Source organism: Castor canadensis, chromosome 2 (genome assembly GCF_047511655.1).
Source record: "Castor canadensis chromosome 2, mCasCan1.hap1v2, whole genome shotgun sequence".
NCBI lineage: Eukaryota > Metazoa > Chordata > Mammalia > Rodentia > Castoridae > Castor > Castor canadensis.
Genome location: NC_133387.1, coordinates 99,886,000 through 100,462,715, shown reverse-complemented (window position 1 = coordinate 100,462,715; position 576,716 = coordinate 99,886,000). Strand labels below are relative to the sequence as shown.

The window sequence follows — 576,716 nt, the reverse complement described above, 5'->3', positions numbered from 1 at the left end:
TCCCACCCCAGACCTCCTTAGTCAGAACCTCTGGGAATTGGTACCTAAAGTCCTCCTGGAATTAGAATAATGCTATACTTTAAGAACCACCAGTCTAGACTTGAGGTTCTCAAACTAGTCCACACACTGGAATCACCTGGGTGGCTTCCAAGTCTCTTAATGTCTGCGTCCCAGCCCCAGGGATTCTAATTGCATCAGCCAAGGGTGTAGCCTGAGCTCTGGAGAGTTTTAGGATCACAGGTACTCAAGTGTAAGAAGTTTGGGAATCACTAGCCCATGTTTTCTCCTTTCTTAGTGGAGAGCTGACAACAATGCCAAAGAGCAAGGTGCTCCCATTTTCTCCCATGACCTGTTGGGCCATCAGTGATTTTGCACATTGTCACCTGACTTTCATTTCTCTCTTCCTTCCCTCCTCCCACATCCAGGCTTATTTCTTAAGCATAGGTTATACTTCCTGGGCTATACTATATTCTGGTAAGGTCATCCTATGAGCAGAGAGTAAGGGTCACCTCTGGACCAGAGGGTTTTCCCCAGGCTGCCAATCACCTGGGGAAATGGGTCTCCCAAAAGGACACCCCAGATTGGAAGAAAGGACTCTGGGCAGCAGAGAGGTGTGCTATAGTTATTGCCCATTCTCTTGGCTTCTCCCTCTTGGATCTGAACAGGGATTAAGACAGCTAAAGCGCCAGTGTGATGAGGCAGTGACCCATCATGGAAGACCCTGTGGAGGGGGTAGCTTCAATTACTAAAGCAACATCACCAAGGAGCAGTGAGGCTGGAGACCAAGAGCTGTGCACTTCAGTGTAGCTGCACCCTCATGGTGCAACCTCACCTCAGAGCGACTAACTTAGCTTTATTAGGAGAGTTGGTTTTCTTCTGGAGGCCAAGGGCCTCCAGGCTCCTCACCCAAACCTGAATGCTGACCTCCTCAAGACACTACATACTTGCAATTAACCTCTCCTTCCTCCTTCCTCCTCAAATCCCATTCCCTCTGGAAGATGTAAAAGGCTGGATGATTCTCACAAAATAGCATCTATGTGGTCTCCAGAATGCACTGCAGTGTGTGGACCATATGTCATGCAATGCTTAGCCATCCTGAATGCTCCCTGGGAGCAGAGGAAGAAGGGAAATATGACACAGGCAGGGGTTACTCAAAGTGGATGGCCATCTACAGATATCAAATTATTATTCACTGAAATGACCCACCAATAACCTAATGGTTACTCTCAGTAACCACTAAATTCTGGGGATAGAGAAATGTGTACAGAATTGCTGAAGCCCTCAAGGAGCTAGTGAGTAGCACAGATAACAATTCATGCAGAAAGCTGAAAATCTCTCTTTCTTTCTCTCTCTTTCTCTCTCTTTTTATCTCTGTCTCTTTCTCTCTCCCCCCACCCCGTGTGTGTGTGTGTGTGTGTGTGTGTGTGTGTGTGTGTGTGTGTGAGAGAGAGAGAGAGAGAAAGAGACAGAGATTTGAATGGAATCTTGAGTGGTGCTGCTATGAGGCCAAGATCCTCTTTAGGAATAGGGCTAGTAATAGGAGAAGCTGTTCTGTGACAAGCTAAATACATTTCTGTATATAAAACTAACCTTTGGGAGCTGCTCCTTTTATGTATCAGATCTAGACTTAGAATATAAAGCAATTGTTTATGGAACTTCAGACCTGAGACTCAGAGGGCTGAGAGAATGTGTTTCCTTGTCGCTGGGTGACCAGGTAAGAACTGACCAGGAACAATGTCTTTGCCTACACTTGTTACTGATAATTGAAGAGCTGTAATGATAAAGCTTGATTATCTACAAGACTTAGGGTTGGGCACTCACCAAAAGGGTAGACTTCTTTCCCTCAGTCATCTTGGGAGGAAAGGATCCCAAGTAAGGGAGGTCATGCCTGGGGCAGGGGACAATTCTTTCCCCAATGCCACCATTTTCCCCCAAGGAGAAATGGTCATTGTGTCCTCCCAGACCTGCTCCTCCCACCACCTCTCTGCTCTCATAGATGCTACACTGGCCAAGGCTCCCATTGAGGAAGTGGTTCGAATTCTGGACTCAGGGCTGGCAACACTTGACCACAATATATGCCACATTCTTCAAAACTCACTGTCAGTAAAAAGATAGTATTTTGGCTTTATCAGCTAACACTTATCTAGTTTCTCAAGTTGTCAGAACTTAGGCAGCAAAGAGAAGCATACTGTATAAGTAATGGCATAAAAATGAAACATGGAAAAAGTATTCTGGAGTTAGATGGTGGTAATTGTTGCACTCCTGTGAATATACTCCAATAACACTAAACTGTACAAGTTAAGATGGTGACTTTTATGGAATATGAATTATTTCTCAACAAACACAAAATAAATTTTGAGAAATTCTTACACATGAACCACAGAATGGAATAAGGGAAGGGAGAAAAATTTTCCTAGGAGTTTCCCAGAGTTTGTGTCAAGAATCCAAGGCAAAGCATCCACAAACCTCTCCCATTGATTTGCACAAGTGTGGTCCCCACCACATGGAGGCAGGCCAGAGTGTGACCAGAAGGGTGCTCCTTAAGGGTCTCCCAAACCAAGACTAATTAGGTGGACTCCACACTTCCATATCCAGAAGTTGTTCTTAATTAATCTTTGTGATTCCATCTTTAATCATGATTATTTTTTGAGACAGGGTCCTGCTATATAGCCCAGACTGACTTCAAACTCAACATCCTCCTGTCTTCATCTACCAAGTGCTGGGATTATAGGCATGAAGCACCACACCTGGATTAATCATGAAATTTAAGTCATATCTTGTAGAAAATTAAAGTCTGAGCCTTTCTATTGATCTGTAAAATGGTAAATGGTCTATGTGCACAACAGAGGGATAGTATGAGCAGGGAAGAGTAAGCATGAGGCAAAAGGTCTTGAGACTGCAAAAAGAGACCATGAGAGAACAATCTGTGTCCCAGAAACCATAGGAATCCTGTGAGAACTCCAACCACCAGGAGTTCCATAAAACACCAGCAAGAAGACCTCAGAAAGGGCTGAAATTCCAGTAGTCAAAGTAGTCATGGGGATTGGAACCATGGCTACATTATTATTTGGGAATGGTAAAGAAGTGTAGCCTTAATTTTTAGTCACATACCAGTGATGCCATGTCCTCTGCAAGATATAGTTACAACTTAAATGTGAATTTAATTCATACTTTTACTTTTCATTAAATTTACATTTTCCCATAATTTCAGATTATTTAGTATTTATTAACTTTCTGTTGCTGTGACAACATACTCAAGATAAATAACTTAAAAAGAGGAAAGATTTATTTTGGCTCATGCTTTCAGAGGATTTGGTCCATAGTTGCTTGGTCCTATTGCACTGGGCCTATAGCACTACCGTACATCACTAGGGAGCATGTGGCAGAGGCCTGATTGTCTCATGGCAGTCTAGAAGCAAGACAGGAAGGGGCTGGAATCCCAATACTCCCGTGAGCTAACCTCCTTCCACTGGGCCCTCTCTCCTAAGTGTTCCACCACCTTTCAATAGTACCACAGGCTCAGGAGCAAGATTTTAACACACAGGCCTTTAGGGGACATTATATCCAAATTAGAGCATATGGTAAATGATTCTATGTATTAAGGAACCTTTTTCTCTAATGCAATTTAAATGGTTCTATATTTTGCCACTAGGTGCAATTATTATAGACAATGAATTATGCATCCATTTATTATCTTTATAAACAATATTTTTAGATACATCTTTGCCCAATCCATGGTTATTTCTTTAGCATACTAGAAAAGCCTCCTTGATCTGCTTCTTAGAGGCCTTTCCCACATTCCCTTCTCAGAATTTTGCTCCCATGGTCCTCTGGTAGAGCAAAGGACAGGAGCTGCCTGTGCCTGAGGACTGCAAGTCTGAGGTTCTATCTCACACATACCCTCCCACATTTCTGAGATCCTGATTCAATATAATATCTCCCTTTTACTGGATCAAGGAAATTTCCAGGTGGCTATTTGGGTTTCTTTTTTTTTATTTGTTGTACTATATGGGGGTACATTGTGGCATTTACAAAAGTTCTTACGATAAATATATCATAGCTGAATTCACCCCACATCACCATTCTCCTTTACCCTCCAACCCCATTCCTCGAATAGTTTTAACAGGTATCATTTTCCATTTACATACATATGTACACAGTATGTGCACTATATTCACCCTCCCATATCCTTTCCTCACCTCCTCCTTCCCCTCTCCCACCAGTGCCAACCCCTCAGACAGAACCGGTTATTCCCTCCTGTTCTCTGATTTTGTGAAAGAAAAAAAAAAATGACCTTTTTTATTGTTTGTTTAAGATAGCTACACAGGGAGTTTCCTTGTGACATTTCTATGCATATATGTATTATAACCCGAATTGGCTCATCTCCTCTATTTTTTTCTTTCTACCTTAGTCCCCTTCTTACAGTAGTTTCAACAGGGTTGAAAATTCTATATTCATTCCTGTACATCAACCATATCCACCTTCTTAACTTCTTTCTTTTACCCTCCCTCTCTTATATGTGACCTCCCTTAGCGTGACCTGTTTTTCATAACATTGCTGTATTTGTATTAGGTCTGTATTCCACATATGAGAGAAAACATGCAGCTTTTGGCCTTCTGAACATGGCTAACTTCTCTTAAGATGATGTTCTGTTTTAATTGTTGTTTATTTGTTTTGACCATGAGATGGTCAAGATTGGACACTTTTGATATAAGCTCTAGGAGTAACTGCTGGATCCCAAGTAAAAACATTAATAGAGACATCTCCATAACCATCTACCCATATACGCCTCACTTATGCCCACAGGACATAATCACACAGACCCAGATACTTCCTCCAAAAAGGCTTTGCTAGTTTCAATTTCTATACCCATTTTCTGAATCTATTGGCCAGGAGATCACTTTTCCAAATTTTCAAGTAAAAAATAGTGTTTCAACAATTTTAAATTATTTTTTAATTGCCACATACTAATTAAGCCTATTTATGAGTATGATGTGACATCTGTATATGTAGACGATGTGCGATAATCAGGTAGGGTAATTGGTGTCCATATCAGCTCAAAACTTTCATCACTTTTTTATATTAGAAACATTTACAATCCTCTCTACTCGCTATTTTGAAATATGGAATTAAGTATTGCCAACCATTATTATTCTACCTTGCTATAGAACATTAGAAGTTATTTGTAATTTTTTACAATTAATGAGCTTGAATTTTTCTAATCCGTGGTTCCTCTTTCATAAATGGTTTCTTCCTTTTTGTGCCTGACTTACTGAATTAAACAATTTCTTTTCCTCTCCCTGTAAAGTTTTCCCACTGGGGCTTGAACTCACCTGCTGGGCAGGCGCTCTACTACTTGAACCAAGTCCCAAGCCCTGTTTTGCTTTAGCTATTTTTTGAATAGAGTCTCATGTTTATGTCTGGACCAGACTAACTGTGATTCTCCTATTTATGCTCCCTCATAGCTTGGATGACAGGCACATGACACTATGTGCAGTTTATTGATTGAAATAGGGTCTGGCCTTGAACCACAGTTTTCCCAATCTCAGCCTCCCAAGTAGCTAGGATAATGAACATGACCCTTGGCTATTTGCCAGTTTTGAGTGTCAATGTTAAATGTATCAATAGTTTCAGTATTCCTGTATTAGTGTGACACTTTAAAACATATTCTCTAGCCCAAGATTATATTCATCTATATTTTCTTTCATGTGTTATATAACTTTTACATTTATATCTTTAACATATGAAATATATGTGATTTATAGTCAGAATCAGGAAATTAAATACATGTTTTCAAAATGTTTTGCCAATTGTCTCAGCACATATATTTGTTAAATACATCTTTACTTATTTGAAATTCTATATTAATCATACATTTTTAATTCTTAAGTATATGGTGAACTTTTTTGGAATTTGATTTTCTTTTTGATTCAATATTCTAGTATTTTACTATTTTTAATTCTCATGCATTTATACGGTAAGATCTTAGCACAACAAGGTTTCCTTTCTCTATGTTTATTCCCTAGCATTGACTTTTAATATTTATATTTATTTTTCCATGTCAATTTTAAAGTCATGTGGCATTAGAGCCTTCCATGCACATAAAAGTCTTCTTTTTCTTTACTTCTTTTACTCCTAGCAATCATCATCTTTTTCTTCATCATCTTCATCCTAGTGAGCACTTCACTGAAATTACCTTAAATGTTTGGAATAATGAGAGAATAATTGACATAGTTGTATTAATCAGAGTTCTTCACAGTGACATGGGTATCACAGGCTGCTTTTAGCCAGATTCACAGTGGGGAAATAAAAGCAAAAGGTAGAGTAGAAGGTTTTGAAAGACTTGCTGCTTAATCAGAGAAGGGGCATGTTTAAAGTTGTGGCCAAGGAAGGTGAGGTTTCTAAAGGGATTAATGCCATGAAAAAGAAGCCAAATACTCTGCACCAGGACAATAGCAAAGATCCTGCCATAGGCTCAGGACTTTTGTTTGGTAGAGAGCAGCTTGCTCAGAGTCTCCTGTGAATTCTTTCCTCCACAATGCTTCCCCCATGTTTACCTACCCGTGCACTCGGAGGCTATTGTAGTCATTTTCCAAGCAGTGCTTGCTGCTGCTTATCCCAGTGGCAGACGGCATCAACCACATGATCTTGTTTCTGCAGTCAGTCATGCCAAATGCAATAGTTGTAGAGTCATGGAAGCTTCCACTAAGATTTCAAAGGAAAGTCTGGGATGTCAAGCAGTTCGTGGCAGAATTGAAGTCACTGCAAATAGCCCCTGATAAGATGATGCATGAAGCTGGGAGAATAAAATTTAAGATTTAGTGGAGACCCAGGAAGTTAGAGATGGCAGGAACATGGAAGGGAAAGCTGCCAAGGTAGTAAGTAGAGCCAAATGCAGAGAGAGGTCAATATGAGCTACAATCAAGAAAGCCATAGGGGAGGGACTTCCCAAATCCTTGAGTGCCCACATCATGTCACCTACCCCAGAGCTAGAGAATTTATTGTTTGTGCTGTGGGTTCAGGTCTTGCTTTGGTCCAAATCCTTTTTTGTTTTCTTGCTACTTTCCCATTCCGCCATTTTGAATAGGAATGTTTACCCCGTTTCATTATATGTAGGGAGTATTCAGTTCATCTTTTTGATTTTGACAGGGGCTGACAGGTAAGAATTTGCCTTCAGTGTCAGAGGAGATCTTGGACTTGAACTTTTTAGCAATGCTGGTACTGCTAAGATTTTAGACTCTTAGAGATGGATTGAATGTATTTTGCATTGTAAATGGACATGAGTCTTTGGCGACCAGGGGTGGAATGTTATTGCTTGGATCTTAAACATCCCTCAAAGGCCATGTGTTGAAGGCTTAATCACAAGCCATTGGCATTATTGGGTGGTGGTGGAACCTTCAGGAGATGGGGAGTAGTGGAAGGAATTCAGGTCATTGGTAGCATGCCCTGAAAGCAAACCTTAAGATCCCAATCCCTTCCTCTCTTTTCTTTGCTCCCTAGCTTCTTTGAGGTAAGCAGCTTTGTTCCACCATGTGCACCATGGGCCCAAACCTATGGGGCCAAGAAACCATGGGCTAATACCTTTAAAACCATTAGCCAGAATAAATTCAATCTTCCTTATTTGATTATCTCAGGTACTTTGTCAAAGGGTAGTCAGATACAAAGGGTAACCTGCTTTACTCAAACTCTAATTTAAATTATAATTACATTAAAAAAATTATCTTCATAGCAACATCTAGAATGACGTTTGACCAAAAACTGGGTACAATTATTTAGCCAAGTTGACAAAAAAATTTTTTATTGTTTATTCATATGTGCAGACATTGTTTGGGCCATCTCTCCCCACTGCCTCTTACCCCTTCTTTTTCTCCCCCACTCCACTCACTTCCAGGCAGAACCTGTTCTGCCCTCTTCTCCAGTTTTGTTGAAGAGAAGATATAAGAGATAATAAGAAAGACAGCATTTTTGCTACCTTGAGATAAAGATAGCTATACAGAGAGATCCCTAGCATTGCTTCCATGCACATGTGTATTACAACCCGAATTGATTCATCTCTACCACACCTCTTCACTACTTCCTGGTCACCTTCCCATAGTGGCTTCTGCCAGTTTAAGATTACTTTATTTGCTTCTCTACAATGGGCACATCTCAAGTGGGCACATCAAAATACTGTCAAGTTTTGGGTTTCCTACCTCTCACTATTCCTTCTGTACGCATTCTCCCCTTAGCATGTGACCCATATCCAATAATATTATGGCATTTGTTTTAGTCTAAAGTCCGTATATGAGGGAGAACATATGATTTTTTGCTTTCTGAGGCTGGCTGACTTCACTTAAGATGATATTCTACAGTTCCATCCATTTACTTGTGAATGACAAGATTTCATTTTTCTTTGTGGCTGAGTAAAATTCCATTGTGTATAATTACCACATTTTCTTAATCGATTCATCAGTAGTTGGGCATCTTGGCTATTTCCATAACTTGGCTATTGTGAAGAGTGCCGCAATAAACATGGCTGTGCAGGTACCTTTGTAATAACCTGAGTCACATTCCTTTGGGTATATCCCTAGGAGTGATATTGCTGGGTCATATGGCAGATCTATGTTTAGTTTTTTAAGAAGCCTCCATATTGTTTTCCAAAGTGGTTGTGAGAGCTTACATTCCCACCAGCAGTGTATAAGGGTTCCTTTTTTCCCCACATCCTTGCCAACATTTGTTGGTGGTGATGTTTTTGATGATCGCTATTCTAACAGGAGTGAGGTGGAATCTTAGTGTGGTTTTGATTTGCATTTCCTTTATGAGCTGAGATGATGAACATTTTTCATGTGTTTGTTTAGCCATTTGGATTTCTTCTTTTGAAAAAGTTCTATTCAATTGTCCATTTCTTTATTGGCTTATTGATTTTAGGGGAGTTTAGTTTTTTGAGCTCCTTGTATGTTCTGGTTATCAGTCCTTTGTCTGATGTATAGCTGTCAAATATTTTCTCCCACTCTGTGGGTGGTCTCTTCAGTTAAGAGACCATTTCTTTTGTTGTGCAGAAGCGTTTTAATTTCATGTTGTCCCTTTTGTTGATCCTTTCTCATAGTTGCTGGGCTGCTGGGGTTCTATTGAGGAAGTCCTCGCCTATACTTATTGCTTCCAAAATATTCCCTGCTCTTTCCTGTACTAACTTCAGAGTTTCAGGTCTAATATTAAGGACCTTAATCTACTTTTGAGTTGATACTAGTATGGGGTGATAGACATGGATCTAGTTTCAATTTTTTGCAGGCAGATAACCACTTTTCCCAGCAACATTTTCTATTCTCCATCATATGTTTTTGGTGCCTTTGTCAAAAATAAGATGGTCATAGTTGTGCAGATTCATATCCAGATCCTCTACTCTGTTCCAGTGGTCTTCATATCTGTTTTTGTGCCAGTACCATGTGGTTTTTATTCCTATTGCTCTGTAGTATACTTTAAAGTCAGGTATTGTGATACCTCCAGCGTTGCTCTTTTTGCTGAATATTGCCTTGGCTATTCGAGGTCTCTTATATTTCCAAATGAACTTTAATGTAGATTTTTCAATCTCTGTGATGAATGTCATTGGGATTTTGATGGGAATTGCATTGAACATATAGATTGCTTCTGGTAGTATAGCCATTTTTTACTATGTTGATTCTACAATCCATGAGCACAGGAGATCTTTCCACCTTCTGTAGTCTTCCTCAGTCTCTTTCTTCAGAGGTTTGTAATTCTCCTCATAGAGGTCATTAACATCTTTTGTTAAGTTTACTCCTAGGTATTTGATATTTTTTTGAGGCTGTTGTAAATGGAATTATTTTCATATATTCTTTCTCAATTTGTTCATTGTTGATATATAGAAAAGCTAATGATTTTTGTAAGTTGATATGTATCCTGCCACATTGCTGAAGCTGTTTATAGTGTATAAGAGTTTTTGGGGTTGAGTCTTTGAGTTATAGGATCATGTCATCTGCAAATAGGGATATTTTGACAGTTTCCTTACCTATTTGTATTCCTTTTATTTCTTCTTGCCTTATTGTTCTGGCTAGGAATTCCAGGACTATGTTGAATAGGAGTGGAATTGTTCCTGATTTTAGGGGAGATGATTTCAGTTTTTCTCCATTAAGTATGATGTTGGCTATAGGTTTGTCATATATAGCCTTTATAATGTTGAGGTGCATTCCTTCTATTCCTAGTTTGCCTTGAGCTTTTATCATGAAGTGGTGTTGCATCTTACCAAAGGCTTTTTCTGCATCTATTGAGACGATCAAGTGGTTTTTGTCTTTGCTTCTGTTAATGTGCTGTCTTACATTTATAGATTTATGTATATTGAATCACCCCTGTATGCCTGGGATGAAGTCGATTGGTCATGTTGAATTATCTTTCTAATATGTTGTTGGATTCATTTTGCCATTATTTTATTGAGGAGTTTTGCATCAATGTTCATTAGGAGATTGGCCTATAGTTCTCTTTTTTGGATGTGTCTTTGTCCTATTTTGGGATGAGTATAATACTGGCTTCATAGAATGAGTTAGGCAGTATTCCTTCCTTTTCTATTTCATGGAAAAGTTTAAGGACAGTTGATATTAGTTTTTCTTTAAAGGTCTGACAGAATTCAGCAGAGAATCTGTTGGGTCCTGGACTTTTCTTTTTTGGGAGACTCTTTACTGCTCCTTCAATTGCATTTCATGTTATAGATCTGTTTAGGTTGTTAATATCCTCTTGGTTCAGTTTTGAATGATCATAGGTATCTAGAAATTTGTCCATTTCTTCAAGATTTTCATATTTATTGGAATATAGGTTCTCAAAGTAGTCTCCGATGATTTCCATGGTGTTTGTTGTTATCTTCCCTTTTGCATTTCTGATTTTACTGATTTTGATTTTTTCCCTCCTCATTTTAGTCAGATTTGTCAGGGGCTTGTCAATCTTGTTTATTTTTTCAAAGAACCAGCTTCTTATTTCATTGATTCTTTGGTTTTTTTGGTCTCTATTTCATTAATTTTGACCCTTATTTTATCATTTTTCTCCTTCTGCTTGATATGGGTTTTGCTTGTCCTTGTTTTTCTAGGAGTTTGAGATGTAGTATTAGGTTATTTACTTGAGATCTTTCTGTCTATGCACTCATGGCTATACACTTTCCTCTTAGCACTGCCTTTGCTGTGTCCCATAGGTTCTGGTAGGTCATGTTTTCATTTTCATTAACTTCCAGGAATCTTTTAATTTCCTCTTTTATTTAATCTATGACCCACTGATCATTGAGCAATGTGTTGTTCAGCTTCCAATTGTTTGCATTTTTTTACTGTTATTTTTGTTGTTGAGTTCTAGTTTCAATACATTAAGATCAGATAGAATGCAGGGGATTATTTCTATTTTCTTATATTTACTGAGGCTTGCTTTGTGCCCTAAGATATGATCAATTTTGGAGAAAGTTCCATGGGCTGCTGAGAAGAATGTATATTGTACAGATGTTGGATGAAATATTCTGTAGGCATCAGTTAGGTCCATTTGATCTATGGTGTGATTTAGTTCTAGAATTTTTATATTGATTTTTTGTTTGGATGACCTATCAATTGGTGATAGGGGAGTATTGAAGTCTCTTATTACCACTGTGTTGGAGACTATTATGTGCTTTTAAGACCTTTAGAGTATGTTTGATGAAATTGGGTGCACTGACATTGGGTGCATATAGTTTGATAATTGTTATTTCCTTTTTGTGTATTTCCCATTTTATTTGTATGAAGCATCCTTCTTTATCTCATTTGATCAATGTAAGTTTGAAGTCTACTTTGTCTGATATAAGTATAGCTCCTTCTGCCTGCTTTCAGGGACCAATGGCTTGGTAATCCTTCCAGCCTTTCATCCTAAGCCAGTGTTTGTTTCTCTTAATGAAATGGGTCTCCTGTAAACAACAGATTGTGGGATCTTCCTTTTTAATCCAGTTTTCCAAATGGTGTCCTTTGATGGGGGAGTTGAGTCCATTAACATTCGTTGTTAATATTGATAGGTATGTGGCAATTCCTGTTATTTAGTTGTTTTCGTTATTTAAGGATTTGATTGTGTGAAGCTGAATCAATGTTATTCTCTAATTCCTTGTCTTTTCTTCTCCTGTGGTTTGGTACTGCCTGTCCTCTCAAGGTTTTGTTTGCTTTCATTTTCTGCATGCAGAATTCCTTGAAGAATATTTTGTAGTGGTGACTTGATGGCCATATATTGTTTTAGTTTCAGCTTATTGTGGAAGACTTTTATTGCTCCATCTATTTTGAATGATAGTTTTGCTGGGTAGTGCCCTAGGGTTGATGTTATTGTCAGTCAGTGCCTGTAATACCTCACTCCATGCCCTTTTTGCTTTTAAGGTTTCTGTTGATAAATCTGCTGTAATTTTGATGGGTTTACCTTTGCATGTTATTTGTTTTTTCTCTCTTACAGCCTTCAACATTCTTTCTCTATTCTCTGTGCTTATTGTTTTAATGATAATATGTCATGTGGAGGTTCTATTTTGGTAAAGTCTGTTTGGTGTCCTGGAGGCTTCCTGTACCTGGATGGGTAAAACTTTCTCGAGATTTGGGAAATGTTCTGTTATTATTTTATTGAATATATTATGAATCCTTTTTGATGGACCTCTTCTTCTTCAATGCCCATGATTCTCAGGTTTGGTCTTTTGATGGAGTTGGTGAGTTCTTGTATACTCCTTCACAGATCTTGAGTTGTTTGACTAACAGTTCTTCTGTTTTTTTCTTTAATTTCTATTTTTTCTTTGAGTTCTGAGATTCCGTCTTCCACTTGTTCTAGTCTGCTGGAGTGAACTTCCACTATGTTTCTTGTTTCTGTTTGATTCTTTTTTATGAGGTTTTCCATATCATGGGTCACTTCCTCTTTAATATTTTCTACTTTCAACTTTAATTCATTTAGCTCTCTGTTTATAGTGTTCTCTGTTTCACTTTGGTGTTTATTTAGGGCTCCTAAGTTCATTTATTTGTTTCTGTGTCTTCTCATATTCTTTATTTTTGGTGTCTTGAAATTTCTCAAGTGCATCTTGTATGTTTTGGCTTACCATGTCTAATATCTTCTCCATGAAATTCTCAGTGATTACTTGCAAGATTTCTTCTTTGAGGATGGTTTTGTGGGTATCACTGGATTCCTTGGTATCATTAGCTTTGTTTTGTTGGGGTCAGGAACTGGGTATCCATTTTCTTCATTTCCCTCTGAATCCTGTATTAAATTATTTTGAGGGGAAGAGTGGTTTCCATCCCTTTTTCTTCTTTGCATCACTCCACTTGGTACTGTGTTCCTGATAGGCTAATTGGTGGTTTTAGTCACCTGTTTTCTTTCCCTTGATTTAATTTTTCTTTTGTGGCTGTCTTGGTTGTTAGCTAGGTTGGTGTGGTATTTCTGTCTGGTCTGGGTGTAATTTAGCAATAACTAATTCACAGGTTCAATACACAACCAGTAGTTTTTATATTATATAGAAGACCCCTTGGTGGTAATAGCTATAAGCAGTGGGAGTTGGGGGATTAATATTTGTTAGGCTAACTATAGAAATTTGGGGAGTTGGATAGGGTGGCTCTAAAAGGGGAGGTAGGAAGTGAGTGTGGGAAGTGGTGTGGGGGTTGCTGGTTTTTGTGGCCCTTGTGTGGGGGGGCATATTTCTGTTTTTGTGGAGAGTGCTTGTGTCAGGGATTGCAGGGTGTTGGGGTTGTATAAAGTTGGTATAGTAAGTTGGTCAGCAGGTGATGAGTATGTAGGGGGGACAAGTAGTCTGGTGACAGGTTCAGGAAGAATGGGAGGGGAAGATATGGGCAGGGGAAAAGAGTGGATGAGAAGGGGCAGAAAGAGTAGTTGGGAAGGAGGGCAATGGATTTTAGCACAGGAGATGGAAGGAGAGGGAAGTGGGTGAGAGTAGGGATGAGAAGATGATGGTGGTAAAGTTGATAGTATAGAAAGAAAAAAAAAGAAAATAGGAATAAAAATAAAAATTAAAAAACCCACAATAAAAAAATAAACAAACAAACAAAAAGAAAGGAAAAAAATAATTTAAAAAACCCCCCAAAACAAAAGAACACAGGTTTAGGAACAATAGAATTTCAGTATTAGTTTAAGTTCTGGAGCTACTCCTCCAGCATCCAGTCCTGGTTTTAGTGTATAGGCAGAAGCTCTGACATGGTCTTATGAGGTGATTGGCTTGTGAGTAATGTTTTGTTCTTCTACCAGTTAAATTGAAATTGTGAGGTGAGGTAGGTTTGCCAGATCATGCAGGGTGGTTAGCTATTGATTTCCCCAGCTGCTGGCTGTGTTATCCTTCAGCTGCAGATATTTGGTCAACTCATCCTCAGTGAGGTGGGGCAGTTCAGTTTTGATTGCTGCCCTCTGGTTCAGGAGATTAGCTCTACAATCCACTACCTGTCCTGCTTTGGAGGTGGCTTGTCTCTGTGTTTGTTTACTGGGATTTCCACACTTGGAGTTTATTTCTTTGCCCTGTCCCCTTTCCCTGGGGAAGGTTCAGTATTCCACCTGCCCCCTCCACTGTCAGTGCTAGATTACAGTTCACTGTTTTTTAGTTCGGTTTTGTATGCTGCTCCCTGGTTCAGGAGATAAGCTCTGTGATCCACTACCTTCTCTGCTTTAGGGAATGGCTTATTGCCCACCTGCTCTCTGTCTTTACTGCCTTTCCTGTGTTTGTTTACTGATAATCAGCACTGAGACCAGCTCCTTGCCCTCCCCCTTTCACCCATGCACTTTTAGCACTCCTGCCCCCTCTGCTGTTGTGCTAGATTACAGTTCACCATTTGTTATTCAGTTTTGTTGGGGGGGATCAGTCTGCCAGAGGCTGTGCTAGTTTATGCCCCTTGGGTGGATAAACTGGCACATGGTGTTCACCTGTTTGTTTTGTCAAATGATGAACAGGCAGGTTTGGAGCCAGCAGTGGTGGTGGCAGAGGTGGCAGCAGCAGCAAGAAATGGCTCCAAATTTTCTCAGTGTAATGTGGCATGGGTAGGCTTTCCATGGGCTAGGGGTTCAGGATGTTAAAAGTTTGATTCTGGTTGGTGCTTTATTTCTGCTTGATGGAGAAAGGAGAGGAGAAGGAAAGAAAAAAGAGAAAGGAAAAAAATCACCATGGGGAAGGAGGGTTTACTTGGGGCTGGACCTGCCTTGCTGGCTGTGCAGTGGGTTACAGCTGTTAAGTGAAATTAAAGGCTGATTTGTGGGTCAGTCTTGAATTTTTTCCTGCACCTAGTGTGATAGCAGTTATTATTTTGGCTAGAAGCAATCAGAATTACCCAAGTGTGGCTCCAATGTCTCAGGAAGGTTTTGGAGTCACGTAGGTTAGGCTTTCTGCTTCTGTACCCTAGTCACCATCTTGGATCTCTCTTGACATAAAATTAACTATCACATTAGCATTTTGTTTTTGCTTTGCTGAAATCTGCTATAATTGGTATTTGTTCAAGTTTTTTATATCCATCAATTAAATTTTGTAATTTTTTTCCTCTATTGACCTAGCAACTGGTATAACATTTACTCCTAAGTAGTTAGTAATTCTTGTCATCATTATAAATTTGACATTTTTATTTTTGTAAATGTCCTCATAGGTTGTTGCTGATCTGTAAGAAGGTTGCAGGTCACAATATGCAAACTAGGGGCCCATAAGCAAGGAAGCACCCAGACACTGCAAAGCAACAGTTGCTCTTAGTAGATGGAGCTTGCAGTCTCCCGGCAAACCCAGACTTACATCTCCTATGGTTTCCTGGACACTGGAATCTATGTCAGTTGTCACTTACCATTTTACTTGCAATATCATTTTTCTTACCTTACTTCTTCTATCTAGTCTCTTTCAAATTCTCAGAAAATAAAAGACTGAAAGGACAATTTTTTTAAAATAGAGAATGACTATTTTTCAGAAAAGAATGCCACTTCAAATGTAATGCACATCTTTAATTAAGATGCCACTAGATAATCAACAAGACTGTGAATTATATACCTGTAGTTGTAAAAAGTAGGTGATTTGAATCTGAACAAATTAAAAGTACCAGGAGTTGTTATTTCAGAATTTGAATAAAATATATTCTGCAATAAAATGAAGTTATATGTTAAATAGAAATAAAATCTTAAGTATCAAAATACTTTCTAGCTAATGAATAAGCACTTTTAATTCCCTTTTTTAATGTCCCTGAAAAATAAGCATTTACATATCTAAGTCTAATGGGAAGCACTGTTTGTCTGATAGAGGTTGGCAGTTTTCTGCTGAAACCTTCATGGAAACATGCAACACACTAGAGACTACATTTCCAAGACCCTTCTGTGACATCATTGACAAAAGTTGTGGCATTATAATCAACTTGACACCCATGTATGGAATGTGAGCCAAAGGGATGGATATTAATTCTGCATCATTTGCTCAACAAAATGGAACTTGAATTTCCAAATACGTGCATAAAACCTTTGGGCCTTTTTGTTATAGAAGCTTAAATTTTATATGACTACTCTCAACATGCTAAAAAATGGCTGAAAATTTATAGAACAGTGGCAGACAATTTTAAATTACTTCTGGCATTTTCTATCATAGCTGAAAACACACACAAAACATTAGCAATTTAACTGGAAGAGTGACTCAAGTAGATGAGTGTCTATTTTGGTAATTTTAATTTATGTAGCCAATGAGAAATTTTATGCATCATTAGAAAGTTTGGACACATTGTCCATTACAGAAAAGCAAGAAAAAACTTACTAAGGTATTGAGATATGTCTTAAGAACTGTAATACAACTTGTCAAAACTCAAAGTCTATCTATAGATAATATTTCTTCTGGTCTGGATATTAACACTATGTTTGTCAGGGAATCTAGATCTAAGATAGCAACTTTTTGTTTATTCCAGGTGTTGCCTCATTTATTATAGGAAACACATTGAGCAAAAGAATTAGAAATGGAACACAGAATGGATATGAAGTAATTAATACCATAATTCAGATGCACTCAGGTTGCCTAACCTTCAGACAAAAGTTCACCATGTCCTTGAAGACTTTGATGCATGTTACAATAATCTGCTGTTCTATATAGAGAAATGAGTTAGTAATGGACTAGAAATGAATTGACTTTCTTAGATCATCTGAGGAAAATGCCCATCTCAGCTTACAATGACTCAATCAAAGACTTGGCCTTTGCTTTGACAAATAGTCCCACACAGTTTGCAAGTAATCCATAAGAAAACCTGTAGACAGAGAGCCAGTAATGATTTGGCACCTTATGACATGATGAAACTGGGTGTGGCTCCATCTTCTACATTGCAATCTGCTTCCAAACAGGAAAATGTGCCAGCATGAACTGTATTCTCTAAACAGTGGTGTTTAAGGCTGAATTCAGAAACAGATTCTTCTTAGTAACTAACACAATGGGCTTACTATGCACTGGGAATCCTTCTAAAAGCTTTATATATGAGGTAATTTAAGCCTCCCTCTGATGTAGGTGCTATTGTCATCACTTTATAGAAGAACTGGGGCCCAGAAAGGTTGAGATGTTGGCCTAAGGTCACAAATCCTAACTACTGGAGCCAGTATAGAATCCAGGCAGGCTATCTATAGAGTTAATGCTCTTAACTTCTAGAGTGTAGTTTACACCGCCTAGTGCATCATAACTTCATAATTGGAGATAAATACCAGTGTGGCTGCTTTTACCTTTATCAGAAAAAGACTGAATGATAAGCTACAAATGGAAGTTTCTGAGTTCAGTACAATACTACTGTACATGTCTAAATCATTTCATGAGAATCCTGTAATACTACAAACATCCAGGATGTGATTGCAGAGAGTAGAAAAATCATTGTACAAAGATTCCGTTAGGTTAAGATTTCTTAAATTTGTGAGCAGCTGCTTTCCATTATGAAATATGAAACTATACAAGACCAAATACTGTTCTCAGTTAAAGAATCAAGGTTGAATTTTGTTCTGCACATTACAACAGAAATATAAAACTTAGTATCAATATCTTAATATCATGTTATTTCTTTCAGGCTTAAATCAGCATCCCTAAGTGAAAAAAATTGGTCTGATTATTTTTACTTTTGTATTTTTCTATTTCAAATTTAAGACACAGCCTTCAATTTCAAATTTTAAATATAGCCTTCAGAATTACTTGTTTGAACCAAAAAATTCAATGAAATGAAAATTTTGTGCTATCTTCTTAATGGTTTATTTTCTTTCATCCATTTTCATTATGTGGAAATGCTGTAAGCATTTGAACTGTGACCCCAGTTATAGATCGGCGTGACTTTATTGATTAACTGGCAACATTACTAAACTCTCAGTACTTTGATCTTTTTCAATGGGTTTTGGGGGATTATACAAAAATGGGCTAACAAATATAATAGCATCTTTTTTATTTTTTATGATTCTTTCTAATATTTATAAGCATAATTTAGGTTAACAACTTATTTTAATAGTTAGCATTTACAGACCAATGTTCATTAACAGTAAAATAAAGACAATGGTAGTAGATGCCCTGTCATTTTTAGGTATAATTTTCATGTAGCAGAATGCAAAGGTCTGAGGTATACACTTAATGACTGACAAATGTATACCCCTCATAAACTACATCAATCAAGATACAGAGTATTGAGAGGAGGGTTTTAAGTTCTGCTGTCACTTGTTGGACTCAGCTGGAAGGCTGTCACAGATTCTATTGCCATAGGACACCCCATATTCAAGAATAATATTAAAACTTTGTAAAAGTCCCATGATGCCAAGGAAACTTGGTGTGGCAAAAAGTCCTGGCTTTGGCATCCACCATTTTCCATTCTCTCCACCCAAATCCCAGAGCTAATGTAGTGTTGTTTCTTTGCATGAGTTTATAGATGACTTCCTAGTCTGAGGGTTGGTAAGTACGGTGGCAGCAAAAAGGTGGTGATCAGTGGAGTCTTGTGAGTTCCCCATTTACTCTCCCCTAAATTGATAAGTATATGGGAAGTAGGGCTTTGGCCCTTCTGCTATGCACATTACAGGATAAGTAGCTGATATTCCCAGGGAAGCTTAATGTCATAGTCCAAAAAAGAAAAGAAAAAAAAGAATGCAACCACTTAAAAAATGACAAATGCAAAAGATATATTTACAAAAAGGAGAATTATTAGATCACTGAGCAATGAATTTAAAACAAGCAAAATAATACTTCTAAGGCATAAAGAGTCATATTACTAATACAAAGCAGAAAGAAGTTATAAAAAAGAACCAAATGTAATCAAAATATTAAAATATAATAAACATAACTTGATGCAATCCCAACTGAAATTCTGGCTTTATAAGTAAATTGATAGAAATTTATAAGTAAATTGATAACACTGTTCTCAATGTGCATTGAAGAATAAAGATCTATGAATAGCTAAGTTGACTTTAAACTAGAAGAGCACTTTAAGAGAACTTATTCTCCCTGACATAATGGCCTCAGTACAGATTGGACTGATATGAAAACAAATAGAACTGGGAACTCAGAGACAAATCCATGTGTAAATGGAAATCAGTGGATCATAAAGAAGAAAATTAATTCAGGGACCAAGAAGATGATCACTATACAAAGAAAAATGATACTGAATCCTAACAAAATCATATACAAATGTGGCCTCTAGTTAAATAGAAGATGTAAAGATGAAAGATAGTGCTAAAATCTTACATGGGGAATCTTGATTAAGAAAAAGACATGAAAACAGCAGGAAATAGCAGAGGAGAGAGGGAAACAAAAGAGTAACGGGATAAATGTGATGAATGCAAGCATGAAAGTGTCATAATGAAACTCATTATTTTGTATAATTAATGCAAAATAAAAATACTGAAAAAGAACTAAAATGTTAGTAAAAGTTATTATTAGAAAATACTTTCATGACCAAGGAATAGAAAATTTGGTTTTTAACACTGCAAATTATTACTTTATTCAAAACTTACAAATGTACATCTTAGGCAAAATTTGGGAATAGGACCAAGTGTTTTTCTGTATATATATTTCTGTTGAGTAGAACTCAATATGCTTTCTTAAATAAATCACATCTACTTTAACACTGTCAAAAATTAACTTCTTTACAGTAAGAAATGAGAGAAATCTAAGGATAATTTTTATATATTTTGTTTTTCCTATTTTTAAGATGTAAGTCACATAAACTACAAATTATAAGTGCATAACTCAATGAATTTTTTACATGTACACGACTGTGAAACCATAAAAAACAAGATAAAGACATTTGTATCAACTCAGAAGTTCCTTTCTGCTGTTTACTAAGGTGGTAAAAAAAATCCCCAAACATGATTCTGGCTATTACTATTTTAATCATTTGGTCTTTGGTGTTAAATACTCTTGAGCATTATATTGATATAATCAGGCAATATATCCTCTTTTGAATCTGGTTTCTGTTTGCTTAACAAAATGTTTTTGAGATTCATCTGTGTTGTGTGTATCAGAGTTTTGTTCTCTTGTTGTGTAGTTTTTCATTGAATAAGTACCACAATTGACATTGGGAGGTTTTTTCCCTACCAGTTTCAGGCTATTATAACAAGTTACTATGGTCATTCTTGCACATCTCTCTTTTTGTGGGCATATGCACTTCTCTCGGATTTATACTTGGGATCAGAGCTGCAGGACCATAAGGTGAGCATTGTATTTAGTATTATTAAAGCATCAAATAGTTTTCCAAAGTGTTTGGCAATGTGACGCTTCCGCCAGCCATCCTGACAGTTCCCGATGTTCTACGTCCTGATGGACCCTTGGTATTTTCAGACTACAATTTCAGGCATACTGGTAGACATGACCAGATATCACACTTTGAGTTTAATTTGCATTCTCCTAATAACTAATAAATATTCTCTTTTTGAGGGGTCTATTCAACTTATTCACCTTTAATAAATAGGTATCTGTCTTTTCTGTTTTTATTACAGAAGTTTTTACATAATCTGAATACAAGTTCTTTGGCAAATAAATTATAATTATCTTCTCTTTCCTGTAAATTCTTCTTTTTTTTAATATAGTGTTTTGCTATGTAGCCTAGATAGGCCTTGACCTTGAACTTGCATACCTTCTGCCTTAGTCTTCCAAGTGCTGGAATTATGGGATTAAGACATGTACCAAATCACATTCTTTTTTGAAATTTTTCTGGAGGTACTGGGGTGTGAAGTCAGGGCTTTGCACTGCTTGAGTCATGTTTTCAGTCAATTCACATTCTTAAGGAGTGATTCTGATATACAAAGGTTCATAATTAGGCCAAAGTGAAAAATGTAATTTTTTTCATCTTGTGTAGCTCCACTTTTAGTATCTTTGCTACTTCAGGTTCATGAAGATATTATTCTATATTTTCTTTGAAAAGATCTAAGTACTATTTGAGTATGCTCTCTCATGATAAATTAATCTTGGGCTTAGAGACAAGGTAGAGGAATTAGAAAATTATAGACCAATTTCCTTAATGAATACAGATGCCAAAATTCTCAATAAAATCTTATAAACAGAATTAAACAATGCAAGTTCATTTCAATCAAGGGATGCAAAGATGGATCAACATACACAAATCAATAAACATAAAACACCACAAAACAGAGTCAAGAACAAAAATCACATGATTATCTCAGTAGATGCAGCAAAATCCTTTGACAGAATTCAATATGATAAAAGCTCTCATGAAACTAGGAATAAAAGAATGTACCTCAACATAATAAAGGCTATCTATGACAAACTTATAGCCAACATTATACAAAAAAGGGGGAAAACTGAAACCATTTCTACTAAAGTCAGGAATGAAACAAGGGTACCATTGTCTCCACTCGTATTCAATACAGCGCTTGAGTTCTTAGCCAGAAGCATAAGGCAAGAGAAAGAAATAAAAGGGGAAAATAGGAAAGGATGAGGTTAAACATTCCCTATTGTCAAACAATCTGATCCTATAGTACACAAAAGAAAAAACCTCTTAGATTTGATAAACACTTTTGGCAAAGTAGCAGAATACAAAAATCAACATACAAAAATCAGTAACATTTCTATATACCAACAATGAGCAAGCTGAGAAAGAAATTGGATAAATAATTCTACCCACTCACAGCAGCCTCAAAAAATAAAATAAAGAACTTAGGAATAAACTTAGCTAAAGAAACACAAGATTTCTACAAAGAAAACTATAAAACACTGAAGAAAGAAAACAGAAAGACCTCCCATGTTTATGGATTGGCAGAATTAATATTGGGAAATGGCCATAGTGCTATAGATTCAAAGCAGTCCCCATCAAAATCCCAATGTCATTCTTCACAGAAATGGAAAACTCAAACCTCAAATGTATATAGAAGCTTAAATGACTCTAAATAGCTAAAGCAATCCTAAAAATAACTAGCAATGCTAAATAAAATACCTGACTTCAAACTATACTACAGACCCACAGTAACAAAAATAGCATGGAACTACTACAAAAAACAGATAGGTAGAATAATGGAAAAGAATAGAAGATCCACAAATAAATCTGCACAGCTATCATTATCTGATTTTTGCCAAAGGGCTCACTAAAAATATGTTGGAGAAAAGACAGTCTCTTCTACAAACAATGCTGAGAAAATTGGATATGTACATGTAGAAGGCTAAAAAGTAGAACCCTGTCTCTCACCCTGTACAAAAATCAATGAAAAAGGGATCAAAGATATTAATGTAAGACCTGAAACTTTGAAATTACTATAGGAAAACACAGGCCAAACACTTGAAGGTCTAAGTGTAGGCTATGACTTTCTGAAAAGGACTCCAAAAGCTCACAAAACAAATGCACAAATTGAGAAATGGATTGCATCAAAGTAAAAAACTTTTGCAATTACCAGAATACAGAGACAGTCTTTGCAAGTTATTCATCAAATGATTAATATTTAGAATATCTAAAGAGCTCCAGAAATTAAATACAAAAGAGCAAATAACCCAATGAACAAGTGAGCAAATGAACTGAACAGACACTCTTCAGAAGTACAAATGGCTAACAAGCACATGAAGAAATGTTCAAGTCCTTAGAACAGAGTAAAAACTACACTGAGCTTCTATCTCACCCAAGTCAGAATGGTAATAATCAAGAAAACAAAGAACAACAAATACTGATGAGGACGCAGAGAAAATGAATCCTTATACACTGTTGGTGGGAATGTAAATTAGTGCAGCCACTATGAAAATTAGTATAGAGCTCTTCAAAAAACTATATCTATATATGATCTTACTGTACCACTCCTAGGCATACATCTGGAGGAACGTAAGTTAGCATGCAATCAAAGATACCTATATGTGATGTTCATAGCAGCACTACTCACAATAGCCAAGTTGTGGAATCACCCTAGCTGCCCAACTGCTGATGAATGGATTAAAAACTGTGGTACATATGCACAACACAGGATCATAAACAAAAATGAAATTATATCATTTTCAGGAATGGATGGATCATGTTGTCAAGATAAAGCCAAGCTCAAAATGACAAATATCGCATGTTTGCACTCATATGCATAATCTAGACCTAATAATAAGGACAATAATATAACATGATTATAAGACGGACTATTTGAGGAAGACCAGTGGGGAGGACAGGAAAGCAGTGGGGAGGACAGGAAAGCAGGGGGCTGATGGGACATGATTGAAGTACATAATATATATGTATGAAAATAGCATAAGAAACTCAGTACAAACTGTTAAAAAGGTTAGGGAAATGAGGAGAGGGATTAAGAAAGAGTAACAGAGAGGATGAATTCAATCAAAGTACATGATATACTTGTATGGAAATATAACAAAACTGCATTGTGCAATTAATTTATGTTAATAAAAATATTCTAAAAATAAAAATTAAAAAGTAGATGTAGCCAGGTGGAAAAAAAGCAACAAATGTTTGAGGAATTAATATGTTTAACATCACATAGTAACCCATAAATAATATTCCTGTTTTTATGTATGAGTTAAAAATACCTTCAATAATAAGAGAAATTTTAAAATGGAAAATAATCCAAATTTATTACCATAAAATTCTTTATAGTATCTTTGCATCACCCTTTAAATGTGGGATAATCTACAGTAATGTTACTTTTCTCACACATGATATTGATAACGTAGTCTCTCTTTCTCCTCTTACTAGAAATTCACTATTTTTTTTTCAAGAACCAACTTTTGGCCAAGTTGATTTTCTCTATTGGATGCCTTTTTTGCTATTTTTTTATTTCTACCTTTAATTCGATTGTGCTCTTTCTTGTGTTTTCTTCAGATTTAATTTTCTCCACTAGTTTCTTATATTAACCATTAAGGTCATTATTTTTAATTCTTTATTTTTTCTAACATGCATTTAAACTCCTTCTGAACAACTGCATCCCACAATTTCTGAAATAAATTTTCATAAATGGAATCTTTCAATTCAGAATAATTAGAAAATTCTAATTGCTCCTTTCACCTATTGGTCATTTATCAGTATACTTTAAAATGTTTTAGAGATTTTCTACTTGTTTTACTGTTTTGAGTTTTAATTGAATTCTTTATATTGTCTCTGTTTTGGAGGACCCCACTTACTCTTAATATTGGACCTTCTGACTATGTCCCGTGGGGTTTTTAACTACATTTCTAGGTTTTTGGTGTTTTGTTTTTCCTCTCTATGCTTCCATTTGTCTATTTCCTTTCAATCTGTCTTGAATTCACTAACTCTGACTTCTGCTCGGTCCCCTCCAGCCTTATGATAATTCTTCCATTGTTTTTTTAGTTAATTTCAGATATTTCAATTCTCAAATATATATTTTAATTTGGAATTTTAACTGTATTGAGCTATCCTTCCATTCACCCATTTTCTTCTTTTCCTGTGTTTTCTTTAGCATATCATTCAGTTGTTTGAAGTCCTCATCTGCAGAATCAACACTACTATGCAGTGAGTGTGGCACCCAGAGCACAGCAGCAAAGGAATCCCACACTCTTGGGGTCACGAAAATGTTCACCATCAAGAATCTTACTCACTTTGTCTTAGTCTCAGCAGCTTGTTTTATTTGTAGGGCATAGGTCTGTCTCCTAGGGTGTGGCCTTTCTGGGCTCTCTGAGGTGTTCAACAGGCTCTTCCATTCTCACTGAGTCCAAATTGTAGTTTATTCCCACCCAGTGATCTGTAAAATCTCTATTCACTTTTCAGCTCTCAGCAGTGCTGAGCCCAGCCTTCTGGAGACTCATCTTGGGCATGTATGGCTTTAGGAATGGCCAAGGAAATAACCAATACTTTCATACAAATTTCTTGAGGTTCCTTTCTGTACCTTCATCTTCTGTGCACTGCAAGGCAAATCCCAGCCACTTTAGCAATTCCAAGCTCCCATCTCTGGTTTTCCCATCCTGTGACATTGCTGCTTTATGCTTGGGCTCCAGTTTTCTGTGGCATCATTTGGAGAGTGCTCTTGGGGAGAAAGCCCCACAAATGTGTAGCTCACTTACTGTGCTTGTCATTTTTCAAATATTATAGCCCTTTATTGGTTGCTGACCAACACCTGTGAACAGTTGTTTTAATTTTTACAGTTGTTGAGAACAGGTCCACTCAAGATAGGTGTCTGCCTTAGATACAATGCCAAAAGCATAAACAATAAGAAAAAATTGATGTGTTTTATTATCTAAAATTTCAGTATTTCCATTCAAAAAGAAGAGAATCACCTAGGGAGTAAGAGTGGGAGTGAAGAATGAAAGAGAATGCAAAAATAAGAAAAGAGTAAAACAAAAGGGGCTCAGCACACTTGAACAGCCACATGAGCTTGCCATGAACTCATCCCTTGTACCTGTTGTCCAACAACACACAAAGACTGTCACTGCTAGAACATTGGAAGGTGACCATTCGAGATGGTCTGGCAGGAATAGGCATTGAGCCTGTTTCATAAACCGATTCCTGAAAATTAACAAGGAATGGTTGCCTGTGGTTTGGGTGAACCATTCTTGAGCTCTTTTACCAAGCACATAAATAAAGGTGAGAAAGAGCAAGGGAATAGACAGCATGCAAGTCAAGTCCACAGTCAGCATCTTAGAAAGTAAAAGAAAATGATCTTATCTTTTAAAACTGTTTGGTACAAGCCCTAAATCTTTGCTTTCTGATATACAAGTAGGGGAGGTACAAAACACCTTCTCTTTGCTTTGATGGTTTCTGCTTCATAAAGAAAAGTCAGGATATTCCAAAAGATAAGCCTCACTTGCTTTTTCTCAGTCCTGTATTGTCTGCTATCTAATTGTCAACTCCTCTCAGAATCTAACATTAGGTCAGCTGCCTGTCTTGGTTTGCAGTTTTGTTTTATGTTTTCAACCTTTCCTGTGTCTTCACTGATATTTTAGAAAGACATCAAGGAAGAATTCATTGGAGGCTGCTCATCAGTTACCCTTAGTCAGGCAGATGCGTCATTGGAATCATTTATGATGATGTCAAAGGAGATCCATTTTTGAAAATTTCCCAATCTCTTCTGAGATATGTTTCCTTCTACAGCCTCATAGCATAGAATCCCTGATACGTTTTTCTTTAAATTTCTTTGAAATTTGGAATGTATTGAAACATACTTTAAGCAATGAGGAGATTGATTCACAATGACAACAAATGTCATAAAATATTTAAGAGTAGCTCTTAATATCTTTCTTAATAAGAAATATAAATAAAACTGAACAAAAATAATTAAGGTCTGAGTACAGACTTGTCTAAACAGATTAGCCTTGCGCCAAAGGGTAAAGACACTAATCATATCTAAATCAGTGCATATTCTATCAGTATTATTAGTCTAACATAAACCCTGTGAAATTTGAGAATATTGTTCTGAAATTATCTGAATGAGCACACTAGAATTTCCCACACCTTTTTTTAAGAGATAAAATGGGAGAGAAGAATTAATGGTCCTACCACATTTGAAATATTCAAAATTTGTTCTGAAAGTTGTGGTTCTTTGAATCATAATCAAGTGCTCTTATAAATCAGTAGGAACAGAGAAGAAAATTCAATAAATGTTGCTGAAAAGTTACCTATCACTTTCAAAAAAGACCAGAGTAACTTTTCACCTATAGTTTGTACAAAAAACAAATTCCAATGAGTAAACAGGTAAGTGTTAAATATATATATACACATACACATACACATATACATACATACATAGTAATATAATTAGAGAGAACATGTTTTAACAAAAAACAAATAAAATATTAAAAATTTAACAGAAATGCTACACTGCCTATAAAATAATGTATACTAGTGATAATATTTGTGATGTGGATGATAGGCTAAAGGTTAATCTCCGTAGGCTAAAGGAAATTTTGCATATAATAATGAATGAACAAGCAAATTAAAAATAGAGCTGAGGCTACAGCTCAGTGGTAGCCCCTGAGTTTAATCCCCAGCACCATACACACACAAATAAAGGACAAAGAACATGAATGTGAACAGAAACTTTATAGAAGAGTACATCCAAATAAAACAAATGGCCCAAAATAATAAATCCAATAAAAAAACAAAAATACTTCACAATTCCCATTAAAATTGAAAATAGACATACCCATTTGACTTTTGGGGATCTAGCTCATGGAAATGTAAACATAAATATAGAAAATAATACCAGAAAAGATAATTATTACAGATGTGTTTATGAAGAGAAAAATCTCAAAAACAGCATGAGCTGTTACAGAGAAAGGTTGAATAAATTTTAGAATATCAGCAATATAGAATCATACCACCAATTAAAAAATAAGTGAGACTTCTTTCAGCTTACCTGGAGAAACTTATAAAACACACTCAGTGACTTGGAAGGGAGTGGCAGAGATCAGGAAACTCTGCAAGCTAGAAAACACTAGTTTGCACTAGGAAGTTGCAAATGGAAAAAGTACAGCTACAGGAGAAGACAAATTTATTCCATACATGAATTATTTGTGTGTTTATCATACCTTGAGACTGGGGTGAGAATTTAGAGCAAGAGAGAAAGGCCAAGGGGAAAAATGATTTCAATTTCAAATATAGGTTTAATCTTAATCTACAACAGAGGTTGAGTGGAAACTGCAGCTGTAAGTGATGGGGCAAAGGAGAGGCTGAGTGCATGTCTTAAGCACTTCCATTCCTGTGCGATCAGAGCTGGGCCTGGGTGGGATTCTGCTGTTTGGGAGGAACACCGTGGGTGGGAGACTCGGGGAAGTCAGTGTGCTCATGTTTTGTGTCTGATTTACATGACTTTGAGCTGAGTGCAGTCTTCATAACCTCACAGAATCATTGAAGATCTGACAACTTTATAAATAGAGATGATGTTGTCTTGGAGTCTCAGGAAAGAGATTTTTTACATGCTCCCCTCCCCCACTCCTACCTCACTACAAAGCCTGATCAGTGACATACAGAAGGTCCTTTAATTCATCCAGCTTCTGGCCTCTCTGCCAGCAGCCACAACATTGAGACTATAATAGCCCACTCCACCACCCACACACGTGACTAGTAATTAAAGTCTTTTGTGAGGCAGGGAAGTTGATGTTTTTCAACTGTATTTATGTATTTATTTAAGTTGCATCAGTAATGTAAGCTCTTGGGGCACTGGATCTGAAAGGCATTGGATCTGAAAGGCACTGGATCTGAAAGGCACTGGATCTGAAAACAACAGATCTGAATTAAAATCTCCTTATGCCAGTTGGAGCCTCTGTAACATGAGGTTAACATTAAAGGATTGCTGTAAAGATAAATGAAACCATTTTATCCAAAGTCATGTTGTAAATGCTAAAGAATAAGTAAATAAAAGACATTGGTATTACGTATTATTCATTTCAATCTTGAAGGAAATATTAGGCCCAACTGAGAGGGAAAAATCAAGGACAATGAATCAATCTTTTAACTATTCAGATTATTGTGAGCATTGGAAAGTGTCCAAGTGTATCCTGAACAAATAATGGTCCTTTATTATGAACAAGAACTTAGACTGAGAAAATATTATGCATCTCTGTATATTCTATTTTTAGAAGCAAAAGGATGTTCAGTTAATATGTAAGCAAAGGATAGTAGTTGCCTTCTACTTCCACATTCCAAAAGAAAGGGGTGATTACCAAAGCATAACCTAGAAAGGAAATGACCCACAACTAATGACCCTCAGCTCAACACTCCCCAGATGTTTGTAAAGGTTTGAGGTTAGAAACTTTGGAGAGTTTTACTGTACAGAAGGTTGTCAAGGTGCTTCCCCTAACCTCAAGCCTAGTGAGACAAGCTTTGAGAAACCCCACCAAGAGTGCTCAGGGATTCCTCCAGCAGGCCAGGACAGAAGAGGGCTGTTATTGGGACTTAACTAAGCTCACTCCTATCTAGAATAAAAGCCACATGTTTCTGATGGAACGGGTATAGTCTAGATACCTGTGAGGGAAAGAGTCATCCAGACAGCTTAAAGAATAACCCCAAATGGGTCATCAAGGGAGATGATGGGATTTCATCAGAGAAGGTCTCAGTGAGTGGAGAGCAGAGAACTAGAAGGCAAAGAGAAGGTTGTAGGACGCTATCTGAGGCTGCATGGTACATGTCAGTTAACTACAGGAAGGAAGAGTCCTCTTAGAAGTACTCACATGTCACTTCTGGGAGAAAAGAGCCTCTTGAAATATGTTGTGTGGCCAGAAGCCAACACAGGAGGATGCCACTGGACTGACTGGATGTTTCATGGCCTCTAAGGACAGGAAGTGCAGCAGAATTCATGGAGGACTGGATTTAGGAACCAAAGAGCCAAAGGTAATGTGGGAGCTCATGCAGGTCTCTTTTTCTGTGTTCTTCTCCCTTGTCCCCTCTCCATTTCTCTGTCTTCTCAGATAGCTTTAGATATATTTGAACCTCTCCTTCATTTTTTTTTCTCCTCATTTTCTACCATGAATTGTGCAACGACTCAAACATAATTCTGACTTTTTTCTTACTGGCAGAGAGGGCTCAACAAGCTAGCATATATAAGGTCCTAATACCAACTCTCTGGGAGAGAGATTTTGGTTAGCCTCATTATAGTCAGAATTTTTCCCCAGGTTCACTGGACCAGGGCCAGAGTTGAAGGGTCATATTACATAGCTATAGCTGCCAAGAGCTCACCATAGATGTGAGGAACACTCTCAGATAAAGGCATATGTCCTGAAAAGATTCTCCAAAAGTTATCTACTTATGTAAGAGCCAAAGTACAGAATAACATAATGCAAATAAAACATTGTTCATATAGAAAAACACAGAAAAGGAAAACAAAAAATACCTAAGATAAAAACAATAATAGAGGTCAGGCCATACAAGCCAAATAGATTCATGAGCATAAGTGGTTTATAGTCTTCATTAAAAGATAAGGGCTGTTAGACAAATTTATGGAGAAATGAAATAAAACCCAACTCTATACTGTTTGCAGGGTATCCTAAAACAAGTATATAAAATAAGCCAAAGAAAAGAATTATGCACACATCAAGAAATATACAAATAGCAATATAAAAGACGAGGACAAAATAATAATTCCAAATAATGTATAATTTATGCTACAGGTAATAACAAAACATAAGGGTGATTTTATATTATTAAAGGTACAATTGACAATGAAAATGTATTACTCATAAAAATTTATGTGACAAATAACCTGTCAAAATATTTAAATTAAAATGGAAATAAAAGAAATATGACCAAAACATAAAATGGAAAGAATTAATAGATCTCTTACCCTTTGTCAAGGAAATAGACAAATATTTCTAAAGATTATGAGACCTTTTATTAATATAATGAATAACAAGTATTTAACAGATAATTTTAAAATCTTTAACCTTACAAACAGGAAGTATCATTTTGTTGGTACTGTCCATGAATAGTTCTTAGAAAATGATCTTATTTTAAGCCAGAACTAAATCCCAATTTATTTGGAAGAACACATTCTTTGCCTTCCATAAAGTAAAATTGGAAATAACAGTAAATGTTTAAATAAAAATACCTGTGATTAGAAATTTTACTTCTAAATAACTCCTGAGTCAAAGAGGAATAAAAACTACATATATAAAAATTTTGTAAAACTTACAGTGCAAAGCCTTTCATGGCAGTGCACACCCATAAATCCAGCACTCAGGAGGCTGAGGCAGGAGGATCACAAGTTCAATACCAGTCTGGTCCATATAACAAAGTCCTGTCTCAAAAAAAAATTATAACCCATTTCAAGAATTACAGGAGACATTGACATTTTGCTCAAAAGGAATTACATGCCCTAATGACTTTATTAATCCCTAAAAGAATGATATAAATAAATGATCCAAAATTCAAGAATTAGAAAAACAGTAAAAACTAAAAGAATTTAAGAATTATAGTTTCTAACACAAGGAATCTCTCTATGTAGCTATCATTCTCTCAAACTAGCAAAAATGCCAGGTTTTTCTTATTATCCTTTACATTTTTTCTTCTACAAAATTGGAGAACAAGAGGACAGAAAAAATTCTACCCTGAGGCAGAGTGGAGAGGAAGTGGCCCGAATAATGTATACATATGTAAGTAAATGCAAAAACAATAAAAAATAAATTAAATAAATTTAAAAAGAATTAAACATCAAGTTTAGATGAACTGGGAAATATGAAATTATCAGGGGAAATGAAAAAATGACCTTAGTATTTCAGATTGTAAACTGTAGAAAGATAAAATTTTTAAATAATAGACTTAAAATATCTGAAGTATTAAAATACCTAAAAAAATATAATCTTATTCCCAATAATCTACAAAAAAAATAAAATTTCCAAGTTAAAAAAAAGAATTATAGTTTCTAAATTAATAAGTAAACTGCCAACTAATCTAATCAAGAAAACACAAAAGATACATAAGTATGCAGTACTTAAGAACACATTTGCACACAATATTAGACAAAGGAGTAAGGCTATAGAGAGGTAAAAAGGGAAATTTTACATTTATATTGACTAAAAAACATCAATATAAATTTGATTCAGTGTAAGATTTTTAAATCAGTACATGATATAATGGTTTAGCATAAGCTGTCCATTTTCATACGAGCATTTGTAAAAAGGATTATTTCTTCTCCAATTAATTATCTTGGGAAGTTTATCAAAAATCTATTGACTATACCTGTGTGAGTCTACTTCTGGAATTTGTGTTCTATTCCACTGATTTCCCTTTTGATTATTTTTCCAATACCATATACCATCTTGATTATAACAATTTCATATGAAATCTTAAAATCAGCTAGTGTGAATTTTTCAACTTTGCTCCTGTCTTTCAATAGTGTTTTGGCCTAGTAAGTCTTTTTGCTTTTTCTGTATACCATCAGCTTATTGATTTCTACCAAAAAAAAAAGTGGCAAACCCCAAAGCAATACAGGATATTGGTTGCAATTACATTGAATCTATAGATCAATTTGGAGTCAAGTGAAAAAATAACAATATAAATATTTGCTATCCATGAACACAATATAAGCCCCTTTTTATTTAAATCAACTTTGATTTCTTTCACCATTTTTTTTAGTTTTTAGTGCGCATATCTTGCAAATAGTTTGTATTAAATATTAAGCACCTGTTTTGTTATAATAAATGATATTAAAATTTTTTAAACTTTGAATAGCTTATTTTTTTAATGTTGACTTTGCATTCTGTGGCCTTATTAAGCTTTTCTATTTGTTCTAAGAGCACTTTTGTAGACACTTTGGGATTCTCAACAGAAACCCTCATGTGATCTATAGATAAAGACAGATTTTTTTTCCTTTCCATTCCACATGACTTTTTTCTTCTTTTTCTTCTCTTACTGTCTTGACCAGTAGCTCCACTAAAAAGGTTAGAAAACCTTACTTTGTTCACAATCTTAGGATAGAAAGCACACAATAATTAGAAATATCTGCTTAGTTACAAGTTGGCCCCACATGTCTTTTGAAAGGTTATGGAGTTCCTGTTTATTCCCAATTTACTGAGAGTTTTATCATGAGTGGTTCTTAAATTCTGCCTTTTGTGCATTTGAGATGATCATATGGTTTTTCTTTTCAAATCTGCTGACACAGTGGTTCATGACACTTGGATTTTGAATGTTGAACCCGTCTTGTGTGCCAGAGATTGCCAGCATTTGGCTTGACCTAAAAGGCCTATGTTTGGTTCCCAGGACAACAGCAATTCTATTAGGTACAAACACTCAGTTGTAACTAGTTATGACACATTGTTTCAAGGAACATTTGTTCCTTCAACAAGTGTTTATTGAGACCTACTACTCTCCCAATTTAGGTGACAAGGGAGACTGTGTGTGGCTTTCTAGTAACAAAATCCTAGTTCAACTAGTTTTACTTACATAACCTGCATAAGTCATTGAACTCTTCAAAGCTTCATATTTTTAATTCATCAAGCAGAAACAATAATTGCACTTGCATTTCTCCCAGATATCCACGGAACTCACTTCTTCACTTTTTAAGTTCTCCTCTCATGGCACCACCTCCAGAAGACTTCCCACTCCATCCCATGACATTGTGTCCTGCCATCACCCCTTACTCCCTGTTCTTCTTGCCCATCTTATTCCATAATGTTTGGATTACTATGAATTTAGCCTACTTCCTGATCCCCTCCTGTATAAATGCAGTCCCCAACTTACATTAGGGTGGTTTCACTTACAGTGTTTCAACCAGAAACATGCATTCCATAAAATTGTTCTTTAGATTTTTGAAGTGTGATCTTTTCTGGGATAATGATGTGTGATTCCATCTGTTCTCATGATACTGGGCAGAAGCCGATGGCTGTGGCTCTGGTACTGCCACCCAATGTGCCCACCAATGACTGCTATGCTACAGTGCAATGCTAAGGTGCTCATTTGGCTAGGGGTAGTAAATGCATCATTGACTTACGGTCTTTTTCTTTAGGATTTGTTCATCAGGGACATAAACCCACTCTAAGTTGAGAAGCAGCTATAACCTAAGTTCCATAAGTTCAAAACCATCTTCTGCTTTGAGCACTATTTTTTTTAAGCCCAGGATGCCCAAGATGGAGGTATGATGGAAATACATGCTCAATGAAGACTAAACTAAATAAGATTGAACATGTGAAGCGTATTAGCCTTATGTGGTCCAAGGAAGACGTTCATCAAACTCAACTATTAATATAAATATTGATTCTTTGTTATGCTTTCTCATACATGCTTCTGTCATAAATCATCAGGTGCCTGGAGAGTATTTGAAGAGAATAATGAACAGATTCTTTACAAACCATGACTTGGGATATGAGGGGATTAAGGGAAACTGAAAAGGGTGATGATGCTGCTCCTGGGACTAACCATAGTACTCATGTACTCTTGTCTAGTTAGGTCTAAGAGGTGAGGAGAGGGAACATTTAAGTGATATGGAGAAAGTACCCTAGAGGAAACTGCAGACTTTGGTGAAACAACACTGCCACCAGGGAAATAAATGTCCCAATGTCACTGCTTTCCAACCATTGGCTGAGCCCAGAAGTCAGAGGGCAGGGGATCCCCAGTGAAGCACTCCATCAAGGTTAGCTTCTCAGGGACCAGAGCAGAGTTGTAAGGTGTAGAACAGATCCAGAGGGGAAAGGGGAAACAGCCCAACTCCCATAATGCACAAGCACACTGCATGAGTTTAAATTCTCAACATCCAGGAAATTTTACAAAGTGCTACCCTTCTGGGCCATTTCCCAGAAACGTCTTTTTGTCCAATCCTTTCCCAAAGGATTGCTGAGATGCATTCCTGGGTGAGATGCTTTATTTCTCTAAGACCTTCTAAGTCCACATCAATAAACTGTGGTTGGGCTCCCAGGCAATGTCCTTACTCTGGCCTCCTGATCGGCATCTCTTGCTGTGCAAAACAAAAGAGCTCAGAGCTGGGCACCTCCCGTGTTCATGCTGCGGTACAGTGTGTCTGCGCTTTGTTAAGCAGCTGCCACAGTTTCCCCCAGAGGTTGCTACATTTCAGAGCTGGATGAGGTAATGGGGATATTTAGCCCAAGTTAAGCTTGTAAAAGTGCTTTGGGAATCTTTGGAATGAAAAGAACTGTGCATACCCAAAGAGTTTGTTATTAATTACACAATGTATGCCTAGAGTTGAAGAAAGAACTCTGTTTGGGTGTCTCCCACCTAGTAAAAATGACTATTTCTTTTCATGTACAAGATTAATCTGGGAACCAAAATGCAATAAAAACAAAATCGGGTGGGATTAGCACTGGAAAAATTTAGGTAATTTCCCCACAAAATGGAAATATTGGTTGATTGTTACATCAGTTAATTGGAGGAGAGTATAATGGCAGTAATGTGCCTGAATTAATTGATGAGGAGTTTTGAGGTGTCAGATAAACTTCTTGGAGTGGTTGGTTTCTGCAAACAAAATGCAATCTCTCCTTCCCTCTGGGCTGAATCTTGGAACATAGCCAAGAATGACTCAATTAATTGAGAGACCCAAGGAACTTGAAGACAATGGGATGGAGAAGGGACCAGGACCTTAAAGCCAGTTCTTCCCTCCTGGAGTGGGGCAGGTGGTAAGCAGCTTGATCCAGCTGCTGATGCTTGGAGAAAACCAAATCTAGCAGTCAGGGCTGGAATGGATGAAAGGCCAGAGGATGCAACAAGAAGGGTCCTCATGGAGTAGAACAGTACAACCAGGAATGTAGGGATGGCAGATACATGGATGTCTGAGTAAGCAAGAGTCACCATGGACATCCTTCAGCAAGGACGGTGGCTACCAACATGAGCCTCGAGGTCTGATTTTTTTTTTCTCTATGGTTGGCAGATTTGCAATAGTAAGCCATGTATTGGGTAAGAAGCAGTGAGTCCATGAAGAAAGACAGCTAGTTTCAGGGAACAGGCTCAAAGCATCAGCAACTCCATTTTTTTTCTATATAGAGTTTATTTACAAAAGGCATTATGGTTGAAAAGGCAGGTTTGGAACTGTGTTCGCATAGAATTTTACATAAAGCTCAAAAACTAATACTTCCCCATATTAAAAATGCAATAATTATGTAAGAAAGATGACCCAACCTTCCCTCTCCACTGTCTCCTCACACACAGGCTACCTTTATACACTATTACTGGCCCTAAACCAGCCATCAGAATTGAAGTGCAAGGGTGGAAAAGCAAGAGGCAAAACTGTGGTCATATCTCAACTTAGTTGACACAGACAAGCAAACGCTCCCTGTATTTCTGCAGGTCACTTCTGAGTGGTCCTCATGAAAGTCTTGTTGAGAATCTGTAGAATTATCTCGTTCATTCCCTGAGGTGCTGTGCTATGTCACTCGTAAAACCACAGTGCTATGCATATAGGAAGTGATCGACAAATGCCTGAAATGATGTACTTGAGCAGAATAATGCACTCAAGAATCTCAGCATAGAATACATCCCATCAAACTTTCTTTGTCATTTTCCTAGCAACCAATGCTAGAAATACTATTTGTGCCTGAGGATGTTTCTCAAACCCCATTCAGTCTAGGACTGTTGGAATTTGGGGAGCATATTTTTGTTTTCTTTTTTTTTTTTTTTAATCTACAGAGCACTTAAGCAAGCTTTTTTTTTTTTTTAACCTCAGTCTCTTTTGCCACCAGTTAGGTCTATTTCCTTCACGAGCATTTTGGCTGAGAATTAAAACATTGATCCTCAAGAAGTTAGAAAACACAGATTCATGTTTTAGTGCTGGTCTTTTGTATCAGTGATAATTGGAAGTTATCTTCAACAGAATTTTACCAAGCTCCAATCAGACACCCCAGGGCAGTTCCAAGCCACACACAGTGGCATGCATCAAAGAGTACTTGCAGAGTGGGAGCTATATATGGTATCCTTACCTCACCTATGGAGATGGAATTCTGTGGGCTTAGGGTGATATCTGGGCACTGTAAGGTGATTTTTTAGGAACCAGAGGCAGGAAAGCGATCCCTCAAATTTCAGGTGATAGCCATTTAGAGATAAAAACCATTTTTAGAGTTTAATAAATTGTATTTTTCCTATGAAACAATAAAGAGAATTCAAATGCAGAGACCATACAACTCTCCCACTGTACTATGTTCCATAAGCAAAATTTTGCAGCCCTCCACATCACTTCATGTTCTCTGAGCTTTTCCCTATACTATTTGGAAAACCCAGCACTGGAGATGTGATTAATATCTGTTGCCAGGTTGGCAAAGGCACTCTGACAAGGCAACCCTTATACAAGGAGGCTCTGGACCAGTGTTGTGTGGATTTCAGGAATCTATTCTGAGTGTCAACTAAATTCATCTTGACCTTAGAACAGATGTTTCCACTTAATTTTTCTGAGCCATAAATGGTAATCAACTTACAGCAAATCTTTGTTGCAAACACAGCCACCTAGCTTCCCAGAGCAAAACCCTGCAGCATCTCTGGGCAGAAAAGCAGAGAAATGCCAGTCACTGTAGGTGCACAGAAAGAAAAATTGATTTAGATCAGAAAGATTGCATGATACAGTCTGCAATCAAGGACCTTAGAGACCAAACAGGATTTGCACATCAGGATCCCATAGGAGATAAAACTCAGACTCTCAGATAGTGTTCCTCAGATTTCAACATCATACAAACCACCTGTAGTCTTGTAAAAATGCAGATTCTATTGGGTGGCAGGTCCTGAGACTACATTTCTAACAGTGTCCCAGGTAATGCTGGTGCTTCAGGTTCAAAGGCCATGTGTTTGGGTAACAAGGCCCTAAATGTCCACAGTCGCCCTCTGAGCTGGGGTTCACAGATGAATTACCAGCTCTGGAGGGTCACCGCCCCACAGGCCACAGGTACTTACTTTAATGCTCAGAGCAAACTTGATCCTTATCGGGTCATCCGGCGGACATTGATCTCTTATTCACTAACATGCAAACTAAATTTATATCCCTTTTCTCCGTCTCTTTCTGATGAGAACCTCTCATATATATTTGGGGTATTTTGCAACTGGATTAAGCAAAGGAGATGCTAAAATGATTTCAAGTGTGGAATAAAATTAAATCTGTTTCTTAGGAAATGTTTAATTCGTGCTGTCTGCATTGTTTGGTTTTTGGGGACAGGGGTATAAGTAGGATTCCAGTACACAGTAACTCCCACTCTTTGTACATTCAGAAGAACAGCTAGATGTAAGAACTGGATGAGTATTCAGCCTTGTGCCTTAGCCATATTCAGTCCCCAGATTCCTTGTGACAAATAAGGTATGTTTTTAAGCTCAAGTTTGGACCGCTGCCTTGCTTACAGACCCACATGGGGGTTGAACCCAGGCCCGGGACTCATTAGAACAGCCATGGTAAAACAACTGAGCAACTGACCAATAAATGTGACTAGTAGGAAGAGACAGCTTGGATAAGGATGGGCCTCCTTAGTTCCTATAGCTAAAAACACAGTGACATCCAAGTGCTCCAGCCCATTTCTTAACCATCCTGCCTATCTGGGCCTTACCCTCCTGCTCTGACAATGTGGACTACTATTTTATCTGCCTTGGCACCTCATTTTTCAACCATCAAGTTTTAATGCACATTTTGTACCAACTTTTCCACTGTTGTCATAAAGAAGAAAAATGATTCTTTCAGAAAACCTTGTGAGGGTTTGTGAATGGAGTACAACCTTCATTAGAATCAAGGCAGCAGAACTACCAGATAGCCTATGCCCCTGCTGTAGGCATGACTAATACTTAAACCCGATTATTAAGACTTTTTATGCTATTTTAATAAGCATTAGAGAAAAGAATTCTATAACCTTCCTGAAGAATGTTGCTTACAGCTAAAAGCATTCACAGTAAGGAAATTCTTCTGCCACCTGACTATTTCTTTGTGCTAAGAGTTTTAAAAGAAAAAAGGAAACAAAAGGTCACAACCCAACTACCAGGAATCCACTTCCAGTGTCACACCTGTTCATGTACATCTTTCACAGCTTATTCCCCATGATCCTAGAGCAAAATGACAAAACCACTACTGAGTACCACAAACAAGCCCTGGGGAGTGAAGCCCAGTACTGTTTCCAGACATTCCTTTCTGAGTAATAGCAATAAAATGTGTTTTGAAAGATTCTGTTTATATTAAAAATATAGGTTTTCATATTTAGAAAAAAAATACACCTGTGTTGACCAACAGTTATCTACATATAAATCAAGAGTCATTAAAATTAAATTATACTAGCTGATTAATTCTTCAACACATCAGCCACATTTCAAGCGTTCCATAATTATGAACAGCTAATGGGTTTTGTATATTAGCACAGCTCTAGGACATTTCTACCATCACAGAAAGTTCTGCTGAACCATGGTCCAAAAGGATACCAGATTCATAGTGGTGGTTACCTCTACAAGTTGAGACTGGAGGGTGATGGAAAGGGAATTATTGTTTTTAAGTTGATATACTGCTGTAGTTTTGTTTGTTTACTTCAAAGAATGTGATAGACTTTTTTTAAAATATGAGACCCATGGAAAACCCTGAAGTGCTGACTGAAAAAAATCTTTTAGTTAAATGTGTGTTGAGGCCCACTCTGGAAAAAAATTTGGAGGCTACTTAAAAAGCTAAACATTGATCTACCATTCGATCCAGCAATACCCCAAAAGACTGTGACACAGGTTACTCCACAGGCACCTGCACACCCATGTTTATTGCAGCACTATTCACAACAGCCAAGTTATGGAAACAGCCAAGATGCCCCACTACTGACGAATGGATTAAGAAAATGTGGTATCTATACACAATGGAATTTTATGCAGCCCTGAAGAAGAACGAAATATTATCATTTGCTGGTAAGTGGATGGAATTGGAGAACATCATTCTGAGTGAGGTTAGCCTGGCCCAAAAGACCAAAAATCGTATGTTCTCCCTCATATGTGGACATTAGATCAAGGGCAAACACAACAAAGGGATTGGACTATGAGCACATGATAAAAGCTTTAGCACACAAGGGAGGGGTGAGGATAGGTAAGACACCTAAAAAATTAGCTAGCATTTGTTGCCCTCAACACAGAGAAACTAAAGCAGATATCTTAAAAGCAACTGAGGCCAACAGGAGAGGGGGACCAGGAACTAGAGAAAAGGTTAGATCAAAAAGAATTAACCTGGAAGGCAACACACACATACAGGAAATTAATGTGCGTCAACTGCCTGTATAGCTATCCTTATCTCAACCAGCAAAAACCCTTGGTCCTTCCTATTATTGCTTATACTCTCTCTTCAACAAAATTAGAGATAAGGGCAAAATAGTTTCTGCTGGGTATTGAGGGGGTTGGGGGGAGAGGGAGAGGGTGGAGTGGGTTGTAAGGGAGGAGGTTGGGGCAGGGTTGAGAAATGACCCAAGCCTTGTATGCACATATGAATAATAAAACAATAAAAAAATGTGTGTTGAGGCCATCGTTGGTCAGTGTCCTGCTTCTTTATGTGCAGTTAGGGACAAAGATCCTTTTAAGTAGATGTAGAGCATGCCCAACTAAGCATTATTCCATGGACGAAGCAAAATCATTGTCACTGCTTTTTCCCATTCCACTTTACAGATAAAGAACTGAAGGAGCATGAACTTTCAAACTGCATCTCTAAGCTGAGGCTAGTTCAGCTTAATATACCAAACCATTGTTGAGCTGCAGTTGTGGTCAGTGTTAGCTGCCGTAGTGAAAGGATGGCTATGGCTCCCACGGATCTCACAGAATAGTGGGAACACAGGTCTATAAATAGATTATTCCATGCCAGAGGGCAAGTGTGATGATGGAGATGTGTGCAATCAATGATATGGGAGTTCAAGACTGTCCGATAGCCCAGCACTAAAGATTAAAAAAGTCCTACTTCAATTCACTTAGAAAAGGATGAATACGAGCCAGGCATGGTGGTACACTTAGGAGGGAAAAGAAGGAGGATTTTGAGTTTGAGGCGAGCCTGGACCTTGAACTTTGAAGACTGTCTTGAAGAAAGAGAACAGGAAAGGGAAAGAGGAGGAGAAAGGAAGGGGAAGGGGAGGATAGGAAGGGAAGGGAGAAGAAAAGAAAGGGGTAGGGTAGGAGAAGGGAGAGGAAGAGAGAATAGGGGAGTAGAGAATAGGAGGAGAGAAGAGAAGAGAAAAGAAAAGGAAAAAAGGCAAAGAATGAGCCATAATAGGTAAAGAAGGCACTGGGACGTGGAATACACTTGGAAAACAGCATGTGCTGAGGCAGGTTCTTAAACCAGAAGAGAGGTTGTGCAGACCCTGGGGTGACAGGGAACAAGCCGCTCTGGCTGTGGCCTGATGCTTTGCGTGCCTTGAGAGGGGCTGCGTGCTGCATGCTAAGTAGAAACAGCATTAGCTGTCATGTCAGACCCTTCTGGGTCTGAATCCTGGCTCTTTGGTTCCCAGTTAATTGAATACTATAAAGCCACCCAACTTATTAGGGCCTCCTTTTCCCCTGACTAAGGATACCAACTAGTGGGATGGGGTGAGGACCAAATGAGGTAAAGTACCTGAAGCCCAGCACACCACTGGCTCTGATGCCTTACGAGGCTCTTTTGTCCTCATCCTCTCAGTTAGTAACAGCTGCCTTATTGAGCCCTTCCTCTGTTCATGGTCCCTGTGCCAAGGACAAAATATTACCTGTTTCCATCTCCTAGCAAACCTCTCATTCCCTTCCATTTTGAGGCTTGGAAAGGGGCAGCATCTTTCTCAAGATCCCCCACCCTCCTGGAAACCTAGAACGGAACCAGGTCTACAAAGCAGCAAGGCTCTCTGGGAGCCTCACTCTTCTCTGTGTTTCTTCCAGGATGCCATGAAGCATCTTGTGACATGGCTGCCATCCACTTCTCAGAAGAGTTTTGGGAAATTGTTTTAACAAAGCATTAGTATTCATAATCCTAGTCTCTTGAAGGGCAGCACACAGGACTCTGTTTTCACAGTGCACAATGTTTTTCTTCATAACACGCATGCCCTGCTTGATTTTCTTCTTTCCTAATTCCAAAAGGGTGGCCTGATGTCACAGGGCCCCAGGCCACAATGAAAGCAAGCCTGGGCAGACTTCCTCTCACCCCATTCAGCCTCCAGGGGCTACCACTGACTGCAGGTGACTCCAGAAGACAGCTGCAGACCTGAGATTCAAGCTACTCACATTCTGATCATGGAATAATTTAAATAGTAATCATTTAAATGATAATCACAAGACACTCCTTTCCATGGAAAGGACATCTTCAAACTGCCACTGTCCTGCCTGGCACTGGCCCACGCCAGGTGCAGCCAGGCCAAGGTGCTGACAGCCTCTGACCCATGCAATCTACAAACCTCTGAGTCTTGGCCTGAGCTAAAATATATACACTCTGCCACCCCACCCGGCCCCACTCCTGCCCTGCCCTGCCCTGCCCTGCCCTGCCCCATTGCCTCTGAGAGGCCCACTGCCTCTGGCCAATTGCTTATTTGGGAAGAGAACAGAGGAAGCCACAAGCTGGGAAAGACATTTTTAATCAGTTGCCAGACTCCTTTGAACTTCGACATGAGTCCCCTCAAGGTGTGCTTCAAATTTAGAGTGGAAGTGGCCGAGAGAAGCTGTCTGAGATAATCCAAACCAGAATGGCACTGAGCAAGTCTGCATGTGTGTGACGGCCAGGCCCCACGCTCTGCCTGGCTCACACAGACATGCACACACTGGGGTCTGAACTCCAGCCCCTCTAACCCCGCTAGTGTGCAGTGTGAGAGCATGATGGGTGCTCCATCTGGGTCCCCATTGGGACCAACAGCCTTCTGGATACCCCAAACCCATGAGTTTCTCATCTGCAAGCACGAAATTCTGATTATCTTTCTTAATCTTAGTGCTTGGTATTTGCATTCTTATAGTAAAAGTTACTCAAAGCCACCATACATCATAGTAAACACTGTACCAACAGGACTACATTGACCCTTCACAGAAATCTCTAGTCTGAAAACCCAGAACCTGGAGTGTTACAAAATCCATGAGATTTGAGCCTTGACGTGACACCACATGTGAAAAATTCCACATCTGATCTCATGTGACAGGTCACCATCAAAACAGAGGTGCCCTAAAAATATTGTATAAAATTATATTCAGGCTCTGAGTATAAGATATGCATGAAAGATAAGTGAATTTTGAGGACAGATTCGTGTCCTATCCCTAAGATATATCTTATGTATACTCAAATATTCCTCAAAAAAAAAATCTGACATCCAAAATACTTTTAGTTCTAAGTACTTTGAATAAGGGATATTCAGCCTGAATCATGACCTATTACTGTACAAATGAGTTCATTGAGGCTTGAAGAAGTTAGATTGCATTGAAAGCACAACAGCTCAAGGTGGGACGAGGTTTACAGGGAAGGATGTACTGCGATTGTTAGGAAAGACCGACTGGAGAGCAGAAAAGGGCATTTAGAGGAAAGGATGTTAATTGCCTTTAAGAGACATCTGGGCAGTTAGCTCTCGTGTTGAACTGATCTTAATTTCCTCTGGGCCACAAATCTCTCTCAGGAAAATGGGACTCATGGCTCTGCCCAGCAAACACCACCTCACTAATTAATTGACTCATCCGCATCCCCTAGGTGCGACGGGAAGCACTTCAGTCTAACGCTCCACATTACAAAAGCCACACAGGCACACAGGCTGCGCGGTGTGCGCGTGTGCGCACCGCATGAAAACGCAGTTTCTATTTAACCAGGGCTCACCAACTCAGGCAGGGCGTGGGACAGTCTAAAAATCAAATCTAAATGATGGCGTAAGCCGGAGAGAACATATGTCTTTAGGAAAAACAATGAGGTCTTTGTCTAATTGCTCATTTATCACAGATTTTTATCTCAGTCTGCCAACAAGTAAAAAGGAAAAGGTGGCAAGTGTAAATTATCCTTATTCATCCACAACTTCAACCAGCATGTGCTTCTAATGAAGCCAAGGCTTTCTGCTAACTGAATGTTCTATCACCTCCCCTAATTGAAAAGTAATAAAAATGTCACAAGCAGTGTCAATTAGCCATTGAAGGGCTGCTTGCCTCCTATTTACCTTTTAACACATCAAGTGGGTTCTGGAAAACACTCTGGGCTGCTTCCCCCCTTCCAACTCCCATAACATTTCTTTCAGAACTGACAAGAAGAAAGAGAATCTCTGGTTGGTGTCTGGTCATTAAATATCTGTCAGAATCTATTCTATGTCTTAGATTGGGTCCAGACATTCAAACACAGAATGGAAAAAAAAATCAGAATCACTGCAAAAAAGTGAGTGTTGGTTAATTATGATCTGAAAGTCAATAAAGTCGTCTGATGGCAGATTTAGGGGAACTCATTAGAAAGTGGAATTTGCTTGTGGAGAACTGCAAGCTGCTACAGCTCTGAAAGCAGCCCATTTCATTAGGGGCTTCAAATAAGATCAGGGAAACGCCTCCAGGGCATTGTCCCCTCCCTCCAGAGCCTCTGTAGGATCTGTAAAGCCTTGCAGCTGTGCTGAGCAGAGAAGGAGGCATCCAGGTAGCCAATACAACCAACTTCTTTTTTCATTTCTCAGAATGAAATCACACAAAATCAACCCACTTTTTATAAAGCCAGCCAAACTTCAGGATCGTTAGGACATGGCTGGAGCTGGCATCCAGCAGCTTTGCTCAGCCAGCATAGGGTGGAGCGTGGCTATTGATAGGAAACTGACAAGTGTTGGGCTACAATGGATGACTGTGAAAGCTGCTTGTGGCTCCATATTTGCTTGATTGTGGAATTAGATCTGCTTCCCTTGGAATTTAAGTCTCCTGAAATGAAGCTGTAAAATAGGCGCTTTCTTACTGCTAGAATACTGTCCTTGGAGGGACATGTGTCCTCATTACTTCAGGTCGTGCTCCTCACTCTCTTAAAATGTACCCATCCATCTTTTATATATCAAGCACCCATCTTGTGATACCTTGCTAGGCCACTGGGGACAATAAAAAGATGAAGCAAATTACATTTCTTTGTTAACATTGGTCAAGAAAGAAAACGTTCACATACAATGAGCATCACTTACACTTTCTAAGATACTCCCTAAAGGAAAAGTTTCCTGTTCGTCCCATTTATCAGATAACATGATCTGGTTTGAAATTCACAAAATTTGGCCACTGCATGTACATCCTTATACAAAAATAAATAAGTAAATAAATACAACCAAAAAAAAAAACGCTAAACACAAAAACTTCATGAAATTGGAGCATCTTCTAGAGTAATTATACCCAAAGAGAGGAGAAAGAGCAAAGAATAATGGCAAATTTACAGTACTAGGTGTGTTTCTATTGTTCAGTCCCTCGAATTCAGGTTTTCTCTGCCTGAGAACATGGAAGTAAGGAACTGGAATCACAGACTTCTCAAAGCTCTTGCCTTCCCTTGTAGACAGGAATTTCATAAGCCAATATGAAATATATGGACACCAACATGGGAAAAATGGGCAAAGGCAATTAAAAAAATAAATACAGGCAAATGTCTACACACATTAAAAGAGAAAACTTCAACTTATTAACACTTGAGGGCAAATTAAACACTCTAAGTTGTCATTTTTTAATCTATTATTCATGTCTAACATTGGTGCAGTTTGGTTAAAATGGGTCCAGCAGTTTTCTTCTTAATGGAGGTGTAAACCATTATAATCTTTTCACTAAGCCATTCTTAAAATAAGTAATCATAGAAATACTCATAGCCATGGGCCTGGTAATTCTTCCAAGAATGTATCCTTAGGAAATAAGAGGAGCCATGCTTGAAACTCTGAGCACAAAAGAAAATGTCCATCACCCCCACCTCTGTCTCACCGTGCCCAGGCTGTAGGTGATCCTCATTGCTCTAGCTTCCCCACCCCTGGAGTAACTCCTTCTTTCCAAACACTCTGAAGGAATCCAGATGTTCTCCTGACCTCCTGATGGTCTAACCTCATGTCCATTCCTGGCTCCTTTAACCCAAGGGCTATTAGCTGGTTTTTGCTTTGCCTGTGTGCCACTTTACTTTGTCTGCATGCTCTTCCACTTAGCATGAGTCATGAATTTACCTTGTCTTTCAATTCAGTCTCATCTAACAGAAATTCTTGGAGATTTGGTGTGCACATTTCAGCCTTCCCAACCATCAGCACTGGTGCAGATTTTTCTCTTTTTATATCTGTCATTTTAACAGGGACCTGGAAAGAAAGGAATAGGACACTTGTTCTCCCAACATGTTCTTATTCAGACATCCTGGGTTGTTTATCTAAAACAAAAGAAAATCAGGCAGAGAAAGACAAGAAGGAAAGAGGGAGGAGGGAGAGAGAGCACAGTGAGGAGGGAAAGATTTTTTTGTGTAGCCCCCTTCATAATTGTAGATAGCTCCTTGAGAGATTGTTCGTGAGTGTGAATTATTTTAAACAGTTTGCTATTTGCCTGGGTGTTAATGAACAGGGATTTGGTAGGGAGGACATTAGGGACAGAAAGGAAAATAACTGTTGATTAGCTGACTTCTGGTAAGAGTAGATTAGGTGTATGTAACACTACATCGCAGGGGACAGAACTGGTTTACCCTTCAAGACATTCAAAATCGGAGTTAGTCAAGCTCACTGGCATCCACACAATGTAAGTGAAGTGCATTATAAAGTAGAAAGAAAAATGGAAAAATCTAGTTTCATCCTCTGCAATTTTACCTCCAAATCTGCTGAGTTTGTAACAACAGCCTCAATTACAAGGCCTGAGTCAAAAGTCCACCCACTTTGATGAGTTGCTTTGAGATTTGGCTACACAGAACCCATTTCCTCAGATAATATTTAATTTAGTTAGCTATTTTGAAAGTGTTGGGTATACAAAGTCTTCAAAGTAATATATAAATTTGACAGAATACAACCATCCCTTTTGTCATGGCACTCAACATTCCCATGCCCTTTGGAACATACCGAGCAGTGCAGCTGTAGCATCTGTATCAATGCTCATCGAGGTCTCTTCCATCTTTGATGTGATGCATACCTGATCTTCCCTAGGTGTTCTTTGGTTCAATGTGACTCATCACAGCAAAGAGACTCAGGCAGACATGAAAAATGTAGGAATTATTTTGCTGTTATTTTCAAATTATTGATAACCTTCACAAAATTGTCATTCAGTTCCACAAAACTTTCTTGTCATAACATTAATGGATGGGAGGTATTAGGAAGAAATGTTTCTTTAAGCCAGGCTTATTGTAACTGGGAAATGCTTGAGAAAAAAAGAAGCTGATCAAGGAAATTTTGGTGATGTTTAACAGCTGTTTCATGGCTTGATATCTGTTATATTTTTCAGGCCACAATTAAATGTGATTTTAATAATCATTTGGTATTTAAATAATATACTATGATTGTCATATGGAATTTTAATTAAATGCACATTTTCTTCTAAAATATGAAGTGTTACCACTGTGAAGAGACCTTTTCTGTCCTAGGAACATTTTTAAAAGTATTGTTCCTTGTGATTCAGTAAAGAAAAAAAATTCTTTTACCACATTATTTATCCTTCTACCTGAATCCAGCATTTGATGAGTCTTGAGGGAATGAAGGCAAGAATTTTAAACTAAGTAAGTGTTCTCATAATCTCCTAATGAGGATAATGAAAACAGCACACAGAAGGACATGTCTGAGATAAAGCATGCTTCAAGTAAATGGCCTATCAGAAGCAGAGTTCCTTCCACTCTGTCTCCATCCAGGGCATTTCCTGCAGGCCATGTTTGTAAAGCAGTCACATTCCATCTTCTTTACCTTTGTTCTCGTTTTCTTTAGGAAACTTTATATCTCATGCTCCCCACCTCCTCAACCCCATCATTCAAAGGCTGAGATCTCCAGCTTATTTAAGAGCAAGCTTGTAAATAGTACTGCTCAACTCACCATTTGCCATTTTCACCGGGCTCTGGAGCATTTCAGTGTTTTGGTGCTCACTAAATTCACATTTTGAAGAACTTTCTACTCTCCATAATTTTATGGAATTGTTTTCAGAGTATCATTTATTTGGTGTTTCTCCTTTCATGGCTTTGGCTGCTTGTCCACTTATTCTTACTCCGTCTCTCAAAGTGTCTCCTTTGTGTGAACACGACAACAGGTCCAGGATCTAAGGACTGGCATTCATAAACCAAAATCCAATGATTTAAAAAAATTTTTTTAATCCAAAATCAAAAATGTGCCACTCATCTTCATACAGCGATAACAATTCCAGCACCTGCCTTTTCTTTTTCTCTGTGCTTGCTTTTCCTCTTCTTGAAAGGCCAAGAGCCTTCCCTTCCCATTAGAAGTGTGTTAACCAGCCAGGCACTGGTAGCTCATGCCTGTAATCCTAGGTACTCGGAGGCAGAGATCAGGAGGATCAAGGTTGGAAGTCAGCCTAGTTCTCAAATAGTTCTCAAGACCCTATTTTGAAAAAAAATCCATCACAAAAAAAGGGCTGGTGGAGTGGCCCAAGGTGAAGGCCCTGAGTTTAAGCCCCAGCACTGCAAAAAAAAAAAGAAGCTTGTTAACCACATTTCAGCCCTTTCTGGGTGAAGGACAATATGTCATTGAGTGGTGAGTATAAGACAAATTCTACTTAATTTTTAAAGCCAAGGATTAGCATAATAAAAGAAAATCATTGAGCCTATAATTGGTATGAAAATATATTATTTCCTCTCCAATATATTTAACCTTTAAAATCCACCAGAAGGTCACCTTGGCATCTAATATTTCTGATCATCATTTTCCAACAATAAAAAATTATATTTTCTCAGGGTTGGGGGATTTACATAATAACTTCTTTCCCCTCAATTTTAACCCTCTTAGGGAGAGAGTACATAGGTTGAAGACAACAGAATTAATACTTTATAAACTTTGTACAGGTTCTGTGCTACAGTCTGGATCTTAAATGTCCCCCAAAGTCCCATGTGTTAAAGGCTTAAGCTCCAGCTTGGTGCTATTGGAGGGTGTTGGAAATTTTAAGATGTGGGGCCCAGTAGAAGGTATTCCAATTTGTGTGCAGGGGTGAGGGAATACCCTTGAAAGGGACTGTGGGACCCAGGTCTCTTTCTTTTTTGTTACCTGACCATGAGGCAACTAACTTGGCTCTACCACACTCTCCCCACCATGATTCACCGCCTTACCACAGGCGCAAAAGCAATGGACTTATATCTCCAAAACTGTGATCCAAAAATAAACCTTCTTCTTGTATAAATTGGTTTTGTCAGGTGTTTGTTAGAGAAACAGAAAGGTGACTAACACATAGTATGTGGAAAGGCCAGTGAGAATGCCTTATTGGAATTGTGAATAGACACTGAATCTCTCCTGCAGGTGGGGCGGGGGAGGGGACTCTGAAAGAAGAAGACTTGACTGGTCAGGACAGGATTACATGAGCCTCGGGTGAGGTGACAGCGTCTCTTCCTGTGACACAGGCTAAGCTGACAAGAAGTTGATGTCTGTGCAGCATAGAAAGGTTTTCAAGTTAGCCATCAAATAGAGGGAACAGAGCAGATACTGTTACCAGAGGACAGATGAGGAGGCTCCCATAGTTTCCCATTTTCCGCAAAAAAATCACAAGTCCTTGAGATCCACAAATGTTGAAAAGCATTTCAAGGTGTCTCATAACAAGGAGTCTCACAAGGAGGAAGTTTTACCAAGGATATATTTTTGTATAATGGGATAAAGTATAAACAAGGGGGACATGGACTGAAGCATTTCCTGTTCTCCATACAGGAAATGGGAGCAAAGACTCAAAATGGTGGCCCCCATCTCCTAGTCTTATACTGGAGCACTAGGGAATACACATGGTCAAAGATAAAGAGTCTGGGTGGCTATTTAGACAAGGAAGGGTCTTCCTGGCCCACCCAAAACACAAAGACAATAAATGTGCTTTAGAACTTCCTTTTGCTAGACATGATTATTCTCCACCCACCCAAGGAGCATAAGAGCTTGTTAACATCCCAAAGAGGAAAGAAGGAGCAGGTAGCTCCTTTATGTCTCCCTGTCCTGTAACTTAGCATCTATGAGGAGATGGGAGGGGGCTAGCTCTGGCTATCCAGCCTTTACTTTTTTGGTTCCAATATCAGAGTCCAGCCCTTTAAATATTTATTAAAATAATATAATTTCCTTGTCTCCTCATCTATCTATTCTGCCTCAATACCAGAATAAATACAGTCCAAGGACCAGAGACGAAGAAGTCAACATCATGCAATCCAGTGCCAGAGCTCTCCAGTGTCAGCTGGGATCCTTAGGGACACCCTCTAGTCCACCATCAAGGCCATCAGGGGCAGAAGTCCAGGATGAAATGTGGGGGGGTGGGGTCTGTGAAGCAACAGCTAACACCAAAAAGTGGGGATGGGGAAGTAGATCTGATACCTAAGAGGACAATATTTGGGACATGGGTGGATGGTTCATAGAGGCAAAAAGAAAAGCAAATAGATGCCCTGTTCCTATATGCTCCTCTACTGCTTAGGTGAGAAAAATGCTTAGGAAAGGGACAATATTAAAAATGACATCCCTCCTTAAACCAAAGTGAGCATTGCCAATACACTCTAGGACTCTGGGTAAGGAAGTTTCCCAATTCTTTTTAACACAGCCATCTAAGTTAAAAGTGACAGGTAAGAACTGGCACCCAAGTTAAACCAATTTGTCACCTCTGCTTCATTCTGCTCTTTGATGTTAGAAATGAAGCCAGTGGTGGTCCATTTTCAAGGCAAGGCATTTAACTCTGGCCACTTGCTGCCTATCAGGTGATGGATGTTGGAGGAGGGCCAACTGATAAAGAAACTTAAACTGGGAGGGGTAAATCATGATAAAATAAGAAAATGGGTAAAAACTGTACATGCCAGAAAGCACGTATCACCGGGAGAACTTCCCACCACAAAGGACACGGATACCACCCAAAGTCCGCCTCTAAAATTTGACCAATCCCAAGGGAGGCATATTATAATTAACCAAATAGGAAATCTAGATAAAATCTGGGAATATACACCCCATAATACTCAGCCAATACCCAATGGGGAAGGGGGGGAGGGGAGCACGGACACATGCGCCAGATCTTGCAAGGTCACCATTAAAGTCTCACTTTCACTGTACTCCACGTGTCTCTGAGTCTGTTTTTTGAGTTTGGACAGTGAGTGTATTTCTCACATATAACATGCAGGAAAAAAGCCCTTGCATCTTTATTTCCTCCACTTACTGGCAGCTCACAAGAGTTGAGCACTTCATTTTCACATGAAATAGAAGTTAAATACAGCCATTATTAAGAGTTGAACTACATAAACTTATAGTTGAACAAATTATGTTAAAATGCTCATGTCTTCCTACTTATTTATTATTACTTGTGCCCTTGAAATTATTTTCATCTACTGTATGCGCGTGGTGAGAATGCCACATGAGCTCTGCCACAGCAGTCCTTTCCTCCTTCCATGTTCAATGACGACATTGGTGGTGTGCAATTGACGAGGATGTAAATACAGTGAAATAGGCAAGCACTATAAATCAAGCCTGTTGCCCTCAGGAGAGATAGTTTTGAACATGTTCCACACACTGAGGGAGAGAGCAGTACTTGGAGGTGTGGAAAACTGAAGAAGCAGAAGCCAGACATTTGAAAGGTGTTGGCTGGGTGGAAGATGAAAGTGAGCTCATCTCCCTGTGCTCCACAGGGGATGGCAGCATCCTCAGGGACAGGGAAAGGGTAAGCAGCCAATGTTTCCAAAAGCCCCATTAATCTTACCAACTGAAAAAGTATGTATCACTGTGTAGCTATCTTAACCAAAAAAAAAAGTCTTTTTTTCATAAACAGAAGATAGAAAGGTAAAACAGGTCATGTCTGGAGGATTGAGGGGGGGATGTAAGGAAAGGGTGGAGGACGAATGTGGTGGAAATACTACATACTCATGTTGAAAATGGAAAAATGAGACCTGTTGAAACTGTTCTAAGAAGGGGGAGGGGTACGAAGGAGAATGATGGAGGGGGTGAATTTAACAAATATATATTGGAAATACTTTGGTAAATGTCACAATGTCCCCCCAGTACAACAATAATATGGTAATAAAAATTTAAAAGGAAAAAAATGAAAAAGTGTGTCTTAGATGATGGATTTTCCTGTAAACTGTGATGGCAAAGCCATGATCTGATTCTCACAGGAGAAATGATCACAGTCCAGGTGGCCAGGAAAGAGTGGAAATCAAATAAATCAACAAGGACCAAAGAGGAGTGGAGATGCTGTGGATGGTGTATCAATATGTACAGGCAAGACTTCAAAAATGTGTATTTTAAAACATTCATTAATGCAAATGGGAAAATCAGACCCATGGCATTACTACTTTTTAAACAATGTTTGATCAGTTAAGCCTGTGATTTTCCATTGTGTTTCCTGGATGATTGGAAATCTGGGTCAGAAACTAAGAAGGGATCAAGTCATCCCCTTTCAAACTCAGGTTGAAATTTGATTTTCAATATAATAGTGTTGAGAAGTGGTGGGGCTTTTAAGAGGTGCTTAAGTCTGGTAGAGGGATTGATGCCTGGGCTGAGCAACTGGGTTAATTGTCCAGAATGTGAATTCTAGGACTAAAACAATTACTGTGAGAGTGGGTGGCTGTAAAGCAAGAGTGCCCCTTCTGTTTTGCTCCATTGTCACAACCAAGTGCCCACCATGAGTTGAAGCAGCCTGAGGCCCTTACTAAGCACCTATCAGCTGGTGGCCCCATGGTTGTAGACTTCCCAGGCTCCAGAACCAACCACAAGCCAAAATAAACCTCTGTAAGTGTTAATCAGGTAATCTGTTATAGCCACAAAAAATGCACTAAAACACCTGGAAAGTGGACAGAATCAAGTTAAAAAGAAATAGGTGTAAAGAGTGACTCCTGGGTTTCTGTACCATGCAACTGATTGAGAGAAATGATTAGTAAAATTGAGATAGAATATCCTAAATTGAGAACAATGAGGAGGAAGGAAATTACAAATCCAAATTGAATATACCATCTTTGAGACAGTATCAAGGTACTCAAAGGGAAGTTTCAGGTGAGCAATTGGGTATAATTCCTCTGGAATGCAGAAAGAGAATTTTCTTAGCATACTCACACCTCATAATTCATTCATTTAAAGTTTGCAACCATTACCACCATCAATTTTAGAACACTAAACCTTTATCTATTAACAGCCAATTTATTCCTCAACCAGTCCCTGGGCAATCAGTAATCTACTTTCTATTCCTAGGTATTTACATAATCTGAACATTTCAAATAAATGGATTAATACAATGTTAGGTTTTTCAGTCTACTTCTTCCACAGAGCATCTTTTCAAGATTAATCCATGTTCATCCTCTCATTCCTTGTCACAGCTGAATAATATTCCACTAATTGGATGTACTGGGTATATCACATTATATTAATCCATTCACCAGTTGATAGATGTTTAGGTTGTGTCTACCTCTTGACTGTTATGAATAATCTACTGTGGACATTCATGAACAAGTTTTTGTGTGGATATATAGTCTCATTTCTTTTGGGTACATAGTAGGAGTTGAATTTATGGATCACATTTAGCTTTTTTAGGAACTGCCAAACTACTCACAGCACTTGCACCCTTTTGCTTTCTGTAAGCAATGTGTGAGGGCTCTAGTTTTTCCACATTCATGCAAACACTGGTGGCTGTCCATTTTTCAAATTATAGCTATCCTTGTGAGTATGAAGTAGTACCTCATTGTGGTTTTGATTTACTTTTCACTAATGATTAAGATATTGAGCCTGTTTTCATGTGCTTATGGTCCCCATATCCTCTGTGGAGAAATTTATATTCAAGGACTTTTTTCCACTTTTAAATTGGATGTCTTATCATTGTATTATTTTTATAGTCAAAAATACAATTCCTGTTATCACATATATAATTTGCCAATATATTTGCCACTTCTTTAATAATGTCCTTTCATACACAAAAAAATTGTTTTTAATTTAATACAAATTCCTCTTTCTTTGGTTGCTTGTACTTTCTGAATCATATCCAAAAAATTGACTAATCCAAGTTCATAAAGATTCACACTGAAGTTTTTAAAACAGTTATGGTTTTTATTCTTATAGTTAAGTCTTTGATCAAGTTTGAGTTAATTTTTATACATGTTATGTAGCAAGGGTCCAACTTTATTTGTGTGTGGTTATGGGGTCACCCAGCACCATTCATGAGTTGTTTCCCCCATTTGAATTGCCCAGCACCCTTGAAGAAAATCAATTGACCTTAAACACAAACTTTGCTTCTTTTTCAGTCCCTCTCCATCGATTCCTGTCTGTTCTTATGCCAGCACCACCCTGACTTCCTACAAAGCAGATGACTACATTTTGTAGTAAGTTTAAAATCAAGAACTGTCAGAGGCTGAGTTCCTCACATTTTCCTATAATTTTTAAGATCAAATTATTAATTTCTACAAACATAAAAATAGACAGCTGGGATTTTGCCAGGATTTCATTTATTTTTTAAGTAAATATTTCCATCTTAACAACATTAAATCTACCAATCCATGAAAATGGAGTGAATTTTCATTAAGACTCACTTATTTCTTTCATTAAGGTTTTATAGTTTATGGTGAAAAAAATTGCATTTCTTTTTTCAAAATATATTCCTAAATATTTTATTCTTTTCAGTATTATTATAAGTGGAAGTTTTTCTTGGGAGCACTGGAGTTTTAACTCAGGGCTTCACACTTGCTAGGCAGGTGCTTTTACTGCTAGAACAACTCCACCAGCCCTGTAACGGGATTTTTAAAAAATTATATGTTAGGCTGTCCATTAATGGTGCATAAAAATATGATTTATTTTGATATTTGATACTGAGTCCTGCAGCATGGCTGAGCTGTGTATCAGCCCTAATAGTTTTTTTCCTGTATTCTTTAGTATTTCCTTTATAAGAGATTACCCATGTTATTGAAACAGAAATAGTTCTACTACGTCCTGTCCAATCTGAAAGTTTTTCCCCCCTTCTTAATTACTCTGACTAGAAACTTCAGAACAATATTGAAGAGAAAGTGTGAGAGTAGATCCTTGTAATTTCCCCCTCCATTCTGAATATAATTGTGCTGTATAACAATTTTAACTTTAAGTGCTTTGAATGCTATTGAATCATTCTACTACCTTCTGCTTTCCATGATTCTTGGTGAGAAATCAGCTGCCAGTCTTATTGGGACTTCTTTATACCTGATGTTTTCTTTTGTTGCCTTCAATATTCTCTCATTGCCCCTAGCTTTTGGCAGTTTATGTGTTCAGATGTGAAGCTCTTTGATTTCCTCTCTACTTGGAATTCATTTTAATCAAATTTGGTAAGTTTTGAACCATTATTTCCTCAGTTATTCTTTTTTGTTTTTTTCTCCCTTTTTGGAACTCATATTATACATAATCAGTACTCTTTATGGTATCCTGCATGTCCCTGAGTCTTTGTTTCTTTTCCTCCTTCTTTTTTCCTGTTTCTCATCTTGGGTGACCTCAATTGACCTATCTTCAAATGTACTCCTTTTCTTTGCCTATTCAAGTATGCTGCTAGGCCCTTAGTGAATTTTTAATTTTTATTTTACTTTTCAACTCTAGATTTTCTTTTTCATCCTTTCTTATCTTTTTATTGATGCTATATATTTGGTGAGCCATCATTCTCCCATGTTTTTCTTTAGTTCTTGTGACATGGTTTACTTTAGTTCTTTTTCTGGTAAGTTCAATATCTAGTATTCCTCAGGGACTGTTTCTATTGGCTATTGTTTTTAATGTGCATAGGCCATACTTTATTTTTCTTTCCATATCACATGTTTTCATTGGAAAATTGGACATTTAAAAACATTATATGGCAGCTCTGAAAGGTCAGATTCTTCTCCATCTTCAGTTTGTTGCTCTTGCTATTTATTCTTGTTGTTTTTACCCTGATGTTTTTTGTTGACATCCCTGAACTAATTCTATAAATTCTGTGTTCTTTGTCATATATGATGTTGAAATTTCTGATTGGTTAGCTTAGTGTCAAGGTAATGATTGGAAAGATATTTCCTGAAGTGTCTGAATCCAATAACTCTTCCAAACGTTGCTAAGATCCTCAACATGAGTATTGGGGTACACCTTTGACATTTAACCAAGCTGTTTAGAATTGTGCTTTCTCTTTCTGTGTGGGCAGGGCCTCAAAGTTAGCCAGAAGTGAGACTTAGGACCTTCATATGTATTTCTTGAGCATGTATAAAGCCCTATGTATGCCTATGATTTTGTAAATTCCCAAGATTATGTCACAGCGTTTCAAAACTTCTTATCAATGTTTCACTATCCATTCTTTAATTTTAGGGTTTCTAGTTAGCTTATCATTTGCCCCAAATGTCTCCACCTAAGCCAACTATGAGGTCAAAAAATTGCTGCTAATGATTTATGGACAAATCCCACAAAGAAGATTATTTCAGTGAGTGAGTGTTGAGTCAGGGCAAATGGAGACAAGCCTTGTATGTGGGGTCCTGGGAAACTATATTAATCATCTTAACATTAGTACAGCAAAATGCCTGACACAGGCTACTTATGAGGTAAAGAAAGGTTCATTTTGGCTCAGATATCTGGAGTTGAAGATTAATCTGTCCCATTTGTTTGAGCCTCTGTTGAGGGTGGTAAATCATGGCAGGAAGGTATATTGGAGCAACTACTAACATCATGAGCTGGAAAACTAAAAGTCCAGGGTCCCACACTCCCCTTCAAGGACATGTTCCCATTAACCTAAGAACTTCCTATAAGGCCCATCTCATAGAGTCCACAACACTTATCCCAATATTACCACCGTAAGGGCCAACCCCTTAATACATGGGCCTTTGAGAGACATTCATTCAAACCATGGTACTATCATACAGATTGAGTAATGATAATGCTCTGAGAAGGAGGCCTTCAAAGATTGCCAACTCCTTTTGACTCCTGCAGTATCTGCTAGGCTTCTGATTTACAAATATTTTGAAAAAGTTAATTTTGGTAAATTTTGCAATGTGCTCAAGCTTTAATAGAGAAAAGGATTTTCAAACTCCTCACACTGCCAGTTTTTATAACGTCATCAAGGTCATTTAAATTTTTTTTCTTGAATTTTTTTCTTTTATTTTATCATTTTTACACTTTCTTACATGTTTATACATTATTTGTGCCACCTCACACTCTCTCTTCCCTCCCCATCAAGGTCATTTTTCAGTCATGAAGCCCTTTGGACCTATTTGTTCTACCAATGGAAAATCTCCAAAATTTATGAGATATTTAGGTTTGATTATATGCATTAGATTATATGCTTATCTAATAACTGAAAACTTAAATGACTTTAAACAGACATATTGGCAAGTAATCCTGTGGACTCTTGGGTTCAGAGAGCAAAACTCTATAATTGTAAAGTAAATCTCATTCATCACAACTCCTCAGCTATGATACTTCAGATATCCTGTAACTGAATCTCAAGATTAATTTTATTATTAAGAAATTATAAGTAACAAAATTTTTATACAAGAGTGAATTCTGATAGTAGAGGTGACTGTGCCTTTTGTAGATCAGCTTCACCCAGATTATTTCATCCACTGCATCTGAGACCCAGAAGCCAGTGATCATCTTCATTTCTCAATTATGCTAAATCTGTTATGTAAGGTCATATAATTAAAATATTGACCCTGGATTTCCATGGAGTTCCTCACTTTGTGACAATAATAGTGCTTTATTAATTTGGCATGTTTCTAACCCATACAGAACTTATCTAAGATGTTTTCCTTTTAATTCCATGAAAACATATTCTCCCCTTTTAAACTCTGCTAAACACTAATCCATAAGATCCACTTGTGAAATGGTAATTTAAAAATATATTTAGTCAACTGTGAAATCTTATGAAGGAGCACTAAATTATCATATCATATGGCACCTACCTAAAAGCCTTCCTACTTAAAATCTAAAAGGCTCTCTCTCTTTTTAATCTTTCCAGGGCTGGACTTTCTCTTTCATACATACATTTAGAGTCCCCAAGGTTAAGGTACAGTGATTGATGGAGGGGGACCCACCATGGGAAGAGAAGAGCCACAGCATCTGTCTGCAGGAGAACACTCAGGCCAGTCTTACATTGATGCTAACTCACTAATTCCTCCCAAGTACACAGTCTAGGCTATTGTTCAATAGCATTTAAAATTACAGAAGTTCAGTAAATGGTGGCTAAAGGACAAGAGCCAGAAGCTTTTTACTTCACAGTCTTCTAGTACACTACATGATCTGCAAACAGCAATGAAGAGAAGAAAGGAGTATCTATACTTGTTGGGTTTCCATGATGCCATTGTTAGTCAGCATTTTGGCATTTATTATTCCATTTTATCTTTCCTACAACATTGTGATGAGTCAGAATATGGAGAAGTTAAATAATTTGATAAAATCACACTTTTAGGAAATGTTTATTAAAGATGTGGATGAACATAGGAGACAGGTATGCTAACCCACATGCATTGTCTGTTATACTGTGTGCCTCTTTGCATGACACACAGGCAAGGAGCAACAGAGCTGATTCCTCACAGACAACAACTTTCAAGTCCTTTGTTTTTGAGGATTTTTTACTTAATAGGGAAACAGACGCTAAAAGAATCAGATCCTTGCTTTGGTAGGGAAAGGAGATAAATAAAGGCAGGATATTGCAGTGTCCAGAGCACTAAGCCATGATAATAGCCTGAAAAATCCTCCAAGATAAAGACAAGAAATGTAGCAGGCAAAGTCATGCCTTCCATCTTCCTCTAGAGTCTCCAAAAACCCACTCTGTTGTGTCCTAAATTCAACTGATGATTTCACAATAATCTTTTCTACTTTCATGATCTCAAAAGATTAAAGATTCCAGCAAAGGTGGGAAGAGAACTTCAAAAGTTCACTTCACAACTCTTTTGGATCAAAGGAATTTTATTTTCCTGGCACTGAAGAACTAAAAGGTAAATAAAAAGGTACAATATTTTATAGGGTTCTTCATTGATGGGCTATTCTTTAAATGTTGAGGACTAAAACAAATAATACTCCTAACTATTTAATTAAGGTGTGTCTAAAACCAATGCTCTACTGGTTAGAGACATCTTCTCAGACTTGTTAATGAGTAGGTCAAAGTCAATGAAGAAGGGAACTTTTACAAATGGTTCAATAATTACCAGTTACCTGCCTCCAACCCCCCTCTCCCAATCTCTAGGACATATACAGTAGATGAAAAAGCACAGTCACCTGATTTACCTAGAAGAGCAATCTAGAGGTCAAGGTTAGACTTTCAAACAATTAGGTCTGGAGAAGTAAGTAAAGCTATAGGACAGGATGGCGAGTATGGGGACGAGTGATGGGTCCTCCACAAATGGCCCTGCCCACCTTTTGGACACATACTTTTTCTGTTTTCTATGGTTATGCACAACAATGACAACAGCTATAAAATAATGGCTTTGCATGCAAAGTTCCCTCTGTGATTTAAGGATGTGATTGTCTTCTCGTTTGGTTCTTATTGTCCCCTCCATGAACCCTTTGCTCCTCAAACTAAAATTACCTTGTCCCTCCTACCTTGTGTCTTTGTAGATGAGTCTCCACTCCTTTCAATCTTCTGTTCTGGCCTTATCCCAGATGTTCATCAGAGCCCAATCCAATAACATCTTCTCCCCAAGAAGTCTCATCAAATACATCCTGCTCATTTGCCTTAAATCTTCAGTGTCTTAGGACACAGAGCATTCTCTGCCCCACTCATATAGTCCTCCTGACCAGTTTTATTCATCTTGAACACTTCCTTACTAAAGATCCAAGTACAGACCCAATAGAGAAACCCAACTCTTCTATTGACTCTTTCCAGGGACTTATGTTAACTTTCGGTGAATTGTCATTTTGAATCCACAATTCTTTACATAAAAGCAAACTATTATTAAAAATAACTAATAAAGTATTCATTTTGAATGATATAATTTTGATAATTTATACATACTATTCCAGGCTGAAAAACTGGGTTCATCTTACTATATTTGTTTAGGTGACAGAATTTATATACAAAGTTCATGCTGGTAAGATGTTTTGGTACATTTTTGAAGTAAAAGACCAAAAATTAAGGAAAAGTCCAGAAAAAAAAAAGCTATGCTGATAACCTCTTCTATACTGTGCCTGAACCAAGTGCTAAGGAAATCAAGGCACATGATACCTTGATGCAGCAAGAAATTCATCCAAATGTATCAGCTGGGGTATTAAGAGACCCAATTAATAATAGCTACTGTGGGCTGAATTGTGTTTCCCTAAAGCTCATATGTCAAACCCCTAATCCCATTATCTCAGAATGTGTCTATATTTGGAGATAGTCTTTAAAGAGGTAATTAAATTAAAATGAGGTCATTAGGGTGATCTCTAACCCCATATGACTAGTATCCTAATACAAAGAAGAGATTAAGACAGATAGATTTAGAGAAAAGAACATACAAAAACAGGAAGACAACAACCATCTATAAACCAAGAAGAGAGGGCTGAGAAGAAACCAACCCTGAGACACATTGATCTTAGATTTCTAGCTTCCAAATGTGTGAGAAGATAAATTTCTATTGTCTAAGCCACCCAGTATGTGGTACTTTGTTAAGGCAACCCTAACAAACTGATATACAAAACGTTTTCTCTTCTTTCAATTTCATTGTCAATTGAAAGAGGCAAGAGTCAGTCATATCAAGAGGAAAGCACTATGTTTATAACAGAACTCATTGAAGACCATGTCTTTGTTTCTGTGACTCAATGGGCTTGCTAAGATCTCCTTTATAAATTGGACAAACTTTCCTACCCAGTTACTGGCATAGCCAGCTATCTAACTTCCAGCCGTGGAAATCAGATCCCTTATTATACAGGAAGAAATAGACCAGAATGTGTATCTCTTACAAATAAAACCTCAAAGAGTAAGAAAGAAGATGAGCTTATTCTCTTCGTGAAAATTCACCATTGAGATAAAACTGAGGGATATGTAAAGAGAGGACAGAATTGTTATAAAAGAAATTCCAGGCTCAGAGCTGGCAGAGTCAACTCAAGTGTTAGAGCACCTACTTAGCCAGATTGAGGCCCTGAGTTCAGCCCTCGGTACCACCAAAAGAAGAAAGAGAGAGTTAGAGAGAGAGAGAGAGAGAGAGAGAAGAAAGAAGGAAAGAAAGAAAGAAAGAAAGAAAGACCCAAGCTCTGAGTTAGAAAGTAGAATATAGAGTTGAGCCATGGGATAGAAATTAGGGGGAAAGATAATTAAAGATTGGCAGAACCCCTGGTCCTTTCTCCCATCCATAGTGCAATGAGATAGGAAACAATGACATTTGCCCTCATAATAAACCTGGAAGTTTGTCCCCCAAACAGGAAGGAAAAACTTCCAAGGAAGACTGGGACTCCTAAATGTTGGCATCCCAAAGAAAGGGGCTTCCTATTTTCCCACTGAGGATTGACCAGCCTGCTTGGGTTTTCTGCCCATATACCCTATTAGTCAGCTTTCAGTTGCTGTGACAAAATACCTGAGAAAAACAAATTAAAGAAGGAAAGGCTCACTCACAGTTTCAGAAGTTTCTGACCATGGTTGGGTGGATCCATTACTTTTAGGCCATAGTAAGGCAGAGAAAAAGTGGTTAAGTAAAGCTGCTTGTCTCATGGCAGCTGGGAAGCAGAGAGTGTGTGGGGGGAGATAAAAGGGACCAAGGACAAAATATATTCTTCAAAGGCATACCCATGGGGTCCTACTTTCTCTAACTAGATTTCAACTCTGATGAGCCCATTGATCCATCCATTCATAAGGAAAGGGCCCTCAAGACCCAATTGCCTGTTAAGATCCCGTCTCTAAATACTGCTGAATCAAGGACCAGACCTTTAATGGTGAGTCTTTGGAGGACATTTTATACCCAAACCATAACATACCCTAGAACACTGTTTCTCAACATAGGCACTATTGACATTTTAAGCAGGATTCTTCCTTGTCATGAGGAGCCATCCTTTGAAATCTGTACCAATATCCTTAGCTTTCACAAACTAGATGCCAATAGTAACCTTATGTGTGAAAAAATTATCTTCATACATCACTAAATATGTTTGGAGGTGAAAAATCATTCCCAGTTGAGGATATCTGCCTACAATCTAAGACTATAGATAAACCCTGCTCATAAGCATTAAACTAAAATTTGAGCATTGGAAGGAGATGGTAATTGCAGAAAAAGATCTAAATAGCCAAATAGAAACTTTCACAAGTGTGACTAGGTAAGAAAGATCTCCAGATACTTGAGGAAAATCAAAATAAAAAAACAGATATAATATAATAATCGACTCTAGGAGAAATGGATATTTATTATTTAAAAAGAAGAAGTAAACTTTTCATGAGATATAATTAATGCTAGAAAATTTCAAAGATGTTGAATCTGTAAGGTTAAAAAGACATTTAAGTTTCAAAAATAAGCATCAAGATATAAGAAAAAACTCATGTGAAAACAAACATGATACTTTCTTTTGCCTCAAAAAAAAAAAACCATCTAGGTTGGGACTTGAAAATTAATGTCAAAAGAAATATCCTGAAATGAAAATAAAAATACTAACAATAGAAAATATAAAAGGTTTAAGAAACATCTAAGCTAAATCCAAAAGTTCAACATCTGTCAAATAGAAGTTCAATAAAAGGAAAACAGCACAGGGAGTATAAAGAAGAGGGAGGAGAAGGAAAAAGAGGAGAGGAAGGAGAAGGAGAACATGGAACTTTAGAAATTTCACAAAGTTCAAGAAGGAGGCATGTGGTATCAAGAATACTGGGGGAAAGAGGTTCCTGGTTCATGTTCCACCATAGAAACAGTATATATGGCAGCCATTCATTGAGTAGAGTGGCTTTGTGGGAGATCTGAGATCCAAGTAGGATTCTGCAAAAACCTAGCAGAGCCTAAGACAAAGAAGGGTTACTTTGAGAGGATAGGCTAACTGTGGTCCTAGATGGACCAGAGACAATCACACCCTCCAAGTGAATTTGGCTTCAGTCCCACTTACCCTAGGTGCTGCCACCAGCCCCTTTTTCTAGAGACAAGAAAAGTTCATGTCATTTTGTGGCCCTAGAAACAGAGCCAACCAATCTTGAAACTAAGTATAGTCCTGAAGCAGTCTCATGACCAGGCTCTAGCCCTACCTATCAAGATCTGGCAGGTCCTGGTATTTAGCCAAGGGACTATGGAGTATCTAGCCTTATATGCCCTTGGTAACAGGCACACGGGCTTTGGAATTCACCATGGTCCCTAAAGCAGTCCCATGGCTTGATTCCAATCCACTCTATATGAATCACAAAGAACCAGGCAAACATGACCACCAAAGGAACCTAATAAAGCTCCAGTAACTGGCTCTAAAGGAATGGATATCCGTGAACTGCTTGACAAAGAATTCCACATTAGCTTAAAGAAGCTCAATGTGTTATGAGAGAATAAGAATAGACAACCAAATAGCATGAGAAAAAGAATACACAGAAAATAAAAAGTCTGAAGAAAAAATTAAAAACCATAAGAATGAAAAAACCAAAAACCTGGTGTTAAGAATACAAAGACTGTCCTGAAAATTCAATAGAAATCTTCAATGGCAGTCTCAATTGTGCAGAAAAAAAAAATCACTCAACTCAAAAAAAGATTATTTGTAATTATCCAATTAGAGGAACAAAAATAAAGAAGAACCAGGCACCAGTACTCCTGAAGTCCTCGATGCTCAGAAGCAGAGATCAGGAGGATCTCTGGCAAATAGTTTGTGAAACCCTAAATCAAAAACACCCAACATGAAAAAGGTCTGGAGGAATGGCTCAAGTGGTAGAGTGCCTGCCTAGCAAGCATGAAGACCCAAGTTCAAACCCCAGTACATAAAGAAAGAGTGAAGAAAGCTTATGTATTAAACATATCAATATATGCATTTGAGGAGTTCCAAAAGGAGCAGAAGAATAAAAGGTGGCAGAAAGCTTATTTAAAGAAACAATGATAATGATAAGAAACTTCCCAAATCTGTGAAGGGAATTAAATACCCATATCCACGATTGCCTCCAAAGCCCTATAGCCTGTACATTAAGAGTTATAAAGATACAACACAATTTATCAAAATTCCAATGACAAAAATAGAAAAAGCAATCTTCAATTTATACAGAACTAGAATAGCCAAAGAAATCTTGAGCAAAAAGAACAAATCTAGAAGCATCACACATCCAAATTTCAAATTATACTACAAAGCTATAGCACTAGCATGAAAACATACACATAGACAAATAGAACAGAACAGAGTACAGTAATAAATACATACATTTCATTTACAATCAACTAATTTTCAACACGGTTGTCAAAAATATACAGTAGACAAATAATGGGTCTTTCAATAAATTGTGCTGGTCAACTGGATAACTGCATGCAGAAGAGTGAACTTGAACTCCTATCTCACACCATATACAAAAGAAAATAAATTCAAAATGGACTGAAGACTCAAACATTACACCCAAAACTATTAAATTCCTAGAGAACACAAAGGGGAAGAGCTTCTTGATACTGCTATAGTGTTGGTCACTTTTATATGACTGAAAGCACCGGCAACAAACCCAAAATAGACAAATTGGATTGCATCAAACTGAAAACCTTAAGCACAGCAAAGTGAAAAGAGAATCTACAGTATGGGAGAAAATATTTGCAAATGATATATCTGATAAAGTGTTAATATCCAAATATATAAGGAACTCCTACTGTTTAATAGGAAAAATTAACAACCTAATAAAAATGAGAAAGCACTTGAACAGTCATTTCTCAAAAGATGACACACAAATGGCCAACAGATCTGTGAAAAGATGCTTGACATCACAAATCCTCTGGAAAATACAAATAAAAACCACAATGAAATAACAACTCATACCTATTAGGATGACTGTTGACAGAAGATAAGTGTCAACGAGAAAGCGAATTGTTATAGCCATTGCAGTACGGAAGTTCACACAATAAGGAAAACAGTACACTATATGAGCTAGCCCTCCCACTTGTGTGTATTACTCCAAATGAAATAAAATTGGGATGCAGATGCCTGCACTCCTATGTTCAGTGTGGCATTCTTCACAACAGGCAAGGTATTGAAATGACTTAAATGTCCATCGGTGCATGAATAGGTGAATAAAATGTGGTTTATATATACAATGGAATATTACTCAGTGTTTAAAATCCCATCATTTGCAAAATCACAGATGAACCTATAGGAGATTATACTGATAAATCAGACACAGAAAGACAAATAATGCATGATCTCATTCCTCTGTGGAATTTAAAATAATCAAACATAAAGAAGCAAAGAATAAAATGGTGCTTGCCAGGAACTGGGAAAAGAGTGAGGGGAATGAGAAGATGCTGATCAAAGTGTGAAAAGCTTTACTTACACTGGATAAATAAGTTCTGATGATTTAGTGTACACTTGGTGACTACAGTCAGTAACACTGCATTATATGCTTGAAATTTGCTAAGAAGGGAGCTTAAGCACTCAGAACAAATGATTTATGTGAGGTGTTGGATATGGGTATGCTTAACTGTGGTAATCTTCCCACAATATATATGCCTATCATAACACCACATTATAGACCTTAAAATATATAACTAAACCTCAGTAAAACTGAAAAAAGTAAAATAGAAAGATGCTAGTCTTGAAATGAAATGGAATGAAATTCCATTCTTTTTGACACTTCTTAGACTGAGAACAAGAAAAATAAAATACTATCACAAAATCTTCAGAAGGAAGAGCAGTATCCATGTTTATTTACAAAGAAAAAAGAATTAGAATAGCAAAGTACCTCTGAGAATGCTAGATTTCAAAAAATAATCAAATTCTAAGCCAGGTACAATGGCTCATGCCTGTAAACCTAGTTGCTTGGGAGGCTGAGATCAGGAGGATCACGGTTCAGACCTAGGCAAAAAGTGAAGACATTATTACCAAAATAACCAAAACAAGAAAAGCTGGAAGCATGGCCTAAATGGTAGAGGATCTGCCTAGCAAGTACAAGGCCCTGAATTCAAACCCCAATCATCAAAAAAAAATTCTCAGGAATGAGTCTCATGAGTGGCATGACAGTCAAGTTTTTATCAACATACTCTTTCTGAAAAGTGTTAATGTGGATGTGCTATATAAAAATAAAACTGACATCTAACAAAGAAAAAGCATCTGATGCAAGATAGCTTAGAACTATGCTAAATGTGAAATGAAAGGAATTCTTAGAAAAATAACTGTTGGGTCAGTCAAAGGTAGTATGAGGACTAAACGCCCTGGCAGTCACTTTAAGAAGAAAGTGGTTAAGATGTTGAGATCATTTGATTCATTGTAAGAACTTTTTAAATGCCACAATTACCCACACAGCAGAACAATACAAATAAAAACATAAATAAAAATTTTTAAAAAGAGGTTGAGAGATCAAAGTGGTATGCCAAAGTTCACTTTTCACATGTAAATATTCACTGAAAAGGACTGCTTTGTTTTCAGAACAGAAATGTTCTGAGCACATGTGTCTGTGTATAAGTGTGTGCTTCTCAAAATAGCAAGAGAATACACAACATCATTCTGGAGAATCAATGCAAGCATTAGATTAACAAAATTTATAATATCCTGTAATGAGTGTAAACCTGTATATTTAAAAATGGGTTTAAAGAGTTAAGAACATGAAATGGCATGGCAAAATACAAAAGCAAGCAGGAAAAAAAGCCAGTAAGAATTTACAGGTAGATGCGTGGCAAATAGGGATTATTTTGAGTATTTGTGGTTTATTTTTAGTCATCTCATGAGCTGTTTTTCAGTCATTATCAGTCTAATTCTCACAATATTGAAAGTGCTCATGATCATCCCAATTTTATTTATGAAGAGACTGAGCAACTTGCCCCAGGTCACAAAATCACAAAACTGTAAGCAGCAGAATCAAATCTCCCTGTAATTATTAATTGTTCTCCATTTACCTACATAAGGGATACATAAATCTAGTTTATCATAAGGAAGCTTTAATTATGAATGGGGAAACATACAAGAATCATCTCAAACACTTCTCTAATGACTTGAAACCCAATTTGGCTCAAATATGACTTTTTCCTGGGGAAAAGGGAACATTTACTGCCTTTGTACACAACAGTAGAATGTCTTCTCCAATTCTTATCAATATACTTCAAGAACAACTTCATAAAATCAGAGAAGGTCCAGGAAGAAGCAATTAAAATGACAAATGGGCCAGCTTGGCTATTATATAAAGATAGACTAAAAGGATTGTAAAATTATTGATATAAAAATCACAAAGACTATAAACAAGAATATTCTTTAGATCAGCAGACATCTCAAAAAGATTTTCAAAAGGAAAATTTAGAAAAAATAAAAAAGGAGAAACAAATAGCCCAATCATAAAATGGAGAAATGATTTAAATATTTGTCCAAAGATATATAAATGGCTAATACGCCCAGGAGTAGGTACTCAGCACCATTGGTTATTAGGGAAATGCAAATGCAAGCTGTAATGAGATGCTGCTTCATATCTACTAAGGACTGTTATAATTTTAAAAAAGGCAATAGGAAGTATTGGTGAGGAGTACAGAAATAGGAACCTTCATGCATTGCTGGTAGGCATATGAATGATGTATCTGCTTTGGAAAACAATTTGTAAGTTCCTCCAAGTGGATGAATAAGCAAAGTATGATATATCCATAGACTGAAATATTATTTGTCAATAAAAATAAATGAGCTAGTGATACACATCACAACATGAATGAACCTTGAAAACATTATGCTAGGTGAAAGAAACCACGTACCAATGACAAAATATTGTATGATTGCATTTATATGAAATATCTAGAATAGGCAAATCCATAGAGTCAGGAAGTAGATTTGAGGTTCTTTCAGGAGAGGAGAGGAGGAGATAAGGTGGCATAAAGTTCTGTGTAAGAAATATTGTACACTTGTGTGTGATCTTTGCAATATGTGAATTCTATCTCAATAAGGATGGTTTTAAGTAAACTAGGAATAAAGGAAAATTGCCTCAACTTGATAAAGAGTATGCATATCTATATCTATGCCTACAACTAATACATACTTAATGCTAAGAAACTAGAAGCTTTCCCACTAAGATCAGAAACAAGGCAAGGACAGATCCCTCAGACTGCTTTTCAACATTACATTGGAAGTCCCAGCTAAAGCAATAAGAAAGGAAGTAAAAGGTACACAGATTGAAAAAGATTTAAACATCTGCTCACAGATGACATGATCACCTATGTAAATAATCTAAAAGAATTAGCCAAGCTATTGGAATTAAGAAATAATTACAATAAGTTTGTACAATACAAAGTTAAAACAGAAGTCTATTCTTTTCTTATACGCCATCAATGATCAAGTATAATTTGAAATTAAAAACACAATTTACCTAAGCATCTTCCAAAATAAAGAGCTTACATGTAAATCTAACAAAATCTGTACAAGATCTGATAAAAGAAACCAAAGAAGTACTAGATATATGGACAGATATTCTATCGCCACAGATAGAAAGACGCAATAATGTAAAGATGTCAGTTTTTCCCAAATTAATCTATAGAATCAATGCAGTATCGATCAAAATCGGAACTGCTTATTTTGTGGATCTCAACAAACTGACGCTAAAGTCTATATGGAAGGGTAAAAGAGCCAGGATCACTTTATCTTGGAGAACAAAGTTGGAGAACTGATACAACTCAACTTCAAGATTTATTATAAAGCTACAGTAATCAAGAAGGTGGGGTAGTGGTAGAAAAAAATAGAGTTCAATGAGTCAAATTAGAGTGCTTATAAACAGACCCACATTGATACAGTCAACTCATTAATTAATTAATTATTTTGGTGGTGGTACTGTAGTTTAAGCTCAGGATCTCATGCTTCTTTGGCAAACATTCTACAACTTGAGCTACACCACCAGCCTTTTTTTCTTTTAGGTTATTTTTAAGATAGGGTTTTATTTTTTCCAGTGGAGGGCCAGCCCTGGGTGACGATCCTTCTCCCTATACCTCCCATGTAGCTGGGGGGACACACACATGCTACCATGCCCAGCTTACTGTGCTGAGATGGGGGTCCCACTGATTTTTTTCCTAATCTCTACTTCCTGAGTAGCTGGAATTATAGGTGTAAGCCACCGTGACTCTTTGACAAGGAAACAAAAATAATATAATAGAGCAGAGACACTATTTTCAACAAATAGTGCTGGAACAACTGGACAGTCACATGTATAAAAATCAATCAATTCACAGTGATCAAGATATGGAGCCAACTTAGTGTATGTCAATGGATAAATGGATAAAGAAAACACGGCATACAGAGACAGTATATATTCAACTTTTGAAAAGAAGGAAATGCTGTCATTTTTAACAACATGAATTAACCTAGAGGATGCCATGTAAAGTAAAGTGATCCAGGTACAGGAAAACAAACACCACATAATCTTACTTATGTATGGAATTTTAAAACATCAAATTCATAGAAGCAGAAAGTACACTGGGTCATTACCAGGAGCTGGGGTCAGGAGGTGAGCTGGAGAGAGGTTGTTCAGAGTTCAGCACTTCAGTTAGGAGAAATAAGTTCAAAATATCCACTGTGCAACAAGATGACTCAGTTAATAACAATGTGTTAAATACTTGAAAATTGTGACGAGAATAGACTTCAAGTGCTCTTACTTAAGGTGTACTTAATTAGCTAGACTCAAATATTCCACAATGCTTACATGTATCATAATATCAAGTTGTATATCATAAGTATGTATAATTTTTGTCAGTTTTAAAAATATAAATAATGTGAATCCAGCCACAAACCTTACACACTTCGCAAAAAGTTATTCAAAATGGATCAAGGCAGAAATGTAAAACATAAAACTGTAAGACTCCTGAAAGATGACAATGGTGAAAACCTACTTGACCTTGAGTTTGACAATGACATTTTAGGTACCACATAAAAGTTATAATCTATGAAGGAAAGAATTGATAAGCTGAACTGCCCTTATTAAAATCAAAATTAAAAATTTTTCTTCTCTGCAAAAGACCATCAAAAGATGGCAAGTACATAAGGCATTGGTTTGTCTTACAGTATTCATTAAAATCTCTTAAAAATCTTTTTTAAAGAGACTATCAAAAGACAAAGATGGGCAGAAAATATTTGCAAAAGCCTAAGAACTGTCCTGGTGCACATACTATAATCAGGGGAATATTTTCTCCACACTGTACACTCTTTGCCCACAACCAAAACAAAACTCCCAGAAAATTCTATGGGGATGGAAAATCAATTGTTAAAGATTCTTTTAAACAAAGTCATTGCAATATTATTTTATTAAGGTTGGGAGATGATGATCAGTTGTTTGTTCAATGAACATTTAAGTAGCATACTTCATCAAAGCGTCTCACCACAGAGCAGTTTCATGTGTGCAGCGCAGCTGGAAGTAAAAATGCACACAGAAGAGAAAAAACAAACCACAGAACTGTTAAGCTGAGACAGTGGAGTAGCAATGAAAGCAGTCTGGATTCTGCCTCCCTTTCTTCACATAAAGATACCATTTGCTTGAATAAACAGTGCATTCTTTGCATTTAAATAAACTTAATTTTTAAACAGCAGAGGGAAAGGGGGAAATGAAACTAAACCAAATATAAAACAAAACCAGACATCACTAAGAAAGGGACTTCAAATCAAATTTTTATTTTAATCAAGACAACGCCCAACAACAGAAACCTGGGAAGAATTTTGATGCAAGAAGCATCTTTTTCTTCAAATATCAATTTATGAGACTAGCACCCAACTGTCTATATAAATGGAAAAGATGGTCATGTGTCTGCATGAGTGATTCGGCCAGTGAAGGTTTTACTGCTTAGGAGTTGTGGTGGTTTCTTACAGAGAGCCTAAAACAATGTGGGCTTCCTGTCCAACTCATAACTAGAACCCAGGAGGTTACAAAAACAAACGCACATTCTTCCGAGTCTAAACAAACTCCTTTGAAGTGTCTCCTGCCACATGAAATGCACCTCTGTTCCTCTCTGCAAAGAGAGCATAGGAAGATTACGGGAAGGGCTCCTCTGAGCTGGGGAGACGTTCTTGCATAGTTTAGAAATTTGCGGCTGCCCTGAGGGATGTCTGTTATTCTGATCTTGCCAAAGCCTCAGCTGCCTCTAAAGCTCTGGCAAAAGGCAAAGCTTCTCCAACGTGTCCTAATTATTGGATTAATCTTTGTTCACTCAATCTTTGTTGACTTATCACCACCTTCAGCGAGGAAGCCAGCACTAATCAGAACAATCTACTACCACGATTGCCTCTTTTACCTTAAGGAAATAAAATTTTCTGAAGCCAGACAGCAGTGGATACATACAAAATATGACCAACCTGAGACTGGGAGGCAAAGAGTCTCCAAGGAAATGGCTAAGATCTTGGTGATTGCCCAATCAAGATTCTAGAGGAAAATGAAGTGTTGGCCCAAAAAAGCAATGTTCAGAGTTCTCCTCTTTGGCTATGTGTGCTTCTTTGCTGCTTTGAGAACTGACTTGAGCAAAAAGTTATGGTTCTGAAAGGTGAAGATTTTTCTAGCAACAGAAAACCAGAGTCTAAAGGACAGAGGAATTTGTGCGTGATTTATTTCTAGAAATACAGACTTAACTGTCTTCTTACTCTCCTTCTGCCTTTCTTCTTTGCCTATGGAACACCAAAACAAGGGAAGAGGAGCAAATGATTTTTTAATTAGCTAGAAAAGTAATTATAATTTTTAAAGTAATATAAAACAATGAAGGACTGGGTTATATGAATCAACACTTTTGCTAAAAATTATTAGACATACATTTGAATGTTTCCAAGAGCTAATGAAAGAGTTAATGAAGAACTACTGTCACAAACCAGTTGGCTGTGGTCCTTCTGCTCTACCCAAGTACAAACCATGAATAGGAAACAGAGAAGCTACTCTGTTGCAGCCTTTGGTGAGTTTCTATAAGCAGTGGAAGCAGATGGCAGCAGGCAGCAGTAGGTGGCACCTCCAGCATCATAATTCCCATACTTGGAGGTTGGAGCCCTGATGACAGTAGCAGCAAGGGTTTCTGCACCCTGGGAGATGGCTAAGGCCTTTGACAGCTAGGAGAGCAGCACCAGGTTCCACACTTCAGGGCTTGGCTCAAGACTAGAAGTGTCATAGCTTCCTTGCACTTCAGGGTTGAGACAATCCCAATGTATGATGTCAGATATGCACTCCTTGCTGCCAGTTTCTATTGACAAAGGTCAATTTCACTTTTGTCATCACTACTGCTGTCTCTGCCACCCTGGGTCCCTAATGTCCTCACCACTGCTGGAGGTCCTGGTTGGCCTGATGACACAGGAGGTCCTGGTGGCTGTCAATGTTAGTCTCACTCCAGGGACAGCTCAAGCTGCCTCACGGCCACTGCTCCCTCTGTTGCCAAAATCCCCATGGTGGGGATCAGCCAGAGCTTCTGATGGCACTACTGTCTGGAAGGGGCTACCTGTGAGCTCCTCAGCAGCTTTTACAGAGAGGCCTCTGGCCTCTGCACTGCTGCTCTCACTTCTTTGGGTGATTGGCCTGCTGGTGACTCCACTGTTGGTGCTGCTGCTGCTTTCACACTGAGGGCTCTGGCCACCATGTTGCTGTTCTTAACTCTGCTGATGCCCGCTCTTCTTTTCTTCATGTTCCCAGCTCAATCACTCTATTAGTGATGGAAATCAAAAGTGGGCAAGGAAGACCACTGGAGACAGGCCTTTACTGGACTGTTGCTACAACATCAGGGAGAAGGGAGCATAGGAGCTGTCTCCTAGCTGCTTGCCAGAAAGAATATATGACAAGTTGTCTGATTATGGTAGTTCTCTTGTGGAAATGAAGGCTTGTATTTTACCAATCATGGCAAAGTTCCCATCACTAGCCATGGCAGTCCCTTACACAAATGAAGTACTGTGTTTGCCCCAGTCATGGATCCTTTGCTGGGCCACCCGAGGAAGGAAGTGTTCTTCCTCTGGCCTGGGTCTTCTAGAGTTCACTGAGACTTGTGGTAGCAAATGTCCCATGCATCCTGCTTGCTGAGGCTGTACCTTCTGAGCCAGAGTTGTGCTTTGGGTGCTAGCAGGAGGGCAGTCTGACTGTCAGAAGCCTCTCACTCAAGGTAGCTGTGGCTCAAGTGAAGAATCGAACAGCTTTTCGTTTGGAAAGCAAATCTCCCCAGCCCCTAATATCTCAGCACATTTAAAGGAAAAATAAAAGTATGTACATAAAGGTTTATCAGTAACAGGGCTTTAACTGTGACAGTGGTCTAGCGATGCTTAACTCCTGCCCCAGTGCCCTAAGGAGAGATGCATCCCTACTATCTTTTTCACTATCATGCCAGGATCTAGAGGAGGATGAAGGCTGAGGAACTTAAGCCCAGCCTGTGGGAGCATTGTCCGCTAGGGTTACTTGCTAAAAATAAAGGAAATGGCTTAAACGTGAAATATAATTTTTTTGAGGAACAAAAAGTACTGGGGTTGAACTTGGCGCCTTGTGCTTTCTATGCAGGTGCTCTACCACTTGGGCTACTCCCTTAGTCCTTTGTGTGTTGGTTGTTTTTGATGAAGGGTTTTGCTTTATATCTGCACTTGCCTGGACTATAATCCTCTTCTTTGAGTTTCTTTGAGTAGTTAGGATGATAGCAACAGGCCACTGCACTCAGCTATTAGTTGAGATGGAGTCTTGTGAACGCTTTGTCTAGCTGGCATCATCCTGATCTCTGCCTCTCAAGTAGCTGAAAATCTTAGGCTTGAGCCACCACACCAGGCAAAAACAAAAAAGTTATCTGTATTGGAGTTTGAACTCAGGGCTTTACGCTTCCTAGGCAGGTGCTTGAACCATGCCTCCAACCCTTTAAGTACCATTTTTAAGCACATCACAGAATTAGTAGAACAGAGATTGGAATCTAGAGTGTAACAAAAGGAGACACTGTCAAACTCTCAATGCTTTGCTTGGATGCTTAAAGACTTGCTCCTGGAAATAAGAATCAACAGATAAAGTCTGGTCTTACAGGTGATTTGACTCAGCTTGGAATTATCACTGAATTCAGGAGATTTCATTTTCCTAAGCTGTAAGGCTTCCTAGATTGATGGTATACTCACATATCTGGCAGAGAAGAACATAAATTCTCTGTGGGGAATAATATCATGCTAGGCTTTAAATTATTTTTATAAATTATGTTGAAAATGCATTGTCTAACACATTAAACTAATCAAACATACAAGACAAAATATCATAAAAGAAAGGCAGCAGGAAAAATAAAACAAAAGAAATAGATTCTATCAGTTGGAGTTATGCTACCCAGACTCTAAAATAATTCATCTTGTTAAGCATAGGGAGGTAAAAGTAGGGAGATAAATTCCCTACCATTTGTCTTGAAAAGTCAGGGTGGGTATTGAAAGTGCTTTATCCCAGGAAGCCCCTCAATCCTGGCAAACCAAAAGGAACCAAAAACTGTAAGAACATGTAAATTCTACAGATGAAAAACACAATCACAAATTAAGAACTCAATGAATGGGTTTCATAGTACACTGGACAGTGGAAGAGAAAAATAATAAAATAGTTAGTTCTGAAGACAATATTTAGAAATGAGGACACATAAAGGAAGACAAAAGGAAAGAAAGAAGAAAGGAGATGACAAGAATTATAGAGAAGAGGCCTAAAATTCATGCAATTGGAGTTCCGAAAGAGGAGAGAGAAAGTGAGTCAGGCGAGTCAGTGTTAATATTTAAATTTTAAGGGCTACAAATATTTCAAAACTGATTTAAAGACATTAACCCACCAATTCAAAAAGCACCATAAACCATAAGCAGTGTGTAACTGTAGAAACCATCACAGTAACGTGCAAAACGTAAGGAAAAGTGAAAGCTTGTCAGGGAAAGTGAGAAATGACTTACTGATGATATTAACAATAAGATCCAGAAACAATAGAGACACATCCCTGAAGAAACCAAACAGACCGGTCTCCAGGACATCAGTGGGATAAGATCAGCCATCTGAATGAAGCGGTTATTAAATTCTTCTAAAATTATGCAGAATGACAAGGAGAGAAAATTGCATCATCTCTAACTGTGCCTAGAACCTGAATAAGAAACAGATCGTTCTACAAACATAAAATTCCATTTGAGTTGGAAAACAAACACTTCAGACTAGCAAAGCCAGCTCCAGTGCACATGAAAAAGCAGCACCAAAGAAGTAAAAAAGAATAAAGAAATAAGAAGTGGATTATGAGGTAATAGTGGTGGGTGCAGATCAAATCACACACCTATCCCCCTAAATGAATTCAACTCTGAATGAAGAAATAGGTATAAGACCTGGCAGTCTTCCCAGATGAGTGATAATAGAAAGAGAAAAGAGTTACCATCAGAGGATGGCGTCTCAGGAAGGTATCACTTTTTGGCAGAGAGGCTGAGTTGGAAGTGGTGGTATTACTTTGTAGTGTTTTGGGTGGTTATAGGAAAGAAAGAATTATAAGCAGTGAAAATTAAGGGCCTTCCTGGGAGCCATAGCTCATGCCTGTAGTCTCAACTACTTGAGAGGTGCAGATTAAGAAGTTTGTGGCTTGAGGCCAGCCCAAACAAAAGGTTAGTGAGACTCGTCTCAACAAACAAGCCAGGTGTGGTAGTATACATCTGTAATCCTAGTTATGTGGGAGGCTTTGGTAGGGGGATCATGGTCCAAAAAAGAATCAAATAATTTAACAATGATAAGTTTCACCATAAGACACCATAAAATACAGCAACTCAAACTAAATAAAATACACATCACTAAGCAGTTATTCTCAGATATAAATTCTAGTTAGGAACTTTTAAAAACAGGAAAAGGAAGGACAAGAAAAGAATTATGTAAAACAAGAGTTTATAGAACTTAAGAAGAAACTTCTCAAAAAAGACAAACTCTTCTAAAACATCAAAGGAGGATGAGATTATGAAAACAACCAAGCAAATGTAATAAAATTGTGTTGGATGTAAAAAAGACCAGATCGAACGATTCAAATACAAAAGGCAAAAAAAATACAACATATGAATTTGAGTCCCTAGGAAAAAATATTGGAACCAAAAAAATATTTAAAACTATAAAAATAAAATTTTCAGGAATAAAAGACTGATATTGAAAGAGCCAGCCACATATTTAGAAGATTAATTTGGAATGATCACCTCTAAAATACACCAGAATAAAATTATTAAACTTAACAAAGAGAAATAATTCCACAACTGTAGGCAAAAGACCAAGTGATTTACAAAGACAGACACAGAGGACTTTGGGCAAAAACTTGCAAAAGAAACAGACAAGGCAGGAGGAAAGTAGTTCAATGTTGTTAAAAAAGGAGGAATGGAGGTATGAATGAGATCTGCAGATCTCACCCAGGTCTCCTTGAAAGACTACAGCTGTGTTACTTTATGTGCACAGTCTTGGGAAAAGGTGGAGTCATGAGCCATTCAGCTTCATGTAGTAAATAAATAGCTATCGGCAAGGATGTGGGTGAGAATTGAACATATTTAATTATAAATCTAAGACCAAGGGAGAAAGCGGGGGAGAGATAGTATGCAAATCTTACAAGTTATTAAAAATTATTGAGGAAAAAATAATAGCCTTAAATAACAGCCTTACAACAATTTAAATTCTGGCCACTTCTTTTTGGTTTTTTTTGGTGGGATTGGAGTTTGAACTCAGGGTTTGGCCCTTGCAAAGCAGGTGCTCTACTGCTTGAGCCACACCTCTAGTCACAACAATTAAAATTAAAGAAAAAGATTATAGCTATTAAATTAGAACCCTGAAAAATCTAGAGAAAAATGTAAACCAAAGATGGCTGGAAATCATAATGAAGCAGAATGAACATGAGAGTAAGGAAATGGCACAATTAATAAATAAACCAAAAATGCTGTTTCACTGGGGAAAAATCACAAACATAGAAACTACTGGGAAACTAACTTAAGAGAAAAGGAAAGTAAGGATAAATAGACAAAATTGTAAAAAAAAAAGGGAGCAAGAAGGATTAAAAGAGAGGAAAATTTAAAATCATAGGGACTACTTTCCACATCTGTACTCAAATAAATTTGAAGACAAAGGCAAGTGAAATCTGTAATTTCCTGTACAGTTCACAGGCATTTATCCCAGTAGCAATGAAAAATGAAAGCCAACCAACTTCCATAGAAGACACTGACTGTTATCAAATAACTGTCCCATAAAAAATTTCCAAGCCAGATAATCTCCCAGGAGGATTACCAACTATCTAAAGACCAGATGACCAAAATTCTGCATATATTGTTCCAGAAAACAGGAGGGTAAAACTGAAAACCTCAGTTAGATTTATGAAACTAGAATAATAATGATACTAAAAACTGATAAAGATGGTATAAACAAAGAAGTCTATGTATCCACCTTAGGGATAATGATGTAAATGCTAAATAAAAATTTAGTAAATAAGAAATTCATAATAAGTATAGTAAATATGGTAAATACCACATTTAATAAATATATGTAAAGTACTCGCTTTAGAACACCCCAAAAATCAGCAAAATAAATAGACCTACCAAATAGCCCATTCAATTCTAAACCATTATGATGTTTAATAGGAAAACACTAGCAGAATTTGTACAAAGATACTCTGCTACTCTGATTGAATTAGTTACATTAGTCAAAACAACTAAGGAAGAGAAAACAATGGAAGGCATTAAAACTTAGAAACAAAAGGTGATGTTAACCAGGCATTGTGGTGCACACTTGCAATCCCAGCAACTCAGGGGTGGAGGCAGGAGGATTGAGAGTTCAAGGCTATCTGAGGCAAAGTTAGCAAGATGCTTTTTCAAACAAAACAACAAGAAAAAGTGGGCTTGTGTAAGACTTAAGTGGTGGAGTGTTTGCCTACTAAGTTCTCTCCCCACTACTGCAAAAATTTGAAAGAAAAAAACCCCAAAATTCTGCTTTTACAGTATGTAATTATATGCCTAGAAAACCCAAGAGGATAAATGATGAAACAAGTTAAAACAAACAAAAATGAAGTCAATAGGCTATATTACAAAATTAAGATTCAAAAATCAGTACCTATATAATAGCTAACTAAAATATATAGTGAACAAAAAAGCAAAACTTAGGAATAAAAAGGAATAAATAAGAAATAATGTAAAATCTGCACAATGAAAAGTTGAAAATATGTCTGAAACACAAAGATGAACATGAATAAATGGAAAGGCATCACTTGCTCTTGGGCAGTACAAATCAAACTTACAAATATATCAATTCTCCCCAAGAAAATATACAAATTTTAAATTAACCTAATGCAAATATTAATAGTTTTCTTCCTGGAGCTAGACAAGCTGAGTCTAACATTCCCACGGAAAACTAAAAATTCAAGAAATGCTCTGAAAACAAAAAGAACTACTAGAAACTGCTCTTGTCAAATAACAAGGAGATTAAAACCATACCACACTGGTGAAGATCTGGTTTAAGATCCAGAAACACACTCAAGAGCATATGGCACATATGAGGGAGAACATACGATTTTTGGTCTTTTGAGCCAGGCTAACCTCACTCAGAATGATGTTCTCCAATTCCATCCATTTACCAGCGAATGATAACATTTCGTTCTTCTTCATGGCTGCATAAAATTCCATTGTGTATAGATACCACATTTTCTTAATCCATTCGTCAGTGCTGGGGCATCTTGGCTGTTTCCATAACTTGGCTATTGTGAATAGTGCCACAATAAACATGGATGTGCAGGTGCCTCTGGAGTAACAGTCTTTTGGGTATATCCCCAAGAGTGGTATTGCTGGATCAAATGGTAGATCGATGTCCAGCTTTTTAAGTAGCCTCCAAATTTTTTTCCTGAGTGGTTGTACTAGTCTACATTCCCACCAACAGTGTAAGAGGGTTCCTTTTTCCCCGCATCCTCAAAAAAAATAAATAAATAAATAAATAAAAAAGCTAAAAAAAAAAAAAAAAAAGAGCATATGGCAATATAGAACATGAAGAAGGTAGCACCCCAAATTACTAGGAAAGTATGGATGTTTAGTAAATGGTTTCAAAACAAGTGAGTAGTTATTTGAATCAAGAAAAAATTGGGCCAGTTGCTGTTGGCTCACACCTGTAATCCTAGCTCCTCAGGAGGCAGAGATCAGGAGGATCGTGGTTCATGGCCAGCCTGGGAAAATAGTTCGAGAGACTCTATCTCAAAAAAGCCCAGCATAAAATATGACTGGTGGAGTGACTCAAGTGGTAAAGCACCTGCCTAGCACATATGAGGCTCTGAGTTCAAACCCCAATGCCCCCCAAAAAGGAAAACTTGGATCCCTACCTTACATTGTGCCTTACATTAGATACAAGAACCAACTTTAAATGGATCAGATATCCAAATGTAAAAAATCGTTTAGATGAAAGTCCTAGAAAAAAATCATGAGTAAATTCCATTTAACACATGCATGTGGGGGGAAAAACTGCTCTAACCATGTTCATAGAGCCACATGAAACTTTTTAAAAAAGAAAAGGTTACTGTATTCCAACACATTATTTTCCTTTTTGGGATCTGGAGATTGAACCCATGGCCTTGTACATCTTAAATATGTGCTCTACCACTAAGCTACATCCTACACGCTACAATACATTATTTTAATAAAAAACCTTTCACCAGGCATGTGTCCTAGCACACACCTGTAATCTCAGCACTAGCGAGAAGGAAGCAGGAAGATTGAGAGTCTGAAGTCAGCCTGGGCTTCATAGAGAAACCCTACCTCAAAAAAACAAAAGAAAACAAACTTTCACACAACAAAAACAAAAACCTACTAAACAAAATCAAAGAACAAATGACAAAGTAAGAAAATATGCTTGCAAAAGCCAAAGGCTAATTTTCCTGTAGACAAGCCTTAAAAAATCAAAGAAATAGGGACCAAAAACAGAGAATTTACCAAAAAAGACATACAAATAGCCCTTAAAAATAAAAACCTGTCCAACTTCCTTCTCAAGGAAAATGCCAATTAAAATAACACTGAGACACCATTTCTGAGCCCTTCTGTTCTCACCTTGGCTGGACTGGTGGCACATGCCTGTGATCTCAGCACTCTGGAGACCGAGGTAGAGGGACTGTGAGTTTAAGGTCAGCCTGGGCTACATGGCAAGACCCTCAAAAACAAAACAAAACAAAAATCTAAACAATAAAAATAGCATAAAAAGGTTATTGTCATACTGGATTAAAAAGAAACTAGCCATCTGCTATTTACCAGATACATATCTAAAACATTACAGATATTGAAAGTAAAAAGATGCAGCATGAGCAGGCTGCTGCTGTCACTATGCTGTCAATATTGATGATGGTGGGGACCTAGGCAACTCACAACCAACTACAAAGAACAAAAAATAAAGAGTTTGCTTTCTGACCACAATACAAGGTGTTCAGCAAGAGTCAATTTTTAAAACTCCCCCAAATGTTTGGAAATGTAGCTTTATACTTTCAAATGACAAAAATTCTGAGAAATCACAGTAGAGTAAACGCTTTGAATTATGTGACAGTGAAAATGAGAACATATTAAAACTTGTCCTCCACCTGGCGGAGTGGCTCAAGTGGTAGAACACCCTGAATTCAAGCCCCAATACTGCCAAAAAACTTATCCCCTATGCTGTGGTTAGAGAAATACCAATAGTCTAAAATGCTTATCTCAGAAAAAAATTGGCAATTACGACAGTAAAGAATAGTTGGAAAAAATCAAATTAAAATAAAATGAAGTAAAATAAATAATAAGTATAAGAGCAGAAATTAATATTAGAAAGTCAAAACAACATATAATACAGAGGTTCAACACAGCACTGAAATGACTAATGAAATGTACTGCTCTCTAACAGGACTTTTCAAGAAAAAGAAAGAGAAAATAAATAAAAAGACCAATGTCAAGAGTAACTAAAGCAGGGCTAAGGGATATTCCTTCAAATTCTAAAAAGATAATCAGGGAAAGTATAGGCATCAAAACATCATGTTTATACTTTAAATAGAACAAATTTTGTTTGCCAATCATACCTCAATAAACAAAGGAGGGAAGCTAGTAAAAACATGCTATAAACAACACTGTGCCAATTAATTTGAAAATTTTGTTGAAATAGACAAATTCCTAGAAAAATACAGTCTATCAAAACTGACACAAGAATATAAATAGGCTAGTTTAATTAAAACCAATAAAGAAATTGAGTTTATAACTAGAAATTTTAAATCTTTTCATTAAAAAAAATCTGGCTCAGATGACATCATTGCTGAATTCTTCCACATAAAAAAATAACCCCAATTTCTTTTTAAAACTTCACCTAAGAAATAGAAAAAGAAGGAATACCACACATTTATTGCATTAGCCCAGCATAAAGTCAATGTCACAACCTGACACAGAAAGGATACCTGTAGAGCAGCTTCATTTATAAATGTAGTCAGCAAAATACTGAACAAATGCAGTAATATGAAATCCAGTAATTTATAAAAAAAAAAAAAAAGATCTCAGACTACAGCACACTTCGATTTAATCCAGAATTGCACAGTTAATTTAATGTTTATGCTAGTGAATGTTCCATTACTCTAAAATTAACTTATAAAGATGAAAGACTTATTTTGGCTCACAGTCTTAAAGATTTAGTTCATGGTCACCCAACCCTGTCACTTTGGATTTGTGGCAGTACACTAGGTGGTGGCAGGAGCATTGATGGAAAAGGCTGTTCACCTTAGGGTAGCCAGAAGGCAAACAGAGAGAGAGATTGAGAGACAGACAGGCGGTGGGGGGTGGGGGGTGGGGGACCCCCCCAATACTGCCGCGGTTGCACTTCCTTCCACTAGGCCGCACTTTCTAAGGTTCCACTATGTCCCACCAGTGCCACAGCCTGACAAGCATGCCTCTCACACATGGGCCTTGGGGAACACTTATCCAAACTATAGTATTATGGACACATCAATATGTAATTCACCGTATCAAAACAAAGAGGGAAAATAGTTCACTCGTTTCAATAGAAGAAGAAAAATATCACTTAATAGAAATAGAATTTATCGTGCTTTTTTAAGCACACTTGTAATCAAGGGACCTCCTGAATTTAGTAATTAAAAATAACTTAAAGATTAAATAATTAATATAATTGAATTATTATGATACCTTAATTTAAAATATCATAACCAAAACCTGAGGCACATCATTTTGCTACATAATTAACCTCTCCAAAACCTAACAGTGTAAAACAAAATCATCTTATTTGCTCAAAGTTCTGTGGCTCATCCACTCGGGTTTGAGCCATTGCTTTCTTTTGCTGGCGCATGCTTGGGCGCTGGTTAGGCTCACTCTTGGAGCTACATCGTGTGTCAGGCTGCTTCACAGGCCTCAGTCACAGGCCTGGTACTTGATGCCAGCTGTGGAGGCTGGAGCGTCAGCACTTTCTCTCTGTGTGGCACCCTGTCCTTACCGAGTCCAGGTAGAACTGCTTGTCACAGAGAGGGAAGTTTTCCAGCAAGCAAGGGCCAAAGGTGCAGGGCTCCTTGAGGTCTGACTATGAAGTTCACACACTGTTACCTATGCTTCATTCTTTTTATCAAGGTAAGTCACAAGCCTGGCTCTGACTCCGGGAGTGTGGACAAATAGAGCCTTCCTTCTGAAGGCAAGGGTAGGAAAGTCACATCCAATGCAGCGTGTGAGTAAACATGATAGAAATTTGTGATCATATTTTTAAGATAACACTCTTAGTATATATATCATAGTAATGGTGACCTGTTTGAGGCTTTCCCTTGAGTTTAAGAAAGAAAAAAGAATATCCACTATCACCCCCTTATTTTAATATTAAACTGGTGATTGAGCCAGTTTTGTAAGGCACAAAAGTTTTTCTAAAAGACATAAAGTTTGTAAAGAGAAAACAATTCTCATTATTTACACAGAGCACATATAAAATAACCTAAAGAATCTGCAGATAACTTATTTGAAATAATATTTTACATTAATACACAAAATGCAGTTTTATTTCTATGTGTCAATAAGCAGCAATCAAATTTCTAATATTGCTTGTAATAACATCACTTTAGAACAAATTGTAATAACATTCTTTGCAAAATACCAAAATGATCAAACAACTTAGAATATAATTAATGAAGAATATACAAAATTCTAAGCCATAAAACAAACAAAAGCTATAACAATTTTGAGAGGATAAAAAGCCACACCATGCATTGGGAGAAAATTTTGCAATACACATACCTGAAAAAATATCTACCCTAAATATATAAAGAACGCTTAAGCTCAACAATAAGGAAATAAGCCCAATTAAACAGTGGGCAAAAGATATGGATAGAAGCCTTAGCAAAGAAGATATATGGATGACAAATGAACATACCAAAGGCACATCAACATCACATCATGATCAAATTAAAAATTAAGACAACAGTAAGGTATCACTATACACTTACTAGAACAGCAAAAATTCCAGGAAACAAAATCAAATGTTGAGAAGGATGAAGAGCAACAGGAACTCTCGTTCGTTGCTGATGGGTATGCATAATGGTATGGTCACTTGGGAAGACAGTTTTTCAGTTTCTAACCACAGTCTTATGATATGATTCAACAATTGTACTCCTAAGTGAGGTGAAATTTCATGTTCACCTATCAGCATGTATGTGAATGTTCTTTTCAGTTCTATTCATAATTGCAATATCTGGAAACAAATAATATGTTTTAATGGGTGCATAAACAAATCAGAGAACATCTATACAAAGGAACATTACTTAGAAATTCTAAAATGAACTATGAGGACATAAAAAGACTCATAAAATCTTAAATGCATATTTCTAAGTGAAAGAAACTGTCTTAACAGAATACATTATAATTTCAAGTGTGTGACATCACTGTGGAATTTCAACTATAAAGATGATAAGAAGATTAGGGGTTTCCTGGGTGTTGGGGAGAGGGGGAGCGATCAATGAAAGAAGCACATCAGATGCTTAGGGCAGTGAAGCTATTCTGTACAATAGTGAATGGTGGAATATATGACATTATCCATGTGCAAAATCCATAGAATTGTACAAAAAAGGTAAAGCTTAATGCAACTCTGGACTTTAGCTAATAATAATGTATCAATAATGGTTCATTAAGTACATAATCATGACGAATGAATCACAGCACTGCAAGAGTTAGTGAGAGAGGCCATTGTGTATGTATATGTCCAGGATGACAATATGGCAGAGCTCTGTATTATCTGCTCAATATTCCTGTCAAAATAAAACTGTGCAAAAAATGAAACCTATTACCTTAAAAAGAATTGATGAGAAATAAATAAAGGTAAACTTAGTAAATACTTATGAATTAAGGTTGGATTATAGGTTCAGTGCTATGCCAATCAAAACCTAAGAGTTATTGTTTTGGGGAAGTTTGTTGCTGTTTTGGTTTAATTTGGTGATTTGGGTTCAGTGATATTTCACAATGTGGTTCTAGATTTTGAACAGAAATGCAAAGGGTCAAAGTAACTAGACAATATTCAAGTAAGAGGACAATTTAGACTTGATCACCATATCTGCTCACCATATCTGTTAAATCTGTAGTAATTAAAACAGTATGGAAAAACCAAAATAAATAGATCAATAGAATCAAAGTCTACTTGATGTGCATTTGTTTGACAGCAAAGGTGGCACTGCAGAGTTGTATAAAACAGGGATTCTCTTCAATCAGTAGTGCTAAGAAAAAGTGTAAACACTTTCAGTCAGAAAATGCTGAGAGATCCATGTAGGAAAAAAAAAAATGAAAATTTAATCCCTACCTCACACCATAACAAATACCAGTTCCAAATAGTTTATGCTACTGTATGCCTAAAGTAAAACAATAAAGTTTCTAGAACAAGAATGTTTATTACCTCAGTGTCTGGAGGCCCTGAAAGAGTTCACCATCAGAACTCAGAAAGTTTATGATTTTGATAGGGGAAATTGTATGTTTATTTTCACTAACTTATAACCTAAACTTATCATTCCCTTCAATGAATGTAGACAACAAATCAGAGTGATATTAGCAGTATCTCTCCAGTGGATAGCAACAGCAATCACAGGTATTTTCATGTCACACTGCAGATATTGATCATCTCTTTCTGTATCTCTTATCTTCATTCCCCACTTCAAAATTACAGTAGTTACTTAAACTCTTGGAAATTTCTAAAATTGAAAATACATCACACCATGACTGAGACATTTCACTCTTGATTACTATTCAATAGAAATGTTGCACCAAGAGACATGTACATCAATGTTTACAGCATTATTTATAATGGCCCCAAGCTATAAACTTAGTTATCCTTTATCAGTAGTCATAAAATATAATATATTCACACATTGACCTTCTGTACAAACCAAAACATGGAGTAGTACTGATAAATTCCACAAACTGCACAGAAGCTGTGTGCACGACACTGCACTAATCCATTTATGTAAATTTCTAAACTTTTTAAAATCAAGCTGCAGCTCTTTGACTGGAATAAAAAGCAGATACTTGATTCTCACAGTGGCGGAGACCCTGATTGCCTCTGGGAGGACAGAAGGGTGGTGAGAGTGCAGATGTCCAGAGGGGTTTTCAAGGTGCAGGCAGGGATATTCTTTTCCTGGAATGATGGCTGTAAGACTGTTCAATTTGGGATACATCACTGACCTGTACTGATTTGATGTAAATTAGACTGGGAAAGAAAACAGTGTTAGCAATTTATTTCACAGTAAAGATATTATAATAAAAAGTTAAATATGCTTTTGATATGATAAATTCCAAGCAGTAATAAGGGCTATATGGTGAAAACAAAATATCTGTAATTGACAATAACTACTGTCAACATTTACTATTTATCCTTCCAGAGTTTTTGTATGTGCAAACAAATAGAGATGGGTTAGATAGATAGATAGATAGATAGATAGATAGATAGATAGATGGAGGGAGGGAAGGAAGGAAAGAAGGGAGGGAGGGAGGGAAGGAGGGAGGCAGGGAGGAAGAAAGAGAAGGAGGGAAGGAGGAAGGAAGAAAAAAAGGAATGAGAAAGGGTAGATCTAACAGAGAAACATACAAAGAGAAATATTGTATTCACACTGTTCTGTATCAGATCTTTTTCAATGAACTTAGTATCTAGAAAGATCTGCATATAAATATATCATGTTCTTTTTTTATTATTTTGTGGTGGAACTGGGATTTGAGCTCAGGGGTTCGCACTTGCCAAACAGGGCTCTACCACTTGAGCCACACCTCGAGTCCATTTTGCTCTGGTTATTTTTTTGGAGATGGAGTCTTCTGAACTATTTTCCTGGGCTGGCCTCCAACCTCAATCCTCCTGATTCTAGCCTCTCAAGTAGCTAAGATTACAGACTTGAGCCACTGGTGCCTGACCAATGTTCTTTTTAATGATAATATTATACTTGTACTGTAATTTCTTTAACATAATTTCTTCTTCACTATTGATGAAGGTTTAGATTGCTTTCAGTCATTTGCCAATACAAGTAATTCTGCAATGAGCATCTTTATGCGAGGTTCAGTAAGCTATGAAATTATGTGCATTACATTTTTGGAAGGGACATTGTTAGGTCACAGGACATGTCAACAGCTACTGATAGCTACTGATCTCCAAAGAGTTGAGTCTATTTCTATCCTACTAACAGTATGTGAGAGAACTTGCTTCCTAACCTTCTCATCAATACTCTGTATTATTTAATGTTTTGGTCTTTGTCAATTGAATATATAAAAATTGTTCGCTAATTCACATATACAATTAATTTGTTAAAAGTAAATTTATGTGTCTTTTCATATTTTTATAAGCATTGCTACTTCTTTTTCTGTGAAGTTTTCATTTATAGCCTTTACCACCTTATAGTTGGAATACATAATGTGTTTTCTTGGTTCAGAAGTCAAATGTTCCAAATAAAACATGATAAATTTCTCTCCTGTCCCATCTTCTCACTACCCAGTGCCCTTCTCTCATAAGCAATCAATTCCATTACTATTACCTTTCCAAAGAAATCTATACAAAAGTATGCAAATACTTGCATATGTGTTTGTGTACATGTGTGCATTTCCCTTTTTCCCTCTAGTTGACAGCATACTGTACACATTCTTCTCTACATAATTCAATCAAAGATATCTAAAAACTTTTGAGGCATTCTCCATTCCCCATTAGTTGAGGCATGTGAGAGACACAATAATTCCTACAAATAGATACAGCCAGGGAGTCTTCAGTGTGGAAAGCAAGAAGAAACCAGGAGAAAGAAGTCTGTTTCTAAGACATGTTTTCCATAAGACTGCCTGAAGCTATTTCTTCCCACCAGAAACCGCAGGACCACAGGACCGGATAAACAGTCCCTCCCAAAGTGCTGAGAAAAGCAAACAGCAGATGTATAGCAGTGACTTGAGCACATGCAGAAGGGCCCAGCATGGACGCAGGAGAACTAGACAGCCACAGAGTGAAAGACAGTGCACTCAAGGTCACACTAGGTGCCAATACACTTAGCATTTAGCAGAACCAGGCTAGCATCAAAGCAGATGCCAAATTCTGGTCCACGAAGGCAGCTCTAGTCCTCTCAATGCCAAACTTGCAGAAGTCAGGGATGCAGGAAAGATATTGTGGAAATGGGACAAGGACTTGCACTGAGAAAATGCAGAGCAGCATGAGATTCTAGAACAGACAACATGAGTCAGGCACTAGGGTGGAGCTGAATCCCACACCAGGATCCCAACACAGACGTGGCCTCTAGGCACTGTGATTAACCGGTGAGGATTAGTGATTAAACAAGATCTTACCTGTACTCTGCATATTGTAATTAGCTCTGTGCATGTTTAAATTAATTAGGAGATAAATTTGTATGTACCTCACCCGTAGAATTATTTGGTTCCCTTGCTTCTGTTAACCCTCCTGGTTTTTGTTTTTTTTTTTTATTCCCAATCACAGAGTCTTAGGAGTTGTTGGAGAACTGCAACCTCTGCCTAATATCCAAACTGCCTGTCTAGTTGTGGCCAGCATTGCCTCAGTGGGGCTCTCTTTACACTAGCTTGTTCATCCATTCTTCCTAAGTAGCACAGCAGTAAGCTCCTACTGTGTTCTAGGCAAAGGGGTAGGAGTTGAGGACATGACAAGTGAAGTAGACACAGGCCCTACTCTCAGTTCAATCTGATATGGTGAGAGAGCCAGATAACTAAGGCGTTTAGTGCTAAATCCAGCACAAAAAGTCCTGCAACAAAAATATCCCCTGAGTACCCTAGAAATACAGATGAAGGAGCCCCCAAACTTATCTGAAGTTGTCAGGAAAATATTCCCAGAGGAAATAAAATTTGAACTAGGTATAAAAATGAGATTCGTAGGAGTTTTCTGGGCAGAAAAGTGAAGGAAGGCATTCCTGGTTCATTCAATGCAGAGCCATGCCTGGACATAGTATCTCCAGAGAAGACTCAGAATTTCACTGTCATTGAGACAAAGGTATATGATAGGAAGAGGAGGCGGGAGAAAAGAGGTAAGTAATGCCCAAATTGCTAAAGCATTCCAGGAAACCTACAATACCCCGCCCTGATGGATCTGAAAGAGAGGAATTAGTAACTGCATATCCACCTGAGAAGGTAACACATTCAACCCTGGAGGACACCGAGGGCCACTAGGGGTACAGACACACAGATGCACAATACAACCAAGACCTAACTGAAATAGGAATTTTCTCAGGCCATCACATTTTGCTTATCAGTACCAAGAAGGAATTACAAATTACCCTCCCCATCATTACCCTACACCGTGTGCTTCTTATCAATGTGGGGCAGAGCGAAATTGTCAGAGGGAAGATGCTGCAGAACTCCAGGAGGCAGAGGCTGTTAAACATTCTATTATGCACAAGACAGCGCTCACAACAGAGTGATCCAGTGCCAATGCCAACCATGCCAAGGTTAAGAAAGCAGTCCTACTTGCAGTAGAAACATTTTACCCATGATGGCTCTCACAATACAGGCACAGTCACTCTTGCATAATGGTTGTAACTCTTAAAAATCAAAGCAATGCGGTATAATCATTTAGATCAGTTTATTTCTTCTTCAATTTTCCTATTGTTTGCCTGTTGCTACTCCCCAGTTCACTTCCTGAACTCCATCTCACCACCAACTTCCACAACACCCTCTTAAGTTCTTGGCCTCTTGCCTTGTCTTCCCTAATAATACCTGGCGTTTCTGCACGCTGTTACCTGCATTTGCAATTTTATCCTCACAGCGGTCCCGGGAAGTAGATAAGGTAGCCACAGTGCACAGAACTTGGTATTACTTGCCCAATGAGGGCTACACTCAGGCTTTCCACCAGGATGGAGCTGAGTTGATATCCCACCTCCATCTGTACTTCACCACTATAACAAGGCACTCAAACTTTTCAGCGTGGGTAAAACTGCCATGAAAGTCTGATCAGTGTGTAAACAATTTCAATGTTAATGTATGTACACATTTTATGGGTTTTGTTCTTAATTTTGAGATTAGTATTTCTCTAACTACCCCAGGCTGGCCTTGAACCAGCGATTCTTCTGCCTCAGCCTCCCTAGTGCTGAGATTACAGGCATATACCACTACATTGGGCTTAATGATCCTTTATTTACACACTTGAAGGACTATTATAGGTGAGAATGACTCAGACCTTCAATTTCCTTCTTCTGCCTAATGTTGCTGCAGCGTTCCACTGTGACCACAGCTGTGCCCAGGAGGCCTAATGAGTATCTTTCCAGCCCCGGGGAGCTCTTGGTGCCCATGGCTGACTCCCCTAGTTCTGTCAATGAGTCCAGGGCCACAATACCTGAACCAAGTTGGGCAATCAGAATCTTTCTCCTGGGGTTATGACATTGAGATTATGAATAGAATTTAGCCTCTCCCCAAGTAGCTGGAAACATAGCATCCAAACTTGGGAGCTATTGGTTTTCATGTATTCCAAACATGTGGACAAAAAAACTTAGAAGAACTGTAGCTTGCAGAAACAGGATAATGGAGCAGATGGCCCAAACCAAAAACAGAAGAATGAAGTTGGTTCCCTTCCTTACACCATAAACAAAAGTTAACTCAAAATGAGTCATAGACCTAAATGTAAATGCTAAAATGATTAAAAAGTAATTCTTAGAAGAAAACATAGGCATAAGTTTTTGTGACCTTGGGGTAGGCAGCATCTTCTTGGATATGATAACAAAAAGTGTAGGTAACAAAAGAAAAAGGGATAGACTAGAGTTTGTCATATTTAAAGACCTTTGTGCTGATAAGGCGAGAGCACACAAGAGAGGTATGAGGGTAGGTGAGAAACCCAAAAATCATGATAGAATTTGATGTCCTCAATGCAAAGGAACTAATGCAGAAACTTTAAAGCGACAGAGGCCAATAGGAGAAGGGGACCAGGAACTAGAGAAAAGGTCAGTTCGAGAGGAATCAACTTAGAATGTAACACACATGTACATGGAAGCAATGCTAGGAATCTCCCTGTATAGCTGTCCTTATCTCAACTAGCAAAAAGCCTTTGTCCTTCTTATTATTGTTTATACTCTCTCTTCAACAAAATTAGGATAAGGTCAGAACAGTTTCTGCCTGGAAGCAAGGGGGTGGAGGGGGAGAGGGAGGAGGTGGAGGGAAAAGGAGCGGGTGGGAGATAGGGGGGAGAAATGACCCAAACATTGTATGCACATATGAATAAGTGAAAAAAAATTTAAAAAAATAAGGACCTTTGTGCTTTCAAGGACATCAGAAAGTTACAACAACTCACAGATTGAAATAGAATATTTGTAAATCATGTATCTGATAAGGGAACTACATTCAGAATATATCAAGAACACCTGCAACTCAACAATAACAGGACAACCCAGTTGAAAAGAAAGCAAAGAATCTGAGTAGAAAGTCTTCTTCACTTGCTATAATTATCAAACAAAGAGACCCAAGAAGTAGGGCCAAAGATGTACATTGATAGACAATGAGGTCAGAAGAGGTGCTCAACAGTGTCAGTTATCAGGGGCTAGTTAAAACCACAATGAAATACTACAAAAAAAAAAACAAAAATAGCAAGCACTGGCAAGGATGTGGAAAAATTATAGGAATATGAAACGATTCATCACTGTGAAAAATGGTTTGGCAATTCCTCAAAAGATTAAATGTGGAGTTACCACATGATTCAACAATTTAATTCCAACTTATCCATCCATGAGAAATGAAAGCATTTGTCAACCCCAAAATTTGTCCACAAATGTTCATGGCAGCATTATCTGAAACAACCAGAAAGTGGAAAAACTCAAATGTCCAATCAACTGCTGAATGAATAAAAAGTGGCATGTCTATACAATGGAATATTATTTGACAAGAAAAGGGTGCTGATAGATGGTACCATGTGGATGAAACTTAAAAACATTATAAGTGAAAGAAGACATAAATGGTATAATTCCATTTGTATGAAATTTCCAGGAGAGACAAATCCATAGGGACAGAAAGCAAGGAATGGATTGCCATGTGCTGGTGAAGTTTGGAGGGAAATGGGGAATGACTGCTATTAGGCATATGGGGTTCTTTTAGGGATGAGGAAACTGTTCTCAAACTGATATTGGTGATTGTACAACTCTGTGAATATCATAAATACTGTTGAATTATAAGCTAAAAATGAATGGATTTTATTACATGTGAATTGTCAACTCAGCGAATCTCACAGAAAATGAAAATAGGAACCTAATAATGGCATTCCCAGGTTTTAATCCATTCCTGAGGTCCAGGTGTACCAGCCCTTAGGATTTGAGACATTGCTGTATACTAATAATTAAGTCTCCTTTTTGCCATAAACTGGGTCAAGGAGATCTACATTACTTGCTCCCAAAAGTATGTGCTGGATTTGCATCCCACGCTAAGCATGGGTGTTGTTCTCTTCTAGAGAACACAGTAAATACTACACTTTGTTCTGTACGAGCTGATGCAAACCATCACCTCCAGCTTTTGTTTGCTCTGCTTATCCCAGAGAGTTGTGAGGTGCTTATGAGACACTGGATATGGAAGCTTTTTGTGTAAACTGAGACAAATATGCAAATCTGGTTCCCGGGACTCCTACTCTTGAAAACTGTTTTTTTTTTTTTTCATAGAAATGCTATAGGAGGCAAAGAGTGCTTTCATTTAACAGGCCAGATACACATTCTTTTGAGACGCTGTATCCCAAGAACAAAGATACAAGATTAGAGTCTACTAACCTTAGAGGAACTCGTAAAACTTCACATCAGAGCACACACATTTAAAGCTTAGTGGTGGAGAAGACACACCAGCCTCCAACAGATCCCACCCTGACAAGGCCACCGAGAGAACCGGCATTCACTCTCTCCCCGTGCTGTCAATGTATCCTCATGGGCCAATCCAGGCCTGTCTCTCTCAGGCTTGAAGGTTTTGTTTCTTTAGGATAAGGGTAACAAATGAACTTCATGGCTTGACACATTCAAGTACTTCACATCTGACTGACTGAGAAATCCAGTCCCCTGTCCCACTATAAGTTCTCGTGTATCCTGCACATTATGATGTCTTACTGGCCATTTCCCCACTGCATCGTGTTTATTCACACCACCACACTTCCACATAAGTTGTGCCCCCAACTCAACTCATCCCCAGCACTAAATGAAGCTGCTCGTCTATAAAGTTGTTCCAGGGTTACTTTCCATGTGAATTCTCTCTAATTCTCTGTCCTCACTGACCTTGGCCATCCTTTTTTGGCACTTTCATCATGCCTTACATGAGTCTCCACTTGAACTTATATTGTTTTGTGGGTGTCTGCAAGAATACCAAACCTTCTAGATGGTGAGATTCTTTTTCCAAGTCTCCTTCATCAAGGACCTGGACCAGGCTGGCACAGTGTTCCAATCAAATGGACAGATGCCAGGAAGTGTGTGTTGGGCAGAGGGAAGTTCCAAATCCTGTAGACACTATTTAAAATAGTGTCTATTTTAAATGGTTAGTGCCCATGCAATATTTGTTATATATTTTCAAAGTCAACTCTGACATTGATTACCCAAATCAGCCTGAGGGAGGAAAAACTATGACCGTGGGCATAGCAAAGTGTGAAAAGTAAAAGATTTAGAAATAAAACTAAATGTCAGTTCAGGAGTCAAGTAACAGGCACAAGAACATACAAAAGACCAAAAGTGTAGGTGAGCACTAAAGTAACAGGAACAAAGGAGAGAGTAAGACAGGGGAAGGAGTAGGCTTTGAATTCTCAGTTCCAACCCCAACCGTTCTCTCGTTTGTCTAAGATCTGTTTACATGAGTCAACCTTTCTGATTCCCAGTTTACAAATTAGTAAAATGATCATTTTAAAACATGCTTTTCAGAATTGCTAAAAGAACTGGAAGGATAAACGTTTTCTCTTTTGTAAGATAACAGCTACAGAAAATCAGAGAGTTTCTCTCTGGTTCATCGTGTGGTTCTAGAACATTTCAGAGAATACAGTTGGCTCTCAACAACAAAAATTAGCTGTTGATCACTGCTGTATAATACCTCTGTATCTTGGCACTGTGATTAATATGCTTCTTGGTGCATTCTCATTAATTTGCTTTAATTATTTCTTCCACTACCCTGTGTGTTGTTTGGGGCAGAGGCCTCATCCCAACTGCCTGGCATTGTGTGGCCCTTCCTCACAGGTGATGGTCCATAAGGAAATGGGGAATGACTGAAATAAACCTGATGAAGGGGAAACTGTCTTGATTAAAATTTTAGAGGCAGAATAATCTAAGATAAGAAAATTGCAATTGTAATAAACTACCCATGCCCAGAATGCATGAAAAGAATGGGAAGTATCTGTACTGTCTTTAGTTGAAACTTAAAAGACAAGCAGGAAGTAGTCAGGGAAACAAGCTCTAGAAAGAAGTCATGGGTAGAAGAAATAGTGTTAGGTATAGAAATATGAACAAATGCAAGCAGATAGAGTTCGTGGTATGTCCGAGGGAGTGAGGGAAACAGGGTTTGTGGTCAGGAGTGAGGTTGCTGGAAATTCAGAAATTTAGAGGTTGTTAAGAATTTCAGACCTCAGGGAAGACAGGGATTAGGCAGAGAAGTAGAATGGCCGTATTGCTGTAAAATGAAGACCAATATGGACTACGTACCAATGAAGGCAGAAGAATGGAGACCAGTTAGGAGGTAGTTGTGATACTCTTCCTGAGAGACAATAAAAGCCAGAACAAAGCTATGAAAGTAGACAGAAAGATGGTGGGCCCTGTTGGAAAATTCTCTGAGATGATCCACTAAGGCTGGGCTGTGTTTATAAGCACAGATCTTTGGTAATGACAATGAAGAAAACATTAACAGGAAACATTTTCTTAATTAAGACTATCCCTTTTAAGTAATTGATATTAAGGTCATTTTAATTGAAATAAATCTCATGCAGTAAAACACACCCTTTCTAGTGAACAGTTCTATTAATTTCAACAAATGTACACACCACCATGATCAGCACACAACGAAGTTCTGTCACCTTATAAAAGTCCCTCAAAGCATTCAGTGTGTCTCCTCACTCCCAGCCTCGCTCACCTGTTCTCTATCTCTATAGTTTTTCTACTTCCAGAATGTCATATAAATGGAATAATTCCATACCTGACTTGTGGGTCTGGCTTCTTTCTCTCATGATAAAGTATTTGGTGTGCAAGTGCATTGCTGCATGTATGCACAATCTGGTCCTTTGCTGGGTAGTACTGTATCTTATTGGTAACTTGTCCATTACCTGTTTAAAGACAGTTAGATACTCCCAGTGTCTGGCTACTATGAACAAAGTTGTAACAAACATATACACATAGGTTTGTCTGAAAACATAAATTTTTAAGATTTTACTTCTTTCAGTTAAATACCAAGAAGTAGAATTGCTGGATGATATGGTAAAAGTAGATGTGACTTTATAAGAAACTGTCAAATTATTTTCCAAGGTGATTTTGGCATTTTGCATTGTCACCAAAAATTAATGAGAGTTCCAGTTGCTCCTGATTCTCCAAAACTCAGTGCTGCTAGTATGATCCTCTTTTTTATTTGTTTGCTTGTTTGTTTTTCTATTTAGAGTTGTTTTTAGCCATTCTAAAAATGTACAGCATTGTGGTTTTAATTTGCAATTTCCTACTTCTAGTAATGTTGAGTACCTTCTTACTTAATGATTGACTTTTTATATTTTCTTGAGCTAGGTGTCTATTTAAATCTCTTCTTGCTTTTATAATTGGTTTCTTTTTTCTTCTTATTGAGTTTTAAGATTTCTTTATAGATTCTGAATTCAAGGTCTGTGTCAGATATGTGCTTTGCAAATACAGGCATTTATTGCTTCACAATGGGGATTTGGTGTGAGAACTGCAATTGTCAGGTGAACAATTCATCCTTGTGTGAACATCATGGAGTGTACTTACACAGGACTAAATGGGCAACTTAGTCACTCAACGTAGCATACTGTTTTGTTTTTTGGCCTTTGGGTCTTTTCAATATTCATTAATAATACCAGGGAATTCCATAGATGTGTGTGGTATATTTTGAGCAAGTGCACCCCTCTATTATATTCTCCTAACCTCTCTCATTCCCACCCCCCATATTTTCAAAATATTTGGTAGGTTTCATCATATCATCTCCATAAATACACACACACACATATATATATATATATATATATATATATATATATATATATATATATATATATGTATGCAATATATTTTGGTCCTCTTCACTCCCAGTGCTCTTTCCTTCACCCCATCCTGCTGATATCTCTTTCTAGGCATACCCCTTTTACATTCAAATACCATTATTATTTTTGTTTATATCATTTTATAATTAGATTCTGCATATGAGTGAAAAACAGTGGTACTTGGCTCTTTTTTTGAGCTTGACTTATTTTGCTCAATTTGACAATCTCCAGTTCAATTCATTTTCCTGCAAATGGCTTGATTTCATTCTTCCTATGGCTGAATAATATTCCATCATGTACACAAACCACATTCTTTACCCATTCACTGTTTGTTGGGCACCTAAGCACATAGCATACTGTTTTACAGTTAACTCTTTTTATGAACAAGTGAAAGGAGTGAAAAAAACAATAATAAAAAGTACAGTGTAGTAAGTGTATCAACCAGGATCAATTGCCTATTATGATTATTAAGTATTATGTACTGTACATAATTAGATATACTGTGCTTTTCTATGACTGGCAGGGCAGTAGATTTGTCTACACCAGCATTAGCACAAACAGGTGAACCATGCATTGCACTGCAATGTTACTACAGTTACAATGTCAGGACATTTTCAGCTTCATTATCATGTTAAGGGACCACATCCTACAAAAAGTCCATTGTTAGCCAGAACATCGATATGAATACATTGCTATATTTTCTCCCTATTGTCTGATTCTCATTCTCTTAATAGTGTCTTCCAAAGAACACTTCCAAAGAAGTGTTTAGTCTTGATGGAGTTCATTTACCACTTTTCTTTTAGGGATTGTGATCTTGGTCTCATATCTAAGAAGTCTTTGCCTAACCCAAGGTTATAAAGACTTTGTCCTACATTTTGTTCTGGAGATTTTATAGTTTTAGATTTATGCGTTTGTTCCATTTTAGTTTATTTTGGTATATAGTACCTCAGAGTAGGTTTTTAACTACTGTCTAGAACATTGAAGTTTGTATTCGCAGTCCCAGTGTTTTGCCTACAAACTAAAGACGGAAATTCCTTCTCTCCAAACTTTCTGCAAAGAGATCAAAAGTGGAAGAGATAACATGTGGCTAGATCCAAGATAACCTGCAAAAATACTTTAAAAGAATTCTAAAATAGTAGATGATTGAATTTCCTAAACATTCCATTGTTTATCTAGAATAATCAGTGACTCTAGCTTTATCATTATAACCTGTTTATATGATTCCTATAAAAACATTCTAGGATAATACTTAGCTTAAGATGACTCCTTAGCTTGTTTTTTTAACCTCCAATTTAAGAGTTAGATTCTAGTGGCAAGTTTATTTTTCATATGTCCCCTGTGCTGCTCCCTGATAAATTATTGGTAATTAAATTAAAGGCTTGACATCCCTTACAAAAATTTAATGTGGTTTATTCTTCTAACCCCAAGTTCTTAGCCCTGGTGATACATTAATTAAGAGGACTCCTGGTTGGTTTCATTACCAAAGCGGTTTGTGTTTGGATGAATAATTCTCACCGCTTAAGCTAGATTAAAAAAACAGATAGTAGTGATGAGTTTGTATACATGGGTCGACAATAATATCTGAAGTGAATTTTGGAGCTTTTTTTAAGATAGAACTAAGTGCTTCCAACTAGAGAGCTGACATTTGAACCTCAGATCCAAGTGATGTGATTTGTATATGGACCAGTATTTACAGTCGAGGACTCTATCTAAAACATGTGGCTGAATTTATTGAACTAAACTTTGCAAAGACTTGTAATTAACATTAATATTAGCAGAGCCAGACTAGGCACACGCTAAGAGGCAGCTAGCTAATCTTTCCAGTCTGTAAAGGACAGAAAAACCCTACTGTTATCTCAGACTAGGCTGGAAGTAGAAAGTAGAGAAAACTTTATTGCATAGAGTTTTTCTCATGGAGAAAACTGCATGAGGTTGGAGGAACTTTAATGGGTCACTTCAAGGGTGTGCTCATGTTAAATGTCCCAGATAAAGGACAAGTTCCAGAAGTTCAGGGTGTCAGATGATTTATCTCTTTTCATGGGAGGGGTACACATATGAGACCTTCCCTAGGTACTTCTCAGTAATTCCCATAGTCACTGACTCTTTCCAAAATGGATGATTAATACCTCTTTGTGAAATATATTAGGAACTCCCCACCTTCCCCCCTCAGTTATTAGACTGTCTGAAGCCTCACATATTTCTGGCTTTTTCATGACCTTGAAGTACTGGAAGGCACTGCTAACATCTTAATCCAGACAAGCAGTCAAAGGACTTTGAGAGAGGGGTAGTAAAGACAGTTTTATGTCATTCAAGGTCAATGTTCAAGCAAAACCCACTCCCCCAGGGCATTAGCTTTTTAAGTGTTGGTTAGGAGAAACGTTGCATTTGAAATCAAAGAGTGAGGTTGGCTGGTTTGTGGGTTGACTCTCAGGGACTACGATGAAGTTGGGGAACAGAGAAAGATCTATTTCCAGTCACCCAAAAGTGATTATCTTTAAGAGGTAGGTGTGGACACCATAGTGAGAGCTATTGGAGTCTGATCTAAGAGAATAATTGGAATGTAGGAGGAATTCCTTGCATCCTCCTGTAAATGATTACTGGGAAGCTATTCATCTCCCCAAGCTTTGTGGATATAGGGAGGAAGTTGGCCTGGCCCCAATTCATAGGATGGGAAACACTACAGAGTAAGGCTCTCAATGACATCAGTTGAAGACCCCTGCTGAGTCTCTGTCCCAACCAACCCCCAAGAGCTCTCACAAGCTCCTAGGGGAGAGAAGAGCTGCTCAGCTGTTCCCTACCACCACTATCCCAGCAGCACCTGACCGACTCCTTGAGTTAAATGACTGTTTTAATCAGTATCTCGTGACTGCAACAAATGCCTGAGATAAGTGAATTATAGAGAGAAAAGGTTATTTTGGCTCATGATCTCAGGGTTTTTCCATGTTTGGTTGTCCCACTGCTTTTAGCTCACAGGGAGGGAAGCAACATGGAGAAAGCTCATGGTAGAAAAAAAAAAAATTCACCTCATGACAGGGAAGTAAAAGAGAGAGGAAGACAAAGTAAAAGAGAGAGGAAGACAAAGACCCCATTATTCCCTTCAAGGACACACCCTAAATGACCAGAAGACTTTCCTCTAAGGCCCTACCCCTTAAAGTTTCCATTCCCTCCACAAAGCACCAACCTGGGGACCAAGTCTTTTAACACACAAGCCTTCAGGGGACATTCCCAACCCAAGCTCTAGCAATGAACCAAAATGGATAGAGAGGGGTCTGGAGAGTGGTGTCACATACATCTGCCCAGGACAAGTATTTATTAAAGCAATTCAGGATTGGCTTCAGGACCTGGGATTCCCGTTAACTTCCAGGCTCCATTCTGCAGATTTTTTTTTATCATGGTGGTAGAAATTTTGAATATTTTCTTTCAGTTTAGGTTGGTCACATTTCTTATGAGGAACTTAAAGAAATACATAGTGACAATTTTAAAAATGAATGTGGAGCCGGGTGCCAGTGGCTCATGCATGTAATTCTAGCTACTCAGGAGGCAGAGATCAGGTGGATCATAATTCAAAGCCAGTCCAGGCAAATAGTTCTCAAGACCGTATCTCAAAAAAAAAACGCTTCACAAAAAAAGGACTGGTGGAGTGGCTTAAGCTGTAGGCCCTGAGTTCAAACCCCAGAACCACAAAAAAAAAAAAGAAAGAAAGAAAAGAAAAAGAACAAATATGGCCCAAGTCAATCAAGTGCAGTCATTCTGAGAAACAAAATCCAGCTTGTATTTGTTGTCCATGTTTCTTTTAGATCTATGAGGCAATGTAAACCATGTACTCATTGTATTTAAATGAATCATTCCCATGACAAGAATCTGAAACCATTGCCAACCCCTGGCCATGTAGACCATGTAGACCTTGTAAGCTGCCAGAGAGAGAACAGCTACTGAAGCCCTTTGGGTGGACTTCAGCAAATCAGAGGCTCCCCAATACATCTTTTGCCCCAGTTGTAAAGTGGTGGCATAACTTTAGCTACAGTTGCCACCCACTACTCCTATACTCACCCGATACAGACTCTAAAGTAAATAAGATGTTGGAAATCACTGAGGGTGAGGTATAGAAGAGCATAAAGGGGCTTTAGTGAGCCAAACTCCGCCAGGTCAGAACTGAGCACCATCACTATTAAATACTATTGTTCTGGACAGGAGCCAAGGCACCCAAGACTCTTTCTCTGTAACACCATTAAATGCATGAGAATCAAAAGAAGGTAATTTCCCAGCTATAATCAGCCCTTCATTATGAGCCAGCTCTGGGGTAATTAGCCTCTTCCTCGGAATTATTTCCTCTCCTTACATCACCCTTACCTTACATCTTGGCTATGAATTACCCTCCAGGAAGTACAAAGCTCCTACCCATCATCTCCTCCACCATGAAAGACCTCTACATTTCTGAATTTCGTTGCTTGTGATAACAGCTATGATTTACTTCTGTCTTTTTCAAATAGCCCTCCAAGTGCCAATTTTTGAAGAATAGCATTCTGCTTCTAAACACACATGCTAATGGATATAAATCTGTAAGTAGTTTTTGGAAATGATTAGGGAGAAAAGGATACTTAATTTGTTGCAGTGACGATGAGGCAGAAGATAGAGAGGCTTGATAGGAAAGCTTCCCAGCCAGCTGCTTAGAGAGCCTCCTAGGACACCACCACCTTAATGGGGTCCACATGTTCCAAGAGCTAGACTTCAGAGAATGAGCAATTGAAAGTGGATTTGTCAGTCTTCCACAGTGCATCGGAATCAAGGAAAATAACTCAGTAATGAAATTGTCTCTCTCACACACACATACATACAGGTTGTAAAATCGGGATTTCTGCTCGCTGTTTTCATATGGTAAAAGGGAACATCCAAGAAGACAAGCTGTTAGAACATTTGATGCTCACAAGAAAACCCTCCTAGGCAGACAGGTGATAAAAGTTTGTTAATGCAGCACTTCAGACAGGAAGCATCCTTAGTTTGGGGGAGTTCGTTAAGCTCTCTAGAGACACAGCCCAGGAATCAATGCTTTAACAAACTCTCCTAGTGATCTTTATACCAGCAAAACTTGAGAACCAATGCTTACTGGGCACAGAACTTGAACAAGAATTGTTGCAGAGAGGATCCATTCATCCAACAAGCACTAACTCCTCCCTCTTCTGCGGGAATGCAAAGATAAAAACAAGAGTCTTTCTCCTAAAGTATCTCACTTTACTAGGAGACAAAGTGGGGAGACATCTTAAAAGCCACAAAGGGTGGCATGATAGAACTATGTAAATGCTTCTGTTACACACCTAGAAGAAAATCCAGACCAAGTTGAGAGAAAGTAAAAAACCAAACAAACAAAAAACAGGGAAAAAAAAGAAAGAAAAGATTTCCCATGGGGATAGAAGGTCACATCTGTAAGACTTTTAATAAAAGATTTCTGCATTAGTTTCCCAATACCCTAACAAATACCTGAAATAATCCACTCTAAAGAGAAAAGGTTCATTTTGAATGACAGTTTCAGAGGTTTCAGCCCATGTTTGGTTGTCCCCATTGCTTTGAAGACTGTCACCACATCATGGCAGAAGTGCATGGTAGAGCCATACCACTCACCTCATGGCCTGGGTATGAAAGGGGTGAGGAGAGAGCCAGAGTCCCACTCTGCCCTCCAAGGGTATGCCTCCAGTGACCTGACCTCGCACGAGGCCCCAATTCTTGACATTTCCCACATCTTCCAACAACTCCAAGCCAGGACCAAGGTTTGAACACATGGGCACATGTCTTAAGTGGTAGGCACTTAAGACACAGTCTATAGCAGATGAATATGAATTAGCAAAATAAGATGGGAAAGACAATAATAATAAAGTAAAATTGGTAGCCACCAACCATAGAGAACTGGTTATGTTGTTCAAATTGAAGTTGGCAGCCTATCTTTATTTTGTTCTCTTAAACATGGATTCTACCTGTCTTTAAGCAAAATATTAAGCAGAAGTCCAACATGTAAAGGAGTTAAGTGCAGTTACATTGGCTGACCTTAAAGTGGAGGGGGGTCCTAAGCTCCTTGTACCATCTCTCATGGCAGAGTTTGCAGCAGCTCTGGTCAACCTGAGGGTTGGAGGCAATGTGAAGACACTTGCAGTAAAAGGCACGGAGCACTATGGGAAAATCTTCATGGTGTGCTGTTAAGCAAAAGGAGCCAATTACAATCTAGGTAGCTTCTTTCCAAGGTCATCTTCCAAGGTCATTCTCCTGGGATGGTGGAAGAGTCTACATCTGTAGGTCAAGTGAATGAACCAAGCATGTTTGGCATTGGGAAGGGAAGAGACATGCAGGTTCCAGTGATCACCAGAGTACCTGCCAAGTCCTCATGGAAAAAAACTGGGCAGGGGTGGGCAGAATAGGCAGCCACTCTCATCTGTACCACATTCCATTATGGAAGTTACAAAGAATTCACAAGTCCAAGATTACTACATTTGACCCTTGGCTTCCAGGTTGCTTTGAAGTATATGTGTCAAAGTAGGTTGAGGGAACATATTTTATTTAAGAGTATGTTGACTAGACTTCTTACTTTTGAATATAGAGACCTATGGTGTACTGGTCTCCATCTGTATTCTTGTTCTGATCTTGCAAATATTGGGGATAAACTTAGTCTTCTTAAATTGGTGGTGCTACTTCATGTTTTTTACTGTTGGTTTTTCTTTTTTCTTTTTCTTTTTGTCCCCTTTTGGGTTTGTGTTTGTTGAGTAAATATTTACTTAACCTTTTATCTTCAACTTTCTGAATAATTACAATTTATGTGGGGATTTTGAGAAAAGCTCAATATTGTTTTTAAGTTAATTTGACAATTTTTATCTTATGTGGGGGATTTATTTATTTATATTTATTGCAAATATCAGTGACTGTTCTTTTTTTTATTGTTGTGCTGGGTGGGGTACATTTTGGCTGTTCTTATATGTTATCTTCTTCTACTTTTGTACTTCTTATTTCTTTTTATAATCTTCTTTTCTTCGTCTTGTTATATGTTTGTTTGACCTTCACTGATAACTTGAAAGGCACAGATCTGTTTTAATCCTATTTCATATTATATTTATGCTAAAAAGAACTTAAAAGACAAGTTTCTTATGCTTCCATCAAAATAAAAAGTGCAAAAGAAACTTTGATTCCTGTTGCTGAAAAAGAAACCTACTCTAGTTTTGTTTCTTTGACTTTCTATTTTTTGTTAATACAGAGGTTCAAACCAGACTATTCATGTTTGGATTTACTTATTTATTTATTTATGTATTTATTTTGGCAGTATCAGGGGGTGAACTTGGGGTCTCTTACTTGCTAGGCAGGAGTTCTACCACTTGACCAACTCTACCAACCCTTTTTCTATAGGTTGTTGTTGAGATATGACCTTACTTTATGCCTGAGCAGAGCTGGACCACCATCTTCCTATTTGTGCTTGCCCATTGGTTGAGATGGGGGTCTCAAGAACTTTTTGGGAGGGCTGGCCTCAAATCACAATCCTCCCAATCTCTGCCTCCTGAGAAGCTAGGACTATAGGCATGTGCCAACTACCCCTGCCCTATGCTTTCATTTTGCAAGATTGTTTTCAGAAATTACTTTTGACATTAGAATTAAATATTTGTTCTTTCCACCAATTTTTTTTGTTCTTGAGATCTTAATTCGATTAAATTTTTCATTAAGGAGAATATATCTCAAATAACTGCTGACATCTTAGTTGAGATCATTATAGTTTAAGAGATAATAATGAAGCTTGTATAATCTGCACCCACTTTCGCCCAGCAGTACTGTCTTACAAAACTCCGATGCAACATCACAACCAGCATATGGACATGGATTCCACCTCCAGGCCTTATTCAGAACTCCCCACTTTCCTTGCCTTCATGCATTTGGGTTTGCATGTGTGCTTGTGATTATATACGTTTATCTCAGTTTCGGTTCATGTGCCCACCACCACAGTCCAGATACAGAACAGTGCTCCCCACACAAGGATCTCTCACATTGTTCTTTTACGATCACACACCCTCCCTGCCTTACATCCTCACCTCTGTCCAATCTCTAACCTGTGGCAGGGTTCTCCATTCCTTTTTCTCACTTCAAGAATATATATTCATGTAATAGTACAGTATGTTGTATTTGAAGGTTGGGTGTTTTCATAATTATGTTAGCATAATTCACAGGAGATTTGTTAAAATTGTGTACATCAGTAATTTTTTTGTTTGCTTGTTTTGGTGCAAGGTATCAAACCTAGGGCCTCCCGCATGCTAAACACAAACCTACCACTGACCTAGGCCCCCAGCCTTAGTTTGTTCCTTTTTATTGCTGAGTAGTGCTCCATGGCATGGACATACCACAGTTTAAGCATGCATATTTGAAGGATATCGGTTGTTTCCAGTGTGGGGCTCTTCACTGATGATTCTACTGTGAACATTCACATGTAGGTTTTGTGTGAATACAAGTTGTCATTTCTTTGGGATAAACACTAAGGATGTCATTGCTAGAAGAACTTGGCAATTGCATGTTTGGTTTCCTAAGAAACTGCCAAATTATTTTCAGAGTGGTGGTACTGTCTTACTCAAACAATTTTTAAAAGAAAGTATGATTTATGTTTTTTTGGGATCTTACTTATCTTAGAATGTCGCTATTGCCTTCACACACATGATAAATTGGCTGAGAAAATACACTTGTTTTAGTGTAGTTTTTCCTTGAAATTCTGTAGAATTTCTTTCAATATCTTTTAATAGTCTCTCTTTCAGACAAATCTATTTCCAGCCTGATTTATGTTCCCTTGTGGACAACCAGTCAGTTCTGATACTTTTCATAACATTTTCTGTTCTTTGCTAAAGTAAGAATAGCACTATGGAGATGTATCTTTTGAACAATGTTTTATGAAATACTATGTTTGGGTTCTCTCTATTTGTAGGCTTTGGGTTTTACTCAGAAACATATCCTCAATTATGTTTTTAATAATTGAGTCTGTTGTTTTGACCCCTACTATTCTTTGTCGAACCTATTTATTATATTGCCATTGTTTTCTTATTTATTCTTTCTATTTGTATTCTGAGATAATGTCTATTTTTTTCTTTCACATCAGTGATTCCCTTGTCCCTGGGTCAGTTCAGCTTTTGAACACCTTCGACTGAATTCAAATTCTGCTATGCAATTTTAATTCTATTGCAAACACACATGTCTTATGTTACTCTCATTTCACATAGTTCTGTTATCTTAACTCCAGAAAATATTCTCTTTACATCTCTATGCACCTGCTTCAAAGATCATAACTTCTCACATTCAAAGTTATTTTAAAACTTGTTCTTATAATAATAAATCACTTTCAAAGGCTTGATTCTTCCTGAATTTTCACAGTGATTTTTCCTTTTCTTATGCTGCAGAATTTTTCAAATTGTTTTTAATGAAGAAAAATTCGCATAGCATCAAATTCCCTTTTTGGTATATCTATACAATGGTTTTCAGTAATTTTCAATATATTATAATTAACAGAACCACTCCCTAGCTTCAGAAAATTTTCACCACCACCCCCCCAAATAAACCTGTACCCTTTAAGAAGCCACATTTTATTCTTCCCATGGCCCATAGTAACCACTAATCTGCATTCTGCCTGTATGGGTTAACCTACTCCTGGTATTTCATAGAGACACCATCATACAATATGTGGGCTTTGTTTGGCTTCTCTAACTTAACACAATGTTTTGCAGGGTTTTTTTAAATAATAAATCTCATTTTTAGTGTAGTTTTAGGTTCATAGCAAAATTCATCAGAGAATATCAAGACGCTTCATACATGTTATTCCCCCTGATCCACAGAGGATGTGATCTAAGACCCAACTGTGGATACTTGAAAGTATTCATTGTGGTGAACTTTAAATAGAGTCCATAGCTTTCATTAGATCCCCTTTTGGTTGCTGTATTTTCTATGGATTTGAATAAATTTGTAAAGTCATGTATCTACCATTACAGTTTTTTACATAATTGTTTCACTGCCCTAAAAATCCTCTGTACTGTACTTATTGCAGCATTTTTAATGTTAAAATTTTGCTCCATTATTATTCTCATCCACATATTAACTTGGTAATTATGTTTGACAAAAGATAGCATAGTTGAATTTTTTCCTTGGTATTTTCTTAGTAATCCAGGAGAACAATTCTTCTCCCTACAACTGGAGCATGAAGAAAGGCCAAGATCTCATCCCAGGCCCAGTGCCTATGGCCTTCATCTGCTGTAATTTTGCCAGAATTACTCTTACCTCTCTCTCTCATCTCTCACCTCCATTGGCTAATTCAAAAACCTCCATTTTTTTCAGAAAAAGTGGTTTATTTAATCAGCTTAAGCAAATGTTTTATTATAATAGCTTGGAAAATAGGCTTCTTCTGAAAAGCTAGTGAGCAAAAGAAATGTTTGCAAAATAAGAATTCTGTGTCTGAGATGGTTTGTGTAATTGGAAGGCAAAAAGCACAGTGCTTAAAAACTGAAGTTCAGGAGTCAACACCTAAGTTAAATTTGCTCTGTCACTAAGAGAAAGACCATGGCAAATTCCTTAAGTGCAGCCAGGCACTGGTGGCTCACGCCTATAATCCTAACTACTCAGGAGGAAGAGATCAGGAGGATCTTGATTCAAAGCCAGCCTGGGCAAATAGTCTGTGAGACCCTATCTCAAAAAAACCCTTCACACAAAAAAAAGGGCTGGTGGAGTGGATCAAGGTTAGGCCCTGAGTTCAAGCCCCCGTACTGAAAAAAAAATAGTTCCTTAAATGCTCTAGGCGTAAGTAGAGAAAAATGGTAATACCTCAAAGCATCATTTTGAAAATGAAATGAATTAATATTCATTTGTTAACATTCATCTGTAACTCAATGTAGCACCTAAAACACCTAGGTCAAAGGAAGAAACATGAGAGAATAAAAACTGGTAAATTAGAAAGAAATAGGTTGATAACTCTTAAATTTAACCATACATTTTCAATCAAATCATAAGAAAAATTATTTTTCATGTCTCATACTTTCTGGCAATTCAAAGGACCTATTTTTTTCAAATTTGTTTTACTTTTAGTGTTCAATATATACATATGTGTATATATACACATATGTATATATAAAAGAAGAGAGTAGCAACTCAGTAACTGATTTCTTTCTTCTAAATCAAAGTTTATTCCTGATCTTCCTTCCTCTACTATCAGAAGTAGCCTTGCCCAATATTCTTGAGTTTTCTGTCAGTTCACAATAAACACATTGCACATCATGCTCAATGAGGTTAAAACAGAAAACTTGTTCTCATCCAGGGTTCATTTCCCTCTGCTCCAATCATGCCCTCCTTCCCAGTAGAGGTAAGGAGTGATTCCAAAAATTCCAACTTTCTAGGTGATTCCACCAAGAGATCAATATAACAACTATTCTACCAAGTAAACAATTCCTAAAGATCCTTTCAACTCTATCATTGTATAAGTTAAAATAATTTTACTTTATTCTTCTTTTCCTTTTAACTAGAGTCCTTTACTTCTGTCATTGCAGAAGCAGGTATATTGGGGACAATTATTTATTCCCAAATTTTAACATAGGCACATTTAGGCAAGGACTCAGGCATATAGTCATTTAAAGGAAAATCATTTTCCTAAAGAAAAGCTGACAATATTTGGAAATATAAGATTTTCTAAAAATATCTATTTCTGGGATCTCAGCAGGCTGTACACATTCAGACAACCCACATTTTATAGACTATGAAATGAAAAGGTCAAGGAGGCCTTTGGGTTTTGCACATTAGGAAAGATCCACCCATCCATCTTACTAGATAAAAGACTTTCCTTGACTTCAAGAAAAGTGTCTGGGAAGTAATGGTTCTGCCTATTTGGAGTTTCCAGAGGTAAAAAATAGCAAAAATTTTTTAAATGGTGTATGTAAGATAGAAGTACTGTACAGTGATCATATCTCATCTTTAGCATGGTAGGCTGACTGTCCTGGCTCTGATTTTGTAAGTGGTAAAAACTGAGTTCCCTTGTGCTTTAGTTGTGGCTTATGTAGAAGTATCTAATTCAGAAAATTAATACAGTTAGTTATGCAATAGCTACCCCTCACCCCTAAAAAATTCAATCACCTGGACACCATAGTATTTGAGAAGGATCACCAAATAGGATTGAATCCAGCTTTCTTAATAACAGAGCTTTGGCTTTTTCCATATTATGTAACCTCTCAAAGTCCTGCTTTCCTCAGTGATTGGTTAACTGTATGAATGGATGAATGAATGAATAAATGAATGAACTATGACTATTAGTTTAGCTCTGCCAACCTATAAGGAATATGGTAAGTGCCATTTTAAAACAGATGACTCAAAATGTTTACAAACTGAAGAATATTACCAAAGATGTATTGTTATTATTAAAATCAATAATAATAGAAATCTAAAACTGATTAAATATGTAAGCAAAAAAGCCTTTTATGTAACCAAAACAATATCTCAAAATCCAAGCAATGATTTCTTATATCACATTCATAGAATAACAACTCACACTTTATAAAGCTCCGTACATACTTAGAATACACTTAAAACATAATAGTGCTTTACAAGATATTAGACTTGATTCAGATCAGAAGCGACAATTTAGAAGGGGGGGCAAGGTGGACTGGGGGAGGACTGAGAGGTGAGAACTGATAAGCTGACAGAAAGAGGACTGGGAAACACTATCAAAATCTGGACTCAAAGAGCAGATTACGATTATGCAATTTTCATGCAAGTATTCTACTCTTAGAAAACCCTGTGGGTATCATTTCATTGCAGTGTTTTGCAACAACTGATATTAATAGTGATGACAAAGACCACTTAATTGGTATGAGTGTACTATGGTTAAAAGGCAAAGAAAGGATTAGTACACATCTTCAGAATAATTTTCATTAAAATGCTTCTTAAAATGTGGTACTTTGAAGAGCGATTCTCAACTTGTGGTAGACATGTATTACATAATTCTACATTTCATTCTCTGCCTTCAAGGTTGGTAAGGAGTGAGTCTATATACTAAGAGCAAGACCTCTGTCTTCCCTCCTAAACCAAAGACACTCCAGCTTGGTAGATCTTGAAACATAGTCTTTAGGGTCCTGCTAAAGTGTCCCAAAGTCTATTTGTGAATTTCTATAGGCAAGTGACTCAATTCCATAGACCCTAACTGCTTACAGCTGCTTTTTTTATAGCTTCCTAATTGAGGTAGCAAATACAACTAAAATTTGGTATTTGTAGACTAAAATTAGCAAGCTCATGTAAAGATTCTAAATCAGTATTCTTCCAAAAAGATGGCCATCACATAAGGTTCTGACTTAACAAAGTTCCTAATTTGTATGTACACACACATTGCAAAATTTCCAATTGTGAGGAAAATAAATACTTTATCAGTGTGTCCTTTTTGCTGCCTTGAATCAGTTATAATTTTTAATTGCTCCTATTTTTATGTTTTTAAATATAAACTGATCTTTAACCTATTATTAATTCATTGTGTTGTGGGCTGATTGGTTAATCCTACAGAATACTGAGACATAGTTGCATCAACAATATTTCTGACATAAAATTTCCAGTTACTTGACTTTTGCACACGCATGTATTATATTTCAAACATGACTCATTCTCTATTACTAAAACATGCATAGAAAATCGTCCCATATTTTGTTTTACACAATTGCCTTGTATTTGCATTACTTATACTATCAAGTGAACTGCAAAAAACTTACAGGACTATTTCTTAAGTTTATAGAGCATAATTTCATTATATAAAATGCTAAATAGAGACTAATAATTTCGCTCTATACTATGGATAATAAGCAATCCACATATGCTTCTACCAAACTTATTTGTGTATTTTATTCTTCTTTAATCTTTTGCCATCCCAAAGGTGCTTTGCACTAAAAACTGAGAGTGGGAACTAGGGTTTAGGGAGGTCTTTGGCCCACCTCAGAGAGCTGGGGTTGAGGCACAGTGTGGGGTGGGGGGCAAGAGTCTTGAAAAACAGAAAGTCCCAAATGGGTAATCCTCTAAACTGCCAAAATCATATTGCTCTCCAGGATGAATCATTGTATGCTAATGCCAGATAACTAATATAGTGCTGTACATGGAGACCCATCCAAAATATTTTCACCCATGAGCTCCATAAACAAGCTGTCAACAAACATGTGTGGCTGTTTCCCACTAAGGGAATCTCCTGACTCCTTTTGCTGGTCATCTGATTCCGCAGAAGAGAAGTTACTTCTGGATGATTTTAATCAGGCCAGGCTTCTCTGTTGGCCAAAGCAGTGGAGGAATTTTCATTCCCCAGAAGGAGCTGTTCTGCCCTCAGCACAGGATGCTCTGAGCCGCTTCCTCCCCACCTCAGAGGCCTGACTAATTCCTCGCCTCTCTTCCAGACTGAGTCACTACATCTTCTGAGCACTCTTGCCTTCTCTTGCTGTCTTCAGCTGCAGCATCTGCTGTCTGTGTCAGTTTGCTTGTTCAATCTTCCCTCTTACCTCTGATATTATAAATGAAACAAAGCACTTGTCTCTCTGATGCGTAACCTTGATTTCAACTTGTGTGCTACTTGAGGGTTTTACCTGTATAGTCCATTTATTGGTTTAATCTACTAAAGGTAGAAATCCAATTTGTGAAGGACATTGTTTTTAGTTTAGCTCTGGTACTAAGCTGAAGACTCACCCAATCCTACAGCTGGTTCTCTATACTATGAATCACAAGCAAATACAAAACCTGTCTATCTCCTGTGGTTTGGATATGGCTTGAGTACCTTCCCAAAAGCTCATGTACTGGATGCTTGGCTCCCAGTATGACAGTGTTGGGAGGTGGTGGAACTGTTAAGAGGTGGGGTCTGATGGAAGGTATTTAGATCGCTGGAGGCACTGTACTTCTCATGGGACCCTTGCAGGTTACTTCCTGCAACAGTCAGTTGTTATAAAAACACATGTGCATGGAAACAACACAATGAATATCCCTGTATAGGTGTCTTCATCTCAAACTAGCAAAAATGCTATGTTTTTCTTTTTATCCTTTGTTTTTTCTAAAACAAAATCAGAGAACAAGAGGACAGAACAGGTTCTGCCCAGAGTGGAGGGCCAAATAATGTATACACATATAAGTAAATGTAAAAAGGATAAAATAAAATTAAAAAAATAGACTGGATTACATTTCAGATCTTTCAATAGAATCAAAAATAATAAAAGATGCAATTGAACCCTGAAGCAAAAAAAAAAAGAACAAACCTAGCTGAGTGTGGCTCATGCCTATAATCCCAATTAGGAAGCAGAGGTAGGAAGATCAAGGTCCAAGGTCAACCCAGGGCAAGTATGAGGCTGTTTGAAAAATACACTAAAGCAAGGGGCTAGAGATGCAGCTAGCTAGGCAAGTGGGAGACCCTGGGTTCAAACCTCAGAACCACCAGAAATAATAAAAAGAAATGGGAAAAAAAAAAAACCAACCTAGTCCAGAATCTCTCTGGCTTCCTTTCTCACTATGGTGATCTTTTCTGCAGTTGTGATATGTTCTGCCCTGAGGCCCTCACCAAAGACTGAACAGATGAAGGCCAAACAATCTTGGACTTTCAACCTCCAAAATTATGAGTGAAATAAGCAACTATATAAAGCACCCTGCCCCTGGCAGTTTCTTATAGCAACAGAAAACAGGCATATGTTATGTGCATATGTTATCTATTAAGCACATTGGGAGAGCCAATGCACCCCTGCTAGTCTGTCTTCTATTCATGTAGTGCTTCAGAAAGTGATGTCGAAATGCATGGGAGGGAAGGACACCCACATAGGAAACAGATGACCACCCAATTTTCTGGTTGAGTCAAACCCTGGCCCTGAGTCAGGGATTGCTGTGTGGGGAAGAGGGGAACAAATGAAATCTTTTATCTCCTTATTTCTGTCAATTTTTGGAACAGGAATGCTGTGTCTTAACAAATTGATGAATAAGTAAGCTACCAATTCTCATTCTCAAATCCATCTCCACTAACCTTAAAGTTTTTGAAAGTTCCTCAAAGATTCTGACTTAAGTTTTTGAGAAATAGTTGTATATTCTGCATTATTTTAGAAAGTCTAGACTTTTTAGTGGCAAGTTAGGAAAGGCCACGTACAATCTTTTTCTTATGAAAAGAATAGTATATTTAACAAAGTGGTTAAATTGAAAGCAGGAACCTCCAATTTTAAGTGTGTATCCCATAGTTCTTTCACAATAGCCAGAAAAATAAAAATTTAAGCAGCTTAGAAAGCAAGGATCACAAGGCAACCTTTTGGAAAGTTATTAGAGACATTCCTAAAAATTACTACCAAGCATATTTAGTTGGAACTGGATTGAGAAGCAGAACAGGTTTCTACATGCCTTACTCTTTGAAATATAAGTTCACCCTTCACAAAGTATATGGGAAGAAGTTTCAAACTTCCTCTATAATCTACTCTGCGCTGAGACATTCATGACCTAAAACTGATGGGAAAAAAAAGAAAGAAAAAAAATCTGTACAACCATCACCACCAAGGTTCTGATTTATGCTGCATGTTTGCCCTCACCAAACCCATTCAGTCTTCCACTCCATCAGCATTCTCTTTCTGCATTTGTCAGACGTTTCCATCTATTTTCTGGGCAGAGCCTCCCATGCATTGGTCGAGGATCTTGTTTCCAGTTCAGCTTGGGAGTAAGCAGAAGAGTCACCTCAATCATTGGCCGATTGTCTGATGAGAATCACAGGTATCCAGAAAAACCTAGCCTAGTAAGTGAAATCTTCCTATCTGTGTTCTAGAGCCAAGTAAGGAGCAGAAGAGAATATAGAAGATCACACAATGGATCACTCCTTTTATGTAAAATGCTACAGATAGAAGCCAAGATAGGAAGACTTCTGGGAGAAGTCTCTGTTAGAGAGAGCCTCTATTTATATAAAATACAAATGGTTCCTTAATTCTGAGAAAACTGGACAGAGAACAGGTGAATATCCCAATTGTATCCAGAAGAATAGAACAAGATAAATGCCTACTAGGAAAGGAAACTGACTGAATACAGTGGCCTCAATTGCTTTGCACTCGGAAGAAGTCTTCATGCACTTAAGGGCAGGTGCCTTCCACCAAGGTCTGGGTGGTCCTCACTGCATTAAATGATAATGAAAGAGAAACTGACGACGATAATGACATGGGATCCATGGGAGAAGTATAATCCCACAAGGAAAAAGAGTAGTAGCTGGAAGTGTCAGAGTCACGGCTTACCTCGGAACATTGTTTTTGACAAGAAGCACCAGAACATTTCAAAGGACTGCTTGGTGTTCTCACTAAGACATCAGAATTTAAAGCTCCCAGGAAATGGAGAATAGACTTGCAAGGAAAGATCAAAGTGAAGAAAAGCAAAAGTAAGAGGCTGAGAAACAGACTGAAAGGCAAGTTGAAAGTAAAGCAAGGCTAACTCATTCACATAAGCAATATGCACTTATCCATACATTATACGACATATACAATGCATACAGATGAATGAAACAAGCTAAGTTAAAATACTAATGCAATATTGAAGTTAATTTTATTCTTCACAATTTTCTGCATTATCTGTTTTCTAAAGTAAGTATTGTTTCATAAACAGGAAAAATAAAAGTAATGACTAATGCTGCGTTTTAATTACAAAAGCAATATAATAATGCTACAGAAAAGCTTAATGATACGAAAGATGTATGAATTAACCACCCTATTTCCATTTTGTGATCTCTCTTCCTTACTTCCTTTGTATTGATATTTTATGTGCCTTTTATAGCATTACACATCAATTTTTTTCTTCTGTTTTCAATTTATACTATTTAGGTATTTGTGTTCATTTTAATTTTCTGCATAATCTTTATAAGTGTTCATGTAGAAGCTCTAAAACATGCCACCAAAAACTATTCAATAATGTGCTCCATGATTCTCTCATTGATGGACATTTAACTGACTCTCAAATTTTTTGATTATGGTAAAAAAAATCACCTTTGCGTAAACAATCTTTTAAATTAGTTACTTAGATTCTCTAAAATATTATTATCCTTATTCAATCCTAACAATACCTATTCTACATTAGGCATTATTATCATTTTCATTTTACAGAAAAGGAATTTCAGCCTTAGAGAAGGCAAGCAACTTGTCCCAAGTCTCACTGTTGAGGTGCAATAGATTCATGTTGTTGCCAGGCAGTCTGCAAGGTTAACTCACTTGCCACCTGACTTTCCCAAACTGGTTCTTTTTCTTTTTTGGTGGGACTGGGGTTTGAACTCAGGACTTTGTGCTTGCAATGCAAGCACTCTACTACTTCAGTCACACCTTCCAGTCCATTTTGCTCTGGTTATTTTGGAGGTGATTTGCCAGGTCTGGCCCTGAACTGTGATCCTCCTGATCTCAGCCTCCCAAGTAAGTAGGATTAGAGATGGGAGCACTGGCACCTGGTCAAAACTGGTTCTTGACAGATTATTCCTGCTAAGAGCCATATAACAGTCTCCATTTCATGGAACTCTTACTAGCAATTATGTATTTTAGTTATATTTTAGATGACTTAATGAGCAGGGCAGAAAAAGATACCAAATTTTTGTCCTGATGACTCCAATGCACACAATAGCGTTATTTTCTGGCTAGCAAGATCACTAAGAGTATTGTCTAAATATAGACAATGACTTCCAAATGATGAGTACTAGGCTCATTCCTACTCATCATATTCTAAACTCGTATAAGCAGGATCTATTCAAAACAGAAACAAAAGCACAATGGAAAAGCACAAAGCCCAATAGAACCTCAACTACAAAGTGTTGCAAGATAAAAATTAATGCATTTTAAAAGTAATCTATGCAACATATGAACACAATGTTCTAGACATGCCCTCGACTAAAACGCCCCTTCACAAGGTCCCAGGAAAGACATCCAGTAGACTAATGCACGTGAATTTTAACATGAAAACCAGGACTTGAAACTACAGGTTTTCACTGGCCACTAATCATAATTGTGATTCGCAGATCTTGGATTGCCTTGTATAAAACATTGTCCACATTCCAAAAGGAAACAAAGAGATACTATTCAAGCAATTACTATAATGAATTCTGAGAAAATAAGGGAGGAATAAAGAAACTAACTGCCTAGTATCTATATAACACACAGATTACAAAATACGTATTTTGCCCAAAGTGCTCAATTCCTGATTATTAAACACCATGACTACCAAGTATCTTTATTTGCCATAATAATAAGAGACTTCTACATTTTGACCTGGGCACAAGTTCTCAAAACAGACCCTATGCATTCCATATCTACCTTCCCATTTGGACTCCTCACCTTATCCATGAAAATTCTCCCATGGAACCAGGCAATGGAATAAGTGACAAGAAGGCTCTGGTGCAGGCTCAAAGGCCTTGGTGGGGCAGGCTGAGCACAGGTGGACCCATCTATGCATGGGTCAGAACCACAGACAAAGCAGGAGGCTCAGACATATCTCCATGTCCTTGTGCAGGTACTGCTGGGCTCAGCCTCCAACATCCTCTGACTGCTTGCCAATTTCATATTGTTGGCAATTTGCTTTGGATCTAATTTTTGGCTTCCAGGTGCTCCTCGGACTTGATGCTTCAGGTCTTCTCTTGCTCCCAGAACTACTCCTCACCCCTTTCTGTAATGTAGCAACCATATCTCCTCATCACTGCCTACTCCCACTTGGGCCCTGGCTCAGAGAACCAACTGCCAAATCTAAAGCAAGCCCTCCGTCTCTGGCTTTCTTGGAATGGAAGGTCTGAAAACTTGGGTTGTGTGGATGGTAACTCTTCAGCAGAATAACTAAGATCAAGGGGTTAGATGAGTTCCTAAATTCTAGAGGCCACAAGAGAGCCTAAAAGGATTTAAGAGGTCTCTCTCAGAATTGACTGAATATCTATATGTTTTTCAAGCACTCATTCTGGAATGAGCACAGAAGGCTTTGCAAAAAATGCAAAAAGGCACCTTTGTGAGTCACTTTGTTTTCTCGGGTTTTGAAAACAGAAATGCTAATATAATTCTAGACTTTTTAAGAAAAAGAAAAGGAAATAAGCAAAACAAAGACAATATGCAAACAAGTGGGAAAGATATTTGTGCTTACTTAAACCTGCAGGAGTGTGATTTTATTCCAGAAATAGTGGGTTCCCAGGAGTTATATTAGTAAAAATTCCACCAGAGTCCTTGGGAGAAACTAGAGAGGGTTAGGTCCACTAAACATGGGGTACCTGTTCAGGGAACAAGATTAGGGTTGGAGGGTACTTAGCTTGGGGGAGGTCAGAGTTCACCAGGGCCAAGAAGAAATCTGTAGCAATGAGCCCTTGTAATTATAGAAAGTATACTGGTACCATGCAGTGCACACACGGTCTGCCAGGCTTTGTGCCAGTGTGATCTCAATGCCATGGTGAGAAAGCATCTTGAAACACAAATGCCTACACTTTTCTTTTCTTCCCTTCCTTGTACAGCTCCCACAGAACCTGAAGAAGAATGAGGACAGTTGAAATAAGAGAGAAAGAAATAGTCAATGTTCAGTTCTCCCTTCCAAAATAAGCTCTTGATCCCAGATCAGAAACAATACGTTTGAAAGCTAAAGTTTTTGAAATGCAAGAGGAAGGCTGTTTAGAGAAGAAAAGCCTATTAAGAACCAAAAAGAGAAGGCTTTGGAGGAAGGAGGGCAGAGCATCTGTGCCAGAGAAGAGGCTGAAAAGAAGGTGGAGGAAGACCAGACTCCCACGCTCCCCCAGTGGAGACAGAGCAGAAGTTCAACCAAACTTGAGGCTGGAACATTCAACCAAAGAAGGTCTGGGAAGAGGACCAGCTGTGCTGGCTGAGCCAAATCCCATGGAATATCATGATTCAGCATACAAAGTGTGTAGCAGACAAGAGTTACCCACTAAGAGCTGCCCACAGGTAACATTGGGACTGTCCGCTGGAAGTGGGACACCTATGGTTGGGACACTACTAACCCTATTCTACCAGCCTGATTTGAACAGCACCTTTTCAGTAAGTGAAACAGTGTGACAGTTTAGATACTCGCTCTACCGTGTCACTATTATGTGACTTTGAGCAAGTCATTTACCCTGGGTTTTAGAAGGAGAGAGCTCCTTAGAAGTTGTTTTCAGGCAATGCCTACAGGAAGTAAGGAAGGAGGGTAAGACAGGATGGAGAAAATTGGCAACAGGGTAGGAATACCTGGAGGGAAGCCTGGAGAGACTCCATCCTTCAACTAAGAGGAATTCCAGAAGTTACAATAAAGAAAACAGAGGTGAAGCCAGATTTAATGAATTTGCTTAGAATTTACCAGAATTGAAGAAAGATGTGAGCCTTACTGGGAAGTATGCATGTGTGCCAAAATTATCCATCTTTAAATCTATCTTCGTGAAACTGCAGAAATTCAAAAACTAAACTAAAATATTAAATGCCAACAGAGAGGAAAAATCAATTTCTCATTTTAAAAACTGCTGCTTATAGGTACACTAGATTTCTTACAAGCAACAATTGAAGTTAAAAGTCTAGGAAGTAATATTACTGAAGTGCAACGATGCCTGGGCAACCGTGAGTACGTGATCGCAAGGAGATGGCTGTTGGGAAGACCCTCACTCCTAGAGTTCACTCCTGTACTGTCAACGATGGACGCATCTGAATTCCACCCAACTTCTGCTAAAGACCTGCCAGTCAATTAAGCCATTCACGGTTACCTCGCATTTGGGGCAACATTTGCTTTTGGAGAGGCAGGTTTTCACAAAATGAAGGTCAGGGAAACACTAAACAGATCACACCACAGCTTAAACGCAACTAGGGATAACACGGGACTGACTGAGAGCTTCCTATCTACTGAGCTGTGCAATGCGTATGTGGGAATTAAAATTGTTTGGTTTTGACATTTCTTTTGATTATTTATTTGTTTATTTATCATTTATGACTGTACTTGGCCAAAACCATATGTACTAAATCTGCAAATAAGGTGCATTTACTATATTGACCTAAAATTCGATACTTCACTAAACTATTATTTGAGAATGAGAACAAAATAAAGCCATTTTCAGTTGCTTGAAACTAAAACAGATTACTAACAATGAACCCTCACTGAAAGCACAAAAGGCTGAAATTTAACAAGAAGCAAAACAAAGGAAACAGTATGATGCAGTGATCGGCAAAGCTAGCTGTTTAGGATAATTGCCATGACGGTTAGCCTTGATTATCAACTGGATTGGGTTGAGAAGTGACTAGGAGATTAGTGAAGCACACACCTGGGTGTGTCTGTGAGGGCCTTTTCAGAGATAACTAACCGAGGGACAAGGTACACCTTGAATGTGGACAGCACCATCCGCAGGCTGGGCACCCAGCTTGAATACAAGTGAGAGGGCGAGAAAGTCAGCTCCACAAGCTTTCTCTCCCTCTGCTACCTGGCCGCCGCCGTGATGTGAACCGCCTTCTTCCACCACATCCTCCCCACTGTGATGGTCTGAACCTCGGAAGCTAGGAGCAAAATAAATCTTTCCTTCCATACATTGTTTCTATCGGGTATTTTGTTACAGCAACAAAAGGTCTCACTAATAGAGTGGTTAATTATTTATTCACCAAAAATGTAACAGCTATATGAGTATGATCTGATTTTTTTAAATTAGTCAACCAGTAGAACTAAAACTCAGATTAACAATATTAAAGGCAAGAGGAAAGAACTTGAAATGGTGTTAGTGCTAAAATACTTGGATTTCTGCTAGGGAAAATACAAATTATAACATCTATAAATAAGAAAGTAAGACATAACTGAAATTAGCAGGATGAGAAAAGTGAACAAATTTCATTATTCACAATAAATTGGAAAAGAAACAGAAGTGAATGGAAAAATACACATTTAGAAGACAGGATAGCAGAAATAAGTCTGAATACATCAGTAATCATAATGTATATAAACAAATTAAACTCTTCCTTCAAAAGCACACTACTCAGCTAAACACTAAAACAAGATCTGGATATATATTTCTTTATTTTTTACATGAAACACACTGAAAACAAATAAAATCTAAAATTAATAAGATGACAAAAGATACACTGGGAAAACACATCCTAAAAGAAGACTATTTTAAAAAGTTTATACTAATATTGAGCAATGGATTTAAAATGAGAAACTCTAAGATAGATAAAGAGACCTACTATAAAATGATTTTTAAAAAGATGAATCAGTAATTGTGAATCTGAATGCTCCTAAAAACAGATCACCAAAGAATAAAAAGAATTGTGAAAATAGTAAATTATCCCATGTCTATAAGTAGAAGATTTTAAGATATATGTTTCAGAGGGTGATAGATTAAGAAGACAAAATAATTAGCAAGATTATAATCAATTTGAAAAATATGATTTAAAATCCTGAGCCCAATAAAGAGACTAACTATTTGTAGCTGTGTCAGTGGCTCATGCCTGTAATCCTAGCTACTCAGGAGGATTGAAGCCAGTTCCTGCAATGAGTTCGTGAGACCCTATCCCAAAAAAAAAAAAAAAAAAAAAAAATCACAAAAAAGAGCTGGTAGAGTGGCTCAAGGTGTAGACCCTTGAGTTCAAATCCCAGAATCACAAAAAAAAAAAAAAAAAAAAAAAAGGGAAAGAGAGAGAGAGAGAGAGAGAGCCTATTAATTTCTTTTGAGGACACAAAAATTGACTAAATTTTAGGCCACTAAAGAAGTTTCATGCATTTCAGGAAATTAATGTTCATGTGTAAGATATTTTTGACTGAAAGCAATTAAATTAGATATCAATGATTAAAAGAGAAATAAAATAGTTTGCAAACTAAAAAGTAATTTTAATAAGCCATGAGTTAAAGAAGAAATCTGTAATCCAGGTGCTACAAAGAATTTCTTGAAGCATGTTCTAATGCAATATTCAGAGGGAAAATTTCTTTACATACAGTGTACTATATATGTACACTGTGTACTATATATTTTATATGCAGTGTGTATAGGAGAGAAAAAAATGAAAATAAATGAGCTACATATGTACAAATCAGGAATCTACAAAAATAACAGAGTAAGCCCAAACCAGGTACAAAAGGAAAAATAGTAAAGGTAAGAGTTTATGAAATTTTCCTGGCAAAATGGACCCTTGAAGGATCTGGACTGTCTTAGTCAGCTCAGGGTGCTATAACAAAATAGTACAGACTGAGTGGCTTAAACAACAGACATTAACTTCTCACAGTTCTAGAGGCTGGGAAGTCCAAGATTAAAGTGCTGCCCATTCAATTCTTGGCAAAGGCATACTTCCTGGCTAGTGGTTTGCTTTTTACTGTGTCCTAACCTGGTGGGAAGAACACTAATCCCCTGGAAGGAGCTCCTGTCTTATGATCTCATCTAAACATATACCTCCCCAAACCATTGCAGTGGGAGTCAGGGCTTCAACATATGAATTGGGGGGACATACAAATATTTAGTTCATCAAATGGACTTTCCCAAAAGAAAACAGATATGTACAACTCATCTTCCCCTGATTTTAATTAAATTCTGAAGTCCTCAAATCCAAATTGGTTGAAGGAAAGGATCTTGTTCCATCTGAGATGAACATTATAAAGATTTCTTATCCTTTCCTTACTTTGCCTTTCTCTTTTGCTTATAAACTGGCAAAGAACTTGCTGGATCGTGTGCATGCTGGAGGACTTTATGGAATGTAGAATTTAAGAGTAGTAAATTAGAATATCTGGCAATATCTAAGCAGCAAAGCATTCAGGCTACTTTTAACCACTTACATTGAGCTGTGGGGGAAAAAGTGACTGAAAGACAAAATTTAGAAGCAAAAAGAAGCAATGAAGGGAGATTTGGAAAACTCTTAGCCTGGCCATTGTAGAATAAAAGTATTTTAAGAAGAAATCAAGGATCCAAGGGAACTCTAGTAAATCCATGTAGATCTAAGGGCATCATCAAAACCAGGAGAGAAAGATGCTGGCATTTTGGAAATCTGGGAGGCTGTCCATGCCATTCTAGGCCCAGAGCCCCTGGAAGGCTGAATGATGTCAGGGATGTGCTGGTCTGCAGCACCCACCACAGACTCATTGCCCAGAGCTGTTTCAAGTCTCTTCTGCCCACATTCCAATACAGTGCTCCTCAACTGCTCCAGAAAGGTTCAGCTGCTCTGCAAGGTGCAAGCGCATAAACCTTTCAGCATCTTTGTGGTCTAATTCTGCAGGCATGCAGAATGCAGGAGCTGTGGCGGCCTGACCACCTCCTTCTTGATTTCAACAGGTGAACTGAGCAGTCAGGGCACCAAGCAAAGGCTTGTGTCAGGAGTGGAGCCACCAGAGAGAATTCTTACCATGGAAATACTAGAGTGAACCTACAGTGAGGGTAGCACCACTGAGAACCCAGAACTGTAGAGACACCAGTATACAATGACAGCTTGAGGGAGCTGCAGACTTGAGACGCATACCCAAGACAGCTGAAGCCTGGGCTTAGCTCAGTGGAGCCAGGGGAACATGGCTTCTGGAAGCTTTGAGCTCACCCCCCCCCACACACCAGTGTGCACAGGAGGCAGGACATGAGTCACGACCTGGAGTCATGGAGATTATTCTGGAGCTTTAAGACTTTATGTGATTTTTCTCCTGTTGGATTTTAGACCTATTTGGGGCCTGTTCTTTCTATCTTTTCCCCAATCTCTTTCCTGGAATGCGAATGTCTCCCCTATGCACTGTGGACGTAGGTCACATTTGATTTCAGAGGCTCAAAGCCAGGGTAAATTTACCCAGGTGTGCTTTGAGTCTAAGCATAGCTCATTGAGGTGACACTGGATTTTGTATGTCTAAATTGATGCTGGAACAAGTCTTTAGGACTATTAAGATGGAATGATTGTATTCTATATGTTAGATGGACATGAAATCAAGGGACCAGGGATAGAATGCTATGGTTTGAATATATTCACCAGAATTCATTTATTAGTTGGAAACTTTACCCTCAGGGTAGTAAATATATACATAGTGTGTATGTAAACTCATGAATATGTATATGTACAAATATATGGTAAGTGGAGCCTTTGGGAGATAAAGATTAGATGGAATCATGAAGGTGGCATTAGTGGCTTTATAAGGGGAAAGAGTCCTGAGCTAGCACACTTGCTCTGTCTCACCATGTGATGCCTCCTTCCCTGTTAGGATGCAGAAGAAGGCCTCACCAGATGTTGGCACCATGCTGTTGGACTTCCCAGCCTCCAGAACTATGGACTAAATGCACCTCTGTTCTTTATAAATTACCTGCTCTCAGGTATTTTGTAATAGCAACAGAAAGTGGATTATGACACCTTGCAAGGTACTGCTACATCTAGGAAGAAACTCTGGGTTCTAGCTTCTGCCAATCTGTAGGAAATGCAGAGAAAATTGAATGTCACTTAGGTAGAAAGATAAATGAAGTATGAAATATATCATATGAGTTACTGTATAGTGATATTAGGCAAGATTCTTAAGAATTCTTAGGAATGGATAGAACAACAAAAAGAGTTTTGGGTTGAAAAATAAAAAATACTTCCTGCATGTGAATTTGTTTAAGCTAATTAATAAAAACACTGTTATTATTGATAAGCACTGTCATTAGTTGCAGTGCCATAAAGTAACTCTTTTTTGGTGGGTGGACAGTACTGGTACTTGAACTCAGGGCCTTGCACTTGCAGGCAAGATGCTCAGCCACAGCCACAGCCCATTTTTTGCTTGGACTCAGGTTTCTTACTTTTATGTCCTATCCAGCATGGACCACAATTCTCTTATTTATGCCTCCCACATAGCTGAGATGACAGGTGAACACCATTACACTCAGCAATATTGGTTGAGACAAGGTCTCGATAACTTTTTGCTCTGGTTAGTCTCAAAGTGCCTTCCAACTAGCTGAGATTACAGGCACAAGCCACCATGCCCATAAAGTAACTCTAAAACATTCTAAACCCCTGAGAGATTCTACCCTGAAACTCTGAATTCATTAAACAACAGGTTAGAAAGCAAAAATTGTAACTTCAAGATGCCAGGGTCAACCCTGCACTCATAGAATGACAAAAAGAGAAAAAAGACAATATTAAGTGTTGATGACCATTTAGACAAATGGGAACTCACTGCTTACAATAAGGTAAAGTGCCATGGCCACTTTGGAAAATAGTTTCTCAGGGTTTTTTTTTATTATTATTATTGTTTTTTGTTTGTTTTGCAGAACTGGATTTTGAACTCAGGGCTTTCCACTTGCTGGGTAGGCACTCTGCAGCTTGAGTCATGCCTCCAGCCTTTTTTGCTCTTGTGATTTTGAAGACAGGATCTCACTTTTTGCTCAGGGTGACCTGGAATGGTTTTACCCCTAGCTTTCCTCCTCCATTGAGATGGGCTCTCATGAACTTTTTTTATTTTTTTGGCCCAGGCTGGCCTAGAACCTCCATCCTATGAAGTTGCTAGAATTACAGGTGCAAGCCACCAGTGCCCAGCTGTTCTTCAGTTCTTTAAAAAGTGTAACAGGATTTATTATAAAAACCTGTAATTTAACTCTTAGGAATCTGTACGAAAGTTCAGTTTGGACTGCAGAAGTCCTTCTTCTATGGCTTCCCCTTTACTCTATTAGATAAAACTGAAACTCCTAACAGGACAGGTGATTCCTGAGCAGACCCCAGGCCTATGTCTCCTGCATCCACCCCTCACCACCTATTCCTACTGGAATGCCCACCTACCAGGACCACTTTATCCTCAACCATCAGGATTGTGGCATATCACAAGGAGTTCAGTACTAATAATAAAATTCTGAAGTTTCTGAACATTTTCCTTTAGGTGATATAGGGATAGGCTCAAAATAGCCCTATAAATGTCACCTTCCCTTGTTGGTATTACAATGCACTTTCCTTTCTTGAATAGGAAGGGATGGAATAAGTGCATGAAGTTTACCATACATGTAAAAGAGGGGTTAAGGTGGCATACATTATGTAAATTGTGTAATGAAATACTCAATGGTGCACCTACAGCAATAGTCAAACTTAATTAAAACTGTTTACGACTCCTTCTATGAGCTCAAGAGTATACACTTAACAATTTTTATCTGTGCACCCAGTACTTGAAAATGCCTAATAAATACAGAGGGCATTTTTTTTCTTCTTAGGGTTAAACAAAGTCAGAGGTCTTGAGGCTTCTCATGAAGATTGCCTGAGATGCCTTCTGAAAGCAGGAACCACATTTTGGAGGGGTTGGCTTGGGATAAAGAGAGAAATGTGTGACAAGGACAGCAGATGTAGGCTATGATTTTGATGACTCTGGCAATAAAGGAAGGAGAAATATAGAGCAGTGCATAGAAAAGAGAATAGATTCGTGGGAGCACTTCCTTTTCACTTCCAGTTCTCCCCTGTCTGGCTCTTTTCTAACCATTTCAAAGTGGCTAAGAGCATCAATAACTTCTAATGCCAAATGATTGCACATTTAAATCTCAACCCCTTTGATCTCTCCAGCTTTCCCCTCAGTAGGCCAGTCTGATCTTCTGGAACATTTTTCTTCTACCTTTTTGGCATCTCCTTCACCTACATTGAAAATGCATGCATCCTGGATTCAGACTTTGCGTTACCTTAGATCTTACCCTATGTTATCAGCCATGAATATTGTCAATTCCAATGGCTTTGAATACCACCTATGTCAATGATTCCTCTTTTTCTTAATAAACACTGTACTATTTTACAGGTAAAGTCAATTGCATCTCCAGACAGCCTCACATAGCTATTTCACAAATACCTCAATGCATTCTTCAAATTAAATTATTTTCTTCTCTGATCCCAGTACCAAGTCACACCATCTATCCTTGCTCAAGACAAATGAGAATCACAGTTATCTCCTCTTTCTTCTTTATCTTGCCTCCACAACTCGATTTCTAGCCAGATTCTGTCAAAGTATATCATCTCCGCCTATGTCTCTCCAGCCCCACTGCTTCCACTTGGTTGAAACCACCATCTTCTCTCACCAGAGATTATTGCAAATGGCATCCCCTTCCATTGCCTTCCAACCCATTCTACGTGCACCACAGTAATATTTTTAATATGAAAACCTTTCAAAAGCAAAAGTTTAAAATGAAATTCCCTGAACGGCCCAGCTGGGTGTTGTGAGATGTAGCTGCTTCTTTTTTCCCTACCCCCACCTGAGGTGAGTCCTGTGTACTCTCATACTCAAGATGAGCAGTCAACTAATTGCTCTATTTCTCCCATATACCACATTCCATCCTGCCTGAGGGCCTTCCACATGTGATTTTCTTTGCCTAGACTTCATTCTCTGCTCCTTCCCACAGCCTCGATGACTCTGGCCCAATATGCCTGCCTCAGCTCAAATAGCCTTTGCTAAAAGTGCAATTCCCTGCCACCTTTCAAAATAGAGTTGTCATTTAATGCATTGATTGTTGCCCTGTATTTTCTTTTTTTTTTTTTTTTTTTGGGTTTGTTTCGGAACTATATTCTGTTCTATTAATTTTTTTTTTTGGGGTTTGTTTCAGAACTATATTCTGTTCTATTAATTTTTTTTTCATTTTTCTTTTATTATTCATATGTGCATACAAGGCTTGGTTCATTTCTCCCCCCCTGCCCCCACCCCCTCCCTTACCACCCACTCCACCCCCTCCTGCTCCCCCCCCTCAATACCCAGCAGAAACTATTTTGCCCTTATCTCTAATTTGCCCTGTATTTTCTTTCATAGCACATATTACAATTAGTCTCTATACTTACGCTTGTTTGACATCTTTCTTCCCTAATAAACTATAAGCTCCATGAGTGCAGTATCATAGCTCAGAGCTTGCACATAAAACATGCCATAACAGATGTTTGTTACTTAAATGGGAAAATAAGTGACTAGTAAGTGATTGATTGAGAATAAAAAACAAAGGGTCTTAGAGCTTAAAGACCTCAACAATTAAACCTATGTCTGTATTTAGTCACTACGTAAATTGATATTCAACTCATGGATTTGGTATAGTAATCATGGCTCACACTTAGTGAGGACATGTTAAAAGTATTGTATAAAGTCACTTCCACATAAAAGCTTATAAACTTGCAGGTGAGAACTCTGGGAAGTAGCAATTTTAATTAACATATCCCAATGACACAAAGCTGGATAGAGGAGAAACTGAGATTCAAACCTAGGCAGTCTGGCTCCAGAGCCTTCATGCTCAAGCCCTATTTAATTCAGAACTTCCCAAGTGGTAAGCCATGAATGAATTACAGATGTGCCACCAGAAATTGATTCGTTCGGCCCTGTGGCAGCCAGGCTGGTGGCCTCAGGCTGTGAGCAGCCTTGTCAAGGGCTCCTCAGAGGGTGGCATGTCAGGTGCCCCTTTCCAATGGCAGGACTTACTGAGGCCTGCTGCTCTGCTGCAAATGTGCTGGCCACCTGAACTTGAGAGTCTGTCTAGGCAGCTACTGCAGAACAAGTCACCATGCATGGCAGACCAGGTGCTCCAACAGTTAGTACAGAAGATCCCATCCCAGGTGCTCCAGGAGCATCTGAGCAGTCCATCATGCTACAAGGTGGTAGAGGATGTCTGGCAGGAAATTCTGTCTTTGTATAATAAGTACATCTGTCAGATGGTAGCAGACAAGTCCTTCCGGGCATAGCTCATCTAGCTGCAAGGTGGACACCTTGACACTGCGTATGGATTCAACTAATACAAGTTCCAACATAACATTGAAATGATTGCTTTAAAACTGTTTGATTGCTTTGGGAATCCCTTCTCCTTTCTACCTTTGTCAATGAAAGGAGAAGAGCTTTGGACACTTCAGTATAATTTCAACTTTTGTAAATTTTGAATGGTTGTGAAATAAAACGTTTCAAGTGTTTTATTACCTGTCTGTGTGAACGAAGTTTCTCATTCATGATGACTATGAAGACTTTAAAGAGATGCATATTAAAAATCTCTTAATTGGAAGTTCTTTGTGGCCATTCGACGCATGAAATTATGTTTGGAGAAGCAGGCTGAGGTTTTTTCAGCAAAAATGTTGAAAAGATATCATGCGGATATTTCATATAAATTTCATATTAGTATCTTCAGCACTTTTTATTTCCGTTTTCTTGTCATAATTATATACTATAAAGAAAATGTAACTTTTTTCACTGAGCACCATATAAATGCCCTGAATCCTATCCAGGATACTTTGTGTGTATTACAATGAGAATAAAGGTAAGATGTTCCTCTCTACCCTACATTAAGTGCATTCATCTTTTGATACACTTACGTATTGCAGAGACAGAGGCCTCCTTCAGCCATACTAGATATGCTTGTTTCTTTTGGTTGTGCTGGGATTTGAACTCAGGGCTTCATGCTTGCTTGGCAGGCATTCTACTACTTGAGCAACTCTGCCAGTCCTTTTTGATGTTGGATATTTTTGAGATAGGGTCTCAGGAACTATTTGCCTGGGCTGGCTTCAAACTGTGACCCTCCTGAGTAGCTAAGCTTACAGATATGAGCCACCAAACTGTGACCCTCCTGAGTAGCTAAGCTTACAGATATGAGCCACCAAACTGTGACCCTCCTGAGTAGCTAAGCTTACAGATATGAGCCACCAGAACCTAGCTACAGTTACTTTTTAATGCACTGTACTCTTTCTCTTGTTATTTTCTTTGTATAGTGGTTAAGAGTATATGCTCTAGAGCTGGATGCCTGGATGGAATTCCAGTTTTGCCACTTAATAACTATGTGTCACTGAGCAAGTAACCTAACCTCTCGGTTTTGTCATATTAAAAAAAGGGTCATGACAGTAAGCAGATCATAATTGAAGCAATACTTATAAACACCTTAGAATGGTGTCTGGTATTCTAGGAACACCCCCAAAATGTCAGCTACTGTTGTTTCTCCCTCCTTTTTCTTCTCTCTCTCTGCTCTTCCTTCTACCTTCCTTTTGCCTACTTTATGGGGCATTTTCTCTGACTGTTCTTTCTTTCTCCACCATCAAAGACTATACAAAGACCCTTTTAAGAACACATAGAAGCACCCACCCTAGTACTCACCAAAGAGCATGGCCATCATCTTTTTCTTGTCCATCACTAGAGCAAGCTCCTACAGAACAGAGCTGTTCCATTAGCTCAGGTATTCCCACCTCCCACCAAGGCTCCGGGTCTCACTGACCTGTCAATGCACAACACCTGAGTGGAGGAATCCCATTCTGTCCCCTTTCTGTAGGAAGGACATAGGAAGCAACAAGAAGGTCTGGAACTTTCCTAACACTTGTTTAGAAGTCTGATTACAGAGCTAAGTCTCCATAGCATTTTCCCCTCAGCAGCCTGTGTCCCACCTCTTCATTTGTCTTTATGTCAATGAAAATGGCACTCCCTTCCAGAAAAATCCATTGAGCTACCCTTTTGGTCACTTCATGTCCCCTTCAGAGCTGCAGGTAGGTCTGAGAAAGGCTTGGGCACTTTGGTGTTGACCACATGGTTGACAGGAGCTTCTCAAAGCTCCCCAGTGTGTGGAACATATGTCATGAGCAAAATTGCTCTGGTCACTTGGAAATTGGCTGGGTTGGGCCCTGAGTCAAGACCTGAGAAGGCTCAACGAGTGCTGAACCACACATCTCAACACGGTGATGACTCCCAGTGATGGCTGCCAAATGTTGTGGCCCCTGATTTGGTCACTTAGCTTAAGGCAATATGTGTTTGCCAAAGCGTTCTCATTTTTGCTTTAGTTAATCACCCAAGTCCAACATTTGAACTGCTGAAGATATCAGGATTTCTGTTTGGGACTTATTGCTATTGTATTTTTTTTTTCTTTCAAGAAATAAGAATAGTAAAGGGAAAACAAATGGTGTCTATTATAGAGAACGCTGACTTTCCGACCATCAAAACCCACATCTTGGGTAAGCATTCTCAAGCTTTGTTGCCCATGGAGGTTAACTTGAAAAAATGGAGAATAAGAATAGGAAGGGAAAAAGATTTTTTAAAAATAAAATGTGTATTATATGTGCACACGTAGAAATCCTGGAATTGGGATTAGGAAGAGGAAAAAGTGAAGAAGGGAAGTAACATTTATTAAAAATTTCTCTCCTTTGATCAAATTTACCCCTTCTATTACTCTTTCTTGTCCCTGCCACAATGAAACCCATACAATTAATACATGCTGATACTTTTCTTTTTTTTGGCTATACTAGGGTTTGAACTCAGGGCTTCAAGCTTGCTAGATAGTTGCTAGAGAGGTGCTCTCCCACTTGAGCCACTCTGCAAGCCCTGTTTTATATTGGGTATTTTTGAGATAGAGCCTCAAAAATAGGACCTTTTTCCCCCTGACTGGCCTTAAACTGTAATCCTCCTGATCTCTGCTCCTCAAGTAGTTAGGATTATAAGCATGAGCTGTAGGTTCCCAGCCCACTAATCATTTTTTAAAAAACAAATGGGACACTAAATTTTTTTTTTCTTAAATCTACTATCCCCAGGGTCCACACTGGCCCCTCTATGCTGTTAACTCACTCAACCCTCATAGTCATCCAATGAAACAGCATGTGTCACCACATTCACAGATAGGGGAACTATGACAGAGGAATAAAATCAAAACCTCAAGACATGAACAAATTTTGAAACTAGATTTTTTTATTTTATTTTATGTATACATACATATATATTATTATTGTTGTACTGGGGGTACATAGTGACATTTACACATTTCTTACAATATATCATAATTGAATTCACTCCCTCCATCATTCTCCTTTATACCCCTCCTTCTTCCATTCCTGGATAGTTTCAACAGGCCTCATTTTTCCATTTTCAAATCTGAGTATACACAATATTTCCACAACATTCACCCTCCTACACCCTTTCCTTATATCCTCCCCCCTCCCACTAGTGTCCACCCACAGACAGGACCTGTTTTACCCACCTGTTCTCAGTGAAACTAGATTTTAAAAACTAACTTGAATCTCTTCCCCTTTTCCTTCCCATCAAGAAGGAGTAACAAACACAGATGCCAGATCCCTCCACCTGTTTTTGTACAGTTGTAAACTGGGTATGGTTTTCATATTTTTTAATGGTTGAGAAAAAATTAAATGAGGAATACAATTTTGTGACACATGAAAATTATAAAAACTATGAGATTCAAATTGTGGTGTTCATAAATATTTACTGGAACAAAGCTTGCCCATGATTCTGCATATTGTGCTGGCTACTTTTGCTCTACAATAGCAGAGTTGAGTAGCTGCACAGATACTATATGGCCTGAAAAGTCTTAAATATTTCCTACAGATCAAGCAACCCCAATCTCAAAATCCAAAATCTGAAGTGCTCCAAAATCCAAAACTTTTGAACACTGACATGACAGCATGTCATGAATAGAAAATTCTATACCATGAATAGAAAATTCTATACCATGAACATTTGCTTCATGCAAAAACTAAAATATTGCATGAAATTACCTTCAGGCTATGTGTATAAGGTATATATGAAATATGAATGAATTTTGTGTTTAGAATTGGGTCTCATTCCCAAGATATCTCATTAGGTATATGCAAACATTCCCCAATCTTAAAAAAAAAAGCAAAACTAAAATCCAAAACACTTCTGGTCCTGAGCAATTCAGATAAGTGTTATATTAAATCTATGCCTTTTTGTTTTTTTACAGAAAAAGTTTGCCAACCCCTCTACTAAGGGAATGATTTTGCCTAGGGAAGTTTATTAAGAAATAGAAAAAGAATCATTTTGTCCTTTAAAATATTCTCTTAAATTCTAAGCAGGATAAGGAAATCATTAAATGCTATCAAATTAATATCTTATTATATTAAATACATTCATCTTTGGTTACATGGGTGATGAGATAACTTTTTCATCTCTTAATGCATATTTTCACCTTTTTCTTCTCAGCGCTTACCTGTGTAATTTATAGGGTATTGCTGAGGAAGAACTTAGTGAGGGGAAGGATGGAGACAGTCCTTTCCTGGTTCTGCTTCTAACTAAGTTAAACAAATCATTTAATCTTCTTTGATTTAAATTTCTTTATCTCCAAATTGTGGGCTAAGCAAATAATCTTTATGGTCCCTTACAGTCATAAAATTACAGGCCTCTGTGACTTAGAACATAATTTTAAAATGGTAAGTGATCACTGAGCTTTCGAGCAGCTATGACTTTGCATTTATGGTGGAACAGTGGCCATATTTATGATTTATTTTACTCCAAATTCTTAGTCAGTATCTCAACTCCCAATTATGGCACTGTCCCTATAGGAAAATGTGAGCAATTTTATGACTATTTGCTGCTCAAAAAGATTTCCAGGAATGTGTTGAGGGAAAAACCATATAAACTTTTATAGCTCCCTAGTTTATTACCAATTTTAGATCTGGGGGTCTTTAGAAGAGGACTAAAAAGTATGCTGGTATGAGTTTTTAATGAGCACTTATTATTTTTTAAGTTATTTTTCTAGTAATTGACAATAAAAACTGTGAATCCCTTTCCCAGAGTGTTCCATCCATTGACCTACCCATCCAGCCACTGAAACAAACATTCGCTGTGTTTCTTCATGCCACACATTTCTACCAGAACTCCTGGTCTGTTCAGATTGGTGAATCCCATAGGGAGGCACGAAGGCAGAACTAAAATTCTGCCTAGGGCAAGGTCATTTCATTCTGCACTGTTGCTGTGTTGCCCACTCCCATCAAATGCAATTGGCAAGACTGAAATGGTCTGCAAAAAAGAAACTCGTCATCCCAGGATCCTCACAGAGCTAGGGCTCCTGGTCAGAAGTTGCTTTGCTTACCTTCCCTGGGGAGAGACCCAAGTGGTAAGAGGGGGTGGAAGTGCTCTATAGCCCCTGCCAAAGGGGCTTCCTAATTCTGTGGTTCCTTCCTGATTGTGACTTTCTTATCGGCCATCCTGATTGTGGCTTTCATATCGACCTTCCTGATTGTGGCTTTCATATTGACCATCCACAAAAGTAAGTACTGGATCATGTTCCACACGCTCTCTATATGGAAGTAGAATACAAAGTAGAAAGCTAGTGGTGGACTGAAAAGAAATGAAGTATTTTGTACTCTTCCTTTCTATAACTGTGTTTTCTTTGTTGCCCTTGAAATCTCATCTGAGTAAAACATGTAGAACGTGTAGTCTCTGAATACATGAGAGGATGCTTATACAGAGTCATTCTCAGATGTTCTTAATCAACAGGGAGTCTGGTAATTTACACTGATTAGTCCATATCAGTCCTGTGAGACCTTGGTGACAAACTTAAACCACCCTCAGTCCCATGCAGCTGAAGCTGTAGAAGGAAGAGCAAAATGCTCATCCTCATCCCTTCTTCCTCTTACCTCTAAACACTTTGCCAACATCCCCTTTAAAACAAATCCAAACAAAACAAATGTTAGTGACTGCATCTACCCACAAACTTTAAAAAGGCAGACATTTATTAGGCATGCCCCTGTACAACCAGCTTAATAAAATCAGTCAAAATTTATGGTGCAAATAATTTTAGATTAAATTAACCAAAGCATTAGCATGTGAACCACTGACCCAAGACATCAACATTCTAAATTCCTAAATACATCTTTCTTGTTAATATTCCAAGTCCAGACTTTTTATTTATTTTCATAAATATATGCCTGGAGTAGACCAAGTTCTAAGCAATAGGCCTGGTTAAGACTAGAAAGGGTTTAAAAAAGGCGTATGCTACGTTGAAGAAAAAAGGAGGGGAAGGCATGGTTGAGACAGAATGTGTTGGACAATCTTCATGCGGGTTGCACAATCAATGTGAAACACACAGAGCTGAAGGCTCCATTTCTGCTGCCTTGCCACCAACCCAACTCCACTTCTTCACAGGACTTCCTCACCACCCGCTAGCCTCTCAAATACTCTTTACCCCATGTCTGTTGGATTCAGTCCCACACTGAAACTACTTCAAAGCCACTAATAGATTCCACTTGCTCACTGAGAGTCAAAGTTGACTCTTTATAATGATCTACAGCATCATATTGTCTAACTCCTCCATGCTCAAAGTGGGACCTGCAGATTAGCAGCATCCATATCACCTGAGAGCTTGTTAGGAATGCAGAACCTCATTCCCCAGCCAGCTACTGAAACAAGTTATGCACCATATAGAGATCCCAGGAAACTAGAGTGTTCATTAAAGTTTAATCCCTGCTCTCTTACCCTCTTCCAGCATCTACACCAGTGCCTGGAATACAGTAGATGCTCAATAAATGTGTAGTCAGGAAAACAACTTGCCAAATCTGACAGATACTGTTTTAATCCACAATTCATGTAGCCTCTGTTAGTATTTGAATGGTGACACCATTCTTTAACCACCCTCTTCCTTTCTTGCTTCCCTTTCCACTTCTGTAGTTTTGCCTTCAGTCTTATCAATAATCCACAACTAGATGTGGCCCATTATGCTACATTGTGTTGTGTTGTCTTCTTTGGGTCTTTACGTTTTCCTGATGGGTTCATCCTGCCTCTTACTTTTCAGCAACCTAAGCTTAGGATTCCATAGACTTCATCTCCAGCTCAAAGCTTCCCCCACTCTGACTGGTGTTTCCAATATGCTAAAAATATTTCTAACTCATAGATTTCAAATTCAAAATATCAAAAATGGCACATATTCTCCCTGCCCTGTCTTCCACAACTTTGCCTTCTTCCACATGCTCTTCAGTCCTGTAGCCTATATTAGAATGGTGCCATGATGATGTCACCAAAGTGAGAAAGTGGGAATTGTAGGATATTGTCTTTTAATCCTTACAAATCAAACCAACCACCAAGTCTGTGTGTCTATATCTGGGTTTATCAGCTTCATCCTGCGGGATTTGTGAAATGATTCTGAGGTAAAGAGTCGCTCTCTCTCCAGAGTCTGAAGCTGTAAGAAGTAAAGTTTCTTACCATCTGTGGTCATGTTTTCTACCACGTGATTGGAGAGAACCAGTCCTCAGCAAAATTCTGTACCAAAGCCCAGACAAAGCTAGAGATAGAGAGGGGAGAGGGTCTTGAGAGATATACATTTGTAATGATCAGCATTCTTCTGTGGAACTTGTTTCTTTTTTACACTGTTGGTGAGTTACCCTTTATGACTAAGGCCATTGAGTTTCTGCAAACTGAAGATGAAGTCCCACAAACCTTAACTCTCTGAGAAGCCAGAGCTTGAACCACCGTATTCAAAGGTCCATGACTGCAGGCTGGTTTATTTGGGGTGCAAGCACATAAAATACGGGATTCATATAAACCTCACAAGATTTTAAGGAGTTCATGAATTTTTGTCGGTTGTCTCAGCAAAAAGGATATTGTTCCTTTAAAAAAGTGACTCGACTATCCAATGATCCTCTCATGCCCAAGAATTAAAAAACAGCTTATACAATTTGGGGGCCCTCATGAAAATGTTATTTAGAAAGAGAAGCATAATATTGGAGATTCCCTTTGATACAAGAACTTAGATCCAGTATAGCTCTGTATTTTGCCATATGTGTAGTTCTGCTCTCCTTAAAGCTGTAAGCTCTGTGATAAAGCTTAGTTATACTTCTTTCCCTCTTAGGAGGGTATATGTAGTGTTCAGAGACAGCCTGGTGCAGTATACAGCATACAACTGAAATAAGTACACAAACAAATAAGAACAGAAAAACCCTCTTTCTTATATGAGTTTATTCCCTGGAGACTTTCTGCATATAGAGTAAGTTGGAGGACATTGAAAAATAGGAAGATTGAGAAGCAGAGATTGGGGCTGGGCTGAACCCTGTGAACTGGATAAAGGTGGACTGTCCATTCCTGCACTGAGAGGAATGGATATGGCATAGCCCTCTACCCCAGGCACAGGGGTCCACAGCATCATGTCTTTGAGTGGCCAATTGCAGAACCACATTAGGTGGAAATTGGTAAGGGAGAGGTTGAGGATAAAAAGAGGAGGCCCATCATGAAAGGAAGTGGTCTTTAAGTTTCATCTAGTGGACCTCTGCCTAATCCAATTCCACCCAAACTTGAGTTGAGAACACTCTTGCCAGATCTCAGGAATGACCTTCATACTCATGAGCCCTCCAAAATAATATCCACCTTCATTTGCTGATATTTCATCTCCTCTTATAGCATTTTATTTACTTATCTGTTTCTGTAACTCATTCTTAAAATATTGATTGAGCTCCTATCCTGAACACTCTAAGTATCTAAAACAAGAGGGAAAGAAGCTAAATTGAATGTCTGTGTGCCAGAAATGTGAATAAGTATTTGTTTCTCTAACTTATTTTATAAAATATATCTTAGGATACTATTTCACCTAAGAAGGAACTGCAGCTCAGAGGGGATGAGGACCATGCTCAAAAATATATGGCCAAGAAGGGATAGTACTAATATTTGTTGCAGTTATAGCACCATGATTTGTTACCACACCAAGCCTCCATCCTGAGTTGATAGAAGTCAGCCATGTTCTGTGACTTTCCTGGATCTTCTGGAAGTGGGATGAGAATGAAAAAGCCTCCCTGTAGCACAAACTAAAGGCTCCCAAGAAGCAAGCTGGAGCCGAGTTTATGATTCTGGGAGGTGAGTCATTTCCCTTAGGAAACATGGATCTCTGTGCCAGTTTCTGCTACAGAGCATGGTATAAGTGACAACATGCCCCTCTCCCCACAATGTCTCTAAAAACCCTAAAACTTTCCTTGATAGAAGACCTGTTGTGAAGTGCCTGGTTTGAGCCAAGCACCTTCTCTCTGGGTTTGGGAAACATGCAAAAATGTAATCCTTGCCCAAGTCTCTTATTTGGGCAAGCTCGAATGGGTTCTTCCTGTCTGGGTCCTTCTTTGGGAGACTTTAATCTTGATGGCTATCTTCCAGCACCTTTCCAATCAACACTGATCCTTTAACTTTTTCTTTCTTTTTTTTTTTTTTAAAGAAAGGTGTTCATTTGAACTTTCTGATACAGCCTTCCGACAAGACCAGATCCTGGGTAATCCAGGCTAAGAAACTGCTCTTTGCTTTAATCTCCTGGCCCATATAAAGATAATTTAATCCATTTTCTGCTTCGTTTTTCATGTGCAGATGAAATCTGACTGTAGTTGCTCAGGCACTATTAATTCAAGTTAACAAGCAACCAGGACTGCAATAAATGTGACGTTCAGGCTCAACTTTGATTTTTCTTACAATTTTCATACACATGTGCTCGTGGTGTGCTTTTAGACATGTGTCCTATGGACAGACACCACATGAAACCATGTACATTTATCCTCTAAAGCATAACTAATGTTTGTAGACTTGAAGTAGTTTGCAGAATGAGTATTGCTATTTAGTACTTGAATGGTCACTCAGTGGAGCATGTTCCCTTAAATAGTATCTTGGGAAATGAAGCAACATGCAGAATCAATGCTTTTGAATGTTAGGCGAAACTTTGTGGAAAGAAAAGTAAATGTGAGGCGTAGTTCTTAATTTTCATCCAGGAATAAAATTAGGAACTAAGTGCAAAGTGACACTTCACCATAACATGCCTTTTAAACAAGAATCTCAAAACCTTTTGTAGCATTATCTAAGGCTATGAGGTAGAATAAAAATATCAGATAGAATAAGAAGAAGCAACACTGACCTTCTGTTCCCAGACTCTGACAGGCTCTGCCTACCTCAGGGCCTTTGGACAGGCTACTTGCTTTGCCTGGACCCTTTCTCCCACTCTGTCAACCTTATCACTGCCCTTCAGCCCAGAAACTCAGCCTTAGTTACCTTCTCCTATTGTAGGTGGCATGTAGGTCATCCCACTTATAGTAGGTACCTCGGCCAGACATCTGTCAGGTATTACCCTGTCCTTCTGCTTTCCAGTGCTCATCACGATGCACATGAGCTTGTGAGGGGGTGTGGGTATGAGCGTGCAAGTGTGTGTGCTGATGCTTGTCTTCCACTCTTTGCTTCTAAGCTCTGAAGGACAGGGAATGCAATCATTGGTTCACCACCATATGTACAATGGCTTGTGCAGCCTGTCACAAATATCATGTGCTGGACATATGCTTGCTGAGTGAATAAATGATTGAATGGGGAATTAGTGTAAGATCCCTCAGGTTGTAGGCAGTTCTGACTACTGGGAAGGAGATCCCATCACCTCACCAAGCTTCCCCTCCCCACTGGCATTCTGCAAGTCACATTTGCTGATGAGTTAGTATAAAAAGAAAAAAAACCCTACAGTGGCAAGGGTAAGGCATTTGATCTGCTTTTCTCTGAATTGTGTGTCAGTAAATAACTTGTAAAAGGATACTGGGTGTGAAAGAGCAACAAGTTACCCAGAACAGACAAGATGTTTCTTTGGAGAGAAATGTGTTCCCAAGAATTCTTTGAGTGATGGACTCTTGAAATAGTTTTATGACATTGTATATTTTTCTAGAAAAGTTATTCAAAATGAGTCACCCTTTCATAGATGAGGTAGAAAGGAGACTTAAATCCCCACTTCTCAAGTGTCTTTCTAACTAAGTATGAAAAAGCTGTAAATGGCAACATAGGACTCAGGTGGCATAAAAAATAGGGGGAGGAGCAAAACTGCTTCTCTTGGCATTTACTAATCCACACAGAAGGCCCAGGTCTTCATACATGCCATCTAATTTCCTTGACCTCACAGTACCTCTGTGAGATGGGTACCATGATTTCCAACCTACAGGTGAGAAAACTGAGCAAATTGATTTGGCAAAACTACAAAACTTGCAATGATGAAGGGGAGATATAAATCCAGTCTATTCTGTCCTGCAGGTTTCAAAATAGCATTAAAGAAGTGAGACTATCCAACATCATCATGAAAAGTAGAATCCTATTCTATACATTATGGATAGACAGACAGACAAATAGACTCCCACCTTTCACTTTCTCCATATAAGTTGTGCTTCCTTCCTCAGCTGTGTTGGCCCATGATAAAGATGCAACAAAAACAAAGGAATAAAAATGATCATGGGCTCTGAGAGCTCAGGTATTAGGATCATGTGCTACTTGAGTTATCTGGTGCTCCCCTTCTCTGTGGTGTTCATGAGGCTTCTTTCATGACCACCATGCACACTGTTGTCTCTGTCAGTCCCACTGGTCCTGGCTGGCTTTGGTGTTGCTTGAGCCTGTTACCATAATGTTAAGCTTTCACTCTGACCCCACAGTGTTCAAGGCAAGGGAGAGCTCTCTTCCTATGAGTATTATAGTTCCCAAGTGCAGGACCCCTGCTTCTTTCTTGCCTTGAAGTATCTATCCCAACTCTTCATTATATTCTCAGGTGTGTGACTTTAGTACTGCCCATTTCCTCTGTAACAAAGTAGAGAAAATTTTATTCATCAAAATTCTTCATTGGAATTCCCTAAACTTGCTCAGAAAAAAATACATTGACATGCTTCTGGGTGTGTGTGAGGGGAGGTGAGTAGAGGGTGAGACTCAAAAAGTGCACCCACTGGTATAGGATGTTCTAAACACCTCCTCAGAAAGATGGACCTGTTATCTGGAGGGCACTGTGTTTTGACACATACTGGAGTTGCTCAGAACACTCGGTTTGGTGGGATAGAAGTGAATTGCTTACCTAAGAGAAGTCACTGGGGCTGGGCACTGAATAGAAGGGCAGAGAGAAAACAATAACTCAGCAGAGGCATGGCTAGAGAAAGACCAAAGGCAGAAATGCTAGTGGGAGGTGTTGGAGTTGTTTGCTGTCATGTGTTTCATATCATCTGAATCCCCACCCATTGAGCCTGGTTTTGAAAAGATTCAGCAAAACCTACAGCTTGTGAAAGTGGATTGTTTAGGGCAAAGACAGCCAATACAGAAGTTACCAGAAATGAGGCAGGTTGTGAAAACAAGTAAAGCTGCAAGTAGAAGGTAGTGACAAGTGGAACAGACTGTGGCCCAGTGAAGAGTCCAGGCATGTGTGGAGACATGCAGAGGTTACTCACACACATTGAATGACACACATCAGTAGACATTTGACCTACAGGCCACTGCTCATTGCCCCAGCTTTAGGGAAAGTCAGAGAGATGCTGAGTGTAGCTGCCATGTGGATGGGAGATGATCCCCTAGTTAGTGAAGCAGATTCTGGGCTAAAGGCAGAAGAGTCAGGTGCATCCAGCAAGTCATATGCAGAAGCTCCTAGGAAAAGAAGGTGAGGCTTCTAGAAACAAAAACTACTGCTCACTCAACTGCTTAGTTGAGACCCAGAGAGAAAGCTATTTTATTTTTGAAGGAGAGGGATGGGGAGAATTATCTGTGCACTGCCCAAACCATCAGTAAGTGGGCTTCCCCCACGCCCACTGTAAGAGGGTTTCCTGTGAAGCAAACAAGGGTCCCAGTGTGGGGCCTGGGTCAATGTCACACAGCATCCACAGAGGCTCAAAATTTGCAGAAATCCAAAGCAAGGGTTTTAGATCTTCCAAACTTGTGGGATTGGCAGAGGTCCAAGCCAATTACAGCTACATCTCCAAGGTGAAGAAGGACACAGCAGACATCTGGGTTCCATTTATAATCCCAATGTTCCAGGAAGATGGAAGAACTAGTTACAGTGGTGCTGAGTGAGAGCCTCAGAAGGGCCTGCACATGATGCACTTAAAAGCATTTTCCTCTCTGGCAGCTGGCCCAGTGTCATGGGGAAGCCCAGGCCCATCCATTCTGCACCACCCAGAGAAGTGTTTCCTTCCCTGGGGTGCTCCTGAGAGGTTCCCGTGGTCCAGTCTATCTGTGGTCCCCAATATGAATCTGTACTCATGCTGATTGGCACAGTACACAGAAGCTGGGCAACCAGGAAATCAGACAGCAGCCAGAAACCTGAAGAGATGGGCACAGGGTGGTCTGGTGTTGCTTTGCAGATGTCACATTAGGCTGTCTGGGAATGAGCCGTCATGGCCCTAATGGTGAATGAAGAAGAGAGCATTTTAGGAAATCAGGAAGTCAAAAGGATAGCCCAAACCCTGCTTGTCCAATTTGGGTGGAATTTTCCAGGATATGTGGGTTCATCTGCAACCATTCAGGTGCTAAGATCAACTGTCAGCACCCTTCTGATTCTTGAACACTTGTCTTGGGGGTTGCATTAGCTCTATGTGCATTCAGGATTACTGGTAGCTAGACCTGAAAAATGGACACCTTCCCCTCCTCTCCTCCTGTCAGATCCTGCAACCTTCAGGAAAATGGCCAGTGGAGGAGAGCCGGAGGGAAAGGAGAGCAGGGAGGGAGAAGGGAGAGATGAGAGAGGAAAGGAGGGAGAAGAGAGAAAGGAAGGGTCAGGAAGGGAGAGAGGATGAAAGAGAAGAGGCTGAAAAAAGAAAGAAGAGAAAGATAGCCTGAGATCAAGTGTACCACCAAGAAGCAAGGAAATCCTTTCCTCCATGTACTGCAGGATGTACCCCTGTGACTTCAGGGCCTGAGGCTCCCTTAGAATAGAGTGGATTGAACACATCTCCTCCTAGCAGGCGGCTCCATGATGGAGCAACTGAAGCAAAACTGACAGCCCTGCATTGCAGAAGAGAACCAGCCCCAAAGAGAAGAAAACGGTGGCCTTTAGAGGACATGGGTTAATGACAAGTGTTGTCTGTCTGCGTAGAACTATTCTTCCTTCTTGGCAAAGAGGAACATTACATCCTCCTGGAAAGTGATTATTTTGGAATGAGAAACGTAGAATTTATCATGTAAAATGAAGCTGCCTCCTGTCACTCTTCTTGGTTGCCTAAAGAGAGTTTGTATGAAGTAGAACTATAGTAGAGTTGAAAGTAGAAACAGAACTCCCACAGACGTTGTTTAAGCCCTGGATCCTGCATTGCCTGAGCCCTACCTACATATCTCTGAACTTGTTAGTCAATAAAATATCCACCTTTCTCTTTTAAATTTAACTTAAATCAATTCGAGCTGGAATTTCATCACTTCCAAGTGGAAGTTTAGCAGTCCACATGAAACATGTACACTGGAATTTCCCAATAATCAGTTGATGACTACCGTACAAGAAGATGGAAGAGCTACATTGGTAAGCAAGGGCAAGAATAATATTTAGGAGTGCGCACCTGACAGAAAAATTGCAGAGGAGTGTGAGAAGTTTGTTTTCAGGCTCATCTTTTGTCTTCTAGGTTTCAGATCCTCCATTTTCCTCTCATTGTCTCTGTTAGTCTATTTTCCATTGGTATAACAAAATACTCAAGGCTGAGTACTTTATAAAGCAAAGAGGTTTAGAGGCCTCATTAATTTGCCCTCTGGTGAGGGCTTCATGAAGGTATCATGGTAAGAACGCATGTGAGAACAATCACATGGTGAGAAAGGAAACTACCACGCTGAAGGCTAAGCTACTAACACATGAGCCCTTCTGGGACAGTGTTGTTAGGAGGTGAATTGTGTGCTCCATCCCCCACCCCTCACCCCAAAGAACTGTTGAAGTCCTAATCCCAGGAACTTCAGAATGTGACCTTACCTGTAATGGGGTTGCAGATGTAATTAGATAAGATGATGTCATACTGGGATACTTGTGTCATTATCAGAAGAAGAGAGAGAATGGGAGAATGCCATAAGATGACCTGGCCAAAGATTGGAGTGAAGGAGCTGGAGGTGAAGACAGCCAGGATTGGCAGCTGTCACCAGGGGCCAAGTTCCTAAGAAGCCAGGAAGGACTTTCCTTCTACATCTTCTAGCTGGAGATTGGCTCTGCGTGACACCTTAATTTAGCCTCCAGAAATGTAGGACAGTACATTTCTGTTGTTTAAGCTATCAGTTTGTGCTGCTCTGTTGGGGCAGCCTTAGGAAAACTAATGAGTTCCTTCAAGTCTCCTATTTCCTTGTAAAAAAAAAAAAATTAAAAGCTTAATTATTCTGAGGACCTACTATATTAAAATTTCCTAAGACATTTGAATTTGAAATGAGAACTGGTGAGAGAAGGCAGCAAGTGAATGCACAATGACTGAATTTCAGACTTGGGGAGGCATCTCAGAGCCTGCTTATCCTTACAACAGAAGTTCCCACACTGAGTTTCAGCAGCCACTGTAGTTTTTTAGAGCTGTCCCAGGAGCTATGATAGAAAAAGGGGTGACAGAGGAAAGGCTTCTTGGATAGATTCTGAGACCCCACTCCAACTTCAGAGTAACTCCGTTGAGACTTTTACACAAGGTTTCCCTTGGAAAAGAGTTCTGAAGTTAACATGGACTGAAAGCCACTCATGGCATGATTTCATTTACATAAGGCAAAATATTTCCTTTCTCTGCCACCATTTATGCAGAATTGTCACTTAGGTATATGTTTACCATTAAAGTAGAGTTGTCCACTTCCACCAAGGATCTAAGGCAAGAAAATTAACACAGGAAAACAGCATTGCTCCTCCTCTGTTTTGAGCTGTGATGGGTTGAGGAAGAAAGATTACTGCTCTTTCTTTGTTCTTTTTTTTTTTCAGATGAAAATCAAGCTCTTTATGACTCAAAATGGGCTAGAAGACTGTTGGAAGTAAAAGTTAAAATATCTACTTTATTCTCCTTGCTGATTTATTGGCTGTCCTTTTTATTTATGTATTTTTTGCCATTGGGTGAAGGGAGAAGGCTATCATGATGTACTATTTGCATTCATGTGAGGGAGGCAAAGCAATCTGGAATACAAAAAAAATTTGACTGATACTGCAGGAGTATCAAGGGAAAGAGTAGCCTGCAAGCCTCTGCAATCTCAAACAGGAAATAATCCTGTTTACACACTTAGATCCTTTTACACTTCTAGAGGTATGATTCCAGGATCCCCATCTTGGCACTTAAATAGCCTGGTATGCTGGACAGGAACCCACAGATGGCTCAGAACCTAAGGAGGCACAGGGAATCCTCCCAGGCCTGAGGTCAGTTAGTGAGGGAGAGTTGTGGCTACCCCTGTTTTCTGAGACTTCTGCTGTCTATGATGAACCAGTGTTTTTTTGTTGTTGCTGTCATTTTGTTTTTTCTTTAAAGATTGGTGAGGTGGAGAGAAATCTTCAAACAAATGACTAACACGTGCCTTCAGTCCTGCTTTATTTCCACTCCTTCTACCATAGAGGAAAGCTAAAGTCAGTCTCTGCCTTTGTCATGTCTTCATGATAAGCAACAAGTCTCAGGAAATAGTGAACCCCACCGTCAAATCCGCTAAGAAAATTCTCCAGTTAAGCATGCAAATCTCAAAATACTCTTCAAATCATAATAGCTAATCGTTAACCCACCCACTCTCTTCTTTCATCAAGACACGCAGCGTCTCCACACAAGCGCACCCTGAGCTCCAAGGCACTTCTAGCTGGGTAGGTGGGTAGACTCTTGGCTTACCCAGAATTCTGGAATGTCACAAGGGTTTTCTTTTCTCTGCTTTGCCCTCCCCCACCACCCCCTGCTCCCTGCGATCCTCCTTTTAAGTTACGGGTCCAGGTTAGGTACTTGAAAGCAGCAGATGAATGTGGCCTGGCGGGTTGAGGAAGGAGGGAATATCAGTTTTACGCGTATGGGCCTCTGAAAATAAATCAAGGACACAGACACTTTGTAGTTCAAGGAAAAGCACCACGTTCGAGTCCAGATTCCCAGAGCGGGGTCTTTTGTTTGGGTAGCCTTTCTAAAGTGGCCGATGGGGATGGCAGACTGAGTGGTGGCAGTTCCCGCTACTCAGATTTGGCCCAAGAGCAGATGAGTCCCTTCAAGTGAAAAACCCCGAACTTCCAAAAGCCTCATCCCGCGAGAGAGGGAGTTTCAGGGTTGGCCTGGGGAAACGTAAAAAAAGGAGAGGGAGCCGAGGTTGGAGGTGGGGGCGGCGGGGAACTGAAAGGCCTTAAAAGAAGAAGGGCGCGAGAGAAAGGAAAGGGGAGAGCCTGGATGGGAGGGGATGGGCGCAGGGAGTCGCTGCCTGGGAGTCCCGGAGCGCGCTCGGGGGGCGCCTCGGCGGTGCAGATCGAGCAGGCCGGGAGGGCGCGGGTGACATCACACCCGGGCCCCCTTCCCCTTGCCGGGTGGGTGGGGCCTCTGCGCGCCGAGCGGGCGCGGGGTCAAGGAGGGGGAAGAGGAGGAGCAGGCATGAATGTGTCTGTGTGAGGACTGGGGAGGGGCGGAGGAGGCGGAGGAGGCGGAGGGCGGGGAGGGAGCGCGCGTGGCTCGGGGCTCCCGGGCTCCCCGGCTCCCCCAGCAGCCCCCGACCCCGGCCCGCGACGCGAGGCCTCCTCGCTGCCGCCGCCCGCATCGCAGCTGGGACCCGCTCCCGGAGCGGGGACCCGCTGGGCGGGGGAAGCGCGGGCCCCCAGCGCGGCCTGGAAGGAGGAGAAAGCAAAAGTAAGGCGTGCAGCTCTCCAAGTTTTCCCAACTTCGCCCCCTGCGGCGGCAGGCGTCCTGCCGCTCGGCGCGTCCCCTCGGAGCCCAAGAGTGGCCGAAAGAAAAGGGACGGGGCGGGGGCGGGGGCGGAGGAAGAGGGGGCGCGGGGAAGAGTGGAGAGTCCGCCCGGCCAACATCTGTTAAAACTTGGGGAGGAGGAGCGCGGGGAGGCGGAGGAAGAGGAGAGGAGGGAAGGAGGGAGCGCGCGGGAGGGAAGCGCACAGCCGAGGGACAACTTTTCCACCCCGTGAGTAGCGCCCGCAAGCGCCGGGCCGGGCCGGGCCGGGGGGCTCCTCCAGCCAGCGCGGGCTTCCAGACCGGGATGGGACCTTGTTCCCGAAAGTGGATTGGATGCCGAGAGGGGCAGATGGTGGGGGGCTCTTTTCTTTCTCTTTCTCCTCCCTCCCGCGGTTGAACCGAATCAGAACTGTCACTCAGGGCCTGTGAGTCAGAAGGGATCGGATTACAGATCTCTGAAACCGATGCCGGAGCTGCACGAGCGGGAGGGAGCGGGCAGGGGCCGCGCCACCGGCGCGCTCGCACACTCGCACTCGCGCACACTCGCTGCTCCCACTCGCCCGCGCCGCTCTCCCGCCCTCCCCGCGGCCGCCCGCGCCGCACCATGCCCGCGGCCGGCCCATCCCGCGCCCAGCCTGGCCGATCGCGGTAGCCCGAGCCGCCCGCGGCCGCTAGCAGCCGGGAGCCGTCCGCCCGCGCCCCGGACGCGGGTCTATGGGAAGTTCGGAGTCTTGACAGCCGCCGCCGCCGCAGGTACGTCCCGCCAGAAGTTCTTTGTTTTGCGGGCCCGGGAGCCCGCTCCTGCGGCCGCGGCCGCGCCTCCAGGTCCAGAGGTGGTCCCCAAGCCGGGAAAGGGGTGGCATTAAAATGGCTGTCAAAAGGCTCCCAGATTTAGTGAACCTCCCTTAGGGCGTCGGAGCAAGTCTTTCATTCGCTCCCTTCTACAAGGTCTGCTTCCAAGTGTCTGATCCCCTTGGCGATCCGGAGTAGGATTGCAGAATTTCACGTCGCGGCGGGAGGACGAAGTTGCAGCCGCAGTGCAGCGTCCCGCGCCTCCACTCCCTCCCAAAGGGTTAAAAAGAACTGCGGTGGACTCCAGAGTCCCGGGCTCCTTCCTGCGCGCTGTTGCGCTCTCGAGCTCCGGCGCCTGGTGCGCACGGTCGCCGGCCGGGAGGAAGGAGGTGGCCGGCGCTGTGGGTTAGCGCGGGGACCGCCACTGCTTGGCCGCGGCTGCCGGGCTTTCTCCAGCCTGGGCTTCCCTGCCGACGGTGGGGGTGTGGTGTGAGCGCACAGAGAGAGGCGCGCCTCCGTCGTCAGAGAGGAAAAGTGAAAGTTGTGCCATCTGTGTATGATTTGGGATTCGCTTTTATTTCTTTTCCTTTCCAGGGGTAGCACGAAAAAATAAAAAAATTAAAAATTAAAAAAAGAAGAAGAAGAAAAAGCTTGGCCCTTGCAGTAATCATTTAAGAGGCCGCATTTGCACAGAGCAGAGTTGGGTATGAATCACTCTGCAGGGGACAGTTACTTTCTTCAGTTGCAGAGGGAAAAGGCGCGGGAGGAGGAAGAGAAGGAGTAAATACCGAGCCCAAACTTGGGGAGTTGGTGAAGTGACTTTTAAGCAGATTGCCAGATGTGGACGCTCCACTCCACAGCGGCCCTTGATCCTTTTGTAACCCTTGTGCTCATGGCGCTGAGTGCACCTTTTTCAGTAAGATGCCATCCCAGGGCAGCCTCAGGGCCCCTGGCTCCCCATGCTGACTCAGGGTGGAAAGTCCATTTAGGAGGTTTCCTCCGCTGCTGTTCGTCCTGCCCCCCAACTTCTCACGTCCCTGGTGTAGACTGCCGGATAGATTCTGGCCTGGGGTACAGTGCTCATGGCCCTCTGCCAATTTAGATGTACATATATTTATGTAAAACATTTTCTCCCAGCTCTTTGCCAGCTGTTCCACATTTTCCAGCTGCCACTTCAGTTTGAAATGATGGACTGTCCACATCTCCCGGTAAAAGAGCCCTTTAGTGAGAGGTCCGGAGGGCCGGCCGCTGTGCAAATACAGGGGCAGTGCCATTAGCCCCGCTGATATTCCTAGTTCTAGAAAAACACCTCCTGCTCTCCCTTTCCTCTCCAACATCTCTTCCTCAATTAGTCTTTCCAGAGCACAGTAGATACACTTCTCTGAAAATTCAAGTAATTAGGCCTTTCCCTTCTAAAGTGATTTTGCACAAAATTTGGATGAGGCCTTTTTTTTTTTTTTAAGATCCTTGAAATGTGTGTCTGGTGGAAATAAATTAACTTTTAGAAAGAAGAGTTGCCGGCGGCTTGAGTGCATTGGGCATGGCTGGTGTGGGCGTCTGTGCCATGGCCATCTGAAATGATCTCGTTTCAGTGTATTTAAGGCAAGAACTAGCCATCCTTCCCAAGTCACACTTTTTTTGTTGTTTGATGTCTTCGCACTTTATAGACCAAAATCTTCAAGAATTGGTCTAAAGTATTAATTTGGAATATTTATGTAATTGCTCTGTAATTTGAAAAGGTGCCTTATTGATTGATTTCTGTAATTATTTCATTTAGGTTTTAAATTAAAAATTAATAATAGTCTGACAGTTTCTTAATTACATGTGTCAAGATTATTTTGAAGAAAGAAAATGCTGTGTTTTAAAATAGTGAAATAACCTCAAAAATCTCTTCATTTTTTTCTAAAGCAGAATAGTATTTCATTTGAGGGGATATATGAAAGCAATGGTGATTGGTTTTAACAATGTGAACTGTGTGAAGTATCTAAAGAATTTGTTTATGTTAGGAAATATTGATCTTAACAGCCTGGTACACGAACACATTGGCCAGTTAGATTATAGTCAAAGCTAAAACAAACATAAAATAACATTTAAATTAGTTGCAATAGCATATTTATACAGAGCAGAGAGTTTATTTTACACTAAAAGCTACTTAATTAGGGACTCTCTGCCTAAGGGAAGAACCTTTCAGGGTATATAATTCTTAAAGTCAGTCTAGGGAGGCTTTGGTTTAAGATGCGTGAATGCATCAATGTGAGAGATGTCTAGTGAAATTTCACACAAGCAGAAACACTTTTAAAGGTATACATTGCGTTATTAATACACTAGTGGGTTAGCCCAGTTGCCCACCAGTCTCCCCCCACACTGCTTTTAACGTGCTTGTATTCCTTGACTGAATCCTGACATATACATGTTTTTGTTGTATATCTAATTTGCAAAGGACCACAGACAGAAATGAGAAAATTCAGCGCTGATGAAAAATGGCTTTGTTGAGTTATTTCATTACTTATTTAATGAAAGAATTGTTAATTTATCAATTTGATGCCCAAGTCTAAAAGTTGGACTTTCCTTTGTTTCTTAGCCAGGGAAGTTTCCTTAATTACCTGCATGCTGAAGGGTTTCAGACTTCCTCTGGGCTTAGGCATTTAGAAGTCCTTCCTTCTATGTAAGGTATCCTGCTTCCTGAGCTCCCCTCCCCCCTTTTCTGAGGCTAGAGTTTGGGAGCTCTGAAAGGAAACAATTTAATGATCATTGTTGCATGCACTCACTTACATGGAGACAGTAATGTACTAGGAAAAACCAGTCTTGAAGGAGAAGTGAATCAATGAGTCATGAAATGCTCAAGAAAACCTTAGTAATGGAATGTTAATGCTTTTAGACTACAGTAGATTATGTTAAAAGTCAGACTTTTCTTCTTTTTGCAATTGTTGTAAATCCCTAGCTAAAGGATTCTTTGAAGGAGGTTTTAGTTCTGCTGGCATTCATATACTGAGGTCGGTCTGATTTGTTTTGGAAGATCCAGGAAATTTTCTGCCAACTTATATTATGAGAGGCAATTAAAATGCTGAGATGACTACAGAAGAAACAAATGCATACATATTTGTTAAACAAAAGAGTCCACTGTAATAATTTCAGGTTGTCTTCTCATTAAAGGTTTGGGAGAAGCTGCTGCCCTTCTCTTCGTGTTGTCATTTTTCTAGATGAAAATTGATGTGTTCTAAGTTTCAAAGCAAATAAAGGGGGAAAGAATAAACAACAACAGGGCAGGAGTATTGCTGCAAACTTTTTCAAGTACTTTCGGTATATTTTTCATCTTTACTTTTATTTGATGGGCCTGTGAAATAGAGCTGTAGACTGGCGAAGACTTTAAATGAAATTTCACACTTTGATGATTTTTTTTAAACTTTGATATATTGACAGCAAAAGGAGCTGCAAAGCTTTTATATAACTTGAGCAGTAACGCCAAGCAGCAGTCAAACGTCTCCATGCATTTGTGTTTAACTGCAGAAGAAAAGCATGTCCATGGGCGGCAGAGGTTCTTATCAACCCCCTAATCCCAGATCCCAGCAAACCTTGAGGGCATGCCTCAGATCTTGCTGAAATCACTGTGGACTCTCACAGTTTGCAGATTAAATATGCTATGTGTTCCTGGCTCCAACAACAGTTTTATGAGCTCACTAAGCTTCCTGTTTTAAGATCCTTTTCTTAAGTTTTTAGGACCTGCTAAAGGCAATGCTGTCTGGAATAAGTGGTACTTGTTAATTTAGAGACACTTTAGATATTTCATTCTCTCTTTTAAAAAATTGACGAAATTATTATTTTTCGAAAAGCTAATTACATTGGGAAGAGGGAGGAGAGCTGTTGGAAAGAAATTGAATGTTAAATGTGTTTGTGAGTGCGTTTGATTGCAAACTTTACGTGGTTTTATGGCACTTTTCCTTTGCCTGGCCCTTGGAAATTAGACTTTTTCCATTTGTAATTCTAAATGCACTATATTTTAGTGCCAAATTTCTTAGCTACTCATTACCACTTTTTTTTTTTTTTTAAATGTGAAAGTGTTTTTTGTTCTGGGTGTGTATATTTCAACCCGACAAAATGTCTCAGAAAATCTATGGCTTTCTAAAGAAGCTGAATGAAAAAGCCATTACGTACTTAATAAGGTGGCACTGGAACAGGTCAGCCCCCTCCTGAAAGACAATATTGTGTCCAGTTCCACGTCTGGATCTGTGGTATCTATAGTTCTGTCCTCCTATATGGTGCTCTTGCATTTTGTGTAAGAGTCATAATTAAAAAAGAAAATACTTACATCATTGTCCAGCACCATGTCATATCATTCCCAAGAGAACCAGAGCCAATTTTGTATTTAAAGGTTATTCAATGAATGAAATTGTGAAAGCCCATTTGTCAAAGTACTGCATGGTTTCTGTTAGTTTTCAAGCCCCAAATTCATTGTCTGCCCCGTCCAGCCATTAGTCATCAGTGTATTAGTGCTGCCTTCAGGCCACACTGCCCAGCACTTCTTCACACCATTATAGCTCTGAAAGTGTACTCTGTCGACTTGTAGAATTACTGCTCTGATTTCCGCTTGGCTGGCTTTGAGGTAAGTCCCCTCCCTACCTTCTAGCTGACTGTAATCCTTGCTTTCTTTTAAAGCTCCTTTCCAGAGATTTAGGGGAAAACTTTCTTAAGGACTGTGTTGGCATCATAGTGTGGTTTTCTGTGGCATGCACTGCCAATATAAATTGTACCTGCAGTAAACTGGATGGATTGCTGGCCTGAAACAGCTAGAGGGGCTTTTCTTTACTTTGTTTTTGAAGGAGGGGGGCCATCAGTGGGGGTGGAGTGCTAGCACAGGAGGATCATTTTACTCAGAAGTATTTGACTGTGTCCTTGTGTAATTTTTATAGTCCAGAATTAAATTAATTAAATAATGGAAGATAAGGGCCATTTTTCAAAAGAAAAAACTTGAAATAGCTTCAGAATGCAGTGTGAAGTAATATTTGCTTATTTTCCTGTGGAAATTTTTAACTTCAGGTGCTTTGACTTTTTTTTTTTTTTTTGAACGTTGCATAAAATGCCTAACAAGACTCCAGAGTGCTTTACATTACAAACTATCGATTTTTGCAAAAGGGACTGAAAACTCACTATTTAGATGAAAGATAAGTTTCAAATTGCAGTAATGAAGGAATGAGGCAGTTAAACCCTGTTATTGATTTCATTTTGTGATATTTTTTAAAAGAATAATTCATTCCAAAGTAAGTTATCAGTGTGTAGAGAAATTTCATCCAGCTGCTTAAGAATGAAAAGCCTGAATGACTCAGATATACGGAAACCGGGACTCCAGTGCCCAGATGTGTGGGTCAGGCCACAGCACTTCAGGACAGCATCTGCTGTTTAAACTGTGGATTTTAAAATGAAATTCCATATCAGAGATGTCATTGGGAGAGTGTGTAGTAATTTGGTGTAAGTTGAATTCACAATTTTGTTCATGCAAAGGGTCGAAAATAAGAGAGCTGTAGAATGCTGTCTATCTGTGGGTAAGCTAAATTCAGTGGATAAGTGGACCATTGAATATTGTTTTTTAAACAAAGTAAGCCTTAATTTAAAATTTCTTAAATTTGAAAAATACAGCTTTTAAATTGAAGGTGAGATTTAAGAATCAAAAGTTGAAAAGTTAGGGGGATAAACAGGAGTATCTTTGGCTTATTTGTAGCTGATTTGAACACCTAGGAGGTATTGATCAATTATTGTAATGGCTTAAAAGTCAAGTGCTAGTCAAAGAACATGCAGTCTATTCTCTTCAGCTTTATTGCAAAGACAGACAGACATGCATGGAACCCAAAGTTAGAGAAGTTCCATAAGATGAATTAAAAAAATTTTTTTTCTGAAAATTTGGGAAAAACTTTTAATTCCTACAAACCTCAGTAAAGCAAGACAAGTCATGATGTTTGTGATATCTGTGTGTTTAAGGGGAATACAGCTTTCATGAGTTTAACTGATCTGTAGACTGATGACTACTTTCAGATCTATGTTTCTGAGAAGGATTTTTTGTATCCACTAGCCAGCAGAAAGTGGGGTCAGTTAGCTGCACATTGTTGCTCATTTTTTAATGGCACCTACCATGTAGTGTGTCTCCTGCAAAGCCTAACCAAATCTCAAGGGGCTGATGTTTTATTTAGAGTTTTGAAAAATGCAGAATGGTAATGAGTATTAAATGGTGACCTCATACTCCCCTCAAATATTTGTCCAAAAGTACTTTTGGCAGCTGAGAAAGAGGGGCTCATGATCTTCTACATACACAAGACAGAAAAGTAAAACTAGTGCACAAAAATATCATTTGTGATTTCAACTGTAACAGCAATGATTACTTTCATGCTGCATAGGCTTTGTAGCAGTTGAAGTTAGATGGTAGATAGATTTTTAAAAGTTCAGACATAGTTAATTTATTAAAACCAGACTCACGCAATCCATAGCCAGGCAACTATTTCCTCTTACAGAAATTCCATTTTGGGGTATCTGTCATTAACACTGCTTATATGCAATCAGAAGCATCAGAAATACAGGGAAAAGAAAACAGTTGAAAACAATAGACAGTATATTGGGGGAGCCTTCAGCTCTCTTAAGGGCATCTTGGACAGATAGCAGCTTTCTTACTTGTAGTTAAGGGTTCAGGCTTTCCTGATCATGGGAAAAATAATCCTATAAAGGTAAAATAATTGTACATTCAGAAATACTGCAGTTAAAAATTCATGAAGATTTCATTAAGAACTTATGAAGTTGGGCTGCTTTTCCTGCAGAAGGAGGAAGGCAGTTCAGGCAGGCTGGGAGAGAAAGCCTTGGAAATTTTGGGATCTGTTGACTGTCACAGAACTTAGGCATACTTAATTGATTTTAGGTCCAGAAAGATATTTGAACCCAAGAACCCAAGAAAACATCAGCCTTCTTACAAACCTATAAGAGGTTTTCTCCCATGCTGTTAAGCATCTCATCTTAAACTCATCTACATTTTGCTCATTGAACCTCAAGACTTCCAGAATTCATCCAAATGTTAAAGCGGGTGTCAGCTTGTGCTTCCTGCTTTTTGTGAAAGAAATTTCTCTTCCTGAAGGATCTCTTTAGGAAATGAGTTATTTAATAGCTATAGGGAGGCATAAATATTTAATAGAAATTTTACCTAAACGATTGCTCTAAGAGTAGCATCCTGAAGTAGCAGCTGACCTGCCAATAATAAAGTGTGAAGGAGGTGTTACTTTTCAGTAACACAGGAGAGTGGGACTGCCTCAGAAATCTTTACTCAGGATGGTTTCTTCTGGAATTTTGAAGCACCTAACACATTACAGAGAGCATTTAGTTTATCAGTATATAGCAGGTGTAAATAAATGTGATTTTTCTGGAAAGCCCTATTCCTGGAGCAGTAGCTCCCTAAACTGCAAGAAATAATGTCTCCTTTCAGGCCTAATGCTGGTGCCATTCACATATGTTGCTTGACTTCTGGAATGTCTTCTTTTTCTCATGGCCGGTAGCTGTTCTGTCTTAGAAACTGATTAGGTTATCATTAGACTTTTTAACTTAGTTGTTTTAAATCTTTAAATGTGTTAATTAAAAAAAAATCAAAGAGCTGTTGTCCAGGTTCAAACAACTTAAAAATAAAACCAAGTGGATTAGGGAAATAAATGAAGCACCAAGTCTGCTGTTCAGGACGGATGCTTTTGCAGTTTGTAAAAACAAGCTTCAGCTCAGCTTAGTCATTTCAGTTCAAACAGCACTTTAAATGCTGGCTTTAGCACTGGTGCTTTCTTTTTAAAAATTTAATTGTTCACATTGTGAAAAGGAATCCTGCTTGCTAGTGGGTTGGAGGTTTCACTGCAGAGACCTGCAAGGGAACAGACTGATTTTTGCACATTTTTTCCAGAATTGTGTTTCTTTTCAACATGCTCACTGTTTGCTACTGCATGGAGCCTCTGTGGTGGTTAAGATTGGGCTTAATTAACACTGTAGTGCGCCATGGAGTGCTTCCCTGATAGACAGTAAGGTCTGACCATCCACAGCACCTGAAGTTTTGTGTGTCAGGCACACACACATTGGTTTCTTGTAAACTTTTCCAGTGTTCCCCAATGTTTTATTATAATGCAGCCCCCCCACTACACACACACACACACACACACACACAACCTGTCGCAGCAGCACTGCCAGGGACCTGGAAAGTTGCATCTCCCTGAATTTGACTAACACCAGCCATCTGAATGCAACCAGGGTCCCAGTCTACAACTGCCTGCTGAGCGTGTTGCAGGGCCAACTGGAGAGAGTTTGTAGATAGATGTTCACGATCATTCCGAGGAGCAGGGTAACTTGCTGCACTCTACTTCTGAGCACCGCGGAGGGACTGCAGGCTGTGCAGGCGGGACAGCCACCCCGCTGGCGCTGTTCCACCCCGCGGCCCGGCTGGCGCACAGGCATTGTCTCCCGGAGGCTGCCTCTGGAATGCGGATCAAAGCACAGCCTGGGACACCTCCTCGGCCCCGGGCACCCGGGCACTTGGGGTTGCAGGCGCACTGATGGGGGCGCGGGCCCGAGCGCTCGGCGTGGGCTCCCGCGCTGATGTAATGATGATGGATGCGGTGCACCCACGGCGCTCCCACGGCCCCGCGCTGCTAATGAATTGGCCTCGCCGCCGCGCGGGCATGGACGGCCGGCGGGACTTGAGCCGTTGCGCGGGGAAAGTGCTCAGAGGCGTGGAAGGCATGCTTTGCAACCTCCTGAGGTGTCCGATGCCAAACAGAATGGAGCGCAACCCCCTGCACGACCCAAGTCACCATCCCAAATGCCGACTCCCGTTTGTAAAGATGAGCCATTGCTTTGGGGCTTTGGGGGCTGCCCCTCTCCCTCTCTTCCTTTGACTCCAAAGAGGTCTTGGGGGCATTTCGTGTGAAAGTGCTGTTAAAATGTAGGTCCTTCTTAAGAATCCTCGAATTTGGTAAATGGTTCCCCCCCCTCTTTTTTTTTTCCTTGCTCATTTGCGATTGCGAACCTGTGCTACAGCAATCACCTGGTCAGCGGCTCCAGGTCTCCTTTTAGATAGAGGAAAGCAGAGTTATAATTCAGGAAGAAAAGAAGCACCTGCAGGCAGGTTGCTAGCAGAAGAGGGATTACTGTTAAAAATAGAGTCTGGAATTAATTGTGCCCAGGGTTTTGGCCTCTGGGAAATACAAAAGGTTTAGGTGTAGTTGAATGGGAAAAGCCTTGACTGACAAGCTTTCAGGAAGGAATGTGCATCCTTCTCTTTTACCTATGAGACCTCAGGCGGAAGGAGGCACAGAGTTTATGAAGCAGTTTTCCTTGGTGGCAGGTCCCCCACTCTCTTCCCCTTTTTTCTTTTTCTTTCATATACTCAAGCTGCTAGGACTGAAGCATCAGCCACAAACTTTTTCTTTTTCTTTTATCATTGAGCACGAAAAATCAAGGGGCATGCCAGCTGAGGTCCAGTGTCGCATGAAGGGGCGAAGGGGGGACAGTGTGGAGTCTTAAGCAAAGAAACTGTACCAGATCGGGGGGAAGAAGTCTCATTTCATTCACATCTGAAAAACTGTGGCATGTTTTCCTTAGAGAGCGGTCTTTGAAGTGAAGCAGAACTTTTTTTCTCTTGATACTTAAGTTCTAAATTCTTTATTAAAAAACTCCAGGTTTCAAGGCTTTTATCCTTTGTTTTTTGGGGGCTTTTTGGCAGTTACTGGGGTTTGAACTCATGGCTTCACACTTACTAGGCAGGTGCGCTACCACTTGAAACACGCTGCTAGCCCTTTTTTGTGTTGGGTATTTTTGAGATCGGGTCTGGCAAACCATTTGCCCTAGGTGGCCTCGAACCGCCATCCTCCTGATTTCTACCTCCCCACATAGTTAGGATTACAGGTGTGAGCCATGGTTGCCTGAATTCCACCAGGCATTTTTACTGGTCACTTCTACATCTGATACTTTAATGAATCAACTCAGTACTGAGTTTCCAGACCCCTTCTTGGCCGGTGAAAAGCCACCATAGCTGTGAGAAGCAGAAACCCTTTCCTGCTCATTGAGGGACTCTTCTGCACAGTTTGTTGGGGCGTGGGTGTCCAGAATGTTAGAACTTTCACTTTATAACTGACAGGGACAATGTTGTGCTTTTTATCAGTAAAATAAACTGATATAATTTATAGGGATATACAGGAAGCAGGTGTCTGCCTTGGCAAGTTGCCATTTTCATAGCCCTGTTCCAAGCATCAACCACACTTTTAAATAATTAGTTACTAACTAATGAGATCCAAAAAATAAGTTGTCAAAATAGAAGAAGGGGGTAGACTCTTAAGTGACCAAGGGCCTATTTTTTAAAAAAAAAAATCCATTTCAAACATGGATAGGAATTAGTATTCTCTAAGACCATTAATTAGTGGATTTCAGGCAGTGCCTGGAGCTTTACCTCTTCTCACTTGAGCCTCTCTATCCTGATGAATTCTGGGAGGGTTTATTGCTTTGTTAAAGTGAAGTCCTTTACCTTGAGGGAAAACCCAAGAACTCTACAAAAACCAAGTTTGTGAAGGAACTTTGGTGACTTATCTCCTGACTACTGTTAATTAGCTTCCTCCACTATGAAGGAGACTTTGTTCTTACCAGGAATCCCACCCATCTCTTTCTCTTGATGGGGTTTTCTGCCCCTTTGCCTCTTTCTGGATGTAGTTTTGACTTGGTAGGCTCTCTCCAAATTCCACTAATAAAACTGAATATGTGTTTTGGAGAAAACAGTTGTAATGCAGCAAGTGCCTGCTTATCCCAAGTAGTTAAGAATGGATTAAGGATTCCTGTTAAAGCTTTTAATTTTTATATAATTTGCCAGTTTTCAAATAAACACAGGATAAAGAAGAACATTTATGATACTAGCCCCTGGTGACTAAAATTCAAGACACTGCAGACTCAGGAGTCACAGGGTCACCAATGTGATCAGTTATGTAGTCAGTAAACATTCTTATCTATGCTCGGTGCTGGGAAGGTGGAAATCTTGTCCTCATGGGGCTTACAATCTGGAGTGGGGAGATGGATGTTCAGCAAAGACTTTTGCAGATGAAGAGTTCATGGTCACACAGAACGGTTGTTTGAGATGTTTAGTGAGCCTGACAATCAGTAATGCTTGTTAAAATTCATGTTCCCTGGTGGCACTTTACAAGACAAATGCATTGCACCAGAAATTGAACCCAGGGGTCAGAATTCAGGATATGGTGGTACATCCTTGTAATCACAGCTTTCTGAGGCAGAAGGATTGTGAGTTTGAGGCCAGCCTGGGCTACATAGCTAGACCTAGTATCAAAAAAACCAAAACAACAACAACAACAAAAATAAACTAAAAAAACCAAACCAAAACAAAAAAGATATTTGTATCAATTCTGGGGAATGATTACAACCAAAGAATCATTCTGAGACTGTTAAAGTTAGAACTGACTGTCAAACATTTATCTTTTATAGATTTTTTATCCAGATTCATAGAAAAGCTTTGGAGAGCCTATGATCCCTTGGAAGTGTGTTTCTGAGAGACATTCTTTAAATATTACCACATTCTTAAAGAAGATGTGCTCCTCCTTCCCAAAGAAAAAAGGTTAAATGCTCCTTACTGTGCAATTCTGTCATTTGACAGATGGCACAACTGAGATTCAGCAACAGGATTGCTTGAGGTTGCTTGCTGGACAGCTCCAGGGACCATTTTCAGGTGGCCCTGCCCTTTGGACCTGGGCACAGGGACAGCTTTGCTGAGGGACCTCAGTAGCCCCTTCACTCTTTTAGTCTTTGTTTCTAAAGATGGTTCTTTGTGGGATGGTTCTGAATTTGAAGTGGATCTTGCAATTGATATGGAAATTTAACGTAGTGTTTCTTTTTTCTTTTTATTCCACAAAAGCTGTTCTTAATAACTTGTGTGTTTTACAATGAATGACACTGGTTAATCTCCGAAAAGAAATGGAAGTTAGTGGAAGAGCTGGTACCCACAGGGCCATGTGGCTTCTGGTTCTTAAGCCTTCTAGTGACTTGAATTCCAGGTCAAGGGGAAGTTTCTGTACATTGAAGAATTTACAGTTCCTTTGCAAATATGGGCTAAAAGTGACTAAACCTGTTTCCTCTGCCATCTTAACTTTTTTTTAGCCGGGTAAGCAGTTGCTTATTTTATTTCAGTAATCACTGTTTTGGTTGAATACTGTAGCACCTGCTACATGGAGAAAAATAAGCAGATGACTAGACTACATGAAATGCCCACCATGGGGGTTAAAATCTAGATAACTTGAAGAAAACATGCCAAGGAGAGGACTTTTCACCTTTTCTTGTATTCTTTGTAAGTGTAGGACAAGAATGAAAAGAATAACATGAACTAAAGGGAGTGAAAATTGATGAATGATGAGTTGGAGCTACTATCACATGATTGAAGCTAGTGAAAGACAGATAAACTGAACTTGTAGGTAGTCGAATTTTCATATTTCCCAAATGACCCCAGCCTTTGCTGTCTGTGATCTTTTGACTTTTCCTTGTAGGATGGAGAGCATGTTTTAAAAATGTAATTCAAATGAATTGGAATGTTCTCGTTTCAAGAGAACATAAAGAATATGGTTTACCTGGATGATTTTGGATTAATAAGCAGATTGAAATTCAGCTATTTTAGTGAAAGAAGCAAAAATCCCTACTGCTTAGCTCAAATTATTTAGAACTTTGAGTAGGGCTTGGATATGTGAAATTGTCAGATGCTCTTTAAAATATCTTAATAATAATTTAAAACCTTCCTCTGGCTTGAAAGCTGTCTTAATGTCCTTTCCCATAAGGTGGCCACCTGAAGAGAAATGTGTACACATGGCTTAAAAGAGTAATGGTGACACTAAAGACATTGCTGAAAATTGACGATATGATAACAAATGCTCAGGAGGAACTTGAGAAAATTTCCACATTCTGGTCATTTCCCACTGTTCTTATGTGTGTGGATAGCATTTCACTGGTCAGTTAATAAAACTTTGAGACATTTTTGCCAGAAAACCTGTGGAGAAGGGTCACTCAGATTTTGAATTTTTGCTAAAGCTTTAGAATTTTGGCATTAGCTTCTCAGGTGACAGGTGCAGCAGTCTTTGGCTGAGGTTTTTTTCTCACCCTTTTGGGAAGCTGATGGCACTGTGGTATTTTGCAGGCATTCCTCCTCAAGAGAACTGAAGTAATGAGAAGACATCATGGAGGCCCAGTCTCACAGCTCCACGACCACTGAGAAGAAGAAAGCTGAGAATTCCATCGTGAGATGCTCTGCTCGAACAGATGTCAGCGAGAAGGCCGTGGCCTCTAGCACCACTTCCAATGGTGAGTAGCCAAGCACACAGTCATGTCTGCATTTCTTGTGGATTGACCATTTGCACTAGGACCCAGTGTTTGCTTTATCTATAAGAGGGTGGAGAGTAGGGTGGGGATGTGGAATGAGCAGGCTTTAGTAATCTCTGTTTTGGCATTCAACCTACACATTTTCTTCTAAATTTTCTCATTGGCATTTTGGAGATCATCTTGATTAGTCTGGCAAGAGTTCAGAATGCATTGCATTTCACATGGAATGTCTATACTAGTTGAAATAATTCATTATTACAAAAGACACAAAAGTTGTATTGTCGAAATTTGTGGTAGGGTCTTCCTGCACCCACAAATTTTAAGTCATGTACTCTAAAGGATTTCAAAATGTAATAGTTGAACCTTAAGGTAGCATAAGTTACTGAGATGGATTTTGTTGTTTGCTTGTGCAGATTTAATTTACTTAACTGTTTTCAGAGATAACATAGAGTCACCTTCACTACATGTTGTATTTTTAAATTTTAAGCAAAGTATTGAGAGCAATTTCAGTTCAACCATGGAGTATTGAAAATAAATTCCAGACCCCCTGTGGTAAAAACAGTCTGAATAGGTTAGTGGTGACCTTTGTTTTCTTTCCAGACTTTTCCATGAGGTAAGCCATTAATGCCTTTACTTTTTGTAGATTTCACAGCCATTCTTAGCTTCCCTGAATTTCACTCCACTTTTCCATGTGCCCTTAGGAAAAGTTAGCTGGCTGCCTCTCCCAGGTCCTGGATATCCTGGTTCATATCTGGGCTCCCTGACTTACACGAGCCAAACTGCACTTCCCTCCCTATGGGCTTATAATTTATTTATTCTGAGAAGACGTTATGTGGTTGATTTACATTTTTTTAAGTGCGTAGTTGGAACATCAAAATCTGCTTTGAAAGATAACTGAAACCCAGAACCCTCACATCTGAGGGCAAGCATTGCTGAGGTGCATGGCTGATGTTCTGTGGCCATTCATGGCTTCTGTTCTGCCCTCCTTCACCTGGGTCATGAGTGAGCACTGCTGGCTGTGCCAGGAGAGGAGACAGTTGGCTGTCACACCCGTGGGCTAATGAGTGCAGGATTGCATTAATCCCTAGGGAGATACAGTTAGGTCTGAGTTAAAATGATGAATCTTTACATATATGTATGTGAAAATATATTTGTATTTCTGTTTATTAAATGTGGTATTTAAACTCAGGACCAGAGCTTTTCTCATTGAGCCAGAATATTTGCATTACTTTTTCCAATGTGACCAGAATTTACAGTAATTGAGCCAGAACTTTGCACTTTTTCTCTGATGTGGTTATAGAAGCCGTATTTCCTTAACAATATGTTTCCTTTAAAAGAATGTTTCCTTTTTTTCCTGGAATTTATTTTAAAAAATTAGGCCAATTTATGATTTCAGGAGAAGAATCAATAATATGGGTGCTGGTTATTTGGTAATTTAAGTGGTAATTTTATAGGAATGAGCACTTGTTTGTGGATTAGGTTTCATGAAACACCAATTTTTGGTTATTGTTACAGTTTGTGTGAGTGTGTGAGGGTGAAAGCATGAGTGTCTGATATGCACAAGCACCTGTGTGAGTGTGAGAACAGGCAAGAGCCTATGCAGACTGTAGAAGGTACTGCAGAAGCCACTGTCCTGGTCATGAATCCCAGCAGTCACCTCAACGTTCCCTCTTAGGAAGATGCTGCTGCTCTGCCGCTTCCACATCAGGGCACATACATGCTCTGGAGGGTCCCACTGCTGCTCCATTTGTCTAGAACCTCTCTTTGACCACAGAGTCATCCTCAACCTATTGAGGATGACTGGGAACACAATTATCCTAATCAGCTGCATGGTGGCTGGAAGGCCTCAAGGAAAAACTAGTCAGAGAAGGAGCAGTTGTGATTTATGAAAGCAAGCCTTATAGTTTGGAATAATCACAAACATCTTTCCTAAACCACACTCCACTGGCTTCCCGCCCTGGTTGGCCTGGGCCCTTGATGCCTACATTGCTCCTGAATGTGTAGATATCCTGTCCTGTTTGAGGCAAACTCATGTGTCAAAGACATGCCTGATTGAGAGTTATCCCAGAAATCCTGTGAGCTCTGGCCATTTTTTTTTTCTCAGTATTCCTGTTTTTTCTAAGGGATTTACTGCTTTTTGTTTTAAGACAATAGAAAGATCCAACTAAATAAAAGAAAAATGGAAATGGTAGTTTTAAAACATGAATTTCAACCTCACAGGAGGATCTTAGGGAAACAAGCAAATACATTTATGGGCAAGAAGAAATAAGAAAGGAAATCTCAATGATCTTTACTCTACGTTTTTCAGCTACTAGGTTAGAGTCTCTTTACTCCTAGGATTGTGGAAAGGGGTGTGGATGGCTGGAACTTCACAGCCTCTGTGTCCTGCATGCTTCTTACCTGGTTGCATGCTTCCCTCCATGTTCTGGCCTGGTCACATAGACTAGTATGGCTTTAACCCTGTTTGGGTAGAGCTCATGTGGTGTAGGCTTTCAAAGGTTGGTGTGCGGTGTGTGCTGGCTTGTAGCTGCCATTGCTATGGCTGTCATCCATTCATTTGTCTGTCTGTCTGTCTCTCTGTCTTTCTACAGACATTCCAGAAATGCTTGTATACCCACACTGAGGCCATTTATAGAAAGAAAAACAAAACCATTTGGGTGCTATAACAGGTAGTAGTATTGATGCTGTAACAGTTAGCACTACGGATTGCTCCTGATTCCAGGAGCTGCCTGTGTTTTCTTTATAAAGCTCTGACATTTGATTTGTAACTGGACAATTAAAAAATTAGCTCAGTACCAAGAACCAAATGAATGCAACATATGTCTTTTTTTCTCCCACCCACCATTTCACAATGATTAAAATGGAACAAATAAAAAAGTTTTGTTATTGGCAAAGTTATTGGTTAAGTTGACTTAATTAACTTTTCCAGCCATTATGTGGTATAATTTGTTCTTGATTGTGAGCCTTCCAGCCAAACCACGCACATTCCACGGCGTGTCCTTACAGGTCTGTTTTCTTCAGCTGAGTATCTATTCTAGAATAACATTCATATATAGTTTTGTTTAAACACACACACATGCACAGCAAAAATGTATGGTTCAAAAACCATGAACAGTATTGTAAATAAGCATTTGCTACATAAGACTGAAATTTAAAATAACAGGAGTGAAAAACTCTGCTCTAGATCTTACGTGGGCAAAAAAATAAGCCAAATTTTATTTTGTAACATTTTATAAACTCTTTGTACACATTAAGCCTTTAGTAGTCTTTACACAGGAGCTGCGTTGTGAGCATTCGTTTTATGTGTGCATGGTTTAATTTTAAGCTTTGGTGCTATTTATGAAACTGAAATGACAAAAGAGATGACATTTAGGTTTCTGCATAATTTTTAAGTGCAACTGAGATTTAACTGGTAGTTTTTGACACCTACCATGGTAGCTCACACATAAAAAGTGAACATTCAGATATTGGGTGTTGTGTTGACTTAAGAATGTACAAGTCTATTAATATGCTAAGACTTTTAAGTTAAATACCTTAATGATCTGTGTTTCTGGTATGATTCATTACTTACTAAATTACATGTTATGTTTTCTAAATAAGAAGTGTTTTAAATCTAGGTCTTCCAGAGTTTAACACATTCTCATTACTCTATAAAATAATTTCTCTCCATGACTTACAAATACTGATTCTTCAATTTGAAGTGTTCATTTTTGGCCTGTGATTTTTTTTTAAAGTAGTTATCTGACAGTTCTTATTAACCTGCTACTCTGCTTTAAAAAAGAAACTCATGATATAGACTGTGCTTTTGAGGATTTTTTTTTTTTATCAGATCTGATCGTTATTGGGGACATACCTTTAGGTGATAGAAGGAAGAATTTACTGTTCTAATGGTGATGCAATGTAAAACCAAAGTTGGTAGATTAATAATGGAGAGGAATTCCTTGTTTACTTTGAAAGCCCCACACCTTGAGCCACTCCACCAGCCCTTTTTGTGTTAGGTTTGAGATAGGGTCTCATGAACTATTTGCCTGGACTGGCTTCTAACCTCAATCTTCCTGATCTCTGCCTCCTGAGTATCGAGGATTACAGGCATGAGCCACTGGCGCCCAGCAATTTTTTTTTTTTTTTTTTGGTGGTACTGGGGTTTAACTCAGGGTCTCATGCTTGTTAGGCAAGCTCTCTACCACCTGAGCCACTCTGCCAGCCCACTTGGATTCTTTCAAAAAGAAGAGCTTTGAGATTTGTAAAGGGAAAATGTTGTGGTCTGCAAATACCTAAGGACTACGTAGTTCTTTGTTTTTGTTGTTGCTGTTGCTTGTTTATACATTTTTTTTTCTTTTAGTTACCTCTTGGCCTAGGGGTATGCTTTCAAACTGTCTATTACATTGGTGTTAATCTATGTGATGTCTGTTTGTCTCCTCGCTGAGGGTAAGGTGGCTTTGAGTTTTGTTGAAAGCTTGAAATTCATTGCTGTTCTCCACCATGATTATGAATTTTTATGTTTCTTGCCCCTTTAGATGTTTTAGCCCCTTTTCCCTTACCATCCATTTCCTGGCATATGACAGATGGATGGAAGGGACTTTCAGGTACAATGGATTTGACACTTAGGGTTTTGTTTAGGAGCAAAAACGAAGTTGGGGGAAAGCTTGGGTGGAGTTCTGACAGTGCCAAGGCCTAGCCTTGTAAGCATGGGCAAAGAACTTCTCAAGGTCCCACTTTCCACAGCTGTCTAGCAAGGTGGTAATTACACCTACTGCAGGACCTGTGTGGGGAGGATTAAGTAAGGCAATGTCTGTGTGGTGCCATAAACATATATAATAGTGAGAGCCCTGCAGGCATCAGTACTTCTATTAGGGCAAAGCATGTTGATGAGTTAGATGTTATGAATCCAAAACAAAAGACTTGTGTTTTCTTGAAAATACACATAGGTTTTCAAATTAAGGGGGAATGTTTGGCAAAAGTAATGATGAATTTGCTGGACTGAGATGTCTGAAAAATAGTTCAAGATGTTTCACAAATCCCAAATGTGACCAAGTTTGCTCATCTTAAGGAAGGATAGATTAAGAAAAACAAAACACAGAAAACAAAAGTTTCTCTATCCTTCTCATAAGTACCTTGTTTAATCAGAAAATAGGGAAGGTAATTTTAAGAAAATGTATTTAGCTTTCTTTAACCTGGAAAATGAGCACTGTGCTGCATTCTGCATTGGAAGCAGAATATTTGCACCCCTTTTCTTCATCTTTTTTCTGCTACTATCAACTCTTTCAGATTTTAATACCCATTTCTAAGGTGCTGTATTAGGGTTAGATTTTATTTTTTAAAGAGCTTTTGTGCTTTTAAACCAGCTAACTGATGATGAATAATCTGATACTTACAAAAACTCTAACTTTCTTGAGCTCTAACCTCGTATCCTGGAATCCTGGCTACCACTATATTCTTTATATAGCATATCACCTTTCCTGCGGTCACCCAGGCTTAAAACCACACTGTCACCTTTGACCCCTCTCTCTCTTATGCTTCCCGTGTCCTGCCACTTTTGAGGTCTGGTTAGGTTTTCCTCTGTAATTATTCACCCCTGTACCCCCTTAGGGCTCTCTACTACACTACACTATTTAATCCTCACTACCTCATGCCTAGATAATTAAAGCAGCTCACCTTGCCTTTGCTTTCCTCTCTTTTCATGCATCGGACATGCTCCTGCCAAATTAATATTATTATCATTCTACTTATGCTACAGTTCTGCTCTAGAATCTTCAGTGACTCCCAGCTACCCACAAAACAAAGCTCAAAACTTTTAACTTAATATTTAGCTATCTGCTAAAATCTGAGCCCAGTCTGACTCATTCTACTGTCCATCCCATAATGCACACCCTGACTACATGATTCCTGTGTTCCTCCATAGAGTGAGTGTTTTCTAACATCTCTGTGTATTTACCATCATTTCTTCTTAAATGTACGTCTATAGTGTTTTTCTCCATATCATATGGCATCCTTTGGGAAATTACTTGATAGCATCTGGATTTTAAAATTTTGTGTCTTTAGTACTATTATTTTAATTGATAAACTTGGTATTTTAGAGAAGTTTTAGAAAACTTGAGCAGAAAATACAAAGTTCATCCCCACCTCAGTTTCCCTTCTTTTAACATCTTGCAGTAGTGCGATACCCTTGTTAGAATTGATGAACCAGTATTGATACTCTGCTCCTAAAATCCGTAGTCTGCATTTGGGTTCACTGTGCTCTGCAGTTTTGTGGGTTTTGGACAATTGCATAATATCACAAATCCACCACTGCAGAGTCACATAGAATGGTACCACTGCCCTAAAGTCATCCATTGCTCACCTGGGTGCCCTTATTCCCTTTAATAACACTGAAGTTGCACACTTTCCTTGAACTGCTTGAGAAGAGCCCCTGGCCCATCCACCTTCTCCTCCGCATTGGCCCAAATGCTGCAAAGTTTAGCACAGTCCCAGCAGACTTATGGCACAGTGGGATGGGGACCTGTGCAATACAGAACTTAGTAGTGCTGCATATGTAGTTAGAGGCCAAGGTTTGAACCCTAACCCTGAGAGAGTTGCCTCGTGATCTTGGGTAACCTCTCTGACTCTGGTACTGTTAGCCATTGTTAATGCTAGCAGTAGCCTCTCCTGGATATGGTTAGGCAGGATGTAATTCATTGATGTGTTTCATCCTGCTCCTTCTAGCACAGTATCATTTGTTAGTAATCTACATTGGCTAAACTTTGGTGTGATTGAGAGAATTAGAAAGTGGTGGCTAACAGAAAATGCAGATTCCTAGTGTAACAGATTAGAGTATGGTAGAACCCAGCTTTTGAAGTTGGCACAAAATCAGATTTAATTAATCAGTTAACTCAGCTTTTACAGTTTACTTCTCATTGATAAATGATACCTGAACAATAAGTTGAAATCAAATTTTGCACTAAGGTGTTTCCTTAAGGACAACCTTTTATTTCCCCTCTTGTAAACAGTCATTAGATTTTGCTTGTAAAAGAACAACTTCTAGGTGCTCAGCTAAATCAGGAATAATTAACAGTCCCATTTTGCCACACTTCTATAAACTTGGGGGTAAACGAGAAGCCACAGCTTGATGGGTTTTGCATGTGGAAAGTTTCTGGTTTGCTCTTGATTACTTGTGATCAAGCGCTGTGGGCATTTCAGATTTCCAGAAACAAACTGGTCAGAATCAGAAATAATCACCAAGTAGTAGTAGCAGTTCAAGGGGCAGGAAGGTGATTGTGGGAGGAAAATCTCTCTCTGGGGAGGTGGCTGGTGGCTCCTTCCTCCTTCCACTCTGCCTCTCCTTGCTCCCTCCCAAGCATCTTGCAGGAGACAAGGAGATGGTAACAGCAAAAATTGATCCATTGTTTTGTGTACATAGAACTATTTCCAGACACATCTCCTTTGGTTCACACTTAATTTCAAAATTGCTATAAAGTAAAATGCACTCTTTGTGGCATGCAGTTCTATGAATTTTGTGGTCATGTAGCCACCACCACGATCAAGAAACAGCACAGTCTTCGTATCTCTGCCCCCACCACCAAATTTCAACAAATACTTAGGCTTTAAACTCAGTAATTAATGCACACCACTTGAGCCTCCAGAAGTGATGAAACATAGAAACTGCAGCAGCTGCTTGACATTATATTTATTTCAGGCTTTTTTTTTTAAACCCATTTTTTAGGTCCTGTGAGCAATACTTACTGTTAGCTTGTTTTACTTCTATTTAAGTATCTCATGTTGAATTTGTAGCGGAGCTAAAAGGCTCTTGAAAACTGCTCAGAAATATACAGTCTAGTGTCTCTGCCACTGTGAGTCTTTTTGGAGTGTCCAGACAATGTATATTTTAGGCTAATTCAAAATTCCATTTTCTGTTTGAAACTATGAGACAGCCATATTAGTAAGAGCTTTTTGTTGTTTCTTTTGTTGCTTTGAAGCACTTGCACAAGAAAATTAGAATATGTACATTTAATACAGCTAACCTAGAGGAAAAATATAAAAGGCTTTGCTAAATCACCCTTCCCTTTCTTACTTTCTTCCTTTCTCCTCCCTCCCTAAATCTTTTTCCCTCTTTCTCTCTCTCTCTTTTTTCTTTTCTTATCTTCAGAAACCTGTTTCCCCTTTCTCCTTTACTTTTATAACCAGGACTTCATCTCAGGTAGGGAGATTTTTATGTAAAAGTTATTCCTAGCACAACCTAGGCTGCTATTTTTTCCTGTCTTCCATAGCCCCACCCTCTTTTCTTTGACTCTGTTCTCTTCTTGGCCTCTTTCTTCCTTTCTTCTTCTTCTCCTTTTTTTTTTTTTTTAATTTCCCCTTTAGTTGCAGAAAGTTGAGTTCCATCCCAATTATGAAATCTTAGGAGGCCATTCCCACATGGTTCTGTAAATGGTAGCTTCACCCCTGTTCTTTCCTCTCTCTCTCTGCTCTCTGGCTTGACAGCTGAAAAGGTCTGACTGTGCCACACAATGGTTTGATTGGTTTCTCTGGGGGAGACTTTTCCCTGCCTCATCATTCGCCAGGCAGGTGGACCAGAAAGTCTCTTGATTCTTTTGTTGCCTCTCAAAGTCCGAGGTCTTTGACTGAATAAATCCGCCGTCATGGGATAATTTGCTAAAAGGAGTCTGAAAGATGTGAGAGAAAAGCTTCACTACTTGGGTGCTGCATTAATGAAAAAACGGGGCCTTGGAGTTTGCAATTGAAAAATCACCAGGAATGCAATGGGTGGAGACGGGCTTCTTTTATTTCCCATAATAAACTTTGAGTTCTATCACTGAAAGCACGCCTATCCTTTTGCAGGCCTGCAGGCCCAAGTGTGTTTGCATTTGTACCTGTGTTTAAGGGGACAGCCCTGCCTGGCTGAAAGCCATTGGGTACTATGTCTAGTTAGTCATTAGATTATTACTAGTGGGTGGAAAGAATTCCATATGACAGAACTAAGGTTGAGTTAACACAGGACGAAAAGTAATTTACAGATAGGCTGTCCCCAGCCATCTTTGTAGACCCTGATAAGGTTTCATTTCAGAATGGATAGGCGACATTTCCACTTACGGGCCCATTCTGCGACATCTGTGATAACAGCTTCTGGATCCTAATTGAAATTGGTTTCAAAATGGATTTTCACTTTTCTCTGTCGGTGGAAAATATTGAATGGACTCAGAGCTGCCACAGAGAACCCCAGACCTTAGAAAATGGAGCAGGAAGCTAGGATCATCTTTCATAACAGTGTCGATGATATGACAGTTTTGTTATCTGTCTTATTAATGAAATCATTGATCACCTGATGAGGGAGATAATAAACTACATTCCACCAGTGTTCCTGAAGCTCAATTAGACTGGGATTACAACTAAAGAGAGAGAGAGAAACAAACAATAATGAAACCAAAGTACTAAAGATCAATTAAAAGTTTTAATTCCCAAGGTGACCGTTTGTTCTGATTGGGACATGCTGAGAGAGTGCAGCCCAAGTATTTTGAAATTTGTACAAGTCAACATTGTATTTAGGGACTTTTTAAAATAGTCAGTAGAGTCACCAACAGTTTCATTAAATAAAATTATTTCAAAAAAACACTAAAATTTATTTAAAATCTTACTTGTTTCAAGTGAAATCTGTAAGTAGTAGTGGAGGTTGTGCATAAATTACATTAGAGCTTTGTAATGGGGAAAAGTGGAAAAAAATGCCTATAGGCACAGATCCTTTCCTTCCCCCCGTGGAGAAGAGGTTAGACTTGCCCCCGTAGGTGAATTGGTAAGAAGACCAAGCCCCACGGTTCATAACCTAGGTTCTTTGAGAGAAAAGTAGCTTATCATCCCTTCCTCTCTAAAAGCGCTTTGGGAATCCTAGTCAGAGGGGAATTAGGTTTGGATTTAATGAGGTGGCTCTTTTGTTTGGTGTCCAGCTGCCCTGGAATGTGCTCTTTCTGTCTGTCTTGGAGGAGGGGAAGGGGTGCTAGTGACTTCCCCTGTTTCACGGTGAATTGTGCTCCTAGGTGTTTCTGCATTCTTTGTGCCAGCAAGGATCAATTCAGCCCCATACCAGCTTGAAAGACAATCTGGGATCAAAGGCATTGATGATGTCACTCATGTCCTGTGATTGATTAGGAACACAAGTTCTGCAGAACTCCGCCTTTCCTTGAAATTTCAAATTCATCAGTAGCAATCTACTGTTAGGATTGCTAGCTCTAAATCAGAAAAATTATTAAAATGGATGATATGGAAAAATCTTGTATACTGTATCTGTCTATCTATCTATCTGTCTATCATCTTTCCTGTCCTAGGATCCAAGGCCTCAAAAATGTTCAGCAAGTACTTTACCACTGAAATATATAGTCAGAGTTCTCACTGTTTTTAAGCTTTTTGGAAGCATGGTCACATTTTAGAAGTAACTTTTCCTTTACAATCTTGACTATATAAATTAGTTTAAGTATTTTGGAGTTCTACATATAAATTGGAACTGATATTTGGGGGTGAAGACATTTATATGGTTTCCAAAGCAGTTTGATAATATGCAGATAATTGCATGTTATGTAATCACATATCTTTTTTAAAGTTTTATTATTAACTTGGAAATTTAAGTGTTTTATATGCAAATTTAAAATTCTTTGAGTTATTTTTATGGGACTATCTAATATTTTCCCCTTGCCATTCAAAAGCATGACTCATTTCCGTGTGCTCATTGTCCTTAAAAACAAAAACAGATGCATGTCATACCAAGAAGTGACAAATCTTACAACTGGGGAAGATGCAAGTTGAAATAAATGAACAAAATGAGAGTGAGAGGTCTCTTCTCGGGACTATTCACAACTGTACTGTAGTCGTTGGCTTTGATATACCTAGAGTAGGGATTGACTGCAAAAGCATAGGAAAAAATGCTGTTTTGGATAGCACTGTAGCCCAACAAGAAAAGCTGAATGGAAAATGAAAAATATAAATTGGTATAAGGTTACTGTTACCTTCTATGGTTGTCAAGCATGAACTCTTGGTTCATGCTTGCTAATAGTTAATTCCTTTCTCAGAAAACCTCATTTTGAAGACTGCTCTCTGAGTAGGACTAAAAAATTTGCTTGCAGTCTATGGTGAAAATATAAAGAGAAGAAATCACACAAATGAACCTTTGGAAGAAGACGGTGTAGTAATGATGATACTAAGCTCTGATGGATGTCAGACTCCCCTTCCCTGGAATATCTTTGTCCTATTAGTCATGATGAAAAAAATAACCTGAAGCCCTTGCATATAACCAAAAGAGAACTTCTAGAAAGAATACAACAATGGTGTAGTTAAAATAAGGAAACTTCCGATAATATAAATATTTTCTGGTAAAATATGAATCTAATCCTCAATTGAAGATTTCTTCTAAGCATTTAGAAACTAGAAAACAACAGTGTTCCATTTCATATTAAGTTTAATTCAAATCTGCCTTAAAAAATAAAAAAAACCTAATGTTCCTAGGCTTGTTTTCAAATTCTGGCAAGTTCCAGAGCAGTAGAAAAATTCCTTTTCTATAAATGTTGACAGCAGTTCCTGTGTAAGCTAACAATGTTTTATAAATAGAGTTTACTTAGCAAAAACCATATGTATGCCCAGTGAAATAATCTCACATTTATTTATGTTTTGATTTATAGAAAACATGTGCCCCTTGACTAAGCCTTGGGCTCTTTTCCGCAATTAAAAGGAATTGTGTTTGAAAAAATAGCTACCATCTTAATGGGAAACTTTTTCACATAAATTCAAAGCACTTTCTTTGATCTGTTTTATACAAGATCAGAATATCTTCATCCATAAGTTTGCCCCCTAGTGCTGATTGAACTGGAAAAAAAAAAGATGCTTATGAAGCTCTCTCTCGTTCTAGCTATCTTCTTACCTACCTATGTATATTCACATACATGTAAATCAGCATATATATGGGTTGAATATTGGGGAAATCCAAAATTTAAAAAGTCTAGGAAATATGGGAATGACTGTATAGTGTTATAACAGTGTTAAAATGTATATTGTTGCTTGTTCTTTCTGGTGACTGATATTGGTTTAGCATGGGGTTGTACTCTAGTTTAGATGATTTTATGTTTTTAGACATGGCTCTATGTGTACCTGTTTTTCAGCTTTCTTTTGTTTGTATCCAGGTCTAGGAGTGAGTTGTGGAGAACTTATTTTACTTAATAAAGAAGTAGACATATTAACTGGGGCCAGGCTACAAAAATACTGCTTAGTCTAGAATATTTTCTGGACTAGATCTAGGGTATCTAAGCTGCTGGAGGGTGAGTTGGTAACAGGGAGAAAGTCAGCATTTATTAAATATAGAACCTTCATAATACTTGGGTATACCAATGATAATAAATGCTGATATAATTCCATTTTAACTTGGGAAGGACTTCAATTTTTGAGAAGTAAGAGATTATATGTACTTAAGAAAGCAAAGAGAATAACCTTTTAAAGAAATCCCATCTCATGAAGGCAATGCCCGTTTTCTGAGCCCTAGAGATTTGAGAAAGCTCAAATCCTGTCTCCATATAGTCATAGGCATGTACCACTGACTTCAATGGCGGCTACCTCAAGACCAATATGGAATCTAAGAGACATGAGCCATCTTTATAGTGTGGGGGCTTTGCTAACAATCCAGGAAACCCTGAGGCTCATGGATAGGCTTCTGAGAATGAGTGACCCCCTTTGAATTACTTTATGGTCCCATGCCTTTTTTATCCCAGGATCTTAAAGAGTTTTATGACCCACTATTTGCTTAAGAAACTGGTATACAGATAGGTTTCAGAGCTTTTACTTTCTTCAGGAAAATACTGGTTGAGTGATTTGAATTGCTTTTTGAAGGAATGATTATCTATAAGAAGAGAACCTCCTAGCATTTAGGAAACACAAAACTGAATCTTTTTCCTATGCTGACTTTGGAGGGGCTCACATTAAGAATTTAAAAGATTCTCATTGCACATCACTTTATTTCTCAAAAGGAGAGACCATATTATATGATTTAAAGGGCTCTCCTCCTTGAATATTCTGTCTCTGTGGCATTCACTCTAAGTTTCACAGGAATTTAGAAGAATGCAAAATAACAGGCAAGACATAAGGTAGTAAGAGCAGCTTGAGAGGAATGAGTTAGTATAATCTCAGTTTATAAAGGGAAATTCAGAATTTTTCCTGAACTGCATGAATCTCATGAATGTGTCCACCTTGGGTTAAAACACACTGAAGATTTTGGTTAGGCCAAAACGTGTTGTCACATTGTTGAGTCAAAAACAGTTCCAGGTGTTTTGTGAAGGATCTTCTATGTATATCAGTTTTAGTTGCAAGACCAGGGAAAGTTTTGCCCAATTTTGGCTGAAGGGCTGGTGATTATGGGCGATCACCACAGCACAGTTGATGCTCTGAAATCTGAGCTGTGAGTTTCCTCGGTGCAACCCTGGCATCATCTCTTCCCTGCCCCAGCTTCCTGCATTCATCTTCTAGTGTGTGTGCATGCTTCTAGCATGGTTGCTAGAAGGAGCATTGCCACTTGCGTGACTAACCCTCCCCGACCATGGCCCTCTAAACGTCTTGCACAACCTCAAGGAGTGCTGCTGTTTGGATCTGGTTTTATGCAGTTATATTTCATCATGGCTCCACTTAGAGCCTTTGCAAATGTCTTTGATGCCAATTTAGTTGCTTTACATTTTTGGAGTGGAAAAAAGAAACAAAACCAAGAGTGTAATAAACTTTGATTACCAGACCCCTAAACACTGAACCGCTCATGTAACTCATATTTGTAATTTATTCCTTGAGCATAGAATTTATAGGCAGAAGCTGGGGAGCATTGTTATTGAAAAGCTAGGTGGCAGGGTTCAGATGCAGCAGAGGGAATGGTCCAAAGCTCCACTCTTCACAGGGACACTTAGAGAGGAACTATGCCATCTGAGGAAGGCAAGGTAGATCATTGTGTAGCAGTTATTGAAATAAGGCATTTTAGGAAGAATTTCAGTAAAAGTGGAACCTACAGGAGTCTGAGAAAGGCAGAGTCTCTCTTCAGCAGTGTCTAGGCAGATGCTCACCAGAGGCTGAGACATGAGCTAGCCATGCTGCTCCCTGATTTCCTTGGCTTAAGCTTATTTTTGTTTATTTTTATCAAAGGAATACCTACTCATTGAGGAAAATTGAGAGATGCATAAAGAAAAACATGAATATGGCCTAGACATAACAATTTTCCACTTGGCCCTAACCTCAGTTAACACTGTGGTGTATTTTTAGTCTCTTTCCCCATTCATTTTCTATTTGGCTATCTTCAGATAATCTTACGCGGAGAGCATTGTTACCGCATGGACCACTCTTCCAAGTTGGGCTTAAAAGCTACATAATTTCTTCAACCAATCCCCTATCACTGAATATTTGCATTTTTCTTTCTTCTTCTTGTAAATAATGATCTGACAAATATCATTCTAAATACATCTGGGTGCTTTGAGTACATCTTACCAAATTAGGTCCAAGAAATGTAGCAAATTACATTTCCATCAGCTGTTTATGTGACTGCTCACTTTCATAAATACTTAACATCAATGAAATATTTTTAAAGAAGATATGATAGGTGGAAACCTCACCTACTTCCCTAAACATTTAATTGAAGTGCAGTATTGAAAGTAATGTGTATAACAAGTATTCACATAGCAAAAGCGAGCATCTTCATGGGTTTTCATAAAGCAAACTTAATATATGTAAACAGTGCCCAGATTAAGGGAGAAATACTTGCTTGATTTAACCATTCTGCTGCTGGTGGGCATTTAGATTGTTGCCAGTGTTTGGCTGTTAGGAACATTGACTGTCAGGTCCCTGTGTTTTGGTGGACGTCAGTACACATTTATGTTGAGTATATATCAAGAAGTATAATTACTGCAGCTTCCACTGAAGATATATTTAATGTTATAGGCCCTGCCTGTTTTCCCAAGTAGTTGTCTACATTTGCTCTTCATTGTTGCCTGAATTACTGTTCTCCTTTTTTGCCCTTCTACTGGCTGTACAGTAGTACCCAATTGTGGTTTTAATTTATGCCTGATGAGGAAAGCATTTAAGCATCTTTTAAGATGCTTATTTGGATATCTTCTTTGGTGGACTGTCTGTTGAAGTCTTTTTTTTTTTTTTTTAATAAGATGTGGTTCTTTGGGATAGAAAATTCTTTAACAGTTATTCTATCACTGATTTGAAATGATGCCTTTATCTGACACTGTCTTAAAATATACTTTAGCTACTTTTTTTTTGAACTACTTTACTCTGTTGATCCATGTATCTGTTCTTTTGACAGCACTATACTCTCTAAGATGTTGTATACAGAATACATTTCACCTAATAACGCACATTTAGGTGGCCTGTGAGTTTTGTTTAGTCTTTTTCCTTCTACCTGAACCTTAGGAGCATCTGTTTTAGAATCACATTGCTTCTGAACTTGTACATGTAGTAAAAGTATGGACAGATAAAATCAGTTTCAGCAACAGTGGTTGCATCTGGGGACAGTTAAAGGGAATAAGATGGGGAGGGTTCAGCTATGTTTGTACTACTTTATTTCTTTAAGGAATAGGGTTTTCAGCTAATCTGACAAAATATGAACACATATTAAGTCTAGGAGGTGTGCCTGGTTATTGCTTATGCTAATCTCTGAGAAAAGGTATCTCAGTGATTTGTTTGGAATTACACTATGCTCACTTGTCCAGGCTTTATTGTAATTACACTAGCTTCAGGAAGCACTCTTCATTGTTTTCCTGCTACTTCTCACAGGTTACTCTTTTCTCAGTAGTACATCAAAGCCACACAAATGCCACTAACTTTAGTGTGCACATTCAGCCTTCATCTTTAGAAGTTTTTTTTTTTTTTTAAATCTGTCACTTACAAGAAAATATGCAGGAAATAACATTTGGCAAGACCTACCAGGTGTTTGCAGTATTTTCATCTTTTTACTTTAACATGTTCTGGAAGCAATTTGGGTTTACTTTTGTCTCATCTGTCTTGAATCATAAGTTGCAGGTACATCGATAAGTACTTTAGTTAATGTAAACGCTTCTTGTAGTCTCAGGAAAAGTACAATTCTCCAGCTTCTCTGCATCACTCTGGATTTTTATCAAGCCACAGTAGCTGCCCTAAGCATTCTTTGATGGTGGATCTGTCACTTGGTGGCTTTTTTCTTCTAAAATTTATCAATGCCAAGGTCAGGAATGAGGAGTATGTCATGATTACTTATTTGTTTGCTGTTGTTGGAGTTACATTGATAGCAATGGTTAAGACCAGAGGACTATTGGAACTCTTATTTTTGGATTGTAACTTACCCTAACTTTGGGGAAACATTCGTGAACTAGTGACTGGGGCATAGTTAACTTGAGATGAAACTAGCTGTGGCCAAATCAAAGACAGACTCATGTGAAGGACATGAGTATGAGTCTGTATGAGTTCTGTATGTGACGTGTCCCTAGGGTGCAGAACTCTTATCTTCACTGCGAAGGGGGGAGGATATAAAGAAAGGGTGTGGGAGGTGAATATGGTGGAGATATTATGTACTCATGTATGAAAATGGAAAAATGAGACTTGTTGAAACTATTCTAAGAATGGAGGGAGGGAGGATAAAGGAGAATGATGGAGGGGTGAATTTAACTAACATCTGTTATTGTAAGCACTTTTGTAAATGTCACAATGCACCCCCAGTATAACAATAATATGATAAAAAAAAGAGGCAGATCATAAACATCTTTAAGAATGCTAAGTAGCAGGATATATATGCCTTTGAAGGTAGGAAGTGTTACCATCTAAGGTGTAATTTCAGTAGTTTCTTAAAGCTTCAACTTCACACACTTGAAAGCTTGCCCACAACCTTTCCTGAAAGCTTTTGGAAATAATTGAGAGACATGACTCTTGTTTATTCTCCAAATTTCAGATCATCCAGCCTTTGGTTGGTCTTTTGTCTGAGGAGACACAAATTCTCCAGACCCATGCCAGTAAGTTCAGAAGATTTGCCAGCCCACAGAGAAATTCGAACTTCTTCTCTCCCCACAGGAGTGTCTCGGGGAAATGATGTGTACAATAAGACTTTTCATGTCTAGACCCTGCTCAGGGGATTTGTGTCTAATAAGAACCCTTTCTCTTTTCTTTAGCACACTCCAACAGAACAAAGCTCAGGAAGAGGTTTCGGACAGAATGCAGGGAAAGAAAATATAGTAAACCATGAACCATCATATTTTCTCCACTCCTTTGCTTCAATTCCATGCAATTATAAGCACGAGGTTCATTTTTACTGGTATGCTGCCATAGTCAACAAACCCTATTGAGGGTGTGCTAAGTGCCAGACACTGTCTTTGACTATATAGATTAATAAAATATGGGGCCTACTCTCAAGATACCCATAATTGGATGGGAGAGCAACCAAATTACAATATACTTATTAAGTGCAATATAAATGATATTTATAGAGTGTCAAGGAAAGGCTCATGGAAGAGATCTTAATTACAAGGGTGAGTGCAGAGAGTAGGGCCTGGGAGCTGGAGAATAAGATAAAGAAGACTGGCATTTGAAGTAGAGGGAGCTACAGAAGCAAAGACTGGGGCATATGGATGCTACTTAGGTATCTTGGAAAAGTACCAGTTAATGTAGGTCAGTGACTGGATAGACGTGGGTTGGGGCTGGAAGGGCAGTGGTTGAAAATGTGAATGGAAAGGGTAATGAGGCCAGATGGAAGAGCCCTGGGAAGGTAATGCTATGGAGTTTGGGCTCCATCCTTACAGTGAGTGGAATGAGGAGAGTGATAGGATGGCCATCTATTTTTAAAAAAATACCTTTGGCCCTGTTGGGAAGGATGGGTTGGAGGGAAGAGAATGAGTGATCAGAAGGCTGTAATCAGGCCTGATGGGGAAGTAGATGGTGAAGGGAGATCACGTCAAATCAGCGTGTCAAAAGGACATCTTTACTACCACGTTCACTGCAGAGTGGTCCACAACAGCGAAGACAGGAATTCAACCTAAATGTCAATCAACAGATGAATGGATACAAAAATGTGTTTTATATATACGTAATGGAATATAAAAAGAAGGAAAATTTGTCATTTATGGAACATGGGTGAACCTGAAGGACATTCTATTAAGTGCAATAAGCCAGGCATAGCAAGATAAGTACTACATATTCTCACACATCTACAAATAGTTGCTTTCCTAGAGGTAGGGAGTAGAATGGTGGTTGCGAGGCTGGCACAGGTCGGGGAATGTTGGGGAGATGTTAGTGAAAGGACACAAAGTTATGTTAGCTAAGTTCAATAAGTTCAAGAGATCTCTTACACAGCATGGTGACTATAGTTAATGACAATGTATTGTATTTTCTGTCTCTTGTTGTCTTTTTAGTAGTACTGGGATTTGAACTCAGGCCTGTGCTTGGTATGCGAGTGCTCTATCACTTGAGACACACCCCAGTCCTTTTGCTTTTAGTTTGTTTCTCAGATAGAATCTTACTAACTTTTCTGCTAGGGCTGACCTTGAACAGCCATTGTCTTATCTCTCACCTTTTGAGTACCTGAGATTGCAGGTGGGTGCCACCATGCTCGGTAATATATTATATTCTTAAAAAATGCTAAGAGAGTGGATATCAAATGTTACCACTACAAAAAGTGAGGACTATTTTAATTAGATAGCACTAACCTTTCCACAGTGTACATATACTTCAAAACATCATACTGTACATAGGAGTTTATCAGTTAATTGAAAGTAAATGAGTAAGTAAATAAATTTTGAAAACAGAGAGAAGAGAGTGGAGGGCAAGAGGAGAGTCTGCTGAGGACCACAGAACTGTCAGGTGCTCACCAGCTCTGCCCCATTCTTTGGCCCAGGGGTGGGAGGCCTTCTACCTTGTGCTTTCCCTCAGTTGCTAGCTTCAGGGAGCTACATGTTTTCTCTAAATGCTGCTCTTACCTTTCACAAGAGTTCCTTTGACAAATGTTCTTCAAATTCCTCAGGAGAAATAGAAAAAAGAGGTGATTCTGTTGGAGGAAGCTACAGGGGAAATGAGACTGGATGCTGAATTGAGTGGGACTGGGAAGGGCATCTGGTACATTGGGGGAGTCATGAGAGAGAGCAGGCTCACGGTGGGAGGAGGTAATTCAGTTTAAACATTGCTATTTGCAACTTGAATGTGCATCACGGCTCAGCTCTGAGGTCTATGGGTTGGAAAGCCAAGGTGGGGCGGGTGATGTGGCTCATGAGCAGAAGTCCATTCCAGAATGAGACTCTGTAGGGAGGACTGGGTGGCAGGTGAGACTCGGGAGCTGCAGAGTGGAGAGCAGAGATGGAGGCTGAGGAGTTGGAAGGTGGGAAATGGCAGTGTTTTCAATTGTGGGAAGAAGGATAGAAGACTGGGGACTGGGGAGGAAGCAAAGGGTTCGAATCTGAAGACCTCAGAAACTTTTGCAGGTGCCAGTGGGAAGATGGGCTTGCTGGGGGAGCCCAGGGATGTGACTTGAGGCTCACGGGTGCCTAAGCAGGGGAGGTGCAGAGTCTGGACTATTCTTGAAATGAGGTAAAGGGAAGACACAGAGCTGAAAGTGTAGGCAGAGGTAAGGGCAAGGGCTTCTAGGATGGGGAGGTCTGAGTCTGGGAGCAGATGAAAGGCAGAGGAGGAGGAGGAGAGAGTCAGGTGTAAAGACAGTGACAGTCACGAGCAAGGTTGGCAGGACCTACTGGGACAGTGCTTCTCAACCCTGACTAGCAGGATCTCAGGACATTGGGATGGAGAAGTGCTGACTATAGGACTGGTAGTTATAGCTCCCCAGACATAGCTGGGCATGGTGGCTTGTACCTGTGGTCTTAGTTACTTGGTAGGTTGAGGCAGGAGGCTTGCTGGAACTCAGCCTGGGCAACACAGCAAGGCTGTTTCTTTAAAAAAAAAAAAAGTCAAAGCTGTCCAGTTGCTTCCAATGTGTATTAAGGATGTGGACTTAATAAAGGGGAGGAACATCAAGAACTCATGGAAAAGGATTAGCTGCGTAGGAAAGGGATCCTGTCTTCTGCAGAAGGAGAGAAGGCGGGATGCCAAGGATGAATCTCTATCAATAAAAATCAGAGGGGAAGGAGAGGAAAGTGGAGAGGTCCTGCTCTAGGACCGGGGTGGTTGTCTCTATGGTAGAGTGCTTGCCTAGCATGCGGGAGGCTCTGAGTTTGATCCCCAGCACTGCAAAACAACCCCCTAAAACAGAGATTCTGCTTTCTACCCCTGTTGTCCCAGTGGTTTGTGAGTGTACAGGAATGGGTTTGCCATGGTGCGTATGTTGAACTATTTTTGTGATGAATGGGGCAGGGTGCTAAGATTGCCCCATAATGTTGGCGGCCCTGCTGAGGCCAAGCACCAGCATGCTGTGACAACATAAGTAAAACCACATCTGTAGCTCCCAGCAGAGAAGAGAAAGCAGGAGGCTGGCCTTGGGCCAGGGTGGGCAGCCAGGGGCCTGGAGGGCACTAGTTGAGGCCCATGTGCTTGTGTCTTGAGTTTTCTCTGCCTGTCTGCCTGGTGATGCACGTGTTTGTGAGGGGATCACAAACTTTGGTCATTTGTGCAAGGTGACAGGAACAAATGCAGCCCTCTAGAGATGAAACCGTAAACTTGCCCTCAAAATGCATACAATCAGTATCAACTACTGCTCTGACACAAAGTACTTGTTTTTCATAGAATTGCCGTCTTATAAGATTTTAGAACCAGGAAGGCTGTTTGGCAAGGTTGTGGTGTGCATTGCTTTGGGCTGTGTGTTTGTGTTTCTGTGAATTTCAGGTGAGGTCAGATTTTGGAGAGAACATTGACTAAAGATGGGCCAATGCTTCTGTCTTTGGAATCCTGTTGTAATCCGATTATTCTAAGACTTAAACATTAAATTTTATTTTACATATAGCACCAAAATAATATAACCTCGTAAGTGGGGACCACCTACTAGCTTTGGGACTTAGAATGAGTACTTACCCTGTCTTTGAGCTGTGCCAATAACTTCTGCCTCGTGGGTTGGTTCTCGCAATTGCTCAGTAAGTTTTGGACTCTTACTTATTCATTAATAATAAATATTAAAATACCTGTTATCTCGCTCAAATTCTAGATCATGTTAGCCAGGTAACCCTACCCTTCTCCTGTATTTGTATATTTCAGTCTCTCCTGTGTCTTCAGACAAGTCTAGTAGTAATGGATCCAGATATAAATATCTACTTTATTTTCCTGAAAAGACTCAAATAAAGGAGATTCATCCGTCTTGTGATTTGCCCACAGTGCTAAAGAAGTCCTGGGTGATCTAGAGTAAGACTTAAAGTGTGACCTTCTTTCATAACCTGAGTGTCAGACCAGCTTTGTCCAGTGTGGAAAGTGTTCTTTCAGATACTAGAAAATAGTTCTTTCTCACTTTATTTTAAAGTGATACGCTGCTGGGTATGGTGGCTTACATCTGTAATTCCTGCTACTTGAGAGGTGGCGATCTGGAGGTTCAAGGCTAGCCTGACCAAAAAGTTAGTGAGACCCTATATTAACGAACATAGTTGTGCATGGTGGCACATGCCTGTGATCCCAGCCATGCTGGAGGCATAGGTACAAAGATCATGATCCTAGGCCAGCTCCGGCAAAAAGCATGAGAACCTATTTGAAAAACAGCCTAAAATAAAAATGGGCTGGAGATGTGACTAAATGGTAGAGTGCTTGCCTAGTAAGTGCAAAGCCCTTAGTTCAAGTCCTACCCCCCAAAAAGGTAGGGTTAATGAAACATTGGCTTAATATTTTGGGGGCAAAATTTGGTGGGGCTCAGTGTACACTGAATTAGGGGAAGTTTTTCAAACCATTCCATCCCCCTCCACTCTTGAGTTGGTGGCTGTCCCTCAGAACAGGAGGATGCGGAAATGATCCCTCCTTACCTATGCAAACCTGGCTTGCTGGGGCCATGGGATGGTAGTGGGGCACATTTGCATGGATGGGATTAGGCTGAGACCATGGGTGCTGTCTGTCTCCTTCACCAGGAATTGCCTTCATGCCTCTGGGACCCACTGCTCACATCATGCATTCCCCCAACTCCCAGGTAAGTTAATGGTCAGTACCTATTGAAATACACCACTTATAAGTCACTTCAGGGTGAAAGTGGGTCATTGGAGAGCAACCTTTCTAATGTACATTGTCATATACCTTAGATTCATTACCATTATTGTGTCAACCTCCCCTGCCCTCCCTTTTCCTCCCCACTACTTCCCTCCTCTCCTCCACCCTCTGCTCCCTGCTCTCAACTCTGCAGTTTTACTAGAGGGATATTTTTCTTGGTGGTCAAGAGTACCAATACACAGGCACACATGCTCAAGACAGGGAATTCTTCACAGACCCCTAGCCTCCTAGAGGCATGGAAGACTTCATTGATCTTGGATTGATGTATGACTGTATCTCTTCCTGGGTGTATGAATCCACTGGAAACACTGGAAAGTGCTGCTGTAGCCACTATTCAGAAGGAAGGATATACTTGTCAAGGTCTCTCATTCCATTTCCCAGCAATTCCAATCAGCAGAACATTCTCCTTTGTGTAGGGCAAAAGTCCTTCTCCCCATAATTTAAACACTGTGTGCTTCCTCCTTGTCCTGTTGCCTCTAAAAGCAGTTTTAAAAAATGGAAACAAGAGGGAGAGGATGATTCTCTGGCCTTCTGGACCCATGCAAGTTAGTACTCATTCTTTGTTTGCAGGTACTTGTAGGTTTTGAAGAATGAGGCCCCAACCAAGATCTTTGTCCTTCCTTGTATTTACCTTCCTTCTTATCTGGGTTGGCTCTGGTGTTCACTCTCTGTCCACCTGGGTCTGGACACACATCACTGTATAAGGTTCCTTTCTAAACTATGCAGTGAGCCATATGGCCTGGTGGATATTCAGTAGAGCAAACCACTGCCATTAATGCACAAGATTGAGTTAGGATTTGGGAATCTGTATTTCGCAGCTGATTCATTGTTCATGACATAAAACAGTATCCCTAAGTATTCTTTCATACTTCGTGCAAAGTTGTATTTCTGCCACTTGATGCTGAAAATCAGTGGTCATGTTTTGGTCATAAGTATAGGTTTTTTTATTTATCTTTATTAAATATCTTCCCACAGTCTTATCAGAGGATAGAGCTGATATGATGCGTCTTCTGCCCTCAAAGAAGCCATATTGTTCAGTTCCAAGCTAAAAGAGAAGGAAGGCATGCATGTGCACACCACAAGTCTTCTTGTTTGTTTTTGCTTGCCAGACATCACATGTAAAAACTCACATTTTAAAGGTGTCAAAGCAAGAAAACTGATGGCCATTTGAGATGGGCTCATCTGTTCTGGCTGGTCCTGGAACTAGCTTGGTGAGACGTTGGCACAGAAGGGGAGAGTAGTCCCCTCCCCACACTCTCCCTGTGTGTACTGAGGTAAATCAAAGCTCTAATGGGCTTTTAATGTGCTTTCTGTAAACTTATTAGAAATAGATATCTTTTCTGATGCCTGTTATTTACCTCGCATACTAATGCCTGAATATCAGCAGTGGAAAATTTTCATCTGCTAAGAGGCCTGAAAATCATTTTCGGAAATTTCAGAAATGTTAGTAACCCAGCTTTGTGGTGAGTAGCTAAAACCACATCTAACATTCGGACCAAACTTGGTCCGTTTTCAGAGCACTGCTGGCTCTTGCATGTCTAACTGGCTTTTTCCAACCTCTGCTCCTAGCACGTGCCGCCTAGTCTTTTGTTTCTCGTTCTTGACCAACGGCTTTCTAGATGCTATCTGTTATCTATCATCGGAGTAAATTTAGGGATTAAAAAGTACTTTGTCATTCGAGTTGGCAGTGACATTGTCCCTTTTTTAAAGAAAGAAAAGATAAACTTTCTGACAATTTTGTACTGTGCATTTTTGACACCGTTACTTGTGTATCATTCCATCATTTCTAAACTGCAGCCATCTAACATTTTTCTGCAAGAGAATCAGTCAGTGTTTGTGGTGTGTGTGTGTGTGTGTGTGTGTGTGTGTGTGTGTGTGTGTATCTCAAGGAGGTGTCAAAGTTACACCCAAAGGAAGTACTGATGTTTAGGGATTTTAGATATCAAATCAGTCCCTTGAGGATGTCTATAGTTTTAACATCTTTAAAAAGACCTCAGCCATTTGCCTGGAAGGTCTTGAGTCCAGGTCTTGCCAAACCACCGTGAGATGAGGTAGAAGATCTTTGAGAACAAACAAAACTTGTCCTGGCCTGTAAGTACAGTAATGCAGTCCTCCAGCCCTCCAGTTCAGCATTCTGGGATTGGCTGTCAGCTGAGGTCTCAGGGAAACAAACTCCAGCAGGATAGGGCTGGGAAGATCACATGCCGAAATCCTCAACATGTCTTTGTGCTCTGCTCCTTCTTGGTGGTCTGGCTTCAGCCACCTGGCCTTTCCTGGAAGCCATCTCCTGCCCCCAGTCCAGAACTTCTCATTTTTGGTTAAAGAACTGATGGAGCTACTCTCTTCTTTACTTCTTTGCATGTTCACTGTCTGTCTTCCCTCAGGACATAAGCACCATGTGCTTTTTCACGACTTCGGTGCATGGAGCAGTCACCAGGACAGTGACAGGGTTCAATAGAGACTTGCTGAATGAATGAGTCTAAAAGTGATCATACCCACATCTGTGAGGAGTTAGGAGGATTTTCACTCCCCTTTGAGAGTACAGTGCTACATATTAGCTATATGGATCCCATTTAATTTGTAGAGTAGATGTTTGTGCCATATATCTTGGAGAGTGACATCTATATTTACCAGGATTGCTTTTCTCTGTTCCCCCACTCCAGTCTCTCTTTACCGTTGTGGACTGGCCTCCTTAAACATGTCAATGTAGCCTTCCTGAAATTATGGGCAGCAAAAGCCTGCCATAAACATGGGCTGAATCTTTGGGAATTCAACCTAGTTCCATGACTCTTGATTAGTTTCTTTTAGTTCAGGATACATGCGCAGCTGCTTGCTTTCTTGGCTGGGATAGCAAAGCTGGAGATTGCCTCTAGGGCTGTGAGTAAGGAAGTATTTCTCTTGCTCACCAGAACCTTGCAAAGTGGTCAAAGATGTGGCCAAGACCCGCTCTTCTCCATGTACTGGGAGAGGGCTGTCTGCTACATAGCAAGGCATTGATGTGATGCAGTGATGAGTTACTCAGTGGGCATTTAACACATGACTGAGGGCTGTCCAGTGATTATGTTCCTCTGTTCTAAAATGAGTGAATAGTATTAACTTTGCTTTTCTTAATTGGAGGAATAAATTAAGAAAAGGGTCCCCAACTTAAGGTCCCTGCATTATTTTACCTCAACTGAGGGCTCTTCCTTCCTTGGCCTCACCTTGCTTTGGTATCTGCATGGTGACACCTATTAATTGGTATTGGTGTTTTAGATAAGGCCTAGAGATGGGTTAATTGTCACATAGCTGTCATTTAGCTGGACAGACATTGGATAACTCCTGCTAAGTTGTGATGACCTGATTTTCCAGTGACCCAGAAAAGATCAACTATAGTTTATGACACTTACAGAGACATGTGTGGTGGAAAGTCACACTGGGGAAAGGCGGGTTCTATAGCCAGGCGGACTTGGATCTGAGTAAGCTCTCAGTAGCAGGCTCTAGTACAGTGGAGGAAAGGAACTTTGTAGGGTTCACTTTCCTTATTTGTGAAATGGGGATAATACTTTTGAAACTGTCAGGAGCAACAGATGCACATGACACAATAATTGTCAATTCTCTGTTTAAATATCTTCTGTTGGAAATGTTACTTTCTAGCTTCCTTTGTATTTTGTTCTATGAGCAAATATTAAAATGGATTTATTTTTCTCTTTTCCTTTTCCTTCCCCTTTCTTCCTCATACCCCCTTGATTAGAAAGTCTCTATATTCTCTAACATCTCACATGAGACACCAACTGCTCTCTCCCAGATCTCAGTCTCTCACCAAGGTCACCAGTAGAGTTTCGAGAAACTAGGCATCTTCACATGGAAAACAGTATCATCTCAATTAGATCCATAAGTTGGAGCTAAGATGAAACTGTAGTGTTAACTTGGAGCGACAAAGATATTGACTCTTTACAATCTGTATAATGGATGCTTTTGTGTAATATATTCTTTGTTGTTTCACTTGAATGTAGATTTTAAAAAGTCATTCTTGGGAGGTACATGTTCTCCACTGAATAATCAGGACTTCTTTAACTTCCTGTGTATCTGTTCCTCTTCCCCATTTGCTTAAGCTCTCATGGCAAGACTTGGTTAAAACTGTACAAGTCGACCAACATATTATAGCATAGATAATTCAAATATGATTTCTTACTGCTTTTTACTAAGAGAAATTTACAGTATATGCACATTTAGGTGTACATTCTTTAAAAATATTTCCAATTTTTTCATGATCATGAGAACATCTTTACTTATGACTGAATGAATGAAATTACATCATTTTCTGAAGCTTCTTAAAGTTCTACCTGATTTAGACACCACTGGATATTAGTGAGGATGTAATTGGCTGATTTTCTTTTTCTAACCCTGTAGTTTTGTGTTAAGTTTAGTTTACTAGAGACACTCCACCTGGACGATATGGCAACAAAATCATGCATGAAAAATGATCAGGAAAGGAAATACACTCAATTCTAGCATTCTAGTTAGAACCATGTTACATAGAGACTGACACACCATGACTGTCCACATGGCCCATCTGTTCTGTGGGAGCAAGACAACAACTAAACTGTACTGAACCCCGACTAATCTACCCCTCTATCATCAATCTTCATCCACACACTCATTAATTTATTTCTTCAGTAAATATTTTTCAAGAATGCCCCATGTGCCAAACACGTGCTGAGTACTGAAAATGAGTTAAACAATTCATGTGTTCAGTAGTTTGCTGCTGAAGTTTGATTATTAAATGAGCCATACTAGTAAATTTGATTATTGCTATGCTAAAGCAGTGCTGGGGAGATGTGAGCGCACGATGCATTGACACTATTGAACATCAGGGAACACTTCCTAGAAGAACTGATGTTCAAGCCAAAACCTATTAAAAAAAATGAATTGGAGAAGCAAGGTAGAACGCAGGCATGAGGAAGTAGGTACATAGTTCTAGACAAAAGGTCAGGGAGACTTCCCAAAGGTGAAAGGGATCTTTGTATATCTGGCAACTAAAATCGCCTTAAGGAAACTAGGGAGTAGGGTGAGAGGTGGTGGATTTGAATGAAACTGGTTAAACAGAATCTAATTTATGAAGGTTTGAGAAGCCCTGTTTTCTTTTATACCAAGGAGAGCTATAATCTATTAAGGTAGATAGATTACATTTGGGTTATATGAATCCAGCTATAGTAGGTATAGTAGGTTAGAGGGTGGAACACAAGTAGAGAGACCTATTAGAAGGCCCTACATTAACTCAAGTACATGCTGGTGGTGGCTTGGACTTGATTGATGTCAACAGGAATGGGAGAATTGAGTGCAGCAGAGACATTAGTTCAAATTCTATTGGGCTTAAAAGGACTGTGGGAGTGAAGGGAAAGAGTCAAAGATGCTCCCCAGTTCTGTAGCTTGGGCTCTTTGGATATTGTGTTAATCAACTTTCGGTTACTGTAACAAAGTACCTGAGATAAATCAACTTAAAAAGAGAAAATGTTTATTTTGGCAGTTTCGGTCCATGACTGACTGACCCAATTGCTTTGGACCTGTGTCAACACAGGTCATCATGGTGGGTGTGTGTGTTAGTGGAATAGGCCCATTCACCTCATGCAGAGAATCAAAAGAACAACAACAAAAAGAAACCATGACCCTCAAACCCTTTTGAGGGCGTGCCTCCAATGGCTTAAAACCTCTCAATAAGTAACCTCCCTACCTCCTACAGGTTACCACCACCTCCCAATAGAAACAAGCTGAAGACCAAAGTTTTTAACACATGGGCTTTTGGGAGACACCCAGATCCAAACTATAGCAGGTGGATGGTTGTACCATTTACCAAAGCAGGAGTAAAGTAGGTTTGGAGGTGATGATGACCTCAATTTGGCGGGCTGAGTCTAATGTCATCCAAGTGTTTGGATACAAAGTTCAGAAACTTAGAAAAGAGACCAGGCCTGAAAATGGTGGTGGTAATTGGGAAAACAGAAGATGCCAGAAGCAGAGCAAGAAGAGATGAATGGAGGCCTGAACTTCTTGATACAGACAATGGTTAGGTAAAAAGACCATTTATAATATGGTGGGTCTGCTTAGGCTGTAAATCTAAGAGCCTATTTTTTCTTATGGTAAATATTGGGTTTGTTATCTTTAATTCTGCCCTCAGTTTGCTATCCTCATTTCAATGTCGTATAGGCAAGAGTCTATGTATGAAGGTGATAGAGCTGGGGTGTGGTTCAGAGGGAGACCAAGCCCCTGGGTTTGGTCCCCAGACTCAACAATAAATAAATAAAATAAAAGTATATATACACACACATATAGGGACACAAAATGGATGGGAGCTGAAAGGTTCTGGAAAAGCTTGCTGTACTAAGTTGATACTGGCTGGAAACAGGGCAAGAGACTCCTTTATGGAGTTTTACAATGCAAAAATCAGTTTCGTGGTCATGGGCCAAAAATGAAACAAAACAAAACAAAAAACTCCACAGGAAACATAAACACTGACTTAAATTCTTTGCTGTTTTTATTATTATTATTATTATTATTATTATTATTATTATTATTATTTCTGGAAGAGAGAGTGAGTAAGCTTTGAGGGGATGGGAAGAGAGAGAATTCAGCTGTATCTGTTTTATTTCCTTCAAATTATTGGAAGCAAATATAGGAGCCTTCTAACATTTCTCTGGTATGTAGGTAACATTTGTACTTTTCCATATGTTGAGGGTATTTCTTAATTAAGTTTTTAAGCTTCCTGGTATCAACTCAGGAATCCGTGGGAAAAGGGGGTTTTGTTGGGAAACCTGGTCTTCACTGGATGTGCATGTTCAGATAGTGCTACATAAAAGTTACAAAACCCCCAAACCTCTGCTGTTTGCTCTGTGCAGGGGAAAGTCCCACCTGAGAGCAAATTAATTCTTTGTGAGGCCTTTAATTTTCTCTCACCTTTTGCTACCAATAGAATTCCTTAGTAATTTGAGTCAGGATTTTTTTTTTCCCCCTTGGAGCTACTGATCAAAGGTTTTCCTTTGCACATGCAGGCAGAATGGCATTTCTGGAGGCCCCGGTGTTCACAGGCAGGAGAAAAGGGGGAGCCCCACTTTGGGTTGAGGAGATAGAAGCTTCCTCCAGGGATTTTTTTTTTAAACCCCTTTTGAATGGGCTCATTGTTTATAAGAACAGCTCCTTAATGGAAAAACAAAAAGAGCAGGAGGGTCTGTAATGTGCTCTCTGCTTTCCTTTGCTGGCCTCATTGTTTATTTGATTTATCAAATCTCAAGTAGTTGTGCTGCCTGGTGACCTTCCTTTAGCTGTTTCTCTGGCGTATCCATTTACTTTATTTAGAAACATAATATTTAAAAAAGCTGGAGCCAAGTCAAAAAATCACCACCTTTTTGATGTGGCCATTTTCCCCCATTTTTTGAAACTTTAAACTTGCAGAGGGCCTTGAAAGCTGAGTTGCACTCTCTTAATCTGTATCTTTCTTGGTGCTAGGCTGGGGCCTGTGGTTTGTGCAGGTCTTTTTGCAGACTTAGACGATAGAATGCCAGAAAATTGGGTGTTAAGTGGAAGAGAGAGAAGGGACTTCCAGAAGTGCTAGCTCAAAGTGTGCTGGGCTTGGGGAAACCTCGCTGGAAGGATGGCCAGTGTGTGTGTTTATGTGCAGAGATGACAAGTGACAGATGAAGAATGTAGGTTGACATCTCTTCACGTAGTGTCCTGCTTTTGTATGGCTGTTGAATTATTCTTGAGCATTGCTCTTCCAAATTAAACATGAATAATGTAAGATCATTTTAGCATTATTTTCTACTTGTGTCATCCTCCTCTCTTTCCTCATCCACCTCCCCACCTCCCTTAACTTTTTGTGATAAGGACTCTTTTTTTTTTCCCTACCCTCTTCTCCTCTTCCTTTCTCTTCTTTTCTTTTCTTTCCAGATTTCTGAGACAGGGTCACATTATGTAGTCGAAATTGGCCTGGACCTTGCTATGTGCCCCAGGTTTGCCTCGTGCTCCCCATCTTCCTGCCCTCAGTCTCCTGAGTGCTGGGAGTACAGGCAGCCTGGTCTGTGATAAGGAGTCTTAACTATTAAGTTTGAAGACCAAAGAGTACATGTCAAACATAGTTTGGTCACTTTCACATATGTCCTATGCTTCCCAACCCCCCCCCCCCCGCTTTTTTTGGCAGTACTGGGGTTTGAACTCAGGACCTCATGTTTGCTAGGCAAGTGATACTTGAGCCACTCCACCAGCTCTTTTTTGAATTTTTTAAGACAGGGTCTTGTGAATATATTTGTCCAGGCTGGCTTTGAACCTCAGTCCTCCTGATCTCTTCCTCTTGTGTAGCTAGGAATACAGGTGTGAGCCACTGGCACCTTCTATGACCTATGTTTATTTTTTATTATTATTATTATTTTTTTTTTATGAAAGCTCTCTGGGAATGACCTGTGTTTAATTGCAGCATCTTTTCCTCTAAATCTTCACCTATTTCTTGCTGTTAGGTTTTATTGCTTCACTTGTACTTCATCTTTCTTAATTCCAAGGGGCCACCAAAGGTGGACACAGAACTGTGTTAGGAAGGTGATCCCAGGTAAGAGAAGGTACGTGCATAGACACAAACCTGAAGAGAACAATGACTGGCATTTAAGAGAATATTTTAATCTCTGTGATTAAAATTTCATGGCTGGCTATTCATTTTTCCACTCTTAAATGAACTTCAGAACCACACAGTTAAACGGAGCCCTCCCGAAGCAAAACACAACCTCTACCAAAACTAGCGCTGTCTCTGTAGACCGCGGGTGGAGTTGCAGTAGATTTGTTTATTATTTTGAAGTTAATTGGTATTTTTAAAAGTATGTATTCCTGTTTGTAGAGTATGTCTCTACTCCAGTGGGGTGTTTTTGTGATTGTTGGTGAAGTTTTTTTTTTTTAATGCTTTTTGGATGGGTTGCATGTCTTCTTGCTGTGTTCTTAGCATGTTGGCTGTGAGACCTGTTGGTTGAATGAAGACAGTACAGTGTGGGTGGAATGATTTTTCAAGAAGATTTTCCCTTCATACTTCCTACTCCTGGTCCTGGTTGTGGCGTTTGCCACGAGTGAGACTTCAGTCAAGATACTTAGTTCATGTAAGTTTGTGCCTTTCTCATCTATAGTGCTATCTACTTCATAGGCTTGTTTGAAAATTAAACGAGTTTATGTGTTAAGGGATTAACACTGTTTCTAGCAGTTAGTAATGTTCAAAACATATTGTCTACTTTTAAAAAACTGGTATAATTGCTGGTAAATAGAAAAGATTGATTTCTGGATATTTATTTTAAAATTTATGACTCTAAATATTTTAGTTGTTCTACTAATTTCTCTATTATACCTCCTGTGCTTTCTCAGTTAGATTATAATTCTGTCTGCCAGTAATAATGTTTTTATTTCCCTTCCAATTGCTGTGCTCTGAATTCCTATATTATATATTATTGAACTGACTAACTTCTTGGATAATAAGGATTAGTAGTGATGATAACTATCTTGACTGTAACTTTTGTATTATTATTTTTCAAATTGGGTTAAGGAAATGTCTTTCTAGTTTGAATTTGGAACTTTTAAAAACATTACAAGTGATTAATGAATCCTTTAAAATATCTTTTTACCGTCTTTGGATTTTGTGATACACGATTTTTCTCTTTTGACCAATTGATGATCTTTATACAATGTTTCATATTTCTAATTATGTTTTCTGATATAAAATCTATTTGATTCTAGATTTTTTGGCATGACCTGATTTGCCAGTTTTGTATTTAGGAGCTTAGTATTTTTGATATGTATTTTTAGATTTCCTCTTTTGTCCCTACCGTGTTAGATTTTGGTATGGAAATTGGATTCATTTTTGAAATGAATGGGAAATTTTCCCAAATACCTTACTCTGGAAGGTTTTTCAACTTGTGGAATCGTCTTTTCTTGGAAGGTTGAATTCACTCACACAAAACAACCAGGGTCTAAGTGTGGACCCTTCATTGGAAATAATTTTGGAAACTTTTTTGTTTTTCCTCTATTGCTACTGGATCATTCGTATTTTTCCCTTCATAAGTTGATTTTGGTACCTTATATTTAATGAAGATTTCAACTACATAGAATTTTAGTAACTTCATTGAAAAAAAAAAGCAGTAAGCAACTCTTCCTCTTCTATGTTTAGATCATCCCCTTCCTTATTTGTGTTTATGTTTTTCTGTCCTATGTAGATTTACTAGAATTTCAATTTATTGTGCCTCCCTGGTCTCCAGACAGCCTGCTTTGGAATCTACTTATCAAATCTGATGACTTGGACTGGGAACATGGCTCAAGAGGTAGAGAACCTGCCTAACAAGTGAAAGGCCTGAGTTCAAAACCCAGTACCAAAAAAAATCAATTCAAATCTGATGGCTTTCATTTTTCCACTCTACAATTTGTTTTTTCTATTATCATTATTTTCACTTCTTCCTGCTTTTTTCAAACCTCTAAAAATGTAGTGGGTGTGTCAATACATTGGATTTTGTAATGATAATATGGTATTTATGCCATTAATTTTGTTACTGTATAAAATAATCATTGGTAATATTCTTTGCAAATGTAAACACTTCAAAAAACTTATGGCTAGATGGGATGGTACATGCCTTTAATCCTTTACTGGAGGTAGAGGCAAGAAAATAGTTGAGTTTGAGGCCAGCCTGGGTAGTGAGACCATGTCTCAAAAACAAACAAACAAAGAAACAAATTATCCTATAGAATTGCAACCAATGAAGTTCTATGTTGCGTGTGTGTATCTGTGCACATCATCCACCTGTGTGTTTTGCTGGGCCGTGAAGATTCATTACAGCAGGTTCTTGAGTCTATCATGATGTAAGATGACAGTATGTGACAGCTTTTGAGAGGGTTTCAACAGCAAATTGGCTCAGGCTTGCTTCCTATAATCCAAGAAAGGAAATGGTTCATTCTGTTAATAATCATTAGGGTGGAAGCGAGCCTCCTGTTAGCCTTCTAATTTTCTCCAGGACTCTGTAAAATTTTGGTAAGATTATTCTCAATTCTGTGTCATCAAGTCTTACTTGCTAAGGTTGGAGCCTGTTTCCTCTTCTTTATTCTTCAAAGCCAGTGGAGTACAAAGTGGGTGTTCCTTGTAATCTTTTACATGCTTGAAAATGTGTGTTAGATTATCTCAACCTTCCATGTGTTATTTTTTGTACCAATTGTTTTATTTTGGCTTTGGCTGATTATACTTTTCCCGACTGGCTTGTGAAAATGGAGAGCAAAAGCCCTGTTGCTTTTATTAGGATGTGATTAGTGCCTCATACAGGAAGGTGCTCTGAAATGCCAAGTATTGATTTTGTTGTCCACCTTTGTGGTTTTATGTCTGTTTGAACCTCGGTCTTCCACACAATGACTTTCTGCACTGTCTCTCTGTTGTGTGAACTCTGTTTAGATTTTGTTTAGAATTTCTGTCCATCTCCTGTTCTTCTGACTGATGAGCATCTGTTTGTCTTTCTTTCCAAACATTCCATTGGTTGGCTGGACCAAAATTTATTTTTTCAGTCCTTTATTGTTGCTTATTTAGGATATTTCTTTTTTCTTTTCTTTTTTCCCTTTCTCCTCCTCCTCCTCCTCCTCCTCCTCCACCTCTTCCTCCTCCTCCTCCTCCTCCTCCTCCTCCTCCTCCTCCTCCTCCTCCTCCTCCTCCTCCTCCTCCTCCTCCTCCTCCTCCTCCTCCTCCTCCTCCTCCTCCTCCTCTTCTTCTTCTTCTTCTTCTTCTTCTTCTTCTTCTTCTTCTTCTTCTTCTTCTTCTTCTTTTCTTCTCCTCCTCCTCCTCCACTTCCTCCTCCTCCTCCACTTCCTCCTCCTCCTCCTCCTCCCTTCTCCTTCTCCTTCTTTCTTTTTTAGTAGATTTTTCTATTTTAAAGCAGCATTGAGTGGAAGGTACAGATGTTTTATCTAACCCTCTGCTCCCGTCACATGCACAGCCTTCCCACTGTCAACACCTCCCACCAGAGTGGTACATTATAACTGGTGAACCTGTACACACCCCTATCACCCAAAGTCTATAGTTTACGTTAGGATTCACTCTTGGTCTCACACATTTTGTGGGTTTGAGCAAATACATATGGCATGTATCCTCCATTATAGTATCACACAGAAGAGTTTCACTGCCCAAAAAATCACCTGTGCTCCTCTTATTCATTCCTCCCTCTGCCTACTCATCCTTCCCAGCCTCTGACAACCACAGATCTTCACAGTTTTGTTTTTCCTGGAATGTCATATAGTTGGCACCAAAACCTTTTCAGTTTTGCTGCTTTTGCATAGTAATATGCATTTAAGTTTCCTTTATGGGCCTGATAGCTCATTTCTTTGTGACAATGAGTAATACTCTATTGTTTGAACATACCATAGTTAATTTATTCATTCAACTACTGGAGGACATCTTGGTTATTTTCACATTTTGGAATATTTACTAATATAAATAGTCTGGTGGTTGTCCTTATAGCTAAATTTTTTTGTTCCTATCTCTATTTATATAAATTCCTTAACATAGAGTTGATAGATCAAGAAATCCATTTTAAGGCTTTGATACCTATTCAGAAATGCTAAATCAATTTACTCTTTACTGGCAATGTGTTTATTTTTATTATTGCTCTTTCACCATGTAGTAGATGAAAAGGTGAAGATCTTTCTTCCTAGGAATAGCTACTAATCAGCATGCCATAACATGTTTGATTTACCACAAACTGGATGACTTAAAAACAACAGAAATTTATAATTACACCATCGTAGAAGCTTGAAATCATAAGTCAAGGTGTTGGCAGGGTTGTGTTCCCTCTGAAGGCTTCAGGATGGAATCTTTCCTTGCGTCTTCCATTTTTTGGTGGTTGTAGCCATCCTTGGCATTCGTTGGCTCTAATCTCTGCCTCCCTTGTTACCTGGTATTCTCCTCTCTGTGTCTATGGGTAATGGTGGCTTATAAGGGGACCATTAATTGGCTTAAGGTCCACCTTAGTCCACTGGGACCTTATCTTAGCTAATTACATTGACAAAGATGTATAATGTTATATTCTGAATTTCTAGGTGGACACAAATTTTGGGAGGGACACTTCAAGCCAGTATAGTTCCCTTGATTTACACTTTTTTGTTATTCAGTTTTAAAAAGAATGAAATTCTTATTAGAAAAGTAATAACATAGGCAGCAGCAAAGGAATGATTGATTAATTGGCTTTTACCTGTTGCCTGTACATTATGTTGGCATCATCTTCAGTGCCAAACTTGATGAACTAGTTCTTAGTTTTTCCTTTTTTATCAATTTGTACGTTAAGTAGCTATATCCCAGATATCAAACTTCGTTCTAATATTTCATGAAAGAAGACAATATTATCTGTGAATAATTTTCCTTTTCATTTTATTGCTAATGCTGTTCCTAATGATAATCCTAATGTTATTTAGTCAGTTTTTTCTAGGTAGACCCGAAACATTTAAATGTTCACTTTAGTTCCCAAAATGACATGTGCTAGTTTTCCAATGCTGATTGGGCACAGAACCAGAAGTGAAGTCTGTTTGAACTAACTACACATTCAAAGCTTTAGATCGAGGGACCTAATATTTTCACAGATGATGTTTGTCTGGGCTTATTACATTAGTTGGATTTGTTTGGTGTTAGCCTCCTAATGGCTAACCATGGCAAAAGGCTTGGATTTCACCTTCCACAGCACTGGGGTGTTGATGGGCCAAGATGTTGTTCTGCTGAAAGTGGTAGCCCTTCCTCTGTTGTTTCCTCTGGGTGCTTGTGTGGTTTTCCAGATTTTTCTTTTCTGTGCTCTCTTGCTAGCACATGATGTAGCCTGAATAATGTCAAAGGTATTTAAAGTATCTTGCTTATGCCAGATACCGAGCTGGCCACAGGGAGCCAAGCAAGATGGAGAGGACTGATTTTAAGGAACTCAGACTTCTGCCAGTTTAAACAGAGTACCTAAAACTTCAGTCAGTCCTAAGATTACATCATGGCTATTAGGGTTGGGAGATTGTGGGGAGATTCAAGAGGGAGTGATCGATTGTTTGATTAGGGGAGGGTTGTAGGGGAAAGTGGTTGAGAGGGGCTGGGATTGACTGAGTTTTATTTCAGATACTCTCTCTGTAGTATAAACCTGTGGTCTGTGTGGTTGCAATTTGGTTCTGATGTGCTGAGCCATGTTTTAAGTCTGAATTTCATACCTGGGCTTGCTGATGCTATGCTCAGACTTGTTGGATCATTTGGTTAATGTGTGGTGACAGTGAGGCTAAACATTGCACCAGTTGGGCGTCCTGTACACCAGTGCTGAGGAAGTGGCTGCTGTGGAGTAGAGAGGAAACCAAGTACAGGGCTGCATGGCTGCATGGACAAGGTAAGCCTGGGGGCTCCAAGAAGCTGAAGTTTGTATAGAAGATAAGAAAGAAAGTCCTCAATATCGCTGCTGAGGATTAAAATTTTAAAAGAAAAATCACAATCCTTCTTCTTTGATGCTAACAACACCCAGTGTGGGCTGAAGAATCACTGATTGTGAAGAAGGCCATGCACTTGCTCTCTGTGGTGGCACATCTGTGGTGCATAAGATTGCATAAGGGAAGCTGGAGCACATCTGGACAGCTCTGGAACATCACAAATAAAGCATTTGGCTATTTGTACTTTCTGAGGACTGTGGGAGAAGCTGCAGCTCATCTGCAGAATCTGGGAATTGCACAAGAACTATCTCTGAGCATCCTGCCATAATTACAAGAAAACTATGAGGTATGGGATTTAAACGCTCTCTTTAAAGGTCTCTGGATCTCTCTGAATAGATGCTGAAAAAGAGGCAGGAGTGGAAATGGGTGATAGGGAACAGGAATACAGTTGGGTCAGGTGTGCGTAGAAACGGTCTCTTAAGGTAGTTCCTGTACCCCTTCTCACGAGTTAGGAAAAATAAAAAAAACCATGGCTAAATTGTGGTAAGAATAACATTTGCAGATTTGAATATGGATTCCAATAGACTCAGGAAATGTGATCTAAAACCCCCTGCAATAGTGGGGCAGTGGCGGGGAGGTTAATATAAGCTGTGGGCACCATAGTTATAAAAGCCATGAGTTTAGGCAGGGGAGGGATCCAGTAGCACAATGCAGAAAGATGCCAGGTATGCGCCTTGACAGATACTCTAGGTACTGCAGGTTGCACATCCCAGAATACAGCTTCTGAGATATAGTTTAGTGTGCAGGAGATTTACTTAGAAGTGTTATTAGGAGCAGAAGTGGGTGAAGGAGATGTTAAGATCCAATACAGGCCCTATGGCATTGCTGTCAGTTCCACAGGGAGCTCTGCAGCTAGAATGGGCTGTAGGAGTTGTCTCATGTTGGATTGAGATGGCCAGCCCTTCATACCCATTCACAGATCAGTTTTTAGTTGATGGCTTTCTAGGAAATGAGCATGACGTTGAGCAAGGCATCTCTCTTCAGGTCAGGCAACCCTGTACCTGAGGCTGGTCTGCTGTCAGCAGCTGGGGCAACCAACTCTTCATTGAAGGGGATCTGGACTGGGCATTGTAGTGTGAACCAGGATGTATATCACATGGCTGTATCCATCCGTCCATCCATCCATTCATTTATCCATTCATGGAAGCAATGGAAGTAATACATCACCACAATATTCACTGTGCACTTACTAAAGCCAGGCATCATTGTAGGTCCTGGAGATAGAGCATTTAGTGAAATAGACAGGGTCCTCACAACACGAAAGAGCAGGCCCTCTCTCCTATCAGAAGATAGCCAATAAACAAGTCAGTGACCTTGGTACCAAGGAGGTACTAGGCTGAATGGGCACTCTGATGGTCATGAGAGGATTGGTGAGCTAGCAAGTATCTGAGCGGCTGGGGAACACCAGAATGCACAGCCATGGAAAGATCTGTGGGCCAAGGGCCTGGCAAGGCAGAGCACTGGATGGAACACAGATGGAGTTGTCCCAGAACAGAAACAGGACAATAGGGAGGAGCAAAACAAGAAGAGGCCAAAGCCAGGAGTTTGGGTTGTATTTTAAGTATCATGGGAGTTATTCAGAGATTTGAAAGCAGGCAGGTGCTTTCCAGAGAGGGTACTTGCTAGTTAGAACATGCTTAGAACATGTTTAAAGCAGGTTTATTTTGTTTTGAGTGTTTTATATGAGTAATTCATCGAACCTTTGATAACTATCAAGTTCATAGTGTTATTCTCCCCATTTTACAGATGAGGGAACTGAGGCACAGAGAGGTTAAATGATTTGCCTGAGGCCACAAGTTGCAGTGCTTACAATTCTCTTCTCCTGACTCCGTGCTCTGATCTCAACCTTGAAAAGATGGTCTGGGTAATGTATAGGCAAGAGTAGAACCAGGCCATTCTGAAGTTTGAGGCAGAAGTCCAGGAAAGAGAGGTTAGTGGTTCAGCTGTGGAGATGGTTGGAAGTGGATGGGCTCAGGCTCTGCCATGGAGGTGTGGCTGGACTGGATATGGATGTAAAGAAAAGAGAAAAGAGTAAAAGGTGACTCACAGTTTCTTTACATGAACAACTATATAAAATAAGTATAGATATAATAGAGAACACAGCATGTGTTCTTTACTTGGGTGCTGTGTAGGGATATTGAGAAGTCTTTGGGGTGTCACAGGTGCCTAGTGCCCTGGAAAGAAAACTAAACTAACTTCTCTGGAAGGAACATGGATTTCTGACCACAAACCCCTTCCTCCCTGCTGTATCCAGAAATCATTTGTTTCTCTGAGGCTCATTTGGCTAAACCCTTGCTGTGGGACTGGTTGGGGTAAGATAAGGTAATGATGAGATACCTCAACTCCCCTCCTTTTCCCCAAGAACAGCCTGTACATGAAAGCTAATTAGCATTCCGCCTGTTGCCGCCTGTCCTGGTGTGGTTTGCCAGCACACAGTGAAAGGCAGTTACAAGGCTGGCACCACCAATGTGGTGGCGTTTATGCCCCACAAGGATGGTAAAGCTGATGTTCAATAGAGATTTATTTGCCAAATATTTAATTCCCATACAGACAGAGAATATGTTTTTCCTTCCTTGAAAACTTCTTTATCTTCTAGTGAAAGTTGAAAAGTTGATTAATAACTTTGGCTGGGCTGGGTGCTGGTGGCTCACACCTATAATCCTAGCTACTCAGGAGGCAGAGATCAGGATGATATCCCTTGGGCAAATAGTTCTTAAGAGCCTATATTGAAAAATACCCAACCAAAAAAGTGCTGGTGGAGTGGCTCAAGTGGTAGACCTCCTGTTTAGCAAGCATGAGGCCTTGAGTTCAAATCCCAGTACTACCAAAACAAAACAAAAAAAACAAACCTTGGCTGGTAGGAGGTGAAGTGGGAGATATGTTTTTATTTATTTATTTATTTATTCTTTTTTTGGATAAGAAGCATATCTTTATAGGAACTATTATTATTATTACTATTATTAATTTTAAACATAAGAATTATAAAGCAGAATATTTGGGATTATTTGGAGAATTTAATCAAAACAGAAAATGATGCTTAATTATGTTCTCATTCTCCTTTTTTTCCTTGAAGCTGTCTGATCAACATAGTAGCCACTAGCCATATTTGACTATGTATTTTCAAAACTTAGTAAACTAAAATGACATGAAATGAAATATTCATTTCCCCAGTCACACAGCCATATTTGAAGGGCTTGCTTGTCTCATGTGACTATACTGGTCACCATATTGAACAGAAGGACTGAAACATTTCAGTCCTTGCAGAAGGTTCTGTTGGACAGCACTGCTCAGAGCGTACAATCTGAGTACATGGAATCTTGAGTCACTTTGAAAACTGGTGGCCCGGGAGCCTAGGGGAGAAAGAGTTCTTGCAGAGAAACGTACAGATGGATCTAAACATACAGAAACTTACCCCATCTAAAAGGACCACCTGAAATCCTGTAACCTGATGGAAGGTATCTTATTTTTCTGGCCCAGATAACTGGCAAATATCCATTCCTGGAATGTACGTGCATGAGTTTTTAGCAAGTTAGCACTTGATACTATTTATTTTTCCTTTTCTAGGTACTTTACCTCTGTTTGCCATTATCTGTTTGAAAATTGGTATAATCATCTCTGAGGAATGCAGTGTGGGGTAATGGAATGTTTTTATTATACGTTGAAACCACCGTGAATGATAATTTATAGTGTTATATATACTAAATTAGCTGTATAAACTAGCCTTTGGGAGCCTTGCATCAATGAGGTGTTTAAATCCCGTTGCCCATTAGGATTTGCATTGTACTTGGTCCTTTTCTTTGTTAGGTAGTAATATTTTCAGTGTAGATGAGAAGTCATGATACTCTAAGATAATCCTTAGAAGATGTTTTTGTCTAGATTATAGAAGTTGGCAAAGTAAAGCTCAATGGCCAAATCTAGCCCGCCTCCTGTTTGTGTAAATAAAGTTTTGCTGGAACACAGTCATTCATGTATTCTCATTTGTGGCTGTATTGGCCCTAACTATTGTAGAATTGCAGAGCTATAATGTCTAAAAAACTGAAAGCATTTACGCCTTGACCCTTCACAGAAAAAGTGTGCTAGCCCCTGGGTGGATGATTGGAATCCCCTTCCTTCCAGAAAGAAGACATCTGTGTAAGCCTAGGTTTGCAAAAGGCTTTAGAGTAGGCCTGAGATCTCCTTGTCCTTTTTTTTTTTTTTTTTTTGAGGCTATATTCTTTAGTACACAATAGGAAATGTAATTACACATTGTGCTTTGGGGGCTTCAAAGATAGAAAGTGGCTTCTTGGGAGTGAGCTTCCCCAGCTCTTTCACTTTCCTGTTGACCCAAGAAGACTGTCTTACATGTTCTGTTATCTTCTCATCCCCATCAGCCCACCTCCTCACCGGTTCTCAGTTGAAAGCTTTACTTGCTTTTACTAAGTAAACTAACCTTAAAGGTGAGAAGTTTCACCAATTCCTACACCCTCATCCCTTCGTCTCCCAGTGTTGGGGCCACATGTTCTATTGTCCCTCCACACGTTCTGTTGTCCCTCCAGTCCCCATGGAAGAACTGCCTAGCTACTGTCTCAAACCAGTTCCTCCAAATGCATCCTGTGTCCCATCCTTTTCATCATCAGGCCATCTTTCCAGCCACCCTCAACTTTTCCTTCTGTACCACATTTTTTGTTTTTCTGCCAGCTGACTCCATCAGTATATAAATAATCATCCTTTAAAAAGACTGCTACTCTCCTTGACCCTGTTCACGGCCACTAGTTGCCACCTCCATCTTTGCAGACCTCCTTCCAAGAGTCATTTATGTTCATTGTTTCTGTCTTTTTAGCCATTCTCTAACTTTGAGAAAAAAGTGAGCAAAACCCACTCTAGCTCTTGCTCTGGGCACTTGTTCCATAGAACCTGAGTTGGTAAGTCCTCCAGTGATGGTCGTGTTGCTCTGTCCAGTGATGGGTTTCTAGTTCTCCTACTTGGCCCACCAGCAGCATTGGGTGTAGCTCTGCAGCTCCTCCATGGTGTATTGTTTGTGTCCTCTCTTCTTTCCCTGCCATCCCAGGGAAAAGCACATCCCTCTGTGCTTGTCTGCCTTCCCTCCACTGCTTGTCAGTCTTTGCTACTGGCATTTCTTTTGCCCCCCCATCCTGTTAAGGCCGGAGTGCCCCACAGTTCACCTGTGGGGTCCCTTTTCTGTCTCTATTCAGCTCTTGGGTTTACCACCCAGCATTATGAGTTGAAATACCACTGATTGTTGATAACAATTTTATTCTTCCAGTTCAGATACTGCCCTTCTAAATGTAACACTCCAGATCAGCTATAAGCTGCACATCAGGCATTTCTGCTTTGGTATCTGATGGACATCTTTTTGCTATTGTTGAGCTAGGGTCTTTCTATATCACCTAGACCAGGTCTCAATCCTCCTACCTCAGCCTCCTGAGTAGCTGGGATTGCAGGCGCTCACCACCATACCTGGCTTTGATGAACCTCTTGAACATGACGTTGTCAAACTGAGCTGATTTCTAACCTCTCTCAGACTGTTCCACCTTTTCTAGCTCAGCAGTTGGAGGGGTCATTCTTCCTGCTCAGGATTCTCTTCTCTCTCTCTCTCTCTCTCTCTCTCTCTCTCTCACACACACACACACACACACACACACGCACACACACTCCAAGTCTAGCTTATTAGGAAGTTCCATCCTGAAGCTAACTTTTTGTTCCTAGCTCTGATGATTTATATAAGTACCTTAAAGTAGAATTGCTGGATCAAAAAAATTCACATTTTTAGGCCTTGATACATATTCAGAAAAATAAGGCAACTTACCTTTTCACCTACGATGTGTTTATTTTTTATTCTTAGTCTTTCACAATATTTACAGAGTTTACTCAGGCTGCTGTAACAATTCACCACAAACTGGGTGGCTTAACACAACAGTTACTAACTCAGTATATGTAGGAGCTTATTACATATTTGCTGAATTCATGAAGAGACCCTGGTTCAGTATGGTGGAGTCCTTCTGTGTGTCACTAAAGGGATATTTCGCACACACACCCCGCTTTTTTTTTTTTTTCCTGTGAGGTGATTTAAATCCCATGGAGGGCAAATGGCAGGTCTTTCAGTTTTGCTTTCTTTGCAGGTGATGGGTATGGGCTGTCATGTTGATGGCACACCTTCCACAGTACTCAGAACCATGACTCCTACAGTGTTGCCGAAGGGACAGTCATAGTGACTGTGGGATTAAGAGACTGTACCTTGGTAGTCTATAGTTTGCTCTCGTTGATTCCACTGTAAACAGGGGGTCCAGTGGAAGCTGCAGAGATGAAACAGTTAATGTTTAAGACTTACCTCTTTGCTTGATGCACATTTTTGTCCTGATTGTCCTTCTGGGACCCCTCTGTTCAATGGAAAGCCATTGTGTGGGCTCATGCTGTGACATTTAATGTGTACTGGCTTTGGTCAGCATCTCAGCTGAGACACAGCTGGGCCCACACTTGGACCTAGAGACGGGCTTCTGTTGTCCTTCTCCACTTCTCCCTTGCACAACACCTGAAATCTCTGTGAACGCTGATTTGGTCCCCTGGTCCCCTGCCCAGTTCAATGAGAGGCCACTGAGAGGTGAGGGAGAGTGACTTTCCCTGCCTTGGAGCACTGTGTAGCTATTTTTTTTTTTTTTTAGGAATGGGGTTTGAACTCAGGGCCTACACCTTGAGCCACTCCACCAGCCCTTTTTTGTGAGATAGGGTCTCATGAACTGTTTGCGCAGGCTGGCTTCAAACTGCAATTCTCCTGATCTCTGCCTCCTGAGTAGCTAGGATTACAGGTGTGAGCCATCAGTGCCTGTCTGAGTAACTGTTTTTGGAAGTGTGATTGATACTGCACAAAGCAAAGCCTCATGGGGTGTGTCAGGCCTTCTGCCAGCCTGTAACCTTCCAGCACTGAGTGATTGGATAGGCTACATCCAGGACACCCAGGACACCCAGCACACCCAGCTGAGGCACACAACGATTGTACTCTGTCCCAGCTGCCCCTTGCTCTTCTATATTGGTCACTTCACAGTTTGTCTTCCTTCCCATATCCCTTGGATAAATTGCTTGTTTACAATCTCCTTCCATCAGATTTAGCTTTATAAACATCTTCATTTTGCAGCCCTTGGGATGCAGAGCTGGTAAAAGGTTTGTATTCTTGATGAGACTGGTGGTTTTCAATTCTGGTGCTGCCATTTCCTGGCTGCGCTCTTTGTGTCTCAGTTTCCTCACCTGAAAACCAATGCTTCTTGCTGACTCTGCCTCCTTTTTATTTCCTTATTTGACCTTTAGGTTTCACTTCCTTTGTCTCCCAAAAGGCTATCACAAGGAAATCTTCTTTTCTGTTTGAATCATCGAACTTTTTTTTTTTCTTGGCGGCACAGAGGTTTGAACTGAGGGCCTTGCCTAGCTAGGCAGCACTCTACCACTTGAGCCATGCCCTCAGCCTTTTTACTTTAGTTATGTTTCAGATAGGATCTCTGTTTTTTGCTTGGGTAATCTTCCTACCTGTGCCTTTCTCAAAGTTGGGATTATAGCCATGAGCTATCACACCAGCTTGAAGTCATAGAATTCTTGATGGTTTTGATATGCAACTTCTTCTCACAGGGCTTTTGCTCTGCTTCTCTCTCTCTCTCTCACTCTCCCTCCCTCTCTCTCTCTCTCATCTCAGCTCTGCACAGCTGGGTATTCCTAATTCTTCAGTATGAGGGTCTCCTTATTTCTGTCCCTCACTCCCACGAATATGAGCTGTGAGGGTGTCTGGGAGCTCCTGCTGCTGTAGATTCTCAGTACCTCCATCAGCATCTTGTGTACCTTAATAGGGCTCAGGAAACAGTGGTTCAAACAGAAATGAATGAGTGAGTGACCTGAGTCTCTGGTCCGTTTTAGAGAGTCACTGGCCATTCCAGTCTGGCTTCTTTTTTTAGGGTTTGCTTTCTACTGAAGAGTGGGACTACTGCATGAACGTTTTGGGGACCAGGTTTTACAGTGCCTGAGGGCAAAGAGAGGAGATCCCAGGCCCTTCTCTGGGTCCCAGGGCCATTGGACTGCGTGGGGCTGAGGAATAGCTAAGCTATGAGGTAGAGGATTGGTTTCCTTTCCTACCTTTAACCGAGCTCCAGAGGAGGGCAGTGAGCTGGCTGGAGATTCAGAAAGGAGCTCCTTGGAGGAATCACTCACTGAACAAAGATTTGGACCTTTTATTTTCCTCAGTAGCCCAGGGCTGAAGACGCAGATTGTCTTGGACACACATAAGGTGAGCAAACAGATTGTTCCAGCTGAGTTCAGGATGAGGTAGGAGCCCTGTTATCCTGCTTTTGAGAGAGAGAGAAATGAAGGATTTTATATCATCTTTGGGCCTGACATGGTTTTTTTTCGGGACCTGTAGAGGGACATTCTCTGTACCTCTACTTGGAACCCAACTGCCTTCTGATATCTTGGTGGATCTTTGAGGCTGTCTCTGGAATTGGCACCGGCATATTTGGGCTTGATGGGTCTGAATAAATGTTTACTCAGATTGAAGTAAGACTTTATGAGAGGCTTGCCCTGACCATCTGTCACCTTGTTGGTCATTCTCCTCCTTGCGTGACCATCCTTTTCCATCATGCTGTCTGTGACTTAGAGCCCAGTTAGCAAATTGAGGCTTGGTAAAATAAGAAGGTGGCCTGGAGTTTGTACCATCCTGAGTTAACTTGTGTGGGCTGTGAGAGCCAGTGCACCCAGGCTTAATGCTTGACTTTGCTATGTGGACCTTAGACAATGTTCTTACATTTTTGAACTTTGGTTTTCTCATTAGTAGAATGGGAATAATAAGCTTATGATGACAAGTTAAGGAAATCAGAGATGTAAAGGGATTTCTGCTATTCACATTCAATAGCTACTGTTGTTAGCATTGTTCATTACAGTATTCAAATTGGTAGACACTCCCGTATTACAGGTTGTTACTGTTTTTTTAAAAAATGTTTATACTTTTCTATATACGCTTGTGTAACTTTCCTTTTTACAAAAGTTTTGTAAGGGAAACTGCAATCACCTCTGTTTCACAAAACGAAGAAACAGAAGCTCAAAGTTTATTTCCTCAGCTCCAGGACAAGGCTGAGTGTGCAATGGGGGACCGACCCAGTGCACTTCCTTCACATGGGTTGCCAGCATTCACCACACCGGGCAACATTAAAAGCATTTATCACTTTGTTGGTGACACATATGCAGGCTGAGTGAGTATCACATATGTGATGTGTCTTTGATCATCTGATCTCAAGGTCTCTCTGGGAACCTAATGGATTCAAAAAGTCACCAACAGGGCGTGCTAAGGAAACAGGCTGAATTGACGTAAGTGCAACCCCCACTTCACAGACACACTTCCCATCGGCGTGGGTCAGAGGTTCTGCTGAGAGCTGACAGCTGTGGCTCTCTTCTCTTGTGCATCTACACTTACTCCTCCCACAAGCCACTACCATCCCCCGTCCTACAGTGAGTCCCCGAGCCCTGTGTAGTGACCGAGGCAGGCCTTGAACCTTGGCAGCCAGACTCCGTGCCTGAGCCGTCACCCTCTGTGCGGCCCTGGGGGGCAGTTGATGAACACAGTTCATCAAAAACGAACTGTGATCCAGCGGATGAAAGAGGAGGTCTGTGAACATGTGAATGTTCTTTTGTGAACCGAAATGTGCTTCAGTTGTTTTCTGTGTGTCAGGGAAGAGCCTCTATGGACTCCAGCTCCTCTGGCAAAGGCTGATTTATGAGCACTTGCTCAGCTCCTCCAGCTGGTTAACAACACGGAGCTTTGAACGTTCCCAGGGAGGAAATGAATAAACAGGCAGGCGTTTGGGATGAAGCCCACCACGTCCATGAGACTGGCTGAAAGGTGAATTAATTCCACTGAAAGAGGTTTAGACCTGCAGGACAGACATCTCCTGACCCAGTAAACGAGTCAGGCCAATTCTCTGTTTCATACAGATAAGAACTGTCAGAAGAAATTTTATTTTGGAGGAACATCACCCTAGCTTAGGTGAAATAAATCATATGGAAAAGAATTTGTTTTCCAGTTAGAAACAGATGGTAAAATTGCCATCTGAAGTTTTTGAACAATTAGAATGGTTATTTATTTATTTATTTTTTGTGGTACTTGAGTTTGAACTCAGGGTCTACACCTTGAGCCATCCAACAGCCTTTTTCGTGAAGGGTTTTTTTTTTTGAGATAGGGTCTCGTGGAATTATTTGCCTGGAATGGCTTCAAACCTCGATCCTCCTGATCTCTGCCTCCTGAGTAGCTAGGATTACAGGCATGAGCCACAAGCACCTGGCTAGAATGGTTATTTTTTTAATATTCTATTTTAAATGTTATTGCACCTGTATGTATGAGTCTTTCATCTCGTAGAATACATGAAACTATATTGCATGTAATTTTTTTTCTTTTGGCAAAACTGGGGTTTGAACTCAGAGCCTCAGGCTTGCTAGGCAGACTCTTGAGCCACACTACTGGCCCTGCCTTTAATTTTTAAAGTCAAATGCCATCAGGAATCTGCTTTCCATGGCCTTTTTTGGTACTTTGGAAGAAATATAAGTTACAATATTTTGGTAGAAATAACAGTGTGATAAGATTTACACAATCCTTCAGCAGCCTCTCAAAAACAAAAGTCACGTGGCAGTGCTCAGGTGTATTCTGGCACAAAGGCACAGATAAACAGTTATAAGGACAAGCTGTGCTGTTCTTCTCTGGTTCTTACTTTTCTTCCTCTCCTTTATTGGGTCACTTGCTCTTTTGGGAGATCCAGGACTCTTCCTGAGGGCAGTGGCTGCATTTCAGATGGTTGTATTCTCATAGAGTTTTCCAGCTTCTCTCTGCTTTGGCGGAGTAAGGGACTCAGAAAAACCTGGAAAGGCTCCTCCTGGTTGGGAATGTTCTGGTCGGTCCTCTTGCTGTCCATTTGAGATGCAAGTAAAGGAAGGAAACGAGCAAAGGAAAATACAGAAAAAAGTGGTGAAGACTGTAATATTTATTTGCTTCTGGTGAAGACTGTAATATTTATTTGCTTCTAAGGATAAATGGGCATCTTTCTACAAGAACCAGTCATTACCCAGCTCTGTGTAGGACACTGATCCATTCATGATACAAAACTTATTGCAGAAACCAAAAGAGTAATATTAATGCAATTTTAAAAAGTCCCTTTTCACAAATTAGGGCCAGACTTGGCATTAGAAGTAAGTAGCTTAAAGTTGCTTGTGTGTGTGTGTGTGTGTGTGTGTGTGTGTGTGTGTGCTATATATAAGCTTTTTGGTTGATTCTTTTAGAATAGTTCTGGCCCAGCCTGCTGCTTATGGAGGTTCCATCTCTCCAAGTCGGCCAAGCAATGGGTATTTCATGAGCGTTTACTGTGTCTCTGCCCTTGGGAGAATGCTAAATAAAAACAGAAATGTTGTCATAGTTTGACTTGCAGGGAAGAGTAGGACCAACCAACTTTTTCTGGTAGTGCCCCTACCACCCTCTGAAGGGCTCTAGCAAAAGTGAGGTGAGGGGGCTGCTCCCCCCTCTTTCCATTGTCTTGATGACTTGTCTTTCTTCTGAATGCTGCATCCTCCCTAAACAGGATTTGGATGGGTGTTTGGATTCTGTTCCTGGGTTTCCACAACTATAAAATGTGGCATCATCTTCAGACATCAGATGTGTGGTATGTGACATTGGATGGAAGGAGAAGGCTTTTGAGAGTCCTCCAAGACATGCTAAAGCAATGAACCATGTTAACTTTTCTCAAGGAAAAATACCTTACTTCCAGCACTGCAATTTTGGAGACCCAGGTCAGAGCTGGACAAGGAGGGTGAGATGTCTCAGTCCTGTCCTCCCTGAGGACAACAATGGCTCAGTGCAGAAGCCTCTTGGACGTAGAGATTATAAAACCACCTTATCTGTTGAACCAGTTTGCATCTCATTAGCTAATTATGCTACTTTCTACCTCTCCACCTTTGAGAGTGCTCCATGATGGACCAAACCATCCATGAGCTCCTCCCCACAGGCTGAGGTGGGGCAGGCCAGAGTCCGTAGCAGGTGGGATGGATCTAGCTGGAAGAGGAGATAGCTGAACTGGAGCAGCGTATGTGTGTGAGTCCTGCAGCCTCCCCTCCTCACCCTCAGAGCAGTTAACATCGCTTCACCCTTGGAGGCGTGGGAGGACATGCTCTTTAATTTTGTAGGTTTAAAAAAAAGCAAAGACTTCCCTCCCTCCAAGGGCACCACTGCAAAAGGAAACTGTTGAAACACCGAAGGAAAACAGGTAAAAAGATCATGTCACAGTCATGAGCCTTTTCTTCCCTCCTTTGTATTCTCACCTCCATTGTGGATAATGTCTGTCCAAAGGTGTTCTGTAGCAGGGGTGGTGGAAGGGTGGAGGGTTGGGGAGGGGTGGGGGAAGTTCAGAGGATGTAGGAGCTGTGGCTTTGATGTACCTTGCAAGGAAGCGTTGGGAAGGGAATAAGCTTGAATGAGTTGTGTGAAGCCCCAAGGGCCAGGGTCTTTGGTTACCAGATGTTTACTTCTTCCCTCACTATGTTTTCTGTGTTCTGTGGCATTTCATTAAGATTTTCTACAAAAGAAATCCTCAATCAATAAAGAAAAATGTTGAAAATCATTACAAAAAAAGATTAAAAATCACCCTTATTCTACTAGTCATGTATGGATGAAAATTGTTACCACTTCACTGGAAGGAAACTTCCAGTCTTTTTTCTACACATATATTTATGCACATTGATTAAACATAGTGATACAGGAACTGACAATCCTCCCTTTAAATTCATTCCTGCTGAATGATGGAGGGGGTGAATTCAGGTATGATATGTTTGATATATTGTTAAGAACTTTTGTAAATGCCACAGTATACCCCAAGCACAAACAAAAATTCACTTCTGCTGTACATAGATTCATTATCTCTTGCTCAGTTCTTGTCATAAGAACTTTTTTTTTCTTTTTTTTAATATTGGAAGTTTTCACTCAGGCTGAAAGTTCTTCCTGTTGCAGAAGGCAGAATGTCCATTTCAGGACCATGAACAATCTTGACAATTTTGCAATCGAGGTGGCTTTTGAATCTCACACTTATCAGAAGCTAAGGTGAGAAGTAGACCAGTGAACTGGTAATACAGTTCCTAGAGCTGTGTGGCCTCGGAAGAGCTGGACAGTGGGACGTGGGGCCCTGAACTGCACGGAAAGTGATTAATAAACAACTGTGTAGTGAGCCAGTTGGATTGGTGCCGCAGGGAGAAGCCACAGCTGAATCCTCCTGGGTTACAGTTTGTCCGGGAATTAGGGTTAAACTGAGCATGAACTCACCGAATGTCTAATTCCTTCTTCCCGCCCCCGCTGGGGATTAAGGAAAAGAAAATAAATACTTAGGCAAGCACTTGGTTGTACTGATTGTTTTCTTTCACACTAACTCGTATTTCAAAATGACCCAGAGCTTTCTTAAAAACTCAGTAAGTTCTGAATTTCATGAACTTTAATATTTAAGATTGAAATAGCTCTTGAAAAGCACATTGTAAATTGAACAATGGTTATTTTTTTTAATTTGTAGAGAAATATTAGGAAATGAAGCACACATAAGGTAATAAAAACATCAATTTCATTGGGGGGGTAACCATTGCTGCACCGCTGCTAACACTCTGGTATATGCTTCCCACTCACTCCCCCCACCCTGTCTCTATCTCTGTTTTTCTCTCTCTTTCTCTCTCTGTCTCTTCTCTCTGCTTTGGTTTTGCCTTTTCTTTTCTCTGCTTTGTGGATGGTATTATTTGCCTTCATTGTTGGTCATTCAGGGATTTTACCGCCTCTGTTATAAATAATGTGTCCTTGTGGCTAAGACTTTGCATAGAACCTAAATTACTCCTCTCGGTGAGGACTGGGTCAAGTGTATGCATGTACCACTTGTCATCCACTTCACCAATCTGGTGAATAGATACCTGCATATGCGACACACACACAGTTTACCCTGCAGATGACGTCATGTGCTCCTGTACCAGCCTTAATGCTTCCTAATTTGACACCAATGCAGAAAAACAGTATCACGCTTCAATGCTACCTTTTTTCAATAATGTAATGAAGTGAAACTGGTTTTCATGTTTTTATTGTGCATTTAAAATTTTCATTAATGAATTGGCTATTCATCCCCACTACCATGTGGGGGATTCTTTTTGTTTTGGGGTAACATTTTATTATATATTAAAATATCTAAATCTATTTGTATTGGGTGATCTAAAATACACACCTGTAAATTTCGTATTTATGGAAAATAACAGCGCTTGTGAAGATAACAGATGAATCCGAATGGGACATCTAGGAACTTATGGAAGGTTGTAGACTTGATATTTGCTCACTTTTTCCTGAAGAAAACATCTGTGTAGAGCAGAGCAGATACCATAATCTTTACAATTAGATAATTTTTCACCACCTAACCATATTTGTGATGCTAGAGCCAAGTTCAAGAAATAGCTGTCACTAGCTATTAGCACATAGTAGGCTGCCCCCCTCCTTGATCCCTGACTTTAAGTAGCACAAATTCATTTTGACTGTTCATGTTCACTATAAGTTTGTTCTTTTTTGTGTGTTTTGCTCTGGGTCTGCTTTATGTTTACAAGGTTCATCCATATAATGCATAGCTGCAAATACTCATTTTCCTTGCTGAACAGTATTCCTTTATGTGACTATACATAAATTTATGAATTGATTCTACCATTGATGGGCATTTGTGGGTTCAGATTTTTAGTTACCAAGAGTGCTGCTGTAAATACTCTACTGCATGTCTTTTCGTGCCCCTGGGGTTGGGAGTAGAGCTGACATTTTGACAAACTTTCATGGACTCTATCTTTCTTCATCCCATCTACCTACTGCTCTTGAGCAAAGTAAAGAATGGCATAGACTTGCAAGGAATGGTGTTTTCTTTTCTCTCTCCCTGGCATTAATTCGACTACAAGTGAGAGTAATGCAGGGTTCTGATTTAAATTGCAGATATTGATGGTTGGCTCCAGGCTGGGCTCTCCTTAAAGGGGACCAGGAACTAGAGAAAAAGTTAGATCAAAAAGAATTAACCTGGAAGGTAACACACACGCACAGGAAATTAATGTGAGTCAACTCCCTGTATAGCTATCCTTATCTCAACCAGCAAAAACACTTGATCCTTCCTATTATTGCTTATACTCTCTCTTCAACAAAATTAGAGATAAGGGCAAAAAAGTTTCTGCCAGGTATTGAGGGGGTGGAGGGGAGGGGGAGGGGGTGGGGGCAGGGGGGAGAAATGACCCAAGCCTTGTATGCACATATGAATTATAAAACATAAAAAAAAAAATAAAATAAGTGAAGAATTGCTTCTTACATCCTGTAATTCTCTTTGTCCTTAGTTTTTCTGCATTCACCATAGTAAACAGAAGACCCAATTGTGCTGGGAGGGAATAGCTGACTAACTTACTGGTTTACGAGCAACTTTCTTAGGTTTACTAGGTTAATGGAAAGTGCATCTTTAGGGTAAGAAATTGGATTTAGGCCATGTATGTATGAATTGAGGCAGAATGATATACCAAATCTGTATCATACTGTTGTGTGATCTTTTGGTAGAATTAAATAAAAAGGCATTAAAATGTATAGCTGCCTTTTACCAGCTTTATGTTTGATTTTTTTTTTTTTAAATCTCTAGATTCTTGGGCTGACATGAATTTTGAAGTTCTGCCATATTCACTTATCAGCCTGTGGCAAATGGAGTCCTCACCAGACTCAAGATGAAAAGCTGATAGTTTTAAAAAAGCAAAACAAAGCAACCCATACTCTACATAAAAATGCCCTACCTATTGAAGGAATTGCCGGGTTTACCTTTGTTTCTCTCCTCCCTTTTTAAATTCTTGAGTATGCATTCTTTCATCCTTCAGGTATGCATACATCTATTTGAAAGTTTATCAACACTTCCCCAAGTGCACCCACACTGACAATCTGATGACTAGGGGAGGGCCAAGTGTTTGCTGGTGCAGTTCCAAGCTTATGGGTATCTCTGCAAACTATGCATCACTTTGTATTTCTCACATATGCATGGGCCAAATATTAATCTCCATAGCAACTCCCATAAGCATCACACAGATGAAACACTGATGCTGGCAAGAGGAGGTCTGTACTCCAGTAGTTCCAGTCCATTTCTCCTGCCCCTTATCTGTTGTTTATTTTCATTCTCATTGCTTTGATGTCCCTTAACATTTTATCTGCCATTAAAGCACAGCAGCCTTATGGTGATGAATAGCAATTGCATTTTCTTAAATGATAATCTGGCAGCAGTTAACAAGGGCATAAAAAGTCAGAACCCAGAGCCAGGGTGTAGCTCAGTGGCAGAGTGCTGGGCTAGTGTGCCCAAGGCACTAGGTTCCATCCCCAGCACTGCAAAGAAAAATAAATCAGAAGCCAGTCTTGGCAGCATGCTGGCCTAGGAACCTTTTTCAGCACCTCTTCCCCTTGCTGGCTGCCCCTCCCTTGTCTGGAATTGTGTGCTTTCACTTTTGCCATGTTGTTCCTTCGAGTTCCGTTTCCAGGGTCCACATGGACACTCCAATGTCTTTCTTCTCTGCTGATTCTGACTGGAAGGATGCTGCTGCATCCCTGGCATACAGTGACAGCAACCAGCCTGCCCTGTGGCTGTCAGATGCTGTCTGTGAGTCCTGCCCCATCCGTTTGATCTACTTTCCTTCATTCCTAATTTCCAGTGCCTGTGGTGTGCCAGTATAAGAGATGCCACAGCTAACAAGGTCTGCTGTGGAGATGAGCAAATAAACAGCTGATTGCAAAACTATGGCAAACATGAGGCTGAGTCTGGGGTGAGTTGAGCAGGCTCAGAGGATGGGCAGGTGGGGGCTGAACACAGTTGCTCTCACACAGAGCCCAGCGAAGCAATTGGAAGTTGCTCTTGTAGACGCCTTTGCCTCATGGCAGGTTTATTAGCAGCGAAGTGCCATGTGTTCCTGGAGGACTTTTAAACAGAGGATGTGAAGAACACCACAACTTTTAACATTGATTTAGTCTTCAGTATTCCATGAGGAATTTGCTTTTGCCATTTTGAAAACAAGACCGCAAATATGAAGCTGGGTGCAGTGACTTATGGCTGAAATCTCAGCTACTGCAGAGGCAGAGGTCATCGAGACCCTATCTGAAAAATAACTAAAAACACAAGAGGGGTTTGGGGGTCTGCCTCAAGTGGTAGAGTGCCTGACATGCAAGCTCAAGGCCCTGAGTTCAAGCTCCAGAACAGCCTAACAAAAAGATTGCACACTTGCAATTTGCATTCTCAAAGCATTTATGTCACAGTGTTTAGGATTTTCTTTTGGGGGTTGCGCCTTCTTGGCAAGACTAGGTTCTACATTTTTGTTCAGTTTCTCTGAATGTTAGCAAACTCAGTTTACAGACTGACACAGTCACTTCTAAGGGACTTTTCAGGGTCCTTTCTCAAGATTTCAGACCCAGATGAAGTTAAAGACTTGCTAGACATCAGGTTTCAATGAGACAATGGCGCAGGTGGGGCCAGAGACAGCTAAAGCCACCTGCATTCTACTTTGACTTAATGACGTGATAAACTGTGGTACCTTTCTATTTTCATGAGCGCATCAGAGAAATGGTACTGACTCGTTATTGCTGTTTTCTTAGGTTTAAGCGTCCGTGTTGAAAATGTCTCCATATTTGGGTTTGAGGAATATCTATTTCTACAGAAAATATTTCAAAAAGTAATTAAACAAAAATCTCCTCCCAGCGTCCATGAAAACTGGATGCACTTGCCTATTGTTCTGTATTAAAAATCTTCAAACACAATCATAGCCAGGCAGTTTGCAGTAGCTAAGGAAATATTTTATTAAAGCCTTGGGTATTTTCTGTGGTTTTTTATAGGAGGGTACTTTTTTTTTAAGTCAAATATTTCAACAATACATGTCACTCACTGAATAGTGATTTAAAATCTCATTCTACCATCCTTGTTTCCTTCTTGCTTTCTCTTGCAACCATGAGGAAGCTTCTAGAATGATTTCACTTTATAAAAACAAAATTTCTCTTTAAATCACTTAAGTAGTTAAAACAAGACTTGCAAATAAGTACATATATTAAAACACCAGCTTTTAAGTTTTCTGTATAGGACCAGAGTTTATTATTCCGCTTATGCCAATTAAATTAGAACTTACATTTGATACTTTAAAAAAATTTTTCCCAACAACAGATTTCAAGTCTACCCTGGTAGGCCCTTTAAAAAGGGGAAAGAAATTTACATAAGCCTGGAAAAGAATATTTTGAAACCATTGAAATGTAAGTGATAGAAAAAGACAGGTAGGCCAGGGACGACTAGGCAGAGTGGAGGAGTCAGGAGCATGAACACACAGAGGACGTCACTAGATTGGCCAAAGAACCATCCTTGGAAACCTTATGGCAAACTTCATGACCCAAGTGCAAGCCACACAAGGTCAAGAAGGAGCGACCCTGGGGTCCTGAAATCTGTGCTTGCTCAGGGGTTCCGATGTATAAGGAAGAAAGATGGTGGATTAGATGGAGGTCATGTTGGTTCTAGCAAAGATGATTTAGAGTGACAACTTAGCAACAAGTGCAGTTGGAGAAAAGGCCACTCAAAGAGAGGTAGGTAGCCACAGGACAAAGGCAAGAGGGAGACAGGGATAAGTGGTCCTGGGCAGTGTTTGGAAGGGTGTGATAATCAGAGGTGCACTCTTTAATGTGAGGCAGGTGTGTAGAAATAAATGACTGTCTTGATTTTATTTTGAGAAATTTATGAGGCCCTTGGAGAGGAAGATTATGACTTGAGTGTTGAAGAAAGAGGTCACCAGGCAAAGAATCAGTATTTGGATGGAAAATCTGTAATTTGTGAGGGTAGTTGTTACTTGACAGGAAAACACAAGCTTGTGGTGTAGATTTGAAGATTAGGTTGAAAGTTTGTAAGAGTGTTTCCTTCTTCTCTTCTGCCGCTTCTCCCAGAAGTCCAAAGCCAATAATGCATAGGAAGCAAAATAATGATGAATCTCTTTGAGAGGCAGAGCTGCTTCAGAGCCAAGGGGAAGCAACTTTTCTCTAACCATGCAGGGACTGGAGTTGCAGTGATGGCTGATGTTCTGCGGAATGAACTGGGAGATGCATTCGTTGTGTAGGGAAGAACTGTTACATTTGGTAGCTGGACCATATTAGGTTTTTTTGGGGAGGTCTGCAAATCACAGAGTGGACTCGAGAGACCCAGTAGAATTAACACAATTGTCAGGCACAATAAAATAGTGTGGATTATTGTGTTTCAGTTGCTGCCTTTGCCAACTGTTCTTGATGACTGCGGTAGAACTGGGCTAGACAATGAGATTGGGATAGACTTGAATGACTTGGCAGCAGTGCAATGTGAAATCTCTCTGTTGTTATTCCTATAAACCCAAAGCTTTTCTGCCAAGAAATGTAAATTTCATTTATGTCAATAAGAAGTGACTTAAAGAACAAAGAAATGTGGGAAAAATGCAGATGTTCTCAGCTCAACTTAAACCAAAGATGTCATATTTTGGAGTATCAGAGTACTTATTAACACGAGGCTTTTCGGTTGTCAGTGAATGTCTGGGCGTTGGGGGTTAGGTTGACATTAGCCAGCTTCATTGAAAATTTGAATGTGAGACTTTCCTAAATTGAATTTTGTCTAAACTTCCTCTAAGAGGATTCTCCTGGTCTACACCCCACCCCCCTTCAGTGTCAGAGGAGGAAGATCCCTCTCCTCTCTGCCCTCCTAATGTTGACATTACTGTCTTCCTGTCTACCCTAATGCTATACCCTGGTACTCTTCTCTTGTAGTTCCTTCATCTACAAAAGCCACTTGTGAGGTCTTGAGGGCAGCAGCCATTCTGTTTTTACTCCTTACAAGGTTAGGTTTTTGTGCTGGGACTCACAGAGTCCTTGACAGAGATACACTGGTGTGAATTGAGAGTGGAGGAGGGCTGACCTGGGCTAGTTTATGCTAATTGTGTTGGCTCAGCCTGCTCTAAACCCCATGGACCTGTAATTTCACACAAAATACTGCAATGCTCCCTGGGAACCCTGACTATATTTGATTTTGCATCAGGTCTGGAGATTCCCAGTTTGGTGGGAACAGGGAGTCTTCTTCTTGGATGCACCACCTCCATCCCTTCTCGGAAAAATCTGCCCATCTAATTCATGTGATTGTCGGGTATAGAGTCATAGGGAATTTATTGGATCCCTGACTCACAAACTTTGTGACTTTGGGGGAGTTACTTTCTCTAAGGCCATTTCCTTTGTCTGTAAAGTAGGAATGTATTTTTACCCACCTCACAAACTTTATTTTAAAATTTGGAAATATTATTGTCAAGTACTTTGGAAATAGTAGTTGTGTTATTTTTTGTGTATATTTCCCAGACACATTTCATAGTCTTACTAATGATTGTTTTTAGCATGCATGTCCTAAGGTAGTTAACATTAGAAGACAGCATACTTGCTGCAAAAGGCAGGTGCTATAGTTTTTTTCTTAAATGCTCCTAATGGCCCAGATGTTAAAGACTTGGTCCCCAGGTGGTGCTATTGGGAGATGGTGGTACCTTTAAGTGGTAGAACCTAATGGGAGGTCTTTAGGTCTTGGAAGATGTACCCTCAGTGGGGATTTTTGGACACTATTACATTTTCCTCTTTCTCTTTTGTTTCCTGACCATGAAGTAAGCAGTTTTGTTCTGCCATGTGCTCCTGCCGTAATGTGCTGCTTTGCCATGAGCCCAAAATAATGGGACCAAGTAATCATCGCTGCAACCTCTAAAACTGTGAGCCAACAATAAACTTTTTGTGTTATAAGTTGCTTATCTTAGGTACTTTGTTACAATGAGTGGAAGCTGATTGACACATCAGCTAATAAATAGTTTTGGATTGGTGCTGACCACTTGGTCTTTGTGACTGCTCAACTTTTTTTTGTAACTCAAAAACAACTATTGACAGTAAGAAAATGAATAAGGCTAGCTGTGTTCCCAATAACCTTTGTGGACACTGAGACTTGAATTTCATATAATTTTATGTGCTATGAAATACTTTAAAATTATTTTGCAGTAATTAAAAAATGTAAAATCCATTCTTAATTCACAGGCTATCCAAAAATAGGCAGTGATTGTAGGTTGTGAAGAACCAGACCAAGAGAATTTTCTTGACCATTTTTACTAAATGTTGCTTGTGGATAAACACAAAATGGATTTCTTAGGAAAATTCAAATGTCTCAAATCATTGTAGAAAACCTAGTGGATTGATATTTTCAATAGAAATTTGATGAACTAGGCATACTTGTGTAGTAACTGTTGATTTTGAACTTGACCCAAGGTAAATCAGAGAAGTGGGTGAAAGAGGAGAGCAGTTGTTAGGGTAATGATAGATTATGAGGTTGGAGCTTTTCTGTGGTCATGAAACAGGGGTCTTCTCTCCCAGGTGCGTGGTGGAGGTGTGTACTGGTTTGTTCTCTTAGAAGGACTTCTAGAAAAAGTTGGGTAGAGTAGATAGGTGATGTCTCCTTTTATGCAAGGGGAAGCTGCATAGACAAATTTTGAGTCTTTTCTAAGGCTCAACTTTTTTAGCAGTAGCATCACACCTGGAAATTTACTCTCCCAGTCCTGGTCCTTATTATACTGTTGCTAGGTATCACACACATAATGACATTAGTTATAGTACCTAGCACTCACAAACGCCACGGTTTATGAAGATTCTTTTCATCTGCTATTATATTTAACCCTCAGAAAACGCTATGAGGTAAGAGGGACAAGTTTTACCATCTGCCTTTTATAGAGGAGGCCACTGACAATCTGATATATTTTAAGGTACCCTGGGTTATGTGCTGCTTAAGTGCTGGAGGCAAGTCTTGGAACTAGGTTTTCTAACTCTTTTTATTATGCTATGCTGCCTTATTATACTACATGGCAGTTGATGTCATTACTGCCCAAACATTAAAAAATAAATTGAAAAAGAAATAACATCCTGCCATGGTTCCAACCCTTGGCAGTGATTTTTAAGTGGAGGTTTGTGTTATGAGAATTTTTGCTTTCAAAATGCTGCATGCGCTTCCCATAAAAGGTTGAATGAAATGATTTTATTTTTTGGTAAGTGGCCCATGTAAGTTTATTATTTATTTATTTTGGTCCTTTTTTTGCTCCAGTTTCTTTGGCTAAATGAAGCACTGCTGTATTTTTATTGCAGATACCATCATTAAAAGAGATTGAAAAGACGCTTGTTAGTTTTAATATTGCATGGATGGAAATAGATCTGGCACTTTTAGGAACAGTTACAATTCCTAATAGTGTATTTTAAGAAGTAGTCTGGTTTAGTTCTTGTTTTAAAGAAGAGAAACTTTCTTAGATTTGCTATAATTTGATAATCATCTTTGGCTAGGGAGGGTGAGTCTCTGGTAGTTTAGCTCTGGCTTTATTGCCTCATTGCTCACTCTTTTCCTGCCCGGGAAAGGAGTTACACTCATGGGCAGCATGAAGACCTTTCATTTGTTGGTAAATAATCCAGGCAAAGCTGCTTCCAAGTGCATGTTTTTTCCCTTTCTCTATAAACCATATGCTTCTTTAACTATTGGACATGTGCCCTGTTCAATAAACTATGTGCAGCTTTAACTGTTGGAGCTATTGTTAAGGTAAACACAAGCCAATACTCAGACTGCTTCTTGCATCCACAGTCTCCCAGAAGACAGTGCTAAATATTCCTTTTCGAAATAGCTATTCAGATCCTGAAAACACTATGAAAGATAACAGGTTGTGGTAGGGAAGGATGTGGGGGAGGGGTGAGGAGAAATGCAAGGCCAAGAAAATAATTCTGCTTGAGCACAAGAGGTGTCATTTGCACTGCAAGATGCTAAATCTGTCCAAGCCCCAACTTGGCAATAAGAATTACAACCAAAATAGAAATTCTGAGATGATTTGGAACCATATTGCATGACTCTGGCTTGAAGTTTACAATTACATTAGGACTTTGATTAAAGTTTGAAGTGCTCTTTTCTGATAGTGTATAGGAAGATGTTCAATGGTTTCAACAATAAAGACAACCTTAATGTGTATTTGTAGAGAAATGCCAAGCAAATCATTGTTCTAATTATACAGATACAAAGGCTGATTGATAATTGTCTAAGAAAACACAGCTAGAAAGAGGCAGAGCTTAGCTTAGAGTCTAGATCTCCTTACACTCCACTAGGCTACTTGTGTTTAAGATTCTTTCAGGAGACATTGCAGGGGCTGCAGGAGTGAACTGTAATTTGCAATACAGGAGAAAGTCATGCCTAGCTGGTCACTTACCCGAGAGATGTCTTGGTGTTTTTTCTGTTGCTATAACAGGATTCTTGAGACTGGGTAATTTATCAAAAAATAAAGATTTATTTCACTTAGGGTTCTGGAGACAGGGAAGTCCAAGCACATGGCTTAGTCTCTGGTGAGGGCTCTCTTGCTGTGTTATAACAGGGTGGAGGCTTCATGTGGTGAGACAGAGCAAACTATGCTGAGAGCTTACTTTTTACAACTAAGGTACTCTCACAATAACCCATTAATTCATAAATGGATTAATCCTTTCATCTCTGGCAAAGTACTCATGACCCAATCACTTCCCAAAGGTCCTACCTCTCAACATTGCTATTTTGGGAGACAAGATCCCAATGTATGAACTATTGGGAGATGTAGTGAAATCATAACACGTGACTTTAAGCAGGTTGCTTAGCCCTTGGTAGGCCTCAGAATTTCTACCTGAGTAGAGGGTGATGGTACCGCATATCTTCCAGGCCTGGAAGGATTGAGTGGAGTTAATGCATATGCTGCTAGCCTAGCACTTAGGAGGTGATGGGTAAATGCGAGTGACTTTGAGGGTAGTGTTTCTGATGCACTTTACCTTTTAGACTTTCAGGGTGAGCTGATAAAAACTGAGTTAATAAATCTGCTGGGAGGAACACTGCTACATTTTTGCTATTTGTTCAGAAGGCATTTGTGTATAAATATGCAATAATTAAAATATTCATATAATTTTAAGTAAGCTCATTTATTGATACCTCCATAAATCCTCATACCAATGGCAAGTATTAGCAATTTTTGTGAAACTAGCCTACTGGACTTAAACTGTATAAATCCTAAAGATTTATAGGCAGAATAAATAATTTAAACAAGGAGGGGAGGAGGTGGCCCAAACAACGTATACACATGTGAGTAAATGTAAAAACAATAAAAAAAAGTTCTCCAGTAAAAACTGATAGTAATTGCCCTTCCATGTAAGTATGCAACTGTGAATGGGTGGGTGTCCAACAAATGTTTTAATATAGGGAAAATTTTTAATATAGAGAATTAAAAAATATATATTATTTATTACTACCTTTTTTTTTTTTTTTTTTTTTTACAGTGGTACTGTAGTTTGAACTCAGGGTTTTGTTCTTCCTAGGCAGGCACTCTACCACTTGAGCCATGCCCCAAGCCCTTTTTTTTTCTGGTTATTTTTGAGTTAGGGGCTCGCTTTTTACCCAGGATGATCTGAACAGTCATCCGTATATGCTCCCTGCATACATGCAACGACAGGCAGGTGCCACTATGCCCTGCTATTGGTTGGCATGGAAGGTCTCATGAACTTTTTCCCAGCCTGGTCTTGAACCATAATCCTCCAGATCTCTGTCACCTCCTGAATAGCTGTGATTATAGGTGTGAGCCTCTGGCACCCAGCAGTATCAAATATTTTTAAAAGAATCATTCTCCTTACCAAAACACAATTTCTATGTTCCATTTTTTTTCTGGAAATCTGTTTTCCTTTACTAAATATAGTTTTATACAGTCCTACTATAAACTCAAGAAGATTCTGTGGCCTTTGGCAATTGTCTGATTATGTGGGAATGGGCAGAAGAGGAAGAGGAAGCAAGAAAACAAGCTGCCAGAGTGTTCAGCAGTAGTCTGGATCAGATTACCTACAAGTGCATTTCTTCCAAATGTCCTGGGAGTATTTTATTTATTCGTTCCACTTACACACCCATCCTCAGGACCACCTTCTAACAATATCCTAAAGCAGTACACTTCCATGCCTTTAATACAATGTCTTTAGACAGTCCATTCACACACAGTCTTTGAATGGGTCCGTTCTGTTATAAATATTATCCTTTTAATGTAGTGGTTTTCAAACCTTGTTTGATCCTTCTTTAGGATTTGGATGAACTGCCCACCGAGATGCTACTGGAGGCTGATGTGATTTATTGTCTCATCCCTAAGTAAAATTGGTACACGTCAGATTCTGTTGGGTAATATTTTATTTTTCAAAGGTTCTGTTTATTAAATATTCTTGGATATTAAAAAATAAATTAACAGGGCTTTAGTATTCAAACTTATTGGGTCACTTTTCAATTTGTGTGTACTTGGACTTCTGCAGAGTCATAGTAAAGGCCACACTTAAGGCAGAATTAAAAATAAAAGTCAAGCAGATCAGAAATATAGAAACAAAGAAATAATCCATAGAAATATTTTCATGTTATTGTAGTACATTTACTTAAATTTTTTTAAAACAAATTTTATGTAGAAATAATTACATATTTTTCTTTCTCTTATCTTTCTTTACTCTAAAAATTTGGGTCCTTTAAAAATTTAAGGGCATAGTAGCCTGGTGGGTAAGTGAGTGGAACTTGGATTCTAATCCAAGCTCTGCCACTTTCTAGCTGTGTTCTTTGGGACAATTATGCCTCTGCTTTTGTATCTATATGATTAGGATCAGAATCATACTGTCACCATTGCATTGTCTTGGAAAATGCTTACAATAGTACCTGACACTATGGAAAGTTCTATATAATAAGTGCTTGTCTTACTTTCCTGTGTTCATTAAGATTCATGAAAACACTTTTAATGTCATAATATTCTATTTATCATAAGATAATGGTCATTTTAACTTCTTCTCCTTATTATAAATAACACTGTGGTGAACATCTGTATACATAAATCGTTGTTTTTTGTTATTTTTTCCTTAACATGTATCATACTACTTTGTATCTGCTACCCCTTTTGTACAGCCTGGCAACTAAGAATGGTCCTTGCCTTTTTAAAATGTGACATTTGATGGTTATATGACACTCAGAGTTCATTGTCCATGAAGTTTTGCTGGAACATGTCCATGCTCATTTCCATACTGGCTATGGCTGCTTTTACCTCACGCCAGTGGAGCTGAGTGGTTGTAAGGTTTTCAGACTTATGCTTTTGGGCATTGTTCAAAATTTGAGTCAAATTTGCTTTATAGTTTTTGGTGCTGAGCAGGGAAGCCTGATAGCCAAATATTTAGTTGTAGACTTCAGACTCCAACTGCCTCTGCTCCCAGTTCTGCCCCTGAGTCAGCTGCGTGACCTGAGTAAGTGACTTACCTTTCTGTGCTGTCATTTTTTTATCTGGTTAATGAGTTTAATGACAGTGTCTTACTGTAATGGTACAGCAAAGACTAAGGTGAAGAGACAGGTGAGGCAAACCTACCTCCTCTTAGGTAAATGTTGCCTGTGGACAGTTGTGGATTTTAGTAGGCAAGCTTTAAAAAAAAGATTGGTAGGTAGAATGAGTGGACTGAAATTAGTATTTTAGAAAGGTAGGTGAATTTGACCCATGTTTTTTGTCGGTACTGGAGCTTGAGCTTGCTAGGCAAGTGCTCTACCTCTTCTCAGTCAAGCCCCCAGCCCTTTTTTGCTTTAGTAGTTAGCATAGGGTCTTGTGTTTGTTTTTGCCCAGGGCTGACCTTGGACCATCACCCTCCTACTTATGTCAGACATGCACCACCACACTGGGCTGAATTTGTCCTATTTGTTTTCTTAACTGCTTTTGTTGCTATTTACTTAAAATAAAAATATATTCCCCTTAGCTTTGGGACATTAAGTTCTCCTCGATGTTTCTTTAACTATGGAACAAAGCTAGAGGAAGGTCTGGCTTCTGTTCCGCTTCCCAGACTCATTGCAGGGGGAAGGGGCTAGTACTGCCTCTGCTGTGTTGGCCCTGCCCACTAGGCCTGGGCTCAGCCTGAGGAGAGCAGAGTTTCTGGGGTGGCAGAGCATCCATCATGTCTTGGATGCGACCCAGAAGATGTGTCAAGATTAGACTTTTCTCTCATAGACATTACCTGAGCCATTACCTTAGCGTTTTCTCAAAAGTTTCAGACTTTTGTTTCTAACAAACTAGTTGCTGGCTGCCTAGGTAAAACTGTGAAGAACTAGAATGTGGTATTTTCATTTAAGTTTTTCAAATGCACATTTCATATCTGAGGTCACAGTGGGCCATAGCTAGAGGGACTTTCTGTTGTAGAAACCTGAGTCGGGCAGCACCTGGCCTTTGTCCAGAGGCTGAGTCCACTGCTCACTGTCCCTCAGGGGGTCATGGTGACCTCTAGCTCATTTGAGTACAATAATGGTATTATCTTCATGTTTAAATGTACTCTCCAGGAGGGTCTGATTTCTGCATTGGAGTCAGCGTGCTCTGTAAAAAATGATTAAAATATAATACCACCATATGCTCAGGCTTTCTCATTACATGATCTAAAGACAAAAACATGCAACATAAACACACCAGATGAAACCAGTTAAGCATGTGCTCATTTCTGCAATTTAAGGAAAGTGGTATAAAGGTTCAGAAATAGGACTTTGCCGATGGGGGTAGGGGTGTGAATCTGGGAACCCCATTTGGAAGTGCTGCACAAAGCGCTGCTACATGCAGAAGTGGAGTCTGTCCTCCTTAAAGAAAAACCAGGCTTTCAGTCTGCCCAAGGGCCAAGCTTGATATCACAGTGATAGCATCTTCCCACCAGGATGCATCCTGGGCTACAGCAACCTGGACACCCAGCCTTGTGAGCAGGAGTTTCCTTCTTTCTGTTCAACTGTTGGCTGAGGATGGCATTTTGGGATCTTAGCACTCTGGTCCTGTAGGTACAAAGTAAGAAAGACTCTGCAATTCTCTGCTTATAAAAGACTAAAACTGAGTTCTCCAAGAAATCTATCATGCCTGTTCCTTAAAGATGGGTATAAATGTGCTCTTAAGCAGGAAGAAGAATTTTTGGCCCTCCTAGGAATTTATTGTACTGCTTTCGATGTCACTGATTAACTCACAATGTGTAAGGAGCAACTAGCAACTAATAGCGGGCTAATAGAAGAAAATTTATGATGGTTTAGAGTTCTTAATTCAAGGAAAGATCTTTGGAAGCTCGTGGAAAATAACGAAGTTCTCCTTCTCTTTTGTAAAGGGAAGCCAAGGGGCCCTCAAGGGCACTGTTTTGTTTGTATTTTTCTTTTCCAGGTGCTTAGTGGGCTTGATTAGTACTGTCTACCAGAATCTTTGAAAGTTGGTTAGTACCTTTGGATTGCACTTGGACTTAACTGCACGCTCAGGATAATTAGCTGGTCACAGTGATCTTGTCATCAACATTCAGGAACACCAGCCAAAGACAAAATTGAGATTGGAGAGAGTTCAGAGTTATGGAGATAATGAGTGGAAACCCTAGAGGCTACAGGGCATGTGGATAAGACCTCAGACAAGCTGATACCTCTGCTTATCATTGTCATTATCTTTTCCAAAAGGCAGGGCTCTGCACGCCATCAAAGTGCTTTGCAGCAGAAGAGGGACCAGCCTTTTCTAGGTCTGCATTTTAGTTTATGTAAATTCTCATCTTGCTCTCTAACTGCTCTCTCCTATCCCATGGACCTCTTTTGAAGTTGTGTTGAGCTCTGTAAGCTAAGCAGTTGGGGAGTGAGGTAAGAGTTTAGCCTTGTGTTGAACATGACCTGCTTCTCTTTGTAGCAGAGAGTTCCAGTGAAGGGCTTGTGCAGTGTTGGTCAGTCCAGACTATGCTTTACTTGTTGTGAGAAAGGACATTAGAAATGTTCAAACAGCAAAGATACTCCTATGTCCCCAATGATCAGTAGGCGTTTTCTACTTTTTCTTCTTTCACCCTTATACCTCCTGGTTGAGGACAGAAGAAAGAGGGAGCTACTCTCTCACTTTGGAGGGAGGGTTGTCACTTAAATTTCTCCAAAGCTTCAAATCCCGTCACAGTCCCTCTCCAGTCGCAGGCCTGGCAGTGCAGTTTAAAGGTTGCAAACAAAGCCCACAGCTCCCTCTTGATCCATCTGGGCCCCTCCCTCTGTCATCTGTCATTGTCAATGGGAGATGTGTGTGTAGTCACAGGGCAATGTCTGACCCTAAGGGTACTGGTAGTGTTCTTAGAGAAGGCATTGTTTGCTCAGGCTCTTTGGAAGCCCAGCTCTAGGCATTCCAGGGAGCAGCCCCTGGCTCAAGCAAAACTGCAGTCTAAGTGGAAAGAGGGAATATTTTGCTGTCAGAAACTCAAGGAACTTTATTCTTCCTGCACAGCATAAATCTGCCCCACTTATGCATACACTTAGCCTCCCATATTTTATATTTCTGATCTCTCTGGTCAAAATCATAGGGAGGATTCTGAAAAGGGGAGGTGAAGACTTGGGTTCCATTGGTTTTTATTCAAAGAACATCAAAATGTAAATAACCAAAGAAATAAAAATAGGTAAGATGAAACCGATGCCTAATAGGAAAAAAATGAAATAATACCCTTTCCAAACACAGAGAGGCACTTGCCAGGAGGAAAGGGATGCTCTGTGTCTTGTACAGGACCTGAGGGCTGGGTCCCAGCTCCTGGAAGCACTTTGATTAACACCAGTAACACAGCGAGCCATGGGGTGGATGGGAAGAAGAGGATGTACTCATGGGGATGTGCCATGCTGGCCTATTTTCTCACCACTGTTTTGTCATGTGGGCCCTACTCAGTGTTTCCCATGGATTTGTGCTGAGGAAATCTTAGTAGGAGAGTATCTGAGTTCTGTGAATTTCTGTGCATGGAAATACACTTTTTTCTTTTTTCCTTTTACTGGGGGTACTGATTGTGTGGTTGGGGCACACATCCAAGTTCCATTCCAAAACCTCACCTGGGAATAGTCCTTTTGTTAATGAGGCTGCATGACTTCAGTAAGGAGTGGATGGGATTCTTTTTGCATCACCTACTCACCTGGACACAGGTGTCTGGGTCCAGGAAACTGGGCCTCAGCCACCATAACTGGTGACCATGAGGACCAAATGAAATGACATCAGTGATGGCAGTAAAGGATCACTCATTTTCTTAAAAGAAGGGAGAGGTAAGGGTCACCACTACCTACTTCCTGAGTCTCTGCTCTGTGTTTGAGTTCATTCAAAGATGACTTTATTTTATCATTCATTATAGAAATTCTGAGATTTCACGAAATTGGACTTTCAACATGGATAGATTATTTTCTTCTTAAAATCCCATTCGGTTGGAAATCTGAGGATCCAGTCTTTTTCCTTCCTCCCCCCTTAACATTTTGCTGCCTGCGCCCCACCCCCACCCGCCCTTCTTTTTGGCTCACTGCAACCTGAGTGCCACTTTTCTGGGAAAGCCTGATATTCTGACTTCAGTTTTGTAATTTAATGATGGAGAGTTTCCTTAGTAAACCAAATTTAGAGTCCTAGAATGCTTATCTTATATCCAGACCTTGAACATAAAAGGCATTTTATACCCGCAATTGTTCATTTAATGAGCAATTGCAGAGTGCAGGCCGGTTAAGGGATTGAGCTATATGCACTATTATTGCAAGAAGTATTCCGAAATACCAGAAATAGGACGTAAGCTCTGATCAGGGAGACGGCGAGCACAATTACCTTCTTTTCAAATCCTTCTGTGACACTGCGGGAGGAAAAAGGACTTTGAAACTTGAAAGGAAAGAGCTTGCTTTCAACCTCAAAAGCTAGGAGGAAAGGGCTCTGAAATTTGCTCAGAATTCCCAATTCACCATTAGCCTGTTTCTTCCTTTAGCCTCAAGGCATTCTCCGCTTTTTGAAAAGATGTTAAGAAATTCAGTCACAATAGAGAGCCTAGTTTTGAACATGTTTCACTCGGTCCATTGAGGTCTGGGCTCCAGCCTTTGTGTGGGGTGAATTGAGCTGAGCAGCTAGCTGGTTGCAGAGAGGTGAATGAGGAGTCGCTGTGCAGTCGCAAATTCTGGCAAAGAAGAAAGCTCACCCCTTCCTTTATTTTACAATATGCATTCCTGTACAATCCTGATATGTGGAGCCCAATCTGTCCCTAAGTCAATACGGAGTACTTGGTTTATAGCAACTCTTGTTAAGTTTGTCTTGTAATTGAAGCTGCTGTTGACCTTGCTCAGGGACCATTTGTAAAACCGTTTATTTAGCATAAACTGAAATAATAAACCCTCCTTCTCTGGGACCGATTGTGATAGGGTGACATTAGTTTGATTTAATGATTAGCCGCCTGACCCTTCTGCTGGAGAGAGCTGCTTGAATAGGGAGAGTTCACTCCGAAGCACTTGGGAAGAATACTAATGAGCTTGTTAAATTTAGCATGGCTCCAACCACTTTTAATTCCTCTAATGGGAGAGGGAGAGAGATTGGCTGGGAGACACACAGAATGTTCCTAGAGGGTCGGCTGCAGCTAGAGACAGCTCACCAAGAGAAGTTTGCAGAAAGTAGCTAGCCAGAGCCTGGGGACTGAGTTGTAAGTATCTTCTGTTTTCTTACCTTTCCTCATGGCTTCTAGGTTGTGGGACAAGAGAAAAGGTGATGGTATTAAAAGAGGATTGCAGGAGACAGTTTAACTTAGATTTTAAGGGAGAAAAGGGTGAACATGTGTACTGTGAGCTCCTAAGCAGTCAAATGCATTAACAGGACACAGGTGACAGGTGTCCCAATTAGTGATACTTGCAAAAGTTTTGTTTTTACATTAAGAGAACTGTCTGAAACTTTTCTCTCCTGTCCTAGGTGAGAAAGAACATGTCTCCTTGGTTATAGGAGTTTGTAAGCAAGTTTGCAAGAGCATGTGTTCGAATCCCGCTTCATGCAACAGCGTTACTTTCTGGAGACCTTTATTATGTTTATCCTAAGCACTGTTTACACTGAAGCTGCTTTGGATTTTCCCAGGTTTCTGGCACCAAGAGTGTTCAACTCCACACCCTGTTGCTTTTGGATAAGTTTGGAAAACCAGGGGACAGTGTCTAAGACATGATGCTTTGGACAACTCTGTGTCTGGGGGTAGGAATTCATTCATGTCCACTTGAGCATGTATATACAGAAAGGAGGAACAGAGTGGGAGTCTGATGACTGTATTTAAAGTGTTTTTTTCCTGAAAGTTTTTGGAGGATTGCATGTTTCAATTTGACCCTCCAAGCTTGCAGCTGTTAAACATAGAGACGCTCAAACAGTTGCCTTGTGTTTGGCTGTTACAGTCTATTGGCAGTGCTCTTGGAGCAGTGGGCTGTTTGCTTACATTTTTGCAGCCGACTTCTGCTTGTTGCCATGGTGGACAGTATGTTTCTGTCAATAATTTGGCCTGGCGTAGCCTGTCTGCACTGACTCTCAAACTTTATTGAACAGCTCGGCTCAACTGAACAAGATTAGACAGCTTTCGTCTTTTGGCCTGCTGAAGTGGTTGCTAAATTTATAAGAGCAGGCAGGAATATTGCTTGGGAAGTTACTCTTTCACTGTACACAGAGTGCTTTCAAGCCTCGTAGCTGTTTGTATTCGGGAACGTGTGTACACATTCACTTGAATGTGCAGCAGGAGCCCCTCAGTGCACAAGGTAAACTTCATGAAATATTTGTCTGCTGAAATTTTTTTTGTGGGGGGGGGCATTGGGTAAAAATTTTGTAGTACCAACTACTATAAAAGTAAATCACCTAATGAAGTTTCTACGATGAAAAACATTCTTGCTTGCATTTCACCTCACTAAGGAAGTAATTTTTTGTTTTGTATTAAGTGTTTGAACTTTGGTGACTTGTATAACTTTAACACTCAAACATGCCGAGATAACTCTCACTAAGAAAATCACTTAGCTAACAGGCACCCCCATTTCCACACCCTCCCTCACCTCCCCACTACTTCTTCCAGGAGATTGGGGGGTTGGGGAGGGGGAGACTTTGGTCAGACTGTACCAGTTATTCAATTATTGGTGAAGTTGTATGCAAATGCTCATTATAGGAAGAAATCATTTTGAAGAAACTGCATTTATTATTATAAGGATGTTGTTTTAAGGGAAGAAAAGTGAATTTCTTCTAGGAAGATTAAGTCAAGGAAATCCTGTTTTGAACCTGGAACAGATTAGCAGGGCTTGGTTCTTCATCTTTCCCAGAGAATGCTAATTACCTGTCACAGCTCCTCTTGGGGAGGGAGTGGTTCCTGGCCTCCACATAAAGGTCCCATTCTACAGAATTTTCACCTCATTGTTCCAAGTTCACCTCAGGTGGAAATTTGAAATGAAGGTTTTATGCAGAGCACAAATTAGTGGAAAATATGACTTGGGCCATTTGTACCTTGTAGGAATTTTTATATAACTGACTTAAGTTTTAGTGTTTTTGACACCTTTTGCTTTTACATACAGGCAAAATCCTCTTCCTGTTGCCTGTGACTTACTGCTACTGAAGGACAATGAATGGCAGCCTAAAATATTAATCAGAAGGGAAAATGCAAATGAAGGTTGTTTTGTTGCTAGTAGGTTGTTTTAAAATTACCAAAAGCATGATTTGAATTGCTTTCGGTAAGATCAATGTGAAAATGTAGGACTATTGCCAACTTTTGTGAGTTTTCAGTTATTGCTTGATCGATTAAACTTGTAATTTACCTCTTAGTTATGAGGTTTTAGGTGAGGATCTGCACAAAACAATACTAAAATAATATTTCACAGTTACGTTGTAGGAGTCAGCAGATTCACTGTAAAGACTGAAATATACCTCATCGCTTGTTCTGCAAGTCATTTGCTAGGCTCAAACCATTCACTGCTTATTTTTCAAGTCTTACACAGAGGCAGACTGAAGTTGCTACTGGCTTTAGGTAGTTAAACCCCTTAGTCAACACAAAATAGTAGCTGTTATTTTAGTTTGTGCTAGTATATACTCTGTGTTTAGCTCTACTTTTTCCGAATTTGAACAAGGAGCTCCGGAAGTGTTTTTCTGGTTTTGAGGGGGACTTAGTCATATCTGCTTTTTTTTTTTTGATCACGTTGAAGAGAAGTTTATATATTGGGATAAGATATGTTCAAAACCTGTCCATCTAAGATGTACAGTGATAGTACTATACCCAACTGCAGTTTTTTCAGATCAGGAATATGATACAGGTTTTGAACTAAGTATCTCAGTGGTACCCAGGCAGCTCTTTGTATCTGTCAGCTCTTACTGCCAGGGCAAGCTTCACAATTTTTTTTTTTTTTTTTGGTGGCACTGGGGTTTGAACTCAGGGCCTTATACTTGCTAGGCAAGCACTCTACCACTTGAGCCACTTTATCAGCCCTGGCCAGGGCAAACTGTGTAGACTAAGTGCAGAGCTTGTTTGGGGTGCATAGTTTAGAACCTGGGTATAATAATTAATAGATGAATTGGTTTACTGGTCGTGGGTTCAGATAATCACTTTGGCTGATTTTTATGCATCTGTTCTTGGAGCTGCTCTTAGGGAAGGGTCATCCAGTTACAGATCAGAGGGAACGGAAATATTCAGGTGCTAGAATACCACTGTATGTGGAATTTCATCCAGCTGTTTCTCACATGTTTGAGGAAATGTCTGGCCCTCACCCCAGGGTGGTCAGGAAGTGACATCATGGCCCCTTCTATCCTTACCCATAGGGTAAGGTAAGATGTCTACACCATCTGGTGCCTAGACAGTTTGTCTCACAGTTTCCCCTTCACTCCTAGCCCTGCTATATGGGCAGGCACAGGAGTGTCTCCTAGGAGGTTCTGCAGGTTTTCCTGATTGGCACATTTTGTTCCTTGTCTCTCTTGGGTTTTCAGTTGAATTTCTGGCTGTGTTAAAACTCTTGGTGAGTTACAAATCTGACTTAGGAAAATAAAACCGTGCAATGTCTTAGATTGGTTTCTAATAAGGTCATCCTCTGAGGAGCAAAGGCATGATATCTGCCCTGGAGCCTCTCAGAGCCCCACCAGGCAGCTGGACTTTTCATTACAGCAGAGACCCTAATTCCTTAGGTAGACAAAGGGAAGCTGGACACCCACAGGCTAAGGCTGGCAAAACTTTCAGTCCCACGTGGCACCTGCAGGGCATTGGCACATCCATGAGGAACGCCTCTCTGGCAGATTCAGCCCAAAGCTGTGATGCTGGTTTGCCCACTTGACCCCCTGCATTGCAGTTCAACAGGCTCATTCCCTCCGTCATCCTTCCATTTGTAATTTGGAGCCCCATTCATAGGCAGTTTTGTCTTGAAGCTATCCCATCGCAGGTGTGCAGCTTCTACCACACAGGCTTCTCTAGCACGGAATAGAGAGGGAGAACTAATTGATACATATTTTTTGATTGCTTCTTATTAAAGTGGCTTCTAAAGTCTTTTCATTCTCTTTCTTTCTTTAGAGGATGAAAGTCCTGGACAGATCTATCACCGAGAGAGAAGAAACGCCATCACTATGCAGCCTCAGAGCGTGCAGGGGCTCAGCAAAATCAGTGAGGAGCCCTCCACGTCTAGTGACGAGAGGGCCTCATTGATCAAGAAGGAAATCCATGGATCCCTGCCACACCTGGCGGAGCCCTCTGTCCCTTACCGTGGGACCGTGTTTGCCATGGATCCCAGGAATGGTTATATGGAACCTCACTACCGTAAGTGCATCTGGCCAGTTGGCCCTTGTTCAAGCAAGCATGCGTGTGCGCTGTATAGATTATTAACCTTATAGGATTCATGCTTTCCACCGTTTTTCCTACCTCTATTTCTTTGTATTCCTCTGCTTACTTAGAGACAGTTTCTTACACGTTTGACCAATTTCAGGTCTTTTGGAGGCAGCCTTTAGGATGTGGTCCATTTGTGGTGAATCCACATGGGTCTTTGCTGGAACTGGATCCAGATTTGTTCCAAGCAAGGAGAAACTGCTGGAGAAAAATTGGTTGATGGTGGGAAACTATCAAAGCAGGCTGCCTTAGGAGAAGTCTTTCATGGCAGCTATTCTCAGATTTCTTTAATGATTTTGGCTATGTCTAGCCTTAATGATTTGTTAACACAAACTTAAAAAAAAAAAGACAAATCAGTGCTAAATTTGTGAATATGGAAAAATTTTCTATGAGCCCTACTCTCCTTTCTAACAGGTGTGCCAGAGACTTTGGAAACTATTTTTGCAGCCCAAAGTTCATGAAGCTGACTAGGACTCTGAACACAAGTACACAAATGGAAGGTTTTCTCCAAAAGCAGAATATAAAGAAAATATTTAAGGGTTCAATTTATTTCTGGCCTGTTTCCAGTTAAAAAGCACAATTTGGTTGTGGTGTAATGAAGTTCACGTTGAGGTGCCGAAGCTCGCACGTCTTGATCTCAAATTTATCACCTTGCCAGAATACAGACTTGCCATTGAACCTTCTTGGCTCCAATTCCAGATGATCCATTGAGCTCCAGAGATGGGGACTGGTTTGTGTTTCCCTTTTTCCACATCATTCAGAAATTTTAGTGTTTTAAGGCAAAAGGTCATTAGCCAGATGACTGATTAGTGAGGACAGCTGATTAGTGCATGTTTTTTTGCTCAAGAAAGTGCCCAGGATAAAAGCTAATTTCATTCCTTCATTAGTTGGCTCACAGCAAAAGGGAATGCTCAGTCATCAGATCAAAGGGTCTCACAGCAACCTTAAGTCCCAGCAACTGCTTTTCCCCACTTGCCAGGGCATATTGTTGGAAAAAAAATGGAAGATACATTACTTTCTAAATGGATAGCATATTTTTTTTAAAGAAGTGGTCAGAATTATGGAAGAAAAGGACTTATGGAGTCTTCTGAGGTTTTTTTTTGAAAAGACTGTTGCTTTTCTGTTTAAAAAGTGCTTATGGGTCCTTTAAGCACTTCCTACATCATGTCGAAGTTGCTTCTGTAGATTCAGAAATATGGAGAAGATGTACTGGACAGGTCCTTTTCCTCCTCACATTCAAGCTTCATTTCATTTTGTTTTTCTTTACTGTTAGGCATAGATTTAAAAATAGCATCGATTGAATTTTTTTCTGAGCACATTCTGAAGTTTCCTACATGGTATTTTTATTCTGTGTCTCTCTTAAATATCATCCATGCACAAAACATCAGGGGTCCCTAAATACTTCCTACCCAGGCTATACCCTGATATACACCTTGCTTTTTCTAAAGCATAAGTCTAGATGCTTGCCACAAGCTCCTTGCAGTGTTTTGTCTCATATGTGAACACAAACTTTTCCCATTGCATACTGATGTTTTGTTTTCTTTTCCAGATGTCCACTAATTAGTGAGGTATTTAATTAGTCAGGACAGTTGATGAGTACCTCTCCATTGGCTGATGGGAGTGAGAACCGTTAGCTGTGCCATTCAATGTACAGCTTGTTCTTGGTTCGTTTGTTTTAACGGTTTCCCCCATTCAGTCCTCCGCCTGTCGTCTGAGGGACTGGCTCTCTCCCCACCTGGGACTCTCCTCCTTTCCTGGTGGTCTGTGTTGACCCATCTCCTGGACCTCCAATGTCATTTTAACTAGCATTGTGCCCTGAAGAGCTTGTAGTGAGATTTTATTCATTCACAGTACCTATTTTGGGAACACAACCCATAGGTTGGTTATTCAGATTTTCCCACTATATTGTTCAAATCAGTATTAAAATACATTATGTGATAACTTACAAACTAGATTAAGTCACCTGGCACCAAATAACAAATGAGATTTTGCTGTATCATTCCAATGTTCTCTCTAAACTGGTCATAAATAAATTAGATCATTACATGGGTAATATAAACAAGGAGTCCTAGAGATCATATAGTTTTGCTCAGGACTCAGAGAATTTGGATTCAAGTTCCAGCTTTTCACTGTTAGCTGTGTAATAACACACTTGAACAATGTGTTGACTCTTCTGAGTATCGTTTTCTCTCTCTTAAAGAAGGGTAATAACACAATTGCCTCTGCCATGGAGTTCTTGTATTAGATTGATGTAAATGAAGTCTCTGGCATATATTAAATGCCTCAAAATTATTAAGGTATATCTCCTTCCTCTTCTACTTCCTCCTTTTCCTTTGTTTCTTCTCTTCTTCCCTTGACATCATCATCACCTGATGTGTTTACTCACCAAGCCAAGTCATTTTTGTGACAGTGATGTTTGGTTCAGCGTAGACTGGCTTTTTTCATCAGATCTGGTTACCTGTCTTCCCAAGAGCAGTATCTTCTATAAACAGGATGAGAAATGAGTGGGTTGTAAACCTGAGGAGAAGAGTTGGTGTAGTTAGAACTCCATGTTGTGACTTTTCTGAAGGTAATTTTTTCTCACAAAACTTAGTGGACTGACTGTAACTTTTTTCTGTTTTGCAAGAAAAGACATTTCAAAGCTTTTAAATGTGTCTAAGAAGTTTTTGCACTTGAAATTCAAAAAATATTTTATGTAACAAATGCAAACTTAAAGCATTCAGAAAAATAAAAATGTTCGATATCACTTATGTATATGAAGTAATTTAAAGATATCCTAAATTACTCAGGGTCAGATAGGATATGGCTTTATTTTTTCTAGAATCTTGTTATTTAATCTTCTACAACAATCACAAGTATTTTTTAGACACTTCAAAATAAAATCTGCCTACCTCACATGGATTTAATTATCAAGGCAAAGCTAATGACAGGTGATAAATTTTCTAAGAACTTTTTTAATGTATTTGAAAAGAAAGTACTCACTTTTTAAAACAGTTTTGATCACATTTGTGTACCTTGTGTGTAAAAGTTATCTCTACCCTGCAGTGCTGGTCCACAACCCAAGTGTAGCTCGAGTTCCATAAACATCTGTATAGGTCATTGCCCATTCCCTTGAGTTGTTTCCAGCTTTAGGGGGCAAATGGAGAGAAAACACTCCTTGAATGTAGTGTGGCTGGCTCTGTGAACACTCACGGCAATTCCTTCATTTCTCTGTGGTTGGAAAAAGTAGAATTTTCAAGATGTCTAATTCGTGTTTCTATATATACTAACTTTGTATTTCTAAAGTGTGGGTAGGCTTCCTGTAAGACCGGAAAAGAGGGGAAAATTTCTCCCCTCCCCCCTTCAGAAGGACATCTGTAAAATTTTTATTGCATAACATTTTATTATACTTGGGTATGCAACATTGCATCTTCACAAATTGTAGTTAGGCAGAATTCAAAGTATTTTAGGGTTTGACTTAAAAAAAAAAAGGAAAAGCGAAGAGAAAAAGAAAGAAATCCCAGGGATAGCAGGCACTTCAAACATTCCCAACATGTGTTTGGAATAAAACCTTCACAGGGGTTACTGGGGATACTCTCTCGTGGAGGGTAGCTGTGGATGGGCTGTATATCAAGGCAAGAAAGCAGACATGCATGCTGCTTGCCTCAGACATGGTGTGGTGCTGACAGGTTCTCGGCCGCAGGATCTCTAGTGCTTTATAATTTGGGAGACTGTGAGGGCTGGAGTTGGGGGCTTGATCTGTTTCTACTGGAGTCAGAGCAAGAGTCCTCATCTCCTGCTCAGAGATTTCAGAGCAGTTTTTTTTTCTACCCTACTCCAACCGTATCCCGATAGTTCAAGCCACCATCACCCCCTCCTTTCATTTACTGCAATGTATTTATTGTTTTATAAACTTGCAAAGGCAGGTGACAATAGTTTAAGTATTCCTGTGCCCTGACCGACACTTAACTTTTATTCTCTCCCTTTTACAGAGAACATGTGTTTCCTTGTCTTTCCTCTTACTGCGTAGAGTCTAGGTTTCTAGTGATCCCTGCAGGGGTCTGTGTGCGAAGTCTGTTGGAGTTAGCAAGTGTGTCTTAAGAGAGCCACTGCTGGTTTTATTCCAGGGGACAGAGAGATACCTCCTTTTGGGAAAGTTCAGGTCTCCTTTACAGTCTTACAGCTGTGTGAAGATTGCTTTTCTTCTGCCCCCACCAGCAGTAATTCCTCATGGAAACTCTGATTCATTCCTTCATGCAAATGCTTTGATTGAAAACACACTACGGTATTCTTCCTTATGTTCCCCAGCTCAAATGACAGAACTATTAGTTGCTAATTAGCAAAACCTGAGGAATTTGCTTAAAGAAAAGAAACTGAATTGTTAATTGGCTTCCATTTATTTTCTGGGAAAAGCTGTTATGCTGAGCCCACTTGAATTTTTGTGTGTTTTTAAAAAATGCACATCCAATTAGTTTTTCTCCTACCTGTCTGTCTTTATGTTAGGTACTTTGCACACGCCTTAGAAATACATCTAAGTGAGAGGGAGGGGATGTGCATTTTACATATTTAATAGGTGCACCTGCTCACATTTCTCTTACTTTCCGACTGTCATCTTGAGGCTATGAGAGACAATAATGCCTACAAGGCATAAATGAACAGTTTTGTGTTGACCGAACTGCAAAGGCAGTGACAGTTCCCTGAGCACCTAGTTCCATTTTCATCCAGATTGTCTGTATGTCTTTGGAGAATGGCTGATGAGTGAATCAGGATTTTTTTTTTCCCCTTGAATTGTATACTGTTTACCTAGAAAGACTGATGTTGGGTCATCCTCTGGGGCCTTTGCTGGCTACCTTGCCTCCTCAGCTATTATTCTTGAATTGCAGCGGGCGTGGGCGGGGCGCTGAAGTGAGGAGATACAGACAAGTCTCTGAACCTTTGCATAACTGTTATGTGTGAGCGTTAGACACAATGCTTTACTTGCTGTCTCTTGGAAATTCAGCATAGTGACCTCGCTTTCTTTGACAACCCAGAGGTAATATTTGAAAGCTAGAAACGATGAGCCATTTCTATAGACCTCTAAAACGCTATACTTGCAAAGTCACAGAAAGCCATAGAAATATGGAAATAATTCTTAGGGTTTCAGATTTGAACTCTTGTCAATGAATCTTGACTAGTCAGGTGCCTGACATGAGTCGATATGTTTCAGTCTTGGGAGATCATGAGTGAAACTTGGAAACAAATCACTGAGAAAAGTACTGTAGCATTTGGAAAGAAAAAATAGTTACTGATTGTATCCAATAATTTTGGGAATAGATTTTTTAGAGGGAGCTGGAGCAAGCATGTCTATGAGGAAAAGAAAGAAAAGGCCAAAGGAGACTATACTTCCCAGAGAAAATTAGCCTGATGGCAAGTCAGTTCAGCCCTCTTCTAGCCTCCTATCGCCTTCTCTGTAAGCAGGTCTAGCTCCCTTTGGTCTTCTGCAGAGGTGTCAGCCCTGCCCTTGGTGGTTGGCTCATGTGTTGCTTCTCCTGGACCAGTTCTTTGTTTTCCTCCTTACATCAAATTCTACTTGTTCTTCAAGGCCTGTCTAAAGACATGGCTTGAGTTGGGGGTGTGACTCAGTACTGGAAACAAACAAAAGAAGGAAAAAAAGAAGAAGAAAAAGAATGTGACTCCTTTGACAGTGTTCTTCAGTTATCATCTTACAAGTATACTCCACAGAGTTATGTAATTCTTGCCCGAAAACACTTGTGTTGGCTGTATAGAGAAAAACTTGATTAGTCTAAGGGCAGTATTTAGTTTTCATGTCTATCAGAATCCCTAGGGCAGAGAAGTTAGGAACTGTAACATTGCCTGACCATAGCCTGTCCATGAGAAGTGGCTCCTTGGCAATTGGAAGAGATGTAGATATTGCTGCTGCCATCTTGCCACCAGTCCTTGTATGCAACCCTAGATCTGACCTCAGCCATGGAGTTCTTTCTGAGCTCGGGGAGTAAAGTACGATGGATACATTCATACATGTAAAAATGGTACATTTTAAATCAGTGATTTGCTTCCAGTCACACATGGCATCTGTAAAGTTGCTGGGATTTTTGTGAAAGGTGGATGGTGGTCCTTTGGGATATGCTGGCAGTTTATCCACAGGATTGGACAGGATTCTTACCATTTTTGTTTTGTTTTGTTTTGTTTTGGCGGTACTGTGATTTAAACTCAAGGCTTCAAGTTTCCTAGGCAGGTACTCTGCTGCTTGAGCCATGCCTCTAACCCAAAGAGGACCCTCCTTTTAAATACTGAAGGACTGGCACAGGAGTACTGCTCCTCCTGCATGTCATGATGCCCATGTAAAATGGGACAGGTTGGGATTTTTTTCCCCCATAGTTAAGGTGAGCATGGTGTTTGCTTGGCCTTTTCCACATTTCTGTGATTTGTCTTATCTTTGAAAACCTCTAGGAAGCTCATGATTTTGGCAACTCTTCCCAACCTGTGAGTATTCACTGTGATCCATGTTGATGGAAGCCCCCACGGACAACTCAACTGAAGAGCAGGAATCTAATTGTTTGAAGATTCCATGCAATTCTTAACCTTTTCTAATTTAATACCCCTCCTCCCATTCACTTTTTAATAATTGGTTTTGGTTTCTTTCCTTCCCTGCCTGCCTCCCTCCCTCCCTTTTCCCTTCCTTCAGTCCTTCCTAGAGAGAAGCAAGTGAAATACTGCCACTCTGGCCATTTCACAGCCATCTGCTAGCAGCTTTCTCTCCCGTTCCCTAATAGAAGGAACATTATCCTTGGCCCTCCTCCTTTTTCTTGTATAATTAAAGAATGTTACCTTTGATGTCTCTTGAAAGCTGCATCTCCCATCCTGCTTTAGCTTTCTTGATCCTGTATCTATAAATGTGTGCTGTGTCTTCATGCTTCTTAGGGAAATGGTCTGATTTCTCTCTGTGCCGTTCACAGTCAGGATTGATGTAGAGTAACAGATCTGGCATTTTATTGCTCTGCTGTCCCTGCCCTCTGATTTGGATTCTCCAAGTGCTCTTTGAAAGTTATCCAGCATCCTCAGTTCTTTAAGGTTTTAAATTTGGTCTCTCCTAAAATGCATCCTTCTTATCTTCCTAATGGCTTCCCTTTTTTGGGGGGTAAAGGCCCAGCTTTTCATTAACCTCGATTCTTGATGAATTTCTCCTCCTTAGAACAAAGTAAAAAAGGATTCCATTGACTGTTTTTTTCCTCCGATTCTTTCTGCCATTTGCTAGCTGAGCTCATTGAGTTGCCTACATGCTTACTGAGTCAGACGAAATGAACCAGTCCCTGATTCTGTGGAACTCAGGCTAGTTGGATGTAGATAGCTAAGCCTGACAAAAAGTCAACACAGAAGAGTCCTCAGAAGAAAGAGGATGTAGGATCCGTTGGGGCAGACAAGAAATATACTTAACCCAAACATGCCAGTCCAGCGTGCTTCCTGGAGGAGGTGACGTACAAATGAAAGCCTGTGGCAAAGAGGTGAGGAAACTGATCTAGATTGGAAAGGACATTTTGTACAGGCCAGGAGGCCACAGGAATCCCTGACACCTATAAGAACCTAGGAGGAATCTTTGCAATTGGAGGGTGGATTTAGGAGGGAGGCAGGAGACAGGGATGAAGAAGTGCCAGAAGGGGTGGGCAAGTGTCCATGGGAAGCTGCTTGTGCCAACTCTGCATTGGGTCTCAAATGATTCCCAAGACTTGTTTCATGGCTCCTGGAATATTTACACAGACCTTTCAGTGCTGTATTTGTCATCACTAACTTACAGTTTCTGTGTGGCAGAGTTTAATTCTCCTCCACCTTTGAATTTCCTGGTGTGGTTACTACCACCTGCCTCCTTGCCTCTCAGACTTCCATGGCAGGTTGCTGGGCATCCCTTGGTGCAGTCTGTCATACTTTTTCTTAAGACAACCGAATCCATTTCTACTCATTCTCTTAACTGTTGAGCTGCTTTGTATTAGGTAACCCCAATAACCACAATATCCTGATCACAAACCACAAATCTCACACCAGGGCAGTAAATGTGGCTTCATTTCTAATGACTTAATTGTTCTTTATGAAGATGTATTTCAACTTCCATGAAACTTTGAACATTTTTTCAATGTTCACAATGAAAAAAAAACCTCAAACCCTTGAGTTTTATTTCTTTGGAAAACTTCCAGGTCTCTTCCCATCAATCAAACCAGAGAAACAGTGCAAGGAGCCTATGATGAAGTTGGAGATGCGATGGGGACAGAAATACTAGGGCAATTCAGCTGGGAAATCCAGTAGCTAAAACCTCCAGGGGAAGAGGAGAACAAAGACTTGCATTAGTGGAATGAGGCTGCAATTGCCTGCCCTGAAAGAATCTAAGGGTCCCTGGAGTAGTAGACAGTGGCCTCTCTGTGGGGGGCTGCAGGCCTAATCAGTGGACATTGTGCAGGTCAGAGGGAGCCCACTCTAGGAAGACTGGTGTTTACCTTGCCCACTGGGGGGACCCAAATCTGCATGCTGATTGTGCTTCTGACTTGTGAGTGGAATCAAAGGAGAAACCTGTTTCCTAGGTAATTTACAGAGGAGCAGTGAAGTGCACACAGGGGTGCTAAGAAACAAACACCCCCTCTTCTTTGGGCTTTCCTTCCTGGAATAAGCCTGAACTCAAATTGGGCAAGATTTCAAGTCTCCTCTCCTTGTCCCTGTTTTTCCCCTTTGTAAGACATGTCATGCCCTCCCCTCCACCCCAAACTTCCCAGGGGCTTCAGGGGTAACACAGAATGGTGGTTTTCCTTTGACCTTGCTTCCTCCCAGAGGGTCAGCAATCAGCTCCAACTCGATTCCTGCCACCCCAGCTCACATCTCCTCTGCCTCCAATGCCACCCCTCTCTTCCTGAAATCCCTTTACCCACAAAGCTTCCTCCCAGGTCCTTTCAAATGCCAGGCGTTGCAAGTGTTCCTCTGTACCAATACTACTCTTTTCTCAACTCTTTGCCACAAGGCTTCCTTCTGATGTCACCTCCCTGTCTTCTGGTTGACTCTTTTGATCCAGTGTGCAGCTTGTTTCCATATTTAACATATAAATGTATGACATTTTAAACATAGCATGTGTCTATCACGCTGCCACAAATTGATGTGGAGAGAAGTCAGTGAACAGAGGCAACTGAATGCTTCTTGGGGACCCAGCCCTTCCCATCACACCACTGATAGGGCCTGCTGCAAGTCTCACACATTGGGTACATGGAATCTGATATTTATTCTCCTTTCAAAAAGTCTATGTTCTTTTGGTGAGCCTGCTGGGACTCACTTTCTAGGTCCTCAGGGGCCAGTGTTTGCCAATATAAATCAAGTCCTTGTTCTCAAAGCTGTCTTTCTGGTGGCAAGACACACACCAAACACCTAGATAGAGATATCAGCAAGGAAACAGCCCTTGATGCTTTGAGGATACTACAACAGGTGATATGCTAGGGAGGTTGGGTGGAGGGGCAGGGAGTGCTTTGCTCAGGAGGCGGCTTGTCAGACAGAAAGCCAGCCTTGGGGAGATCTGAGGGGAGAGTCTTTCTGTGGAAGAGCTTTGCTATGGCAAGTGCTGCTACAGAGAGAGTGTGGGCCTGGCCAGGGGGTGGGGTAGTGTGACTGGGGAAGTGCCTCAAGGTATAATGGGAAGGTATAATGGGAACTCACTGTGGTATGATTTTGTTTTAGGACCATTACTCCAGCTGGTTCACATGTCATAAATGGGCGAAATGGAGGCAGAGGGACTTAGCAGGCTGTTGCAGTGACCTGGCTAGGAAACGATCCTTTTTAGAAAGTATGACCAACAGGTCTTGAGCCTTCCCTCCACACCACATTTTACATCACAGGTTTTGCTCTGGAACTCATTAAATCCTCACAACAACTTCATGAGAAGATGTCATGATTTTCTCTTTTTTTTAACATATGAGGAAATTGAAGCCCAAGAAGACTAAATTGCCCATTTTTACAAGGTTCGTTTCACACAATTTTGCCCTTAGCTGAGGTTCTTCACTCTTGCTTCAGAACTGACAAGAATCCAAATTTCAGTCCAAACCTATGCCAGACCCAGGCTAGGTGGGCAGTGGTTCGAATCAGCCTACCAGAGGAGACTGGGAACTCTGTCCCAGGGCCCGCGTAGTGGTGGTACAGTTGGTGATGTACAAGGGCTTGGAATGCCGATGCTCAGAGTCAGGGAGGGCACACTGAGTCACAGTCGAGCCACTGGGTGTTTTTCAGCCATATCCCAGCGTCCATGAGGCAATAGGTTCTTGTACTTACTACCTGTGTATTCAGGTATCCTTAAATGAGAAAGAATGAGAAATTTATGCTTAATCAATACTTTCCAGAGAAATTGAAGTTACCTGTGAATTTATAAGAAGGCTCAGGATCCTCTCTGGGTCACTATTTGGGGGATATAAATGCCAGGAAATAGCAGCAATCATGCCAGGTCCATATGTAGAGCACTCAGCACTGGGCTGAGGACTTCATGATATGATCCTCTTTGGTTTGCACCTGAATTAGCTGAGATTGAGAGAGCTCATGAGGCTGTCCGTGGTGCCCATTGAGTCTCGAATTCAGGATTTAGAATTGGGATGAAGGAAGGAGGCCCTTCCTTTTCTACCTGGTTTGTTAATCTTTCGCTTCCCCACTGTGTTCCTGTTGCATCAATGCAGTTGCTTTTTATTTATTTTTTTTGACAGCACTGGGATTTGAACTTAGGGCCTCAAGCTTGGAAGGTGCTACCATTTGAGGCATTTCGCCAGCCCTTTTTTGTGTTGGGCTTTTTCAAGATGGGGTCTTGTGAACTATTTGCCCAGGCTGACTTTGCACTGAGATCCTCCTGATCGCTGCCTCCTGAGTAGCTGGGATTACAGGCATGGGCCACCAGCGCCCAGCCCCAGCTGCTTTTGATGGCATAGTGGTGTTGTGAGCATAGGCTGTCTGTACAGAGCCATTCATTATGTGATCTCCCCATTTTAAAAACCAGCCAGTCTTGAGTTCTTAGCACTGTCCCATGTCAACAGATAATACTGTATCTGGCCCTTTCTGTGCCTTTTCTGGGGCCAGCTTCACCAGCTGCACAGAGGTCACCAAAGTCCCTCACCTGTCCTTTTAGGTGGCTTTACACAGGGCAGCAAACCACCCTGTCTCTCCTAACCTTCAAACCTCTTTCAGTTATAAATACATTGGAATGCTTACATCAGGGGAAGAGAGACAGACAGATAGTCAAAGAGGAAGAAATCTTCTTGCAAAGGCATCTTGGTATCCCACTAGTGTGGACAGTTCATTGCCACCTGACTTTGGCAGAGAATCTTAAGCATGATTAAGGGGCTGGAGAGATGATTTCTGAGAAAAGATGAAAAGGACCAAATATGGATGACAGGGCCAGCACAAGCTGAAGTCAGTCATGACAACTCTCAATAATAACTTAAAGAAATCAGCACTCAGGAAGGACAAGACTGACACCATGAGCCCCTGTGTATGGGTAGGAGGTCTCTGGGGACCATGGAGGAGAAGAACCATGGAATCCCTTTCTGATGCAGGGACCCACGGTGCAGGTAGGACTGATGTTTGCTGCAAAGACAAGTGTGAAACTTCAGTCCCTACCTGTATACACTTATGTTTCAGGGGGCTTGATGTGACCCCAGATAGATCTGGAGGTGTGTGATAAAGATACATGTTGTAACAATGCTCCCTCTGTATCGGGAAAATAAGAGAAGTTAACGGCGAGACTGTGATCCGAGAAACCCTATCACTAGAATAGTCTAAAAATTATGGAAAATTGTTGCAAGGCTTTTAGAAAAGGCAGAGGGATAACTGCTTAGATATTTTTATTGGGTCTCTCAACATTAATTGAGCTCTCCACATAGTAGAACAGAAGGTATGACCCTTGCTCTTGATTTTATACTTTGGGGAAGAGAAACCTGAAGCAACACGTGCAAATAATTAAGTCACATATCGACAAGTGTAAAATGGCAAGATGAAAGGCAGGACCAGGTCTGGTGAGGGCAATTTCTGATTCCAAGGGGCTTTTTACAATAGAGCTTTGACTCTACGGCAAATTTAAATCCAGTATGAAATTTCTCCTAATTAACATTGCCCTTCTTCCTTCCAAATATCAAATTTATGGACTCGAAGAAATTCACATAACACATACGCCGAGGCTGCGTTTTCTTTTCTGCTTGATCTGTTCCAGCTGTTATTAACTTTAATGTCTAACTTTCATTAATTTATGAGGAGTTCTGAGCTGCAATCTGGAGTGCTCCCCTGAATTTTAGACTTTTGGGGGGTGGATTTCACATGAGTTCATCCTGACTCTTGCTAGTACTTCAGCCAGGCATGTTGGTTTATTGCTGGTTTTGGGGCTTTTGTGTGGTATTGGCATGAGCTGTCCTAGCTCAGCGAGGTGCACAGCCAGGCTTTGTCACTTCTGAGTGCTCTCTGCCTTGTACCTGATTAGTGGGACCTGCATGTCCTTAGCACCTGCCCCTGAAATCCAAGAAGCTCATAGTGGTAGGTTTTCTGGGTTTTTGTAGGTATGCCCTCTGAATTCAAGTACATAAAAGGTTCATTTGGTAACTTTTTTTTTTTTTTTAAATACTTTCCTTTTGGTAGCAGGGCAGGCTCGTTCTTTTGATGCCACGCTCCTGCTATTAATCTTCAGGTTTTCTGAAGAGTCCCTCTCATAATGAGCCACAGGTGAGTGTGACGCTAAGGCACACATTCTTTTCTGCAGCTCTGTGTCCCCACCATTAAGATTTCAATCAGACGCTCTGCTACACAGAGCTTGATGTCACAGCTATGACATCTCTTCTGAGGAGAGTCGAAGTCCAACAGGGTGTGACCATGTAGTGTCAGAGCGTGAGCCGGCTCTGCTGCCCCGACCCGACCCGCAGGGCAGGTGGAGTGAGCCTCCCATGCAGACTGGTCGGGCGCTCCGCAGCTTTGCGAGTTAATGAACGTGGAGGCACAGGCAACACTCATGTGTGAGTGTCATTATTTAGTTAACCATATCACGACCAAGGTGGAATGCTTGCTTATTTTAGAACCTGCCAGCCTACTTTTGTCAAGAGCCAAGACAAAAACAGAAACATTGTGGGCACTTGTATTTTTCTTTCTCTGTTGTTCCTTTTATTTTCTTTCCCCTGAGTTGACTGACTGAAGGAGGAAAAGCATTTTTATATAACTTTTATATGTATTCAAAAATTTCATTTGCATACTCCTTACTGATTCCCTATAACAGTAACTTTGTTTGTTGCTGTGTTTCAAATCAAACCCAGGGCTTAAGGCCAGCACTCTATGATTGAGCTACACCTCTAACCCCGTTGTTTGGATATTCCTAAAAGAGAATATTGCTTTAGAAATTAATGTTGAGGAGATAGAAGTAGCGTGATTTGAGGCCAGACCATGGAAAAAACTAGCAAGACCCTGTCTCAAAGAACAAGCTGGGTGGGGTGGTATACATGTGTAATCCCAACTAATCGTAGATGTAAGTCTGAGTATCTGGGTCCAAGGCTTACCCAGTTTCCTAAGACTTTATCTGAAAAATAACACAAAAAGAACTGGGATGGTCAAGTGGTAGAGCACCTACCAAGAGAGCACAAAGCCCTGAGTTCAAGCCCCAGTACCACCCTGTTCCCCTCACTAAAGAAATTAATACTGAAAGTGGTCTTTGTAGGAGAGGTTTTGTACTCAGGTGTGAATAACAATGGTGTATATAAAGTGACGTGCACACAGTTAAGCAGGTGATTTTTGAAAGGGTGTTGAGTGAGTATTACTTGTGTTCTTTAGTGCTTACTCTATGTTTAAATGTCTTCTACACTCTCCCTCCAGTCTTGGCTTAATGTTCCGTGAGATGATACTCTGCTAAAGGCCTCATGAATCCACCTGTTCCTGCTGGCTCGTCTCTGTCCAGTGCTGTCAGATCTAGCAGCACTGAGAGGTGGTGCTCTGAGGACACCAGAGTGGATTGAAACTTGGGAGGCTGTAGCCTTCCATCTACTCACAAACTGTAAAGAGAGTTTGCTAGGATTCTGCTCCAGAATGACACTCCAAAATAAGCCAGCTGTGTCAGGTGGAAGAGAAGTTTTCTCCTTGAAACAAATTTGTAGAAGCTCTTTATAATTTGACATTTTATTATAATCTTATTAAAACTATAAGTGACAAGAAATGCAGGCTCATTTCAACAAATCATAAACTACTGATAATCTTTCAGGATGGAAAGCTACAGTGGCCCCATCCTTCCTTCTCCAACCTAAGGACACTTGTCACTGTGTTTGTTTTTGTTCTTTTAGCAGACAAATATTACTGTCCCAGAAATGCTTAGCTCCTTACTTCCTGACATATGAACTTCAGATTTTTTTACTTAGTACAATTTATTGGCACTCCAATATGCAAGTTTGCCTTTAATTTTCTAGCACTGTACCCTCCTTTTTTCAGTATTGATAGTATTTCTTTGTTAGTCATTTTATAAGGTTAAAGCACATCTTAAATTTATAGATGGGGCTGTTAGGTCTCCCTTCTCCATCTGTATCCCATTTTCTGGAGTCTACTTTTCTATAAGAGTGTCAAGGTTGTGGTATTACACTTATAACCACATCTGCTAAATTTTGTCCATAAGTTGACTTTTAGAAAGTGAACATCAAGAAAGCCCACGCCTCATGGTTGTGCCTCCCTGTTGGACCAGTAGAATGCTAAGCTGTTTTACCTTCTTTGTGGGCTTAGTATGCTAAATGCCAAAGTCAGCCAACAGTGATGGGTCTAGCATTGAGAACAAGTGGTTTGTCAGGTTTTTCTCCTTCTGAGTTGTTTATACACCTGTCACACTACTTTTTAGTAGGTGCTTTAGCTTTTCTCTTCTTATTCGCCTCTATTGTATCCTTCCTTCCACCCCCAACATCCCAATCATATCTTTTGCACTTAAGGGAATGCATCCATCTTTCCTGGACCCTCCATTCTCCTGAGCAGTTGGCACTATGTGTCTCCAGACACCCCCTTCATGATCTGGAACCACCATTTCCCCTGTCTTATGACCTTGTCAGCCTTGATTTATTTCTTTATTTTGCTGCTGCACGTTGAAAATCTTCCCAACAGCAGAGGAGGTCCACTTTCTGAGTCTTTGTATGATGAAAATATCTGTATTCTGCCCTTGCTGTTGGCTTGATAGTTTACCTAGAATTCTAACTTCAAAAGTCTTCCTCCCTGAGCTCTTTGGAGGCGTTACTACATTTCTGTTACTATCCAAAGCTGCTGACGAGAAGTCTGATGCCCCTTTGATTTGTATTCCTTTGAGATGGTTTATTTTTGCTTTCTGGAAATGTTGGAATCTTTACTATGAGTGGTTGGAAAGCATTTCCCCAGATATATTTGTAATTTAATTTTTATTAAATTAATCACTCTTCTTATCATTTGATGGGCCAGTCCAATCTGACAATGCATTCTTTATCTCCTGGGATGGTTTTTATCCTACTGATCCTTTAACAATTTTGTCTACCATGTATTCTCTGTGAGTTCTTCTTAGGATTCTTAGTTGAAAGTTAGCCCTTCTGGATTATTTCTATGTCTCTTATCTTTTCTCTTTTGTTCTTCTGTTCTTTGCTTTTAGTTCTGTGTTCTAAGAAATTTGACTTTATTTTCAAGTGCGTTTAATAATATCTAGAGTCATATTTTTAATTTCTAAGAGCATTAAAAATTCTTTTATTGCTTTATTTTCTTGGCATGTTGCCCTTGGGTTTTGTACGTGACACTTTCTGAAAACTCTCCAGAAGTTTACTTTGCGATTAGTTTTCTCCCATTGATTTTTGTCATTCCATTCTTATGGTCTTCCTCTCCTCATAGGCCTAGTGATCCTAGGTGTCATTCTTGCTGAAACCATGGACAAAGATGGCTGCCCTATTTTCTTCTGCTCAGGCATATAGAGGCTGGCTCTCCTTAGAGCCACCATTGTGACCACACACATTGATGGGCAAGATTTCCTTTAGGGATATAAGGCAGGGCCCTCCACATGCCAGAACAAGAGAGACTTGATCCTGGAGGGCTGGAGGAATTCATTCTTGGGCATCAATTAAAGGTCACACCAATCTTCTAGGATCAATACCAGAAGTTATGACTCCCATGGTGAGTGCACTGGAGTGACAGACCTGGGAGGAGAAGAAGGCACCAAAATCCACCTAAAGCCTTCACATTCCCAGGACAGTTCATTCCATATCTTGAAGAAGAGGCACCTAGATGTTATTTTGGAAAATATCAGGCACCTGTGTCCCTCTGCTGAGTGGCAGGAGGCAGGCCGCATGACTGGCACAGGCATTCTGTGTAAAAGTCTGCCCAGCTTAAGGCTTACTGGGTGGAGTGGCTACCTTCACTTCTTTGCTTCCTTAAAGAATATTCTAGGCTGCTTCTTCTCTACAAGTATTAGTCACTTATAATTCTAGTCTTATCCACTTTGCATCTTGTAGAAACAAGTCTAAATTTCTTTTCTTGATTTTATTTTATGACTGTGTTAAGAGTATGGGCTCTAGAGCCAGACTGCCTGGGTTCATATCTTGGTTCTGCCACTTTTAACAGTGCAGACGTGGGCAACTTGCTTGTTAGCCTTTTGGGACGCTATTTTCTCATCTTGCAGTCGGGCTAATGGGAGCAACTACCTCATAGCCTTATTTTGAGAACTGAATTATGTAATAGCAATAAAGCTCTTAGAAGTGCTTCTTGCAAAAGTAAGTGCTCACAATTACTGTAATTTCTTAGTAGTATTTTTTTTTTTATCATCACTACAACTACCTTCATCTTTTTGTCCCAGAGAGATTATCAGAAGGACAGGCAAGAAATGTGCTTGCCTATGTAAATATGCTGTATTTTTTGATAAGCTGAAAGAGTCTGTCAAATTTAGGATCCAGTCCCAGCTCTACCACCTTCTGGCAGTGACCTTAATCAAGCTCATAAATACTGTCTTCTATTGCCATAACAAAATAGCTGATGCTGAGTACTTATAAAGGAAAGAGGTTTACTTAACTCACAGTTCTGGAGGTTCAAGGGCCCAGGTCTGGGGCATCCTGGCAAGGGTCCCCCTGTCTGCATCACAGAAGTGGAAAGGGAGCTGGCTGCATGCAGAAGGATACAAGCATGTGGGGTCCTCTTGGTTTTTAACCACCCACCCTTGCGGGATCTAACTAGCCTCAATCCCATAGGAGGGCAGTGCCCCTATGACCTAATTACCTTCCACTCTGCCCCTCCTCTTAAAGGGTCCACTTCTCAACACAGTTACACTGGAGACCAAGCTTCCATACACGCAAATCATGTCCCAGCGGTGGCAGGCAGTTTGCTAGGGTGGTGATGGAAAGTGAATGAGGTAAGCATAGAGCCCCGGGCACACTGACTTCCATGCTCTCTCCTCCCCTTGCCACCTGGTTGTCCCCACAGGCTGATGCTGATGCACCAGGAGAGGTGTTCAGGCCACCAATGATTCTCTTCCTCTGAACATGGAGGATCTTTTCTCATGCTTCTGAATCCTTTATAATGTCCCCTAATTTTAACTTTTAGAATGTATTTTACTCTCTTTTTGATTTTATGAATTTGAGAAGCTTGAAAATCAAGGAATTTAACCTTATAGCCCTGTCTAGTTAAAAACCAGGCCCAGTAATTGTTATAGTTTATAGAATAATATACAAAGATTAAATAATATTCCCCCGAGATGGCTACCATTCCAGCCAAAAAGTAACTCAGAAATCTTCCTTCTTGCTACTAGGAGGACTAGACATTTATCTCCCAAGAAAATTGTCCCTAATTTATTTTTTTAACCCAAAGTAGATTATAAAAAACAACAAACAACTAGTTGTATTCAATAAAAGTATATTCAGTAGAAATTTAAATCACATTGTTCAACTCTAACATAGCAAACAATTAAAAATTAAAATGGATGAGATCCTCAAATCATGTCTGAAACTGAGTGCACATTTACAGCCAACCTGCCCTGTAGGAGAGTTTTTCTCCTGATGTCTACATATGTATTCCTACTTTAGTGTCTGTTTTCTTTGATTGTATTTCTTTGTTGCCTGTTAAGTATGTTTTAAGGTAATCAGTGAATACACCTTGTTACAAGTTTATTTTTACCGTGGTTTATTTTAATGGTCACTACACTGTTAAAACTTGGAGAAATCAAAAATACCATATAAAATTATCTCCCTTTTAAATTGGAAAAGTTCTTTTCAATCCGTCCCACATATTATCAGGGTGTAAGGGTCTTCAGTTGCCTGTGCCACCGTGGAGGCTGGCCGTGGTTAAGCGATGGCTGTGGTGAAATGGGGGTGCGTGTGTGTTGTAGACGCCCTGTGTCTGTGCACAGCTTTACCACTCAGCTGGCACTGAGAAGAGGTAGGTGGCAGCTTCGTGAGCTCCAGTCCACGCTGCCCCCTCACTGGAGTGCAGGTCCGTGCGCTCGTGCTTTAAAGCCTGCATCCCTCAAGAGTGGGGAGGAGGCTATGCTGTCAGAGGGAACATCTTTACCCACCTCGGGCAGAGGGGCGTGAGGCAGTCTTTCTGCTCAGTCAGAGCCTGGGAGCAGCGGTCCCTCCTTGACAGGGCCCAGTGGAACAGGCTCATTACTAGAAGAGCTGAGCCACTTCAGAAGTGGGAAGGTGGATGTCCATCAGACAACCAGATCGAGTGGTTAGAACCTGGTGAAAAACTGAATATGAAAAATCCAAAGTGGAAAGCTGGAATGAACTGTTGAGGCCACGGAAGTCGGAAGGCACAGGTGGGTCAAGAATCACTGGGGTTTTCTGTGGTGTCCTCACTCTCTCCAGCCAGAGGCAGCTCTGTGAGCTAGAATCAAGAAGCCATAGCCTCCCAGCTCTTCACGCTGACTTTCTGAAGAAGCAGGTTTTGGAAACTGTAGCATGGGAAGGTTATGATGCCAGCTACCGAATTCCTGGTTTACTTGCTTGAAGCTTTAAGATAACGCACAGAAAGAACACAAACTATGATTTAGAGAAAGTAGTTCATATGACTCCCTGCAAGACTTATGTAGCTGATTTTATTTACCCTTTCCCTTTGCCTACCAGGAAACTCATATTTTTAAGTTCACTCCTCAGTGATTCCAAATCTGTTGAATGTGTGGCCTTGCATGCTTTCTATTTAATTTTCTCTAGGTTTTGACTATCTGGATTGATCTCTGAGCAGTGTCTTATTAGCATTTTCGGCCTTATGAGTTCTGCTAAGCTGCCTGAGATCTGTTTTGAAATGAGGTAGACTGCCAAAGTAACACACTCTCAGTCATTTGGAAAAGAATATAAGCTTTCTCTTGGTGTGAGACCCAGTCACATAAGGAGTGTTTTTTAAAGCAATACATGGAGATAGACTCTGTGGCAGTATATGTGGCTTGTTGAGAAATCTTGTGTTGAGTGATTCAGTTGTGGCCATCTTCCATTCCCTTAATTTGCAGGCCTTTTCAGAGAATTACCACAGTCTGTCCTCCCAGGATGATGTGGAAATGTCAGATACCTCAGCCTCCAAGAGAGGCCCAGAGAAAGCGGGTCCACTGCTTTAGGCCGTGAACTCATCTCACCTGCAGTATCTGTGCACTTTATTACTTTTCCCTCCCATCACTTAAAAAAAAATCCTTTTAAGTTGAATTAGGTTTAGGGAGGTTGGCTTGTCACCATTCTTTCCTCACGTCCCTATGTGCAAGGAATTGGTAAGTCTGTTTTAATATTTTAGTATTTGTATTCGTCCTGTTAAAAAATGTGGTTATTAACGGCATTGCCTGTGATCATTCCTCGTGTTTTCACGTTATCTCAGATATGCAGCTTTCGTATCTCGACTCCCAGCTCCCGGACCCCCATTGTAAAGGGGCTCCCGTCGGTGCCGTCTGGCTGGCCTCACAAATAAGAGGCTTGTCTCCCGAGGACAGCTCCGCATCCCGGGCTCAGTATAATCCTGAACGCTGTTTTTCTTTGCTCTCGAATGGCTGGGGACAGTGAGTCAGAAGTGAGAACTCCCTTTGTTTCATGTCGTGTGCATGGCGAGGGAAGAATGTCGCAGGGCAGAAAATGAAGAAAGACATAAAAGGCTCTCAACTCAAGGAGGTCAGATCCATCAGAGGCTTAGCGTTGCCTTCAAAGATGCCTGGGACAGGTGGCAGTTCGAGACAATCGCAGCCGCGGCGTCCGCCCGAGCTGAGATAAGGGCTTGCTGCAGAAGCTTGCTATCTGGTGCCCGGTGGCTTTGATGTAACTGCTAGTGCGACTTTGGGGAGCAGGCGACTGCCTTCCTCTGTGGTCGGCTGCTGTTGTTCAGCCTTTTAAGGTCTCATTACAGTGGTCCGGGGGGATTAATCCTCTTTAAGGTTTACATGGGATGGTTTTGTTTAGGGGCCCAGCCGGGGACCTTGGTGACACCTGTACAGGGCACCACAAACTGCCTTTTCTTTCTCTCTCCAAGTTGTTGATGTGGAAGAGTGTCTGTTGGAAGGGCAGCAGAGAACATGCCACCAGCTTCGCACTCCTTTCTGGACATGGCTGTGATTTTGCTGTGGCCTGGTCATTGCTGTCGTGTGATCACTCAGCTTTAAATTGTGACACAGCCCTCCTGCTCTTCTTGGTTTCTGCATAGTGGCTTTTATTCTGTTCCCTGGCTGCTTAATCCCCTTTCAGAGAGAAATTCTGATTTTGTTTGGCTCTAGAAAGGGCTGTTGAGACATTCTGGCCCATTGCCCTTCCAGACACCATTTGTGAGAAAGACTCAATAGGTTCAGCAAGGAAAGTATCTGTGTAAGTTGTGTGTATCTGGATGCTTAATTTAAAAATTAAAAGAAGTATTCTTTTAATAAGCAAACTAAACCGCTTTGTGTGTGTGTGTGTGTGTGTGTGTGTGTGTGTGTGTGCGTGTGTATTGTTTCCATGGTGCTGGGGATTGATCCAATGGCCATATGCATTCTAGGCAAGTACTCTTCCACTGAGCTACACCCCAGCCAGATTTGCTGTTTTAAATACTACTAGTTAGGAAAAGAAAACTTACAGATTTGATTTCTGTAGTAGTGTCAGCAAACGGCTTAAGCAAAACCACCTCCTGGATTTCAGAAACAAGCTCTGTCCTCACACATTGAGTTTTGGGGTAAATGAAGCATCTCACAGTTACCTAAAAACCCTCAAGTGGCATTTGAAGGCAGGTAGAAGGGAGCTTTGAACTCCTCAGTTGAGTTTGGCCTCCTGTACCACACTCATACTGGTCTCGGGATGGAGACAGTCCTGGGTACTGATGGGACTGGAGGCTCTTTGGCTCTTAGTGGGACAGGGCGACTTTTGTTGTCAGTGACCAAAAGGAGACTAACATCCTGCCAATTGCCTGTGCGGAATCAAAGAAGACTTGAGACTGAAGCAGGTGCCATCACTGGTGAGTGGTGGTGTGCTGTGTTCTCCACATTAGTTTTGCACAGCTCAGGCCCTTTCCAATTTGAAATAATGTGTAAGATAATAATAAAAGCAAGCTAAGCGCCTACTGTCGCAGTAGTAAAGGAGAAAGATGTGGCTGACATCCTAGGAATAAGCACATGGTTGTGTGTTTGCACTGATTGAAACTTACCCATCATCAAAGAGCAAAATCATGGTATGTGATGGCATTTTGGTGGGGTGTCACCTCCTCCTCGACCGAGTGTTTAGTGGAGGGCAAGAGAGTGGGGAGAGGCAGCAGCGAGGGTGGAGGAGTCACATGGAGCAGAATATGACTCGCTGGGTTTCAGGGCCTTGCCTTATGAAGCTCATGAAACTGATATCAAAACCAGCTTTAGGGTCCTGAGTAACAATGCAGAATTCTGATCTCCACCCCAGATCTCATGAATCAGAATTTTTGGGAATGGGGCCTGGTATTCCGTTTTTTTGTTTTGTTTGTTTTGGCAGTACTAGGGTTTTAACTCAAGGCCTCATGCTTACTACGCAGGTGCTCTATGACTCGAGCCACATACTCCCAGCTCTTTTTTGCTTTAGTTATTTTACAGATAAGGTCTTGTAATTTTTCATCTGAGGCTGGCTTCAAATGGGGATCTTCCCACCTACACTTCCCGAATAGCTGGGATTACTGACATGTACTACCGTGCCCAGAATATTTGTTGAATTGGGGTCTTCCTAAGTTTATTTTCTAGACTGACTTTGAACTATGAGCCTCAAGATCTCTGCCTCTAGGTAGTAGGGATTACAGTTGTCTATCACTGTACTTGGTCCTAGGATTTTGTGCTTTTCTTAACAAGTTTTTATATGATATAGTGTGAAAATCACTGCTTTTAAAGGTCAAACGTCCATCTCAATTTCTTTAAATTTCCAATTAGCAAGCACTTATTTTTGTGTTAAAGAGATCCTATAAATTTGTTCACCTTGATGTTGCATGTGGGTTTTGAATTAGGTAGAAATTTGAATATTTGCCTAATAGGTAAAGAGGTTTTAGTGTCAAATGATTTGCTCCTATGGAGTGTGATACTTAAACTGAGCTGCCAACAGGCAGTAAGGGTAATTTGTATTATTCTGTTTTTGCATATCTAAATTTCTGTTTAAGAAACAGAAATCCCCTGCCAGAAGGGGATATGTTTCCAGAACCCCCAGTAGATGCTCAAGTTCAGATAGTACTGAACTCTGTACATATTAGGATTTTTTCTGTCAATGCATACCTATGATAAAGTTTAATGCATAAATTAGACACAGCAAGAGATCACCAACAATAAGAAATAATAAAAGAGAGCAAGTATAATATATTTTAATAAAAGTTAGATCAATGTGCACATGTTCTCTCTCTATATGTATAGTATGATATATATCTCAATTTCTTTAATAACACACACACATATGGTATAAGATTTTATACTTTGGATCTGTTATTAAGTAAAATAAGGGTTATTTGAGCACTTGCCCTGTGACCCACAGAGCTCTGATCGTTGACCAGCAGGCAGGTGGCCTACACAGTGTGGACACACTGCACAAAAGGACAAGTCACATCACTCAACTGTGTGAGATTTTATCATGCTGCTCGGAATGGGGTACAATTTAAAATGTTTGAATTGTTTGTTTCTGGAATTTTCCATTTAATATTTTTGGGCTGTGATTGACTGTGGGTAATTGAAACTTCAGAAGGTGAAACCATGGATAAGGTGACACTATTGAATATACCCCCCCCCACCCCCCGTGCACCTCAGTGCATAGTTACTTTGATGAATGCTGCCCACATAGACCTTACTAATAGGACAAAGCAGTCAGATGTTAGAATGGCTACCACATTTACTAATTAATTTTCTGTTGTTGCTGTCTTGGTCAGGAGCTTTCATTTGTTTAACAGTAAGGTCTTAATACCCAGGGTTAGCACACTCAGTATGTAGAAATGTTGGCTGTGGTTCGTTCTGTCCAGAAAATGAAATTGTAGACATGGTTGGCTAAAAGCATTTGGCCTGGTCGGTGAAATGGCCTCATGGAAATAAAAGTTGTTCATTTAAGAAATGAGTTACACACATTTCAGTCAGACACATTTGAGATAAATCCCAATAACGACTTGTCGATTGATTTTCCTTGATATGGTTAGTAACATTCTGTTACCCCTTGTCGGCTGGAGGCCTGGCTCAGGTGGTAGAGCAAGCAATGCCTGAGTTCAAACCTCAATATCAAAAATAACATTTGTGATAACCATAACAAAATAGTTGGGGTAAACATTAAAAGCTCAAAGCTGTGTAAGTTTTGTATGTAACATCCAAATTCATTCTTTTGTCCATTTTGCTTGTAAAAGCTAAAAGACACTCCTGTGTGCTTTAGTAAAAATATTTCACATTTGATAACTTTTCACCATAATGAAGGTTCTAGGAAATTCGTCATCAAATGTCACATTTTCTGATACATCATTTGGTACCTTAGGATTAGAAAGGCTGGGTTTCCTCTGTTGGTTTTAATAGCTGATTATCTTTCAAAATATCTCTGGTTTGTGGATGCTGCTAACAAAGCAAAGGTGGTGTCAATAAGTTGGTGGCTTGAAGGAAGATCAGCCATGATTCTGGAATCAGAAAGACAGAATTCTACTCTCACCACTTGCTGGCTGGCTCACTTGACACCTTGGTCTGCCGATGGAGGCTGCATGCCTGCCTCTGAGGCTTGCTGTGAGTGTGGGCACAGCAGTCTGGGAAGCATCTGGCACTGGCACTGGTACTAGGTCAGGAGTTGTCACCTTTCCTAAGCCACATAAGATGGAATGCTTGGGACAGGTCATCTAGTTTCCATCTCAGCAGTGTCCCTCTTGTCTAATTTGTGGTCATATGCACAGACCTCCTGGTTCTCTAATAAAAAACCCTAGAATAAAACCTGATTTTCCATGAGGTGGTAATGGTTTTTTATTGGGAGAAACCATGTAAAGGCCAGAACTTTTTCTATAAAATGCTTTCAGGTTAAAAAAAAATAGAACATGCTATCTGACTTTCTTGTCTGGCTTTTTTTTTTTTTTTAAATCGAATAGCATTTTTCATTTCAATATTCCTCTGTGGTTGCTAATTCATTTGTCTTTATGTCACACACATTGGGAGACTGGTCTCTGTTTTAAAGGTATCAGGTGCCACTGCTGAGGCAGTATGGGCCGAGCTAAGGACGGGACTGTCTCCCTTTCTGGTTCTCAGAAACCGCTTGGAACCATTTTATTTCAGATCTGAGACTTATTAGCTGCAAATGCTACCATTAAGCTAGTCACAATTACCATGCTGACTTTCAGCCTCCAGGGAATGAAGAAGCACCCTGGCCTCTCTGTATGTGCTCTGATCTTATCCTAATGGGACGGCTTCAAAAAGAATAGCAGCAAGTATTCACTGAGTGCCCATAGTGTCCCAGGTGTGGCCCCTGGGTATCACTGGGTGTCCCTGGATGTGGCTCCACACTCCCCTCTGGATCCCAAGGGGACATTAAGACTGAAGGACAAGCCATGCAAAGATCAACATGGAAGAGGGGAGGGCTTGGGAGCTCTACATGGAGGTGGTGCAGTGGGCGAGGTTGACGTTGGTTGGCTAAAGTAGCATACATTGGAACTTTGTTTCTGTATGAGGAAAGAGGATGAAATGCAACGCAGTTGTCATTATTTGCTGTTTAAAAAATGTTTTCGCTATCTCTTACTTCACTATACCAAACATTTGCCTACCATTCTGCTAGAGCAGCAGCACCTGCATCCCTAGGGAAATGCACGCTTTGGACTCTGCCTCACACTATTGGATCAGAAACCAGGGCCCAACAACCTGTGGTAAGGCACTCTTTAGGGGAGACTGATGAGGCTGGAGGTACAGAACCATTGAGATAAGAGTTTTCTGTAGAATGATTTGTGTCTGTCATTAAAATGAGAGCACTACAGCAGGTGAAGAGCTGTCATCAGAGTTGGGCAGGAAGGAGTGCCACTTGTCTGGTTTCTTCTGACCTTCTCTCACTGTCAAATTAAAACCCAAAGCAACTGATGGGCCAGGAAATCAGATACAGAGCCACCTAATATAATAGCTGTCTTTCTTGTCATTTGTTGAATCACTTCTTTACAAATTTCCAACATTCTGAGCCTGCCGTTGTCTGTCCTTTGAGCATTTGTGTTTAGAACTCAAGTTTGCAGGCTACATGGCAAAAACAGTAACAGACATTCCATAGGAAACAATGGTAACTTGCTGATTCCCCAAGTAATGAATTCATGGAAACTTATGAATTTTTTGAAAAGTTAAGCTTTGCAAGGTGAAATCAGAACAACAGATCTAGAGCCACATTCATGATTCAATTCCAAGTTAAAGAAGCAGTAGTCATTCAGAATGTGTGTGTCCAATTTCAGCTTCTTCCTCACAGTCTTTGAAATACTGTTTCAGCTCCTTAGTTTAAAGAAATGAAAACGAGCCAAACACTTTATTCCCCTCTACAAGGCATCAAGTAGAAGGGGTAATAAACAGTACCTTGCTGATATATTTTAATAAATACTGCTTCACTACATCCCACAACAGAAAGCAAATACATGCAATTACTTGCAAATTTCTTCAGTGTTTGTACTTATAAATCTCTGCCTAACCCTTCCCAGCTGGGAGTTGTGTTAGTCTTTCTGCTGTGGAATCAGGGCTTTGTTCTCACGTTCAGCCTCGGCACAGTCTGGAATAATTCAGAAATGTATTACAGAGATTGCTTCTCCCAAAAGGCATAAGGAAATAACCTTCACTCGTGGCCTTAGGGAAATCAGCCCAATCAGAGTCCAGGCAGATTTCTCGATTAAACAAAGAACTAACTGTGCACAAATTGCACCTTAACAATTTGTAAGGAGTCCACCTTAGAAATGTCTTACAGATGGAAAGCTGATATTTTTTAATCAGGGCAGTGGGGCTGCTAAAGTCAAAATGTCACCAGCATTTTTCCCACTGCTCCACAATTAGCATCCCCCCAAATTAAATTTAAAGTTGCATTCATCAGCAGTCCTTGGCTTCGAGACCCACAGCACCAGGTTGTCAAATACAGATGGAAGCAACTTCCCGTGTCCGTGCGAGGGCTCAGAGTGTGTGTGCGTGTGTCTGTGAGTGTGCGTGGATGACTCAATTCATCTGGAACACATCCCAGGGAGCTTTGGCTTGTCAAGTTTTATTTCAGCAAATTTCACTTTGGGAACTGAAAAGGGGGTAGAAAGTTATTGCATTTAATATTGTTGTGACTTTACTTGCTCCTAGTCAAATTATTCAGATATCAAAGTCAGACCCCTGGGTCACTATGGAACATTGTGCAGAATGGATCTTTTGGGGAGGGATTCGGTAGATTTCTGATGATTGTAAGAGATGCTTGGGCCAAACCACTACCCTCATGACATTTTTTTGAGAAATGACTGCTTTCATTTGGAAACTGGAGATATTGGAATTGTATCTTTCTCCATCCCAGACACTGGCAGAACTTTTTATGCAGGGAAGATATCCAGGTAAAAGGGAACATGCAGCCTATTAGCTTTACACCCATGATTAGAACCCCCAAACCCTGAGCTGAGTTTAAGAAGAGATGGAGCCTTGCAATAGGCCCACTGACCTCATGCTTGCCACAGTCTGACAGCCTCAGATCTTTAGAGCAGTTACATAGTCGAGGACTCTAGAAAGTACAGTTCGGCATGTTCAGCTTTTGCAAAAAGAACCTGCCATGGGAACTATTGAGATTCCCCAGGTGAATAAAAAACCAACTTGAGAAAAACACTTTGAGCATGGCCTCTTTGTGATTTGAAAGTTGCTTTCACTCCGTGTTCTTTTTGGTTTTCTTTTTTGTTGACATAAGACACATTGATTGACAAGTTCCCTTTTCCTACTGAAAGTCTTCAGGAATGATACTCCACAGATGTCAAAAGACTAAACCTGACCGCAGCTCTGTCCTCTCCTTCCTCTAGCTGATCCTTGTTGCTTGCCTGAGAAGGACGTTCAGCCCAGCCCTGCCTACCTCTAAGGCAATGGGAAGTTTATATGGAAGAGTGGAAAGGGCACAAGATTGCTGCTCCTCTTCCTTTTAGAGATGGGGCACTTTCAGAATTCCAGTTTTGCTGCATCTCTTTCAAAATGGTGCTCCGTTTGATTGCGCCATGTCCACCCACCACTTTAGAAGGTCTTCAACAATGGTGAATGAACATGGTAACCATGGTGGGATCTTAGTTGTGGGATTCAGAGGGCCATGGGGACCACTGGACACAGCTGGAGTGATTGAGTGTGAAAGTTCACGGGGGTCTGGCTGGTGTGAGTTGTTTAAGACTTTGTGGCATAAGAAGGTCCATGTCTGAGTCTTGGCTCTGCTACCCGCTGGTGCTGTGACCTTAGACAATGGCTTCGTTTCTTTTCTCTAAACATCACATTTATCACCTGGAAGTTAGCAATAGGTGCATTGTCTTCCCAGATCTGCTGCGAGTGTTAAATGAGGTAGGAAGTATGAACATAGTTTCACCCACAGGTAGCATCATGAGCACAACAAAGGAATCACTGGAAAGGATTCTTAGAGGTAACATAGGCATGAGAACACTGCAGAAACCTGTTGAAATTGTTCTTAGAAGAGGGGAAGTGGGGAGAAGGGAGAATGGTGGAGGGGGTAAATCTAACTCAGATATAATGTAAGCATATATGTAAATATGACAGTGTGTCCCCAGTACTACTATTTTATGCTAATAAAGATACATTTGAAATGAAAAAGAAAACTATAAAAATTGGTGAAAAAACTCTTAGTTGTATCTTATTAAGATTATTAAGTTTTACAGAGAATGAGGTTATTTGCAACCTGAGGTTGGCGCTTAGCTCCTTGTTTAAAAAAAAAAAATCTGTATTAAAGGCAAATTCATCTTATCTTTCCTTCCCTTACATGTTTGACTGGACCTTCTGACAGCTCCAGCCCATCAAGCATATTCCGATAACTGCACTGTAGTGTTAGATAATGAACTTGACCGTTAGAGTGGACATTTAATTAACTGTGGTGTCGTCCAGCCGTGGAGACAGCCAGACACTAGTCAAGGGCAGAATCTCCCAGACTACAGACTCCACAGTGGTGCACAGGGCCGGAAAGCCCCCACTTGGGTTTCTTTTTAAAATGGTATTTAAATGTACACCAGACCCACATTTGTCACTTTCATCTAAACTCCACTGTTAGACTAACATGTATGGCCTCTGAGATCACACCCTTTACCAGAAGGGTTTTCATGGAACTTGGCAGCTTTACCGAAAAGCAAGTCAAAACTATTTTCAGTAATGAGTCCTGGTCTTTTTTAAGGCTGGAGTTTCCCATGGCTCCTGCACCCATTTCACTGAGTCAGGATGGCACCCAGCAGATGGGAAAACTTCCCCATTTGGAGCGCTCGGTTCTTGGTCATTTTTCTTAAGACGTTATGGCAATTAGTGTCTCCGGAACTTGTCATTCTCCAAACTGTTTCTAAAAGGCATGTGGTACTCGGTACTGCAACATGTAAAACTACCTGACAGAGAGCTGACAGGGTTATAAATAAAGGACTGGAGCCATATAAGGGTGCCCCTAGGTGGGGATGGAAACATTGCTTAAAAAGGCGTTCATGGAATCACAGGTCCTTGCTTTTTGTCGCTGTAATTTCCAAGCAAGTTTTTTCTTCCTTCTCCTCCCTTTCGACCAACAACTGATGCTCCTTGCCAAGGTAGCTTTTAAATGCCAATACCAAAAGTTATCACTGGAGTAAAGAACTCAGACTCTTCATGGTAGGTTGGGCACTGGTCACCCCTCAAAGCACAGCAGCACAGTGGGTGGGTGCATCCTTTACAACCCCAAGAAAAGACATTTTTGAGGCACATAGTATCTGTGTGTGTGTGTGTGTGTGTGTGTGTGTGTGTGTACGACTGTAAAAGTATGGACTTGTATAACTGTGTAGACAGTTGAGAATTGCTCTGAGTTGCTAAGATGGAAGGGACTTAAAATGACACACTCTCAATATTATGGGACCATGGACTTAGCTCTTATTAAATTATGGGATGTTGAAAATAACTGAGCTTTAGGTCTTCATTTTTATTCATGCTGTCAGTGATTTGATGTACTTTGAATTAATACTCCTGAAAACGTATGGCAAGATGACCTCCACAACTGAGATGTGAAACTTAAATTGGTGTGAAAATTGCTTTGACCAAATCTGGTAACAAAGTCCTACCCTTACCCCCAGATAACCTATCGGATGTTTTCTAAATTGTTCCTTACAAAAGTAAGTAAGGAAACTTTAGGAAGAAATTGAAAGACAGAATCATTCCGAAAGGGATAGAAAGTTTCAATTTATTATTATCGTTGTTGTTATTGTTTATAGATCTAAAGCTTGTACTTGGCCCTCTGTGCGTTAATGAAGATTTTCACTTTTTAAAGTTTATTTGCCCAGTTTCAAAGACCTGAAATTTCTTTCTTCAAGTATAGATTATGAGGTGTTCATCATGCTGATTCTCTCTGTTTCCTTGGTGAATTTTAACCAGCACTCACTCACATTTGATCACCGCACAGGCGATCATGTGCTGCTGTTTGAAATTTATTTAGAAGTTTTACTTAAGCACCTACATGAAGTTTACACCAAATGTGTGTGTGTGTGTGTGTGTGTGTGTACGACTGTAAAAGTATGGACTCGTTTAACTGTATAGACTGTTGAGAATAAATGGCAGAACTCTTCTTGAACATGGGTCATGTAAAAACTGCTCCTTTCCTTATTCAAATTTGAATTTTTCCTAAGCTTGACCTGTTTGGGACCTGGTAGTTTCTGCCGAGACAGGTTTTGCAGGATTTTCTGTTTTATGGAATGGATTTTTTGTGTGTCCATGTGTGGTTGTGGCTTCTGTTGCTGCAGCTGCTCTGTCAGCTGACCGCTGTCCCCATGCTCATGGTTGCAGTACCTTCTTCCTCAGGATTTTTGAGGGAAAACCCAAGACAGTGCACAACAATCTCTATTTCAGTTTTATTTTTAATACAGTCGTGGGTAGGTATGACAGTTGTGAACATTTGCCTCCAACCCAAAATTATATAACATGCTATGAAAATAAAAATCTCTGCCAACTCCTTCCCACTCTCAGGTGGGATGACAAATCATTTCGGGCCTAGGACTTATTATCTCTACCTGTGACCACCACTGAAAAAGAAATGTTGTTTCTCTGTCCCAGTCAAATACCTGATTCCACTGTCCTGCTGCTGTTTGTGGGAATGGCTCCTAGGGAAGTGTAGACCTCACTTGTGGGGAGATGGGGACAGACCTTGGACCACAGGGTGCTGAGTAGCAGCCCTAAGGTTCTCATTTCCTGGATCTCATGTGCTTGGTGGACTAGATGAGATAGGATTCATGTAGCATTTCATTTGGAGAAATGAAGATGCAGAATGATTTGGAGTTTTATCTTCTGCCCTTTTTGTTTCCTTTTTTCTTCTCATTAGCACAAGTGCTCTGTTATTTTTTTTAAATCATGACCCTCCCTCTCATATACACACAAACTTATCTATACCATTGGATTTCTGAAAGATTTAATACAGATGTGTCTAGGCAAGGGTTCCTGGCCAACACATAACCTTAGGACTCTCCTGCCCTCACAGCACAGGACTGATGTGTCATTTTGAGATGACTAAGGGATGCCTTTCTTTATTCCTCAAACCTCTTTACTCTCATAATCAACTCAGGCCTTCACACATGACTGCTGTTAAAGAAGCACTTGTGTATTTCTTACTCAGCAGAGATGTAGACATCATGCTGCCAGCCTCATTCCTCAGGCTCTGTTTGTTTATTGCTGGATAGCTCTTCTCTCCTGACCAGGCTGGGATATGTGATCTCAGTTTCCTCATCTGTGAAATGGGGTTAACCTTAGTGTTTTCTTCAGAGTTAACATATTTACAGCCCTCAGACTCTTGTGGTAGTCAACAAATATCAGGGATCATCATTATTATTAGTTGAAAGAATGTTAGACAGTTGGGATTGGAAGTATATCCCGTGGTCATGTAACTAAATAAAGCTATAAATAAATCACTAAGGAATTAACTCCAATCTTGTCTCGCAACAATTACATAGCTGGCTTCCTGCTATAACAATCTCCAATATACACACAATCTCCAGGTATATGGATATACACAGTGAGGGTAATCTAGTTGGAGGAAAAAAGCTTTGTTTCCAGAAAAGATCCGTGAAATCTCCATTGATCCCAGGTGGAATCTCAGTCACACCATTAGTCATGAGATAAAGGTCCTCTAGTCGATGTCTGGGGGTCCCTTCAGCATCTGGGACACTCTCTTCTCTTTCCTAGACTCTGTGATCATCCTTGGTCACTCCATTTTTCATTGCTCCTCTCAGGCTTATAGTTACTGCGTTTCTAAGGCATTATAGGCTGGGACGAGGCACTGGCATGGCCTTGCCAGGAGTCTTCCATTCCCTGATCCTGCTGCATGGCCTGTAGTGGCCATTGGGTGAGTCAGCTTTTCTTACTATAAAAGTACCCGAGATAATCAACTTGTAAGGAAGAAAGGTTTATTCTGAGTCATGGTTTTAGAAATTTCAGCCCATAATTGCTTGGCCCCATTGCCTTTGGGCCTATGGAGAGGCAGAACATCATGGCAGAAGCACATGGTGTAACAAACTGTTCACCTCATGGTGACCAGGAAGCAAAGAAGAGACTGGGATCAAGAGCCCACTAGACCCTACCTCTCAAAGATTCTACCACCTTCCAGTAGTGCTGTGGGCTTGGGACCAAGCCTTTAACGCATGGGCCTTTGGGAGGGGCATTCTGGTTCCAAACTATAGCAGTCATCTAGATAGCCTGCCTGCAAAGCTCATGATTGTTCCATAGACAGTGCGCACCTGAAGCCATCACTAACTGCTCTCTATACTCGTCCTTCTCTACTAAAGTGTACAAGTTGAGAACCGAGCAGAACTGGCTTAAGTGGCCTCATGGAAACAGTTTTTAACTCCATGGATCCTGAGTGCTCTAGAACCATAGTTCTTGTTGCTTTGTGTCATGCTCACAACTGACTATTCCAAGCATTCTCTACCTTCTTTCCCCTTTCTTTTGCACCCTCCACCCATAGAAAATGGCAGTTTCTTGATGTCATGGCCTCTACTCTACTCCTGGTGCACTGTTCATGCTTGCACTAGTGTAATGACTTTGGACTTTGTGGTCTCCAGGTTGATCTTGAGGTTCCTGCCTGTCAATCTTCTTGAAATGCCCCTAAGATTACCCTCTTGCTCAAATCTGATCATCCACCACTCTACTACTTAACATCTGTCAGGTCTCTCTGCTTTCTTCAGGTTTTGTTTTTTTCATAGGTGTGTTCCTAGTAAGTGGGGTTAATCTATTCAGTGAGTATTTACTTAGAGTTCAGTGAATGACTAAGACAAAGGCAAGGTTCAACTTGTCGTTCTCTAATTGGGTCTCATGCTTTGGATCTGCTGTTATTCACATCTGGAATACTCGCTGATTATAATCTAACATTGTAAATAGATATCCCACCTATTTTTAGGCCATACTACGCCTCCCAGGAGCCATTTCTGCAATGCTTGCTTTGGTTAATAGTTGGTAGCACAGTCAAAACCATTACCGGTATTATTCTGCCATCTCTGTGGTCTTCCTCCATAATCTTTAATACACTTGTTCCTACTACAACTGAAAGTAATTACAGAGGAGAAGGGAGACTTGGAGAAGATGAATAGCTTTATAAAGTTTGCATAATTGCTAGTAATGTGGAGACGGATCCTGAGTTTGACAGGTTTCCAAAGCCTGTGCTGTTCTGGACTTTCCTGTCTTTCTCATGTCACCTCAGGTTCACTTGCCACCCCCAGAACTGGGGTTTATTTCATCGTGGGTGTTCACTGTCTTCTAAGGTAATGCGCACTGCATAAACTGACCTTACTTTATAGGATCATAGCAATAAATCCTGTCTGTGCTATCGTTTATTCATTTAATTGCTAGTTCTCCATCATTTGAAGTTGTCCTATGGTCTACTTATTGATAAATAAAAATAATTTTATTTCGATAGTAGTTTAAAAAGCATCTTAAGATAGTTGACAGCACTATGGTATTTACAAAGCCAATATTGACAACATAGGTTTTGTAGATAGTGTCCAGGGCAGCTTTCCTGAGCTGTGCTTGTTCTCAGTTGCCTGGTTTAGTCTGCCTTTCTAGTCACACCTTGGACTTGTCCCTCCTTAGACTTAAAGTGATTTTTTTGTTGTTGTTGTGTTTTGATACAGGGTCTTGTGCTTTCTAGGCAAATGATCTACCACTTGAGCCACACCCCCAGCCCTTTTGCTTTAGTTTAGTTTTCAGATAGGGTTTCATACTTTTACTCCTGCTAGCCTTAGACCTTGATTCTCTTACCCATGCCTCCTGAGCAGCTGGAATTTTAGGCATATAGCACCATACCTGGCCCCATGATTTTTAAATAAGTAATTCTTTGTGGGCTTATTAACTTCTCTTTCCTTCATTCTGCTGTTAAGTCCGTGAAGACAAAGTACCATCTCTGTGTTGCTGATACTGCCCTGGAGTGCCCAGCACCAGGGTGGCACATGGACAGTATTCATTCTGCATTTGTTGACGTCTAAATAAATGGATGAATGCACATCTGTATGAGTAGGCATCTTTATTTGGGTATCCTGTGCCAGATTTGCAGAAAAGTCGGTTGCAAAATGCTTCTTTTTCTACTGAATGGTACAGTAAAACTGCAACTATTTGTGTGGAAAAACACCCTATAAACATTAGAAAACATTTGAAGAAACGATTAAGACACAGGCTAGTTCCTCTGTCTCTTTGTTATTTAGCAATAGCTATGGCTGCCTTCACACATCTGACATGCTTCTTGCTATTATAATAAGACAGTGCTTTGCAGAAGAAAATCATGCATGTTCCTTACATTTTTCTACATTAACATAAAAACAATATTTGGCTTTCTATACTAAAGCATCCCAAGTAGGAATAGCCAGTAACAAGGTGGCTTATCTGATCTATTGTTTTCTTGGTTGGGGGTTCCTGCATGTCAGGGTGAAGTTAAAAGTCTTTCTTTTGCAAGTGGAAAGGCTGCTATTCACAGTCACTGCTAATTGTGTTAATGTTAGAGCACTTTTCCAAGTATGGAGTCTTTATGAGCCATTTGTTGATTCTTCATTGTTCTGAAAACTATAGTCCAACAGTGTTGAGCTTCAGTTCCCAGAACCCAGTTTTTCTGGATAAAGCCCATTTTCCCTTGTGCCTTGTTTTGTTCATTACTTTCAGTGTCCCTCGGGGGTGCTCCATAACTGTCTGTGTGTTGTTCTAGAGTCATCTCAGTGTGTAAAGTGGGCTCCCAGTGCAGTGCATGGTACTGGTGGTTGCTATATTCGCTAGGCCACTCTCCTCTTGTGACTCTGATGTCCACAATTCAGCAATATCTTATTATAGCCCTTGGGGTTTGTATGTTTCTTAAATTTCCCAAGGTGCCAGACTTCAAGGAATTCTGTTTTCCTAAACATGGGATTGCCTCTCTGTAGGCAAGGTTGTTCTTCACCAGGTCCCTGGCAGCTCTGTAACCACTCTGATGAACCACAGATTCATTTATGGGCACATCAGCTACTTCAGTTTGGTAGAGGAGCAAGAGTAAAGCAAGGCATTTTTATTTAGTTTGGAAATTAGAAGATTTGGAGAGGACAGGGTGGGCACCTTTAAATACTTAGAGCCATCATTTGGAAAAGCAATTACATCAAAGGCAGGAGCTTCAGAATATAGAACTAAGATGGGTTGATAGGCAAAAGTTAGAGGGAGGTAGACTTTAGACAGGACAGGCTATCTTGTTTATATAGCCGGGTGAAAGGGGAGTGACCGCCTCCTTCAGCCCCTAAATTCGCACATTCCCTGGGTGAGTGTTTCAGTTTAGGGTGGATGGCTATTGTAGGGGCAGACATGGGGGCACTTTTCCCAGGGTATTTTGTAAGGCAGAGTTGCAGTAGATAAGCCAGTCACTTTTAAGATGCCTTGCAGCCTTCCAGCTCTGCAATTCCATGATGCCATGCTGAATTTCTTCTCCTTTTCTCTTCTCCCCCTCCCCACTCTCTTCTTCCTCCTGCTGCTCTCCCCTCTACCTCTCATCTTCTTCCTAGCTCTCCTCTCTTTTTTTTCTTCCTTTTCTTCCACCCTCCCTTCCTTTCTGTGATGTAGGGAGTGTGAATTCTTTTTGTGGCTCAAGCTAAGAAAGTCTTAGCATGGACCATTTCCTATCCTCTTACTTTGAAATGGCCATACTTGTAGTCAAGTTGCATTTGGACACTGTAAAGGGAGGTAGGGCTTCTGAATACAGTTGTGTGGACTGTTCACTGCACAAAGGACCCAGCTAAGAGGGCTAAACTTAGCATACACTCTGCTAGTCAAACCGTGTGCCTACCCAGAGGAAGGGTCCATCTTTGTGGTTTGCAGGAGGCATTATCAGTTAACCACAGTCAGTGACAGAGAGACTGTGTCTTCCTAGAGGAGGCGACGTCTTCTAATCTGTTGGAATAGAATTGTTTCTGATCTAATGTAAAGATGCTGCCCAGGATAATATTTCATTCTTGACTCATCTGGACTGAAAAATAAAGCCTACAACACCTGTGAATTTGTTGGTGGGCTGTCTGAACACCATCAACTACTGTCCTTAATAGTGCGACATTCCATTAAGCATGCAAATATTTTCTCCAACTCACCAGGCATTCAAGTCCTTGGGGGCAGTGGAGGATTTGCTGAAGCTTCCACTTTCTACCTGATTATTTGGCACCTTGTTGACATGACCACAGAGATTCCTATGGACTCTGTCCTTCACTGTCAACACTTGTGGCAATAAATCCAGTGGAAAGGCAGTGGAAGATTTATGAATGCTAGGCACATCAAACTACTTGGGGCTCTCAGACTTACTCTAAGAAATCTTGAGGATGATTGTGATGTGGAGCAACATGAAAGAATCCAAATCCAACACACCACAGGCAAGATTGGTTATTTTAAAAAACAACAACAGATAAACAAAAGGAAACAAAATATACCTCATGTTGTACAAAGCAGCAGTTCCTAGAACAGGCATCCCAAGATGCAAAAGTTGCTGCAAAGTGTCCCCAGAGACAGATTGCTTAAGCTTTCTCCACCCTGGGGCCTTGTGATGGTTCCTCCCTCCTAAGGAATGTGGAAGAATACCCCACACCCTTCCATTCACAAAAGCCCTGGAGGAGAGCCACCTTCCCTCCACTTTTCCCTGTCCCAGCTGCAGCTCTGTCCCCTGGCCTCTCTGCCTCTGCACAGTACCATTCTCAGGCAGCAGCAAGCAATGCTTCTGTCTGCCTATGTCCAGCCCTGTGATTGTCTCACAGTCACATGCTCAGACACCCTCAGCCTCCTCGGCGTGATCCACACCATGCTTCTGTGCACATTTGCTAATAAATTGCTAACTTTTCTTTTAGGGGTGGTTTTGTGTTTCATTCTTCTCTTCAGAACTCCTCACTGTCCTCAATACAAATCAGACATCCCCAGATTTTTAAGAGTGAAATTTTAAAAAACATGTGCACGAGGCTAACATAGAGATCCTGAATACTTACTTATCTGTCCAAATAAAGACACGGGAGCCCAGGTGGGGTGAGACATTGAAAAACAGAAAATGATCTCAAAAGCATCCTCTGCTATGACCGTCATTCCCAAATGGAAAGGCAACCTTTACACCAAAAGGTAGCAAGAACAGATTTTTAAATAAAGGTTATTCTTTTAAAATGAATAACTTTAGCTATATGAAATATTTGCTGCTTTTATCCCTATTTTTGACTTTTTGCCTCTGTATATTCAACATAATTATAAATTTCCAAAGAGTGTTTGGATGTCACAACTGCACATCATTCCCCAAGAGAAATCTTTTCTTTCAGTAACAAATATAAAACCAACCAGGGAAGTCCACCTTATCTGGGCAAGAAGCTAGATTCCTTGGTTATCCCTGCACATTCAGCCATAAAACCTGTTGCAGTTGGGAGATTCTGCTCGTCCAGCTATTGTGGCCTCAGAGGTGGAAGCTGAAGAGCACTGATAGATTTAGGGCCACCATACAACATAGAGGATTTTGTTGCTGGTGTTTTTATTTTATTTTTTGTGGTGTTAGAGTTTAAATTCAGGGCCCCCCTCTTTGTAGGCAAGCACTTTACCACTTGAGTCCTGCCCCACCCCCAGGTTTTTGTTTTTAGTTTATTTTTCAGATAGGTTCTCCCCAAATCCTCTTGTCTCAATTCCTGAGTAGCTGGGATTATAGCTATATATCACTAACCCTGGTCTTCCAACATAGATTTTTACTAGAGCCCTTCAGGTTGGAATTGGACCTCTGGGTCTTAGGCTGGGGAAATAGTCCTTTTCTGACTCAGGTATGAGCATCTATGAGCATGTACTTAAGTGCAGATATCAAACATTTACAGTTAGTGGAAAGTGCAGTCTGTAGAAGGAGGGTGTGCGCTGGACAGGGAGGCAAGCCTGCTTCCTGCAGAACACACCAGAACTGCTGGCAAGATGAGTTGAGAAAAACATAAGCTCGTACCCGCTTGTCTGGCCATTCCTGCCCCTGTCTCATTTGACAATTAAACTTTTCAGCCTGCTTGGCTGAAAACTGTAAGAGACAACATGAGGCTAAAGAAAGCTCACCACTGAGGTTTGTACAGAGCAATGGGATTTCCTGGAGGGGGTAGGGTGTTTGCCCCTTGCACGAGCTGACGCACCTTGGGCATGACTTCACACCTTGCTCATTAAAATTAGTCTTCTGTGATGTGCAGATGCAGAGGAGCTCATACACCATGCATGAGGCAGAGCTGCCTCTGTGAGAGAGGAAAATTCTTTTCCATTCCACAGATGTGTTTAAAGCTGCTTCTCCCAAGGCTAGTACTGGTCACACACAGGTTATTAAGACCCAGCCCTTGGTGGAAGGATTTACTTACTCCTTGCAAGTTCTATTGTTTGTTTGCTGAAGAGGAAAGTTTGCTGCTTTTTAATTCAGATCTACATTTCCTAAAAAGCTTTTCAAGCACTTCTGATTTACTTAAGTACACATCATCTTTTTAATCTTTCTCTGACTTTCTTTCTCCCTCCCCATTGCTTCATTTCTTTCCTCCTCAATTTTTCCTACTCCGTTTTCCCTCTCAGTTTTCTCTCTTTTTGACAGACTTTTTTGTGTGTGTGTATCCTTCAGATAATAAACTAAATTTATGCTTTTCAGAAAGAAGATTGTTTCTGAAAATAAAATTGAGGGAGAAAAATAGGATCCAGTTCTGGATGTAGATGTAAAATATGAAGCAGAAAAAGCCCAAAACAATTAGAGCCTGATTATCAATCCACATTAAGGTGAGTTTCATGCCTTCCTTAAATTACCCTCCTGAGTTCAAGGCATGTAGTAAGCAGAAACATGGCAGACTATGAGTTAAAAGCATAGATCTCCAAGTCTGGACCCTAAAGACCCAGGCTGGGTTATTTATCCTCTCTAAAGCCAAGTTTTGTCATCTATACAGTAAATATGGAATTTCACAATATTTCTTTGGAAAAGTTCAGATTAGATTTATAAGAGTTTCTGGCAATATCTTTGTCAGGTTATTTAAAGTGTTATATCAAAATACCATAGGCTAGATGGCTTATAAACAATGGGATTTATTTCTCGCTGTTCTGGAAGCTGAGAAGTCCAAGATGAAGGCACTGGTAGACTTGATGTCTACCAGGTTCTCTTCTGGTTCATAACCCACTGATTTCTTGCTGTGTCTTCATGTGGAAGGAGCAGTGACCTCTCTGGGATCTCCGTTATGGCCCCTGTTTATTGGGCTCTACCTTATGACTTATTTACCTCTCAAAGCCTGCTCCAAATAGCATCATGTTGGGGAATAGGTTTTAGCACGTGAACTTTAGGAAACACAGACATTTAATCTGTAGCAGTTTTGTAACTTTAATTGCTTCCCTGAATTCATCCATCTTTACATATTTGGTAGACAGGAATTTGAACCTCAGAAATGTGTGTTTATTAAATGACATCCATTACCCATGGTAATCTCCAAAGTGCTTCATTAATTCAGTAAATATTTGGAAATCCCTACTATGTACTAGAGGCCCTGCTGGGTTATGGATTCAAAGTTTAGTAATGTGTTCCAGTAAGACTGGAACAGAGTGAGCAAGGAACAGAGTAAATTGTAAGAAAAAAGTTCAGAAAAGTAGCAGGAGGCCAAATAATAGGTCCTTGTAGTCAGACATTTCTCCTACCTTGTCTGTTATTCACTATAAAAATGCAAAGTGCTAGAAGTGATATGTGAATAAGGCTGGAAGGTGGAGATATCCTGGCAAGTCTAACAGGCGATGTCTTGGTTGGGTACTAAGTATGTCCAGAGTAAGTTTTATGCAACACATCTTCACCTTCTCTGACATCAGTCTTTGATTTGGACTGTCAAAGAAGTTAAATTAAAGATTTTACTGCAAATGATACATTCTTAATTAGTGTCCTGATTGTCTTGTACCACTTTATTATGCAATACTTTTATCCCTAGAGTGGAGTGAATAAAATGTCCTTGTGTACACAGGATACAGGAAACCAAATTTAAAAGCACACAGTGAACAATAAAGAAAATACAATTATGGTTTGGATTAGTATCTCCAAAGGTCCATGTGGTTAAAGGTTTAGTTGCTAACCTGTGACACTATTGGGAAATGTTAGAACTTTTAAGAGGTGGGGCCTAGTGAGAGGAAGTTAGACAACTGGGAGTGTGCCCTCCACGGGGATATTGGGACCCTGACCCTTCTTCTCTCTTTGCTTCCTGGTTGCCATGTGGTGAGCAGGTGCCTCTGACATGTCCTCCTACCATGGTGTACTGCCTTACCACAGGCACAAGAGCAATGGGCCAATCTACTGTAGACTTAACCTTAAAAACTGTGGCCCACATAAACCTTTTGTCTTTTTAAGTTGATTTATCTCAGGTTATTTGTTATATCAGTGAAAAGCTGACTAACACACTGATGCCCAGTAAATACTAGAAAGTTAACCAGCTATTCATATGGCACATGCACTTCTATCAGTTGGCATCATTATTACTATTGTTAGCTCATCTCTTACTGACTCTGCTATTACCTTTGGTTTGGGATAATGCTTTATGAAATTGCAGTGCTTTTATATCTACTTTTAACTTTTCTCTTTGTCTGCATGTCATTCTATTTCTGAAGCATGAGAGGTAGATTTGGAGATCCATCCTGGCCCCTAGGTGATAAGTTACCTAGTCTCTTTGTGCTTGGGTGTCCACAGCTGAGAGATGAGGATTTGCATATCTGTGTCATCAGAATGTGGAAAGGACCCTGTGAGATTGTGCCACTAGAATACAGTGCTTGGCCAGAGTGTAATACCTGAAAAATGGACTTGGAGAGAGGTTCCCCAATCATTTTGTGGACCCAATTATCTTGGTTCCCAGTTACCATATTGAGCTGCTATCAGAATTCGGATCAAAGTCACAGTCTTTTGGCTCCTAGCACTGCTTCCATTTTAATAGGATAATTTGATCTTTGAATCATTTCCCTGGATAAATTGGAGTTTAGATAAGCTTAGCTGTTTATGGCACTAAGGTAGGGTTAAAGACATGGCTACAAATTTTTGAAACTCCAATCTCTAAAGGTAGGATTTCATTCCTCTTCTTTTAAGAATGGAAGGGACTTAATGAGTTACTTGTAGCAAACAGAATACTGCACAAGTGATGAGATGTCTTCTGAAATTAGGCTGTAAAAGGACTGTGGCTGCATCTGGGGTGGCTCTTTTATCCTCGCTCTTGAGTCACTCACTCTGTTAGCTTGGTCATCAGGACACTCAAACACCTATGACAAGACCTGTGTGGTGAGGACCTGTGCTCAGAAGCACATCCTCCCCCAGTCAAACCTTGAGATACTGTGGTTTCCTGAGAGACCATGAGCCAGAACCACCCAGCTAAGCTGCTCCCCGACTCCTGACCCAGAAAAACTGAGATAATAAACATTTGTTTTTTCAAGCTTCCATGTGTGGGGTAATTTGTGACTAATGAAGCACCATGTGTGAAATGGAGTTCAAAGACTTAACTTATGAATTTGATGTATATTTTAATATGCCTCAATTAGATATCACTGTGCCAGTATGGCTAGGTAGCATGCCCAGATACAGTAAGCCTGCCTTCTTGACAGGTCCTGTCCTCTTGTCTTTGGCCAGAATGTGGGGTTTCAGGGGAGGCCTTGGCTGTTAGAGACTGATGCTCTGGCTGTCCTGCAGGATAAGGAATATGGTTTTTTAATTGACTCCCCCCACCCCCCAAACCTAAATATAGTAGTGGAGAGGTAATTCTGTAAAGGGATCATAGAAGGAATAAATATTTCACCTCTTTCCTCCCCCCAAAAGACAGAGGGCCTACTGTATTCTCTTCTCAGAATGTGTATGTTTTGTTTCCTGTACATATCACCACTACTTCTACCTACTGGAGAAGAGAACATCTTCACGTCTCCACAAGTTGCCAAAACATGATGACCTTCATAAAGCAGGACTGTAGGGAAGCCCACGTGTGTGTGCTTGGTAAGGCTTCCATAAAAAAGTGCGACAACTAAATGGCTTAAAACCCTAGAATTTTGTTATCTCACATTGTGGAAGATGCAAGTCCATAACAGAAGTATGGGCAGGGTTATCCTATCTTTCTGAAACCTCTAGGGGAGGGGTCTTTGTTTCTTCCAGCTTCTGGAGCCTCAAGTGTTCTTGGCTTGTGACAGCATCATCCCATCCTCTGCCTCTGTCTTCCAGAGCTGCTTCTTCTGATGAAGGATAAGCATATTGACTTGAGGTCCATCCTAATAACCTCATCTAACCTGATTATTCCCACAAAGACCCTTTTTTCCAAATATGCTTACAGTCACACATGCCAGAAGCTAGGGCTTCAACCACTCCCTTCAGGGGACACAATTCAACACAATTCATTAGGTGACCATGGTATCCTCACTCCACAGTGCGGTAGGTGAACTTCCACAGTGGACTTGTGCCATTGGACTTTCCCAATCACGAAATGCCTCTACACTGGTCATTTCCTAATTGTTCACTTTTAGCTGAGTGCAAAAACAGTGTGTGTGTGTGTGTGTGTGTGTGTGTGTGTGTGTGTGTGTAGCAGGGGGTGGGATGGGGATTGGATGTTGTTTTTTTTTTGTGGTGGTACAGGTTTGAACTCAGGTCTTCACACTTGCTTGAGCCACTCTGCCAGCAGATACAATGTTTTGAAAGCAAGCAAGCTACCAGCTGATGCAAGTAGCTGTCATTGCTTCCTAGGCAAGCACTCTTACCAGCAGGAGTGTTGGTTGATGTGGCTTATGTACTACTCACTTGCTTTAGAAAGCTGCCTGTGGTTTGGCTTGATGAGGATGACACAGGCTTTAAACACATCATTGAACTAGAGAAGTTCTTCATTACAAAGATGTGTTGATGATGGTTAAAAAGGAAAAAAGCAGATTGGTGTTAAAGTGAATATCAGGCTCATGGAGAGATAAAACTGACATGAGCAAGCTTTCATGGAGGCTTTTAGGAAGTGACTCTTTTGAAAGCATGTTTTGCTTTAACTTTTAAAGTATATGTTCCTAGAATTTATGTTAGGCTCATGGAAAGACTGGATAAGCAGGCTTTGACGGAAGCTTCTAGAATATCAGACTATTTTGAAATTGTACTTTGTTTTAAAAATTTAAAATGTATGTTCCTTGTACAAAAATTTGAATCTACAGTGGGAAACAAATTGAGTCAATAACAAATATGGTTACTATTAACTTAAACTCAAGTACGCTTTATTTTATTTATTGATCAATTGAGTCATTGGCGGATTGATTTTCTGTTATGAAAACAATGTAGGAGATGACTTTGAATGTAAAGGAAGCAATCACTCAAAGTTAGCACTGTGGGAGAGTGAAATCTTGGCTTGTATTTCCTAAACCTAATTTTTGGCCCTAAGCTAATCAAACATGTCCAGTTACTGTTAGTACAGCAGTCTTTTCTCTGAAAATAGCATGTCCTAGGGATTTCCTATGTGGATAATTTGGAAGCAGGCTTAGTCTGATTTTTGCTGCTATAACAGAATACCAGACTTGGTAAATTATAAACAATAAAAGTTTATTTGGCTCATAGTTCTGGGAAGTCCAAGATCAAGGGGCCCTATGTGGTAAGGGCCTTCTTGCTACATCAAACATGGCAGAGGGGAAGCAAGCATATATGAGACAGAAAGAGCGAGAAGGCCCAAACTGAAAACAAACCACCCTCTCATAACCCCCCACCCCCACACCCCATGATAATGGCTTAGCCCTTCATGAAGGCAGCATCCTTATGACCTGATCTCCTCTTAGAGGGCCCAATTTGTAATACTTTTACAATGCCAGCTTAATTTCACTGTGAGTTTAGAGGGGCCATTCAGACCATAGCACAGGAGCCTGAAGTCCGTGAGCAGAGCTTCTCATACCTCTCTTCCGCACAGGAAAGGGAGTTCCCCAACTCCCTCAGAGGTAGGCATGTCCCCGAATAAATAGCTACAGCTCAACCTTTTGTGGATGTCCTAGTATTTGAGTCCTAAGATTAACCCAGTGTCACCCCATCTGTCCACCTAACTGTAAATATTCCAGGCTTAAAATAGGTTAGGGAATGGATAGGAATTGAGTTGTGACATTTGTGGTCTGTCTTCTCAGTTCCCAGGCAGGATAATGAAAGTCCTGTTCTAGCTGTCTTATATATCCTAGGTTTCTCTTGAGATAGCTTAGCAAACTATTTTATTTGGAAATTAGGGACTTTTTTTAATTGAACAAAAAATTTGCTAAAATGGGGATATAGCTCAGTATAGAATGCTCGCCCAGCATAGGCAAGGTCTGGGTTCAACCCCCAGCATTGTAAAAACAATAACAACAAAAAGCAAGACATCATGTTAGCTCCATGTGTCAGGGTAGGAGATATCCTAGGAAACTTAGCACTTTCTAGTCACAGAATACCTTTGTATACTTGGTCTGTCTTTGGTTTAGACTCTTGAAGTGAGCTGTGGGTGGAAATGACAAGTTTTATACCCAAGAACTGGATGTTCAGGGAAATGGAATCATTTGTATGAGATTAGAGGTTATCCCAGGGACTGACTTCCTCACAGCCCTTTGCTGCATCTTCCTTGGTAAACCATGGAGCAGAGGCAGGGCACCTCCCTGATTCTGTGGGTGAAGCAATTGGGATTCAAATCTTAAGAGAGAAGATTCCAAAGGTTTTATTTGGTAAATGGCTGATTTGGGAATAAAAAATGAGAGTTTCCCTTTTAATTTTTATCCATATTTCTTTAGTACATTGCACAGAGACACAGAGATCTGTAGGAAATAAAGTGGGGAGTCTAAGAATTTGGATTCAGCTGTTTTCTAATGGCTGGAATGCAGCATGGTTCTTCATTATCCTTTCCCTTCAGATAGCACCGAGATATGGTACAGTAGAAAACATACCTGCTTTAGGGCCCTGAGATTCTGGGTTTTAGGTCTTTAGATCAGCTGTGAGACTTCAGGCCTGTTGCTTACCCTCTCAGCACAAATCTCTTGAACTTTAGAGAGGAGAGCTTCTGACATTGTTTATAGGATCTGGATATGGTCAACAAAGTTCTCAGAAGAGTTCCAGGCATACAGTAAGTGCTGAAAGATAATTTTCCTTCCTTTGCATACCTGCTATAGAACCTAAAACATCCGTCTACTAGCAGTAACCTGGCAGGTACAGAATTGCCACCTTTTACTCAAAGGTTGTCACGAAAGGCACTGATAGTCCTAAAGACCATTACAGTGACTTCAGGACAGAGAAAATGGCATGAAAAAATTTAAAAGGTTAATTTTCTTCCTTCAAATCCTCCTGGAGGTTTAAGAGATATGTTGTTAAAATTAGATCAATAAATACAGCTTGCCAAATAATGTCCAAGAGGGGAGGCCTTAGCTATTTCTGTGGATGTAAGAGCCCTCAAGGGGTCCTGTGCTCATGGCCAAGGAGGGGAAGGTGGGTGGGCTCTGTGCATCACTTGCCCTCTCCCCCAGCAGCTCCCCTCCTGTTTAATTGGAGGCTGGGCAGGGCCCGATGCTTGCTCTGCCTGGGTCTGACCTGCTGTTTTAGGTCTCATGTCTCCCCAGGCCTCCCATCTTCCAGGGGGAGCAACTATCTCTAATAGGGTGGCTGTGACAGATGCTGTGGGAATTCTGAGTCTGGGATAATGAGCTGTCATATGTCATTTCACTTAAACACAATAATACAAATATTTTGATCAAACATTTTCTCCAGCTGTTGAGCGAAAGCAATAAAAGCAGTGGGGAGTGCCAGTGAATTCGCTGTTTCTGAAACAGTTTGCCCTTTCAAAGCTGTTGTCTATTAACTCTTTCTGTCTCTGTCTGTCTCCCTTCCCTTTCCCATTCCTGACCTCTGTGATTTTTCACAGCATGCTGAGTCCATGACTGTACATGAAGAGACCAAATTAAGGGATGTGAAGGGGGTTAAATTGGCCACAGATTTAATAGATGTCCCTGTCCCTTGGGCCATCCTCAGAGCAGCTGCAGCTTCCAAAATCTCATAAAACCTGGCTTGGTCTGGCCTTGGCAGCCAGTCTCCAAAGCCCCACACCAACCTCTATCATCCCATCATAGGGTGTGAACCTGAGCTTAACCTGAGCCTAGGAGACTCCCATGGAGTCCAAGTTTATGCACCAATCTTTTGATACAACCTATCTTTGACGGCACCAGGTGCTTGGAACTTACTCTTGGTTAGAGTTTGCTTTGATGGTTGGTTTCCATTGTGGAATTTTTCAGCTCCTTACTGCTTGCTCTTCTTGCCCTGATCTGACTTCTGGAATCCCTTCCTTCTCTCTAGGCAGAGATGGATGCTGCAAGCATCCCAAGGCTGAAGAGAGGCACAGTGATGTCAGGTCTGGAGGGACCTGGTACACAGTCTTCTGGGGGATAGCAGGAGTTCTGCTTGATGGTGGAAAGCCCAGGTGTGAGCATTCTGAATATCTTGGCTAAAACTCCTAGGAGGAGGAATGTGCCCCCACCACACACTTTTTTAAAGAACTGTGGCTTTCATTTTAAAGGTGCAGTCTCTGACTCAGTTCTGCCATTAGCTTGCCATTTCTCTAGCTGCCATTCTGGGGTAGGAACAGAGCAGGTGCTTGGATACCCTTCAAAGCCAGCCACTTGGTGGTCCCTCCTCTCTCTTTCTGAGCTAACCTGCATCCCATTCTGGGTCCCAGAGACCCTGACCCCACTCAGTCCTCTTACTTACTCTTCAAGCTCCAGCTGTGATTGGTGTCATTACCTCCACTTCCATGCTCAGGTTGGTGTATTCCAACCATAAACAGAGCAGCCCCCCGACAGAACTGCCCAGACCTTGTATCTCTGTCTCTCTCTCTTTTCTGTTCCTAGTCTCACTTCTGGTGTGTCGGCCCCCCTTCAGCCCTCCCTCCTCAGTGCACAGCTCCCTGCAGGTACCCAGGCTTCTGTTTACTGTGGGTGCTGGGTACTTCTCACTGGCTTCCTCATGTCCCTGTGGCACTTGGACACTGCTGGCTGCTGCTTTACCCTGTTTCTTGCCTCAGATATTCCTTTCTCTTGTAGTCCTGCTCCTCTCCTCACCCCTTACCTGTTGACCTCCAAGAGGACACTTTCCTCTTGTCACTCTGAACCCTTCCATTGTTGACTTTCACTCCCCAGATGGCATCATCACTTGCCCTGTGTTTCCATCCATCAACTTGATCTCTAGGAAATTCTTGGCTCTTGAATTCCAGGCCTGGATCTCCCTCTCTGAAGAGATCTGCCTCTCTGCAGAGATCTGCCTGGGCCTTGGATGCCAGGGTCCTCTCAAGTTCCACAGCATCTCAAACTGAACCCTCTCTTGCCTACGCCTCTGTAGAGCCATTGGCTCCCAAGATACCTTTGATATTTCCTGGACCACAGCCCTGGAAGTTGGCCTTGCTTCTTTGATTTTCTTCCCGCCCATATCCTGTGCCCTTTTCTCTTTCTTTACCTGGAGACCACCTTCCACCCTATACACCTCCATTCCCACTGCTCTGCCTGGACTTCTGAACCTTTACATCTCTTGCTCCCTATCTGAATGGGGACCCCAACCATTCTCCACATTGTCAAAGCAATATTTCTTAAAGGTGTGTCTGATCATCTTGGTCCCCTGTGGAAACCTCCCATCTAACTAGCATAGCCTATGCCACCCTCCTTGACCTGCACTCAATTTCTTCCACACCTTTCTAGAGAGGCAGCTCTCAAGAGTGTTCTCCAAGAGTGATGCATGAGCATCAACTGGAAACTTACTAGAAATGTAGATTTCCTGGCCTAACCTCAGGTCTACTGAGACAGAAACTCTGTGGTGGAGAGCAGCAATTTGCATTTTTATTTTTATGGTACGGGGGATCCAACCCAGGGGTCTGGAGCTTGCTAGGCTACACCCCTGCCCACAATTTGGATTTTAAGCAGATCTCCAAGTGAGGTGGAGGTGTGTGGAAGTCCTAACCTGCTTGTGGATCACTGTTCATGCTGTCTCCTCTGAGCAGGCCCTCTGACTGTGATGCCTTCTCCATTCTCCTCTTGTCCATCTTGTGGAGCAGCCTTTTCCACAAGGAGAGCAAGCCTCTCTGACCTTCTTTCCCCCCAAGTTTGCTTTTTTTTCTCCCAGAGCACCTTTGTTTGAACTGATGTGCTTTTTCTTGGTTCCAGTTTTCCTATCTGAAATCTTAAGATAGCTGAAGAGCCCAGGACAGTTGTTTACCAATGAAGCAGTGATTTGAAGAACAGCTCAAGAGAAGTTAGTAACACCAGAGACACCACTGTGATTCCTTTTCAAAACTTCTTGAAGCCCAAAGGTGACTGACCTTCTTGCCTCCTGACTATACTTCTTCAACGTTCTTCTCTGTTTTTCTCAACAGGATGATGCAGGACAACAGCCACTTTGGGGTGTTTTTCCACATTGATGAAGGGAAGCTACATCTTTTGCACTCAATCCCCAGTTTATTTGGGAATATGGTCCTTTCTTGATTTTTACCTCCTGAGGAACCCTGGCTTTGGAAAGGAAAATAATCCCGTTCAGGGGCATTCCCTCTTCTTAAGATTTCCCACCCCGATGTGTGTGTTTTTCTTTTGTAGATTTATTACATTAGCGTTTAATTACTCTTCATGACAGTATTAAATTTCAAGAGTGATTTATAGTTTTAATAGAGACTTGTATGATTTATTGCAGTTGGCATTTGAGGTTTACCAAATTCTTAATAGCCATGAGTAGTACTGGAATTGCTTAATCTGACCCTGGCCAGAACAACTGCAACATGGGTGAAACCCCAAATTCAAATATAATAGGAACAGCTGCACTGCCCACCCCAATTTTATTTGATATTACTGTCTATTATTATAACATGTGCATTTGTGTGGAGTGGTGGCACTGAGTATATGTGTGCTCTTAAAAAGGCAAGAGAGTGGAACCTACCTTTTTGAAAAATATGAATCCCAAGTAGTTTCCTGTGTCTTGAGCAGATAGGTGTTACCAGGCATCTGTTGGTTATATCAGGACTTGGCTTTGGTGGGTCCCTCCTATTCCTTAAATGCAGTGGTTTAGAGGAAGCTGTTGACAGGAATGGGACTCTGTGTCCATGTATAAAGGGGCTCCAAAGCCAGGGCAGTGCATTGAGTGTCCAGATAGACAGTCAGGGTGTCAGGCCTCAGTGGGCTGCTGATTCTGCTTCATTACAAAGCAGCTTGGACCCTAACCTTCCAGGATTTGTCCCCCAGTGTCATCCTCCCCCCAAAAAAACCCATCTTTGTTGAGAAAAGCTCTACCATTCCTGAGCTTGAATCCTGAGAACACACCCCAGGCTCAGTGCTCCTGCCTGTCTTTGTGTTGAACTTTCTGTTTTCCCAGGCACTGTGTGCAGCTGTTGCTAAACTGAATATGATTTCAATGAGCGCTCACTTCATTATTTCAGATGGGGGGTGCTTGGGGTGGGGCAGGGGGTGCTTCTCACTTTCCTGATTTCTCAGATGACTTTATTGACTTGCCCTGCTAGGAAAAAAAGGTGTGTTTTGGGGCTCTGTCTTCTTCTCTGGTGGTGTGGATAATCCTCTAGGGCCCTTGGTTGAAGGGCACATAATCTCTTCGGGGTTATCTGTTAATTACCAGTGAATGTGTGAAGTATTTGTAAAAAGGCTTTTGAAGTGAGCTCCACGCGCTGCTGCCCAGCTCCCGCATAGCCCTGCTTCCTGGGCAGAGGGTTTCCAGCCCAGCTCGGCTTCCCTCAAGTGCTGATGGTATTCTCTTGCTAAATTGTTTGCCTTTCTAATGAAGTGAACTGTTTGTTTGACTCTGGGTGGAAGGTATTTAACCAGGGACTAAAGTAAACCCTGGAGATATTCAAATAAGCCATGCATAGCTGCTTTGTGAAGGGAAGGGAAATAGTTTGCCCCCCTCACCTCCGGGAAGAGCCGTTAAGGAACTGTTTAAATAATAAACTGAGCTGAGCAAACGGATATTGCTGCAGCCCAGTTTGGGGCTTTTGTGCTAGCCTGGCTTGCAGGCCTGGGAATTCCTCTGCAGTGCTCCACAAGGGGAGGAGAGAGCCGCTCAATTCTTACAGTTAGTAATTGTGATTTATTTATGTGTAGAGAGACTTCTGCTTCATTCAGTCTTGATTAAAACAAGCCCAGTTAGCCCTCAGGATGGTGGGCGGAGGGCTGGTGACCTTGTCAGGAACTAGAACGGCAAACCCCACTTGAAGCATGAGTGTTATCCTAGAGTCCATGACCCTGTCCTGCTGGCCCAGCTGAGCTGGTCCTTGCTGCCTGGGAGAATTGTCTGAGATATTGGGATGACAGGACCTGGGCATGCAAGGCAAAAGTGGGGCCCTCATGGAGGTGGGGACACCCGTCCTGGTCAGGGCCTGGGGTGAGGGAGGAATGTGAATGTGAGTGGTGTGCTCCCATGGCAGTGTCTTTCAGCAGCATCTGTTTTCATTGCAGACAAAGTAAATCAGACGAGGCTGGGGTAGGAGCACTTGGGAGGGAAGAATTGCTCTCAGGACTGGGTAGAGTTTGGGAAGTCCAGGGCAAAAAAGAAATGTGGGGCCTACGTTCAAAAATTATGGAGAATTTCAAGGTGGACACAGGAAAGCATTAAGTCCAATTTGGGCTCCTCCAGTGTGAGCCCAACACTGGACAGGTCCTACACCTGGCAAGTCAGGTCATGCAGACATTAAACAGGTCTGGTCTCCAGCCAAGCCTTTTCACTTCCTACCCAAGTGACTTGTAATTCTTATCACCCCTGATCCCTGTTTTCTCATCTGGACAGTAGGGATGTGAATATCTACTGTATTGAGTTGTCCTGTTGTATAATCAAGAAAGTATCCAAAAAGCGTTTAACATCATCCTTAGCAGGAAAATCAGTGCACAATAAGTGATGTTGTTTACTCTATCCAGATTCATATCTGTATCCGTGGCTATAATACTTTTTTTTTTTTTCCTCTCCTTAAGTGGTTGAGCTGAGGACAGTTGTGGCTTCTTTGAAGCTCAGGAACCAGAGTTACATCCTAGCCTCTGAACTTACTCAGGCATCATGGTATGGAGAACACTTCTTGTGATGAGGGCTTGAGGACCAGGAAGCTGTGTGGCCTTAACCATCAGACTAGCTTCAAAGCTGAAGATACCCATGGAAAAGTGTTTACTGTTATGGGAACTTGGAAGTCAGTGTCAGGAAGAAGGACTTAGAAACCAATAACAACTCATTAAATGTGCATATTTAGGACTTACAAGCCCCCTTCCTACAAATTGCATGGTTCCTTGAACAACTTTGGGGATTAAATAGGACTGGGACTTATATTCCATGATTTTATGGGTGAAATGAATCTATATTATGAAGATAGTTGCTATTGTAATTTGTTTGTAAGGAAAGCTATAAAATATGGTTTAAGGTGGGAAGCATTTCCAGCTTCTGTGAACGTAAAGGAGAGCAGATGAATTGTTCTGTTGAGGGCCACAGCACACATCCCTCAGTGTAATGACTGTTGCATCTTTCCTCGATTTTGGAAAAGGAGAAACAGCAGAAAAGGATGGCTCTTCTGAGGATTCATACTGAAAGAGTGAGAAATTTTGTACAAATGTATAATGGCACCACGATGACCAGCAATTAGATCTGCTGTCTAATATCCACCATGAACCCTATGCTTTGTTCTAAATACATTGAGGATCTCATATTCTCATACCTTTAACCTTATTAACCCTTGGGTTTGAAAGATTGAGAAGTAGTCTTGCTCTTTAGAAATGTGTGTAGACTTCACTCTTTGACAAGTGGCAACTCACCAATGAAGTACAGGATGGGTCATTTTGTGTTCTCTATTACCAGGAGAGGGGTGCATCCTTGTGTTGAGGCTGTAGCCCCCAAGGCTATAGGTGTAGACCCAGGTGAACCAGGTGGAGATACAGATTCATGAAGTAGACCAAATTCTCTGTTCTCAGGTGCCCATGGGACAAGTTTAGACACCTATGAAATATGGTTTGTACAGAATGAGTCTTATGTAGCTGGTATAGAAACTAGGATCACTTTGAGAAAGTGAGGAGAGGACCCAAAATGTCACATAATAAACCTAGTGGAATCTGAGCCTGTTTATATGAAGTGAGCAGCTGAAGGTCCTGATGGAGGGCCTGGGGAAGAGCTGGTCATGGAGGTTACTGCCTGAGACATAGAAGGGAAGCATTTGGAGGACTTGAGGCCCCAAGAAACACAGGCATTGGACAGCCAAAAACTTCTGCTCCCTGAGCTCAGTTCTAGAAGCATTAGCCTTCTAATAAGGAGAGTCCCCAACAGTGCCTACCTGAATAGATGAGATTTGATGGCACCCCAAATCTAATTATTTTTCCCAGTCCTAAAGCAGAACACTGGCCATTTGAATTTCTCTTGGATTTCCTGAGCATTTTAGTTTCCCCAGAAACAGGGAAAGAGTGGGAAATGAGCAGTCTGTCCTCAGTGATCATAATGGGCTTGGGGGCCCAATGTTAGGTGCCTCTTAGATGTCCGAGGATGTTACCATGGGTGTGAGTACACTAAGAGGTGGCAGGTTAGAAATAATTTGCAATTTATTTAGCCTTCTAAGTGGAATTAAGGTAGGAATCAAGATGGGAAGCCAGGTGAGATAGTGATGAAGGGTAGCCAAGGAGAGTGAGTGGAAGTCACAAATGTGAACTCTCGGTATGCAACTTGGGGTAGTTATAAACCAGCCTGGAGGCAGCTGTGGACTTTGTATCTGCACATTTTGGGGCAACTGCCAGCTGGATGTTGGGCTTGAAAAGATGCTCTTAAGCAGAAAGACATTTTGGAATCCCTCAGGTGATCATTTGATAGGTGCTTACATAGCCAATGTCTTTGAGGCTGTGGAGAATGTGTGAATAGTGGCTAATAAGAGGATTGCAAGGAGGAGAAATGTGAGACATATAGAGTGTTTCCCTATGGCAGTCTCATGAGCTGAGCAGTGTGGAGGGAATTTCCTTCCCCTAAGCAGTGGGGGATTCTCTCCCTTCTCCCTCATTTCCCTGCTCACCCTTGCAATGGGACCACTTACGTGCTTTATTATTTTACAGTCATGCTGAAAGAAGCACTTAAAATAGTCTTTGCTTAAAAGCTTTGTGTGTTCCTTATACACAATGATACTTCAGAGACAGTGAGAGTTCAGAGTTTAAGGGACAAGAAAGTGGAGCCTTTTAATACTCCCAGTGTGCAATAAACATGCTGGAATTTCAATGGATTCCAAAGGCGTAACAATAATAGCATTAAGAACAGGCTAGGGCCTTTGATGTTATTGACAAAAAAGGGGGAGGTGGGGGCAGAGGGTGTCCTGTCATTTCTGTCAGGAGCCTTTAAACTTTTGACCTCCAACCCTTTGTGTCAAAGAGCTTTTTCAAAATGGGCATTAGCACCCTCCTCAAGTGTCCTGAATGCACTGGAGCATCAATATTTCCTTGATGGGAAAGGACTTTGGGACTCTTGGAAAGGTTCCAGTGTGTGGGTGTTCTTGCTGAGTGCCAGCCATTGTCTTCCTTGTCATAGGGCTGGGATGGTGGTGAGGTGCCCACAGAAGTTACACACTGCCCAGCAGGCAGCCCATGGACTGCAAAGGTGAACTTCGAGCCCTAGGATTTGGCTCACTGTGTGCCTGCCTCAGCTCAGCATTGGCCCTGTTCATTCTAGGAGCACAGGAAGTGTGTCAAATTCTGCAGTGGGTTCCAGAAGGACGAGAGGCTGCGTCTGTGAATGGAAGAGTCCTGCAATGCCCCATTGGAGCTGGCCTGGGCTACCACTGCCATTGCATGGCCTCAGTTTCCTTTCTTGTCGTTAACTCCTCTTCTTCACCTATTCTGTAATAAACATTCATTGTGTTCCTACTGAGAACACAAGGATAAGTGAGCTGTTTCGATAGTCAGGGAGGGAAGCAATTAGTGCTGATCTGGCAGGGTACACCAGGCGGGACTTGTTAGCACAGTGCTTGGCAGGATAATGGGACAAGGTAAGTGTGACAGGGTATTCTTATCCCCTCAGCTGTGCATGTGTCTGTTCACAGTTCACTCTTCAGCAAAGGAGCACGTGTGTGAGAGAATGCTCCAGTACACCTGCAGGGCCGAGGGTTTAGTGAGGGAGGGAGGGGCAAGGACAGGGTGCAGGTGCACATGGAGGTTCACAGGTGTCTCTAGTAGTGCTAGCTAACCTGAATTACAAAGAAGAGAGGAAGGAGCACACAGTCCCATGGGTCCTTCAGATTGTCTCGATTGTTACTATTACTATAAATGGGTCAATCCTTGGCAGACCTTTAGTTGTTGATTGACAGGAACCACAAATTGGATGGATGGTGGAGATTCAAGAAAGGAGAGTCAATAAGCTACGTTCCAAAAGCTTCTTGTTTAAGTTGGAGCAAAAGGAATATATGTGCCATTGATTTCTTACTGTTACAAAGTTGGTAATCAGCACAGATGCAGGTTTTCCATTGGCTTCCCAGTGCTTCAGGAAGTGGTATTTGATGGGCGACTCCCTTTGACTGGTGGTGTCATTCTCTTCTGTGGAATGGGGAAAGCAAAGGTAAACCGCTGGTGCTCCAAATCTCATCCCAGTCCTTCTCCAAGCAGGCCTGGATGTGTGCTGCCTAAGAGCTCCTCAGCATTCCCCCTTCAGAAACAGGACTGACAGAGAACTTGGGGCACTACAACAGTGCCTGATTTTCTGTCCCCTGATGGGGATTACATTTGGAATGACACTTCCAGTGTATTCTAGTATTAGAATAAAAAGAGCATCCAACTTGCATCCTGAGGCCTGGTTTTATGGGATTTAGGATAGATCATTTAATGCATCTAAACAGAAAGTAGACTTCCCTCCTTAGTTCTCTGGATTTTCTTGATATTAGGAAATAAAGAGAAGCAAGGTGTAAGGGAATAATTGTAAAGCATTAGAAATGTTGATTTTAAGATTATCAGGGAGACTCCATGAGAAAACATATGTAAGCATTATCAAATACCAAGTGCTAAGTTACTTTGCTTTTATGCTTCAATATTTGCTTCTGCTAATTTTGCAGTGCTGTTTGAGTCCTCTTTTTAGTGACTTATTTTGGATAGCACACAGTTTGTACCTTGCCTTTGCTTGGTGTTTTGCTAACTGAGCTGGGCAACTTCTGAGTGCCTTCTGCACTTAAGTCTGGGATTCCAGACATTTTTCCTGGAAGCATTACATCCTCTACTCTCATTTCATAAGCATTAAGAATCCTAAAATATGTTTTTGCAGTTATGGATTTGATTTGTGAATCCTGCTGTACAAAAAAAATGTTGTTATTGATAAAAGAATTTGTCACTAGTAGCCAATTTCCATCTTTAACTTCTAAGCTTATTTATTGTCAACAAAAGTACACCATTAGCCATTTCAAAGTACATGGATTTGCCACTTTTCAGTGTCCCGATTCTTCTTATGTTTTCATGTGGTTTACTTGGGAGAGTTCTGAAGTTTAGATATAGTACCTGTGAACTTTGTCTTGTTTCTCTTTGCTGCCTTTCCCTCTGGTTAGTTTTTCTTTCTTATCTTGGCAGGAAAGCTGTAGGCAGCAGAAGAATGTAGAATCATACATGTATGGAGGATCATAGGCAAGACCCACTCAAGAAACTCTGGATGGGAGAATTTCATTGGCCGGCCCATAGGGAGCTGTGACTTTGTTTCTGCTATTGGACATCCAGTAGATCTTTAGATGAGAAACATGCAGATTTGTTGACAAAAGGAGCTATAAGGTTCCAGACATGGGAGAAATCATTTGTTTGTTCACTGCCCAGGACACATTTGAGGCAGTAAAAACAGATTTCTTCTTTCTTAATTCCCTTGCAGAAACCCATTTATGTTTGTGAAGGAACATAGTATGAATTGGAGTGTTATAGAAAGAATGCATTGTGCTGTGTGCAGTGTTATAGCAGTGGAGAATATTTAGGTCTAAAGTATTAAGTTAATTAATTTCATATGCTTGCACAGAAGAAATGGTGGAAAGTATGTTACTTGAGTGATGAGAGAACTCCCATGTGAATTTGTGCATGAGGAGTCAGGACTGTCAGTTGCCGGAAGTAAAAACTTATTAGGTTTTAAAATTAGCACAGTTTTTGTTGCTAATTAGCTTTCTTTGTAAATTTGTATATGTTTTTTATTAATTTGTAAGATAAATTAAACTTGCAAGCATTAAGCAATCATTGGCATGGTTTGCTAGATTTATGGTCAATTTTTCATCCATTCTCATTCTTATCTTAGCATTTATGTATTCCTTATAGGTTTTGCTAAAATAGGATGTCTCTTTATCAATTATTAGTGTGAACACTTTTCCTATAAAGATATTTCTAAGTCATGCAGGTTGGCATATAAGGTATGTTGCATGCATACTGTTATCACTCAAGAAATAGATATCCATACAGAAAAAAAATGATAAGTGTTTTTTACAAAATCTGAAAATTGCTTCATGATGGTACTCTAGCATAGGTTACATCAGACTTTTTCCATAAAGGGCCAGATAGTGAACATGGGTGTTGTAGACCTTGTGTTATGTCTTGCCTCATCAGTTGTACTATTGTTTGGCAAATACAGCCATAGGTAGTACACAACAAAATAGCAAGGCAGTATTCTAATAAAACTTTATTTACAAAAAACAAAAACAACAACAGGACCATCTGGAATGGTTTTCAGATCTCCTCTATAGCATATACTCTCCAAGTTAAAGCTCCTGCTATGGTATAAAGTGATAAAATAGCACTTTTTTGTGGCATTGGGGTTTGAACTCAGGGCTTTACACTTGTAGGCAAGCATCACTTAAGCCATGTCCCCAGCACTTTTTGTTTTTATTTTATTTATCAGGTAGGATCTTGCTTTTGCTTAGAGGCCTTGGACCATGATCCTCTGCCCTCTGCCCAGTTTATTTTTTGAGATTTGAGGTCTTGCTAACGTTTTTTTGTCCAGTCTGACTTCGAAATATCATCCTCCCATCTCTGCCCTCCAGTAGATTTTTTTTTAAATTTTTTAAGTGCAGGACATCACAATTTCTAGAGTATGCTAGAACCACAGTTTCTTAAAACTTGCATCATATCATGGAGGGTCATATAAACAAGATGCTCCATGCCTATGCCTCTGGAGAACTTTTCAGTTCCAAATGATATGCATATAAGACCAGAAAGAAAATCCCTGATGCTCCATTGGGTATTCCATGGGATGACGCTGTGGGGATACAGAGCAAGGGCAAAGCTGTTGCCATGAGTGGGACTCCTCATGTTCCACTCACAGTAAACTGTTGAGCCACGGACTATCTTGCCCAAAGCTTGTTGCTCTAGACCATGATGGTCAAGTATTTCCTGGCATCAGCTCTTTTCTGGCACCATGTTGTCATAGGTGGGAATACTAAGTGTGTTTGAATTAGTGAATCCATTTGGGTGTTGGAGTCAGCCTGAGTAGCAATGTCCCCCTTAGGTACCGGGCCCTGGAAAAGGTCTTTCAGGTTCTACGTGCTGATTGGACATGCCTCAAGTTGGGCAGAGATAGTGATGAGGCCTGGGCTGCTTTTCTACCATCTTTCAGAGTGGGTTTCTTGACATTGGAGTTTTTCTCCCTCTCCTCCCCCCTCTCCAATTTGAAACTTCACCTGAGACCTCATATGAAAGAAAATGAAGAAAATGGAGGATTATTTTGATTTTGGCATAGTTGTACACAGGAACCTGTACATGAGGTTAGCAGTATTTCTACTGATGGCGGGTGATTGAGTGAGTTTGAAAGGGCTGTCCATTCTTGTGAATGGAGCTGATCTAACCACAGGAAAATAATATCTAGCCCTGGTCTAGAATAAATCTTAAGACCAGTATACAGACCATGTCCATTCCTGAGTCAGCCTGGAGGCCATCTGTACCCACAGTTTTCTCCTGTTTCCAGGCACTGTCGGGGCCACTCAAGCATCACTTGGTGAATTACTCCTTCAGGGCACTAACTGAGACAACTTTGACTTCTCTTTTTCAATCTACAGTTTTTGTATGTAAATTTCAAACCTTAAAAGACACTTTCCCAGGATGTCATCCAAGAGATCCTATAGTCCGAGGATACTAAAACTATTTCCTGGGAGTAGGATGCAACTGAAGATACATCTCCAAGTGTCTTTCTTGGTTATTCTCTGGCTACAAGTTTTATGATCAACCCAGGCTGTTGTGAAGAGACCTAAAAATCAATGCCTCTCGTTCCTAATGAGACCCTTAATATTTAGCACAATGACAGCCAGTGCGACACTGAATACTGACAACTCTACCCAGCACAAATATTTTTGCTATGCATTTCGATTTAAACATGTGTCAAGCCAATTACATATTTACAGGGTTTCAAGACAATTGCCACTCAAGGCTCAGACACTATGCACTCTCTTCAAATCTGTGTTTAGTATGAGAGGACTCTGTACAAGAGGTTTGCAAGCAAACCTCTTGCTTGCAAGTCTGTAATAAATCATCTTTGCAACTATACGCATGTACAGTCCACTGCTTACCACTGCTCCACAGACCCACCCCCACCTGGTAGAATTTTAATTCCCTCGGTAAAATTGATTCCCCCGGTTCTGCACATTATTCTCCCTGTCTTCCATTTAGCACGTTAGTTTGCTGACAGTAGAGTACACAGCACTTAGCAGCTGGTTTGTGGAACCATCAGTCAGGAAATTGCATGATAAATAGGAGGTAGCCAGGTTTAGTGGCACTTCCTTCTGCTTCAGCAATTTTTGCCTGACTTTGGAGAAGTCATCATGCGGTGTTTTGTCAAGGGCCAGGGCAGGAGATGGCGGTGACGCGGTAACTTATTACACATACACTTGAGTTATGATATGACACAGCTGCACTGCTCATGTGTAAATAATAAACCGCCATGTGGATAGTTATGGTGACTGCTGGCCACAGGGGCCTCTTCTTGTCATGTGAGTTTCCATGGACAGCTTTTGGGGACTGTGACAGAATATGCTGTTGATCCGCATAGGAACGACAAAGCAAGCTGCGAGGCAAGCACCCAGTGTTTGAGGAGTCAGAACATCTTTTGAGAAATGTGTTAGGATTCCTGTCATGTGATGCCATATGTGTTAAAGGACATGGTCTTCCTGATTTTTATTCTTCTTTTATCTCATGAAGCTATGAAGTGGCTTACGAGGTGTGATTTCCGCTAATAACCACACAAGCTACAGTTGTTCACACAGACTTCAACAGTCCAGGAAAAGTTATTTTAAATTTCATCAAGAGGGAAACAAAGAAACTATGAAGCAAACTAGAACTGGATGTCTTTTTTGGTCATATCAGACCACATCCATTAATTTTCTGTTCTTTCTTTAAACCTAATACCAGAATTTTGAATTTGTAAATTTCCTTGGGACATCAATAAATGCTCTGTATGAACAGTGTTACAAAGTTGTGCCACGCACACTCAGTCAGAATTAACTTTTCAACTCACAAAATGCTGTAGACTGAGCACTTGAGAAGTAGGTATTAATGCCACAGTAACTGTGTTTTATATTTTCCTCACAAACGTTGTTGGCTGTGCTTGGTCATTTTCTTTCATTCTGAAAGGAGAGGGGGGAAAATGAGTGACTAACTGAAAAGAATAATTTCTTGAAAAGACAGCAAAGTCTATTCAATGTCAGTGATAGTGCTGTAGGGTTTCCTGGGGGAAGAGGTTTTTGTACTGCTGGGGTATTCTCCTTTGGTTTTATAGGATTAACTAGCTGGTCTCCTTCCCTGGGCTCATAGTCACTCCAACTTCATTATAAAATACTTGTATAAAAGATAATGGCTGTTATTTCCCAGATATAGGAGTTATATATTAATGTGGAGTAAATTTACAGTTTAGTCTTGTGTGTGTGAACTATGGATTTGTACTTTGTCATAATTCTTAGTTGCAGCCATATAGAGAAAATCAGATACACTGAACAACCACTTATCTGGTGGAGAGAATTGCGTTATGAAGATGATAGCCAAGAGCCAACAAACAAGGAAGTAAAAGTCTGTATCACCGTATGTCAAACTCTTGAGTTTATTTCTCTGACTTTCAAGAACTGATGTAGGACTTTTTGTGAGGAGCAAATCAACTATTAATACTTATTACAACAGACATGACTCTCACATCCATAAGTACTAATTTCTGAACTTAAAAATATAATTGGTTTTTCATATGGATTTTATGAAATGTGTAAAGTGTGATAAATGATGAGGTACTTAGGGTATTCATCACCTGTTGAATTTTTCAGTGGTGTTATATGTCATGATACCACAGTGACAATGGTTTAATAATTCCAGAAAGATTTTTTTTTTCTACTTCTGTACTACTCAATCCCTGCTCACCTGATTTTACAACAAGCACAAAATTCATTGAGGAAGAATAAGTGGCATTGTTCATACCACAGCCCTCTTGGATTTTCTTGGTCCTGGATCTGGTAAATACCGGTAGAGTCAGCCTCCCCCACCCCCAGGGGACCGAACAGCTTCTATCAATGCCCTGCTCAAAGGGTTTCACTCCTACTTTATTTTTTCTTCATTACTACAGTCTTAGATTGTCAAGGGAAAGAAGCAGGGGCAAAGCTCAAAACAAGGGAAATATGTGTGGTCCTTAAAAAAAGAAAAAAGGGTCTATTATGCTTATAATGCTAAAAGATATTTGTTGAAGAAAAACTAGAAAATAGATGGATATATGGGGAAGAAAATCCTAGTCACCTGAACTCAGCAGACACGTGTAATGTCATCTACAGCCTTCTCAAGGGGCGCTGTCCACATCCTGCCCTGTGTGCGATTAGCAGTCTCTGGGACCTCCACAGCCTGGTTCTATGCCACCTTCCAGTGGTCACGCGGAACCTCTTCACAGGGCCTCCCTTGAACTTGCCTTTGAGCCTGCTACCCTCAGCACTAAGGCAAACTATTCAGACTTTCGGAACTGTCTGGGTGCCATTCTAAATAAGAAAATAAATCAAATAAAGGCATGTTATGTGTGTGTATATATGCAAGTAGATTCTAGCAGAAGCTTTGGAAAGAACAGCCTTGACAATCATCATCAAGGCAGTGGGAGACTTGAAAGTAATATTTAGATTACCAAAAAAAAAAGCATTTGTCTAAAGTTTACTTGACAATGTAATTTTCCTCTTGGTTTTGTGGCTTCCATCTGCCTTCCCTCTGGGCAGACTTTCTTCTGGGTAGGGAGTTATGCTGCTTCTCTTGCTCCTGCTTTCCTGTCTGGGCTTTAGATGCACTACAGGCTCAGCTTTCTCCATAGCAGGTGCATATATTTGCCCATTCACACTTCTGCGGTGCCTCAGTAAGTCTCACCATTAATTTTCAAGAGTTGGAGAATATTCATTAAAAGAGGTGAAGGCAGTATAGCAGTGTTGCTTCATGAGTTGGGATGCTGTTTCAAAATGTTCATTTTACATAGGATGAGTCTTCTTTCTTTTTCAGACCCTCCTCATCTTTTTCCTGCCTTCCATCCTCCTGTACCAATTGATGCCAGACATCATGAGGGGCGTTACCATTACGATCCGTCTCCTATTCCTCCGTTGCATGTGTAAGTATTAAAACTTCACCCATTATTGAAATGGTACAAGATACCGGTGTTGGTGGTCTCAGGACTTTTGTTAGTGGCGTGTCTGCTGGGCTTTGAAGATGTGATAGAAGTGTAAGATTTACTTTTGAAATACAGCAAGCCTGTCTGTTCCTGGATTCACTGAAGCACATCCCTGCTGCTTCCTGAGGAATACTTGTCACACGAAGTAGCTGGCAAGTATTTCCTATATATTTTGCTGATGTGTGTTCTGTGGACTGTAAATACAAAATTAAAGAGTTAAATCTTCATGGATGGTTACTACTTAGAATATGTATTTGGTTGAGATTAGTTTGAAGTTTTTGATGCTAAAATTTTTTTGTTACATGAAAGTCCTGTCCTGGGGATCACAATGGATCGTAATGAAATTTTTATGGTACGTTTTCATAGTCCCTGTGGTATGTACACTAACAGTCACTTGATTGATGGGACTGTCATTCAAGCAAAATGGCAAATGTGATCGAGCACATGGTTTGCACAAAGATAAAAGGGAAGAATGGTGGTGCTACCATGTATTAGAAAAGGGAAAAAGAAAACCTGTGGAAATAAGTATCATCTTTCTTGGTTTAGAGGTAAAAAGAATAGTAGATTTACACGCTGAAACAGAATTCTTTTGCAGTACTCTGCAGAAAACTGTCATATACTCTAACACTAGAAACCACTCCGCGGGAGGGGCTGTCCCTTGCTAATGGCCTTGATATACACATTTAGTCATTTATAATAATCACCTTTCATTCTGAGACGGTAAAGTTAAGAAAGCACAAATAGTACTTTGAAGAATAATGCTGGTTATTTAGATTGTGGATTGCATCTCCATGGCTATTAGTTACAGCTGTGTAATTACACATTATGCCAAAGAAAAATGAAGTTGTTTTAAAACAAGTCCTCCTCTGTGAACAGAATTAATTGATATTAACAGTCCTAACTACATGCGCAAGTCCACATATAATATTTTACCAACAGTTTTTTTGGATCCATCTCCCATTACTGAATTGTAATTTCAGTGCAGATTTGCCTGGAGGTAAGTAATGAATCTGGGTTGCAGACTTCTATAAGCATTAAAGGAGAAGTGAGTATTTATAGAGAGAGAATGCAGAAACTTCTGACTTACTCTTCGACTTCTCACTGGAACACAAGTAAGTATTTACAGAATTCTGATGCCTGCTAAAAATACACTCACATAAAACCAAGGGACCAATTTAAGATCTTCTATACAAAGGGAAGGAAATTCCAAATTCATTCTGAAACACAAGATGTAATTCACCCTGTTATACAGAGCTTTTATGGTACAGATGGGACCACATGGATCTCAGATGAGGATTTGTCCCATGGTACAGATCACGCAAGACCTTGGAGACAAGGATGGCTAATTCCTCCCAGACCTGAGTCTCTGTGATGATGTAATTTAAATCAGATTTTCTATGGAATTTGGGAGTGCTTCACTCTTTCAAAATTCGTGTTCTAGAGAAAATTTTAAAACTGAGTTTAAATAATAGACTGAACTACTTCCTTAGGTTCATTATAGTTTGCCTCATAATTATATTCAAATATGAATTTATCAATAAAAATCCCATATCTTGGTTCTTTGGCAGAATAGAACAGCTTCTACTGTGTGTTCTGGGCCCTGCTTATTATCATACATTGGCTCAGAGTGAGAACTACACAGGATAAGGCAGGTCAGCTCTGGGGAATGCTGGGATTCGAGCAGGGAGTTACATTTCAGGTATGACTTTGAGCTGGGATTTCTGTGCATTTAGTACTTTCTACCTTTTCTGCCAAGCTTTAAGATACTTTATCAGTGCCTAACTAAATTATTCTCTAGCAGCCTACATGTGTAATTATCAAAGATTTGTAATGTAGGGCTGATAGGTAATTCTGATCCTAAACAGATAAAGAAGTCCTGGAGGGTTCTGAGAGAGAATATCATCGCTGCAGGCATGGTGCATGGGGAGCTTGTGGGTCTGTGACTTCCTTGGACTGCTCAACTTTGACTCATCCAGCAGGTCAATGGGTGAATACTGATCTTATAAAGCGGGCTCTAAGAAGTTATGGCATGTCACACCCTGTTCATAGCATGACATTCTGTCAGCATTGGCCTCAAGGGCCTACCATTTCTATACGGCAAGTTCCTGCTTATTAATCCTCAAAGCCTGACCCCAGTGTCATGTCACTGGCTATCCCAGAGGCTGTTCCTATAGCACCTTGGTATACTTTCATTGTAGTGACTTTTCTCTTGCCTGGTAATTTATCATTAGAGGTCACTGCTCCTTGTTAGGTTGTGAACAAGGCTCAGTACTTGTAAAAGATGCTCAGTGGGCAATCATGCTGGTGCACTCTCTGAGATGGTGACTGAACTTGAATTCCTCTTTTTGCTTTGCCATTCGCTTACATTGTGAGCTCTGGCAACTTATTTTGATGTGCTGGTGTCATTACATGCAAATGAAGCTATCTGCCTTAGCCAATTCTTCAAATTATAAGAAGAATTCAAAGACACATGCAGCTCTAAGCAAATATTGAGGGTTGGCACGTGAGATAGTTGGTGGCATGGAGTATGCTGGGCATTTCTTCCTGACCTGGTGCAACAATGAGGCCTGGGGCTGCTCATGCACCTCTGACTGTGATGCACACATGCCTGTGATCATCTTGGAAGTGGAGGGAAATGTTGGCTAAGCTGACTCAGTTTACAGAAACCTTCAAATTATTTCATCCAAAAACTTGAATCCCAAAATGCTTACTATCTGATTGTCTTATAGAAAATGAGATAATGTAAGTATGATAAGCTTTTAAAGTATTTTTAATTATAAGAAGGCAAAATTTGGGGATATTCTCATTTATACACACAATTATTCTTCTGATGCCAACTTTAAAAAATAAATTATAAGTCTCTGAGAAGCAAGGATTTGTGTTGATGGAAATGCTGACAGAAGTCTGTTTAGGAAGACGGCAGGCACTGCGATAATTATGCTATCATATCCCATCGTTAAAGATCCTATTGAAAGAGGTTTATAAATTGCTCCTCTTTCTAGATAAACCACCCTATATTAAGGCATCAGTGATATGGTGCAGAATTAAATTAAAATCTCATAAAATGAAATATGTTCTGTATTAGCTGTTTGACACTTAATTTGCCTCTCAATGAGTAGAGGAAATCACAAATTAACCTGCCTTTGTTTTTCCAACCATGGCTTATTAGGTGTTAGAACAACTGCAATTACAGCCTAATAATAACCAAGAAGCCTTATAAATATGTACGGAAATACGTCAGCTTATGTTAAAAGAACCCAGTTTGTTAAATGGAATGCCTTGCGCTTACCCTACTTCCTCTTACTATGTTATCCACAACTCATAGTTAGGCAGTGTAGGTAGACTATTGAAACTTTAATTGATTCAAATTACTGGAAATAATATTAGGATTTATTAGTAGTTCCTCTAAATCATGAATTTTGATACAGAAAGTATAAGGAGGGAGTGGAATGTAGGTATTATCTCTCTCTCCCTGGGATATCATGTAAAACTTGACTTATAAAATGCATGATTCCTACATTGTGTTTATGAACTCAAGTATTTCCTTCCTCCCTCCTCCCCTTCCCTCCTTTCCTCACTCCCTTTCTCCCTCCCTTTCTTCCCTTTGTGGTGCTGAGTTTGAACAAGTAGGTTTTTAAATGTTGAGTATAGGAAATATTCTTTTATCTTCTGAGTTAGTCTCCAGTGAATTTGCCATGGACTTGGACTTATTTCCAAGACAATTGGAGTGTCTGTCTGTCTCTCTCAGATCAGCTGTTATGACCACAGATTCTATATAAGACATAGAGCAAAAAGTACAATGTTTGAGAAAAATATCAAAGTACACTTTATTATATTACTAGGTGGGGTTATTTGGAGCATTAACGATGAAACCTGAACATAGCCACACATAGCTGAGGTGGTAATTTCATGTCTTTATTTTTACTTGACCCTTTTTGTGTTTCCTGCCTTGCTTTATTTGCAGCACAGCTGTATGTTTGCAAAACCTGGGGATGCACTGTTATAATCTATGGGAATTAATGATGTCCTCTTGACTAAAAATTACTACTGGTATTTAAATTTTTCCATTTGAAAATATGAATAATGATTCTATTACATCTTCCTATCCCAGAATACACTAGTATTCTTAAGTGACTACTTGGCATAGTATAAAGAGTACTTTCTCTTAGATTTTGAATATGTATGTGTGTTTTTAAATGTTTACAACTCACTTAAATACCTTTCTTTTTTCAGTAGACGTGGTATATTTGTTGAAACTCAAATTATAAGGTAGCTTTAAATTCCAATTTGACTTCATCCATTTTGGATTTTCCCTTGGGGAGCAAGAAATCTATTCTTTACATACAACCTTTTGAGCCAAGGTTTTCTCATTCATGGACCAATATGAATTGGATTTTGGACTATCCCATTGCTTCATACTGAGATCTGCGATTCATTTTCCAAAGCAGTATCCTTAGTTACTAATCCATTGCAACAATTCAAGCCCCACCAATCTTGCCAGGAGAGCTATGAATGCACTTGCCATGGATATGAACAGCACTGCACCCAAGTTGCTTCCTGAGATGGTACACAGAGGCCAGTGTACTTCACCATCCAACTTACTGTTTTGTCTTAGAATGAAGCTTTATCTGTCTTGTGGGAAATGAGCACTCACACTGGTTTCTTTTCATTGAGTCAAGGTCACTATTCCGAGACTGCTTGACTCAGTGGAATCACGCCACCTCAGATTTGTTCTTTCCATGAAAAATGGTCTTCCTCCTGGTGACAGGAGGAGAGAATTCAGTGCATAGAAGATCATGAATATTAGCCTTGAATCAGGTGCCCTGGAAAAAGTAAGACTTTGCTCCTGTGGTGAGACAGCCTTTTAGGAATGGGAGCAGGGAGATAAGGAGCAAGTTTGAAGAATGAATCCACTCATGACTTCCCAGAGAGAGAAAACTCTAAGAAAAGATGCACCATTATGGTAAATGCTTGGAGAAAGAAGTAGGTGGCCAGAGCTATCTCTCCTTCCCTCCCTGAATTCAGCATCTTGCTTATACTGGTACCATGCCTATTGGAAAGTAATATAATTTTTATTCAAAAGAAGCCCTAGCTGCTTCCTTAAAACTTTGTGATAGACCCATGTGTATAATAGGGATTTCATTTATTTCATTCTTAGGAAAGCTGCCAGTAAAATGTAGAGATTTAACGAAATCTTGTAATTGCATTTGGGGGCATAGCTAATTTGGAATATTTTCATAGCCTCATTTATAATTAATAAAAGAAAGTTCTTTTTTGTCTCCAGTGTTGTCATATCAGATTACATCAGGTATTATAGCTAACACTGATTGCCCTCCCTCAAAAAAAAAAAAAGAAAAATAAATAAACTAGATGTAATTCCTTCTTTCAGAGTAAGGACTGTATTTCTTTGCATTTGCTAGACTGAGTCTACACATAATAGCTCCTAAATAAATATTACTTTTTATAGATGATAATGGGCCATTGGTTATTGGGCTATTACTATTGGCATCATTTTTCCTCTGTTTTTGTTTGTTTCCTTTTGGTAGAGTATGCCAACAAAGCCGGCACACTCAGGAGTGAAAACACCAAGACTTAATCCTTAAGATTCTACTGAAAATTTCCATCGCAATGGCAAGTGCTCTGCTGAACTGATCCCCAATATTAAATCAGTTACGGTCTTAGAGATTTGTTGTGAACCTGTGTGACTAGATACTGCTTCATATATAGCTATGACACCTTCCCAGGCCCTTCCCATGAAAATAAAATTAATGAAATTTAGCAATCTCAAGTGGACAATTAAAGAATACCAAAATTTCATAGATAAGGAGAAAAGAAGCAAGTGGACAAATCACATAAAAATGTTTTATAGTGATTATAGCTGATGTGTTGAGGAATTGCTATGGACTAGGCACAATTTTAAAGAGTTTCCATAATTATCTCCCATAATACTTACAACTCTCTGATGGATTTTTTTTTTTATAATTAGCCTCGTTTTAAGTCTATGAACACCTTGACATGAGATCACACACAGCTTAGGAAAACTCTGTGGCTTTCTTTTAACTCAGGCATCAGGCTGTATATACCCCACATTCATGACTTTCACATTCCACTAGTAAAAATGAACACCATGCACTTTGCAACTCTAGTTTATACTTACCAGATGAACAACACCTGATAGGAAGTGTTCGGTGTCACCAGTTGTCATCTTCACAAACTCCTCCATAGGAATATGGCAGTATGGAAAAGAATCATAAAATGATGCATTCAGGCCTTTTGAATTAAGAAGCTTCTTTGTTGCCAAAAAACTTAGTCGTAGATCAGTGTTCACTGCTACAGACTTTATGAGGCTAACGTGGACAATTTACAAATATAGCTTCAGGTGTGGTTTGATACATTGTGATTCATCAACTCCATGGAGTTGCACTGAATTACATTTAAGAAAACTATATTAAAAGCATGTGTAAATAATGATCAGTTATCACAGTGCAAGCTGTGTGGATCATGTCACAACATCTATCTGCCTGAAACGTTCTTCAGGTATCCATGGCTTGCTCCTTCACTTATATACCTCCCTACTGGAACTTCTTATCACAAAGTTATACTGTTAACAGCCATCTAAAGGAGGCTGTGACTTGTGGACTAAGTCCAGCCCACCAACTACTTTTGTCAATAAAGTTTTATTGGAATACAGTGACACTCATTATTTACTCTTGTCTATGCAGCTTTAATAGTTTGAGGCCAGAGTTGATTAATTGTGAAGCTTAAAAGACAAAATCTGCCAACCCCTCCTCTAAAATAACACCCCATCTCCATCCTCACTCCTTGCCCTGTTCTCTGCTTTGTTTTCCTTTCCTTTTTATAAGCAGTGCCATCCATCATATTTTAAACTTTCAGGCTTTCCCACTGCTATTTCCATGATGTTACATTGCATAACATCTAAGTTAAAAAACTAAAGTCAAGTCTTGTTGTTTGGCTTTTGACTTTCACAGTTACAGGAAAACTTTAAAACCTTCAAGCACTGCCTTAGACCATCTACTTACAGAGTCCTTTGTAGGTATGAGTATGTGATTGAGTGTGCGATTAAACTTCACTTCCTAAACTTAAAATTTTGATGAGCTGGTAGCATAAATCCAGATCAACCAATGCAAACTTTACTTTGCTTTAAGAAACAGACATGGAACAAAATAAATTGTACTCAAAGAGCATAATGCTTCTTTCTGTTTCGCAGCATTTCTAATGACTGAAATATTGAATTCGGTCCTCAGTTGCAGAGAAAGCAGACCCTAATTATAGAGTATATTCAGAAAGCCTGAGCGGCAGCATCTTGGATGAAATTCCTGTGTTCTTTGTGCTGCACTCAGCAGCACGGTCCCCGAGCAGATATTGACTGAGACATTCACGTTCACTGAACCGGAAGCTGCCGACTCTATAGTGGCTGCCGTCAAACCTGTTGCAGGGGCCTGGGAGGTACTGGACTGTAACCGACTTTTTTCTTTGAGTACAATGCTTCTACTCATGTTAAGCCTGGCTTCAAAGAAAACAGAAATTTACTGCCATCGTTTTATTTATTTTTCAAAATATGCATTTGAGAAAATTAAACTTTAACAGAATTTGTCCCCATGGGAAGATCCTTGGAAGTGAGTTCTACATTGCGAACACTGCCCAAATCCAAGCTTCCTACAGCTCTTCCTATGTGTCCAGCTATCCTTCATTTAGGTAACAGAGCCCTCTGTGCACTAAACAAAGACATGCATTTCCTACAGTCTCACAGCAAGCTGAGTTCATTTCAGTCCTTTCCCCAAGGGAACAAAGGCTCATGACACAGGGCTGACTGTCATTCATCCTTATTGTTCATTCACCATCCCGCCCCCAAGGGAAATTCATCCATCAAAAAAAAAAAAAAAAAGTTAACAGATATGTGCCCAAAAACTGCTTGCTAACTTTTTTTGCATACTAAGGAATGATCCAAGAACTTGAGAAGGAACTAGCAGGGGAAAGATGGGTTTTGAAACGGATCCATGAGCCCCAGTAAGGTAGGGGTGTTTTCACAGAACATTTTTTAGGTAGCTATATTGAAAGAAATTTGGACAAAAATCGGTGTTGGCCCTTTTTGGTTTTGATAAAAGCCATACCAGAACAGGCAGTTGGGTAAAAATTACCCCCCCACCACCCTTACCTGCTGCTGTGACCTAGTTGAATTTCAGACATTATACCAATTTTTTTTGTAATTAATGTTGAAGAATATCAAGTGCAATCTAAGTCTGATGATCTTTTTTCTCTCTTCTGTCTTCCTGGCTGTGTACACAGGAAGAAAAGGATGGGGGCAGGGACTGCCTTAGGGCATGAGGATACTTTTCCAGTAAAGAGAAAAGTGAAGGTCTGTAACCTAAAGCCACAGGCTGCCTGAAATCCTTTCACCCAACATTCTGCGTTATGCAGCATCTCACATGTTTAAAAGTGACAGATGTTTGAAATTTTTCTTATGCAACTAGGGGAAGGTGGCAGATTCACTGACTAGAAATTCTCAGTTGTAATTGTGACAGAGAAGAGAAGCTGAACCCCAGTCTGAAAATGTAAGCTGATACTAGAATGAATTGTGTGCAGTGGCACTGGGAAGCATTCGCTTTACTTTTATTCTTTTATTTATTTAGTACTTTCTTTTTTAGTTTTTTTGAGACAGGACTCACTGTGGAGCCCATGCAGGCCTCAAACTGGATTCTCGTGCCTTAGCCTCCTGAGTTCTGGGAAGACAGTTGTATACCACTATGCCTGGCTACCTGTTTGTATTTTTAAGGCCTTCTTTTAAACGTTCACCAGTGAAGAGTCCCTCACTGCTAAACAGCACCTGTATTGTTCCTAAGGCCCCTGATACCCACCATGGCCATACTCTAGATAGCAAGTAGTCAGCCTAGGGCAGTATGTCAGCTCAAAGCATTAAATGATCCCCCAGGCTTGACAAGGTTAGTATGCATCTCTCACTACCTGGGAGTGAGTTAGGCAGTAAATGAGAACCAACACTATTCTTCTAAATACATTCAAATAATACCCAAATCCTGCCAAGGTCTTCATAAGTTAACAGTATCTCTATCATCTTGGGAAAGTAGAGGGAACAAGCACCAGAAGTTCAGTTACTTGCCTCATTTGCAAAACAAATCACCAATCCATGTTGCTTGAATGTGATTTACGTTTTTAAGATAGTCTAAAGAAAGCATTCCCAATTTACTGAAATGCTTCTTGCCTCTAATCAAAGTAAACTCTGGCTCCTCCACACAATAAAATCCTCCGTATTCCTAGCCTGCATTGTTGTCACATGTACTACACACACCTGTGAAATGTTTCAGAAATAAGTTTGCAATTGTAGGTCATAACACAGGCGATCAAAGCTCTTATGGGCACTCTGATTTATCATATCTTATTTGCTGGGGATATAGCAGATTAATTTAGAATTATGCTAGACTAATGTTACATGACCTAACATGTTGCACATATTTATTTAAAGTACTTTGTGTATCTTCATTATGTTAGTGTACATGAATATTTATACATGCGGTGCCACTTTTGTCTGTTTTCACTGTGGTACTAGCCTGTCCTTGGTTCTAGGCAACAAGACTGCATGGTCTTCCATCTTAATAGAAGTAGTCAAGAGGGGAAAAGTGTTTTAATCTTGTTTCAGTGGTCAAACTGGGCACCTCAGATTTTGGTTTCCAGGTTTGCAGTGGTACACAATTACTGACTTGAGGGGAAGAGTACAAGTCAGGATTCACTGAAATAGGAGAATTGTGGGCTGAAAACAGAGCTGCGACCTGCTGGCAAAAGCAGCTGTGAACCCCATGGAGGGTCCTCCCCAGTGCAAAGGTACACAGTTGTGGATGTCATATGCTATCTGTGAGAGCCTCCTGAGAATTTCATTCTCCAGGATGTGGGTAGCAGGTTGTAGGGATCTGACTCAGCTGGTTTGTGAGCATCCAAAAGCCTTCCAGTGATCTGAGGAAAGAGCCAAAGGTACATTGCATTGTTTAATTTGAATTATTTAATTTGTGTTAACTTTCCTACCTTTCCCCCTCTTTTAACAAGGCAGTCTTAGGGCTTTTTAGTTATGTAGGTTATTGTTTATTGTTTCTGTTTGTTGGGAGGAGGAATTGTTAAAAGTTGAGGAAGTTGAATGGGAAGAAATGAAAAGCAGAGTCGACCCCCTTCCCCCAAGTGTATGAAGAGAAACCTCCTTCCTTGGTCTGTTTGCTTTGCAAGGGTGCTCTTTGATGAGGTCTTTGTTGTATGCACCCACTGAAGTCTTAGTGTACTCAAGCTTTAGAAAAAGCGATTGGCCCATCTTTGTTTTCTTTGTTCAACTGTTTATTTTGCTTTCTTCCCACGAGGTTCCCTGGCCCTGCTCTGACAACACTTTTCTGCATGAATTACATTCCTAGGAGCCGCAAGTCTCCTAATTCTTCCAGTCCATTTGATTCTGGCCTGTGTGATTAGTCCATGGCTTCAGTCTGCCCAGGGTGAGGGTCTTTGCCAAGCAAAATGCTTGCTAAGTGCCCCTAACTTGGGGACCTAAAGACATTTTTTAACCTCATTAGAGGAGAGTAGTACTTCATTCCAATTTAATAGCGTGGCTGCTTTCGAATCATTACTAGCTTTAAAAGCGGTGAAGGAAACTACTAAGCCATTTGGCTTCCTTTGAGTGTGAATAAGGCAGTGGAGAGAGGATAGTCCAGGTAACTATATTCATGTTCAATTTAGAAACATAAATCATTGTGAATAGGGTGAGAGAGGAATCCACTCGCTCTGTTTCAGATAAATTTGCATTTCTAAGGTATCTTATTTACATTTCTGAATTTCAGGAATTTATATCTGTATTTTGAAATTTCATCATCATTTATACAAAATGCACTTGCCTTCTATGATAAAGTAATGAACAACAGCAATAAACTATTCATATATTTTCATCATAATCATTCCTTTCTCTTTTGCATGTATGTTATTTTCTGAAGTGTGGTTTATAACTGTGACTGAGATAAATGACAAACTTAAAATTATATTTTTTAACTCTGTTAATAGCCATTAATTGATTCTCTCCATTATACTCTCATTATAGGTATTGGTAAGACACTGTCACACAATTCAACAAAATTCTCTAAGGGATCTGTACAATTGTTTTTAACCCTTTTTTTGTGCATGAGAATCTTGACTTTAAGAAAAAAAAGAATAAAAGCCAAGTGAAGAGCATTATACCTAACTTGGAGTCTGCATTGGATAGAATGCCTAGAAATAGTTTAACTTTGGTCTTCCAAAAAGAATGACAAAGAATTTTTTAGGAATGATTGAACATAGTCAGAAATGGAAAACATACACTACAAATGTCTATAAGTGCCAATTTAGACAACTATCTTCCTTAAAGAGAAGGGAGTGTCCCAAACAATGTGCCAGGGTGTAGTTTTTATTTCTTTGGGATCTTTTGCTTTTTGCTATGCCAACTTTGAACTGGGCTCTTGATGTCTAATTTTTATGAGCCCCCAAAATGTCTGAGTATCCTCAGGGCACAGGCATTCAATGAGGGTTTTTCCACCATGGTTCCCTTTGGCAGTAAAGGTTCTTCACACAGGGATGATTTGTTAGGAAGATGTAAGTTAAACCTCTTCTGGCTATGGGTACACAATGACTATGTGTACTCTCTTCCTGCTTGAAGTAGGCTCAGAAGAATCCCCCATCAAGCTGAGACAGAGCTTCCATAATACTTCCTGTGTAACATGGTGAGATGACCCTCACGAGTGGGCCAGGAGTGGAGCCTTGCGCTGAACATCTGTCCTCCGTACTCAGTATCACCTTGGTTACATTAGTCCGTGATAATGGTGATTTCTTAGGTTTCAAAGTATAATCCCAAGAAATTTAGGCTAATGCTATTGGCACATGGATTCCAAAGATCCTCTTCTTAAAACTCCTCAGCCAGCTCTGCTAGCTGTTTTCATGATAAATTTGGGCCACAGTCAGGTTCTATCCTCAGCTCTGCCAAAAGTTAAACTGGATCCTTGAACACTTACTCTGACCCATTTTCAGGTGTGAAATAATGTCTTTAGATTAAATCATCCTTAAGACCCTGTGTCATTCTCCACATCCCATTGTTATGGGAAGGAGTAGATTTGTTCATTGTTTCAGATTTGTTCATTGGTTTTTCCTTGTGTGTGGACACTTATGAGTGGATTTTGTGAGAACATTGTGAATCTAAACTCTGCATGCCTATGTGTCATTGTTTTTCCTGAGCCATAAACTTTCTTATTCTCTCTTTTCTTATGTGAAAGATTTGATGAGAACATCTTGCCCAAATGCTGGTCATACCACCCTCATTCTTCCTTCTACTCCAAGTGACATTTTGTATGTCCCTTGGCCACTATAGAGCCACTGTGTCTCTACCTGTATAATTTGTCAGCTTAAATAGTGTATAAGGTAGGTGTTTGGGTTTTTTTGTTTTGTTTTTGTTTTTTTGTCACCGTGACAAAAAGAAACAATTTGAAAGGGGAAAGACTTATTTTGACTCATGGCTTCAGGGTTTCTATCCATGGTTGGCTGGCTCCATTTCTTTTAGGCCCATAGCAAGGCAGAAACATCATGGCAGAAAAGCATGGCAAAGGAAAACTATTCATCTCATGATAGCAAGGAGGCAAAGAAGAGTGACAGGAAGCAGGTAGGACCAAGACATACCCTTCAAAGGCATGTCCCCAACAAGCCACTTCCTCCAACTCTGCCTCCACCTTCTGCAGTTCTACCACGGTGTATTCAGATTCTGATCCCATCAGTGGATTAATCCACTGATTAGGTCAGAGCCCTTATGATCTAATCTTGTTCAGAAGGCCCTCACAGACACACAGGGGCATGCTTTACTAATCACCTAGGCATCTCTCAGTCCAATCAAGTTCACAATCAATAGTAGCCATCACATTCCCTTCAAAATGAAATGGAAATTGGAAAAACCATACCATCTGTTCTATTGAAAGCCCAATAATGTAAAATATATAAGCATGTACTTGTGTTTAACTTGGAGTAGTTTTTCTTTGTGGTTAAAAACATAGACTTTGAAGCTGAAAGTAGGTTTTAAGCCAGTTCAGAGGTTTACTGTCAGATTACTTAATCCATCCAAGCCTACCTCCATTATTTCATCATTTTATATCTAGGATGTAATGAAAGAACATCCAAATAGTACTTAACAGTGTCCAACTCTCCATAGATACTTGAAAAATGGCAGAAGTGCCATTAAATCATGCATTTAAATTTTACATCCCTTTTTCATCTTTTAACAACTCTGAAATTGGAAAATGTTGTATAATCTGTGGTGTTTTAGACTCATTTATTGGCGAAATGGCAATCATGAGGAAGTTTCATTTATCTCTTAATAAAACTATTTTGTCTGTATTTCCCTTTTTTGTGTGTACTGGAATAATTCTATATCTGAATAAGTCTAAAAGAGCTCTTTAAAGAAATAATTAAAAATTGAAAAGTCATAAGGAAACATTGTCTTTCTTAGTAGTAGCACCAAAAATAATGCCTCGTCTTTAGATCATAGAATACAATATAAATCAAATATGTATTACATGTGTGTACAGCAAAAAAGAAAATAATGATTTATTGTCAAGTTTTTTTCCCCTGAGCTCAGCCACATTTTCCTAAATATTACAATAATGGACCTAGTTGTAGGACTTCAAAGTTTAAATGCAAATAGAATGTTTTCAAAATGTTATTGCTGCCTAAGTCCAAGAAAATGAAAAACGAGAACATCCTCAGGCTGGAACAGTATAAAGAAGGAAAGCATGTGTTTGCGTGCTGGTTGTGCTGGTGTATTTGTGCAGATGCATAGCACAGGCTCTGAGAGGGTAAGACTTCATGATTAATGGTGTTTATTCTTGACAGAAGCCTCCTTTATTTATCTGCAATACAGTTTAGTGATTTTATCAGGCACCTGAATGAAAAATATTCAGTCATACCAATATTGCAGTGTAAATTGAGTAGAGTCACTTTTTATTATATCTTTCTGCCTTATCATCTGCACAGTAATTTTCTAGCAGAGGTTTGATATGGAAAGGCTGGATTTAGCTGTACTTGACACAAAGCCTCTTCAATTTCCCCTAAAAGTTCAGGCTGCTCTTAGAAATGTGTGTGTGTGTGGATGTGTATGACTTTTATGTGTGTGTGTGTATAATATATAAACCTTCTCTCTTATCCAAGCAATTTCAGGATTTGAAAGAATAAAGATAAAATGCACAAACCTGGATAGGAGGAATGTTGTTAATATAAAAATATCTAATAGCTGTGAACTCACTGGTAAAAGCTCCTTTAGTGTTTAAGCTGTGGCTCAGTACTGAGCCTTCTGCACAGCTACATGGTCCCACTTTCTTCTAATCAATCACCATCCAAATCCAATCAGCATAAAGCCAGACCCCATCATTTCTCCTGGGAGCAACATCAACTCTGAAGACCTGAGTGGCTCAGAGAGGACATCAGTGACTGTGATTTTGGCAGGACTGTTGCAGAGCAATAGAGATAGGCAAAAAGAGAGCTCATTGTAGAGTACTCAACTGTGTTGCTAAATTTTAAACAAGAGTTTATTCAAGCTGCTCACTTTATAGTGATTATTAATCAATGGTAGACAGGGAAAAAGGGTTTGAATCATAGAAATCATTGAATTTTAGGACCAGGGGGAACATTAAATCTGGTGAGTAAAATAGAGACCACCCAGTCCAAATCCTCTCATTTTGAGAGATTAAAAAAGTAAACCACAAAAGCTGTTTCCAAGTCTCTAGTGCTATGCATAGGTTTTCCCAGGGCAATATACACAATTAACTTCTGCACATCATTTAAACGTCTCATGAGATGCATCTCTCCTCACTCCAGAATCAGAGACTTGCTTCCATTTGAATGAGGGCATGCAGGAGCAGACCTTATGGTTTGTGCAAAAGAGGTCAGACTCATTTTCTGTCTTCCCCATTGTTATTTCCTATATCTTGAGCAAAGTTCTCTGAAGCTGTGATAACAAGATCCTAGGATAATTATCTTCTTTTATGGAAGTTAATGCTGCTTCTGTATTGACTGATATAGAGGAATTAATTGTTCTATAGTACATACATAGAGTATTTCCATACTTAATTCATTTTTGAAAAATTGACACCTCAAAGGGGGTAAGATTCTGGAATATTGAGACGTATGTCTAGGATGCAGTCATAGCTCACAGGTGTCAGAGCCCAGCATTCCTTCCAGGTAAATCCAGGGTCTGACACATAAAATGATCCACCCTTTTCACCTTTGTTGGACCAGAGTCCCTAGAAAACTCAGATTTCATTCTAAAGACCTGTTGACATCATTTATAATAGTTCTGTTGTTGGACATCTCTATTAATTTAAAAATAAGGAAAATTTAAAGAATGAAGTAAAGTAGGAGTCAGATGCATCTTGTCAAGGATCACAGGGTACCATCCAAAAGCCAGTTTAATAAGTAGTGAATAATAACAATAATAATAATAATAATGATGATGATGATTGCCAGTGATGATGATGATATAGAAAAAGTCTACCCACTATCTACAAGAAGACGTGCCTAACCTGACTGAACGATGTGGCTGTAGACATGGCATGACAATCTCCTTGGCTCAGAATTCTGGATGCTTCCTGATGTTATCTACATCCTTCATAACATCTGCAAGCAGAGTCATCATGAAACAGGGATTAATTTGTTGGAATCCAACTTCATATTTGTAATTAATTATTTCAAGGTGAAGTCTCCTGCTCAGAGGGTTCTCATTTAAAAGAAGCTTGGCACTCCTGAGATTTTCAAAATATCTGTTTACTTTGTATTGTTTAGATTTCCAGGCAAATGGTAGAAGCATGGGCTTTTTTTTTTTTTAAATAAATGATTCTAAAGAATCTCTTATTTGTACTTGAGGGCCATTTTCCCAGACATTTGGTGTGTATCATGGCCTGAACTCAAAGGTTTCTACAAAAGGAATTTATCATTGGTAAGATTCTAAATTGTTAGAAAATTTAACATCTACACAAACGTCATGTATCCCAGGAGTTTTCTAGGTATGGCTAGTTCATCTTAGAGGAACTTAGTTGTTTGATGAGCAAATCTTTCCATACTGTGTTTTAATATCTTTCTATTTTGATGTGTATTTTCTTGTAGACAGGATATTTTGCTTATTTTAGTGCTGTTGTTGATATGGAATTTGTTATTCATCAAATTCCAGAAAATGAAACCTATAAAGTAAGTGGAAAATTGACAGGAAAGACACAGAAATCAAACTTACTTGAATTTTGTTTTTTCTATCTATAAAGAAAAAAGTTTTCTTTTTGCATAAAATGAAGTTGCTGTGCTAAAATTACACAATAACCATGCCCTTTAATTTACTTTGGGGAAAAAAAACACATCAGTGTTCATAAGGTCAAACTAAATCACTGTGTCTATGTGCTTGTTAGAAAAAGAGATGAGATGGAGGTATTCCTAGATCATGCCAAAGCATCCACTAGCTGGACTCATCTTGGCTCCAGTATAGCTCACTCCCTGTGAGGCCTAGAGAGAAATCATTGCACAAGCAGGCAGTGGCAGAAGGCGTCACTGGCTTTCTCCAGCCAGAGCTTCAGTAGCAATAGCAGCTTCAGGAGTGAGAGTGTTGGTTGTTGGGGCCAAAATTTACAGAGTACTTACCATGGGCAGGTACTGGGCTAAAGGCTTCCTATATGCATTAGTTCCCCCCCTCCCCATTATCTGTAGTTTTACTTTCCATGATAAAAATATTAAATGGGAAATTTCAGAAATGAACAATTTATAAGTTTTAAAGAACTTATTCCAATATGGTAATAATTATTTTATTTTATTATTAGCTTTTGTTGTTATGGCATGTAGATGTAGGGAAAACAGTACATACAGGTTTTGGTACTAGCTGCGGTCATGGAAACCCTCCCACCGCCACCACACACACACACTGGTGGATAAGAGGAGACTTCTGTATGTTCTTGATAAAAATTAAATAGGGCCAGGCTGCTTCTTTTCCATTTAGGTTAAAATAGCAATAGAACAAAACAGACTTTGAAAGATCTGATTCTCTAAACACCCAAGTTCTAAGCTTGAGATCTCGAATATAATGTACAGAACAGTACACTCCAGCTACAAGGAAGTGGAGCAGGAAAGTGAGACAGACGCAGAGGCCACGGTGGGCCTCTGGGCCTGGCTGAATTGGCCTTCACCTTGTCCTGTCCCACTGGAGAAAGGAAATAATATAAAGGGGGAAAGGCTCTTCAAAAGGAGTGACATTATTTCAGAAAAAGAAGAGTGAAAAGGGTATTGTTAGTTTTAACACAAACCACTTGGACAGCTCTCTAGAAAAGAGGCCCTGTCATATGTCTTAGCACTCCACCCTCAGGGCACCTCTCCATCCCTGCATCCACAAGACTGGGCGGGACCAGTTCTGTTGCAACTGAAGATTAAACTTCTTGAAACCTGTAACTGTTTTCACATCAAAGTGGCGTCTCTGTAGACTTTATTCACATAAATATAGCATATTAGTTTTTCTAGTGAGTTATAATTATACTAGTTATAATTTGTAACACTTATATTACATAATATATAACATGCATATATTAAAGTATATAATATTTGTATATTACTAATCAGTTCTAAAAATTACATTAATTTTTCCTTTTTTTATATAAAATAATAAATTGGGGAAGAAGAAAAAGAAGAAATTTTCTTCATTTATTGCAAAAATAGGGATATCTTTGCGTGGAATATTTGGACCCCATTTGCATGAAAACGAAAGCTGTTAAAATAATAACTTTAAACATAATCTGCATTTATGGGACTATTCAAAACTGATGTTATTTAGAAATGGGTTTGTCAGTTACCATTCAAATGAGGTATACTTTCTTTCCCACCAGTTTTTCCTCATCTGCCCTCACTTCTAAGTGTTAGAAACACACATTGAGCTTTCTCTGTGTGAGAGTTAATTGGGGCAGGAAGAAAAACTGTACTATGAGAGGTGGTCATTCAGCTGTCAAGTACTTATCTGAACAAGTAGCATGTTCATTAAGAACTCTTTTTTTTTAAAATAACATTCTACATATTATAGTTGATTAAAATGGCTTTCTGTTAATTCTTCAGCCATGAAATTTTAATCTATTTATATAGAGATTTTACAGTAAACATTTTTTGTTGCTCTTAATAGTCTTCTCTATGAGTAATAAAATTAATTTTGGCTATAAACAATGATATTGCTCTTATACTTAGTACTGAAGTAGCATTTTTCAAGTATCAGAAAGACATGACGTGTGTATTGTGAATAACTGGCCTCTCTTTTCACTTGAAGCTTCTTGGATTGGCTTAGTAGTGCTTTTCCTACCCCAGAAGTTCATCTACAGAAGTCTGCCTTCTTCTTCTGCAGCTTACTTTGAACTTAGACTAATTTGTCAACGAGACTATTTTTTTGTTTAATAGTGGTAAACATCATGGTTTGGTTTTTGGTTTTTTTGCAGTACTGGAGGTTGAACTCAGTGCCTCACACGTCGTAGGCAAGCACTCTACCACTGAGCCACATGTCCAGTCCTAATAGTGCTTTTAAATTTTGAAAAATGCCTATGTGCATCTGTTTGGTTTTCTGAATTTAATAGAAGTGATTGAAACCACCATGTCAAATGCATGTATCTTTTTTTAAAAGATGTAATGAATAATACACATACAGAAGAGCACACAAAATATACATATAACTCCATGAATCATAATGAGTAATCACACAGTAAAAACCTCTGACCAGTAAACAAGTCTAGAAATAGAACATGTGGCATACCAGAAGCCTTATGCACTCCCTGCCCACCTAAAGGTGAACATAATCCAGACATTGAAGTTGGCTTTTCTGTTGTTTTTCACTTTTTCATTCAGGTTGGATTTTATCTATTATTAGACTTTGAATAAATGTGACCAAACAGTATACAGTACATCATCTTCTTTTTGCTGTGTTCCTTCTATTTGGCATTCTCTTTGTGAGACTGTTCATGTTGTAGTTCCTGTATTTTCTGTGTTTTTTATGTTAGAATTTTAGCCCTACCAGCCATTCTCCAGCAAGGGCAGCACTGGTTTTACTTGTTTTGAATTTGAGTTTCACTGTAATATTTTAATAGAAAAAAAGATTCTGTACAAGGAAGAGAAAAAAATTGCTTTAGAGATCACTGTCAATGCATGCACCGGAACCTGGATCTGTCCTCGGGAGCTTTGATTTTGTTCACTTATTTTCATAGCCGTTCAGTATTCATTGCGTGAGTGACTTGACTTGTTCATCCTACTACTAATAGATAACCTTGTTGTTTCCAGTTTTAAGGTGATAACTAGTGCTGGCCTGAATCATGTGCTTATGGCACACGTGTGCACATTATTTGGGGCATATACAAAGAGAAGAGGTAGATTGCAGGGTATGTAGCTATACCCAGATGTTTTCCCATAAGGTTGTGCCAGGCAGAGTTCCTGTTGCTTCAAGTCTTTGTCAACGTTTGCCACTGTTGATCTTTTTACTGTTAGCTTTTCTAGTGGATTTTAATCATAACTGATTGGAGTTTTAATGTGTACTTCACTGTATAAGATATTATGGACAGTTTGTTAACAAATACTAGGAAAACCAATTTATTAAGGGAGAAAGCTTAATTTAAAATGTGTTGTTCTTATTTTAAACACATATAAATGGCATAATGCCTAAAAAAATGCTGGAAGTAAATATTTTAAAAGTTAACCGTTGATTATATGTGGATAATTTGGACATAGGAAATGTATGCTTTTTAAAAAAAATCTTGCTTTCCTTTTTTTTTTTTTTGGTTGGGATGGGGTTTTGAAATCAGGGCTTTGGGGTTGCAAAGCAAGCACTCTACCTACTTGAGCCACACCTTCAGGCCATTTTGCTATAGTTATTTTGGAGATGGGATCTCAGGCTGTCTTTGAACAGTGATCCTCCCAAGTAAATAGGATTACGGGTATAAGCCAATGGCACTTCAGCTCCATGCATAGATACAAATTTTTATACTCAGACATAAATAGAAAGTAAAAATTGCAAACTCATTCTCATTCTCAAAAATCTCCTGAAATGCTGTTTCATCAGTAAAACAAATATTTCTCTTTTTAAAAGAAATCAAGCATAAATAACCCTTAAATTCACCAATTAAGGGAACATTCAGCACCTTAGCATTAATATGTATGTTAAGCAATATTCTAACCTTGACTTTCGCTGGCACTTCTATTCAGATCCTATCTGCCTTAAGTCCCAGTTCATGTCCATATTTATCATCATTAGTATGTGTCCTGAAGCCTCCCCTTAGTGCTACTGGGCTCCACTGCTCATCAGATCACATTCCACTCCATTTGACTATAAACTGCTCAGAAGAGAGACCATGTCACTATGCACTGTTTCTTGAACTCTCCAAGTGCTGAAATCTTAGTGGATTCTTAATAAATGGATTTTCAGTGAAAATGTATATCATTGAAATATGCTTCTGTATTTTTATACATGTAGGTTTAAAAATTTGAGGTCCAAAGACATAATTTTTAAAAGCCATAAGTGAATTATTTGAATAGTGATGGAAAATATGTTTTAGCTGTGAAGTTAATAAAAGTGGAACTTGGAATGGAACCACTTTATCATTTAGGGCCATGGCAGTTTAATGGAGTGGATATTAGGCAGGGTTAAGGGGACCACCAGAGACAGTAATGCCCCCAGCACAAGGAGAGTTTGGAAAGGAGAAATGATTCAGTGAGTAAGGGTTAGGGCTGCAAAAGAGGGGCCATCCACCAGGAGAGTGGCCTTTTGGAGGGAATGTGCACTGCCATAGCTGGCAGAGAGGAAAGGAGAGAAATAAATACTGGACTTCTTTCTCCCACTGCCGGCATATCCTATTTGTAGAATAGAGGAAAAGACATAGTAGAAGATTGAGCAAACTTCTGACTGTGTCTATTAGATTAGTTATGGATGTTTCAGCTGTTTGTTTCTTATGCTATATGAAACAGCAACTTTTAGTACAAAATTCGGTTTATTAAAACTGTGCTTGTATTGAATTAATTGATTGAAAATGTATTGTAAGGAATAATTCTCCTTTGATCTCTATTAGCCACTACTTGAATACAATGAAACAAAATTAATTTGCTATGTAAAAATACCCAACATATTTCAGTCTTCCTGTGACTGGGACTCGAATGCATAGAGACAAGTGAAATGTGTACGTTCCCAATATTCCTCACAGTGTGGAGGCCAACGATAATAATCTGGCATATAAGCCTCGCTTAGTGCTCAGAATGGAGTATCTGGGACCTCACATCAGTCAAGATGCTGTGGTAATGAAGCAATAGCTCATCTCTCTGTCCAGCCCTGGCAACTCAGACAACTCTACAGTTTAGGGATATTTGTGTCTCAAACATCAGTTTGTATGACTTTGTTTGGAGTATCACATGGTATTCCTGTAATTTTTTGCTACAGCATAAATGGCATGGAATGTCTGTTTTTAGACCAGTTCTAGGATTCTCTATTTTTCCCAGAATGTTTGTTTGTTGTTTGGTTTTTCCTTTCCATACTTTGTGCCAGCCTTCAATGATTGAGCACATACAGTCCCAGAACAGAGAGGATGGGGAACCACAGAGACAGAGAAATGATGGAAGCCCACAGTAATCCTCAGTTCCTTCTCTGTGTGTATCTACTAAAAATATAAGCCTAGAAAGAGCTACCTATAATTCTTTTCTTTAGTGGTACTTTAATCCTCAAATGAAGATTTTTTAACAAGTTTGACAAATATTTTCCAGGTCAAGTTTATGATAGTTTGTAAAAATATGTGTCATTTACAATGGGACATTTTGTGGCTACCCTATCCACACTTCCTTCCATGGAATTCACTACTCCTCTAGTCATAATCTTGAGTGACTCCTCTACACAGTGGTGAACACACATCTCTCTGCTAAACTTAAGGAGCCTAGCTTTCCTCTCAAATGTACTTTTAAACATAATGACTGGTAAATGATCTAGCTGCCAAGAATTTGGAAGTGGATCTGTTAGGCAATACTAGTGTTCCCATTTTATGTGTAAGGAAAGTGATACTTCACAAAGAAACTCCCTGTGTAGTCACCTTTATCTCAAACAAGCTAAAATATCATGTTTTTCTCTTTATCTTTTCTCTTTCTTCTTCTACAAAATTGGAGAACAGGAGGGCAGAACAAGTCCTGCCCAGGGTGTATATGGGGTGGGTGGGGGAGGTCTGGTTCCAGTGAGGGGAGGTGTTGGGGAAAGGGGTAGGAGGCTGAATATGGTACAAAAAATGTATACACATGTATGTAAATGCAAAAATGCTACCTGTTGAAACTACTGTAGGAATTGGAGGAGTGGGGATAAAGGAGAATGGTTGAGGAGGTGAATTTACGTATGATCTATTTGATACATTATAAGAATCTGTATAAATGCCTCAGTGTACCCCCATCCATCACAACAATACAGCGAAAAAACAAAGGAAAGTGATGCTTGAGTGAGAGCAAGTGACAGGTTGAATTCAAATCCAGGTTCTTCAAAGGCCTTGCATTTAATTCATGAGTCCATGTTCTTGACAACCTTATGCAGCTTTAGACTTCACTGAAGGAATTTTGAGAAGTCTAAGGAGGTGCTTCCAAAGTGCTCTCAGGGAGGAGACAAAGTGGACTCGTATGTTCAGATTTGCTTTGGAAAGACTCTGCATTTGGATGCATGTAGCAACTATCTTTTAATTGCCAAAACTTAGAAGCAGCCGAGATGTCTTTCATTAGGTGAATGAATAAGTAAACTGATTCATCCAGACAGTGGAGTATTACTTAGTGCTGAAAGAAAATGAACTATCAAGCCATGAAATGACGTGGAGGAAACAAATGCATATTACTAAGTAAAAGAATCCAAGCCAAAATATAATACAAGTTTGGGATCACAAAACAATTACTGTAAGCAGTAACAAAAACAGTGGCTTCCGGAGTTGAGTTGAGAGGTCGGGGACAGAGGGAAGGACTGACAAAGCCACTTTAGGGCTTCAGGACTCCTTTGTATAATACTGTAATAATGTCTATGTGTCATTGTACCTTTGTCCAGACACACAGAATATACACCAAGAGCAAACCCTAATGTAAACAATGAACTTTGAGTGATAATTATGTGCTCGTCTTGGTTTATCAGTTGTAAAAATAAAAATGGTACTGCTCTGGTGGGGGATATTGGCTACACACATGTGGGGGCTGTGGATGGAAATCTCTCTGCTGCAGCTCGATTTTGCTGTGAATCTAAAGTTGTTCTGAAAGTCTTTTAATAAAAAGCCCCAGCATGTCAATATTTGTAATTATATAGTATGCTGAATTTGCTATACCTGATATGTATGTGCAAGTTTATGTATTTGTGCATGCATCCTATGTCAATTTGCATGTCTGTACACATATATGTATGTCTGTACACATATGTATGTATGTATATACTGAGCATTCATTATGTACTAGGCTCAGTACATGAGACTTTACTTATATTAGTTTTCCAAGATTCCCACAAGATAGATATGCTCTCTGCTGGTTAAGTACAAGGCAAGAGGAAGAATTGTGACTGAGGTCACATGACTGCCAGGAACAAAGCTGGACTCCTACACATACCTGCTGCCAGTTTGACACTTTTCTTATTCTTAAACTAGGAATGGATGGCTTTTTATTAGTAGATAATCTGGCTTGTCTCCTCGGGGCAGTTAACTACCACCATCTTTGGAAAGAGTGATCCCATAGCTTACACATTTGAACAAGACACAGTGGAGTCTGTGTAAATGGTCTGCAGAGTGCAGCACCCCACCAGAGAAGACAGAACCAGGTTTTGACTTCTTAGTCACACAGAACTTAGACAGTGGTGGCCTTTGGCCATTGTTGTGGGAAAAGAGGTCACAGAGAGTGATGCAGTGGAGTGGATGTCAGACTTCCAGTCTTCAGTGAGGAAAGAACAGTGTTGGCTCTCAGTTTCCTTGATTTTCTCTGGGATTGGTGACCACTGAACCCAGCCGCTCATTCGTCTTCCTGTGCATGATTCTCCAAAACAGAATTTGACTCTCTAGGGATATTATTACTACTTCTCAATTCTGGAATTTTAGAAGAATAACAAGTTCCAATCCTTGACTAAATTAGAAAAATAAAAAGCAGTGTCCTCTTTAAGTTTTAGTTCATACCTTCAGTCTGTTGTGGGTCAGCATAGGGTATCCTGAGGTGTTGTCTGGAGAGCTTTGGGAGGTGGCTGCTCTTCTGAGGTCTGCTACGATGGTCTCTCCACATAACTTAAAAACAAGTTTGTGCTTAGTAAGAATTGCTTTTGAATCAGCTAGGAAGGATTACTTTCTGATAGAAAATGAATGAACGAATTGGAATACACCCAGCATCCTATAAGATAACAAACATATTGGATGTTAGGATTTAACCAATGACAAATGTGTAAGTGGAGGTGAGAGGATGATTTCACAGTGACACTAAGACAATGTGTTTTGTAGTAAAGAGCTAAAATAGACTAATAGCTTATGTCTGTTTGTTTATTTATCAAGTAGAAAAAGGCCTTTTATTTTTGGCACAGAAAAATTATACAGACCATCTGATTATATCAATACATGTATATATCATGTCATATTCATTATTGAAACAAATGTAATGTTGCTAATTCCTGAATGGATAAGAAAGCCTGGCATTGTTTTGAAAAGAAATAGCTGTTTTCTGGTCCTGATTTCCTACTCTTCCCACATGAAAATTTAGGAAACTGTGGGTTTTTATTTTCCTTCACCAAAAGTAGCATCTGAATAACAAATGAAAAGCTTCCTTTTTTTCTTAGTTCAAAATAAAGAGAAAGAAGAAAGTGAAAAAATCCTCCATACACACCCTCCCCACCGTATTTTAACCTCTTTTATTTTCTACAGAGAGAAAATTCATTATCTGATCTTTGCTTCATTTAATTCTGTTCCTGTGTGGTACACTTAGCAAGCTTGTTTCCACCAGATCCTGTTCTGATAGGGTGATGGGACCAGGGCTGGCCAGCAGGGCCTTCATTTCTGGAAGAAAAAAAAAATGCATTTCTGTTCCCTTTTATTTCATTCCTAAAGCCAGAGGCATGAGAGGAACTTGCCTTTCCCAGTTGATCTGTCTCTATCAGGACCTCTTCTTTTTATGGACTTGCCATCCATGAATGAGGAAAATGAGAACACAAGGTTTAACCTGTGTTCACTGGATTATCCACACAAGATGCTTTCTATTAGAGAAGGACCAAGGCAGTGCGGGAGCTACTCAAACTGGCCATTGTAGATGTGACTATCCCCGGGGATTTGGGGGTGTGCTGGGGGAGGTATGTGATGTGGCAGACAGAGGAATGTCCCAGCACAGAGTAACATACGATGCTATCAAGGTGTGTTTTAGAATTTATTTGCATTAGCCAAAACTTTAACTCTACCTTCACTTCACCACCTTTCTACTTAGAAAGGTGGTGAACTACTTAGTTGCTGATTACTTATGAAACATGGCTGATCAGGGTGCCAAATGAAAGGGGGGCATAAGCAGAAAGCTGGTTGATCTGGAGGGCTGCCTCATGGAGAAAAGAAGTTGCCTTCAAAGCAGTGAACCCCCAGACTATAAATTTGATTCAACCCACCAATGCCTGACCCTTCAAAGTGAAACGCATGCATGGATACATAGAGGGATGGATTTTACATTTCTTACAGCCTTGCAGTTAGTCTTCTTTCCTATTTATGGAAAACTCTGACACAGGCATGCCTGGACATCTAAACCAGACAAATGTGAGGTTGTAGTGCTAGCATTTTTTTTTTAATGCAATACCATGATAGTAAGAGTTTTAAATGATGCCATTACTGTTTGAGTCAAATGAAAAATAAAATCATAGCAACCACTTTAATCTCAGTTGCCTGTTATTTAGAATTTCTTCTCATGGGGTGAGGGGAACCAAAAACTGATCTTGATTTGCTTATATTCAGAGACCTGTGAAATCCCCCAAGTTTCTCTCTCTCTTTTTTTTTAAGCCAAATGATTTCATGGTAATGTTGGACCTGCATTATAACATCCTGATTATTTATTTATTTATTTATTTTTGTGGTGCTGGGGTTTGAACTCAGGGAGGGTCAGGGTCTCAGTGCTTGCTAGGCAGGTTCTCTTACCTCTTGAGCCACTCTGCCAGTCCTATCATCCTGGTTAAAATCAAGTAAGCCTACTGGAAATGTTTATACCTGATATTTCCCCCCCCAAGACACCATGAATTCACCTCAAATCTTATTTTCCTTCACAGGTAGTCTCTGCCTATGGAGATACATGCCTCATGCCTTCCTCTTATGTCTGGTTTTCTGTGTACCCAGGCCTTCTGCCTTATCTAGTAGCCCAACGTATTCGGACCTGCCATTCATCAGGATCTCCCCGCACCGGAACCCCGCTGCAGCTTCCGAGTCTCCCTTCAGCCCCCCACACCCCTACATCAACCCGTACATGGACTACATTCGCTCCTTGCACAGCAGCCCTTCCCTCTCCATGATCTCGGCGGCCCGGGGGCTGAGCCCTACAGATGGTGAGTCTCAGAAGAGATTCCGCTTCAGAAGATGGAACCACCTCCTTCCGCACCTCAACAGGGACATTGTGTCAAGTAGATCTAGTGTTTAGAGAGGTTTCCCACACTTCAGAGCGCGTTGTCATGTCAGTCTTCTGCTCAGGGAGTGTTACTATCCTCACTTGCGGGTAAGGATAGCAGTGGGCAGAGGGATCACGCGACTTGCACCTTGACCACCCCATGGCTAGTAAGTGACGGAGGTGGACCTCAAAGCCAGGTCTTACTGACTCCCCAGTCCGTGCTCTTTACCCCTGTGCCCTTCTGCCACTCCACACATGATCAGACAGGCACTGCAGACATTCCCAAGTGTGCACGAGTGACCTGAGTGCTTTCCCCACCTTCCCATGAACACTTTTGTGTTCTGTTTGTCGGAGAGACGTATTTATGCAGATGAGTCTCTGAGGGCACTGCTTGACAAATCTACCATGCTTGTGAATACCTCGGGTTGCAACAAAATTGCTTCTGCATTGGGTGGGGCTTTGCATTTGATTTTGCAGTAAGGGAAGTGGCGAGTTATCTCTCTAGAGTGAGAATTGTTAGACGCAACCAATAAGGAGCACACCTGTAAAACCTTTTCAGGTCATGCCATTGCTTTTGGTCCAGGGACCATGCTCTGAGTAGCAAGGGCATAGAAAACATGATAGTCCAGACCTGTTGTGTGTGCCTTCTAAGTTGACCATGCCAAGTAAACACCAGAACTAGAAGAGTAGGGAAAGAAAGAAACTTAGACTTTATTTGTATAATACCTGATGCTTATTTTAGGATGCTGTCAAGCATAAAATATCTGTTGGTTCTCTTTGCCTCCCAATTAACTTTCCACATGACTTTTTAATTGGAGCTGGGTCTTCCCCCTACTGTCAAGATATAATGCATTCTTTCAATTCAGGAAAAGTATTTCTTATCTTTTGCCCATAGATACACATATATAAACATTTGCTTGCTCACAAATACTGGACTGTGAATTAAGATTCAGAATTGCATAACCCTTACTATTGCAGACAGCATGCTATGAGTTCTTTGAAACAGATTATAAGTCACTGTCGAGTATCTCAGAGCAAAAAGGAACATCATGCACTTCATTTCACAGAACAGTGCTTGATGCGACTTCTGTGTCTCTCCTCCACATTCTGCACATAGACTGCTTTCTGAGGCTAGTTGTGCATGGTAGGAAGCTGCATGATGTTTCTTAGGAAGCAAGGATAACTCTCCTCTAGCAAGTCACCAGCCCATTTGCCTTTTTAGTCAACGCAGTGAATATACTTGTAAAGTGTCCAAAAAATCAGTCTTGCCATTTGAGCAAGAGTCACATTTTAAAAGCAAAACTGTAAGAGAGTCAAATCTGAGTTAGGTCTGCTGCTTAGGATTTGATTTTGCAGTAGGGGAAATAGTCTTCTCCATGGAGTGGTTGTTAGTTGGTAGAAATAACCAACAAGGAGAGAAGACAGAGGGAGCAGGGCTGGCAGCTCAAAGAAGATGTGGAATTATGCCTGGTGTGTGGGAATTTAGTTGGGCCAGAGGAAAGTGGTACCTGCAGTTACCTTATGAAAGCATGTTCATTGTCTGATTTCTATAGCATTTGATGAGTATAAATAAAACATTACTTGAATTAATTGATCTGCCTTCCTTCACCTGCCTCTCAACGCTCCAACTAATACCCAGTCAAATAATGTCACTAATATATAGAACTTTGTAGTCTAGAAAGTCTTTTTAAAATTTCTATCTTTACCATGTATCACTCATAAAAATATGTAGACACAAACATCACAGACTTACTGCCAGGATACTGATATTTCTAGATAATCATAGCAAACCTGACTTTTACTGATTGAATGCTATGTGCTAAGCACTCTTCATGCATGATTTTACTTTTTGCTCTGAACAACTTCATGGAGCTGGTTTGAATCCAGATCTCTGAGAATCTGAAGGCCACCCTCAGAACTACCACAATGTCTTGCTGCTTTTGCACGTAAATTGGCAGGTGGAAGCTGATGATTGTCCCACTTGTATAAAGCTGACTCTTGCCAGTAAATTGCTCCAGATTGATAGGTATATTTTCTTTTTGATTTTGTAATGAAAAAAAAAGGAAACAAGAGCTTTTAAATTATGGAACACAAAATTGCAGCTTATCGTTCAGTTGTGTGTCATTAAAGCTATACTGCCTTTTTTTCTCCTTGTAAACCCTGACTCCTCATGTTAGTGAGCATTAAGTCAGACACTCCTGTCAAGAGCTTAGCAAAGTATTTTAAGTATGTCTGGAAAGATATCACAGTTGTCTGAGTTGTCTACTATTGTAAGAAATATGAACATACAGTGATTTGGTATGAGAAACTTTTCTTTTGGTGATCAGACATGGCTATATTCATAGAGCCATGAGCCTTGTAACAATGTACATTGGAATAACCCTACTCACAGTGGAGGCCCCATAAGATTATGTCACTTAGTTGATGTTGCTGTCTTAGTTTGTATGAATGTTCTCTATGATTACACAATGAAAAAATTGCTAATCTCTGTCTTAAGGGATATATGATTATTATGTCTTAATCATTTTGAATTCTTGTTGGTTTCTTTAAACAAATATCAAAAACTTTGTAATGTGTTTTATTTTTTTCTATTTTCCTCAGTTTTACTTCCAAATAAAAGATATCTAATATTGGTGAAAGCACAGTTTGGTTGGATCAACCAATTCAGATTATAGTACATATATACATGGGAATGTCACAATGAAACACTCTGTATAGCTATCTTAAAAAAATTTAAATGTCATTTTATTAAATAAAAATGGAGAACAGGAAGATAAAACAGGTCCTGTCTGGGGTTGGTACCAGTGGTGGGGTGGGGCAGGATATAAAGAAAGGGTATAGGTGGGTGAATATTGTGGAAATATTATGTTCTCATGTATGCAAGTGGAAAAATAAGATCTGTCAAAACTTCCAAGAACGGGGGGGAGAGAGATAAAGGAGAATGACAAAGGGGGTAAATTCAACTACAATATTGTAAGAACGTTTGTAAATGTCACAATGTATCTACAGTGCAACAGTAATTAAAAAAATTGGTGTGTGGGGGGGCTTTACTGTAATGAGCCATGACAGGAATTGGGCTGAGTTGAGAGAATCATGAATAGACTGGGGTGCCTTAACAAAAGTGGCTAGCTGACCATCTTCCAACTGTCACCTTGGCTTTCTTTCTCCTTCTCTAGCCCCCCACACTGGAGTCAGCCCTGCAGAGTATTATCACCAGATGGCCCTGTTGACCGGCCAGCGCAGCCCCTATGCAGACATCCTTCCCTCTGCTGCCACCGCCAGTGCAGGGGCCATCCACATGGAGTATCTTCATGCCATGGATAGTAAGTGACAGGGTTGTTTATTGGAGTCCTGGAGGGGTTACAGGAAATGGGAACAAGGATACAAAGTGTAGGTGATTGTCTAACTGTGCAGTCCAGGGGAAGGGAAGAGGAACAACACATACTGGTTGCCCTGGTCCCCTTGCTTCCACAGATGTGGCCATCCTGGGACTTCCTGTTTAGCTCAGGGATATCATGGAAGATGTATGCAATTGTAGTTTAATAGCTATATATAAATATAACTGATCAACAAATTATCTTGCCATGCTTCTTTGGATAAGAAAATAAGGGAATAGATTTGATACATGATGGACTTTGCTTAGTCATTGCTTAGTTGCATGGAATTTGTGCTTTAGAAATTAAGTGGAACAAACCTCATCTGTATTTGGATTTATTTATTTATTTTGTGGTATGGGGGCTTGAACTAAGGACCTTCATCTTGAGCCATTCCACCAGCCCTTTTTTTTCGTCTGGGCTGGCTTTGAAAGGCAGTCCTCCTGGTCTCTGCCTCCTGAGTTGCTAGGATTACAGGCGTGAGCCAGCAGTGCCCATTTTTTTTTTACATTAAATGATTTATTTCCCTCCATATATCTCCATTGCATTAAAAAAAACTATATTTCATGAGCACTTTTTGTAGTTTCTGAGTACATGGGAAGATCAGAATAGTTGCATTTAGGGAAAATAAAAACCATTTCCAAATCAGGAGGGTTTACTCATATATGCAGTAGTGGAAGAAAACAAGATCATCTGACATTTGTGTCACTTACGTTGGAGTCCCTTAAGGCATATGGTTATTATTTTGGGTCACAAATGAGCCTATCATTCTCACTTTTCAGATCACTCCAGAGCTCTCATCTCTATAAAAGGACCAGGTTAGTGCATGTTCTTTTGCAAGGTCCTGAAAAGGAAGCTAAAGCATCAAGCATGTCACAAATCAATAGCAGCCACTCTGTGAATATGACACTATGACTGCGAGTGAGGCACATGCTTGGATTTTTATTTCTTCTACTAACAGTGATGTGTGTGTTTCCATCTAGAACCTATTTGGATTCTTCTTTGTCAGAAGTGCGTCTTTGCCAACTCTCTCTAGTAATGAGTTCTCAGATTTGGAAAAGAGAGATGGTGGTGGGGCCACTTGGGTAAAATCTACAGCCTGACTCTCCTGACCACCCAGAACTGCCTTGGTTTAGCCCACAGAAGCATCAGCTTGCATTGGTTTCCACTAGGTAGTTCTTTACTACCCATAGAGCTAAAGAAGCGTGTGACATCTTCAGCAGGGGTTTTGTTGTTCAACTCTGTAACACAAAGCTTACATTTCAGATTCATCATAACCACATTTCAATTAGCGATTGTTGGGGGGGAAAGTTCAATGTTATTATGCAAATTAGTTATTTAAAATCTGCAAATAAAGAATTAAAATAAGAGAGACTCCTTGGAAGGTCAGCCCGCATTACTTTCCGTATTTGATGAGGATATGTTTAGTCAGGCAGTGGTGGTTTTTATCTAAATAAAGGATGAAGCTACCCTTTTACTTTGTAAAAACTAATTAAAGGAATTTTAATTTGCCAGAGTATATGGCAAATTGATTGTCATTAAGTAGGAATTTAAATGTCCAATCATTCATCACATAAAAAGAAATCTCCTTTTTCTTTGTCAGAATTTTTTATTAGAATAGCGAAACAAACAATTAACAGAAAGCCAGATTGGAACCATCTTCTTTGGAGCAATCAGAGTGCTCCGGTTGGTTGGAGAAGCAAGCTGTCTTACAGATGCTCACTGTGTGACCTAGCAGCTTCCTTCAAGGAGAATCCCACATCACTGCTCTCAAGCATAACAGCATGGGTTCTTCCTTTGCCCGCTTATCAGGGGATCAGGAAGAATATACTAAAGGGCTAGAAAGAGCATACAATGATGAGTGCCTGGAAACTTAAATCATGGGGATTCATCCAACAGAGAATTCAGTTCCTATGTTGCCATATATAGTGGCAACCTCAAACTGGGATGGAGCTGGTCATCCTGATTTATTGTCACAGATCTTCAGGATTTTCATTGGCACACACCAGAATAAACAGGTAGTCATCTGAATTTTAAATGTGCCAACAGTGGTCATATCTGGGCTTCGATGAGATGGAAATTAGAATAGCATGCCAAAACAGGTGTGTTTATAGTTCTTACATATTTCTTGGGATTAGAGGGACATTAAAGGCTACAAGAGCATGTAATCCCTATAAGGAACATCCTAGAGGTGAGGGTTTCTGAAATCCACAGGATTTATATTGACAGAAATGAACTTAAATAAGAGCCAATCTTGAGAGGGAAAACAGTGAGGAGTTGTGCCAGCCAGGCCACATGTGATCTAAGGAGTCCATGGAAAAGACAAAAAGGACTTACGAGGTTCCCAGGCCCTGTCTTTGCATGCTGTGGGGAAGGTGTACAAGACCTCTACTGTTTTATAAATATCAGATCCTCTACTATCTCTTACATCACTTTTAGTGATTTTTAAAAACTAGAAATATTGCAGGTATAAGCTCTGTCTAGTGTGTCTTGCTGTTTCTCACTGTGAGTCCCATTGAGGACTATTGTGAAGGGTTATATGGAAGTCAATAACAAACCTGGTTTGTCCTTGGAATTGTTTGGAAGTGACAGGTATTTCTTCATTAAAACCTTCTATGATGAAATTAGCCTGTCATAGTCTGTAAGTGTTATGTTCAAGTCAGATGCTGTAGTAAAACTGAGATGCTGATTTAAAAATTAAAAGGTGTGTATACAATTGAGATTGCTATTTTGTACCAACTTGCCCTAAATCAGACTGATAACGAACTCATTTTCAGTGTGCCTGAAAGAATAATTTGAGAAGGTGCCACATTTATTGTTCAGATTGGCTTTCTGGATTTATGCGTGATGGTACTAAGTTCCAGCTTGTGCTTATCATGTTAGCTATAAAGACGTACATAGTCTTCTACTCCATTTCATTAAATTATCTGAAAGCATGTTGGGTGCTTATCTTGTGTAAAGAGCCATCTCTGGGGTCAGGTGTGGTGGTATACGTCTATAATCCCAGCACTTGGGAGGATGAGGCAGAAGGATGGTGAATTCAAAGCCAAACTTGGCTACAGTAGAGAGACCCTGCCTCAAAAGAACCATCCATCTCTATTGATCAAAATAATCCCAATGGATATTTTGGAGACCAAGTGCCTGGGCTTTTTTCTATAAAGAAGATTTATCTACTACTTCAGATTTCTTGGTTCCCTTTAAGCAGGTGCCATTCACATTTGATTTGTCTCTTAGCTGGTGGGATTATATTCTCATTCTTTCACTAAACTTTAGTTTGATGACTGTTTAATGTAAGTACATGTGACCTTCACAAAGACAGTCGTGGACCTAGTGGTCACATTCTTTGGACCTTAATGCAAATGAGCATTTAAATTTTGACTCCTCAGGTAAAAACCTTTTTAATAAGTTGGCAGGAGTTTCAGATAAGTCACTAATCTCCATCTTAGTGGTCCATGGGTGGAATCTTCTAGAAGCCTGAAAATCCTAATAAATGCATTGCCTTCCGTTAGTCCTGATTGGAGAAGCAAGGTTGAGAAAAGAATTAAATTGTCTTTTAGGCATGTGAAATCTCATTATCATACTTGCAGAGTTTTCTCCCCCCTACCTTGGCAAATCTATAAACATTCCAAGATTTTAAAGATTTTTTTCAGATTTTATGCAGTGAGATTATGAGAATTTAGAGCAGCAGTCCTCAATCTTGGTACTACTGAACTAGACAATCTTTATGATGGTCCGCCCTGTGCCCTGCAGGATATGTGATGGCACCGCTGGCTTCTACCCACTAGACACCAGTTGCACCTCTTGAGTTGTGACAACCAGAATGTCTCCAGATGTTGTCACATATCTCCTGGGGTATGAAGTCACCCCCAATTGAGAATCACTGATTTAGGGTAATGTATTTATAAGTTGTTTCAGTAATTCTGTAAGCATGCCAAGGAGCAGATAACTACAGAAATCATGGGGGAAACAAGGATATAACTAAGCTGAATCTTTTATTTTAGCATGCTTTAATTCATTTTCTCCTGCAGCTCATTGCCTTAAAAAGCTATGTGTTAGAGTGGGAAGTGTTGCAACTGTGGGAACCACTGTCTTCCTCACTTGTGGTGAATTAATGATGGGAATATCTAAGCAGCCGTCAGATTCATAAATCACCAGAAATGAGAAGGATAACACATAAAAGTCTCTCCCTTTTGTTTAGCAATTTATCATTTTGCCTGTGCATTAATAAACAGAGCTCCCCTGAGGTAAGCCCCTGGAAGATAAATATTTCTCCCTAATTTCCTCAATTGTAGCCAGTAGATCACAAGGGGGAGGAGAGGTGCTTGTCACCACAAGTTGCCAGCTTCTCATTCTTCACTTCTTTCGCACAGGCAAGTAGCCATCAATAACAGGTATAGAGTCCAACAGTAGGTAATCAGGTTCTGTTTTGTTTCTATAACAGGCACCAGATTCCCCAGCCCCAGGCTGTCAGCCAGGCCGAGCCGCAAACGTACCCTGTCCATATCACCACTGTCTGATCATAGCTTTGACCTTCAGACTATGATAAGAACATCTCCCAACTCCTTGGTCACAATTCTCAATAATTCCCGTAGCAGCTCTTCAGCAAGTGGCTCCTATGGTCACTTATCTGCAAGTGCAATCAGGTATGTATTTTCCTGAATCCATTATGTGTTTTTTAAATAAAATGTCAGTACTTGAGTGCACCTGTAGTGATGCATTTTGCAGTACTGACTGCCAAGAGGAAGAATGAGATAACATGCCACTGGGCCTGCACGGAGATACAGGTCAAATATCAACACAATGAATTACAGACAGTTGTTGGGTCCCCAAAGTATTTTTGCATGCATTAGTCAATAGCTCATATTTAGAAATAACGGTAACTCAGTTATGATGCAAGTCACTTCTTAAAGACAGGGAGTATGGCAAATTTTTTTAGCCAGGCCTTTTATTGCTAATACTAATTCTTTAGAACAAAACTGACTTCATGCCTGGTTATGTGAAATGTATTTGAACAAAAACAAAAATTAAAAAATCATTCATGGCAATAGTCTTGTTCCTGCAAATGTTAAGGGACAGGGGAACAGGGTTTTAAGTCTAACAGAGTATCAACACCGATGACTGGGGAAGCCTAGGTTGGGCTGGACAGTGGTCAGCTATCAGAGGAGATCTGGAAAAAGTGCACTTCCTAATTTTCCTGTTCTGTATGCATATCTTAATTTGAAAGATCTCAATTTTGACTATACCTTTTCTGTAAAATGAAAAAATTTGACCATACAACTATTTCCATACATAAAAGTAAAGAATATAAGCATGATTAATATAAAATATTTCTCATGGCTAATGACAGAACTTGGACTGATATCAACACTAGGAACTGGAGATGGATTTATACTGCTTTCGTCAGCTCCTCCTCTGTTTAAACTGAGCTAGTTTACAAATGGTAGAAGCAGAATTAAACAATATTCTAATTAGTTATCTAAGTAATCCTGGTTATAAACTTTAGCTTCTATTTACTTCCTCCTACAAGTTTCACTAATAATTTAAGAATACAGTTACTAGAAAATTTCTTTTAATTATAGTTTTATAAACCGTGCATGATTTCTTCTTTAAATGTGCAAACTAATAGCTGTTTTCACTAGCCCTACTTTTAATAAGTAAAAGCAGTGAGTTTTGTTTATTTCTGTAAATGGGCAAGCGCTTCAGTTGTTGATTGGTGGGACTTCCTTGGTGGCTTTATATGTTTGGGAAACCTCAACTTTCTAGAAAAAAAACAGATGTTAGCAGTTGTAATATACCCATATTTATTAGAAATAATGAATACCATTGTTTTTCCATAATGTTCTCCATTGTACTTTGGACATTTTTTTTCTAGTGCAGCTATCAGTGATAGCCCTTGGCAGGCCAGTTAGTGTTTAACTGTTATAAATCTTGATTTTTCATATGATGTCATTGCTTTTGTTCTTTTCATATGGTCATTAAAATGTGGAAACATGGTGTGAATAAGTAACTGCTTATAAGATTGTAATCAGTACATGGAGAGGGATTACAGGGATCCTTCAGGATCAGCCACTGTTGTCACAAGTGTGGGCTTTGATATTGGACATGACTCCAGCCTTGCCAGCACGCAGTGCATTTCAGTCTTCACATCTGTAAGCTGCAGGAAAGAAAACCAGTATGTAGGAAAGGGGTACAGTTTTTAAAGTCAGTGCAGGTCTTCAGTGTTCAAACAGAATCCCTTCTCACAGGTGAGGTTGCAGGAGAACTGACCAGGCATGGTCCATCAAGGTGATGAGCTATCACAGGCTTTGCTGTGCTACACCAGTGACTGTTCCGTCTGGCCCTGAGGAAGAGCACTATACTCTGACCCAAGGCCAGGCTGTCCCTATCCTGAAAAATACTGCTGGGTCTTGGACTGCCATAGACGATTAGTCATTTTGCTGAGATCACACAATAATTACGTTGCTTTGCTAGAAGCATCCAGGCAAAAATGTGGTACACAGAGATAGTCACACAAACAATATTCACACAAAATCACTTTGTGTGCAGTTTTTTCTCTTTCATTACTCTTACCTCTTGCTCTCTGCTCAACTGTCTTGACTTTTTATACCTAAAGGATGTGGGTTAGAATATGTCACACAAATAATTACAGTGCTGCTTTATTTATTCTTACCCCAGTATTTTCATAGTCTCCTCACTATTACTCAAGTAAACTAATGCCAATACTTGAGATACCATCAATGTCTTGACTTGGAATAATTATTTTACTCCCTGCCTCCAGTAAAGACCCTTTTATCCCATTAGCAATGGTGGAGGAGATTCACTTTAAAGATTACTAAGGTCCCAGGACCCATCATATACTCCTTTTCCTTCTTACCCTTCAATCTTTCTATTGCATGTTCTCTCTTACAGTGGGCAATCTCACTCTTCAATACATATCCATGGCATGCTAGCATAATATGTCACTTGTAAGACATCGAAGGCAACCCAAGATAAGATAAGCTGGCCATGTAATACAGTAGCATAATAATTACAATAATTGGTAGTGTCACTTTCAGTTGCCAGAAAAACTGTAGGCCATTGTTTTTCCCTGTTCTAAGTTTCATTTTACAAATTTTCAAAACCAACTCAGCAGTGATCACTTAGTGGTAGGACCAGTGGATGCAGGGAAGGGAAAGAAGCATGAAGATATCTGAAAAGGGCAGCTACCTTTCTCAAGAGTGAAAGATAGAAGAAAGGTTGTGGACAGCACGGGGATTTGATCTCTGCTATGTGCCAGGTAATAGGGTAGCACAAGGCACAATCACTTTTTTCATCTCTCAGCAGCAATCTTGGAAAGCAAGTACTATTGTTCTTGTTTGCCACACTACCACAGTGATTCATTGCAAGGTGAAGTTGGCCAGTAGCCTGTGCCTTGTAGACCAATGCTGCCAGTCCAATCCCCTACTTGTTATTTTATCCCAAACACATTTGACTTTTATACCTACCTGTTTTCTACTTCCTAATTTGCTGTTGGTATTGGCTGTGTGAAGGGTAATCATGTCATCTTCAGTTTTCAAGGCCAGTTATTCAGAATTCTAAAAAAAAAAAAAACAAAACAAAACCTCTATAGCTATCTCCTTCATATTTGTACCCCGCATTCAAATATTCTTGTCAAAGAGATCATTAATAGCATTTATCATCCTTTGAAATTCTTTATTTGTTCATTTAGTAGTTTGTTATCTATTCCCTCAAGGAACACAGCACTAGAAAGCTCTTGTCCTATCCCTACAACTCCTCTGACCTCTCACATTGACACCACAGAATAGTTCTTGAATGAATAAATGGAGACCTTTCATGAGTAATTACTATGTTTATTACCCTTTTATTAAAGGATATTTTTGTGTGGTAGGTGAATAATTCTGGTTTCCCAGAAGTTTCCATCTATATAAACATTATTTTATATACTCATAAATTGATAGATTATATGTAGAGGTAGAAACAAAGGGATGGATACAAAATAAAGCATTAAAAATGTGTATCTTAAGTTTGTGTGTGGTCTTTGTTTTTTCTATTAACTTACTTAAGCATTCAGACTGTTCTACAAATACCATATGGAACAAATATTTACAAAAACCTGCTGGCCTATTAAAACATAGGACTTGGTTATGGCCAACTTTTTCAGACATATTGGCCAGGTGTACATCTCAAGTCCTTTTTACCTCATAGTCAGTATAACTCAAAAGAACTCCACACACACAGGGAAGGATATTGTGAAATAGTTCATCTCAAGAAATTGTAAGTTCTCCATCACCCTGAAGATTTCCATATAAGATTAGATGACTCACATTATCAAATACAGCCTGTGGCTCTCACTCCACATTTGAAGCTAATAGCCAGTTACTCGCATTAGATTAAAAATAGTTTACCCTGACAGTACTTTCCCTTAGCTTTTGAACCATCAGTGGAAGAGAAGGTATTTCGAATAATCCTCATCTTCTTATAGTCTTTTGGCAGATGTAAATGGAATGGAGAAATGGCCCCCTCATTTCCAACCCACTAGGTATACCTTTCTTACTTTCAGTTTAATGGCTAAACTGAGAATGGTTTCTGATCCTTGGTAGTTTTAGATCTAGCATGGTTAGAAAAGATAATCTCAGTGAAAATGACAATTTCCTATATTATGTCATAGGTCACCCTTTGAACTGGGTGCCAGCTTCACAAGTCAATGCAAATTTTTCTGTTACTAGCACTGATGAGCTCAGCCTAGTGACCAGAGAGCATATGTGTTGTATGTTTTGTGCACCATCAGCCCTCTCTGACATTGAATCCTGGAGTGATGGTACATATGACAGGTGCATCAATGCTGCCTGAAGGGAGGTAGAAACCAGTTCAGCTTCCACAACTGCTTGACTCCATGCCAATGCTGGGAGTAAATGCCATGCTTGTGTTGGAGAAACAACCAAAGAATGAATTGAGATACATATTGGAAAATAGGTAAATGCAGTACCAGATTACAAGTGTCTTTAAAAATCTCTGATTCAATCTTTCAAAAACTTTGAGATGACCTTCTTTTTCCCCAGTACTAGTGAAATCCATTAATAAAAAATTTTTAAAAGATAGCTTTCATTTTCTTCCAAATATTCATTCCCAAAATATTTAGCTGAATTTAACCGTACAATATTCACCATGCTGACATGGGGACCACAACAACAGTAGGTGAGATATGGCCTTCACCTTCATGGAACTTATGGAAAAGAAAAACCTCAATGTAGGAGGCTTGAATAAGCAAATGAAGGAACAAACTTGTAAGGATGCTGGTTAGTGCTGCAGAGGACATGACCCAGGTGATAAGAAAGAAAAACACAGGAGCCTGGCTCTTGGTTGCTCATGCCTGTAATCCTCACTACCGGGGAGGCTAAGATTGGGAGGATCATGGTACAAGACTGGCCTGGACCAAAAGTCAATAAATAAGTTTGCATCTCAACCAATAGTTTGTATGATGGTGCATGCCTATCATCTCAGTTATGGCAGCAATTATAAAGTGGGAGGATTGCAGTCCATGCTGACCTGTGTAAGAAGTGACACGCTGTGTCTAAAATTACCAGAACTAAAAGGGCTAGAGGCATGGTTGAAGTAGTAGAATACTTGCCTGGCTAGCATGAACCCTGATTTCAAACCCCAGTACTGCCAAAAAAAGAAGGGAGGGGAAGAGGGAAACAGGGAGGGAGGAAAAACATGGGGCCTCATTCAAGTGGGCTGACCAGGAAGCTGAGACTTAGAGGATAATGGCAAGCCACCACTGGAAGAGCTTCCTACAATTTTCCAGGAAGTATGAAGAGCAAACACACTGAGATGAGAAGAGTAGGATATTTAACAGACCAGGGCACCAGAGGACAGTAAGCAAAAGGCAGGTCAGCCAGGACACAGAGCTGGCAACACAAGCTAGGTTATATCACAGTATCTGGGATCAATGATCTCAGAGCAATAGGAAGTCTTTAGCCTTTCTATGAGGCTATTTAACTTTATGGTTGAGGAGACTGGTGCTCAGGGAGGTCAGTGGAATGAATCAAAGGCACTCAACTACTTACATGGCAGAGACTCAAACTCAACCTAGTAGGACTGCTGAGTTTCCTCTTTTTGTTTGCGAGACCATGTGATCTCCTGCCTGGGAATTTCGAGATTGGGAGGCTGGAAAGATGACGGGAAATGCTACTTATAGTAGAGAAATAATAATAGTAGTTGATGGTGTTTTGAAGAAATTTGTCATGCTTGTATTAACATAGGATTTTTCTAGCCATGTCTATGTGACTGACAAAACACATGATTTAAACCAAATCTCACTGTAGAGTGTGTCATTACTATTCATATTCATGGAGTCTTAGCTATGTACCTGTTTAATGGCAAGTAGTATTTTAGCTTTAGTTATACCTGTGTAATGTAAATCCTAATGTATTTTTCTCCAAAGCTACCCAGAGTGTGTATGCCTGAACATAAATGTTAGGATGCTACTCATTTGTGAGTGTGTGGGTCTTTACCTCTGTGATCTTTATATCTGAAGCTGAGTAGGGTTTTCCAATAAACTTGCCCTGGGAATTTTTGTGGTTGAAAGCGGAAGCTTTATTTCATTCCTCTCACATAGAAGCACGTGGGTACATGTGTGCCTATACCTACACATACAGAAAGGGCTGTTGGCCCATTCTTTGCAAAACTGGAAAGAATCATTCTTTGAATTGCAGCCATTGTACAGTAAATTCCACAGCTGGAACCTGAAAGTGGATGACCTCCTCAGTACAACAGCCATCAAGTGGCCAAGAAAGTTTGGTCTTGATTAGACTGCGTCTCTCTCCCTTCCTCTCTCTCTTCTGGAAGTCAGTTATTCAGGTTGTGGTGCCCTCATGTTATCTTAGTGCTGCCTGACTTTACCTCCAACACTAGTTTCATGACAAAAAGAATTAGGAAGATAGAATATGAATGCAAAATCATCATTGGATTCTTCAGTCTTTAGAAAATCTGGTTTAAGAGAACAAGAAGGTAAAACAGGTCCATTCTTGGGACAGGTACCAGTGGGTATGGGGAGGATATAAGGAAAGGGTGTAGGAGGATGAATATGGTGGAAATACTGTGTACACATGGAAAAACTGAGACCTGTTGAAACGATTCCAGGAATGGGAGGAGTGGGTGATGAAGGAGCATGATGGAGGGGGTGAATTCAACTATGATATATTGTAAGAACTTTAATAAATGTCACAATGTACACCTAGTATAACAATAATAAAAAATAAATAAAGCATAATAATGGGACCTTGACAATAACAGAAAAAACGAAACCTGGTTTAATGTATCATAAAGTTTCCTAATCCCAGTGCCCTGACATAAAACAGCATATCCTAGTATTATTGCATGGGTTTCTTTTAAGAGTGTTTTAAAAATTGAAACCTGAACAAAATTTAACAACCTAGACAATTTTTAAATGAATTTATATTGGAGAACAGGAAGGCAAGACAGGTAAAGAGTGAAAACTGTGAATATGGCACAAATACTGTGTACACATGTATCTGAATGGAAAAATGAGACCTGTTAAAACTATTTCCAGAATGGGGGGAGAAGAATTAAAAAAGAGTGATGGAGGGGATGAATTCAAGTATGATATATTTAATATATTATAAGAACTTTTGTAAATGCCAAATGTACCCCCAGCACAATAAAATGTATTTACAGGTGGCCAGTAGATAAAGTTGATTTTACCCTTGAAAGCAAGACATTTTCTGAGAATCCAGAGGTGCCACCCATTCTTTATTCTTTGCAGTGGACTAAGAGAAGGTGCCTTTGTGATTCCTTTTACCATCCACACCAGGGATCTATTGAGGTTTAGTTTTCTAATCAATTGCCAGCTTGCCCAACTCTGTGCAAGCCATTCTAGATCATCAAGAGATTCCAGAGATGAATATGGAAGCCAGTGAGCCTTTCTGCTGAAGCAAATGTAGATAAAATGTGCAAAGTGCTCAGTTGCCCATCTCCCCTAGGTATATTGGACATTGGCACAAAGAAACCCTTAACACTGTCATTATATGAAAGTGAGATATCCCATGGCAGCTCTAAGAGAAAACTCTTATTTTAGAGGAGGGTTAATGGATGGAAATCATTAAACTTAAAACAGTTGCTTTTACCTCTAAGTGTGCAGTGGATGGGTAACATCGCCTCTGGACATCTTTCTTATTTTTCTCAGTGTTTTCATTTTTATGTAACAACAATCAGCTCTATTTATCTTTCCATCATAAAGGAACTTATGGACAAATTATGCTTTATATATTGTGTGACTACTAGGGAATCCAGCACACCCTCCTTCTTACCTCCCACCAGATACAGAATTCTTAAAACACATTGTGGGCTTTTCTCATATGCTATTTTAATTTGGTTTTATCCATGTGATTTGAATATCAATGACTTTGAAAGACCTGTATTTATAGTGCTTTGAATAAATGTTTAATGAGTGATTTTCTGCAATATGAACTTTAAGTGTCCCCACTTATATATCATTTCAGGAATTAAATATGAATTTGATTTACAGATTGATCACAAGGGTTTCTGTAAAAATGTTGGCTCACATCACTTCCTTGGTGTGAAAAAATAATGTGTGTGGTAAAAGTCACCATGATCATGCATTTCAAAGTTTATGTATTAATTATAATTAATGTATAACTTTCTGCTTATAAATAAGTTCTTTCTCTTGAAATATGAATGGGATATGTAGAAAGTACTCAGTTAAAACTTCTTGAATTAATGAAATAGAGTGTGGATTTTATGATATTATTTTAGTTGCTTACCATCGATCCTTTCTACTTTGGCCTTCAGTTTAGCCCAGTTGGGAAAAGATGTTGAGATTTCAACAGGAGACTTCCATGTAAGTGAGAGGTTATTGTACTATTTACTGCATTTACTGCAGTATTTAGAAACAAAACCCAATCTGTAACCTTTTCTTGGTGGGGGAAAGAGGGAGGTGGTTTCCTGGGGATTGAACCCAGGCCTTCACACAGGCCAAGTGCATGCTCTACTACCAAGCTATATCCCCAGCCCTAGTTTGCACACTTTGGTCATACTGTGTAAGATTTTTGATGGAGAATTAATATAGGTCAGAATTTTCTTAAAGACTCAGATTTTTGAGAATTTTATTTTTAAATCTTTGGAAAACAACTGTTTCTAAGTCAGTTGTTGCTCACTTGGAACTCAGCTCAGAGATGCATGCAAAGGTAGAACTGATTGAGCGGGTGCTCTCTTTCAAATACCCTCAGAATCCTGCATTTAACTCATGGCATCCAGTGGAATGTCCAGACCAGCCCTCCAGTTATCATAAATCTTATTTGGTTAGTCAGCAATCTAAACCCACATTTCTTTTCTTTTCTACTCCTTAGTAAAACGAAGGGCAAATTAGCACTTACCTTAATGTTTTCTGGCTACTTAATTTACTTTCGAAGAGTGTTTCTCAAAGTGTGTCTTAGAATACTGTCTCTAAAATCTTTTCCAAATACTGCTGCAAGTGGTATCTGTATGGACCATTTGGAGTGCATGTTCCCTAGTCACAGCTCCTCCAGGGCTGTGTCTCCACCCCACCTCATCCCCAGTTGTGTGGCCTTGTCACTTCTTTGTCCTTTCCTCCTTTGTACTTCCTTACAGATGACCTTATCACAGGAGGCATGTGAGCATGTTAGCACATTGCTGGGGAATACCTGAGCCATCTATATTCTTTGTCCTGAATTTGTTGACGAAATGTAGAGTAACAGTTGTGTCACTGTTTGGTTTGTTGATGTTTTCTTAAATGACCCCATCTTTCCTATAGCTATTTAGAAAAGAAATGAAAGACATAACAAGGTTTTAAAGAAAAGCTGATAATTATTGAATGAAAAGAATTCAGAATCAGAATATAAAAGTAATCTCTCATTAAGTAACTCATAGGGAAGCACAGGTGAGTAGAGACGTAAAGACTGTGAGATGGTAGTGCTCAGGTACCAAATTTCAGACTATATCTTTTGTAGAAGAGACATGAGAGATTTATGAAAATTTTCAACAACATTGATACTTTTTATTTCTAGAAAATTATGGAATGAATATATGAATTAATTAGCAAGTTTCTTCCCCCACCCCCAGGCCTCTGAAGTAGAATTTACTTTTCCTTTTTAATTTCTGTGCTTTGTAATCAGCAAAGTCTTTGCTTAGCTGACCAAGTGCTATAGCAAGAAGTGAAGTTAAACCCCAGGTTTGATGATGCAATACTGTTTTATAAATGCAACATTTCTCTTTGACATGATTATTCTGAGTATGGTAGGCAGAATAACAGTCCACATCCTAATCTCTGGGACCTTACATTCTAAAAGGAAATCTGCAAATGTGATTAAGCTACAAATCTTGAGATGAGTACATTATTTTGGATTGTCCAAGTGGCCCTAAGGTAATGGCAAGGGTCCTTATAAGAGGCAGCAGCAGGAGGATCAGACTTATTCAGAAGAATCAGAGTGAAATGGAACCCTGACCCAAGGGTTGTGGGCAGCCTCTAGAGTTTCTTGAAGAAGCAAGAAGCCCAGAACCTCCAAGAGATGCAACTCTGCCAGCCTAGTTTAGACTTTTGATTTCCAGAACTGTAAGATGATAAACAAAGTGTGCTTTTTTAAAGCTAAGCTTGTGATCACTCGTTACAGTGGCAACAGGAAACGAATACACAGAGAAGGAAAATCCAGTCACTTTTTGACTCAGTGCTTGCTGTGTGCCAGGATCCAGTGCCCAGATCACCTGAGTCCTAGCTTCTAGAAGGAGAAAGAGAAAGTAATTTGAGAGAGTGTCATGTGCTGCTGTTACCTTCCAAAAGTAGATAATAATGACAAGGCAGGAAGGTGTCAGTGGGGCTTGTTTTGATGGGGCATTCATCCAAGATCTCTGAATAGGTGACATTTAAGCTAGAACTGGAATGGTGACAGGAAAGCAATCATGCTGAGCTCTGGAAGCAAAAGGTTCTAGTTGGGGGATACACTGTGCAAGAGGCAAGGACTTGTTGGGGTTCAGGGCTGTGCTCTGCCCTTGTCCTGCTGCATAGATTTAGAGATTAGGAGGTGATGGCTTGGGCTTCCTTACCACCCAGATACCAAAATGGCTTGGGAGATTTTTTTTCTACAGTTTTCTCCCTCCAGAGGGATAAGGGTGCCTGTGGGAGGCATCACTTGATAGAAAAAGTACACTGTGGTTCTTAAAATCCCACCTGCAGTGCTCAATCATGGCCCATTTTCTGCTTCTTCCTTGGGAAACTTAGTCCAAGCACTCTTTTGGCTATATTCGGGAAGCAGAAGAGCCTTGGTTGCCAAATCCATTAACCGATACTGTGATGGAACCAAGAACTTTCTACTGTTGCTTTTAAGTTCTAATCAGTTTTGTGATCAGAAGCCAACAGTCCCCATGTCTGCAGCTCCTCCCAGGACCCAGTGGCAGCAGCAGGACGGGGCCAGCTCTTGTGGGTGGAGACCAGGCAGCCTGGTTCTGCTCTGTGCTCAGGTCTTGGCATGCAGAGAAGTGTTTCCATTGCTGGCTTTTTGTGAATAAGCTCTGAAGGCTGGAAATCACAAGTCCATTCTGGGCTCTCATAGCCCTTGCAGTCTAAAATTTGAGGTGGATTTTAGAGCATATTTATTTCAGTCACCTCATTTTACCAGCATAATTGCAATCCTGAAAGTGGTCATTGCCAAAGTATGTTGAAAGCCTTCACAATGCAGACCTGTGCACCTTGAGAACAAGGAGGAACTGCCATGGGAATACTGGGCCTTGATTTGTCTTCTCTCCTGCATCTTTTAAAAAATGTACCTACTCTGTTCAGTTTTTAGCATTTGCGAATTGCTTGTATTTGAAAACCAAGGGCATGTTTTACCTTGTGAAATGTTTTCTTTACTAGTCTTGACTTATAATCATGTATTGGGTTTTTAAGCCCCAAATCTTATTCCTTCCACAATTAAAAGTGTCAGTGACTTTCTGGGTCTCTTCCCTGAGCCTGCTGGATAGTTCAGACCCCTGGGATTCTAGAAAGGTATGTGGAGGTCCATGCAAAGTCAGCCTGATGTTGTAATTATACATGAAGTAGGGTCTTTTGGTTTTTGTTTCGTTAATGAACAGAATAAGGTAGTTACACTTAGTAATACCTATTCACCCAAAGGAAAGGGGGGTGTTAAATCATTGTATTTTTTGATGAATGGCTTGTACACTGAAAAATAAATTGGACAAACTGGCATAGAGCTCAGTGAACATGAAATCAGCTATTAGAAGAAAGCTTGTGAACAAATTCTGAGGCAGATATGCATCTTTTGATTAATACCCTATCAATCATCCACACAGCTACCTTAGCTAAGTCTTGCTGTAATCATTCATGGTTGCTTTCGGAAACACTGGCAGAAACTATAGTGTGCAGAAACGGAATATTATTACTGATTTCTCCCTAACTTACTGTGAACAATGACTGTTTTTACCATGTTTCTGCTTTCCTTTATTAAAGAAATACAATGCAGAATGAAAAGAGAGTTCCTCAAAGCCTGGTGGAATTCTCATAGGCTATTCTTAATGGTATTCAGTCTTAAAAAGGCAAGCTATTGTAATGGAAGGTTCTCTGTAGGAATAATAGTAATATAATCCCATTGAAGTGCCTTTTATAGATTGTAGTCAAATAGGCAAAAATGTAGAGTCACATTAATGAACAGAGTATATCTCTGGAATTATTACTTAAAGTTGTTGAAAGGGTTTGAATTTTGTTATTGTAGTTATTTTATTCTCAGTTAATGTGCTTAACAGCAATAGTAATTAGCCTACTAGATTGGAAATTTACATGAATTCTACCTTTGACATTACCAGAACTCTGATTCTTTCAGGGTATTACACAGCAGGATAGGAAGATATATATATATATATTTCACTGATTATTGTTAAGATTTCCATAAATGCAATTATTAGTTTCCCATGCATTCTTAAGCCATTGGCAAAGTCCTCAAGAGCCCTTCATTCTTTCATGAGGATTTGATTCCTAAACTATGCTGGAAGGATTTGACACTACCTACTAGTCAGGAAATCTTTAGGAAATAGCATCACTTCCTGGGAACTTACAGCCAGGGAAATACTGTGGCATAATAAAATGGTGACAGGCATTAGCATGCATAATGGGCTGTAATAGACATTTAATGCTGTTTAGCTGGAGGAGGGAGCTGTGCTCTCCCACTGGAATATTCCTCCATCAAAACCCATTGATCATCGATTTCAGTGGGGAGAGGTTAATCCATCAGCTTCTGTAACCAGACGGTGCTGATGGAAATTCTTTAGGTGGCATTCTGGATGAACCAAGCTTTCCATCTTTACAAACAAATGAGTGATATGACAAGCATGGTGTTCAAAACACATTTAACCAATTGATTTTCTTTCCTCTTGTAATAAGATCTGGAGACATATGAAAGCACACGGTGTGAGCTAAGATTAAAGAAATTGCTCCAACCACGCACAGGAACATGTGGAACTCAGAGCCCATAAAAGTACTATAAAGCATGTAGTCACACATTCTCTTTTTTATATAAAGTTTGTTATTGCAATAAATAGTTATTATTGAGCTGATGCTTTTTATTTCCGTTTGCAGAATCTTACTTCAGGTCTGTGGGTATGGGCACATACACACTCAAGTTTGCTCTTGGTAGTCATGTTTTTGTTTTTCTGGAGTTGGGGTTTTTTTTTGTGTGTGTTTTGTTTTGAGACAGAGTCTTGCTATATAGCCCAGACTCATTTTGAACTTAAGATTCTCCTGCCTCTGCGTCTTCAGTACTTGGATTGCAGGTGAGTGCCACCATGCCCAGTTTCAGTAGTCATATTTCTCTTAGAAGTTTTCAGAATGTTTGGCAGTAGTTATGTCTACTGCCTCATTCAAACATACTGATCCCCTGTGAGTTGGGATGGTAACCTTATGAGCACGAAGCTGTAAATGCTGTGTATTTATTTCTGAGGTCCACATAAGTGAAGGTTATCTATTTTTTTTATCTCTGCACACAGCCCTGCCTTGAGCTTTACCTACCCATCTGCACCCGTCTCTCTCCACATGCATCAACAGATTTTAAGCCGACAGCAAAGTCTAGGCTCTGCCTTTGGACATAGCCCTCCACTCATCCACCCGGCCCCAACTTTTCCAACACAGAGGCCTATTCCAGGGATCCCTACAGTTCTCAACCCTGTCCAGGTCAACTCCGGCCCTTCTGAGTCCTCACAGGTGAGAAAAGCAGCTCCATGCTCTGTTCTGTCCTGGTCAACAGAGGACAAGCCTTGCCACCATTAGCCTGGAACTCTGGCATTCTCAGGGCTTCACATTGGCATCCTGCCTTCTTTCATCAAGGGTGTGTTCTTCAGTTTTAAGGAATGTGCTGTGCTCGTGCTCTTCATTGAGCCAGAATGTCTTCCACCAGAGCCATTGTTTCATGGCTGGAAAATCAGGTGCTCCATGAGACCACACTCCGACCTGGTGCCATCTATAAACCACACCCACTGTAAATAGTTTGTGTGAATGTATTGCCCTCATTTGACCACTGCACACTTCCTTTGCTAGAACCAGGTTGCTACTGAGCATCATGACTATGGTTAAGTAAGAATAAAACTGTGTCAGTCCCCCCATTCTTATTGCCACCCTGATATTGTTGGGAGAGGAATCGTTAAAGACCTTCACAAATGGTTTGTGATGGTCTCCTACCTAACATCAGTACTTTATTCCTTTGAAATTGCTGTTGGGGCTTGTTAAAGTATAGGGTCCTAACTCTATTCTTGTAGCTTTCAGAAGCCACAGGGAATTTATACTCATGAGCTAGAAATGGAGAGCTGCCTCATGATATATTTTCCAATTTGATCATATTGTCTGAACTCTACTACAGAGGATTATAGCAATCAGTCATTGCTCTGTGGCCAAATAAGCTGACTGGTCTTGAGACACAGGGCTTAATTATGGTTTCATTCATTGACTAAAGTTTTACTTTTGTCTCTGGCCCTGCAAATGTGACAGCAGAGCAAACCCACAAGTGAGTCTGCAGTGAGCAGCACTGGTGACCCAATGCATAATAAGCGGTCCAAAATCAAACCGGATGAGGATCTCCCCAGCCCAGGAGTACGGGGCCAACAGGTAGGCCAACGAGGCTGGGTAGGCCAGCTTCCACCCCTGTCAGTCTGCTGTCTTTGGTCCAGCTTCCTGCTGCCTCCCCAGACGGGTATCATTTCATAGTATTTTCTCATCTAATGATTTTGGCCTTGACCATACTAACTTGGGCTGGTTATAGAATTGCTAAATTCATTTCCCTAGTTCAGAAGCAAACATGAGCAATGCAGGAAGCTGTGTGGGGTGTATGTTCTTGGTAGCTGAGACAACTTAAGAGTTTAGGTAAGTAGTTCATAGACTCACTGGTTCCTGTCCTGATCTCAAGCCTGAAGTTCTGGCCCCAAGCTTACTTATGCTTAGGCAGAGCTTATGATGTTCCCTACTCTGAGCATGTTCTTATTTTGCTACTTCCCACTTGGCAGGAGAGCCTGGAGAACCAAGAGGGATCAAGGTACAGCTAACCTAAGGCTAGTTATATTCTGATCTCTGCTTCTAGTTTTTCAAACCTCTGGCCTCTGCTAAAGAATGTGTAGGTCAAACCCAAAATGCCATCTCCTCAGTTCTTGTGCCTGACTTGCCCATAGCTCAGTGCATGTTAATTTCCCTAAACACAGGCTGGACAAGAGTCTAAACATCCACAGGACCTGAATATTGCTATCCTCAGGCTGCTTCAGTACAAACCTCAGCATGCCTTCGCCCAAATTTCCCTTTCAGCTAGAACTTTGATGAGGACTCAGATGGTGACAGGGGTTCTGAACTCCATCCTCTTTGTTACAGTCCTCTAGACAACAACCTTAACTAGTTACAACTTAATGCCAATATACAGGTTTTATCAATCAGCTCTAGATTAGAACTCAAATTTACACACCTCAACATTTCTTATAGTTTTGGAAATTCTTTGAATTGCATTACTGTGAAGATGAGATCAGACCATGCTGTGAAACATTAGGTACTGTGGTTCCTAGGCCTTGGACCACAAATGTATCCCTAGAGACCAGAGGCTGACCAAGAAGGCATGACCAAGACTTCAAAAGTCCACAGCGTGCTTTCTACAGCCCCAAAAGCAGAGAAAACAGAATTATAAGTATTTATCAACCATTTTCCTGAATTACAAAATATAGGAATGAGGACATTAATATACCAAAAAGAATTAAAACAACTCAACAAGGTGGAAGAAAGATGGAGCCAACTTTGGGTAAAGAATTGATTCTCTTATGGACTTTGTTTTGGGTTTTTTGTCTTGGGTTTTTCAAGCTGTCATTTTGGTTTACTTTCACCTTGGTTTACTTTTAGCTTTATATTCAGGGCAGCAAAGTTTGGCTTCAGCTTTTTATTTTTATTATGCTTTCAGCTGTTGTCTTCAATCTCAAATTTAAGAATTCTCAGGTGTGTTTGGGAAAACTGAAAAAAAAACAAAAACTACACACAGATATTTCCAGGCTTTAGACTTCTTTTAGTCACAATCCAGGTGTGTGACTTTGGCTCTATTTTATTATGGCTGGAAAACTGCTTTAGGAGGAAGACAGATCTAAATCAGCTTTCTCCTTTCTCTTCTTTCTTCCCATTGTGTCTGATTTTTCCCCTTCTCTGTTCCCTTCCCCCACCCCTATAGGAGCAGCCAGAAGGAACCACCCTAGTCAAGGAGGAGGGGGACAAAGATGAAAGCAAGCAGGAGCCTGAAGTCATCTATGAGACAAACTGCCACTGGGAAGGCTGCACCCGGGAGTTCGACACCCAGGATCAGCTCGTGCACGTAAGTGACCAGTGTTCAGCCACTGGGCCTTCCAACTATGTGACCTTTTGCTAGGAGGTCAGCTTCTCTGACCCTGCACTGAGTCAAGTTTCTTAGCTTGAAGCGTTGCAAACTGGAGAGGCCTTTATGACTTTCTGAGAATAAAGAAAACTCTGAGCTATGGTGCTTGACCTGTTCAGTCAGCTAAAGCTTAGTGTAAAATTCAATAAAGTCTTCAATAGAGAGTGTAATGACTCTGATCCCATAAGCCAGAAAACACTATTTTGAGTTAGTGGCTTTGATGGTTATTGAGTAATAGTAAGCTGGACATGAATTATTATTAACCTTTTAACCAGGTTTGAGTCCCCTTCCAAGACCCAGTAACAATAGAAAAAATTGTAGAGATGGGGGGTTCCTTCCCCACCTCCTCAAAAGCCTAAGGAGCCTCCCATTAGTGTATGCAGCAGTCAGCGAGGGCAACCCTAAAGGACCAATAGTGTCGTGGACAAAATTGCATGTGTTTTTAGATGTGTTTCATGATCTTTGTTTTTGAAAACCATGTAGTAATCTGATTGAGAACCATACCTTCCCTTACCATACCAGGTCCAGGCTCTTCTCCTCTGTGTGATTTCAGATGGTATAGTGCACTCACACCTCCATACCTCCTTTACCTCTTCTTCCTGCTACTTGGCACTTTCTCTAAGGTCAGTGGCAGCCTCCCTGGCAAATGGAACCAAGAACAAGGACATTTGGAGTCCTTTAGAGCTGCCAGAATAAAAAGATACAGGCTCAGACAACTTGTGTGCAGAAGCATGGGTTGAGGCATTAAGTACGGTTTCACCAAATAGGGCAATTTCTTCAGTTTCCAATATTATGGAAGATCTGACAAAGAAGCCCTTGTCGCGATTGCATCTCTCACATGTACACTTATGCATGGATATGCATACGTGCATACCCACCACACATATACACAAATACTCATTATCCATTCTTTTACGATAATGTTATATTTCAGTTGATCCGTATTTCTTGCTAACTCTCTTCCATTTAGATTAAACGTACAAATTATAAAGTCCCTCTGATGTTGCATTGGCTGCATGAGATTTCAGAGTGTGACTTTTACAACTTAGCTCATTCTGTATTGCGCTGCCCACCCATCGCAGTTACGTGGTAAGGTTAGATACACAGCTTGCCAGGTTATGAGAGACGTAGTCAGAATGTTTTGAGGATTGTACATGACATCAGCAAGGCCTCCCCCATTTCTCTTTTAATCATGTCTCTTTGTAATTGTATAGGAAGAACATAGATTTCCGAGCACAGCAAAAAGTTAAAAAGTCAAATGTTTTTAATTATGGTATATTTCCAGATTGTTCTGTGAGTGTAATTTGATTTTTTTCTCTTTAATTTGATGCAAGTATTATTTTTAAACCAAGTCTGACTTAATGACCCTTGATTCTTGCCAACTGCTTTAATGGAAACCACAAAGGCATTATAATACTAAGTGGGGGGGGTGAAAAGTTGGGAATTTTTTTTTTACTATGAAGAAATATTCTCAAAGACTAGCATGTGCTATGAATATTGTCAATGATAGATGAATAAACAATGTAATGAAGAGTGTTATTTGTGTCAAAGCTAGCATGATAGAAAAGATACAGTGCTGCTTGCTTTAAAAAAATACCCTTCTGAGAGGAGTGGGTGTGTAGCTCAGTGGTAGCACATGCTTCACGTGTGCAAGGCCCTGGGTTCTATTCCCAGCATCAGAAGCACACCCACACACATATCCTGAGGGCTGAAGCAGTCTCATAATGACTGTTTGGAGGATAAGTCATTGTAGTTTCCAAGGAGAGCTATGATGCTGGTGCTAGGACTGCCAATATCAACTGAGGAATGAAATAGAAGACTAGCTTACGTTTGCATTTGAAATGAACTGGGATCCTCATGCAAAGGTGGGTCTGAGGTAACATTCTTTTGATTGGGGTAGCAACTTAACCCTTTCACTGTCCAAATGATGTGAAAGCTTTTAAGGCAGTAAAAGTTGTAGGTATTTGCATTTAATCTCAGTCCCTGTGATGTTTTCATAGAGATCTAAAGAGTTGTAAGGGAAGGCTGCCTAAACTACCTGAATGACCACCATGTTTTCTGTTTTATGGAAGCTATCTTTAAAAATTATGAACACACCCACATACAGTGGAATCTTCTTTTATTCCAAATCAGCCAGAAAAATTTATGTCAGGATTATAAGAAACTCCTTTGTGATATTAATTTTAGTCCTAAATAAATTATATGACTAAATAAACTTAATTAAGTGAATTGAAAATTATAATTTATAACAATATAAATAAAAACACTGGTTTATATCACTTATAGTCCACCTTTTTACTGGTGTCTGAACTACAGAAATTCCAAATTTGTGTGTTTAAATTGATTTTCCATCACCTGATACATGCATACCTTCCTACTCATGAGTGTATGTGGTAGCATTAGCAGTGGCCTGGTGGTTTATATTTTGTTGAAAGCTACTTCAAGTCCACCTAATTACGTTGGTGGCAGATGGAAAGAATACCAGTTACAAAGGCCACGTTTTTAGGGACAGAGGGAAGCATTAACTGTTGAGGTTCCTGTGACTTCCCTTGGAGAGAATTAGTTGAATTTTCATGCCACATACAACCCAACAGCAAGGTGTTAAACCATTCTGATGCTCTGCCTTATTTACAGCCGTGACCCATTCTTTTTCCCCCTCTTACAGTTAATAGAAAGATTCATGATTCTTCATGGTTGTCTATCTAGTGTCTGACAGTTCCGACTGCCTGCTAAAGCAAGTCACTATCTATAATTGATATCCTTCCGTGGAATAGGGTGCTGGCTGCAATTGAAGGGCTTTGCTGAAAGCTCTTAAATCCTGACAAGTTCTCCCCTTGTTCTGGTTCAGTCGCTGAGCTGCACAGTTGGAATTCCAGAGTTATTTGAACTTGGTGCAAAAGGGAGACATGTGTTTCACATTAGCAAATCACAAAGTTGAAGAAGAGAATTAGGAACTCAGCTGACTTTGCCTGCCAGGTAGGCTCATTTCCAGTGTAATGCACTGTGTACTCTTGAAAAGATTACCCAGTCCATTACTGTCTGCACAGACGGGCTCACTTCCCTTCCCCATTATTTCCAGTCTCTCTCCTCCATGGGTGTTTGTTCTAGGTTTGGTGCTATTGGGGTCTTTTATCACTGGGATGCCTAATTAATTTCTCTTCCCAGCAAGATAATTATAATTGGCCTCAGTTGGTCTCAAGCGCGTATTAAATTTGCCATCCATTTGTTTCTATGACCAGAAGTTAAGAAGACAGTTGTATATTTTTGTTAATTTGTTGTACTTTGTCCTTTCTTAGTGTCTGTTAAACTAGAAGGGAACAAGAAAGCAAAAGGAGTATATAGTACCAAAACTGATTTTTAAAAGTTTAAGACTGATTTTATTATTGATTTGTCAAGCATTTTCTTTTCCCTTGACCTCTGAAAAACACGTTCTAAAATCTCAAAGTAAGTTGCAAGTTCATATTTTTCTTCAGTTTTAAATTAACCAGACTTATTTGTCATTGCTGTTATTGCTCATTATATTACAGAAGACACAAACCTTATATTCAGTGAGTTTCTGAAAGGCATACAGTATCAGTTCTCAAAGTGCTGTTTGGTTTTTCTTGTGCTATTCTTTATGTTAGTTGGCTTGGCTTGTGTTATTATGCAAGTCAGCTCAGCCTGGCCTCTCACATCCATGAGAGATGTGTTCTTGCTAAGATTCATTTCCCTCCCATTTTAATTTTGTCCTACAAGTAAGTTCCATCTTTGACTCTTTGATGCTGAAATATACATAGCATGCAGCACAAGTTCATCTCAAGTTCTCTGAAAGTGATTGTGAATCACATGGTGTCTCTACAGATGTTTTATAAAGCTTTGTATTTTTTTAAATTTTTTCTTTTTTGGTGGTACTGGGGTTTTCACCTCGAGGCCTCATATTTACTAGGTAAGTTCTCTACTTCTTAAGCTATACTTCTAGCCCTTTATGGTTAGTTATTTTTCAGATAGGGTCTCACACTTTTTGCCCAGGCTGGCTGGACCACAGTCCTATTTATTCTACTCGTAGCTGGGATTACAGATGAGCCCAGCCTGGCAAGGCTTTTTAAAAAGAGGAAAAGGAATAAGTGCCACAAGTGTATATTTCAGAGTGTAGTCACTATTCCTGTGTAGCTTGAAAACATCACTGCCAAGATCTGATAGAAGAAAGAGTATGATTGCCATACTCTTGCCCATCTGCTTGGTATATATATCCCTCCAACACTTTTGTCTTCAATTTCAACAATTCAGTTCTCTATTTCTGTTTAACAAAGAACACAGATAAATTTCTTCCCAATGGTCTTCAAAGATTCAAGTTGCTTTTTAACAGTTTTATTCCTCAGCTTGATGATGGCTTAGCAGTTCTCAGCAGGATGATGCCTTGGCAGTTATAGTGGGGGTGTTGCCTTCTACTTGTAGGGCTGAACTGCAGAGATGTGAGATGTACTTACATTAGCACCTAGCTTCAGCTGGGTGGCAGTTAAGTCACCATAATCCTCCCTTTGTGTCTTTTAAGCATGATGTCAAAAATTCCCCTTGTTGTAGAGTAATTAACAACCTACTTGGATATTAAATGCTTTCATACACTGCAAAATTTGATCTCTAAAAGCATGCTGAAGTTTCCTTTATCCAAAGAACACAGTTAAGATCACCTTTGCTGCCATTTGGAAACCAGTTCTATACATTGGCAGCATGAAAATGAAGGGCTTTCTTTTTTAGTATCGAAGATTTAGATATAAAGAAAGCACATCTAATTTGTGAAGAATTGGTGTATCCATAGAAATGTAAGGAAGAGTTCAAATGAGAAGACATTATTTTCATATTAATACCATGATCCTAGATTTGCATTTAAAATGTTTCCATCTAATTTGATCCTTTTGCTAAAGTTGCGTTATATATCTTTACCTAAGAGAAAATTTGGCTTAAGCTGTGATAGAGGTCTCTGATACGAGGCAGAAATTAGTCTTGTGTGAGATTTTGATCTTATTTTTCACTACATGGAATTGCTAGCTAATTTGGTTTCTCTAATTATTTGGAGACGTGGCATGTACAACATAAGAGTAAGAACTATACACTTCAAAGCCACCCTTTGACAATTTTGCCTCAAGGGTCACGTTCTTTATAAAGTTGCTGGCTAAACTGCACCTGCAGAGACTGTTCCCATGGAAAGACACTCAGGCAATGGGACTGAGGGCCAGGACTTGAGGGCTATGTGACCTGCAGCTGACACCTCCCCAAGCCCAGCCAGAATTCTGAGTGGCAGCCCCATCTCTTGGGATGACCCCCTCGGAAACATTTGACCCTTTCGAGCGTTATTTTCTCACTTATCATACTGTGAAACAGCCGTGAAAATAAACGCTGTCCCCGTTGTCCAAGGCCACACAGAGATCACATGCAGTTGGCCTAATGAGAAACAGACAGAGGGTCCAAGTGAGGTCACTCCATCTCTTGTTGTTTATGTGTTTGTTTTTTGCAGGCTTGAGTGGGGGAGGAGAGCAGAGTGGTGCTGTTGATTTTTGTGGCTTCTGTGTGTTAGCTCGAAGGTTCGTTTTATATCAAAACTGACATGACTTGACTGAAGCCAGGAGACCCCCTGCTCTTGCCCAGTGTGTATCTGACGAATGGGGATTGACCAAGACATTCTCCCTCCTTGAAACTTTAGTTTTAGTCCAAGCAGATAACAGTATTGAATTGTATCATCCTTAGAACAGGGTCCCTAAACAGGTTTCCTCTCCAATGCCATACTGAGAAGCAGCTACCTGGATCATGGTGCTGGGCTCCCCTTCCCCTTTCATCTTAGAAGGAGGTAGCTGGGTGGTAGTCAGACTGTTTGAAAAGTCTCTAACAAAAGGCTATTTTCATGTGTATGTGTGTGCTTGTGTGTGTGTGTGTGTGTGTGTGTGTGTATCTATGCATGTATCTGTGTATATGCATGTATGTATGTGGGGTAAGTGTGCCTGTGTGTAAACTGGCAAAGGTTAATTTGAAAACCAGGTTTCCAAGGCTGGCTATTCAGTAGTTCTCAGCAAGGCCTATAACCAGCCAAACCCTTTCCTTGGTGGAAAAAGTCCATCATTGTTGGTGTTTTAGGTTTGTATTGTTTTTTGCAGCCTAAGGGGGGTCACTCAGTCTCAAACTTCTGAGATCATGGCAAGCAGGCTTGGAGAAAACAGAACTCCAGGAATAGAGAGCAATTTTCTAATGCAAGGACTTTTTGAAAATTCAGGGACATTTAGGCTTTTCTGAGATTAGCCAAATACTGCCATGGGTGAATCTTTATTCCCCCTAGAACAACTAACATCAGCAAGAGAATTGGAGGTGGTTTGTCCTTAAAAGACCGTGGGTAGGCAAGCCCTTAAACTTTAGTCAGCTCACTCTTGCCCCACCCTGCCCAATTACCAGTAAACCTAGCGATCCTCAGTGAGTTGGGGATGGAGAGAGTTCTGGATATTGTGTTGGAGAGCTTATTCCCACATAAGCCAAAACCTGCCTTTGCATAAGTCATCTACAGCTTCAATCTCAGTTTCTCATGTGTAAAGTGGAGATAATATCCATCCCAATTTATTCATGGATTTTATTAATTTGTTTTTTTTTTTGTTTGTGAGGACAGAATGAGAGGGTGTATGAGTGTATAACCTAGAGAGTATTCATACAAAAGAAAAATAGAATCCATGAAAAATAGTTCTGATAAACCCAATTAGTTGAAGAATGGCAAGATTAAGGAAACTTAATGGAAATTAAACAAGAGCAAAAAGTATGACATTGATTCAATTGCTTGCCATTGCATGCTGCCTGTGCTGACTGCTGATTCTGCCCACTACATTATATTATGACCACTTAGTGGCTGCTGCATAAATTGCAGGCATAGTATCTAGAAAAAGCTCCATGCATGTCAGACCTAGGGAACTGGGGTCCAGGGCAGTGGCGAGAACAAGACCTGAAACACATTTTTTTATGTCTATGCCTTTGAGTAAGGGAAACCCACAGAGAAGGTTGACTGAAGTGCTACAAGTATACAGGCAAAGTGGTGGGAAGAAAAGATGAAGGTGTAGAAGAAAAAATGAAAGATCTTGTGGAGGTTGGATTTGAACATGGTCTTGAACAAGCAACTGGATTTAAACAGGGAAAGGCTCTTGCAAGGAGGTGTCGGTCTTTGTTGACAAGATAAGAAGAAGTTAATAGAATAGGAGAATTGTGTCTCTGATTACGACTAATACAGGCTATTTTTTGACATGTCTTTGGATTAGAAAAATAATTACAGAAAGGATCATTTTATGCTTTTTCATGGGAGAGGGTTAGGTCACAGAGTTATGGTAGGACCGAAGTGTGTCTGTCTGGATGGCATGAGTAGCACCATTCCAGGAGACAGGATTTTAGACTGGAGATGTGGCTTCTGTTGCCTATGAAATGAAAGAGAATTGGATGTTTTTAATGAGAGGAATGGCTTGAGCCATAGAGATCTTTAGAAAGATCTTGAGGTGAGTTTTGCAAATCCCTAAAGCTGTAAGTTAAATGAATTGAAGTTGTGAAGGTGTGGTGGATCAGGGCAAGGAGGAAGACCAACAGTAGAAATTATTTGAAATTGATTTTAAGAACTTGGGAGGACAGTTTGGTGATACATCATGATTTCATATTTGGGACCTGATACGGATGTTGGAGATGATGTTCAGAGAGAAGTCAGAAGTTTGCTGGGTGGGCAGCTGAGCACCTGAGTTGGTCTTACACTGTCCCTCACTTGTGTGTCATTACTTTACAGTCTTGAGTCTCCTGTTGTTTCTCTTTAAAGTAGGCTTATTAGGGTTTGGGGGAAGAGAGTTATTTGATAATTTTTGGAAGATACCTACGATAATACCAGTCAAGTTTTTAAGGCCACTTTGAAATGGTGTTTTTGGGATTATTATCATGTTGATTTTTCCATAGTTTTGTCTTCTTAGCATCCCCTATTTCCTAGTTAGCAACCTTGCATTCTGAAAATGTCTTCCTAATCAGGATCACCAATAGCTGTCTTGTTTTACAGCTATAGGCTTCCTTTTGATGGACATAGCTAACATCAGTCTGCTCCCTCCATCCTACTTTAATTGGAGGAAGAAGCTCCTACTTGGAGCTTCTTTGAACAGTGGCTTGGATTCCAGTGGTCCAAGGAGCTCTCCCCAGAAGGTGTGCAAGCCCTCTGGTTCTTTAGAAGCAGGTCTTTCTGGTGGCTTCTCCTGAAGGTAGCAAAAGTTCTCACACCTTCTATCACAAGATAAAGTAGTCAAGCTGCAAAGGAAACCCAGCCCTCCCTGTATTCCTCCTTCTGTTTAGCAGAGATAAACTTCAGTGGAGCCTCAGTACTGAGCCAGTTGGCTTCTGGCAGCAGCTTTAATTGGTAAAATGCAGATTTTTTTTTTCTTGATCAAGAGGGGATTATTCTTGTTATCAGTCCAGAGCATCTTATTTCAAGATGAAAAGCCTTTACAGAATTACAGATGCCAGCGCTTGTACAAAGCATTTTTGGCGATTGACAACTCAAAGAGAAAGTATGATTTATTAGCCTATAATGGCTAACCCTGAGCAATGGTCTAGGTCTTCCTGATTTGTGAAATTGCTTAATGCGAACTGCCTTTTTATGCCACTCAAGTCCCAGATTACGCAAATAAATGTGGAGTCTATGTTACATAAAATAGCATGGGAGAGCCAGGAAGAAAAGAAGGAGGGGGAGGAGAGAGGTAGTTTCTAAAATCCATCTTGGTGGTGCCTTTTACAGTAGTTGGGCTGATAAGCCGGCAGAGGAAAGATTAATAACGAGGCTTGGCGCTATCAGTACCTGCTTGTCGATTCTCTGTAACAGGACTGTCTGTTCAGCATGGAAATTATTGATTAAATAAAAATTGCTATTAGATTGTGATGCGATCCATAATCACAAACAATGGTGGACATTCCTTTTTTAGATCCTCAGCCATGCATCAAGTTGTTTCTTTTTTTCCCTTGCTGTAATTTATATTGCGCTGACATGTGGGCTCATTAGGTTTATCCTTTCTGCTGGGAGGCATGAGCAGTGCGACCCTCCAAGGTAGGGGAGGGCAGGAGACAAGGACAGGCCTGGGCAGGGACCTGGCCGCTGTATCCCTAGGCTAGAGTAAAAATAGGGTGGGAAGACACACATAGCATAGACTGTACCTTTTTAAAGAGTACAGTTCAGTGGCATTTCACACATTCACCATGTTGTATAACCATCACCACATTCCAGAACATTCCGCTCACCTCACAAGGAAACTTGTACCCATTAATAATTCCATCTCATTCCCTCTGCCCTTAGCCCCTGAAAAACCACTATTATACTTTCTATCTCTGTAGATCTGTCTTTTCTGGGTATTTTGCATGAGTGGAATCAAATAATAAATGTGTCTTTTTTCATTTAGAATGATGTTTTCAAGGCCATGGCACAGATCAGGGTTTTGTTCCTTTCCATGGCCAAATACTACGCCATTGTGTGGCCCTGCCACTTTCTGTTGGGATGGGCATTAGTGTTGCTAATGTGTTGTTACAAACATTCACTGACAGGTTTTTGCTTAAGCACCTGTTTTCCTCATCCTAGGAGTAGGAGGACTAGGCCATATGTTAATTCTCTGTTTAACTTGGTTGAGTAACTGCCAGACACTACGGCAGGTTTAAGCTGTGCTGTACAGGCTCTGCCTTCTCAAGCGGTGTCACTCCAGCTTTCATTAGCTCTTAGATGTATTCCTCTGTTTGTCTCTCTTGAGCTACATGCTCCTTAGACTTCAAGTCATATGGGTATACGGAGTTCCTAGTGACCTTGCCGTCTGTGGGTCCCCAGGCATCATTCAGCAAAAATCTCTAAACATCCAGCATGCTCACTTCCCCCCAGACAGGGTCAAGCTGTTTTGGACAAATGTTAAGAGAGAATATTTAAAGCAGCATTTAATATTTACATGGGCCTAGACAAAGTAGACTGGTAAGTTGACTGAATTTTATTTCTTTTTTTTTTAGGGGATGGGGGATAGGACTGGGGTTTGAACTTGGGGCTTCACACTTGCAAAGCAGGTGCTCTACCTCATGAACCACACCTTCAGTCCGTTTTGTTCTGGTCATTTTGGAGATAAGGTGCTGCGAACTATTTGCTCTGGCTGGCCTGGAACCATAGTTCTCAACATCCCAAGTAGTTAGGATTACAAGTGTGAGCCCCTGGTGTCCAGTCTCAATTTTCTTAATGGTGATTTTGATGAATGGGGATATTGTTTATGCTCTGTGCAGTAGGAATGGGGCTGGCAGAGTGGCTCAAGTGGTAGAGCACCTGCCTAGCAAGCATGAGGCCCTGAGTTCAAACCCCAGTGCCACAAAAAAAAAAAAAAAAAAACAGCAAGAATGCAACTGTGCATTAGGAACGAACATAATTGTACAGTAGCTAGTTTGTGTGTCTTCCTCATTGGTCATTGCTGTTGTGGTCCCTTCTAACAAGTATCATGAGATCTAGAAAGGCTAAGATGTGTATTTAAAGGCCAATGAAGGTTAGTGAGTTGTCTACTACTGACTGTTTACTCATACACAAATCATATTGTCTTAAATGTGCATATAATGAAGGAATGGTCTGTAGACTGCCTTTGCTATTAAATATATGCATTATACTGTCCTCCACTCCAGCCACCTCATCCTTCCCCCAGCAAAGAGCCTCCCACCTCCATCTTTCTAGGCTACCTCAGGTTTGCTGTTTACTGTACAAATTTATTATAATTGCAACCTGTTGAAAGTAAATAAATTCTTGAACCCATACTTCAGACCTCTTTATCAGCACACAGGTGGACACTGGACACCCATCTATGACAGAACATGCTCACTCAGGCTAAGTCGTGAACTCAAGAGCTATACCTGTCCTTAGCTGTTGAGAGAATGCTCACTGTCAGTGATGCTAAACTTAAAGCCAGAAGCAACACTTGGTGCAGACAGAATTTTTGAAACTTGAAAGTCTACTCTGAATCCCTACCCCCATCCCCATCTCCACTGTTTTTTACTGGTTTCACTTTAAGCTGAAATTTTTTAAGTTGAGAGGAGCAAAGGTAAGACTTCTCCAAGGGAAGAAATAGCTAGCTGGTCAGCTCCAGGACACCTTATACAATATCAGCTCTGGAGGTATGGTTCTGAATGTGAGTCCATGCTTTCTGATAGGCCTGTTTGAATAGCAACAGACCAGGCAGAAGGTACAAGAAAGTTGAAGCTAAGCATGGTGGTACACTGCTGTAATCCAAGCTATGCTGGAGGTAGAGGCAGTTGGATATTGAGTTCAAGGTCAGCCTAGGCAAAGTCAGTGAGACTCTATGTCAGAAATAAAAATATAAAAACAAAAGGACTAGGGGTATGACTGAAGTAATAAAGTATTTGCCTAGCATGTGAGTTCAATGCCCAGTACTGAAGTAAGAGAGAGAGAGAGAGTTGAAGGCGTTTCAAGAAAGGCACTCTGAACAATTTCAAATTATCTAAGAAAGCAAGCACATATTATGAAAGTTTAGATTCCAAAGGCCTTCTTTGGAAATAAGAAAAAGTGGCATAAACTTCCCCAACTACATCCAGTTCACTGGGCCACTGAGGCATGCTGAAGGCCACTGAGGGGCTGCTGTGGGAGCTGGGAAAGGGGAGGCATGTACCCTGGAAGTGATGGGTTAGAATTGTCAAGTTGCAGCAAAAGCAAACAGCTCACTTCCTACTTGGCTCTTCTGTTTTGGCCTGACCTCCTGGGACTTCCCTTCTGGAAGTGGGGACAGAAGGAAAATGAGGAGGAGAACCTGCCAACTGAAAGACAAAGGGGACCAGAGACCAGTTGAGTGGCAACCGCTTTCCAGCAGATAGAATTCTTCGATCAATGAGGATTATGATTCTTTACAAATGTAGCCATAAACCAATATCAGAAATTTTTGAGCAATCATAAGAAGTGACAAATGTCATTGTATACTATCAAGTGAGCAAGAAAATAAATCCTGAAAATTATAAGCAGAAGGTTTCATCTGAATTTTAGATTAAAAAGCTATGTTTTTATTGCTAAAAATTTATTTTCCTATTATAAGATAAAACAGTAATTACCAGGACTCTCTGGGTTCACCAACAAAAAAGTCATGCTAGGCCCACCTAATGTTTTCTTTGACAGTATCATTTGACTGGTTAGGAAAATGCAGTAAATATGGTATGTTGGGACTTTAGCAAAAACATTGTATAAGCAATGTGGCTAAAACAGAGAAAGACAGTGAAGTGAACTAGCTCTTAGGAGATATAGTCGGTAGATGGATGTGGAGGGTTTGGTGGAGCATCAGGAGCTGTGTCTAGCAGTATGCTCCAGGGCTTGCCCTCCACCCAGGCCGGTTTTGCTAAACAGTTTAGTACATTTGTTTCTGGAAAGAGTTGTAGAGTACAATTATCATCAAAGTTGTTTATGAGGAATTTTCATATTCAGTTAATGACTGAATCACAGGTTCCTCAAAGATCTTGAAAAATCAAAACATTGAAATAGCTCCAAGGAGATCAAAAGTCATAATAAGATAAGGCCTTTAATTAACTACAGGTACACTATTACTAGGCAATGAGATTTGTCATGAAAATCAGCCAATGCGATTCTCACTGGAGTCATGCCCAGGCAATTTCTGGAAAATTGCACTTAGCCTAGCATTCCACACTGTAAAGATACAGTGACTTACAGTCATTGGATCAGGGGAGAGCCAAACATGCCCTCTTAAGAGGAGTTGACAGAACCAGGGAAGAGAAGTTTTGGGATCTGAGGGTGGGCATTGAGAGCCAGGGGCATGGTAACTGTCATCTAGCATTTGAGGGTGGTTGGCTTTCTTATGGACACTTGACCTGGCTTGTCTTCAATGCATGGATTATAGGTCCAATGTATGGAATTCATAGGAAGGCAGATTTAGGCTTCCTCTAAAGGAAAACTGAACAATGAGAACTGGCCACAATGATGCCCCAGGAAAAAGGGTGTTCCCAAACTGAAATGTGACATATGTGAGTTGGACACTCCTGGGTACAGAGTACTATTCAGGTAATGCCAAGCATCCAGATGGATGCACAAATAGATGAACTCTCAGTCCTTCTCAAACATGGCTGAAATTCTTTCATCCTTCAGAATTTTTTTACAAGCCAGTTATGTGCCTGTGTTCAAAGGAGGGTCAGGTTAACATTTGTTTTTAATTAAGAATAATGACATTATCTCAGTTTATAACAACAGCCAGCATTCTTTCCTCTCCATTTAGTTCAAGATTTTCCTTTGCTATTTAAACACTTTTTATTGCAAAACATATCATTAATTAGTAAAACAAACTGGACTATACTGTTCGAAAGGGTAAACCTTTGAGTTTCTGGGTGGAATTTGGGTGCTCTGAAGCCTGTGTTGTTCCTCCTATCCCAGAGATAATTCCATCCCAGAAACTTCTTAGATTTTTAAAATTTTTTGCCTCATTTTATTTTAATGTGACTTATCCTACTTTTGTCTGCTGCCATACCATCTGATTGTGCCTGATCTCAGAAGCTAAGCAGGGTTGGGAGACTTGTCCTGCTGTGGATATTATATATGAAAATTTCCCTTACACTTGATTTGGAAATCAACCTTTCATGTATTCTATATATTTCATTCTGAAATCCTTTCCAAAGTGCTAATGTTAAACTCACTGAATGGTAATCAATTTAGAATAGCAGAAAAGGGATTTATCCTCAAGAAATACTTTAAATTCTCTTAGGTCTGTACTGTGGAGAAGAGGGCTAAGTCTTATGCAACTTGAAGGATATACACACAGCTGATTAATATTTTTGAGTCACTTTTGTTGATAAGGACTGTAGTCCTTATCAGAGTAGGTCTCAATCTTGTTTTTGTATTTATTTCAAACATATACGAAATTACATACTAAACATTTAACTTTGTTGAACTTGCTCTCATCTTTTCTTTGAATAGCAACATGAGATTGTTTTTGGATTTTCCCTTCTTTCCTTCCATCCCTCCATTTAAATTTTTCTTCCTTAGCTTCATTGGTAAACCATTTTTATTACCCTGAGTCCTGTGTGGAGCTAAGATATCTTCGGTGGTGTTAGGTTAGTAAACTTTTAATGGTTAACTGGCCTTTCATTTTCCTTCTTTTTTTTTATGAATCATGAAATGAGAATGAATGTTTTATTTTGAAGCAGCCAGGGTTGAGCTAAGAACTTTGGTGGATCCTCATTTGCCCCAGTGGGACCCAGCCATGTTTCTGTACAATCAGAAGTGACTGGGCACCATCATTACTTCTATCTTCAGTGTGCTTTTATCATCAGAAATTCCTGAGAAAGGTTAAGAAATTTAGAAGTTGAGAGACGAATAGAAGTATCAAATAACTTTTAAGTGCTAAAAATACTTTGTGAAATGCACTTACCTGTGTGCCCTCGGATACCCCCGTTAGGGATCTTATCGATGTCAGAAGTGTCTTACCTGAGCAACTTGGATTTCATGTGTCTTATCCCATTTGAAGTGATCCACATCTTCTTTGGAGTGGCACCTTCCCAGTTTGGAAATAAACTTAACTGACACTAGTCATCAAAATCAGTGATTTTAGTTCCTGTTGGGCCCTAAGTCATCTGCAGGAAGATCACACACTGTATATCTAAATATTTATAACTACAGAAAAACCAAGCCAAGAAACTCTTAAATAAAGCGTTTTATACTTTTGCCTTATCCTATATGCTTGTATGATGCCTGGTGAGGCCAGGACTAATAGAGAAATCTCAGACTTAAGAGTTCTGTGTTGGAATGAGGGGGTTGCCTCCCACACCACCCCCTTCTCCTCTACTCCTGGCTCTGGAGATGAGTGGAGCCTACATGGTTAGACTCTATCCCTGACTCCAAAGCTAGTTCTTGGCCTTGGGGCCTACTTACTGGGGGTGATGGCATTGCTTGTCTTGAGAGGAGGGAACTCCTAGAGAAGAGTCCTGTCCAGGCATGAGCAGCAGCGTCAGTTGCTGTTTGACCAAGGATTTCTAGAGCCACAGTTGTCTAGAAGTAGGCTGCAGAAGTAGGGATGGGAGCCAGGTCTTTTTATTTCCTCATCCTTTGGGGAAGCACATGGCCAGAGGAGGCTGAACAAGACCCTGAACACAGACTTATCAGAGTGCAGGCTGCAGCTCCTGCTGCCAGTTCACCAATGACCACTGGCTGCAATGACATAAGGAGGTTATGCCAGATGAAATCAGCACACCGCTTTCTTCCCGGGGAAAGTCTTGCTTCAAAAATAAAAGTCACCTGAACTGCACAGAGTGCTGGGCTGGCTAACCATCAGACACAACTCCTTGTCTTAGCAATGAGGTCACTTGAAGTAGCACTCCCCGGAAGCACTTAGGGGTCTTTCTTGGCTGAAACTAATGACAGAGCTTCCTCATGGCCCACTGGTTCCCGCAGGTCCTTTCTAAGACAATAGTCTGTGAGACAGCCTGGGTTTTCCCCTCACTGGGTGGATTGTCCTCCCTGTTGAAGCCCCAGTCACAGGTGGTGCTCTTTGGCTCATTAGTGATAAAGTGTCATCACAATGTGGCCTGAGGATGACCTGCACCAGAACCACTGTGGCCTCTGAGCCTCACCCTAGCCCTGGAGGAGGGCTTGGGAATCTGCATTTCTAACCAGCACCTGGGCAATTGCTGTGCTGCAGCAATCTGAGAAGCACTGCCCTCTCTCAGTCTGAGAAATTGGGAAAGCATCGAAACCAAGGCAGAGCTTGAAGGCTGACAGATACAATCGAGCATCTGGGCAAGGCTGTGCTTCTGTCCTTTCCCAAGTGCAGGAACAGATGTGTTCTAGTTTAGAACCTGTCCCCTAATTTCTAAACCTATATAGATAGATAGATAGAGATAGATACATATTAATATATTATATATAATATTATGTGTGTGTATATGTGTGTGTGTGTGTGTGTGTGTGTGTGTGTGTGTGTATTAGCCTTTTTTGCCATGCTGGGAATTGAACCCAGGACTCACACATGCCAGGGAAATATTCTATCACCAAGGTTCTCCCCTAAACAACTAAATTCTTTGTGGTAGAAAACCACACACTTAATGGGGTTTTGTTTTGTTTTTTTTTTTTTGTTTTTGAGGGTTTTTTTTTTGGTGGTACTGGGGTTTGAACTCAGGGCATCATGCTTGCTAGGAAGGTGCTCTTACTGCTTGAGCCACTCCACTAGTCCTTTTTTTGTGATTGGTTTTTCAAGATGGGGTCTCCCCAGGCCTGGCTCTGAACCGCAGTCCTCCTGATCTCTGCCTCCTAGGTAGCTAGGATTGCAGGCCTGAGCCACCTGCACCCAGCTTAGTTTGGTTCTAGAGACCACGTTGAACTTGAAGCTTTGACAAAGGAGTGATTTGAGATTTCCATCCCTTACTCCCAAAAGACTACCCAATCCTTCTTCCCTTCCTCAATTTTCCTTACTCACTGGAGTCTCTCAGCTGACTCTGTCTTTAAACTTTGGAGCTAGAGATGGTTAAGAGGAAAGAGATCTTGAACAGGGAACCAGAGTGTAAGAAAATAGCTGTCGTTAGATATCATCTCCTTCCCATCCGAGGCAGTGGTTTATGCTGTAGCAAAGCTGAGTTGGATGGCATCTGAACAATTAATGGACCAGAGGAGACTGTGGTAGCCAGAAGCTGTGTTTTTATCTTGGGGTCAGATTTGACTGCTTCCTAAGACATGTGCCAAAGGGGCAGCTTTGTCCTCACTCCACGGGCCCCCAGAACTTAGAGGAGGCCAGTCCCAGACGTGGCTCTGATTCATTCTCCATACTCCAGAGCCATGTCAAAATGCCCTTGGGGCTCAGCCCAGGGCTCCAGTGGAAGTTCAAGTGCTTTTCCTGGGGCATTTGTCCATTAGGCACCATCAGGCCATGTGTGTGTGTCCAGAAATCAGCTGTGCTGTGCGGTTATTCTTATGTTGCTCCCACTAAAGGCTTGTTAATGTGGTGAATAATGACAAAGGGTGACGATGGCTTAGGTCTCCAACATTTGATTTGGGTTTCAGGACTCCCCAGCTTCACTGAAACTCTTTATCCCATCATACTCGTGACTTTTCAGACCTGTAATTTGGCTCTTGGGATTAAATGCTTTGTTTGCACTCATAAAATGCTGGAAAGTGGCTGCCTCTATAGATGCATTGAAACTCAAAGAGTCAGTTGGCTCCAATGTGCTGGAAATTTCTTTCCAAAATTTTTAATTGCAGTGCAGTGTAAAGTTTAAGAGGATTTCGGGGGGTAATTAAACATATGCAATTAATGAAGTGTGTGATGGTTCTTCCTATTAATTTTCACACTTCAAATACTCTTTTCCTTGCGTGTCCTTTCCAGCCCTGTGGACCTCTTTACAATTGCTCAGGCATCAAGGCCATGCCCTCTGCAGGACCTTGGCACTTGCCACGCCCTCTGCCAGGGTCAATCTTGTCATAGAATCTACACATCATCCGGGCCTCTGCTGAAGTCTCATCCTACTCCTGAGCCCTGCAGAAATCTGGCCCTGTAATTTTTCTTTCTACTCTCACAGTCTAACACATCACCTTTCAAAACCAACTTGTAGTGTCGGTCTTATACCTAAGCACCATGAAATTTGAAGCTTTACTTACTGCTGTATAGTCAGGGCGTGGACTGGGTGGTAGACAGTACAATCTGTGCATACTGTTGGACGAATGAGCGAATGAACATTTTTTTTTCTCCCTAATGCAATGGCTGAAAATGTGTGTATGGGGGGTGTGTTTGAATTTAGGATGAATAATGGTTTTTAATTAGTTAAGCATTTTGCTACCCATGCATCCATCTAGCCATTCCTAAAATGACAAAAGGTGAACGTACTTACAGAGACCACACTCACTGAAGCATGAAACAGGGCAAAGGCAGTGAGGGTTATCAGAGCGGCAGAGAAACATTAACAGCCAGATAACTATTTTTAAAAAGCACACAAAACCCAAACATAATCCAAGGTCAGCAAAACCAAAGGTGACTTTTATTAACATCTTTTGGGATTTGAACTCAGGGCCTCACACTTACTATAGACACTCTACCCCTTGAGCCATGCCTTCAGCCCCTTTTGCATTAGTATTTTTGTGGATAGGGTCTTGTGTTTTTTACCCAGGCCAATCTGGACTGCAGTCCTACTGTTTATGCTTCCTTCATAGCTGGATTGCAGGTACATACCACCATGCCCAGCTAATTGGTTGAAATGGGGTCTCTCTAACTTTTTGCCCAAGATGCCCTGGAACAGCATCTTCCTGATCTCCTGGTCCTCCTAAGTATTTGATATAGGCATGAGCAACCATGCCTGGCCTGGGTCTCACTTCTTAGTATGCTGTTTAAAACTGAGACTATGCTGAGAGTAATGGTATGCAAATTTGTATTAATAGGCTGCTCTCATCACATGGATTTGGTACAATTAATTCATTGTTTTCATCTGTAAATTTCCTAATATTTCTTCACTATTAGAATCATAAACACATTTGTGTGAGATTTTTGTTCCTAATGTAGATTGTTCCCATCAGATATAATCTTTAAAGAAAAATAACTTTTAAGCAAATTAATGCGAGGATGATTTTAACTAAATTTAAAGGAATATACCATTGGAATTTTGCCAGGAATTTTATTCAAGGCTTGAATTGAAATAATCTACACTCCCTAAAACTTCAGTTTCCCATGTAATAATAGGGTGTATTTTTTTTTCATTTTCTGAGCTTTCTAGGTTGCTACTTTTCATCTTATAACTACCTTAGGTTTTCTTTTCTTGCCTGTTTCTAAGCATGAAGATTTTTCTCTGTACATTTTCCCCTGACCGTTTGTTGTCTTTAGTAGAAAAGATAACTGGGTTTCTTTTTGCTTATTCTTATTTTGTGTGCAATTTCCTAAATAATCATGATGGTTCTAATGGTTCTATGTTTTATCATTATAGGTTTTCTAATACAAATACACGTCTATCATCCAGGAGTAATAACTTTATCTTCTCTTAAATAGATACTTATTTGTTTCTGTTTTCCTGCATGGGGTAGATTCTTGGGATAAGGATAGGTGGTACCATTGCCAACCCTCGCCCTGTTTCTTACCTGCTTTTAATTAAAAAGACTTTGGTGATGACTTTCATACATTCTGTTTGCTGTTCATTTAAAATGGGTAATACCGAGTCATGTGCTCACTCCTGCCTTCTATTCCTTGGAAAATTCTACTCTAAGTATTCCATTGCAAATGATTGTAGTGATTTTATTAACTTTTTGCTACCTAACTGATACAATGTATTTCTGATTTTTTTTAATTCTCTATGCATCCACCCAGTGTGTTAGGTGAATTTCTCTGCTGGTTTGCTTCTAATTTTCTGTTTTACTTCTAATTTTCACATTTTTATAACAGATTTGTATCTGCATTTCATGTATATGGGGGTGTGTTTCTTTGATATCAGAGTGATGGCTAGATTTTTTTTTAAAACATTCTACATCATTTGCATGATTACTCTGTGGAGTGCCTAACATAGCACAGTAATCCTGTGTTCCTTCAGGATTTGAAATAAAATTCCCATAAAACCATTTGCATTAAGAGGATCTTGAGCACAAAATCCTTCAATAACTTTCTTTTAATTTTTTTGACTTTGCTCATATTTGAATTGATTTAACTTATTTTTGTAGAAAAGCCCCGCATCATCAAGATTTTCAGCTTCGGTGTTATCAAGCTGTGCTTATTTAAAATGGTTTAGGAATGCCCTCTGTATGCTCTGTTATCATCCTTTTTTTTTATTTGATTTTATTTTCTGTCGTGTGCATTTCTCCCACTTGATTGAGTATATCAGTGATTTCTCTTTTTTTCCTCCTAGGAATGAGTTTCTAAAATTAGTTATTAATTCTACTATGCTGAAATTTTGGTTTGCATCCTTTTTTTGTGGTGATACTGGAGTTTGAACTCAGGACCTTGGGCTTATTAGGCAGGTTTTCTCCCACTTGAGCCATATCCCCAGCCCTTTTTACTTTTGTTAATTTTAGGGCAGGGTGTTCAGCTTTTGCTGTGGCCAGCCTGAACTGTGATTCTTCTATTTGTGCCTCCCACATAGCTAGGATTGCAGGCATGAACCACCATATCTGGCTTATTGGTTGAGATGAGGTATTGCTAACTTTTTGGCAGGCTGTCCTTGAACCATGATCCTTCTAATCTCTGTCTCCTAAGTAGCTAGGGTAGCAGGTATGAGCCACCACACCCAGCCTTAGCTTGTATCTTTTAAAAAAGGCTATTTCTCTAATATAGTTTTCTTAGGCTATTTCTTTTTTTTTTCTTTCCCATATCCTCTGAAATGCTTATTTCATTTATTTCTTTTTAAATAATAAATGCACTTAAAGATTCACATTCACCCTAGTTCAGTTTTAAATCACAAATTTTAAGTCTTCTTTCTTTTCATATTTTAAGTCTTTACTTACAGTTTATATTTATGGTTTAGTCAACTGGTAATAAGTCACTTATTCAATAACACATATTTACTGAGCCTGACCTATAAGCTGGGTCCTGGTCTAGGTTCAGGAGACACATCTGAACAAAACCAGCAAAGCCCTGGTCCTCGTGCAGCGTGCTCCACTGATCCCTGGTACCGATGGCATCCAGCTGATACTGGGGTTCTGCCATGAACTGTGGACCAGGCTGTGCTCTCAGAGCATGTGCTCGCCCTGTTAATCCACTCAGTAGCCTAATGAGATAGATGTCATTATTAGCTTCATTTTGTAGAAGATGGAGCCAAGTCACTGAGAGTCTAAGTAGCGTGTCCCCCGTCACACTGCCAGGAAGTGGTAGAGCCAAGCTGGCTTCCTAATAACCATGCCAACGAGTGTACAAACATTTCTTGTAGCCCTGGACATGGGATTTTTCGGATTAGTGTTTGAGCGTGTGTTACTGCTTTATACTTTTATCTCGTTGATAGGGACTGGGACGTGTTATTGAGGGTGTTTTTATGATATATTCATCTTTAACTTCGCTATGGACAGGAAAAAACAGTCTCAGGCAATGAGATTTGTGTGCATCTTGTCAACTCACCCCTCCTAATGATGTGCTTTGGATTTTTTTGTCTATGCTTATTTCTTTACAGTTTTTTTTTTTTTTGATAGTACTGGGTTTTGAACTCAACCTTGTGAACTCTATCACTTACGCCATGTCGCCAGCTGTACTTATATCTTTTTTTACCAACTTATTCTATCTTAATCTTGTACTAATGTTAATAAAAAAATAAAATATTTTAAAAATAAATCAAAGTTCAGAGATAAGAATTTTCCCTTTTCTGTTCTTCCTGCCTTTACCAATTTAATTAGTGCTGGTAGACTCAATTGTAAGTTATTAAGTTTACCATATAAGTCACTCTTGCTTACTGTTTTTATGGTCACTTCCGTAACAGTTTTTTTCTGTTTGACGCTTTGCTCTGCCTGCTCAGTGGACTTCAGTGCACATATCTCTCATGCAGTTTTGTCTCCTTCCCTGAAATATGCTCTTTCCATCTTTTATTAACAAGAAAAGCTTAAAAATGCTGCCTTCCCAAATTAGTAACAATTTAAGTGAGTCAAGATTATGTGATGAAAATTTTCTCTTTTATTCACAAATCAACATTGTCCAAAATGTACTCTGAGAGCACCAGTTCGGCAGACTGTTGCCGGGGTCAGGTGAAGATGAAAGAGAGAATGAAGAAAGCTAATGGAACTCCCCCAAGCCTCCTTCAGCTACTATGTCTATGGCTCTTCTAGAGAAGGCTGTAGTGAGCCTGGCCACAGAACCCTGTTTCTGACTACTATGTGGCAAAGTCATCTGAACTTGGGTTTTCCTCTTTGGAAGGATATATCTACATTGCATTTTTCTTGAAAATTTGAATATATCTAGGTTCTTTTATGTGAAGCTTAGATCTGTTTGTGGAAAGTAAGAGCATTTAACTTTCTGTGATGCAATTGTCTACTTTCTTGATTCTATATTTTACTTTCTTCTGGGACATGTGTTATGACCTTGATCTCCAGTGTCCTTTTCCCTTCAGCCTTCTTCCTGCTGCTTCTCCACTTGAGGTTTTTTTTTGTTTTGTTTTGCTTTGGTTTTAGTGTTTTGGTTTGTTTGTTTTGATAGACATCATGACTTCTTTGAGAGCAGCAAACATTTTTTTCTAATGTTTTTCTGACTGTTTTCAATTCACTGCCTACAAGCTCTGCTTTTACTGAGTCTTTGACATCCTCCTTGCTTTTCCCTCATCCAGAGGAGGGTGTTCATGGGCCTCACTTGACAGACAGCTGCCTGCATGGAAGGTAGGCTGCTATTCGTAATTGGTGGTGGCAGATTCACAGACATTTTTTTTTTATCAGTTTGTCTTTACTGATTTATATTATGTGATTTTTTGGAGTTTAGCCTTAGAATAAATTCATGTAGGAAAAGAAAGAGTCATGAAAGGTAAATGTTGAAAATCTGAAAAATCTCCCTCTTTTTGCTGTCCTGCGTCTTCCTACTTCTCACCTCCCTCTACAAATCGACTGTTCATAATATCTGTGACTTTATGGAATTGCTTTATAGGTACAAAGACAAGTATAAATTCTTATTCTTGCTCCCATTTTAACATAGAAGTTCCTGTCTGGGTTTGTGTATTTAACTCTGTAAGCAGATATGTGCCCACCCCTCCTAGATCCGTTTTAGTGATTGGCAGGCAAGGTCATGATGAGACAGTAGTCCTCTTCCCCTGGGGCTCCATGTCATGGTGGTCACCCCCACAAGCATGGCTTTCAAATCCACAGCTGGTCTGAAGTGAGGCTTAGGCCATGAGGCATGCACTGTGTTGCTGAAACTTCCTTCCTTCTGGCTCTGTAGCACCCTGCACCCGGTGTTCTATGGACACAGATAAGCAGCATCTTTTAAGAACTCTCATGGTGCTTTGGCAATGACACCAATTTGGCATCTGAGTGTGTGGTCAGAAGTTCTCACAGAACAGGGCGTAGACCACTTTGGTGTTGTCAAACTCACATGGCCCCAGTTCGCTCTGGCCCTGTGTGACGGGACTGCACAGCCATGGGCAGTAGATGGGAGGTGACAGAATGGTTCCTCCTCGAAGTTCATAACCACTCATTGAGGGTCCTCAGAGATACAGAACCTACAGAGTGCAAAACAGAATGGTTGGCGCAGGCAGAGCCTCTCTGTATGGCTTCAAAATAGGTATGGTTTATGAAAGGTGATTGTTTGCCTGATTTTGTGATCATTAGAGTCCCAGAGCCAATAGAACACAGTAATATCACTCACAACCTTTTTGTGTAATGGTGGACCATTGTGAGATCTGGTTCAGGAGGTGTGTCCAAAGGGTCACATTACATAATTCAAGACTGTGCTGTTTAACTTAGGGACAAATCAGCCTGTGGTGTGAGTTTTCAGTGCTGTTGTTCTGTATGCCGTGATGAAGGAGGTCTCAAGGTCAATTTTACCTGGCTGGCATGTTAATCTAGGTGATTCCTTTCTTTCTTGATTGCTTTTACTATGTGAAGCCAGACACCTGTTGATAATTCCTTTCATGCAGTTATGCCCAGTGAAAAGTGAGGATGATACGTTTCGACTCTCTCTTTAACAAGAAACACCACCCATCTAAATAATCTCTTATACAGCTATCTCTATACTAAATGTAGAAAACTTTGGATGCAGTTGAACAAGAGTTAAACCCTTGTGGTCATCATATTTCATCGAGGCTGAAAAGCCGTGTGAGAGAAAATACAAAAGTAAACAGGACATTGAAATAGATCGGGGTGAGAAATAATGCTTTTACTACAAAAGAAACAAAATAGTTGAAGATGTTAGTTCCTATTTGTTTCCTAGATTTACTTAACAAAGAAGTGCTTTGAATGTTGATGTCGAAGGTGATGAACAATTTGGTGAGTAATGTAGAGGTGAAAATACCATAGCTTGAGCATAAAGCTGACTGCCTAAGTGTACTCTGTGTTGAGCCAATATTATGTTAACACCATCCAGAGTTTCTGCCAATAAAATTAAGTACTCTTGAAATGCTGTAATTCATTATTTTACTTTCTTGCTAAGGGTAATGCATTTTGTACTTCAGTCCGATAGAGGTGTGAAAGTTCAAAATGAAATTTATTTTGAAGGCATTAAAGAAGGAAAAAAATACATAACTGACAGCCATTCAATAGGGCCCATTAATGCTTCATTACCAATTTGTTACACAGAACCAAAGTCCTGCCACAGCGAGAAGCAGTTGGTTGTAGCAAATCTTTGGGCATCCTTTGAATGGGTTTTACAGATTTTTTTCTGGACACTTCAGATGACAAGCAGTGAAAGAAGTATTTATTTAAAAATATATCTCTAAAGAAATTACAGTGTTCCCTGACACATGCTTGGAATATGCGTCTGTGGTGTAAACACCTTAGAAGAGGTGCTTTACATTGACTGCTTCAGCCATCTCAGTTTACTTATAAAATAAATGAAGTCAGCACTTGGCTCCTTGAGGTCCCAAATGATGGTTTCCATCACTTCTTTCCTCTTTCCAAGCATTACCCTAGAATGACCTACTGGAGCCAGCTTAATGACATTTGAGCAAAAGAAAAAAAAAAAAAGATTCCTAATTCCTGCCCCTTTAAAATTTTAATTTTTTTTTCTTAAGTTAAAAAGTCTGTATGTGTTCAGCAGGCATTTTGGAGGTGTCCTCTGAAACTTAGCAGAAAGCATGGGAAAGAGTTCGGCTGACAATCTTTTCAGTGCATCTGGTGGCTGGACAGCCCAGCTCCAGCTCTGGTGAAATCCGAGGAAGCAGATTATCTATGGGGTCGGTCACATTCAGTGTTCCTAGTGTTGTGTGGGGCACCAGTTCCTGAGCACCTGCTGCATGGAAGTCACGGTGAGAGCCCATGAGGCAGGAAAATGAGATGCAGTCCCTGCGTTCAGGAAGCTGTCTAGAAGGGGGTCAAGCCATGCACACGAAAACAAACCCCAGTAGAATGCAAAGCAGAAGGTATCGCTGGAGGAATTTTAACGTTCAGGAGTCAGGATGTAACGTCCAGCTGGAACAGCTTGTTCATTCCTTCTTATTAAAGCCTGTCTCGTGGTTCCCTTTCCGCCTTTGCTTTATAATCACATGGATGTGAAGAGCAGTGACACCTCTGACACTCCGAGATCTAGAACGATTGTTGACCACTGCAAGCATGGTCAATACATTTGCTTTAATAAAAGGTGAACGTTAAAAAACTCCCAGGTTGCAGGCAAAATTAGTGTAAAGCTGTCAGCCTGGAAAGTTGGCAAAGCCTGGTCACCACATAGTGACTTTTAAAGATGTTGTAAAATTCTTTCCATAAATAATGCTCAAGGAGGAATAGAATGTCAAATTTCTTTAGCAACCTTTCAAGCCCGTCAGTCAATGAGGGATGTCACTCTTTCTTGGGAGATAGTAACTTAGGGTTAGATTATAAGATGTATGGAAGCATCAGAAAAAAGAGGGGAAAAGAAAAAAAACCTTGTTAAAAATATGTGTTTTACATACCCGTAAAAGGAAATTGGTGAACGCCCATGCCCCTCACTGCTGAGATTATGGGAGTGTCTCTTCCAGCAGTTTTCCCATATGAAGAAATAAAAATCCCAATTCTTCTGCCTGTTGTTTTATAGCTACATGGACTTGCACAGGAAATCAGGGAAGAATGGTAAAACACTGCCTTCAGAGAGCTCTGCTTCACCCTACCACACTTCCACATACAGATGCATCAAATCAAATCAGAACAAGATGTGATTTTACTGAGAAAGAATCCTTATAATATCACGTTACCTTCCCCGGAAAGCTCCCCCAAGCATGCATAAAATCCAGAAGACATAAAGTGGAATATTGAAGAGAGCCTTTAAAAGGCCCAAAAGCAAGCTGCCATTACCTTCCTTGTACCGTGTTATATATACATATTGCAATTATGTCAGCGATTAAAAACCTTGTCATGCTGCATTATGAGCTGTTTTTACGTTTAGGATTAGATAACTCTCTCCCACAACCCCTCAGGTTCCTTTTATGTCCTAAGGGCAAATCCCTTCTTTGAGGTCAGGAATGTAATAAGGTAGGTTTTCCTCTCTCTGGGGTATTGTGTCTCTCTCACTATGTTTAAATTGATACAGAGAGCACTTCGGAGAAAAATACAGTATTTTCTTTGTATATGAGCCAGCAGTTGACTAACCCATGGGGAATTCTCTGTGTTAAGCATTTTAAAGGAATAGTTTTGGTAGGTTTGAGCTGTTGATGTTTGGCAAAGACCCCAGGGGAGGAGGATTGGCCATAGCCCCAAAAAGAGAGGCCTTCTCTTTATGTGGTCTTGAAGAAAAAAAAATTTTTTTTACAAAAACATGGTCTAACCAACACCCTCTAAGTGATAAAATTGATAAAATAATTCAGTAAAGTTACTCAACTCATTTTATTTCAGTTCAAGACTGAAATAAAGGGAAATTACAGCTGATGTAAATGGGTGTATGTATAATTGAAATGCATTTAGCTACCAAAAAAGGAATTCCATAAAAGCAGCAGTTTCTGCCTATCAGATGTAATTGTTAACACATCCCTCCTGGGAGCTGAACCATAAACTCTGGGATCCAAAATCGACAAGTTCACCATCTGAACTAGAGAATTGTTCTTAGATTTGATATGTCCTTCCAGATCATTAATTACCAGAGGTCAAGGCTGTTGCCGTTCAAGGAGAACTTACTTCACCCTTATAATTTTGGTTATTAGATTTTGGGGGAATTTTTCTGGGAGGAGAGCAGCACTGGGATTTGAACTCAGGACCTCACACTTGCTAGGCAGGTGCTCAAGTGTTAAGCTTGAACCATTTTGCCAACTCTGGTTATTGGTTTTGAAAGGATCTTAGAATATGTTCAAAGTATAAGTGATATACTTAGGTGTAATATGTGTGCCTGTGCATGTGTCTATCTCTCTTTCTGCAAGGATGCTGAATTTGTTTGGTTTTTGTTATTATAATGAAATACTTGATGTGGGTCACTTTGTAAAGCATGCTAGACCTCCAGCATGGCACGGATTCTGGTGAGGGATGCCTTGGCTATATCACATTACAGTAGGAGTGCATGAGTATTGCGTGTCCTTTCCACCTTTCTCCCCCTTCTTATAAAGGCACAAGGATTCTACCCTAATGTTCTTATCTGATCATCTTCCCAAGTCCTACCTCTAAACACCATGGTCAGATTTAGTTTCTACCCTTTTAATACCATCAACATGTGACTTTGGGGATTAAACTCTACATGAGTGTGTGTTTGGGGTGGGAATCCTATTTAAGCTATAACAGATATGTATGGTACCCTCTTCCTTACTTTCTGCTTTATGGCTGCATAACACTCTCTCATCTGTGCATTTTCTGTAACTTTTTTTTTTGTTGCTCTGGGGTTTTGAATTCTGGACAAAATTCTAGACAAGTGCTCCACCACTTGAGCCACATCCCCTCCCTAGCCCTTTCTGCTTTAGTTTTTATTTTTCAAATAGGGTCTAGTGTTTTTGTCCCAGGGCCAGCCTCAGACTGTGACCTCCTACCTTAGTCACCCTTTTGCTTGGATTGCAGATGTGCATTGCCACATCCCACCCGTAACACTGGATTAGGATATTTCCTCTTTTGGTGAGCCCTTTGGTTCTTTATTTCTGACAAGAGCTGACTTTTTTTTTCCCTACCTTTCTCTATTCCTCCTGGAGCTGACTCTTTCTGGGTCTTGAATTTGCCATTTTTTTCTCAGTCCCATCTCTGTGTAGGTTGAAAATCTTTCCCTGGTTCTGTTCTTACCTGTGCCTTGAGCTCATGATGCACTAAGTGACTTTCTGAACCTCTCTGAGCTCCAGGAAACCCTCCTGCAGGAGGTAGGTATGAAGAAGAATCTTCCGGAGATTAGGCAAGCAGGTCAGAGAGAGGGATTGGCTTGAACACAGTGTGTGCAGCCTACATACCAGTTGCCTGGAAGCAGATGAGAGGAGAAGATAAGCAAGAAAAACTGTCACACTGGTAGGTTTCTTCCCTTGACATCCATCATAGATGGGAAGGACCTAGGTACAGGTGGTCCAGAACCAGGGTTCTCCTAACTCTTTCCTAAACAAAATATTGTCTTGATATTTATGTTGTGATTGTGTTGCCTGACAAATGAAACATACTGGTGTCATTTTGCACCTAATTTAAATAAAAACAATTAGTATACTTGTTATAGGAAGCAAAGTTTGACCAAAGTTGAAGTTCAGTAATTTCAATCCAGTTCATTTTGTAAATGCCTTCATTATTTTTCCCTAGAAAGGTTTGATATTCATAAACTTTAACCAGTGCTGTGGTATTATAACCACACTGCATTAATATTCTGTTCATATATAATGTTGAGACCATTATCAAAGCCATATATATACTTCGGAGGGATATGCTTATAGGGTCAAAGAAAAAACTCAAATGAAACTTTCAAAGTTGAATGTGTACACAATATAAACTGGCCAAATATTCCTAGGAAAACGTGCTTATAAAAATAAGTTTTTTGGAAACAAACCCCAAATTAAAAACATATTTTGGGGAATAAATTAGCACTTCTTACAAAATGAAATTCTTTCTTTGGTGGGGAAGTAAAAGGCAAAACAGAGAGAGAGAAGAAAGAGACAGAGAGGAAAGAAGGAAGGAAGAAAGATAGATTGAGAGAGAGGGAGGAAGAAAGAAAGATTGAGAAAGAGAGGGAGGGAGGGAGGGAGGGAGGGAAAAGCAGAAATGGCTCAATTCAAGAAAAGTCTCCCTCCCCAGTAGTGATTTCACCTTTCACCAATATGAGGAACGGTGCTTAGCACAAGACAGGCTGCCTTCCCAGCTTTCCTTTGAAAGAACTATAGATCATTTTGTGCACACACCCTGTTGCTTATTTATTTTTTAAATTGCCAAGTTTCAACTTGTGTTTCTATGTAAAGTGCCTTCCTCTTTCATTCTCCAATGGAAACTCTATATGGCCAACCTTACTTCCTTGTTTCTGTCTCTTCAAACACTTTAGTCATGGTAGGGGGCAAAATTTCCATTACATTAATGAGATTTCCACAAGCAGATTAAAGAGGAAATATGCCCTTCAGTGTTCTGTTACTTAACAGCATTGCAGTGGGAAGAAATCTCTGGATAAATTATCCACAAGAACAATAGCCAGCAGGAAAATTCCAGTGTAGCTTCATCGCCAGTAACTTGGTCTGATTTTTTCTCTCCTTCATCTAAACCTTTATTGAATTATTCCAGGAGAAAACTATTGTAGAACATCAGATTATTTGCTTTCTACACCAATGGGATGTAACCCTGAAAAGTAAAGATTACCACTTCAATGACAGAGTCCTTACCCCAAAGTTATGTCAACATTGTCATGGCTGGCAAAAATAAATTTTAGGCCAGGGGAGTTTGTAAAATGTCAATGCTGCATATGAACTGCAAATTGTGTATTAAAAGTACTTTCAGCATCAAAAAATAGATGCTAGCATTCTTTCCTTTTAAAATGAATAGAAACCAATTCAGATAAGTCTGAACTGCCTGCGTCATTACTAACTCAAAACCTCCTTCTATAATTACAATATGAAAGAAGGTTCTCCTGGGTGGACCCTGTAGGCATCTGTGATGGGAGGCTTATGGAACAATCATAGGAAATTGCTTCCGTTTCCTGTGGCTTCTGTTTCTCCAAGCACAAATCTAAGCTAGGCAGCAGATTGGAAGTGTATTGTGAGCTGGAACCATACTGTCTCCAAACTTGGTGTTGATAGTAACACATTTCTAATGTCACATTTTTCCAACAAATATTTGTTGAGTTTCTACTATACGCATTTGGAACACATCATTTAAAAAAACTGATACAAATCTCTGCCTTTATAAAACTCTTATTCTGGTATGGGTCAGGGGAAGCAGACAATAATTAATAAACAGTCTCTGTAGGTAAATTATAATGTGTTAAAAATGATAAAGGTCATAGGAAAAAAAGAGAGCAGAAGGGTAGGAAGAATGAACTGTAAGTGGGTGATCATGATGAGGATCAGTTAGGTGATGAGTCTCAATAAGAAAGCAGCATTTAAAGAAGGATGTCAAGTAATCTGGATTTAGTGACTCCATCTTAGATGGGGCCCAGGTATCTTTAGCTATATACCTCCATTTCCCAACTTCTAGAGAGGCCTTTTCCTTTGAGGCACTAGCTCTGCTTTCTGCCATGGCCCATGGGAAGTCAAGTACATCCTCTTACCTGCATGGTCCTCAGAGTCCCTCTCGTTCTACTTCCCTTCTTGCAGCCCATGCTCCTGCACATTCACCTTGCTCCTCCAGCCCTGCAGACCTCCTTAGTGCAAGGCTGTTACACAGGACTGAATTTTTCAAGCAACTTGGGAGAAACAAAGTATTCAAAACAGCAAGCAGCTTAAAAACAGAGTACCAAAGATTTCTTCTACAATTCATTAGCCCCTTCCAGCATAGGAATTACAAAGGAATAAGTTTTCCTTCTAAATCCACACTTTCCACCATATTGCTGGACATTTTCTTTCCTGATTCCCCAACTTGCTGGAACTGGGACGCTACCACTGGCAGAGATCTTAACCTCTTCATTCCTTGTCTTTTGATGTTGTACCAAGAGGTCTTCCAAATACACACCACAGGATGATGTGCCCCAGTCCCCTGCTGCTTTTTGGCTCAATTCTTCTCTGTTTATGTTTTTATTTTGGATCATTTCCAGTTGCTGTACCTCTTCATCCTAATTTTCAAATTAGATTTTGTGAAATCTTTAAAAATTCTCTGTATTCTTTGTGGGGGCTAAAGATAACACAGGGAAGGAAAAGGGGGGGTCACAGTCTTCTGTCTGTCTTAGATTCTTAACAACTTTTGAAGTGCTAGGAATCAAACCCAGGTTCTCATACTTTGCTAGACAAGGGCTCTACCACTGAGCTACACTGCCATCCCTAATTTTTAAACTCTTTATGTCCAAGCTTGTCTTCTCTACTGATCTCTCTACAGAGATGTCCTGTAGGTGCCTCCACTATTGAATCGAGCTTTTTTCTCACTCCCTTGTTATTACTGAACCTATCTGGGCCTAACTGGGTGGTGATGGGAGATGCAGAAAGGACACAGGATAGACAGACGGAAAGTTTGGGCCAGGTATGTTGAGCACTGGGATGGAGAGGCACAACTGCCTCATTGCTTTTTTTCTCTATTATTCTCTTTGTTTACGCTGCTTCTTTTCTCTATCTTTATTCTTTAGGGCCTTACTCCTTTACAGTTCTTTAAAACCTTGCTTCTGTAGTCTTTCCTTAAAACCTTGCTTTTAAAGTCTTCTTTTCTGTTCTTTAAAATCTCTTTCCTTAGACTCACACTGTACCATGTTTTCTCTTTAGCTTTCTTAAAGCCTCAGTGCTCAGACTTGCACTGTCCCATTTTCTCTTTAGCTTTTCTTTAGCTTAGCTTTTCTAAAGCCTATGTGTAAAGTTCTTAGTGCACACTTTCTATCAACCCCTGTTTAGCAATTCCCCTTTGGCAATTCCCCTTCAGCAATTCTTTTCCCTTCAGCAATCTTCCTTTCAGCCATTCATTTTTCCCCTTCAGGAATCTCCCTCCAGCACTTTCCCTTCAGCAATTCATTTTTCCCCCTTCAGCAATCTTTTTCCCTTCCAAAGTCTCCCACATCAAAAAGCCTCCCTTCATCCAAAAGCCAAAAGCCTTTCTCCTCTAAAAAGCCAAAAGCCTAAAGCAAAAAGCCAAAGCCCAAAAGCCCAAAAGCAAAAAGCCTTGTGTCCTCCTTCAAGGGAGTCTTTTATACCCAGTGGTAAACAGGGAGGTGGAGCAACAGCTCTCTGGGAGGGGTGTGACATTGTAACAAGAAAAACCTGTGAGCTACCTCTCTGAAGGTAAATAACTTCGGAAAAGCAGCTGTTTTGCATATTCCTCTTCTGTGGCTGGGGCTGTGCTGATCTCAGCACAGAGACATCTTAGGAAAAGCATCTGCTCTGTATCTTATTCTCGCCTTATTCTGTGGATGGGGCTGTGCTGAAGTCAGCCTACAGAACTCTGGTTACAGCTGTGCTAATATCCTCATAGGCTTCTCATAATCCACTCTCCACAAACTATGTCTTGTCCCAAATAGAAACATAATATGCCCCCAAATCTGTTGGATGTCCAGTGCTGTTACTGTCTCAGAATCTTTCAGAGATTTCAGTATCCCTTTTTGCTCCTTTTCCTAAGTCACCATCCACAAATTATTCCCAAATATCTCTCACATCTAGCCCTTTCTCTCCACCTTCATTGCTACAGCTTTGGGTAAAGGCCAGGACCTTCTCTTGGATGATTATAGCAGCTCCCTAACTGGATTTGTTGTCAGGTCTTTGCTCACTTCCTCCATGACACTGCTAGAGGTACCTTTTATAATTACAGATCTCATTACTGGCTTGCTTAAAATCTCCTTGTGGTTTTCTGACATCTGAGTATATTAAGGCATTCAATACCCCTTGTAATTTTCCCATCTTACCTCTCTAACACCCACTACAGCATGGTCCAAACATATACACACCAAATACACACATACTACTACCCACATACTCCTCACCCTTCACTTGGCATCATTTTCCAACAACCTATACTCTTTCTTGATCTTGGGCCTCTGTATCTTTATTCTCTCCTCCTATAACACACTTCTCTTTCTTCTAGATTCAGATCAGTTACCGTGCTATTAAGCCTTTCCTTCACTCTTTCATTGATATGCATACCATTTGATTTTTAACTAGTGATTTGCACTTACCCCTTCAGATTGGCATCATCTCAGGCACAGTTCCTGTACCTTACTCATATTTGTTTCATTCATATTTGTTGCCCAGAATACACAAATAATTAATCCATAAAGCCTACTGTCTGAATCTATGTTCTTCCTATAAACTCTATTAACATGATATAGAAAATTATAATCTGGAATAACATTAGCATGTGCCCACATTATATAGAAAATCCAGGATGGCTGGTGAAAAAGTTAAGAATGGCTTTAAAAAGAGTAGAGTTAACACTTCTACCTGGCAGAGGTGTCCAAGGGCCTCCTTCCCAGCTTGATTTGGTGAGACTAACCTCAACAGCCCTGGACAATGACCCACTAATTTTCAGTGACGTGAGGATGTGAGAGAAGGAAAAAGCCATGCATTCTTCCAGGTGGCTTACTGTTTAATCGCAGAACCAAGGTGTACATGATGCAAAGACTAATTTTCAGACAGTGTTCCTTCCTGTATTCCTGCAGCCAGTTTGGATGAGATCCAGGGGACTTGTCTTATTCTATCTTCCTCTTCTGTGCTTAGCACAGTAACTGTCACCTCCTAAATAAGCTTGGAGTTAATAGTGAATGAGTCAGCTCAGTGGGGACAGTGGGCAGATCTCCATATGGATAATTGGGTCTGCTTCACTGCCTCCTTCCTTTCTTCCAGTCATTCTCGAGATTGCCTGTGTTTTTGCCATCAGCAGTCACTGCCCTTCTCTTATACACACCTGTGCGCGGGGACACACAAAAACACACACCCATGCCTAATCCTGTATTCATTGCTGAAGGAAGATTCTCCCACCACTTCTCAGGCCAAACTCTCTTTTATCCACATGACTGACAGAAGACCTTCATAGGGCATCCTGGCCACGTATGTGGTTTGGACTATGATGGTACTTGAAAAACTTTTCTACATCCTGTCTTCAAGGGATTCCATTTAAAAAAAAAAAAAAGCATGACTTTTCTCCAAATATTAAAAATAAATGATCCAAATAAATCTATTTGAGATCTAAATGCATTTTATTAGATCTGTTATGATTTTCACAAATGTTTTAGTCATTGAGATTCCAGTATCAAAATATATAATCCAGTATGCAAGTTCAATTGCTGATTTCTGTAATGTTCTGAGTCAGAAGTCACTAATATGGAAGAAACATGGTTGCTTTTATAGAGCAATAAAGGGAGAGATTTTTAAAAGTTGGATCTCATTTACCACTCACATTTGAATTTTTAATTTTCTCATGATCACACTGTATGTTCAGACCTTTTACAAAGAGCAATGCCTGTATGCTCAGGCTCTGGGTGGGTAACTGAGCTCACAAAAATTAGGAAGTAATTAAAGGCTAACATTTTGTGTACTGTTAGATAATGGAACTCAGCATCTTGCATTTATGACTGGAAAAGTTTATATTTTAGGCTTTGTAATCAGGGAGACTTAAAAACATGAATCCTCTCTGTTCTTAGGGCTAGTCTCTCTCTCTCTCTCTCTGTGTGTGTGTGTGTGTGTGTGTGTGTGTGTGTGTGTGTGTGTGTGTGTGTGTATTATGGACCTTAAAGTTAAAAGTCCAAGATGTGGTATTATAAACATTTTGTACCTATCCAACATACCTTTCAAATTTTTAAGACAAGGTAAAAATTATTTCCACAGTAGACTTAAGAGAGTAACAGCTATACACATACCAGTATACCGAGAAACAATCCATTAACCTTCCTTCCTGCTCCTGGCAGAAATCCAAACACACAGGAGGGAGGATTTAAATATTCTGGGACACAGTCTCTCTTCTGAAACCTTGACCTGGGAGATATAGGCAATTGCCAGGGGTGGTAATGCTCTCCAGATACGCTGGATTCGTGGGAATGATCCATACATATGAATGACGGATTCATTTGCTCTGAGAGGTTGTGCTTTATCTCCACTTTGCTACTCCTCTGGCCTTGCTGTAAATCTCAGAGTAGGAGCCACTGAGAGATAGGAAAATGGGCTCTGCCTGCACCTCCTTTTGAATTGGGGTACAGGTTGGAAACTTTGGTACCTCGCAGGTCTGCTGGATTTATTCACTGCAAAGAGGTGAAATGGAAGATATCTTTTGGGGAGATTGGTTTTCCAAATTATTTAACATTTCTGTGATGACACAATTAAAACTATGTCTGGGTTTAGTACTCTTTTCATTCTAGAAATGCTAAGAGCGCTATTACATCCTTACTCGCTTAACCCTTTGTATGTTTCTTTTTAGTAACTAAGTCCTCAATCAATTTGCTTAAGAGGAATTTGTGTTTTAGTTGTCATTTTGGGAGAAGCAAAGTAAAAGGGTAGGATGATAAAAAAAAAAAATTAAATGTGACCAGTAATTGACAGAGACGGTGGAAACCATCTATGTAAAATCTCAATGGGATTTAAATACTGGCCCTTCCAGAAAAGAAACTCTGAAAATTTCTTAACAAATACTCACCTAATTAAACTTAAGAGAACTCTCTTAAAAAAGGAGAATTACAAGTATGTTTTGGTAAAACAATTAAGAATTCAGAAAATACAGTTTTTGAGAAAAAGAGCATTTTTATAGTTCCTGTAAGGAATAAGAGGCCCTTACTACACTTTGAAGAATGAAGATGTTTTCTTTTTACCTAAGTAATGTAAGTAACATTAAGCAGTATTAGTAATGTTTATTTGTTTGCTTTTTAAAAACTCTCAAAAACTAAAATTTCCTTAGGTTATAGGTCACAGCTCAGTATACTATGACACTAAATGAGTCTGCGCCTGTAACATAAGCTGTCCTTGGAGTATGGGATCAGATAGATAAATTAAGTCATCAATTAGACATTTATACCTAGTTATTTTATAATTCAAGGTTATAGCAAATAGAAATATAGAGATTCTTAGTTCACAGTGCTTTAATTTTGCATGAATTTTTAATGAGTTTTCAAATATATCATGGGATAGTAAATACCAGTTTTTCCAAGTCATACACTATTTTACGTGAACTTACTCAAACTGTTATTAGTGAATAGTCTCCTTGGTTTGGTTTGCTAACAACTCAAGTTTAGCATTTTCCCCTCATCTGTCTGCTCATCACTATAACTTGAAAGATGAGGAAAGAAATGCAGAGATGTTCTTTCTCTGAGGTTCCCAAGTTATTCACTCCAAGTCCAGAATGAAACCCGCCAGAGTGAGAGAGAGCATTTGTGTATGTGTAAGCATTCCTGTATGTGTGCAGTTGTGTGTGAGAGTATGCATGTGCATGTATGCCTGTGTGTGTGTGTGTGTGTGTGTGTGTGTGTGTGTGTGTGTGTGTGTGAGCTGTGCTGAGATGTAGCCTGTGCTTGGAGAGTCACCTGCAAGGCCCCACCCTAGTCTGTCAGGAGGGATGCAGCCCTGGCAGCAGTCAGAGACCATCCATTTTTCCTCTTCCCCCCTCCACCTTCTTCAGACTCCATCAGCAAGTAGACTTTTTATGAGCTTTGGGGAGTTTATTTAAATATAACTCACATACCATATAATTCACCCATTGAAAGTGTATAATTCGGCATATTTTTGGACATTCTCAGAGTTGTTCAAAGATCACAATTAATTCTACAATATTTTCATCACCCCAGAAGAAACCCTATATCCTTTAGTTGTCATTCCCTAATTTACCTATTCACTCCCCACAGCAACAGACAACCATTCATTTACTTTCTTTCTGTATATGTTTACCTATTAATGTAATAATTTCTTGTTTATAATTAGTGTATTTATTACATTCATAGGCAAATCTATGCAAATAATTTACAGTAATGTAAATGGAATCAAACAGTATTTGACCTTTTTTTGATTGGCTTCTTTCACTTACCCTGTTGTCCAGGCTCATCCATGTTGTGACATGTCCATACTTCATTCCTGTATACTTTTGTTTGTACATGTGAAGATGATGGATTTCTGCTGCTATGGAATGTATATCCAGCTCACCTCCATGGTGGTTGGGAGCTGGTGGTGTAGTGGCTGTGTTTTAAGTTTGTTAATTTTTGTTCTCTTAACCCAAAACCCCCCTCATTGAGACAAACCATTTGCCTTGTTAGTGAACTTTAACTTTCTTACAAATAAAAGAAAATAATTGTGCTCTATATTTGTGTCTAGAGACAGGATTCACAGAGCTGTCAGAGGGACTCTATTTACTAATTCATTCCTAATCAAGAAGCATATTTTTAGGGTTTTTTTGTTTTTTAATCTCACCCTAATTCTTAATGTTCACAAATCAGAAATAAGAGTTTGTTTTTATTTTAAAAGGCTATTTTGTACCCAAGGTCTTGAGTCCTTTTGTGGTTTTTCTGTATGATTTTATAGTTATGTCAAAAAGCTAAAGATGTGTCAGTATTTTTATTAACCAGCTTAAATCAAAACAGTCAGTCTGTGACATCTTCAGCAAGACCCCTCCCACACACAGCAAATGGCTACAGCCTTTAAATAATGTGCTAGGAAGATTGATGGCTGCCATCAAAACAATTTAAATTATTTTATTTATCTAAAATTAAAATGAATATTGATATATAAGGCCTATTTCAGCCTGATGGTCTGTGATTGTGCTTTTTTTTCCTACTTCTGCCTAGTGAAGCCTTCAGGAATCCAGTCACAATGTGTACCTAATATAATCCATGTCATGACAGTTGTAAAACTGTAGATTTATCAAATAATGCATAAAACAAGAACGTATAAGCCTATTTCAAGTATACAGTATTGGAGATTCTTGTGGAGAGCTTTCTTTTAGGGAAACCATTTCTGATTTTCTCCCAAATCAGTTTTAATGTAAATTAAATTGAACTGGATTCCAATCACTTTACTCTTTTTTTCTTTTCAGCATTATCTCTGGACTTCTAAGTAAAGAGATAATAATAGGTTTATAAAGTCAGGAAACAAATTGAAAATTGAGATTTCTTAAAATTGTTTGCTTCTTTCTATCTCATCTTATGTCAACATATAAGGCTTTCTGGCAATGGTCACATGTTTTCTCTCCTTTGTGAAAGATAGACCCAACACAAATAAAGCATTATCATATATTCATATAAATATATATAGAACATGTTTTCCAAAAGTGGGACTGTTAGAAGAGACGAAGGGAGGAGGAAAAGAAGGAAAGAGAGTGATGGAGAGTGAATGATAATGAAATGCATTATATCTGTGTAGGAAGAGACACAGGGAAACACACTGAAAGTGCTGGACAAACAGGCTGAGCGGAAAAGTGTGAAGAAGACTAGTGGAGGGAGGTTAGACTGCTTTAAGCACAGTATATTTACAGGTAAAATACCAAGACAAAATCCCCACTGAAAACAAACAGACACCTGATGAAGGACAGATCATGTTGAGGGGAGGGTGCTAGTGGGAGCGGAGGGTAAAGGAAGAGGGTAAAGGAGGGTGAATATGGTTGATGAACTTTCTATACATGTGTGAATAGGGACCATTGAAGCCTGTCAAAGTTAGTTCAAGAAGGGGAATGGGGGAACGAGAACAATGGAGAGGATAAACCAAACTGGGTATAATATAAGTATATATAGAAATGTCACAGTGAAACCCCCGGAATAACTACCGTATGCTAATTAAAATGTTTTTTAAAAAGAAAGTTTAGGCTGGTGGAGTGGCTCAAGTGGTAGAGCACCTGCCTAGCAAGTGTGAGGCCCTGAGTGCAAGTCCCAGCACCACCAAAACAAAAAAACAAACAGAAAAAAGAAAGTTTATATATCTATCTATTTATCTATCTATCTATTTATCTATATCTATATCTATCTATATATATCTATATCTATCTATCTATCTATCTATCTATATATATATATATATATATATATGGCTTATATATATGGCTTTCCTAACATACTTCCATTGAATGTATTCATTCACTCAGCTGCCATTTATGAGCTAGCCTGGTGGCAATGTGAAAAGATTTGGAGTGCATTCTGAGAAGGAAATGTTTCCATTTTATTTCCTTCTTTTAAAAATATGATCGGATATTTTAAATAACAGTGAATGGTGGTATGTTGGTGGGTTAAGATACACAGAAATGTGGGCAGGGCATAAAACTGAGGAAACAGCAAGCATCCCCAGCCTTCAACCAGTGACTGCAGGCCCATAATGCTGTTCTGAGAGACAGAGAGAGAGAGAGAGAATGTATGAGGGTTAAACATGGCATTTCCTGCCTTTACTGATTTCAGGTGTGCTTAAGGCAGTGTTCTCATGACAGCAGTGAGAAGAATTTGCATTCTTGATGAAGGCTTCCAGAGGCAGCCTGTTGTCCTCTGTGGATCTGTGAATCACCTTTGGCAGAGTGTCTGGAGGGGGATGAGAAGGTCTCCCACAAAAGGCTGAGCCATACCTCTAGCATCTCCTCTGAGGAATTCGCTGAGAATGGAGGCTACTTACCCACCTGGAGAACTGTGCTTTCTGAGTGGGAATGGGAGAATCGGGCCAAGGGAGAGTGAGGCAGAAAGAAAACCACAGTGTCCTTCCAGGCTTCATGAACTGCGTGAATAGCAGTGTTAGAGCACTGAGAGCACTGAGCGTGGATGGACCACATGCCCGTTTCATCTGAAGGGTTAGGAAAACTGCCTGCTCTAAGCTCATAGTGAAATAACGAAGCAAAAAGAAAGGACCCTGATTAGCTCAGTGAAGTCCATTGTGGGATTCCATTCTGCTGCCAGTGAAAGAAAAGCTTCACTTTCCCTTTTCCTTCAGGTCTTTCTTCCTGCCCCTCTCCAAACCTCCTTGGCTGACAATTGGGGCTGGGCTTCCCAAAGAGAATCTCTTGAAATAAAGAGGCAGCTTCTGCTTCCTCAATTGACCAGCCGCCTAGTGAGTTCTCCTGCCTTCCTCTGGGCTCTCAGCACCACCCCCGGGGGCAGGGAGGATAGAAAAAACAGGAATACTCAGTCTTGGCTTATTCTGCCATAGACATGACTGTAATTGGGAAATACCAACCTTGTTGGTTTTTTTGTATGGGGTCCTGAGGTACTTTATTGCCTCATTAGCCATCAGTTTCCAGAGGCAAACATCCCTAACTGGATACCCAATCAGGAAACCCTTACCTGGACTCAGCCTTTGTGAGGAAATTGCTGGTTCCTGTGTCCCTGTCCTGTTTATTCAGACAGGGGAATTAAGAGTGGCCGAGCAAGTTGGCATACAACATGGTAATTTACATCATCTATCTCTTTCTGGCTCTCGGGCCTCTGGCAAATTGCATGTCTTTGTGTTGGATTAGTTTGGAATTTAATCATGCATTATTTTCCTTCCAATTAAATTATTTATATATTTGATTAACATCACTGTTAGGAAGTCAAATTTTCAATGAAACCACAAGTAAACTGACGCCCATTGAATTTCAGGCCTGTTTCACTTGGGATCAATCTGTCTGCTGAATGTTAAGGCTTCATTGTGCGTTATTCTTCTTAGCTACCATGGATTTTGGTGAGAAAGCATGTAGGCATTTTTGATCCAATCCTAGAGAAGTGATACAGATAGTGAGGTATATCTAACCTCTCTCCCTCCCTTGTTGGACTCCCTGTTTTGGTTCAGAACCTTGAGTTTTATTCCTTTCTAAGGTCTTTTCTTGTCCCTGGCACTAAAACACACCTCCATCTAATTTGTTTTCTCAGACTTTAGAGTTAGCCTTAAAAATGTTAACATAGGAAATCATCTAGTTTGGGATTGAAAAACCTATGTGGCCCACAGGTTGGTTCCTTCCCACTGCTTGTTTATGTGTAGCTCATGGGCTAAGAATAATTTTTAAGGTTTTAGATTATTGAAAAGATATTTTAAGGAATATTTCATGATATGAAAATTTGCATATCCATAAATGAACAACACACTGTTCATTGCACGTTGCGTGTAACTGTTTACAGAGATCTTTTGGCCAGAAAGCCTAAATATTTATTATATGGCTTCATACAGGAAAAGTTTGCCCACACATGATTTAGTTTATCACCATAATTTTATGAAAATTAATGCTCAAGTAGGTAAACCGTTCTGTCCAAAGTACGTAGCCCATGAGAAAGTGACCTGGGCTCAACTCTGCAGCCCTCCAGTTTCTTAAGACAAAGTAAATATTCAGAGCACATGGATTTGTGAAGACCATGATTTCATAGCATTTTAATTTTCACTGAAAATATGGTTCTTGTAAACATTTTAAGCTTCAGGTGCATTTGCTATCTCCTTATTTCCTCATAGTAATAGAGTACATCCTCTGATTAGCATTTGGTCTATAAAATAGAGCAAGATTGACCTGGTCTCTGCCCTCTTAGGTCATAGGAAATTCTTTAAAGAAAAACAACTTACAGTCTCAATGTAACTTTGAATTCAAGAGCAGTTTTAGAAAAATTGCAAAAAAAAAAAAAAAAGAATATTAGTTGAGACTCAGGTCTATTCTCAAGGAGCAGAAAAGTGAAAATTCCCAAGATGGTAGCCTTGTGAGAGTGAAGTTGCTTTAATTGTCCAATGCAAGTTTCTCTTCATTCCTCCCCATGTGCAGACAACACTAAGGTCCTGCCTGCTGACCAGCTCAAGACGCCTCTGCAGTCAAATTTCCCACACCTTGTCTTAGAGGCCAAGGTACATGAAGTTTGGCAAGATAAAATATGAAATGATTTTGAGGTTGCTCATTTCCAGTTCTCCCTTCCTACTTGCAGGCAGACCCCTCAATACCACAGGAGGCAGATTTCACACTTCCTGGTGGTCACTTTTGATGCTAAACTGTATCCAATTCAGATGTCCAAACTCATGTCCAATCCAGAACCTTCCCCTCCCTGTCACAGGTGAGGGATGCAGCTCAGGGGGACCAGCAGGCTGTTTCCCTTCCTCTGTCACCTCATCTGAAGGAGCCAAGGTGCAGATTGGCCCCTAGGAGGCCTCTTTCTTGCCCCTCTAGAGTCTAGTTCCTCCAGTGTTAGCCCCACAAGACAATAAGGAAAGTCTCTTCCTTTACTGTTCACGCCGCTCACTACTGGTCATCCTGCTCCTCTGAATTTGCTCCAATTACCCTAGATGCCCTCTGTTCCTAGAACATATATGGGTTCTGTCCAGGAGTATCCCCTACAGCCTCACTACTGGAGGTCAGACCCAGCATGCTGCATTTTAGGTGGGCACTGGCCAGCTAGCTCAAGCTTGTCTACCCCAGCAGTGCCCACTTGACCTACAGAAAACTCATGCCTGCTCACCTCCCCAAGCAGCAGCTGTGCCAAAGGCCTGTGTCCACAGGCCAGTTCTCCCTGCTGTGTGTGGGCCTCACCTGATCCTCAAATGCATCAAGTTCTGGCCTTCCACAGATGCTTCTGTGGCAACTGCCCACAGCAGTCTTCCTTTTCTCCACATCTGCACAAGGCTGGTGGGTCTCCATACATCTTCAGGTCCTGCTTTAAATACAGCTTGGGAAGCCAATTCCTGATATTCCACACTGATTTAGAACTCCCTGATAGAGTTTTTATAAAACCCATTATTTCCCTTCACAACACTTATCACAACTATAATTGTACAGTAATTTAAGTCATTATCCATTTTACTCCACCAGACTATAATTTCCTTAGGGCAGATATCATGTCTGCCTGCTCCCCAGTTTGAGCCTGGTGCAAGTAGCACATCCTTATAAATGTGTGAGAGGAAAGGAATGTTGTATTTTTTGTTTAACCCAGCAAGGGGTAGACGGGTATATTTGGATATCTTTCAGAATTCTTAAGAGTATTTTATTTTAAAGTAATGAAATACTTTACATTAAATTCTTACTAAGTACCAGGTGAAATGAGGTTGCATTAATATAAACAAAACTGCATAATATCATTTTTTTTTGCCCGGTGAAAGTTTACTTTGCTGCATCAAATCAGTTCAACAAATATTTGCCAAGTACCAGGACACTGTGACCAAGAATATGAAACTGAAAAGATGTGGCTCCTTACTTCAGAGTCAGCTCTGCACAAATTGTAATCCGCTTTCCAGTTTCAGTTTTTCTTTCTTTTCTCCTCCCCCACTTCCTTCATTTTCCTTTCTCTTTATCTCCCTCTCTGCTTTCCTTCCTTCCTTCTTTCATGTGCTTCATTCCAAGGATCAAACTTATTTATTTCCAGTAACTTGGAAAACTAAACCAAGAGCAATTTTTACAGAATGGTTTTGTGCAATCAGCCATCTCTCTGCAAAAACAAAATTCATCAAACCCCTTGTATTGTATAAACTTAATGTCCAAGCTGGGCTTCAGTACACATTTGAGACAATCCTAGGTACTGTGCACAGGCCATGAAGATGTACTTCAGATATAAATTTAAAGACGGCTTGTTGTCCCCGATCTGCACATCTGTTCTCTTTGTGTGCTTATGTGCACCATCATAACTTTTAAGAAGCACTGATAGCTGGGACTGCTGGCTTTTGATGGGAAACCCACATCTGTTAGCCACGAGGTTCCTGCACCATACTGTATATGAGTGATCCTGTTGGTGTCCCTGTCCTTTTCACAGCTTCCCAGGGATCCTATGTGCTGTCATGTGCTGCTGTTTGTTTTCTGTTCAAAATTTCCAGGAGCTGCTCAAGAAGAGGAAAGCTTTAGAAACAGCATGAAAAAGTTTATTTCTTTTTTTTACATAAAACTTCTTTTACCTAAAGCAGTTGGCCACCTAGTGGAGTAACTGGGAAAGGCTGACTCTGATGGTAGAATACCCTTTGGCCTTTGGAGATCTCATTTTAGGATCTGAAGCATTAGCAGAGAAGTAATTAAATGTTCTATCACTGCCACATAATGCACAGAGCCCAAGGGAACTTTTAATTATTGGGCAAATTTTAAGTGACCTATTTCTGCATGTATTTGAGAAGGTGCTCCCAGCAGCTTTAAATTAAGACAAATAAAATGCAGGATGACCAGAGAATAAAAACAAGATATGAATCTCCCCAATAGTTTAGAACTGGATATTTAAATAGTATACTACTCGGCTCATTGAAATTGACCTTCATTTTATCCCAATGCAGCGCCCCCTCTTCCTCCAGCACTGCACTGGGTTTCTCATGTCTCCCATTTAGAGGGCACTTGGTATGTTTATCCAAGGAACTAGACAGAAAGTGATCCTAAAAACTTGAATTGATGAAGAACTCCAGGGAATTCACTTTCATTTTAAAAACTGAATTAAAAGAATTTTAAAGCTGGAAATGACCTTAGAAGTTAGGGATTCCATTCCTTTAAAAAAAAAAAACATAAAAAATACAAAGACCCTGAGCAAATAAATCATTTGTTGCCCATCACACACTTCTCTTCTTCAGTGTCTAGCTCTTCTCTCTGTGATTCTTATTCAACAATAAACTGCACTGAACTTGAACTAAAGTTTGGTCTGGAAAATGCTTTTGCTTTTCTTGTTCCTTTTTGGAATTGTGTGAGTGTATGTGTACCATGTGTTTGCATGTGGTCTACCCCACCCCCACCAGGACACATTCGGGTTGGAGAACATGTCTGAAGTCCTTTGCCCTTGACTCTCCCTTGGCAGATGAAAAACAACAGAGACCCAAAAAGGACAAAAGCAGCTGGTCAAAAAACTCAAGACTTGAACTCCACTCTTCAGGTGCCAACGTAGTACTTTTTCCTGGGATGCCAGGCATCCTCCCAGTAGTGTCACTGCTGCTGACTAGGAAGCATATGTACACAGTTAGCATTTCTCAATTACCTGAGAAATATATTAACTAGAATGCTTTAAAATCTGTGATTTAGTGAAGTCATTCATGTTAGGATTTAGAATTGGAGTGTGTATTCTACTTCCTTCTGCTGCCTTTGGAAATGAATAATGCATTTCCATTTTGTCTGTTTCTCTTTCCTCACCCCCAGCATATCAATAATGACCATATTCATGGAGAGAAGAAGGAGTTTGTGTGCCGGTGGCTCGAGTGCTCCAGGGAACAGAAACCCTTCAAAGCCCAGTACATGTTGGTAGTGCATATGAGAAGACACACGGGTGAGAAGCCTCACAAATGCACTGTGAGTACACACATAAGTGGCAGGTGGGCAACCCCTGTGTGTCCTTCCTTATACTCTCATGGCAGTGGGGGGATCCTTGCTTACACTCTGCAGAGCTGAGTGTGCTGGCAATTGCATCTCTGGTGTGGCTTGGTCAGGGGATGATGAAAAGAGAGAATGGAGCACTTTCTGAGGATAAATACTCAGTTTTTGAGCTACACAGCTAAACAGAACAGCTCTCAAGAATGGTGAGCAAGCAGAAAATGGCTAGCACTGGGAATAAGTCCTTGGCCACCGTGCCTGCCCCAGCCCTGCAGTGCATGCTATCAGGGGACAAAGGAAGATGCGAGCTTATGATTTAAAAGTTTAAGTTGATATTTTAAAATGCTACTCCTTGCACAGGTTGAATATCCCTAATGAAAAAAACACAAATCTGAAATACTCCAAGTCTGAAACTCTCTGAGCACTAACACAATGCCATAAGTGGTATGACGCCATACCTAACCTTGTATGGCAATTACAGTCAAAATGCAGATACCCTAAAAATATTGTGTAAAATTATCCTCAGACTATGTGTATAAGGTGTAGATGAAACATAAGTGAATATCTCTTAATATACATGCAAATATTCAAAAATTCAAAAAAAACAAAGGACACCTCTGATCCCAAGCATTTTGGATAAAGGATAGTCAGTCTGTCCTTGGCTTTAGAGTTCTTCCTTGCGCTCTTACTCAGTCCCCAAGGCAAAGTGCAGACCTGCAGAATGGGCCAGGGCTGCCATGGGGCTGGGCTTTCTCCCACTGAGGTGCCGATGAGGAGCACTGGCACTGCTTAGCCCTATACTTTACATCTTAAAGGCCCTTCACAAACATGATCAAATTCCCTGTCTTTGTATGAACACAAAGCCATATTAATGAACTTTGTGCTGAATCTGAAATCAGTGGGAATTTGAGGAGATCAATGAGCAGATAATGAAATCCATTGTCCACATTGAGCAGTCTATTTTTAAAAAAAAAAAAAACTTTTCAGGACTTTTACTGGCACTGAAAATGCTTTATCTTGAACTGGCCTGAGCCACATGTGAATTCCAATAAAGGCAGCGTTTAGTGGAGTTTTTGTTCCATGGTTTTGAAAAGCTGCTGACCCTTAAAACGTCAGGTTTTCATCCACTTTGAGGAGGGTTAGACATAAGCGTCGGTTCCTATTGTGTGGAGTAATCCAGATTTACCTGTTGTCGTCAGTTTGAAGGTTGCACAAAGGCCTACTCGAGACTAGAAAACTTGAAAACGCACTTGAGATCTCACACTGGAGAGAAACCATATGTCTGTGAGCACGAAGGCTGCAACAAGGCCTTCTCCAATGCCTCCGATCGCGCCAAGCACCAAAACAGAACACATTCCAATGAGGTGAGTGGCCTCCATGGGCCCACAGCTTGTGAGGGGAAACAAAGAGCCCTCCCAGGGAATGTGCATGGAAGGGCAAGCATGTTCTGGTTTATTTTTTCTTAGCTGTCCCAGTGTGACTGGGCTCTGACCCTGCAGGTGAAGGCTGGGGTCTCAGTGGTGGGGATGGAAACTGGGCCCTATTTGGAGAGTGAGACAGATGAAGAGAGAATTTCATAAACCGCTGGTGAATTAGTTTCGTGTTGTTCAGAACTGCCACCTACTGGTCAGACAGTAGGAACTTTTAACTTGGAGTTTGATTCACTTGCTCTGCCAGGATAGCATGAATCCATGCAAAGGATGGCCCTGTAAGCACCAAGGGTCAATTCAGAAGCAGCACATTGACAGGTGCTCACTGCATAAACAGCAACTTTTATTTGCTTTCTCCAAGCAGTATCTTCAAATGCTTTAGACCAAAGAACACTTACAGAACAATCAGCTGTGATCTAGATACAATTCTCAGACATCCTAAATGCCAAAAGATCTTAGAAGATAGTCTCAGAAACCCATTCCATTATTTAAAATAATATTTTGGGTAAAGTTTCATGGAACTAGATGATTCATGCAGTGTTGGTGATGTGTCTAGATATCTCCTAAAATTGCTGAGAAGCTTAAGAATTAAAATGACTCCAAATTCATTTGGCTTATGTTTTAATGCACATCTGCCTGCAGACCTCCAGCTTCTCCTTGGAGGTCTGGCTCAAATGCTGGCTCCTCTGTAAACCTTCTTGAATGAATCAAGAGATTAGCAACCAGGCTCCCCACATGTGGTGTAGAAATGGGATCGCTAATAGAGCTTGCTAACACAACCATAGGGCAGCCTCACAAAGTGTATCATCACTTTTCTTGAAATGCATTAAAGGGGAGCAATTTGCACACAGAAAATATGGGAGTGTCTGTCACACACTTGCCAGGCACATTCATGGCCTTATAGATAGAGTCGGGAAGAGAATATCTGGTTAAGAAAAACCAAGTGAGCTTCTGTTCAAGATGCCATTTGACTTTAAGATGAGATTTGGTCTTCACTAAGTTTTCTTTTAGCTGAACTGAGAGCAAAACTGCCTCTAAGAGGATTAACCACACTGTCAAAAAGCACTCTCCCTCCAAGCCACACTTACCTGTCCATACACCAACTCTTTTTGAAAAGATCATAGTGCGATAAGGTAGGGTGAGATCTTTGGAATCTCTTAGTATTGAGTAGCTAGGTGAAACATTTGAGAGGAGATGGTACATTCCTGATTTGTTTTGTTTTGTTGTCAAGAATGCTTTTGCTGCGTGAAAGAGCTGTATCATCATCTGTTACATTTGTTTTGTACAAAAATTTAGGGAGTGTAGAATGAAACAATCCGTAGAGACAGAAAGCAGATTAGTGTTTGCCAGCAGCTGGGGGTAGAAGGAAAAGGAGGAACTGCTAATGGTCAGAGGATTCATTTGGGGCTGGTGAGATGCACAAGAATTAGATAGCAGTGATGATTGCACAACATGAAGAATGTACTAGAACAGGCTGAATTATGCAATTTTAAGAAGTTATTTTTCTATGTGAGCTGTATTTCAATTTCAATTTTTACTGGGTGGGTTAACTTCACTTAGAATTTAATTGATATATTTAGCTATATTTCATATATTTAAGCACAAGAGACTGACCTTCTCTCCTATTGTGGAGAAATTCAGAAAATGGATAGCTTAGGGCAGGTAATGCACACATATAACGATACTTCCTGAGCTTTTTTTATCTTTTTATGGGCTTAAAATATGTATACACATCTGTTTGCTTTAATTGTGTTTTTGTTAAGTTATTGCGTTCTTCCGTGAGGCAAAAGCACAGTTTTATAGGGAGTTGAATATGTCATGAGACTAAAAGATAACTTGGATCAGTAATGTTTCTTCACCAAGGCTGAGTGATTCACTTCAATGTTTCACCTTGATCATAAGTACATAATTACATTGGACTAACAAACATGGAAATAATTTTTCTCTGTTCTGCAGGCAGGCTTTGGCCTTGCATATGAAAAGTTGTACAGTTTCAACTTTTCCCAGTCTGTGCAATCAAACCATCCGGGATAAATCAGGGAACTCATTTCCTTTATTTATTTTCTTATTTGTACCATCATTTATCCCAAACAAATATTGAGAGCTAGCTATGTGCCAAACCCTTTGCTACTCTAGGTGTGGCAAGGAATTGAATGGAATTGATCTGGAAGGAAGTAAACTCCCATTCAAGGAAGCCATTCTGACACTTCTGTGTCCACTAACTCTACTCCAGACCCCATAGCTCACATTCCTCCCACAGCTACCACTGAACAAGCTTCCCTGAGCACGGACTCCACTGAATGTTGCTCTCCCAAGACTCCACTGACTTCCACTTTCCCTCTCAGGTTAGATTCCCTAAGTTTGTATCAACAGCCATTCTCACCTTCCAAAGCTGCCCTTCCAGTTCTGACCTCCCACCATCATGACCATGACAAAACCTTCCAGAAGTCTATGCCAGGACCTGCCATGTCATGTTAATATGTGTGAAACAGTCTCACTGCTTAACCTTTGTTCAAAATGCTTCTTCTTTTCCTCATTTTTAATCCCTCAAAATCTTATCCTCCTTTCAAGGCCCAATTAAAATGCTTCCTCCTCATAAAAGTTCCACTTATAGTGCTCACTGTGTGTCATACATTGTGGAAAGCACTTTTGGATATGGTCTTATTTGACACTTACCACAACTCCATTAGGTGAGCATTAGACCAGATATAGAACCATAGTTACTGATGCCTAAAAGGATCCCAAGTGAAAAATGATTCCTCCTTTGTCACACTTCATATTGTAGATAATTACATGGTGTCTTGCTTTTCCTGTCAGGAAATTAAATTTTGTATACAAAGTACAAGGATTACATATTAAAGATTTTATATTACTCAAAGTTAAATTCTATGCTTACAGAATCTTGTATAGTAGTTATCATTAAATGTTTATTTAACCATCTTCGCCAGGTGTAGTAGAATATGCTGATAATCCCAACATGCCAGAGGCTAAGGCAGGAGGATAGAGAGTTCGAGGCCAGCCTGGACTACATAGTAAACCCCTGTCTCAAAAAAAAAGTAACTATTTGTAGAAGTTCTACAATGTGTAGAAAATGTGTAAATTGCTTTCATATGTAACTATTAGTGTAAAATGATTCAAAATGTGTCATTTTGGTAAATAAATCAAATTTGGTGAATGAATCAAAATTGTAATGAGTCAAAGCAGTAACAATCAAAATGGTAACAAACATTCTAATAACGATAAAAGTTAATAAATACCTAGGACACGAAAAGCAAGCAACTCGGAGAACCAAAATTGGTAGAACACACCTGTGCTCCCAGGTACTCAGGAGGTGGAGATGGAGGATTGTGATTCAAGCACAACCTGGACAAAAGTTACTAAGTTACTAAGACCCTATCTCAAAAACAAGCCAAGTGTGGTGGTGTATGCCTGTGGTCCCTGCTACCCTTGAGGCAGAGGTAGAAGGATTGCAGTTCAAGACTAATCTGAACAAAGTTGGGTTGAGACTCTACCTGAAAACAAACTAAAAGCAAAAAGGACTAGGGTTGTGGCTAAGTGACAGAGCACTTGTCTGGTGTGAGGCCCTGAGTTAACACCCCAGTGCTACAAAAAAAAAAAAAAAAAAAACCCAGACAACTCAGCAAGTTGTCTAACTTTTATCTTAGCCTACAATTAAAATTCATTCACTGCAATCACTGATGACAACAATATTTGGAGACCAAGCTACAAAATTGAGTTAATGTGGCCTTTAAGGCATAAATTTCCTGAACCTAACTCTGTTCTTGTGCATTTTTGGAGGACAATATATATGCTATGTGAAAAAGCATGTCGTTACAGGTGTGCTGATGTATACTGTTGACCTTGGAAATGCAAGTTCTGATAACATTTGGGTATTCACTACACATCAACTGTTCCTCATGTCTAGACCAACCTAGAAACACTCGTATGCACATATTTAAAGGAACAGTCGCTCTTCAAACATGTCATGTGGCCCCCCTTGTGCTCTGAGCTCTCCCTCCCCATCTCAACACACCTGCCCCATCCATCCCACTCTCGCTGATGGAAAACCCTGTCACAGCAATGCCCTGAGCAAGGGCAGGGCTGACGTGAGAACACTATAGGGTAATGGCACTCATTGTCAGCCATTCTTCTGTCTGTAATGCATAGAATTTGATGCTCTCATTTCATTTTATATGTGTATATGCCTTCTGAAAATCACACAAGCTCCTGAGTAGGCATAATTTGCAGTTAATGGGAATCAATTCTACCCAAAGGAATCTCAAATTTGGAGGTGAAGTCTCTCAGGATAATTTTTGAGATCTTCACTTCACTGCATTAAGACATTTCAGCATTTTAGGTCATGGCTCAGTCTGTTCTTAGGCTTTTAGTGAAAAAGCATTTTTAGACATACATTCTACAAGACAGAGCATCTTTTTAAGCATAATAGATACATTATATTTTAATCATGCTTTTTATAATGACTGCTTACCTGTTAGCTCATCCTTAGGTACACACAGCTATAAATATATATGGTCATCCCTTGATATCTGTAGGGGGTTATTTCCAGGACCCCCGTGGACACCAAAATCCAAGAATCCTCAAATCCCTTATATAAAATAGTATGCTGCTTAACGTAACCTCCCATATACTTTAAGTCATCTCTAGGTTATTTATAATAACTAATACTATGTAAATAGCTATTATACTATATCATTTGGGAAATAATGGCAAAAGCTATACAGTACAGTTCCAAGTTTTTTTTTTCTTTAATGTTTTCAATCTGCAGTTGATTGAATCTGTTGACACAGAATCCTTACATAGAAAGGGCCAACTTTACTCATGCAAGCATCTATGCATATATTATTTTAGAAGATGAGTGAACAAAAATCACAATTCTGTTGTCAATCATTTGCAAAGGTCGGTAGTTCTGTGATTCAAATAAATAGTTAGCTTTAAACATCCATATAATGTTTGTAAGTATTATTGGAGACTCCATCACTGCCTCATGTTGAAAATGAAATAAGAATAAAGTAAAGGATAGACCTGATAACTCAAGAGATGAGCACAGAGCAGGAGTCCTGGCTCCCAGCCCACCCTCCATCAGCCCCAGGCAATATGTGATAAGTGTTATTTTGAATCCTTTACATTCCCATACAGTTGTAATGCTACCCAGAAGAGTACATTTCAGTGACCTCTAACATAGGAAATATTATATGCAATTTTTTATTATACCTATGTATAAATAGCACACTTCCCAAGCATAGAGTGATATTATGTATCAGAACAAAGATACTCATGAGAAATTTCTTTACACAAACTCCCAAAAGGTGTACAGCATTCTCCTGAGGGAAGCAATGGGAGTCTTTCAAGCCACCTTCTATCATCATTGTCTTTGGAGCACCTATCATGGCACCATGATATTCCTTCCACTCACAGACTAAATGCTTCCACAAAGCATTTATGGCCATTTACACAGTCTTAGCTCTCCCAGAGCTCTCTGCAAAATAATAATCTAGTAAGCTAGATCCTTTGGACTCCAAATGATGTCCAAATAGCCTTATTAAGCCATTAGGTCCGAGTGGTGTTTGAATGTTGTAAAAAGTATTTTTGAAAGAATCAAAAATGTGATGACTGTGGGGCTAGGGACTGGGACATAATCACTTTCATAACCATCTTTTGTCTCATTCTTGTGGCATTTGGCAGAAACCCTACGTGTGCAAAATCCCAGGCTGCACCAAGCGTTACACAGACCCCAGCTCCCTCCGGAAACACGTGAAGACCGTGCATGGCCCTGAGGCTCATGTCACCAAGAAGCAGCGTGGGGACGTGCATCCTCGACCCCCACCCCCGAGAGATTCTGGCAGCCATTCACAGTCCAGGTCCCCTGGCCGGCCGACTCAGGGAGCCCTCGGGGAACAGAAGGAGCTGAGCAACACTACCTCAAAGCGGGAAGAATGTCTCCAAGTGAAGGCAGTCAAGGCTGAGAAGCCCATGGTATGTCATTCATTCTCCTGCTTTTCCCAGACTGACCTAGGAAAAGGAGTCCATCAATGGACTCCACAGAGCATGTGGAGGGACAAGACTTGACTCCCTCCTCGCTGCATCAGGCCATTCTGATTTGAGGGGGTCATGAGCCTAGTGACCTGGATTGCTCACTCAAAGTTGTTTTGCTTCGAATAACTAATTAGAAAAGAGTTTCCAAGTCTCCTAGCTGATTTGGAAAATTAATCCAGAGCCACACCACTTGTAGCAGGCCAAGACAGACTATCTATCTCTTCATTGTACCTTCAGTATTAAAAATCATTCACTGAGTCTTTATGTAAACATGTTTTCTGTCTTTTTTGGCCTGGTGACCCCAAGATAAATAAGCTAAAGTCTGTATTCATTCAGGGTTTTACAGTCCAGTGGGATATACAGATTGAAAAACAAATACTTATCACTCAGGGTGATGGGTGCTTAAACACAAGTCTTTGTGAGGAGTGTACAAGAGAGAATTTGACTATCAGCCTGCTCCAAGGGCAGAGGCCATGAGGATCAGTGCTCAGACAGAGAAGAGCAGGTCTTGAGGGAGGCAGGGAAGGCAGAGAGGCACCAGCCAGGGGCCCACAAGATGCACAGGAGCAAAAGGAATGAAAAGGGGGAGGCTCATTTAGCTGGTGACAGAGAAGGGCACAGGAGGGTGCACATTGAGAAACAGTCACTCCACTATCAGACTGAAGATTGAGCAAACCCAAGACCATTTCTGCCTTTGTGCCTAGACCCCGTTGTAGAGAACAAGGAATATTTTTTAAAAATTCTTCTAGGTAAACACCATTTGGATTCCGTGATTAATAGAATATGTGGACCATGCAGGTCTTTCAACTGCTATCAAACTTCACTTGGTGACTTTGCTTCATGTATGCGCTTTGATAAAACACCTAAAAGTCCCAAAATGATAAGAAAAATTAAAACGACAGGTATTAGAGGAGGTTCAGTACATTTATATTGGTTGTGTAAATAATGGACTTAACTATGTGAATATTTTGGGATATAATCCATCACTCTGACCTGTGGAGGAAATGTATCAGAGAAAAGTCACATACGTAGACTTCTGGGCACATGCAAGCACTCAGTTTAAGGAAGCATTTCTTTAATTGAAGAAGTTCACCAATTAGATGGGCATGGTATGAATTCATGAATGGAGTGAGGACATGGGACAGCAGGTGTGTGGGCAGGAAATAAAGCGCATACCACTGTAGCATTGGCAGGGTAGGACGCTACATCATAATGAAGGACCAGGTTTGTCTTTGAACTCTGAGGAGTCTTAGAAAGTGTAATTAAGTCAAGCTAGAAATAAGGCAGATAAGTTACCCAACTTTACCTAATTTCTCAGTGTATAAATGTATTTTCCCTTTATAAAGCATCTTAATACATACTAAGCTTGTGTTGTTAATCACTATTTTTAACTATTCAGAACTGTATTTTATAAACATTTCTTGGCGGTGAGGACATACGTCTTTCCTGAAATAAGTCCCACCTGTATAATAGTTGTCCAGAACAGACAACAGTTTACCACCAAGTGTTTAATGCAACAAGGAAAGTGAGTCTGATCTCCCAGATTATGTCATCAAAAGACCATGATTTATGTTCTTGGAACATCCTAAGGACTCAGAGCCTCTGATTCCCTTAATGTGTATCCCTAGCTCAAGAAAACTTGTCCTCTTCTCTCCAAACACACATTGTTGAAAAACAAATTTGGTAGAAATAAAAATTTATAGCTATGTGCCCAATGTGTGAAATATTTTACAAACTAATTAAATCATAGGAACATAGAGGTAAAGGAGGTCACAGAGATCAAGACTGGGTTCCATATTCACAAGTGAGGCAATTGAAGCCCCCTGAGGTTAACAACACAATCACATTTCCATGGTAGACTGTGTCTATATGGACCCACACATTTAAGTATAGTAGATATCCACATAAATATTTTACTAATGGGCATGAAATCTGCATTTCTAATATTTTTTCTTTAAAAACATGTCTTTGCTTTGATCATCATGCTATAAATTAAATTCTTTCTTCTTTTTTTCTTATTAATGCAACATCTCTTCTGTCTAATGCCCCTAAACGTCTTGTTCTCACTTCCTAAGGACAGTGGGTAATAAGGTGAGGGAATGTTGGCTTCTCTGTTCTTTTTGTTGGGTTTTGTTTTCATTTCAACATTCAGTTTTGTTTTTCATTTCATTTTTCTTTAGTTTTTGTGGCTTTGTGATATTTTGGGTAGCAAACATTACTCACTCTGTTTCAAATACAGAAGCAATGTGCTTTGAACATTCAGCATGTGGGAAATGTGGAGTTAGATAGTGAAATTCATTGTTCTATTTGTCAAGGTTTTCATAATAATTTAGCCTGGGGATGACCAAGCAGATGTTCTTAAATTCTATTTAATTACTGTACTGACTAGTATAAATTTATTCTCAGACCAGATATGCACCACCTTCATTGAGGAAGATCAAGATATTTGTTGTTAACATTCTCAGTCCAAGAGTGAGAGGCCTCCAAAGCTCTGGAAACTCCAATTCCTTGGGAAAGAGCAGGTGGTCTGGCAATCCAAGACTCTGCTGAGGCAAAAAATAAAGCAAGGCTTCACATACTCATGATGAGATTTGCATCTCTTCTTTCCCTCTGCTTGGTTGCCCAGAACGAAGTTAGTGTACCTTGTGGCAGGCACTTGCTCACAAAGTTCGTTTTCTTGGATGTATGTGCTGTGATGGCAGAAAGAGCATGGGCCTTCCCCAGAAAAGACCTACTTTACAAACCCCTTCCTGACAGCACTCTGCGTCCCATTGAGACTAAGTCATCTCCCTGAGCAAGTGTATTTTCTCTCCCTGGAAGTATTCTCTTTTGACTGCTATCAGTACCTCAAATTTTTATAGGAACCCTGGAGAAGGTGCTGAAGAGGCATAAAAGTAGTTGGCTTAAGAGTCTAAACTGGTTGGACCATGACCTTTGTGACTCTGAGCCGTCACTAAACTTCTCTGAGAAATCACTTTTCTTATTCATACAAAGATGATTTGACTGTTCATCAACTAGAGCACCATGGAACTTTAGATGAATCAGTTCTATGGTGTGCTGGCTGTCTTGTACATTACAGGCCTATTTGTAAAGTGCTCGCAGATGCTGGGATGGTTAGGCCTCCACCATCAAGGTGGGCAAAGTTGGTGCTTTCCCTGATTGAAAACCAGTGAGCTAGATTAAGTTTCCTTTAGTTGCAGAATTTTCTTACAGCATCTACTTGGTTGGGGTTAGAGGAGTCTTCCCAAATTCTCCTAGTGAAATGCTAAGGGCACACTAAGGGGAATGGTTTAATCACTACACAGACTCAGGATTCTATGAGTTGTAGTCTTTTTTCCCCTCCTAGCATAGCAGAAACAAAGTGATTGATGTTTGACCTCTGACAACTGCCTAGGATCCCCCACCCTGGTAGAGGGTCTATAATGGCAGGAAAAGGTAGAAAGAAAAAAAGATTATTTGAGTGGCCTAGAAGGGAACATATTGGTAAGGAGGTAATGTGTCCTACAGAGTATATCCTAGATTTATGTTATAACCGAGAAAAATGAGCCCTGAGACTAATAACACTTGGAACAAAAATAACTACTAATGCCTCATGAGATAATTCTCTTATTACCCAAATCTTTTTATACTTGTGTGCTCCCTGGACTTCACTAATGTGATTCTTTAACATAAATTGTACCCATTTTATAGATAAGGAAACTGATTGTGAGTGGCTAAGTAATTTACCCAAAAAATTAAGTGCTGGAGGTGAGACTGGAAATTAGGTAGTGTGTTTACAGAGTTAGCACTTGGAGCAGGATTCCATGGCTGATATGCTGTCACACCACATGTAGTATTCTCTGCTATCCATTGCCTGCCTCCTGCACATCACCCTGGTGGACCATCCATGGTTGTGGCCATAAACACCACCTCCATCCACCAACACATATTTTTTTCTTTTCATTCAATCCACTGACATCCTGAAGGTCTTCATGTGCAAGAGCTGTCATTAATGGCTCCCATTCCTTTACTCTTCCTGGTGACGTTCCTTTCCTTTTGTTTCCTCTTGACCCCCTGCAGACATCTCAGCCAAGCCCTGGTGGTCAGTCTTCATGCAGCAGCCAACAGTCCCCCATCAGCAGCTATTCCAACAGTGGGCTCGAGCTTCCTCTGACTGATGGAGGTAGTGTAGCAGACCTCAGCGTCATCGACGAAACCCCAATCATGGACTCGACCATTTCCACGGCAACTACAGCCCTTGCTTTGCAAGCCAGGAGAAACCCGGCAGGGACCAAATGGATGGAGCATGTAAAACTAGAAAGGCTAAAACAAGTGAATGGAATGCTTCCACGACTGAACCCCATTCTACCCCCCAAAGCCCCTGCGGTCTCTCCTCTCATTGGAAATGGTGAGTCCCACATCAACATGTGCCTGCTCAGCTGTGTTTCTGTTCTCTTAAATGCAGCCAAAACACTGTGAGAGGAACTGGGCCCTCAGTTTTAGGCTTGCTAATTCACCAATCCTAAGATTATGTTTTAACCCCCCATATTAATGCCAAACCTGTTTGAGTTGCTTTGCTGGAGGACACACATATTAAAAATAGGCAGTAACAGAATAGTATTAAAACCAAAAGTAAGACTGTGAATGACTCATATTCTAATGGAGAAATCACAACTATTGGACCAGGGTAAGAAAATCTCAGCAGTAGGTATATTTGTAGTTAGCACTCTGTCTGTGGTTTCCAAAAATCTGAAACCAAGGGATTAGCAGCCATTTTTATTTATGCTTTCCCAGTTCATGGAAAGGCAAGCATCCTTTCCCATGGTCAGCCCCCAAGTCAGTTCTTGAGGTGATACTGAATACCTGGATTACTCCAACTACTCAGGTACATAGGATGTGAAATAAACAGGAAACTCTGAGCATAGATGTGAAACTCCTAGAATACCTTCAGCCCATGGATTTACATGGAACTTGAGTACTGTGTATGTCCCAAGAGTCTTTTTGGTCCTTACATTACCTGTAAAGGAATGCAACTAAACTTAGGGAACAGTCATTATTGCTTAACTGCTTAAGCCAGGGAGTTGCAAACTACAGCCTGGGGTCCACACCTAACCTCCAGCTGCTTTCATACAGAAAATATTATCACCCATAATCCCAGCTGCTCAGGAGGTAGAGGTAGGAAAGCTCAGTTTGGCCTCCTGGGCAGTGTCAGCCAGAGACCCTATTTGAAAAACAAACTAAAATCAAAAGAACTGGAGACATAGCTCAAGTGGTAGAGTGGAGTGGAAGATGCTGAGTTCAAGTCCCAGTACTGCAAAAAAGAAAAAGAAAAGAAAGAAAGAATCAAACAAAAACAGTAACCATGCTACAGTCTCTGGGTACTTGGTAGTAGACTACAGAGTTTAGTTATCAGAGACCAGGGGCCGGCAAGCCAGAAATAGTTACTCCCTGGCCCTTTACTGACAAGGGTCACCCACACCCGGTTTAGGTAGCCTCATCTTCACAACCTCTTTTTCTCCCCACGCCACTTTCTGTCCAGGCACTCAGTCCAGTAACAACTGCAGTCCGGGTGGGCCCGTGACTCTTCTCCCCAACAGAAGCGAGCTCTCTGGGGTGGACCTCACCGTGCTCAACAGGAGGGACAGCAGCGCGAGCACCATCAGCTCTGCCTACCTGAGCAGCCGTCGCTCCTCCGGGATCTCCCCCTGCTTCTCCAGCCGCAGGTCCAGCGAGGCCTCGCAGACCGAGGGCCGGCCCCAGAACGTGAGTGTGGCGGACTCCTACGACCCGATCTCCACCGACGCATCGCGCAGGTCCAGCGAGGCCAGCCAGGGCGACGGGCTGCCCAGCCTGCTGAGCCTCACGCCTGCACAGCAGTACCGCCTCAAGGCCAAGTACGCAGCCGCCACGGGTGGTCCCCCGCCCACGCCCTTGCCGCACATGGAGAGGCTGAGCCTGAAAACCAGGATGGCCCTGCTGGACGGCAGGGAGTCTGGAGTGACGCTGCCTCCTGTGCATCCTCCCCGGAGATGCAGCGATGGAGGAGCCCACAGTTATGGCAGGCGACACCTGCTGCCTCATGATGCACTGGGGAATGGCGTGAGGAGAGCCAGTGATCCTGTAAGGACGGTCTCAGAGAACCTGGCCCTTCCTAGGGTCCAGCGCTTCAGCAGCCTCAACAGTTGCAACACTCCGGGTTTGCCTCCATCGGTGGAAAAGCGTAATTTAGTGCTGCAGAATTACACCCGGCCTGAGGGCGGCCAGCCCCGTCACTTCCATGCATCTCCCTGCCCTCCCAGCATTACCGAGAATGTCACCCTGGAGTCCTTAAGTATGGATGCTGATGCCAGCTTGAATGATGAAGATTTCTTGCCAGACGATGTGGTGCAGTATTTAAATTCCCAGAACCAAGCAGGATATGGGCAGCACTTGCAAAGCACCATCTCGGAGGACAACAAAGTACCCCATGGGCCAAGCGACTTCGACCTGCCTGGGCTGCCAGACAGCCACGCTAGCCAACAGTACAGGTCCCTGGAACAGCCGTGCTCAGAAGGCAGCAAAACCGACCTGCCCATTCAGTGGAACGAAGTCAGCTCTGGAAGTGCAGACCTGTCTTCCTCCAAGCTGAAATGTGGCCCGCGGTCCACCGTGCAGCAGGCTCGTGCCTTTGGGTTATACAACAACATGGTCATCCACCCACAGAATCCATGGAAGGGTGGATCTGGTCCAGTTGGGGGATATCAGACCCTTGGGGAGAATGGCAGCACCTGCAGTGGCCCAGAGCACTTGGCTATCCACAGTGACACGGGAACTGGCCCCAATGGAAACTCCTTCCATGAACAGCTCTTCAAGGCCCAGCAGTATGGGAACTGTCTAAACAGGCAGCCAGTGGCCCCTGCTGCATTAGACAGCGCCTTTGGTGGTGGGATTCAAGGGTCGAAGCTGAAAAGCACCACCATGCAAGGAAATGGGGGTCCCCTGGATTTTGGCCTGTCAGTGGCACCAAATGAGTCAGCTGGCAGCGCAGTGAATGGTATGCAGACCCAAGACCCCATGGGACAAGGGTATCTTGCTCACCAGCTACTCAGCGACAGCATGCCACACCATGGGGCAGGCCGCGCTGGTCAGCAGATACTAGGGCAGGTTAGTGCTACCTCACACGTCAACATCTATCAAGGGCCAGAGAGCTGCCTGCCAGGGACTCAGGACATCAGCAGCCAGCCAGCAGGCCCTGCAGTTGTCAGGGGCTATCAGCCGTGTGCCACCTATGGGGGCAATAGGCGCCAGACTGTGCCAAGGGGCAGCCTCGCTCTGCAGCAAGGACAACTCAGTGACTCGAGTCAGACCTGCAGAGTGAATGGTATCAAGATGGAGATGCAAGGGCAGCCCCCGCAGCTCTGTTCTAATACTCAGAATTACTCTGGTCAGTTCTATGACCAAACAGTAGGCTTCAGTCAGCAAGACACAAAAGCTGGTTCATTCTCCATTTCAGATGCCAACTGCCTGCTCCAGGGGGCCGGCGCCGAAGACTCTGAGTTACTTTCCCCAGGTGCTAACCAGGTGACCAGCACAGTTGACAGCCTCGACAGCCATGACCTAGATGGGGTGCAGATTGATTTTGATGCCATCATAGATGATGGGGACCATGCCAGCCTGATGTCAGGGGCCCTGAGCCCAAGTATTATTCAGAACCTTTCCCATAGCTCCTCCCGCCTCACTACGCCACGCGCATCCCTCCCGTTCCCAGCGCTCTCTGTGAGCACCACCAACATGGCTATCGGAGACATGAGCTCTTTGCTGACTTCCCTTGCAGAAGAAAGCAAATTCCTTGCAGTTATGCAATAGGGTTAGGCAAAAAGGACTGTGAACTTTAGGAGTTGAAAGACTGAACTGACTCTGATTTGGCTGTTTGGTTTTTTGGGGGGTTTATTTGTTTTTTAAAGTTCTCTATGTATTTTAGCAATCTCATCTCACCTGACTGGGATGTGTTTCAAGTATATTCCTTTTATGGAAAAGGACTCTGAAAAACCCTAAGGTATTCTAGGGAGAAACTGTCTTCCATTACAGTTTTGAATCAGTATTGTTACACTCGAACCACCCTCTTTTTTTTAACCTTTAAGTCTGCCCCCTTTTTTAGTAAACCAGTGTAAATGTGTGAATGTGCATGTTCTTTTTTTTGGAAGAGAGGTCATCAAATTAAAGGATTTGACATGCTTCTCTGTTACTACAAGAAAGTAGGAGTTGGTGTGTTTGTGACCAAGGGGTTACTTGTCCAACTTTTAAAATTTTTCTTTGACATATGCTCAATGTTTTGTTTGGGTTTTTTTTTTAATTCCCTCATTGGCATAAGAATCAGAATATACATAATGAGTTTAGGAATCTTTTGTGGGTGCACCATAGCCTAGATAGCAGGTTTTTGTCATGCTCCCCATCCCTAATTCAATTCAGGGTATATTTTCCACAGCTGTGTAGAAGTGGAAGCTTGGGGCCCTTGCAAATGAAGTAGTTTGCTCACAGTTTAGGTTTTAAATTCTTCATGTCCACAAGCGTCTATGGTCAGCTCTCAGTTATCTCCTTTGCCTACTCTCTCTGCCTTCATGAGCATTAGGGGTGTTTAGTGCTGCAGTGAGAGGGAACAGGCAGTTAGTGATACTCAGATGTGTTGCTATTTTTAATCTGTTCTAGTAAGAAGTTAGATAGAGTATAGATTGAAGCAACCAGGTAGAACTGGTTTGGGGAATATTTATGGGTTTGCTGTATTTGTGGATTAGTTCCGTCTCTTTCCCCATTACCATAGATAACTGAGAATTGATTATATATAGATCTAAGTATGTAGGTATTTAAACAACCCCACAACTGGCTGTATCATTAACATTTATTAATTCCCTATAGTAAAGGAGTATTTCTATTCTAAGCACCCTTTTTTAGGGATTTGTAAAACTTAGTTGTAAAAGAAAAGCTAGCATACATTGATACTGGGAATAATTTGCTTCAACCATGTTTAGCATGAGAAAGATATGTAGTAGCTGTTTGGATGCCATTTTTCTTACCCTATCTGTTGAGTTGCTGCATCCAGTCAAGAATTTAAATGTTATATACAGTTAGTCCTTAACATGGACTGGTATCTATACTTTTGTCTTGGGTTAAAATATTTAAACATTTAAAAAGTACAGCTACTTCCCATGTGCAATTGATACACATAAAAGCCATACTATGTGTTCACAAAGAGTACATGGAATCTCCAGCATATTGCTTTTAAAAATATGTAAATTACTGAAATAAAATATTAACATCTCAAGGTACCTGCTGAATTCTGTCCCCATTAGCCCCTGGAAGTAGGAGTTTTCTGAAGTGATTCCAAATTCAATTGAGTGACTTTTTCCAAAAACCTTAGTTCCTGCCATTTAAATTAGTAGAAAGACAAAATTCAAGTAAAATAGTGTTAGATAATAGGAAGAATGTTAGGACCAGTCTGTATTGCTCATGCTTATTTTCTCTTATTTGGACCGATAATCTCAGCAAGGAGGTAGATTTGCCATTTAGGAACTGTTAAGTGAAGACTGTTGGGTTTGCTTTCAACTAGATGTTCCTGAGACCAACAGAGTAATGCTGCAAAGTCCTCCATGTCCTGCTGTCCTTCCCCAGGTAGCACCTTTTAAACCAAAGGATGTATGCCCTTGAAACCACCCACAAGCAAAAGAGAACTAATGATCCAACTCAAGACAGTAGAATCTCTACCACTTTTCAGCTGACCTGTTCCTCGAACAGGTCACCTTCTCCTCACAAAGTCAGTGATCTGTTCCCTGAATCTCGTTTTTCCATGAGGTTCACAATCTCCTTATCCCGGTCTTATCTTACCTCCTCTTATGGTTTAGAGCAGTCTTAGTCTTGGTTCAGAACATGGGACTGGGGTGTTCTCCACTCCTGAGCAAGAAGCATGGGCCTCAGCCACACTGAACTACTCCAGCAAGATCTTTTCCCAGTAGAATCCATCATGTGACCTGCATTTCTCAATTACTATGACTTCCTGCATCAACTTTGTTCTTCTAGAAGGACAGATAGTGATGAGGACCAGCACCATTGTCATACATTCTGCTTTTTTCTCTGGTTTCCAAAAATTTTCTGGGTTTTATTTCCTTTATTTTTCTTCTTCATCCTTGTTTTGTGGATGCTGCCTTCATATCTGCAGGAGACATGTTTTCAGCCCAGTGTTTGGCTATTCTCAATAAGGAAATTTCAGAAGGAGGGAGGAAAGAAGAAAGTGTACTTGCCCAAGACTTCAGTGATGCTGGATAGTTCAGTGGAAGAAAGGTCTTTTGGTCACTTAAAAAGATCCCATGTGGACATGGGATCTCTGTACACCTAGCATATCATGACATGGGACCCACCCATAGCCTCCAACCTCCATTTCCCTAACCTATGCATTCAGAGAGAGCACCGACTCACTAGTGTTGCCATTTACTCTTTTAATTTAAAAAAAAAAATGCAGACTTATACATGGTACTCTAGTTTAACAACTGTGTTGAACTTGTTTTTATTTTTCAAACCATTTTTGTTTTTCTAAAGAGCGAATTAAATCACCCCCCCCCACACCTCACACATTGATTTGTTCTCTTGAGCCACAGAGTTTTGATTCGTGTGATGTATGTGCCTTATTTTCTGTTAATCTTGTCAATGAAAGGGACCAGTTGGGGTTGCCTAGTCAGTGCTCCAAGGCCATGTGCCTGATGGCCAGCGAGCAAGGGATCAAGCACATGACCGTAGCAGAGTCTGAGCTGTCTTGTAACCACCTGGTTTCCTGTGTTGTTTTAAACTGATAGGAGGATTTTTTTTTTCTGACAATTTACCCTTGTGTATCCTGCAAATGTGTAAGATAAAATACAAGTTCATTTTTTTCACCTTTTTTAGATTTTTAAAAAATAAAATGTGTAATCCTTTTTAAAAAGAAACACATGTAAATACATTTAAGTATCGTAGACCTAGTGTTCGGATGTGACCAGCCCCGGGTCTTCGGAAAAGCCTGCAGTCAATAGGTGCTCGGTGCTGGCCTCAAGCCTGGAGGGGGGCGGAGGGGGGGGGAGGCTGCAGCCCAGACACAGATGAACTCAATCTTGGCTTTCAGAACCACTTAGACCTTTTGTAACAAAGAAAAGAAAAAGAAAAAAAAAAAACAATGTTTCTTACAATGTTAATAAACTCTTTGTACTGAAAATTTTTATTGGATTGTGTATTTAATTCATAGCTGAATCCCATGTTTGGATCCAGACCCAACACATATAAGCTAAGTGGACTTTTGCTTTGAGACCCAAATTCCACAAATGGAGACTAAGATGCACCAGCTCATGTCACTTGTAATTAATGTGTCTTGTATTTTTACTGTTTTCCCAAACCGGAAGGAAAAGTGATAATAGGTTTAACGTCTGACAGCTCAGCTATTCCCTCTTTTGTGTACTCTCCTTTCATCTCAGAGATTCCTTAACACATTAACAGAAAATCTCATGTGAGAGCAGCTTAGTTTTATGTGGCTCTTAACGACTGACCTCAGTCAGAAGTGTAAGTTGTTTTTTCATCTTCCCTTTCATGTCAGTTTGCAGTATTATTCTCCAGATCACTATCAAAAGCTCCAAAAAAGGTTCCTTTCCTCTTTATGAATAGTGGCCCGTCTTTTTTTTATTTTTATTTTTATTTTTTTATTATTCATATGTGCATACAATGCTTGGGTCATTTCTCCCCCATGCCCCCACCCCCTCCCTTACCACCCACTCCGCCCCCTCCCTCTCCCCGCCACCCCCTCAATACCCAGCAGAAACTATTTTGCCCTTATTTCTAATTTTGTTGAAGAGAGAGTATAAGCAATAATAGGAAGGAACAAGGGTTTTTGATGGTTGAGATAAGGATAGCTATACAGGGAGTTGACTCACATTAATTTCCTGTGCATGTGAGTTACCTTCTAGGTTAATTCTTTTGGATCTAACCTTTTCTCTTCTAGTGGCCCGTCTTTTGAGCCACCAGCTTAGAGTTGTTACTGGGAAGAATGAGGGTATTGCCTGTGGCTACCTCAAGGCCATGAGGATAGAAATAGCCCTTGTGCAAGTACACACACCTGCATATGCATGTGTACACACACACACACATGCACTCACAGACACAACAGCACATTTTCCCAGGGTCACTTATGTCCTGTGAGAGATGAATGCTTCCTCTTCTGTACCCTAGCAAAGTTTCTCCCACCCTGGGGATGCATCTTGCTACCTGATTCACAAGGGAGCACTTCCTGCCGTCGATCGAAACTGCTTTTCTTTCATAAGCAGATCTCTCACATAAGGTGTCCAAATGAATTCAGGGGAAAAAAAAGAAAACATGAATTTATACCCTGCCTCAGATATAAATTGTCAGCTCATGAAGATATGAATCATATAACAAGCCAAAACAAAAGAAGTAAAGAGAAATGACACTAATGAAAAGGAGAAGTAGGACAGGGGCTGCCCCAGGAATGAGGTGTATGCTGTAGACTTCTTTAATCCCCATGAGCTGACAGTGAGGATGGCTCATGGCTTTTCTTTTAAAAATACCTCCTGTGAGGAAAGATGAAGGAAACAAAATTAGGTCAAATGAGAGAGCTATAATCTATTTGTTATTCACCTATTTTTAGTAATTTGGGAAATTTAAAAACATGTATTACTCAAATAAGAATACAACAGGAGAATGCTTAAATAAGAGAGAAAGTAACCCACTGTTAAGAATTCATCTTTTCTTTCTCCAAGGTTTTCTATTTTTATTTGCTATTCCAAACATACCCTGACTTTGTCTTTTCTTTAATATTAGCTTTTTTTTAAATCCCATTTTACCAACATAGATTTTTATGCCTTCTCCATCTAGTTAACAAATCTCTTGACAATTTTTAGAAACAATAGAATCTAATTTCTTTGCAGGCATTTTTCTTTCCATATGTTTTGTAGTCACAATACAAAATACTCACCCAGCAGTGTCCCCGGGATTTTCTCACCTCTTCCTGAAACATCAGCTTCTTCACACACTGCTCTGTTCTTCCTGAGTACCCAGAGAGTGGTAGATTATGATGGTCCCTGTCCTCGGGGCTTTACAACATCTGGGGACAGACAATGAGGACATAATCCATGAATTCAACAATGCTGTCTGGATACCTAGTGTCCTATTATAAGGACTAGAAATGGAAAATGTGAAAGCACAGAGTGTTCACAAATTTCCAGCCCAGAGGGAGACTGGAATGTGGACACAAGGACTGTGTCATATAATAATGGAAGACTTCCAAGACAAGTTCAGCTTGGGAACTTTCATTGTCCATCTGAAGTGGTGCTATTGACATTTTGGGCACTCCTATGTACTGTAGGATAATGGTCAATGCTCATTAGATACTAGTGGCATTCCTTCAAATTAAGACAACTGAAAACATCTCTAATCATTGCCACAAGTCTCATAAGGGGATGGGGGAAATTGCTTTTAGCTTATGGGTGAAAATTTGCAGGGTGGGCCTAGAATGACTTGGAAACCTTGGTTGCCTCAGGCAAAGAAAGGGTGAGAGTACACCCTCACCCTCATGTATAGCTGGATATGTAAATAGCATGGGAAGAGGACTAGGGACAAATCCTAGAAACACTGACCCCAGGGACCAAGAGATAGAGAAGACCCAGTGAGGAAGACTGGCAGGAGAGAGGAAGGTAGGAAAGGAGGAGACATGGTGTACTTCAGAAACTGATGAAGGTGAATGTCACCAAGCTAATACAGTCAAAAGCAACATCTAGGTGAAGTAAGACATAGACCAAAACATAATGGCTTTGAAAGCTGGAAGACACTGGGCCAGCATGGGGAAACCCTTTTCAGTGGGATGGTTGAAAATGGGAACTGGATCACAGTTTTTAAGAATTAAATGACACATGATAAAAGGGGAATTTAGTGGCTCTTTCAAGCACCATGCCATGTGAGATACCTTCCATAGTAGGACATGTTACTCCACGTTCCCACTATAAAGTGCTGCCAGGTAAACTATGGCATGATGAAAGCATAAAAGTATCCTCTGGAAGACATGTTTGGCCTCAAGGGATGTAGTACACAGTGTTTCCTGAGGAAAGAAAGGAGCAACTCAAAAGAGGGGACAGGAGAAAAGGTTGAATTTTTCTTGTGATTGAACTTTTCTTCTTCCTCCTCCTCCCCTCCCCTTTTCCTCTCCTCTTTCTCCCTCCATCTTCTCTCTAAAGCACTCGACTTCATGAATTAGCTAATAGGAAGGAGGCAGAAGAGGAAAAGGTAGGGTTAGTGAACAGAGCAAGTAGGAAAACTACCTGGATCCCTCAGACTGAACACCTGTCCTAGAAAATGGGGGCAGGTGGTAGGGACAAGGAAGGTTTAGATAGATACACTATAATTGGTACAGGTTGAGCAACTGAAAGAATGCAAAGGAGACTCAGACTTGTGAAGATAGAAATGTATAGCAATGTGTCAGGAAGAGCACTGAACTTGAACTGAGAAAAAATGGAAAGTGACAGAATAGAAGAGTAGTAGATAACAGAATAAAACACAGTGTGGATCACATGTGTACTCCTATAGGGTCCTGATGGGTTAACTTGGGGCAGTGCAGTTATTTTGATCTCTAGGAAAATACTTTTTTAAAATATCTTTGGCAGTGATAGTGGGTGGCAGGCAATGGGGATGCTGGAGAGGTGCCAGAGGGGAGGCACAGTGGAAGACATGCCCTTGAATCTTGTTCTTGGGGACTGGCAGGTAGCGATTCCCCACCTCCCATGCAGAAAGGCAGCAGGAGAACAGGCAAGGAAGGGGCTGCAAAGCATACAGGATGTTGTGCCCCCCCCACCCTTCCCTGGCTTCTTCCCAGCCTTGCCCATACAAAGGTGGAGCATGACCATGATGGTGGGGGGACGGAGGAGAGCCAGGACCAAAGAAAGGATTTTTTATTATTGCCAGCTCTTCAGCAAGAAACTTCAGGTGGAATTCCTCACTAGCAATGCTTAAGAGTTATTTTTTTTCACATTACAGGAATACTTTAATGAAGCAACAGGCTAATTTCCTATTACTCCCTCCACTTCCCACCCTGCCAGGGCTGAGGGGCTCACTCACCTTCCCTCTTGCTCTCTGGTTCCCTTCTCCTAGACTTCCTCAACTCTGGCATGCTAACCAAACTGGAAACAGTAGTGCTAAAGAGCCACAGCCTTACCTGCTGTCCTGGCTTTGGGAGCACATCCCTGCTTTTGAGAAAGTTTCAGCCTTGGAATGTACTTTTAAGCTAGAGGTAAAGGGCTATCTCAGCAACCACAGCTCTCCTGTTTCCCAGTGCCTGAAACATTGAACTAAAACCCCCAAATAGACATGCAGGTTTATTTATGACCCAGTGCATCCCTCCTGGTGTTCTGCTAGTGCCAACAGCTGAGGAGCTTATATAATAGAGGGTTATCTTCTCTGAGGTCATTGGGGAGGAAAAGAGGGGAGAGGACCAAGCATGTCTGTGCTTTCTTTGCTTGCCTACCTGAGAGAACCTCTGCTCCTAGAAGTAGAGGAGGAAGAGAGAGTGCTTGCACTAGGAGCAGAGTGGTCCAGTCCATTTTGAACACTGCCCTACCTCTGAATGAGTGTTCTGCCTGTGCAGCTGGGAAGCCTCCTGTGCTCAGAAATTCCAGAGGCCCAACACGAGGCTCAGAAGTTGGGCTGCAGCTCCTCACTGCTGGCAGACACCAGCCTCCAGCCCTTCAGGGTTTGCCAGAGCCAAATGTGCTGCGGAGGTGTGATTCACTGAGTTCCCAGAGGAAAGGGAGGCAGCCAGCTGGCAGACGATTACTGAACAGTCAGGCCAAGGAATTCCGTTGCTGTTTGGATGGAGACAAGCCGCCAGCTACCTCCCTTCTCCTCCTCCCTGGCTGAGGCACAGCGCTGGAGACCAGCCAGGGCTTTGGGGAAAAGAAAAAAAAAAGAACTGAGATGCTTCACTTACAACCAAGATAAGAAGTCTGTGCCTGGTGTCCCCAGTGAGTCAAGGCAAGAAATATCGTATTTTCATTTGAAGATCATTCTGATCATTAAAACATGTGGTTAAACCCCAAATGTTTAACCAAAATATACCTAGATGTATCACCCAGAGGTAAGTTCTTAATAAGTAGCAAACTTGGTAGTCAAGAAAAATAATACAGGCTAACAAACAAACCCAGTGTATCCACAGCTCAAGGATAGCCTATAGTCTCCTGAATAAAAGATGTCTTTCCCCATCCCTTGGTACCCTAAACTCTCTGGGATATGGATTCATTACTCAGCCATTCTTAACTCTGCTACTCTTAAGAAATTCACTGGTTCATGAACTCAGGTCCCTTAACACCTCCCATTTGACCCACATCCTTCCAAAGATGAAGTCATGAAGCATCATGATAAACATTTCCCCTGAATTTCATGCAAAGAACAAAAACAAAAGATCCCATCCAAGCTTCCTCCCCTTAAGCTTAGATCAGTGTGTCACTAAAATTGAGCTAACAGCCAAGACCTTTGCTCACCTGCCTTTGCCCAATCTATGGTTTAATAACAACCTCCTCTCATGAGTCTTCACAGCAGAGGGAAGGAGAACACTGCATTGACCTAAAAGACAAAAGGTCAAGGAACCATCTTCCCCTAGGTTGCCTTGACCTAAGCTTTCTTCATTTGCTGTGCAGTTTTGAATAATTTAGTATCTCTTCCGACTATTCTGCCTGAACACCCAGTGGCTTCCAACTAGGGGATGATTCCAACTTGTTTGAAATGCATTCTGAGGCTGTCCTAAATCAAGTGGCTTTAACATGCAGCCAAAAGGAAGGTTTTTGCAAAACAAGCTGATTTTAATCTAACCTTGCCAGCCTTGTGCACTAGAGAATTCTAGTTTCACGCAGTCATGGGATTTTCCTTTCTAAGAAGTAATGCAAAGAGGGTGAAGAGGAGTATTCTGATGCCCATCCCAACTGGTATCTTGCAGTTCAATTCTATCACTAATCACCTGGACAGTGGTGTGAGTAGGCCCCACAAATTAGGAGTTCAGTTCTTCACAAGACTGCCTTAAAGTCAGATGTCAGCCACAAATTTAGAGTGTCCCTAGAAGTGTTAGTCACACTTCCGACTAACTGGCAGAAAATTCAGCATTTTCCATGACCCCCTCATGTTGACAATTCTCTAGTTATTCACAGAACTTAAGAAGCACTATTCTTATGTTTGCAGTTTTGTTATTAAGACTATCACTGAGGAACAGCCAAATGAGGAGATGAATGGGACAAGTTCTGAGAAAACTCTGGACCCAGGACCCAGTTTCCATGACTCCCCTGAGGAGTCAGGCAGAGCCACTTGTGGGCATATCAGTGTGTTCACCAATTAGCAAGCTCCAATGACTCTCCATGTGCAGAGGTTTTATTATAAAAGTAAACTTGACCAAATCATTGACTACATGATTGAACTCAATCTCCAGCCTCTCCCTCTTCATGAAAGTCAGGCTGGCTCAGAATGACAACCCTCTAACCATGTGGTTGGTCTTCTGGTAGCCAGCCTCTAACCTGGAGCTATGTAGGGCGATTAGAGCCACCTTCTTTGTATACCTCAGGTGAGATCCCATGGTCTCTTAATAACAACAACACTCCAGTAGCCAGGAGAAAGGGTCAATTTGTTCTTCATTATACAATAGGTGACTTCTCCTTGGAAACAACCACATGCAGAACTGAGAAAGGAGGATGGATGAGAGATATGGGATCCCAGGTCAATGGACAAGCCTTTACCCTGGCTGGCATTTGGACACAGTGCCAATACCTTCTGTCACTGGGTGTGAGGCTTATTCCCTGGAGCTACAAAGCTCTCATCTGTAAAAGAGTACCTGAAGTTGTAGATATGAAATCCCAAGCCCATACAGCAACCAGGAGGTGCTCACTGAAAGTTTTTATTGTTGACATTTCATTTCCCTTACCCTGGGAGTGACTGAAATGACCACAGCACAGGAAAGGAGGTCCACAATACTCAGAGTGACTGAGACCCCCTGGGAGCCAGAGACCCTAATAAGCATATGGGCATTTAGGCCCACACTCACCATCCAGTCTCTGTGCTTGCTAGACCTTGACCTTGAGTTTTAACAAGTGAAAGCAGAACACTGTAAATGCATCTCCATTCAGACCTACCTTATGGGAATCAAAAAGTCCACAGAAGCAAATAACTGTAGATGCTATGCTAATCCAAGGTCCAAGATATAAATGATTCCTGATAAACAGTAATTCTGAAATTTTTTATTCCTTCATTCTAAAATAACAAGAGCAAACTAACTTTTAAAATGCATTTTTACTGTCAAATCTATGTGTGCATATAGATATATTTACACGATCCAGATGTACTCTGCAGCAGTCTGGTGGCTGCTCATTGCCACAATAATTGAATAGAACCCACCTCCTGACACACAGTAAGAACTGAGCTCAGAGGCAATCACCACACATCACAATTTTACCATGCAGAGCATGACAGCAAATTTGTTTTTGATTATCTTATTGGAGTAGTTTTGAAAGTGGATAACTATTCCTTAATAATTATTTGATCACAAAGTTTATAGTTAGGATGCTTCAAGTATTTTAAATTTAAGATAAATTATCTTCTATGGAATTCAAGAACATGACCCAGTGAGATGCAAGGTGATTAGAAACATAGTTTTGTGCAAAGGTTGCTACTCGTAATATTCTGGTGTGTTTACTCCCAGTCTTTTTATTGATGCATTTTTCCTTTTTATTAACATATTTTAATAGTACAAGGAGGTATCATTATGATAATTCAATAGATGTGTACAGAGTGAACTTTGAACAAGTTCACTGCCTCTATTATATTCCATTAACTTCAGATCCTCCTCCCACCCTCTTTCAATATTTCATGGGTTTCATTATGCTATCTTCATGTACATACACACACATGGATGTGTGTGTATACAACACACTTCAAATCATTTCATCTCCCAATACCCTCTCCTTTTCCTTTTCCTGCTGATACCCCCAAACACTGCCTCTTTTACATTCATATTCCAATATTATTATATTATCATCATCATCATTAATTATTTTAGGCCTAGATTCCATATATGAGTGAAAATGGCTTTTTGAGCTTGGCTTATGTCACTCACACAATGATCTCCAGTTCCATCCATTTTCCTGCAGATAACATACATTGGCTGAGTAGCACTCAATTGTGTACATATACCATATTTTCTTTATCCATTCATTGATTGTTGAGCACCTACACTGATTCCACAGTATGGCTATTGTGAATAGTGCTGTGGTAAACATGGGTGTGCAGGTATCTCTCTTAGATGTTGATTTAACACTCCTTAGGAGATACACCCAAGAGAGGTATAGCAAGATCATAAGGTAGGTCTATTTTTAATTTTTGATGGAACTCCATGCTGATTTCCATAATAGCTGCACTAGTTTACACTCCAATCAATAGGGTATAAGGGTTCCTTTTTTCTCACATTTTTGCCAGCATTCATTGTTTGTTTTCATGATGGTTGCCATTCTGACTAGACTAAGACAGAATCTCACTATAGTTTTGTTCTGCATTTCCTTTATGGTTAAGCACATTGAACATTTCTTTATGTATTTATTAACCATTTGTACTTCTTCTGAGAGCTGTCTGTTCAATTTATTGTCCACTTATGAATTGCATTATTTGTTGTTCTGGGTTTAATTTTTTGAGCTCTTTGTTTATTCCGGATATTGATTCTGTATCCCTTGAATAGCTGGCAAAGATTTTCTCCCATTCTTTGAGCTGTCTCTAGATTCTGGTAATTATTTCACTAGATATGCAGGAGCCTTTTTAGTCTGATGCAATTCATTTGTCAATTTTTGCTCTGATTTCCTGGGCAACTGGAGTCCTATTCAGAAAGTAATTGCCTAGCCTATATCTTCCAGTATTTTCTCTGTTTTCCCATAGTAGTTTCAAATTTCAGATCTCACAGTAAGATCTTATCTATTTCAAATTGATTTTTGTACAGGGCCAAAGGGGTCTAGCTTCAGTCTTCTACATTTATATAACTAGTTTTCCCAGCACCATTTTCTTGAAGAAAATGGCGGTAGCCATGTGGGTTCATTTGTAGGTTCTCTATTCTGTTCTATTGATCTTCATATCTCTTTTTGTGCCAGTACTATGCTGTTTTTGTTTCTATGAATCTATAGTATAATTTGAAGTCCAGTATTATAATACTTCCAGTATTGCTTTTCTTTAGCTACTTTAGCTGTTCAAGGTCTTTTATGTTTCCATATGAATTTTAGGATTGACCTTTCTATTTCTGTGAAGAATGACATTGGGATTTTGATGAGAATTGCATTAAATCAGTAGATTGCTTTTGGTAGTATAGCCATTGTCACAATGTTAATTCTGCCAATCCATGGCCATGGGAAATCCTTCCATCTTTTGATGTCTTCTTCAATTTCTTTCTACAAAGTTTTATGGTTTCCATTACAAAGGTATTTAAATGTTAATTTTATATTTTTCTACATTGTCAAATTATTTACAAGATCTAGGATTTTTGTGGAGTCTTTGGGGTCTTTTAAGTATAGTATCATGCCATCTGTTCATTAAGAAGTCACTCTATAGTTTTCTTTTTTGTTGTATATGTTTTGGATTTTGGTATCAGGGTAATATTGGCTTCATAGAATGAGTTTGGTATCATTCCTTCCCTCTCTAGGGAATACATTGAGGAGCTTAGTGTTAAGTCTTCTTTAAAGGTCTGGTAGAATTTCGTGGTAATCCATCCAGTCCTGGGCTCTTTGTTGAGAGACTCATTATTACTGCTTCAATCTCATTATTTGTTGTAGATCTTGTTTTAGTAGTTTATGTCTTCTTCTTAGTTCAGTTTTGGTAGGTCAAGTGCATCTAGAGATTTATCCATTTCTTCTAGATTTCCAAGTATATTAAAATACAAGTTTTAAAAGATTCCTTAATAATTGACTGGATTTCATTGGTAGTTGTTATAATATTCCCTTTTTCATCTCTAATATTTACGAATTTGAGTCTTTTCTCTCTCCCTTTTTTAGCTGGTTTAGCTAAGGATTTCAGTCATATTTATATTCTCAAAGACACACTTTTTGTTTCATTGATTCTATGTATTATCTTTTTAGTCTCCATCTCATTAAATTATGCCTTAATTTTTACTATGACTTTCCATTTACTAATTTGAAGTTTGGCTTATCATTGTTTTTCTAGGGGTTGAGGTGCATTGTGAAGTTATTTATTTGAGATCTCACTGATTTGTTTTGGGTTTTCTTATGTAGGCAATAATAGCTATAAAGCTTCCCCTTGGCATTGCCTCTGCTGTATCCAAGAGGTTCTAATAAGTTGTGTTTTCATTTTCATTAGATTCTAGGAACTTTTAAAATTTATCCCCTATTTCTTTGATGACCTACTGGTTGTTTAACAATGTATTCTACAGTTTCCAAGTATTTGAATATTTTCTGTAGTTTCTTTTGCTGTTAATTTCTAATTGTATTCCATTGTGATCTGATAGAATTCATGGGGTATTTCGGTTTTCTTGTATTTGTTAAGACTTGTTTTAAGTGCTGAAATATGATCTATTTTGGAAAAGTTTGGTGGACTGCAGTTTTGCAGCTGCTGGATAGAATATTCTGTAGATTTCTATTAAGTCTATTTGGTCTACAGAGTTATTTAATTCTGAAGTTTCTTTGTTGATTTTTTTGTCTGGATGACACATCTATTGAAGCAGGTTTGGTATTGAAGTCTCCCGATATTATTGTATTTGGGTCTATCTGTGCTTGAAAGGCCAATAATATTTCTTTAGTGAAATTGGATGCCCTAATGTTTGGTGCATATATGTTAACAATTGTTATTTTCTCTTGATGGATTGTTCCTTTATTAATATGAAGTGACCTTCCTTGTCTCTTCTGACTAATTTTGGTTTGAAGGCTGTTTTATGAGATATGAGTATTTTGCTGAGTACATTTATCTAGGTTGATGTTTATTTTCTTTCAGGGCTTGGAATATATCATTCCTTGCCTTCCTTGCTCTTGGATTTTCTGTTGAAAAAATCTTCTGATATTCTGATGGATTTGCCTTTATATGTGACTCTTTTTGCTTCTCTCTTATAGCTTTCAACATTCTTTCTTTGTTCTGTATGTTTAGTGTCTGAACTATAATAATTTTTGTGGAGATTCATCTTTTATCTTGTCTGTTTGGTGTCCTAAAATCTTCTCATACCTGGATGACCCTCTCTCAAAACTGGGCAAGTTTTCTGCTATTATTTTATTGAATACATTTTCTATGCCTTTAGTTTGTTCCTTTTTTCCTTTTTCTATATCCATGATTCATAGGATTAATCTTTTGATGGTGTCTCAGAGTTCCGTTCTTTGTGACCCTGGAGGTTGAACACTAAGCCAACCACAGACTCAGTACTTTGTTTCTGGCCAAGCCTCAGGTAATGGGATTTGCTCCTGGCTATGGAGGTTGGGGTCTTTGCTGCTGCCTGAACTACTCTGCAGCAGCACATCAGACCTTCTTCTTGACTACCTCTTGTGACCATCTTCCACACAGACACTGTGTGTGTCTGTGGCTGGGTATCCCAAGGCTCTCTGAGTCAAGAGTATTCATTATTTTCCGACACCCAGAGTATCTCAGAGTTATACAAATGGCCTTTTGTCAAGATGACACTTTGCTATTGCTCTCTGAGGGGAGCAAAGAATATCTTTCTTCACTGAGTCTAGCCTTCTACACCAGAGCAGTCACTGTCTCATAAACTCCTGTGCTGGGTTAAAGGCTTGCAGGAGATGTGGACTTACCTTCCAAGTGAAATTGCCTGTCTGTTGCCAGGGCCTTCAGCAAACCCCCACACCCTGGAAAGCTGGGAATGACTTGGAATTATTTACTATTTTTCTCTCTTGCCTTGGTTTCTCTATGCTCTTCTGTCCTCTTGCTACACCTTTTATGATATCTGTTCTCTTTCTCTCTTCAGAATATAGGCTTTCCCATGTTACCCAAGTCTTCCCTTTCATGGAATCAGAACATTGGATGGTTCAAGTCAACCATCTCAGCCCAACTCTTTGCATTTGTTTTCTAACACTGACTTTCTACTTCTAAGACAAATACAGGTCTTTGTGAAAAGTAGAAGCAATACAAAGAAAAAGACAGCTACCTGTCACTAAATCACCCAGAAATAAATTATGCTGACATTTTGTGATAAAATTCTGGGTCTTCCTTGTATAAATTATATTTAATAATGCGTATTTTCCCTGTCATTAATAATTCTTTAAAAACATGTGGGCATGGGTGAGGGAAAGCAAAGGCCAGAGATGGGAAATCAGGAGATTGGACTTCCCACCTCACAACTGCAGAGTGGTGACATTTCCTTACAGAGAGATCAAAAACCAACACTAGGTGCAGAAAGAAATCTTGTCTGAACTTATCTTCTCAGACTAAAGCAGAGCTTTAAGGGATTTAGCTGCTACACACACACACACACACACACACACACACACACACACACATACACATGCCAATCTGAGGAGGTCTCCAATTACAGAGGTGACCAACAGTAGACATCTGGACACTCAAAAATAAAAACAGTTTGACTCCTCAGAACCTTCCATCCTTCGAGGCCTTACCCTTTCCCTTTTCTCAAGTTGGTACCTGATCCTTCACAGTGACTTCTCAAGGAGTTACTCATCAGAAATTGCTCCTGCATGCATCAGAATAATTCTGCTTTTTCTTGCTTTAACATGTCTATTGTCAGTTAACTCAAAGGCCTCAAACCATTTAGACCTAAGATAATGGAGGAAAAGTTTTCCTACCAGCAATTTTGTCAATGAAGGTGACATGGTTGGGATAGCTGGTTCATTTGGGATGGTGCAGCTGAGCCCTCTGACAAAGTGCTGAAAGCACACCTTCTTACCTGTCAGACTCCCTGATCTATGCTTGGATTCTGAGTCAGAAAAGATCGTAAGACCCTCTTGTCTTTTCTTATATTTATGGGAGACAATTTTTTTATTATCATATTATTGTTGTACTGGGAGTACATTGTGATGTTTACAGAAGTTCTTACAATATAGTGTAGTTGAATTTACCTCCTTCATCATTCCCCCTTATTCCCCCCCATTCCTAGAATAGTTTCAAAATGTCTCCTTTTTCCATTTTCATACATTAGTACATAATATTTCCACACCCTGTCCTTATATCCTCCCCCATCCCACTGGTACCAAACCTCAGACAACTTTTGATTAGAACTAATTGCTGGGATTACTGTGGCTGATGTTCCAGATAGAGATTGTATGTGTGTTTGGATTTGTGTTGTGCTGTCTAACGCTGTTGTTTGTAGTCAGGTGAATCATGGGGCAGAACTCATGGAAGGTCCTGTAAGCTTATTGCTGATTAATAAAACCTGATGAGGTTCTACTTCCACTTATGTCTTGTGTTCTGAGAGCTTTGGAAACCAGAGAGAATTTTCAACTCCTGGAGATACAGATTATTGTGTCTATGTGTAGAGGTGAACTGTCAAGATGGGGACCTGAGATACTGGGTACATTGTATTCTTACCAACCATCCCAGCTCTCCTGTGATTGTCTAAATCTGTCTTTTACTATTGCCTTTGTCACCCATGACAACTTGACTTCCTTCCTTTCCATTTCCACTTTTTGGTGTGAATTTACAAGGCCTGTATTTTCTTGCCATCTTTGGGCATCCTTGGTATCCACGGTTAAGCCATAAAAAGGCTTATTCATTTGGGTCACATTTGAAGTGAATTTTCTCTTTGAAGCTGGAATAGTATCTCAGGCTTCTTTGGTTGAAAGACACTGCTTGGGCTGAAAGTGCTTCCCAGTTTTTGTTTCACAGCTTTGCTGATCTCTCTACTTGAGCCTACTTCTCACATGGGAACTTTTTAGTCAACTGAAATTCCACTGCTTCAAATCCCTATGGATGCTCCACCACTATGTGGCTAGATTTATTCATTTCCTTTCTTGTTGACATGACTTTACTAAGTGTAATTTAGAATGTCAATGACTCCTTCAACAAAATATGTCTCCCAATTTGGCTTTTCTAAGGACTTTCTCTTCCCACTCTAGTCCCTCAATTCCATACAGCCTCTGAGACTTTAGATCCCTACCTCACACCTTGGAAGCTCTTAAGATAGTTTGGATCTCCAAAAGCAACCATTTTAGCTTTCAGAGGCTAAGTTGAAGCAGATTTTTATCATTCACATGACCCTTGGCCTTTAGAAACATCCAGAAAGCCATTTGATATATCCTCCATCCCTCATCAAAAGCATAGCTCAGAACCCTCATAAGATTACATACTAGGGCAAAGAAAGTCTTCCGTTTCCTGAGTTTTAGCACTCATTGTTGAGCAGGTAACCTCAACTTGCTCCATCTTTGAGAAACACAATTTAAATAAAATTATAAATCGGAGCAAATACAACATCAACTCTTACATAAGCTAGTGAGTTTCACATTCCTTTGTGAATGCTTGATTCACGGCTAAATTTTAGAATGAAAACAACATAACCTTATGTGTGTGTCTGTATGTTAATATGCATATGTGTTTTGTGTGCGTGTGATATTTTCCTGTTTCTGAATGATATTACCAAATTAGCTTATAAAATTGCATAAAGGAGTTCTATTTTATTAGGCTTAGAGAGAAATAAGTATTTATATAAATTAAATATTCCTAAAGCTCCAAGAAATATGGGAATGAAGGCAAATGTTTTTGATTCCATGACTTGAATAAATCACGGAATTGTTACATAAAACAGGAATGTCTTCTGAGTTACCAGTGTTAAGCGTAACACCAGCACACATTATGTATTTATACTTGGAATTGTGTCAATGAGTTTATGTCACATCTACTAGATATTTAAGTTTATAAAAATTATAAATTCAACCTAAAAATATACAAGATACAATAAAAAAGAGTTTCTTGATACTCATTACTTTAAGTATATCAAGCATATCAGAAAAATAAATTGTTAATATTTCTTAGGTTTGCTGACTGTGCATTGGAATTTTTGAATCTTAATTAACATGCATGTGCTATAAAAATTAACATGGAAATCATTTGAGCCAATAGAGGACATGGCTAACTGTATTTAACGTCTAATGAAATCATCATGAAAATCCAACTGCAATTGTTAAAAATATGACTTAAATTGATATTAATATGATAAAAGTTTTCTGAATGTACTATTCAATAATAATCATGTTTTATAATATGCATACTTAAAAATAATTTCTATGGTCTTCTGGAAACTTGTAACATTTTAGTTATGCTAAGTAATATATCTATTGAATATCTTGATCGTTTCTAAATAAGAAACTTTTAAAACATTTCATTGCTAAATAGAAGTTTAAATTAAAACACTTTTGGCTTCTTCCTTTTACTGACAGACTAAAGATATTTGGGTCTATTACTAGAGTTTTGGTCATATTGAAAAATTATGTTATAAGGAAGCATATAAAAATTATGAGATGGAATATTCGTAAATGTTGCTGTCCATTACCAAAAGCTGGTGTATAGCAGAACGTTCACAATTATGTGTGTTCCAGGTTTTTTTTTGTAAAATAAAGGTTACAGATGATAAAAGTTAATCATAATTAACATATGTAAATGAAACTACAAACTACTAGAAGTAATAAGGGTGAAGGAAAATGAAAAGTATGAAGGCATGTAGGATGTGTCTTTATTAAGAAAAAATAGGAGAACAGTTTTCCATCATGGTAGTTCCAGAATGATAAAGAGGAAAATGCAAACAAAGCCTGAATGGATCTGGAAACCTACAGAGGGTTTGTAAGTAAAGGAATTTTATGTTGCTAGGGTTGGATGGTTTTATTTCTAAAGTTTGTTTTTTAAAATGAACTTAGTATCAATATTACTGGAATGCAAAATTTGAGTTTTGTTTACTGTCTGTTAAAATGACAAAGTTTTCCTGGGTAATTGGTCTGCCCTTAATAACATGTAAAAGGTTTTTCTTCACCTTTTGCATAATCTGTATGTGAAACAAAGATTTTAGGTCTTTTCTCAATAATTTACTGTATTCCATGTTGATTTTATCATGCATTTAACTAATTAAGAGAACTGAGCATTGTCATTTGTTAAGAGCTCTAGGTTTATTGTGTTTTTGTTTTTTTTACAAAAAACAAATCTTTTTTTATAGTCTAAATTCTTATTTTATTTTTTCTTAGCATATAATATTTGTACAGGGGTAATACATTGTGACATTTACATATGTACTTACATCTTACTATCCCTTTGGTTAAATAGGTAACTATTATTTCACAGTGACCCATAGCACTATTTAATCAAAATTCAAACTCTTAGATGTTTTTGACATCTTGCTGTCTGTTACTAAATACAAATGTATTGAATATATTTTGAATACAAATATATTGATATTTGCTTCCCCCAAATCAAACATTAGATTAAATATTGAATTCAGACTGACTTCAAGATTTCCTCAGAGAACCCCTGAAAAATCTTAGAGGAGTTGTTATTTCATCTTACAAAAAAAAAAGAATGTACTTATGCAAATAATGAGGCTGCATCTAATGAGACAAGGCTTATTCTGAATACTAATCTTATCTGATTGTCTTTGATTAAAGAAGGAAGGGACTCTTTACTCTCACTTCCTATGTGGGGAGCAGGAAATGTTTATTCCTTTTGCCCATTTCTCACTGCTTTTAAACTCTTCACTAAATTCCTTTTCTAATAAACTTTACTATAACTTTTACTATGTTTTTGTGTCTTGCCTGAATTTGGCCAGACCAAATTCAGACAGTGCTAAACTTTCTTGATAACATTTTTGGTGCCGTAACTCTGATCAAATACATTTGTTTCTGCACAAAGTTAGGAGCTATTCTCCCTGCATCTGCCTGGGTTGAGGACATGCCCTCTTGCTCTTTTCTGCAAGTCCTTTTTTACTATCTGAATTCCAACTGCTTTCTCTTCCTTACCCAGAATTATTTATGGATAACTCAGCTAATGCCCAACTTGCTTTGAGGACTTTTTTCTTCCATTCCTACCAGGTTACTAAGTGCCAGCTGCTTCCTTTTCCTACTCACTCATATCTCTGGCCTGTTTTTTCTGACCTTCAGGCTTTATTTGCCTATTATGGACCCTGTTGCTCCTATCTTTTGGAGTGAGCTTCTCCCTTTTTAGCCACTGCCTCAGAGAAAAGCTTATTTCAAGTATGGTCTTCTCTCATTATAAAGGCATTTCTTTTGTAGAAGGTCCACTGCCCAATCTTTCCAAAGGTTCCCATTTGGCTTTCCTGGACCCAGTTAGATGGAATCCCCCATGCCATAAGAGACACTTATAGGTAAAGCAAGACTGTTCCTTGAAATAGGTTGCAGGAAAACACAGATGCTGGGGAGGTTAAAAAAAAAATGAGCCTGGGGGAGGAAATAAGAAAGTGTGCATTCTACAGATTTCGTGGTCACCAGAAGGACCTTTGAAAGTGACCCCACACATTTACCTAGCTCATGGGCCAGGAGGAGTCTCCTCTCACCACCTAGTCTCAAAGACTTTACCTGGGCCCAAGGCTTTGACCTAGGTTCAAGGTTTCAGACACTCCAGGGGAGGGACACCCTGCCTGGATGGCCACAATTGGCTTTCTTTCTTCCAGATGGGGACAGTGTCATCTATTCCTGCAGACTCATTTTTTATAGTGTGGCATGGATGATTAACAACAAATTGCCAGATGCAGAAGTCTGGCCTCAAGGCAGCACTCTTACTTCATCTTTTCTGCTATAATTCTTCTAAATGGTCTGAGGTTTCCTATGTTCAGGACTTCAGGTTCCTCTCACAGGATCCAGACGTGCAGGAGGAGTACTGGACATGTTTGGCGTCTCCAGGACACCCTAGATGACCCTACCTCTCTTCTGTTCTACTCTGCCATCCTTTGAAATGCCTTCGTCTTTCTTCTCCTCCTTTCTAGTATCATCTATGTGATGTGGTATCTCTAGCCACCTTATCAGACTAGTCAGAACTGAGCTCACGATCTGTTTCCAGGTTTGAAACTCGACAAAGGTCTGATGGCTCCTCTCCTGTCTGTGTTTCCCGAGGAATTAAACTCCTTTCCTTGTCTTCTTGATGTTTCTGGTTCACTCTCTGCCCTGAGGAAAGTCCTTCACCTTTCTCAGATATTCTTTTTACTTTTTGTGATGCTGATTAAAGTCTAGGCCAATTCCCAAATCTCCCATTTGTCTTATCTTGTTCCCCAGGTTATCCTCTAGTTTGGGAGAACCTCTTAAATTGGTTCCATCACCTTTGGCCTCTGGGGGCTCAACCCAGGGAAAAACAAATTTCCCATTTGTTTGTTCTGTGTTTGGTATTTGTTTTGTGCTTTTATGATGTGTGTAACATGGCTTTATGCTATATCTAAAACCTTGTGGTTGCGGGAAATGCTGCTACCATGCCTCCTTCAGTTGCCCTGCTCCACAGCAGCCATCTTTGCCCTGACGCTGGAATGGCAGACACATGGTCTGGGCATCTTTTTACCCCTTGGGGAGGATTGTAGTTAACCTATTGCCAAAAGGTCTAAACATTCTCTAAATTAATAGAATTCTGTTTATGTGTACATTAGCCTATCAAACACTGGGAAAATTTTCTTTTGCCCCTTGAATTCCAAAAATAACTGGCTAGTTATTAAGGCCACAGTTCAGGGTTTGTTTTTTTTTTTCATTTTTATGTGTGCTTTAGTCTTGGTATGCCTAATTTAAAACTTTTTGTGTGTATGTGTATGCATTTAGAAACATCTGTAAGGTGATTTTAAAGTGTTATTATAAAGCTAATGTATAAAACAGTCATCATTCTACAAAAGTAGTTATCTTCTTTCCTTCAGATATAAAAATACAGGCACTCAAGAAGTAGCTCTCAGGTGCAGACTAAAGAAAAAATGTGGCTGTTGTAATACTCATAGCAGCAAAAGGGATCTTAAAATTTGGTTGTTCAGATAAATGCTATTAATCTGTTTCCTCCAGCATATGAGTCTATTAACAACTATATCTTTGTATATAAAAACAGTTTTAAGATTTCTTTCTTCCAGTTACTTCACTGAAATACAAGGCTACGAAGAGTTTACTTCCTTAGGAAAGAAGCAATTTTGTCTAATTTCAAGATGTAAGTTAAAAAGAGACAAAAAGGAATCAGCAAGTAGGAAAGACATAGGAAGGATGAGGATATATTGATTTAAAAAAAAAGTTAAAAGGAAAGAGAAAAGCTTTGGGGTTATAAAAAGGATTTTTGTAAAGTAAACTTTGTCCTTAAAGGATAGTTCCAAATTGGAAAAGCAAGACAGCACAAAAACCAAAAGGCTCAGAGAAACTTGCAAAGGATATGATTGGGTCTTTCTTCCATATACTTATAAAAAGTTTGTGTGTGATTGGCTGTAATTTAAGTTATCTAAGGATTGTCTAAAAGATTTGCTACACTGATGTAAAATCTAATACCCAATTCTCTATGTCTATACACAATGAGGCTATCTTAAGGATATTGGTCTGCTCTTAGTAACATTTCCTAAAAAGTGACTTAAAAGATTTTGCTTCATCAAGATAGTTACTTATGTTCTCTGCTGAGTTTTGTCAGACTTTTGACTACCATGGAAACTGAGTCTAAACTTAAAAGTTCATATAAGAATCTGTGTATGCAAAATCTTCTAAATGACCACCTTGTAATTGTGGTTTAAAAATTATTATTTTAAGTGATTCTAATGTAGTTGATGTCTGTGACTAAAGATATAAGGTATATAAAACTATAAATCTAAACTTCAAATAAATACTATGCAATTATTTACAGAATTAAAAATGTGTACGTTTAGTACATATAATGGTAAAATGACCATCTGATGTGATGATGCTCTTTCATCCAAGATGCACAGTACCTAAACCTCCTACATGTAAAAATTGACATGTCAACTATTTATGGTCATAGCATTTGGATGGGAGTGGCCTGCCATTTGGGCAGCCCTGCTGCTTGGAACCTATACTATATCTATTTGTCTTGGCTGGATAAATATTTTGTATATATGAGATACACTTATATATTAAAAAGTAAGGCTATTTGGAGTCATTGATACTGACCCTCTAACTTGTAGGAGACCTCAAATTTTGATTGTTGTTAGTGCTGTATGCCTATTATCTTACCTATGGAAAGATACTAAGTTAATGTACATGTACAGTAAATGTAAAACTATGATGCTAACTATTTCTGGTTCCTTTGTATGTTAAATGTATTTGTGTTCTCCAATACAACTTGTGCTCTAAAATATAACGATTAAAAAATGTTCTACCAAGTTGGTGTCCTCAAATTAAAACTTATGATGGTAGGCTTTTATTGGTTTGTGTACATGTGCTCCCAGTTGTAACAAGGAGAGCTTAATAGTGCTGATGCAATGCTGACAATTATAATTATCATGTTAAAATGCTATATGCAGTGGAAAAACTAAACTGCTGTCAGTTGCTAATGATGAAGATTCTTATAATGACTGTTGTAAGTATTATTGTCATCCTTTTCTGAGGCATTTATAATCAAACTCATGGAAAACATCGCTAGCAAGTACTTATTTTTTTCAAGCATTTGTTTCTGTAAATATTTGCTCTTATTGGTTTTATTTTATATTTTCCTTGTAAAACTTTGTAACTTCTGTCTGTTACATTTTATAGAAGTACAACTTTTATCTAACAAAATAAACTAGAAACATTTTTTAAAATGCCAGGACATTACCTACAAAGACAAAATTAAACTTAATGGACTTCAGTTAAGTCCAGCCTAGAAGCTCCTCCTTCTGAATCTCTTTGTTGCTTAAATTTGGCCAAAAGGTCTTGCTGGAACTAATTCCTGCCTAACCTGCCTGTCACTACCCTCCAACATGGGACTGAACCAGACTAACTGGGACATCTTATCCCAGCAACAAGGAAAGACTTACTTGGGACAAAGTGATCCTAGTGATGAGGAACCATTCAAAAACAGTTTAAAAGAAATCTATTCAGACAAGAGGGAAATTGTCATATTCCAAACGGAGTCACTTGTGCCCTGGTTGTCCAAAAACAATTAATGCCAAGAGATTACAAAAAAGTTGTTCATAAGCATGATTACCTGATACCTGTGCCTGTCTACCTTCCAACTAGACAAAAACTTACACTCTTGCTTTTCCATCACCCGCCATTTCTTTTGCTCCAGGACAAATTCAAATACTCCTTATTAAACCTTATATTAATACTTTAACCAAGTCTGTTTCCTCTTGTCTTTAAGCTATAAAACTACAAATGTTGCAAATCAAGGGTTAACTTCACTAAACTTTGCACGTGGCTCCTCTTCCTTAAACACAACTCCTACTGGTTATGATCTCCAAAGGACATGCCATTTTCTACAGGGGTCCCCTGGGTCATCTATGACCTGTCATCTCAGTTGCCTCCATCCATAGCAAGGACAAGAGACTCCTGACCTAAGCATATGCCCCATACCACCAGGTAGTAAAGACTGACTATGACTTCTCATTCCCTAAAAGATTTCAGAGTCTCTAGTCCTTGAGTGGGGATTGTTAGGTAGCTATTAGCCATGAATGGTGGGTAAAGTAGGATAGATGGATGAAGAGACAGAGAGATTATATTATTTCTAATAAATATTAAAAGGGCCAGACTCAGACACTGAAACAAGAAAGTAAAAAATAAAATGCCAGAGAAAATAACCCCCTCCCACCTTCTTTTAGTTGATAAGCTACATAAAGGGGCTATTGCATCTCCTTTCCTCTCTGAGATGTTAACAAGCTGCAAGTCTACTTGAATGGGAAGAGGGAAAGGCTTGTCTGCCAAAGGGAAGCCCTAAAGCACACCTGCTGTCCCTGTGTTTTGGGGAGGCCTGGATGACATCTCTCTGTTTTAACACCCATTTTAGCCATCTGGATCTATTATCTCAATGATTAGAGGTTGCCAGACTTGACCACATGTGTTCCAGCTGGGAAAGTGTAGGACTAAGAGATGAGGAGCACCATTTTCAGTCTACTCCTATTTCCTCCATGGGGAGCAGGAAATGTTTCTCTCTTTTCCCCTGTATCTTCCCACTTTTTGTCCTGTTACACTAAATTCCTTTCCTAATAAACTTTTCTATGACTTTTACTACAAGAAGAAGAAGAAGACTAAAGACAGAAATTTTGTGCTTCAAAAAAAAAAAAAACACAAAACTCCACAATATAAAGTTTTGTTGTACATCTGAGAACAGGAGTGGATTCTGCCATCTTGCACATTTTGTCTGTTTTTGCCAACTTTTAGATTCTCATCTCTTTCAAAATCTGGTTATAATCTTCCAAATTAATGTTTCCTATTTTTCTCCTACTCTTCTGGTGTGGTATCACCAGAACACCCATATTATCTACCATGACTGTGACACTAACATCTGTTATTATCAAAGACATTAAATCTACAAATTAAGAAAGTCATCCAGTTGCCCCTGATATCCTCACTTCACTATCAAAAAACTCTTCCAGCTGAATGTTAAAAAACCTTAACTGATTGTCTTCTGAACTCAGAAAGCGCTCATTGTCTGCTCCAGCCACTCACCATTATTTTTCATTCTTGTCTGTGATCTTTCCCTTTGCAGACCTTTAATCTCTAGTTTCTAAGCTGAGTCTCCCCTTCACAGCATTATCAGATCCTTGTCTGTGAAACTTCTTGAGAAGTTTCTAATGGAGGATATGAAAGACCAAAAAGCCAACAGTGGCTGCAGAAGCATAGCTCTCAAAGTACCTTATCTGCCTGGAGCACAGTCTTCTGAGAACTAGTTGGTACACCTACTTTCTCCAGTCCAGAGTAGGGAAGTAGCTGACCTTGGACCTGAGGATGATCCAAAAAAAACAAAACAACAACAAAAAAACCTCATGCTAACAAGCCTCATCAGATCATCTGCCTAGTAAGTGCTACCCCCTACCCCTTTTGTTAAGATTGTCTATAAAACTTTACCTCGAGCTGTTTAGCAATTACACATTCCTGAGTGCTCCTTTATACATGAGAACAAATCTTTTCTTCTAATAATCTTTTAATTGTCATTTAATTTTAAGGCTCCTAACCATTCAAACAGAAGAAGGTAGAAGAAAATTTTGCTCCCAACATTGAGTTCGAGAATCTCTAAAATTACAAACTTTCACACACATTGTAAGAGACATAAAAGTAAGCAAAAGCTTCTAAGCACACCATGTAATGAAAACTCTGATGGCGTAGAAGGATATGCATTGAAGGTGATGTCAAAAGAGCACAGGCTTCAGAATTGAGTCCAGGGCAAACGCCACAGGTGGCTACAGTTCCATCCCTGAGCTCTGGAGGAAACGGACAGGGATGTGCTCAGATGACAAATGAACTTTGCACTGTAAGCTCATAGTCAGGACAAGATGAATGGTCCAGGTAGACTAGGATAAATCCCGGACCCCAGAGCACGTGAGGGCTTGATTAATGTTAACTACTGTGACTGCTGTGACCCTGAGCAAGCTTCCTAATCGTTCTGACCCTCGGCTTCCTCCACAGGCCATGGATGGATATGTGAAAACACCATAGCAAACTAGAAGGAGCTGGGTTACATGGGCCAGGACTTGCAGTGGTGACAAAGGAACCCAAAATCTTGGTGGTTGGAAACAGTATCGGACATTTCTCACTAGCTGCACACCCATCATGGGTAAAGGAAGGGGCTTTGCCCATAACTGTCAGGCCCATCCCACACTTGCTGGTGGTAGGTGCTGGTAGCAGTAGAGGGTCCAATGTAATTATTACTCCTTAGGTCAGTTTCGTAAGTGGAAATTATCTGGACTAGAGAGAGAGTTTCTCTGTTTCTTCATGTCTCTTCCTTGGCTCCATCTGGTCTATGCCCTTGAATTTTGACTGTGATGGGAAGATAGAGTTTATAAGGACCAGGAAGCTGTGGTCCTAGCAATGGGAATACTCTGCTGGAGGCTCTCCTGGAATGTAAATCAGCTAGGATGGCATGTTGGAAGGGTCCTGGGTACCCTGCATCTCCCTCTGAGTAGAGCTTGAAGGCTCAGTGCAGAAAATCAGAGGGCTGAAGAGACTGTGCGGGATGGAACTTGGCACACAAACATTGGCAAAGAACCTCTTTATAATGGAGATATTTTGAGATGGCCTAAACCATAACTAAACTTTATTTATTTTTTTTACAACAAAGACAATTGCACATCCATGTTTATTGCAGTATTATTCACAATAGTCAAGCTATAGAAACAGTCCAGATGCCCTACAACTGATGAATAGATTAAGAAAATGTGAGATATATGTATACACACACACACACACACACATGCACAGTGGAATTTGTTCAGCTATAAACAATGAAGTTTTGCCATTCACAGGTAAATAGATCTGTAGAACGTCATCTTAAGTTAACCAGGTTCAGAAAGACAAAAGTCACATGTTTCCTCTCATATGTGGAAGATAGATCAAAAAGAAATACAAGCACTATTGTATACACACATGCATACATAGAGAACATATAACTAAACTTTAACTTGACTTGTTAATGGGTGCCCTAGATGAGCTGGCCCCCACTCTATCCCTTCTTGCCTCATTGACCATTTCAGAGAGGTTCTTCCTGACTGGTGAAAGATGGTGACCCACTGCCACCTGAAGAGACTCTCTCATTCTAAATTCCACAGATCCTGGGGAAAGGTGTAGGCATGGCTTGACCAGCTTGGAAGTTGTCATCATCTAAGCCAATTGTGAGAACAGCAAGTGTCCCCTGTGCATGGGCTGGGCATGGGGGATGTGAGGTCAGTGTCACCATGAGCCAGCACACACCCTGAAATCAGCTGCAAGCTGAGAAGTGGAAGGCAAATGGGTCCTTCAAAAACAAACAAAAAAGATGAGAGGAGGTTCCTTGGACCCCAGCTCCTTCCATCTAGACCTGGTAGGGCACTCATATTCAAGGGTCACAGTCATAAGATTTCTTTCTCCTGGTAGGTATTTTCAAAGAAGTGGCTGTCTCTAATATTTATTAATAGGTTTTAATTCTTCAATTCTCCATAGTTTTAGTGTCTCCACTCACGTGATTCTGAGTTCCAGTGTTTGTTTAGAAAACTCACAGAACCACTGGAGTTGGCTGCATTTTTTGTGTTTACAGAGCAACTGATGCGAAGTTCCTGACAACAGGGAGATAGAGTGGTAGCTACTATGTCCACATACAGTACTACAAGTTGAACTTCTTATAGTTTACATCTAATCTTTAATCTCACAAAAGTTCACCATTTGAAAGACACAGAGAGAGAGTTGTGGTGAACACATATAAGATTGCTGTTGTATTGATGGATTGTATTGTGTTAAGGTATGGATAATTGTTGTAATAAGAATTATTAGCTAGTGTGTGTTAAGACTTAGAAACCAAGCCAGAAAATGACAGGTCGATATGCAAATGAGTCAATTCTAAGGTGGCAGTGCCCATAGCAGAAGCTGTGAGGTCAACACTGGGTATATAAACTCAGAGCCGAAACCCAAACCTCGCTGCCTCCTGAACACTGAAGACCTCACTGTCGGAGCCTGTCTCAAAGCTCTGAAGTAGAGGCAGCTGCTGTTTGAGAGCACCACCCCTTCTCCCAACGACAGGTGTCACCAGCGGACTGCAAGATGGACCTGCAATTAAGATCGGCTGTAAGGATTCCCTGGAGCCCAGCTGGACTCCCCTTATTGGCTAAGAAGGCATCATCGCATGGTGAGTGAGGCTTGGGGAAGGCCTGAATAAGTTCCTGGCTGGCTGGGGTAGCAGAGGATGGGATGTTAGGATCCATGTGAGAGAGAGTGCTGCGTGGATTTGTTTGAATAAAATCCTGTTCTCTGAAGTAAGAGTCTCCTGAGTACTGCTTACTTGTTCTCAACTGGTATTGAACCATAAGTGCTCATGACAGAGAGAGAGAGAGAGAGAGAGAGAGAGAGAGAGAGAGAGAGAGAGAGACTGAGTTACCTGCCCAGGTTCACACAGCCAACACATACTAGAATGGGGATCCAACAGTCTTCATGCTCCATGTTTCCTGTTGGGGAATGAATGTTTGATCATAATTGGTTACAGAACACAGAAGCAAAGTCATACTCAGAATTCAAAGGCAGGCAGTGTGTCCTCTTCCCTCAGGACTTAACTTTAGCAGTTAGAGCTCAGTCAAGTTCATTTCTGACCTCATCTGTCAAACATGATGGCTAACAGATGAGTTAGTCCTGTACAGTGCTAGTAGGCACCAGGTAAATGTCACATATGATGTCTAATGGTCCAAACACAGCCATGAGTTCCCAGGATATAAGTCAATTACTGGGATTGAGTGGTGCCCTTTCAGAAGAGGAAGTGGAGAGGAAGACAAAAGAACTTTGTGAGATTGGAAAGTGCACCTTGGTGGGAGTGTGGGGCTGGCAGAAAAGAGCAGAGTCTGGCTGAAGAATAATCTGTGGGAATGAGGACTCGAGACTAGACACACAGGCCCCATTTTCCCTGGAGGACAGGACCTGGAGGGGAGACAGCAGGTGAACCAGGTGTGTGCCTTTGGAGCACATTTTAGGAGGAGGCCAGGAGAAGCCATGGATTCCTTGTCCAGAAGTCATAGCTTTTGTGGATGAGGGGGCCTCATACACAATGAGAACAGGACTGGTCTTCAGGGGTTTTTAAGTCCAAAGTCAGGGCTTGTTGCACAATGTCAGCAAGAGAAAATTTCTTGACCCTTTTCTGATTCTCTCTCATTCCCCATGTCAGCAAGAGAAAGGAAAGCAAAACATATTTCCAGACTGTTTAGCTACCAGACACAATTTCTAGGACTTGGCTGCCACTGTCTTCCCTCCCTCATCTGCACTTCACATCCCTCACCACACCTTGAAGCCCAGGGGAGCAGCCAGCTGCAGGGCATTGGACAGTAATAAAAAAATGTGCATATGCGTAACCCAGACACCGTGCTGCTGCTGCCACCGCGTGGTGGAGACGGGAAATTACCACCCGCCCAAGCCTCCAACCTCTGCTCTGGGCTGATGGATCCAAAGTGTGCAGAATTTTTCCCTTTTAGAAGGTGTTATCTGAGCATTGGACACATAGGTGAAAAAAAGTATCTTTAGGGATGATGTTCTTAAATTGTTCAAAGATGCTGGATTACACATTTTAGAACTGATATGAAACTCCTTTAGAGAGACATCTCTGTTGCAGCTCTTGTGGCTTTTGTGGATCTGAACCAGACACTGCCTTTTAAAAAGTTAAACAGAGATGAACAAGATGGATATTCTGGGTTGGCTGGAAGGGAGAAGGGGACAGGGGACAACATTACCACGATCACTGCAGGAGATCAGGTGCTTTACATTGGCTAAGGTCAGTGCTCAGAGTCTCTACCCAGCCTGCTGCCCAGGTCACTGCAGACAGTGAATCCAGCATTGCCTAGAGTGTCCAAGTGTACCTGTAATTGTATTTCTCTTCTACAACTGTGGTTCAGGTTTTTGGGTTGCATTGCATCAGTCCCTTTGTGAGACAGGGCATGAAGCAAGCTCTGGAACCTGGAGTTAGAATCAGAGACTGCTTTTCAACCTTCTGTGAGCCCAACCCCACTGTTTGTGCAATGGCTGACCCCTCCCCAGCAGGAAATAGTAAGGATTAAATGAGATGAGTCGGCCTTTCTTCATTACATACAACTATGTAATGAAGTCCTATTTCCTCTCACTTCCTTTGGCTATTTAAACTGTTTGGCAGTGATTCATATACACAGCATCAGTCACAAGACAAAAATTCCAAACACGAGTACAGGTGAAATCCACTCAAAAGCATGTCAGACTGCCCTCCTGCAAGACAGGCTGGGAAGGCCACAATGATAACTGCATGCCCAGGGATCTTTGCACAGGTCTCGTAGGAAGCCCAGGGAGGAGGAAATAGGGGATCTGAAGGGCACAAGGGAAGAAAGTTAAGACGGATATCCAAGCCCACCCACCTGGTCAGTCACAGAGTGAGGACAGTGTGAAGGGGCAGCCTGGCATTTGGGCTGTCCTCTCAGTATGGATCCCAGGGTTACCAAGTCTCAGGAAGGAGGTCCTTTGCAGTGGAACTTGGAATCCTAAAAGAGAGGACATGGCAAGGCAGGGGAAAGGAGGGGAATGAGAGCAGAACAGGTCACAGGTGAGGTCTTGGTGAGGAGAAACTTCCAGACACAAGGTGGAGGAGGAGAGCCCACAAGGGGAAGGTGGGGAAGAGGAACCTGTGTAAAGGGCAAAGGCCATGACTTAGAACCAATAAACAGACCTGCTTTATTGGAAAAAAAAAAAAAACTGCTTTGCTCCAAGGCAACTCCCTATAAAGGGAGTTGAATGAGAATCAGTGGTCACACACTGCCCCCTGGTGTTCATAAACATTTATTGCACCTAGGCTGTCTGCTGCGCTGTCCAGGAAACCTCCTTCCCAGGTGTTTTGGGTCTTAGGAGTGATCTTACCAATGGTCAGTGACTAGGACCGGTTTTGGTGTTTACCAACCTATTTAGACACTTGGTCACACCTTCAACAAAGGGAAAAAATCACAGAAAAAGAGAAGTTAGATGGGCATTTCTTCCTGCATCCTCTCTGGCTTCCAAGGCAGACCTCCTCCAAACACACACACACCAGGAGTTGTTTTGTGTCATGGTTAAAATCCATACAACTTTTTACAAATCAATTATAGATCAATAAAATGGGTTTAAAAAAACATAGCTTTTGCAGATAGATGGCTTCCATGGCACGGTTGTGTGATCAGAGATTCTTCTTCATGTGACCGGCCTGCACTCCATGGTACCACTGAGTTAGGAGGTCAGAGGTAAAACACAGTTGATCTTAACTTCAGCAGCTGGAAGGTGGGTGGAGACTTAGGCCTCAGGAGTGCATTGTGAAAGCTTCAGGTGGGCTTTGTATTAGGGACATTTTATCTGACGACGGGGGACTGTAAATAGCTGTTTCGTTAGGACAGACATGGACATAATGAGATAACATGGGTAGCATATCTGGTGTCTAGCACAAAAAACCACAAATGATAGCTACTAGGCTGTCAAGTGGGCCTCTTCCCTTGGGGCCTTAGTAGGTCAGGGAACAGAGTGCAGGAGATGAGTGGCGGGAAGGCCAAAGGAACTACACAATGCAAACCACAAATTCAAGTCACAAATACCATTTTAAGTTTTTCTTGTAGAAAACTTAAAGAAGTGTTCAAGCATGACATTAATTTTATAGTTTTTTAGTTTAATTTTCTATGTCCAACATATTTCAACATGTAATCAATGTCAAAAATCATTAATGAAATTTCTTTTTTATTTTTTTGCTCATGCAAGTTTTCACAATCCTGTCTATATCACATTATTTTTGCAAGGAAAGATTGGGTTTTTAAAAACATTTTTATTAGGGCCTATTAATTGTACAGAAGGGTTTCATTGGGATGTTTCCATACATGCATATAATGTACTTTGATCAAATTCACCCCATCTATTACTCTTTCTTATTCCCTTCTCCCCTTTTTACAATTTTTGATAGACTTTACTATTCTATTTTATTTCTTTTTGGCAGCATTGGGGTTTGAACTCAGGGCTTCACACCTGCTAGGCAGGCTCTCTACCACTTGAGCCACTCTGCCAGCTCTTTTATGTGTTGGGTATTTTTGAAATATGGTCTTGTGAGCTATTTGCGGAGGCTGACTTTGAACCAGTAACTGCCTCCCAAGTAGCACAGGCATGAGCCACTGGTGCTCAGCTTCCTTATTCTATTTCCATACACACATATAATGTGCTTTGATCATATTCACCACCACCCCCATCACCTTCTCCTGTCGCTCTCTCCTTCCTGCTCTATGTTATTTTGCAGCACATCACAATTAGGACTGAGTTCAAATGCTCAGTAGTGCATGTGGCTCGTGGCTTCCATATTGAAAACTAGAGTCAAAGGTATATTCCTGAGCTTTGAAGAGTCATCATGGCATGGCAGAGGGACAAGACCTTGACTGTATGTCTGACCCCTATGCTTGAGCTGAAGGTGCATCTTGCTGACAGCTGCCTGTAAATTAGTGCTTGTCAAATGATTCTAAGACCACTCCTTCAGAATCATCCAGGCTGCTTCTTAAATAAAAATCCAGGTTCCTTGTCACTGTCCTATCCCAATCAAGAGAGATCAGGGATCTGCATTTTACATAGGCTCCTCCAGTGACTTTTGAGGTCAAACTCTCTTCTGTTCAGTGTAGACAGTGAATTACTTCAGTGTGCGAGAGGAAGTACCTTCCTGTTCTCTAGTTTGCCATTCTGAATAGAGGATTAATAATTATGGGGGTGTCATGATTGCTTTGCTAGGTTTTCCTATTCCTACTTAGATTTCTTTCACCTAGAGTTCAGATGTGGCAGAACTCACTCACTTACCACAACATCCAGAATTCTCCTCTGGCCTATTACTTTTAGTGCAAGCACACAAAGTAAATCACTCACCATATCTCAGAAGACAACTAACTCTCACCCCAGTGGAAAGCAAGCCTGTAGTCCAGCCCTGATCATCAACATCCCAATCTGCAACCCTGGAATGTTCCCTCACCCTGCCCTGACTCTCCCACCACAGGAGCCAGAGTGAGGAACTTCTTAAAAAGTTGCTATGAGTCTTCGGCCATACCGTCCTGAATGTGCCCAATCTCATCTGATCATGGAAGCTAAGCAGGGTCGGGCCTGGTTAGTACTTGGATGGGAGAAAAAGTTGCTATGATCTGAACATATCTCCCCTAAATTTATATGCTGGAAAATCAATTCCAATGCAACAGTGTTCAGAGGTGTTTGGATCATGAGGGCTCCACCCTTGTGAACTGATTAGTGCTGCTATAAAGTGGTTTGACTGAGGGAGTTCATTCCTTTTTGTTCTGCCATGACATTCTAAGGCCGTGATATTCTCAGGTCATGGACGCTGCTGTGACTATTTCTTGTCTACATTGACTGAAATATTTCTTACTGGGTCACGTAAAGGCAAAATTCATTTCTTGTCCTTACTGTGTAACAGTGTCCCTATCTCCTCCTGTGACAAGGCTCAATACATCTGCAAGTGTGGTGGTTTCTTCCTTGACTCCCAGACTCTTAATACAAGGAGCCTAAAGTTACCAGGCTTTAGATGTGCCTTAAAGTTTAATGCAATGTTCCTTTTGATCCCTCTCAGGGAATCAGGGTTTCTTGCTATGTAGAGTAGAGCCTAGGGTTTTTTTGTTTGTTTGTTTGTTTGAATGGGATCTTTGAGAAAAAATGGTAAACAGAATAATTTTAATTTCAGTGTCCTGGTTTCCTAGCTATCACACTTCTTTTGTCACACCTTCTTGGTCTGAAGCAATGTAATGTAGAACCCGTGTCAACTGATCAAATACAAAATATGCTGCAGAACTTTGATTGGCAGTGGTGCTGAATGAGTGTCTGTGTTAAAAAAGGCAGACCTGTACTCAGAATACTTCTTTCTTCCAATCAAGGTGAATCTCTTCTGATTCAATGGTGGAAATGGCCTATAGTAATCGACATGCTGCCAAGTTGGTACCTTCAGAAATGAGCAGGCATTGGTGTCTATTGCTGGTATATTAGACGTATGCAGCAGTGGTGGTTGATCTACCTTGATGAGAGGGGACCTAGCTGTGAGAGCCATGCATACTGTCCTCGCTACCTCTCTGAAAACATGGTTTTTGAGCCTATAGTTGAAAGGGAGCCAGTGACGGAGGTTGTCTGCTGTCAATTCTGAGAGTCATTCTATCTAATGGGTGTTTTCTGGCTCTTCAATGGTAGTTGCTTTCTTTAGGCATTAAAATGTGATACAAAAATCTTCAAACTTTGTGCCCTCTCCAGGCTTTTGCACATTTCTCTTTTAAAGCCCTCCTCATTCCCTGTATTCTGATCTTTCTCTTTTCAGGGCCGTGACCAAGTCAAGCCATTCACTACAGCTCATGAGTCCTTTCACACTCTTACCTCAGATCACTTTCCCACCCAGTGGGAGTGACAGGTGCACTACTCAATCTCTGACCATTAGGAGGATTTGGCTTCACCACTGACTTTCAAGAATACCACCTGGGTCAGGCTGCACTTCAGGATTGTCTAGTTTCTTCTTGCACCTACACACTTGCCAAGTCATTTGTAAACCAGGCCTGGGTTCCTCCTCTGTTCATTAGTTAGAAGAACCGAGGAAGATATTCTAGAACATTAGTGGTGGATGACATGAGGGTCTGACCCACATGGTCATGCACTTTGCACATGCCCTCCATCTCTGTGCTCACGCTGGACATACCGTATCTAAGGTAAAGTGGGTTGTTTGCGAGCACACCTGACCCATGGCATGAGCCAGGCTCATGACAAGCAGTTACAGTTGCATGGCTATTTGATGTCCTATGGTCCAAACCTCTAAGAAATCCCATCAACAAGAGCTGTTTTTTAACTCATGTATAGTATCTCTAGTTCAGATTGCATGATCTTGCTCCATAAACATAAGGGTATAAGTTATTTTCCAATCAGAGCTTGCAAAAAACACTGCAGTATGATCTCTTACCCACCACAGATACTACTAAAACTGTAGGGTCTTTGACGTCATGGAGCCCACATAGAAGAATTGTTTGCATTACAGCCTGAGTCAACTAAAGAGTTGTATTACCTACTTTTCTGTTGCTGTGATCCAATACTTGACATAAACAACTTATATAGAGCAATTATTTATTTTGGCTTATAGTTTCAGGAGTTTAGTCTATCATGGCAGGGAGGGCCCAGTGGAGTAGAGCAGTTCACATCATGGTAGCCAGGAAGCAGAGAAATGGAACAGGAATTTGAGTTCAGGTGTAAATTTCAAAGGCCTTTCCCCCTGTGACTTACTTCCTCTAACTAAACCCCACTTCCTGAAGTTTCCACAACCTCTCAAAATAATGCAAACAGTTGGGGACCAAGCATTTACCTACATGAGGCTGTGGGGAACATTTCATAATCAAACCATAACATGAGTCCTGGTCTGCTCTTGGTCCTACTTGAGAAACGATGTGATGCGTTTTGCAGAACTGTTCTGCAAATGAGCCAAAAATAGCCTCCATACATGAGCATCTCTTGCTGTAGGCTATGCCTATTGAGGCCAGTCACTACTCAGCAAAATGGTATTGTTGTTTATATTGCTTGAAATTATTGATTTCTTTAGCAAATAGATGAATTTCAGGCCTGCCCATCTAATATGGTTGGTTGGTAGATTTCAGACCAACTGAAACCTAAGTGTAGTATACCTGTTCTTATACATTCACTTCTCTTAGCATTTTATTCCTCTCCTAACTTCTGACCAAGAGAGTTCTGGCATAGTGTGCCTAAGCTTCTAAGAGTGATCTAGTAGTATGAAAGCATTATCTGCTAAGGAATTTGCTACTGTATTAAATTTTGTATCATAGGGTAATGTGTTCTTACAGACAAATCTCTTTCTTCTCTCCATTCTCCTGATCCAGCCCTCTCAGGATCCAAGCCCATATATACTTTCTTTGCCTCTATTTGTACATGTGGTTTAGACACTATAACTCCTCCAGAGTTGTTCCAGTTACCTATGGTTGTGTAACAAATCATTACAAATGTCAAAGGGTGAAACAAATGTCTTTCATTTTTATCAGTGTTACTAGCATTATTTCTCCACAGATATAGGGGTTGACTGGGATTAGCCAAGCAGTTCTTTCACTGATTGCTCATTTGGCAAGAGTCAGACACAGTGAAGGAGAATGGTTGAGAAGGTGAAATCATGTATGATATATTTTATACATTGTAAGAACTTGTGTAAATGCCACAATGTACTCCACCCATCACAACAAAAAAGGAAAAAAAAAAGAGTCAGACATAGGCTGGGGCTACTCTCATCTGGTCACTACATTGTTTTTTCATTTATCAACTATTTTTGACAGTCTGTTTTGTGTGAAACTCTGGTAATGTAATTCTCATCTCATTGGAGTGGGATGCCATATTTAAGAAACTTAGCAGGTGGTAAGTGCAAAAAATGGCATGACAAGCATTATAGAAGCACAGAACCAAATATAGAAAGTTTCCTAGAGAAAGTGACTAATGAGTAGAGTTGGGTAAGCATTGACTAAACTAGGCAAAAAGGAACCTTGCTAAATCATCCAGGGATGGGACTAGCATGCCAATGTGAAAAGGTGACAAAGATAGTACCTTATTTCAGGCCCTTCAAGTTGTTCTTTGTGACTGGACTCAGGGAGCTCATGAATGATGGTTATAGCCAAATATCTGATCAGGGGTCAGGACAGAGAACTTCTTAAATGCCAGAATAAGGAGTGTTTATCTACAGTCATTGGGGGAACCACAAAAGGATTTTGAGAATGAATATGACATAACAAGTTTTGTATTTTAAGAATAGTGGTTCAATGTGGAGGAAGAATTTGAAGAATGGAGACTGGAAAGGAAAACCAGGTTGAAAGCTAACAGTCTTTACATAACTTTGGTGAAAATGAAAAGGTGAGTGCAGATTTAAGAGTTAAGTGATGAGATGTATGGGGTAACCCTCTGATCTTTGAATTGCACCTTGCTAGATAGTGGCATTTTACATTAAGAGAACAATCATAGGAAAATAAAAATTTGGGTAAACATTTATTTTTGAAATTTTCATTACAGATACTTATAGGACACCATAGTGTCTTAGTATGTTATGAGACGTATATTGATTTAGATGATAACAACATTTCACTGATTGTTAAGGCTAAAAACAAATGGCAAAATTCAGGCCAAGTCTAGACTCTGGAGAAAAGTAACCTAAAATCTGTGTCAGTGTCCTTTAGTCAAAGACCACCAAAGAATTGTGTGTTTCATTGCAGTGAGGGAGAACAGATGATGTAGACAGCTGTGGGGTGTCTCTATAAGCAGGTATAAGAAAGGGCCTACCATAGGGGCTGGTCTTTGGTTGGATAAATTTGGAGGGAGTTCAACCTAGTTTGTATGCTTTCAAAAGATGAGGACAATTCATATGCCCATCAACCAATGACTGGATAAAAATATGGTATATCTGTACAACTAAATATTTTTTCTATCAAAAGGGATAAAGTTTTGCTATACTATAACCTGAAAACCCTAGGCTAAATGAAAGAAGGTAGTCACAAACACCAAGAAAGAACATAAATAATATTTCCTATATAAGGAATATTCAGAATGAGGAAACACAGAAAGTAGATAAGAGGTTGCTTAGGGCTGGGGGTTGGGATGATTGGGATGTGTGGTAGTTACTTTGTATGGCTGTGACAAAATATCTGAGAAAATAACTTAAAAAGAGGAAGGATTTATCAGGACAGGATATACCCTTCAAAGATGCACCCTTAGTGACTTTTTTCCTCCAACTAGCCTCCGCCCTCCCATAGCCCATTCAGCTATGAGAAAATCAATAGGTTAATCCATTGATGAAGTTAATGCCCCTAATCACCTCTTAATAGTGCCATCATCTGGGGACAAAACCTTTAGAACCTCTTGGGGTACACCATATCCAAACTATAAAGGTGATGAGGGGTGCGGGGCTTCTTTTTTGAGATGATAAAAATGTTCTAAAACTGACTGTTTTGATTATTGCACAACTCTGAATATACTAAGAGCCATGCAATTAAACACTTTAAATAGGTGAATTGTAAGATACGCAAATCATACCTCAAGAAAGCTGTCCCAAAAGTAACAAAAAGAAATGGGGTCAATTCCATGACTGAACATCCAAATCAATCCTCTGTATAGAAAGATGAGAGCAAGAGCATAGCTGTGATTGAGAAGAAAATAATTAGAAAAGTCAGTCTGATGGAGTGGCTCAGGCAGTAGAGTGTCTGCCTAGCAAGTGTGAAGCCCTGAGTTCAAACCCCAGTACCACCAAGAAAGAAAAAGAAAATCAGTCATATTTACTGGGATGGGGATGTGTAGTCTTATGTTTGTTACACACTTACCCTGTTTTTTGGTCTATGCTTAGGACAAAATGATGGACTGGCCTTGTTTTCCTTACTTTATCATGTTCCCAGTCATCTTGTGACTCTGTGATTTTGCTTATGTCCAGCAAGGTCTCATTGTGAGTGCCAGTAAGGGCACTGACGCCTGGCTCTATGGCGCACACAAGTTCCTGTTGTTTTTGTTGTTACACTTGGACCCTCTGACTATTATGGGAGAACATCACTGTGCTTGTAACCCCTGAGTTTGTGTGAAATATTTCAGATGTGAGTGTGAATTCCCCAGTAAGAAAGTCCATAGAATTCATTGGTTGTGACCCATTATCAGAGAATGTTCAGAACCACTGGTGTAAACTACAAAGTGAAAAAGACTAAATACTAAACTCTGAAACTCCAGTTATTTAGGGCAAGTTGGAGAAAGAGGATCCACTAGCAAAGAGGCTAAGAAGCCATGGTTAGAGAAAGAGGAGAGAAACTGAGAGAGACCAGTTCATACTTACTTCAGTCCCTTGAGGAAGGTTTCAAGATGGAACTGGTGCCTAGGCCACACAAAGACCAAGAAAGGACAGAACCAAACTGAGATAGTGAAATGGTGACATCTGAGGATAAGCCTGCCAGGGAGACACTGTCCTAGGAGACGTGTGTGTAAGAAAAGACCCATTACTTCCCTGGAGGGGTTCAGTCAGGGCCTGTGGAGTACCTTATGGTTTTCAGATGCTTTGCGTCTGTGAGTTTAAGGAGCCACACTTCCTCTCACGGAGGCCACCAGCATGCAAAGGTCACTGGTCTCTGTGAGTTGCTGAGAAAGCCAGGAAGAGTCTGTGAACCTCCCCCAGGTCTGCTCTCCCTAATCCAGCTCTGTGACTCACTCTACCCATCCTCACAGGGTGGCAATGAGTGGAAAAATTTAAAATTCCCAGCTGCCTGTGTTCTGAGGCATTCACCAAGGAAACAGGAAGTTGCACACCTCATCAGCCTCTGTCTCCAGTTTTGAATGTGCTCTCTCTTCTCAGCCGGGAAGAACTGGCTCACAGCTCTGTCTGATCTGAAAAAAGCCGGTGATTAGTTTTCCTGAAATATAGTAGTTTCTTCCCGTTTCTCGTCATTGATGACATGGGTCTCTGCTTCTACCTGCATTTACTTCACGTGGGAAGAAGGGTGTGTGTGTGCAGTAAGGGAGGATTAATTGCCTTTGTGACTGTATTTGGAATATTTCATCAGCAGCTCAGGGCCTCTCAAAATGGCCAAAAGACACAGATTCAACTGGGAATCTATTACTTGCTACCTAATTTTCATTTGTATTAAACTTAAAATATGAAAAATATCTGTAGAAATGGTCATAGTCAAAGCTACCTAATTTTATTTTTATTAACCTTAAATATTAGAAAGGTCATAGTATAGGCTAGTACCTAACATGTACTATTTGCCAAGTAAATACAGATATCAGGTCATTTAATGTATAAAATTCTATTCTGTAAGTGTTACTATTTTCCCTGTTTTACAGATGAGACTCTGAGGTATGGATAATTTAACTGTTCAAACTACTAATTATCTATTACATAAATATTGTAAAACTCTGTTCCATGAGAAACACTATAAGTATAAATATTCTGATATTATTTATTCGTTAAACACTATGATTCCACTTTATAGAAGAGAAAGTGAGGCAGAGAGAATTTCACTCACTTGCCAATGTCACACAGCTGAAGCTCTACCAAGAAGGTAGCTGCTTTGGGATCCATACCTTGCATCTCACTAGCAGAATACTGTTAACCTATTCCATCCTTCACAGCCAATACCAGAGGCTCAAAATAATTCATGCAGCCACAATAGTCAAGTATTCTTTGTGAAGTACACAGTCTCCTCATCTACCACTCCTCCCAGTACACCCAGCAGGTGGATCCATGGCCAAATGGGGAAAATGTGTGACCTGTGATCTAAAGAGAGTTCTTGGGTAATTGAGGACCTGGAAAAAGATTGAGATGGTGTATTGGGAGGGGGGGATTTATTTCATGGAGTATATGGTATGGGAGAGAAGCTGAATTTGCCAAGAATTTCCAGTTTGATTCATAGAGGTACACACACCAAAATGTAGAACAGGTTCAGTGAGGTCAGAGCTGCCAACTGAAGCCTAGGCCACAGCTTTTCCAGAACTGGGTCCAGAGTCCATGGTGAAGAAGGCAATGAAGGCTTAGGCTCTTTGGCTTCTCTCCAACTTTCAGCCTCCAGTTTTATCCTCCTTACCTTTGTAATTCTTCCTGTTGTTCAACATCTTCTGGGAAAAAATTCTTAGTTGTTCATTGAATTGTAAGATCTGATAAATCCACTAGATAAGAGAATTTGGCTTATTCTATCACTGACTGACTATTAGTATTAAAACATGATCATTTCAAAGGCATCCCTGTTCATTCCTCAGGTCACGCTGTTTTCTGTGATGCGCTGGTGGTACTGGGGAGTGAGCGGGGAGGAGACAGCTCCAGTCATGGGATCTTTATAGCATCCCCACTTGTGCCTCACATCTGTGATCTTCTTTCTCGGCATATTACATCCTTGTGTGAGTGGGAAGAAGATGGTTATCATTCCAGTGAATTTCCATTCTATTTTTTAGTGTGTTAAGTGTTCCAATTATGTAAACTTTAGCTCAGCATCTAAAAACTGTTGTTAATAAACCTGTTAGACAGAGTGGTATTACTGACAGCTATGTGTGCATGTTGTGTGTGTGTGTGTGTGTGTGTGTGTGTGTGTAGCTCATAATGTAAAATGCCAGTGAAGACAGCTTTGGTGTGAAGTACTGTGAAGATTTTCCTGGGGGCTAATGGGGTTGTGATATCAGGATATGAGCAGAGACATCTTGAACGGACACTTGACCAGTAGACTTAGATAAAAGAAAATATGCATGAGGGCTGATATGGAATTATAGAGAAAAAGGTAAATACCTCTCCTATGACCAGATGGGAAGTGAAGAAGACTTTTCCTAAGCAGAAGTAAGGCAATCCAGTGGGGCTGATGGGCTGAGGGAGAGGATGTTTCAATGGCAGATATAAGATGAGGGAGAGACAGAACTCTCCGTAAAGCCAACAGTTCTCAGTTACATAGACCATGACTTATAAGTCAGAGAAAGTATGATTCCTGTATGTATTGTAGGTTTACATTTTCTCCAGTTTACTTTAAAGAAGTATTAACCTAAAAATGGATATCTAACTGAATTAATTAATTTAATATTTGCCCATCATAGATTATATTTTACTTAAAAACTGAGGTTTGAAGATGTATGCATATAATCCTCAAATATGGGATACAGCTATTATATCTCAGAAATGATACATCCCTTGGATAATGTATATGGTGAGAGGTTTTAGCTACACACCTGAACTTCAGGAAGAGCAAATGATGATGCCACAAACAAGCCACAGACTTATGGCCAGTCAACTTGCCTGCTACCTGATTTTACTACAGTCATATAAACTTGGTGTCTTATTGTTTTGCGTATTGTGTGGAGAGGAAATGACTTTTTATGGTAGGAGCCAGTTGGCTTATGTGCTGGGTGATGCTACATAGGCTTTGCCCACGGAAGGTCAGGTGGATATGAGAGGATTGTGCAAGTGGGAAAAGTTTGGGTGCAAAGCAGTGTACTCTGTAAGGAAGGATGGAGCAGAAAGAGACAGAAAATCACACTAGAGGCCTGTCAGTTGACTAAGGACACAATCTGGAGAGAGATCAAAGAGTAAGTAAGATTTCTAGGAAAGGGAGAGCATTAGGCTAGAGGGGTAGACGGCTGGAAGGAAGGACATTCCCATCAGAAGCCACAACAATTATTTCCCAAGCCCTACAAGTCAAGGGTCTGCTTCCTTGACAGCCTAATTGCCCGACAATGACAAAAAAACTAGACTGGAAAATTCAGGCAAAGAGGAGTGAAGACAAGGGGAGCCCAGGCAATGGTGTTTGGAATTTAAACTCTTTCTCAGATAATTGAGAAAGTTAAAATTATCTAGAATTGTCTCTTCTCTTTGTTTGGCAGACTCCTAACACTTCTGTACACTGCCCACCCTTAAATCTGGCACTTGAACTAGGCAGTGTTCTAGACTATGAACCAGCTAATGGAAAGAGGAGAGAGTGAGGATGACCAGGTCATAGTGGCTGGATCGTTGACTTCTGTTGTCACCAGGATTGGGCTCTTGGCACTTTGTGTTCTCAAGTTTATGCTTCTCAAAAATGAATCCGAAATGGTAGAATATTGAGGTTCATGGTGCTAAGAAGGGGTAGATTGGCTACAGGCAGGGGGAAGAGACCTAAAATTGAGCGCACTCACGTTGGCTACTGTAGTCTTCCTACATCTGAAAGTGTGGCACCTATGAGTAGACTGTATTCTCTTCCAGTCCTTTGATTTGCTCAAACCTGTCTGGCTTCTCTTGTGACAACTGAACCAATCTTCTCTACATTGTCAGTGGAGAAAGAGTTGCTTTTTACTTTAAACCAGCTCTGTATTATGGCATGTGTGAGGTGTGTTTGGGACAGAGTGAATCAACACTGAGCTCATTGCTTGCGCCAAACAAGCCTGATGTTACATCATCAACAACATCCCAACAGCAAACTTTTCTAGAACACTGATTGTATGCTAGGTACTATTCTATGCACTTCAAACATATTACTACCTTATAGAATATGACCACAATCTTAAGCATAGTTCATATCCCCTTTTTACAGCTGAAGAAACGGAGGTATAGAGGTTAAGAAACTTGTTCAAGACCACGCAGCTTATACTGTGTCAGAATTTGAGGTCAGGCAGCCTGACTAGAGAGCAGTTTCTCCCTGTCAAGTGTGTCACTTAGGTGCACTCTGTTGTTATCAGGGCCAACCAGCAGATAGACATATGTGTCTGAGCAACAGGGTCCAGTTCAGCTCTGCCATGTTAATCTAGCTGGAAATGTACGTCAAAGGCCAAATGGAAAGTGACAGCAGTGACATTTGAATTAGAAATTTATGTCTTAATTTTTTTCATCATGAAGCCATGTGGAATTCTGTTACTTTTCAATCTTTTAATCTCAAATTTCTTAAATAAAGATAATAATTCCTTTCTTGTCTATATCATAATATCTGGGGTAACATCAAATGAAAGCAGGCTAGGCGAAGCTTGGTAAGATGTAAGCAATGCGGGGATGTCTGTAGTTGTTACCGCTGCTATCCGGGCATAATGAGTGATGTTATCATGTGTATTGAGTGCTCAGCCTAGGGTAAGGCCACAGCATCACGATCACTCCTGAAGGGTGGCATATTAATTTTTCTACATCACTGGGAAAGTAAAAACAGGAAGCATCCCAGCCAAGTAATAGAAGCCTGGAGTGACGGGCTTGGGTCAAGGGACACATTTGCCCTGACCTATTGTGATAACTTAATTATGCTTATTTGGAAAAGACCGTAAAAGGCTAATGGACTCAGAGGTGGTGACGACATTAAAGGGCACTGGTGAATGTCTATCATCTTTGGGTTTATTCCACTACATTCCTTATACTATCTCTTAGGAAGACTTCCAAAAAGCACAACTAATCGTTGAACTTCTGCATCTTACTCAAAATGCAGGCAGGGTCCCAGACGGAAACTTTCCTCTTTGGAAAACTAAAATGAGCATGTCTGAGCTCAAGGCCACAAGTTTAAATTCAATTCACATCAGTGTGACTAAATCTTCTACTGATGACTGTTCAAAGGCTGGAGAGGAAGACATTGGTCAAGTTGGGAGGCTCCCGGGAGACACATCAGCCTCAAATCACAGCCACAGCAGACACCCTCTGACTGGACCGATGACTCTCTAGTAGACACACGGAAGACATAAGTCAGAGAGCATACATTTAAGTGAAAAATAGTAGAAAATGTATGTTCAAAAGAAGAAATATCCCAAGGAATATTCATTTATTGATTTGCCATTTATAAGTTCCAACTGTTGTTTCAAAACCCTATATTCTATACTTGTTGGGTATAGTGCTCCATATTAGATGAGTTCAGGTACTAGATCTCTGAGATCTTTCAAAATAATTGTTTGAAAGTTCTTTCTCTTCATTTGTGATTTCTAGGTTTAAGCTACCTATTTCTAATACAATTATGCTAAAATTCTTCACTGACTTGTCATTCTGTCCTAATTTTGTTAATTCAGGATTCTATACTTTGAGGATTTGGCTTAGACACAAACTGATTTATAATGACTTTGTGTTGATTGTTCTATTATAATTAGGTTGTGTACCCTATTTATCTTCATTAAGATGTTTTGTGTTACATAAATCTTGTTTCATATTCATACTTATATATCAGCTTACTGTGGATTATTTGCATAGAATGTGTATTCCTCCTTTTAATTTTAACCTTTCTTTACATTTTTTGCTTTAGGTACATAACTTGAAGATGTACCTTGGATTCTGTTTTATTTTGCCTAGCATGCTAATTTCTGCCTTTCAATTGCTAAGTATAACCTGCATATATTTACTGTGATTAGTGATATATCTGGATTTATTTCAACTCTATTGTCTTTTCTGTTTTGGGAATTGAATCCAGGGTCTCGCACATGCTTGGCAGGTACTTGTCCACTGAGCTACATCCCAGCTCTCAACCTATAATTTTATATATTTTCCAGAATTTTTTCTCTTTATTGCCCTTTTTTCTCCTTTCTGGTGTTCTATCAAACTAAAAGATTTTTATTTGTTTTCTCACTTTCTTTGGGGGATTGAAATATACAGGCTACATTTTTATTCTTTTAGTGGTTCCTTTGAATTTATAACACATACCTTAAACTATATAAACATTGAAAATTATTCATTATTTTCTTCCTAGTTATCACCATAAGGACCTTCAGACACTTGACCTCCTATTATCCAATCTTGTTATTATTGTCTAAAGTTTAGTTTTGCTGTTTAAAAATTAGTATTTAGCTTAGTCATAATAAATTAATATGAAAAATAAAATAAACAATAAATAGTAATAAACACAAAAAGGTTGAAAAATATTTAAGAAGACATAGGATCACTATTATTTGTTAGATTTCATTCCAAATGTCTCCATTCTTGCTTTTCTTATTTCAGAAGGTGTTCTTGGGCTGGTGGAGTGGCTCAAGCAGTTAAGAGCACCTGTCTAGCAAGGGTGAGGCCTTGAGTTCAAAGCCCAGGAGGTATTTTTTGAGGGGAAGTCTGAGGACAGTCAACTTCCAAAATCTTTACAAGTTTGAAAACGCCATTATTTTTCTCTCACATTTTAGGAATCTTTTAGCTGGGTATAAACTCCAAGAGTGATGGTTGTTTTTCCTTTTCCATTTGAAGATATCTGTAAGAAAGCTACTGTCTATTCTTCATTCCCTTCTGGATAATTTTTTTATTAGTCTGAAAGCTCTTAAGATTTCCTCTTAACCTGCTTTATTGTATTTAATATGCCGAAATGATTAATATTTCTGGGAATGAATTCATTTTATTCATCTTGGAATCCACTTTTGACTTAAGGACTTTTTATCCTCTTGTATGTAAAATTTTCTTCTAGTTTTGTTGTTTTTATCCAATTTCTTCCTATGCTTTTTTTATGAGACTTCTTTCAGACATGTTGCATATTTAAATTATCTCCTATGTCTCTAAGCTGGATTGGTTTTTTTCTTTTTTAATCTTATGTCTTTTCTTGGTGTGTTCAAATTACTGTAGAGGGCAGTATTTTGTTCTTTTATAGATATGGTAGTAGTGTTCTAAGACTGTTTTTTGTTTGTTTGCTTTTTTAACAAGCAAGTAAAGCATATTTCTCTGTTGAACACAAGAAGTTTTCAGCTGAAGAATGGCATCTCTTATTTGAATAAATATTGCATTGCATTATGGACTGAAGTAACTTTAGTATGTCATTGAAGAACCATTCCAATCTGACCCAAGACCTCTAGCCATACCTTTTGAAACTTGTTCACCACTTTCTCTTCTTGGGGATATAGTCACAGTGTTCCTTCAAGACTCCAAATCATTGCATATACTGTTTCCTTCTCCTGGGACACCTAACATCTTTTGAGACACACTCTCAAACTAACAATTAGAGATGAGGTAGGTGGTAGCTGAGGACCATGTGACAATTATCCCCTTACAAAAACATAGATTTGAACAGCTAGCTTCACAAGAGCTAAGGAAAAGAGAGAACTCATTAACTTGTTTTAGCATAACAAATAAAAGAAGCATTAAAGAAGGCAGGAAGGAAAGATTTGCCTGTGCCTTACTCTTACAATTCTAAGCAAGGAAGCATGGAGACACTTTCTGCTACAGAGGGAGAGAAAATAGAGTCCATGCCTTAGACTTGAAACCTAGTACCAAGCCTGCCACAGTGAGACTGAGCTATGGATAGATCCCTAAGACCTCTCACGCCAGGCAATTGTCCACAATTGGACCTCTGAACCTTTAGCCAGGTGGTCAAAAGACTGACTCCAACACCAACCTCAGGCAGCACATCATGCAGCAAGATTCTGTCTGCTGGGGGTAGGATAGGGAAATAAGCACAAGATTGTGCCTTGGAAATTAGTGCCAGGCCAGTGAAACTCAAAATTGGGTGGATCTCAATGGTTCTTGTCCCCTGGCAAGTATCTGTTGAAAGAGTCTCTAGACCTACCCCAGTGTTGGGTGGAGACCTGTGGCTCCAGTGAGAGGCGTCATTGATGGCTTGCCATGGTCTTTTGCCATGAATATCCCATGGCAACAGGACATAACAGAGTAGACTTTGGTTCTGTTCCGGTACATTGGTTTTGGTGGGCATGACCATGAGACCAATAAACCCATTCCTCCCCCAGTTCCAGGCAGCACAACATGGGGAGAGCAATTGTCCAGTTGGGAAAAGAAGAGGAAGACAGGGTCAGTTCATAGCGTAAGACTCTGGGAATGATGCTTACATGGGGAGGCCCAGAGCCAGGCAGAATTTCACAGTGTCTGGTCACAGGCCAGTGACTGTGGACAAGGCATCTGGCCTCCGGGAGTGGTTTGCAAGTTGTAAACTACCCTTTTTAGGCATATACCAATTCATTCTGAGCCAGACACCAACTGTGGTTTTGTAGTTCCCAAACAGTAATGACACATCAACTGTGGACTTGTCGCAAATCTGTGCTCAGGATACCATCTAGTGCTAACATAAGGGAAATGACAACAGGCTCAAAGAAAATTCAGAAGAACAGGCACAAACAAAGGCAGATAACAAAGAATGGAATAAATACCAATCCTTCAATAACAGATGTTGTAAATAACAGACTTTCAGAATTTTCAGGAAACCATGACCACACATAATGAACAAAATAAGGTGCTAGAAAGTGACATATAGCAACCAAAATGTGCAAACTCCTGGACAAAGAATTCAAAATAACTGCTTTAAGAAACTTAATAAGCATCAAAAGACAAACAAACAAAAAACCCCCAAACAAACAAACAAACAAAAAAACCCCAAACACCCAGAGAAATCATTCAGCGCTTTATCAGAAGAACTTAACAGAGAAATTGAAATCAAACAGAATCCTTGAGCTGAAAAGCCCATTAAACATTGAAATTTAAAATGAGATCGAAGGCATCAGTAGCAAAATAGATAAACAGAATAAAGTACCAATAAGTTCTGTATTTGAAAATGCGTAGAGGACAAAAAAGGAAAAGGAATGGAGAGGAATGAAGTAAGCTTACAAGAAACTTGGGATAGCTTTAAAAGAGAAAAAGTTTGGTCACTGGTGTTCAAGAGGTACTGGTGAATGACAGAGGGATAGAAAGCATATTCAAAGACATAATATCAGAAAACTTCCCAAACTTAGAAAAGGATACAAATATCTAGGTATGGGAAGGGCAAAAGTTACCATTAAGATTCAACTGAACCATGTTAACCCCTAGAAACAATGTAATCAAGTATTCAAAAGTTAATGACAAAGAGGATTCTCAAAGCACATGAGAAAAAAAGAATAACCTATAAAGGAGTTCCAATTCACCAGAAAAGAGACTTCTCAGCAAAAATCTTAAAGATCATCAGTGAGTAGGATGCAATTTTTCACAATACTAAAGAGAAAACCTGCCAGTCAAGAATGCTGTGCCCAACCAAGCTATCCTTTAGAAATGAAAAAAGTGATAAAGATATTCTCAAACAAAAGCTGAAACAATTTACCATAATCAGACCTCTCCTACATGAAATGATAAAGGGACTTTTACAAATCAAAAGAAAGAGAAACTCATGAGTAAGAAGAAAACATCAGAAGATACAAAACTAATCTGGTAGGAGTAACTATACAAAATCACAATGCTCCAATTTGTAAACATGGTGTATAAACCATTTATGACTTTAATATAAAGACTAAGCAAAGCACTAAAAATAATAATAACTATATCAATATGTTAAGAGATAGGCAATACAGAAAGGCATGAAAGTGAACATCAGAAATTCAAAATGTATGGAGGAGTAGAATGCAAATGTAGAGATTTATTAGGATTTTTCTTTCTTTTTTTGTTTCATTTTCTATCTTTATAATCAATTCATAATAATTTATTATCATTTCATAATAGCTTGCTAAAATCAAAAGATGTGTTTTGCAAATTTCATGGTAATAACTACAAAGCAAAAATCTATAACAGACACACCAAAAACAAAAAGCAAGGAATGAAAACACTACAAAAAAGATCAACCACAAAAGAAGACTATAAGAGGAGAAAGAAAGGAACTAAAATAAAACTAGAAAAAGTAACAAAATGCTAGTGATATTAATCTAAATGTATTAAATTCTCTAATTTAAAGACATAGAGTCCAAATGGATTAAAAAAAATAAGACACAACTATATGCTCCTCTAAGAAACTCAAATCACATCTAAGAACATGTCCAGACTAAAAGTAAAGGTAAGGAAAAAACTATTCTATGTAAATGAAGTCCAAAAGAAAGCAGGAGTAGCTCTACTTAAACCAAAAGAAGATGAGAACATCAGTATGCAATGATAAAGTGATCAATTCATCAAAATGAAGTAATAATTCTAAATCTATATATACCCAACACTGGTGCACACATTAAAGCAATATTAATAATCCTAAGTGGAGAGATACACTCCAATATAATAACACTAGGCAACTTTAATAGCCCATTTTCAGCAACAGAGAGGTCAGAAAGAAAATCAACAAAGAAATAGCAGAGCTAAACTGTACCCTACACCAAATGGACCAAATAGACATCTATTGAATATTCCACCCAACAGCTGCAGAATACACATTCTTCACAATAGCATGAGGAACATTCTCTAGGGTAGGCCATATGGTCTGCCACCAAACAACACATTAAAAAATTGAAATCATATTGAATATATTTTACAGCCACAATGCTCAAAAGTAGAAAGTAGTAACAAGAAAAATTTTGGAAAGCATACAAATACATAGAAATTCAAAACTTACTCCTGCATATCCAATGGGATCAAGGAAGAAATGAACAAAGATTTTTGAAAGAAACAAAAATGGAAACACAAGATACCAAAACCATGGGAAACAGAAAAAGCAAGAGCAAGAGAGGAGTTCATTGCAGTCAACACCAAACAAATAAGCAAGGAAGACCTCAAATACACAACCTATCACTGTATCTCAAGGAACGAAGAGAACAGGAACTAACAATCTAAAACTAGTAGAAGGAAAGACATAGTAAAGGCAAGAGCAAAGTTAATAATAAATAATAAGTGAATGGATAAATATATAAATAAGTACAGAAGTAAAAGTACAAAAATCAATATAACAAAGAGCTGAGAGTTGTTTTTGTTGTTTTGGGTTTGTTGTTGATTCTAGAGTCTCACACCTTCTAAGCAGACACTCTACCACTTGAACCACAATTCTACCCTTTTTGCTACAGTTATTATTTAGATATTATTTAGAGTCTCATAATTTTGCCTGAGCCTCCTACTGCTGCCACCTGTGAAACTGGGATTACATTCTAACATGAACTACCACATATGGCTTGTCCTTTGAGATAGGGACTTGCTAACTTTTTTTTTTTTTTTTTTGCCTATACTAGATGGAGTGATGATCCTTCTCTCTCTGTCTCTCATGTAGCACGCATAAGTGACTGTGCCTGGCTAAAGAGCTGGGATACTGAAAAGGTAAAATTGACAAACCCTCAGCTTGACTAAGAAAAAAAGAGAGAGGACTCAAATAAAACCAGAGATGAAAAAGGAGACATTACAACTGACACCATAGATTAAAGGATCATTAGAAATTGTTATGAACTATATGCCAACAAATTGTATAACTAGAAGAAATGTACACAAATATATTACCAACTTGAGTGATTAAAAAAAAAGTAGAAAGCCTGGGGTTGTGGATATAGTTCAGTGGTACAGTTTGTTCTTAGTGTGTGCAACCCTGGGTTCAATCATCAGCATAAATATATACATACATACATAAGAGAGCATAAAGAATAGACAGATAAAGAGGAACAAGGAACAAGACTGACTCTGTACTAAAACATTTCCCATGAAAAACAAACAAACAAACAAACAAAGCCCAAGGATAATTTATCTTTGCTGGTGAATTCTACCAAACATTTAAAGAAAATCTAACTCCAATTGTTCTTAAGTTATTTCAAAAGCTGGAAGAGGACAGAATGCTACCTTATCCTAGCAGGCCAGTATTACCCCAATACCCAAACCAGGCAAAGACACAACAAAAAGGAAGGTACAGGTTAATACCATTGATGAACATAGGTGCAAAAATGCTTAACAGAGTACTAGCAAACCACATCTAACAGTACATTAAAAAGTGATCTACCATGATTAAATATGGTTTATCCCAGGGATACAAGGATGGCTCAAAAAACACAAATCAGTAAATGTGAAAAACTACATTAACAAAATGAAGGACAATGCTATCTGATCATTCCAACAAAGGCAGAAAAGGCATTTGGTAGAAGTTAACATCCATTCATTATATATATATATTCATTATATATATATATATATATTCATTTTATATATATATATATTTAAAATCCATTCATTATATATATATATATATATATATATATATATATAACTCTGAACAAATAAGGTATAGAAAACTTATCTAACCTAATAAAGAACATATGTAACCAGTGCACACTAATGTCATACTGAATAAAGAAAAGCAGAAAGCTTTCATTCTAAGATCTGGAACAAGGCAAGGATGCTCACTTTTGTCCAACATAATACTGAAAGTCCTAGTCAGAGCAACCAGGTATGTGAAAGAAATAAAGAGCCTCCAAATCAGAAAGGAAGAAGCCAAATTGTCACCACTTGTGGATGACATGATCTTATAGAGAGAAAAGTCCAAAGACTCCACCAAAAAAATGTCAGAACTAATGAATGAATCCAGCAAAGTTGCAAGACACAAAGTCAACTTATAAAAGTCAGTATTGTTGTTATGTGCTAATGGTGAAGTATCAGAAAAAGAAATTAAGAAAGCGATCCCAGGCCTGGGGGTATATTCAATGGTAGAGTGCTTGCCTAGCATGCACAGATCCTGGATTCAATCCTCTACACCTCCCCTTCCCCCAAAAGAAAGCAATCCCATTTATAATACTTACAAAAATACCTCAGAACCAAAGATGTTCTCTTCAATGAAACCATGAGGCATTGATGAAGTGCGTGGAAGACAAAAAAGAAATCATCTGTTCATGAATTTAAAGGATCAATATTGTTAAGATGTACATATCACCCAAAGTGATCTGTAGATTCAATGCAATTTCTATCAAAATACTAATGACATTTTTCACAGAACTAGAAAAAAATTATGAAATTCATATGGAATCATAAAAAAACTCCAAATAGCCAAAGCAATCTTGAGCAAAAAAGCACAAAGCCTTAGGCATTACACTACCTGACTTCAAAATATACTAAAAAGCTATAGTAAACAAAATAGCATGGTATTGGCATAAGATCAGATACATGGAACAGAATAGAGAGCCTAGAAGTAAACCTATACCTTTGCAATCAACTGATCTTCAAAACAGTGCTAAGAACACACAATGAAGAAATGATAACTATGGGGTAGGAAAATTGAAGATCCAAATGAAACAGAATGAAACTACATCACAATCTCCAAAAGTCAACTCAAAATGCATTAAAGACTGAAATGTAAGACCTGAAACTATAAAATCAAAAGAAGATAAATCAGGAAATTGTTTTAGGATTTGGGAATGGGCAAGAAATTTTTTAATAGGACCCCAAAAGTATAGGAAACAAAAACAAAAAATACACAAATGGGATTACATTTTAACAAAGGAGCAGGTTCTGTACTGAAAAGGAAACAGTCAACAAAATAAAGAGACAGCCTATAGATTGGGAGACAATACCTGAAAACTATATATCTGACAAAGGGTTATTATCCAGAACATACAACGAACCCAAACAACTCAATAGCAAAAGAACAAATAATCTGTGTAAAATATGAGCAATGGGGCTGGTAGAGTGGTTCAAGTGGTAGAGTTCCTGCCATGAAATTGTAAGGCCCTGAATTCAAACCCCATTACTGACCCCCCACACACACACCAAAAGAAGTAAGAAATAACCCTAAACAGACATTTCTCAGAATAAGACATACAAAAGGCTAGCAGGTACATGAAAAAAAAATGTTCCGTATCACTAATCCTTAGGGAGAAGCAATTCAAAATCACGATGAGATATTACCCTACTCTTGTCAGATGTCTTTTACCAAAAGACAAAAATTAACAAATGCTGGCAAAGATGCAAAGCAAAGGGAACACTTACACACTGTTGGTGGAAATGTAAATTAGCAAAGCCATGACTGAAAACAGTTTGGAGGTTCTTCAAAATATTGAAAGCAGTTCTACTATAAGGCCCAGCAATCCCATCACTGGGTACATATCCAACGGAAATGGGATCATTGTTAAAGAGACGTCTGCACTCCCATGTTTATTACAGAACTAGTCACGGTAGCCAAGTATGGAAAAGCCCCTAAATATCCATCACCTCAAAGATAAATAAAGAAAATGTGGTACATACACATGATGGAATACTATTCAGTCATAAAAGAATGAAATCCTGTCATATTTGCAGCAACTTTTAAAGCCCTGGATAATACCTTGTGGAGTGAAATAAACCAGACACAGAAAGACAAGCACTGTAAGAGTCTCACTCACATGTGGAATGTAAAAAAAGTCGATCTCATAAGAGTTGAAGGTAGAACAGTGGCTACCAGAAGCTATGGAGAGTAAGGAGGTAGGAGGGATGTGGAAAGATGGACCAACAGGTATTAAGTTATAGTTAGAATAAAATAAATAAGATTTGGTGCGTGTTGCTCAGTAGAGTGGCTATAGATAGCAAAAGTACACTACATCATTTTAAAAAGCTAGAGAAAATATTTTGAATGTTTTCACTGAAAAGAAATGATAAATATTTGAAGAGATAGATATGTTCACATTGATTTGAAAATGCCATTTGTACATGTGTTGAAACATTATATGGTACCCCTTAAAATGTTTAAATTTTAGGTTAATGAAAAATAAATTAAAAACAAAAAGCACCCGACCATTCTAAAAGGTCTTTTCCAGTCTCACCTGAATTTGAACCTTCTCCCATGTTCCCTTGAAGTCTATAAAGTCACAGGAGGTTGTAATTATCTGCTTACAAGTCCATTTCCCGGGGGAGAATGTAAGAGTTTTTCGAAGGCAAGAAGTAACTGTCTCTGTATATCAAACACTCAGATCATTGCCTGTCAAAAGTTGTCATGAAATGTTTTGGAGGGCGAATTTTCAATTGACAAAGAGAATTCATTATAGTTTGAAATTAATCTCTTCCTCCTTTGAGATTTTTATTCTGGACCACCTTCCACTGACAGTTGGAGTTGCTTTGATTTGGTATTGTTCTATTTTTTTTCCCTCTCCCAGAAGATTGGAATCATATCCTACAAAAAGGGACAAGTAAACTCAGGCCTGGCCTCTCATTATGTGGAGTCTTTGACACTTTTGCAAATGACATGGTTCAGCAAGTTCTCAACCGTATTCAGCAATGGCACTTCCCCTCCTGCATTTTGAAGCCAACATGGGAAAGACAATCTGTCTGTTTTTGGTTGGTTAACACTTAACTCGTCAAAAATATGTTTTGTAACACATAGTCTATGTCCAAGAGGTCTTGCAAGATTTCCAAAGCTTTTCCCACACTCTTTTTCTTCTCACCCTCAAAAAAAGAAACAGTGTTTTGCCAAAAACAAATTATCCCAATTCTCAAAAAAAAAAAAAAAGGCTGCTCTTCATAGGAATCTCAAAGCCACAGAGTTCATTTTAGGCCTAATCTTGGCCAATACTCCCTGCTGTGGAATCTACCCGTGTCCAATTTGCATCCTGCTCAAGTGTCCAGGCAGAGTTCCACCACCTCCTCTCCACATGGAGTCAGAGTGGACTGGAGCTGTTGGCAGGGGCTGGGACAGGGGAGCTGGGACCTGCTTGGGACTCCCGGCAGCCAGCTGAGGTCAGAAGCTCCGTTTGTTACCAGGCAGGGAATGATTATTTTCTCTCTCTCTTTTTTTTTTCTTTTTTTAAGAAGAATGAGGACTTGATTGGCCATCACATCAAATTTTTTCCTCAGGAAAAGAGAGGAGAGAAAATTCCAGAATAAAGAAACTTTTTTTTTTATTAATAACTGGAACAATTTCATGTAAAACCTGAGGTGGAACTCTTTTTTTTTTTGTTTGAGCAATGAAATTCCATTCAAATGGTTTTGTTGGAAGAAAATAAAAATTAATATAAGATTGTGTCTAAGGCAGAAAAGAAGCATAAGAGTTGGAAATGTGTATAATTTGTAGAAATGCAAAAGTTTTATGAAAGATATCTCAAAATATATTTTAATTTTTATAATTAGACTACTGAATGTTTCTTTTCCTAGGAGGAAGTTCAAATTAGGGAAATATACAGTATCTTTGCCATGCTTTCCTACCATGCTAGTTTCATTTATATGGCCAGAGAACAACCTATTCTAGAGCATTCCAAGAGCCTTCTGGAATCCTATCTCTACCTATTCAGAGCCATGTACCCACTAAGCCTGTGAACTTTATGTCAAGTACATACCTGTTCACAGTGGTCTATAATTAGGATCTTTTAGTAACCCTTCACCTAAAATATCTTGACCCCATCACAAGCAGCAACATCTCACAGAGCATCCTGCACACAGTGAGCCTCAACTCTTGTCAACCCAAGACAAGGGAAATAGCTCACACACAAGATTATTAACAAATTGAGTTAGCATTACTAAAGCAATAAAGGAAGGAATACAATATAATTTTAAAACTGAACACTAAAAATAGACAGGATGTTTATAGAAGCCCTCAATAGAAAGGTTATATGAGAGAGGTTATCGAAAGGATTAGTGGATTAAAAGACAGAACAGGGTTACCCACCCAGAAGGCATTTTAAAGAAATGAAGAAATAAGTGGGATGAAGTATGAGAAAGAGAAGATTCAATATGGGTCTAGTGGAAATTCCCAAAGGAAGTAGAGAGTTAAGAAGAGGCAGATTTGATGGGATTATACTTGATAAATTCCCAGAATTGAAGGATTATATTTTTCTGAAGAACCACAAATTCAAGAATGTAAACCAAGAAAAATTAAAAAGAAAAATCATACATATACATACATATTGTAATAAAACAGCAAACTTACCAAATAGAAAAATCCTAACAACAAAGAGTACAATCTAGAAAGGAAGAAAAATTGGGTACCAGAAAGCAGCTCATCAGTAAAACAGAACAAATTCAACAGGAACTATCTTTGTAATGCAGAGAGAAAATGACTGTCATTTTAGAATTCTGCATACTATGATGTTATAATCCAGTGAAACGTTTTTGGACAAAGAGAATTTACTACACATAGGCCTATTATTGAATGTAAGGAGTAACTTTAAATTTAATTCAAAGGGTGAAGTGAGCTGTGGAGATGAAATGGAATACTATTTAAGAGAGCATCCAACATCCATTTCCTATGCAGAGGGAAATACCAAGTCACCTTACTGCAGACATTCCTATACCCATGTTTATTGCAGCATTAGTCACAAAAGTCAAGCTATGGGACCAGCCTAAGTGCCCATCAATAAGATGAATGGATAAAGAAATTGTGGTATATATGCACAATGAAATTTCATAAAGCATGAAATTATGCTGTTTTCTGGAAAATAGATGGAACTGGAGATATCATGTTAAGTGAAATAAACTGGTCCCACAAAGACAAGTAACACATGTTTTCTCTCATTTGTGGAACCTAGGGGGAAAAGCACAACCCCAATGGCCTTTCCCCAAAATAAGATCATGAAAGTAAAAGGAGGAACACTGTGGAAGTGGAGGAAGAAGGGAAAAAGGAGAATGGGGGGGAATAAGAAAGAGTCACAGAGTGGGTGGACGTGACCAAAGTATATTATATGAAAACATGGAAGTATCACAAGGAATCCATTTATTCTATTCAATTAATATATGCTAGTTTTTTTTTTAAAGAAGAAAATCCCATTACAGAGGTGCCAAATATACCCTTGGGGAAGATTCCATCTTCAATTTTCTACTATCATTGTTTGAACATTTTATCAGTGTTGATCAAAATGAAGTGAATATTTATTTGGCCCTTTGCACATTGACTTACTGATTTTCTGCACCTGGATTTCTACAATAAAATTTTGGAATTTAATGAAAATAGGGTATTTTGTGTCAAGGTAGATCTTGGAGGGACTGATTAAAATTTGGAAATATCTTAGAATCCATTTATGACAAAACCTTGGTTTTTCATTTTCATTTAGTGTTCTAAATTTATAATCTACTTGTAAGTTTTGCAAGGGTTGCTTTAGGGATCATTTTATCATTAACAGGATGTAAAAAAAAGCATGAATAAGCAAGGCTATTTTAAGCCTCTACATACTGGCAAGTTACTAAACTTCTATGAACAACATCTCTTCTCATCTGGAAAATGGAGATAGTAGTCATTTCCTCTCTGAGTTATGATGGCTAAGAGGACTATTGCATGTGCACCTCTTCCCTCTACATGTCATCTCAAAGGACAGAGCAATGCCCATCTGCATTGTTCCCTGGAACACGTGTGTGAGCATAGCATCTCTCCTATCCACCCCCAGATCCTCACCAGCCCTTTCAGGAACCCGAGGTTTTGTATCACAAGCACTGGGTTCCAGGCCACTTCCCTTCACACCCTATGGAAAAAAAGCATACAACATGACCATTGAATGTACCAGAAGGAAGACCTCCTCTGCAATTTTGCTATCAATTTCTGGTCAAGGACATCATGATCTCTTGAGTTCCCCATCCATTGGAATGTATCATGCAAGGGTGGCTATCCTTTTTTCTGATTATTTAGTTTCTCTCACAGTGTCTGGGACTCATAAAAATAGCACACATTTCTTTCATGGGAACTTATGTTTACTCACTGCCCTCAGTTATACTTTGCCTAACCTTATGGTTAATGTAGGGATTTTAGTTTTCTGAACAAAAGCAAGTTATATAACTAATTTAGTTTAGCAGGAAGAAACTCTCCTGGACCATAATCTTGCAATGTAGTGTTCTGTGCCATGGAGAAACTCTTTTAAATTCATTAATTTGGGGCTCTGTGGAGTGGTATATTAATGGGACTGGGGTGGTGCATTTGCCTCTTCCCTGCTTCATGACAAGGAAGGAACATTTGTTTGTATCACATAAAGGGACAGAAAGGTAAGAGAGAAGGAGAAGGAAGGGAAGAAACCTCACAGGTGCTTTCACATAGTTTGTGCTGAGCACCGTGGCAGGCCATCCCATTATATTCCTATTTTACACATGGTAGATTAGACACTCAAAGAGGAAAACTAACTTTCCTCCTTTCCCCCCCACCCCCCGCTTCTTTCTCCCTCCCTCCCACCCTCCTTCCCTTCCTTCCTTCCTTTCTTTCTTTCTATCATTCCTTCTTTCTTTCTTTTGGTAGTACTGGGATTTGAACTCAAGGTGTCACACTCACTTTCAGGTGCTCTATCACTTGAGTCATACTCCTAACCCTTTTTATTTCGTTTTTTCCAGGTAGGGTCTCCACTTGCACCATCATGCCTGGCTTGTTTTTGAGATATGATCTTGCCTAGGCTGTCTCTGAACCTCTATCCTCCTGATATCTACTTCTTTAGTAGCTGGAATTACAACCATGAACTCCTGTGTCTGGCAAAGAGGTCAAGTAATTTTCTTAATGGGATATCTCCAGCACTTTTAAACAACATAGTTTAATTTCTGGTTCTCTGGCTGCATACAAAGTCTTCCAAGCAAGAGGATGCACTGTGTTCCCTGAGAATCTGTCACTGATAGACACATGGTGAGTGTGAACACTGTGGGATGGCTCAGAGATCACCCTTTTTACAATTCTACTGCAGACAAGGGGCTGGCTCATCTCTCTACATCTGCAGTCATCATGATGATCAAGCCATGGTCATCACACTTTGATTAACGTGCCCTTTGACTCCAGCAGTCAAGAATCTGTGCAACTAAGCATGGAGTGGAGAGTGTGGAGTAGTTACGAGATGTGTAGTGATTTGGATCTTGGTGTGGAGGAGACCAGCAGTGCAGTGCTAGCAAAGTCCAGGTTAGACATGGAGAAGGAAGAAATGCATCAGAAGCTTGGGATTTAGAGCTGGAAGGGATCATTAGTGTCATGTAGCCCGACATTTCATTAAATGTTTCTTAGAACCCAGGACATGCTCAATGATAACAAGAAAATCTCTACACAATGTTTCAAAAATACAGAAGATATTCCCCTTGGAAAATACATGTCAGCAAATTAGAGCTCAAAGCATTTGGGAAATGTTACAGTAAGGATACATGTTATCTGGAATTCACTAAACATAATTAGACCACTGAATGCTACTTATCATTCCACAGATCTAGTATTTTAGAGAATCTATTTTGGGAACCAAAGATCTAGTCTCCTCTCTACATATCACAGAGCAAACTGAGCTCCCCAGAGCTAAGTGACTTACTCTAGAGAGAAACAAAGCTAAAGACATTCTACTGACTTTACCTTATAAATATATGTACTTCACAAAGTGGTCCTTTCCCCTTACAAATTAAAAAAATATATATAATTATCATCCCTATAATAGAATTTAATACTATATATCTATTTATTGTTTATAACTAAAGCACTGAACCTATGCAGTTGAGAGAAATATTTGACCACCCTAAGATCTAAAGACTTTCAATCAAGTAGCAATGTCCAATCTTGAACATATCTGAATATGATACATGCTGTTTAGAAGAGTTTGTTTTTCCTCTCAAACAATTTCAGCATACATACTTGTATATTTGTTGACTTGTGGTATAATAATAATAATAATAATAATTAAATCTGATGATCCAGACACTGCATGAAGGGTTTTGTATGCATTTTTTTCAACTCATTTTAACAATGACCCTATAAGTTAGTTGATATTTTCACCCCATTTAAAGTTGAAGAAGCTGAGACTCAGTGAGGTAAGGAGACTGGCCCAAGTCACAAAGCTCATGAGTGAAAGAGCTGAGTTTCTAACCTAGGTCTAGCTGACTTCACAGCTTATAATCTTAACTACCATGTTTTCATAATATTCGGGAAGCTGTGTGGATTTAGAAGATTCCACACTGACTTCTCAAAGTGTTCCAAATCACCAACCCTTATTAGGAACAACAAATGACTCAATGGCTAAGGAATTCATTCTAAGGCAATGACATGTTGTGAAAGGCTCCAGCCCATGTTTATTCTACAGCCTTCTATAAATCACAAAGCCCTGAGGAAGAATCAGGACTTTGTATGGTCAGCTTTGCAAAAGATCACAGAGGCCAGAGTGGCATCATCTGGTTAGGTCTATGATTTCCCATTTAGTTTGTCATCACTTGGTCAGCTGAGACAGTCAGCCATCAGAGAAGTCACCAAAGAGGAGGCTGCAGGACCCACATGCACACACACAGGCACACTAGTCTTTGCCTTTCCTGGTCTTGGTGACCTCTTATGGAATGCTGTGGGAAAACACTCAATTCCTCAAGTTTCATTCACTATGGAGACAAAGATGTTTGAACTAACTCTTGCTGAGAAGCCATAATTCAGAATGACATGGGCCCTGTGTAATTGTACTAAATTCCATTTTTGTTTTCTTTTAAGATTTTTCTAAGTGAAATTGCCTCAGAATACTGGAGAATCGTCATCTTACCTTCCATGTGTAGAATTTATTAGCTCTGAAAATAATTTATCAAGTTAGAGGTGGAACACATGGCTAACCTTCAAGGAAAATTATTCTCAGAATAGTAAAATCTTCCATGGGTAGAGTGCGCCATCATTCAAAAGCTGTCCATCTGCTCCTCTTGGTTCTTACAAGAGACTTTGAAATGTGGTGGGGATGCTGGTAGGAACTCTTTTCTTACCCATTCATTCATTGCTTCATTCATTTATCAAATATTTATTGAGGGCCTGTTTTGTGCCACCCTCTGGCAATGCACTGACAAACAGGCAGGCAGGTTCTTTGTCCTTCTGTACCTTGCATTCTACCAGGGGTAGCTGACAGTGAACCAACAAACAAATGAAGAAAAAACAATTGAAGAATCCTAAGTACTGTTCAGAGAAAGAGCTGGTTGTAAGACAGATGAACTGGGCAGATATTTTAGACAGGGTGGCCAAAGAAAGCATCTCTGAACAGGGGATATTTTAATCTGAGACCTGAATATAGGAGCTATCTCTACAAGGGCTGGGGAAAAACACAATTCATAAATAAGAAAACCAAGACCCAGAGAGATTCAGTTACTCAAAGATCATACAGCCAGTCCATAGTCGACTTGGACTTCAGTCCAAGACCAGTGCTATTTCTATCCACCATCTACTTCCACAGGGGACAATGCATATTATATAAATAATGCTCTACCTTGATTTTGTACCCAGGGAGACGTAGATATAAGTGATCACTCTTATAATTTAATACACATTAATTTTTAAATCACTTCTAAATAAATGAGAGAATTGTAGTTTGAACTATTAAACAATTTCTCTCTCTCTCTCTCTCTCTCTTTCTCTCTCTCCTTTCATCCTGTTCCAGATAGTAAAAGGCAGGGTTGTCAGAATGGCTCAAGTGTTAAGGGTGCCTAGCAAGCATGAGGCCCTGAGTTCAAATCCCAGTACGGGAAAAAAAAAAAAAGAAACCAGATAGTAAAAGGCACACTTTATAACAGCCTTTGCTATTTTTCCTAATTCCTAAGACTTATCAATTTATAATTCCTAGTTTCTTCCTCACTACTTACATGCTAAATGATTCAAAATATTTGAGTTTCTCTTTTTAAAAAAATATATTAACAAGATTACAAGGGAAACCCTTTTGGTGGAAAAATGTCATTATTACAGCTTAAAAAAATGCCTTAGAGCTCATGGCCATTGATGATTAAGGAGCCTTGTAGGAGAAGTGTTGACAAGAATTCCTTCTAGAATGAATAAAATGGCAGCCCATGAAGATGGATGTGTGTGTGTGTGTGTGTGTGTGATTTCAACTAGAATTTTTGAAAGTTTTCAACAGGAAAAAAGGCAATTAATATGCATACATTTAACAAGATAATTTGGTGTAGAGACTTGAAACTAGGACAGCTACAAAACTATCATGTCAAAAATCTGTGACTAAGTGATGGTCATAATGGGCCAAGAACTGACTCATTTTTATTGATATATAACTCATATACTATGCAATTATCCATTTAAAGTGTACACTTTTGTAGGTTTTAGTGCATTCACAAGGTTGTGCCACCACCACCATTATCAAATTGTATAATATTGTTATTATCTCCAAAAGAAACTCCACACCCATTAGCAATCTGCCTATTTCTTCCTTTCTCCTGCCCTTGGCAACTGCTACTTTCTTTCCACATGCATTTAGCTATTCTGAGTATTTCCTGTAAACAAAATCATACAACATGTGGCCTTTCATGTCTGGCATCATGTACTAAGCATGTTTTCAGGATTCAACCATGTCATAGCATGTATCATCCTTTTTTCTGGATGAATAATATTCCACAATAATGATATACCACATTTGTTTATCCCTTCCACAGTTTATTGCCTATTAAGGATAATTCTGTGAACAGTTGTATACAGATTTTAGTAGGGATATATGGATTCATTTCTCTTGGGTTTATACTAAAGAATGGAATTACTGTGTCAAATGGTAACTCTCTAACTTGTTGAAAAACTATCAAAGTATTTTTCACAGAAGTTGTATCATTTTATGTTTCCACTAATAAGGATTCTGAAATTTCTCCATGCTCCCACTCGTACTTATTAATTTCTATTTTTGTTTGTTTTTAATTATAGCCGTCCTTGTGGTCATGAAGTGCTATCTCATTGTACATTTTCCTGGTGACTAATGATAGTACTGGCCAAATATATGTAGAGAGAAATGTTTGAGTCCTTTGCCCATTTTTAAAATTTGGTTGGTTGTCTTTTTTTTTTTAGTTGTAAAATCTCTTTGTATGTTATGGATACTAGATCCTTATCAGGTATGTTTTACAAATACTTCCCTGATTCTGTGGATGGTTACTTCATTATTTGTACATCAATCCTTCTTCCTGTCTTTATCTGACAACAGCACTTTTTGCTCTTCTTTCATCTATGAGATTCTTCCTAATCTCCTTTCACTTTCTCACAGTGCCCTGTCCCCACATTGATCGGATAAGCATGAGACCCTGTTAGGCCAATGGAAATTCATTACCAGAATCTTTGACACAGGTTGGAGGTTAAAGACATTTTTCCTGCCAGCAAACCTGTGAGCATGTGGCAATGAGCTGAGATCTTTATTTTCCCCTCATTGCAAAAATGTTGTTCAGCAGTAGGAGAGAAAGAAGCCCTGACACAGAGAAGCAAAGCTGAGGGGCAGAGTTGTGGCAGGAAGACGCCCCTGTCCCATCTTCCTCCAGTTGTGCTCCAGTCTTTCTTGATTATGAAAACCAAGAAAAGTCACTTTTAGGCTTGGATGAGTTGGAGTGAGATTTCTGTCACTTGGCTTCCTGACTAATGCAGTTACAATATGGCTTATCAATGCCGTTACCAGTAAGTCTTGCACAGGGACTATTTGTTAACAGTCTGTGGGAACAAATGCAAGGGAAATATAACAACTGGATTAAATTTGGGAAAACACAGACTAACACCTCTTGACAAATGGGATAAAAATGTTTGAGTTTATGGGAAAAAGACTGGTAGGGAAAAGATTCATTCCAAAGTAGTTGCAATGAATCACAGCATATGAACTGATGGTCCAAACTGACAAGCAGGATGGTCCCTTAGCTATGGAGCAGAGGATAGTCAAAGGTATCGTGAATTACATAGCATTTGGGAGAAGTGTATTTTGCAGAGTTCATCATGGAGACTAGTTGTCAGGCTAGTGACACAAGTGGTTTGTGACACATAGGAATATGACCAGCTTTCCTTCTATGTCACCTCTTTATACCTTTCACTATTCTTTTCCCATCTTCCCTTAGCAGCTTAGCTTTTGGCACTTATTCACTGTGTAGATATTAGGAAGATTTGAATTCTAAGCAAACTAAAATTATAATTATCATAATTATTCATCAATTTCTCAGACAGCAAGTTGTTCATTGGAACTGCTCTCCCACTAGGACCTGACGATCCCTCTTGACTTATAGCATTGCTGCCACTTAGAATTCCTTATTTTACCTCCTTGAGGTATTCAGGTGTGTGGAAGGTTTTGAACAATGACCCTGGGCTTTTAAGTAGGTAAGTAAATTGGAAGAAGAGAGTAGAGAAAAATTTAAAGACACTAGTTGTTAAGCTGTTATGTTTTAACTTGCAAATGACTCTAGGAAAGATTCTAAGGCCTGAATAAACTAAAATAAATCTGTATGGAGGTGTTAAGTATTCTTGCATCACTCTTTGCATAATCTGTGCTTCTGACTGACCTTCATTTCAATCTGGGAGGAGTTCCCCATCAATTCTCTTTTAATCCAAAGTGTCCCAGTATCTCTGGAACTGGAGTCATTCTTGAAAAGTAGCCAACTGGGCCACATCTATGTGACTCTGATGGTATATTTATAATCTATTGCTATGTAAGAAATCACCCCACATGTACATGGCTTAGAACACCAAGGATTTTTTTATCTCACAGACTCTGCAGTTTGTGAATTTGGGTGTGGCTTAGCCCAATGATTCTGGCTCAAGTTCTCTCATGAGGTTGCAATCCAGGTATCCTGTAAGACCACAATCTTCTTAAGACTTGGACATGGTTGGACGATCTGTTTTTAAGCTCACCTATGTGAGAGCTGTCAGGAGGCTTCAATCCCCACTATAAGATTCTCAAAAGGCCAGATGAACTGGTATGACAATATGTCAGCTGGTTTTCCAGAGTGAAGGATTCAAGAGAGAGAACCAGATGAAAGCTGAACTATCTTATATCTGTCATTAGAGCTACACAGCTTCATTTCTGTCACGTCATGTGTCAGCATAAGCCCACACTTAAGGGAGAAGGGAAAGCGCAGGAATTTGTGGAAATATTTTAAGAACAAAAATGTAACAGTATTAAAGATAGTTATAGTAAATGCAAATATGGTAAATAATATTAATTTAATAGAATAAAAGCATAAAAAGACAAATCTTTGGCTAACAGTAGAATAAGCTACCCAATGGAAATGAGGAAAGAATTACATCTTTAATTAAACACTACAAAAGGGGGAGGGGCTGAAAGAGAATGGCGGAGGCGGGTGAACTCAAGTATGACATATTTGATATATTGTAAGAAATTTTGTAAATGCCACAATGTACCCCCACCCAGCACAACAATTTAAAAAAATAAACACTACAAAAGATGATTTAGTCTATGTGAGCTATCTTCAGTTTCCTCTTCCAATCAAGTTAAATTTATACATATATTATTTCACTGAAGTAATTAAATAGTGCTAAATATTGTAATGAAACAGTGTTACCAGCCCCAAGCCTTACCATCTGATAGTCATGTGCTCCTGAGGCAAACTGTAACCATTGTATAATTTAACTCCATATCTCCAAATAATAAGTCTTTGCAATTATTTATTGGTTTGTCAGTTTGAGATATTTTCTATTGACTAATGGTTATCTTTTGCAGTGCTTGTATTGTAAAGATGTTTTTACCAACATAATCATGGCTGTTGATCATTTAAATAAAAAAGTAGAGTAAGGCAGGTAATCATAAAAATTATAGTTGCATATAAAATTTTCTAATACTTTTTAATCTTAACATGAAGCATATGATCTTTTGAAGTAGGGCAAGAACTTGTCCTTGAGTTTGAGTCTCACAAAGAATAAACTCAGAACACATCTTCGATGATTGATTTCCAGTTTTGGTTTCTTTAAAGTGGTACAAGAAATTGAAACCATTTGCAAGGCAAACAGCATGGAATGTTTCTGGAGTTTGGACTCTTCTCTAGTTGTTCACAATCGTCATTTTTAACATTTTTAGTGATTTACGATGATCAGTTCTACTTAGCTTCCTTAGAAGCAAAGGACTGCTTGTCACACCCTTATTTCATTAGCTTTTGTAGTATGAAACAAAATCAAGTCATTAACATAATAAACACAACTTGAATCAACAGGTTTGAGAACAAAACCCATGCCTTTTGGAAGGCAGAGCACTCTCCAGTAGGCACCAAGTGCATGTCTTGAACTTGGGCTCCTATCCTTGCTCCTAGTATCACAGGAGGACATTTGTTAAGCACTGACTGCGTACCAGGACCTAATCTCCGTTCATATACACGCTAACTTATTTTAAATTCTTAGCAGTCTGTTACATCACTTGCATTGTTATCAGAAGAATTATGTAGAATTTTGAGACAGAAGAGATTCCTTCTAGTTTTTCTGCTTTAGCAATACTGGGATTTGAACTCAGTCCTTCATGCTTGCTAGGCAGGTGTTCTACTGCTTGAGCCATGCTCCCAGACCTTTATGCTCTAGTTATTTTGGGTCTAGCCTTTTGCCCAGACCTGGACCACAGTCCTTCTATTTTGTGCTTCCCATCATTGCTGGGATGACTATGCCCAACTTTTTGTCTGTTGAGTGTGGGTCTTTATAAAATTTTTTGCCAGGGCTGGCCTTGAAGCATGATCCTCTGGATTTCAACATTCTTCTCCACCCCATACCTTGTGATGACACATACACACCCAGCTATTGATTGAGATGGGGGTCTTGCAAACTTTTTGCCCTGGCAGGCCTGAACTGTGGTCCTCCTAATCTCAGCCTCCCAAGTGGCTAGGATTATAGGCATGAGCCACTGGCGCCCAGCTGCCTGCATCTTCTTTCAGAGTGGCATTGGGGTTTGACTTTCTGTTAACTGGTATTTTACAACCATGGAGGGAAGGAGGTTAATTTAAATATTTTTGTCTGGTGGAGACACAGATAATTTATATTTGATAGAAGAAATAACCTCAACAGTTATTATTTATAACTGTGTCAGATGTTACCAATTTTGTGTTTTACCCAGCAATCTTATTTTCATATGCTCTTTCTATTTGTTTAGTCTCTTACCACTTCATTCATTAATGAAAGAGTTCAATACAATTTCTGAGGCATATTAGTCTTGTATTTGTTGGGTAATCCTGATTTTAACTTTTGGGCAAATGTGCTTTACTAGCTCATTTTACGGGTGAAGAAAATAAAGCAAAGAGAAGCGATCTAACCATCTCTCAAAGATCTCTCCAAATACCTTCACATTGGGAAATGGGATGAATTTGGGGGGATAAAAACATTTAGTCTATAGCAATGGTCCTTGGAATTATTTCCAGTTTTTGGTGCTTAGAAAGTGGTTTTTAAAGCTTATATCCAAGCTTTAGGGTAAACATGTATTTCCATTTCTCTCAAGTAAATGCCTAGGAGTCAGATCCACTAGATTATAAGATACATGTGTATTTAACTTTAAGAAACTGATGAACTATTTTCAAAGAGGGTATAGTTTTTTTGATTCCTACCAGCACTTTATGTATGAAAATTCCAGTTCTGCCTCTTTACCAAGGGTTGGTGCTAGGACCTCAATGTTTGTGGTGTCTCTCCAGAATTCATACGTTGAAGCCCAGTCCCTAAGTAATGGGATTTCTGGTTCATCAATGAACCAGAAAGTGGACTCTTACCAGACACCAAAGTTGTTGAGACTTCGATTTTGGGACTTCCCAACTTCCAGAACTGTGAGAAATAAATTTCCATTGTGTATAAGACATCCAGGTTATGCTTGTTTGTTTTAGAAGTCCAAATAGATTAAGACAGTTGGCATTATCAGGCTGATTGACTGAGGGTTGTTTTTTGAGTAATCATCCTAATAGATTTGTAGTTGTATCTCCTTGTAGTTTTAATTATTAGTTATTTATTTTTCCATCTTTCCCAGTTTTCTTGTTCCAAAACATCCTTTCTTTCCACACAATCCTATTTATCAATTAGATTTTCTTATATTCTGAGGAGTTCAATGGCCTTCTAAAATAATTTCTATGAAAACAAAAAACAAATGCTGCTTGGAACTCTCCTTTAAATTTTAACCTGTCAAATCATAGCATTTCTCTATTCTTTCTGAAATAATATCTAAAGAAGTGATCTTCATTTTCAGATTATTTATGATGCTCAATAGGATTTAATAAAAGCTGAGAAAGATAGTGCTATCTGCATTTCAGTCTTAGGATTCAGTTGAATAGACAAATGCTTCTGACACCTATGAAATAGATAATTAGGGATTTTTTTTTTTTGCAATACAGAGACAAAAAAGTGGCAAGCATACAGATAGAGCTTCTAGCTCAGCCTCAGTTTCACATCAGTATTACTTGGGGGGAACTTTAAAAGCAATGCTGTTATGGAGCCTTACCTGCAAATGTGCTGATGGAACCGATTTCAGGTGGAGAATGGGCATCTCTATTGTTTTAAATTTCCCAAGCATTTAATGGCCACCTAAAATGGAAAACAACACTCTAATTGTGTGAGAAGCTTCACTAGCACCCAGAATCCAGCAATACAAATATTTTTATTTTATAAATGTAAACATTAAAACATCAACAAAAACCCATCATCTACTATCACCATTGCTTTTTAAAAAATATGTCATACCACCAAAACAACAGAATGTAAATAATTGAGGAATAATGCAATGGTCATTACATGGAATAAGTTGAACTTTAAAAAATGCCCTTTCAGTCTGGGTACTGATGACTCACACCTGTAATCCTAGTTACTTGGAAGGCTACGATTGAGAGGATCATGGTTAAAGGCCAGTCCCAGTCACAAAGTTCAAAAGACTCCCTCTCACTCAATAGCTAGACATGATGGCATGTGCCTAGCATCCCTGCTGTAAGGGAGGGCTGTGGTTCCAGGCCAGCCTAGGAGTGGGAGGAAGGGAGCTTACAAGACCCCATCTCAACAGAAGAAAGCTGGGCATGGTGACAGGCCTCTGTCATCCCAGCTATCTCAAGAATAGGAGGATTGTGATCCAGGGAAAAAAGCATGATTTTTATCTCAAAATAACCATAACAAAATAGGGCTGGAGGCATGGCATAACCAGTAGAGCACCTTCCGAATAAGTGTGAAAGCTTGAGTTTAAACCCCAGTACCACCAAAAAAAAATTACCCTTCAATTAACATAGTATTTTTTTTTTATCTCTGACTGCACTACAATCAACTGCCAGCATTTTAATAAGTCATCATGAACCCCCGCAGGAAAGGCATTTGTAAACTTTTGGAACAAGGTAACTTAGCGGTTGTTTTCTTGGATGAGAACCATGGAGTTTTCACGAAGGTGAGAAATTCCTCCTTCCTCATTGTCCTGCTGAGTCTTTGAGAATGAGGCCATCCCTTCTTCCTTCCTTTTCCTTACTAGCATCAAATCTTGCAAACACCTGGAAGTGGTGGGCGAGCACAGAAGACTCTGAATGTATAATATCCCAATGTAAAGTTTCAAAGAACACTTCTGTTCTCTGTGACACTCTTTCAAAGTGATGTCACCTATACATCCCTAACTGACACATTTGGATGTGAGTTTAGTAGAAATCTGTAACAATACCAATATATGTTTGGCTTTTCTACGGCTGTTTCTATTCTCTTGGTTTTCTGAGTATTTCTCCTGTGGGGAGTCTTAATATGATGACACAATCAGGAGACAGATAGTGACCCTCTGAGATGAAGGACAAAAAAATTCCCTACAGTCTTTTTGCTTCCTCTTAGAGATCCTGGGTCAGTGGGCGGTGTATGCCAGTAAGTTAAAAAGAAAACTCAGTACTTAAAAGGCAAATACCTCAGGGAGAACATCAAAGAGAAATAATTATGGTTTGTTTGATCGTCAGCTTCCTGTCAAAACTGACATCTCAAATTTCATACATTTCACTGTTTCTTCCACATTTTGTTTCCCCACTAGTGTTCTTTGGCAACTGCTTCTAGTTCTTTCGAAGCCTTGGCTTAGCACCCTCTTGCTGATACTTCTTGGACTGAAAAGGAAAGATAATAAGTTTTCTTGAATAATCACAATCACCAAGAATGTCTGAAAAATGGAGCCTCAATGGATTTTTGTTTTCAGAGATGAAAATAACACAGCATTTTATTTTCTACACGTGCCACATACTCTAAATCCCCTTCTACTTATTTGCTAATTTTTCAGTGAACATCAAAAGAAAAAAAAATCAGGCAAAGGACTTGAAATATAGGATTGTGACAAAAATTCCAGACTACCCAGCAAAAGATGAGAGAACTCTTATTATTCTAATTGTACTCTGAACGCAATTAGAATAGGCACCTGGATAAGTGTCTACTTTTCTCTAAACAGGGAAGGTTTGGGGAATTATGAACTTTGTTCCAAAGAGATACTATAGTGGTTCAGTTGAGAAACTATTCTTTACGATAATAGCAAAATATTTTTCCTAGGAAGATGATACTGTTTTAAACTTTGGAACAGAACTAAGAAGAAATGATAAAATATGATTTAAATATCAAGCCCAATCCCAGTAAGGTCCCCTGTCTAGTGTCTTCCTGTAGAGTGTTGAGAAAATAAAGTAGCCAGATGACTGTGATAAAGACATGGGTCCCATGCTACCACTGAAAGTGCTCATAGCTCTGATGGAAGACAGTCAGGTTTTTCTGTTTCCCCTCACAAACTGGCTGTGGGCTCTCCTTTGAAGCCCACTCCATCTTGAATTTGACCTTGCAACTCAATTTTTAGCTCTCTTGATCTCATTCATTCTGGATATTACATTTAGTCACACTTCTTGAATGATGATAAAACATGCCTTTCTGGGGGTTCCTCCCCTTCAGTCTCAGTAGTACTTAGGACAATAGGATTATCCATATCAGAGAGGCACTTTTGGAGTCTGAGATGAGACTCACATTTAAAACAAGGGTGTGTCAATTTTATGACAATTGATGAATTATCTCCACACAACCATCATGTCTATGCACTTGAGATATTTATTATTGGAGTCTAAGGGGGTAGACCTCATTCTTCTCACCTACATTTTCCCCTTAGTGGGGATGATGGAAAGGACTGTGTTCCAAGATGTCTCTTGGGAATGTTTCCATACTCAGAATTACCCTGTTTGTCTTTTCATTTCGGGGAATAGTCTGGAAAAGAGAAAAGGACAGAGGAAATTTAGAGACGGCTCGATACTGATGTGGGTATAAAAGGTGGGTACTGTGGACGGTGCTGTTAGAGACTATTGAGGGGCTTGACAGGTCCACCATCCTTTCTTGAATGGATTTGAATTTTTAAACAGAACCTACAGGTATTCTTTCCTTTTAGAATTGCTAGCAATTTTCTTTAGCTTCAGCACTTTGTCACCTTGTGCTGATGCCACAGTGAACATCTTAATACCTAAACAGTTAAAAACATCAGGAGGGAGAACTTCAAATCACACCTTTCCAGGGGCTATCAATTTGCATTTGTGGTAGATGTGGAGCTCCCTAAAATATATGGAGAGTTTCTATGATCTAAAACTGATAAGCTTGGACATAGTATGTGAAAGCCCATCTATTTCAAATAGCAAAGTGCTTTCTTTCAAAAAATTGTTTGTACATTCTTGGATGAGTGCTTCCTTCTCTGGGTGCAATGAGTGCATCTGATTCCATAGGATAGTAGGTAGGTGGTAGCTCCAAGGCACTGGAACCATTTCATTCCAGGAATGAGAACATTAGATTAATATCACCTCTAGCTCACATTGATCTGTGCATTGTTGAAAAGCTAATCCTAAATAAGAATAGTTGCACAAGCCTCAATCTGTAATTTAAAAATTATAGTGTCCAAGTACTAGAAACTTTCTGAACCTGAAGAAAGACATCACCCAAGATGCATATGACTGTACGATGCAGAACTAATTCAGAGGGTGTAGACTCAGCTTAAGTGAAACAAAGATCTGACACAGACTCCTCAGTCAAAACCCATCTGACTACAGGGGAGAGATGTTTTTATTTATTTATTTTCTCAGTATATTGCCTAAACTAAGTCTTTAAAAACTGCTATGTATCTTTGATTCATCAAATCCAATAGTTACTGTCAACGTTTCTAATATTTAGAGCATCCTCTGTTGAGTTAGATTCCTGGGGCCAGGTAGAGCCCAGCAACAGTGGCAACTGAGATTCTGGGTTTCAGAAGAAGAAAAGGGGGGAAGCAAGACCCTCTGTAGCCTAGGACAGATTTCTGTGAGGAAAAAAAAAAAGACATTCCTGCTTTAGCTTTGGTCTTGAGCTACTTTCTTTTTTTTCTTTCTTGAAAGAATAAAAAATAGAGATAAGTATCCCTATCAAATATTTTAAATATCTTTTAGCTTCATTTCTTAGAGTTAAGTTTTATTTCTCAGTGTTAATATTATAGTGTAAATCCATCCATGGTTTCCATCTTGCCTTCTTCTTTCTCTCTCTTTTTCCCTCCCACTCTCCTCCTCCTTCTATCTTCTATGGCCTGCCTGCCTTCTTTCTTCCCTTCCCTCCTTCTACTCACTCATCCATCTCTCTGTCCTTTTTTATGCATATGGGATTATAACATTAGCTATATTTTATGACCTTACACATCATCTCTGACCCCATGAAGATGAAGTATAAATCATGTAACCCTATTGTGGAGTATTTATTCAATTTCCATGCATTATAAGCAATCTTACATTTATTACTTTAAACTTCTGACTCAATGGGTACAAACATAAGACTTGTGAGGAAGTTGTCAAAATTGTCAATTTTCTTACAAGTAGATTTATAGATTTTACTAACTTTTTTTTCTACTTTTGGAATTTGAGATTACTTATTTTTCTGAATTCTTGAAAGATCCTTTCTGGTCAAATCTTACTAAAAACAGCATGGTTTTATTGAAGGTTTTTGATTTACATCTTTTCTTTAGGTAAATTATTTCCAGGACCAAGAAGAATAAGAGCTAAATATGAAAATTTGACTTTTGGTGAACAAAAAGACAATTAAAATCCCAGATGCCAAATATTTGAGACTGCTGCCAAGAGCTGGGACCATTGGCAGATGGATGGAGGGCAGCTTGAAAAAGATGCTAGAAAAAGAACACATTGGAGCCACAAACCTCAAAGCAAATAATAGTTTTCCAAAAGGAGTTGGCAGTAGTGGGAACACAGGTATACACCAGCTGCATTTGCTTTGCCTGCCCTCTTGCTTCTGAAAGTCAAGGAAGGTACCACTATTTGAAGATCATACAGATTAGCCATATTTGCTGCAAGCAGTTTGTTTATATGGTTTTGGAAAGCAAAGATTTTCCAATGGGAAAACCCAATAGCTGGGAAAGGGTGAAGGCCAAATTCATGTACAACCAAGGATCCCAAGAAATCTCTCAGCCAGTGAGGTTCATGCCCCTGGCTCTTCATACACATGAACTTCCAGCAATTAACTCTTTAGGAAACTATCACACCTAATGATGAATAATAAAAAATAGGAGTCATCAGGGAATATAAACTAAAACTTTGTAAGGAATATGTGAGAAAAGAGACCAGGAAAAATTGGTAGCTGATCAATTTCAGAAAGAACAACTTTTTTTTTTTCAGATGAAAAACTTTATACAAATTCCTCACCATGAATAGTGCTGAAAGGCAGGAATTCAGGGAGGGGATGGCAAGGAAATCAGAGCAGGTAAAGGAAGTGATAGAAAAATCATAACTGTCCCTAAAATGAAGGTAAAAATCAGAAGGAACACAATGTATGGTGCTCAACTCACAATAAGAGAAATGGAGAGAGAAGTGAGAAACTTCAGTAAAATGGCATGGGATAAACAATTGTGCGAGATGGCTTAATTGGAGCTCCTAAGGAAGAAAACAGAGCTAGTATTTAAGTTATGATTCACGATAACTCAGAGAATGAGGATTTAAACTTCAATACTGAGGAAGCATTCTGTGTCATAGGTTAATGTGAGCCCTCTCAATAGGTTAGTAAACTCACTGGGCTTAAAAAAATGTTTTCAATAGCTTTCCACACTTCCCTCCCACAAAGTTATTTATAAGGGGACAAATAAGTTCCCTCCATCAGAAGATAATGAGCAACAATCAAAAGTTGTTAAGTAAGGTGTAATATTTAGAAATTTTATAGTCAACCCAACTGTTGTTTTAGCACACAAAGAAGACAATTTCTAGCATACAAATGTTCAGAAAACATCAGTCTAAAGCACTCAAGGGAAAGCTATAGGAAAAGTATTGGGAAGGATTCAACCTGTTTATTTGTAGGACTAAGAGGAAATCAAATATGGGGATTAAGTCAATAAAATTAAATGTGAGGGTTATAGAGCCAGTCAATGTGAGATTGGTGGCACTAAAAATTTGAGAAGGGGAGCTCACATATGAATAATGATGCAAAATAGTGAACGGAATCCAGCAACACACTAAAAACATGATATCCTCTTAGCATATGGTATTTATTTTACTCCAGGAATTCAAGGTTGATTCAATGTTAGACTGTCAACTGGTAAATATCACATTATTAGCTTTAAGGAGAAAAATTGTGATTATCTTCAGAGATAAAAAAACTTTCTCTTACAAACCCCAAACCCTTTATTTTCTTCTCAAATACTTTATTATTAAAATGTTCACTATAGTCCCAGCTATGCAGCAGGCAAAGGTAGGGGGATTTCAATTGGAGGCCAACCCCAGACACAAACTCAAGACCCTGTCTGAGAAATAACTAAAGCAAAAAGGGGTAAGTGTGATAAGCCCTGAGTTCAATCCCCAGTACTGCCCCCCAATGAACATTGTTTTATAGTGAACACTGACAAGTCTACTACCTACTATTAAATTACACTCTATTTGCTTTATTATCTATCCATTTTTCCATCCTTTATTCCATTCTATTTTCATTTCAAAGTAAATTATAGCTATTAGCATATGGCCCCTAAAGAACTATGGGCATCAGAACTAGGGCCTCGCACATGTTAGGTAAGCACTACCACTGGACTACATTTCCAGCCTACAATATTTATTCTTGACAGAAGTTATTTATAAAGTAGGATAGATGAAAGCTTCCTTGGCATAATAAAACATTTGCTTTCTGCTATAGTTTGGATCTGAAAGGTCGCCAAAGCCCATGTCTTAAGCACTGAGTCCTCAGCTTGATGCTTTTGGGCAGCTGTGGAAACTTTAAGAGGTGGAGCCTGGTGGAAGGTGTTGGGTCACTGTGTGTGTGCTCTCACAGGGGACTGTAGAACCCTGACCTCTTCCTCTTTCTTTTTCCTCCCACTTTCGGACCATAAGGTGAATGGCCTTGCTCTCCCACGGGCCCCATGGTGATGCATTGCTATAGTCCCAAAGCAACAGAGCCAATCAGTCACAGACTGAAACCTCCAAAACTGAGCCAAAATAATCCTTCATACTCAGTATGTTGATTTAAGCCAGGTATTTGTTACAGTGGCTGAAAGTTGACTACCACACTTCCTCAAGCCAAAAGCCAGTCTCATACCCCAAGGGGGAGCACCAACAACGTTCTCAGTAAAGCCAGAGGCAAGATAAGAATGTCTAGGGTCTTGAGCTGCTCTTAAGGCACCTTGCTGTAGCCCCCTTCCCTCTTTCTTTGGGGAGTATACTTTCCTACTTTTACTCTCTGCTCTATCTGCTCAATAAAACTTTGCTACTGCTGCTTTGCAAAAAAAAGGAAGAAAGAAAGAAAGTAAAGAATGTCTATGATCACCAATATTAAACATGTTTCTGCAAGTCTAGTCAACAAATTTGGAAAGAACAGTAGAGGTGTGTAAGGTATAAAGAAGGAGTTTAAACTACTGTTATTTGTAAATGATAAACTAATATACCAGAAAAACTCAAGAAAATCACCTAGAAACTATCCTAAAGAAAAAGAGAACTTGGTAATGAGGTAAAAATTAATATATGTGTAATTGCTTTCATTTTTAGAAACAAAATCCGTTTAGAATATATAATAGGAGACTTTATTCATAATAGCAACTTTAAAGGAAAATACTTAGTAGCATTAAAAGTTCACATATGGGGCTGGGTGTGGTGGCTCACAGCTGTACTCCCAGCTACTCAGGAGACATAAGTGAGAGGGTCATGGTCCAGGCTGGCTCAGGCAAAAAACACGAGGCCTTATTTGAAAAATAGCAAGTAATAAAGGGCTGGGGACATGGCTCAAGTGGTAGAGGGCTTGTCCCTGAAGCTTTCAGGCCCTGAGTTCAAGCTGCAGGACCTGTCTCCCGCCACACACACAAAAGGTCACAAATGTCTATTTATATATGTGTCTGTGCTTCATATATAGAAAAGTTTTAAAGTTCCTGTGGAAAAATCTTGCATAATTACAAAGTCATACCATGTTCTTATATAGAAAATATTGATTTCCCAAGATAATCTATAAATTTAAGTTGATCCTAGCAAATAGTTTTATAACAGTTTTTGTTCATTTTTTAACCAGAAAAATTGACAATACATTTCAGACAAATTAAAAAGCAAAGATATTTAGGAACTTCTGAAAAAGAAGACTAGTGCTGGTAGACCAGTCATTAAACTGTTTTTTAAAGCACCATAACTAGAGTAAAGTGGTAGTGCTGGTGATGTGGCTCAAGTAGATAGTGCCTGCCTTGACCTCTGTCCTTCCACACCACTAGGGAAAAAAGAAAAGAAAGTGGCGCTCAGTGAACAGACAGGAAAATTGGACAAATTGTTCAGAAATACAAGCAAACCCATCTAACATTCAGTTGGGAAAATATGGATAATTGAATGACTAATTTTAGGACAACAGGCTACCAATTTGCAAACAAAAACAAATTTTGATTCAAACCTCATATACATTCCTAGGAGAATCAGAGATTTATTGGGTAAAGACAAAACAATACATAAAGCTATTAGAAGAAAACTTGGAAGAATAATTTAATACCCTCAGATTTGGAACGACTTTATTATGACACAAACTTCAGAAGTCACAAAGCAGAGATTTATTCTTCAACTCCATCAAACCAAAGAACTTTTGTGTGAACAAAATTTACCACCAGGAAACTCAAAAGGGTAAACCGGCACCTCACTTTATGGACCAGGGCTCCCTTTCCCTCCTTATGTAGAAAGAAGTCTTCAAAAGAGCAAAGCATTAACAAGAAAATGGGCTAGTACCGTGACAGCTTCTTTATAGAAAAGTGACTCTATAAATTTACCTTTCTCATGGGCCTGTGTGTAAGGAAAAACAGAATCTGCAGGATTCGGTACTGCGGGATTCGCACTGGGGGTCTTGCATCCTTCACAGATACAGGGGACTACTGCACTGTAATTTGTCTCTCTTGCTCAGAGTAACATGGCATATCATTTTCTGGTTTTTTTAGAGCCATTTATACACATTTTATTCCTGTTCTTGGCAGGGGCAGGAAGTGAGGCTGTTGGCAGGCTGCGGGCAGAGAAGAGTGAGGAAGGCAGACAGGACCACGCTTCCCAGCTCTGCCGGGTCCCTTTGAGGGGAGCTTGGAAAATGATAAAACCATTTTCCAAGTGCATTTTGCAAGATATTGAGAACAGTCACCTCCCTGGGCTGAGGTGATAGGGATGGAGTGAGTTTGGGGGAGCCACTCTCCCATTCTGGTGGAACCCAGCCCTGAGCTGACGCCCCCAGCAGCCAGCTGGGAGCCTCCTTCAGGCCGCCTGGAGGCTGCAGAGGCTGGGTGTTGACAGCCAGAGCTAGGAGGGAAAATAAGGGGGCCGTTGCATGAGGCAGCAGCAGACGACAACGAGGGGACATGCCTGAGGTGTCATTTGGGGTCTCCTAGAGGTAACTGGGGACACTAATCAGAAGAGCGGTTGTTGGGATGGGAATGTCAGGACATAGAGGAAGGGGGACTCGGAGCCATCCAAATTTGGGCATAAATATTAATCTATTCCACATTTCTATCCAATAACCAGCTTTGGGTTCCACATTTGTGGAAATAATTATTAATTGAATATAATTTCAACCCTCTCTGCATATTAGGGATATTTTAAAGATGAAATTGTCATCTTGGTTTGAAAAGACTGTTCTTAAATGAGAGTCTCGTCAGCTCTATGGTTCTCACCCCCAGTGGGCGCCCTGGATTATGTATCTGCAGTGCCTCGACTCCTTCGCAGAGCTCCTGCTGCTGTGCACTGCCCACGGTTCCATCTTCCTGGAAGCCCCACTCCACCCCCATGCAACCTGGAAAATTCCTACTCGGATCTTAAGACTCAGGCTAATTCCTTTGGAAAACATGCCTTACCCTTTCCTGCACACAGATGGAGTTTTTGCTCTCTCTCTGTGCTCCCAAAACATGCCATCTCTGCTTCTGTAAAACACTCAGTGGGCAGCAATGCAAATCCTGGTAGGACGCTCCCCTGAGAGTTTTTGGAGGTCAAGGCCAGATCTTACTGGGTTGTAGTCTGAGCCTGGAGCACATTGTTAGGTACATAGCAGTATGGTAGCGTGTCCACAAATGGTTGATTCTTTCTGCATAGGATGAAAGGTCAACGTAGTGGCATTGACCTCTACAGTAGAGTGCCAGGCTCCTCTCCTCGCTCCTGCCTTGCCCCTCTCCCTCAATCCATACTCCAGAGCTGGATGCTAAAGAGAATGGATAGACACTGACTGGTTGTTGTTCTGCTCTGGGCTTTGAGGTCTCATTTGACTTTCTCTTCCTCCTCTTCTGTCTATGTCTGTCTGTCTTTCCTTCTCTCTCTCTCTAGTGTGCTTCCATAAACCCAGACCTAGCTGTTCTCCTGTGTAATCACTGGGTTACATGAAAGTGTGGGGTAGATGGAAGGGAATAGCTCCTCTGTGCTGGGGAAGACCTCTTGCAGATTTGCCTCAGATGACTCATTTGCATGGTGAGAGGGTGGACCAAGAGAGAGGAGTACAGCCTCAGGAAAAGAGCCAAAGAAGACCACCCTTCCATAGGCCTGGCCCATATAGGACCTCACTGGTGAGTTGGGTTTGGTGTAAACCTCCTCAAAAAAGCCTGGAACACTGCTTGGCTCTGAGCAGGAGCACGAGTAGAGTTTACTGAGTGGATGAGGGAATGAGATGAGTTCTCATTTCTTTTAGGGACTTTTTGGAAGTAAAAGGAGGGAAGAAGTTGGAGGGAAGGACATGAATTGGGCAGAACAAGGCATGGGATGGGAGGTTCTAGATCTCTTGCCACCACCACGACTTCATTGCAGAGTATCTAACAGCACATGGTTTTATGTGCTGTTAATGAATAAAGGGACACATTAAAATTTAATCCTTTGGATTTCCTTGCACAAGTCTCAATTCATCATGTATCAGAAAATTTATTTTGCCCATTCTTGACCACTTTTAGCCCACATCAAGCCTTAGTAAGAGCAAGGAGTAGCTACTCCCTGCCTTGTTCCATCATTGCACCCTTCCATCAAAATAATAAAACAGCATCAGAAGAGGCGGCAGAGCCACCCATGGCTGTGGTGGCAGAAACTCTGTGACCATGAGTAGAACCCTGGGAACAGAATGGATAAAGTTGAAGACAACTGCTGCCCCACCATCTAAGGTTAACTGGTGACAATACTGCACACTGCTACTTGGCCTGATGCTTTAACTTCACACGCGGACAGATGCTAGTGTGGCCCAGCCCAGCTCCCATTAACTTCCAGCTGCTAGCACTCAAGACTGCCTGTCCCCTTCTCTGGAGCTGTTGGAGCCATGTGGACTGGCAGGTTGCTTCTCTGTCCCCCATCTCCCCACCACCAGAAAATGTCTGATCCACTGGAATCCTCCCACTTTTTTTTTTAACTTGATTCCTACTTTTTCATCCAATCTTTCTTGGATTGTCCAATAATCTTTAAGCATGTGAAGGGGAAATGATTCTAGCTGTGTGTTAAGAGCATGTAAGATGCTGTTTCTGGTGCAGCTCCTGGATTGGTCAATCCTCTGGTGATCCTTAGGCCATCGGCCTTGCCCCAGCCTGTACGTGCTCCCCTGGCTCCACTGTCCTGGGCATGGTGCCACTCACCTAAAATTAAGAGTATAAGGATTAAGTCAGGTAATCATGGAAGCATGGTGTCTGGTTAAAAAGTTTATGAGGTAGGAAAAATTCTTCAGCTTATGAGACTGTCTTAAATAAGATGAAAGTTCATTTTCATCCAAGTCATAGGGGATGGACTAATCAGGGCTGAAAGGCAAATTTGTGATGTCATTGGTGAGTTAAGGCTTTCTTACTCTGTACTCTGAGATTCCCAAAGTTACTTCATAGTTCAAAATGGCTTCAGGAGCTCCAGCGATCACATTCATGTTCCAAATAGGAAGAAGCAATAAGATAAGCATGCTTCTTTTTTGTTAAGGAAACTTACCAGAAGGTTATTATAATGATCAAATACTTTAATATAAAGCACAGAATCTGGTATAGAGTGAGTGCTCAAGAAGTATAATATATTACTATTTTTTTTATTTCTAATTCCCTCCTCCAATTCTGTGCTATATACTTTGCTGGTATCAGAGAATCCAAAGTAAATGAGTCTAGCTCAAGACTATCCCTGCTCCTCTCTTCCACCCCCTCACCCCCTCCCTTGAACCCAGTGCGACAGACAATTCTCTCCAGAAGCATTTAACTTCCCACTGTCTGCATCCCTTTGGTGATTTGTGCTGTGATGACAGGAAATGACCTCCAGAGGCCATTGTGCTTTGCCAAGTCCCTTGAACAATGTCAAGTTTTCTAGCTAACTTATACCCACGTCACTAAATGTTCGCCACTGAGCACACAAGAGTCTGGCTCAGGGGGACCTGGGACATGAAAGGCAGAGAGTGTGAGGCATAGCACACGGTCAAAGAGGACCCTGGTGGGGCACATGGGTTTCCTAGGAGAAGCCATGGAAACATAGGGTACTGGCTTGCTTGGCCTGCATTGTTCTCTTGCTTACGACAGACCCTAGAGGACAGAGTAGGACAGAATGGAGGCATTTCTGAGGAGTTGGTAGTGTGTGCTGGTGTACATCAAATGCCCAGAGGCCCTGTTCTAGCCAGGAGAAGGCCAAAGTCTGGGTTGGTGGTGTCTGTCTACAGGGTGATCTCACATCTACAGGTTGTAGACAGTGGCCTATGCACATGAGAGGAACAGAGAGCTGGCCGGTCACCCCTGTCCCACTTGGGTTCTGCCTGGAAAAATGCTCTCATTTTTCTCTCCATCTAAAGGTGGAATCCAAAAATTTGACTTTACGATATATCTTGGGCCCTATCTGGTTATGAGATCTTTGGAGTATCTTACCACTTCTTGCTCAGTTTTTCATTTGTGAAAAGAGAGTAACAGTATGTTGACAATTGTCTGAACTTTTTTCAAATTTTAGTTTCAGGAGAAAACCCCGAAAAGTAGGAGAGAATCCTTAAGGGAAGTGGATTGTTTATATTTCCAGAAAATAGTGCTATGGGTTTTTCTTGGTTTAAATACTTATAACCACAGGTGATCCACAAAACTTGTATGTTTAAGTAACTACTGCCAGAAAGTGGACAAAGGCTGCCTTCTCTTGCCTCATACAGACTTCTCATCTCCCCATTAATGCCCAGGAGAGCTGTACTCACCACCAGAAGCCCAGGTATGAGACACGAGAAAAACCAAGGACTTGGCAAAGATAATCTACTTTAGTGTGAAAATGTGGCCAATTGTGTTTATGAGTACATATTCATGAATGAAGATGTGGCAGCATGAGAAGGTAATAAATGACATGATCATCGTCTGAAAAGTTTAGAGGCCAGAAGATCATGGTTCAAGGCTAGCCCAACCAAAAGTTAGTGAAACCCATTTCAAAAACACACCAAGCATGGTGATACATTCTGTAATCCCAGATAGTGTGGGGTGCTCTCATGAAAGAGTATTCTAAATCCACTTATCTCTCTGGATGGCTTGAGAAGAACCAGTGGAGACCAAGAGGTTACAGCTAGGAGGCCCTTTAAAAACTAATGCCCTCTGTAGATCTTGTAACTTCTTCTTGCTTGGGAAACACTTCACAGAGGAGGTCTAGACAAGCCTGACCTTGAAGCACAGGCAGAGGAGAGAGGAAAGAAAGGCCTCATAGCTGGGGGTGAGCAGCAGAGGCATGGGTTCTCTTCACATCCTGCTGGGTTTCAGAGCTCCATCTTTTAGAGGATGGCACTGGGGAAAAGGTGAGCAGCTTGGCAAAAGATGTGGTTCTGAGGACCTAATTTGAGCTTTTAAGTTCAAGGTCACAGCCCTAAGTCAATCAACTCTGGGTGTCAAATTTGCTCCTGAAAGACAATCTGCTCACCTTGGAGCAGGGCGGGCAAAGGAGAGATGTCAAGGAGTGAGGCTGGGGGAGACTATCTTGGAGCCCCCTACAAAGGACTTAGGGTGGGGGAGCTGGTGGCCAGCTAGACCAGATTGATGGCGCTGACCAGACAGCTGATTTTTAGCCTTATTGCTGAAAAGACTTCAAAGAAACAAAAAGGCCCCCAAACAGCATGATAAATTTAAATTAAAACAAGTGAAGAAATAAAGGCAAAGGGAAGATAAAAATAGGAGAGAAAGATGGATCCAGAAGTGAGGATATTGCATAAAATGCATAATGTAATTTCCTGGACATTTATTAGAGATGGACCAGACATTTGGCTCTGCATGATGTAAACTGGATTCAAAGTCAGTCAACCGATCCACAGGATCCATAAAGGAAAAAAGGAAGGAAAAAAAAAATGGACCCCTTGTGGTGGAAGAACAGATGAAGAAGGTTTCTGTCGTGGAAACCAAAGACTCCCGGATAAGGCCCTTGCCTCATCACAGCAGTCTCTCCTTCTCTGTCTTCTGATCTCACCCTTTGAGCCACAGGGGGGACAGAGGAAGTCATCAATCCAGCCTGCAGCCCTAATAAAAGCATTTTCCTGGTTGCCTAGTCAAGGGCATGGGATAGGTGACCTGCAGAGTCAGTGAATCTGAACCAAAGTAGAGGACCATATACAACCTGCCAGATTGATCTGAAATGGAGGCAGACAGCGCCAGGGCTGCAGGAGAATCACTTCCGCCCTGGGGAGGCCATTCCCAACTGGCTACCTGCGCTCTGGGATTGGAAAGTGGTAGGTCTGGAGGGCCCAGAGCCAAGGTGGGCCTCTGTGGTACCCATTCCTGGGCAGTTACTGTTGGGGGAACCTCATTGCATGAGAGGAGCCTCGCAGAGAAGCTAGAGCCAGAGCCACAGCTAATGAGGGCTCCATCCACAAGCTCAGGCAAACAAATCAGGAGCAATTTAGGATCTGCACCTGCAAAGCACGAACTATTCTGTTTAAAGTGTTTTGTGATCAGAAAAAGATGACTTTGCTACCTGTTTTTAATTTTGTCTTGGAAGCTGTGTGAATGTAAAGACAGAGTTAAGACAGAGCAAAGAGGAAACTGTGTGCTTCTCCTCTTTCCTTATTTTTATTCACCCTCCTCCTCATCCCTCCAATTTGTGGACACACACACACAGACCTTGGTGGCTTAAGTGGAAACTGTGTCCTCCAGAAGCCACCTAGGTAGAAGGATCCATAGAGAACACATCTAAGAAGGTCCACACACACTGCTGTGCTTGAGGGAAGCCAACTGTGAGCTTCCTAAGGAGCTGTCACAGAGGCAGCTTCCCTTCCTCCACTGCCAAAAGCACTTAGAGCCTGACAGAGCCAGCTGGGGTTTCACATGGTCTGAGTCATCCCTTCTTTACAAGGCTGTATTCACTTAGCGCTCCCCAAAGCCTTGGTCATGACCAGAGTCTGGGAGTGTAATGCAGATACCAGGGCCTGAGGCTCACTGCTCTGTGGTAGGCCAGTGGCCAGGAGGGACCCAGAAGGGGCTGGTTTCTGCAATATTCATTCCAAACTCTGTAACTTGCAGGATTGTGTTGGGGCCATTTCACATATCTTGTTGCAGATGTTTTTATTTATTTTTTATTTAAAAAATATTTTTATATTTTAGTTTCAGGTCTTTAGCTACACACTGAGAAGGAATTGGTTGTGCTTAGGGTACCCTCCTTGGTCAAACCCAGGCTTCCAGATCTGGTGTGGTATTTGTGTGCAATATACATGACTCCACCTGAATAAATCTTTTGCCAAAGCAAAAGCTGAGTTTTGGAGGAAGAGTTTATTTCCATTTGACAGGTTGAGATTTCGTCATATCCCCGATTATTCTCAGGGCAAAGGCAAAATGAGGTGGTCCAGCCTGAGTAACATTCTCTTCAGACATCAGCTACAGGGTTGGGTGGTTCTTGGAGCAGTAGGGAGAAATAATGAGTGGAGGAAGAGAGAGAAACAGGGGGATGACAGAGGAATGTCTGGATGTCTAGAGAGCTCTCTCTTGGTATCACACAGGCATGTTTAACACGACACACCCAAATTTCTATCATTTTTTCCTCCCAGTTGTTTCTTCTTGTCTATGACTCTTTCTCCTGGGCTTCAAGCCCATAATACAATTAGCAGGTCTGGCCAAGTCTACCCTTTCTGCAATCACTGCCACCTCCTGGTATATCAGCCTCCATCTCCCTCCCCACCCCCTCTGTACCTTAGCCTCAGCCATAGTCATCTTTAACTGGTTGTGCAGAAAGCCCTTGTATTTTCTTCCTACCTCCAGGGCAAGGTCTGAAGCCTTAACAAGTTACTGGAGAAGGGCTGGGGCTGCCAATTGCAAACCCATTTCTGTCTCAACCTGGGCCCTACGTATCACCTGTCAGGCTGCCCAACTCCTCAATTCTTACTCTCGAGATTGGATCTTCCTACAAACAGTGCCTTCTACCTCAACAGTCTTCCTTTTTCTTATTTGGCTAATTCAAAATCATCCTCCATGTCTCAGTGTAAGTATCTTTCTTTAGAGGCCTTTCCTAATTTGCCCCCTTGTCAAGTCACTGACCCTTCTCCCTCGTTCTTTGGAACCCCCTACCCGTGTTGTCCCTTGTCATTGTCTATTTACTTACCAGTCTTTGCTGCATTCTGCAATGGCAATGACCACATTCATATTGTTCTATTAGATTTCTAGAATCCAATGGAGAGACCACTAAATGCATAACAAGTACTTTCTAAATATTTTATGAATAAATGACAGCGCAGTTTAAACACACTAGAATTAAACAGTCTCTGGCAAGCACAGTAATATCTCTTGATATCTCAGTGAAACAGATGGTAGAAGCCCACCTTTTCCTGGGGCACTGGGACAGGAGTTTCACATTGTTGGAGTACTGTTACAGACGGTCAAAGCACTGAAATGAGCCTCTGTTGTAAGCAGCTTTTCTAGTTTTTCCTCCTTTAAAAGTGCCAAGGTGTTGGGTGCTGGGGTTGGTTCACTCCTTAATCAACAGCTCTGAGAGCCTTCCCCAGGCTGGTTGCCAAGCAAAAAGCAGCTGGGCTGCCCCAATACCAGCAATGGCAGCTATGAACCCAAAGCATGACTTTGGCTCCAGAAGCCACTGCTGTCACCACAAGCCTCAGTGAACTCTAGAAGACTCTGCAGTCACTTCCTCCTAGGCCAAGTAGGGAGCACTTCCTTTCCCTGGTGTCCCAGCAGAAGACCTGTGATTGGTATAAACATAATCCTTCATTTGCATAAGGGACTTCCATGACTGGTGACAGGGACTGTGCTTTATGCAAACACTCTTGTCACAACCCCTTCTTACTACACAAACTCAGCTCATTTTGTGAGCAGCTAAGAGATGCCCTCCTGTGCTGACCGCTGGTGTTGCAACATTAGGTCCAAATAAAGACTAGAGTGGTCTGCCTTGCCTATTTTTGGTTTTTGTCATTTGCACAGTGGCTGAACTGGTAATGTGGTCTGTGCTCTCACCATAGAGGTGAGAGCAGCAGCCTGGGTAGTAAGTGGTTCCTGAGGTAGCAGAACCATTGATGAGTGACATTAGGTGACAGCTTCTGACCAGGGTCTCCCCTTTCAGTGGGAACATCAGTGGCCCTGGGCCAGTAGTGGCTAATCACACTTGAGCTGGTGGAAGACAGCTGTGGGGCAGATGAAGCAGGTTGTCAACTGCTCTGGACCTGAACCTGAACAAGTGTTGTAATCCCTCTCTGCCAAAGGCTGTTGAGTGCTGTGGGCTCTGTCCCCAGGTACAGAAGCCCATGCGCAGCCCCAGCTGTCAAAACCCTCCCTCTGACCCCAGAGAGCTTGGATTCTAGAGGGTGCTACTTGCTGCCGCCTTCTATCATCTGCTGCCTCTGCTTATAAAAACTCACCAAGGGTTCAAAATAACTGCAGGACCTTCTCCTTGCCTACCCACAATTTCTAACTCTGTAGAGTTGGAGGACTCCAGCCAGATGGTTTATAACATTGCTGTTTTCTACTTGAAACCTTGATCTAGAAGTGGTGGGTATGTTAGGGCTCTCCACAGAAACAGAGCAATAGGAAATAAAATATATACATGTATATGTATATATGTAGAGTGTGTATGTTTATGCATGTATATGTATATACTTACACATACACATCTATGTATGGGCCATTCAGAGATCTAGCTATGTATTTATCATACATAAATTTTGATAAATATTGATAAATATTTATCATCAGCTCTCCATCTATCAAGAAACTGAGATTTAGATGAAGGAATTGGCTTACATGTGCCTGTGTGGCCAGCACGTCTGAAATTTACAGGCTGGACACCCAGGGAATTGCTCAGGCTGGACACCCAGGGAAAAGCTGCATAGCTCAAGGCTGAAAACAGTCTGGTGGAACTGAAGTCTCCCCTCCAGGAACAATGAGGGACATCAGTCTTATATTTCATATAGGCTTTCAATTAATTGAAAGAGACTCAACCACATTGTGCAAGGTCATCTGGTTTATTCAAAATCCTCTGATTTAAATATTGACCACATCTAAAAAATACCTTCACAGCAACATCTAGATTGGTGTTTGACCAAATACAGTCATGTACCACATAGCAACATTTCACTTAATGATGGACTGCATATATGATGGTGGTGTCATAAGATTATAACATCCAGTGACAATGAGCCATTTTAGTTTGGGAAAGTATACACTCTATGTTGTTTGCACAATGATGAAATTGCCTAACAATGCATTTCTTAGTACTTATCCCCATCTTTAGGGATCCATAATTGTGTCTAGCAACTGTCGCCTTGCCAACATGACACACAAAATTCTCCCTAACACCAGGTGATCTAGCTCAAGGTCATCCAGCTTCCATTCACTTTCCATTGATGGCATAATGGAAGGTGTACCTTATAGGATTGTGGCAAGGAATATAGGTGACAAATAGCTGTGACACTGCCTGCCTCATGGAGATAGCAATATCACCTTATCGCCTGCTCTTATTCCATCCACAGGTTTCTCCTAAAAGGAGGGTCAGAGATGGTACTGGGATTTTTCTGAAATTTTATTCTTATCTCATTTGGGAGGTACTCCTGAAGGAAAAGACCTTCTTTTCGGCTCCCAGAGGCTGATCTTATGTGCCTGTATGCGGCTGCATGTTTGGCTTTGGTTCTAATTTCCTTGAAATAGTAAGAGATAATTTTGAGTGATAAAAATGGTTATTTCTTTGATAAATGCAAGACCTATAGCCCTCTTTCTATTTTAAGCAAAATTAGCTTTTTTTCTCTCTCTCTTTTTTTTTTTTTTTGGTTAAAAAAAGGAAGAAAAAATATTGCCCATTCTGTGTGTGGCCTGAACACAACCCTAAAAACATCTTAAAGGTTATCCATCAAAGTTTTTAAAGGAAATATATTGTTCTTAATTATTCTTATCTTATGATTATATAATACTTTGTGGACTTATTTTTTAACCTATAATCTTATGCCAAAAGAAGCCATTTAGTCTTATTTCTATTTATAGAGTGAAAACAGAAACAAAATATACAGGGCTATGTTTACTATTTTAAATTCTACTCTCTGTTACTTTTCCTTTCAACTTGAAAAGGACTTTTGTGCTTCAGGGTGAATGGCCCTCCCTGGGTGCTGGTGGGGAAGGCCTGAGAGAGTTCTAGATCAGCAGGCAGCCTTATATTTATTACTTCATAATCCTGTATGTGTGGGTGAAGTATCAGGCAAAGGTATAAATAAAATGTTTTGACTCCACATATGGCATTTTGGGTTTACAAATCCTTCATAAACTTTTTCCATTCCTATCAGCAGTTTTATTCATTATGGGACATCCAGAAAGTCTCCTTTCGGGATTATTTGAGAAGCAGCAAAGACTTCCTGTGAAAGGAGCATGTTTACTGTAAGATTTTTGCAAAGATTGAGTGCCTGTGGGGGAATAAGCCCTACATAGTGGATCTCAGATTGTCGGAGGGGTTTCCCTATCACTGGCTTTCGTGTTCTTAGGACATTGATTCTGCAGTAGCGTGGCCACGGTAATGGAAAAGTGCTTTCTCATTTTCCTCCAGGGTAACAAGGTCATAGCTGCAGCTGCCTGACACACTATCTCCTTCCTGTCCTGTGTTTTTACTGATTTGGAGGGTCCAGAGTGGGAAATCAGGTCCAAAAGGTAGACTTTCAAAATTTAGAAACTGAAGCATGCTCAGTGTACCACTGAAAACTGAAAGCATGTTCCCACTTTCTACCTCTGTGTGAGATTAGGCTTTGGCCAGGTTGTGGGGAAAATATATCTTCAATCAAAAATAGCCAGTAGATGTGTGTGTCCTGGTAGGCTAAATGTTTAGACACATCTTGCTGGGTGGTCTCATTCACAAGAACAAGCTGGAAGATCTCACACCTAGTGAGTAACTAGGTAAATGGATGCACAGGGATGAGCTTGGCATAGGGTACAAAAGTCTCTTGGTCAGAGCCTTGGTTACCCTCCAGCCCAGGTATACTTTCAAAATTTAAAAACTGAAGCATGTTCAGTGTGTAACTGCATATTGAAATCATGTTCCCACTTTTCTACCTCCTGGGAGACTGGGCTGTGGCCAGGTTGTGAAAAAAAGTATTTCTTGGATCAAAAAAGCAGCCAATAGATAGGACAGTCATCTACATGATATCCAGTTGTGTGTCCCAAACTTGGAATTGAGTGTAGAAGAATGTGTTGGATAAATCGAGAGGGCAAGTGCCAGACTAGATGCTGCTACACTCTTTTCTCTGTCTCTGTTCATCTCTAGTCATCACAAAATCAAGTGACTCTACCTGCAATGACCATTCAAATCCATCCTTTTCAGTCCAACGGTGCTGCTTGAGCCACACCTTCAGCTCCTCATCTTTGCTTGTGGCCGTTCACTATTACAGCTATTTACAGATTGGCATCATCAGAAACAATCAGACTCACAAGTCCATGGATCCCCCAGAAGAAGACCCACTTTGCAGCTGATAAATGAACAAGCTTCACCTATGAGGCTCTCAGCTGCAAAAACCCCTTCCAAGAGCTGGGAGGAGCCCTTGCAGTATGTTCCCCTGGCTGCATGTTCTTGCAAAATGTATTAAATATGAGATATATTTAGCCATTGTTTCTTAAGACTCTTTTCTCTTTCAGTTCCAACTTCCTCTCCATGTTCACACTGCTGAGGTGTCTGCATAGTCACGAGCACTTGGAGCTCTAACTAAAGAGAAGTTGATTTGGGAATACATTTAATTTGGGTGACATGAGGGACATTTTTGTGGTTGGCCGTTGTTTCCAAGGGGTGGCCCTCCTTGTGTAGTGTAGGAACAGCTTCTAGGAATCCTCCCCCAGTCCTATGACAGGAAGTAGTGCCAGAGGGTACCACAGCATCTGACACCAGTCATTCATGCAGTGTCAGTCAGAGGCGGTTTAAAATGCGCAAAGCATGAAGCTGTTCTGGGGGAAATTCTTCCAATGTGAGATATGTAAAATTGTAAGTGGAGGACTTTGTTTTCATTAACAACTAGTCAGAACAGAAGCCCGTTCCTTTCAGGAATACAGTATAGCATGCTGTGAAAATTCTGCAAAAAGAGTTCTAGAAATGCTCATGTTTTAACATATGACTGTGGTATTTGTGTCATTCTAGAATTTGTATTGTATTCGAATTTATTTTCTCTAAATAACTGTTCACTTGTACCTAATTGTATATTCTTAGTTTTCAAAAGAAATTTGTTTAAAATAGTCTCCCCAAATTATATAGCCTTTAGGCCCCAGAAAATCTGGCTAAGCCAGAATGTTCCCCAGGTCATAGTCAGGCTGATTTTCTTAAAGCAGAAGTCCAGTAGGTGACACTCCCTAATTTGAATTCTTTGATGACTTTCCTCCTTCCATGAACTGGTACCTCCTTCTTCCTCCTCAGTCTCCAGCCTGTGCACAAGCCTATAGCAACTGGGACACACAGCCTGTCATTTGGCCCACCTGCTTTCCCTCTTTATAATAAAGACTATTGCAGTATTTGTTGGCTTGAGCAGTAAACTTTCTGTTTGTCTTTCAAAGTACAACAAGGCAGAAAATCATGCAGGTGACATGGAAACTGGCCAGGGCTACTGTTAGCATAGGGTGGTATGAAGGGACTCAAATGATCTCAGCCAGCCTTTGTAACGTAGCCAGGAGGGCTTAAAGGGCTCAGAGTGCAACCATCAGTGGAAAGTCCTTGCTACATCCTTGTCACCAAGCACAGGCTGGATGCAGCTTGTTAAAGGGGTCCAGAAAACCTCCCGACTGTTGGTCTACCTCCGAACACTGCAGCAGGAAGGATGGACTTGGACTCTGGGTTTCCTCCTTTTCCTGGCCTTCTGGTTTCTCTTTTGTCTATGTCCCATGACATTCCTTTGCTACTATGGCTGATCTGGACATGGGACATATCTGGCCACTCTCATCCATATGCCTACAATTTTGGGCATTTTTCTTTGTCCCTTCTTTCAAGGCCAGAGCTGTGAGAATACCCTAGAGAGAACCATTTCTTTCTCCTTCATTCCTCACTTATCAAGGTTGTCTTATTTTTTTTCTACTTTCTTAATTAGTGTCTGCCAAGGAAATGGTATCTATTAATAGACTTCATCCTATATTTGTGACTAAAGGATCCACCACGTTGGCAAGACAATGCAGTGAGTGCAGTTGTAGATAGTCTTTGATTTTGTTTGGTGGTATTATTAGCAGCAACATTTATGACAATAAAATAAAGGCCAATTATTGTTTACAAAATTTACTGAAAGCTTTTTCAAGTGAGCACTTTTTTATTGTTTAGCGTGGGTTTGAATTAGTCACAGTACTATTATACTAAATTCAGTCAGAGTTTTATTAAAATTTACAGTTTATTTCCCCCTCTTTCCTGTCATCTTCATTCTATGAACATGTCATCCAGTATTTTCCTTTAGTTTATTTAGGGATTTACATGTAAGGAAGATTGTATCAAGTTGCAATCCTCCCCTGGCCCCTTAGAATGCACATTGTGTGTCAAGAAAAGGTATAAGGAGACTCAGAAAGTTCCAGGCCAAAGAAAGCAAATGTTAATCTATCATTCTGTGAACATGCCCTTGGACAATGTTACAGAGCTCTCCTGCGATTAACTTTTTGGGGAATACTAAAAAACAGTTTCCTTTGGATCCCTACAATTAGACACTATTTCATCTTGCACATATCCAACTATCTTGTGTGAAGCCCCCAGTTTCTCTGGTTGGACAGAGAGACAAATGCAGCTCCTCTCTGATTCCCAAGAGCTGCAAGTGTGTGCAGACAGATCTACTTTTCAAATGTGCTGCCTTGAATGCTACTTCCTTTATGAGGGGCAAAAGGAAGACAGAGTTTGACATATAGGTGTCCTCAAAGAAAGCAGAATTCACCATTTGTATTGGCTATAACTGAATGCCACAGACTGGGTAGCTTATAAAGAAAAAAAAACTTATAGTTTTGGAGGATGGAAGTTCAAGGCTGAGTAGCTATATTTGATGAGGGTGTTGCAGGACTCTGTAGAGAGTGGTCCAGGACATTATGTGGCAAGCCAGAGAAAGTTGTTTTTATAGCAAAGCCACTCCTTTGGTAACTCACTAATTCACTACTCCATGAATTGGTTAATCTGCTCATAATGGCAGAGCTCTTATACCCAATCATCTGACAAGTGGTTAACATTTCAGCATGAGTTTTGGTGGGAACATTCAAACCATAGTGCCATTGCTTCGCCACCCTCACAATGAGTAGTGAGTCAGAGAAGGAAACCTGTCTGTACCCCAACCTCTGCTTTCCAGGCCCTGAGCTTTACAAATGAGATCAGGTTAAAAGTTGATCTATCCGAAGTGTACTGTTTTCAGCCAAGGTGGAAAAGTCCCCCAAACTCTCAGGCTTCCTTTAAATCCTGACTAGGTGAAATAGATGACAACTTCCCAAGTACAATTTCACCCAGCTGCACTTTATATTCAATGTCAAATACCAGAGAATCATAAGAACCCAGATATTTTTCAAGAATGAAAAGCTTTCAAGGATACTGACTATTATTCCAACAACTGTATAGCCAGTTTTCAGTTCTACAACACTCTGATCTTTCTTTCATCTCCTATAAGAAGAGCTACAGTAGGACCAAGAATAAGGCTGGGAGTGTAAGATAAACGACAGCTCACCACGCTTTCTAGAGCATATAGAAATTATAGCTATTTATTTATGCAAAAATATGTACATTCACAACTATTTTGTCCCAAAAGATAAGTAGCATATTTTTTCATTCTGGCAGATAATTAATAGTTTCTTATGTATATTTCCCTTTGTCCAAACTAAGCTGCTATGCATGGTAGAAGAAAAACATGGGCATATGTTAATTATAAGGTTATGACATAAAATGTAAACCAAATACAATGACCCTAACGATTCTGAAATCTGTGCCAAAAATGAATCACAGAAGGACACAATTATGGCAAAACATTCTAGAAGTGACTATTTCCATTCCTGTCTTACTTGTCTATCATTTCTTTGAATAGACTTTATGCTGACTTTTAAAAAAAAAACTTTCTTCCATTTGTCTACTCTTTCAATTGGATATATCCAGTGTTAGGTGAAAGGATTAGACACAATCTTGACATGGATATTTTGAGGCTAAGATGTGTGCGATGCTTTGAAAAGTCAATAAGTATGCTAAACAAATAAAGGTGGTTGTTTGCATAAAGTTCTGTGAAGATCTCATAAGCCTACATTGCTGATCTGGCCAATATCTTGAGCTCTGAGAGACTGAGAGCTAATAACAGGCCTGGACAAGAGTGGGCAGACTGGCTTTGACTGGATGATTTCTTGCTAACATAGCTATGAGGAGAAGGAAGGACTGACAAAGAGGCAAAGGGAAATTTTTCTTACTTAGAAATTTTGGAGCAATCTGCCTTGCACTTTAAGTCATGTCCTCCTGGAGTATGGGTGGGTTCCTCTTACTTTTCTTTCTCTTGGGCTAACCCCTTTGGTGCCAACATCAAACATGATGATTTTATTTTCATAACAAATCTCATTCCTTCCAACAAATTGCCTTTAAAAAATAACTTGGAGAAAAGTTTGAAAGTAAAGCATTTTTCATAATGTACACCCGATGTTCATTTTTTATATTCTTGGTTGCTTAAATTCTATTCTTTTTCATGCTTTCCACAGGAGAAATCTCCAAGTAATTCATTACTGTATTCAAACGCCCTCCTTTCATAAGCAGTCACTGAATTTCAGCACAGGTCTGGATGCTCTCACCTCTAGGAGTGAGCCCATCCTTCAGGGAACAAGCTGATTCTTACACCTGGCAGGTGGAGATGGGTGGAGCTGGGGGATGGAGGAGGAGAGGATTTCTTCTCTTCAAATGCTTCCACAATGTCAGTTGCTCTGTTCTACATTTATCTTTCTCCTCTGGGTCTTCTCTAATGCATTTCCCTGCCCTACCAACCCCTTGTCTATCTCTTTCCTCCCCACCAGTATTCCAGAATCTGTCTACAATGGACCCACTTATATCTGTCACCCCACATTGTATTTCCACAGAGCATCCTACCAGTTGACCTGACTACCTATGCTTTGGGTGTGGCACATACTAGATATGATTATTCCAAGTGGCTGGCATTCAGCAAACCCCAAATTGTATTTTGCCAGTCATTTTTTTCCCCTTAATTTCCAATCCCTTGTGTATTTCAAGAGGAAATTTAATCCATCTGTTTCTGGTTCATTTGTAATTATAGTAACTCATCAGAACCTTTTGTTTTGAGGCTTATTGATGTTAAGAAAACTTATGAACACAGCACTTTGAAAACATTCTTCCTAGAACCCAGAAGTAGTACTTGGCCAACTATAAATTAATTTCAACATGAAACTGTGTGATTTTAGTTCAAGACCTACATCAGATAAAAGGTGTTTTCTTACCCCTATTATGCAATTGTTTAGACTTGGTTATTGGAGTTCACAAAGAGGTTCTTAATTAGGTAAGTTACTTATCCCCGGAAGGCACAGTCTTACAATGTGCCAGCAGTTATAGGTTGAGTTGGGGTGGGAAGCTTCAAGAAGATAGCTTTAGAGTTTAAGCCCTTTATGACCATATCTGAACTGGAATCCAGGAGCCAGCAATGCTGCTTCTTGATAGGAAGATTCATCCATGCACATCATCAAATATAATAGAACTTGCTAGTGGCTACAGTGAGGTTGTACATGTAATGAAGTCTTTGGGGACCAAAAGTTCTGTAAGTGGAGCTGCCTGTGCTAATGATGTGTAGACAGTTGAAATGGGGGATGGAGTTTCCATTCCAAGAGTAGTGAGAATAGATTTAACAACTCTTCCTTAGCTAGGCATGGGAAATTGAACACAGAGTGAAAGTAAATGGGATGTTGAGATGTCTAGACTATTCCTTGTCTAGGGGCAGACAAAGAATTAGCTCTAGGAGGAAAAGTTGGGGCAGCAGGTGTCCTTCTGAGTGACCTCTATGGAAGTCAATTTCTAATGGTGCTTGCATGATATACAATCATGGCATCCAACACAACCTGTACTGAATGTTCTTTCTTTGAAGAATCTCAGTGGAAACTGGAACTTGACTCTCATTACAGGTCTGAGATGCAGCCATCATGTGCTGGGGTCCATGCTGTTCCATCATTGCCCATGTTGTGTCAATGGTTAATTATTTTGTTGCCTTTCCTTTTGATTTACAGTTTGTTTCAATCCTGTGCACAAGCTTTTTGAGAACATAATTGGGCTTTGGGAGCAGTGATAAGCAAACAGTATTTTTTATTGGTTTTGATACAAAATGTGACTTCCACCAGGACAATATTATGCAGAATACATAGCAAGAGCGACACTTGGAGAGATTACAAGAGAAAACAAAGCAAATTAATAGAGAGGAGAGATCTAGTTTCATCATGGTTAAGAACCCAGCTACAAACCACCCTTGGACTCACAACCATCCCTAATTCAACACGTATTGAGATTTGGAACCTCAGCGGAGTCAAACATGAGCCTTCTCTCTAGGGAATGGAAGCTGCCTCATGTGGTCAACATGACAAAATGAGGAAGCATCATTCAGCACAGTCCTTGTCCCTGCTATATGAATTTCCTTTCTTTCCTCACCACATCTACAAATCCTATGCATCCCTCAAATCCAGCTGAAGACCATATTTCCATGAAATTTTCCTTAGTGTCTTTGTGTGGCAACCTACCGATCATTCTGCCTGGACACTTGCAGAATAAAATAAAACATGAAGTGATAATAAAAAAACATGAAGTTTTATTGATATCCCATTGCACGGGTATCAGTCTCCTTATTATGGTGTGTCACGTTGCATGGTCACATTCTCTAGGGCTAGGATTGTCCCTATACTACTTTGGTTTCCTCCCAATGCCTAATATGGGATCTTCATTAATGATGCAGAAGACCTCAGAAGCTTCTCCCTGGCCTTCTGAACTCTATTGCCACTCCACGTGGCCACACTGAATAGTTTTTGGGTGACTCTTCCAGCTGAATAAGAAGTGTATGCTGGGGAAGAGGGTAGGAAAAAGAGGTAGACTAAGTGTACAGCAGAAAGGGGAATTTGAGAGGCATACTAGCCTGGGATGGTGCATGCACAGAAGGGCACTTGCCTGTGCATCATGTATAAAGCAGTACTCAAAGTCTGTCACAGTGGGTTCATGGGCGCAGTCTGAACTGCCATCTTTCCTCTTGGGGACTTTCCTCTACTTCTCATCTGAATGAGGATGCAGATAAGCCACATGTGGGTCTTAGACTATATTCTCCCTGCTCCTTTTCTGTCTTGTACAGAGAAGAACACAAGTCACCCCAATGAAGAACAATTATTATCACCACCATAATTTACATCAAATTTTAATTAACATGTACACTTTAAAGACACGAGGTTTGCTCAATTTCAAGTTTAAGATAATTTTAGGTCACTATCTGAGGCCCATGATCTCTATATAATGCTATCTCCTTCTTAATTTGGTATTTTATGTAATGTACATTGTACTATACATTACATGCTTCTAACTGAAACACAAGAAAATTAGAGAACTCAAGGGAGAAAAATTTATAAGAAAGTGGGAGCCAACTGCATTGGTAACTCTGAAATTCTACTTCTGGGTCCAATAAATTGGGAAAAAAGTCAATGTTGGACTGACCTGGCAATTTGGATGTGCACCAGGAAAGGATTGGTGAAGTATTTGGGGGAGGAAACTGAGTCAGAATTCTGAGAAGAGTGAATTGGAGTGTGAGGAAATGCAAGTAACATTCAAGAAGGATTAGTTTAGAAAGAGAGAGACTAAACAGGCTAGTAAGGCTTTGTAAGCCTTCCTTCTCAACCCATCTTCCCACCGTGTTGCTCGCCCAGGTCTTGGTGCACACTCCCAGTGTCATACTTTAATGCCAAGCCCTTGCTTCTCAATGTCCAATCAGACTCAGAACCTCCCTTTGCATTGATCCAGCTTGATGTCCTCTTCAAAGATCTGTGAAGCTGAAAAAGGTTCCATCATTAATAATAGGAAAATTTAGATGAAACTTTAAAATTGGCTCTTTGTTCTTTAGACAGTTTCCAGTCAAATACAAACACTTAGTTCTCTACTCCACTATTCTCTATACATGAGATAAAACAGCTGAAATTTTTTTTCTCTTCCTAGTTAGTAGATGACTAGGGGCTATTAAGTTTTGTGTGTGTGTGTGTGTGTGTGTGTGTGTGTGTGTGTGTGTGTGTGTGTGTGATAGAATACACAGGCCAGAAAAAGAGAGAGAGCAGAGAATCAGTGGAGGCACTGCCAATTATTCTGGTTGTTAGCTGCATTTTCAGCAGACTTATGTAGATGCATTTTAAGTTCTAAATTCTATTGTAGTCTGCAAGTTACTGGGAAAGACAGGTTGTGCTCTTTCATTATATATTTGTTTTAAAACATCTTCCATTGCTTTTAGGGTGTTTCAGGTGATCAATCATAAGTATGAGGAATGTTTTCTTCCTTACCAAGAGTTGTATGTTAACTTCAATTTCAATTTTTTTCATGTCTAATTTGCATAGCTGGAAATTAAGTGCAATGTAAATAAGAATGAACACCTTTGTCTTATTCATGAATGCTTGTGTTTCTGCATGAATTATGATATTGGTTATTGATTTATTATCATATTCTTTTCATGTTAGGGGAAATCCACTTATTAGTAGAGCTGTTATTTTTTAAAAAATATATTTGACGTGAAGAATGAGTGTTGTTTTTTCAGCATCCACCATAATGCTAATATGATTTTCTCCTTGAACCTACCATGACAAATTATGAATGAAGTTTCTAACCCTAAACCATTCTTGCATTCTTATAATAATTTAGCCTTCATAAAAATATTTTGTGCTTGTTATGTGATTAATTGGGTTTTGCTTAAGTATGTAAGAATATATAAGGCAATTAGTTATTGTTCATGTTTACAAAGGAATGCTTTTATTTTCTTCCCTCTATTACATTGCCAAAATTTGATAAAACAGCTATGTTCAAATAAAGTGTATCACCTCTCATATTTTTCTAAGTACTGGATTATATTAGGGAAACACTATCTAATTCTTACAGCAAACAATCCCCCAGCATCGGAGGCCTAATTCAGTGTGTTCAGTTTTCAATGATAACAGATTTGGTTTGGGGACAATGATTTGCTACAGGTGTATGTCCTGGCTCTTGAGAACTGATTATGTGTATCTCTACCCAATTCCATGTTTGGTGACATCAGAATGGATGCCTAAAATTGGCCACAGTGAGGGAATTTACATTACAGAAATTGGCAAATATTACCCATCAGAGCTTCCCCATCACCACCACCAAAGCTGGCTGTTAAGCACTTATCACACACCACCACTTCCTGGGTGGGTCTTCTGGGCCTTGCTCCTCTAGGCGATGAATCAGGAACACTTGCTCCTTCCCTCACATGGTTCTGCTCTCTGAAGGGCCTTACTTGGAGCTGCAAGGAAGGGGAGAGAGAACATAAAAAGAGCTTCTCGCACCTTTCATAGGTCAGGCCTGGAAATTGTGGCCTTCATTTCTGCTCACATTCTATTGTCCAGAACTTGTCACAGGGGCCCTACTTAATGCAAACAATACGAAAAAATTGCCCTTCTATGTGTACATCTCCTTTTGGGACTTTTCCTTCTGTCCATTGGTCTGTCTATTCTGGCACCAGAATTGAATTTTCTCAGATCTATTTTCTTCATTTTCCCTCAATATTTTATTTATTGATATCCTTGCCCTTTTGTTCTTCTAGATTGACTTTAGAGCTCATTTGTCAAATTCTAAGGAAAAATATCTGTTTTGTATATAACTTAAATCGCATTAAGTTTGAAGATTTTTGAGGATCAAATGGACAAATTGGCATGTATCTTAAATTATGACGTTAGCTAATATTAAGTAACTCCTAATTTCTGGAATTAGATGTGTTAGATCATGTCGCATTTTTAGATTTATGCTGCTGTGTTTGAATGGGTGTCAAGTGATTTGCACTTTTTTTTATTCATTTAGTCACACGTGCGTACATTGTTTGGGTCATTTCTCCCTCCTGTCCCCAGCCCCCCCCCCCCCGTCCCCCACCCTCCCTTGCTTCCAGGAGTGATTTGCACTTTTTTTGAAATTGTCAAGGGAGATTGGATTCTCATCCCTATTTCTCTCTCTGTCCCTCCTTGCTTTACTATTAATTTGGGAAAATTAATTGAGAATAGTCTGATTTTTATCTATGCATTGTAGCGGTTAAAATAGCCTGGAAATTCTGTTCCTTGAAACGTCTGACGCTATTTGCTCTTTTTTTTTTTTTAAGGTGGGGTCTCATTAGATAGTAGAAGTCCAGGCTGGCCTTGAACTCACTGTGTAGCCTGAGTTGGCCTGGAATTTGTGATCCTCCTTGTGAGTGCTGGGATCACAGGTGTGCATCACCACACACAACATCTTGCTAACATTTAAAATATTTTCTAGAGTTTTTGGTTTGTTCATAGGTTTCTCCACTTTTTTGGAAACAATTATTTTAATAATCTTAGTTTTAGGGAATTGTTTCTTCAATTGAGATTTTCAAAATTATCAGCACAAAATTGGTCACAGAATGATGGCACCTGGGAAGATGCCCTTTCTGAGATAATGCAAAGTTCAGTATCTTAGCTGTAGTGGTGTTAAAACTCAAATAAATGTCCACTTAAAATTGGTGGATTTTATTGCAAACGAAGTGTACATCAGTAAACTGATTTCCTTAAAAAGTTTTCTTTATATGGTTATTTTCAACGTGTCAATCATTTATAAAGTACAATACAGTTGTGATTGTCAACACTGCATTTGATCATAATAAGAATGCCTTTATCTTCTTCCATTTATGTGATTTTTCTTTCCTGTTGTTAAGGTTTGGGGGCTATTTCTTTTGTTTCTAAATCTTGCCCTATGTAGTGTTTTGGTTTTATACTTTCTATTACATAAGTAGGGGGGATAAAATCACTTTTCAATTCTGATTCCTCTAATTATCAAATGTCAAGGATGAAGCAATATCACCTGGCCCGTCAGTGGTCCACATCTTTAATCCTAGCTACTTGGGAGGCAGAGATCAGGAGGATCATAGTTTGAGGTCAGCCTGGGCAAATAGTTCACAAGACTCTATCTCGAAGATACCCGACACAAAGAATGACTGGCAGAGTGACTCAAATGGTAGAGGGCCTGAGTTCAAACCCCAGTACTGACAAAAAAAAAAAAAAAAAGAATTAACCAATACCAACAGATCTCTCCGAAAAAGAAAGTAACTATTTTAACCTCTTCCACCTTCTTTATCATCATTCTCCTGTTTTAACGTACGGTGGACCTAGAGTAAATGTTCAATAAATATGTGAATAAATAAATAATTAGAAAAAAGAGGGACTGATAGAGCCTAGAGCCCCTGCTTAGCTCTCGGTGCCTCTGGAAGCCGCAGGGCTGCCGCCCTGGAAGCCGCAGGGCTGCCGCCCCGCCAGCCAGCCGCCCTGCTGCCCGCCCTGCTGCCCGCCCTTCCGCACACCCGCCGCCCTCGGCAGCCTCTCCGCTCCGGTCCAGTCGGGCCAGCCTGGCAGCATGGTGCACTTGGCATCCACAGCCGCTGGGATAGCTGTGGGCTCTGCTGGGACAAGTCAAGGGCAGCGCCCTGACCAGAGCCTTCAGTGGGGAAGCTCCGAGCCTGCCCAGCCTGTTGCCCAGCAGGCTCTGCCCGTGCTGCCCCCCAGCCTCTGCATATGGGGCCCCGCTCCTAAGAGAGCAAGCCGTTCCTGGACTGCTGTACCACTGAGAGTGACTGGTCCCTGCGTGAGGGCTTCAGTGAGGCCCTGAAGCAGTACAAGTCCAAACGTGGGCTGAGCTCTCTACCCTGAAGGTCACAGCTCTGCCCTCACCCTATTCCTTCACCGACAGCGGGACCCTGATGACAGATCGTACTTGGGATTGGGAGTAAGGAGTGGGTTTCTTGACCGAGAGATAACACAAGTCACAAATGTGCAGTTAAAGAGTTTATTTTCTAGCAAAAAAAGAGGGATGATATTCATTAGCCATTGTTAAACACCAACTGTACAACGTATACATTCACATGTGCACAGCTCCTGGATGGGGGGCTACTCCTTATGGAAATGGTAAGTTTGACACAGTGCCCACTGTGGTACATGGTACCCAAATTAATTCACGTGTGCTTTATAAAATGAATGCAAATTGTTCATGAGCAAAGAACAATTTTATTGGCAGGGTACTAGGAATAAAAAATATATATGTTTGCCTTGGTCTCACTCTGTTGCTTCTTATATAGGACTAAAGATACACGGAAATTTCCATCCTGTTTACTGGTGACTGAGAATGGGTCAGTTTCAAAAATTGTGTAAGTGGGAAAAATTTGAACAGTAGGAACTGATAATATCTAATGTAAAACAAAGATTACGCCCAGACTCTGGAGTTGAAATCTTGGTATACTTAGCATACCACTATCCTCTTCCCACAAATTATAATTTGCAGTTTTGTTGGAAGAAGGGGGACCCACTATCTTGGTTGCCGGGACTGAGGGATGTTCCAGGATGAGCAGTTTTCAGTGCTAAAACCCAAAAATCTTAGGCAAGCCTGGAAAGTCCCAGATAAGTCAGGATGTGTTGATTACCCAGAGTATATAGCTGACACACATGGCATTTTTAATGTGGTAAACAGTGTCTTATAGAGTGATAAAGAAGTAAAGAGGCCCAACAGTAAGTAGAAATCTTGGAGACCCAGGAAACAGGCCTACTGTGCTGTAGTCACTGTAGCAGTCAGAATTTACCCATTCAGTCAGTACCTTTTTCCGTGATGTGAGAGAGTTGTTAGGTACTCTAATTTTGACAAGATGTGTAGCCTTTGAGGACTAGGTGGCTCACATTTGCTTGGTAGTTACCCACCCTTTCTCAGGCTTTTGAGACCATGTTGAAGCCTCCAGCTCTTTCTGACTCTGGTCTGCTGTCATCAGAAATACCACACATTTAACAGAAGTGCCAAGTCACCGGACCCTTGGGGTTAGCTCATTTTGAAAACGGAACTGGACTTTCTACCAAGAACCAGAAAAATGTTGAAAACATAAAACAACAAAAAGCTGTGGTGTGTTTGTAAAAACCAAGACTCTAACCCTGATCTAAACCAGACTGTTCTCCTCCTGGCTTCCTCCCTTTTTCCCTTAATTAAGCTAACTGGAAAGGCAAGGCTTTCATCAGAGCAAGACGGCAATCTTCCTACCCTAATCTCTAGGATGGAACAGAGAAACTGGTCTGGAATTGAATTTGAAATATTAAAGAAAAATGACTCCCAGCTTAATGCTGTCACTGTCCCGTGTTTATTTTTCTTTCTTTTATGTCTGATGTCAAGAAGAAAAAAAATGTCATCTGCTGGAAACTTGAGCATGTTTGCATTTTGAGATAATTAGAATTAATGTCAGAGGGCCAAACTAGCACCGAACAATGCCTGTGCTTCCCATGTGTGTAAAACATTTTGTAATGACTTTCACTTAATCTGGGAGCCTGGCAGGCTGCCGCAGCCACCTAGCTCCAAGCGGCAAAGTTCCTTTTTCTTAAAGGAAAATTTATATGCTAGAAGTTAGAAATTAGGGTATTGGTAAACTAGTTAGGACTCTGCAAATTGCTTTATCCATTTGGGTTTCTCTCCATCTATCTTTTCTCCTTTTGCAGTTTGGATGGCAGGGCTTCTAGCACACATGGCAATGAACCTGCTTCACACAGATGTTGTAAAAGCAAGTCCACCAGAGGAAAGGGCAGAAATGAATTTTCCTGAAGGAGCTCTAAGGGAACTTGGTTCTGAGAGAACATCTGTAAGATTCATTCAGTGAGGAGACCCAGACACAATGGTTATTTGTTGTGGCCCAGGCAGTAGTTGACAGGATGTTTGACTTTTCCATAAACTGTTTTGCCAACTGAACACACAGTCTTCAGGATTCATGCACAAGAATCTCTTGCTTAAAACCTTTCAGTAGCCTCTCATCACCCACAGGGTAAAATCCAAACCCTTAAGCACCTTGGCATGAGGCCCAAAGCTTTTCTGGAGCTGGGTCATTGTTAGCTGTCTAGTTTATTTTTCCTATTACCCATCTTGCATACAATAGGTCGTAGATACCGAACACCTTGAGGTTTCTTTCAACACTCAGAACTGTTCTGTGCACACACCGTTCTCTCCACTGAGAAACATATATTGATCTTCATGTATGATCCAGCACTTTACATCAAGCAGGTGCTCAATATATTTGTTAAGCAAATGAATTTCAAACCCAATTTAATCATTTCTGACTCCTCTGGATGGAATTAGGACTCCATTCTCCATGCTTCCAATTCCTGGGTTGTGATTTTAGCACTATGGTTCTCAGCCAGGCTCCCTTTTGCCTCTCTGGAATATTTGACAATGTCTGGAGATGCTTTTGGCTGTTACCCTGGGAGGGTGCTACTAAGGGCTGTGGGTAGAGGTCAGGGATACTGCTAAATATTCCACAATGCACAGATAGCTCCCACAACAAATGAATATCCATCCCAAATACTAATAGTGCCAAGGCTAAGGAAACTGTTTAGCAGAACTTATTTTTTAGAATAACCATCTTGGGAGACATCTGTCTCCTCTGCTAGACAGTCACCTCCTTGATGTTACGGTATCTAAATTAGCATTGTATTCCCATTGTTTAGTGCAGTGTCTGGCATTTCCAAGATGCTCAATAAATGTCAAATGAAATCAATGAAAGAAGAATGGACCAATGCATTGAAGAAGTTCTAAGGAGTACTCATTCTCTAAGGAATTATGAAAAACAAAGATAGAGCTTGTTTTCACAGGGAGAAATCTGAACTATAAACTCAAAGCAGTTGCCTGTTTCAAGGAAATTGTACCTGTCTACTCTGCCCACTCCACAGGGCTTTCTATCCAATGCTTCCCAATTTTCCAGTATCACTATGTTGGGTAATACTTCTGCCTTGGGAGAAGGAACTTCTCAAACACTGCACTTTTCTCAGCCCCTAAAAATTCACCACACTAAAGGTTGACATTCTATTTTCATGCCAACTCTCCAAAGCAAGGTCTCTTTGTAACTTGTGGCAGCTAGAGCATTGCAGAATGTCCCAGAAATAGGTTCCGTTTGGGAGCTTTTGGAAGTACTATTTTGATACCTCTTCAGTGCGTTTTCACTTGGACTCCAGCCATTTGTCAGGGGAACTGTTTGAAAAGGCAATTTGGAAGCCCACCCACATGATCCCTGCACCTCTTTCTTCTTGATGATGACTTTAGACTAAAATTGGTCTGGTTTTGACTTTGCCTATCCCTCTGGCTAAATAACTACATTATGTTTAGAATAAGAACTCAAAGCACAATGGATTGACTGTGCAGCTTGTGTTTCTCAGAAGCTTTAGTGAGAACCTCCTCTTTGCATTGTAATTCATCCATAGAATTGTATCTTGCTTAGAAAAACTGCAAGCAAATTATGGTCATAGTTGGTGTTTGGCATAATGAAAATGTAAAGGGTACAATTTTCATTCAAACTCTATGTTCATTTAAATTAAATGTCCTCCCAGGAGCAGCCAGGACATTTAGGAAGAATCGCCCTGCTTTGCTAAGCATTTGGGGTGGGGTTATCATCACCGACCAAATAAAAGCATACACAATTTTGTATAAACGCCCACAAAAATTAAATTCACTTCACATGGGGAACATTTTTCCATCTTTCCCAGAGAGAATTTTATGCAATTGTTTCTGTGAACTGTGAATTTATTACATTGACGATCATGCATTGGAATTAAAATAATTTACAAAGCTTAAAGAGCATGTTTCACAAGAATGCTTTGCTTTATTTTTAAAATTGACAAATAATTATCACATATTACGATGTGCAAACAATAGACAGGGGTTTCTCAAAGAAGCAAAACATTTGAAATTGACATGATAACCGAGGAGTTTCCATTGGGATCGGGGTGAATACATGCAAAAGGTGCAGTTAGACCATAACAGTTCCTGCATGACAGATGTTATTCAAGTGATAGAGAAATGAGGGTTCAGAAGTGAAAAGGATATAAGCATGGATTGAAGTTCTTTAGCTTCATCAAAGAAATAGACTCAATGACTGTTTTTTATTTTTTTCATACCCCCTTCCAGACCCACAGTGCTTTGTTTCTTTATTTTGGAACCCTCAGAACGGTCATATATTGGCTTTGTTTATTGTGTGTCTCCCCTTCCTCTTACATCATCAGCCTCTGGAGAACAGAAGCCACGCCCATTATCTCTGCATCTCCAAAGCAAACAGCACAGAGTCTGCTACTGAGAAGACTCCAGCAGAAGTTCATTGACGAGAAAGTGACATCTATCCAAGGTGCCACTTTTTATATGCACTGGGTAAAAGTGCCCACTGTAAGGATATAAAAAGAAAGCAAGAAAGACACCAAAGGACTATTGTCCTTTGTGTCGATGGAGGAGGCATATAAACTTGTAGAAATTATAAATATGCCTCAACACCATTGTATTTTTTTTCATTACACCAAAGTCTTAATGCTTTTGTCTTCTTCTAAAGTAATAAAAAATTAGAATTTGACCAATGTGCCCACTGAAAATAGTCTATTCCATTTTATTCATTGTCAGGATGACTAAGCTCAAAATAATTTAAAAGCCACATTAAAAATAAAATCAAACTCCACAAGTCAATGCCTTCATCTCGTTCTTCATGGCCTAATTCACAACTTCTTTAGAGTCTAGAATTTACTCCAGGGCAACTCTGCAAACATTTTGTATTTACTTGCAGTTTGTAGTTTGAGATCGTTATTCATACTCATGAATTGCATGAATTTACACATAAATTTTACTGTCATATTTACTAATTAGTGAGAAGGGGTAATGTGGTGGCATCTTAGTCTAGGGAAAACATCTCAAACGTTGTTGCACACGTTTTGCATTTGGCATAACCTAAAACACATTTCCCAACAAAACTCCTTCCCTTAACTCTTAAGCCCCTGAGAATTTCAGTGGAAACACAATACTTTTTATCTGGATTCATTTACACTCTCATTTACTCATCAGCATGGTGTTTTGTAAGAGATATTTAATATTCTCCAAGAGCCTTTTTTTTCTCCTGCACATTTCAAAGTTTTTCCTGTAGGAAACACTGTGTTCCAAGTCATAAATTGAATCTGAATCCAGAAAACAGGAGTTGGGGGAAGCCATAAATTTCCAATGAGTTCCAAGTGGCACTGATTTAACTGCTCATTAGACATACAGTGTGGTTACCAAAATAAAGACTGATTCCCTGAGTGAAGAGAACTTTTAAGGTTTTGTGGCATTAGTTTTGCATCAGTGCAAGTGCTTAGGAAAAAGGAGCTTGTGTCCCACTCTCACTTTGTTGACAGGGGACAGCTTCTTTTTCAGGAAACAGGTGTCAAAACAGGAATCCTCTCTGGGAGTAATCAGCTTCCCACAGAACTACTTTCTCCTCCTGGAAGTGAAGGGCCCAGTACCATGAGTAAGCTGCCTGTCACTGTGGCCAGAGGGTTCTCCTACTCAGGCCCCACTGAGCAATACCACTGTGGCCTTAATCTTTTCTGCAATTCATTTATGGCTTAGAGCTGACTATCTTGGTGAATTTATTATTTTATTCCATATATTGGAAACCAGTTTTAGTGAGCTATTTTGAAGGGAAATTTGTTGGAAGCATACCAAACCTTCCTTGGAATTAAAGAAAACGTCGAAAATCCAACTCCTTAAGGTATATAGTCAAAGGGACAGTATTGGGGAAGTTGCTAAGACCTACTGCTAAGGTAAATTGGGCAAGTCACAGGGCACAATGTACAGGCCAAGCAGACACCTAGATAGACACCCCCCAAGCTGGTGTCTAACAGTACTAACTATTGCAAACTAATACTCCCCAGCTACCTAATAATCCCTGGTTTGTTTTTATATTCTTCTATTCAGTAGAGAAATTGTACCCCTTCCTTTTGTGAATTTTAAAAATTACTTTATTCTTATAATTGACTATTTGTAGTGTTGACTATACTATTATGACTTACAGATTTCACATTCAAACTTACTCTTAACTTCTGCACACGGTCTGTCCACAATGTCCCCTAAGACTGTGAGTTTCTAAAATGATCAAACAGTTTTTATAACTAATCCACTGTAGTCATGATAGCCAAGTCTCTGAGTATCACGATGAATCCAAAAATTCTCTTCTAACCTGAATGCTTATAATTTTTGGATTTTTTTTCTTTGTGACAAGCACATCATAATCCCTAAGAAACCTGGCTCCAACAAGACTAATTTTTTAAAATATTTAGTTTCAACATAAAAAAGATAATAAAAGTAATTATTTGGCCAATACATATACATATGGAGCTAATGCTTAATTTCTAATTAGATAAAGTCATACATTTATCTTTTAAAACTTAGTAGGATTTGTTTTAAAAAATTACTGTTGGAAAATAGTCTGTTTTGAACTTCTTAAACACATGCATTTTAAACGTGGTAGATTTCTGAAGGCATTTCCAGGTGGCCAAATAATGTTGAAGACCAGGTAAAGCTTACTCCTTGCAACCCTAGACCTTGTAAAAATCTTATCCTACATCTAAGAAGCAGATCTATTAGATACTGCATATAAAATGCAGCCTTATTAAAGGCAGATCCTCCAGCTATGCTGTTTATGGGTATACTTGCCAACATGAATCCAAATTGCTCGTTCTGGGGAGTCATCACGTCAACGTTCTTAAGTTTGAAAAATTCTTGCAGAGAGAAAAGTCGCTAGTGTGTTTTTTCTCTTTTCTCTGATTTTACTGGGTCAAAAGAAAAACCTGTAAACAGATCTTGCTTTAATCAGCTGCCAAACACATGGGCCTATGGTTTTCTTCTAAGAAGAGAAGGTTAGTCTCATGGGCAATTCAAGGGAACCACTTTGCCACAAGGAGCAAAATATATACTTTAGCAAGGACCTTCTGCTTAGGTGTGCATACATTTAACATTTTTAATTATCTTGGAAGATAATGCTCAGAAGGAAATAGCCAGCAATAGCAATGAAAAGGCTACTGAGACAGGACAGTGAGGCAATATATACTTCACTTGTTCCTAATATGTTGTCCCACATTGTCACAAATCAACATAGGTCTGAAAGAAATGAGGCTATGGTAAAATAAGAATTTGAACTTCAGATGCATTAAAACATGTTTTTAACTGTGTCTGTGTACTCTTGGTACTGAGATTTCATGGAGATCTTGAAGAAGTATAAGAGAATTTCTGCCTTAATAGCATGTAGACTAAATAACAATATGAATATCAGGTTCCATCATCCATAAAAGTATGACATTAGATAATATTTCTGTAAAATGGTATAAATGAATTTGACTAAATAAAGTTTCACATTTACTTCCATTTGATTAGGGATTCTTTTTATCTTTTTTTGGCCATGCTGGGGTTTGAACTCAGGGTCTCACACTTGTTAGGCAGGTCCACTTGAGCTACTCCACTAGCTTCCATTTGAATACAAAGGATAGTTTTAAAAGTGCATGAATAACCAGGGAAAAAGGAGGCCATTTGTTCAGGCTTAAGTTCTGTGTATTACAGGGAAAACACTTGCTACTTGTCATGATTGATAAGAAGTTCAATGAGGTAACTTGTGCAAACCATCTAGACCTATTCCGGTACCTACTGTCTACTTTATGAATGCTGGTTCCTTGAGAAATAATTAATATTCCCTCAGGAATATTAAAATCCTTCTAAACTCTATGAATTCAAGTGCTTTTGAATAAGACACAGCATAAATTCATTGACCCACAAAAAGCCCAGAAATGAATTCAAGGGCAGTGGTAGAGACTATGCATTCAGTTCTTACTACTTTCCTTTAGCCTTGTCAAATGGCCATACAAGTTCAGAAAGTTCAGAGCTCCAGTCCTTTGCATGCCAGCCCTTTAAGAGGCTGGAACTCAACTGCATTCCATAATGACATTCACCCCTCTACACTTCAGTTATTCCTTCAAGTACTCAATCATGTGGGTTAAGTAGTATCTCTCCTAATTAATGTCCACCTTCAATCGCTGAATATGTCCTTATTTAGAAGTAGGGTCTTTGCAGATATAATCAAGTTAAGATGAGGTCGTACTGAATTAGTGTGGAGTCTATATTCAAGATAACCAGTATCCTCATAAGAAGAGTCAATAGAGACATAGAAGATGCAAAGGGAGATAAGATAACAGTCTGAAGATGGAGGCAGAGATTGGATTAATGTAGCCACAAATGAAGGAATATGAACCCTTAGGTGGTAACCACTAGCAAGCTCCTGAATCCTTGATGTCAAACTTCTGGTCTCCAGAACTGTGACAGCATACACTTCTGTTGTTTGAAGCCATCTAGTTTGTAGTAATTTGTTAGGACAACCCCTGGAAATGAATACCCCTGCTCATCTGAAGGCCATGGGTTTTTTGCCAAAGACCATTAGCCCATCCTCTGTACTATACCAGTTAGACTGGAATTCCCTTAATGACCCTGATTCCAGCCTAAATACAGGACTTAGATTTCTGTAATCTACACCAGCCCTGTTATTTCCTTCAGAGAAAGAATGTTGAAAAATGAGGTCACCTTTAGTCTTCTTTCCAAGGAGTCCCATCTTATTTTCTCCTGGTCAGCCTCACCGTATGAACGCTCTCTGGAACCAGACAAGAGAGAACTGCATTCCTAATGAAGCAGAGAACTGCAAAATCCAGGAACCTTTAGGGAAACACCATAAGTGAGCTATTCATGGCAACTGGGAATTTCAGGCAAGAAAACGTTTATGGCTAATTGACCTTGTGGATATTAAAGTGGGTTTTAGGATTTGGGTCTTCCCTAGTTGAACTTCCTCATTGGCCTCCCTGTACAGGAAATGCACATAAGATGTGATATGAGAAGTGGGTTTCTAATGACTGTAGTGCCTTTTACTCCCACAGGGTTTGTTTAGTTAAAGTCATCCTAAGCACATACGTACTGACTTAGGTAAGTGTGACATATTTGGCTTCATTCATGTGATGTTAGCCTTGGAAAGTAAAGGGAACTATATTAAAATATAAAATAAATCTTCTCAGAGTTTACTGGCAGTAAAAAAGGGCTTATAAAGATAAATAGATAAATATTACTTTGTACATTTCATCTGACTCTTCCATTCCAATATTCACCCCATTAATACGCTATTGTAATAATCCTCCAGTTGGGCCTCTTTGTCTTTCCTCATTCAAATTGTCATTTCAGCAAAGCTGTATGCATCCCTGAGCTGGAATAGGAAAAATGAAAATGAAGACAAGTTATCCTTGTTTGGGAACTGACGTTTCTGTAAAGGACCAGCACACATATTTGTACACAAATGATTTAAGATAAAGTAAAGGACTGTATGTAGATATGAAGAAAAAAGATCAATTATTTTTTGTGAGAGAATCAGATCAGTCATCAGATAAAAATGAGGGGGGGGTATTTGAACTGGTCTTAGGAGCTGAGCAGGTGAGAGAAGTGGCTGAGGGAAGGGCCTGTAAATTTAGGGTCTTAAATTCAGGTCCTGTTAAAGCAGCACTATTTTCAGATCAGATTAATCCATTGACACAGCTCTCCATTGTCCCTTGCTATGTCTCTGTCCCGACTCTCCACCTATTTTGGAACCACAGTGAAGCTTTGACACCTCAGTTGGAATTTAAGGCCTTCCACAATCATATTTCCATCTTATTCTTTTCCTTCCTTACCTCATCCTCTGCTCCATCTGCATAGTATTTACCAGGACCTTACTTTCATGATTCCGTAGGCTTTCCCTGTCCTACTTCTTTTAGTCCTTCTCATCCAAGCTTGGCATCACCTCCTTCAGAAAGTTTCCTTCCTTCTCTCAGCTAGAGGCATTCTTATTTCCAAATTCCCAAATCACATCATCCATTCCTCTCATGACATGCATGATGGACTGTATCATACTTCCCCAGTGTTTGCTGTCCTGAAATCATGCCTATTCTCGTGGCCCCTCAATGGTGCCCACTAACATCAGACATGGCTAGTGACTGTCCTCGGTCAATGGAATCCAAGAGGAAGTGACGTGCCACTTCCATGAAACTTTCTCTGATGCTCCATGTGGTGCTTTCATGAGGCCAATACATCCCAGAGGGGCTGTTCCTCCTGCCTTCTTCCAGGAATGATGGCTACATGGAACAGGACAGCAGCTGGTCATGAAGAGCTATTACTGCACAATAATTGTTGAAGCTACTGAGAAATTATGTTATCAAAGCATAATCTATTGTACAGTGATTTATACAAGAGGTCTTATCCTGTACCATAAATGATCAATATTTGTATATATGGCTTTTCTTCCTCATTGGGGTATGAGTTCCCTATAGAATCTGTGCAAGATCCATTGAATTTATCATTTCTGACATAAGACCTGGAATTCAGTAGTTGCTTACTAAGTATTTCTTTTTTTGTATGATAGATGAGTGTGTGATTTCAGGAAGTGTGAGCGCACATGCACTGGTATTAGCCTGCAAGGTGAGGACAGGCAGGCTGTGATGGAAGGAGAGATTAACAAGGTGATGTATTAACATTGTGTTATATCCTCACATGACAAAATAACAGCATGGGGAGTCTGGGGACTAGCTAATCTCCAGGTCTATGGGCAAACACCTGGGAATAAACTGTGAAACAGATATGCAAGAAAGCTCACTAGGTCTCTTGATGCAATGGTGAGGACCAGTACTTCTTAAACCTTTGTGTGCTTGCAAATGTGCAGGTTTCCATAGAGAAATTGGTTGGGAGCCACTGAGAAAACCCATTTCTAGCAAGCTCACAGATGCTGTGGCTGGTCCTCGGAACAAATCTTTTCAGTAGCAGAGTTGAAGACTTTGCGATTGAGGTAGTCATGGATTGTATGTGATACCTTCTATGAAAGAGGAAATAGATAATATCGAGGAGGATCCATGCTCCTAAACTTTTCTCTTTTTTTTTTTTTTTCAGTGTTTTATTTTTATTTTTATTTTTTTTTCATTTTTCTTTTATTATTCATATGTGCATACAAGGCTTGGTTTATTTCTCCCCCCTGCCCCCACCCCCTCCCTTACCACCCACTCCACCCCCTCCCGCTCCCCCCCTCAATACCCAGCAGAAACTATTTTGCCCTTATCTCTAATTTTTAAACTTTTCTCAAAGTCAGAAAGAAAGCAGTTTACATGTGCTGCCCAGTAGCTATCCTAGCCAAGAGGTTAAAATCCCTAGGACTGGAGTCAGAATGACCTGGGGATTGATTGGAGTATATTCTTCAATCTATGGATGAGTGATCTTAACAGTTTTTCTATCTCTCTGATACTCTGCTTTCTGATTTATAAAAGGAGAGAGCATCAGAAAGAACTCCAGACACTGGAGGGGCAAGCGTGTGTCCTTCTAAATCCTACTATCATGGTAGAGATGTTTAAAGAGGGCCCGTTCAACCTTAAGTTTGACCTGGGTGTGAATGCAAGAGATAGCAGATACCAAAGTGAATACTAGGTAGATCCCTATTTGTTAATAAGCCCAGTGAGAGGCTTCCATGGGGAGACTGGAGACTTTGCAATGTGCCTTTTGCATGTCCTTGTGTTTGATGACTGGAAAGTTGAGTCAGTCTGTGGTGACAAGATGTCAGTGATTGTGATTCCAGCACTTGTTGGGTAACGGATGTTTATTGGTTTGTTGGTTTCCCATGGAGCATGGTTTGTTTTCACAGACACACAGAAATACACAAAGAGCATAGCAGCCATTGGCCATCTTGGGTGCTAGCCATAAGAAAAATGAAGAAACCTAAACTGTAAGGAGCTGAAGGGAAACAAAAAATCCCTGGGGATTTCACTTGGAGTACATATTGTTCAGGATCAAGGTGATATCAAAACTGAAGTCTTGGTGATTGAAGTTCTAGAGAACAAAGGAAGTACCTTGGAGGGAAGGAGTAAGCCTTAATTATCTACTAGAGCCAAGTGTGCAAAGTTCGTCCTCACCTACCGATCGATAAGGCCTTTCATTTGCTTTTTTCACTCCAACCTCTCTCTATCCTGCCCTGATGAGATGGCACAGGGGTGGTAGGGAAGGGTTAGTAGGAGACAGAAGATCCTATATCTTCCCTAAGGCTACAGCTCTCAAGATGTGGAAGGAAGATCCAACGTGGAATAAAGTTTAGTGTTTGAATGAAATCTTTCGATATTTTGATTTAAGAATTAAAACTTTTAAGTTACTGCTTAGTGCAGCTGGAGTATAGCCTCAGTGATAGAGTGTGTGTTTAGCGTGCAGGAAGCCCTGGGTTTGATCTCCAGCACACACACACACAGTTGCTAGTTAGTAACTATTACTCATCTATTACCTAGGCTTGACCTGAAAAGTCTACTGAAGTTTTCATAGGGGAAAATTAAGGGTAACTTCCTTAAATAATTGTAATGAATAGTGAGAGGTAGGCAAATTAGTTGTATTTCAACTACATAGCAGTCGTTTTTATTCAAATGCCTGTTAAATCTATCTTGAAAACAGAACCGGAGACCCACTCCTGACAACACAGAGTGCCTGTCACATGGAGAAGGTACCCATGGGAAGCCGTAGGTAACTATAAAGCCTTCTAAGGAGAGGCTTCAATCATCTTGGTGCCCCATGGATACAAGAATCTTGAGAGACTGGGGGAGTCTCTGGATTTATGGAGAGAGAGCTCAGGAACCAAAACCAGATTGTTTTAACTCAAAGAAGGAGCCTGGGGCAACAACAGTGGTATTCTCATTATCACTGCAAACATTAGTTAACCTTGACTGTCTGTCTTCCTGCTCCCCTTCCCCAACCTCAGGATAGGGAGGGGAAGGAGTCTTTCCAAAATCTTAGCGTGAAAGCATTGTCTGAATTCCAAATTAGTGATGCAATTTCAATAGTAATTTTAATAGCTGGTTCAGGTTAACACAAGGCAAATCAGTAAGGCAATTGTTAGGACACAAATGCACCGTTGCTGAGTTTCATGAAAAGTCAGTCATCTAGGTTTCTTTCTTTCTCCCTCTTGCTCACAGTGTCATCAACCAGGTCAACTTCCCTCCTCCCGTCTTTCCTTGCACCTCACCTTCCTTCATCTCCAGAGTTGGTCCATTCTGATGCATTCCTCAGAGTGATCTTATATCCTGCCTTCATTCTCTCATGCCCCTGTTTTTATTTTTATTTATTTATTTATTTTTTTTTTCCTCAGATTAGGGAGAAAGAAGGAGCTTGAGTTTCATGGGGCCAAAAAATAAAGGCGATTTTGAGATATAGTTGACCTGACACAACACAAAAGATGTGGACATGACAAGGTGCCAGGAGAGAGGTGCTTCAGATCCTTGCATACCCCTCCTGACCATGGAAGGGGTCTTAAGACTTTTGGTTAGGGTAAACAAAAGGAAGCCAGTTAGATCTGGACCGCCTGCCCCTTGAAGGTGGCTTACTGGAAACTCTCCACCCAACCCTAAAGAAAAATAAACATCCATTTTTAGTCATTTACTAGAAACTCTCCACCTGGCTTATAAGAGAGTCAGAGGGCCATTGAGGAATTTCCTGCCCTGTGACCTTCCTGGGATTTCTCTAACCACCTCCTACATCTAGTCTGTAAACAGCTCCAGCTCTCTTGCTAGGGACCCCACTACAGGACTTCTTTCCAAGCAATAAACCTTGTGCTGGAATTGAGCTGTCTTCCCTCTTATCTATTCTGCACCTCTTTCATTCTAACACTTTTAACATTGAAATGTGTGATGATTGCAACTCCATTGCTTCTGTACAATAAACCTGTGTGCCACAGCAACAGAACATCATGACACCAACAGTCATCCTGAGAAGCACACTAGGGTAGTAAGAGCATGGGCTTCAGGGTTGGACATATATGTGTTGGAGTCCTGGCCCACATTTTGCACATTTGTATACTCAGCTACTTAACACTATAGTACAACTTCCTAAAGCACCACTCTGTGGGGAGTACTGGATCAATGTGTACCCAGAATGCCAGTGCCCACCTTTAAGTCACTCTTAGCATTGTGGGGGAGATTCACATTGAGACAAAGAGGGAACATCTTCCACCAAGGTGGAAGTGAGCTCAAAGGCTAGACATTGAGCTAAGTTGGGGGACAGGGAGGTGCATACCAGGTGTGTGTTAATCCAGAGGACTGGAGTAGCTGGTGCAATGTATCTGAAGGAGCGTGAGTTTTCCATACAAGCTGAGCACTGGGTGAGGGTTGGGAACAGGTGGGAGAGCAGGGCTAGGGTCATGAAATCATGGAGGGCGTTGACGGCTTTGCTAAAGAGTAGGTATGCTATCCTACATATAGGGAGAGCACCTAGTGAGTTTCATGCTGAGGCAGGATAGGTGAGATGACAGGGAAATGAAAAATAGTGAATATTAAAGGGGCTAGACTCAGAGATTAAACAGATCCAGGAAATAAAAACTGAAAAACCAAAGCAGCATGCTCTCCTTCCATCACCTCCTGTTATGTATTAAATAAATTAATAGAATAGGGAGACATAGAACAAAGGGCAAGTTGGCCTTCAAGATGCTAAGAAGTTGCAAACTCTTTGAATAAGTGGAGAGAGAAAATTAAAAGGCCTGTCTGGAAATAGAAGTCCTAAAACTCTTACCTATTGTCCCTGTGTTTCTTGTAAACTTGGGCAACTTTGAATAATAACAAGGTCCATCTCAGCCATGATTTGGGTAAGAGTCTCACCCTAACCCATAGTTTATAATAACTAGGGGTTGTTAGACATATGACCATGTGTATTTCTCCTAGCTGAGAAAATATAAAACCCATGGCAAAACGGGCATTTTTTTTAGCTTCTCTGTTTCAACCCCTGCATTTTAAGCAAGAAGTAATTTCCTTTTCCCTTTTCTCCACATCCCTTCTTTATTCTGTCTTACTAAAATAAATCTTTCTAAACTTTTGTCTTACGAGATTTTCCTTTTTGTAAGAATCCCCTGAAGTGCTTTTTGTTGTGGATCTCAAATTCCTGAGAATTGTCTGGAAACTGGGCAGCAAACAGACTCCCTTATTCTCCCTTTCTTCCAGTAACAATGCCAGGAAGGCTGGGATCATATTTATGTTTCAGAATTTCTTTCTTTGATGGAAGGATTTGAAGTGAGAGATTGAGTTAGGATATTATTGTAAGTATTCAGGTGAAAGAAAATGAATTTCTGAACTTGAGTGGGAATGGAGACATATCTTAAGTTGGGTTCCTTGAGAATTACACCCAGAGATCAGGTTTCAAATGCAAGAAGTTAATCTGGGGAAGCACAGAAATAGGGTAAACCACGCAAGCAGCAGAAGGGAGGAAGCAGGCAGAAGAAGGAAGAATGATTAGTTTCTATGGTGAGATTGAGGCTGGATCCTAGTAGAACCCTGTAGAGTGTGTCAACAGTTGTCCCATCCAATTAGGAGAGATGGTGGTTATTTATCCAACTCCCATCCATCACTGATTGGGAACCTCTCCCAGAGGCTTTAGTACCCTGAGACGTTTAGTTAGGCTTTCCATGAAAAGCAGAGTAGGCTTCTGAGGTAAGCAGAAGCTCTGGGGCAGGAATTGTGAGCGCTTGAAACCAGATGCCATTGGTCCATCTGGGAATGATGAGTGACCAGTGGATACAGGCAGGATGCACACAGTGTCTGTGGCGGGAGGCAACATAGGAGGCAGAATTAATCAGGGGTTGGACATAGGGGATAAAGGAGAGGGAATAGTTGCAATAATTTCTGACTTTCCTATAAGAATGACTGGATAAATATTAATAAACTCTGATTGAAAGTAAGCAGGAGGAGAGATTCCAAGATGGCGGCTAGAGGTAGGAAGCAGAAAGCGAGCCTCCTATAGTGAAATCTTGGAGAGACGCTGGAGACACACTTTGCAGGCATAATCACCGAGAAAAGGCATAACTTTGACTCCTCCACATCTCCAGCCGGCGCAGAGAATCTCCACTTCACGTTAAACGGAGAACCGACGAGGCCCCCGGGGCCGCCAGTGGCCGGCGCCCATACGGCTTGGGAAGACGCGGACCAGGTGAGCTTCGCGGTACCGCGGTTCCCCCACAGACAAGCCTGGGCCAGAGCAGCATAGCCCCCTGGACAGACTGACCTCCACCCGGGAAAAAAAGAGAAACTGAGTACTAAGCAATAAGAACAGTTAAGACACGCTGGAAAGAGGGTGGGGCGCCCTGAGCGCTGAAGATCGGGGGAAGGGAATCCTTCCCGGGACTGTAAATAAACGAGCCGGGCGGGCCGGAGAGGCTCTGGCGGGAGCGGGGCGCGCCAGCAACCAGGAGCGGGGACGCTTGTGAGAGGAGGGAAGACCCACTTCCCACGTGAACTGTAAATAAACACGCAGGCCTGACAACGCGGGGCAGTGTCGCCTTTCCCAGTGCTTGGAAAGGGAAAAGCCTGTAGCAGAGGCCCCCCTCCCCCGCACAGGAGAACTCTGAGCAAACAAAGCCTGTGGGACCAGGTGAGTGCTAAGCTCACCCCAGAGATCTGCATAAATAACGCCTCCAGCTACAGGCTGAGAGCAGCAGGCAGGCGAGCCACAGTTGCAGATACCACTCTCAGAACTGCCTCCAGACGCTTTTTTTTCTTTTTCTCCCTACCTTTGATGAGAGAACAACCGAATTACACCTGCAAGCCGAAAAACTTACTGAAACTATTGCATTTGAACTGGGGACACTTGGTGGGGCTTTTTTTTTTTATTTTTTCTTCTGTGTGTGTGTGAGTGTAGTTTTGTTCTACTTTATGCATCCCCTTTGATGAGACAACTACAGAACAACATCTGAGGCACCAACTCCAGGACTGGAGATTAAGACGGACATCCAAATTACTAAGACTGAAATTGCATTGCATATAAACTTGGAAGTTTTTTGGTTTTTTTTTTTTTTTTTTTTTTAATTTCCTATTTTCCATTTTATTTTAATTCATTTTTATAAATAGATATTACTTTCATATACTTATTTTTTATTTTTTTATCTTTGATTTTCAATCCTCTCTCTGTCTCTCTATTGTCTGTTCAGCTTACTGTCGATTAGTACACTAACACTCCCTGTTTATACCTTTGAAACTCTCTTGTCTGATACCTTGTTCTGCTTTCTCCCTCTTGTCTGTATATTTGTTTTCCCCTTTTCTTTAACTTCTTGCTTTCCATCTCAGCTCACTCTTCCGTTCTCAATATTACCATTGTTATTATTACAAGCTAGAAAATACTTAATTACACACAGTACAGGGACAGTAACAACACCAAGGACAATGACAGGAAGACAGAAAAAACAAGGAAACCAGTTTCCCCACAGCAAAAAATTAGTACAGGAACCAGAGGGGAATGAAGAGAACAGAAACTCAGAGCCAGACTCCAACAAAATGAAGATAAACTATGCCAAAGGACCCAATGAAGCCTACAAGAATAATTTAAAAGAAGACATACTACAAGTACTCAATGAGAATTTTATAGAGATGATACTGGATAGGGTCAACCAAAATGTACAGGAGACACTCAAGAAATTCCAAGACAATAAAAATAGAGAATTTGAAAAAGCAAAAGAAGAAATAAAGGAAACCATAGAAGCACTGTATAAACACCAAAGTGAAAGAGAGAACACAATGAATAAATGGATAAATGAACTCAGGACAAAAATAGACAACAATAAAGAAGAAAACAGCCAGGATATGGAAAACCTCAGAAAAAAGAACGAAACAGAACTGCAAAACAAAACAGAAAGCCAATCCAGCAGAATAGAACAAACAGAAGACAGAATCTCAGAACTTGAAGATGAAATGGTAATTAAAGGAAAAACCGAAGAACTATTAATTAAACAACTCAAGACCTGTGAAAAGAAAATGCAAGAACTCACCGACTCCATCAAAAGACCAAACTTGAGAATCATGGGCATCGAAGAAGGAGAAGAGGTGCAAGCGAAGGGAATGCGTAATATATTCAACAAAATAATAACGGAAAATTTCCCAAATCTAGAGAAAGATATTCCCATACAAATGCAAGAGGCCTCCAGGACACCAAACAGACCAGATCAAAATAGAACTACTCCACGACATATCATCATTAAAACAACAAGTTCAGAAACTAAGGAAAGAATATTGAAGGCTGCAAGAGAGAAAAAACAAGTAACATACAAAGGTAAACCCATCAAAATCACAGCAGACTTCTCAACAGAAACATTAAAAGCAAGAAGAGCGTGGGGTGAGATCTTCCGGGCACTGAATGAAAATAACTTCAACCCCAGGATACTCTACCCAGCAAAGCTATCATTCAAAATAGATGGAGCAATAAAAGTCTTCCATGATAAGCAGAAACTAAAACAATATGTGACCACAAAGCCACCATTACAAAAGATTCTGCAAGGGATCCTGCACACAGAAAGTGACACCCAACTTAACCATGAAAAGGCAGGCAGCACCAAACCACAGGATAAGAAAAAGCAAGACAGTAGAGAGTAACATCAAGTTAGGTACACACAATCAAACCTTCAAACAACTAAGATAACTAAATGGCAGGAATCACCACATACCTATCAGTACTAACACTTAATGTCAATGGACTTAATTCACCCATCAAAAGACACCGTTTGACAAAATGGATTAAAAAAGAAGATCCAACAATTTGTTGCTTACAGGAGACTCATCTCACCGACAGAAATAAGCATATGCTTAGGATGAAAGGCTGGAAGAAGATTTACCAAGCTAATGGCCCCCGAAAACAAGCAGGAGTAGCAATACTTATCTCTGACAAAGTAGACTTCAAACCTACATTGATCAAACGAGACAAAGAAGGACATTCCATACTAATAAAAGGGGAAATAGACCAAAAGGAAATAATAATCATCAATCTGTACGCACCCAATGTCAACGCACCCAATTTCATCAAACATACCCTAAAAGACCTAAAAGCATATATAAACGCCAACACAGTGGTTGTGGGAGACTTTAACACTCCATTATCATCAATAGATAGGTCATCCAAACAAAAACTCAATAAAGAAATCCAAGATCTAAAATATGCAATAGATCAAGTGGACCTAGTAGATGTCTATAGAACATTTCATCCAACCTCTACACAATATACATTCTTCTCAGCAGCCCATGGAACCTTCTCCAAAATAGATCATATCCTAGGGCACAAAGCAAGCCTCAGCAAATATAAGAAAATAGAAATAATACCGTGCATACTATCTGACCACAATGCAGTAAAAGTAGAACTCAACAACAAAAGTAAAGACAAAAAACATGCAAACAGCTGGAAACTAAATAACTCATTACTTAATGAAGAATGGATCATCGATGCAATAAAAGAGGAAATTAAAAAGTTCCTAGAAGTCAATGAAAATGAAAACACAACCTACCGGAACCTATGGGACACAGCTAAGGCAGTCTTGAGAGGAAAGTTTATAGCCATGAGTGCATATATTAAAAAGATTGAAAGATCCCAAATCAATGACCTACTGATACATCTCAAACTCCTAGAAAAACAAGAACAAGCAAATCCCAAAACAAATAGAAGGAGAGAAATAATAAAAATAAGAGCTGAAATCAACGAAATAGAAACCAAAAAAACCATACAAAGAATTAATGAAACAAAAAGTTGGTTCTTTGAAAAAATAAACAAGATCGATAGACCCCTGGCAAACCTGACTAAAATGAGGAGAGAAAAAACCCAAATTAGTAGAATCAGGAATGCAAAAGGGGAGATAACAACAAACACCATGGAAATCCAGGAAATCATCAGAGACTACTTTGAGAACCTATATTCAAATAAATTTGAAAATCTAAAAGAAATGGACAGATTTCTAGATACATATGATCATCCAAAACTGAACCAAGAGGAAATTAATCACCTGAATAGACCTATAACACAAAATGAAATTGAAGCAGCAATCAAGAGTCTCCCCAAAAAGAAAAGTCCAGGACCTGATGGATTCTCTGCTGAGTTCTATCAGACCTTTAAAGAAGAACTGATACCAACCCTCCTTAAACTGTTTCATGAAATAGAAAGGGAAGGAAAACTGCCAAACACATTTTATGAAGCCACTATTACACTTATCCCAAAACCAGGCAAAGACACCTCCAAAAAGGAGAACTATAGGCCAATCTCCTTAATGAACATTGATGCAAAAATCCTCAACAAAATAATGGCAAACCGAATTCAGCAACACATCAAAAAGATTATCCACCACGACCAGGTAGGCTTCATCCCAGGGATGCAGGGGTGGTTCAACATACGAAAATCAATAAACGTAATAAACCACATTAACAGAAGCAAAGACAAAAACCACTTGATCATCTCAATAGACGCAGAAAAAGCCTTTGATAAGATCCAACATCACTTCATGATAAAAGCTCTAAGAAAACTAGGAATAGAAGGAAAGTTCCTCAACATTATAAAAGCTATATATGACAAACCTACAGCCAGCATTATACTTAACGGAGAAAAATTAAAACCGTTCCCTCTAAAATCAGGAACCAGACAAGGATGCCCACTATCTCCACTCCTATTCAACATAGTACTGGAATTCCTAGCCAGAGCAATTAGGCAAGAAGAAGGAATAAAAGGAATACAAATAGGTAAAGAAACTGTCAAAATATCCCTATTTGCAGACGACATGATCCTATACCTTAAAGACCCAAAAAACTCTACTCAGAAGCTTCTAGACATCATCAATAGCTATAGCAAAGTAGCAGGATATAAAATCAACATAGAAAAATCATTAGCATTTCTATACACTAACAATGAGCAAACGGAAAAAGAATGTATGAAAACAATTCCATTTACAATAGCCTCAAAAAAAATCAAATACCTAGGTGTAAACCTAACAAAAGATGTGAAAGACCTCTACAAGGAAAACTATACACTTCTGAAGAAAGAGATTGAGGAAGACTATAGAAAGTGGAGAGATCTCCCATGCTCATGGATTGGTAGAATCAACATAGTAAAAATGTCGATACTCCCCAAAGTAATCTACATGTTTAATGCAATTCCCATCAAAATTCCAATGACATTCATTAAAGAGATTGAAAAATCTACTGTGAAATTTATATGGAAACACAAGAGGCCACGAATAGCCAAGGCAATACTCAGTCAAAAGAACAATGCAGGAGGTATCACAATACCTGACTTCAAACTATATTACAAAGCAATAACAATAAAAACAGCATGGTACTGGCACAAAAACAGACATGAAGACCAGTGGAACAGAATAGAGGACCCAGATATGAAGCCACACAACTATGAGCAACTTATCTTTGACAAAGGAGCTAAAAATATACGATGGAGAAATAGCAGCCTCTTCAACAAAAACTGCTGGGAAAACTGGTTAGCAGTCTGCAAAAAACTGAAACTAGATCCATGTATATCACCCTATACCAAGATTAACTCAAAGTGGATCAAGGATCTTAATATCAGACCCCAAACTCTTAAGTTGATACAAGAAAGAGTAGGAAATACTCTGGAGTTAGTAGGTATAGGTAAGAACTTTCTCAATGAAACCCCAGCAGCACAGCAACTAAGAGATAGCATAGATAAATGGGACCTCATAAAACTAAAAAGCTTCTGTTCATCAAAAGAAATGGTCTCTAAACTGAAGAGAACACCCACAGAGTGGGAGAAAATATTTGCCAATTATACATCAGACAAAGGACTGATAACCAGAATATACAGGGAACTTAAAAAACTAAATTCTCCCAAAACTAATGAACCAATAAAGAAATGGGCATGTGAACTAAACAGAACTTTCTCAAAAGAAGAAATTCAAATGGCCAGAAAACACATGAAAAAATGCTCACCATCTCTAGCAATAAAGGAAATGCAAATTAAAACCACACTAAGATTCCACCTCACCCCTGTTAGAATAGCCATCATCAGCAACACCACCAACAACAGGTGTTGGCGAGGATGTGGGGAAAAAGGAACCCTCTTACACTGTTGGTGGAAATGTAGACTAGTACAACCACTCTGGAAAAAAATTTGGAGGCTACTTAAAAAGATGGACATCGATCTACCATTTGATCCAGCAATACCACTCTTGGGGATATACCCAAAAGACTGTTACTCCAGAGGCACCTGCACATCCATGTTTATTGCGGCACTATTCACAATAGCCAAGTTATGGAAACAGCCAAGATGTCCCAGCACTGACGAATGGATTAAGAAAATGTGGTATCTATACACAATGGAATTTTATGCAGCCATGAAGAAGAACGAAATGTTATCATTCGCTGGTAAATGGATGGAATTGGAGAACATCATTCTGAGTGAGGTTAGCCTGGCTCAAAAGACCAAAAATCGTATGTTCTCCCTCATATGTGGACATTAGATCAAGGGCAAACACAACAAGGGGATTGGACTATGAGCACATGATAAAAGCGAGAGCACACAAGGGAGGGGTGAGGATAGGTAAGACACCTAAAAAACTAGCTAGCATTTGTTGCCCTTAACGCAGAGAAACTAAAGCAGATACCTTAAAGCAACTGAGGCCAATAGGAAAAGGAGACCAGGAACTAGAGAAAAGGTTAGATCAAAAAGAATTAACCTAGAAGGTAACACCCACACACAGGAAATCAATGTGAGTCAATGCCCTGTATAGCTATCCTTATCTCAACCAGCAAAAACCCTTGTTCCTTCCTATTATTGCTTATACTCTCTCTACAACAAAATTAGAGATAAGGGCAAAATAGTTTCTGCTGGGTATTGAGGGGGGGAGCGGGAGGGGGTGGAGTGGGTGGTAAGGGAGGGGGTGGGGGCAGGGGGGAGAAATGAACCAAGCCTTGTATGCACATATGAATAATAAAAGAAAAATGAAAAAAAAAAAAAAAGAAAGTAAGCAGGAGTTAAAGACTATCAATTAAAAACAAAAATGAGTTTGGAAAGTTTCCTAAACCCTCTGAATTTTAAGGTTTTTTTTTTTTTTCAATACTGGAGTTGGAAGTCAGGGTTTCATGCTTGCTAGGCAGGTGCTCTACCACTTGAGCCACTCCGCCAACCCCTTTTTGTTGGGTATTTTTGGGAGAGTTGAGGCAGATTAGAATTAGGGAAAGTTTGGAACTGAGACCCCTCCCTGACTTGCCTTAAGAGCCCCATTTTAATTACAATAAGTTAGAAAGAATGGGAACTTCCTCCCTCATGGATGGGGCACCTGGAAATAAATATAGGTAAATACAGAAGTCCATTCAGCTCCTTTCTGCCCCTCAAAGGCCAATGTAGCCAGGTAATGACTGCTCTCACCTATCCCAGGAATCACCCATGCCCCACCCTACTCATTGATTGTTGGATGAGAATTACCCAGTTCTGCCCTTCCCATGGGTTAGCTCTCTGCCTCCAGATTCCACCTGTGCACATCATGCTCCCTTTTTCCTTTCTCTTCCCTAACTTTTAATAAACTCCATTTATACCCACATGTTCTGCCATGGATTCTTCCACACAGGGCACAAAGAATTTGGAACAGTCTTCTGATCACAGACTCCACCACTGCCAGCAACATAGGGTCTTGCTTTTTTTTTTTGCCCAGGCTGGCCTCAAACTGCAATCCTCCTGATCTCTCTCTACCTCCCAAGTAACTAGGATTACAGGTGTAAGCCACTGATGTCCAATTCAAGTTTCTTTTTGAAATATAAAAGTACCTATGTAAAAGTATTGGATAAAGATTAAAGGAATCAACATTTATAGAGAGTCTAATAAGTCTCTAGCATAAAATTAATGCTCAATAATAAGTGATATTTATTAGGTACTTGTGATATATAGAGAAACAACCTTACATGTATTATTTTATTTAATCCACAGAGGCCTACAGGAATAGGTACCATTATCATTCCCATTTAACAGATGAGGAAACCAAAACAGTCATAAAGCAATTTAGTATCTAAATGGTTATTGTGGCAACTCACTGCACTTTATTTATTTTGCTTTATTTTTTTTTTTTGGGTGCTGGGAACCGAACTCAGGGCCTTGCACTTGCCAGGCAAGTGCTCTTCCACTGAGCTAAATCCCCAACCCCTCACTGCACTTTACATCAGCAGTGATAGAAATTTCTAAAATTATGTCAATTTTCTCATGTAGCCATTCATCTATCATCTCCTGATCATTTATTGAATGCTAACCATGCAGCAAGCATTTTTGAGTATCTGAAACTTTGCTCACTGTTGAAATTCCCCCACAATGGGACAAAGTAGCATCAGTCTCCTTCCTTCTCAATATAAAACCTTCTGGATTTTTGAAGATAGCTATCAAGTATGTGGTAGGAAAGTTAAAGAAATAAATGAGTGAATCTCACTGTGTTCAATATTTCATATTTGTAGTCTCATTTGATCCTCTCAACATGAAGAAATGAATGAAATTAGTCTCATTTCAAAAGATGCTGAAGATTAGGTCAAGTTGTCTGGGAAACAGACCCAAACAAAGAAATTTAATGAGAGTGCTATTGGAACAGCACCTGTAAAAGAAGGAGAGATCAGGATTGGCAAAGGGGGAAGTTAGCTTCAATGCAGTTCGAACAGAGGCTTCAGCTAATCAGTCCCATTGGGAGTTTGTAGAGTTAGGGCCATTCAAAGATATTCTAAATTGAAGCCAGAGTCCCAGCCTCTGTAGTTCTCAATAGCTGGTCACAGTGTAAGGGCTTCATAGGGAGAATAGTCTGGACAAGGCCTTTCCCTTTGGCTCAGGGAAATTCTGGAGGAATTACTAGCAGCTGGCAATGCCTCAATTTTAAATGTGGAATCTTGGATCTTGATGGGATATCACAGCATCCACTACACTCATCTTCAGAGAAACTAAGCAGTATGTCCACGTATTAGCATTAATAGCTAATGCTTACTCTTCTTTTGAACTCCAAAGTTTGTATTCTCTCTATTAACATACATGGACAGAATTCCAAGTTCAATGAAAATAAGCCAGTCTCATGTAGCTGCAGAACAAAAATTTAGAAATGAACTTGGACTAAATTACCATAATTATGATACTCAAAAACTGTCTGAGCTGCATTCCCAAGACAGAGTATAATTCATAGGGAATACTTACAGGAATTTGTCTTACTTAGATGAAATAATGAAAAGAAAAACATTAGCTGCTTTGAGATATGTCAGTGTTATCCATGTAAAGGAGTATTAAAACCACAGAATCATTAACTTCCAGTGTTGGAAGGATATTTAGAGATGATCTAATTAATCTATATCCTAAATTCTCTCTGGAAGAACCTGGTTGGTGAATGTTCTGCTTCTTTTCAAAACTTTCTGTACCAAGAACTTCTTTACCTTTTAAGGTATTTTCAGTTACAGGGAATCCATCCTCTCTTCTGATAGTCAACTCTTTGTTGTAATGAATCTAATCCTCAGAAAGGCTTTCTTCACATTGACCCAAACCTATTTCATTAAGAATTCTACTAATTTGAGTTGTACTTCTTTATAAACAATAGTCTCAATTCCTATGCTAAGTGACAGTCCTTAAAGTATTTGGTAACAGTTATTCTATCATGTTAAATGAGGTAACCTTAAGCCTCTCCAATATTTGTATTGCTAGTATGATTTCAAGATTTTGAATGGGTTGTAGGAAATAGGTATGAAATTCATGTGAAACAAAACTCCATCTTCTTAAACAGGAAGACTCCCAGAATAGTTGAGAATGAGCCAATGACAAAGCTTTTAAATTCAATCTGAGCATTTTACCTTGTGAGTAATTTCAATTAGATTAAGAAAATCTAAGGCTGATTTGATGTCTCAATTCTATTATATCCTTTGTTCTACCATAAATAAGATCTAAAGAATACTTTTTTAAAGTTAGCTTGTATTTATATACTAGCCTGAACTTTATTTCTCAAGGGAAGATCTACCTTTTTATATAAAAGTCTATCCTCTTTGTAGGAAAGGATGTGCACACACACACACACACACACACACACACACACACACACACACACACATACAGGCAATGTTCTTAGTGCTTTTTAGATGATTTAGGCCATAGGGCAGTCAGACACATTCCTGTATTGCTTCTTATTTCCTGCTTGCTTATATTCAGACTCTATTTTAGCTATTGTGAATGAAAACATAATTGGAACATTGCTCTGAGATATGTGCTGTGGTGAAATCAAATTCATGTGAAAGTAGAAAGGAGAGGTAGGGAATTTGGAGAAACTATCACAGAAAAGCATAATTTGAGCTAAGACTTAAAAGTTGAGTTGTTTTCCTTACATAAAGAATTAAATAAATTGTATATGCAAAGTCACAGAACTTCATACTGAAAAAGATTTTAGAAAGAGTCTAGCATGTCTTGTTTAATGAAGAAACAGCCTCAGGGATATTAAGGAAGGCGTTCAAGATCACCCAAAATGTGGGAGAATAGGATGAGAGCAAAAAAATAAGTTGGGTTTCTATTCACTGACAATGAACAACCAAAAAAGGAAATTAAGAAAATAATTCCATTTATAACAGCATCTAAAAGAATAAAATACTTAGGAATAGACTTAACCAAGGTAAAAGTCTTACACAATACAAGCTGCTACTCTGCTAAAAGAAATTAAATAAGACACAAATAAGCAGAAATATACCCCATGTTGATGAATTTGAAGAATTCAAATTAAGATGTCAATACTAAGATGTTAAGGTGTCAGTATTACTTAAAGCAATCTATAGGTTCAATGCAATCCCTGTCAAAATCCTAACTACTTTTTTTTTCAAAAATCAAAGAATTCATCCTGAAATTCATGCCAAAGATCTCCAAATAGCCAAAATAATCTTGAAAAAGAGGAACAGTTTCATGATTGCAAAACTGACTACAAAGTTATGATAGCAAAACTGTGATACTGGCATAAAGACAAATAGACAGACCAATGGATAAAGAACCCTTCATATGTGGTTAAAAGATTTTGGACAATGTTGTCAAGACTAAGTGAGAGGAAAGTCTTTTCAACAAAGACTGGACATCCACAAAATCCTAACAAGCCAGGTGCCAATGACTCACGCCTGTAATCCTAGCTACTCAGGAGGCAGAGATCTAGAGGATCAAGGTTCAAATCCAGCCTGGGCAAATAGTTTGTGATACTCTACTGGAATAAACCCTTCACAAAAAAGGACTGGTGGAGTGGCTCAAGGTGAAGGCCCTGAGTTCAAACCCCAGTACTACAAAAAAAAAAAAAGTCCTAACGAATCACCAAAAAAACAAAGACAAACAAACAAACAAAAAAGTCTCAGTTCCACAATAAGATATGACCACACAACTTTTAAGATAGGATCATTTTAAAGAGATAAATGTTGTAGTGGAGGCGGAAAAGGAATTTGGTATAGCCACTATGGAAAACAAAATGGAGACTCCTCAAAAAATTAAAATAGCATTATATATGATCCAGCACTCCCACTTCTAGTTATATCCAGAGGAATTTAAATTATGATCACAAAGCTGTATCTGCACTCCATTGTTCTTTGAAGCATTATTCACAATATCTGTGACAAAGAGGCAACCATTAAATGTCCGTGATGAGTCAATGTGTAATGAGGTAGTGTACTATAACACAATTAAATGTTATTGAGCCTTAAAGGAAGGGAATTTTGTCATGGATTAACCTGGAGAACATTCGCTATGATAAGCCAGACACAGATGGACAAAATTGGCAAACTCATGGAAGCAGAGAGTTGAATGGTGGTTTCTGCCATCCAGGGTAAAGGGGAAATGGGGAGGTATTAGTAAAATGGTACAAAATTGCAGTTCACAGACTGAGTAAGTCCTAGAAATTACTGTACAGCAAAGTGCCAACAATATTGCTTTGTATACTTGAAAATTTGCTAACAGGGTAGATCTTATATGTTATTATCACATGTATGCAAACAATAACAGTAAACAAGATGCTTGGAGGACAATTTGAAGGTGGTAATAGATTTAAGGCATAGTGATGGTTTCATGGTGTAAATTTCTCTCCAAAATCATTGAGTTGCATATATTAAGTATATATAGCTTTTTGTATGTCAACAAAATGGTTTTAAAAATGAAGGTAATCATTGGTAAATCTAATGACAGGTAATTTCCTTTCTATGTTTCCTTCTAAGAGTTTTGCAGTTTTAGCTCTTATGTTTAGGCCTTTGATCTGTTTTGGGCTGACTTTTGTTTGTACTATAAGGTAGATGCTCTTAGGCCACAGTTGGATTAAACTAGAAATGAGTAACAGAGAAATGTCTGAAAAATCTCCCTAATACATGGAGATTAAACAAAACATTTCTAAATAACTCACAGGCCAAAGAAGATATACAAAGAGAAATTTAAAATATTTTTGGTCTAAATAAAAATGAATACATCATATCAAATTTTGTGAGGATACAGCAAAAGCAGCACTTGGAGAAAAAATTGTAGCATTATATATATTTGTATGTGTCATGTTAGAAAGGAAGAAAGACTTAAAATCAATCATCTGAGCTTCCACCTTAGAAACCAGAAAAAGGGGAGCAAAACAAATTAAATTGAAAGTAGACAGAAGGGAAGAAATAATGAAAGCAAGAGCAGAAATGAATTTAATTGAAAATAGAGATCAATAGAGAAATTAGAACCAACAGACATGGTTCAGAAAGGTTCACTCTGAAAAGATCAATGAAACAATATGCCCATAACCAGGGTAGAGAACAAAAACTACTAGTATCAGACACAAAAATGGATGATTTCATTACAAAATCTTTGGACATTAAAAGAATAAAAAAGGAATTTTATGAACACTTCTGTTCACAAATTTAATAACTAGATGATATAAATCATTTCTTAAAAGACACAGTCTGCCAAACCTCACACAAGGGAAAAAAATACAATCCAAAAAACCTTTTGGTTATCTTTTAAAGAAATTGAATCCAGAATCAATAACCTTCTAAAATGGAAAATGCCAGACACAGATGGATTCTACCAATGTTGAAGGCAAAAATAATACAAATTCTTTGCAATCTGTCTTAGGATATAGAACTCAAGGAAATAATACTTTCTTTCTTTATTTATTGTGGTACTTAACTGGGTTTGAACTCAGGGCCTCACATTTGCTAGGCAGACGCTCTACCAATTGAGCCACTCCATCAGCCCAGGAATATTTCTTAATATATTCTTTGAGGGTTTACTTTGACATAAAACCATACAAAACTTTACAAGATAAGACTGTAGACCAATGCATCTATAAACATAGATATGAAAATCCTTAATAAAATGTCAGGCAATCAAATCCAGAAATATATAGAAAAAATTATTCACTACAACAAAGGAGATTTATTCCAGGAATGCAAAACTGATTCAGTATTTGAAAATCAATTAACACAATCTATCACACCAACACATGAAAGAAGAAAAATCACATGACCACATCAAAAGACATAGAAAAAACATTTGACAAAATTCAGCACACCTTCATGATAAAAACTACATAATGGTGAAATACTAGAAGCTTTCCCAATTTCATGAAGATAAGGCAAGGGAGTCTCCTTTTATCCCTCCTCTTAAATGTTATATTAGTGTCCTAGTATTTTAATATATCAAGAAAAGGACATAAAAGATATATAAATTTAGAAGGAAAAAATAATACTTTTCTTAAAGATAAAATGACTACATATGTAAAAAAACAAAAAATCAGGACAGATATTCCTGGAATTAATAAGTAAGTAGAACAAGGTTACAAGATACAAGGTTAATATACAAAAGTCAAGCACTTTCTGACATACCAGCAATGAACAAGTTAAATTTGAGATGAAAACTGCAATACTATCACAGCCCAAAAATTAAGTACTTAGGTTCAACTTTAACAAAATATACAAAATATTTTTTAAAAACTATGTGAGGAAAAAAAAAATCTGTGAATGAAATCATAGAACCAAATGAAATGGAGAAATATTTTATTTCAGAAATTGCAAGACTCAACATTACCAAGGAGTCAGTTCTTCCGAACTTGATTTATAAATTCAATGCAGTCTCTGTCAAAATCTCAGTCAGGTATTTTGTAAATGTTGACAAACTGATTCTAAATTTTATATGAAGAAGAAAAAAACCCATAATAAACAATACAGTATTGTCAGGTGCCAGTGGCTCACGCCTGTAATCTCAGCTACTCAGGAGGCAGAGATCAGGAGGATTTCAGTTTGAAGCCAGCCTAGGCAAATAGTTAGTGAGATCCTATCTCGAAAACCCTTCAAAAAAGAGGGCTGGTGGAGTGGCTCAAGGTGTAGGCCCTGAGTTCAAGCTCCAGTACTGAATAAACAAAATACAATATTGAAGGAAAACAACAAAATTGGAAGAGCAAAACTACCTGACTTCAATTTTACTATTAAGTTATGGTAATCAAGACAGTATGGTATTGGTGAAAGACTAGAAAAATTGATAGACAAGAATAGAAATCTCAGAGGATTTTTAGACAAATACAACTTTGTATGACACCATCGTGGTACATATATTGCAATATTCATTTGTCAAAACTCATAGAGTGTGTATTGACAAGAGTAAAGCCTTATGTAAACTATGGGCTTTGGGTGAGCATAGTATCTCAAGGTTGGGCCATTATTGTAACAATATATTACTCTGATATAGAATGTGACTAGTGGGGGGAGATTGTGTATGTATAGATCCAAGTGTAGATGGGAACTCTATTTCCTGCTCAGTTTTGCTGTGAGCCTTAAACTGCCCTTAAAAATAAATTCTACAAAAGAAAAAGTAGGCAAGCTACATGAATAAACATTTCTCCAAAGCAGATATACAAATGTCCAACATTCATATTTTTAAAAGATGCTCAACATCTCTAATTAGTGAAATGAAAGCAAAGCCACAATGAGATACCACTTCACATACTATGAGTGGTTATTATCAACCCCCCCCCAAAAGACAGTGTATTGGCAAAGATATGGAGAAATTGGAACTTTTGTGCATTACTGATAGAAATGTATAAACAAACAAACGAACACATATTTACCATATGGTTCAGCAACTCCACTTCTGGATTTGTACCCAAAAGTGTTGAAAGCAGAGACTTCAACCAATATTTGTAGATCCATGTTCATAGAGGCATTATTCACAATAGCCAAAAAAGTGGAAGAAGCACAAATATCCATCCACAGATGAATGGATGAACAGAATGTGGTACAAATACAATGGAGTACTATGCAACAGCCTTATATAGAAAGGACATTTTTTTTTATGTCTTCTTTTTTCCTTTATTCATATGTGCCTACAATGTTTGGGTCATTTCTTCCCCCTTCCCCAGCTTCCCTCCTTCCACCCCCTCCCTCTCTCCCCACCCCCTTGATATTAGGCAGAAACTATTTTGCCCTTATCTCTGATTTTGTTGAAGAGCGAGTATAAGCAATAATAGGAAGGACCAAGGGTTTTTGCTAGTTGAGATAAGGATAGCTGTACAGGGAGTTGACTTTCATTGCTTTCCTGTACATGTGTGTTACCTTAAAAATTAATTCTTTTTGAAATAACCTTTTATTTAATTCCTGGTACCCTTCTCCTATTGGCTTCTGTAGCATTAAAGTACCTGCTTTAGTTTCTCTGCATTGGGTGTCTTACCTATCCTCATACCTCCCTTGTGTGTTCTCACTTTATCATGTGATCAGAGTCCAGTCCCCTTGTTGTGTTTGCCCTTGATCTAATGTCTGCATATGAGGGAGAACATACGATTTTTGGTCTTCTGGGCCAGGCTAACTTCGCTCAGAATGATGTTCTCCAATTCCATCCATTTACCAGCGAATGATAGCATTTTGTTCTTCATGGCTGCATAAAATTCCATTGTGTATAAATACCACATTTAGAAAGGACATTTGAACACACACTACAAACATGAACTTTCAAGACATTATGCTAAGTAAAGTAGGTCAGTCACAAAACGGCAGTATTACATGATTACACTTATAAAAGGTACCTGTAGTCATCAAGTTTGTAGAGACAGAAATTAGAGTGATGATTGCCAGGGCCTAGGGGTAAATGTGGACTTAGAGTTTAATGTGTGCAGAGTTTCAGGTTGGGAAGATGAAAACATTCTGGTGTTGGATGTTGGTGATAGTTGTACACCTATGTAAATATATTTCAAACTATACATAAAATTTGTTAAAATAGTAAATTTTATGTTATGTATATTTTTTTACTCTAAAGAAGTAAGGTGGGCACTAGTGACTCACGGCTGTAATCCTAGCTGCTCAGGAGACAGAGATCAGGAGGATCAGGGCAAATAGTTCTTTCAGAATCTATCTCAAAAAAACCCATCACAAAAAAGGTGTTGGTGGAGTGGCTCAAGGTGAAGGCCCTGAGTTCAAACTCCAGTACCACAAAAAAAAAAAAAAAAAAGAAAGAAAGAGAGAAAGGAAGGAAATGAGAAGCCTTTGTGTCTGGAGATATGGAAGACTAGAAAAACATAAACACACACGCACAGTACAGGAAGCCAACAGCTTAAAAACAAAATTAACAATGTTTATGTAATACTCTGAAGACAAAAATCAATCACACTATAAATCTGTATTGAAAAACCAAAAAGTAAAATGAGCAAGCTTAGATATGTCTACACTCTGGGACTGAAGGAGAGACATTAGAAATGCCTGCTCTTTCTTTTATATTTACATAGTATCTTTTGTTCCCTTCTAAAAGCTAACAAAGTGAACCAAACATCAGTCAACAAAGAAAAAATAAATAAAGCAATAGTTATGGAAATATTGAAAAAGAAAGAGACATGAGTGCTGATAAGTAATAATTCCTTCTAGGGCATGAAGAAATCAGTGTAAGAATGGAATATGAATGTGGGAAATAATACATGAGAAAATGCCCTTAATATACAATTTTGTTCAAAGTGTTTATAAAGACAGCAATGGAAGAAAACATAAATAATGATCTGTGGTTTATGGATTGCCAATGGTTTCTATATTCTTCTGCTTACAGTCTGTATTGTGTAAGTTTTCAGCAATGAAATATGCATTTTATAGTTAAGAAAGAGCATCATTTTCAAAATAGAAAATAAAAGAAAAAGACTCTGTCCAGCCCCAGAATGGCACAGATCTGCTTCCCTGAAAGGCAGGTCCATTGGTCTTCCCTGATGCTCTTCCCCCAAGCAGCCCTGTGGTCTTTCCTTTAATCTCTTGCTTCCACATTCAACTCAATGTGTGGGCAGAACTAGAATAAAATGCTGATCTTGAGCAAACACTGTGTGATACTATCGAGAAGAAATTAATAAGTAGTTTTAAATGAAGATTGGGGGGATTTGTCAAGAAATTGGACAGAATCCAGAGAAGAACCAAAGAATGACTGAAGACCTGAGTCTGAGACTGGACTTGAGAGTAGAGATGAAAAGGAAATGTGTTTAACTTGGCTAGAGTCTAAGTAGAGACTTAAAAACAGTATTGGAGCCCAATCAAACCACCATTAACAACTACCAGGCAGATCCTCATCCTGAGTGACCCTCAGAGGTCAAAACAAACTCTTAAAATGTCCAGTGCTTTTTAGTTCAACCTGAGGTTAAAGACCGTATCTCCTACAAAGTACAGATTGCTTCTGCATGTATGCCAAGAGCTTGTCTTGAACATGCATTAAAGATGCAAATACTGTGTAGAGGAAGTACGTCTCTAGGGGCAGCAATAAAGGTTCCTGGTGACAGAGATGCTCAAAGGGCCAGATCCCCTCTCCCCAAGCTTACTTAGTACAAATACTCTAACATTCTTTTTTTTTTTTTCTTGTGGTTCACTTTCCCTGCTTGTTTTGTGTTTATTTGGGGAAACAGAGGGATATTGAGAAAGAGTGATGACAGGAAAAGAGAGATATATCAAAAGAGTGAGGCTAAGAGTGCTCCTGACAGAGAGAGACTTAAGGGGGGGAGAGAGAGAGAGTGTGGCTGATAACCAGCCAGAAGCATTAGATTGGGGTAAAAGTGGTTGCAGAGAGAATGGAAGAAGTTGCCAGAAAAGAAGCCAAGGAGGACAGGGCCCAGTGATGTGTCCTGGGGTGGGGCACAGCAGGGGATCTTGACTCATTTGTACTTGTCAGACTATTAAAAGAAGAACACAGATCTGTGGCAAGGCAGAGTGTTTATTTTAAATACACTATTGTATTTTGGTAACAGAAAGGGAAGAAAAGCAAAAGGAAATTTAGAATGGAGCTATAGAACCCTCCATTGCAATAAAAGACTGGCTTCTCCTGCATCGAATAGCTCAGAGTGAGTTGAGACTAGGCTCATGAGTCCCTGTCTCCTTTCTAACTGTGAATGACACTTTACAGTGGGGTAATATGTTGTTAGGGGTTATCCATCGGATTTGGCAATTCTTACCCTACTTGCTTCATTAACCCTGTCACAAGGGCACATAATTAGGGGTTTGTGAATTTAGATGGAAACTCCTTTTCAACCTTGCCTCACACCCCATTATGTAAGACTCCAAAGCTGATGGGCTGACAATCTGGACTTCTCCAGTGTTACCCAAAAGCATGGGTTCATATTTTGTGTTCCTGCTTCATTCTCATCTTCCTTATTAAGGGACATGTCACTAATGTAATGTAATAAAAATCTGTATTTTGACTCTTATCTTTGCATGGTTTGATCACAAAAATACAAAACTTTCTTGAGGAAGAATGTTAAAATTCCAAACTTATCTTGACTAATTTTCCACTAAAATAGGAATATTTTAATTATAATTAAAATTATCTTCATTTCAAAATGACAGAGATCATGGTATAAGCAAACAATGTGTCATATAAAAAATGTACATCTGAGATATTGATTCCAAGTATCTATTCCCATCACTGGACATACACATAGCTGAAAAATCAATAGAATTATTTTAGTTTGCTCTTAGAGGTTAATTCTTCTGGACCTGAACGTGGATTCCTTTGAGATATGATGTTTTCATGCATAAATTTGCAATTAAATAAATATACCTGTCTTGGAGGTGTGCTGTCAGTGTAGGTATCACTCCTGTAGACTATGCTATGGGATGAGTTCTTTGATATAGCACTTAAGAAGAAAAAGGACCAAGGCTGGACCAAACATCTCTACATATCAGAATCGCTTTGGGATTTAAAACATGCACATTCTTTAGTTTCACTCAAAATCATTAAACAGGAACTCCATAGTGACACCTTCGAGTCTGTACTTTTTTAACTTTTTTTTTAATATATTGACTATCACTGTGAAAAACTGGGTTAGAGACTCTTTTGTTTTCCTGCCTATGTCTGAAGGTATCCTATAATATGAATACCAATTTAATGTAATCAGACAGCTAATTATGTCTTTCAGTGGCAACTAAATTGATTATTTCCATGTGGAATTAGTGTGCTTTTCCCAACGTTTGAATCCCCAATTCTCCAGCATTACATGACTGGCTACATAGTAGACACAACTTAGAGGGTTTCTTGAATGAAGATACCAATGCTGATTTTATTGTATTTTTATCATGTCAGCTTCATACAGAGAGTTAATATGAAAATATATTTCTGTTTTCAGGTCACTATTATTACAAATACTTAGAAAATATAGCACCTCAGCATCTCTCTTGAGGCCACAAGCCCTTTCAGTTTCATAGCAACTGTTTATTGCATGAAAACATATTTACTTACTAACTCTTCCTTAATAACTTTGCTTTAGGATATTCATAGGTGCTTTATGATAGGGCAGAAATGTGGAAAGAAAAGAAGAGAGAAATGAGGGCGATATGAAGGACCTGGGGAATTCTAAATAATGCTCCCAGTCAGTAGGTCTGACTGTGGGTTAGTACTCAGACTACAGGCTGGAAGACAGAGGGATGACAGTCATTGACTCACTGTCACCACCTCTGAGTAAGACTTTTGACCTTTTGGTATCTTCGTGAATGAATCCTAAAGCAAAGAATCAGTGGGAAAAGCAACATGGTCAAATTGGCCATGAGGTCTCCTAAATAAATACATGATGATTTTGGAATTGAGTGTTCTTGTGACCTTTTCTGGCTTTAGACTGGGGAGTTATTCTCATTGCAACAGACAACCCTGTCATTTTCATTTTGTGGTAACAAGGAGAAAGCCTCTGATGTGGAACTCTGGATCATTCTATGAGCTAAGAAAAGAAGAGTCATCTCAAACCTCCACCCACCAGCTCCAGGTCTATCCAGAACAAAGGTAGACAGGCTCTCATGCCGTTAGTTTCTTTAAAAAAAAAGAACAACTTTATTCTACCCATTTTAATCCTATAGTTTGAGGAATTTTGAAAAATGAACACATTTTTATAATCAACAGATAACTCTTTTCTTCATGCCTAATCATTTTTTTTGTACCTTATTTGGAAAATCTCTTTCCTTTCCCAGTCCCTGACAGCCCCTATCTACTTCTCATCATTATACATTAGATTTCTGGTCTTCTGACTTTTTCTATATAATATGCATTCTTTCATATCTGGTTTCTTTAACTCAGCATAATGATTTTGAGATTCACCCATAAAGTTTCATATGTCAGCAGTTTGTATATTTTTATTGCTGAGTAGTATTCCATTGTATGATCATACCCTGATTTGTTTACTCATTCACCTGCCACTGGACTTTTGAGTTATTTCCAGTTTCAGGTTGCTATGAATAAAGTTATCATGAGCATTTGTGTTCCAGTCTTTGTGTGGGCATAGATTTAATTTAACTTGGATAAATAGCTCAGAAAGTAACTGTTACTGTTTGTGACAAGTGTTTGGTTAACTTTGGAAGACAGCCAAATACTTTTTCCAAATTGCTGCAGCATTCCCACCAGTAGTGCAGGGGAGTTCCAGTTTCTCTATATATTCTCCAATGCTTGTTACTATCTCTCTTTAAGAATTCTAACCATGTTTGCATGTGTATAGTGGTCTATCCTTGTGTTTTTGTTTTTATTTCAGTGATGATGAAGAATGTTCACCATCGTTCCACAAGCTTGTTGGTCATTTGATTACCCATGCCAGTACTTGAAGGAACAGACCATTTTATTAAAAAAAGAAGAAGAAACTGTCTACTGTAGTCCCTTCTTGTCAGCCAATGAATAGTATGCACTTCTTCTTCCCTCGCCGGTACTGAGAATGAGGTTTTCTCCTAGAAATCAGCCTATCCTCTGCCACCACCTTCTCCAATGAAAGATGATGGCAGACAGCCTCTACCTCTTTCTCCTAGCTATATTCTTTCTTCTTAGCTCACTTGTGGCTTTTTTTAGCAATCTCTTTTCTCCTTCAAGGATTCTTTTAGTGTTTTCCTTAAGTTCAATGGTAAAAAAAAAAATGTTTTGGTTTTATAAAAGCAATCACTAGGATTTGTTCTGGTTGATCCATTCACCATAGTCTCCATCTTGAAGATGCTTCTTATTCTGAGGATGGCAATCATAGCCTACAGTTGGGATTGGCCCCTTCATTTTCCCAGTCACTGAAGATGTTGCCTGCTAACTCTTCATAGTTAAGTCTGGACCTTGGAATTGACCTTAATTGAAAGGAGCTGTCTCATCTTATGATGCTTTACCTTCTTCAGAGTTACTATGTACATTGCAGAGAATGAAAAGTTAATCCAGAAGAGTTTGGCCCTCTTTCCTCAATTCAGGTCACTAAGGACCTACAGAGCTTCCAGTTTCTTATGGAATTCTGATGCTATTCTTGCCAATGCATTGGAATTCACTTTGTCCCTCTGCCCAATCAGCTTCCATTTGCATGCAAATCTGTCTCAGAGTGTGTTTTCCTGAGTATATTATTTTCCTGGAGATGCAATAACAAGTTCCACAAACTTGGCAGCTTAAAACCTTAGGAAATTATTCTCTCACAGTTCAGAAGGACAGAAGTTAGAAGTCAAGATGTGGACAGAGTTGGTTCCTTCCTCCTTCGCATCCCTCTCTTCTAACACTTAGTGTTTGCTAAGAATTGTTAGCTTTCCTTGGCTTATGGACATATAGCACCAATTTCTGCCTCTGTTTTCACATCACTTTTCTCTTTTGTGTGGGTTCTTTAAAAGGATACTTGTCATTAGATTTAAGGGCTCTTATGGGTGGTCAAGGATAATCTCATCTCAAGATCCTTAATAAGATCCCTTTTTAAATCAAAATCACATTCACGAGTGCTAGGCAGACATATAATATGGTGAATGGTGGTGTGCACCATTCAACCCCTACCCAAGGAAATAGCACAATTGATGGCAGGGCCCCAGGGAGTATAATTTAAAATGGGGTTTGGGACCTGAACCAATTACCAGCTGGCCAGCAATAGAAACCCCATTAGTAGGGGTAAATGGAGCATTAATGATCACTATGGGGATGTAGTATGAGGCAATTACTTAAATTTCCTTTGTAGTAAGCTGGGATGGCAAAGGCGCTCTGGCAGGTGCCTCAGAGGGTCAAGTAAAGTAGTAAGTACCAGGACTATGGGACCAAATGTATGGAATATTGGGGAAAGAACAAAAACACCACTTTAAAGTGAAATGTGAAAACCATAGTGCATCCCTGGCAGAATATGAAAGACTCTCATCTTCTGTAGATGGAGGGCAGAAAATGACTAGGATCAGTCCCAGGATTTAATTACAAGGTCATCCAAACTCCAGAGAAAACTGTCTTATTAACCTTGGCAAGTTAGCTGAGTTCAGAGTAAGGCCCTAACTGGGAAGGAGTGAGACCTTGAGATTTGGGATGGCATATCCAACTGATGTAGTCAAAATCTTGATACCAGAGATACCTCTGATACTCTGAACCTACAGAAATGGCCACTCTGAACCTACATTACCATTGAAGGTAATGTAAAGCACTCTGTCCAAAATATCATATTCTCTTCCTTTAGGATCGGCACCCACCTCCTTTCCCAGCCACCAGATCGATATCTAACCTCATGTGACAACATAATCAGGCTTGGGTCACGATATCAGCAGGCAAAGGAAAGTGGTTGTATACTGGCTGGTGGACATTAGTCCAATTATTACATGGAGAAAGGGCAGCTATTACCTAATAGGGTAGGAATGCACAAATTTGATACCCACTGGAGCACCTGTAGGTATTCTCTTGCTTGACTTTCAGTCAATTAATATGTGCAGTGACTGTGGCCTGGGGTATGGGAATACAGGAAAACCACCCACATAAACCACCTGGACTGGTAGAGGTGCCAGTCATGAGTAAAGGAATTCTAGAAGGAAGATGATGAGTATTGGGGTAGGCTTCAAGACTAGATACTGTCGTCAGTTTGTAGTTTATGCCACTAACCTTCCTTGTGCAATCTTCCCAGGAAAGAAAATATTCAGGATGCTGGAGGATCTTAAAGCCAGTAAACTTATCACCTGAGGGATGTGCATCCAGGTCACACAGTGGTGGGCTCTTGTGCTGTTACAGGTCCAGAAGTCTCTGGAAACTCTGGTCAGAAGATGCCTAGGTCACATGGAAAGAATTCAGGCAGGACATATAGATGTAGTGAGAGTAATAATAAAGTTTATTAAAGGTAACGGGAAGGGACTATAAAAAGCAGTGGTAGTCTGTGTGGTCTCTGTGGGACGGACTAGGGTAATTGACAGGTTTGATTAACTCTGTGTATGCACTTAAGCTAGCTCTTAGGTATTATAATTACATGCATGCATGAAGTGTGATCAATATTTATATTTTAATCAAAGTGCTTTTACCTGATAAACAGGGCAGGGCAGGATTGCCTCAAGGCTTTCTATCTTACGGCTCTAAGGGATTTATAGTTGAAAAGGGCTCTATGACTGCTAAGATTTTACAATTGCCACCAGGAGAAGTCACATGGCACCTGAGTGTCCCAATACTTTTTTTTGCCTATTTTCTAGCCTGCCTCAGTGCTAGGATTCACCCATAGGCTTTCTTCAGGACTCAGACTTACTCCTCAAGCAGCTGCATGTTGCCTGCTGGGTGGCACAGAACCAAGTCCCTCTCCAGGAACGGCCCTTGGCTGAGATTGCGGGTTACCCAAGGCTATCACTTCCCTTCGGGGAGCAGCCTACATCCAGGGCTAGCCAGATGTGAAAGTGCAGAGCCTGGGCCCTTGGCCTGATGTGGGATGTTGCTGAAGGATTAACCCAGCTCTAGAGCTCATTTGGAATTATCTGATATCCCACTGTAATAACACTGCCATTTGCCTTCATCCTTTGTCCAGCCCTTTGCCTCACTGCTACTCTCTCTCTCTCTCTCTGGTACATTGCCCAATAAATCTTCTGCTTGCCCATACTAGTTTTTAGTGCCTGTTCTCCAGAGAAGCCCATCAATGAAACCATTGCTTATGTAGTGCTTATTGGGCCACACTCGTAGATCTAAGCACTGTACCTACATCATCTCTTTAAACCCCTCAATTATTCTATAATTTAGCTACTATTAGGCAGTAGTTAACCATGAGTGATGAGGATATGCAAAGGGAACCAGAAATGGATGATTCTTCAAGGTCTCTGAGAGAAAACCATTGTAATTAGACTTTTCAACCCTTAACAGCTTCTGTTAAGATCAAAATAGCCCACCAAGGTCATGGCATCTCCTAGATCTTTTTGAGTATCCCACCCACCCTAAGAAACCTACATCAAACAGTTCCTGGAACGTGACAAAACAAAGCCCAGCTGTAAACCGTACCCTAGGGGTCAGGTGGACCCAATAATTTGTTTGTTGTAAATCTGTGGACCTACCCTAACCTCAGTACCTTAACCCAGCCTTGTGGGTGGGTCCTAGGGAGGAATTTACTGCTCCAAGCCCCTTACTCTTCTAAAAACTTGTGCCAGGGTAAAAATTATTGTTGTCCTCCTCCTCCCCTTCTGAGACAACCTGCTTTTTTCAGTCTATCGAAAGTGTATTTCTTTCCTAATAATCTTTACTGCCACTTTCACTGCGTTTCCATGTCTTGTCTGAATCCTCTCTGCTTGAAGGGGATAGCTGTTCTGACTTTCTGTAATAGCTACTATTTGTAAAACTGGAAATTTCTTGTGAGATAAGGGATCTGCTATGCTGGCTAGGTCATAACTCTTTTTAGCTCAGTGGCAGAGGGTTCCTGATTCACACCAAATTCTCTCTATCATGAACATGAAGAATGCAGTCCACCAACACAGAGTAGTCATACAGGCAAGACAATAAATTTATTAAGAGAAAGGAGAAAGCTCCCACGTGAGACAGTGAGGGGATCCCAAATGGGTTATCAGTGAAGTGACTTGGTCTAAGGCTTTTAGCCATTTACCCCAGAGAGTTGTTTAATCTCTATGCTAATTAGGCATGCAGAAAGCAGCATTCTAATTGGCTGTGCCCACAAATTTTTTATTGGTTGTGCCCTTTAAACCATGGGGGTTTGAAATTCCTACTAGTCTTCTTCCTAGTGTCCTCATTCTGGTCAGTCCTACTTTTCCTTTTCTCTACCCTTTAAGGTCACAGAGAGATCACAATGGACTTTTCCAGGGGCCCTTCTGTCTTAGCTATACTAATTTTAAATAACTGCCTAGCCTACTTACTCATTTGTATCTGATTGTGTAGATGAGAACATGGAAGCTCACCAAGAGAGTAAATTTAGTCAGTTTAGACTCAGATCTGCTCTAGGATCTGAAGTCTTTTTTTTTTTCTATGTTTTTTTTTTTTCATTTTTCTTTTATTATTCATATGTGCATACAAGGCTTGGTTCATTTCTCCCCCCTGCCCCCACCCCCTCCCTTACCACCCACTCCACCCCCTCCCGCTCCCCCCCCTCAATACCCAGCAGAAACTATTTTGCCCTTATCTCTAATTTTGTTGTAGAGAGAGTATAAGCAATAATAGGAAGGAACAAGGGGTTTTGCTGGTTGAGATAAGGATAGCTATACAGGGCATTGACTCACATTGATTTCCTGTGCGTGGGTGTTACCTTCTAGGTTAATTCTTTTTGATCTAACCTTTTCTCTAGTTCCTGGTCCCCTTTTCCTATTGGCCTCAGTTGCTTTAAGGTATCTGCTTTAGTTTCTCTGCATTAAGGGCAACAAATGCTAGCTAGTTTTTTAGGTGTCTTACCTATCCTCACCCCTCCCTTGTGTGCTCTCGCTTTTATCATGTGCTCATAGTCCAATCCCCTTGTTGTGTTTGCCCTTGATCTAATGTCCACATATGAGCGAGAACATATGATTTTTGGTCTTTTGAGCCAGGCTAACCTCACTCAGAATGATGTTCTCCGATTCCATCCATTTACCAGCGAATGATAACATTTCGTTCTTCTTCATGGCTGCATAAAATTCCATTGTGTATAGATACCACATTTTCTTAATCCATTCGTCAGTGCTGGGGCATCTTGGCTGTTTCCATAACTTGGCTATTGTGAATAGTGCCGCAATAAACATGGATGTGCAGGTGCCTCTGGAGTAACAGTCTTTTGGGTATATCCCCAAGAGTGGTATTGCTGGATCAAATGGTAGATCGATGTCCAGCTTTTTAAGTAGCCTCCAAATTTTTTTCCAGAGTGGTTGTACTAGTCTACATTCCCACCAACAGTGTAAGAGGGTTCCTTTTTCCCCGCATCCTCGCCAACACCTGTTGTTGGTGGTGTTGCTGATGATGGCTATTCTAACAGGGGTGAGGTGGAATCTTAATGTGGTTTTAATTTGCATTTCCTTTATTGCTAGAGATAGTGAGCATTTTTTCATGTGTTTTCTGGCCATTTGAATTTCTTCTTTTGAGAAAGTTCTGTTTAGTTCACATGCCCATTTCTTTATTGGTTCATTAGTTTTGGGAGAATTTAGTTTTTTAAGTTCCCTGTATATTCTGGTTATCAGTCCTTTGTCTGATGTATAATTGGCAAATATTTTCTCCCACTCTGTGGGTGTTCTCTTCAGTTTAGAGACCATTTCTTTTGATGAACAGAAGCTTTTTAGTTTTATGAGGTCCCATTTATCTATGCTATCTCTTAGTTGCTGTGCTGCTGGGGTTTCATTGAGAAAGTTCTTACCTATACCTACTAACTCCAGAGTATTTCCTACTCTTTCTTGTATCAACTTAAGAGTTTGGGGTCTGATATTAAGATCCTTGATCCATTTTGAGTTAATCTTGGTATAGGGTGATATACATGGATCTAGTTTCAGTTTTTTGCAGACTGCTAACCAGTTTTCCCAGCAGTTTTTGTTGAAGAGGCTGCTATTTCTCCATCGTATATTTTTAGCTCCTTTGTCAAAGATAAGTTGCTCATAGTTGTGTGGCTTCATATCTGGATCCTCTATTCTGTTCCACTGGTCTTCATGTCTGTTTTTGTGCCAGTACCATGCTGTTTTTATTGTTATTGCTTTGTAATATAGTTTGAAGTCAGGTATTGTGATACCTCCTGCATTGTTCTTTTGACTGAGTATTGCCTTGGCTATTCGTGGCCTCTTGTGTTTCCATATAAATTTCACAGTAGATTTTTCAATCTCTTTAATGAATGTCATTGGAATTTTGATGGGAATTGCATTAAACATGTAGATTACTTTGGGGAGTATCGACATTTTTACTATGTTGATTCTACCAATCCATGAGCATGGGAGATCTCTCCACTTTCTATAGTCTTCCTCAATCTCTTTCTTCAGAAGTGTATAGTTTTCCTTGTAGAGGTCTTTCACATCTTTTGTTAGGTTTACACCTAGGTATTTGATTTTTTTTGAGGCTATTGTAAATGGAATTGTTTTCATACATTCTTTTTCCGTTTGCTCATTGTTAGTGTATAGAAATGCTAATGATTTTTCTATGTTGATTTTATATCCTGCTACCTTGCTATAGCTATTGAAGATGTCTAGAAGCTTCTGAGTAGAGTTTTTTGGGTCTTTAAGGTATAGGATCATGTCATCTGCAAATAGGGATATTTTGACAGTTTCTTTACCTATTTGTATTCCTTTTATTCCTTCTTCTTGCCTAATTGCTCTGGCTAGGAATTCCAGTACCATGTTGAATAGGAGTGGAGATAGTGGGCATCCTTGTCTGGTTCCTGATTTTAGAGGGAATGGTTTTAATTTTTCTCCGTTAAGTATAATGCTGGCTGTAGGTTTGTCATATATAGCTTTTATAATGTTGAGGAACTTTCCTTCTATTCCTAGTTTTCTTAGAGCTTTTATCATGAAATGATGTTGGATCTTATCAAAGGCTTTTTCTGCATCTATTGAGATGATCAAGTGGTTTTTGTCTTTGCTTCTGTTAATGTGGTTTATTAAGTTTATTGATTTTCGTATGTTGAACCACCCCTGCATCCCTGGGATGAAGCCTACCTGGTCATGGTGAATAATCTTTTTGATGTGTTGCTGAATTCGATTTGCCATTATTTTGTTGAGGATTTTTGCATCAATGTTCATTAAGGAGATTGGCCTATAGTTCTCCTTTTTGGAGGTGTCTTTGCCTGGTTTTGGGATAAGTGTAATACTGGCTTCATAAAATGTGTTTGGCAGTTTTCCTTAGGATCTGAAGTCTTAACAGCTACTTTTGAATTTCCCTTATTCCATGATGCTAAAACTATGATAATTATTTAGTATATTTTGTTATATTCTTGATGAGTTCCTATATGACAGCATAGATATAGCAGAGGTATAGGTTAGCTTTCCTGCGTGACAAACCCAGAGTATCAATGGCTAATAAAAACAAATACTGTTTGTTTTGCTCAGCTTTGACCAGGCAGTTGTGCTTTTCCTCAAACACATTCTGTTTTTAGGACCCATGGTACAGGTTAGCCCCTCTTTGGGGTATCTCTTTTATGCAGAGACAAAAGAACTGAAGGAAACTTGTGATACTGAGGCAGGATAGATTGGTGAGGAGACAGGGAAATTATATTACTTTAATAAATATTAAAAGGGCCAGACTCAGACACTGGAATATGGAAGTAAAAACTAAAAAGCCAGAGAAGCTATTCCCCTCTCCTCTCTTTGTGGATGTTAAAAGATGTTATAAGAATAGGAAGACATAAAGGGGTTGTCTGCATCTGCCTTCCTCTTGAGTTGTTAACAAACTACAAGACTCCTTGAATGAGTGGAGAGAAAGAATGAAAGATATACCTGGCAAAAGGAAGTCCTATAACTCACCTTTTGTCCCTATATTTTGATGGGCCTAAATGACATCTGTTTTAGCATGCTTAGCCACCTAAATCCATTGCCTTAATGATCAGAGGTTGCTGGACATGACCACGCCTATTTCCCCACCCCCAGAACGTGTAAGACTACAGAGAAGTCTATATTGAGTTCCTACATGGAGAGCAGGGAACGTTTTTCCTTTTTCCCCATTTCTTTCTACTTTTATCTTGTTCCACTAAATTCCTTTCCCAACAATCTTCACTATCACTTTCACTGCATTTTTGCATCTTACCTGAATTCTCTCATGGGATGCAAGGATGAGACAGACGTCTGCTCACATATGCGTGTGTCCCCGAAAACTTAGGGACATAATGCCATTGACTATAGCAGATATCCATGCCAGGGTATAGAATTTAATCATCCATTTTCACAGTTAAACAATTTGAGCCCATAAATTGTTTCTATAATGTATCTTAGGTGCTAGAGTCACTGTGGTGACTCATCTTGAGACTATGTGGTCAACCAGGCATCTATTCTTTGGCCACTTGTCCTGGATGCAGTACACCTCAGGGACCTGCATCCCCCTTTACTGGGATTCTCAGAAGGAGTGGTAGTGTTGGAATTAAAGACCCTCTGGTGCCGAAAACAGACACATGAGAGACAGAGAAAATCTTGACAAGTCAAATTCTTTTGATCAAAATGGTGTAAGCATGTGTTCACTCTAGCTGAGTAGACGCATAAGCACAAAATGGCAGACAGTGGCTCCTCCTTATATCCCTGATGCAGTTGTACCTGCCCCTCACCTGGGATTTGTCCAGGTCAAAGGTTCACAATCTTTCTTGATTGGCTAAAAGGCTTGGGGGATGGGATAGGGCACGTAATTTGGTCAATTTTTGAAGGCAATGGGGCTGTACAAGAATCCGGAAGAAGAAACCTGAATCCTTTAAACAGTGCAGGTCACCTAAGATGGCAACCTGAGGGGTTTTAAGAAATTGAAGAGGGTGACCTACACTTTGACAGAAAAGATCGTTTTTCTTATGGTAGTGAGCTGCATACAGATGAATCTTATTTAACAGGACACGAGTGCAGGAATGGGAAGTCTAGTCATTCATGAAAGAAGGCAACGTGTCTCAATGTTCTGTTGCCTGGAAGCCAGAATTAGACGGATGAGGATAATGTTCTCAGTTTAATCCAAGTGCAGGGGAGTTGAAAGGATATACCTAACCTTGGGTTGCAGGGGGCCAGCAGGGAGGCATTTGCAAAACCAAATGTCCCATGTTGCAGAGAGACATGGCAAAAGAAGATGCTTTGGAGCTCTACCAGATGAACTTTTGTGATTGTGCAGTAAATCCTGTCCTCTGGGTTGGGAATCCTTTTTGTGGCTGTAAGAAGGCCCTCCCTCCCTACCACCAGTGTGTAAACATAGGACACCTGGATTTGCCATCATTGACAAATACAAGGAAGGATGATAAAATTCTTCATTTCGCAAGAGAGACTTTTGGTCTTATATTTTTGAAGTAAAAGTAGTGATTTGAAAATACCTTTTCCTCCAGTGTGCTTTCTGTCAAATTTGGTAATACCGAGACCCAAACAAACATTACTTGGCTGGGTGCCAGACTAAATACATCTTGGCCAAGCTCTTCATAGTGGAATCTAACATGTGGTGGGAAAGCATCTTAAGGACATTTTGTAGAAAAAAGTTCTTCATGAGGCTGCAGAAACAATCATTTCTTCTTTGCTCTTTACATCTAAATAAATTACATTAAATCCATCTTTTAGATTTCTTTTGTCCTATCAGTAGAAACCTAAATTCCAAATGGTTAGCTTTGATCAGTCACATTTAAAGGAGATTTTTAAAAAAGTTTATATCTTATAAAGTGAAACTGCTGAGTATAAGAATGCTTCAAATGACAGGTTTTTCTCTCAAAGTATATAATAACTAGCTTCATATTTAATGAGTTCATTAGATATCTGGGCATTGTTGAATGAAAATTATGTTATTTACATATTATTTTGAGTACATTTAAAAATTAATATACCAGTAGAGGCAGGCTAGTCCCAGAGAAAATAACCCACCATGGAACTCCATCTTCTTCAGTAAAAGGTCACACCATGCTGAATTCGTTCTTTTCACACAGTATCACCCTCAGACATCCCCTCAATTGTAAATTCCTCTTCAGTTGTAAATTCCTTTACAGATGTAAGTGATTCCAAAGTCCAGGGAGCCTCTTTGCCAGTTCAGACTGGAAAATGGTACATGTCTTGTAAAGGGGAATCTGACCTCACAAGTCAAGCCCTCTACTTAAGACCTTATGAATTTTGTTCACAATCTCATACACAAAATTAAAGAGCTTGTCACTCAAACCTGCTAATCATTCTAGCTCCTCCTATAAAGATTGCCCAGATTTTTCTTGCTGTTTTTCCTTACAGCTTATAAATTGCCCTTTGAACAAAGATCTGCGCTCTGTCCCACCTGGCCAAGGCCCACTACTCTTTCTTTTGTAGTGACTATTCTTTCTTTTTCCTTTCAATAGAGCTCCGTTAAGGCTTTGCAGTCTGTGTTTGTGTCCAGTTCTCTGTTTAGGAGACACAAGGATCTGAGATCTTCTAGACCAGGGTCTCCTGAGACTGCCTATCCAGTTGTCTGTGGACTACATTCTTTGCATTCATGAGAGAAAGAATTGGGTTTGAATCGGGAACCCTCTAGAGCTGAGCTAAAAGAGCTGTGACCTAGCCAGCACAGCAGACCCTGATCTTACAAGAAGATTCCAGTATCAATACTTTCAGAAACCTGGATTGGATAAATTTCAAACTCCAATGGCTAAAAGGGCACAGCCAATGATTGTTACAGGTCAAACCAATGCACATGTTTCCTTCTGCACACCTAATTATCATAAAGATTGGGCAACACACAGGAGTAGATTGGTTAAAACCCCCTAGACCCTGGTACTTTGCTGGAAACCCTCAATCAGTTCCCCTCTTGCCCTATAAGAGCTCTGTTTCTTTTCTTCTTGCTTTCTTTAATAAATCCCATATTTTCATCCTCTTCCTTTGTTATCTGTGGATTTCATTTGTGGAGTTTATGAGACATAGCCGCCAGACAAGAAAGAGTTGGCAGTCACCTACCCAGGAGTTGTGCCTAGGATTGCTTCAGAACTAAAAGAGCTGCAATACTAACAGTCATTGTCTGCAGCTCAGAAAAACCAGTGTCACTGTTGATCAGGCATTCAGACTAAGATCTAAATAAAGAAAGTAATTTTTGGTTGTGAGAAGAGGCAGTGAGGAAGTAACCGGTAACATTAGAGGTGGTGGTGGTTTGAGTAGGGAGGTCTATATTATAGGGTGGCAAGGACTGGCCATCTCTAAGGCACAAGAAGGAACTGAAAAGCAGAGGGTCAAAGAGAAAGCTTTTGGGGCTTGGAGTACTATGGTGGGAAGGCTCTGAGATGGCAAAGAGCTTGGCTTACTCTGGGAACAGAAGGAAGACAGTGTAGCTCAAGTGTAGAGTGAGAGGAGAATGGTAAGAAGCTTCTGTTTTCTTCTAAGTGAAACTAGAGGATTTATGTAAGAGGAACAATGTAATATTGTTATCAGAGGAGGAGTGAGTGCATCATAGGTCCTTAAGATCAACAAACATGAAAAACATTTCAAGGTGTCTCACAACAAGGAGTCTCATAGGTGGAAGTTTAAGCAAGGATTTATTTTTGTATAACAGGATAAAGTAGAGAGAAATGTGTGTGGGGGCGGGGGAGACAGGCAGGGAAACATTTCCTGTTCTCTATGTAGCCAGTGGGTGTACAGACTTAAAAATGGTAGTTCATATCTATGGTATTATACTTTCCTAACCTGGGGCTGCTTTCGGCAGGGGTGATGTCTGTGACAAGAAGACTTCCAAATTCTTTGTGTCCTGCGTGGAAGAATCCATGGCAGGACATGTGGGTGTAAATGGAGTTTATTAAAAGTCAGGGAAGGGAAATACAAAAGGGAGTATGATGGGCACAGGTGGAATCTGGAGGCAGAGACAGCTTGCTTCTCTTTCTCAGGTACTTTTAAAACTTACGCTAATCTATGGGAAGGGAGGAACCAGGTGATTCCCATCCAATAATTAGTGAGTGGGGAGGCACAGACACGTGGGTAGCCCCGGAGTCAGGTGTGGGTGGTCTGAGCTGTCCTTGGTTAAGGCGTGGTCCATCTAAAATGCAATATTAAGTTTCTATGAGTCCCAAACTTTCCCTAATTTTAGCCTGGCTCAGGGGAATGCCTGTGGTCATGCCTAGCAACCACTAATCATTAAGGCAACGGATCTGGGAGGCAAGGATGGATGCTAAAACATGAAGGTGTCATCTAGGCACACCCAAAATGTTGAGAAAATGGCTGAGTTTTTGGACTTCCTTTTTCTGTCCCTCTACCCATTTAAGGAGCCTTGAAGTTTGTTAACATCTCAAGGGGCAGATGTAGATAGCCTCTTTAAGTCTCTCTATTCTTATAACTTAGCATCTAAAAGGAGATGGGGAAGGCTAGCTGCTCTGGTTTTTCCATTTTCATTACTTTTTCCAATGTCTGAGTCTGGCCTTTTTAATATTTATTAAAATCATGTAATTTCCCTGTCTCCCTGTCTATCTGTCCTGCCTCAATATGATTTAAATCAGAATTATGACAACATTAATAGATATCAGTAATGGTCTTCTCTAGATCATTGAGGTCATTGGTTCAACAATTTTCTCTTTTGTACCAGATATTTACAAGCATCTGATTCCCTGTATGTGCTCCTATCTGCTCTTGAAGTCTGCTCTCTTCCAGCTTGTGGTTCTCAGCACTCGCAGAAATCTCCCTGGCCATATTCTGGTTCCGTCCCTTCTGGCTCAAGATGCTCTTGACTTTGAGTTCGTAATATACTTACTGGAGAAGTTGTCACCCTATCACTTTTCCAACATATCACCTCTGTAATTAATTGGCTTTAAGATTATGTATACCTTTATCCTTCTCTATATGAGAATAGGCCTGAGTAGACCACTGGGAGATAAGAGATCACATGGTATAGATAGTCATCTTGAAACTAATTTCTACATTGTCTACTAAATAAATGTATTTTTTTCAAAAAGAGTATTCCTTTGCTATTCTCCACAGTTGCCACAAACAAGATCAAGAACATGACTTCTTTCCACTGGTGTTCAAGTGTGTAAGTTGTGATACACAGGCAGGGCTGGCTGGCATGGGAGCCCTGCACCAGTGGTTGAACCCCGTATAACAGACTCAGTAGAGGCGTGGATTTCCCAGACTGTAGGAGAGGTCCAATCCAAGAGCATCAGTTACAATTCTTGCAATTCAATTCCAAGACTGTTGTTGAAGATACTCAATACAAATCTTTTGGCTTCTGAAATCACCATCTGAATCTGTTTGTGGTCATGGAGTACATGATTGGAGTTGGCGCTAACGTGGTCATAACTGTCACGTGGAATATAGATGCTCAGTGATGGTGAGGCCTGGGTTCCCCTCTGAGAGGATTGAAAGTCAAGGAAAATCCACTAGCAATATTTGACTGAAATTCTAGGAGTGCATTGCATGATGTGGAAGAACAATCCTATGGTTTCCTATTCCTCTCAGCAGAGGGAATCTGTCCATAACCACCAAGCATACTCCATGAATTTGGGCCAGGGAAGTTTGGGTTTGGCCAAACTAGGGCTGCTCTGCTTGGCAGTCTTCCCTACCCTTCTAGGGAGGAGCTCCATGGCCAGCTATAGATTTGGAAAAACAGAATGGAAAGGGAGTATTATGGTTAGAGTTACCTTAGGAAAAAATTATTACAGGGAATTCATGGAAAAACATTGCTTTCTAATTTCAGAACTACTCAAAATATCTGGGAGGCTAAATAAGGAACAGTGTTCACAACCTTGCAAGTCCTAAGGTCTGGCTAAATGTGAGCTCTCTCCCTCCCTCCCCTCTCATTTCCAAGCTAGCTCTGGAAGCAAAACCAAGAAGAATTATTAAATGAAAATATTAATTGTTTTCCTAGTACAAGCTATTTAATTTGAAAAGCATTAAGTGATGTTAATGAAATTTCCCTCTGAAAATAATAACTGAAATGAAAGAAGGAATGTTTCTCAAACTAAAAGAATGTTTTTTAAAGTTCATGAAGGAAATCATATAACTGCAGTCTTGCAACACTGTAAGCATGACTTACAGAGGAGGTAATTCAGACTGTGTGCTAAGCTGGAAGATCTTGTTCTTTGTACTCTCAGAGGAGATCTGTATCAATGAAAGGAAATTAAGATTGATGTGAAGTAAAACCATTGTAAGAGGTTTGAGGCCTGAAATTCACTCCTAAATAGAAACATCAAATAAATTTTTAGGTGATTTACTTTACTTATTGTTACCAGTTTTAGCTTTTGTTCCTTTTTCCTAAGTATGTATGTGAAATACATATAGTTGTTTAATCATTTTCTAATTCTCTCTCACTTTATAGGAATGCACAGTGATATCCATTATCTTTCACAGTTTTGTTACATAAAGCCACCTGTGAGTGTCAGTGGCTCACACCTGTAATCCTAGCTTCTTGGGAGGCTGAAATTGGAAGGATCGTGATTTGAGGCCAGCTTGGGCAAATAGTTCACAAGACTCCATCTCCAAAATAACCAGAGCAAAATGGGTTGGAGGTGTGTGGTAGAGCTCTCAAAGTGGTAGAGCACCTGCTTTTGCAAGTGAGAAGCTCTGAATTCGAACAATTCAAACTCCAGTCCCACCAACAAAAATAAAGACAGAAAGACAAAGTCACCACAAACACTGAGCTAGCAAATCTTAAGTCAACATTCCTTGGAGAAATACAGCATTAGAGCCTATGAGCCTCTAAGCAAAACATTTCCATATCAGTGAATAGCCTTATTTTAAGTGTGTTTCTATATAAAGACACCTTGTTTAATATACATTGCTGGATCATTAACATTATGGCTAATAGCTCTGTAACATGTACCTGAATGAACCTTATTTAACTCACATATGTATTTAGGAACATTTTAGCATTGAAATCACCAAGACAAAGTATAAATGTGCCATTAGATTGGCAGCAAAAAGGATGTTTGTTTACAATAGAAGAAAGCAGATTATTCAATCTTGCTAGAATCTAGCCCATCAGGCAATTTGAATCTTTCCCAGTCTGTTGACAATGACTGGAAAAGCACAGGGTATACTGATATTGATTTTGGAGTTAAAACAGTAATTGCAAACATCTGGAGTTACAAATAGTAGTGATAAGAATTGACTACACACACACACACACACACACACACACACACACACTTTTCATTCTCTTCTGCTCAGTCCTTGTATTTTTTGTGTGTAATTATCAGGGATGACTGTAGGAAATTACATTTTATTAAATGCAAATCAAAAAAGGGTAGAATTTACATTTCATTTCACTGTGCTGGTTGTGTTCAACCCAAACAATTCATGGATTTGGACTATCATGGTACACACAGTAGGCCAACTTTTGTGTGTCTTTAGTGATCATCAATGTATGGACATACTCAGAAACTTTGCAGACTACTGGCAAATTGTTGACTAGCAGATGTCAAAGGGATATTCTCCTTCCATAAACAGGGTTATTGAATACAATATACTCCACTTTAAAGCTTCAGCAAGGTTCCTGATTGAAAGATGAAAGAAGGATTTCTATGTGACAGAAAAGAGCCAAAGCAACACCTCTGAGCAGCCCAAGCTGGTGCTAAAGTAGCATATAGGCTCCAGGTCCAGACAGAGGCAATCCATCAACAGCAGAAAGCAAACCTTACCTGCAAGACCAGAGAGATGGAATTTAGCTTTTCTGCCTTAACCAGGAACTTCAAGAACGGCTGTGTCTGTGAAAGGGGGTAAAGAAACTGTACCAATAAGCCCTGAAAAGCAAAGAGGGTTGTCATTACTAAGATGATAAAGACTAACTCTGTAAGAGTCCATTCATGCTATTCCCATCATGGGAGTCTGTATGAGAGATTAATAGAGAAACTGATGAAATTCCTGAGGCTCAGCTGATTCAGCCCTTTTATATGATTTTGTCAGATGCAAATGGAATTCTAACAGGAACTATAATCACCACAAAAGATGAACTCTAATAAAATATTAAAACCATAAGGGAAAACACCACCACTAGGAAAACATAACAAATATAGCAAATGGAAGAATTAGCATCTTAAACTTTCAATCAAAATTTTGAAAGAGAATAGAAAATATTTTTGAAGTTGAAAAGAAGGAAAAGAATTTGTAGTGAAAGAACAGAGTAGTACTTATAAATACCAGGCTGATTTTTTAAAAACTGAAATTCTAGAAAAAAATATGATTCTTTAAATGAAAACACTTGGTGGTTGAGTTAAATCTCAGATTAGATACTTCTGAAGAGAGACTTAGTAGCTGGAAAACTGATCAATCAAAATAAACCAAAATGTAGTACAAAGAAGTATACATAGAGAGTATGTGAAAGTCAAGTTCTCACACACTAGGCTGGAGTAACATAAAATATAATTTTGATGCAATGTGGAATGAAAGAATTCTTAAGTTGAACTATTGTTCAGATGGTAAGTAAAAAATTGCATTTAGACTTGGTTGAGTTAAATATACTGACTGCAATTTTAATGATACATGATACTTTTTTCCCCTTGGCTCTTGAGAGGGAGCCTCTAAACTTTAGTTTTGTTAGTGGTTGGGGTATCTTTGTTTTCAGGGTGGGCCTCTTAGACCATACCTGAGCTCAGGAGGTAACTCCTGGTCTCTGTATGGTTTATTTTCACGAGGTCCCTCATCGAAATGACATGCCAGAAAGAACAGACACATGCTTAGAAGGTTAGACCTTTGACCTATGCAACAATAGTCCGACTTCTGGAAAAGAAAGGGGAGCTGGAGATAGAGTTCAATCACAAGACCAGTGATCCAATCCCTCATGCCCATGTAGTGAAGTTCCAAGAAAACTGAGATAAGCTTCTCCTGCTGGCAGTGCTCTGCCTACTGTCATGCTTCAATTCATGAGGAGGAGGATGCTTCCATGAAGACACAAAGGTTTCACGTTTGGGATCCTCCCAGACTTCCCAGAATGTAGAATAGCGTCCTCCTGTGCTCTCTTGCCTGATCTTATTTTCTGAATTGTAGACAGTTTGAGTGTGGATGGCTGGAACCCGGCGCTTGTGATTAGTGTTCAAGTGAAGGCAGTCTTGTGAGTGTCTGTGCTCTGGTCTGTGGGGTTTGGTCAGACTCTGGGTGGATGGTGACAGAAGTCCTTGCAAACAGGAACCCCTGAAAGAATAGACGTGGAATGGATAACTTCTAAATCTATTAGATGTTAAAGGAAAATAAACTTGATTAATCCACCAGAAAGCAGAAAAAGAGATTTAAAAAAAACAGAAAAACTATGGTGAAAAGATGGTAGAGATAAATCCAAGTATATTAACCATAATAACAATAAATACACCTCCCTTTCATCTTTTAACTTGAGGACTTAGGTCAGCTATCACCTTTTCTAGGAAGCAGTCTCTGACACACTTTCATGTCAGTCTCTTCCAACACCTGTCCCTACCCCAATGACAAAAAGGGCTAGCATCGTCAGCTCAGGGACTCCCACTCTACAAGATCAATGCAGTCAACCTGTCTCAGAGCCCAGCTTGGCACAGGAATGCCAAGCATTTTTCTCATAACAATTCATTTTTAGTTATAGATCCTAAAAATTATTTTAAGTTCATTAAAAAATATAGACATCACAGAGGAAAATAGTAGAACTGCCAAAATCCTCCTCTATTCTGTCCCCATCAAGACATATAGACCTATATTCTACATGATCACTTAAAATTCTTGTATAGTATTCCATTAGATGAAAATGATAACAATAATTAAACAATTGCCAACATTTATTGAGTGACAACTGTGAAGTGTGCATTGTGCTAAATACGTTTATTGTTGTATTTGAACTTTATGGCAATATTATAAGACTTGAAATTCCTCCATTGCTAGATAATTAAGGTGTTTCCATTACTTTTTCAATAATAAGAAGATTTCTTTTAAAAAAGAAAGATGCATTAGAGTCACTTTTTATGACCACTTTGTTATCCCCACACCTTTCTTCACAGTGACTCTATCTATTCTCTCATTACTTCAATTTGGAAGAAAAAGTGTGTTTTTTAAATGAAATACGTTGGTTCTTGGTATAGGCAGGACATCAAGACTCCTTGTATTTAGGAAATCTGTAGGTCTTTGTAGGCTAATCAGGCCTTCAAAGGGCTCCTTTTAAATAAATTCCTTTATTTGGAAATTCTTCAATGCTCATTTGGAGGTTGATTAGGATCCTGCTTTCTGGAAATTATTTGGATTCAATTAGGCCAAGAACTTAGATTTCTCCCCTTGAGAAAGATTAGAAAATGGAATTTCCCTTTTATAAAAAAATTGTCATGAATAATAAAGCAATGTGGTCTACATTGGAGAGGTATTGAGGTAGATTTGCCAAACTTCCCCATTTACACTTTGTGAAATGATCCGATTTCCATGAAGACAGATGACATTTCCTATTTCATGTATGGCTAATTTAAGGAACTAGAAATATGGAGATGGAGGACTCAGAAAAGGAAAAAAACAAAAAACTCTTTCCTCCTTTTGATTAAGTTTATTTCTGCTTGATTTTCCCCAATTACCATTGTCCTGAACACTTTTTCTCCTTTTAAATCAAAAGAGAATAATAATGTCTTCTTCTTGACAGTGACTCAAAATGAAATAAGATACAAACGCAGGACTATTTCTTATGCAATCAAGAATAAGGCCTTTTTCAGCTAAATCTATTTCACCTAAAGTGGGTTGCTAAGGTTAAGCAAACCCAAAATATGTCAGGTGACATGGGTGGTGTGAATTACTTGCCATCTCTTTTCAGTTTTCTTCATACAAAAAATGTTGATTAAATGATCACTGCTCTTGATTTCCTGGGAAAGTGCTACATTAGAGCATACTCTTTTTGTTCAGAGGTTGCCCCTACATCCTTATCTGGAGTAATTCTTGGTGCCTTAAATTGGTGGGAAGATGGGTTGCACTGAACTGCTTTGAAACAGTGAATTTCTCTAGACCTTGGTAGCTTTTATTTGCAAATATTTTCCCATTAATTTACTATTTAGATTCTTCTGTCTTGCATTATTCCGAGTCTTTGGTCTCCTTTTAAAGTTTTTCCCGTTGTTACAAGAAGTCCTTGGAAATGTCTTTTGTGGACTATCCAATGGTTCACACATTGTTCTCAAACACTCCAAATTGGGCCCTTTTGTTTTTCTCTTCACCTTTTAGGAAGGACTAATGTCACATGCCCACCATAATACCTGCTGTGATCCATGAAGAAATTCAGGGAATCCCCTTTCCTTCCACTTGTTGTTTTCCTGGGGCTTGAAGGGTAATTTCTTCTTACATTTGCTCAGTCTTATAAATATAAGCCTGAGAACAATCACTCCCTTCTGCCCCTGCAAATAAACTCCTCACAAAGTTCCTTAGTATAGGCCTACTAATCCTGTAAGAGTTGCCCGGATATGTGTGAATCCTAATATTGGGTACAAAATACACTGATTGAGGTCTCTGATTTAGGTTTAGAATAGACTTAAATGACAAAGAGAATTTCCCTTCTCTACTCTCACTGCCTGACTGGAAGAGACATCAGAAGCTCTATGAGTTCTGTTTTATGACATCAGCTATGAGTGTAGTTTGAAATGTTCAAGTGATTTAATATTGACATAGCGTTAGGAACAGAATTATTGTACATGGATATTTGATACCAAGACGTAAAAATATATTTATTTGACTATCAGAAATACACAATTGACATATGAGATTATTGTGAGATATGAATAACATAATATTAACAAATCAGAAACCCAGATACTAGGAGAGGAAGATTTTATGAAATAAAGGTGGTAAGTTAATCTTACTTGCTATAGAGATCTCTCTTTTTTGCTATTTGTGATTTCTGAAGATTTACCTACATCAGAGATGATCCACTGCTTTCAAAAAAAAAGTGATGTTTTAGTGAAAAAAAGAGAAACTTTTTGGTTTCTTTCTTAGGTCCTGCCAAAGCACAGGCATTCTACTCCAAGTTACGATGGCAGTTCTATCTATCCACAGCATGTGGAATAGCAGCAATTGTCTGATTGATTAGCTAATACTCTCTTCACTCTTCTTTTCATCAATCATAAGAACTGGACTATATAAGCAGGGAAAAATGTTGAAACTATGTAAGTGCCCTTAATGCGTCTTGCTTGATCTAACTTTCTCAAAGAGAACATATTCAAATGAAGATCAGTGGCATTAATAAAATTAAATTGGATATATGATCTCAAAGTTTTTTTAGACCAGTGCTTCTCATACTTCATAATATGCACACACACATCACTTGGAGAAGGATCTTGCTAAAATGCAGATTCTGGTACAGTAGGTTTGGGTGGGACTTAAGATTTTACACTTGAACAAGCTTGCAGGTGATGTTGATGCTGGCCTGTGTGTTGAAGCCTTGGCACCATGGGAGGTGGAACCTTTAGGAGGTAGTGCCTAATGGAAGCAAGTTAGGTCAATGGGTCTCCAGTACTTGAAAAGGATACTGGGACAATAGCCCCTTCCTGTCTCTCCTTTTTCGCTTCCTGGTAGCCATGGGGTGAATAGGTTTCCTCTGGCACATGCTTCTGCCATGATATATTGCATTCCACTGGCCCTAAGACAATGAACTGAAATTTCTGAAAATATGAGCCCAAATAACCCATTCTCCTTGCAAGCCGATTATCTCAGGTAATTTGTCACAGTAATAGAAAATTATTTCTATATTGACTAATGCAAATAGTCAGGAACAAAGAGATGTTTAACTTCTCTTTCTTTTGAAATTCTTTATATAGATACATAGCCAACCATTAAGGACCTCTGAATTTAAGTGATGAAAACAAAAATAACTAGAGCTTAATGTTTGTGGGTTATTAACCATTGTGATAAAAATTTAGTGGGAGGAAGCTATAACATATTTCATTATGTTAATGAAATAAGGCAGGCACAAAAATATAATCCATGTACATTCTCACTCATTTGTGGAAGCTAAAAAGTTGATTTCCTAGGAGCACAGAGTAGAATTGTGGTCACTAGAAGATAGACAATATAGAGTGGGGGGATATAAAGAGAGGTTTGTTAACTGGATCAAAATATAGCTAGTCAAGAGGAATTAATTCTTGTGCTGTGTATCACAGTAGGTTGACTAGAGTCTGCTAGGATTTGTTACATACTTCAAAATAACTGAAGAGTTCCCAAGGTTTCCAACATATAGAAATGATAACTGAGGCAATGGTAATGCTAATTACTTTGACCTGATCATTACACGTTATATATGTATCAAATTGTACTACACTCCATAAATATCTATAGATATATGTAGCGATTAAAAAATTCAGATTCTGATTCAGTGTCTAGGGATGAGACCTCAACTGCTGCATTTCTAACAAGCTGCTGGGAGGCACTGAAGCTGCTGAGCCAAGGATCACACTGAGTTGTCAGTCTCTCTAGACAATAGAATTTTACAATGGTTCTCACAGTTTTTATTTTTGTTTACCTCTGTTGAATTTCCTGCAGAATGAGGGAAGACGTGGCAGAAAGCTGACTGTATTTAAATGGGCCACTTGCTGAGTTTTGGGAGAAGAAAATGAGAAAGTGGCATGGGATGCAGAGGGTCAGTGTGCAGAAGTAGGGAGCTGGCTTCCCGTTGATTTCTTTCCCACATGGGTTCATTTGCTCATTATTTCATCATGTTTGTGCCTGTCCTGTAGCCCCAAAGCCCAGAGGCGTCCCAACTGGTCATGACTGCTGCACATCCCAAACCACATAGAAGGGTGAGAGGAATAATTTTAACCCAGGGAATTCCTCACATGGCCAAGACTGCCTCCTTTTTTCTTTCCACTTTGAATGAATAGAAGTCAGCTGGACTTTTGTCACCTCTTACTTCTGTTCAATTCAAGTTTCTGTCTGCACATGTGGGCATTTGTTACTTGGAGGCAAGTGGAAGGCTGGGTTCCATTAGGCCCCGTTCCAGAAGACTCTTCATTTCCTAGACTGGCAGTGGCAACCCAGTACAGTTTTCTATATGTACCTAAGCTTTGTTCCCCCTTGATTCATCTGCAGGGCACCCTCACCCTACACTCTATCAACCCACCCCGTTGTCTTCCGTCTGGGCTCTAACTGTTGGACACTGACTGTTGCAGGAAAGCAATGTAGAGCAAGCACAGGACCATGTTAATAGGGTGCTGTGACATTTCACCCATTTTCCGTCTCATCACACACCCATACACCTCCAGATGATCTTTTGTCTCTATGCTGAACAAACACACAGACTCTGTCCATTTACTCTGAAATCATATTGCACAAGCGTGAAAACTGAAAAACATCCCACTTCCCTACCAGCCAGTTGAAACTTTCCTGATGACAGTCCTAAGTGACCACAACAGGCAATGAGCTAACATTTCAGTTGGGAGGATTTCCCCATCCTCTGCTCTGTCAATGAGGCATAGAGTTCCCAGCTGATTTCTCCATCTGGCCTAACCAGTCCTGGAAACCTGCTTCCAAAGGAGTCAATGAGAAGCTCTGAGAGTTGCCTGGGCAAGGGAGGTGGAGGTAGGAGGCCAATGAAGCCCTGTGACTCTTTCATGGGGCCAGAGGAAGGAGCCTGTTGCTCATTTCTTTTTTTCTTTTTCATAATGCTGGGGGTTGAACTCAGGGCTGTGGAGTGCTGGACAAGTGCTCTACCACTGAGCTACATTCCCAGCCCTGCTGCCTATTTTTGAATTCGTCCTTTAGCCTGTTATCGAGATGCAAGCCACTAACTTCTTAAAATAAGAAGTGGTGCAGGAATGCAGAGGAGTTGTAATTCCTTTTTAGGGACATTTTGGGCATGAAAATTTCAAAGATTGATCTTGTGCTTAAATTCTTAACTGACTTCAGATAAAACACAAGCCACAGTTTCAGCAGAAAGGGCTTCACTAAACACAGGGTATGTGTGTGCACATAATATAGAAAAGAGCCGTCATACTGTACAAGTTCTTCAATATTGATGGACAGACATCTTTTGCCAGTCCTTAATTTTTCTTAGCATTTATCCAAGAGGGTGGACTGCCTGGTCTCAGAGAGAAGAGGTCACTGATGATTGTGTAGATTTTGATTAGCTTTTACAAACTGGGTGAGAAAAATTCTTAGAAGTGTAATTGCTTAGAAGTGGGTCAGGTTACCATGTCAGATAATTTCACAGTATTGTGCAGAGAAAACTGTGGAAATGCTGATGTGGAGGAATGACATGATCAAGGTTTCCCCCCAGGCCTTTTCTGGAGCAAAATTATTCACCACAGCACAGAATACCAGGAATTCAAGGAAACATAGAATTTAAGATTGCATAGCCCCGACACCAACTGTGAACCAGAACGGGTGTCCTTGGAGACTGTCTCCGTGTTTCACCACATTTCTTCAGCAATTTCTATTACAAAAGAAATATTTCCTCTACTCTGTGGCCTTGATGACCACAGAATCCCAACCCCCTTCTCTCATAGCTCTTGTAGAGATGTCACTGTTATTGTCATTTCAAGTCAGGCTCAGAAGGAAACCTTCCTGGATGGATGGCCAGTTGTAGGACTCAGCTACTGATGCTCAGAACTTTTTGGGGACACAGCAATGGTGACACATTGTGCACTAAATACTTGTCAGGTACATAGCTAAGTAGTTCATGCTTGTATTTCATTTAGTCCTCTCAATGTCCCCTTGAGGTAGATACTATGTAAATTTTATAGGTCTCCTCTGAAGACATAAGACTTAAGAAATCAACTGAGTGGTAGGATGGTCAGTCTCTGGAGAATGATACTCCATCTCCCTAGTGAGTGAGTACCAGTTATATCTCAAGAAATTTGCATGGGGCTGACTGCCATCAAATTTGTGTACAAAACGAAGTTGTTTTTCTTGGATTTGTATTTTGTTCAAAATAATTGTAAAAGTTACTTGGGCAAATTTTTATAGTAGGCAAAAATGCTTACTACAGACCAAAATCACCTGCAGGTGAATTAAAGGAGGCCCCAAGAGTAAAATTTAAAAATTCTTAGGAAAGTATTTTAAGTGATTATCTTTTAGACTTTATGGGTTTTTCTTAAAATCAATAATCACAAAAATAATATCTACAAAAGAAAATACTGATAAGCTTAACTACATTTAAAATTAAAAGCTGGGCTGGCAGAGTGGCTCAAGTGATAGAGCACCTGCCTATCAAGCATGAGGCCCTGAGTTCAAGCCCCTCAATACCACCAAAAAGTTAAAATTAAAACCTTTGTTCATCAAATAATGTCATTACCTCAACAGTGTATTTTATCACACCAGTGAAGAATATACCAGAATATATTATAAAAGATATCTATAAATAAATGAGGAAAAAAAAATCTACCCAACAGTAAAGCACTTATGCTGATATTTCACTAAGAGAGATATGAACGGCCAACATAAACACATGACATGGTACCACCTTCACTATTACTAAGGGAAATACAAAATGTGGGCAATAATGTGAAGAAATAGGTTCTCTGATACACTGTTGAAAGTAAATTAGTACAATCATTTTGAAAGAGTTTTGTAATATTTAATGAGATTGAGGATATGGAATCCTACTATCTAGACATTGTACATATATATGTACACACACACACACATTCATACATGCATACAAGCAGAGCTCGCTGTATTAACTGAAACTTGCATACTGGAAGCATATGTCCTCACTTTGCACAGGTCCATGGTAAGTGAGGTAACAGTGGTAGATTACCACTGAATTTACAAAGTAAAGACACAGTCCTGATAGGTACAAGATCTAGTTAACACTCCACTGTGCAAAATAGGAACTATGGATATGTGTTTGAATATGTATATATATTGCCAAACAGAACTACACATATGTGCACCAAGATAAAGGAGAAGAGAATTAATTACAATATTTCTTATCATATCCAAAACTTGGAAAAAATCCAAATTTCATTAAAAATAGAATGCATGAATAAATGTTGTGTTATGCAGCAGTGAAAAGGATGCTTTTGGAGGCACAACAACACGGATGGATTTTCTAAGTAAGCTGAGAAAAAAGAAGCAATCATAAAAGAAATGATGCCGTTTAAATAAAAGTTTAAAAAACACCACTTGAGTATGGATTCATATTCACGTGGTAAAGGAAACCCAGCATATGTTATTTGCAAGAGTTAGGATAACAATTATTTCTCCTGGAGAGGGAGGAATGGTGTTTGGGAATTTCTATGCTTTTGCTTTGTTCCATTTCTTGGCCTAGGTGTTTGGTATATACTGTGCCATAATGTGTTAATTATTCAACATTTTTTTAAAACCATAGAATCTTAGAATTCAAGAATCATTATGTACAATTTGAGCCAGTCTTTCTGTTCTAAGTCTAAATTAATTTTTAAATGAAAATGATTGAACTCAGTGGTTCTCAAATTTGTGTACTTTCACCTAAACACTTGGGAGCCCTCAAAATAGATTTCTTGCTCCAGCCTGAGAATTTTGATTCCATGTTTTCTAGGGGGCAGTGTCCTGTAATCTAAGTTTTTAAAAATTCCTTAGGTGATGCTGATGTAGCCAGCCTAAGGTCTGACATTGTAGAATCAACGGTCTGGCTGGAAGTAGAACAAGTGCACAGATAGGAAGCTTATAATCTTTGGACCTCAAAATAAAGCCTTGTGACCATACTTATAAATTTAAATAGATGCAATTGTTTAACATCTTCTGGAAGAAAGAATTGCTTGTATTGTTATTTCAGGAAAACTTTCCAGTATTAAACTTATGAGCTTTGCAGCTATTTCTGATTGGGTGATCTTTAAATTTTTTTCTTTTTCGTATGTTTCTGCATTTTCCACTTTTTCTAAAAGTGATAAGAAAAGAATCGATATTAAATAAAATAGATCTGGACTACCAAAAAAAAAAAAAAAACTTGTGAGCTTTGGAAAAATCTCACCCTATTTTTTAAGGCATCTAATAATTCTTTGAACTTAAAAAAAGATATTTTATATAAAAATTGCACAGTTTATTTCTACTGATTATTTTTTCTAGTAAAGTATCTACAGAGAAAATTATAAATGTTACCTCTTTAAAGCTATGCTTTCAAAATATTTGTTGAAGAACAGTTGGAAAGGAACCATTTTCTTTAAAGTTAGGTAGTAGACAAAATTTTTACCTGTCACTACTCTAGTCAGCCTTATATTGGAAATTCTAGCCTGCACAGTGATCCAAGAAATGATTAAAGGCATTAGGTTTGGAAAGTAGGGTTTAAAATTATCATTATTTACAGAGCACATAACGCCTACATAGAAAACACAAAAGCACCTACAGATAAATTACTTAGAAATAGGCTAATTCAGCAAATTGACCAAGTATAAGACCAATTCGAAAATCTCAGTCATACCTCTTAGTAGTAATTAGATTCCACATGCTGAAAATGCAGTACTGAGCTAATTCAGGAAGAATTATGTCCCTGTAAAACAGCACTCTATAAAAGACAATGTGTTGTGTGGGTGTGATTTACTACTTAACCAATCACTATAAAGGCCAGCCAATTCCCAGCTGGGATTCGAACAGGTTAGTAATTATCTATATCATAGACAAAGTGGATTCCTTAATGCAGAATTAATTGAAGAAGACTATTTGCAAATAACTCGATTATCAAGAATAGTTATTCTATGACTACAGCAAATCACAATTATCATAAAGCATTAGTCTGAGTACAACTTCTAATTTCTTCTAAAAGATTTGGTGAAACAGAAGGATGGTATGGTGGAAGTAGGGTCTAAATTTCTTTTAATTTGCTGTCCAGACACTGGGTTCTCTGCTGATCCCTTTCTGGGTGTCTGGTACAAGTTTGCACAGGAATGATCACCTCTTTACATCATACAAAATGAGACGTATCAATTAGTTTGGTTTTAGTTGCAATGTTTTAGTGCTCAGAAGTTTAATATAAAGTCACATTGTTCTCTAGCCTAGACCTATGCACTTGTAGATTTTAAGAAAAAGTCACCTTCATTTGTCAACAGCTGCCCCTTTTCATAAGGGACATGGCAAATGTATGTATTTACATAGGATTTTACCCTTCCTCTTATGTTCTTTTGCTTGCTCTCTTTGGTATGATAAAAGTTAACTTTCAGCTCCCTAATCATTCTGACACTTGGTGGGAAACATCACTTAATTCACTGTAGTCCTGGGAGTCTATAGCATCTCTATTGCATTCACTACCACACTTATCATTAGTGACATTATCTCACAATGTCACAATTGGGTCTTTCTATTTTCCCCATTGGTGGTTTGCAAAGCCACTCCAATTTCTTTGAAAACTTGTTAGCTCTTTGACACACTGATTTCCTATTTCTTTTAGAAGCTATATACCTAGTAGTGGGACTGCTGGATCCTAAGATAGTTCTATTCTGAGAGAAACTTCCATACTTTTTGAAAAAGCTCCATACTGTTTTTCATAATGACTATACAATTGTCATTCACACCAATAGTATATGAGAGTTCCTCTTTCTCCTCATCCTCTTTAGCACTTGTTATTTCTTGTCTTTGTGATAATAGCTATTCTAAATGAGTGAGGCACTGCATGTTCCCTCTTACATGTTGCCGCTAAAAGATTGAGCACATAGAAGTAGAGTACAATAGTGGTAATCAGAGGATGGATGAGGGTGAGTGGGAGATTGTACAAATGATGCTAACTGGTACAGTGATGTAGTTGGGTGGGAAGAATAACTTCTAATGTATTTATAGCACATGGGGGTAAGTAAGGTTGACAACAACGAATTGTATATTTCAAAATAGCTAGTAGAGAATATTTTAAATGCTCCCAACACAAAGAAATGATAAGTGTTTGAGATGACACATACTCTAATTACCTTGATCTGACAGTTACCCATGATGTACATGCATTAAAATATCACATTGTGCTCTGCAACTATATGTCAATTAAAAATTACAAAAAAATTTTAACGTTGTTGAGTTGTTTTAAAGTAGCTTTGATTGGTGTGTACCTGATATTTTAAAAGACAGCTGAGAAAAGGTGAAGTAGCAACAATAAAGATAAAATGCCAGTGAGAAAAGTTAGAATTGTGCAAAAAGTTGTGGAACAAAACTCTAAGTCACTAAGAAACAGACACAAAAAGAAAACTGAAAGCTTGAAAGGACATATCCTATTCTTGCTTGGGAAGAGGGAGGGAAGACCCAATGTCTTCATGACATTAATTCTCCCTTAATCAAACTCCAAATTTATCATGAGTACTGGAGTACTTTAGAACTAGATGAACTTATTTTCACATTCATATGTAAAATAACGTGAAGAAATATTTTACATGTGTAAAATAATGTGAAATTTCTCTTCATATATATGAAGGGAAAGAATAACTGATGGAGATGCAGTGTATTAGAAATATAAATCTAGGGTAATTGAGGCATTATGGCACAAGAATATAAATAAACAAACAAACCTATTGACTTGCAGAGAGAATCCAGCTCACCCAGAGACTTAAGGGGATATAGTGTATGAAAAAGCTGTCATTGTATCTCAGTGAGAAAAGATAGGTTTTTAAATGAATGATTTTGGAACATTTGAATAGTTTTATGAGGAAAATATTATATTTGATTCTTATCCCTTTTCCGTACATTAAAATCAACACAAAATAGATCTAAGATTAAATATAAATAAGAAATTACAATAATACTAGAGGATAATTTTCAAGTCATCTCACCAAAACAGAGACATTTTAAAGCAGGACATAAAAACCAGAAAAAGAAACACTGATAAATTTCATTACAAGACAATAAAAGCATTTCCATGAAACATCCTTATGTGCTATTGAAGAGAACCATTAAGGACTTTAATGTTTAATGATTACTTTACCTGAATAAGGACTTCTCTATGTGTTAAAAATTTAAAAAAATAGTTGGCACAGAAAAGAGATTTTATTAGACTCTTAATTAAGTGCTGGCTATATGAACCACAACCCTGCTCGTGTACTTGATGTAATTATATAATCTTCAATTTACTGAGGTTTTTTAGACAAAGTATCCAGAAAGAATGGACTCCTAAATGCTATGGCTGTAAACCCAAGCCTATGACTCAGGCGCTATCCAATTATAATATTGTAATAACATACTTGAGGGGAAACAGTATCCCCAGGTTTCACCAGAATTGATGTCTCCAAAATCTTGCATAGTTTCTCCAGTTATTAAGAAGAGAGAAAGAGGGAGAGAGAACTCTTGGGTCCTTTTAATCTGATGATCATTTGTTCAGTCATCCTATTATGTCTCTAATAAACTTATTATTTATTAATAAATATTTATAAATATATGCAATGCATAAATTTATTGCATTGCTACACTGTATAGATGTTTCTTGGCAAACAGATGACAGTCATGGTCCCAGATTTCAAGGGATTTACAGACTCTCAGAAAGAGGATATCTCTTTGAGTCAAAGACAAATGACTAACTTGACAGAATGCAGATTGACTTGATCTGCTTAAAGTTAGTGTCTTCCCCCAAAATGACAGGGACTGAGAGACTGTGTCATTAATTTTTTCTTGAGAAATTGCCAGATGAAAGTGGCCAATTAGTACACATTATTTAAATAGACTCTTAGAAATATTTTAATAAGTTCTTATATTTCCTAAATTCTAGACTTTATAATAGTTTTATGAGTTGCTGATGAAATTTTTATTCACTGCCCATTTTGACAATAATCGTCTATTTGTTTGAATAAATAGAGTAGCAAATTTAATCTTGCCTTATATATGACTTATATGTATTGAATCCATATAAGGAGAAGGAAATGATTAAGCTTATCCATTTTGGGTACTGGACTTTTTTTTAGCATATGTGAATGGGTTGTTATTTGATTCAGGTGTCATTTTTTTTCTTGGTGGGACTGGTGTTTGAACTCAGGATTCCACTTACAAACTTGAGCCATACCCCTAACACTGGTTAATTTGGAGATGGGGTCTCTTGAACTATTTGTGTGGGTTGGCCTTGATCTTCAATTCTCCCAATCTCAGTCTCCCAAGTAGCTAGGATTACAGGTGTGAGTCATTGGTGCCCAGCTGATTCAAGGGTCTTTAAGATGAGTTAGGGAGATACTCCTAAGTTGAGAGAAATATGTTCACTTAGGTTTTCTCCTTTGTATGAACTGACTTATTAATTTATTTTTGGTGGTCAAAGTTGCAAGACTAGTTACATGCCTTCCCCTTCTCCCTTGAAACCTATTTGCTTTCTCAGCAAATTCTGTCTTGGAGCCTTAAGTACTCTAAAAGTGGTTCAAAGGTGAATCAGATACTAAGTAGCATTTTCAATGAAAAACCTAGCCTGGTATGTGTTCTTCTGATTTCCATACAAATAAATCAACCATAGATCATAGAGCTCAACCTGTAATAGCAATCACTAGTATTTAAAAATTGCCAACTGGTATGAAAACCTGTTCAAATATTTTGTACCACCCACAAAAGCAGTTGTAATAAACTACTTGGTTGTAAAAAATCACACAACACATAATTATTGGCATTATCATGTCCATTTGTTCTCTTATTCTCTCCCTTTGGAAACAAAATTCTTGGTTTGAAAAACAACTTTTCAGTGGCATTTCCTATTCTGAATTGTGATGTGGATTTTAAGTAAAAAATAAACTTGGGCAGTGAAATTGAATCTCTTTAAAAATAAGAGATCCCAAACTATAATTTAAAATGAGTCATTGCTGATTAATATAATAATAATTTTCATAGGAAATTTACTGCAATGTATATAGAAAAGCCACTATGGAAACTCATAAAAGTGCTGTGGTTTGTCAAAGTTTTAGATTAATTTTCTGTGAGAGAAATAACTTGGAAACTATACACATGTGCCTACATGAAGTATGGTAGTTTTGGGCTTAAAAAAAAACTGAGATGCTGACTTATTTCTACTGGCAAGGACTTTTATTTCTGAGATCCTAAGAAATATTCATGTGCTTTGAATGCTATCAGAAATGGATAGTCCAGCACTTATTGAGTCTTTGCCATTATGCCCATCCATGTAATAGGCATTTTGCTTCTAAAAATCCTGGGTTGAGTAGAGAATCTATTCCGATGTACAAGCCAGGGTCAACAACTTTGTCAGCTCAGTCAAGTAGTAGAAATATGTAGGAAAAATGAAGAGTGTCCCAATATCGATGATTTCGTTGAAACTCTAACCAAAAGTTAGTTGGTTTTATATGCAGTGGGAATTTTGTTGCAAAAAAGGGGCATTTGACCTTGTGATGATCAACCATCTCAGGAAACCAAGTATAATTGGTAACTGCCAATCGAAGTAGTCATAGTCTACCCTTGAGTGCCTCTGTTCAGTGTCTCAACATCTGTATAAATGTATTAAAATCTCAGGCCATTTCTGAATAGGATGAAAGTTAGGATTAGGTCAGTGGCAAAAGAGTATCTATGATGAAGTGGGAAGTTTATACGAAGGTGAGCTCTAAGTGTGCCCTACAACAGCTGTGTAAAACTCATAGGTCAAAGACCTAATGAAGATTTCACCAACACCTACCAGGTACAAGAAAAAGTATGAAAAACACATAGCACCTCTTAAAAAGCCTTCACATTAATTTCAGCTGTTGAACCCTCTGAGCCCACATTATGTAATTTCTCTTGGTGTGGGGCTCCAACCATCCTATAGCTTTATTACATAGAAGGTACTTGAATAACAAAGGACAGGTGACTTACCCAAGATACAGAAGTCTAATTAGAACTTTAATTAGACTTGGTTAGCTTCCTTACTCTTTCACCACGAGTTATCTTTTGGCTTTTTCTGGAGTCACATGAATAAATTCAATAGGGAACAATGTTCCAATTCTGAATAAGAGCAGGTACTATCACTGCACTGCACAAACTATCCAGAAGAACCTTGTGTTGTCAGATGAAGATCTGGGTGGTAAATACCTGCAGAACATGTGATGCAGTTAGAGGAAACACACCTGAAAGAAGGTAATATGGTGCATTGCTATAATACTTTAACTAGCAGATGTTCTACTTGGCATTCTCCAGCACTCATATCCGCCATCCATTATGTCCTTCTGATTACTGGTCCACATTAGCAAGTTATCCTTTGGGCTAGTGATTGGTTTGGGAGTTGTTAGGCTCTAGCTAATGAGAGCCAAGGAAGTTTAAGGAGAATTCAGGATAGCTTAAATAATCTAAGGTGTGTGTGTAGTAGGGGGAACCCTCATAGGCTGTTTTCCTCATGGTCTCCACTGCCACCTTCTATCCCCACATCAAAGAGACATATTTTCTTTATTGCAGATGTAAAACCAGCTTCTCAATAATATTGTTTTTTGGGGTCTGCATACTGGCCAATCACTTCCCCAACATCCCCAGCTTGTCTCTGTCTTTTTCAGCCCTCCCAGAAGACTAACACTCTGGACTGACTGCATCACCTGCGCTCAGTGCTCTCTGGCTTTGGGATACCATCAGCAAGCAGGGCAGCATCAGGATGATATGGGAGGACAGAAGAAGAGAGTTTGGGACATTTCTTCTCCATTCCCTCTGGATTAGAAGCTGTCTTTCTGTTGGCAGCTCTGTCCTTCCAAGTCTACAGTTCCCACAGGGTGAACTTCTTCCTCCTATCAGTAACACTCTTTCCTGTCCTGTTCTTCACCCTGAGAGGTACTAACAGTTCTCTGTTGCTTGCCTTTGGCTACCTCAACATCCCTTGTAACTTCTGATAGTAGCCCTTTCATTGAAATCTCTTTATTTGAACCATCTGTGGGGAATTCTGTTTTCTTCTAGGACTTGACTGATGCTATCTACCTTCTTCTTCACTTTCTGGCTTTCATTAGTTTAAAGCTATAACATTCTCTAACCCTGAACTATAAGTGAAACTATTTGGGGAAAAGACTGGAGTTTGGTGAATAAAGATTTGAAAGCTTTTTCCTTTGGCTTAGTGATTGACTTTGGATGAGTGAGAGGTTGGCAAGTTTTTCTGCAAATATTTTTGAATGCGAGACAGGTAGTTTCTGTTGCAATCATGAGTTCTGCCACTTTTAAACGAATGACTGTGGATACCTTCCAATAAAACTTTATTTATAAAAACAGGTGATGGACTAGGTTTGGTGCCAAGGCTACAGTTTGCTGGCCTCTGAGTTAGTTCATTTGGTGTATGGCTCTCAAGTGTGAGAACAAGATTTTAGTTTCCTTGACAGTTTCAGATGAGATTGCCCTGTGAGAAATGTTTTTGATTGCAAAGTGACTCATGTATTTAATACAACCATTCCGGGGAGATGAGTTTTATTTAAATATAGCATGGAAGAATAATTTCCTTTACTAGCAGAGAGCCATCCCACAATTCAGTGATCACGAGGGTGGGAGCTGTCACCCTTGGCTGGCCCTTCTAAACTCCCCTCTGGAGCCTGAGATAGATTCCTAGGGCCAGAGAAACACATTGAGTTTGAGAAGCTACTTTCTGTAGCTTACTATTTTATGTCACATAAGGACAAAAATTCCAAGGTGGCTCCTGAGACTAGAGGAAGGTTTAGACTGACAAGCAGCAAAGAGAGCTACTGCAAGGTCATGTCTTTCCAGAAGCCTTACTAGAATTTTCAAGGTCAAAATCCCCCTCTCTTTATGGTTTTTCCATAGGATTTTCTCCGTAGTTATCTTAAAGTAGTATGACATATTGTGTGTGGTAGCTGTCAGTGCACATCTTTGCCCTTCACTACTAGGTAGTAAGGGTCTGATGACATAGACTCACTCATTCCTCCACCTCCATGTGCCACAAAACTGGCCACTGTGCCTTATTCAGGGCAGGTGCTCACTGCTTAATAAATTGCACTGAGTTTAATTTTAAGTAATTTTAGGCATACGTTTAATATTTTCAGGGCCTGGGACAACAACATGAATGATGGCCCTTATTTATTCCACATACCTAAATATTTTAAAGTTATACATCAAATTCTTGCTTATGTTCCCATGCCTGACCCTACTGATTGCTCACTAGGAATCACCCTTGTGATCTGTGAGCAGTGCTCTCTCCTGGGCAGCCCTGCTGGCCTCAGCCTGAGAGGCTGCATTGCCTCCAGGGGCAGAGCAGGGCAGGGGAAGCATAGCCCAGGCTCAGTACTTCTGGGCTATCCTGGGTAAACCTGAGATGATCGGGGCTGGACATTCCTCGGGAGACAGGCCTAGTTTTTCCCTTATACCTCGCTTGCCTAACCTGGGGTTTTTTAGGCAGTATTAAGGACTTCCTTATCTAAGTATTTAAGTGGATTGAGGAGCAGAACAGACACCTAGGGAACTGGTCTGCTAGAAATCCACTTGGGACAAAGCGGGAAAGCAGCCAACTTAAACAAAAAATAGGCACTTTTTCCCTCTTTCTGTTCCCCCAGGGCAGGGATGGCAATTGTATTCCTACCTCCCATTCTGACCCCCTCCTTTGCCCTCTCTCCTACAACTTTCTCAAGGTAGCTCCTCTTGCCTTGGGAGTTTTGTTCAGTTCACACTGCCCTTTCCCACAATCTTCACTCATTCAAGTAGTAGCTGAACTTTCCAAAATCTTTTGGTACAGAGAAGAAAAGACAAGCATCTTTTGGGTTAGACTTTATGAGATTTGGGGCACACCAGGTAGGGACCCTCTTAAGCCAGTCCAGGGGCACCTGGAGGATTTTATGTGCACCTTCCTAGTGACTCTGCCTCTTGAACCATTTGTTGGTGTGTATCAGTGGTCAGATTCATCTGCAGGACTTGCTAAAATATACACTCTGCATCTCACCTCCAGAGTTTCTTATCCAATAGGGTGGGATGAAACCCCAAAACTCACAAGTTCCCAGATGGTGATGCTTGCTAGGGCCCACATTGGGGAACCAGGGATGTGTGTGTGATTATTATACAGTCAGTGGAGAACTCAAAATAGCCATGATTCTCATTATTTCACAGACATGCAATGGGTTACCCTGACTGGCACTGGCCCCAAGATATTGTTAGAAACTTGATCTTTAGTAGCTGGGAAAAGAGGGAAAACATTTAAAGCTGCAAGCAATTTCTAGTCTCTAAGGGTAGGGACATGAATTTACCTCAGAGGCAAATTGTTGCTTTTGGTCTGGGAAAACCACTTGAGTCTGCCATTTATTTACAAAAATGTAAATCAAATATTCACTCACTGTTCTAGAGGGAAATGGGAAGTCAGTATTAACCCGAACACAGATGTTTTAGACTGAGAAGTTAAGTGTTCTATTTGATAACATAAATTTTGGGGAAACACTGAGCCAATCTTCTGTCTGGGAGACATAGTTGTCTGGTGGGGAGGGGGTGCATGTTGCAGCATTTCTAGGCTTGTCTGATTTTAAGGACACTTTTCTACAAGCTGTTGCTTATCATAGTAGCTATGTTTGTACAGTTCTCTGTGTGGAGCTGTTTTCCAGAACTCCAGAGCCGAGATCTGAGGGCTGGGGAAAGAAGGGCACTAAGAGAACCACAACTCTAGCAGGCTCAATAGGTCTCACACAGGGTTATTTCTGTCAGAGTAACCCACCATGTAGTGAGGTTTAACTATTATTTTCTGAAGTTATTTTTCTTCTGGGAGGGAAGAATAGTCCCATTGAGAGTTGAACTGTGAAAAGGTTGATGTTCAGCCTCAAAATATATGAAGGGAGGGGATGGAACTCAGTGAGGAAAAGGAGCCTCCTCTTAAGGACTGACAGCAGACAGGCCTGGATTCCGAGGACTGCTTATTCCTTGGAGAAACACAGGGAATGGTGGGTAAAGGGAATGGCATGAACTCGAAGTTACACTGGGGAAGGTGTGTGGAGTAATGATAAGGATCTTTGAATAGAGTTTGGGGACTAAGAGCTACAAGTCTAATTCCTTCTCCAAGATTGCACCTTCCTTCTTCAATACTTGAATTTTTGGTGAAATATTGTTCCAATTTCGTGTTGGGATATGAAGATTTAAGAGAAGAATATGTTACCAGCTTGGAACTAAATTGCCAAAGATAGACATGTTCATGTCCAATGTCATGTCCTCCAAGGTCATATCCAAGGTTAGTTCTCAATTACAGGAGACCTCCTGCAGTGTGAGGCTCTGGCAAGCATTA

General features: G+C 39.8%; 1 protein-coding gene and 1 long non-coding RNA gene across 15 annotated transcripts; one reads left to right on the top strand and one right to left on the bottom strand.

Moving 5' to 3' along the window:
- Positions 1–144,124: 144,124 nt before the first annotated feature.
- Gli3 (GLI family zinc finger 3) lies at positions 144,125–405,137 on the top strand. Of its 14 annotated transcripts, XM_074065367.1 has the most exons (18): positions 157,511–157,636; positions 160,246–178,933; positions 179,641–179,699; positions 188,730–188,880; positions 189,985–190,089; positions 229,635–229,877; positions 291,364–291,469; positions 317,914–318,119; positions 321,355–321,501; positions 325,994–326,195; positions 339,583–339,796; positions 340,577–340,693; positions 342,279–342,419; positions 387,034–387,183; positions 388,404–388,568; positions 394,338–394,628; positions 398,748–399,075; positions 400,207–405,137. In XM_074065367.1, exons 6-18 carry the CDS (start codon positions 229,688–229,690, stop codon positions 402,510–402,512), a joined length of 4,563 nt encoding a protein of 1,520 aa, XP_073921468.1. In that variant the 5' UTR covers positions 157,511–157,636; positions 160,246–178,933; positions 179,641–179,699; positions 188,730–188,880; positions 189,985–190,089; positions 229,635–229,687; the 3' UTR covers positions 402,513–405,137. The 14 variants fall into 14 exon arrangements, with proteins under 14 accessions (XP_020008362.1, XP_073921466.1, XP_073921473.1 ...); XM_074065370.1 differs by lacking the exon at positions 189,985–190,089 and having other exon boundaries at positions 160,246–174,618; XM_074065366.1 differs by lacking the exon at positions 189,985–190,089.
- A 542-nt stretch (positions 405,138–405,679) lies between these two features.
- Positions 405,680–410,056, bottom strand: LOC141420732 (uncharacterized). Its single transcript, XR_012445288.1, has 4 exons — positions 409,876–410,056; positions 407,647–407,775; positions 406,920–407,242; positions 405,680–405,801 (listed from the first exon to the last, which is right to left on the bottom strand). It is a non-coding gene; the product is annotated as an uncharacterized lncRNA (long non-coding RNA).
- Positions 410,057–576,716: the final 166,660 nt, after the last annotated feature.

Excerpts from the sequence above, each read along its gene's own strand:
- Gli3 (XM_074065365.1), top strand. The coding sequence starts at position 157,513 with ATGGAGGCCCAGTCTCACAGCTCCACGACCACTGAGAAGAAGAAAGCT. Across the intron at positions 326,196-339,582 it reads TTATCTGCAAGTGCAATCAG|CCCTGCCTTGAGCTTTACCT; the intron begins GTATGTATTTTC and ends CTCTGCACACAG. Across the intron at positions 394,629-398,747 it reads TCAAGGCTGAGAAGCCCATG|ACATCTCAGCCAAGCCCTGG; the intron begins GTATGTCATTCA and ends GACCCCCTGCAG.